At 40.8% G+C, this 576716-nt stretch overlaps 9 protein-coding genes, 1 long non-coding RNA gene, 2 other non-coding genes and 2 pseudogenes across 16 annotated transcripts; 4 read left to right on the top strand and 10 right to left on the bottom strand.

Annotated features, from left to right (window-relative positions):
- Window positions 1–5989: 5989 nt before the first annotated feature.
- LOC144297666 (taste receptor type 2 member 10-like) lies at window positions 5990–6961 on the bottom strand. Its single transcript, XM_077871870.1, has one exon. The coding sequence runs from the start codon at window positions 6959–6961 to the stop codon at window positions 5990–5992; it is 972 nt and encodes a 323-aa protein (XP_077727996.1).
- Window positions 6962–25100: 18139 nt separating this feature from the next.
- LOC144297785 (U6 spliceosomal RNA) lies at window positions 25101–25205 on the bottom strand. The gene has a single exon (XR_013364648.1). It is a non-coding gene; the product is annotated as a U6 spliceosomal RNA (small nuclear RNA).
- Window positions 25206–25798: 593 nt separating this feature from the next.
- LOC144297665 (taste receptor type 2 member 8-like) lies at window positions 25799–26743 on the bottom strand. Its single transcript, XM_077871869.1, has one exon. It carries the CDS (start codon window positions 26741–26743, stop codon window positions 25799–25801), a length of 945 nt encoding a protein of 314 aa, XP_077727995.1.
- A 24582-nt stretch (window positions 26744–51325) lies between these two features.
- LOC144297664 (histone acetyltransferase KAT7 pseudogene) lies at window positions 51326–52653 on the top strand (annotated as a pseudogene).
- Window positions 52654–69311: 16658 nt separating this feature from the next.
- On the bottom strand, window positions 69312–69902 carry LOC144297663 (taste receptor type 2 member 50-like). Its single transcript, XM_077871868.1, has one exon. It carries the CDS (start codon window positions 69900–69902, stop codon window positions 69312–69314), a length of 591 nt encoding a protein of 196 aa, XP_077727994.1.
- An 18718-nt stretch (window positions 69903–88620) lies between these two features.
- LOC144297662 (taste receptor type 2 member 46-like) lies at window positions 88621–89511 on the bottom strand. Its single transcript, XM_077871867.1, has one exon. The coding sequence runs from the start codon at window positions 89509–89511 to the stop codon at window positions 88621–88623; it is 891 nt and encodes a 296-aa protein (XP_077727993.1).
- A 33274-nt stretch (window positions 89512–122785) lies between these two features.
- SMIM10L1 (small integral membrane protein 10 like 1) lies at window positions 122786–124368 on the top strand. The gene has a single exon (XM_077871056.1). It carries the CDS (start codon window positions 122984–122986, stop codon window positions 123188–123190), a length of 207 nt encoding a protein of 68 aa, XP_077727182.1. The 5' UTR covers window positions 122786–122983; the 3' UTR covers window positions 123191–124368.
- An 8216-nt stretch (window positions 124369–132584) lies between these two features.
- Window positions 132585–133642, bottom strand: LOC144297223 (taste receptor type 2 member 42-like). Its single transcript, XM_077871054.1, has one exon. The coding sequence runs from the start codon at window positions 133521–133523 to the stop codon at window positions 132585–132587; it is 939 nt and encodes a 312-aa protein (XP_077727180.1). The 5' UTR covers window positions 133524–133642.
- A 7966-nt stretch (window positions 133643–141608) lies between these two features.
- TAS2R42 (taste 2 receptor member 42) lies at window positions 141609–142580 on the bottom strand. Its single transcript, XM_077871053.1, has one exon. It carries the CDS (start codon window positions 142578–142580, stop codon window positions 141609–141611), a length of 972 nt encoding a protein of 323 aa, XP_077727179.1.
- Window positions 142581–164533: 21953 nt separating this feature from the next.
- On the bottom strand, window positions 164534–165512 carry LOC144297661 (uncharacterized). Its single transcript, XR_013364613.1, has 2 exons — window positions 165459–165512; window positions 164534–164793 (listed from the first exon to the last, which is right to left on the bottom strand). It is a non-coding gene; the product is annotated as an uncharacterized LOC144297661 (long non-coding RNA).
- A 58-nt stretch (window positions 165513–165570) lies between these two features.
- LOC144297505 (uncharacterized) lies at window positions 165571–169655 on the bottom strand. The gene is made up of 5 exons (XM_077871786.1): window positions 169586–169655; window positions 167542–168156; window positions 167328–167390; window positions 165986–166033; window positions 165571–165683 (listed from the first exon to the last, which is right to left on the bottom strand). Exons 1-5 carry the CDS (start codon window positions 169653–169655, stop codon window positions 165571–165573), a joined length of 909 nt encoding a protein of 302 aa, XP_077727912.1.
- On the top strand, window positions 169654–292690 carry LOC144297504 (large ribosomal subunit protein uL11-like; annotated as a pseudogene).
- Window positions 194326–194457, bottom strand: LOC144297793 (small nucleolar RNA SNORA22). The gene has a single exon (XR_013364655.1). It is a non-coding gene; the product is annotated as a small nucleolar RNA SNORA22 (small nucleolar RNA).
- A 1220-nt stretch (window positions 292691–293910) lies between the features above and the next one.
- On the top strand, window positions 293911–528766 carry ETV6 (ETS variant transcription factor 6). Of its 5 annotated transcripts, XR_013364305.1 has the most exons (9): window positions 293911–294123; window positions 385832–385961; window positions 480796–480960; window positions 493411–493545; window positions 508093–508638; window positions 521664–521806; window positions 524359–524459; window positions 525187–525280; window positions 528198–528766. XR_013364305.1 is itself a non-coding variant. In XM_077871050.1 (8 exons), the coding sequence occupies exons 1-8, from the start codon at window positions 294091–294093 to the stop codon at window positions 528301–528303; spliced, it is 1356 nt and encodes a 451-aa protein (XP_077727176.1). In that variant the 5' UTR covers window positions 293913–294090; the 3' UTR covers window positions 528304–528766. The 5 variants fall into 5 exon arrangements, 4 of the variants coding, with proteins under 4 accessions (XP_077727178.1, XP_077727176.1, XP_077727175.1 ...); XM_077871050.1 differs by lacking the exon at window positions 525187–525280 and having other exon boundaries at window positions 293913–294123; window positions 385835–385961; XM_077871049.1 differs by lacking the exon at window positions 525187–525280 and having other exon boundaries at window positions 293913–294123.
- The last annotated feature ends 47950 nt before the right edge of the window (window positions 528767–576716 follow it).

Raw genomic sequence — 576716 nt, 5'->3', positions numbered from 1 at the left:
AAACTATAAAGAATTGCTGAAAGAAATTAAAGAAGACACAAATAGGGGCATCTGGGTAGTCAGATAAGCATCTGCCTTCGATGCAGTCATGATCCCAAGGTCCTGGGATGGGCCCCATGATGGGCTCCCAGCTCAGTGAGAAATCTGCTTTTCCCCCTCTCTCTGCCTTTCCTCCCCCTCATGTTTGCACTCACTCACTCTCTCTCTCCCTCTCAAATAAGTAAAATCTTAAAAAATTTTAAAAAGGAGAAGTCACAAATAAATAGATATTCCAAGTTCATGGATAAGAAGACTTAATATTGGTAAGATGACAGTCACTATGTCCCAAAGTTATATATAGATTCAATGAAATCCCTATCAGATATTCCCAGAGGCTTTTTTTTCTTTTTCAGAAACAGAAAAACTGATTCTCAAGTTCATATGGAATTACAAGGATAGTGAACATCAAAACAATCTTAAAAAAGAAGAACAAAGTTGGAGGACTCACACTTACTGATCTTAAGACTTACTACAAAGCTACGGTAGTTAAGATTCTATGGTACTGTCATAAGGATAGATACAAGGACCATTAGAACAGAATTGAGGGTCTTGAAGTAAACCTATATGCATATGGTGAAATGATTTTCAACAAAGATGTTAAAACAACTCATTAGGAGAAGGGTCTTTTTAAGACTGTACAGCACTGTGAATGTAGGTAATGACACAGAATATAGACTTAAAACCACTAAAATGATATATTTTTTGTCGTAATTTACCATAATAAAAAGACATTTTAAATGAAAACATAAATTTTAAACTTGAAACTGCAAACCATAAAAATAATCAGCATAAGAAAGACTAGAAATAGATAAGACAAACTAAACTTCTATTTTACTTGGGATGAAGATTTTAAAAAAAATTTTTTTTTGAGACAGAGTGCATGAATGGATGGGAGGAGCAGAGGGAGACAGAGAGAGAAATTATTAAGTGGGATCCAAGCTCAGCATGGATCCTCACTCAGGGTTTGATCTCACAACTGTGAGAACATGACTTGAACTGAAATCAGGAGTTGGACGCTTAACAGACTGAGCCACCCCAGTGACCGAAAGATATTTCGATATTTTTAAAGATATTTTAAAATCAGCACATGAAACTGTATTATCAATAGAATATAGGAAAGGAAGGAAAGAAAACTAGAAGAAACCATGAAAATTAAAAAAAAAAGAAATGAGAAGATGAAAAATTAATATAACTGCAATTATAGTAAGTGTAAAAATGTTCACTTAATGATCATAATTTTGAGATTCTTATATTAAAAGCATCAAAAATCAGATACTCGTTTCCCACAAGAGATAATAAAATAAAAATGTAGAAATGCTAAAAATATACAAATAAAAAACACATAAAATATACAGATAGAAAGCATAATAATCAGACATGAAGCAAAATAACAAAATTAGTGATTTTTTTACATGGACAAAAGAAAAATTAGAGTAAAAGACTACATGAGGGCCAGAGTTGTGTGTGTGTGTGTGTGTGTGTGTGTGTGTGTGTGTGTTTAAGATTTTACTTATTTACTCACAAGAGACACAGAGAGAGGCAAAATCATGGGCAGAGGGAGGAAAAGTAGGCTCCATGCAGGGAGCCTGACATGGGACTCGATCCCAGAACTCCGGGATCCTGCCCTGAGCCAAAGGCAGACGCTTAACCACTGAGCCGCCCAGCATCCCCAGAGTTTTTAATATAAGTCAAAACAATAATAAAAGTAATGATCATGAATACAAATGCAATTATTAAGATATTACTTTAAGTGAAATCTAGCTACAAATAAAATAATTATCAATCAATCAGTAATTGTGAATGAATATATTTTATCTATCTCAAATTAACACATAATAAACACAGGTATAAAGAAGCAATATCATTAATATGGTTCACCTAATGTATGTAATTTGACTTTAGCACCATGAAATTCCTTTCATGAAAACATGGTCCATTCACCAAAACAGATGATATATTAAGCCAAATCAATCTTATCCTAGGCCAAGCATCATACAAATATATTGCCTGACCCAACTTCAATAAAATAAAATATCAATACGAAAGCAACCTTTACAAATATTTTATAGCTAGAAAGTTATTCTGTTAACACTTGAATTAAAAGGAAATTACAAGGAATATTTTGAAACTCTTTGAGTTGATTGAAAATATAAGAACTATGTGTTGACATTGCAGAATGTATTTAAATCAATATTTAGGGGGAAATATATAGCTTTGAATGCACTTACTAAAAAAAATTGAAAAGAAGCTAAAAAAGGACAACCAAAAACACACAATTAAAATTAAAATTTTCTTAACTAAAAAAAAAGAAAAAAAAGAACAACCAACTGTTGCTTTCAAGACTGTGGCAAACCAGATGTCTAGAGAAATCCCTCCAGTCTAAACACATAAAAATAGAGAAAAACAAGTCTTCAGAATTACATTAAGTACATGGCTTAGCTGCCAGGAAAAATTTTAGGAATACCCTCAGAAGCCCAGAATGGTGGGAAATTGCAATTTTGAGAGCAAAAAGAAGCAGAAAGTAGAGTTGGGAGGGGGAGGCACATTTTCAACCTTCTTTAAACTAGAGCATACATTTTAAAGGACCATTTGCATGTAGGATAAGGTGTCTAGCTTGGGCCTCTCCAAGGTTAGAAATGAGATCGAATACTATCAAAAAGCCAGGACCCCGAAAAGCAATTCCTTAAGAATGAATGAAAAAATACTATATGCCCAGCAAAAAGTTAAAATTAGAGGTATTTACCTCTCAACTATACTGAATTGAAGGAAGAATGTAAAAGATACATTATTCTGAAAATTTCCAAAAGTAGACTTGCACACATGTATATTGGTGACCAGAATCTGTACTATCTGTGCAGCATAAAAAATTATGAACTGAAATTTTAATTTAAAGAAGTACGAAGCAGGTGGTATTGCCAGTCAGCCTTGCAAGCAAAGTTAAAACCTTTCTGGCAGAGTGCACGATAAGGACACTTATCTATGTTCTTCAGAGAATTCCCACACATAAAGTTCTAATAAAACTAAGTTCAAAATAGAATCCCAAAATACACAGCGACCAAGAGTCATAATCACAACAAAGAGAGAAAGAGTCTCATAAATATAGAGAACCAGCTGGTGGTTGCCAAAAGGGAGAGTGATGTGGGTGAAGGGAATTGAAATGTACAAACTCCCAGTTATAAAATAAATAAATCACTGGGATGTAAAGTATACCATAGGGAATACAGTCCATAATACTGTAACACACTTTTGGTGGTAAGCATTTTATGTTGTATATAATTGTTGAATCACTATGTTGTATACCCAAAACTAATTTTATATATCAACTATACTTTAATTTTAAAATTTTACAACTTTTGAATTAATGAAAGTAAAAAAAAAGGAGAAGAAGATAAACTATCAGAACTGCCAAGGCAGCAGACATTTAGAGTTAGTACTTATTTAGCTAATGAAAACTCTGGGGAAAGCTCTTTTCATCATTTCTCAAGGAAAGTTAACCAAACAGATTTTATTCATGTATCTTGTTTTTTATTTAATTATATTTCCATGATTACAGTAATTATTGCATAAATTATAGGAAATTTAGAAATTTATAGAGGGCTAAAAGAAGAAAACAAAAATCATCTATACTTTCACTATTTATGGATAAAGGATTGTATCCATCTAGTCCCTATATAAATATAGTCAAAACATTTTTATTTTTTTAAAGATTTTATTTATTTATTCTTGAGAGACAGAGAGAGAGAGAGAGAAAGAGAGGCAGAGACACAGGTAGAGAGGGAGAAGCCGGCTCCATGCAGGGAGCCTGACGTGGGACTCGATTCTGGGTCTCCAGTATCACACCTGGGCTGAAGGCGGCGCTAAACCACTGAGCCACACGGGCTGCCCTAGTCAAAACATTTTTAAGCAACATATCTATGAATCTATATGTATTTTGAAATTTATCTTGAAATCTACATAGAAACATGCTAAGCAGTAGTTAGTTGAGTGTCACAAATATGCACGATCTTAATTTCTCCTCATCTCTCTCTGTGTTTTTAATTTTAGGTGGAGTGAAACTTTTATTTTATAATCAGAAAAAAATGGATTCATTGATCAAAGGAACATGTACCAATAAAACGAAACCAAACCAAATTTTTGTAAAAATGACAGTAGAAGAAATCATAAAGGGAAACAAATGGATTTGAGTTCATATAAATTACAAACTTATTTCCCCAAATAACAAACTAAGTTATTTACTAAATAGCAAATATATATATATACATATATGCCGTAATACATATATAGCATAATGTTAATATATAAAGTGTCAAAATTGGTAAGAAACATGATAAGGCATGAGAAAAGAAATAGAAAACAAATGAACAATTCCCAAAAATTGTATCCCACTGGTTAATAATTCTGTACAAATGCTTAACCTCATTAGTAATCAAATATATGCAAATATAAAAGATGCTTTGTGATCAAATAACAACTGTAAAAGTAATAATCTTGAATGATTTTGAGATTGAAATAGGATGGGTTACTTTTTTCACTATCAAAATATTAGTTTGCTCTTTCTGCAGGCAACATCAATTCTGCAAGGAATATATCAAGTTCTTCCATATTAGAATGTTTCTGAAAAAATAATTTCAAATACTACACTATCTACTAGTCATACTGGACTTTCAGTTCCTATAATTCCCTCTACTTCTTCTGGCTTCAACACCTATGTATATGCTCATATCCCCCACCCCAAATCTCTCCTGCTCTGCCCACCTTACTCTTAGGTATTGTTTAGATCTCAAAAAAAATTTTTTTTTCAACCTCAGTGGCACCTTCTCTACTCTCAGGACTACGTCAGGTCATTTGCTTAGCACCCTTTAGTTTTTCTCTCTCAACTCCATACATATAATCATTTATTATTTTCTATTCATTTGTTTTTCTACTAGAATATCTTATTCATTATATTCGTCTCTTCTTCACTACTATATCCAGAGTTGGTGTTCAAAAACTATTTGAATAAATTAAGCCCTTATATTTAGAAATCTTCTAGGCCTCAGGCCATAGTATCAATCAATGCACTATTGCAAGTTGCCAAAATAAGTTACTTGGTTCACATTCTGGGTTGGACATAAATATTCACTTCAAAAATCAGCATCTAATATGTCTGTGAGTTTGTGTGTATGAACATAAGTATGTGTAAGAGCCTAGAGCAGAACATTCCATGCTTATACTAATTCTACCCTGGGTTCAGACTTACCTCCCTTGGCATAACTCAGTGACCATGTTGAATCTTTTGGATCTGTACTTCTAGCAGAAGCTTTGCTCAAATCTAGTTAGTTCATGATTCTTCATCTCAAATCAGTTGGTTTAAAGAATATAAAGACTCATTTCATCAGTACTCTGATCTCCTGTCCCCAGTCTAGACTCTGCTCCCTGAGCTATTTCCTGTAGAAAATCTACTACTATCACTACTGCTACTCCATCAAACCCATGCCAATAAAAAAAAAATTAATTTAAACAGTGAAAATACAATTTTAAAGAATTAGAGTTACATACTCCAAAGACACACCTCTGTCTCTGTCTCTTACATCCATGTTCTAAATGTCAAAACTGATTACAATTCCCTCTGTCTTGCTTTCTTTTTCTGAGTCTTCTTGGTGAAAGGCTGACAGTGCTTCAGGGAAGTCAGATGAAGCATGGTGAAAACTCTGTTTTAAGTACTTATTGTCACCATCATAACCTTTACAGTGAATATTCTCCAAGCTGTTTTCCTGTGGGTGGTGTGTGGGAAGAAGAAATTGCAGGATAGAGAAGCTGATTGAGCCACCGAGTTGTCTTGTTGAAAAGAGAAATATCCTAAAATGTAGTCAAGATAATTATGGAAGATTTTAGTGATGTTCAATACCAAAGCTACAACCAATGTAAGTGTATGTGGTGAAGGTGAAACAGGTCTTCAGGGGCTTCTTCACTAGATTATTCTCCTGGAACATCCATTTCCCCCCACATGGATCTGTGCAGCTGTGAGCAGTCTCCTTGCCTCACAGCACTTGAGTTGCTGCAGGGTCTTCAAAGAAGCTTGCTTTAGCTTGCTGTTTCCTAGAATTAGGATAAATGAATGACCCCAGGGATAGATGGCTGTGGTCATCATACCAAAAATAAACAGCAGTTTGTTTTCTGGCAGAATGAAACATGATATTTCTATGGCAATGCCTATAAAATACAAGATAAAGAGGATGATAAAAGATACCAAAATTTTCATTGCTTTCACATGTGCTTCTGTACTGGGGTCTCGGAGTCCAGTGACATTCAATTGCATGCGCCTGTTGTGTCTCCAAAGGGAAACGATTAGCAAGAAACATGTAATCAGGCATAGAGTAAAGAGAAGAATGACTCCTAGGTTGAGTAAAATCTGCTTAGTAAAGAATTCACTTTTCTGCATGTTGAGCTGCCAGGTTGTATTTCTACTCTTCATTCTATTATCATTAATAATCTTCACAATTTGTGGAAAAGTAAATAACCATGAAATAAACAAGGATCCCATCAGAAGGGGAAGAACGCTATTGATTCTACCCTTCAGCCAGAGAAAAATGTGGTGGGAAAAATTTGCTATCTTCAGGAAATAGAAGATGCTGAGGCTGGTGGCAAACCAGATACTTGATTGATTGATAATTACCCATAGGTAACTAATATAATCAATTAAGTTACCAGAGGAATACATATCTGGAGAGAATATCTTTATAAATCCATCTGTAATTATTATCAATATCAGACAAATTCTGGAAGTAGCTAAGCCAGTGAGAATAAAGCCAACCATAGAAAACTTTTTGTTCTTCACACAGTCAATACAATTGACAAGTCCAATAAATCCATTCCCTAAAACTCCCAGTATTGATTCACTAACAGCTATAAAAATGAGGAGGCCTTCCAGTATGCTTAGCATATCTGCCAATTCCTAATACTGGTTCTGTTACATCTATTTTAGATTACCTGCTGCAGAATGAGACAAAGGTTGGCTGCTTGGTAGAAGAATTATTTTCTTCTCTTTCATACATAAAAACTTAAAAGTGCCCTAATAATGCCTTGTGATGGGATCTGAAATGTCTTCATGGAGACCACCTCAGTTACATCTATCAAACTTAGCTAGTCTGGAGAACGTGTGTCCAGACTGAATGCCTACATGCAATTTGTTAAGATGCAAATGAAGGTTTCTGTTTCATGGATTTCACTTGTCCTCCTGAGACTATTTTGCATTTGTTAACCTGACTTGTGGAGTAGGAGTGCAAAGGAAACAAAACATAACAGAAACAAAAATTGGACTTCATCTTTTTAAATGTCAACTATAACATCATCATTTATGTTGTATTTATGACAGTTTAAATATACATAAAGGAAAAATAGTTTAAGAGGTGACAAATGAATTTAGCCATTGTAGACATTTACTGTAAATAATTAAAGGCATAAAAATACATATTCACCATTTTCCTGATAATTTGGGCAAAGTACATTTCAAGTCTCAATATAAAGAGGACAATAGATTATGACTCAATTATATAGAAACAGAGAAAAATTGCCACTTTGTGTTAGAGATGTACTGATCGAGTAGGCATAAAATCAGTAAGGACATAGTTGGAACTCAACAACACCAATCAACAGGATATAATTGACATATATGAACTGCTTCATCCAATAACAGCAGATTATACATTTTTCTCAAGCTCACTTGGAACGTTTATAAACATAGACCACCTTCTGGGCCACAGAGGACACCTTAACAAATGTAAAGAATAGAAATCCTACAATATCTTCTTTCAGATCAGAATGAAATTAATAATCAATAACAAAGAAACTGGAAAATCCCCAAATACAGGGAGATTAAACAACACATTTCTAGCGGTGTCTGGGTGGCTCAGTCGGTTAAGCGTCTGCCTCTGGCTCAGGTCAGGATCCCAGATCCTGGGACTGAGCTCTTTGTAGGGCTCCCTGCTCCACGGAGAGTCTGCTTCTCCCTCTCCTTCCACCCCTTTCGCTCATGTGTGCGCTCCCTCTCTCTCTCAGATAAATAAGTAAAATCTTTAACAAAATAAAAAACAAATAGCACATTTCTAAATAACATGCAGGTCAAAGAAACTATCTCAAGAGAAATTTAAAACTTTGAACTACAGAAAAATGAAAACACAACTTATCAAAATCTGGGGGGTGCAGGGAAAGCAGTGCTTAGAGGGAAATATATAGCATTGAATGCATGTACTAGAAAAGAAAAAAGATCTAAAATCAATTATCTAAGGCTCCACCTTAGGAAACTAGAAATAAGAAGAGCAAATTCAATCCAATAAGCAGAAGAAAGGAAACAATAAGAATTTGAGCAGAAAACAATGAAATTGAAAATAGGAAATCAATGGACAAAATCAAGATGAAATACTACTTCTTTGAAAGGTCAATAAAACTAATAAGCTTCTTAGGTTAACAAAGAAGAAAAAGAGGACACAAATTACTAAAATCAGAAATGAAAGGGAACATCACTACTAATCCCATATATTTTTTTAAGATTTTATTCACTTATTCATAAGAGACACAGAGAGGGATAGAGGCAGAGACACGGGCAGAGGGAGAAGCAGGCTCCCTGCAGGGAGCTCCATGCAGGACTGGATCCCAGGACCCTGGGATCACGCCCTGAGCGGAAGGCAGACGCTCAACTGCTGAGGCACCTAGGCGTCCCTAGTCCCATATTTTTGATAAAAATCAAATCTGAAGAGTAGAGAATTTGTTTTTAGTTAGCGTTGCTACAAGTTCTGATTTGATTTTCATATGAATGAGTACCCGCAGTTAAGACATATAGATTCAAACTCATACACACATTCTGTTATATATATTAATATATTAATATATAATAATTAATAATATAATAAAATAATATAATTAATTAATAATATATATTAAAGATTTATTTATTTACTCATGAGAGACACAGAGAGAGGTAGAGACACAGGCAGAGGGAGAAGCAGGCTCCATGCAGGGAGCCCAAGGTGGGACTCAATCCCGGGACTCCAGGATCATCCCCTGACCTGAAGGCAGATGCCCAACCGCTGAGCCACCCAGGCATTCCCTAGATATATTTTTTTAATTAAATATGAGCTACCAGGAAAAATCTCCAAGGCAGTTTATCTTCATTTGACACATTTGATATGAGAACAATTATTCTATCGACAAATATTTATAACTGCTCTGACATTATCAGCTGCTATATGGGGATGCTTTTAGTGCCAGGGCAAACTCATTCTGAGAGCAGTTTTAACGTGTGGAGAGGGTTTGTTTTCCATAACACCACCAAGAAACTCTCCAGACATCAAGAGTTCTACAATTCAACTCAGTCTCACACTATTTACTGGGAGATGTCAGATTCCACACACAGAGTAAGGGCTTAATCTTATATGACTGCCCTCCTCCACCCCCACTTCAGATGCCAGTCACTAATCCCGGCTGTTACCTGTGCCTCTGAGCTAACTATAAGTCAGAAAGGTTTCCACAACCTCCTCCTTGGGTATGATTAATTTACTAGAGAAGCCCACAGAACTCAAAGAAACATTTTATTTACTATACTACCAATTTATTATAAAATGCTTTGACTCAGAAACAGCTAGATGGAAGGTAGGCATCAGGCAAGTATGTGGAAAGGGTGCAGAGCTTCTGGGACCTCTCCAAGAGTGCCACTGTCCCCACACCTTTAGGTGTGCACCAAATACTGAATCCTGTCTTTTTCAGATACAGAATAGTGATTAACACATGGGAGTGCTTCTTACATTATTTGAAAAGGTAAAATTTATTAGGTAATACATTAAACTGGTTTTTTTTTCAATTGCTAATTGAGAACATTACTACATTCAAGTGAATTCAGACATACTTGCTTTGGTTAGATGCTCAAATTCTTTGATAAAATATGAAATGTAGTATACTACTATGACTATATATTTTTTCTATTAAGTGCATGTGAGAAGAGGAGCATATAAGACAATTATTTCATTCAGTTTTCTTATAAAAAGGTTGGAAAATAAAAATATAGTTGCTTAAGTCTGTATAAGGAAACACTAGATATGCAAAACAAAAGTAATTATTTCTGGAGTTGGATTGATTTCAATTTGGGTTTATTTGAATTTATACTGAAGATGCACTTCCAAAAAAATAAAAATACTGTAATATTGTAATTTAAAATAAATATGTATTTTTATCTTCTATCCATGTTTCCAGGCTCTCAGTTCCCCAAACCCTCAGAATTTCCCAAGTGATAGAACAGTGAAAGCATATTTCATTATAATACATAGTCTCTTGTCCTCAGTTCCTAAAATTTTTTAGAGCCATAAAGATGAAATGAATGTCCTATTATTCATAACAAGCCCCTTTCAACCACAACTGAGTTTATGTTAAGGAGGCAACATTTAGAAAGCCTGTAAGGAAGGATAGGGGCTGATTTCAGGAGAATCAACCAGAATTAGAGAGTTCAGACTTTCAGTCCCATTTTCTGATTTCCAGGGAAGGGGGACTGGAGATGGAGGTGGAGTCAATCACCAATGATCAATCATTTAATCAATCATGTCTATGTAGTAAAGCATCCATAAAACACCAAAGGGATGGAGTTTGGAGAGCTTCCATCTAGTGAACCAGAATGCTTCCCTGTGCCACAGTACCAAGTCCCAAATTCCACAAGGACGGAAGCTCCTTTGTTCAGGAACTCATTCTGTATATCTCTCGATCTGACTTTTTATTTTTATCCTTTAATATCCTTTGTAATAAACTGGTAACCTAGTGAGTAAACTGGTTTCCTGAGTTCCGGTGAGCCATTGTAGCAGATTAATAGACCCTAAAAGGGGATTGTGGGAACCCCTGATTTATAACCTATTCAGTCAAAGAATAAGTAACAACCTGGGCCTGAGATTGGCATCTGATTGGCAGTCTTATGGCACTGAGCCCTTAATCCATGGTACCTGATGCTGTCTCTGAGTAGAGAGTGTCAGAACCGAATGAATTAGTTGGCGGTATAGGAAACCTTTCCCCACACCATACAAACAGGAATTGGGTGTTAGAATCAGCAATACATATGCACAAGATTATTCATAGCAGCAGTGTTTATAATTGTAAAATATTGGAACCAAACAAATATAAACATAACTTCGTTCAATCCATTCTGACACATTCATACAATGGAGTACTATGAAGCTATGAAAAATTATAAGAAATAATTTTATAAATAGATGAAGCAATTTCTTATATATTATTAAATAAAAAAGAAAGTTTAAATTATCACTTGTATAAGAATTATGAAAAATGTAATATGTACATTATTATTTTTTTTTCTTTTTTTAAAAAAAATTTCATTTTAGGTAAGCTCCATGCCACACGTAGGGCTTAAGCTCACAGCCCTGAGATCAAGAGTCACATGCTCTACTAACTGGGATAGCCAGGTGCCCCATATTTGTTTATTTTTTCAAAAATGCAAATAATGAGGAAGAAACCAGAAATAAGTGAAATTGATTACCGATAGGGAGCAATTCAAAATGAGATGGAAATTATGGGAAGGAGATGACACTATTATCATATGCTTTTTGTATAGTTTTGAGTCTTGATGTTAATGAATAAAAGAAGGGCTGAAGAAAAAATCTAAAGCAAAATGCAATTAAAACATAGTCCTTATTTTTTCAAATTAATAATATAACCAATGCTGAAGGGAAAAAAGGAGAACCAGCCAAAATAACTTTTGAACAGTATTTTGATTATTATATGTCCTCATATAGGCGCATATGAACTATAAGAAGTATTGAAGTGTAGTTAGTACTTTCTTTTTTTTTCTTTCCTCCTCTATTTTTCTATATATAAGTGGTATGTGTTACTAATCTGAAACTATTTTCAGTGTATTTTAGGATTGAACAAATGAGTATATATATATATATATATATTTTTTTTTTTAATGGGAGCCATGTTTTTCACTGTGAAAGATAAGATTTATAACATGGAAAGAAGATAGGATTTATAAAATGGAAAGACTAGTCTGTAGTTTTTAATTGGAATTACAGATACCAGGGTAGATTTATCATATGTATATACATCTACATAGAAAGATAGACACAGAGAATAATAGTTAAGTGTGTATGTGTATATAAGCAACTCTTGGTTTTTAAATACACTTCCCCAATAAAAAAATCAGGGCTCCTTGGAGAAATAGTGGATCCAGGGCAGGATTAGAAAAAAATACAAAACAAGCCTAAAATATTTTGTTATGCAACAATGTAGGAAATGCTAAAAGCATTGTGGGGACATGTCAAAAGGACACAGGAATCAACTTGAAGTGATTCTTACTTGACAAATCTAGACCCTTGTAGGCATTAAAATAAATCATGATAGTAATAGATAATAATCCATTGAATAGAATATGAATCTGCATGTCGATGCTGACATAAATTTAAAAATGAGTAAATAAATGAGTAACTTCAAGTAAGTATTCTTTGTCAGGCAAAATAAGTGTTTACTTCTACTTGTTTATTAAGAGTGTATGTCAGAGTACCTGGCCAGCTCAGTGTGGAGAGCATGCAACCCTTGATCTCAGAGTCATGAGTTCAAGCCCCATGTTGGGTGTAGTTTAAAAAATTAAAATGTAAGTTGAAAATTTTTTAAAGAGTATGTGTCTGAAGATCATCAAATATAATGTTTCCCTTATGTATATTAACAGTATATTTAGAAGATTACTTGTTAAACAACTTGATCCTGGTATATTTTAAGAAATAGAATCTCTTCTTCCTCCCCTCTCTCTCTTTTTCGCTCTCAAAATCTATAATAAAGACTATTAAAAACTCTATAATAAAAAGCCAGTGCTTTGTTTCCTTTTGTATGAGAAGCTCTTAGTTCTCAAGAGACATGCAGGTGCTTCCTAGGGAATAAAATCTTCAACAAAAAATGAAGATTTCTATCAACTGCCATCTTCTTGACTCTTGAGATTTATAGCATATCTGAAATTAATCAGAAATCTTATCATTTTTCTATAATGTCTTTCTCTTGAGAGGATGACTTAAGAAAATGGCAAAGTCTGCATTTTTGTGTACAGTATACTGGTTTATCTATAGTAGTAACATTGTTCTGATTTTTACTGGAGGACTCCTCTTTCTGGGTCAGCTATTCTGGATTTTGAATATATAAATGTGGTAAAAACAATCTAAACACTTTTTCAGACTTTAAGCTTCCCAGGCATAACTTGTAAAACAAATATTTTCAAGAAATTAATTGCTTTATTGGCTTCTTATCATATTTTCCCTCTTTCATATCTACATTTTATGCCAGCAAAAGACTAAGATCTAAACAAAGAATATTTTTTTTCATTTTCTATTTAACTTTTTATCATGAAATTTCAAACATATACAAGGGCAGAGAGCACAAGTCTGATATACACATCACCTACTTTCAGCAGTTACCAACGTGCGACCAATGTACCTTTACCCGTCCCTCTCCCTATGGATTACTTTGATACACATTCCAGATATGATAGCTCCACATCCCTCAGATTGTACACTATGCTATTATAATAATATTTCCACCAGTAGTAACTCTTGATATGAAAGGATTTTAACAACTTCAGTGAATTCTAGACAATTTGATTTCTGCAGTTATGTCAGTAGCAAAAATATTCTCAAATACAGTCTATTCCAAAAGATTATCGAAACATGAATTAAATGGCTAAATCTGTAATTATTCCAGAAACTAGGTGGTTATCTAGAGGAATTAAATAGTGTTAAGTAAAAGCACATTAATGTGATATTAATATCCCTGGGAGACAGTTTATATCCAGATTTATACTGGCCTCTTCTGACCTTTGTGAATGACTTAGTGTTAATGATAGTGATTTTCAGTTGGTCTTTGAATTTTTATTCCCTATTTAACTTTTTTTCTCTGCCATATCTTATACCCACCTGTTCAATTTTTGATTACTCCTGTTTAATTTTTACCAGCATCTCTCTTCTATAGGTCTGTGTGAGTGGAATGTAATTTATACATACATAGGCAGAAATTCTAACAGCTCAGATAGGTGATAGTTCCTCTCTCTATATATATTTTTTGTCTGATTACTGGATTAGAGGTCTATCTAAGTCTAGGAAGAATTTAAATGATACTCAGAGAGATGGTACATATACTAAAGGAAGAATCCAATGAAGCAAGGAAGATTACATAGACCTTTTTAAAAAAGATTTTATTTACTTAAGAGAGAGAGAGACAGAGAGAGAGACAGAAATAGCAACAGAGATGGCATGAGAGGGAGGAGCAACTGAAGAAATCTGCCCCCTGAGCAGGGAGCCTAATGTGGGGCTCGATCCCAGGACCCTGAAATCCTGACCTGAGTCGATGGCAGACGTTTAACTGACTGAGACACCCAGGCATAGACTTCTTGTTGACTTCTCTCATAGGCCTACCTATGTAGCTGAAAGTTTCCTTTCAGAGCATGCTTCAAATGTCAAAGAATCCCCAAGAAGATTCTCCTCATTTGGCTATTTCCAAAAAATCACAACATATGTGTGACCTGAAGGATATAGAATTCCTATGCAACCAAACATCCAAACCAAGCCAGCTTGTTCTGTAGCAAAAAATGCTCCCCCTCCCCCAAAATGTCATGAAAAAGACCTTTTAATGCAGCACAAATAACACAAGAAAGAAAGAATTAGTTTTTATCGCTCTGAAATGGGTCTCCATATTTGGGGTCTCTGGAATCCCTGATGCTCATCAGGGAACCATGGGCTTCATGTGTTTCCACAAAGAAAGGAGCAGCAGAAAAAAAAGAAAATCAAAGAAGGAGAGACAGGAGGGAGGAACCTGTAGAAGTCAAAACCAGGACTCCCCCTGAAGTACCACTTTGACATTCTGACTATTTTAAATAAAAGTCACTTTAGCAACAACCAGTGCAAAAACACTGACTCCTCCATTCACCTGAGAGCAGAAAACTATTCTCTCAAATAAAAAATATCCCCTCTGCACTAAAGTAAAAAAACATCCTCTATCACCAGAGATAAGGACCTTAAAACTGAGAAAGCTGTAGAAACAACCATTTTTACTTTATTTTTACTCACTATTTCAGCCCAAATTCTGCTTAGAATTACTTGCTAATTAAAACTCTCACCTGTTTTTCCTGTCCTGTAAATTCTTCACAAATGTATTGTTTCTTTGTCTAAAATATTTAAAAAATTGCCTGCCTTGGTCATTTGTTTCGGTTTCAAGTTCATTATTGGGTTTCCATGAGCATGTAAAGAAAGTTTGGGTTTTTTCTCCTATTAATCTGTCCCACATAAATCTAATTCTCAGTCCAACTAGACTTTGAGGATAGAAGATTTCTCCCTCCCAGCAGACCCACTAGTAAAGATAATTGTATAATTTAAGTTTTTATTTTTATTCACCTTGAATATCCCAGTTATATTTCTCTCCCTCCTCCCTCCCTCTCTCTCACACTCTTTCTCTCTTTGTTGTTGTTTTTGGAGATGATATAGTAGGCATCAAAACTATATGACAAAGGAAAGATTATCAACAGAGAAGTCACAGATACCAGCAGAAGCATGAAAACTACCTCATTAATTCTCTATTTTATCCAAAGGGCAAGTGAATAGGAGAAATCGGCAGTCTTCGGGGGAATAAAAAGGCAGTGAGACAAGTACCTAATGAAGCTCTCAAGTGGTTGGCCAGTATCTAGATACTAGAATATGGTTCCTTTCCATAGTAACAGGGATTTTCTGATACAACAGCATTGAAAACAAATTGATAATTGTTAGCCACAGTTGACTAATTCTGGCAAAGGCCAGACTAATAAGGATAAAGTCAACCAAACATAATTTCTGATATTTAATCCAGCCAATGCAATTTGTGCATCCAATGAATCCATCCCTTAAAATATCTATTATAAATCTCCCACTTAATACAACCACAAGAACTTTCTCCAGTGTATTCAACATGGCTGCAAGGAGAAAACTCTGATCTGCAGTTTGTTAACTAATCTCTAGATGATTCCTAGATTAGGATATAGATTTTGTTTAGTTATGCAATAGTATTCTACTTTTTTTATTATTATGTCTCTTCTTTTTAGCTATGAGGCCCAGTAATCTGCAATATAATTGTGGAATCACTCTCTTTAACAGCCATTGGACATTTCCATCTAGCTCTGCTAAAGATTTCCAGTCTTGCTCCAGGTGTTAGCTAGAAACTGTAATATCCTATGTAAAGAGGTCGTTGAAAGACCAGATTCTTATTTGCTAATATGTAAATAAAGGCACAGATTACTTCTCACTCTTTTGAATAAAAACTCCTCTCTTCTCTCAAGGAACTGCTTCATTTCATTTGCAAATCTAAATTCTGAAATTAGTACCTTTGTTAAATGACAAAAATTCAACTGAGTAAATTTTAAGATCTCATTGGCTTTATTAATCAATTCATGAATCAAGCAATATTTCATCTACCAAGTAGAAAGGAGTTCCAAAGGGCTACAGAAAAGGAACAAATTTTAAAGGTAGAGAGGGAGTTAAAAAAGGAAATTATTCACAAAGTACCCATTGTTTTAGGTAAGGTCACCCTCCTAAAGGGAATGGAAGGGGCCTATCAATAAATTTCCTAATGCTGACCAGAAAATTTCCATGTTAATTGATTTAAGGTTACATTTCTGGGGGTTAAAACTTCAATTAGGTTACAGATTAAGTCTTGGTTTATTGACTGGGGCCTTTACCTAAGCGACACCACTTTGAACTTGTGATTTTCTTTTTAACACTTCACGCACTGATTTTTACAACATTAAAATATTTCCACATGTAGGTAAAACTAGCAACCTCTGCATCACTGATAACTACATACTCATAGTACAGGTCACTGTACTACAGAGTAACATACAGAGTTTGAAATTTTCAGAAAACTTGGTAAGCAATACGTGAATCTAACCTCAGTATCATAATTTCCAAGGAAATGGTTTTTTGTATTTTGTTTTTCTGTAGTGACATAGGCTGTTCAGGTCACCTGTCAGTAGCATTTTAAACTCTTTTTTAAAATACTAAGTGAAACATAATATCTCAAACTATATATGCCAAAACTGAAATTCTCTTGTTTCTTTAAAATCCTTCTTGGGAGTATCTAGGAATCTTTAATTTTTTAATTCTTGATAGAGTAGAAGGGCAAGGAAAAAAGAAATGTTAGCTAAAGTATGGAAATTTTCCACAGAATATTAAGATTACTGTAACTTGGCAAACACTGCTTAAAAAGGTATAACTAGGGGGTGCCTGGGTGGTACAGTCTGTTAAACTTCCAACTCTTGGTTTCAGCTCAGGTCATGATCTCAAGGTTGTGAGATGGAGCCCCTGATTTGGCTCCATGCTGATTGCAGTCTGCTTAAGACTCTTTCTCTTTCTTGTTCTGCCCCTCCTCTCTCTCTCTCTCTCTCTCAAATAAATAAACAAAATATTTTTTTTTAGTGTAACTATATTTAGGATTAGCTATTGTTCATGTTTCTGTGTAAAATACAAAATACCTGAAAGATATCTGTTCTGATCATTTGAAATTAACCAGAAAAATAGTTTGATTTCTAAATGTTTTAAATGCGGTTGAATCAATAGTAATTAGATGACATTCCAACCCTACTTTTCTGACTTGGTCTTCAAGAAAATTAATAGTAGAAAGATTCAAGTAATGACATAACCAACCTAAGGGAGGAGATCCTGTAAGATCCCATTCTGTGGGTAGGAACATGTAAAGGTAGTCCTGCAAAGAAGATGCTAGTTAGTTAGCTAGTTTGCTAGTTAGATGATGCTTGGGGATAATTGAACATTGACACTTCAGCCTCTCAGAACAAACGAATCTACCATAAATGAGGGCCCACCAACAACCTAGACGTGATCCAAGGAGAGTCTTATCATTGTGTTTGTTGCTAGCAAAATGCATTCAGAGGAGAGATACACAGAGCTTACCCAGATTCACGCCCTAAGGACCAGAGATAAAATAAGAGAATAGGGAATTGATTACACTTCTTTCATTCCCTCTACTTCCTGGTGTACCCAAAATAAATATCTTTCATTTATATTGTCGAGTGTTGAATTAGTCATTCCATGGACCAGGGAGAATTCACAAAGGCTAGTCCTTAATTTCTCAAACAAATCCAGTTTGAGCAACTATAGTTCTGCAACTATAGCCCTAAATCCTTTGCAGGTCATCTATTCATAGAAACCAGAAATCTGTGTCAGCCTGATTTTACTTTTACTCCCTACTAAGCCCAGTTAATTTTATGATCTTAATAGCTTTCAAATCTATCCCCTCATCATCAAATTTAGACCCTCATCATCTGTGAGGGAACTAAGAGAATTGTCTCCTTATATTGTTAATTCTACGTACAATCTTATCCTCTTGTAGCAATTCTTTCCATTAAGTATGTAGAGGTTCTTCTTTAGTGAAAATCCAGTCATTATTTTAAGGATAAATGCATCAATGTTTTCATGCTTTATTCCTGGCACTTATCCCTTTTCTGACTCTTGCAGACATTATTTTAGGTATAATTCCTTCTGGAAAAAATGTCCCTCATCATTTAAACTTGGGTTTGATGCCCTTTTTTTCTTGTCATCCTGTGTCTCTCTAATTACAGCATTTTTTAATCCTTTATTATGACTGCATTCTGGGCTGTAATTTTTTGGAAGGAAAAAAAAATTTTAATGTTTCCCTGTAAAAATCCTGTTAGTAAATGCAAAACCTGACAAATAGTAAACACTTAATAAATATTTGCTGAATTGGAAAAAGCACAATCACAGAAAGTTTTAGAAATATATAAAAATAAAGATTAAAATGCCAATAATGTGTTAATATTTATCCTGATTTTCTTCCAGTATTTTAATATTTAGCTATTCGTTATTTATTATTACACATAGTTATAATCATATCATTTTTGTAATACTGAGGTCTAATTTTTAATTACTACCTTTAGAAGCTAAGGCCTTTTGTAAATTTTGTAAACTCACCACAACAATGAATCTAAGAGCTTCACAAAATTACATCAAAGGCATATAATATTTTTACATCAAGTAATCCCTTATTATGGGGGTACTTTTATCTCTTTCTTTTTCTACTTTATTTTTTCTATTATATACAATATGACAAAAATTATCTAAGTACATGAAAATATTTCTCCATTTAGATGTATCTTCAGTATATGGGATTATGAATTTAAATGTTTATACATTTTTAGGCTTTCTGATGCATATTTTTCAATCCAAATTGTTATCAGCCTATACAAAGTATTACCATTAGTTAATAAAAAAATGTTTAATTTGAAAAGTAGAACATGGCATTTTCCATCATGAAATATCTGTTCATATTCATAACTTGTTTATTTGAGGAACTTTAGTGGTTTCCTTATGTACTTTCACCAATTCTTCTTGTATTGGAGCAATAAGCACATTCCCTGTTTTCTGTTTGAATCAATCAACTTCAGTTGTTATTTGGTTTTTAACTTTAGAAGTTAAAGTAGAAGTTATTAATTTATATTTTAAAATTTGTACCAAATGAAATATTAATCAACAACTATACTCTTCTCCGTCCAGACAAAAAAATCTTTAATATCTCTTTACTTACAAACTTTTATCCCATAATTTCTGCTGTTGCAATAAGTGGTATTAGTACCAGGAATTTAGTACCAGGTAAAGACTATTTTAATTTTCTGTACAAGTTCATCAAGCCGCACAGGCCTTTTAACAACACCTCTCTAAACCAAACTTTTGTTTTTCTCATCTCAGATATAAGACCAAAAATAATATTTAAAATTAGCCAGGAAACTAAAACAGACATAGGAACAGAATCAGTAGAAAAAAGCAAATACCTGAAAGGAAAAAGTAACTATGAAATGTTATGAACAACCTAGAGAAGTCTTATGTAAACTAATTTGTAGGTTATATTCTTAGAAAGAAATACATTATATTTTAGAGAACTCTGTAAGTTCACTGCGAGTCCAGTCAAAATCCCAACAATGTATTTTATGAGATTTGAGAAGTTGATTCTGAAAATCCCCTAGAAGAGTAAAAGATGCAGAAAAGCTAAGAAATTGAAAAAGAAGAACAAGACGCCACAAACTGGCAGACTGATCTGACAGTGACTATTTAAAAAATAGAGTTGAACATAATTATGAGGAACATATACACAAGTTCATCACAATTAGCTCTACTACCAATGTCTTCACACATTCATAGTCGTTCCTGGTCCCTGTTAACATTGGACTTTGCTACCTCTGCATAAAAGTACATTACTTAAAACAGTTTGTTGGTCATCCATTCCATTTAAATTCCCTACCTCACAAAATATGAAATTAAAATATGAATTTGATTAAAGATATAAGTGTACAAAAACATGTATACAAACAAAAAAACTAATAAAAACAAAAAATGGGGAAATGTTTTTTAAAAATTGAATATGAAAGTCTTTTTTTTTTTAAAGACTTTATTTATTCATGAGAGACATAGAGAGAGAGGCAGAGGCATAGACAGAGAGAGAAGTAGGCTCCTTGCAGGAAGCCATATGTGGGACTTGATCCCCAGACCCGGGATCATAATCTGAGCCGAAGGCAGAAGCTCAACCACTTGAGCCACCCAGGTGCCCCAATGAAAGTCTTTCTAAGACTTCAGTTCAAAATCCCAGAACTGGGGAGATGAGTGGGGGATGAGTGAAATAGATTAAAGGGACTAAAAGTACACTTATGATTTGAACACTGAATAAGGTACAGAAATAATGAATCATTATATTGTATGCCTGAAACTAATATAACATTGTATGTTAATTATACTTAATTAAAAAGCAGAGAAAAAAAGAATAAAATCTCAGAGCTGTAAAAGAAGCAAAAAATTTAGCACATATAATAGTAAAATAATTCTATGAAAAATAATACCATATGTAAAACTTTTAAAAAGAAATAATTTATTGGAAAATATTGCAAAATTTGTAAACACACAAAGAGATAATATTCATAATTCATAAAGAGATCTAATGAGTTAACAAGAAAAATTCAAATAGTCCTATAAAAAAAGGGATAAAGTTCATGACAAGACAAATGACTAAATTTTTTGTTTTGTTTTGGTTTTTGTTTTGTTTTGTTGTCTTTTTTGTAAATATTTTTTTACTGGTGTTCAACTTGCCAACATATAGAATAGCACCCAGTGCTCATCCCATCAAGTGCCCCCCTCAGTGCCCATCACCCAGTCACCCACTCACCCCACCCCCCACCCACCTCCCCTTCCCCCACCCCTAGTTCGTTTCCCAGAGTTAGGAGTCTCTCATGTTCTGTCTCCCTTTCTGATATTTCCCACTCATATTTTCTCCTTTCCCCTTTATTCCCTGTCACTATTTTTTATATTCCCCAAATGAATGAGACCATATAATGTTTGTCCTTCTCCGATTGACTTATTTCACTCAGCATAATAACCTCCAGTTCCATCCACATTGAAGCAAATGGTGGGTATTTGTCATTTCTAATGGCTGAGTAATATTCACAAATGACTAAATTAAGAAAAAATAGTACGGTACATCAGGTTCTTTCAAGGTGTAAAGGATGCTGTGTTTCCAAAAACAAACAGCCTATTTACCATAAGGAAATTCTGCATAGACATTTCTCCACTACTTTGTCCAACCTAATTACCAGATTCAGTGTTTCTTAACCATGATGCTCTAGTTTTTGGGCAACTGGTGACTTTCACTTGAACTGAGAAAATTGACTTTAGTTCCCTAAAGTCAATATGCCTCTACCTACTAAGGCATATTCTAGATTCAGATCATAAAATCAAATATCTACAAGTGTTGGATGGGAGCACAAAGGTGTAGTGTATTTGCGAACAGTAGACCACTGAAGGTTGTAAATGAAAAATTAGAGATACAATAGTTAAAATTATAAAACAGTATGTAGGTCAAGACAGAAAACAAAACCAAAAAAAGAAACAAACAAACAATGACAATAAAAACCACATACATGGGCTAAATCTTGCCCTACTGACTTCACCTGCACATATAGATATTAAAAATTAATATCGAAGAAAATCAAAACAACAAAAGAGAAACACTAAATTGAACAAACAAAAGAACTAATATTTAAGAAAATGGAGGTAATGCAGAGGACATAAAATACTAAGTCAATGAAGTACAATTGGTGGATCCAGAGGAATTTGATAGGCTTTCATAAGTATACATCAATAATATCCTATGGTAAAATGGCAAACAGAATGCTTGGGAATTAAAATCACATCTGTTTCTTTAACCATCAGTTTAGTTGTGCTGGATTAGAGAATAGAATCTTCAGAATATCAAATTAATGAACTGGAATTTCCAGCCTAATAATCTATGTAAAATGTTTCAGAAGAAATAAGAAATAAAAATTCAGACAGAATAATGAAGAGATCCATAAATAATAATATAAATATAAATGTCAGCATATTGTTATTTAAAAATAGAAAAGATAAAGAAGAAATAATTTAATAATGGGAAAAAATGTTCTGCCAAATAAAACTCTGGATTGAAAGGGTATTCCAAGCGCTAAACTGAGGACATGCTTGAGGTTTTAATAGAATGGTTTAATACTACTCATCATTATAGTAATAACAAAAATTTTAAAAGCAAACTCCTAAACACCTAGATATATCTTGGAGAAATTTATAAATTGCAACAATAAAGATCAGTGCTTCAAACTTCCAGAAAGAAGTGGGTCTGCCCACTAAAATATTGCTTAATCCACATAACTCAGGCAAAATGTCAATTCTTGTGATCAAATCCTAACTTAGAATGCTACAGAAGAGAGCCATAGTCTCCTACCCAGTTTCCACCTACTGTATCAGACATCATTTTCTATTCTGGAGTAAATTAACCCAGCACGTGCAATTGTTGATCTGTCAATGCTTTTTTTTTTTTTTTTTGATATAACACTGTAATAAATTATAACTGTGACTATAATAGCTTATCTGAGTTCCCTGAGTATATCTTTGAGTCATCAAACATGAGAGTGACCTTGGGGACCCTTGACATAGATGCCTACGGAAGAATGAGTTTGCACTAAAATATCTGGTATGATTGACAGCTTCCTTAGCCAAAAGAGAACTATAGAGAACACTAGCTACCCAACTCTTTTGCAATCATAAGGAAACCAAAAGCAGCATGAATACTGGGGAGAAGAGCAAGAATCAGCAATGAAACAATGTTTCCTATGTCAGGTTTTCAAGCTTGAATAGGATCCGAGAAAAGTGAGTGAGAGGAGTTTGCTATATTAAATGACAGATTTAAGCTTTGATTTTAGTCTGGATTGGACTTAATGTAATGAGTGACTATAGCAGCTGTAGGCTCTGCCTAAGGTTTTATCCAGGAAAAAGAAAACAACAAAATAGGGTTGTAGGAGCTAAGGTGGGAAGGAATAAATTTGCTTTCTGCTTTCATGCTACTAAGTCTAGTTTTTTGAAAATAAGTTGCATTTATATCTCACCTGGTCAAAGCCTTTTTTCATATTCTACCATCTTAAAATGTAGGCGTCCTGTATCTAAATTCAATTGCCCAAGGAAGGAATCAAAAGCAAGTGATCACTCAGTCCGCTAAGTGAGATAAGTCAGACAGAGAAAGACAAATACTGTATATCACTTATATGTGGAATCTGAAGGAACTGAACTTGTAAAATGAGAGTAGAATGGTGGTTACCAGAAGCTAGGGTTGAAGATACTGGGGAGATGTTGTTTAAGAGTATAAACTGGTAAGTAGTTGATAAATAACTTCTAGAGGTCTAATACACAACATAGTGATTATAGTCATCATCATAATTGATAAACTTCAAAGTTGCTAAGAGATCAGATCTTAATTGTTCTCAAAACAAAAAAGAAATGATAATTATGCGACATGGTACAGGTATTAGCTAATGCTATGTACTAATCATATTGCAATATATGTGTATCCAATCAACACATTGTGTACCTCAAATTTACACAATGTTATATGTCAGTTACATCTCAATAAAAAAAATTCATTTCCACTCTATTTTTCTATGATATATTCTATAGGCCTTTAAAACAACATTTAAAAAAAAAATACATTTTTTCCCATACACCAGTGGAAATTCAACAGTAAGCTTAGGGATACGTGAGTGGGTCAGTGGTTGAGCGTCTGCCTTTGACTCAAGGCATGATCCCGGAGTTCCAGGATCCAGCCCGAAGTCCCACATCCAGGATCCAGCCCGAAGTCCCACTTCGGGCTTCCCGTGAGAAGCCTGCTTCTCCCTCTGCCTGTGTCTCTGCCTCTCTCTCTCTGTCTTTCATGAATAAAGAAAATCATAAAAAAAAAAAAAACAGTAAACTTAAGTCCTCTTGCTTAAAATCTAAAACACCTATGAGAGAGGAAGGTGAAATAAAGTTTTATTTAGTGGAGGTGAGGGGGAAAGCAAGTGACCTCTGTCAAAACACAAGATTCTTGATGACCCAGTATTAATGAGTAATACTTAGTACCAAAACAGGCACTATTCCTGAGGAATAAGAAAAATGTAAAACTATTCTGTATTGTAAGTATTTTCTGTATTTTTTACCTAGAAAATAACCTCTACTGTTCCCAACACTTAGTGCCTTTTTCTTTTTCTTTTTTTTTTTTTTTTTTTGAGAGAGGGACCAAATTATTTTATTTGAAGGAATGGTGTGGTGAACCAGCTGCAGAGCCTGAGAACTGAGTCTCGTAGTCCTGGCCACACTGGGGATATGGGAGGTCATGAGTGGGCACACTGACTCTTGACCACCTTGTTCTACAGCTCCTCTGCTCCCCCCTCCTTGAGTCAATAGCCTATTCTTTTGCATTTTGAAGTAAACATGTTTTTTTCTGCTTCCCAAAGTTAATCATTCCTATAGCCAACCTGTTAGTCTTTTAATAAAAACTGGAGAGGACAGAGCCTTGGGGTCCAAGTCCAAGTCTGGTTTGTATCCAAGTCTGAGTCTCGGTCCCCTGTCCCCCAGATTCAAATTCAATGAGACTCTGAGTCTTTCTTCATATCGCCACCTCTGACTATCCTGGATCCATGGCAGAATGGTACAAATGAAAGAAGTAAAAAACATACAGAATGCTTCACGAATTTGCAGGTCAACCTTGCACAGGGGCCACACTAATGTCTCTATCATCCCAATTTTTTGTATATGGGCTGCTAAAGTGAGCACACCTTGTATTTTCTAAGTCATGTGTTTTTCTCTCTTATTCATTTACTTATTTAAGACTGGCTTTGGCATATGTTTAAGAAATAGTAATGTTCTCACGGGCTCTGCAAATGAACTTTTAGGCACACATTATAGATAGTAGCCAAAAATTTGTCATACCAGTTTATTGTCATACCAGCTCATTCTTTCCCAAATACAGTTTTAAATCATGGCTAGCGATCAGCCATAGGTAATAAGGTGTTAGAATTTTTGAATATTCATTTCATGAATTCTGGGGGTTTTCTGTCTCTGAGACTTGCTACACTTAATTTTTTACATTGTAATCTAGCTACATGTAAATTTCCGACTTCCCAAGTCTATGTTCATGTCTCATCAAATTCCCATTATCTTGGTGATACATTCTAATTTTACTATTAATTACATCATCATTATTCTGATGGAAAATACAGCAAAATCTTTTAACTTATTCTAAGCAGATATTTTCAAAAAAGTTCAATACCTATCACAGAACAGAGTAAAAGAAGTTGAGAGAAATGAAAGAAGTATACACGGAGTTCTAGTCACGATCTTCATTCTTGAGAAAAATCACAATAATTTCAGGTATGCTTTATGTATGCGGGTTTCCTTAGATTCATGCACCACTTCAGCTTCCTTAGGACATAGAGAGAAGCCTGTTTCAATTTGCAGTTCCATAAAATCAGAAGAAATGGATGGCCAGAAGGATAGGAAAATACTAATATATTAGCAAAAATTTTTGCCACCAGACTATCCAGAACAACATAGGCAAAATATATTATAATATTGCTCAAATAGTATATAAAGAAGAAGAGCAGGAATGAAATCATAAACTTCATGGCTCTTACATGGGCCTCTGTGATAAGATCCCCAGAATCAATGCCCTTCATCCGCCTGGTATGGTTCCATAAGGAATGGATCAAAAGGACAAAGGAAGCCAGAGACACTGCAAAGGGGATGACGAATAGCATGTTCAGGAATATATGAGAAGTTAATAAATCATATTTTCTCGCTGTGAAATTTAATGTCACATTGCTATCAGTGTTTACCTTGGTTTTGATCATGTTCTTAAATACTATATCCTTCAAAAGCAGGGACAAGCAGAAATAGAAGACTGCTCCCAGGACAATAATGAGAAGCAGTCTGTGAATTCTCCGTTTTAGCCAGAAGAAAATGGGATTGGAAGAGTTGGCTATCTTGAGGAAGTAGAAGACACTGAGGCACATAGTACAGATTGTGCAGAAATAATTGCATCCTGTCCAGAGGACTTCAAAGGTTATCAGTTGATTATCATAGTACCATATTTCCTTACAAATTATATCTAGACCTATGTCTAACATTATTATGCACAGCAGAAATATCCTGGAAATGGCTAAGCAGGTAAGAATGAAGTCAATCAGGAAGAACTTCCAGCTCCTGATCCAATCGATACAGTTAACCAATATAATGAATCCATTTCCCAAAATCCCCATTATGAATTCTCCGGCAAAAATCATCATAAATACATTCTTCATTGTGCCTGCCATGACTGCTGGTAGGCAATCTCTGTCTTCAGTACTCCACTGATTTGGAAATGAAGTGTTACAGATTTGTGAATACAAAGCTTTAATGTTCAATAAGTTTCTTTTTCCTGTACTTTGACATCTGCTGGCAAAGGAAAGAATGCCTCCAGTATACTTCCAAAGTCTTAGTTATCTTTGGAAAAACCTCTCAGGATCCAGACTAGTGATTTTCAAGGAAGATAGCATATTACCCGCTGCTGACACAGCTTATAATTTGTATGTAAAGCTATTCATTAGGATTTGAATCCTGGTTTGTTAAAACACAAACTAGAGATCAATTTTTACAGATTTTTTTACAATGTTTTTCTTTTCCTTTAATATTTAGACATTTTTGACTCATTCACCTTAGTTATAAGCTAGAAACATTAAATGCCAATCTAGAAAATATGAATTCGGTCTGGCTGCTCTGAGAAGCAAGCAAATCAGCAGGGGGAAAGCCTGAATAGAAAATCAAGCAGGGAGCAGGAGAGGGCTATGAGAGATGTTCTACTACAGGCAGGTTTGAGTCCTGCGGAGGGAGAAGGAAGGCAAGAAGGTAGGTCTTTGGTAGCAGTGCAGTCCTAAGAGAGTTTCAAGAAGTCCTGTGGGAGTTTGTGAGCCCATGGTACCCATCAGAGGTGTCCTCAGCCTTCCAGGAATGATCCTGCCATTGAATCTTGGCCCAACTCAGTCACTGGCTGGGAGCTGCTCATAGAAGGGTTTCAGAACAAAGGACTGTTGGCTTGCCAGCTGTTAAAAGTAAAATCTCCTACCAACCCAGAAAACCTCTCTACAAAGGTCATAGAGAAAGAAAACAGCTTTATTATCAAATAAGAATTAAGCCAGAATCAGATGTACCTCATGGCAACTTACAAAAGCAGAAAGAAATCTCACCCTTATTTACAGTGCCACAGATACGACCCATATGCTCCCAAGGTAAACAATCACTAGTCCTCAAGTGAGAAGACTTTGCAGCACTATTTGATACAAGTAGTTTATCCCAAATTTACCCCGTAACTGGGTTGACCATCTATGTCAGTTAATTGGCTTTCTACAAAGGAAAAATAAAGTTTTATATTTACAACAGGAGGTAGTTTTGCCACTTAGAGTCAGGCTAATGTTAGGCTCCTGTCCTCCCATAGAAACTGGGAGCCAGGCGTAACTTATTTTTGATAGGGAGAATTCAACCTCTCATTTTCTTTTGTATTTGCCTTTACATAGCTAATCAGGCTCCCTTAAGTCAGAGATTTTATTTTATTTTATTTTATTTTTAAGTCAGAGATTTTAGAGGCACATTTTTCTAAATACCACATGCAGCAAGCACCTTATAGTCAGAGTTTATCTTTACTACTCACCTTACTGATACATATTATGTGTAAGACTCCAAGTTTTTGTAAATACAGAAAATCCACTAGTCTGGATCCTGAGGGAGGTTTTTCCAAAGATAACTAAGACTTTGGAAGTACACTGGAGGCATTCTTTTCTTTGCCAGCAAATATCAAAGTACAGGAAAAAGAAACTTATTGGACATTAAAACTTTGTATTTACAAATCTGTAACACTTAATTTCCACATCAGTGGAGTACTGAAGACAGAGATTGCCTACCAGCAGTCATGGCAGGTACACTGAAGGATGTATTTATGATGATTTTTGCTGGAGAATTCATAATGGGGATTTTGAGAAATGGATTCATTATATTGGTTAACTGTATCGATTGGATCTCTTGAAGTCTAGGGCAGTTTTGAAACATGGCTGCAAACTCTTTAACCTTCTTCTTATTGAGATCTGGGGTCTGCAACCCCTCCTCTTGAAGCTGATTGGGCTTGTGACTGCTTCAGCTAATATGTTATAGTGGAAATGACATTATAGGACTTGTAAGGCTGTCCTAAAAAGCCATACAGTTTTTGCCTTAATCACTAGAACACTTTCTCTTAGAGTCCTGAGTGCTTTATAAGAAGTGTGACAAATTTGGAACTGATATGCCATGAGGAAATCCAAGCCACGTGAAGAGGCCACATGTATGCAATCTGGTCAACCATTCAAACTGAGCCCAGACTTTTAATTATCCTACCCCAGTGACAGATTTATGAGCAAAGAATCTGTTTGGTGATTCCGGCCTCTTCCATCTGAGTCATATTCAGCCATCTGGGTATTCTGATGTTGAAGCTCTAGACATTTTGGAGTAGAGACAAGCCATCCTGCTGTGCCTTATCTGAATTCCTGACTCACAGAATCTGGGAGCCTTATAAAATAATTGTTGCTCTGTGCCACTGAATTTTGGATATTTTAAAGAGCAATAGATATCCAGGACAGAATTATTCAGTATGTGGATAGAAAGTCTTTTATGATTCCAATTGTCCATATTTTCCCCCAATATGAATAGCATAATTTTTATGTTATGCAAAATTATGTACGATTTTTTTAAAAATAGGCAAAGGATCTATATAGACATTTCTACAAGGAAGATATGCAAATGACTGATAAACACATGAATAGATACTCAACATTATTCGTTATCAGGGAAATGCAAATTCAAACCATAATGAGCTACTCACTTCACATCTATTAGGATGACTCGAATTCAAAAGTCAAATAACAAGCTATTGGAGAGAATATGGAAAAATGAGAACCTCATATATTACTTTTGAGAATATAAAGTGATGCTGCTGCTTTGGAAAATAGTGCGGCAATTCCTCAAGAGATTAAACATAGAGTCACCATGACCCAGCAATTGCATACGTAGGTATAAATTTAAAGAGAAATAAAATACATGTTCACACAAACACTAGTGTGTGAATTTTTAGAACAGCATTATCTGTGATAGTCAAATGATGGAAACAACTCAAAATGGTCATCAAAGGATGAATGCATAAACAAAATGCACTATATCCGTACAACAGAATATTGTTTTGCCATAAAAAGGGATGAAATACTGAGATGTGCTACAACGTGGATGAACCTCGACAACATGACGCTATGTGAAGGAAGTCAGTTATAACAGACTGCATGCTAGATGATTCTAACATGAACATTTAGAATAGGGAAATCTATAGATACATGGAATAAATGAGTGGTTGCTTAGAGCTGGGGAAGATATGGGATGATGAGGAAATAGGGAGGTGATAGCTAAATGCTACAGGTTTCTTTGTGAGGTGATATAAAAATGTTCTAAAATTGACTGGTGAGGGTTGTACATATCCATGGGTATACTAAAAACCACCAAATGTACACTTAAGGGGCAACTAGGTAGCTCAGTTGGTTAAGCGTCCTACTTTGGCTCAGGTCATGATCTCAGGGTCCTGGGATGGAGCCCCACATCAGAGAGTGGGGCTCCCTCTGCCCCTCCCCAGCTCATGCTCTCTCTGTGTCACTCTCAAAAAACAAAATCTTTTTAAAAGATTTTATGGGTGAGTTGTATGGCAATGTAAAAGATTAGGTGGGTGAGTTGTTTGGCAATGTAAATTATATTTCAATAAAACTATTTAAGAAAAAAAGATATATAAAATGTTTACCTCACAAACCATGAGTATAACATCTGTGTACATGTTTCATAACTTTCTTATACATTGGAGTGATTCTATTTACTTTGTGATCTTTAATTCTGACATATAAATAAAAATTGTTTCTGAGTTATAAATAAAAATATCAACAACAATATTCATTTCACTTTTGTTAGCTTTTATTATGAGGGAGCTTTTTACTGCTCCTGTGAAACATGTTAGGACAGGCTATGCTACAGCAGCCAAAACATCAGTTTTGTACAAGTTTCATTTCCGGGTTCACTTACATAACCAATTTAGTTGAAAACTGCAGGATGGAGTAGGGACAGTAGGGACAGATGCAGGTTAATGGAATATGTAACACCCAAAAAGTGAACTTTGATGTTCCTCACTGGGAAAGAAAGGGACAAGGAAACTTCTGCTCAATCTCTTGAATAAATAAATCAGTACCAAAACGGTCTGTCATCTTGCTTCAGGTAAAATTTGTTCATTGGCCTGGACCAACCCCAGTCTAATTGCAAGAGCCTGGGAAAATGAGATAACACATAAACAAGTGAAGAGCACATGTCTCTTCCACAGTCCACACTTGCAGCCCTAAAGTATAATCTTATTCCGTCTTCATTGGTATAGAACACTTTTGACTCATCTCCCCAAGAAAGATAATCCAAAGACCAAAACTGAAATATGTACGGCTCACATTCTAGGATCTCCGGTCTGGACTTGGCATCTCTTGATATAGAATTTTATCACGTAAAATGACAGATTTCCTGTTCTTATCCACTCTTCCTCTGCACACATTCCATGTGCAGTGATGATATTGGGACAGACTAATTACAAATAAACACACATCTTCATTCACAGTGACTTCATAATTCTCAGATATGTTCATTTCTTTATTTTTGTTTTCCTTATACATTCCTCCAATAGAAACTATTTTAATGGTGCTATGGGATTCTGACCTTTGCAATGAATCATTTTTAAACAATTTAGAGATTTCCCTGGAAGACACACTTCTAGTTTTATTTTTACCCTGAAGCACTTTAATCAATGAAGAAAAATTTTTAAGATTTTATTTATTTATTTATTATTTATTTATTTATTTATTTATTCATTCATTCATTCCTTTGAGAGAGAGAGAGAGCACAGAGCAGAGCCCGGGCAGAGGGGCAAGCAGACTCCCCACCAGGCAAAGAGCACAATGCTGGGCTCAATCAGAAGACCCTGGGATCATGACCTGAGCCAAAGGCAGACGCCCAAACTTGAGCCACCCAGGTGCCCCCCAATGAAGAAATTTATTTTTTTAAAGATTTATTTACTTATTTATTCATGATAGAGAGAGAGAGAGAGAGAGAGAGAGGCAGAGACCAGGAGAAGGGAGAAGCAGGCTCCATGCGGGAGCCAGATGTGGGACTCGATCCCAGGACTCCAGGACTGCGCCCTGGGCCAAAGGCAGGCACCAAACCACTGAGCCATCCAGGGATCCCCAGAAATTTAAACAATAATTATAGAGTCCACATACTTTAACTGATTTCTACCAATTGAAAAATTTTACCTGGTCTCAGAACTATTAGTTTTATCTTTGTCCTGAACTACTTTAATAAACTGAGAGATTGAAGAATATAGAGTCTACATGCTTTATTTGAGATTTTCTTAATGAGATATTTTTAAAAGCTTTATTGATTTAGGATTAACATATAATAAGTTGTATACTTTAACTGCACAATTTGCTAGGTTTTTTTTTTTTAATTTTATTTATTTATGATAGTCATCACAGAGAGAGAGAGGCAGAGACATAGGCAGAGGGAGAAGCAGGCTCCATGCAGGGAGCCTGACGTGGAATTCGATCCTGGGTCTCCAGGATCGCGCCCTGGGCCAAAGGCAGGCGCTAAACCGCTGCGCCACCCAGGGATCCCAATTTGCTAGGTTTTGACATGTATACTCACCTATGAAAACATCACCAAAATCAAGATAAGAAACGTATTCATCATTTTCCAAAGTTTCTTTATGTCCTTTAGTAATTTTTTTTTTTTCAAACATACGAGGGTTGATTTACAAGCTCGAGCTTGGGTCCAAGTGTACCTGACACAGCGGAGCAGGGACTTGGACCCCAGGTGGGTTGCAGCTTAGTTTTAAGGGCTGGTCTAGGGGACCTCCAGAAGGAGTGGAGCAATTTCTCAAGTTCTGTTTACATGCTGATATGGGGCTTCCGAGCCCATTGAGCTCTGTTCTTATTCTAATAGGGGCTTCCTGCCCTTGGCTTGGACTCTGTTCTTATTCTAATATGGGGCTTTCTAGGACATTAAGCTGTAAGCTGTTTTCTTCCTGTAACTGAAGTAAGGTAAAGTTCAGCTCTTATTCACAGGAGCCCGGGATGGCTGTACTTGTGCGAACACTGAACTTAAAGTGGAATGGCCTTAATTTTCTCGGCATCCACATTTCCCCCTTTCAGAGGAACCTAAGGAAGGACCCAATCATGGGTCCAGGTTGCTCTCAGAGTGAGCCAGGGGGAATGATTAAACCAGGATTCTAACCAACCTTGTTGCTGTTCTCGCTCCCATTTACATTCCAGCAAAGAAGCAACATCCTACGTTTTAAGGCAGCACATACCCCACCCCACCCTTTGTTGTAAGAAGACTAAGTCTAATCCCCTTCTATTTTGAAAGACAACCTCAGACTTGGGAGTCTTGGAGGTGGGAAATAAGTGAGAACGACGCAGTCTTAGCTTTAGGGGATTGCCCTTGTCCAGTTGGCTTTTCCATTCTGGAGCAAAGTCCTTGAGAACGGCATGTGGGTCAGCTGGCGGGACGTGGGTGTAGTGGACCCAGGGAGTAATCCCGTCGACCTTGAGAGCGGTGGGAGTGGTCAGGATCACGATGTAGGGTCACTTCCAGCGAGGTTGAAGTGTCTGGTGTTGGTATCTCCGCACGTACACCCAGTCACCTGGCCCATATCGATGGGGATCCGGGGGTGGTCCAGTCTCGTAGAGGGCCCTCAGCTTAGGCCACACCTGCTCATGGGTTTGTTGTAACATTTGGAGGGAGAAAAGAAGTTGGTGATCAGCAAATTCAGCAAGCACCTCAGGTTTTAAATTGGGGATAATGGGTGGAGGAAGACCGAACATGATCTCGTAGGGAGTCAGTCCCATTTTATATGGGGAGTTCTTCACCCCATATAGGGCGAAGGGGAGGAGAGTCACCCAGTCCCCGCCAGTCTCCAGGGCTAATTTAGTTAAGGTCTCCTTTAATGTTCTGTTCATCCTCTCTACCTGTCCTGAGCTCTGGGGCCTATATGCACAATGTCATTTCCAACCTGCCCCAAGTACTAGTGCCACTCCCCGTGTTACCTTAGAGACGAATCCTGGGCCGTTGTCTGATCCGATCCTAACAGGATCAGATTTTTTTTTTTAATTTTTATTTATTTATGATAGTCACACAGAGAGAGAGAGAGAGAGGCAGAGACACAGGCAGAGGGAGAAGCAGGCTCCATGCACCGGGAGCCCGATGTGGGATTCGATCCCGGGTCTCCAGGATCGCGCCCTGGGCCAAAGGCAGGCGCCAAACCGCTGCGCCACCCAGGGATCCCTTGTCTGATCAATCTTAACAGGAAAACCATACCTCGGTACGATGTCTTCCAGCAGTGTCTTGGTCACGGTCTGTGCCGTTTCATGTTTGGTGGGAAATGCCTCTGTCCATCCTGAAAAAGTATCTACAAACACTAGCAAATACCTGTATCCGTATTTTCCAGGTTTTACCTCAGTGAAGTCCACGTCCCAGTAGGCTCCTGGGCGGTCCCCTCGGAGCCGGGTTAGATCCATGGGCGGAGGCATTAGTCAACTGGCATGTGTGGCAGCTCGCAGTCTGCTCCATCTTTGCTCGAGAGTCTTTAATAGTGATCTTTGCATGTCTATGAGGTCCTCGTCCCGGGTGAGTGCTCCGATGCGTTCTGGGCAGGCCTCGCCGTCCGGGTTCCTCTGGCAGGGTGATGCTGGAGTCTGCGGCCCTCCCCCAGCCACGTAAGCTCTGGGTCATGGGCAAGCGTTTGATCCAGTGTAAATCAGCATCAGTATAGTTGGGGGTGTCCGGCAGGGTCGGTGCCCCCGGATTGGGTCTCCGTTTCCATGGTTACAGCTGCCCCCGCGCATCCGATTCCTTCTCAGACGATGCTGCCGTCCCTGTACCAGGTGGCGTCCGCATTCTGCAGTGGCTGGTCCTGGAGATCTCTGATTCCCTGCACCTGTGCCAAAATTTCTTGACAGTCATGCAGAGGGGGGTCCCAGTCTGGGTTAGGGAGATGAAAGGCATGGGGTATTGGCGGACCCTGACACGGTCTGCCCCCGGCTTTAGTTCTATGTATATGGCCGGTCCGTGCCGGGCCAGCCTAATTCCCCCGGGTTCTGCCCACGCTCGGGGAAATTCCCGCAGCCAACGGTCAATGTCAGTCATTGGGGCTGAGGGCGTTTGGTGGAGACGATATTCGTCTTCTAAACTCAGGACAAGCACCTGAATCCAGTGCCCCTCCTTGTTTAGGACTCTTGCCCCTTCGGGGTGGAAGCGAATTTGTGCCCCCATCTTGGTGAGCAAATCCCGACCTAACAACAGGTAGGGGCACTCAGGGATGACTATGAAGGGGTGGGATACCCGGCCTGTGCCGAGATCCCCAGTTCTCCGGGTAGTCCATGAGTACTGTTGGTTCCCGTGGCCCCTTGCACCCAGGAAGTCTTGTTTGCCAATTTCCCTTGGGGTTGTAATAAAACCGAATGTTGTGCCCCAGTGTCCACTAGGAATTCAACGGGTTGCCTCTCCACTCTGACAGTTATCCTGGGCTCAGAGAGGGGTGCCAAACCCCGACTCCCCTAATTGTCCAGGTCCTCCATTTCCAAGATCTTGACAGGGGCCTTAGATCTTTTGTTAGGGCAGCTTTTTACCCAGTGGCCCTCTTCTTTGCAATAAGCACATTGGTTTTTGTTCAGTTTAGGGCACTCCCAACGGGACCAGGGCCATCCTCCTTACTTGTCCCTGAAGCCAGCTTCTTGAGGTGACTCTGTCTTTCCTGTGGGTCATCCATGGATATGGCCAGCAGGATCTTGGCCAGGTTTCAGGTCTGCCGGTCACTTAGTTTGGTTTGTTGTTCTTCCGGACTTTCTCTATTATTATAGACTCGTTCTGCCACTATCACTAAGTCCTGCAAGCTCTTCTCTCCCAGTCTCTCTACTCTTTGCAATTTTTTTAATGTCCAGAGCGGCCTGGTTAACAAAAGCCATGATAATTGCGGCCTTTGTTTCCGGGGCTTCTGGGTTCATAGGGGTGTACTGCCTAAAAGCCTCTATGACTCTCTCTAAGAAGGCTGCTGGACTCTCATCCTTGCCCTGTCTCACATCATACACCTTGGCCAGATTGGGAGGCTTGCACGTGGCAGCCTGGAGACCTGCCCCTAGAGTCTGGTAGTAGACCCAGAGTCTCTCCTTACCTTCAGCCGAGTTGTGCACTTTGGGGCGTAAAAAGGGTTTTAGCCAAGGAGGGGAATTCTCGATCATGTCCTGCCAGGCCAGGATGTTGGGCACCTGGTCAGGGTGGCCATCCGGTTTGTCCCTGAAGATCACGGCCTTAACCTGTAAGATAATAAGTAGGTGGAAAGTTCCTTCTTGGGGCCATCCCACGTCAAAGGTTGGCCATTCTGACATGCAATAAATTTGAAATCTCCCTCTCCTTATGTAAACAATTATGACAGTTAACAAAGACACAGTGACACAGACAAATGCACAGTTGACAAGGATATAGTAACACAGACAAATGTTCCAGTGCGGCTGCAGAGACAAAACAAAGTAACCCGAAGGGCTGGCAGCCAGCCCTCCTTATAGATGAGGACCCCGTCCTCCAGGCGGGGGCAAGGGACTGTCTCCTCAAGACCCCCGTCAACAGCCCGCCAGCTCGTCCACCTAAGCCAATGTCGACCCAATACAGATTGGAATTTCTACAGGTAAAAGTACAGTTTAGAACTCTCAGAAAATATGCGCACAAAAGGTGAAAAAAGTTGAGTGCACTCACCACGCGTGAAACCCTCCGGATGGGGTCCTGGGGGTTTCTTAGATCCCAGACGAGCCCCCAAATGTTGTGCTCAAGATCGCGAATCTGAGAAACCACCAAGGAGCTGACACCGATGCAAACACACGAGGGTTTATTTACAAGCTCGAGCTTGGGTCCAAGTGTACCCGACACAGCGGAGCAGGGACTTGGACCCCTTTAGTAATTATTCTTTGCTGCTTCTTGCCATTTCCACCAACTCCAGGCAAAAACTGATTTGTTCTCTATCATCATACATTAATTTGCATTCCCTAGACTTACAATGTGTACCCTTTTTGTCTGGTTTCTTTCACTCAGAATAATTATTTTGATATCCATCCAGGTTTTGTCTTGCACCAATAGTTCACTCTTTTGTATTGCTGGGTAGTATCCACTGTATGTATAGCAGAGTTGATCTATTCACCTATTGAATGGACATTTGGTTTTTTTCCAGGTTTTGATTTTTATAAATAAAGTTTCTATGAACACTCATTTCTAAATCTTTGTATGTACACACACTTTTATTTATTGTGGATAAATACCTGGAAGCAGAATAACTAGGTTGTATGATAGATGTATGCTGAACATTTTAAAAACTGCCAAATGTCTTTTCAAAGTGGTTGTACCATTTTACATTCCCCCTAGAAATGTATGAGAGTACCATTTGCTTCATATCCATGCCAACACGATCAGTATTTCTAAACATCATTTCATATACTAATTTGTCATTCTGGTAGTTTTTTTTTTTTTTAAGATTATTTATTTATTTATTTATTTATTTATCTATTTATTTATTTAGAGAGTGAGCACAGAGAGGGTCAGAGGGAAAGAGAATCTGAAGGCCTCTGAACTAAGCAGATAGCCCAACACCCCTGAGATCATGACCTGAGCTGAAACCAAGAGTCAGAAGCCCAACTGACCGAGCCACATAGGCACATTTTGCCACTCTCTTTTTCTATGATTTTTGACTTTTCTTCCTTTCTTTCTTTTTTTTAGATTCCACATATAAGTGATAACATCAGCAACTGTCTTTCTCTATCTGACTTATTTCACTTAGTAAATGCCCTGAAGGTCCGTCCAAACTGTTGCAAATGACAAGATTGCCTTCTTTCTCATGGTTAAGTAATATTCCATTATATGTATACACCGCATCTTTTTTATCCATTTGTCCACTGACAAACATTTAAGTTGTTTCCATATCTTGGCTATTGTGAATAATGCTGCAATGAGCAAAAGAGTACAGGCATCTTATTGATATCCTTAACAGTGTCTTTTAAAGGTAAGAAGTTAAATTATTATTTAGTGTATCTAGAAAATCATTGTCTAATCCAAGGTCACAAAGATTTTCTCTTATATTTTCTTCTAGAAGTTTTACAATTTTAGATTTTATATGTGATTCTATAACCCAGTTAGAGTACACTTTTGTATGTGATGCAAGATATAAAGTGAAGTTGCTTTTCTTTTGCATATGGGACTTTAATTGTTTTGACTTCATTATTTGAAAAGATTATTTTTCTCCACTGAATTGCCTTTTCATGCTTGTTGAAAATGAATTAATACATCTAAGTTTCTTTCTTAATTCTCTATTCTATTCTATTGTTCTGTTCGTGTATTTTTATACCAATACCACATTGTTTCATTCTGTGCAGCTTTATAAGTCTTGATATCAGGTAAAGTAAATCCTCCAGATTTGTCTTTCTTTTTCAAAGGCTTTGTTTGTGTTGATTTGTTATTCTGTTTCTTTGCATTCTCAAATTTTTAGAATTAGCATGATAATTTCTATTGGAAAAGTCTGCTGGAATTTGATTGGGATTGCACTGGATCAGTATGATGAGAAATGACATCTTAAAAAACAGTGAGTTTGACAATGATAGATAACATAATTTATATTATATTTCAATTATTTTAAATGGTTTTTAAGCCTTGATTTATGATCCGGAATTTATCTATCATGGTGAAGTTCCCATGTGCATTCTGTTGTTGTTAGGTGAAATATTCTATTAGTACCCTTAGGTCAAGTTAATAGTCTTCTATGTCTTCACTGATTTTTTGTTTACTCACTCTATTGATTACTGAATGATGACAATTGTAGTTCCCAAGTGGGTTGTGGATTTGTTTTTGCCTCCTTTCAGTTCTATCGATTCATATTTCATGTACTAGGGAATTCTCTAGCTAGATGCGTATGTCCTTAAGACTTTCATGTCTTCTTAGGAATTGACCTTTTTGTCATTTTTAAATGTTCTGTTTCTAGTAATTTTTCTTCTTCTGAAGTCTGCATTATGTATATATTTTTTCAGTTCACCTTTATCTGTGTTTTCATGGTATAACTTTTTCCTTGCTTTTATTTTCAACCTATTATGTCATTATATTAAAGTGAGTTTTTTTGACTGCATATAGTTGGGTCTTGTTTTCATCTAATCAACCTGAAAATCTCTGTTTTCTTCCTTGGTTTGTTTAGGCCATTTATGTAAAATATGTTATTAATATATTTGGATTTAAATCTATCAATTTATTTTTTTAAGTTCATTCCCCCTGATTTCATTACACCTTTCCTCATTTCTCATACTTTAAAAATATTTAATTGTTTTTAATATTCTATTTTCTCTATTAACTTTTTGGTTTGAGTCTTTGTATAATTACTTCAGTGGTTGACCTAGAGAGAATATTCTTAACCTGTCACGGTGTACTGAGAGTTAATATTTTATGACTTCAAGTAAAATGTAGAACTCTTACCACTATATGGGGCCCTGTACTCTCCCCTTTTAAATTATAGTTGCCATATGTACTATATTTACATTAATTGAAAGCTCTCAGGCTATATAATTCTTTTATTGCTCTCTACAGAATAGATATTTAAAGAATTTAAGAAAACTGAAATAGTCTATTCTCTATGACTATTATGTACCAATCTTATAGCTTTTTTTTCATTGCTGAAGTTACAAGTTCCTGGTATCATTTCTTTTCAGCTTTAGGATATTCCTTTAGCATTTCTTTCAGAGCAATTCTACTGGATGTTATTCTCTTAATATCTCTCCATTTGAAAATATAACTACATCACCTTCATTCTTGAAGAATATTTTGGTGGACAAGGAATTCTGGGTTAACTGTTCTTTATTTTCAGCACTTTAAAGACATCACATTGTCTTTTGATGTCTATAGTTTCTGATAAGAAAATTGTCATTTGAATTATTGTCTTTTGTACATAATGTTTCATTTTCTCTGAATTCATTTTTTTCTTTAGAATTGATTTTCAGTAGTATAATTATGATTTGTCCAGGCATAGTGTTCTCTGAGTTTATTCCTTTTGTAATTTAACAAGCCTCTTGGATCTGTAAACTTATGGCTATTACCACATTTTGAAAGTTTCAGGCTTTTTTTTCCCAAATACCTTTGTTACAATACACCTTTCTCCTCTTTCTTTGAGACTTCCATGATTTCAATGTTTGTCCATATCTTATCTGTGAGGTCCCATGGCTAGTGCACAATATTTTTATCTCACCCTGGACTTTTGGTTCCTTAAGGGAGACACTAGGGTCTCTAGAGATTGCTCCCTAAGTATGTATATGTTGCAGGGATGGGGTTGTGAATCATTTGGGAGTTTGGGATGAAAGACTTATCTTGCCCTGAGTCCCCCTTCCATTTATTAATGTGTACATAATATAAATGTATCAAATATAATATTTATATATAATAAATAATAGCACCTCCTGTGTTCTAGACTGTGCTATGCATGGGGTAAATTTGAAGGAGCAAGATAGGAACAATTTTTGTCCTTAAATATGTATGTTTTTCAGGATGATGAAGAAATTAGAAAGTAGAAAGATGGTTGCATTTGATATTTAAAAAGGAAAGAGACCTAATTTTATATACATGATCCCTAAAAGCCAGAGTGAAACAGATTGAAATACAGGAAGGCATTTTTTTATGTACTGAAAAGAATAATTGTCCAAAGATGAACTCTTCTTTTCAAACTAATGAGTCCTGCATCACTCAGATCATGGGCCATTTGACAGTTGCGCTATATAAGAAAAAAAAAAGACCTCAAATGTATGACTGAGCTGTATACAATTTAAAATATCTTCAAAGATTACATGATTTATAACATTGTATTACATATATAAAAAGCAAATAAAGTAAAAATATTATATTAACATAATGACACAACTAGAACTCCATAATAATTTTTTAAAAAACATATAAGTATACCACATCTCATTTTAACATCTCCATGAAGGGAAACCAAATAGCTCCCATATGGCAACCAACATACTAGTCACCAGGTAGCTGTACTTTAACTGCTTCTGGAAGAAACTAGGCACATAAATATGGTGCCATGACTCTTGGATGAATATCTAAAAGAATGTCTATAATTTTAGATGGCCAAGAACAAATCAAAGCCTCTAGAGGAAGTAAGGTACTTTCTTCTCTTCAACACCTTTATAACTCTTAATCCAACTTTCTTAAAGATGTGTAGATTCAATTTAATGCATTTAGAAGTCAATTCTTAACCTCTTCTGGGGTAGGAAATAATTTCATATTATGGCTCATGCATATAAAATAATCCCTTCTTCCATGATTTATTGGATTATTGTCTCCTTTGACTCCTATGTTTGCTGGTAATATTTGGCTCCAAGTTTTTCATGAGCTTCTTGCTTCCCAAGATCCTGCTATACTTGGGTTTTACTTCATTGCATAGGAATTGCAGAGGAAATTTAATTTCCAGAGAAAGAAAATGTTCTTCAGTGGGTGTGTGTGTTTTCCCCACCTTTAAAGTGAATCCTGTGCAGTGCTACACTTCACAAGACATGTGAAGTCAAAGAGGTAACTGGCGAGGGGGTGTAGGGGTGTGGATGAATAGTAGTATGGTTGAGAGCATGGGCCCCAGCAACAGACTGCCCACAAGTTTGCTTCCTGATTGTAAAATACTAACTTTGTGACCTTTCATTCTCTGTGCCCTGGTTTCTTTCTTTCTTTCTTTCTTTCTTTCTTTCTTTCTTTCTTTCTTTCTTTTTTTCTTTCTCTTTCTTTCTTTCTTTCTTTCTTTCTTTCTTTCTTTCTTCCTTTCTTCTTTCTTTCTTCTTCTTTTTTTTTTTAAAGATTCTATTTATTTATTCATGAGAGACATGGAGAGAAGAGGCAGAGACACAGGCAGAGGGAGAAGCAGGCTCCTCACAGAGAGCCCGATGCTGGACTCAATCCCCAGACCCAGGATCACACCCTGAGCCAAAGGCAGATGCTCAACCACTGAGCCACCCATGTTCCCTGCCATGGTTTCTTTATCTAGAAAAGGACAATAATAAAATTGCCTTAAGTTCAGTATTGAATAAAATATGCCAGCCTGTGGCACGCAGTTAAGCACTTAATAAATGTGAACTGTTGTTATTATTAGTATTACTGAGAGTTTTCTTTCAATAATATGGTCAACCTCATGCTCTCTGAGGAGCAGGACTCCGAGCTATGACTTTTAACTAAAGAAAACCGAGGCCTCGTGGGAGTTTGACCCCAGGATGGGAATTGTACATCTGTGATAAAGACCTTATCTCCAGGTAAGGGTCATGACTAGGAACTGAGGGCCCAGGCTGACTTGTGTGAGCCGACCACATCTCAGTCTAGTCTGCATCTCCTGGGAGGGTTTCTCCAGTCAGGGCTGCAACTAAGAGCACATGGCCACTTACTACTGTCCATTAAAGAACTGGGAACATCATTGGCAGGAGCCAGGTCCTCACTGCCAAGAAATACTTGATGTCAATGACGTCCCTGCAGAAGGTGAGTATTTTCAGGTGAATCTGGAGTCCCTTAGTCTCTCAGCCTCTCCTGTGCTCACCAAAAAATGGAGATAATAATGCCTGACACATAGGATCATGGTGCAAATCAGAAAAAGATGTGAATTCTTATAATTTGGGACATTCATAGTAGTAATAATTGTTTCTGTTATTACTGTCATCCACAATTCTCCTTCAGGAGCCTGCCAGGGTGGATACCATTTGCAATAGGGTGCTCCTTTTGACTCAGAGTAGCCAGCAGGCTCAAAAGCCTTTTGAAGAACTGAAGGCTTAGTTAGGAGGCTCCTGGACTAGCAATGCTTCATGACTCACCATGATGCCTGGTCTGAAATTCAGTCCTCCACTCCAACACAAAATGGCATTTGGGGCACTCATTATTTGGCTCCTGCCTCAATGACAAATTTGCAACTTCGTGCCATGAGCAGAGTCGCTTCAACCATCTAGTGAAACTAGAATTTTTCCTATGCCTCTCTAAAAGACAGATAAATGATGCTCATGGAAATGAGTCAATGAAATCTAATTTTGAAAAGGATCTTTGCAGTGTTTCCTTGCTTCTTCTCTCCAAGTTCCTTTCTTCTGGGCATTCCTTCCAGGGTAATTCTCATTGTGTGGTCCAGGCCTTTCTTTTTCTTCTTACTACCATTTGGGAATGCCGCCTTTAGTGACCTGGAACTGGGGTTGTATAAAAGCCTGGGAGAGCTGTCTGCCCAGTATACCCAGGGCCTGCCATCTGCCTCTTTAACCTTGGAGAGGCTACTGTGCTCCCTGCCATCAGCACCATGGTGCTCAGGAAGGCCTTTGTCCTCTCTTGCTGGCTCAGTCTGGCGGTGACTTTCCCCATCATGTACCAGCATGAGTGGATCATTTGGAAGTCTTTTGGAGAATAGGACTAATATCTTTTCTTGGTACGTGCATGAGTATGATGAGTACAGAAAGAAAGATTGAAACAGAGAGAGACCTGCAGTGACTCTTATAAAGTGAAATGGGTGAAATTCTGTCAACTTGGTGTTAAGATGGGATAGGTGGGTGACTGAGTTCTGAAGCTTTAGACACATTGAGTGGCTAAGCTAAGATATAGATTAAGTACTTGAATTGGCCTCATAAGGGTGGACAGGAGAACTACTAAGGGTTTACTGTGGTCCTATTCACTTCTTGGGCCCTAGAGAGTCTTTATTCTCTTTAGGGCAAGTTGAAAAGTCCTAGACTGTATCTTCATTTTATACAAGAGCTTAACAGCTAATTCAGTCCCAGACAATGGAAATCAGTGGGTCTGAAATGGAAACCTGGGAATCACATTGAGAAACGAAAGACTAGTGAGATATAGGTTGGTATTCCTAGTCCCGCAGAAGCCTTCCACTACACAAGAGAACACTGCATAGTCATAGAAACCCAGTGAAACATAAGATGGTGTTCCCAGCCCAGAAGAAGCAGCAAGACAGTGATCCTGGGCTGCGTGGAGGCAATTGGATATAGTTGGGAGAAGGAGCATTTTTCAGCCATTTCTTACATAATAGGAGTTCAGGAAATATTCATTCGAATGAACTTTAAGAGTGTATTTTATTTCACAAGGGAACAGATTATTTAGTTGCCTTGGATTAGCACCAATAGTAATTTTATTTCCTTCAGGTAACCAGGGTTACCTGACATTTTATAACCAGGGTCCAAATTTTGACAAGGCCACAGGAAAGCATCAAGCAAACCTGTGGGCAATGTATTACTATATTACTGCTGTAGCTATTCAATACAAATTTATTAGCTTAAAACAAAATAAATGTGTTATTTTGCAGTTCCATAGTTCAGAAGTTGAAAATTGGTCTCACTAGGCTTAAATCAAGGAATCAGCAGGGCTATGTTCCTTCCTAGAAGCTCTGAGGAAGAATCCATTTTGGAGCTTTGTTTTGTTCTGTTTTACCTTTTCCAGTGCCTAAAGTTTCTCCACACTCTAAGGCTCATGGTCCCCTTCCATCTTCACAGCAATGGCTGGTGGAATCTTTCTCACATCATTTCGCTCTCACACTTACTCTCCTGCCTCTCATTCTCACATTTAAGGATCCAAGTGATTACATTGGTCCCAGGATAATCTATTTTTTAAAATATTTTATTTATTTATTCATGAGAGACACACAGAGAGAGGCAGAGACACAGGCAGAGGGAGAAGCAGGCTCCCTGCAGGGAGTCCGACTTGGGACTCGATCCCGGTTCTCCAGGATCACACCCTTGGCTGAAGGCGGCACTAAACCGCTGAGCCACCCGGGCTGCCCAATCTCTCTATTTTAAATTTAATTGATCAACAACCTTAATTTTCCTTTGCCTTATAATTTAACATTTTTGAGTTCTAGGAATTAGGATGAGGACATCTTTGGGAAGCCATTTTCTTCCTACCACCGTAAGATAGGAAATCTTACTCCTCTCAATTTTGTTTCATTGGATTATAGAGATGGTTACCTATGCTTTGGTAATGTTTAAACTAGATTTTTGCAAAAGGATATGGACGAGTTTGTGTACTTGGTACTGCATATATTTGTTCCTTGCAGTATGTATATGCAATAGTATAAATGACAAACTAAAATGGTAGAAATTTACTTTGAAGTTGCTGTGCATTTAAAAAGAGAAACAGAGTCCCTTGCAGTTGTGTGCAGACCTTGGAATGAGATGTGAATTCTAGTTCTAGCTCTACTACTTCCTGTGGGTTAATCACTTGCAAACCTCAGCTTCCTCTTATAAAATGAGACAGTTATATCAAGTCAACTTTAAGATTCTTTTTGCTCCCTACTATACTTCAACAAATAATATGACAATATTGGTAGTCATTAACTCATAGAATTAACTAATTAGCTTATCTCAGAGAGATACCTAATTTTAGCTTATCTTAGAGAGAAATATCCCATGTTCACCAGTGTTTTCTATACAATAAGGGAAAAAACCTCTCACTCTTATAATGAACTTCTACCAAAGAACATCAGATTTTAGAATTCCTTCTCCTGGCTCCATCAAGCCCCTTGTCTTAGTGCTTTACTCCTAAATAGAAAGGTACTTTAAAGGCCTCAACTTTACTTCTTCAGGACTAAAAAGTTACTTCTGTTCCACAAATCACTATTTTTCCAATTTCTCTTCCCAATATCCTCTTAATTTCTAGTAGATTTTAGCATGAAATATTATAATAGAGGATTAGGATGATTTAAAAAAGTTAGCCAGGAAAAAAGATGGACTCAAAAGAAGCACTATTTATCCAGAATAGAAAAAAAAATTTAATTGAAGTATAATTGACATATAACATATTCACTTCAAATGTACAATGATTGACATTTGTATACATTGCAAAATGGTCCCCATAATCAATCTAGTTACCATCTGTTAAATTACAAAGCTATAAAAAATTCTTTTCTCAAGATGAGAACTTTTAAGATTTACTTTCTTAGCAACTTTCAAATTTGCAATACAATATTATTGACTATAGTCACCATGCTGAGCATTACATCCCTATGACTTATTTTATAACTGGAAGTTCGTGCCTCTTGATCCCCTTTACTAATATCACCCATGTGCCCACTCCATACTTTTCTGGCAACCAAACTATTCTCCATGAGTTTTGTTTTGCTTTAATTGTTCACTTGTTTTGTTTTGTAGATTCTAAGTGAAATCGTACAGTATTTGGCTTTCTCTGACTTATTTCACTTAGCATAATACTCATAAAAGTATTCCTGTGGACTCATAAAGTCCATTCATGTTGTTGCAAATGGCAAGACTTCATTCTTTTGTTTAATGGTGAAGTAGTACCACGTCTTGATATACACACACATATACATATATATATATATATATGTAATGGGATACTACTACATTCATTCACTGATAGATTGTTTCCATAAGTCAACTATTATAAATAATGCTGCAATGAACATAGAGGTGCATATGTCTTTTCAAATTAGTCTTTTCATTTCCTTCAGATAAATAATACCCAAAAGTGGAATTGCTGGATTGTATGGTAGTTCATCTATAATTTTTTTGAAAAACTCCCTTGCTGTTTTCTATAGTGGCTGCACCAATTCACATTCCCACCAACAGTGTATGAGGATTCCCTTTTCTCCACAACCTTGCCAACATTTGCTATTTCTCATCCTTTTAAAAATAACCATTCTGACAGAAGTGAAGCGATATCTTATTGTGGTTTTCACTGGCATTTCCCTGATGATGAGTGATGCTGAGCATCTTTTTATGTTGCCTGATGGTTATCTGCATGTCTTCATTGGGAAAATGTCTACTCAGGTCCTCTGTCCATTTTTTAATCTGAATGTTGGTTTGGTTTTTGTTGTTGTTGTTTTTATTGAGCCATATGAGTTCTTTATTTATTTTGGATATTAACTTATTGGATACATGATTTGCAAATATTTGCAAATATCTTCTCCCATTCAGTAGGTTGCCTTTTATTTTGTTGATGATTCCTTCATTATGTAGAAGCTTTTTAGTTTGATGTAGTTCCATTTGTTTAATTTTGTTTTTCTTTTATTTTTGTTTTTATTGCCATTGCTTTTAGAGTTAAATCCAAAAAAAATATATCACCAAGAGCAATATCAAGGAGCTCACCACCTATGTATTCTTCAGGAATTTTATGCTTTCTGGTCTTAGATTCAAGTCTTTAATCCATTTTGGATTAATTTTTGTGTACAGTGTAAGATAGCGGTCCAGTTTCATTCTTTTGCAAGTGACTGTCCAATTCGCTTAGCACCATTTATTGAAGATATTCCTTTACCTGCTGTATATTCTTGCTTCCTTTGTCATAAATTAACCATATGGATGTGGGTTTATTGCTGCACTCTCTATTCTGTTCCACTGATCTATGTGTACATTTTTATGCCAGTAGTATGCCATTTTGAATACTATAACCTTGTAATATATTGTGAAATCAGGGAGCATGAAGCCTTCAGCTTTGTTTTTTCTCAAGAGTTTTTTGGCTCTTTGGGATCTTTTTTGGCTACATATAAATTTTAGGGTTTTTTTTTAATTTATGTAAAGAATGCCATTGGAATTTTGATAAGGATTGCACTGAATCTGTTCATTGCTTTGGGTGACATGAACATTTTTACAATATTTCCAATTCACAAACATAGAATATATGTATTGTGCTGCTTTGGGATGGAATGTTTTATATATATCTATAATTCCATTTGATCTTCTATTGTAAGTCTTTTGGCAGCAAATTCTTAGTTTTCTATCATATGAGGAATTGATTTCCTCCTCAGAACCAAAGGATAATTTCACTGGATACAGCATCGTGGATTGATAGTTCTTTCCCTTTAATACTTTAAAAGTATTCTACACTCCCTCCAGTCTTCATGGTTTCTTTTTTTTTTTAATTTTTTTTTATTTATTATTTATGATAGTCACAGAGAGAGAGAGGCAGAGACATAGGCAGAGGGAGAAGCAGGCTCCATGCACCGGGAGCCCGATGTGGGATTCGATCCCGGGTCTCCAGGATCGCGCCCTGGGCCAAAGGCAGGCGCCAAACCGCTGCGCCACCCAGGGATCCCTCTTCATGGTTTCTAATGATACTTTCACTGATATTCAGATTGTTTCCCCCCTATAAGTAACATATTGTTTCTCCCTCACTGCTTTCAAGAATTTTCCTTTGTCTTTAGTTATCAGAAATTTGATAATAATGTTTCCTGGTGTATATTTCCTTATGTATATATCCTGTTTGGGGTTTACTCAGCTTTTTTAACCTGTAGGTTTATGTCTTTTGCCAACCGTGAAAAGTTTTCAGATCTCATTTCTTTGAATATATTTTCAACCCCACCCTATTTCTCCTTTCTTCCTGGAACTCAGATTACAAAAACATTAGATTATTTGTTCTGATCCTTCATGTCCTTGAGACTCTTCATTTTTTTTTCAATTATTTTATCTTGTGTGCTTCAGATGGTATGATTTCCAGTGATTCACATTCAAGAGCACTGACTCTTGTCTCTATCACTTTCTTTATTTTTTTTTTGTTACTTTCTTTATTTATGCTATTGTTTAAACCTGTAATTTTTAAACTTCAGATTTGGATTTTTCAGTTCTAAAATTTATATTTCATTCTTTTGCATAGGTTCTATTTCTCTACTGAGAAAATATTTTCTTTCCATGTATTTGGAAAGTGGCACTTTTACCTCATAGAGGATAGCTGTAACAGCTGTTCCTTGCTCTTTGTTTAAACATTTCTATATCTAAGTTATTTGAGAATTGGCTTCACCCCTTAAAAATTGCTTAAATTTTTAATATGCAGAGATTTTCTCTCTTTCTAATAGCCAAAAGGTTTTATAAGGAAAATTTTGGACATCAGAGAATAGAGGCACTCACACTAAATCTTGGTCTACCCACTGGTAGCAGATGGGAGAGGAGTTTGTCCCACTAACACGTTTTCCTTCTTGCAATTTTCCCCTGGATGATTCTCTCTGGCACTTATGAGACAAAAGTATAAGTTTTTAACATCATACTATATATATATATATATCTTACTGCCCATCAGTATATATATATATATATATATAGGTGTAAAAATAACAAAAAATAAGTGCATTGAGTAGTCCCAAAAGGTCCTACTCAACAAACTTTTTTTTATGCAATGTTTGTTCAAACCTTATCAGTTGAACTCAGTCCATTCTTCTTTTCCCCTATAAGAACAGCAGAGTTAAAATATCTGCTTATTAAGGACTATGATACGAGATTCTGATATCTTCTGGCTACAGATCTGTGGAATGCCTGAGAATGAGGCTAGGGTGAAAAGAATGGCTAGAGCATCTACGGATGCTCTTTATCCTCTTGTCCCCATGTTTGCCTCCTTTCCAGTGCATCTTCCAGTTCTGTGTATCTGTAAACTCAAGATTTCTCTTTTTCTGTCACTTCACTGTGGCTCCATCCTATATTCCTTAATGCCAGTGTTTATTCCTGTGCCCAGCACTTTTCCTTTTACCCCACCCCCATCCCAGGACCAAGTAGAATGGTGACTTGAACCCTTATGTTCAACAGAGCTATGGAAGTTTGCATTCTTAACCCCCTTGCTATCTTGAAACATATTTGGATGGGTTCATAGGGACTTTAGGGAAGAGAAATCTCAACTTCAACCCAAATTCTTAAAGAAGCCGAGGTCAGAGTAGAGGGGAAAAAGGGATCAGAGAGATGCAGGTAAAATATCTCTGTGCCAGTAGCAAAGTACATTTACTTTCAAATTCAAGCAGTGGCTGCTCATGGCTCAACTGAATAAATACCCAATGTGTATGGTCTGCTCAAAGATCTGTATCAGCTTGAGGGAATCCTTAATCCTCTATCTGTAGCAGAGAGCAGAAACTAAAAGTGCTATTTGGGTGGGATGCTTGTTTCAATCCTACCATCTTGCTCAGCTTTTAACCACTTCTCAATCCTACTCCTTAATAAGCAACAAAATAGAAGACCCTTTACTGACTAAATTACTATGCAGTTTGATCAACATGACACCTACCAATTCCTATGGACTTCCTCAAATACTATTAATCAATCAGCAGAACCCACAACCTCTCTGGAAGGCCATTGCTCCAACTTTAGTGCCAAAATTATTGTAAGCTAATAAATTAGCCTACCACTTGTGGTACAGGAGACATTAGACTATTTATTATTCAGAAAAGCAGCAGCAGCAGCCAGAGGAACATCATAGCACTGATCCCCCAAGCTTCAATCCCCTCAGGGAGGTAAGATGACAGCCAAATGGCACGTGTGCATGCAGTGAGGTACAACACCAGAGGAATCCTGAAATCAGGAAATTCTGATCTTATAAACTCTGCTTACTGTGGGTGACCTATCTATCTTCCCTTCTAGGGAAAGAAAGAAACTTTATCTTGAATGGAATGTAAGCAAATTTCTCTGGGGAGAAAAGGAAGCTCTATCTTTAAACAAATCTGCCCTCTGACCAAGAAGGATACACCATTTTAAAATTCCAAGTCTTTGTGCCAGTTCCAGGTCTAGACTGAGGTGAGAGAGGCACCTAGGGGAAAAAAACTTAAGAAGGTATTTAATCAAGTGCTAAGCATAGACTTGAAGGACCCTGAGTCCAAGCATCTTGTTAAATCTTGCCCCCTAGTTGCATTGCATACCTACCTATAGCCCTGTTTGCTAATCAAGCATACTCTTTACTCAGAAAGGAAGACTAAGGCTATGCAGAAATGCAATAAGTCCAGGGAGATTTTCTCCCAACACCTGTCACCAAGATTAAGTTTACATAAGATGCTCAAGATTGGGGAGTCTATTGAATTGCAACATCTATCATGGTCTGTTACAGTGACATTAAATTACCTATCCTCTAATCATTCATACAGTCAATCCAGGGTTGACTCTATCCATAATATTGCTAGTGCTGAGGAAGGAATATTAAATTTGTTACTTGGAGAGAGGGTGAGGCAGTTGCCCGTTTCAAAATAATTCTGCTTAACTTCTGCTTCCTACATTGCATTGTCAGTCATTATTCTGCTTGGAAGAGACTGCTCACAAAATGTGCAGCTATTGGAGGCATTGCGCATCAGCTGTCAACTGAGTCTTTTTTCCATTTAGTATCTAGAGTTAAAGATTATTTATTCTGAGCATCCTTGCTAACAAGAATTTGTCAAGATTCTACAGGTTTCTCCATAGCTCTTTCTTCAAGATTTCAAGGTCACTTTACCACTGCTAGGAACTACGTGTATGACCTTTTGGGCAATTAGTGGTCATGAGTGAGTTGCCTTGAAGATCAACATAAAATCCTCTCAGATATTTTATAAAATGCTCTGAGGAAGCATGGGAAGACTTTTAGTAACTGAGATAAGTTCCTTCCCTTCCAATAGTCTAGTTTCTGTCTGTAAATGTCTAGTTTTTAACACGGTTGCTATTTACAGATAGGGAATAGTATTTTCAGCTAACATTCCTTCTTCTTGGCATCATCCAATTATCATCCAATTATCCAAGATCTCAAGTCTAAATCTATTTCCTCCCAACCTTGTTAAGAGTGCTGTAAATCTTTAGCTACTTTATAGCACAGATGTTTAAGTTTCCATCCCAGCATCAAATTCTTTTTTTTTTCATTCCTCTCTCTTTCTCTCTCTCTCTCTCATGCCAAAAAGTCCTTTGTGATTATGATTTGTGGGTCTTAAAGGCAATCTGGCCACTGCCATCAATCTATGTTAAAATACAAGATTGAAATGTCAAAACAGTTTTTCTGGTGCCAGCATACTTGTCATGACTACCATGGAACACAGACAGACCTATGGGAACACTCGGGAACCGCTCTTGGAAAACCTGACTAGCGAGTATGACTTGGATCTTTTCCAAAGAGCACAAGCTCGGGCTTCAGCGGATTTGGAGAAGTTAAGGCTGCAAGGCCAAATCACTGAGGGGAGCAACATGATTAAAACAATTGCTTTTGGTCGTTATGAGCTCGACACTTGGTACCATTCTCCTTATCCCGAAGAATATGCACGACTGGGACGGCTCTACATGTGCGAATTCTGTTTAAAATACATGAAGAGCCAAACAATACTTTGCCGACACATGGCTAAATGTGTGTGGAAACACCCACCTGGCGATGAGATCTATCGCAAAGGCTCCATCTCCGTGTTTGAAGTGGATGGCAAGAGAAACAAGATCTACTGCCAAAACCTGTGCCTGTTGGCCAAGCTTTTTCTGGACCACAAGACATTATATTATGATGTGGAACCCTTCCTGTTTTATGTTATGACTGAAGCGGACAATACCGGCTGTCACTTGATTGGGTATTTTTCCAAGGAAAATAATTCATTCCTCAACTACAATGTGTCATGTATCGTCACCATGCTTCAGACATGAGACAGGGCTATGGCAAGATGCTCATCGATTTCAGTTACTTGCTTTCCAAAGTGGAAGAAAAAGTTGGCTCCCCGGAGTGTCCCCTCTCTGACCTGGGGCTCATAAGCTATTGCAGTTACTGGAAAGAAGTGCTTCTCCGTTACCTGCATAATTTCCAAGGCAAAGAGATTTCTATCAAAGAAATTAGCCAGGAGACAGCTGTGAATCCTGTGGACGTTGTCAGTACTCTGCAAGCCCTTCAGATGCTCAAGTACTGGAAAGGAAAACATCTAGTTCTAAAGAGACAGGACCTGATTGATGAGTGGATAGCCAAAGAGGCCAATAGATCTAACTCCAATAAAACCATGGATCCAAGCTGTTTAAAATGGACCCCTCCCAAGGGCACTTAAAGTGACCTGTTACTCTGAGCCAGTGAACCCCAGCAGTAGGAATCCGTACCCTAGGGATCTGTCATTTCTGTTGCTCTTTTGATTGGCAAGTACAGTATCCTTTGGGAAGGCCATCCCCCTCAGGACTGTCCTGGCTCCGACCCTCATGTACACTGCAGACGCTGGTTCTGAGGAACTGTTGTTTCGGCCTCAGTGAGGTTGCCTGGATGGGATCGCTGTTTAGACTTGAGTGCAAATCCCTCGTAGCACTGACCCAAGGTGTTCTGTTTGGTACTGTACCTGTCCAGTCACTGGTTCTCCTCATGTCCTCTAGCCCCATGAGGTTGTGTTGTGTCTTCTAAACTTTGTACCAGTGCTTCTTGCTGCCCGGATACCAGACTTCAAACCATGGTTGCCACCACCAGGACCCTTCCAATTACTCCTTACATGCGGTTTTTTGGAAGAGCAGGGAAGAGGTAACATTTCTGAGTGTGTGTACTAGGAGGGGTCCATGCCCTTTGGATTTTATCTCACTTGAAATTTTTTCTGCCATTTTTATTGAAAGGCCGGTTTTTGATCCGTGTCAAGCTGACAAGAGACCAATATTTTTTAAAACTCTCCCAGGGATTCGTCTTGGTAACTGCACATAACTTATCAGAATGAAATGGAGAGAATTGACAGGTGGTGATTCTGTAATTTGATTTGAGTTCACCTGTGCGCATCATGTGTCAGTGGAAGGAAACCAGTCCTCTTTGCCTCACCAGAAAGTGCCCAGCCCTAAATGTTTTCCTCTCTCGTAAGCCCTTGCTCCTTTTTACATTGGCAGGGGCTAAACAGTGTCCGGTTATCCCTTTCATGTTGCATGCTAACCAGTTCATCAGACTCAGAAACCTCCCCCCCCCCCCCACCCCGGCCCCGTACCTACCGGTCTGATCTGACACACCTGTACTTTTGCATTGATTTTTGCCTAAACCTCCTTGGAGAATTAGGAAATGAGTGCACGTGACTTCCAGATCTCCTCCAAGCCCATGACTCAGCAAGGCAGAGTGCCACCCCCTCCCAGTGTTTGCTTCTCTGACAGTGCCTCGCCCTCCCTCTTGAACTGAAGTGCTCCTGCCCTTCCAAGAACTCCTCCTCCATTTCCTTTTTGGGATTTGCCACCATTCCCCCTGTTCTCTGCTCTCCTATTTTTGGTTTCAAGCAAAGGAAGAAATGCTCCCTCTAATTTCTCTCCAGCCCATTTTAACCTGCTATCTTGGGACGGCTTTTGATTATGACATGCCACCCTTCCCAACTTGGTCTCCTCCAACACTGCTGTCTTCGTGTGGAGCCCTTCCCACAATCCTGACTCTGGTCATTTGTGCCTTTCTCTTGTCATCTCTGTACACTACTTATACTCACTGTGGGTTGGGGGGAGCTAATTTTAAGCATGTTCAGTGGCAGCTCCCTGCCAGTTTCAATGTCACTGTTAAGTTTATCCAAAAGCAACTTCACTGGGGGTTTTCTTAAGGGGTAAAGGTCTTTTACCGAAGCTAACCCTTCCCCACATGTGGTAGAATGGGCTGTTCTATATCTACTCCTCAATAAAGCATGTTCTCTGCTCAAAAAAAAAAAAAAATAAAATGTCAAAACAGACTCATGCAAATCAAATAAATATCTCATCCCTTGCCAACATTTTCTAGTGACTAAAAGAAGACAAATAAGGGATGCCTGGGTGGCTCAGTGGGTTAAGCGTCCAACTCTTGATTTTGGCTTAGGTCATGATCTCAAGGTCATGAGATTGAGCCCTGTGTCTGACCCCCCATCAGGCTGAGCATGGAGTCTGCTTCAGATTCTCTCTCTCCCCCTCCCTCTGCCCCTCCTCATCTCCTCATTCTTACTCCTTCTAAAAAACAAAAACAAACCAAAGAAAAAGCAAAACAAAACAAAACAGGCAAACACAGATGTAGTATTTCTTGCTGGAGGACCCTAAATCTATCAAAAGTAGCTTTTTAAAAAGTTTCTCTTTCTCTCACACTAACTGGAGGCCATCATGGTAGTTCATCAATCAGCAATCACTGAGGAACAGCCCAAATCCTTCCTATCTCAAAGTAAGGCCTGGTTAGGAGCAAGTGTGAGCCAAGGCTGGGTGTGCAAAGGGTTGCCAGGGGGTCTGGTGATGGTAAGTCAGGCAGTGCAGAGATGAGGAAGTCAGTATGTGGACAGTGTTATATGGAGTATTTATTTCAGCTTTTCAATTGTAACATTGTTACTGACTCTGGGCTTTTTACTCATATATCTTTCTAAAACAAGATTTCTTGGCCTTGGCATTCTTGACATTTTCTGCCAGATATCTCTTTGCTATAGGGGCAATTGTGTTCATGCTAGAATCTTTACCAGCATACCTGGCCCTGTACAGTTACCAGATAAAATACCAGATGTTAAATTAAATTTGGATTTCAGATAAGCAACCAATAATTGGCATTGTATATCTAATTATCAAGTTTTTCTAGGTCTAAAACTGGTCCTCTGTGTATTTATACCAACCTATTCCAAGAGATACTAACATAATGATTTTTTTAAAATCTGATTTGAGGGGCTCCCAGGTGGCTCAGTTGATTAAGTGTATGCCTTGGCTCAAGGTCATGATCTTAGGGTCCTGTGATTGAGCCCCACTTTGGACTCTCTACTCATTGAGGAGCCTGCTTCTCCCTCTTCCTCTGCCTGCCACTCCACCAGCTTGTGCTCTTTCTGTGTGTGTGTGTGTCAAAGAGTTAAATAAAATCTTAAAAAAAATAAAAAAATAAAAATCTAATTTGAATTTAACTGAGCCTCCTATATTTTTATTTGCTAAATCTGATAAACCTACACTAAATGCCAGTAGCATATTCTCCATTGTGGTAACTAAAAATGTCCCCAGATATTGCCAAATGTCCCGTGATGGGCAAAATCACCGTTTTGAGAACCACTATTCTAAAGAGATCATGTCCTTTGCAAATAAGGACCTCAAGGACTATTCTTCAAATATTTAATTTTTACCCATTTAAAATCTCTATTTTCAGCCTGAAATATCCAGGTCCCTTTTCCAGGCTTTATCTTTCATCCTACTAATGATGATATAATTGACACTTTAAATTTCTTTCTGCAATGTTAAAACCTTGTCTACTACTTTTTTTTTTTTTTACTGAGAAGTATGTTATTTCCTTGCACTATCTTTTTTTCTTTCTTAGAGAATACATAGTAATTTTTCTCCATATTCTACTTCCAACTATTTTATTTAAGAATGTACTAATGTTTTTCTTAAATATGTTATTCTATGCTTTTTCTTTGTCTTGCCAATTCTTGCTTGCTAATTGTATTTTTTTAAGAGAAGTGTTCATTTTCTAATGTTTGTCTTTGCTTGCCTTAAAAAGTCAACTAACTGAATAAAATTCAAATTCTGTTTCAACGATTCACAGTCCAGAGTCTAAGTCTGGTGGTTGTAACACTTTTTTTTTTTTAAGGATTTATTTATTCATTTGAGAGAGTAAGAGAGGGGATGGAGGGGAGAGTGAGAGGGAAAGAGAGAATCCAAAGCAGACTCCTGGCTGAGGACAGAGCATAACATGTGGCTGGATCTCAGGACCCTGAAATGAAACCAAGAGTTGGCCATCCAACTGACTGAGCCACCCAGGCGCCCCTGTATCACTTTTTGGTAGTCACGGTTACTTAATGTTCTTTACTGAAAATATTTAAAGAACAAAACTTGTATTTGGAAAAAACTATTAACGACATGTTATTTTCAATTAGCTTTATTTTTATATTTTCAAATAAAGTTTTTGTTAAATTGTAGGCTCTATTAGCTATTTTTGGTTGGGCTTTCCTTTCTAGTTTTAAATTATCAATTGATCATTATTTTTAGGAAATAAAACTATAGGTGTTTGTGCATGTAAATCTGTTTCTACATACACATTGATACACACATAAATATATATTGCAACCCTTCATGTATTTCTATTCTGTCATATGTTCATCCAACATATTAATTAAATTTATGAATGGAATGATCTATATTCTATAGTTCCTAATATAAAATGCATTATCTGTATATTACAATTTTACTATTAAATACAAAATTTCCATATCTAATGCAGATGAGGTGACAGTTTTTTTCTTTCAACTTAACCAAGCAGTACTTTCAGTAACGCTCAATAACAAATCATAGAACATAAAGAGATAAGTCATGGGTAAAAAGGAGATATATGAAATTTTCCTTTTCTTCTTCCTTTGTTTTCTCCTTAAAACATCATGACCCACATCAGATATATTTATGAGAATGAGGAATTACCCTCTCGTAGGCACACTTTAGCTTCCTCCATACACAGTGGGAGGCCTGTTTCAGTTTGCTGTTCCATAAAATCAGTACAAATGAATGGCTAGAAGGACAGAAAAAATGTTAGCACATTGGCAAACATCTTTGCCATCTCGTTGTCTAAAATAGAATAGGTCAGGAGCACCTGGGTTGCTCATTCAGTTAAGCATCTGCCTTCAGCTCAGACCATGATCCTGGATACTGGGATTGAGCTCCACATCAAACTCCCCATTCAGTGGGGAGTCTGCTTCTGTCTCTCCCTCTGTGCCTCCCCCACTGCTCATATACTCTCACTGTCTCTCAAATAAAAATAGATAAAATCTTTTTAAAATAGAATAGAAGGGCATGTGGGTGGCTCAGTTAAGCATCTGCCTTCAGCTTGGGTCATGGTCCCAGGGTCTCAGGATCAAGCTCCACTAAGTGGGGAGTCTGCTTCTCCCTCTCACTCTCCCTCTGCCTGCCACTCACCCAGCTTGTACTCATTCTCTCTCTCTCTCTTTGTGTAAAATAAATAAAATCTTTTAAAAATATATATAGAATAGAATAGGTCAAATGGCAAGATCTCATCCATTTTATGGCCAAATAATATTCCATTGCATATATATATCACATCTTCTTTATCCATTCAACTGTTGTGAGCATTGTATAATGTACAAACTTGTTGAATCACTATGTTGTACACCTGTAACTAATATAACATGTATGCCAACTATACTCAAATAAAATAAAATAGGTCAAAATTATCATGGTATTCCTCAAAAAATACATAATAAAGAGGAATAAGAATTAATGCCTTGCTTTTGTAGCTCTTACATGGGCTTCTAAGCTAAAATCCCCAGAATACATACCCTGTAGCTTCAGCTATCTGATGTGGTTCCATAAGGAGAGAATTTAAAGAAATAAGGAGGTAAGTGACACTATAATGAAGATGATGAATGTCATATCAAGGAGAGTTTGAGAACTTAAAAAAAAACATGTATTCTCTAGAAAATTGCATCTCGAGTTTTTTTTCCACTTTTACCCATTCTCAGATCAGTCTATTAATTAATACTTCCTTCAAAAGTAGACATGTAGAAAGAGAGCATTGCCTCCAGTACAATAATGAGGGATACCTTGTGAATTTTCCATTTCATCCAGGGGAAAATGGGATTAGAAAAGTTGGCTATCCTCAGGAAATAAAAGACATTAAAGCAGGTAGTTCAGATCATGCACATAGTTGGATCCTGTCCAGAGAATGTCAAAACTTAACATTAGATTCTTTTTTATTTTTTTTAACATTAGATTCTTGGAGTAAAATATTTTCTCGTCCATATTAAAAGAGATAGCTAAAATCAATACCCACAGAAACATATACTGGAGATGACCAAGCAGGTGAGAATAAAACCAATCAAGAGACCTTCTGGTTCCTGATCCAGTCAATGCTATTTATGAGTATAATAAATCCATTTCCCAAAATCCCTATCATAAATTCTATGACAGAAATGACAATAAATAGAGTTTCCATCATACTTGACATATCTGTTGAGAGGAAGTTTCTGCTTTCAATTAACCATTGACTGATCCATTGTAATGGCACTATTACAGACTTATGTGTCCAGAGCTGTGATATCCAATGAATGTCTTCTTTCTATTTTACTATAGCCACTACCAGAGTCTGGAAAATCCCAAGGCATACTCCAAAGAATATTCTCAGTTATATTGTAAAATCTCCATTCATTTTTCTCAGATATCAGCTAGTGATTTTCTTCTTTATTTAGATTTTATTTATTTATTTGAGAGAAAGAGAGTATAAGTAGGGGAGAGGGGCCGAGGGAGAAGGAGTAGCAGCTCCTGGCTGAGCAAGGAGCCCAATGTGTGGCTCCATCCCAGGATGGAGAGAGAGATCATGACCTGAGCCAAAGGCAGACATTTAACCAACTGAACCACTAAAGCACCCCTAAGCTAGTAATTTCCAAAACAAATATTATATCCCCTGCTGTCACTGGCACTGGTTATATTTTACATATAAAGCTTTGCCTTATAATTTGTATAATTTGAATCCCCATTTGTTAACATGCAAAATGGAGATAGGTTCTCTGTTATAGTTTTGCAATGTCATCCTTAAAAGTTCATTCATTTTGATACCTTTATTCACTTGACTTATTTATCATCCTGGGGCTAGAAACCCTAAGCTATATCTAAAGTTTATAATCAACATATATTTTCATTAGCAACTTCACCAGTATTGATAAAATTCCCAAGGTTTAAGAAAATGCAAAAAACTTGCTCTCTCATGTTATGCCAAAATCTTTTTAGAGTCTGTGATAATTTTAAAATTTTCCACAAATTCTTTAACACTCCTTCTATTGAAATTTGGAGTATATATCCTCCTTTCTTGGTTTCCAACTACTTTGACCAAAAAAAAAAAAAAAATTCCACAAAAAACACTATAGTAATTCAGAAGCTTAGCCATAAAAAGCCATGCAACTTTGCTCTCCATCACTGAAACATTTACTCTTGGAGCCCTAAGCCACATACAGGTGGTACAACTACATTGAAGCCACAATGACCAAACCACAAGGAGAGTGTACATATATAGGTCCTCTGGTCAACAGTCTCATCTGGGCCCAAATTTTTGGTTTATATATTTAATTTTAGCTGAAAAAATATTCATAATACATCTACTTTTTGTTTTACAAAATATAGTTGTTTCTAATATGATGCATATTCTACCTTTCATCTGTTTATGGACTTTCATAAAGAATCTTTTGGTTTACCCTCATCTATATTTAGTTTTATTTTTCTATGTCATTCATTTCTTTTTTTCATTATTATGCGCAGATTACAATGTAGTTGAGAATGCTACCTTGGGAATCAGATTGCTTGTGCTAACATTTTGATTTTTTTTTCCATTTTCTTTGGCAAGATACTTAACTCTTTTTATCCTAGTTTCTTTGTGTACCAAGTGTGGTATAATTGTTATCAAGATCAAAAATGATAATATATGTAGAGCACTGTGGATAGTTTTTTATATACACTACAACTAAATCTTATTCAATTCCTAACTTCTATTTTTTAAAGGCAAAATTCATTTCTCTTTTTTTCACTGTTTATTTCCATTTAATGCAAATCCACTAAGCATAAGGGATAAAATATCATCCTCTATCAATATTTTGCTAAGTATTTTAAAAATTACATATTGACAAAGTCTTGAAGTCAGAATCATATATTTTGTTCTGTATTCTTAATTTACTTCAGGCCAAGTGCACAGAGGAGTCTTTGGGGCTGGCATTATATGTATATCCCAGAGTTAAGACTTTCCAGCAGTTCATTTTAGAGTATGTTTATTTAAAATCTGTTTCTCGTTTACTGTTTCATGTTCATTTGCATTTGCATTTCCTTTTCACTATACTACAGCTTTCGGCTTGCCTCCACATACATTCATTAACCTCTTGGCATTTTTATCTTCTTGAGTTAAATATTTGGCCCATCCATCTTTTTTTCTGTGTATATTTTTTATTGGACTTTGATGTGACAACATATAACACTCAATGCTCATCCCAGCAAGTGCTTCCCTCAGTGCCCATCATCCAGTCATCCCATCCCCTTGCCAAACTCCCCTTCTACTACCTTCTGTTCATTTACCAGAGTTAGGAGTCTCTCATGCTTTGTCCCCCCTCTGATTTTTCACACTCATTTTCTCTCCTTTCCCCTATAATCCATTTCACTAGTTTTTATATTCCCCCTATGAGTGAAACCATATAATGATTGTCCTTCTCCAATTGACTTACTTCACTCAGCATAAAATCCCCCAGTTCCATCCATGTTGAAGCAAATGGTGGGTATTTGTCATTTCTAATGGCTATTATTCCATCGTATATGTAGACCACATCTTCTTTATCTATTCATCTGTTGATGGACACAGAGGCTCCTTCCACAGTTTGGTCACCATAGACATTGCTGCTATAAACATTGGGGTGCAGGTGTCCTGCCATTTCACTGCATCTGTATCTTTGGGGTAAATCCCCAGCAGTGCAATTGCTGGGTCATAAGGAAGTTCTATTTTTAACTCTTTGAGGAACTTCCACACAGTTTTCTGAGTGGCTGCACTGGTTCACATTCCCACCAACAGTGCAAGAGGGTTCCCCTTTCTCCATATCCCCTCCAACATCTGTTGTTTCCTACTGTCTTATTAATTTTCACCATTCTCACTGGTGTCAGGTGGTATTTCAAAATGGTTTTGATCTGTATTTCCCTGATGGCAAGTGATACGGAGCATTTTCTCATGTGCTTGTTGGCCATGTGTATGTCTTCTTTGGTGAAATCTCTGTTCATGTCTTCTGCCCATTTCATGATTGGATTTTTTGTTCCTTGGGTGTTGAGTTTAATAAGCTCTTTATAGATCTTGAATACTAGCCCTTTATCTGATATGTCATTTGCAAATATCTTCTCCCATTCTGTAGGTTGTCTTTTAGTTTCGTTGACTGTTTCTTCTGCTGTGCAGAAGCTTTTTATCTTAAGTCCCAATAGTTCATTTTTGCTTTTGTTTCCCTTGCTTTCATAGATATATCTTGCAAGAAGTTGCTGTGGCCAAGTTCAAGAAAGGTGTTGCCTATTCAGTCCCTATGTTTGTGGATTATTTCTTTGGGCCTCCTCTTTCTTTTACAGGGTCCCCCTTATTATTTCTTGCAGAGCTGGTTTGGTGGTCACATATTCTTTCAGTTTCTGCCTATCTTGGAAGCTCTTTATCTTTCCTTCTATTCTGAATGAGAGCCTTGCTGGATATAGTATTCTTGGATGCATGTTCTTCTCATTTACTACCCTGAATATATCCTGCCAGCCCTTTCTGGCCTGCCAGGTCTCTGTGGAGATGTCTGCTGTTAATCTGATATTTCTCCCCATATAAGTTAAGAATCTCTTGTCTCTCACTGCTTTAAGAATTTTCTCTTTATTTTTGGAATTTCTAAGTTTCACTATTAAATGTCAAGGTGTTGAACGGTTTTTATTGATTTGGGGGAGGGACCTCTCTATCTCCTGGATGTGAATGCCTGTTTCCCTCTCCAGATTAAGGAAGTTCTCAACTATGATTTGTTCAAATATGCTTTCTGGCCCTCTGGCCTTCTTGGCGCTTTCTGGAACCCCAATTATACGTAGATTCTTCTTTCTGAGGCCATCATTTATTTCCCTTAACCTTTCCTCATGGTCTTTTCATTGTTTTTCTCTTTTTTCCTCAACTTCTTTCTTTGCCTTCAACTTGTCTTCTGTGTCACTCACTCTTTCTTCCACTTCATTAACCCTCATTGTTAGGACCTCCAGTTTGGATTGCATCTCATCTAATTGATTTTTAATTTTGGCCTGATTAGATCTAAATTCTGCAGTCATGAAGTCTCTTGAATCCTTTATGCTTTTTTACAGAGCCACCAGTAGCTTTATAATTGTGCTTCTGAATTGGCTTTCTGACATCGAATTGTAATCCATATTCTGTAACTTTTTGGCAGAGAGTACTGTTTCTGATTCTTTCTTTTGTGGGGAGTTCTTTCTTCTATTCATTTTGTTCAGTGCAGAGTGGCTGTATGAGTGGGCTCAGTCAAGAATATCAACCATGATCTAAGTAAATTTCATCCTAGATTATTCTGATGAAGTCAGGCATCAGAAAATGAAAACAAAGATCAGAACAAAATAAAACAAAAGGACCACTAAAGTGAAAAACAAATTTTAAAACAAAGTAGTAGAAGAATAAAAAGCCAAGAATCCCAAAGAAGAAGAAGGAAAGAAAAGAGAAAAAAGCATAAGTAAGGAAGAAAAAAGAAGAAAATAGAAAATAAAAGGAAGAAAGCAAGAAAAGGGGGGTACTGGGAGATGAAGGTGATGAAGAAGTTGTAGTAGAGAGAGAATGTAGTCTACCTGAAGAGTCCTAAAGGGTGATCCTCCTGGTTCTGAGTATATTAAGTTCTGTGTGTTAGAAGATGCTCAATCCCAAATTTATATAAACCAGAAATACTTGTTGAGGGTCCCAACATTGACCACCAAAACATAAATGAGATCAAAGAGGGGGGCAGAATGAGAATGAGGAATCTCACAGAATGAACCAGCAGAGTATACCACTTGGTTCCAGGTGCATGCTGGTCATATTTTAGCAGGTATTAACTTCTGCCATTATAGAACAAAATGAGGCAGAGAAAACAAAAGACACAAAACAAAATATATTTGTATATCTCCCAAAATTGAATTGAGTATGTTGAAGGGAATCCAAAAGTGGAAAATATATCTAAGACCTATAATTGTAGAAATATGAAAGTCAAAAAGGAAGAAACTTGCTAGAAGTGAAAACCCTTCTCTCTGTAGCATTCTAGCAGTTCTCTCTTTAAGTCTCAGGTCAAATTCATAGGTGTTCAGGATGATCTGAGAGTTATCTAAGTAAGTTGGTGGGACCAGGTAAGTAGGCCCATTCACCTTTTTAAACATTTTTTTTTTAAATACATGCATTCAGGGATGCCTGGGTGGCTCAGCTGTTGAGCTTCTGCCCTAGGTTCAGGCTCAGGGTGGGATCCTGGGATCTGGGATCAAGTCCCACATTGAGTTCCCTGTGGGGAGCATACTTCTCCCTCTGCCTATGTCTTTGCCTCTCTCTCTCTCTCTCTCTCTCACTCTCTGTGTGTGTGTCTTTTATAAATAAATAAAATCTTTTTAAATAAATAAATAAATGCATTCATAAATATGAATTTTCTAATTTGGCTAACATTTTGAGACTTTGATTTAGATAGTACTTTTGCTCATGTTCACGTCTAAATTTTGGATCGAATCCAAAATGTTTTTTTGTTTTGTCTTGTCCTATTTTGCCTATGATTGAATTAATGAGTAATTTACTTTCCAAATTATAGAATATCATTACTATTAATATTAATACTATTACTACTATTTTACTAAAATATGAGTTGTGGTGATAAGAGAATATATTTTGTGTGATAGCCATTTATTTATTTAGAATTTTTTGGCCTATTACATGATCAATACATGCAAAACGTGTTTCTTTGAAATGATTGTGTATTCTCTGCTCATTTTTTTTTGCAGTATTAGGAAATTTATTTATTTTTTATGTTTTTTTTTAATGGAGTTCTATTTGCCAACATATAGCATAACACCCAGTGCTCATCGCATCAAGTGCCCCCCTCAGTGCCCATCACCCAGTCACCCCCACCCCCTGCCCTCTCTGCTCATTTTTAAAAGCACTCTTACCCCGAATCATTATGTCCTGTGTACTGTTGTTTCCTTTTATTAGTTTAAATATGTCTCTTTAAATAGTGATGATTTTCAACGTAAAAATTATTTCATTGATATCAATGTTGTTCCACCAACTTTTGCTTGATTATTACATTAGTTTAGTATTCAGCTTCATATTATAAAGCTAAATAAATGAGTACCATCATATTAGTGATATACCTAGGAGTTTATCTATTCCTTATCTAACATACCCCAACAGTTTTTGGTTTTAATATTTCAGTAAAAAGTAAAATAGTTTGTACATCAAGATCCACAAGATAACATTAGGATTTTGTCATTAACCAAGAAGGAAAAAATAAATATCGGAAAGCAGTTAGCTGTCCTTTGGCCATTTGCATTCTTACATCTTTTATCTATGCATTTTCAAGCATTTTCCATTTATTTCTTTTAGATTTGACTTTTGTGTAGGATAAAATATATAAACATAAAATATTTAAGATTTTATTTCATAAAATATTATATATGTACATCTAACAGGTTTGCTAATCTAAAATTTGAGTGTTCCTGCCTTTCAATGACTAGCTTGTTTCATTTAGTGATGCATGATACCTTTAGACACATTTCTAATATCTTACTCATGGTCTTTAGCAATACATTTTCTTTTTTTCTATAATTCTCTTTCCTTTGTTTTGGATTGAGGGAACTAACATTATTCCTTTTCCCCCAGCTATTTATTCAGGAGTTTACTTATCTTCACTATTTTTTTATTAAGTAAGATACACTTAATATACGTATGTGTTTCTTTTTCTAATCATACCTGAGTTAAACCACTATCTCTTTTCAGTATGGGCAAAAGCTTTGGCATATGTTAAAATACCTTTGCATGTGCTGTTGCTTACTGTATGTGTTATGCAGATTCTTTTTGTTTTATTAACTAGCTTTACTGAGGTATAATTTATATAGAATAAAATTTGGCAGTTTTGAGCATGCAGTTCATTTTCTATAGAATTTTAAACTATGGAGTATCAATTACAACTTACACACAGCCAATGCTTGCTTTTCTTTCTCTCAGCCTATTTTAATATTTTGTTTGTTCAGCACGTGTCCTTCTGTCCCAGTTCTTCCTTTTCTATTTATTTTTTGTCTTTCCATTAGTCTGGTGAGGCTGCCATAACAAACTACAGGATTGGATAGCTTGCACAATGGATATTTGTTATCTCACAGATTAGGAGGCTCGAAGTCCAAGATCAAGAAAGCATCAGGGTTGGTTTCTGAAAAGAGCTCTTGCAGACAGCCACCTCCTCACTGTGTCTTCAACTACCTTTTCTCTGAGACTCCAGTGTCTCTGAGACTCCAGTGTCTCTTTCTTTTCTTATAAGGACACCAACCCTATTGGACTAAGCCCCTTCCCCTCTTATTCATATAACCTTAATTACCTCCTTGAAGGCATTATCTTTAATTACAGCCAAACTAGGAGTTAAGGCTTCAACATATGGCTTTTCGGGGGACATAATTCAGTCCATAACAGTCTTGCTGAAGTAGATCCGTTTAGTAGCATTTAGTAGTAGGAAGTGTGTGTAGTAAATAGCCCCAGCCTTCCCCCGACCCCAGTCTTTTTTATTTGGAAATGATACTATTTAATCAAATCTCCAGGACAAAGTTTCAACTAAGAATTAGGGATTATAGTTACATTCTTCAACACTTTGAAAATATGAATCAATTGTCTTCTGACATATATTTTTTATTAAGATTTTTCATGCTATTCAGATTGATTATTCCCCCCTTGGAGATTATCTCTCATTATTTTGTAATTACTTTCTGAATTTCAATTTGCCTTTGATGGTTGCAGCTTTTTTACAATATATTTAAATGTGAATGTGTGTACGATGCTCCATTGAATTTAGAAAGGACTAGAAGATGTATCATTGTTTTGTGTACCACCACTAACATGTATTATTATTTTAATTGGTGGGAGAAATCATCTTAAGTAACAAAACATGTGTGATACTTTTCACACAGATTTCGAGTACCACACACAGAAATATAGGAAAAGAAGATTGTCTTTAAAGAGATTTTTAATCCCAAAGCTAAAGTCAGTGTAATGCTTCAGTGAAATACTAGAATACTCTCCATTTACATATGAAGATGCTAGTTACCAACACAATTATTTAATATTTTGAATGTTTGAGGCATTTCATAACACAAACCAAAACCAAAAAAAAGTAATGATGACAAGTATAAATAATTAAAAGGAAGAACTAAAATAATCATTACACAGAAACAATATCATTTTCTATCTGCAAAAGTCAAGAGAATGAGCATTAAAAGAGTACATGTGACAATTTTGTAAGGCAACTGGCTTCTAAGACAAACAAGATAATAAAAACAATGACTTTTTGGTAGACATATTAACCAGGTACTAAATATCACAGATAAAATTAAGAACATTTGATATAAGCACCAAATTTACATATTCTTTCATATGCTTTTTCCACCAGATTCCAGATGTAGCTATAAGCAAGCTGTTCCTGTGGATATTTTGTCTGAGTTTAGGGAAAAACCCCACTCTACTGGGGATTACACTAGCTCTCTTTGCATCCTCATGTACTACTGGGTAAGTCATTTAATGTCTCAGAACTTTGGTTTTTCACATAAAAAACAGTATTATGCACATATGAAGTATTAACAAATAATGAAATATACAGATTGACAGATATTATAACATCCTCTTTTTAGTGGTTACCTGTTACATATGCTCACTTTTCTTTTTATTTTGTAATTTTTTTCATTAAAATGTCTCTAAAATGTACAAAGAATGTACATATGTACATTCAACAAAAAGTACATATTCAATGAATAGAATATACTATATATGTATATATGTATATGTATACATATATATATGTAACTGCCAGAGTAACACAACACAGCACATCCTTCTACATCTTCTCTTGCCTCATTTCCATATGTTCTCCCTATTGCTGTCCTAGACTTAACCTTTCCAAATAAATATCATCATTTTGAGCCTTGCCTTTGATTCTGGTTTTAGAGTCCCCAAGCTATAATAGCCATTGAGTGATTACAATTAATATTTGTTTACTTTTATGTGAGTTTATAACAATAAAAATTGTAATTGGAAAGGATACAGAAAATACTACATAAAAAGTAACATTTTAGTAAAACAGCCAAGTTAATAAAGCAGTTGCTAAATCAGTTTTAATAAATCAGATATGATTTTCATGTGTACAATAACCAACAACACAACAAAAAAAATCATGTTAAAAAGATAACATTTGGGGACTCCTGGGTGGCTCAGCAGTTGAGAGTCTGCCTTTGGCTCACAGGATCGAGGATGGAGAATCCAGTCCTACATGCGGGGAGCCTGCTTCTCCCTCTGTCTACATCTCTGCCTCTCTCTCTCTGTGTCTCTTATGAAAAATAAATAAATCTTAAAAAAAAAAAAGATAACATTTACAACAGAAAAAAACACATTTACAAATTTACAAAATATTTTCTATGTTTTTTTAAAACATATGATATGGCTATGCCAAGGTTATATTCTAGTGACATTTTCCTGAGAACTATGGAATAGCCAGTCTTTTGCACTGAGAAATGCTTTGTCTTAGATAAGCCTGCCACCTCAATGTGAAAGCAGACGGAGAATTCATGGAATCTGCAGGTTTTGTGATACAATTTATTTTTATTTATTTTATATCATTTTTGTGATATATTTTATTTTCATTTTCATTGTGATACATTTTATTTTCCTAGCATTCATTCATTCATTCATTTACTTATTCAGTAAAAAATCACTTTTTTATCAACTCTTCTATGGCTAGTATGTAGGTTTTGGGAGTCAGCAGTAAATAAGATTCTCACTTTTTCAAAGTGTACATTATACCGGGAGAGGCAGATGATAAACAAACAAATACAGCAGACATGGAGATGATTTATCTTAAGACGTAGAAAATTGTCAAATTGCCTAACACCAAGAATTAACAGTTATGTAGGATTCGTTTGTTGAGCAACATTATACATTTCTTCCTTAGTACAGAACTTGCTATCAATGAATAGGCCATACACATTCTCCTGTTTCACTGTTTTCAAAAAATTATAATAAAACATATATTTAAGAAATCCCCAATGATTATTACATTGACTGAATAGATTCACTTAATGTATGCATAAAAGTTTATTGAATTACATACCATAGTTTCTTTACTATTCTTACAGTGAGTATTTTTTCAATGGGGAAGATTAGAGTCTTCTTAACTGAAGTTATAAAATAATTTTTAAAAACAGAAGGTGTTTGAGATATTTGGCAATTCAAGGCCCAGAGGTAGTTTAAGAGAAAATTGAAATATTTGAAATGAAATCTCAATTTCAAAAATGGCCTGTCATCATTCAGAAACTAGAAGAAATGACTTTCCTCATTGCATATGGAAACTTAATACAGTATTAAAAAGAGGTCATGATCATGTTTCTCACATCTTTATCTCTCCTGTAGGACTCAGTTTTTTCTAAGCTTTTCCTCTATTTCTCTAAATCAAATACTCTTCAGTAGAGTTTATTGTACACATATATAAAATTTACTTGCAATATATTTGTCACTCATGAATTGCATTGTGTACACCTTTCTTAACACAGCCCTAATTGCTTTCTATTAATCATGAAGAATTTATGATAGAATAATATCTACCCCAAACATTCATCCTCACTGTGTGATTTAGAATTGAATATCCTTACCATGCAAAAGACTGGAGATTCAATCAATGAAATCTAAGCACACTGTGATACAAATTACAATGCAAAATAGCAATGACGTCCCAAGATAACTTGTCAGTTCTGAAAAGTGCATGAACATAGATCATAAATTTTTTTCATTGCAAGATGATACATAGATTATGTATGTGAATTACACATGGCCTCATAATTCTCAGGAATTTCTTATAATACATTATATAATTAGATTTTTTTACCTGAAAAAAATTGGTGACGGTGTATTTCTTACATTTTTCATACGTACATGAATACACCTTTCTTTCTGTGATAAGCTTAGGTAAGACTTTTCTAAGAAGAAGTCTCAAATTACTCAATTACTTACACTATGGAAAAACTAGTAGGAGGTATAAAATACTAACAACCTGTATCAGTTAACAACTTTCTGCTAGAACATACACAATGCTACCTCTTATTGAGTTGAGAGTTTTTGGTCTTTCAACCAGTACTTCACCTGGTATAAAACAGACAGAAAGGCTTCTCTTAGCTTCTTGTTTCCCCAAATCAGGATAAATGAGTGGCTTGAAGGATATGCATATGCAAAAACTTGGCAAAGCATGAAGAATAGTCCATTCTGCAGCCTATTAGAACTCCAAACTATGGCAATTAAAGTCAGGAATTAACAAACTAATAACGAAAGAAAAGAGATCACAGTCTGCATGGCTCTTATGAGGACCTTGGTGCTGGAACCTTGGGATCTTTTACCACTGGATCACATCTTCTTGAGATGTTTCCACAGGGAAAAGATTAACAGCAGAAAAGATGTTAAGGATATAGCAAAGGGTACAAAGTTCATTAGCGTGAATACAGTCATATTCATAAGCTGTGCAATGTCCCTCAGTTTGGTCTGCCTAGTGATGTTTCCTTCATATTCCTTCATCTGCATTTGCTCATATGCGCTTACCACTGCAACATGAAAAACCAAAAAGAACAAAGACCCCAACAGCATCACAAAAACTACACTTTTAACTCTCCACTTTAGGCGAAGAAAAATAAGGTTAGAGAAATTGGCTATTTTGAACAAATAAAATACACTGAGGCTAGTAGCAAGCCAGATGCTAAAATGATTGCTCGCTGTCCAGGCAATATGAACAGGAAGCCTTACTTCTAAGCTATATAAAGCTGGATTCAACAGAGTTGCATACCAATTTATTAATATTACCCAGAGTAAACCAATTCTGGAGACAGCCAGACCAGTGAGAATTTGATCAGCTGAGGAGATCTTTTGTCTCTTGACCCATGCAATGTAGTTCACCAGCACTATGAAGCCATTGGCAAAATTTCCTAGAACAAATTCTGTCATTACTAGGATGGAAAAAATGCTCTGTAGTAAAGGTAGCATGTCTAGAAAGAAAAACAAACCAAAAAGCCAAATCTAATATTACTGCTTGTGATCCCTTGAATATTCTGACCTTATGTTCTATAGGCAGCTGACCTCTGAGTGTGCAGTAAAGTTCTCGTTTCTTTTAAATTCTGTAACCAATGTCAAGCAGGAAAGCACAGGGTATGCTAATAGAGGAGCTCAATGCTGTCTTGATGAAAACCATAGTTATTCCTCAAACAGCTCAAATTAACTCCTATTCATGCACTTAAGTCCTTGCTGTAGGATGGAAGCTGACATGAACCCTGAATTCTCATTTGCTAGCATGCAAATGAGGCCATATTGTCTTTCAGTGTTTTACCATTTTTTTCCTTGTTTAGCCTCTTCATAATTTGTGTTCATTGACTCTATTTGTCATATAGTAAAATCGAAAAACGCAAAACATAGAATATACAGTGAGTATCTTAATTGTTAGATAGGGCTTAGCCATAAGTAAGATTGTCTTCATTATGGATTTATTTTTTTAAGTTTTATAGATTTTTTTAAATGTCACAATTATGTAGAAAGAATTCAAGCTTTTCCTAGCAAAACATTAAGGGTTTGGGGGGAACACCAATACTTCCCAAAAGCTGGCTGCTGATAACGAACATTTATGCATACTTCTATTGTTTACAACTGCATAAGCACACACGCACACACACACACACACACACACACACACACACGTCATGAATTGAGAAATTATTGTCCTAGGAAAAAGGAAATTTTTTTTTTTTTTAAAGTAAGCTCTATGCCCAATGTGGGGCTTGAACTCACAACACCAAGATCTAGAGTCACATGCTATACTGAGTGAGCCAGCCAGGAACTCCATGTCCTATAATTTTCAAAATGGAAAATGTATTTCAGGGAGATCATCCAGGTTTAAATCCATCTTTCTCTCATTCAAGCATTTCAGCCCATTATTAGTAATTATTAAACATATGACCCATGCTTAAGCCTACGATAAATTTCTCTCTTGAGTCGATTTAATACTTAAATATTATTTAATTAAAACATTCAGAATTTTATAAATATCCCTTGGAAACTTCCAAAAGACATGGGCTTCCACTGTAGAATCTGGACTGCCATATCTATAAATATTCTGTTTTATTTTCTATTTAATTCACTTTTGACTACTTAATATTTTAAGATTAATAGATGTTAAAATTAGCCTCTACCCTCAGATTTTATTCAGTTTCAATTTTTATACCATAATTATCTTTAGCAAAGGATGTTAGAGCCAGAATACCAGGAGGAAAACACAGATTCTCTTCCTCCTATGTCTCTAACTTATTTTAAAATTACTCTCTACCTCAGTAAAATCACCGAATAAAATGCAGATGATTATATCCTCTTCAGGTGGTCTTTGTGAGGAGTTAGTACATTTTTTTGTGAAAGTGCTTTCTATTTTACCTGTCAGGTACATAGCAGGCATAGAAGACTGTTATTCATTTGATCCTGTGTAATTAGATGCTTCAGAGTTAACGGGCAAAAGCTTCCATTAATGAGTACAATGTAGCAAGTTGAAAAAAAAAAACAAAACAAGATTTCCTCTTGTTAACAAGCAGGATTAGGGTAAAAAAAAAGTCAAAATTATGTTTTAAATACATTGCAGAGCTGTGCAAGGAAAGAAAATCAACTGAACTAAAATCCAGCAAGAGGAGACTCTCTTTAGGTGAAGAGTTGATCCATACATTCAATGTAATCCCTACCAAATCCTAGAAGCTGTCCTGCAAGAAGTGAAAACTATTCCTAAAAGTATATAGAAACGCAAAGTAGCCAGAATAACCAAAAGAATTTTTTTAAGTACAAATTTGGAAAATTACAGTTCCTAATTTCAAAGCTTGCTAGAGAGCTGAATTCATCAAGATATTGTGATGTTACAGGAAGATAGATGTATATAAAGCAGTGAAACACAACTGAAGTTCAGGAATCAGCACTAATATTCATGGTTAACTGACTTTAAAAAATGTGCCATGTCAGTTCAATGGGGAAAATGATGTCTCATTTTTCTAACAAATGATGATAGGAAAATTGGATATCCACATAAATAAAGTTGATTTTAGACCTTCTATTTCACATCATATGCAAAAATTAACTTAAAATTGATGAAAGACTTAAACATAAGAGCTAAACCTACAAAACTTTTAGAATAAAACATAGGAGAAAACTTCTGTAAACTTGGGATGGGCAGACCTTTTAGATACATCAAAAGCATGACACAAAACTTAAATATTAATAAACTGAACTATATCAAAACTGAAAACCTTTGCTCTATAAAATACAACTCTGATTTCGTGACTGCACAGCTACAGTAATTAAGTCAATATGGTACTGTGGTTTGCTTATAAAGGTGGATCCCTGGATTAGAAAACAGTATCTAATGATAGACACACATGTACGATCAGTTCATTTTTGACAAAGGAACCAAACAACTCCATGGGAAATAAAATTCTTTTTAATAAATGATCCTGGAAAACTAAATAATGGTATGAAAAAAATGAACTTCAATTTTTACCTCATGTAATATAAAAATTAATTTGAGGTGATTTTAAATTTAGATATGAAAGATAAAACAATAATGCTTCTAGGAAATAATTGGATTATATTTCTGTAACATTGGAATAAGCCAAGATTTCTTAGCTAGAGCATATACATGAACACAGACACATACAAAACAAAAAAAAGTGATGAATTATACTTCATAAAAAGACACTATCAAGAAGATTACAATGCTTGGCATAGAACTACTATAAATATAGCAAAGGACTGTTTTTAAGAAAACAAACACCTCAATTTAAGGAAAATAAGCAAGAGATTTCAAAAGACCCATAACAAAAGAAGATATAATAAACCAATAAAACGGTGCTCGACATCAAGACACATAAGGGAAATGCAAATTAAAACCACTTCAAACCCACTAGAATGCTAAAATTAAAGAAACTGACCGTGATAGATTGTGGCTATGATATGAGGCAACTAGAATCATCATGTATTTCTGCTGAGTGAAAAATAAGACAGCCACTTTGGAAAGCTGATTGACAGTTTCTAATAAAGTTATACATACATATTTCCAACAATTCAGCTATTCCACTCATGTATTTATTTACCCAAAATAAATAAAAACATATGTCCATAAACAGTCTTTCACTGGAATGTTAATACCAGCTTTACTCATTAGAGTCCATTACAGGGAATAGCTTAAATATACATCAAAAGGGAGATGAATTAACAAATTGTGGAATATCTGTAGTATAAAATACCACTTAGTAATAAAAGAAATAAACTTAATAATGTGAATTAATCTCAAAAAAACTATGATAATTGAGAAAAGCACTGTGCAAAAAAGTGCATATAGTATGATGTCTAAAATAGGCAAAACTAAGACAGCACAAAAGTTGTTGTCTGAAATCTGACCAAAAAAGGACATAAAATAACTTTTGGGGGTGGTAAAATTGTTCTATACTTTATCATGATCATTGTTTCAAGGAGGTATATAATAGAGCTCATCAAATTACATATGTAAAATGGGCATGTTGTTCTATATGTAAATATCTCACTAAAGTTAACTTAACATTAAAAATAACTAACTAAATAAAAATGAAGGCAAAATAGATATTTTCAGAGAAACAAACTCCCAGCAGTACCTCATCAGTGGAAACTCTTAATAGGTGATTTTCAAGTAGAAGGAATCTGACTCCAGATAAAAAGAGATATGGAATCAACCTTACTGACTGCTGCTTTCTCCATCCATGAGTTAAATAAATCATTGATATATTCCACCTTTACATTTTTAGGAGACTCATGTTTTCAACTTTTAAAAGTTATACTTTAGTCTATTATAGGCTTTGCAAGCCCAGGCATGTTTTGTCCAGACTTTAAGTAAGTCTTAAGTGGCAATACAATTGGATTTTCACCAACTCTAGTTTCTCTTTTCTTTCTGAATCTGTGTTTTTATTTACTAATCTGAATGTTGACTAATTCCAATTTGGTTCCAATTTATGCATTGCCTATATATATTATTCCTTATTTGTGGCCGCTGTGGTGTACAGACCCTAATACCATGGTCCCCATGTTTACCACTCCCTGTTGTTCATATCCTGCATAATTCCCTCCTTTTAAGTGTGGCTTTCAGTATATGATTTATTTCTAGCCTGAAGAATATGGCCAGCATGAAGGGATGTTGCAAATCCTTAAGATCCTAAATCAACTGATTCTGAGTTCAATGAAAGGGACACTCTTTCATGGGCTTCACATAATCAGATTAAGTTTCAAAAGAGTGGCTGGGCCTCCCTTGAGTGAGAGACTCTTGTTGGCCTTGAAGTAAGCAGCCATGGAAAGGGCCACAAGAAAATAAATTCTGCCAGGGACACCTAGGTGGTTCAGTGGCTGAGCATCTGCCTTCTACTCAGGTCATAATCCTGGGGTCCTGGGATCGAGTCCCACATTGGGCTCCCTGTGGGGAGTCTTCCTCTTCTCCCTCTATCTATGTCTCTGCCTCTGTGTGTGTGTGTGTTTCTCATGAATAAATAAATAAATAATCTTTAAACAAAAGAAAAAGAAGATAAATTTTGCTAACAACCTGCATGAACTTGGAGGTGGATTCTTCTCCAGTGAAGCCTGCAGATGAGAATGCAGTCATTGCAAAATGTTGATTTCAACTTCATGCAATCCTGAAGCAAGAATGCAGCTAAGCCTTGCCCCGTTTCCTGACCCCAAAAAACTTTGACATAATAATTTTTTTTTAGTTAAGCCACTAAATTTCTGGTAATCTGTTGCACAGCAATAACAAATGGGTATAGTGACGGTAACTCAGAATTTAATGTTTTGATCTATTTGATAGAGAAGATCTCTCTTCTATCAAGCGAGAAATGCTCTGCAATTAGTTTGTGAGTCTTTTGTTTATCTGTTTGTTTGTGCAAGGATATATCATGCTTCTTTTGGAAAGAAAAATATCTGTATTAGTAAATTTTATATCTGTACTAGTGAATTTTGGTGTTCTGTATTTATTCTATCCCAGAGCTGATGTTGTACAAAGAAGCAAGTTCTCTGTGTTTCTGTTTGCAATTGACAAAAGCCTTTGCCTGTCATTATGAATATGAAATTTTGCCTATAGAATAGATGATAAAGTCTTTTATATGAAATGGCAGTGGCAGATAGGAATGATGTTTAGAGGGATCCCTGGGTGGCGCAGCGGTTTGGCGCCTGCCTTTGGCCCAGGGCGCGATCCTGGAGACCCGGGATCGAATCCCACATCGGGCTCCCGGTGCATGGAGCCTGCTTCTCCCTCTGCCTGTGTCTCTGCCTCTCTCTCTCTCTCTCTCTCTCTCTATCATAAATAAATAAAAATTAAAAAAAAAAAAAAGGAATGATGTTTAGAGCCTTCGGCAGATCCCTATAGAAGGATCAGAGGGTGGGCCCTCAGGGTTTTGGAGCAAAGCCCTGCCATCTTCCACAGCTCATTAGTCTCCTTTTGAGAAAGTTTTTGGCCTGCTACTGGGCCTTAGAAGAGACTGAATGCTTAATCATGGGTAACCAAATTACCATGTGATTGAGCTTCCCATCATAGATGGGTGTCATCTGACTGAGTAAGCCACAAATTTGGACATGGACAGTGATAGTCATCATCAAACGGAAGTGATATCTATGTGATTAGGTCTGAGCAGTCCCAAAGGTACAAGTATGTTACAAGAAGAAGGCAAATGTCCACAATGTCCACTCTGCTACATTGCCTCTCCTAGCCTGCACCTACAGCCTCATAGGGAATTATCTCTGATTAGTTGCCAGAGGAAGAAAAGACTTGAGTGTGGTGAAAAGAAATACTTCCACTGGGCAGAATTCCAAGTAATATACCTGCTGTGTATAGCTTTACTTGGGAGAAGAAATGAACAGATATTCAATTATATACTCATTCATGGGCTATGGCCAATGGTTTGGCTGAGTCATCAAGAAATTAGAAGGAACATGAATAGAAATTTAGTGGCAAGAAAATATGAGGAGAATGTTTGTGGCCAGACATCTCTAAATAGTCACAAAACGTGAAGATATTTGTGTCCTATGTGAATGTCCACCAAAGGGCGACCTAAACAGAGGAGGATTTTAAGAATTAACTGGATAAGATGACACAGTCTATGAATACATCAGCCTCTTTTCTCAGCCACCTCTTTCTTGCTCATGAACAATGTGGCCATGGGTGGCAGGAAGGAGATAATGCATGGGGTCAGTAACATGAACTTCTGCTCACAATGGCCACTGTAGAATGTTTACTCTGCCAGTAAGAGAGACCAACACTGAGTCCCAGACATGGCACTGTCCCCCAGAGTGATCAGCCAGTTACCTAGTGACATTTTGATTATATTGAACTGCTTTCATCAAGGAAGGCACAATGTCTTATTCTTCCTGGAATAGACACTTACTCTGGATATGGATTTGCCTACATTGTACACAATGCTTCTGCCAAAACTATGATCCATGCATTCACAGAACACCTTTTCTACCATCCAGTTTTTCCACACTGCTTTTTTTCTGATGAAGGAACTAACTTCACAGTGAGAGAAGTGTGGCAATGGACTCCTGTTCAAGAAATTCACTGATCTGACCATGCTTTCATCTTCCTGAAGTAGCTGGCTTGACAGAAGGATAAAAGGCTCCAAATCACATAGCTCTGAAAGCAAACAGGGCTTGCATTCATGAATCCTATAGGACCATAGTTAACAAAAGAACAGTTGTTAACAGGGTGCACAACCACCTGGCTCTCCTCTCTGAGTTTTGCACAGAGGGAGCAGGCAAAAAGCTCATCTCCTAGTGATTCCCTAAGAGGTTTAATTGCACAGTTTCCCAGCTGCTGCTTGATAGGTCAGCTTCCAACCAGTCTGTATCTAGGTGCTGACTGGTATCAACCCAGGAGACCAAAGAGCTGGTGATATTTCCCCTGCATTCTCCCTCTGGCTTCCCCAACAATAAAAACAAATTGCCAACTTCTCCCTGAAAAGAGTTTGTACACACATCTAGCACTGCAACTTTTGCAACTGCCAACTAAGGGACTAGCCATCAAATCATCTAGTTCTGGGAACTAATGGCACCCAACATTCATGAGTCTCCAAGGACTGCACAAAACATAGAGGTGGTTATATTTGGGTACACAGTCACTCATAGTAATTATTCTCCCTGGCTCAGCCAGACTAAGTAGGCAAAAACATCTATCTTGCAGTTTATCCCTTATGGGAGTTGGACTGCATGTCTCATGTCCTGACTTTCACAGCTGCACCTAAAAGTTGGTCTTCTAATTAGCCTGTATTAGGGAGCTGAAGGGCAAACAATTAGAACTCACCTGGGAGCATGAAGTGTCATAGGGTATTTCCCAAACCTTTGGGACACTGATGAATCTTGACACTCCCTCATCTACCAGGAGCCACTAAGAACTAAAGAAAGAGCTTGGACAATCACACAGGTTTGAGAGGCAAAGAGGTTCTCATCCAGGTTGATGATTAGGCTCATCTCCTACATAAGGCAAGTCTATCAAGACTGGGAGAGGTGACTGTTTTATAGCCTGTGTAAAAACCAACACAGTCAAGGAAAATGAAGAAACAGGGGAATATGTTTCAAAGAAGAGAATAAGATAAATCTCCAGAAACCAGCCTTAATAAAATAGAGATAAGTGATTTTCCAGATAAAGAGTCCAAAATCATGTTCAAGATGTTTACTGAGGTCAGGAGCACAATGCATAAACAAAATAAGAATTACAACAAAGAGATAGAAAATATTAAAAACTACCCAAAAAATCAAGGAACTGAAGAATAAAAATCATTATACTGAAAAATTCAAAAAATAGTTCAACACAAGTCAAGAGAAAAAAAGGGTAGTGTGAACTGAAAGACAGAGCAGTTGAAATCATTTAATCAGAAAAACAAAGAGAAAGAATGAAAAAGAGTGAAGATAGATGAAAAATCTTAAAGCAAACATAATAGTAGACAAAGAAGATCATTATATACTGATAAAGAGGTAAATTCATTAAGAAGAAATAACAATAGTAAATATATGTGTGCTAAACAATCAGAGCATCCAATTCAACAGTATCCAATTCAAAATTAACATGGTCATACACCTAGCTAACACTACCACAATAACCATACTTTAATATATTAATATATCAAACCAACACATTGTACATCTCAAACTTCTACAATGTCATATGACAAGTATATCTCAAATTTTTAAAAAAGGATCATACATCATGAGCAAGTGGGATTTATTCCTCAGATGCAAGGGTGGTTTGACATATGTAAATCAATAAATATGAGTACTACACTAATAGAATGAAAGATAAAACTCATATTATCATCTCAATAGATGCAAAAAAAGCATTTGACAAAATAAAACATCCTTTCATGTTAAAAACTCTCAACAAATTAAGTATAAAAGGAACAGATCTCAAAATAATAAAGGCCGTATATGATAAACCCATAATTAATATCATGTACAGTGGCAAACAGTTAAAAGCTTTTCCTCTAAGATCAAGAATAAGACAAGAATGCCCACTTTTACCACTTGTATTCAAGATTATACTAGAAGCCCCAGCAAGAGCAATTATGTAAGAAAAAAATTTAAAAACATACAAATAAGAAAGAAATAAAACTTCCCGTTATAAATGGCATTATATTATATATAGAAAGTTATAAATAATCCACAAAAAATGATACAACTAATAAACAAACCAGTAAAACTACAGGATATCAAATCAACAGAGAAGTCAGTCATGTTTCTATACATTAAAAACAAACTATTGGGAAGAGAGTTAAGAAAAAAAATCCCAAAAATAGCATCATCAAAAAGAATAAAATACTTAGGTATAAATTTAACCAGAGAGGTAAAAAATCTGTACCAAAAACTATAAACTGATGAAAGATAATGAAGAAGACACAAATAAGTGGAAGGATAGTCTATGTTCATGGATAGGAAGAATCAATAATGTTAAAATATCCATACCAAATCTACAGATTCAATGCAATTCTTATAAAAATTCCAATGGCATGCTTTGCAGAAATAGAAAAAATAATCTTAAATTTTGTGTGGAACCATAAAGGATCATGAAAAGCCAAAACACCTGTAAGAAAGAAAAACAAAGCTGGAGTCATCAGACTTCTTCATTTCAAACTATATTACAAAGTTATAGCAATCAAAACAGAATGATATTGACATGAAAACAGATAGCTCAATGGAACAGAATAGTGAGCACAGAAATAAATCCAATATGTATGGAAAATTAATTTTGGACAATGACAACAAGAATATACATGGAGGCAAGGAAAGACTCTTCAATAAATGGTGCTGGAATGGGGCACCTGGGCAGCTCAGTCAGTTAAGCATCTGCCTCTGTTCTGGTCATGATCTCATGAGAGTATCCCTTCTCATACTCTCCTTCCCTCAAATAAATAAATAAAATCTTTTTTAAAAAATAAAAATAAAATAAATGGTGCTGGGAAAACAGGACATGAACATGCAGAAGAATAAAACTAGACTCCAATATAACATTATACTCAAAAATTAATTCAAAATAGACTAAAGACTGAGCATAACTCTGAAGTCATAAAACTCCTAGGGAAAAAAAAATAGGGATAAGCCCCTTGATACCGGTCTTGGCAAAATGATTTTTTGGACTTGATACCAAACAAAGGCAACAGAGATTAAAAATAAACAAGTGAGACCATCTTAAACTAAAAATCTTCTGCACAGCAAAGGAATGAATCAACAAATGAAAAGACAACCTATGAAATAAGAGAAAATCACAGACCTGATGAGAGGTTAATATCAAAAATATACAAGGCATAGATACAGATCAATAAAAAAAATAATAATAATCTGGCTTTTAAATGGGCAAAGTGCTCAAATAAACATTTTTCCAAAGAAGGCATACAAATGGCCAACAGGTACATGAAAAGATGCTCAACATCTCTGATCAATAGGGAAATACAAATCAAAATTGCAATGAGACATTCCTTCATACCTGTTAGGATATCTATTATCAATATGACAACCAATAAGTTCTGTCAAGGGTGTAGAGAAAAGGGAACCTTTGTACACTTAGTGCAAATGTAAACTGGTACAGCCACTATAGAAAACAGAATGGAGGTTCTTCAAGAAATTAAAAAGAGAAATACCATGTAATTCATAATTCCCATTTCTGGGTATATATCCAAAGGAAACAAAATCATTATCTCAAGGAGATATGTGTACTCCTGTGTTCACTGCAATGTCATTCACAATACCCAAGGTATGAAAATAACCTAAGTGTCAGAAAATGTGATAAGTGTATATATACAATGGAATATTATTCTGCCTTTAAAAAGAAAGAAATCCTACCAGTTGTGACAACATAGATGGACCTTGAGGGCATTATACTAATGAAGTAAACCAGACAGAGAAGGTAAGTAATGAGTGTTATCATGTATATGTGGAATCTAAAAAGAAAAAAGCAAGCCCTTTGGAACAGGAAGTAGAAAAGGGATTGTTAGGGGCTGAAGGTGGGGGAAATGAGGAGAGGTTGCTAAAATGGTACAAACTTTCAGTTATGAGATGAAAAAGGTCTGAGAATGCAGTATATAACATGGCAATTACAGTTGATAATACTGTATTGTATAATTGATTTGCTAAGACAGTGGATCCTCAGCTTCTTTTATCAAAGAAAAGATAATCATTTGAAAGGATGAATGTATTAATTTACTTGATTGTGAGAATTCTTTCATATGTAAAAAGATCATGTTATACACTTTAAGTATATTACAACTTTGTCAATTTATCTTACTTAAACTGGAAAAAATTAAATAATTTTTAAAAATCAAAGTAAAAGGTCATGAAAATATATCCTATGCATTATTCCAGAATTTCTATGAGCCATAATTGCAATATGTTCTCTATTATTCCTTTATTTCAATGAGACTATTCCTTATGGTTATACTGTCATTTCAACCCTATATATCACATCGTTGCCAGGAAAATAACTTGTCTCTTAAATTCCTTGATTTGACCAGATTAAGAAGAGACATAACCAAATAGGATATAGATCCTTGAAATTCAAGAATAATACTCTAACAATAATACTTTGAGTGATACTCAGATAGGACTGAGCATATTTTTTATGTAAGAGGAGCCTGAATCATTTAACCAAAAAGATAAATTAGGTTGGATAGCTTCATTTTCCTGAAATTATTTAATCCTCACTCTAGCTACACCCTTAGATAGTAATTTTCTAGTACTCTCTACCATGGGCAGAGTGAATGCCTTGCCCCTTGGCTTTGGGCTCAATCATGTAAAGTTGCTTTGATGAATTGAGAATTCATAGATGAGACACAGTAAAGGTTTGAAATGCTCCCCCAATGAGGCCAGCCCAGTCTTGCTCTTCTTCAATCATCACGAGAACATGCCCAGACTAAAACACTGGTCCCAGGAGGAAAATGACATGCATGGAATCAAATTTTCCCAGCAATATCTAACCTAAACTGACAACCAGCCAAACTACCTGGCTCCCAGATATATATAGAGTTCATTTAAAAATCATTGAAACAGCTATTTCTTTTAATATAATCTGTTTTTCTCTGGCTATTTATAAGATTTTTCTCTTGATCTTTGGATTCCTTTAGTGTTTATAAGTTGGTTTTGTTATCTTGTCTAAGAATTTAGTGGTTTTTTAATCAATGAATTAAGAAATGACTATGTGAAAAATAATAATGTTTTCCTACCCATTTTCTCTCTTCAGCATTCTAGAGCTCCAGACTGTGTTAGACTTCCTGACTGTTACGTTCATGTCTCTTACCTGCTAACCTGTATTTTCCATTTATTTTGTTCTTTATGCTTCATACTTCATACTTCCATTTCACTAATTCTTTATTCCACTCTGTCTACTTGGTTGTTAAATATGTGTATTAAATTTGTTATCTTGATTTTTCATTTCATTAGTCTTACTGATTCTGTGATAAGAACAATCTCTTGCCCTGCTTCTAAAAGCATCTTCTATTAGAATAAAATACTCATAATGTAAAATACTCATAATACTATGATCTTGGGGTGCCTGAGTGGCTCAGTTGGTTAAACATCTGCCTTCAGCTCAGGTCATGATCCCAGGGCCCTGGGATCTAGCCCTACCTCAGGCTGTCTTCTCAGCAAGGAGTCTATTTCTCCCCCTTCCCCCTACTCATGCCCTCTCTTGCTATCTCTCTTTTTCAAATACATTTTTAAAAATCCTTTTAAAAAAATACTATGATCTTAAAGAAAGCTTTTTTTCTTTTTAGTAGTGAGAAGAAAAATAGAAACAATTCCCTTCTTATCCCATATTTTGACCAAAAAATAGATAAAATTGTGGTCTAGACATTCTTCAAGTTGAAAGGAATTGGCCATGAATACGATGTAGGTAGCTTTCTTGGATGGCAGCTTATCTATTGCTGAATCATCACCAGAGGCTCTTATTGTGGGGAAATTCAAAGAACAGAATTTGGATCTCCAAACACCAGTCAAATAGCAAAATATAATGCATCATCAGAGGACACCATCCTATTGCAAGACTTAATTTTTCAGTAATCCCTTTACTTCTAATGTTAGAAATAGGACTCTGTGCATTTACTTTGTGGTTTTAAAATCAACTGTAAATAACTTGCTTAAGGAATACACTTAAACTAAGGAACACTCAATACATGTATTCAGCTTGACTTCAACTTTGTTATTTACTAACGTTACCCACAAGGATCTTTAGGAAATTACATAGACACAATCCAACTTACATGTGTAAAAAACATTTCAGGTATAAGCCATTAAATGAGATACATAATGATAATGATGATTGTGTTGATGGTGGTGGTGCTGGTAGTAGGTGGTGACTGAATGGGAGAACTCTAACAGGTGTTTCTTCATCCAGTTTTCTAAGTGGCAGAGTTCAATATGATAGGATAGTGCTACCAATCTTTTCCATGGCTTTATGATGCTTATATCATTCTCAGAATCAAAGCTTGTTTGAAAAAAATCTTACCTACTACTTAGGCATGAATAACTTAAAACCAATATACTTATGGTGATTTACTTGTTAGGTTTTCCTTTACTACTTTCTAAAAATTATGGCAAAATGACCTCAAGTAAAACAACATTGCACTTTCTTATGGATATGTATATACCTTCTATATAATAATACAGAAACTTTCCTTAATATTTTTAAAAGATTTTTCATTTATTTATTTGAGAGAGAGTGCATGATCAGGAGGTGGGGTGCAAAGGGTCAGAGAGTGAGAAGCAGATTCCTGCTGAGCAGGGAGCCCAATGCAGGGATCAATCCCAGGACCCCATGATCATGACCTGAGTACAAAGCAGATGCTTAACTGATTGAGCCACCCAGGAACCTCTCCTTCATATTTTGATAACATGATTAGAAAACAAGATTTTTCCATCTGCTTATTTGTGTTTCCAGTTACTGAGATTAAGTCTGGGTTATTTTATTACAGCAGTCAAAGTAGCACTTCATATGCACAAACATATCCCAACATTGCACTAATATGTATTACACTTCAAAAATTTACCTTTCTATATTTGTCTTTTTTTCTCTAGCAAAGAACCAAAAGAGATTATAGATTCAGTTTGTTCATTTGAATTGTTTCATAACATTCTATTGTATCAGTATGCCATAATCTATTTACCTACTCTATCACAATGGACATTTGTATGATTTCTCCATTTCAGCTATTAAGAAAGGTAGTAATATATATATTTTTGTATATATATCCTGGTGCCCAAGTACCAAACATTTTCCGGTGAATAGAAATAGGTGTAAAGTTAGTATGTCTCAAGTGATGCATCTTCATCTTCATTACACAATGCCATACTGTTGCATAAACTTGTTTTTACCAGTGTTTAATCCTATGACCACTGTATGAAAAATCCCATTGCTTCAGATCCTTTCCAAAATTAGTAATATCAGATTAATGCTTACACCTTTATATTTATATAAACTATTACTACATGTATATTACACTTAATATAATCCTTTTCCTATCCTAATTTAGAATTTCTTGTGTTCAAAAAAATGTTGTTATTCTTTACTCTTCCTATTACCATGATTACATACATTTTTCCATATTTCATTGTATAGTACATACATTTATTAATATTCTGTTCTATAGAATGATAGCTTTTCTTCTTCATGTCTCAAATACTTCTGTTGCCAAAAAGTGTTACTATAGCAGAGAGATTTCCCTTAGCCAAACATGATATCAGATCCCATTGAGAACATTGATTAGGTAACCTATGGGATAAGGGAAGTTTCAGTGCTGTTCAACACCTAATAGGACCTGATGAAGGAATGTTGAAATTGAAAATGAATTTACAAGGTCTTCTGTTAAGGTATTTCCCCCTTAGAATACAGAAATTTCTTTCAAATTCTATCTATGAGCTAAATGTATTTGTTTTCTCAGAATTTAAGATGCCATAGTAGTCTCAGGTATCCTTCTTTAAAAAAAAAACTTGCTGTTTCCCAAAATCAGAGTGAGTGTCCTGAGTGAAAAGTAGCTGAAATCACCATGACAAACATCTTGGCCTGATTGTTATCTTTGTACCCTAAGGAAGATCCAACTTGGTATTCCAGTGGAAATAAGGAAATGATGAAGAGGAGGAGGAAGGCTGTCACCATTTTCATGGCCCTGTGGGGACTCTGCTGGATTCCTTAAGCCATCAAGTTGAGCTGCAAATTCTTGGTGTCCCACCAAGAACAGAAATAAAAGGAGCAAAGAGATCAGGGACAGGAGAAACGGGTAACATAGGTCAAGCTGAGAAGCAGAGGCCTTCTAAGACTGAAAGTTTTACTTATGTCCAAATGCAAAGTCATGTTTCTCTCATGTATTCTATAGGTACTCATTCAGAACTCACCAGGACCATCCTGCATTCAGAGGTTAACAGACTATAAGAACAAAGGCCCCAGGAAAAGCAAAAGACCCATTCTCTTCTCTCCAATTCAGCCAGATAAAAAAGTGGGAGAAGGGTACCTGGTTGGCTCAATCAATTGAGCATCTGCCTTTGGCTCTGGTCATGATCCAGGACTCTGGGATTGAGCCCCATGTCAGGCTCCCTGCTCAGTGGAGAGCCTGCTTCTCCCTCTCCCTTTGCCTCTCCACACCCCACCCTTGCTTGTGCACTCTCTTTCTTGCTCTCTCTCACTCATTCTATTCAAATAAATAAATAAAATACTTAAAGAAAAAAATAAGAAAAAGTAGAAAAACCTGGGTACCTTAAGGAAGCAGAAAACATGAAGAAGATGGCAAACCAGGTAGTTCAGTGATTAGTTAGTGCCCAAAAAATAGTAACCACTTTTGCTGGTTTGTCAGTGGCACAGAGATGTAGAGACAGCTCCATCATAAATGAATCAAATAGTGCTACCCACTGTTGGGTGATTCTGGTCATAGCCAAGCTGATAAGGATGAAATCAGTTGATGAGACTTTCCCATTCTTGACCAGTAAAGTTGGTGAGATTTGCATTCTTGACCAATGCAGTTGGTGAGACTTTCCCACTTTTGGCCAATGCAGTTGGCCAGGCCAATGAACTGATTTCCCTGCATTCCTAAGAGGACTTCTTCTGTGGCCACTACCAGAAAGAGATCTTCATTCCAAACAACATGTCCATGAACATATTTCCGAGGTGGTGCCTCACTGACACTTTTATAGCTAAACAGTGTCAGGTTGACATCCACTTAAAATGTTTTCATCGTAATTCCAGAAAGGACAGCCAAAATTCGATGTGATATAATTTCAGAGCTCTTCACAAAAGATTAGTTCACTCTATTGATATTGTACTTCCAGTGCTAAACCAAACAGTTCTGGGAAGAGAGACAACGCTTCATGAATACCTCTCCAATTACTTAGTCAGCTACTCTCTAACTTCCAGAGTAAACGCTAATCAATGTCCACTTAACTTTATATGACCTGAAAATGTCCATTTGTCCTAATGATTAAAGGGATGAAGTCAGGTATGAAAACATTCAAATATGAGATTATTTTGCCCTAAGTTCTACTTTCATCTTCCCTGAGCCACACATTTGAATGCAAATATTTTAGATTTTGAATAGAAATTCCTAGAAAAAAGTTTTATAAAATTCAGTCATTATTTGTCACTCATTGAATAAGATCTTTCTACCTATCAAGTATTCTTATGGATTCAATATGATTTACAAGAATGAATAATCTAATGATTTATAGTTCAAAGAGCACATTTCATTCCTAGAGCAAGTAAGTATAAATAATGAGTGCATAATATTGTAAGAGTTAAATCAGAAGTTATAAGCAACATACACTGGCAATATATATGAGGAAGCTACAAATGCTACAGTGCAGAATCAACTGCGGTTTTATATGGATAGGAACATTTAGTTTGAACTTGAGTTCTTTAGAATTTATGAAGAAATAGAGAAAAAGAGTTGATAATCAAGACTCATATTAGGGCATGTATAAATTATCAAAGTGACATGTACAAGCTACATCATGCTTCTAAAGGTAGAAACTGTTTGTGTTACAATAATTTATTGGCTATTTTGATTGAAATGGAATGAAGAGTCCTCCAATATCCATGTCCTCAGTTGCATTTCTCCTCTTCATCTGGGCCACAGAGACTCTACTTTGTGGCAATGTGGCTGAAATCTGAATGACAATATGAGTGAAAATTATGTGCATCATTTACAGTCCTATCCCACCAGAATATTCCTGAGAACACTCCTCCATATACCTTTTTCCTCCCTGCTGTCAGGAATGGGGATGACTCTAAGGCAATCCCGGAAGCCATGTGTTAGAGATGGAATACGTTTGTTCAGCCTGATTCCCTGGGTAACTATCAGGAGAAGTACTGCGTAGAGAGCAATTAAAGTCTATATTATATGAGTCACTTGATGTTTTGGAGCCTATTCGTGACACAAATGGGCAGGTTTGTTTATAGGCATTTGGATGGTGAAAAAACAAAACCAAGAATCCATACAACCTGCAGATTTTGTGACAAGTTTTGTTTTTATTTATTTTCCAACCATAATATAGTTTATTCATTTCTTAGTCATGAGCATATCATTTGGACCAACTATTCTATGGTCTGGCTTTATGTCCTAAGGAGTCAGCAAGAAACAACTAGACAGGATCTCCACACTACATTGTTTATATTCTGCTGGGCAGACAGATCATTAAAAATAAATGAATAAATCAGATGTGAGAATAATTTATCTTAAGGCTTCAATAATTTAAAATTTCATAATATAAGACAGAATCTGCCTTCAGCTCAGGGCATGATCCTAGAGTCCCAGGATTGAGTCCCGCATCAAGCCTGCTTCTCCCTCTGCCTATGCCTATGCCTCTCTCTCTCTATCTCTCTCTCTCTGTCTTTCATGAATAAATAAATAATAAAAAAATCTTTAAAAAAATAAAATTTCATAATACAAAGAATGAATATAGATGTGTAAATTCAGGCAAGCAAGGTTACTCATTTCTTTCTTTTAAGGAATTTGCTATTAATAATATGTCAATAAACTATTTCATTATTTTCCACAAGATTATAATAAAATAGCTATTGAAGACATCCCCTATAATTATTACGTAAACAAAATAGATACTATTTTAATATATGCAGGAAGGTCATTATGTACCATAATTTTTTACTATTCTTATAATGAACATATATTTAAGACAAGGAAGATCTAAGTCTTGATATCTGAAGTTTAACAGAAGCTTTTAGATAGCAAGGTAGAGAAAATATTGGCAATTCAGAGATTCAAAGATGAAAACTGAACAATTAGACATCAGACCTCAACTTTGAAAAAGGTCTTCTTCATTCAAAACTTTAAGAAATGACTTTCCTAACTGCCTATGGGAAGATAGAAACCTGAAAGCAAGTCGTGATTTTCTTTCTCCTTCTTTCCTATTGTAGAACTTGATTTTTTTCTAAGATTTTACCTACTTGTATTAATTCTAATATTCTTTGGTACTGTTTATTGTACACATAAATAAAATGTACTCCAAATATTGTTCACTCTTGAATCTTATTGTGTGCATCTTTTTCTAACAATAGCTCTGATGGCTCTCTATTAACCAAAAAAATTCATGATGAAATAATATCTACCCCAAACATTCATCTTCAATGTGTGATTTACAACTGAATATCATTACCACCCAAAAGACTGAAGATTATACAATAAAATTTAAACACACCATGATACATATGTGTGGTGCTGATGACAATCGGAAATAGCAATGATTTCCTGAGATTCAGTTATGATTCTGGAAAATGTATAAATATAGATCATAAATTCTTCAGTTGGAAGATAATGCATAGAATATGTATATAAAATATCCATTGCTTCATAATCTTGAGAAATTTCTTATAATATTTTGTATAATTAGCTTACCTGAAAAATGTGGGTTAATGATATAATAATCTTATGATCTTTCTTATATTTTTCATAAATACACACAGATATATACACACATATACTTTTTGTTAATGCTCAGAGAAAAGACTTTTTTAGGTAAATCTTTGGAAATTGCTCAATTACATACTCATTAGAAAAAGAAGTAGAAGAAAAAAATATTACAGACTCCATCAATTTGTTTTCTCCTAGAAGACACATGATGCTCCTCTTATATCCTTTTTTCAGCCAGCCCTTCAGCTGCCACAGAAATGACAGAAAGTCTCTCTGAGCTTCTTGTTTCCCCAAATCAGGATAAATGAGTGGCTTGCAGGATACAGGATTCCAATAGCCTTGCAAAGCAAGAAGATCAACTTGTTCTGCAGCCTATTAGAACTCCAAACTATGGCAATTAAAGTCAGGAAGTAACAAACTAATAACAAAAGAAAAGAGATCACAGTCTGCATGGCTTTTATGTGGACCTTGGTGCTGGAATCTTGAGATCTTTTACCACTGGATCGCATCTTCTTGAGATGTTTCCACAGGGAAAAGATTAACAGCAGAAAAGATGTTAAGGATATAGCAAAGGGTACAAAGTTCATTAGCGTGAATACAGTCATATTCATAAGCTGTGCAATGTCCCTCAGTTTGGTCTGCCTAGTGATGTTTCCTTCATATTCCTTCATCTGCATTTGCTCATATATGCTTACCACTGCAACATGAAAAACTAAAAAGAACAAAGACCCCAACAGCATCACAAAAACTACACTTTTAACTCTCCACTTTAGGCGAAGAAAAATAAGGTTAGAGAAATTGGCTATTTTGAACAAATAAAATACACTGAGGCTAGTAGCAAGCCAGATGCTAAAATGATTGCTCGCTGTCCAGGCAATATGAACAAGAAGCCTTACTTCTAAGCTATATAAAGCTGGATTCAACAGAGTTGCATACCAATTTATTAATATTACCCAGAGTAAACCAATTCTGGAGACAGCCAGACCAGTGAGAATTTGATCAGCTGAGGAGATCTTTTGTCTCTTGACCCACGCAATGTAGTTCACCAGCACTATGAAGCCATTGGCAAAATTTCCTAGAACAAATTCTGTCATTACTAGGATGGAAAAAATGCTCTGTAGTAAAGGTAGCATGTCTAGAAAGAAAAACAAACCAAAAAGCCAAATCTAATATTACTGCTTGTGATCCCTTGAATATTCTGACCTTATGTTCTATAGGCAGCTGACCTCTGAGTGTGCAGTAAAGTTCTCGTTTCTTTTAAATTCTGTAACCAATGTCAAGCAGGAAAGCACAGGGTATGCTAATAGATGAGCTCAATGCCATCTTGATAAAAAACATTGTTATTCCCAAATTGCTAAATTGACTCCCACTCATACATTGTGTGTCCTTGCCATGGGCTGGATTATTTCATAACTGGTGTCAAAGTGAAAGCTGGGATCACATTTGCTAGCATGCAAATAAGGACATATTGTTTTACAATATTTTCCTTGTTTAACCTTTCCATAATTTGTGTTCAACTTTAGTTGTTAGGTAGTAAAATTTAAAAAGCCAATTCACAGAACAACAGTGAATATCCAGACCATTTCATGGAGCTGGGTCATACTAGGATCTACAGTGTTACGGATTTATTACTTTTTTAATGCCAGATTTACATAGGAATGATTTAAGCTTTTCCTATCAAAAGCATTCAGAAAAGACAATTCTCCCTAAATATCATTTGCTGATAACTAATATTTACATATGTTTATTTATTTACAAGCTCATAAACACATACACACACACAAACTCACACAAATACATATGCATCTCATGGATAGAATTAGTGTCCTGTAATTTCCAAAATGTAAAATCAGTGTCAGGAGATCATCCCAATTTAAATACCCTCTTTCTCTCATTATTAGTAGTTATCAAATATATCTCTCATGCTTAGGTCTTTGATAAAGTTTCTCTTTTGAGTCTATTTAATATGGAAATATTAACTTTTAATTAAAATACTAGAGAATTTTATAAATATTTTTGAACATTTCAAAGGAACATGTGTTTTCCATATCCTTAGATTTCATTCAGATTCAGTTTTTCTAGTAATTGTTTTAGCAGAGGGTCTTGAGCCAGACTACCAGGATGAGAAACCCAGACTGCTTTATACATTTCTGATCTTGGACACTGTTTTAAAGCTACTCTCTGCCTCAGTATAATCAGCAAAATGCAGAGTACTGATATCCTCTCTCAGTGGTCTTTGTGAGGAGTTTGTATACTATTTTCCACCTTGCCCATCTGGTACAGAGAGTAGGGAGGGTTATTACTTTGTCATTTAACACACTAACGTTAACCTACCATAACTTCCATTTAGGAGTAGAATGTAGCAGATTGAAAAAGGAAAAATTTCCTCCTATAACAAGCAAGATGAGAATAAACTGCCAAAATTATATTTTACATTCATCATAAAGCCATGTAAAAAAGGAGGACCACCCATACTAAAATATGGAATACAGAGAGTCTTTTCAGATAGATGATCTATATAGTCAGTGCATTTCCTATCAAATTCCAAGCAGACTCTATTGGAAGAAAATGAAAAACTATGTCTAAAATATATATGAACATGCAAAGTGCCCAAAATAACCAAAAGGATTTTTTAAAAAAGAACAAATTTGGAGGATTTCAGTTTCCAGTATCAAAGCTAGCATGCTACTAAGCTGTATCAATTAATATAGTGTGGCACTCTCACACAGATAGAAATATATATTAATGAAACACAATGGAGAGTCCAGACAAATATTTACATTCATGAACAGTTTGTTACCGAACCCAAGTTGGGCTGCCTATTGCTCAAAAAGCCATTACTCAATTTGTTTTGCTTTGTTTTTTTAAGGTTTTTATTTCTTTGAGAAAGAAAGAGAGCACACATGTGGAGCAGGAAGGGATAGACAAGAGAGAGACTCTCAAGCACACTCCCACTGAGCAAGGAGTCCAGCACAGAGGTCCACCTCAAGACCCTGAGACCATGGCCTGAGCTGAAATCAAGAGTAGGAAGCCTAGCTGACTAAGCCACCCAGGCATCGCTCAAGAGACAAGTTTTTTATTGAAAAGAAACATGAGCTTTATTCAGGAGGCTGGCAACCTGGGGAGAAGGCAAACTCTTGTCCAAAGGCCAACTCGGAGGTTTCTGCCTGGCCCAGGGGTTTTTCAAGGGATTTAAGTAGTTAATCAACAAAAGGTTTGCAATGACCTGCAGAATTTCTTGGTTTTGTGCAGACTCCACAATGCCAGCTACAAATGTTATCTCAGTGCAAGATAGTTGCACAAGATAGTACAGTTCTTGTTTTGTGATGTGCAGGAATACTCTATTCTTTAATTTGAAGCAAGTTAACACTTAAGACAGGTTAGCACGCTGTTACAAATGAATTCAAGGCAATCAGTGGCAAAATTATCTTTGTTTTCAACAAGTGAATTGGGGACAATTAGATATCCACCTTCATAGAGATAAATTTAGATCATTATTTCATTCCATAGACAAAATTAACTCAAAATTGATCATGGAAACTACATGTAAGAAGAACAACTATAAACTTGAGGGAAAAAAATCTTGTAAATTTGAATTAGGCAGACTTCTTAGATCCAACATCAAGAGCATGATTCATAAAATTAATAAGCTAATAAATTGTACTGGTCAAAACTAAAAATGTTTGTTCCCCATGATGTTCACACCCTGTGTAATTCTGCCCCCCCCACCCCACCCCTTAAGCATGGGCAGGACTTGTGACTTATTTCTAGCCTGCGAAATATGGCCAGCATGAAGGGATATTGCAGATCCTTAGAATCCCAAATCCCCAATTCTGAGTTAATTAAAAGGGAGATGACTTCATGGGCTTGATGTAATCATGTAAAGCTTAAAGAGTGGCTGAGCTTCCCTTGAATGAGAGTCTTGCTGGTCTTGAAGAAGAAAGCAGCCAGGCAATGAAGTGCCTATGCAAAGAGCCACAAAAAAATGAATTCTGCCAACAACCTGCATGAACTTGGAAGTGGATTCTTCTCTAGTCAAGCCTACAGATGAGGATACTGTATCATCAAAATGTTTATTTCAAGTTGGTGAGATCCTGAAGCTGAGAACACTAGCTTGCTTGACTCATGGCCCAAAAAAGTTATGAGATAATAAATGTGTATTTGCATGCACCCCAATGTTACCACAGCAATGTCCATAATAGTAAAAATATGAAAAGATCCCACATGCCCATTGACAGATGAATGGATAAAGAAGAGGTAGTACAGGAGGAGGGGCAAGATGAATGAAGAGTAGGGTCCCCAAATCACCTGTCCCCACAAAATTACCTAGATAACCTTCAAATCATCCTGAAAATCTACGAATTTGGCCTGAGATTTAAAGAGAGACCAGCTGGAATGCTACAGTGAGAAGAGTTCGTGCTTCTATCAAGGTAGGAAGACGGGGGAAAAAGAAAGAAACAAAAGGCATCCAAGGGGGAGGGGCCCCCCCGATGAGCCGGGCTAAGGCTGGGGCGAGTGTCCCGGAGAAGCAGGAGCTTCACCTACCTTCCCGGGCGGAAAGGCAACCTCAGGGAGTCAGAGCAGGACCCCAGGAGGGCGGGGATGCCCTCAGGCTCCCTGGGAAACTAAGAGACACCTGCGCGCCCAGGAGAGTGCGCCAAGCTCCCTAAGGGCTGCAGCGCGCACGGCGGGACCCGGAGCAGCTCGGAGGGGCTCGGGCGGTGGCTCCGCGGAGGGGGCTGCGGGTCGGGAGCGCGAATCCAACAGCGCAGGCTCTGGAACACAAGGCGCCGGGGACACAGCCCAGGATCCTGCCTCCCCCCGGGACAGGCAGAGGCCCGGAGGGCCCAGGACAGCAAGGACGCTCCTGCCCCGAGCTGAGCAGATCAGCGGCCCCACCCCGGAGCCTCCAGGCCCTGCAGATGGAGAGCTCCGGAGTTACTGCGGGGGCTTACTCCAGGGCTCCAGAGCTGGCCGCCGTCACTGGGGTTGTTCCTCCTGAGGCCTCACGGGGTAAACAACCCCCACTGAGCCCTGCACCAGGCAGGGAGCACAGCAGCTCCCCCAAGTGCTAACACCTGAAAATCAGCACAACAGGCCCCTCCCCCAGAAGACCAGCTAGACGGACAAGTTCCGGGGGAAGTCAAGGGACTTAAAATATACAGAATCAGAAGATACTCCCCCGTGGTTTTTATTTTTTTGCTTTTTGATTTGTTTGCTTCCCTCACCCCCTTTTTTCCCTTCTTTTTCTTTCTCTTTTTCTTCTTTTTTTTTCTTTTTCTCTTCCTTTTTTCTTTTTTCTTTTTCTCTTTTCTTTCCTTCTTTCTCTCTCTTTTTCTCCTTTTCCCAATACCACTTGTTTTTGGCCACTCTGCACTGAGCAAAATGACTAGAAGGAAAACCTCACCTCAAAAGAAAGAATCAGAAACAGTCCTCTATCCCACAGAGTTACAAAATCTGGATTACAATTCAATGTCAGAAAGCCAATTCAGAAGCACTATTATACAGCTACTGGTGGCTCCAGAAAAAAGCATAAAGGACTCAAGAGACTTCATGACTGCAGAATTTACATCAAATCAGGCAGAAATTAAAAATCAATTGAATGAGATGCAATCCAAACTAGAAGTCCTAACAACGAGGGTTAACGAGGTGGAAGAAGGAATGAGTGACATAGAAGACAAGTTGATGGCAAAGAGGGAAACTGAGGAAAAAAGAGACAAACAATTAAAAGACCATGAGGATAGATTAAGGGAAATAAACGACAGCCTGAGGAAGAAAAACCTACGTTTAATTGGGGCTCCCGAGGGCACCGAAAGGGCCAGAGGGCCAGAATATGTATTTGAACAAATCATAGCTGAAAACTTTCCTAATCTGGGAAGGGAAACAGGCATTCAGATCCAGGAAATAGAGAGATCCCCCCCTAAAATCAATAAAAACCATTCAACACCTTGACATCTAATAGTTAAGCTTGCAAATTCCAAAGATAAAGAGAAGATCCTTAAAGCAGCAAGAGACAAGAAATCCCTGACTTTTATGGGGAGGAGTATTAGGGTAACAGCAGACCTCTCCACAGACACCTGGCAGGCCAGAAAAGGCTGGCAGGATATATTCAGGGTCCTAAATGAGAAGAACATGCAACCAAGAATACTTTATACAGCAAGGCTCTCATTCAAAATGGAAGGAGAGATAAAGAGCTTCCAAGACAGGCAGGAACTGAAAGAATATGTGACCTCCAAAACAGCTCTGCAAGACATTTTAAGGGGGACTCTTAAAATTCACCTTTAAAAAGAAGTTCAGTGGAACAATCCACAAAAACAAGGACTGAATAGATATCATGATGACACTACACTCATATCTTTCAATAGTAATTCTGAACGTGAACGGGCTTAATGACCCATCAAAAGGCGCAGGGTTTCAGACTGGATAAGAAAGCAGGACCCATCTATTTGCTGTCTACAAGAGACTCATTTTAGACAGAAGGACACCTACAGCCTGAAAATAAAAGGTTGGAGAACCATTTACCATTCAAATGGTCCTCAAAAGAAAGCAGGGGCAGCCATCCTTATATCAGATAAACTAAAATTTACCCCGAAGACTGTAGTGAGAGATGAAGAGGGACACTATATCATACTTAAAGGATCTATCCAACAAGAGGACTTAACAATCCTCAATATATATGCCCCAAATATGGGAGCTTCCAAATATTTAAATCAATTATTAACCAAAGTGAAGAAATACTTAGATAATAATACACTGATACTTGGTGACTTCAATGTAGCTCTTTCTATACTCGATAGGTCTTCAAAGCACAACATCTCCAAAGAAACGAGAGCTTTAAATGATATACTGGACAAGATGGATTTGACAGATATCTACAGAACTTTACATCCAAACTCAACTGAATACACATTCTTCTCAAGTGCACATGGAACTTTCTCCAGAATAGACCACATACTGGGTCACAAATCGGGTCTGAACCGATACCAAAAGATTGGGATCGTCCCCTGCATATTCTCAGACCATAATGCCTTGAAAGTAGAACTAAATCACAAGAAGTTTGGAAGGACCTCAAACACGTGGAGGTTAAGGACCATCCTGCTAAAAGATGAAAGGGTCAACCAGGAAATTAAGGAAGAATTAAAAAGATTCATGGAAACTAATGAGAATGAAGATACAACATTCAAAATCTTTGGGACACAGCAAAAGCAGTCCTAAGGGGGAAATACATCACAATACAAGCGTCCATTCAAAAACTGGAAAGAACTCAAATACAAAAGCTAACCTTACACATAAAGGAGCTATAGAAAAAACAGCACATAGATCCTACACCCAGCAGAAAAAGAGAGTTAATTAAGATTCGAGCAGAACTCAACGAAATAGAGACCAGAAGAACTGTGGAACAGATAAACAAAACCAGGAGTTGGTTCTTTGAAAGAATAAGATAGATAAACCATTAGCCAGCCTTATTAAAAAGAAGAGAGAGAAGACTCAAATTAATAAAATCATGAATGAGAAAGGAGAGATCACTACCAACACCAAGGAAATACAAACAATTTTAAAAACATATTATGAACAGCTATACGCCAATAAATTAGGCAATCTAGAAGAAATGGATGCATTCCTGGAAAACCACAAACTACCAAAACTGGAACAGGAAGAAATAGAAAACCTGAACAGGCCAATAACCAGGGAGGAAATTGAAGCAGTCATCAAAAAGCTCCCAAGACACAAAAGTCCAGGGCCAGATGGCTTCCCAGGGGAATTCCATCAAAGAAACCATACCTTTTCTACTAAAGCTGTTTGGAAAGATAGAAAGAGATGGAGTACTTCCAAATTCATTCTATGAGGCCAGCATCACCTTAATTCCAAAACCAGACAAAGACCCCACCAAAAAGGAGAATTACAGACCAATATCCCTGATGAACATGGATGCAAAAATTCTCAACAAGATACTAGCCAATAGGATCCAACAATACATTAAGAAAATTATTCACCATGACCAAGTAGGATTTATCCCCAGGACACAAGGTTGGTTCAACACTCTTAAAACAATCAATGTGATTCATCATATCAGCAAGAGAAAAACCAAGAACCATAGGATCCTCTCATTAGATGCAGAGAAAGCATTTGACAAAATACAGCATCCATTCCTGATCAAAACTCTTCAGAGCGTAGGGATAGAGGGAACATTCCTCGACATCTTAAAAGCCATCTACGAAAAGCCCACAGAAAATATCATTCTCAATGGGGAAGCACTGGGACCCTTTCCCCTAAGATCAGGAACAAGACAGGGATGTCCTCTCTCACCACTGCTATTCAACATAGTACTGGAAGTCCTAGCCTCAGCAATCAGACAACAAAAAGACATTAAAGGCATTCAAATTGGCAAAGAAGAAGTCAAACTCTCCCTCTTCGCCGATGACATGATACTCTACATAGAAAACCCAAAAGCCTCCACCCCAAGATTGATAGAACTCATACAGCAATTTGGTCGCGTGGCAGGATACAAAATCAATGCCCAGAAATCAGTGGCATTTCTATACACTAACAATGAGACTGAAGAAAGAGAAATTAAGGAGTCAATCCCATTTACAATTGCACCCAAAAGCATAAGATACCTAGGAATAAACCTAACCAAAGAAGTAAAGGATCTATACCCTCAAAACTATAGAACACTTCTGAAAGAAATCAAGGAAGACACAAAGAGATGGAAAAATATTCCATGCTCATGGATTGGAAGAATTAATATTGTGAAAATGTCAATGTTACCCAGGGCAATTTACATGTTTAATGCAATCCCTATCAAAATACCATGGACTTTCTTCAGAGAGTTGGAACAAATTATCTTAAGATTTGTGTGGAATCAGAAAAGACCCCGAATAGCCAGGGGAATTTTAAAAAAGAAAACCATAGCTGGAGGCATCAAATGGCAGATTTCGGGTTGTACTATAAAGCTGTGGTCATCAAGACAGTGTGGTACTGGCACAAAAACAGACACATAGATCAACGGAACAGAATAGAGAATCCAGAAGTGGACCCTCAACTTTATGGTCAACTAATATTCGACACAGGAGGAAAGACTATCCATTGGAAGAAAGACAGTCTCTTCAATAAATGGTGCTGGGAAAATTGGACATACACATGCAGAAGAATGAAACTAGACCACTCTCTTTCACCATACACAAAGATAAACTCAAAATGGTTGAAATATCTTAATGTGAGTCAAGATTCCATCAAAATCCTAGAGAAGAACACAGGCAACACCCTTTTTGAACTCAGCCACAGTAACTTCTTGCAAGATACATCCATGAAGGCAAAAGAAACAAAAGCAAAAATGAACTATTGGGACTTCATCAAGATAAGAAGCTTTTGCACAGCAAAGGATACAGTCAACAAAACTAAAAGACAACCTGCAGAATGGGAGAAGATATTTGCAAATGACGTATCAGATAAAGGGCTAGTTTCCAGGATCTATAAAGAACTTATTAAACTCAACACCAAAGAAACAAACAATCCAATCATGAAATGGGCAAAAGACATGAAAAATCTCACAGAGGAAGACATAGACATGGCCAACATGCACATGAGAAAATGCTTGATTGACTTACTTTGCTTAGCATAATACCCCCTAGTTCCATCCATATCATTGCAGATGGCAAGGTTTCATTCTTTTTGATGGCTGAGTAATATTCCATTGTATATCTTACCACCTCTTCTTTATCCATTCATTTGTCAATGGACATGTGTGTTTTTTCCATAGTTTGGAAATTGTGGAATTTATTGCTGCTGTAAATATTGGGGTGCATGTACCCCTTTGAATCACTATTTTTGTATCCTTTGGATAAATACCTAGTACAATTTATCTATCTTTGCAGAAAATAATGGGAAAAAAGAAAGAGGAAAACCTGAAAAACAGTAAAAATGTATTCACAAGATGTTTTGCTTAGAGTAATGACCAAAAAGCTCCAATAGAGCAGTACATCCATAAATATTTTCTATACACTGGATAAAATACAAATTTGTTAAATGAATATATATGTATTAGAATACATATACATATGTATCAACTATGTTAGGTGACTGCATTTCAGTATTTCGTTTTACCTAGTAACAATCCAAAGATTTTCAATTACCACCTAATTTAATATTAGTCTAAAGTCTTAAATGTAACTAAGAATCTTGGAAAAATTTTAAGCTGACATACTACAGAAAACAATTGCTGTTGATACACAAAACATTTCATAATTTCTATTCAATTTATTTGAACATGTTACTTTTACTATTTTTTTGTGTGTATTTTAACATGTCATCAGAATATTAGCTTATCTTATCAGTAAGCCACTACAAGGATTTTAGGAGTTTAGAATGACAACCCCAAATTCTATAAAAAGGAAAACATGTCCTACACTGACAACATCAGGGAAAAAATATACCTGTCTTCAAATCAAAGTATTGACCACTCTGATCTGTCAAAGCAATCATTTGGATTATATAAGCTTGGTTTCTTTTATTTTTTTTAAGATTTTATTTATTTATTTGAAAGAGAAAGAGCACACATGGGGGAGGGAGGTATGAAGGGAGAGAGAGCAGCAGATTCCCTGCTGAGCAAGGAGCCTGATTCAGGGCTTGATCCCAGGACCCTGAGATCATGACCCAAGTTGAAGGCAGGCGCTTAATGGATTAAGCCACCTAGGTGTCTCTATAAGCCTGGTTTCTTATAGAAAAATGCTCCTGAACTAGTAGTTTCTGTGGAAAAGTTTTTCATTTTTTAAGAAAGAATGAACATATTTAAAATAGCTTCAACCTCTGGAAATTCTCAAGTGTTACATTTTTATTTTATTTTATTTTTTAAAAGATTTTATTTATTTATTTGAGAGAAAGAGAACAAGAGAGAGAGCACATGTGGGGTGAAGGGCAGAGGGAGAAGCAGACTCCTCACTGAGCAGGGAGCATGATGTGGGGCTCAATTCCAGGACTCTGGAATCATGACCTGAGCTGAAGGCAGATGCCTAACTGATTAAGCCACTCAGCTACTTCTCAAATGTAATATTTCTATAAATGACTTAAACTGTATAAAGCATTCAGAACAGAACTCATTTGTTTAAAAGTCTTTATCCACAAGTAGGCAAAAATTTCAGAGTCATAATAATAGGCAAAGGTTTTTGTCAACTGCAAACAGAACACAGAGGGTTTACTTCTTTTCACAACATCAGACCCAGGACAGAATAAATACAGAACATAAAAATTCACTAGTAGAGATGTAAAATGCACTAAATACAGACGTTCTCCTTTCCAAAAGAAGCAAGATGTATTCTGGCATGAACGGATAAATGGATAAATTAAAAAAAAAAAAAAAACCTAGCAAACCAAATTATAGAACATTTCTCACCTGATAGAAGAGATCTTCTCTATCAAATAGACCAAAACACTAAATTCTGAATCTGTCACTGTATTCATTTGTTATTGCTGTGCAACAGATTATCATTAATTTAGTAGCTTAAATAAACAAACATTTATTTTTATTTACTTATTTTTTGGTTGCTTTCTTTTGGGTAGTTTGATTTTTTTTTATTTAAAATCAGTTAATTAACATAAATTGTATTACTAGTTGCAGAGGTAGAGTTTAGTGATTCATTAGTTGTATATAATACCCAGCGCCCATTATTACATCAAGTGCCCTCCTCATACCCATCACCCAGTTCCCTACACCTCCCTCCCCTCCAATAACCTGCAGTTTGTTTCTTAGAGTTCAACATCTCTTATGGTTTGTCTCCCTCTCTGATTTCATTTATTTTATTTTTCCCTCTCTTCCCCTATATTCATCTCTTTTGTTTCTTAAATTCCACATATAAGTTAAATCATATGATAATTGTCTTTCTCTGACTGACTTATTTCACTTAACATAATACCTTCTAATTCCATCTTGTCGCAAATAGCAAGTTTCATTCTTTTTGATGGCTGAATAATATTCCATTATATACCTGTATTGCCTCTTCTTTTTTTTTCGTGAAAGATATCAAAAATGTTTAATAAAAATAGGAAAAACTGGCCAATTTCATCCAGAGTAAAGGAAAGGGAAATTAAACCACAATAAGAGTTTATTCTACACTTATAAAATGACATTAATTAAAAAGACACCAAATGTTGATGAGAATGAGGAGCAGAGCCACCCTCATACATTGTTGGAAGAAGTGCAAATTATACGAATACCTTGGAAATTATTTATATTGACATCATCTCCTAAAATTTTTTTAATAATAAATTTATTTTTTATTGGTGTTCAATTTACCAACATACAGAATAACACCCAGTGCTCATCCCGTCAAGTGCCCCCTCAGTGCCCGTCACCCATTCACCCCCACCCCCTGCCCTCCTCCCCTTCCATCACCCCTAGTTCGTTTCCCAGAGTTAGGAGTCTTTGTGTTCTGTCTCCCTTTCTGATATTTCCCACACATTTCTTCTCCTTTCCCTTTTATTCCCTTTCACTATTATTTATATTCCCCAAATGAATGAGAACATACACTGTTTGTCCTTCTCCGATTGACTTACTTCACTCAGCATAATACCTTCCAGTTCCATCCACGTTGAAGCAAACGGTGGGTATTTGTCGTTTCTAATGGCTGAGGAATATTCCATTGTATACATAGACCACATCTTCTTTATCCATTCATCTTTTGATGGACACCGAGGCTCCTTCCACAGTTTGGCTATTGTGGACATTGCTGCTAGAAACATCGGGGTGGGGATCCCTGGATGGTGCAGCAGTTTAGCATCTGCCTTTGGCCCAGGGCGCGATCCTGGACACCCAGGATCGAATCCCACGTTGGGCTCCCGGTGCATGGAGCCTGCTTCTCCCTCTGCCTGTGTCTCTGCCTCTGTGTGTGTGTGTGTGTGACTACCATAAAAATAAATTTTAAAAAATTAAAAGAAAAAAAAGAAACATCGGGGTGCAGGTGTCCCGGCATTTCATTGCATCTGAATCTTTGGGGTAAATCCCCAACGGTGCAATTGCTGGGTCATAGGGCAGATCTATTTTGAACTCTTTGAGGAACCTCCACACAGTTTTCCAGAGTGGCTGCACTAGTTCACATTCCCACCAACAGTGTAAGAGGGTTCCCTTTTCTCCACATCCTCTCCAACATTTGTGGTTTCCTGCCTTGTTAATGTTCCCCATTCTCACTGGTGTGAGGTGCTATCTCACTGTGGTTTTGATTTGTATTTCCCTGATGGCAAGTGATGCAGAGCATTTTCTTATGTGCTTGTTGGCCATATGTATGTCTTCTTTGGTGAAATCTCTGTTCATGCCTTCTGCCCATTTCATGATTGGATTTTTTGTTCCTTGGGTGTTGAGTTTAATAAGTTCTTTATAGAACTTGGATACTAGCTCTTTATCTAATATGTCATTTGCAAATATCTTCTCTCATTCTGTAGGTTGTCTCTTAGTTTTGTTGACTGTTTCTTTTGCTGTGCAGAAGCTTCTTATCCAGATTAAATCCCAATAGTTCATTTCTGCTTTTGTTTCCCTTGCCTTCATAGATATATCTTGTGAGAAATTAATGTGGCCAACTTCAAAAAAGGTGTTGCCTATGTTCTCCTCTAGGATTTTGATGGATTCTTGTCTCACATTTAGATCTTTCATCCATTTTGAGTTTATCTTTGTATGTGTGTAAGAGAACGGTCCAGTTTCATTCTGCATGTGGCTGTCCAATTTTCCCAACACCATTTATTGAAGAGACTGTCCTTTTTCCAGTGGATATTCTTTCCTGCTTTGTTGAATATTAGTTGACTATAGAGTTGAAGGCCCATTTCTGGGTTCTCTCTTCTGTTCCATTGATCTATGTGTCTGTTTTTGTGCCAGTACCACACTGTCTTTTTTTTTTTTTTAAAGGATCCTTTTTTTAATCTTTTTTTTTAAAGATTTTGTTTATTTATTCATAGAGACACAGGAAGAGAGAGAGAAAGAGGCAGAGACACAGACAGAGGGAGAAGCAGGCTCCATGCAGGAAGCCTGATGTGGGACTCGATCCTGGGTCTCCAGGATCACACCCTGGGCTGCAGGTGGCACTAAACTGCTGCACCACTGGGGCTGCCCAGTACCACACTGTCTTAATGATCACAGTTTTGTAGTACAACTTGATGTCAGGCATTGTGATGCCCCTGGCTCTGGTTTTCTTTTTCAACATTACCCTGGCTATTCAGGGTCTTTTCTGATTCCACAAATAATTATTAACAAATAATCTTAAGATTATTTGTTCCAACTTTCTGAAGAAAATCGATGGTATATTGATAGGGATTTCATTGAACGTGTAAATTGCCCTGGGTAACATTGACATTTTCACAATATTAATTCTTCCAATCCATGAGCATGGAATGTTTTTCTATCTCTCTGTGTCTTCCTCAATTTCTTTCAGAAGTGTTCTGTAGTTTTTAGGGTATAGATCCTTTATCTCTTTGGTTAGGTTTATTCTTAGGTATCTTATGCTTTTGGGTGCAATTGTAAATGGGATTGACTCCTTAATTTCTCTTTCTTCAGTCTCATTGTTAGTGTATAGAAATGCCACTGATTTCTGGGCATTGATTTTGTATCCTGTCACGTTGTTGAATTGCTGTATGAGTTCTAGCAATCTTGGGGTGGAGTCTTTTAGGTTTTCTATATACAATATCATGTCATCTGTGAAGAGGGGGTGTTTGACTTCTTCTTTGCCAATTTGAATGCCTTTTATTTCTTTTTGTTGCCTGATTGCTGAGGCTAGGACTTCTAATACCATGTTGAATAGCAGTGGTGAGAGTGGACATCCCTGTCATGTTCTTGATCTTAGGGGAAAGGCTCCCAGTGTTTCCCCATTGGGAATGATATTTGCTGTGGGCTTTCCATAGATGACTCTTAAGATATTGAGGAATGTTCCCTCTATCCCTACACTCTGGAGAGTTTTTTTTTTATTTTTTTAAAGATTTTATTTATTTATTCATGAGAAACACAGAGAGAGAGAGAGAGAGAAAGAGAGAGGCAGAGACACAGGCAGAGGGAGAAGCAGGCTCTATGAAGGGGCTCCGACCCAGGACTCGATCCCAGGTTTCCGGGATCATGCCCTGGGCTGAAAGCAAGCGCTAAACCACTGAGCCACCTGGGGCTGCCCTCTGAAGAGTTTTGATAAGGAATGGATGCTGTATTTTGTCAAATGCTCTCTCTGCATCTGTTGAGAGGATCATGTGGTTCTTGTTTTTTCTCTTGTTGATGTGATCTATCCCGTTGATTGTTTTAGGAGTGTGAACCACTCTTGCATCCAGGGGATAAATCTCACTTGGTCATGGTGAATAGTCTTTTTAATATACTGTTGGATCCTATTGGCTAGTATCTTGTTGAGAATTTTTGCATCTGCGTTCATTAGGGATATTGGTCTATAATTCTCCTTTTTGGTGGGGTCTTTGTCTGGTTTTGGAATTAAGGTGATGCTGGCCTCGTAAAATGAGTTTGGAAGTATTCCATCCCTTTCTATCCTTCAGAACAACTTTAGTAGAATAGGTATTATTTCTTCTTTAAATGTTTGATAGAATTCCCCCGGGAAGCCATCTGGCCCTGGACTTTTGTGTCTTGGGAGGTTTTTGATGACTGCTTCAATGTCCCTGGTTATTGACCTGTTCAGGTTTTCTATTTCTTCCTGTTCCAGTTTTGGTAGTTTCTGGTTTTCTAGAAATGCATCCATTTCTTCTAAATGGCCCGATTTATTGGCATATAGCTGCTCATAACACGTTTTTAAAATCATTTGTTTTTCCTTGATATTGGTTGTGATCTCTCCTCTTTCATTCATGATTTTATTAGTTTGAGTCTTTTTTCTTTTTAAAAAGGTTAGCTAATGGTTTATCTCTCTTATTAATTCTTTCAAAGAACCAACTCCTGGTTTTGTTGATCTGTTCTACAGTTCTTCTGGTCTCTATTTCATTGAGTTCTGCTTGAATCTTTATTATCTCTATTCTTCTGCTTAGCGTAGGTTTTATTTGCTGATCTTTCTCCAGTTCCTTTTGGTGCGAGGTTACCTTGTGTATTTGTGTTTTTTCCAGTTTTTTGAAGGAGGTTTGTATTGTGATGTATTTCCTTCTTAGGACTGCATTTGCTGTATCCCAAAGATTTTGAATGGTTGTATCTTCCTTTTCATTAGTTTCCATGAATCTTTTTAATTCTCTAATTTCCTCGTTGACCCATTCATGTTTTAGCAGGATGCTCTTTAACCTCCACCTGTTTGAGTTTCTTCTGGATTTCTTCTTGTGATTGAGTTCTAGTTTCAAAGCGTGTGGTCTGAAAATATGCAAGAGACAATCCCAATCATTTGGTATTGGTTTAGACCTGATTTGTGACCTAATATGTGGTCTATTCTGGAGAAAGTTCCATGTGCACTTGAGAAGAATGTGTATTCAGTTGCGTTCAGATGGAAAGTTCTGTATTTATCTGTGAAATCCATCTGATCCAGTGTATCATTTAAAACCCTTTTTTTCTTTGGTGATATTGTGCTTAGAATATCTGTCATTTGCAGAAAGTGCCGTGTTGAAGTCCCCTACTATTAGTGTATTATTTTCTAAGTATGTCTTTACTTCGGTTATTAATTGATATACTTGGCCACTTCCACATTAGGGGCATAAATATTCATGATTGTTAGGTCTTCTTGTTGGATAGACCCTTTAAGTATGATATAGTGTCCCTCTTCATCTCTTACTACAGTCTTTGGGGTAAACTTTAATTTAAATTAGTAAGCCATTATCTGATATGGGGATTCCTACCGCAGCCTTCTTTTGAGGACCATTTGAATGTTAAATGGTTCTTTAACCTTTCATTTTCCCCATCTCAATTTTTCTGGTCTGGAAGCAGACTACCATGTTGCAAGGACATCAGGATGGCAAAAGTCTGGCAACAAAGGGTCATTTTTGCAGAAGCAGAATGGTCTTTGTTCATGTGTGCTACAACCTTTACAGATTCTATTGCATACAAGTCAGCTAGAGCATTTCCCTGATACTCAGGTTTAGCCTTAAATTTGATGACAGCAATTTTCAGTAGCACTAAGATTATTTACTTTTTGCTCATTTTTGATTAAGGTCCCAAAGCATGTAGGAACCTCTTTGCTTCCATAACATCCCCAAATCATGGACGACGCCAAACGCAGACCACCTATCAGTGTGAATATTGATAATTGGTCCCCCAGTAACTGATGTGCCCTGAAGCTCTGCTTGTTGGTTGGTTTGGCCAGTAGGAGGTTTGCCTTTGTATGGTAGTTCATATTGGGTAGTAACAGCATAGCCAGCTTGGAAATTCCCTCTTCATTTTTATAATATGATCTGTCAACAAACAAAATTAGATCAAGATTAGTCAAAGTATCTCAAAAATCAGGACCCAGTGTCACCAGATGCAACATATTACTTAGGGTCATGGGGTTTGCCTTCATCAGGCAGGGGTAGTGACATAGTAGGATTAAGAATGTTATGTTTAAATTGGAGATTAGGTAGTGAAAGCAGAAGGATCTCCTAGGAGGTTAGTTTGCTTGCAGAGGAATGTTGAGTCTATTCAGAGTTAAGAAGACTTTGAACAGTGTGTGTGTGTGTGTGTGTGTGTGTGTGTAGAGTGGGGAGGAGGGGGGCTGTAAATAAAGGTCATTTCTTTCCTCAGGATAAATCTGCTGAGGCTTTTACTAACTTTGTGGCTGCAGCTATAGCCTTAAGACGGTCTGGAAGTGCCTGGGCAATTGAATCGGGTTGTATGCTGTAAGAGGGAGGCAATAGCCATATAATAGGTACATTTAGTGCCATATTTTTGCATGAGCATTCCCAAAGCTTGATTATACTTTCATGTATAAATCAAGTAAAAGGCTTTAAATAACCCCAAGGCAGGTGATTCTTGCACTGCTTGTTTTTAGCTTCATAAAACCTATTCATATTTGTCTTCCTATGGACAGGGCTCAGCAACTAAAATTTTAGTAAGTTCATAGAGTAGGGAGAGCCAGTAGAGAAAATTAGGAATCCACAGTCTGCAATAGCCAGGAAAGCCTAAAAATCCTTGAAGCTATACCTTAGATATGGGCCTGGGAGATTCTTTATCTTAATCCTTTTTGGAGACAGCTGAATTTCTTCAGCTGGGGCTTAGATCATGACCCAGGTTATGAACAGTAGCTAGAGAAAATTGTAATTTTGCTTTGGATATTTCATGTGCCTTTTCAGCTAACTGTTGTAGGGGGAAAAAAATGGAATCCTTTATGGATGCTCCTTTAATTGAGCACAGCAAGAGATCGGCTGCATATTGTAAAAGGGTAGATTTTCCAGAATATGGGAGGGTACTTAAACCCTTATGGTATACTTGGGAGAAATAAGAAGGGGCCTCAGTGAACCCTTGAGGCAGGATGGTCCAGGTATATTGTTGATTGCTCCAAGTAAAGGCAAACAGACATGGGCTGTTGGGGTCTCCAGGGATGCTAAAAAAAAAAAAAAAAAAAAAAAAAAAAACCTGAACCAAGGTCTACAGTAGTGAATCATTTGAGTCTTGCGCAACTTGTAACAAAAGGGCCTTGGGGTTTGAAACTGGTTGGTAACTGAGTAAAACAGCCTTGTTAATAGCTATCAAGTCCTGGACAAATCACCATTCCTGTCCAGGAGGTTTCTGCATGTGCAGGAACCCTGGGCAATTAGGCCTTTTGTCATTGTTATCAGGCCTTGCATGGCCTCAGGCTTTAATGGATAGTGAGGCAATTTAGGAAGAGTTTTAGTCACATCTACGTGAATTTTTATAGTCTCTGCACTTTTTATTCTCCCAATGTCAGTGTTAGAAAGCCTACAGGTTTGGGGGGGGGTTTCATTTTGTCGTTTGGCACCCAGTTATATAGGGGAACTTAGTAGTAGTCTTCCTCTTCTATATCAAGAACAGATTGTAAAGAACATAAAAGATCAGATTCAGGTTGATCAGGAAATTCTAAGGTAAAGTCTCCATTAGAGGCAAAGTATATTAGCCCTTTTAATTTAGAAAGAGATCTCTACCTAATAAATTAACTGGAGCTGGATCGCATAGCAAAAGAGGAATGCTTTTCAGTAAAAAGCCCCAGAGTCATTTGTACTGGTTTAGATGGAAACTGTCTGTGAATTTTATTAGATAACCCCCTATGGAAACCTTTTTACTCAGAGAAATTTGTTGCCCTATAAGAATGGGGTTTGGGATCCCTGGGTGGCGCAGCGGTTTAGCGCCTGCCTTTGGCCCAGGGCGCGATCCTGGAGACCCGGGATCGAATTCCACGTCGGGCTTCCGGTGCATGGAGCCTGCTTCTCCCTCTGCCTGTGTCTCTGCCTCTCTCTCTCTCTCTCTCTGTGTGACTATCATAAATAAATAAAAATTAAAAAAAAAAAGAATGGGGTTTAAAATAGAAAGCCTAGATCCAATAGCTACTAAAATTTGGCAAGGTTTTCCATTAATTTTAATTTCAGTTTCCCCTTAGTTGTTTAAGGGAATCACTGGTAACAGCTTACCAGAGAATCCCTCCAAGTCCTATCAATCCTAGGAGGGGCCCATATAAGAGCCCTCTCTTGGGGGCAGTGGAGCTGAAGAATTGGCATAGGACCTTTGAAGACAATTTTTTTTCCCAGGGCCCCAGTTGATGACAAATCAAACATTGATCTTTAGGCTACCATTTTGATGGTAGAGCCCTAAAAGGATGGGATGTGCGGGGTCCACGCGTTATATTAGGTCCCTGGCTTTGGAGCTGTGGTTGGTATAAAGCCAACAATTTGGCAGATTTTACTTGAAGTTCCTTTCAAAATACTCAGCTGTAGGGACGCCTGGGTAGCTCAGTGATTGAGCATCTGCCTTTAGCTCAGGGAGCGATCCCGGATCTGGGGAGCCTGCTTCTCTCTCTGCCTATGTCTCTGCTTCTCTCTGTGCATCTCTCATGAATAAATAAATAAAATCTTAAAAACAAACAAACAAACTCAGCTGTAGCCGTGAGTTCAGTTGGGTTGCTGACCTCCTATCCTGTTTGTCTTTTTATGAGCTCATTGATCTCTGGAGACAATCCATTTACAAATAGAGCAACAAGAACAAGTTAGGTGACCTCATTTATTGTATGGAATCCAGAATGCTGAAGGAAGAGCCTCCACCCAACTCCAGATGGGCTGTAAAGTTGGCCACAGGTTCACCTTTCTTTTGTTTGCATGTTTGAATAACAGACTAATCAGTGTGGGGAGGGAAAACTCTTGGCTTTTAAAAGATTAGCGGCTATTCTGGGAGCTTTTTCCAATTTATAAGAGAACCATGTGGAGACATGATATTGAGGAAAGGACAGGCAGGGTTTGGAAGGGAGAGATAGGGAGTCACGGAATCAGGCTCACAAAAATCCTAAAAATGTGGAGATAAAAGGAAACCAGAGATAAATAAGCCACACCATCCTGTCCCAGATGTCAGAGGTGGGGGTCTTGTTATAAGTTACTTGAATTACCAGACCCTCAAAAGGAAGTAAGCCATTAAAGACATTATCGCTAGTCCTTAACAGCGATGTCAATAGAGATGCTAAAAGGATTTAGGTTTGGGCAGCCTGGAAGCCCTGGTGGCTCCGCAGTTTAGCGCCGCCTTTGGCCCAGGGCCTGATCCTGGAGACCCAGGATGGAGTTCCACATCAGGCTCCCTGCATGGAGCCTACTTCTTCCTCTGCCTGTGTCTCTGCCTCTCTCTCTCTCTCTCTCTCTCTCTCTCTGTCTCCATAAGTAAATTTTTTTAAAAAAATCTTTTTAAAAAAAGGGTTTAGGTTCCCTGGTTGGCTTTCAGTAAAAGACCAACCCTATAAACTTTCAGTGGCAACCCTTGTCTGGACCCCTCTCACTCCTGTGAGCTTTCTCTGTATCCTCACTTAATAAAACTCTATCACTTTACTCATTCTCTTTCATCCTCGAGATTCATTCTTGGACTCTGTGAGACAAGAATCTAGCTGTCCCACTTCAATATCTCAAATATCATCCTCGGAATTATGCCACTCTGCTTCCCGCATCCATTTTGGGGCTTCACCATGTTTTACCAACATGTGCACAAGCTGATCAAAATCTGGAAGCCTGGGGTCATAGGCTCTAATAAGGATTTAAAACTCTTTTTAAAAACCTTTGGGGATCCTCCTTGGTTTAGGAAATTCTTTTACCTATGGCCCTTAGTTTATATTTAGCCTTTGACCAAGAAGTGAAAAATAGCTGAGGAGGATCGCCTGCCACCTGAGGTGGTTTTATTTATTTTTAAAGGTAACTACTTAAGTGTCTCTTCAGAGTGGAAAGGCAATTCAGAGAGAATTAATAGACCAGGATGACCTCAGGGAAAGAAGGATGGAGGGGTGTATCAGGAGTCTTGTCAGTCCTGTCCTGTCCTCTTTGGTCTTAGGTACCTCTTGTGTTTTTAATTTATTAGCCTTCTGTAATGAGCCTTTCAACAAGGCTATTTTAGAACCTTGAAGCCCTTTGGAAGAAGCTTTTTTGCACATCTATTAAAACAGACATCCCTTTCTATTTGCCTCATTTGGGAAGCCTTCCTTTCAAATGCATCTCTTCAATGGACAATCTCATCTAATTGGAGTGTTCCTCATATTGACCACTGTAACTCTACATTATTTTTAGTAAAAACTTCCCATCTTTCTACATATCTGCAACTTCTTGGAACTTGTAGTTCCTAGACATAAAATAAGATGGTATGCCAGAGGGTGGCATGCCTTCACTCTTTAGAATTTAAGGATCCCATCAGCTGAGACTTTGGGTTTCCTGAAGCCAAACAAAAAACTAAAAGAGTTGTGCTGTCGGGTTGGGGATTGCAGGTGTTTTACAGTGTACCTCACTGCAACCTCGAGAAGTTTTCTCGAGGTTGGCAGGTGACCTAATGTCAACTAACCGGTTCTGTGACTAACTTATCCTATCCTAAGAATCTTCTTGAGGTGGCAAGCTAACAATCTTTAAATGCTTGAACTGTGTCCATCAATTTTTGCAGTTTTTGGCCTCTAAGATCCTCACTAGCAATAGACTTTATCTACACAAAACAAAATGAGCAAAGGTGCACCTTAATGTGTCAGTGGCAATACTGCATCCTGGCCACAAGGCCCTGGGCACACTACCACCAACGGAAATTTGCTGAGGTTTTCTACAGAGAACTGTAATCTGAAAGGCTACAGGCTTGACTCCGAGCAGACATTTCTGCCAGCTGAGTTGAGCTCTGAGCTAATATGCTAGCATAACTAGGCCCTGGGAAAATATGCCAGCTCAATTGGCTCTGGCTTGACTGTCTGCTGGTGCCAGCTGACCTGTCCTATAAAGGGAAGTCAGTTAGACTGGGGGCTCAGATGCAAAAAAAAAAAAGAGCCTCTGAGACCAAGAGGAACTTACCCAAAGCCCTGAGCAATGGTGAGAAAAACAGTGAACTCAAAGGGTTCACAGGTACCCTGCCTGGTTTTGGTCCCCAAATGCTGTCAGAAGATTGCTTCAGATCCTGTTGCTGCCACCAAATCTGGCAAAAAACAAAATTCAGGGACGCCTGGGTGGCTCAGTGGTTGACTGCCTGCCTTTGGCCCAGGGCATGATCCTGGGGTCCAGGGATGGAGTCCCGCATTGAGTTCCCTGCAAGGAGCCTGCTTCTCCCTCTGCCTGTGTTTCTGCCTCTCTGTCTCTCGTGAATAAAAAAGTAAAATCCTTAAAAAAGCAAAAAACAAAATTTAGCCTAGCTTGAAGATCTAATTAGCTTTGTTAAATGACTTCATGAATGGGGCAGCATCCAATCTAGCAATTACAGGGGTCTCCAAGGAATCGTACTAAATAGAAGGTTTTTATAGAAGAGGAGTGGGGGGCAGGAAAGTTATTAGCAAAAAAAAAAAAAAAAAAAACTGTTCCAGGTGAGGCTGCTTTCTGTGGGGCGGGGCGGGGTGGAGAAAACCAAAATATTATGCTTTCTTTAGGGATGGACTGGACCCAGGACACAGACTCATCGGTGCTGATGGAAAAATTGCTGACTGACTAGTTAAGAATACATTTCTGGAGGGAGGTTGAATGTGCAATTGGATTAGGTATTAAGCCCAAGCTTGGGAACTCAAGTGACACCATTTGGGCCTATGGTTTTCTTTTTTATTTTTTTTTTTATTTTTATTTATTTATGATAGTCCGAGAGAGAGAGAGAGAGAGAGAGGCAGAGACATAGGCAGAGGGAGAAGCAGGCTCCATGTACCGGGAGCCCGACGTGGGATTCGATCCCAGGTCTCCAGGATCGCGCCCTGGGCCAAAGGCAGGCGCTAAACCGCTGCGCCACCCAGGGATCCCTGGTTTTCTTTTTTAACAGACCCTGTTTCTGTCATACGTTCTCTTGTAATCCTCCTAGCTGGTTACCTACCCTCAGCCTTATCCAGTTCCTTGTACAATTACCTTAGAAATCACTTTGAGTTACCAGGTGCTGAATTTCTTGGGGCTGACTGAATGTTAATGTGGTAGTGGGGCCACAAGTAATATGATTGAAATTGGACATTGTAGAATAGGGTGTTTGAAATTGAAGAATATAATCAAATCTTCCAGATAAATCTCACAACAGTAAATTAGGTTCATGTGCCAGTCATACTGTCAGTTAAATATATAGAAATAAAGATAATTTTGGACATGGTAAATATGCTCAACCTGATTGAAATTGATCTGCCAATTAACTACAGTGCATGGACAGAAACATATTCTGAACATACTCAGAAACATATTCAGAAACATAAACCCAGTCTTTTTCAGAAAGTTTATACAAAGAAGCCAGAAATCAAGGGTTTGGATAATCCATGAATATTGTTATCCAAACACATAGGTATCACAAGTTATCTATGGTGAAAAATTCAGTGTGCTTTGCATAAGGAGGTATATTCTTCTCCTACGGCTGTGATAATAATCACAAACATAGTAGCCTGAACATCACAAGTTTGTTATACAATTCTGGAGGGCAGAAGCCAGAAATGGATTCCACTGGTTTAAAACCAAAGTGGAATATAATCAATGGGTAGGCAAGAATGCATTTTTTTCCTCTGGAAGCTTAAAGGGAAGATTGCATTCTTTGCCTTTTACAGCACTCCAGCCTGAATACATTCCTTAGCTCAAGGCCCCTTTTCTTCCAACCCAGCAATCACAGTACTTGAATCTCTGCCTCCACCTTCCCACTTCTTTCTCTTACTCTGACTCTCTGGGCTCTCTCTTCCACTTAAAAGGACCCTTAGGATTACAATGGGCCCACCTGGATAATTCAAGACAATATCCACATTTCAAGGTCAACTGATTAATGACATTAATTCCATCTTGCAACTTTATTCCCTCTTACCTTGCAACATATTATGATCATGGGTTCTAGGGATTAGAACATGGACATTATTGAGGGGCCATTATTTTACCTACAACAGAAGGGAAGGTCATTAAATATAATAAGATTAATATCATTGACAGTAAGTCTACCTACATGCAAAGAATACTGGGTTCATAGTAGGAGGCCAGCATGTGACAGAAGTCATATTATTGTTGCTACAGAGATTGAGAATGGCTATGTTAATTTTCAAGACTTATCTCTGGGCTTGGTCACAGCTAATTTAGATGAATTTAAATTCATCTAAATTTAACCATACAGAAAGCTGCCCTATTCCTGGCATTTTCAGTTGCATAAAGGTCTGTTTGGGTTACTTTTCTCTGACTTAAAACTTAAATATTTCTGACTACTCTAAGAAAATCCACACCCTACAGTTCCATTTTAACATCAATTGTTAAGTTATGAAATAAGACAGGTAACTTTAATCCCTGTTTAGTTCCTAATACTTGCTTTTACTCAAATGTAGAGTTAATGCTGTGTAATGAAAAGCACAAGGATTTTGGAACTAAGACAGTTCTGGACCTATACAGTAGCCTTAATAAAAGATAACTTGAATTTCAATCCTGGCTCTGATTTACAAATTCTGAGTTCTTATTGCTAAGATGATCACACAAAGCATTGATAGAACATGGAGACATTTCTAGAATTAATTATTGAATTTCAAGATGTATCTTACTGTGGCTCAGAACTTAAGAATGGCATGTATTAGGTATCAATATGCAAAGAAATCTGTGAAATTAGGACATTAAAAGAAAGTGTATGGAAGGTGAGAAAGAGATAACCAGGCAAGATAACCATGGAATAAGTTCACACTTAGAGGGGACGTTTGATGATGGAATGTACCTTTGGATTATATTACCTATTCACTGACAAGAAAATGAATCAAATTTAAATGATAGGTGCTTTTATCCAAAAATTAAACATTTATATCATTAATTTTATTATAATGAGAGTCTTCAGAAGGTAAAATTCAGAGAAGTAATGCTAGGAGAGGGTAAAATATGAACAAAAAGGTGCACATAAAATACTGCCTGCCCAGTATTTTCAATAAAGACAAAGCAAATTGATCAGTAAGACTCCAGTGAAAAAACGAGTGCAACCCATTAAGGAATTAACAGAATGGACTTATCTATAAGCAGAAAATTGTGAGAAGTTTACACATAGGACAGAAGTGAGGACTTATAGGAAAAAAAAACAGAATTTACAGAATTTCAGAAACAGTAACAGTGGTAATCATCTCTGAAATATAAATCCAAATTGAGCTCTCTGTAATCTTTAAGATCTTACTATAGATGAAGAATTCCAAATAGGAGCAGAAAACTGAAACTGAAATATATGCAAGGACATAAATTGTGGCTTAGAATTGCTTTTATGATATATGGGATGCTGTGGTAGATTGCTTAAGTTGGTCCCAATTCTTCAGCCTACAGCATTGCCATACCTTCTCACCATTAAAGGGATGATCTGTTCTATTCTTGGACTCTGACTCAGCCATGTCATTTGCTTTGGCTAATTAGATGCTGACATAGATTTTTGCAGTCTTTCATTGCTGGACTTATATCACTGGGGCCTGCATAACAGGCCTTGTTTACCCTTCACTTCTACTATCAGCACAAGGTTATGTCTAGTTAGTAAACTGGTCCAGGGTGAAGAATGAGAGGTATGAGGAGCCACATTGTTCCATCAGGCCCAGCTTTGGTCAATTAGCTTCCAGTTGGCCCCCATACACATAGCTGGAAATCTGAAAAGAGTAGATATATCTATGCAAGTCCAACATAGATCACTGGCCTCCAGAGATATGTAAGAAATAAACATTTATCATTATCTATCACTGAGTTTTGTGTTTCTTACACAATAAAAGCTGGCTGGCACAAAAATTGGCATTAGCAGTGGGCTATAATGGCAACAGAAGCTTAAATATGTGGCACTGATTTTTGAGGAAACTGACAGAGGCTATAAAAATGGTGGCATGTTAGGCACTTTTAAAATATTTTCAATTGAAAAATAAATAAATAAATAAATAAATAAATAAATAAATAATAAATAAATAAAATAAAATATTTGCAATTGTTTTCAAGATAACTTGGAAGACAGAAAATGAATGAAATTAACTTTTTTATCTGAGTAAAGACACTATGAGGCAAAACATTGAAGGCATCAAATGACTGCTTCTAGCTGAATATTATTTGATACTTCTATAAAGAGATGGACTCCAAGGGAACTATGAACTTTGCAAAGAGAATTTAGAAAAGACACAGACTATGTAACTACCTTCAGGTTTCTCACCCTCTAGCCTATATTTTCCATCTCTTAATCTTTTAATGTTTCATTCTAGGTAGTTATCTTCCAGTTCACTAGATCTGTCTCTTCCATTATGTCTGATTGGTTGTTAAATATGTCTACTGAATTCTCAATCTTGATTATTCATTTTTTCAGACTTAACTGATTTAGTGATGGGAACAAACTTTTGCTCTTCTACCAATCTGTTAGAGGGAAACAAAATAAAATACTCAAAACACCAAGTTTTTAAAGAAAGCTTTTTTTTAACATTTTATTTATTTATTCATGAGAGACACAGAGAGAGAGAGGCAGAGATACAGGCAAAGGGAGAAGCAGGCTCCATGCAGGGAGCCGTGGGACTCAATCCCGGGTCTCGGGGTCACGCCCTGGGCTGAAGGCAGCGCTAAACCTCTGAGCCACCAGAGCTGCCCTAAAGAAAGGTTTTTAAACAATGTTAGTAGTGCTAGCAAGAAAATGAAAACCTTTAGGAAATTACTTAGGCATTGTCCAAATTATGTATGTATACATTTCAAATACATATCATTAAATGAGATACACGATGATGATGGCAGCTAATCGGAAAACATTAAACGAAAGATGGGAGTTCACCCAGCTTTCTAAGTGGCAGATTTCACTGCGGTAGAACGCTTCCCTGCGGCCTTATGATATTTACATCAGTCCTAGTATTGGCGCTTAGCCTGAAATAACACCTTCACCTACTACTTCATCAAGGACAACTTAAAACCAACATATTTATAAGGATTTACTTCATATTTTTTTCCTTTACTACATTCTAAAAATTTTGACCAAAGTTATCTCAACCATACTTTGTTTTTATTGCGTTTTCATACAGACATACATATCCTCTACAGAATCACAGAGTAAATTTCTTTCATATTTTAATAGTATCATTAGCAAGCAAAATTCTCCCACCTGCTTATTTGCATTTCCAGCCACTGTGATTAAATCTGGGTTATTTTATTACAGCAGTCAAAGTAGCACTTCATATACACAAACCTATTCAAACATCACACAGAATATATATTATGCTGTACAAAGTTATCTTTCTATGTGTCTTTATTCCTCTAACAGAGAACTAGAAAAACATTACAAATACAATTTGTTCATTTGCATTGTTTCATAGCATTCTATTGTATCAGTATGCCATAATCTATTTACTACTCTATCACAATGGACATTAGTATGACTTCTCAATTTCAGCTATTAGGAAAATTAGTAATAGGGATGCTTGAGTGGTTCAGCGGTTGAGCATCTGCCTTCAGCCCAGGGCATGATCCAGGACTCCCAGGATCGAGTCCCACATCGGGCTTCCTGCATGGAGCCAGCTTCTCCCTCTGTGTCTCTGCCTCTCTCTCTGTGCCTCTCATGAATGAATAAATAAATCTTATTTAAATATAATAAATTATTATAAATAATTATTTATTCATGCACTCTGGGACTCTGGGATCATGCTCTTCCCTGAGCCACACATTTGAATGCAAATATTTTAGATTTTGAATAGAAATTCCTAGAAAAAAGTTTATAAAATTCAGTCATTATTTGTCACTCATTGAATAAGATCCTTCTACCTATCAAGTATTCTTATGGATTCAATATGATTTACAAGAATGAATAATCTAATGATTTATAGTTCAAAGAGCACATTTCATTCCTAGAGCAAGTAAGTATAAATAATGAGTGCATAATATTGTAAGAGTTAAATCAGAAGTTATAAGCAACATACACTGGCAATATATATGAGGAAGCTACAAATGCTACAGTGCAGAATCAACTGCGGTTTTATATGGATAGGAACATTTAGTTTGAACTTGAGTTCTTTAGAATTTATGAAGAAATAGAGAAAAAGAGTTGATAATCAAGACTCATATTAGGGCATGTATAAATTATCAAAGTGACATGAATAACTACACCATGCTTCTAAAGGTGGAAACTGTTTGTGTTACGATAACTTATTGGCTATTTTGATTGAAATGGTATGAAGAGTCCTCCGATATCCATGTCCTCAGTTGCATTTCTCCTCTTCATCTGGGCCACAGAAACTCTATTTCCCAACCTCCCTTACAGTTGTGGCAATGTGGCTGAAATCTGACTGATGTCATATGAGTGAAAATTATGTGCATTTACAGTCCTATCTCACCAAAATCTTCCTGAGAACATTCTTCCATACACCTATTCCTCCCTGCTGTCAGGAATGGGGATGACTGTAAGGCAATCCTGGAAGCCATGTGTTAAAGATGGAATACGTTTGTTCAGCCTGATTCCCTGGGTAACTATGGGGAGAAGGCTTCTTAAACACATCAGTATGGTGAAGAGAGCAATTAAAGTCTGTATTATATGAGTCACTTGATGTTTTGGAGCCTATTTGTGACACAAATAGGCAGTTTTGTTTATAGGCATTTGGATGGTGAAGAAACAGATTTTGAAAGATAGAAACATGTAGGCTCCTATGATACAGTGGCAAACTCTTTTAAAATGTTACATGTAAAGTCTTTGAGGCAGGCCTTGTTTACAGTCATGGCCCTAGTAGAAGTGATTGATAAGACCTAAAATGGTGTGAAGTTGTTCTCCAAAGCATTCAGCAAGGTATTGTCTCATCAGACAAGATGAGAAAGAAATTAACTGATTGCAAATAGAAAAGGAAGAGGGAGTCCAGAAATTTTGGGTTCCTAGGGTTGTAAAATCTCACAGGTCTTAGGTCCCAAACAGTAATAAATAAATTGAAGAAAATCCTTTACCGACAAAGGCTCACCAAGACTTTTCCATTAAACATGGAAACTATTTCTCATAAAAAAAGACTAGACTAAGGGTTTAGACTTCTGACATAAGCCCATTATTTCAGATGGTCTAGATAGCTGCTATTGAAATGGAAGTAGTAGTCATGGGATAGGTAAGTGAATTACTTAATTAATTAAAGGAAACATTTATGTAAGGGAAATCTTTGTCTCCAGACATCTGACTAAAAGCAAATAGATTAAACAAAATTTCCTAAATATTTGTGGCAAATGTATTTATTGAGTGTGACAATGAAATCTGTGATATTTGAATGACTTATTGACTTCCAAATTTGTATTATCAAGGAGTAGGCTTAAAATTTGTACGCCTTTTAAGAGGGTATCCTCTCCAACATCTACTTCAGATATAGCCAAGAAGGATAATAATAATGAAGAACATCCAGAGGGCAGAGTCAGGAAACAAAGAATGATGGATAAGGGAGTTATCCTGAGCCCGGACACAGGGACTAATCAGGAACTTCCCTGCAAAGTCAGTGCCAGGGGCTTCACAGTGCCTACCCAGACTATCTGTCTGTCACTGCTATCCATGACAGACAGCTGTATACCCCTTAGTCTCCTCTGCTATCAACAATGGACAGCTGTATACCCCCTTCTCTCCTCTTTCCAAATGAGAGGAATTTATTCTTTCCAGCTAGCCTGACCCTAACCATTTTATATTTGGTGGTGGATGGAAAAAGGTACCCATCTTGTGTTTTCTGAGTTCATTTGTCAACAGACTATGAAGAACAGCAACCAGAAATCATGTAGAGAACTGCTTATCACCCCCAAATTCCTAAATTTTAAAGTGATAGAACTTAAATATAGAAGTTGGGGGTTGTTCCCAGGTTGTAGGAGTGTGTTCTATAAATGGGAAAAAGGGTACATATGACGATTTAAAAATAGGCATGGAGACTGTGGCAGATACAATGAGGCAGACCAAAATCCTTATTTTCTTTTTCCTAAGCATATATGAGACATCTCCCAGGCTCCTTTGCAGTTAGGTGTGATCAAATGACTACGTTCTAGACAATGCAGCATGAGAAGTAATGTGTGAAAACTCCACACCTAGTCCATAAATGCTATCCATGCCAAACACACACATGCACATATGCACACATACAAATAGAGAATAACCCCCTGGGACAACCATGGAAAGTGAGTTAGAATATCACTAGGCTAGTGACATAGGAAGCTCCCAAATTTCTCTCCTTTCACAACATACCAAATACACAGCTATGCATGAATCAATTCCCTCTAACAAAAATCCAGACTAATTGAGTGACTCCTATACACTGGGAAATTTAGAAAAAACTCACATCAAAACAAGTAGGAAAGGATGAAACACTCTCAGCATAAGTCTCACCCCTGTACAGCACCAATCAGGAGGGAACCCCCAACTCCCAGCTTCTCCCTGAAGAGCAAAAAGTTTAGACCACAAATATAATGCTCCAACTTGTGACACTGCCACCCAAGAAATGCTCTCCCAAATCACCTAGCTCTAACAGACAATAAGGCTTGTATCTAGGTCTACAGGACTATATTAGACAAAGCAGTAGTTATTAACAGGTATGCTAGCAGTCCCCACGGCAATCCCTCCCCATCCCCAGGTTCAGTGCAGAAACAGAGCAGGAGAAAACACCATCTCCAGGTTCTTCCCTAAAAGGAATCTGCAGACTTTAACAGCTGCTGCCCGAAGATAGGGCTTCTAATCAGCCTGTATGTTGGAACTACCTGTGATTCTCCCAGGAGCCTGACAGAGTAGCTAGGCACATCACCCACTGTGTCCTCCCAGATTACTTCAGTAATAAAACCAAATCTCCAGCTTCTCACTAGAAGCATATCTAGACATCCAGCATCCCAATTATTATGGCTGCCACGGAAGGGGCTGGCTCTAGAGTTGGCAGGATTCAGCATTCACAAATCCTTGGGGACCACACAAACTGAAGAGATGGTTCTATACAGACACACAGACTCCCACTAACTATCCACTCTGCTTAAGCACAAAGTAGGCAAAAACCCAGCTGTTTCTCCCTAATAGGGACTAGTCTGCATATCTAATGTCCAGACTTTCCAACTGCTGCATGAAGGTCAAACTTGCATCAAGGAGCTGAAGGGGAAAGTAATGAGTAGTTCTCCAGGAGCTTGAACAGGTTCCCAAGCCTTAGGGACAATGACAGGTCTTCACATACCATCATCTGCTGCGAACCACTAAGAACAAAGACAGTGGTATGGATAATCACAAAGGTTTGAGTGGCAGCCATAAGCTTGGGGTGGGCTGATTGAAAGTTCTCAAATAACCTTATACTTCAAGGAACTACAGAAAAAACTAACAAGGAGCGTAAATGAAAAAAACTATACAGACATGAGGAAAAAAAAACAAGGAAACTACAAGCTGCTTTTTTTTCTTTTTAAGATAAAACTTTAACCAGATTCGGAGTAAGAGACCAGGTTCAAACAAAATGATAAATGAAAGACCTATTACACCTATTACAGTGAGAATTTGCCAATATAGTCCTTTGCAGACCCACTGACACCTTTAAACTTTTCCGAAGAATCATTACACTAATCAGACCATTAAAAAGTACCAAATTGAAGGGGGTCCCGGAGGGGCGCCTGGGTTGCTCAGTTGGTTAAGTTTCTGACTCTTGATTTCGGTTCAGGTTGTGTGTTCAGCCCCATGTTGGGGAGTCTGCTTGAGATTCTGTCTTCCTCACACACACTTGCTTGCTCTCTCAAAAAACAAAAAAAGTACTAACTTGGAAATATAGTCAAAAAAAGGGGAATAAGATTAGGAAAGGAAGGTCAAGTTAATAGTCAATGGATTATCAACTAGAGAAATAGTTTAGGACATGTGTTACTGTTGATTGCTTACTTATATGTGCCTACTTGGCAATAACTGTGGATCATTCAAGTCTAAAGATCATTCAAGTCTAAATCTAAAGTTTCAAGTCTAAACATAAAAAGGACAGAATAAACATCACAACCATGTAAAATCCTATTCCACTTTCCACTATCAGTTTCATCAGATGGAAATTCTTCATCTCTAGAGCATTAAGGAGTAGGAGACAGAGCTTCATGATTATTCTGATATGCCCAGTCCTTTCCCATTGGAACAGGACATCTACTGAACCAGATTAGGAATGGATGGCTGCTATTTTCCCCATGGGCTCAGGATGAAAGACAGGATTTTCATGGAGTTAGCCCAAGCTGGGTATAAGAGGTAAGGTAGTATAGAAAGGGTAGAGGAGGAGTCCACATAGTTTTATACAGTTGGAAATGGAAGACCCAGAAATTTAATGACTTCAGTGACCCTGAATATCTCAATTTTTTTTCAGCTTTCAGAAAGTAAATTGTACTTGTATATTAAAATTACACTTTTTCTCCTAGTTCTCAGAGTTGCCATTCATCTTATACTACTCCAGAATATTTTATATTACCAAATACTCTATTTTTTTAAAGATTTTTTACTTATTTATTCATGAGAGACACAGAGAGGGAGAAAGGAAGAGAGACACAGGCAGAAGGAGAAGCAGCCTCCATGCAGGGAGCCCGACGTGGGACTCCATCCTGGATCTCCAGGACCACACCCTGGGCTGAGAGTGGTGTTAAACCGCTGAGCCACCTGGGCTGCCCCCAACTACTCCATTTTATAAACTGTCTCAAATGACTGGCAATCAGTTCCTCTAAGTGCCATCTACACAGTGTTGCTGGGGTGTTAGTACAGCAAAGTAGAAAAAATTCTAGCTGGGGACACACAATTACATTCTACAAATTTCACAGTGGCATATTATTTCTACCAATCATATCATCAGTAGGATATATGGAAACAGAAGTCCTCTGGGATATATTAAGTGTGCTTCAAAGAGTCTCTACCGCTATTCAGTAGAGTGAGATGTGGGATACATAAACAATGCTTTTTCAGAACTAGACTGTAATCTGAAGATTTTGATCAGAAGTTACATATCTGAATAATCCCTGAATGTAAAGGTTGTCTATGGTGAAAAAATGCAGTCCTTAGTAGTTAGAATGTAGAGAAGGTAATGGAATGTACACCATTTAAACATCAGAAGAGTATGTGGCTATGGAAGATAAACTATGATGTTAACCTAAGGTTATTCCGAGTTGAGATTTTAATAGTATTCCAAGCTTTAGGGCCTAGACACAGGTTACACAGGTGTTATCTCCATGGAGAAATGGTAGAGGCTTCCATACCTTATTTGGACTATTCATGGGTTTACCTGGGCAGGGTGACAGTGTATATATGGAACGTGTCCCCCCCCAAAAAAAGAAGAGTATATGTGTGCATGTGTGTGTTCCATTTTGTTTTGCTTAAATGTTTCTATCACTTGCGATTGAGAGTCCTAATATACAGGAAAATCTATAGCCTGAGACTGGGATCCTCTACAGTTAAGTATGTTATCAATACGGAGACTTTATGTCTGAACTGGCCTTACTGGGTGGCCCAGTGGTTGAGCATCTGCCTTTGGCTCAGGTCGTGATCCCGGGATCCTGCGATCTAGTCGTGCATCAGGCTCCCGGCGGGAAGCCTGCTTCTCCCTCTGTGTCTCTGCCTCTCTCTATCTTTATGAACGAATGGATAACACCTTAAAAAAAGAAAAAGGAAAAAAAAGAACTAGCTTATGTAAGGAGTTCATGTTGCCCTAATATTAAGGTTAATTTTATGGAACCAAAGGGTGACATTCCTGGCTAATACCCCAGGTCACATAGCAGACAGACCTGAGCTTCAGTCTAGAGTTCGGCGCTTACAAACTGCGTTCTCTACAAACCATGACATTTTTTTTTTAACTAAGTTTCCTTTCTTCATTTTAGAGTGAAAATAATAATATCAGTCTGGCTGACCATATTGAGAAGACCAAGTGTACGGTGTATACCAAAGCGGCCCCTTCGGCACCTACCACCTGTCGGGCTCTAAGCGCTAACAACCGGGGCAGCAGCCGACAGGAAGGGGCGGAGCGCGGGCGGCGGCAGGGGCCGGGGCGGGAGCGCCGCGGGGAGGGAACCAGCCAGCGGGAGGCGCCGGTAGGAGCTGGCGGCTGCGTAGCCACCGCCGACCTGCCCCTCGCCGTCCCCACCGTCGGTCGGTAGGGGAGGCCTGTCCGCGAGGCCTGTGCTGACCCTCGGCTCTAAGCACTCGGGGCGCGGGGACACGGGCCCATGGCCACCGCGGCGGCTCCGTCTTCCTTGGCCCTCAAAGCCTGCAGCACGGCCGGGGTCCCCAGCTCCTACGGAGTCTTCTGCAAAGGACTCTCCCGCACCTTGCTCGCCTTCTTCGAGCTAGCCTGGCAGCTGCGCATGAACTTCCCGTACTTCTACGTCGCAGGCTCGGTGATCCTCAACATCCGCTTGCAGGTACACATTTAGCGCCGCGCCCAGGAGGCCGGCGTCCCGGCCCGGACATGGCCGCCTCCCGCGAGGCCCGGCGGCGAAGCGGCGCGGCGAGCGCGAGCTCTGGAGTCTCGCGAGAGGGCGTGAGCGCTCTCTGCGGCTGCGCTCTGGGTCCTCGCGGAGCTTCGGGCCGGCGGCGGAAGGCGGGGACCGGCTGGCGGGGGGGCCGCGGTCGGTTTTCCGGAGACCGCGAAGCGCTTCAGCTTATTTAAGAAGCTTTGCAGCCTTCAAGCAAAAACAGAGCGACCGTGACGCGTTAGGAAAAAGGAAGGCTACGAAAAAGTTTTCAGAAAAATAAATGTTCGTGTACAGCAAGCTCACGGTCCGAAATAAAATAGGAAAACGTAAATTTCGGGAAGATTGGATTGGATTGGATTGTAAGCAGGACCTTGAATTAATAAGAAGCTGAAGGTCTTAAAGATACACGTGGAAGGCAAAAATATTTCCTCAGTCCAGCAAGAGAAAACCGGGACAATCCAATTTTCAGTGGGAAAAAAAAAAAAAAAACACCACATAAAGCATCCTTCTGATGCCAAACAACGTAAAATGCTGCTGGATTTTGAACAGGGGGTTGGAGTGTAAGAAAGTGGACTCTCGGTGCCCCTGTGAGTAGCGAGTGGTTCGAGCCCTTGGAGCCAACCAGGCACAGCGCTAAGCGGGGCCGCCTCGTGAATAACGTGTAAATGATGGTCATGATGTAAATGCTGCTGGTGGTTTTCGTCTTTTGAGATAATTCTCAATCGTTGTGAGAACGCGAATGTTACCAGCATCGATCGTGGAAAAGGACAGTTAAGATGCAGGGATGTTGAAGCGGGAGGGAATGGTGATGGTGAGAGAGACAGTCGTCAATGGGGAAGGGCGTTTTAGTATTTAAAGAGCAAACGGTAGAAGCGGTATGCCGTAAAGTTGCAATATAACCGTGTTAAAGAGGGAGGAGAGTAAGGGAGAACAGCATGAATTCCGTAAGAAATGTCTAAAGATAAAAAAAGTTAGGTGGGATGTCTCAAAAAGAAAACCTGAGAGTACCGGGTGTGTTTGAATATAAAAAGAGGTTTTTGTTTTGTTTTGTTTTGTTTTTTCAGAGTCTGAGGATGAATTGGTGGTCTGCAGATTCCTTAAAAATTAAGAAAATAAATCTTATTATGAAACAGGAACATTCAAAAGTTTTTCGAGAATTGCACTGCATACTTCACTTGTGAATAATACTATTCATACGAAGTCATAATTATGTAAACACTGAATACCAATACAAGGAATGATTGTGTGGTATTGGGGGGATTGGAGAGGACACAGGTGTGTGTAATGGGAAAGACTCCCTCAAGATCTAATACAGAGAAGTCAATAAAAAAGTATAAACACATTTTTCAGGAAAAAAAAAAACTATAATCGTAAAATGTGTAAAGAGTGGATAGAGAAAAGGAGGACTGCTGTCTTTCACTATCAATCCAACAGTATTATTTTGCTTTTTCTTAATTGTACATAGGTATTTCTTTGAAACTTAATTTTTAAAAAGTTTCATTTTTAAAAGGTGTCCCCCCCGCTGCCCCAGGCAATTGAAGTGTACTGCACTGGTAAAAAGCCACCATAGTAAACTGAGATTGGGTTTTTAAATCAGACAGATCACTGTTAAAATACAAACTGTTTATGGTTTTAGGCGAGTCCATTAATCTGCCAAAACCCAGTTTCCTCAGCTATTAAAAGAAAATAAAAATACCTACTTTGAAAAGTCAGTCCGGGAATTAAAAATAAGCCTCACATGTTTCTCACATGTTGATGTGAGAAAACTTGAAACTCACAGAATGCCTGTCTTTTGCAGTGGAGCTTTTCAGTCCTCAAGGAGATCTGTAAGGTACTGACACTGGGGGCGTAGGGCAGAACCCCCAGAAGGATTTTAAGAGATAAAAGGGGCCATTATTTGTAGAGGTAAAGGTTTATAAACTAGTTGTAGTTTTGTATTCCACTGACTTTGTACAACCAACAAGTATATTCTAAGGTTGTAAGATAAGTTCCCCCTCCAGCACCTGGTCTGGTTTTGGGTTATTGTGTTTCCTACCCTTTCTGTATTCTTTTGTCTCCAGGCAAACTTTCTTCGGCCTTCTCTGCCCTTCTTTTTTTCCTTTTCTTTTGCCTATTGTTACTCTACCTGTGTTTTAAGACTAAACTTAGATGACACTTTTTTTTCATTATATTTTCCCAGAGTCCCCTGATTGTATTAGAGTTAATTTCTTTCACTCCATCCAAGGGTTAATTACACACGTAAATAGCCCATGTCATTTTCATAGGCTGCCCAATTTTTCCCTAATTGTGCATTAGTCATCAGATGTGGGTTTTTGTTTTTATTTTTAGATATTGAAGAGACAGGTTTCTATAATCTCTTCCATTGGTTATTACGTATTGTTCTGAGAGTGCAGGAACTAAAACATTTTGTGTTTTTTTAAAGATTTTATTTATTCATGAGAGAGGCAGAGACACCCCTGAGGGAGAAGCAAGCTCCCTGCAGGGAGCCCAATGCAGGACTTAATCCCAAGACTCTGGAATCACGCCCTGAGCTGAAGGCAGATGCTCAACCACTGAGCTACCCAGGCATCCCTAGGAACTAAAAACGTTTTAATCTAAAATATCAGCAATGTAATTTGATCAATGAAATAATTCTGTAATGCCAAGGGACTTACAAATGGTGAGCATCACTCTATACTAATGTCCCACTTTGTAACAAAATAATGTGACCGCCATTAACCCTGGAGTGGTGAGGTACAGGGATACTCCCAGTTCAGATGGCTACATGAACAGGTAGGTGCCTCTTTCAGCCATTCTTAAGCTCAGCCTATTGTTACACTAAGGAAACCGAGACACTTTAGCACTTACTATATATCACATCCTCCAGCTATATTGGAAGCACTGTGAGGAAAGATACTGTATCCTATCCAATTTTACAGCCCATCTAGCATCAGCAAATATAAAGTAGGAACTGAATGAAGGCTCCATGATTTACCCTTTATTCTTCACAATTGCTCTTAACACACAGTCTTTATTTTTCTTCCTGCATTTATAAATCAGTGAGGTTTTCCCAAGGGAGAAAACAAAATTTTTGCCCTGACTAAACTTATTCTAATTTGCAAGTAGTTTAATTCCTCTTACCATTCTTCCAGGCAACATCCATGAAGCCAAAGACTTTGTTCATTGCCATATCCCTTGCCTAGAGCATTGCCTAATGCAGAGTAAATAATAAACATAGTTGAATAAATGCCAAATTGGTTGTTTTTTCTACACAGAGTCATCAGGCAATGAAGGAGATAAAGATATAGTTGCCCTTATATTAAGGTGATTGATCCATTTTATTGCCCATAAATTGAGCGTTTTTAGGCCATCATGAATATTGATTGGTCCAGAGATTCCTCCAGCATGAGGAAGCCAAGGAGTGGCTTAATTTGTGAAAACACAAATTAAGAAACAACACATTATGAAGTATAACTAATAAAAATGCTGGGGAATGAGGACTGTTTAAAAGGGAAATGGTGATCATAGTAACATATATAACTTAAAGATTAGGGAACAAGAATTTTTTTTGAGAACAAAAATATATTATTACTTGGCTATAAGAACTTATTACTATCAGCATCTTTTAATTTTTTAATTTTACTTAGTTTTTAATACTAGGAATACCAGTTATTTACATACATGATGTGTATAATTCTCATGTATGTCCCATCAGGAAAACATTTTCACCATCATTTTTCAAATAAGGAAACTGGTATTTAAAGAGGTTAAGTTTAACTTTCCCAAAGTCATAGTAATTGGCCAAACAACAGTCAAGCCTCAAGTTTATTCCTAAAGATACTTCTGTTGAGGGATTTAATTTTTTTTTAATTGTAGGTAAATCTGAATAATCCTATTGTTTTGTTTTTAGTAATCCTGTTTCTTAAATTTCAGAGTTTTTTTCAAAGATTTTACTTATTTATTTGAGACAGAACACGAGCAGGGGAGGGGCAGAGGGAGAAGCAGACTCCCTGCACCCTCAGTGGGGATCCTGGCAGGAGGTTCAGTGGGGCTCTCTCCCAGGACCCCAGGATCATGACCAAGCCGAAGGCAGACCCTTAACTGACAGGCGCCCCTGTTTCTTAAATTTCAAACATATGTATTCTCTGGGTCATAGTTGGCAATATCTTTTTTTCCTTCAGCATAATTATTGAGGGCTTTATGTATTAGAATATAAACATTTGATCTGTAAACCCAAGCATTATACTTCCTGCTGCCTGAAGACATTTGGCCTGTTTGTGAGGAGGAAGGGAATGGAGGGAGACACGGAAAAGGACATTACCCCTAGGATGGAAAGAAAACACTTTCCTTCTACCGAAGGAGTGGAGATCAGGTGATCCAGGTGATTGTAAATTTTGAAACAAGCTATCACTGCTCTGAGGAGGCTTACCTAAATTTTCTGTTACAAAGTCTTGCAATTCTAGTTTTATGGGGACTTTTCCTGGTTCAGCAATAATAGATTTGATAGAGTCAAAAAGAAAATAGGATTTACACATGGAGACATAAAAGGGTAGGAATGGAAGGTTTAGGAATATAGGAACAAAAAGAGAGGAAAGTGTTAGAAAGTGGGCCTGGAAAGTAGTATGAAGAAGTAGACTTGGATGGTTTCAGGCACATGAACCAAGAAAGGAACCCTTGCAATAAATAGAATTCCCAGTAGGGTTCAATGGACATCAGTTGACTTGGATTAATTACCATGAGTGTGGGAACTTCCTTGCAATTTTAATAAGAATTATTCAATAGCCTGTTGCTCGGCAGGATTACCACCAGACCAAGTCATGAATCTGCACAGCTGAAGTCCACTTTTCCCCCACGCCACTCCACACAAATACAATATCAGCAATGTTTTTGGGGCAATCAAAAGGCTGAGGACATTACTGAGTGCCTACAACAAATGATAAGAAATTATGGAATTCTTAGTAGCTCAGTTGCAGTATATCTGAGGGCACTCCTGCCAGTTCCTGACCTAATTAGGGATCTGCAGCAAACATTAGAAAATTTTGCTCATCTTAATGGCTTTCAAATACCAAGTACGTGAATTTATTCACAGTCAGCTAATGGAAGGCATCAATGAACAAAAAGGAGTGAAAGTTGTTCATATATTGAGTAAAAGAGATGAGTATATCTTTCCATATGAACCAAAGTGAGGAAGAATACATGATCACAACCAAAAAAAAAAAAAAAAAAAAAAATCGCCAATGAGATAACTGTACCTGGAACGTCTTTACTCTGAAATCATTGGCACAGTAATAGAAGTGGAACCAACAGATAAACAAAAAAAAAAAAAAAGGTTTAATTTGAAAAAGATATTTTTCAAGAAAACTTTTAGTTTTTAATTGATAAAACTTGAAAGCATCTCAAACTGGTCAAAAAGGGATGTAATTAATAGGAGCCTTAAAATTCAGAGGTCAGGTTAGATCTATATGAAAGAGAAAATAAGTTAATTTTAAAATAACTCATTTTAAATATGGGGCTAAGGAATAGAGGTACCAGTGTCTTTGTCTTCTGAAGCTATATGTTTGTTGGTGTTTCCCAAAATTGCTAAAATTGAAAATAGCACATCTGTCACTTAGGATTTCTTATTTATAAATACAGCTCTTCAACAACTTTTTTTCTGAACTGATTAAACCAATCATCTGACCAGTTTTTTAAATGAAGATTCATTCTGGGAGTAATCCAGCACATGGCATAGATTTCTACAAAAAGGCATGAATCAATGTCACAAGTGAGTGGATTGCGGAATTACAGGTTTTACAGATGTCCCCCCTTGTTTCTGTACTTCAATATAAGGAAGCCCCTGGCTTAGAGCACATGAAGTTCCATCCGGAACAGCAAACAAAACACCTAAACCATCAGAAATTCAACAATGTCACCTTTGAAATCTGTATTGATCCATGCATAATTCCATTGGGAACTTTTCCTTCAGCAAAGTTCAAGACAACATGGCTTGAACACTGAAATATCTTCGCTTGAGAAAGGGTCAAGGGCAACCACTAGGCCAAGTACAAGTGCTCAGGAAGAAGTCTCTTTTAAAAACAGGTTATTTGCAACACTCCTGGTCTCAGATTTGGGAAAACTAAAAAAAAAAAAAAAAAAATCTATTCCATCAAGACTATATAAAAAGTTTCTTTTGGGAGCACCTGGCTGGCTCAGTCAGAGTATCTGACTCTGGATCTCAGAGTTTTCAGTTTAAGCCCCATACTGAGTGTAGAGATGACTTAAATTTTTTTTTTAATTTCTTTTGGAGAGAAGCAATTGGCAAGAAAGCAATTTCCCAGTAACTTGGTCCCAGAATAAGATCAATTCTTTCCAGATTGCATGGAACTAGCTACAGATGTGATAGTAGCTTTCATCAAATCATGGCTGCATAGCATAGGCTCTTATGGGAAGGGAGATAGAGACCTTAATCTCAAAATACCATTTTAATAGGGAGAAGGCAGTCATCACTAGCCACTGCCCACCCAGTCTGTAACCCAGACCTCGTCTATCATTTTCTGTTCTGCTTCTTATCAGAAATAGGCCCCTGCTTCTTAGAGCTTTACCTCTCCAACATTACTACAGGAGAAGTGAGGACTTAATTCTAATGAGACATTTACTGCTAAATCCCACTCATAAGTGGGTCTGTGCATGGTTGTTTAAATGTGTTTTTATCTTGGTCATTAAAGGAAAGTTTGCTGATACTACAGTGTAGATCTAAACACTAAAATTAAGTATGCTCACTTCTAATAAGTATAAAGTAATCTAACTTTTCACTGAAAAGGATGCATTCCAAACTAAATTATTCTCAATATCTGAATCTAAATATAGCCAATATGATCAGAATTCCACCTTTCCTAAGCAAGATAATCCCAGTGACAGTTATTAGGAAATTTCTTTCAGTTTTATTGAGATATAATTGACATACAGCACTATATAAACTTAAACTATGCACCATAATAACTTGACATATATACCACAAAATATTGACTACCACAATAAGTTCAGTTAATATCCACCATCTTATATAGATACAAAAAAATAGGATTTTTTCTTGTGATGAGAACGTTTAGGATCCACAATCTTAGCAACATTCAAGTTTACCATACAGCAGTGTTAATCAGTCCTTATGTTGTACATTACATCCCTAGTATGTATTTTTTTTATAACTGGAAGTTTCTATCTTTTGATCCCCTTTATCCAATCCCCCACCCCCTCATCCCCACCCAGGAGTTTTGTTTTGTTTTGTTTTTTTAAGATATTAATTTTTGACAGCACAAGCAGGGGGCGTGGCAGAGGAAGAAACAGATTCCCCACTGAACAGGGAGCTGATGAGGGGCTCAATCCCAAGACCCCAGGATCATGACCTGAGCCGAAAGCAGATGCTCAACCAACTGAGCCACCCAGGTACCCCCAGGAAATTCCCTATATAGTATCCAATATAATGAGTGAAGTTAAGAAAATTAAATCTTTTTGTGAGTGGGTGCATATCCTCATCATCGTGGTTACATCAGAGTGTCCTATAGCATAGGTCCCTGGAGGAAGAGTACATTTTACTAAGCCCTTATGGTTTTTATATTCTTCCCAGCATCAGACTTGATCTACTGCTCCATCAAAATTAACTTACAACCCACCTATTTTTCAACATTAATTATCTAGTTTGTTTCTGTTTTATGTTTGCTTCTACAATTGAAAAATTATGGCAATTTAAAACCCTACAACAACTTCATTATTTATAGTTTTTAAACATGTTTAAAATTATAATTTCTAAAAATTACCAGATAACAAACTTTCATTCAAAATTGCAATATTAGCAAGCACAATTTTACCACCTGCTGGCCTTAAGATTAAATCAGCTACTTTGATTTCATTTCAATTATTTTATTATAAAAGTCAACCCAGCAATATATATATATATATATATATATATATATATATGTATATACACACACACACATATATATATAAATACAAACATGTTTAAAATGTATACAAATACACAATATTCTCTCTTAAACTTTCTGTTCTTAAACCCTGGTGAGCTGGTTGTGTTTTTCCTCTCTGACAAGGGACACCAGTGTTCGTGTAATTCTTACATGCAGATGCACACTCCCACAAAAACTCAGTATCTAAGTGTGATTTTGATCCTTGTAAAGTAGATGTAAAGTATTCTTATACCCTTAGGGATAAATATTCAATTTATTTTTATAAATTAAGTTGATTTTCTATTATTCAGAAAAGGTAGTATCTATTCTAGTTTGGATTCATAATGAGAGTCTGTTCCTTTGTTTTAAAAGTTATGTCTGTTTTTATTGCAAAATTCTCATTGTATCCTCACATAGTGGAAGAAGCTAGGGAACTCTGTGGGATCTCTTTTGTAAGAGCACTACTCCCATTCATTAGTTGTCCATCCTCATGACCTGCTCACCTCAAAAAGGCCCTACCTCCTAACATCATCACATTGGGTATTAGGATTGCAAATTTAAATTTTGATGGATATAAACATTCAGATCATAGCAATGGTGGGCACAGGCATTCACTGTGTTACCAATAAGACTCAAGACTTCAGAAGCAAGATGCTTACCATAAATCATATTATTTGTATAAACAGAAGGAACAATGAGACAGTCTTTTCGTTTGAGAACATTTTAGAAGTCAAGATCCTAGACACCAGGCAAGGGTCAAGGCTGAAAGCTCTGGAGCAATTTTATTTGCCTTTGCTTTTTACACTTTCCCCAGTGCAGTGGTCGTCTTAAAGGAATGGCATCCCAAATTTCCAAAATGGAACAATGGGCCCTGGCTCCAGAGAGAGTAGAGACAACCTTATTAACAAATTATTGTTTGTGTCTGTTCTAAACTATCTTGGGTCAGGAAAAACCATATGTTAAACCACAAAACAAACCTTAATAAATTTATAAAGACTGAAAAAAAATAAAAAAATAAAAGTTATGTCTGTTTTTATGAGATTATATGTTTCTGGCATTTATATTCTTTAATTTATTTCTAACTTAATATTGTACAAATATTCCACCTACCTCAACTAGGAAGGGATTTTCATTTCTAAAAAATCACTTTTCTCACATATGAATGTAATAAATGTTTGCCAGCACATGTAAAATTAATACATATTGTATTATATATTTTATATTGATATTGATACTGTCTCAAATATATTCTATTACTAGCAATTTTTATAATGAACAATGCTTGCTTTTTAAGTTTATAGGTCATTCTAGAGAAAGTCTAGGTGTTTAATAGTATGTAAAAGAATCCAGTGAGAAAAACCAAGGTTAAAATGGATCTTCAATGTCTCTTCATTAATTTAATTCTCTTGGGATATAGAAAATTCTGGAAAAGTCTAGGAAGCGAAAGGCTTCACCATTTTCAGGTGGCAATTAAGATGCCACAGTAGACCTAACGCAGCTTGTCTCAACTTGTTGTTTCCCAAAATTAGAATAAATGAGTGGCCTGAGGGTACAAGAGTCGATAATAACAGGACAGCCAAATTGGCCTGATGATTCTGCAGTAAAAGGGAAAACCATCCTGTTAATAGGATGGAAGTAAAATTAACCATGGAAAGAAAAAGAGAAGACATCACCATTTTCATGGCCCTTTTATGGGCCTCTGTTCTGAAGTCGCTAGAGCTGGAGTTCCGTTGCACATTCCTGATATGTCTCATTAAGGAAAGAAATAAAAGGAGCAAAGAGGCCAGGGACAGAAGAAAGGGGATTAAGTAGATGAAACTGAAAACAATCAAGCTGTTAAGATACAGAGTTTTACTTACATCTAGGGACCAAGTTGAGTTTCTTTCATGTCTTTGATAGAGATTAACCCAGAAATTCGTAAATGTATCTAATAATTCAAAGTTGAAAAACAGTAAGAATAAAGACCCCAGTGGAAGCACAAGTAGCACTCTGCTAATTCTCCACCTCAGCCAGGTGAAACAGGGGTGGGAAAAATTGGCTATTTTAAAGAAGTAGAAAACATTTAGACAGGTAACAATCCAGGTAGTTAGGTGATTGCTTAGTGTCCAAAAAACACTAATGAATTTTGCTAGCTTATCAGTGGCATAAAGATGTTGCCAAAACACCATTAAAAGTGAATCAAGTAGTATTATACAAAGAAGAATGATTCTGGAAAGAGCCAGGCCGGTGAGGATGCAGTCAGCAGTAGAGAGCTTTAGATTCTTCACCAAGTCAATGCAGTTAACTAGTACAATGAAACCGTTCCCCAACATTCCAGTTATGAGTTCTCCTGCTGCTGCTACCAGAAAAGCATTTTCAATTCTAGATGGCATTTCTGTAGAAAGAATCCCGAAAGCTAGTCCAAGGTCTCACTAGTTTTCTGGCTGTCAAAATGTTGTGGAATAAAATCCAGTCTGATACTTTTCACCTTTATATTAAAAATGCTCAGATACTGTCTCATTTATCTTCATGGAAGATCCTTCTCTTTTATTCCAGCTGTAGGTCTGAAGTATACACAAAAAGATTTAGTCTCACAGATTTAATTGAAAAACTTTAACATAACTTCCAACAAGCTACTGATTTTCAAATTAAACAGTAATGTCCTCACTCATCACTGGCATTGACAGCAGTTTTCCACTCGTGAGGATATCTGGAAGAATAAAGTCCAATATGCAAACAGGCAAATATGAAACAGATTTCTTTACACTTATTTGCACTTTCCTTTTCAACTGGAAATACCATTTGGATCCAAGTTTCTTCACTTTAATAGAACTGTTATTCATTAATTCCATTCAATAAAATCCATAATAGTTCGGATACTATTTTAGATGAAGTAAGTGTAATAAAAAGAAGCAACATTAAGGATCTCACAGAGTATTAGAAAAAGCAGCATTAAATAAACTATGACTATTGAATGTGACGAATGTTTGACCACAGCAGAACTGCAACTCAGAGTGTGTTACAAAATCTATAGTCAATAGTTCACTGTGGTTTATAAGGAGAGTGACAACTGGCTTGGATCTTAAAGTTAAGATTTCTTGAAGAAATAGATTCAAAGGGAAATTATTTTCCAGAATGATATAAAATCACATACGAAAGCACCAAAATCAGACCTATTTAAGCTATTACTCTGGATTTTTGAGCTTCGTTCTCAGGAAGTTACTGCCTATTTGATTCTGAATAAGCTTTTGTCAGCTGAGAGGAAAAAAATAATAAGAACAAAATATGGTAGGAAAAGAAACAGAGAGGTGGGGGAGTGGGAGGGAGGTTCTCCTTTTCATTAATTCATTAACTCTGCCTTTGGTAAAATCCTTTGTCTCATAAAAAAGTTACAGTAAAATATATTTTAGTTTTGTTTGTTTGTTTCAACAAACAAGTTAATTTTAATATAATGGTCTTTTAGCCTGAACTGCAAGTTTATCTCTTATCTACAGAACTTTAGGTATATGATGTGTGTGTATACACACATCATTATTGTTAATTATTAATGTGTTAATAATATATATTGATGCCTGTGAGCCAACCCCAGGGATTCTGACTTAATTGCCCTAGAATATATTGTTGGCACTCGTTAAGAACTCCTTGATATATGTTTTAAAGTACCTTCTAAGCCGAGGCAAAAATCTCTGTACCCACAAGGTGCAAATCTATGAAGATTCTCCAAGAATAAGAGGAATTTTGCCCACTTGCCCCCTGACAATGCATTCCCCATTCAGCCAGTTTTGACTCTGGTTTAAAAATTATCTGTTTTTGTATTGGTCTCAGACTATCAATAGGGATGCTCTAGATTACCAATGCCTGAGGCACTCACCTAGGCCCAAACAGAACCCACCCCACCCCCACCCCCACCGGTGCCAGAACTGAGGTCTGGCTATATTAGAGTGGGCAATCAGTTAGGCTTTAACTGGATGCCTTGGAGGCCAGCAACGGGGAGTCAAGACCCAATCAGGAAAGTTAGCAACATGTCCTAGCAGAATTGCATAAACAAAGCCACGATAAGCCAAATCAAACCAGACAGGCCCAAGACCAGGAAGGCCAGAGACCCTCACAAATATGGGAGAAAATGTGCAAAACCCTGGTCCCAAAAAATCTCGTCCCCAAATCATAAATATTCCACCTCTTAGTTAACACTGTCAATGAAAGAGACCCAAACCCCAGACACAGCTCTCCCTTGAGCTGGCCCACTCTCCATACTCTTTCTCTTTAATAAACTCTTTACTTGCACCACTCAGCACTGTCTGGTCTGTCCTTGACCCTTTAGTTGTAAGGAGACTAAGAGCCTCTAACATCCCAGGAACTGGCTGGGCAGATGGTCTCTCCAGTTCACTTGGCAGCAGCTGGATTGACCTTTTGTTCTTATTCCAATTCACCTCAGCAACAACCATCAGGGAACTTTGAAAAAATAAAGTTTAGGCACACCTGGGTGGCTCAGTCAAGCATCTGCCTTGGGCTCAGGTCATGATCCCAGATGGAGCCCTGCTCCTTGCTCAGCAGGGAGTCTGCTTCTCCCTCCCTCTCTCTCTTTCTCTCTCTCTCTCTCTGTCCCCCCCTCCCCCCAGCTTGCACTCTCTTTCTCTTTCAAATAAATAAAATCATTGAAAAGAAAGGAGAAAAACAGGGTTTATTATTCTAAGTCCTGGAGGATACATGAAGTGAGCCCAAGGCCACACAGGGGTGTCATAGGGGAAGTATAGACCTGGTGTTCTGCTTTTATTTACATTGAGAGTGGGTGGGCAGCCCCAGTGGCTTAGCGGTTTAGCGCCACCTTCAGCCCAGGGCCTGATCCTGGAGACCCCGGACCCAGGGCTCCCTGCATGAAGCCTGCTTCTCCCTCTGCCTGTGTCTCTGCCTCTCTCTCTCTTTCTCTCTCTCTCTCTCTGTGCCTCTCATGAATAAATAAATAAAATCTTAAAAAAAAAAAGAGTGGATGTCTAGGATTTTACAAGCTCATTCTTTACTGCTGAATTTAAAACAGAACATTGGGAATTAGGGCCTGCAAAGGGAAAAGCAGGGTCATGCAAGCAGTCAGTTATAGAGGTTACTCAGGGCTTTCTAAAAGGGGAAGTTCATGATTTGGAGTGGCCTGGCTTCTTAACCAGGTGTTTTACTGGTAGCTGTGTCATGCAGCTGGCAATGTGTTTGTGCAAGATGCATGTCTTTGAAATGGATATCTTGGCAATCAAGAACTTTAAAAAAAAAAAAAGATTTTATTTATTTGACAGAGATAGAGAGATTGGAAGTGGCAGAGGCAGAGGGAGCGACAGGCTCCCCGCCAAGCAGAGAGCCTCACGCGGGTCTCAATCCCTCGGCTTCACCACTTGAGCCAAAGGCAGACATTAAACCAGCTGAAACTCCCAGACACCCCAGCAATCAAAAACTTAACGTCAGGCATGTACACTACATAACCTTAGCTACCAAGTACTTCTTATATCACAGTAAGCTCCATGAGAGAAGGGACTGTTTTGTGGTTGTCCACTGACATATTTCCAATTCCTAGAACAGGGAGAGCCTAACACATAGTTGGCCATCAATAACTATTTGTTAAATGAATGAATGCTAACTTAGTTGGTAATCCTATTGGGAACACAAGAAAAGGGAAAATGAGTAAGACTTGACTGTGAAACTAGCATAAGAACAAGAAAAGAAAGCAAATCTTTAAAACTAGAGAAATTTTATGACATATGTATGAACTCGTGCATAATTTCTGTTACTAACCCTGAAATAACCAACACTGCTGGTTCAAACCAGAAGTCATACAGAGTCATAAATACTTGCAGGGCTAACAAACAAGGGGTGGGGGCCTTTGTACTCTTCTTCATGAAAGAGACTACTTCCAGTGGAGGGAATTAGGGATGGATAGAAAACTCTATATTTTGTGACATGAAACCAAGAAAGCCCTAGAGATCACTGATGTTTTCAGAAATGCTCTGACATGGTATAGAAGGCTGCCTGACACAAGGGATCCATTGATAGGCATGATTTTTTTTAAGATTTTATTTATTTATTCATGAGAGATACACAGACAGAGGCAGACACAGGCAGAGAGAGAAGCAGGCTCCTTGCAGGAAGCCTGATGTGGGACTCGATCCCAGGACCAGGATCACACCCTGAGCCAAAGGCAGCAGCTCAACCGCTGAACCACCCAGGTGTCCCTATAGGCATGATTTAGCAGTGACAAAATTGCATAGCAACAAGTTAGCCAAGAGATGCTTAGTCATTACAGAATACTTGAGTTCATAGTTACACTGAAGGAAAACTCAATCTAAAGGTTGTAATAGGGTGCATGGGTGGCTCAGTTGGTTAAGCTTCTGCCTTTGGCTCAGGTCATGATCCCAAGGTCCTGGGATTGAGCCCCTCATGGAACTCCCTGCTCAGCAGGGAGCCTGCTTCTCCCTCTCCTGTTCCCCCTGCATGTGCTTTCTCTCTCTCTCTCTCTGTGTGTCAAATACATAAATAAATAAAATCTTTAAAAATAAAAAAATAAAGGATATAATAACAAGAAAAAGTCTTACTGTATGTATAAATACAAGGAATATTATTCTTAAATGCTTGGGCAGATAACAATTAATTAAATCTATGTATATGCTACAGGGACAATCCAAAATAAGTAGTCTAAACTTCTAATGATGACTATAATTTAAATCAGAAAAATTGGGGCGCCTGGATGGCTCAGTGGTTGAGTGGCTGCCTTTGGCTCAGGTCGTGGTCCTGGGGTCCTGGGATTGAGTCCTGCATTGGGCTTCCTGTGGGGAGCCTGCTTCTCCTTCTGCCTGTGTCTCTGCCTCACTCTCTGTGTCTCTCATGAATAAATGAATAAAATCTTTAAAAATAAATTTTTTTAAATCTTAAAAATCTATGAACATAGACTTTATCAGTTGAAAAAGTGACATTTCTTCTAAAGAATGGTGAGAAAATGCATTGGGAAGTCTACTTTGGTCTAATTCAAATGGAGTAATACTTATATAATAATGAACTCATGCTTATGTGAACGTAAAAAAAGGTGTTTGGACTGAATGTTTTATGAGCTTCTATCATTTGGCTTGAGTTCTTCCAGTTTCCTCCCTGTGTCTGTGACATCTCCAGTGAAAAAAATATACTTGAGCTTTTTATTTGGCTCAGGTTGCCTTTTATTTGGCTCTTTCTGTTGCCTTTCCCTTCCCAGGCTCACAGGTTTAGATCTCCTATAATCTCAAAGAAGCAACAGTTGTTCCCCTAGCCATGATGCTGTCTTGTAGATTATTGTTTCACTTAGCATACTCCTTCAATTTTCAACTGAAGGCTACACTTTTTGTTTATGTGTTTTCCCTCAAGATCCTTAGAGGGCAGACTTCCCCACTGGCTCTCTTCATGACAAACCTAAGACAGGGCCAGTGTAACTAATACTAACCTCCACCCTGGTGAACATTAGTTTCATGCTCAAAGTAAGAATGGTTGCATCTCTGTAGTCTTCTGAGACTGCATTTATGTTGATAGGGGGAAAAGTAAAATTTGAAAAGCTATAGTCTATGACACAAGATTTAGTGTACAAGGAGACAAAAAAGTTTACATGTTTTTCAAATTCATCAAGCTTTTCAAATCATTTTTTTCTTATGAAGATTGCCCTTAAGGTTCTGAATAGGACATAGATTACTCCAGACAGCAATACCTAGGGTCTTGAATGACAGAATTGGGTGGGGGGGACTGTGTGATGATGCAGAAGTCCACTAAAGGTGTCCTTGGCTCAGAGGAGACGGGGCCTAGTCAAGATCTTGGTAGGAGAAGCCACCTACCAATAGTAGATAAATCACCTGAGACATTGAGAAAATTTGCATTCCTTTCTCAGAGATCAGTAGAGATATGGGTTTCGAAAAATGTCTTGCTGTGCTTGATTTATGGTCTATCAGATGCCTCCAGTACTAGACCTAAAGATTAGAGATGCAACTATTTCAGCAATAGAAACAGGTTATTTGTTCCTCTCCTATAAGTCACCTGGGTGGACAAATTGAAACAAGCAGTGATTACACCAGATTCTTTAAATGAACATTTATTTGGTGGGTGAGAAAGACAGTTAACAAGAAATCAGTGACAATATCCATCTTTCCTTAGTACTATGGTTCCAGAATAGGATATAATCACAAGTATTTCTTCTCCAGATTGTATGGGATGGACAACACATGTATGGGAATTGGCTCTTCTTGGCTGGTGATTCAGCTGCTGCTGAGTCCCCCACAAAGGCTCTTGTTATGGGGAAAGTAGAGGTTCAGGGCTTGATCTCACTTGCTGTTCAGATATACAGATTACAATACATCAATTGCAATAAGTTCCAACCCATGACCTTGTCTTCTCATACTAATCCTTTGATGAATTTCTTTGTCAAGAAAGGGGACCCCATTCCTTAGAGTTCTATCTCCCTCACTTTGCTTACGTAAGTGTGGACTCGCTCCTAGTTAAAAATTTATACACTTACCCCTAAGGCCCACTTATTAGAAACAAGAGTTGCTCATAAATTGGCTTAATTACTTTGTCTTGCCTACCAAAGAAAAGTTTAATAAAACTAAAAACTAAATAATGTTTTTGGTTATCATCTTATAAAGAGCATGAGATTATCTTTAAGTCATTTATATGATAGGATATCTAAAACAAAACCAACTCAATATCTGAATCTAAATGTATCCAGCTTGATTCACATATTCCCTTTTACCAAGGCCAGATAATTACAGTGTCAGTATTAGGTTAATTCCCAAAATAGTGCATGTACATTTTATTTTGTCAAACGTAAATTACTTCATAAAAAGAGTAAAATATTTCTTACCATTAAAATTATTATCATTATTGTTATTGAACACAGAAGTACCATATAGCTTAGATGTGTCTGCAGTTTAGTTTTCTACATACAGCGAGGGAGGATAGGGAGGAATGTTAATAATTCTAACATCATTCTCAGCTTCAGGGAACAGCCCTAGAGCAGTGCTAGTACCTATGGCTCCATCAAGATTAATTTACAACCCATGCATTAATCATTGTTTAATTACAACTTTCTGTTTCTTTAACACAATCTAAAGAATACATCAAAGGTAAACTCTGAGAAAGAATTCTTCATTTTTTAAGAATTCCATTATACATCCCTGCATAGATTCTATATAATATAATCTATACCATCATATTCAAAATTTTATAATAAACTTTCCTAGTCTTAACCTTACTTACAATTTGTCATTACCTTATCTAAATTTAGATTACTATAGTCAAAACAGCACCATATATATATATATAGATATATATCTATATATATATATATCTATATATATATATATAACTATCTATGGACATCCAACACTTACATTAAACATATGGTGTTGTTATAAATTTTTCTTTTGACCTGTTTCTATTTGTTTCTCTAAGAACTCTAGTAACCAGACTGCAATAAGAAATATGTGCACACACACAAACATAATCATTCTCAAAATGTAATTATGATCTTTTTATAGTAGCAACAAGTATGATTTTGAATTACAGAATAATTTTTGTATTTTTAATTCTGTTACATAGTATGGTAGAAATATCAATATCTATCACTCTGAAAATAATATTTTATATCCTGAAATTTAGCAAAATTAATAAGTGCCAAGATACATCAAACATGTTTGATTTGGAATTTCAAATTAACATTAGCATTATAAGCATGTTTCTAGTTTATTTTATTTTGCACTATGAATTTTATTTTCCAACACCTCATTCCCATGTTATCAATAAGACCTCTAATGACAACAATGAAAAACTTTTTCACAAAAAAAAAAAAAAATAGGGAATGCCTGGGTAGCTCAGCAGTTGAGCATCTGCCTTCGGCTCAGGGTGTGATCCCGGGATCCGGGATTGAGTCCCACATCAGGCTCCTTGTGGGGAGCCTGCTTCTCCCTCTGCCTGTGTCTCTGCCTCTCTCTGTGTTTCTCATGAATAAATAAATAAAATCTTTTTTAAAAATTAAAATTAAAAAAATAATAATAAATAAAATAAAATAAATAGACCTTTAAACTTTGAAGTCATGTTTTTCCCATCTATAACTTTGTTGCTTAATTAATTTTTCTATCAATATTTTGTAGATAATTTACCTAGTGAAGTTTGTAATTTATCTTGATTTCTAAAACATGATATGCCTCTTCTCCCCACATGAGTATAATAATTAAGTACATCTTTTGCATATAAAATTTAATAATTTGGATTCTTTTGAAAAGAACACTTGAGATTTTAAAATATTGGTAACCAATGTTTTAAACAAAAATGAATACTTTTAAAATTATATTGGCTGACCATGTGTCAGTTATCAAAAGCAACATTTTCTAGGGAAAATTTCAATAATGCTCAACAATGTTTAAAGGAATCCAGCAGAAAAAAACAGTAGAAGTGAAAGAGATCCTCAAAGACTCCTCATTAAGTATTCATCATTGGAAAGATTCTGGAAAGTCTATCGGTAAAGATGAATTTGGTTTTTCTCTTTTCAGGGAGCTTTTAAGATGCCACAGTACCTTCAAGGCTGTCTGTCTCAGCTTGCTGTTTCCCAGAATCAAAATTAGTGAGTGGCTTGAAGGAAAGACATAAACGGCCAACATGATAAACTTTGTGGTCTTCTTGTTCCAAAATAAAAAAAACATCCAATTTGACAATTGTATGGAAAAAAAGTGAACTGTGAAAAGGAAGAGGAAAGACATCACCATTTTAATGGCTTTTTTATGGGCCTGTGTGCTGGAATCCCTGGAGCCCATGGAGTTGAGCTGCAAATTTCTGATGTGTTTTACCAAGGACAGAAATAAAAGGAGCAATGAGGTCAGGGACAGAATAATAGGAATGATATAGGAAAAACTAAGAAGAATCAAGGTTTTAACATAAAAAGTTTTACTTTCATATATATATAAAGTCAGATTACTTTCATCCATTGCATCAACATTCGAGAAGAGATCATTGAATGTTTCTAGCATTAGAAAGTCAAACAGTAGAAAGAACAAAGAAAATACAAGAATTGCAAGAACCACTCTGTTCATTCTCCACCTCAGCCAGAGGAAAAGGGAATGAGAGAACTGAGCTATCTTAAGGAGGTAGAAAATGCTTAGGCAGGTACTAAACCACGTAGCCAAATGATGAGTTATTCTCCAAAGCAAAGTAATAGATTTTGCCAGTTTATAAGTGGAAAAGAAAAGTGGATATAGTCCCATCATAAATGATTCAAACCATGACACCAACAGCTGAGCGATTCTGGAGATAGCCAAGCAGATGAGGATGAAGTCAGCTAAAGAGATTTTCCGGTTCTTGACACATTCAGAGCAGTTTACTAGTCCAATGAACGCATTCCCCAACATTCCAATTATGAATTCTGCTGTTGACAGTGTAAGAAAGATTATATCCAATCCAGCTAACATTTCCACAGAAAAAAATCCAAATTTCTAATACTGTGTCTCATTGATAAATTTATGATCAAACTTTCAGAATAACATCCATTTCTGACAGTATATTCACTGGTTTTATTGCAATTCCAATCTTAAGCAGAATCTCCTGTTGTTGGGTACAATTATATATATATATATATATATATATATATATATATATATTTAAAGAAATCTTTCTGCTTTTATTGTAATGCCGATCTTAGATCTGCTAAAGTGCACAGTCTCACATAGTTTCATGAAGATGTTTATTTATTTGAAAGAGCTACTAATTTCCAAACCAAACAGTATGTGTTTCTATTTATGATTGGCAAGGATTCAAATTTTCCATTTGAGGTAATGATTACAAGGTTTAAGTCAAATTCGTTAGCATGCAAATATGGGTCAGATTCTTTTTCACTGATTTGTGAAAAAAGTCATCTCACCTGAAATACAATACCATTTGGATCCAAATATTTTAGTTGCTTTTCATAGAAAGCTCTGAAATAGTCTAATAATAATCTAAATCTAAATAATCTAGTCTAAAATAAATAAATAAATAAATAAATAAATAAATAAATAAATAAATAATCTAGTCTAAAATTTAGTTATAATTCAGTGACTCTATCTTGAGTGCCTGCTATGCATTAGACCCATTTCTGAACACAATATAGTTTACTACCAAAAAAAGCATTAGGAAATTCATAAAATAGTGAAAACACAGAAACAATAAGAAGTAAGAATAAAATGCAATGTGAACACAAAAAAGGGTAAGTACAAATATTACTCTTGGAGAAAGAGAAAAAAATGATACTTACCTTGGATTGTATAGATAACTAGAATTTCATGAGGGAACCGCTAAGTTATATTTTGGATTGATCAAACACAAAAAGATAGCAAAATCCAAATTACTTTTCTGAAATTAAACTCTTCTCACTGATAATTTACTGTAATTACAATCTAAATGTTCTTCTTTTTGTAAAAATTTTACTTATTTATTCATGAGAGACACACAGAAAGAGGCAGAGACATAGGCAGAGGGAGAAGCAAGCTCCCTGTTGGGAGCCCGCTGTAGGACTTGATCCTGGGACCCTGGAGTCACAACCTGAGCCAAAGGCAGACTGATGCTTAACCACTGACCCACCCAGGTGTCCCTCCCAGTTTTGCTTTTTATCTTTGTACTTGTTCTATTTGTTTTGGCCAGAGATATAATGCTGCCCATTTAGCCTTAATAGATAGAAAATTTTAAAAAATCATTTCAGATTAAATAAGGAAATAGTAAACAAAAGTATCTGTTCTGTATTCTAGGAACAATGATTTTGACAAAAGCAATCAATGTATCAGAAATTAATTTAAAGTTACAGACTTTGTGTCCTGTTGGCATTAAGTATTCAGGTGTTGCCAGACAACATCGAAAATAATGAATACAATCATTAAAAATAATACTTGGCCCTTTTCAGTACTCCTGAATTAAATTCTATTAATTTTTAAGTGTATATATTAAGAACAATGATGTACAACGAGTTATTGGTAAATTATCTTGTAAGACAAAATTTTTAATTTAGGACAAATATTTAAAATTATAAGAAGAAAGAGAAAGAAAGAAACAAGGAAGGAGAAAGGAAGGAATTTATTGGCTAGAGCAAGGCTGAAAGAAAATAAATTTGGCAGTAGTATTTTCAAGAGGAGAATGATAGCTTTGACCAGATTAATATCTGGAAATAGAAATTTATGGCTATAAGAAGCATTTAGAGGGTAGAATTAGTAAGTCTTAGTGACGGGCTATAAAAAGGAAAAGAAGCCAGCACATCTGGGTTTCTTCTTTTGCACGTAGATGCATGGAGTACTGGGACCTGAGAGAATCCCTGGAGAGAGAGTAGGTTTAGAAACAAAGGAAGAAGACAAAAGAAAAGTTGGAGGATGATGAGTTCTGTTTTGAACATTTTTGGAGTGTCTGTAAGTCATCTAAGTAGAAAGATGGGGTAGGCACTTGGGTATTTGTGACTGCAGCTCAGGAAAGAAATTTAGATTATAAGCAAAGAGTTGGGAGTCATCAGCACATACTTGGTGCCATAAGAGGTGATGGGCCCTGAGAAACAGCAGGGGATGAAGAAAAGCAAAAAGCAGTCAGAGAAGGGAAACCAAGAGGATAAGGGTTTCAAAGCAACCAAGAGCAAAGAGTGTTACAAAGAGAAAGTAACCCATACTTCCTGATATTGACAAAAGGGTCTCTTAGAAGGGGGTAGCAAGGAAGTCCTTAGTATAGAAAAGTATAGAAAACTAGAAAAAATAGTTCAGGGGCACCTGAGTGGCTGAATGGTTGGGCATCTGTCTGCTTTTGGCTTGCATCGTGATCCCGGGGTCCTGGGATTGATACCGCATTAGGCTTCCTGCAGGGAGCCTGCTTCTCCCTTTGCCTATGTCTCTGCCTCTCTGTATTTCTCATGAATAAATAAATAAAATCTTTAAAAAAAAGAAAAAGAAAAATTAGTTCAACTGATTAGAAACTAAACTGCCATGTCAATGTGATCCCAATAATGAAGCATTAGAAAATCAGTTAATGTAATCAACACATTAATAGATTAAAAGAGAAACACCAGGGGGAAAAAAAGTGTAATATAAATCTATATTTATTTATAATAAAGATTCTTAGCAAACTGGGAATAGAATGTAATATTCTTTTTCCTGATAAAAAGTTGTGCACAAAAACCTGGAGTAAATATTATACTATGGATACACTGAATTCATTTCCCCTGAGTTTGGGACCACATGAGCTAAAAACATCTCACTATGTCGATTTTTTGGAGGTTTTCACCAATCGTAGTAAGGCAAGAAAATGACATGAAAGATATTAGACTATGAAGCACAAAATAAACAAAACTGACCTTATTCATAGATGATGATTGAGATTATACAGAAAATCCAAAAAGATTCTTTAATACGTTGTTGAAATATCCATTTACAAAGTTTCTGGACACATAATAAACACGCAAAAATCTGTTCCATTTCTTCATACCATCAAAAAACAGTTAAAATGAAATATTCTTTTAAAAAATGAAATTTCCATAACCTCAACAGACATCAAGTATCTAAGAATAAATCACACACAAAAAAAGTATGCAGCACCTTTGTGGAGAATGTTAGAAAGTCTGAAATGGCTTTAGTTTTTTTTAGCCAGTATGTATTAATTACACATTAGATATAATTAAAGCCTCTAGATATTTTTAAAAACTTAAACCATTATTACTTAAAAATAAAAATCTCAAAAAAAAAATTTAAACCAGTATTACACATTTTCCTATTTTAGGTATGCATCCATGGTCATTAAATTCTCTAACTTCATTGTTGAATGTATTAAAATTCTCTGCTTTGTATCTAGGTCATGAATTTATCTCAAGTTGAAAAGCAACCATTTCTCCACAAAATAATCAACTCTGTTCCTTTCATCTAGTCCAGTCACTTGTGTGTTGTGTTTTTTTTTTAAACCAAACTATAGAATGCTATTTTCCATGTGAGCAAATAAGGGTGAGATAATCTCTTGTTTGCTAATGTGCAAATACAGACTGATAATCGATCATTCTTTTTGCATTTTCTTTGCCTAACAAATTTGTGCCTGTATCTTTAGCTATGGAAGATAATCTAAAGCCACTTATAGTTATCAAAACATGGTTAGGACAACAAAAAGTAAAGCAGATGCTAGACTATACAACTGGAATTTTCTTCTACTGTACCTTACTATTAATTGAAAGTACTTGGATGTAAGTAATGGGTCTAAGTTGACTTGATTTTATAAAATTAACTAAAAATAACTGTGTGCATGTTGTATGACCCAGTCACCCAAAAGCAAATGTTGGATTTATTAAATATGGTTCCTAGAGCCAACAATAATTATGCCGTAGGTAAAGGGGCCTTAGAGAAAAGTTGGCTTGGTTTCCATGAACAGAAGCAGATGGAGGTGTGAAGAGCTCCTGTGGATTATAACACAGTTGGTGCTAAAAAAATTTTTTTCCATTAGAAAAAAAATATGTGATATCTAGCCCTACCTTTATGGCTCTCCCAGAGATTAAAAAGATATGGATCCAAAATAATTCAGACGTAGTCCTTATGGAGCCATTTTATACTATGTCACCTTTAAATTGTGTCTACCCTATGGGTGACCTTTAAACTTGGCTGTGAGGTGATGAGAGACTGCATGATTGGGCCATTGGTGCCATTTTGATCTTTTCTAGTTGTCCCCAACATCCAATATCTGAAGTTTTTTCAATATGTAAGGTGTTAAGAATACACAGTGTGAACACAAGTTGGAGTTATCAAAACAGACCGTAAATCCCTGCAGTTAATCTATGGGGATTTCTGCATATATCACCCTTGCCTCCCGATGTGGGGCATGGATCTGGTCAGTGGAGTTTGCTGTTGTTACTGTTGTTTTTTGTTTTTTCTTTTTTCTTTCTTTCTTTTTTTAAAATTTTTTTAAAATTTTTTTTAAATTTTTAAATATTTTATTTATTTATTCATGAGGGACAGAGAAAGAGAGAAAGAGACACAGGCAGAGGGAGAAGCAGGCTGCATGCAGGGAACCGGAGGTGGGTCTCGATCCTGTATCTCCAGGGTCACGCCCTGGGCTGAAGACAGAGCTAAACCACTGAGCCACCCGGGCTGCCCAGTTTCTTTCTTTCTTTCTTTCTTTCTTTCTTTCTTTCTTTCTTTCTTTCTTTCTTTCTTTCTTTCTTCTTTCTTTCTTTTTCTTTTTTTCCCTTTCTTTCTTTCTTTCTTTCTTTCTTTCTTTCTTTCTTTCTCTTTCTTTCTTTCTCTTTCTTTCTTTCTTTCTTTCTTTCTTTCTTTTTTTATGATCTAAAGTTATAGCTTCACCTCTAAAGATAGGCTTTGTCATAATTTTCTATTATTTTGAAATTGACACACATTTTAGTAAACAACTGGAATCATGGATATAATTTGGTCTCTGAAAATATGCAAAATTATGTATCAATCCCTATTTTCCAAGTTGGTAAATGAGATGTTACCATGGCAGGCATCACCATACATGTAAAAATCAATCCTGTAACAATTGTTTTTAAAAGTCAGGAAATATCTTCTACAGTGATGGAAGGAACTGGAAAGGTTTGCTGAAAATAACCACATCCCTATCCCATAACACAGTTGGAGTGGACAGAGGGGCAACCTAACCTGAAACATTGGTCGCAAATAGAAGAACATCACTGTATCATCAAAAAATCATAAGAGCTGCACCTGGGTGGCTCAGTGGTTGAGCGTCTGCCTTTGGCTCACATCATGATCCCAGAGTCCTGGGATCAGTCCCATATTGGGCCCCCCGCAGGCAGCCTGCTTTTCTCTCCCTCAGCCTATGTCTCTGCCTCTCTGTGTGTGTCTCTCTCATAAATAAATAAATAAAACCTTAAAAATAAATAAAATTTAAAAACGTAATAAAAAAATCTTACCTCTATTGTTCTACAGCTGCTTAATTAAAAATCAGACCACGGATTGTAAAACTAACACTTCAGAGACCAAATGCAATGGTAGGACTTGGTAATTGAAAGGAGAATGTGAAGGGAAAGACAAGCGTATATCCCAGTTCTCTAAGCTTGGATACATTCTGCCAATTAACAGACAATACATGCAAAAAAGGAAAGGAAACGGAGGGACATATTTTTTAGGCTTAGACATGTGAATTTAGGATGTCTGAGAATAAACCTTATATTTAGCTAGAATTCTTTTATACCCATCACCTCACATATTTAGCTTTTTTTGTGTGTGTATAAAAATATTTAAGTTCTATTCTCAGCAAATTTCACTTATACAAAGAAGGTTATTCACTATGGTCACTATGTTTCACCTTAGATTTTCTGACCTTATTTATTTTATAGCTGAAAGTATCAGAACTGACTTGACCATTAGGATACCCAGCTGCTGTTAGAGAATTGCTCAATGGTGTGGGGAAAAGTCCTGATACATCAGAATTGGGGATAAGAAAAATAAATCACAAAGGTAGTAAGTTATGGACTGGGTTTCAAACCTAGATCCTCTGGCTCCAGAATCTGGGCTTTTAGTACCTATGTTGTGCCACTTTTCATGGCTTAGCAAGACACTTTGTGTATTATCTTCTTTGTCTTCCACAGGGACCCAAAAGCTTTACTTAAAGGAAGATATTTATTTTTTGGTCTTAAATTTATTATTGTTGTTATTATTGTTTTAACTTTATTTAAGTAATCTCTACACCCAACCCAAACTCACTACCCAGAGATCAAGAGTCTCATGCTCTTCTAACTGAGCAAGCCAGGCACCTGAGAGGAAGATATTTGAAAAGAAACGTATTCATTTCTTTTCTCCTACCTGGGAAACAGGCACCCTTTGTGTCCTAAATGCCACTTTCTTACAATGTTTTGGGTCTGATACAATAGACTAATCTCCACACCTTCAAGTGAGTCAGTCAGTACACTGCATCTCCCTTCAATGCCACCAGATCTTGGTATTCACTGGCATTTTGGCTTATTCACTCCTCCTTTGGTGATACAAGCCAAGCTACTCATGCTGTTTGACAAAGTCCAGGCATGAGGGTTAACCCTGAAAAATCGAGAGAAGCCACAGCTGGCTCCCACTGATTCCTTTCACTTTGTTTTTGGCCATCTTCAGCATCATTATAATATTATTATTGGGAAATTTTCATAAAATTAATATGGAGTCTAAAAATAATCAAAATCTCTAACATGCTTTTTAGAATAAAACCCAATGCCCCGAACTCTGTAATTCCTCTAATATGAGAAATGCTGAGTTTTTTGATCAGTTAAGGGTAAAAGAAATCTGGGAACCTAGCCCAGTTAAAGCTGTCACGGAAGAAGTCCTTTAGGCACCTCTTAAGCATCAAGACAAAGAGATGACAGTTAATTAACCAATGGAACACATATTTTGATAAAATAAGTTGTAGGTAGGTTGTAGGTATTGTAAACTGACAGAAGAAAGTTAAACATTTCTGCATATAATCTTTAACTATAATAACCCCTCTCATGTAACCATAGTACCATAGACTTGTTATCCCACTAGAGTAGGTCACGCTCTGTCTAGCACCTTTGTCTTTTTGTGTCACAATCATTGCTTTCTCAGGAAATCAATAAAGATTATCCTAAACTGAAAGGAAAAATATTTCTTATGAGAAAAGCTGTTTCTTAATCTTTAGAATGATCTAAGATGCTTGCGATAAAACGTAGAACGTAATTATCTATTAAAAAAGAAACTGGAAAAACAAGGCAATGTAAAATGATGTAAATGATATAAAGCCCCTGCGAAATGATCAGGAGGAGATGTATGCACCCTGACTCTGTGTGTGTGTGCATCTCCTCATTCCTTTCAATCCTTCCCTTCAAGAGACCCACCGCAGCTGGAGCTGGACTCCGGCACTTTGAGAATTCTGATGTCACTTCCCCATCCAAAGTCATAAGAGTAAAAGGGGCAGGGCAAAATACATGCTACCATGGAAAGCACTGGGTAGCACCTAGAACTGAGACCTGCTTTCTTACTGAAGTAAAGTGATTTTAATAATTAACAGCTTGTTAATGATTTTGTGGACAGTCCTTCTTAAAATAGAGCAAATATTTCCTAAGTCACAAAATTAAATATTAAAAAGGATGGACTATGTAAAAATGTTTGTAAACTTTTAAACTATATACAAGAACTAGTTACTATTAACAGTCATTGTTATTCAGATCCAGGACTAGAAATTATGTAAGTATTTCTATCTACTGTAAGATCACTAGAGCAAAATGGGGTACAAGTTGGTACTCAAGTTCAAGATTGAAAACTGGTCACATAAACAAAAAATCCTATGGGACCCTAACTTCCCATCATCACAAATGAGAGACTATTACAGGCAGACTAGTGATCTCTATTTGGTCTGATAGGTAAAGTATAAGAGCAACATGAAATAACCCAGTGGTTTTCACTGTATTCAAAGGACAACAGCAAATTTGTAGAAAAACCCTATAATTTCCATCTGTTGAAATTTGAATAATCTGTCTGGGAGTTACACAAAAATTCCTGAGTTTCTAAGTCAAGAAGAACATAGGACCCAAGAAACTGAGTGAGACATTTGGAGTTTGCTAAGAGATTTCTGTGGCTTTAGTGAGAGACTTTACTAGGTCTCTGTGGCTTTAGTGTGAGAACCTCAATGGCCTTAATGGGGAAGGTTTCTAGGACTCTGATATGAGATGTCTGTGACTTTAGTGTGAAACCTCTGTGGCTGGCATAAATCTGATTCACTGATGCTTAGCTCTGCACTAGCAGGTCTTGGAAAAGGGACTTAATATTAAGGAAATAATACTTTAGTTCCATAACAAGAAAAGTACATACTTTTAGCCCATAACAAGAAAAGCACCATTTCCATGTATTGCTTTATGTACATTAGATGGAGAGAATGATTTTTAGTTCCTATTTTTCTCAGGAGGACCACAAATCAAAACTTTTAAATGAAAAGATAGCCAAATATGCAGAATATGACAAAACTCTGATAAAGAAATGAAAGAGTACCTAAATAAGTGGAGAGATAGTCCATGTTCATGGATTGAAAGACTTGATAAGATTTCCATTTTTTCCAACTTGATGTATGGATTGAATGCAATACCAATCAAAATCCCAGCAAGCTACTTTGTAGTTATTAATAAATGCATTCCAAATTTATATGAAGGGCAAGAAATGTAGACTAACCAAGAAAATAGTAAAGAAGAACAAAATTGAATCTGATTTCAAGACTTACTGTAAAACTACAATAATCAAGACAGTACAGTATTGACAAAAGAATAGACACACAGATCGTTGGAACATAACAGAGAGGCCAGAAATAGATTCACACAGGTGTAGTCAATTGATCTTTGACAAAAGGACAAAGGCAATTCAATTAAGAAAGGATACTCTTTGGAATTTGCAAGCTTAACTATTAAATGTCGAGGTGTTGAGAAGCTTTTGCACAGCAAAGGATACAGTCAACAAAACTAAAAGACAACCTACAGAATGGGAGAAGATATTTGCAAATGACGTATCAGATAAAGGGATCTATAAGATCTATAAAGAACTTCTTAAACTCAACACCAAAGAAACAAACAATCCAATCATGAAATGGGCAAAAGACATGAAGAGAAACCTCACAGAGGAAGACATAGACATGGCCAACATGCACATGAGAAAATTCTCTGCATCACTTGCCATCAGGGAAATACAAAGCAAAACCACAATGAGATACCACCTCACACCAGTGAGAATGGGGAAAATTAACAAGGCAGGAAACCACAAATGTTGGAGAGGATGCGGAGAAAGGGGAACCCTCTTACACTGTGGGTGGGAATGTGAACTGGTGGAGCCACTCTGGAAAACTGTGTGGAGGTTCCTCAAAGAGTTAAAAGTAGACCTGCCCTACTACCCAGCAATTGCACTGTTGGGGATTTACCCCAAAGATTCTGATGCAATGAAACGCGGAGACACCTGCACCCCGATGTTTCTAGCAGCAATGTCCACAATAGCCAAACTGTGGAAGGAGCCTCGGTGTCCATCGAAAGATGAATGGATAAAGAAGATGTGGTCTATGTATACAATGGAATATTACTCAGCCATTAGAAACGACAAATACCCATCATTTGCTTCAACGTGGATGGAACTGGAAGGTATTATGCTGCGTGAAGTAAGTCAATCGGAGAAGGACAAACATTGTATGTTCTCATTTATTTGGGGAATATAAATAATAGTGAAAGGGAATATAAGGGAAGGGAGAAGAAATGTGTGGGAAATATCAGAAAGGGAGACAGAACATAAAGACTCCCAACTCTGGGAAACAAACTAGGGGTGGTGGAAGGGGAGGAGGGCGGGGGGTGGGGGTGAATGGGTGACAGGCACTGAGGGGGGCACTTGACGGGATGAGCACTGGGTGTTATTCTGTATGTTGGTTAATTGAACACCAATAAAAAATAAATTTATTATTAAAAAAAAAAAGAAAGGATACTCTTGGGCATCCCGGGTGGCTCAACGGTTCAGCGTCTGCTTTCGGCCCAGGGCATCATCCTGGAGACCCCGGATTGAGTCCCACCTCAGGCTCCCTGCATGGAGCCTGCTTCTCCCTCTGCCTGTGTCTCTGCCTCTTTCTCTCTCTCTCTCTCTCTGTCTCTCATGAATGAATAAAATAAAATAAAAAAAAGAAGAAAAAGAAAGAAAGAAAGAAGAAAGAAAGAAAAAGAAAGAAAGAAAGAAAGAAAGAAAGAAAGAAAGAAAGAAAGAAAGAAAGGCGAACTCATAAGGGTGCACATCAGTGGCTTAGTCCCTTGTGCGGCTGCCTTCCCCCTAGGTCAGGATCCCAGGGTCCTGCATCATCCCAGGGTCCTGGCATCAGCCGGTCCCAGTCCTGCTCGTGAGGAGTCTGCTTCTCCCTCTGCCCCTCCCTCCTCGTGTTGATCTCTCTCAATCTCTCTCTCTCTCTCAAATAAAGAAATAAAATCTTTAAAAAAAAAAAAAGAAAGAAAGGATACTCTTTGCAAAAAGTGATGTTGATTGACTAGACAATATATGCAATAACAAACAGAAAAGAACATAAATACAAACTTTATACCTTTCACAAAAATTAACTCAAAGCCAATAAATAACTAAATGTAAAATACAAATCTATAAAACTAGTGGAAGGGCGGCACCCGAGTGGCTCAATTGGTTACACATATGCCTTTGGCTCAGATCATGATCTCAGGGTCCTGGGAATGAGCCCCACATTGGGCTCCCTGCTCAATTAGCAGCCTGCTTCTGCCTCTCTCTCTCTGCTCCTCTCCCTGCTCGTTCTCTCTCTCTCTCAAATAAATAAATAAAATCTTAAATAAATGAGAAAATCTAGATGGGCCATATGATGAGTTGTTAGATATAACACCCAAAGAATGATTCATGAAAGGAAAAATTGGTAAGTTAGATCTTACTAAAATTTAAAACTTCTGTTCTACAGAAAAAAACAAAACCAAAACCAACTTCCATTCTGTGGTTCCTGACACTACTTCTCAATTGGCACCAAAGTTGAGAGGAAGAAATGTTGTTTATTGTATCTTCTAAGTCTTCAGTAGCCTATTCTTCCAAGTACCTGAGCAAGTTGAGAAGCAGATGCTAAACATACCACCAGGCCAGGACAGAAACAGAGATGATTGTTTATTTCCTTTTGAATCAATCAATGGGTAGGAAAAAGTCCTGTAAAATAAGGACATAATCTCACAGGTAGAAATATGATGAGTCACAATAAGAATGATGCTGCTGACTGAAAGCAGATTGTATTTTTATTTGTTGGCTGAGCAAGAATGGTTCAGACCATTCTTTCTGTTTATTCCTTTAATTAAGAAAAGAAAAAGAGAGAGAGAAGAGTATAAACAAACTCCCAACTAGAAACATTCCCAGAGCCAAACATCCCCTATCCCAACATGAACAATAACCTGCATCTTGCATCTTGAACTCTCCAGACTCACACATATGTTATAGTATTGGACATTTGACAAAGGTAACAGTCTCAGAGTCTTTTACTACACAATTTGTAAAAAGTAATTAATTTTCCCAGATGTTTCAACTATGTATCCCTATTTCTCATTTGTTATTTAACCTCTTTTAGTTTTTGAATGTTTTGTTGTACTGTTTTTCTTTTTTTGTTGTTATTGTGATATAAAAGTCTTATATTTTTATAAAGTTCTACATTTTATTCTCTTGTTTTATAATTTCTATTCCCATGCACACTTAACAAATTCTTCCATTTAAATGCTTTTTTAAATATAATACTTTGCAAACTTAAAATTATAAAAGTTAAACATGGATCTGATTGTGAGGTCAAGGTCAAATGTCCGTTTACAATTGGGCTTTTTTTTTCTTTTTTTCTATTTTAAAGATTTTATTTATTTGTTTGACAATGAGAAAGAGTACAAGCAGGGACAGTGGGAGAAGCAGACTCCCCACTGAGCAGGGAGCCTAATGTAGGGCTCAATCCCAGGACCCCGGAATCATGATCTGAGTTGAAGGCAGATGCTTAGTTGATGGAGCCACCCAGGTGCCCTATAGTTAGCCTTTAAATTCTACCTTAGCTTAGCCTTTAAATTCTACCTTAGCTAATTTTCTTCATCTTTAATATTTAGAACTTGAAGTAAAGTACTTGAACAAAAAAAAAGATTAGAAAATAGGTAAATGAGCTGCTAGCCTATCACTTTTTAGTTCTTTAAGATTTTTACTAATATGTGGAAAGTTATCTCAATATTTTTCACCAGATACTAATGCAGTTTTTCCTTGATATATTTTGTACAATTTAAGGTTAAATTAAATATATTTTCCATTAATTTATATTGGCTGATACATTAACTAAATACATAAAGTGATTTTTTTTAATTACAGAAAGTTGAATCCTGATTTCAAACTATATTATAATGCTATCCTAAGCAAAAAAAATATGGTATTGGCATAAAAACAGACATGTAACCAAAAAGCAGAATAGAGAGCCCAGAAATAAACCCACACATATAGGGTCAACTAATATTTGACAAGGCGACCAAAAATACTCAATGGAAAAATGATAGTCTCTTCAAGAAATATATGGTAAAGGCTGGATGTTCATATGCAAAAGAATAAAACTGGATCTCTATTTTACACTCATAAAAATTAACTCAAAATAACTCAGGACCTAAGTGTAAGACCTGCAAGTGTAAAACTCCTAGAAGAAAACATAGCAGAAAAGCTCCTTGATGATTGGTCTTGGTAATGATTTATTTTGTATAAAACAACAAAAGCACAGGTCACAAAAGCAAAAATCAAAGAACAAAACTAGGGATGCCTGGGTGGCTCAGTGGTTAAGCATCTGCCTTTGGCTCGGGGTGTGATCCCGGGGCCCTAGGATTGAGTCCCACATCAGGGTGCCTGCATAGAGCCTGCTTCTCCCTCTGCCTATGTCTCTGCCTCTGTGCAAGTGCGTGCGCGCGCATGCGTGTATTTGTGTGTGTGTGTGTGTGTGTGTGTGTGTTTGTGACGAATAAATAAATAGAATCTTTAAAACAAACAAAAGATAAAGAGCAGGACTATGTCAAACTAAAAGGCTTCTGCATAGCAAAAGAATCAATAAAATAAAAAGACAAAGCTATAGAATGGGAGAAAATCTTTGCAACTAATATATCTGATAATCTAATATATCTGGCTAATATCCAAAATATATAAAGAACTCATACAACTCAAATGCAAACAAAACAAAAACAAAAAACAATCCAAGTAAAAAATAGACAGAAGATCTGAAAAGACATGTTTCCAAAGAAAACTTATTCAAGTGGCCAAGAGACATACAAAAAGATGCTCAACATCACTCATCATCAGGGAAATTCATATCAAAACATAATGAGATATCACTTCACACCTGTTAGATGGCAATAAACAAAAAATAATAACCATAAAATACTCAGACATAAAAAAGATAAGAAAAAAGATAAGAAAAACTCAACCATAAAAAGAAGGAAATCTTGCGTTTGGGACATGAATGGACTTACAGAGGATCATGCTAAGGTGAATAGACAGAAAAAGACAAATGTTCTTATATATGGAATCTTAAATAAAAATTTAGTGATTAAAAACCCAAGCTCATTGATTCAGAGAACAGATTGGTGGTTTCCAGAACCCAGGGGTGGAGATTGAGGAAAAATGGGTGAACTGTTCTTGTTTTTGTTTTTGTTTAAATAAAGCTAATTTTAAAAACAGAATGCAGCAGAAATGGTGATGTGTCACTTATGAGAATGAATTCACTCTTTTGTTCTTCTATCTCTATCTCTCTGTCATCACTTGTCCAAGGAGAAGCCAGGTGCCCTTTATTTTTTTTTAAAGATTTTATTTATTTATTTATTTATTTATTTATTTATTTATTTATTTATTTATGAGAGAGAAAGTGAGACAGAGCATGAGCAGAGGGGGAGGGAGAAGCAGGCTCCCTCACCCTGAAATGGGGCTCCATCTCAGGACCTGAGCCAAAGGCAGAAGTTTAAACTGACTGAGCCACCCAGCCAAGGTGCCCTTTAAGCATCACTACAAAGATGCATTTATAAGTAATTCAGAGTTCTCCCAGAACCTCCAGATGTAGTTTCATGGAGAGGAAAGCGCCAAGAGGGAAGGAGGAGAGCTCCCAACTCCAACCCTTCACTCCCCACTTGACCTCTGATAACAACCTTGTTTTCCTCAAATTGTTTCCAACAATGACAGAGGTGGGGTGAATGACAGAGAAGGAGCTGCTCCCTCCTAGTAAGCCCTGCAGTGTCCAGCTGCAGATGCTGAAGATTCTTTGGTGGGAATTTTTTTTTAACAAAAAATATTTTTGCCTTTGTTTATTGTTAAATCCTATAGTCACCAACATCAACTCTACATCTAACATCACCTGTTAATTACATTTGTATTATTTCATCCCCAAACTTTTTGTTTTCCCAAGAGTTAATAATTATCTTTTTCCTTTTTTTAAACATCTAAGCCAGAGTTCCTGATGGCTCAGTGGTTAAGCGTCTGCCTTCACTCAGGTCGTGATCCTGGGGTTCTGGGATCTAGTCCAGCATTCTGCTTGGCTGGGAGCCTGCCTCTTCCTCTCCTCCTGCCCCTCCCCTTTTGTGTTCTCTCTCTCTCTCTCTCAAGTAAATAAATAAAATTTTTATAAAAATAAATAAACATAAGCTGTCCTGCAACCTCCAACTAGATGAGCAAAGTTCCTCACCTCAATTTTCCTCACCATCAAACCTGTAAAATAATTTGCTTTTTTTTTTTTTTTTTGGAGATTTTCTTTTCTCCCTTTTAAGTAGAGATGAGAACAAAGGCAGAAGAAAATATAGATGAAATTAAAGGTCGTTATAATCCATAGCCCAGGGACAGGCACTTGAGACAGGCAGAGTATAGCATTTCTCCGGGAAACTCCCAACTGCCTTAAAGTGAATGCCTTGCTAGAGGGAAAAAATGACCTTAGCTTGACTATTATCCTTCCAGGATCCTATGAGTCTTCTTTAGCATATGAAAGTCCTTCTGGAAACTACCCTTATCTTTACTTCCCCCAACTCCACTGTATATAGTCAATTGCCCCTCACAGTCCTGGGGCAACTGCCCTTTCTGCCCATGGGTCCTGTCCCTGTGCTTTAATAAAATCACCTTTGTGCACCAAAGACATCTCAAGAATTCTTCCTTGACCATAGGCTCTGAACCCCACCACTTCAAACCACATCAGGTAAAATGATGGATATCTTGAGTTAATGCCTTCCTATTTTTGTATTTTTGTTTTTTTGTTTTTTTGGTTTTTTTTTTTTTGGTGAAAGCACACCATGCCTTATCTTCTTGCAAATGAGTGCATGAGTGCGTGAGAGGCAAAATATCTCGATATCTTTCATGTCTGAGAATGACTCTAGTCTACCCCCACACCCAACCCATACCCTGATTGAATGTAAGACTGAAAATAATGTTTATGTAGAATCTTTCTGACACCATTCCACTGTTCCATTATCATGCTGACTCTCAGTTCATTACATATGACTATTTTGCTCACTGAAATCTTCAGGATCATCTTTTTATCCCTAAAATTTAATTAGACATATGTTAATGTGCATTGTTTTTCCATTTGTTGTACTGTGCACTGTATTCCAAGATGGCTCCCTGCACCGGGCCCTGCAATTTAGAAGGGGCCTCACACAAATACCGAAACCAAAGGCATTGTTCTTTCTTTTCACTCATTAGAAAAAGCTCATCAAGTATACTGTTAAAAACCAAGAATGACGGGAGAAGGAGAAAGGCTAAACTAGGGCCCTTCAAGCCTGAGAATGCAGGATTGAGAAAGCGTCAAGAGAAACAATTCACAGGTTCTGCCTTGGGGTACCAGAGACAAGGCAGACAGGTTCTCCCACCCACAACCCCTTGGAAACTGTGCTATCGGCCACTCCTGTGTTCAATGATACCGATTCTGGAGGTGTTTGAAACTTTCTGGAAATCCTAAATCAGGAATGAGGCTAGAGGGAGAAAAACTTGCCTACCAGGTTTCCACAGAAGCTTGACCAAGTCAGCCCTGGACTCAGAACAGCTTCCCCTCTGTTGTTCCTGTAAACACTCTGCTCCATCGCCACCTCTCAGTTTGCAGGAGTAAGGGTGATGCAGGGAAACACATGGCTCCTTTAGTCTCTAGGTTTGTTCAAAAGGGCAATCTCCAAGGAAAAGGCAGCAGACTTGGGTGGATATGTGGCTTAAACCTAAGGTCTTGCTCAGTTTATAACTTGTGCATATTTAGAGATAGCCTATGCAGGCCTCCATTCATACTCCCACAGGGGCCCTCGCAAATGCTAAGTGTGAGCCTGTGGGTAATCACTGGACAGTTTCTGCAGCATGTCATTGATAATTTCTTTCCCACTGTTTTCTATTTTCTTTGAAATTTGTGTGAATTGAATTTTCTTATTCCTTTTCTCACCTACTGATTTTATAGGAGAGTTCCTTAATTTTATCTTCTATTGAACTTATCAACTAAACGTACATGTCAATATTTCTGTTTTCTGATGGATTCTTTTCTTTTTTTAAGTTTTTATTATTTTTAGTAATCTCCAAACCCATCATGGGGCTTGAACTCACCACTGCAAGATAAAGAGTTCCATGCTCTTCCAACTGAGCCAGCCAGGCACCCCTGAGTGATTCTTTATTTAATAGCATCCTATTTTTGTTGTAAGGAACAGAATCTATTCTTATCCCTCAGAATATATTATGTAGTATCTTAGTATATGTAGTTTCTTAAATGTTTCCTCTATTCTTCATGTTTTTTGTTTCCTCTGAATTCCCTTTAGTGTTTCTTTTATTCTTTTTTTAATAATTCCTTTTTATTTTTTTAAGATTTCATTTATTTATTCATGAGAGACACAGAGAGATAGAGAGGCAGAGACACAGGCAGAGAGAGAAGCAGGCTCCATGTGGGAGGCCAGATGTGGGACTCAATCCCAAGACTCCAGGATCATGCCCTGAGCTAAAGGCAGATGATCAACCACTGAGCCACCCAGGCGTCCCCCCCTTTTAGTGTTTCTTAAGTGTTATTTGATGGAGATTTTTCAAAATGTCTGGTGATTCTCTGCTTTCTTTTCATAAAAAAAAAAAAAAAATAGACACAGATAATCAGGAAACCTGTATGCATTGTAAGAGTTTTGTAGAAACATGTGCACCTCAGTAGTATGACCAAGTGGCCTGATAGCTATTTTGTCGAAGACTTACCTCCAGATGCTATCTCTGAGAACACTGTAAGACTTCAGAAGAATCTTCTTGTCTGCTGCTTGGCAGGAATAATCTTCATTACTGGCACTTTGGAGTTGGCCAGGGTAAGATGTTGAGCATCTCTCCATTCATTTCACTCAATTGCCCTAAAATTTTTTTGCCTACTTTTATATATGTACAATATGTTTTATGTTTTAGTGGTTGTATATATATACATATATATTCTATACATATATACAATATATTTTATAGGGGATCCCTGGGTGGCACAGCGGTTTGGCGCCTGCCTTTGGCCCAGGGCGTGATCCTGGAGACCCGGGATCGAATCCCACATCGGGCTCCCCGTGCATGTAGCCTGCTTCTCCCTCTGCCTGTATCTCTGCCTCTCTCTCTCTCTCTCTGTGCGACTACTATAAATAAATAAAAAATATATATATAATATATGTATTTTTTAAATATTTTGTACATACATATATATTTTAATTTTTTGCCCTGCTTTTAGAACATATCTCACTCATATCTTCTTCAGTGACAGCTATCCCAAGTCCCAAACCTCTCTGGTTCAGTTTTCTTTTTTTTTTTTTTTTTCTGGTTCAGTTTTCTAGAGAATACATCTCTCTCTCGAATTGGAATAAGGGAGGATAAGAATCTATTTCCTGCCACCTGTTTTACCACCACTACCCCAACTTCAATCTAATCTTCAGAGCACCTGTGTCCACAGTCCTTGAGCCTAGCCAGCACTCTATGAGGACAGCTGGAATACTTCTATTTGGTATCACTTTCCCCTAACCAGATTTCTACAGGTACTTAAGTATTATCTTTCTCCTTTCTGTTACATCATTAACCATTCCGTCTGTTTTTAGTCTTCATATATTGTGGCTTATAATTGTCCTAAAATGTCCTATAACCCTCTTAGCAAAAATAGTGTTTGCATTTCTGTTTCCTATTGTTTTTGTTTGAGTATGGTCTTTGAGAAGAAAGGGGATGAAAAATGTTTTCAGATATTGTAATTATCTGACACAGATTTTCTTTTTTTTTTTTTTTTTTTTTTTTTGTTTTTTTTTTTTTGTTTTTTTTTTTTGACACAGATTTTCAAGCAGATGTCATAAAAATGCTTCAATGAGCAATTACAAACATGCTTAAAATGAATTTTTAAAACCTAGCAAAGAAACAAAAAGTCTCAAAAATGAGACTGAAACACATAAAGGAACCAAAAGGAAATTTTAGAAAATTGAAATTGAAAATTACAATAACCAAATTTTTAAAATTTAATGGATGGGTTCAATAGCTGAGGGAAGAATCCATGAACTGGAAGATAGAACAATAGAAATTACCCAGTCTGAACAACAAAGAGGAAATAAACTAAAATTAAAAAAAAAAAAAACTAACAGAATCTTAGGATCCTGTAGTATTGTAAGAAAAGTCTATTATGCCTGTTATCTGAGTCCCAGGAAGAGAAGAGAAAGAGGTCATGCCTGAGAGAAAACTCCAAGTAGTAATGGTTGCAAACTTCCCAAATTTGGCAAAAGATGTAAACTTAAGGAATCAAAAAGGCAAGCAGACTCCAACCAAGATAAACTCAAAGAAACCCATACCAAGACACAGAAACATCTGAAAATACTGACAAAGAAAATAATGTTGAAAGCAGCAAGAGAAACAACTTGTCTATAAGGGAAATGGAATACAAATGATAGCAGAAATCATTATTTTAAAAAAAAAAGAAAGAAAGCCAGAAAGAAGTGGCATATGTTTTAAGTGCTGAAAGAAAAGAACTGTCAATTCTGATTTCAATATATGGTGAATTTATCTTCTAGGAATAGAAGGGAAATAAAGATACTGGTTGAAGGTAAATAAGAGAAATTGTCACCAGCAGACCTACCTTAAAAGACTGGCTAAAGGAATTTCTCCAAACAGAAGGAAGTCCTAATAGAAGGAATTATGAAACATCAAGAAGGAAGAAAATCATGGAAAGGGGAAAATGTGGGCAAATAAAATACATCTTTTCTCTTCTCTTGAGTTTTCTAAATGTTTGACACTTGAAGTAGAAATGATAACACTATGGATTATGGTTTTAAGTGTATGCAGAGTAATATTTAAGGCAATTATAAACAGAGGAAGGTAAATGGAGACAAGGGGGTAAGATTTCTCTACTTCACTGACTAAAATGTTGACCATAGCAGACTGTGATAAATTATGTGCCTATAATGTAACACCTACACAACCACTAAAATAAATCTGTACAAAGAAATACACTCAAAAATATTATAGAGGGACACCTGGGTGGCTCAGCGGTTTAGCGTCTGCCTTTGGCCCAAGGTGTGATCCTGGAGTCCTGGGATCGAATCCCACATCAGGCTCCCTGTGTGGAGCCTGCTTCTCCCTTTGCCTATGTTTCTGCCTCTTTCTCTCTCTGTGTCTCTCATGAATAAATAAATAAAATCTTTAAAAAATATATAGAGAAACCAAAATGGAATTTTTTTTTCAAAATGGAATTTTTTTAAAATGTTCAAGCAACTCACAAGTCAAGACATAGAAAATAGTAAAAAAAAAAAAAAGAAAGAAAAAAGGAAAACCAAAAAGTAAAATGGCAGATTTAAGCCCCACCATATAAATCACTACAGTAAATGTAAACCAAATATTTGAAAATTGTGTGTTCCTGGATTACAGAAATATAATAGCTTATACTGTTACCAAAACTGGTGCAATATTTATATTTGTTCATACATTTCACAAATACCATTTATTTATTTTAGGGTGCAATAAATTGTATATAATTAATAATATACAAAACTTGTACATGGTATAAATAACTTAGTAAAGCTCTCAGCTCAGCCCTGCCTGGCACAGGCAAGGCTTCAGTGGTACCCCCTATCATTAGGGCAGTAATTGTGTGGGGCTCCTTGTCATTTGCTTGCTCTGTGTGTCATCAAGTTTCCTTAGGGCTGTCTTAGGTGCCTTAATCCTCCAGTGTGTATACTCCTCCCTAAATGACCACATCTAAACCCATCACTTCAATGACACTTCTACCAGGATCAGCAAAATACTCAGCACACATGTTACAAATTCCCCTTCTACTAGTCTCCAGGTTTGGTACTCACCTCATTATTCTCTAAGCAGCCACCTTTAACTTATCAGTTAGAATTTGAAATGAAATCTTTTTTCTATCCTAGATAGATACTAATGAGTGCCTATCTTGAGTTCACTAACTCTTTTCCTGGCTTAATTTCACAAACCATTTCAACCACCCATCCTAAAAGTCCATACTGAAATCTACTTGAAACTAAGAAGAAAATGGGAAGAAAAATTGGAAAAATAGTAACTGATAAAACAGAAATAGATTTATCATCTTGAAAGGAATCAGCAGAGGCCTTGGAACTACTTTCCTACTTAGAGGAAAAGACCTGAGATAAGTGGCTTGCTGGAGCTAGGACAAAGAATCCTAAAATCTGACGTGCTCTCGTACAAGCTCATCATAAGAGTGAGGGATTTATTGCATGTTGTATAACAATCACTGGAAAGCATGGAATAATTTTCCCTGAGACAGGTTAGTAAACTACTAATTCTTTTTTTTTTTTTTTAAGATTTTATTTTATTTCAGAGAGAGAGAGTGCAAGCATGAGCAAAGCGAGTGGCAGGGGGAGAAGCAGACTCCCAGTTGAGCAGGGAGCCCGACCAGTGTCTCAATCCCAGAACCCCAGGATCATGATCTGACCCAAAGGCAGAGGCTTAACCAGCTGAGTCACCCAGATGACCCAGCTACAAATTCTTTAAATTAACAATCCCAAACATTGGTGTATTATTTTTTGAAATATATTAACAAGAAAAAAGTAAGTTTCCATCAACCTGGTATAACTGACTCATTTTCCAAAAAGCGCCTGGGGTTCACACATGGCAGAGATACACCTAAAATCTGTTTCTCCCCACTTTCTAGTCTGAATTTCTGCCATTTTACCTTGTCATTTACACTATTGCATATGCATACTGCAAAGTACAAACAGATGCCAACTAATTTTACATGAATTCATATATATCCTCTCTTAAAAATCTAGTGTAAATATAAAAAAGCATGGGAAATTGTCTCCATCTTGCACTGAACTAAACCAGCTTTAGAGTGAGATGTCCTATCCTGTCTGTGGTATGAAGAAGAATGGTCTCACAAAAATGCTCACCTAATTCCCAGAATCAGTGAATATGTTAAATTGCATGGCAAAGGGGATTAAAGTTGCTAATCAATTGAGATTAGAGATTATCCCAGGTTATCCCCGGTGGGGCCCAATGTGTTCTTAGGGTCTTTAAATGTGGAAGAGGCAGGCAGTAGTCAGTGTCATAATAAGAATCAACCAGCTATTGCTGGTTTTTAAGATGAAAGTAGGTGAGAAAATAGATCCTTCCAGAAAAGAACTCGGCCCCACTGACACTTTTTCTTCCTCAATGTGTTTTTAACCCAGTGAGATGCCTTCAGACTTCTGAGCTACAAAACTGTAAAATAATAGGTCTGTGTTGTTTTAAGCTACTAAATTTGCAGTAATTCGTTATAGCAGAAATAAGAAAACTAATATACTTTTCATAGTTGATTCCATGCTTTCCTGGAACCACTAAGGGTAGGAGCCTGGTTATAAAGTATCTACCAGAGAGAAATAAAGTGATTATTGGTACTAACCCCAGACAACTAGGCAATCTGTTCCTTCATAAAATAAAAACCTCTCTCAAAATTCAATTCCAAAAAAAATTTATTGAGCCCCTATGTAATGGGACATGGTTAAGAGATACCCCTCCTCTGTGTGGATATAACTCTTACCACTCTGTTTATCCTCAGCTGGTACATTTTACATCTTACTAGACCTTTGCAGTTATTTGGTCTCCTATAATGGAATGGAAGCCTTGTTCAGAAGTTCAGAATATTTTTAGAGAGTTGTGGTTAGTAGAGTGATGAGAGTGATGTTCATAACTAATGGCAAGTCTTCTTCATTTTCTAAATTAAAAAAAAAAAATAGGAGTTACCAAGAGAAACTTGTGTTCAAAAGATCAGACCCATCTTTCCCACTGCCCACTGTGACTTTGCATGTGTGACTTAATTTCTTTAAAATGTAAACTCCTTATTCTCCCTACATCACCTTGTGCCTGAAGGGACATACTTACACACTGTCCAGATAGCCATTTTACTTCACGAAGAAACCATTTTAGAGGTTTCCAAAAAAAGCCAAAAGTAAGGCCACCTATTAAAACTGGGAGCTCTTGATTCAGAGCTCCAAGTCTTTATAGTTTTTAACTGAATTATATGTTCTGTGCATTGGCAAATCTGATGCCTTCTCTTCAGGCTCTCCCTTAAAAAAGATTCCACATACTGAACTTGAATCCGTGCCCAAGATAGACAGGAAAAATGGAATCTTGGAAAATTCAAGGGAAAGGACTTGTTTATCGTATTCCTATTTGGTTGCTGAACATCCAGACAGTTAGGCTTGCAAGATAAACTTCAGAGAGGGAAAAGGTTACCTTGGCACTCCATGTAAACTTTTCTAACTGATCTGAGAATCTAGAAGTTGTAAGTTTGGACTCCCTTCCCAGTGTATGAAAACCAACACCGAAAATGGTATCAAACCCCTGTTAAGGAATCAGGGCAAGAGAGCAGAAACTTACAAAAAAGTACTGAGATGGACTCGTTGCTTCCCACAGAAGTTCCAGGCTCTTCTGCAATTAAGTAAAGAAATGATTTTATTTACTTCAATAAGGATCACACACAGTAGTATGTCTAGCATTCAGCTAATGGCCTCAAGTAGCCCTGGTAAACAGACACCTCCACTAAGTCTGTGGCACCCAAAACTTCCTTCTCCCAACTGCCAAGGCACTCTGCATGCCTCAATTCTTACCGGTAGAAATGGAACACAGATGCACTCCATGAAGAGCATCTGGTTAAAAGGTTACATTCACTCATAAGTCCCTGAAAACAGCACCTGAACTGGTCATACCTTCATGTGTAAGAATTGGATTCCCCTCTTCTCCCCCAGAAGCTGAGCAAACATGGCACTTGAGTGAGAAGAGTGTAAACATAGGCAGAGTCCCTACTAGAGTCCTACTTCTTGAGTCTGTCCTGGAAAGCCTCCCAAGAAAAAAAATCCCTCAAAGACCAAGCATAGGCAAAAAAAGACAAAGATGTTTGGCCTTACCTGGTCCTCTAGTGATGGGCTCTTCTGAATGAGCAGCAGTGACACTTTCTAGAAATAAAGGAATAAGTTTCTTAATTTAAAAGGCTGGACCCTCCATGGATTTTTTTCTTACTATTAAAAATTAAAACTTCTCAATATATATTTACATTAAATCACTACGTTGTACACCTTAAACTTATACAATGTTATATGTCAATTATATTTCAATAAAACTGGAAAAAAGTTAAATAAGTAAATGCATTATACAGAGCAAAAAAACAGAGTCTCATTTTATTGATAATTTCCACTGTCAGAAAGGAGGTATGGGGCCCAGTATATTAGCAGAAATGACCAGATGGATCTTGTAGTCAAACATGAGATTTTTCCTAATGCCCTATGGGGCAAGGGGAGCTATCATTAATGTAGATTAATTATTTAATCAACTACTATAATTTGGGAAGTTAGAACACAATATCCAAGTAGAGCTGCATGTTGCAAATGATGTATAGTCTTCAAGGAAGACAGTAAAAGAGAAAGATGTTAAAGCCAAGGAAACAATCTTTTTTTAATAGGCCTTTTCAGTAATACACAGTTTCTAGATTCCTCCAACTACTACCTGCAATACCACAATACACTTAAAGCAGTGCTATAATATAGTAGATCTCAATAAATGTTAGCTACTATTTGTAGACACAAGAATCAGATTGTATAGAGATTTGCTTTTGTAGGTAAGACCCAAGAGCCTTTCTTAGCAAAAATCCCAGGCATCCCTTAAAGTATCAGGGTTTGTTTGTGGAGATAGAAGGCATTGAATCTTATGGCCCCTTGCCTAAGTGGAAGACAAAAAAATGAAAGAAAGTGGAGGCTTGAAAGAGGGATGGGCAGAGACAGGACCACTGCTTAATTCATGAAGCTTTCAAATTCCTTTTCTCTTTTGTTCAGTCTATGTTCAAATAAGATTTACATTTGCCATAATCTTCTCTCAAAAAGTTATCTACATAAATTGAATTATAATGAACTAGAAAAAGAAAATATTGGCCACCACATCCTTTGATTCATTCGAGACACCAAGGAGCACCTCCCCTTTGAGAAGCCCAGAAGGCTGATCCTGGTTAGGTCTGGGCAGACCTCTGGGATGGAGCTATGATGGCATTCAACCAATTCCAATCCCTGATACTCTGGGAAAATGCTTGAATTTTCCTCAAGTTTCAGAGAACTTTTGACAAAATTTACTCTACCTCAAAGCAGCAAAAGTATGCCCAAAGCTATGTTACTATAGGAAATTTCTATGCAATAAGCTATAAACAAGGAAAGAGAGGGAGGGAAGAAGAAATTTCTGCATTTTCAAGTTAGAAATCCTTACCAGTGGCTTTAGTGGTTGCTTCCTCAAAGCTATGAATGTTTGATTCCACCTCAGTAGATAATTCTAGGACAAGAAAATGAAGATGGGTATGATCATAAGCTTACATTGGGGAACCAAGTACACTGGAGGAAAGCAGGTTTTTTCTTTTGGATGCAAAAAATGGAAGCCCACTAACTCCTGCCCAGGCCCCTCTAAAGCCAAAACCATCACCTACCGAAAGTTTGTGCATTCTCAAAATGCACATCTGTGGTAGATTCTACATCACTAATGGAGACTAGGTTAGTGGTTGACTCCAGGTCAGTGGCGGACTCTGGGATAGCGGTGGACTCCAGGTTGGCAGGGGTCTCTGGAGTGGTAGTGGACTCCAGGTCGGTGATGGACTCTGGGGTGGCGGTGGACTGCAGGTTGGTGGAGGACTCCGGGGTGGCAGTGGACTCCAAGTCAGTGGGGGACTCTGGGGTCATTGTGGACTCCTGGTCAGTGGTAGACTCTAGAGTGGTGGTGGACTCCAGGTTGGTGGGGGATTCTGGAGTGGCAGTGGACTCTGGGGTGGCAGTAGACACCAGGTCAGTGGGGGACTCTGGGGTTGCTGTGGACTCCTGGTCGGCGGTAGACTCCAGGGTGGCAGTGGGCTCGAGGTTGGTGGGGGACCCCGGAGTCATGGTGGACTCTGTGGTGGTGGACAACTCCAGGTGGGTAGGGGACTCTTGGGTGGTCGACTCTAGGTCAGCAGTGGACTCTAGTCCAGCGGTCAACTCAAAGGCATTAATCAACTCAAGTTCATTAAGCAACTCAAGGTCAGTGATCAAGTCTAGGTCAGTAATGAATTCTAGAGGAGCCAAAAAAACAAACAAACAATAGTTTAAGTACTTTCTAGGAAGAATATTTTCACCATCTCTACACCATTCCAAGCTAGATCTCTTCCTGAGGAAAACCTGGAGCATAAAAAGGTATATTGAATCAAAAATGGTCTCAAAAAATAATAATAATAAATAAAAATAAAAAATAAATGGTCTCAACCCAAGTTTCTCTTCTGCCAAGTGCTTAGAAAATGCAGAAGACTAACTGCTCTCTAGGAGTGGCCCCTATACCACCACCCTTTGAGGGGGTCAGTATAAGAAGAAGCATTTAATACTGTGCCTCTGTATGTGAATTGGTCAGACTGGAACAGAATAAAGATTCCAAGGATATCCCCTCTATAATCCTTCCAGGTCCCAGAAAACCAAAAAAGGGAGTAAGGAAAATAGCTATTTCCAAGATACATAACAAGAAAGGAATGGACTCTGAAATGGGCTACTTCTATCATATTTTTGAAGTCTAGGACTTCATTTTCCAGTATTTCCCATAGATTGAACAATCCAGACATTTGGGGGCTTGCTAACCATAAGAGCATTATAACTGTGTAGGCCTGGTGAGCATACCCCCAGGCTCTTCTTGGGCTACAGAAAAGATACTCAGTCACCAAGGCTGCTTAGGTGACCACGTTAGAGGCACCTTGCCAATGAGGCCAAAATCATTAGCACTCTAATTTAGTCACTGTGCTTTTATCATTCATTCATACGCAGTAAAGAACCCCAAACTCAGCGTCTGATAATTGGAGAACTACTAGAGGGAGGAAGAGGATGGGGGAAAGTAATTATTTTAATGCCAGTGAATGAACACACCTCCCCCCGCCCCTTCCCCGAGAACTCAAATTGAATTCAGAAAGAATTAGGAAAGCTTTTGGAGGAAAGCTTTCTTTCTGCCTGGTTCATGAAGACACCTCTTTCCTCTTTCCATGTGATCCCCAGGTTTCCAGACCCACTGATTTCCATTGCATTGGACCAAATTAGTTACTGAAGTCCTTTGAACTGCACTCTTGGATAAAAGGAGGATACAGCCTGGGACTTTTCAACCTGCACTAAAGAGAATAAAGCCTCTCTAGGGCCCAAGAGTGAAGAGGACCACAGTAAACCCTGAGTAGTTGGCCCATCACCCACCCTAAGCCCAGCTGGCCCAGCCTTACTTAGTACCTTTATACTAAGTAAGCACCTAAGCCACATCTTAGCTTAGCCACTGGATGTGTCCAAGGCTTCAGAGCTCGGCCAGCCACCCATCCCCATCTTAACACCAAGTCACTATAATTTCACTTTACAACATTCACTGCTGGTCTCTCCGGTTCTCTTTCTCCTGAGGAAAGACCCGGCATGGCATTCACACACCCTATAAAAGAATTTTAGTTTCATTCTCCCATGGTGACTTCCCAACTGTGCACTTACCCTGGTGTATTACGGGGTAAGCCACAGCGAGGGCGAACCAGGTTGTGAGTACCAGGGCCTTGGTTAGCATGGTGCCAGCGGGAGCACGGGAGGCCGTGAAGGTAAGGAGGGATGTGGCCGGCCCCAGCTGTGCTGCACAAGTTCCTTTGAGCTTTTATGCAACCCTCAGTCCCAGGTCCCTGCAGGCGGTACTTTCAGGTGGTTGTTAAAGAAAGAAAGAACAAGCAAGCCTCGCCCGCACACTATGAGAATGCCCCTGGAGCAAAGGCAGGAGAGGGGACTGGGGGCAGGGAGAAGCCAGGAGTATGGAAAACTCTGATAAGGTCTTAGGTGAAATTGGGTTGTCCCTTAATCATTAGCACCAAAGATCTGCTTCTCAGAAGAGGCAGGGAACAAAAGCTAGCTTCCCCCGGGGTCCCATTCCCCTCCTGGCCTGAGGTTGCAAGTTTTCACCCAGGCTGGGGCCAAATACAGAGCCCCCAGAAAAGCTACTTTGTTTCAGAGTGTGGGACTTGGAGCCACAGTCAAGCCTGCTGGCTACTCTGATCCTAAGGGAGAACCCTGTTGCTAAGTCTTCTCACCCCAGCTGGTCCCATAAAGAGAACTGTCAAAGAGAATAAGAATTATTGCTATTGCTACATGATAACAGAAATAGTAAGATCGTAAGGTTTCACATGTGCTACGATCTTATTTGATCTGCACCATGATTCTATGTGTCAGGCATTATTATCTCCATTTTTTGGTGAGCACAGGAGAGACTGAGAGACTAAGTGACTCCAGATTCACCTGAAGATACCCTCTGCAGAGAAGTCATTGAAATCAAGTACTTCTTGATGGTCAGGACCTGGCTCCTGCCACTGATGTCCCCAGTCCTCTGGCAGACAGTAGTAAGTGGCCATGTGCTCTTGGGGACAGCCCTGACTTAAGGACCCCTCCCAGAAGATCAGAGTAGACTGAAATGTGGTTGGCTCACACAAGTCAGCCTGGGCCCTCAGTTCCTAGTCATGACCCTTATCTGGAAATGAGGTCTTTATCAGATGCATATCCCATTCTGGGGTCAAACTCCCATGGGGCCTGTAGGTCTCAATTTTCTTTACTCTCTTTCTGATATAGTGTATTTTTTTCATTACATAACACACTTGTCAAGTGGTCTGACAGCCCTAGTGATGGGGAACTCACTACCTTGAAAAAAATAGTTCAGATTTGGACAATTATTCCTTGCGATGGCTAATATATGCCTTGTTATTTTAACCTGCTGATCTCAGTTTTATTTTGGGAGCCATATATAAAAAATTTAGCCCTTCTTTTCTCTTCAGATGTCAGAAGTAGCTATTGTGGTGTTTTCCAATTTCTTCACCATCCTAAAAAGAGTGTAAGTTTTTCCCTGTTTTGTTCTCTATAATTTCTCCAGCACCTGGCACAGTGTCTGGCACGTTGGAGATGAGAAAAATATTTGTTAATAAATTAATGCCTACAGGACTCCTGGTCACTGGTCTCTGATCTCGTTTGTCTATCGTCTTCTAGAAAGGAAGCACTAGAATTAAATAATCAAGATTTAACCTAATTAGAACAGGAGAGGGGCCTCGGGAGGGGAAGAAGAGGGAAACTATCACTCTCCTTTTTGGAAAATACATGATATTAATTTGATTGTTTTAAATTGATTTTTATGGGGTACCTGGGTGGCTCAGTCGGTTAAGCATCTGCCTTTGGCTTAGATCATGATCCTGGGGTCCTGGGATCAAGGCCCATATCAGGCTCCCTGCTCAGTGGGGAGCCTGCTTCTCCCTCCGCCTCTACCCCTGCTAGTGCTTGTGCGCTCTCTATCTTGCTCAATCTCTCTCAAATAAATAAATAACATATTCTTTAAGAATAAAAAATAAAAATAATAAATTGGTTTCTACATTAAATACCAAATTAAATGCTGAAAGATAGGCCTGGCAGGAAGCATGGGAAGTTTCCTGACAGCATTAAAAGGATCTCAAAAGCCTTTGCATATATTTTCTCCAGAGTGAGATGAGTTTCTGACAAGTGGGCTGAGAAAGGAGTGCTATCCTCCGGATGTGTCTCTTGCCTCCCTAGTTCTCACCCTCAACAGACACAGGCCCTGGAGCATGTGGGTGCACCGAGCGAGGCATTTGATCCACGATGAGGTTCTTCATTCATTCCGGGCTAGGAGTCATTCTTCCCTTAAGGAGCAGTTTTCAGAGACTAACATTCAAGTTTCTCCTCAGGGGAACAGAGTACCCAGAACCTGCCATACCTCACAGATCAGATATGGATAAAGACTAGCCCAGTCTTCCAGGGTTAGATCAAGCATTTTTTTCTAACACCTGCTCAGGGACCCAGCAATTACACTAAGTACCTGGAACAGTGCAAAAGAACTGCTTCCTTCTTTGGAGTTATAACCGTGGAGGAAGTCAACACATATATTATAAAGGCAGTTTATAGTGAGATACAAAGAAACCTAAAGCAGTGCCAGGAATTCAAAATAATGTCTATTTGTTTAACAGATATTTACAGAGCAACTGGGAAGTATGATGACTAAAGCAGAAGCACCAGGCAAAGGAAGTCAAAATTGCAGACTCTGGAAGCCAACAGCCCAAGTGTCAGTCCTGACCCTGCAAACATGGGCAAGTTACCTAACTCATAGGACTTTAGTTTTCTCTTGTACAAAATGGAGATAAAAATGGATTTACTGGGATCCCTGGGTGGCTCAGTGGTTTAGCGCCTGCCTTCATTCGGCCCAAGGCATGATCCTGGAGTCCCGGGGTCGAGTCTCACATCAGGCTCCCTACATGGAGCCTGTTTCTCCCTCTGCCTGTGTCTCTGCCTCTCTCTGTGTGTATCTCTCATGAATAAATAAATAAAATCTTTAAAAAAAAAAAAAGTGGGTTTACTTCAGGACACCTGGGTGGCTCAGTTGGTTAAGCGTCTCTCTTTGTCTCAGGTCATGATCCCGGGGTTTTGGGATTGAGTCCTGCATCGGGCTCCTTGCTCAATGGGGAGTCGGCTTCCCTTCTCCCTCTGCCCCCTCCCTGCTCATGCTCTGCCTCTCTCAAATAAAAAAAATATCTTTTAAAAAATGGTTTTGTAAGGATTAAATTAATATATTCATGTTAAAATGCCTAGAATAAGGAAATTACATAATAAAAATGAGCTATTACTATTAGGTGCTGAAATGAAAAAGACCCAGGTCCCAGTGAGTTGATAACATTGTTTTACAGCAAGAACAGGACAGAGCATTGTCCCCAGAAAGCTCCCTGGGGAAGAGAGAACAAGTTGAAGTAAGTGTGGAATTCGTTTGAATTCAATAAACATATCTTTGGGTTTATCTTTGGTTTATAGAAGGTAAACAAACAGAAAGGCCTCTAAGCAAAAGGCAGTAATAGTGTATTGGAGGAGGGATACCTGGGGGCTCAGCTGTTAAGTGTCTGCCTTCAGCGCATGATCCTAGAGTCCCGGGATTGTCGAATCCCACATCAGGCTCCCTGCGTGGAGCCTGCTTTTCCCTCTGCCTATGTCTCTGCCTCTCTCTCTGTGTATCTCTCATGAATAAATAAACAAAAATATTTTTAAAAAATACTGTATTGGAGGAGACAAAATGTGCATGAATAGCAATGTTCAAGGTGTCATGTCCTGTCAACTATAATAAATTTGGGAACATAGAGGAAGAACATGTCAATAAGCTGGCTGGAATCACCTTAATCAGATTTCCATTGCCCACACTTCCAGAGCTTTATGCCTGGCACTTGCCAAATAAATGATTATTCATCTGTATTGAATTCTAAACATGGGAAAAGTGGAAGGCATCATTATGTGAGTAGTAGAATCATGGCTAAAGCCTGGGGTTCTGGACTCAGGTCACCTGGACAGGAATCCAGGTCCTTGTGAGAATTGGGCTTGCCCCTATCACTCTACCCTTCCATTTTCCATTTTCCCCATCTACCAAAGCCAGAGGATGATAGAAATGGTTTCATAGGGGCTTTGTGATAATTAAATGATGGAATCTATGCAAACTGGCAACTGGCATATAATAAATGTTCGGCGATTGGCAGCTATCATGATTATAGCTTTAAATGAACCTTGAAGAATGAGTTAAAGCTGTGAGATTACTCTCATTACAGAGAAGTTGCTGATGGAGAATAAGGTAAGTAGCTCAGGGGAGGGGGAGGGGCAGGGTGGGAGAGGAGGTGGTGGCATAAGGGACCAGACCCACAGAGCTTTGAAAGTTGAAAAGTTGAGTCATTATTCTGCCAGCAAAGTAGGGTCATTGAGGCTGTTTAATCAAGGATGGTCATGGTGAGACTTAATCAAACAAATCTGTGAGACAAAAAACAAGTCAACTTTGGCTCTGCAGGGGCAGGAGCTACTACTGCAGGTTGAGCATGGTAGTGGCCTTAGGCATCAAAAGGATGCAGATATTAAAGATACTACCAAGGGTCAAAGGGACCTGGTGATTGATTGGATGTGGGGAAGGCAGCCTACCGTGAGATATGTGTATGCTCCCAGAGATTGGCCTTGTAGGCTTTTAGTTCCTCTAGGACATGAGTTCCCAGGGTCAAAACCCCTATGCTTAAAATAAAAAGGAGACAGAGAGGAGAATGAAGAAAATGATAATTTCTGAGATTTGGCTGAGAATCTTACCTGGTGGTGACTGAGCAAGGAAACGAACACCCTATGATAACATTAAAAATGGATTTCATGGGGTTAGAATGAAGTTTTAGGGCTCATGTTTTCTTTGGTACTAGTACACACCCTCAGGGGAAATTTTGAGACTGGAGATAATGGTTTTGTCTGTTAAATATTTTGGCTTAAGATCAGACCCTTTTAGGTCCTTAGGGGTAGGGGAATGGTTCCATCAATGAATTGATAAGAAATAAAACAGGTAAAACAACAAGATACCACCTCACACCCATTAGGATGAACACTATCAAGAAAACAGACAGAAAAGCAAGTGTTCACAGGCTGTGGAAAAACTCTTACACATTTGTGGGAATGTAAAGGGGTGAAACCATTATGGAAAATGGTAGAGGTTCCTCAAGAAAATTAAAGATAGAACTGCCATACAATCTGGCAACCTTCCTTCTGGGTATATATCCAAAAGAATTCAAAGTAAGATCTCAAAGGGATATTTTCACAATCTGGTTCAGAGAAGTATTATTCACAGTAGCTAAGAGGTGGAAGCAATCCAAATGTCCATCATTGAATGAGTGGCTAATGAAGATGTGGTATGTATATACAGTGAAATGTTGTTCAGTCTGAAAAAAGGAAGGAAATCTTGTCACAGGCTATAAGCAAGGTCATATGGATGAAGCTTAAAGATACTATGCTATGTGAAACAAGACAGCCACAGAAAGACCAACACTGCATGATTCTACTTGCATAACTTATCTAAAGTAGTCAAACTCTTAGACACAGAAAGTGGAATAATGATTGCCAGAGACTGGAAAGAGGGGGAAATGACAGTTGTTCATTGAGTATAGGATGAAAATGTTAGATGGTAAAAGTGTTGAGATAAATGACAGCACAGGGTTGTAAAAAAATATGTTTAATTCCCTATTTACAAATCTGTTTTCTTCCACCAAAGTAAGCAACTTTTAGGGAAAGACCATACCCTGTTCATATTTGCACCCCAGAGATTCCTTGTCCTTGAAGCCCATTCTCCCCTTCTCTCCCTGATGACAGCTCCATATGAAGACTGCATTTCCCAGAGGACATAAGCAGAAGTCATATATGCAACTTCTAAGTTTTGTCCTAAAAGGAAAGAGGCAGACCGTTGACTTTCACCTTCCTCCTTTCTGCTATAAGAGATGTGGGTGTGGTGGTAAATCATCTCGAACCATCTGAATGAGGGCAACACTGTAGGGATGGCAGAGAAGATACAAGGAAAGGATCCAGCATTCCCCTGAATCCTCTCCTCTGTTCGAGGTGCTGACACTGTAGTGTTAATGTGAGATACACCCTCAGTGTGTTACAAGTGGCCCAAACTAATTTATACCCCCAGCACCTTGCATAGTTCCTACAAGTTACTTCATAAAGATGGAAAGAGAGGAAAGAAAAATTTCTAAAGTGTGTGTCGGTAAAGGGACACTTGAGATTACGGCAAGACCATAGAAAGTGAGAGAAACTTTGCTTCAACTGAATCATGAACACCAGTTTGGTTCTCCTGTGTTTCCATTCTTTGTACCAAGTCAGGCTTGCTGTGATGACAATCTCCAATTTGGTCTTGCTCCATTTATTTATTTAATGAAAAGCTTTGTTATTAAACGTCTAGTCTTAAATGAGGCAAGAATTTCCTTCTTTGATTTGCAGTCTTTTGTTCTAAGATGGATGAGGTTTATAAATGTTTCAAAGGGCTTTTAAACCCAAATTTACTCGACACCAATTCTGAGAGATTGCCAAAGCATGTATTATTAATGTCATTCTACCAGTGAGTGCCCAGCACATTGCTACCTCCATAAACAGTTACATATTGAGTGCTAGCCAAAGAACTAGAAATACAAGATGGTAAGTGACCTGCTAGGTCACAGCTAGTTAGTGCAATGCCATGATGAAGAGCCAAGGCCTGCAGAGCCAAGGCCTTCCCACATCTAATCATGCTAGATTGAATGAACAGTCACTTCTAAAGAGCTTCAGTTAACTCATCAAAAACAAGTTTCTCTGAAAATACTAGAGGTATCCAAATCTTTATCCTTTCTGTTTGAAAACCCAAAATATCTCATGATTGGCATTTTTTTTCACCATCACTTATGAGGAAAAACAGAGAAACACATTTTCTAATTATTATTATTATTATACCAGCAGTGGAAAAGTCAAAGAAAAGTCTCATTCATTTCCAAGTAACCAAGATCAATACCATAGAGGAGCAAAATTTGCCACCTCAAAATGTGTCTCTTTGGCATTGGATTTATTCAACCTGATTATTTTTTTAAGAAATAAAAGACTCAAAAAGTTTTTCTTTTTGCCTCTCCCCTAACCATCTAAAAAATTTTAGATAGGAAATTTTCTCCAGGTAGGGAGTTATCACCAGAGATAGCAAAAAATTCCTCTCTATGTCCCATTGTTTTTGTATCATCCAACAAACATTTGTTTGCTGAACATTTTTTCATCTTCCTGTGATTTGTCTTCCTTCGGTTGAAGTCCTAGACTCCTATTCCCTTCTCTTTAACTCTGGATAGTCATATAAGCCTCAAAGGCCTGACTGCCTGGGGGCCTCATATTCTCAGAGTACAGCCCCTGTATGTTTTGTAATTAAATTTTATTTTCTTCTGTTACTCTGTCTCAGGCCAATTTAATTTTTAGACCCCCAAAAGAGTCTTGAAAGGTAAATTTTTCCTGTCCAATCATTCTCAATTCATTCCACTCTTCATTTCCATGAAAAAGCAACCCATCCAATGTAACAGTAAATATCTTTTTCATCTTCATTCTTTAGGTTTAGCTAGAAAGTACTACTGCAAGCATGTAAGCTTGCACATTCTCTTGCTTAAGACACCAAAGTATTTGATTGTGCAACCCATAAAAATATTTTTAAAAAAAATCACAGCAAGAGTCCACTGAAGCTTAAACATGATTAAGTTTCTGAAAGGAGAGCCAGACAGGCTTCTTGCCTTCCAGGACCTTGTGATTATGATTAAGATTCCTCATCTGATTGGCCTTACATGTGCAGTTAATATTAACAATAAGGACAACTTGTGTTGTCTCTAAGCCACCAAGGAGCCTCAGTGTATATTGTTTCCAAATCTTTTTTTTTATTTTTTTTTTAAATATATATTTTTAAATTTTTATTTATTTATGATAGTCACAGAGAGAGAAGGAGAGGCAGAGACACAGGCAGAGGGAGAAGCAGGCTCCATGCACCGGGAGCCCGATGTGGGAATCGATCCTGGGTCTCCAGGATCGCGCCCTAGGCCAAAGACAGGCGCCAAACCGCTGCGCCACCCAGGGATCCCTGTTTCCAAATCTTAATCCTCAAAAGCCTGGCTCACTTCTCCCTGTCTCCTTAAGAATTTCCCTGATCTTCCTAGTAGCTCTCTGGGTACATCCCCTCTTAGACTCTAGTCATTCTACTGTCTCCCATTCTCCACCATCCACAACTATATTTGAAATCGATCGATGCATAGATTACTAATATCACTTCTGCTATTGGTTCATCTGCATGACAGAGAGTCCCATTCCACTGGTCACTCCAGGTGTTTTTTGTGTATAACTTCTGTGGTTACCTTTTACTCTTCTGGGCTAATTATAGAGCTGGACTGACATATTATGTTTCTTTGCCCTTGGGAAGAGTAAATGGTCTCCCCCCACCCACCCCACCCACCCCCGTTCTCTGCCCCAGTGGGACTCCAAGAGCCTCTCTGAGTGGAAGGCAGAAGGGAGGACAAGGAGCTACAATCCTTTTTATTCTGTCAGTGCTCGTCCAACCTGTTGGCTAGACTGTGACCCACTGAGATCACTCCCTTTTTCTATATCCCTTAGCCATGCTCTTCATAAAATGGGAGATCAAGAAAATGAATACTCATCACTAAATAAGCCAATAAATCAAGAAATTAATTAGATATTCTTTGTTTTCAATTCAGTGGGACAGCCATTCTGCGTGATCCAGCAATGGGTACCCTCAAGCAAGAAAATTCTGTGCAACACAAGCCCAAACATGTGGGAAGCCACAAAAAAAGAACCCAGGAAGTTCAGGAATGAATTCTGTTTTTCCTTGCAAGAAACTAAAGATGGTGATAAGGATGAGAATTAGAAGCCTGGATCAAGCAGAACTTTAAAACAGTGATTCAAGCAGCATTTTAAGTGAAACTGGAAGGATTTTTGCCCTGCCTACACTTGTTACTTCTAACAAGTTAGGGAAACATAATGGAAAACATAGTGGCCTGATGTACCTGGGAACTCTGCTCATGACCAAACAAACATTGTAGAGATTTGTTAATGGAAGTGGTTGTGTCTTGACCCTAGAAAAGCTAAAGCCAAGCTAGAGGTGTCTTGCCCTTGAATTAACATAAGCCCTAATGTGGGCAGGCAGGATGTCTGTTCAGGATTCCTAAATGCAATTTGCAGAGAAATCAAACAGAAAAACTGATGCCCCAGTTTCCTAACAGGGAATCAGTGTTATGTGTTATGATATCAATAGTTCCTTGCATTTATACAGAACTTCACAAGTTTAGAACAGTTCCCACATTTTATCTTATTTGAGTCCACAAAAGCCCTATGGGGTGGGTGTTATTCCAAGTTTACTAAATATCTTTAGGACTTGATATTGCTCCTTTAGAGATGAGAAAAACGAGTCAATTCCTGTTTCCTTTTAACAAACAGATACTGGCCGCTTTGTTTCAATTGATGCCACCTTCATGCCCCAAAAAAACAAAAACAAAAACAAAACACGAGTAAACAAGGAAATCTTCATAGAAACGACTGTTCAGGGTACTCACCTGTACTTCTCACAATTACTGTGTGAAAAGAAAGAGCCTGCAATTGTCACGGTGGGATCCTCATCTATAAAAACTTGGAGACTCATAGCATTTTAGAATAGAAATCAACTTAGAGATTATATGGCCCAGTATCTTCACTCCCGTGAGAAGGAAACGGAGGTCTAGAAAGATGAGATGAGAGTGTCTAGGTTCCAATCCCAACACTGCCTCTAAGCTAATTCCTTAACATCTCTATGCCTCAGTGTTCTTAGATGCGATATGGGAATAATAATATCTACCTCATATTGTGGTGAGAATTAGGACAGTGTCTGGACACAGTGAGTACTGAGTACTTAGTAAGTAATCAAAAAAAAGTGGATACTATAATCGCGGTCATCTTCTACCCAGCACAGATAGAAGGATTGGGATTAAAATCTGACTATAATATACGACTCCTGGTATCCTGTCCCCTACAGAACATTATCAGTTTCCATGAAAGGAGTTCTTCTGCTCTCTTTGAAGTGCCAAGGGCCTTACACTTACAAGTAAATTCTTATTTTTCACATCCAAATGTGTAACAGAAACTGGATTCAGAAAAGCCTTGAGGCAAAGGGTATCTAAGAACGTGGTATCAGGGAAGACATTCACCATTGCCCTGAAGAATGGTACAATCAGTGAATCTGGGCTCTATTAGCCATGGAGTTTCAGACAGATGAGCTATGGGGGGGGGAAAGTGGTAATTTCAGGGATAGAATCAAAGTATATCTGCTCTCCCTCTTGTTTCCAGTGGATAATTCCCCAATGTCCTTTATGTGAAAAGGGAGGAGGAGGGAGGAAAACAAAACAAAACAAAAAATCAAAAGTCTGATATTTGAGAGTTATTGCAAATAAAGAAAAATACATTTACGTAGAGTTTAGAGGGGAGGAAGGGGGAAAGAGGTAGAACACAGAGGATTTTTAAGGCAGTGAAAATACTCTATATGATATTATAATTGCAGATACATTTGTCATTATACATTTGTCCAAATTACAGCATGTACAAAAGCAAGAGTGAGCCAGAATGTAAACTATGGATTCTGGATAATGATGTGTTGATGTGGGCTCACAACTCTAATGAATGTACACTCTAGTGGGGGGGTGCTATAATAATGGGAGAGGCTATGCATGTGTGGGAGTAGTGGATATATAGGGAATCTCAATACCTCAACTTTTTGAATACGTTAATTGCTATTAATGTAGAAATGCTTTGAAAAAATTAAATCTATTCAAATAAATAAACAAACATAATACATCTAACTATAGAATTGGCTGATTCCTTCCTAAGGCTGGATGTCCCTGGAATAATACATTTAATGAGACACAGTTCTTTTACTTGAAAGGAGACAGAGCCACTAGACCCATTAGTAGAGAGATTCTCATCAGAAAAGCCAGTCATGGCATTCCAGGAATACTCTGTTACAGAAGCATGTGGAATAGAGTCACAGAATGTTAGACCATAAGAACCTAGAGAAGAAGGTCAATCTGTCCAAATCATCTTTGTATTCCCCAGAGTCTAGCCGTGGGCCTAGAACATAGTAGGTTCTCAAAGCTTGAAAAAGAACAGAGAGAAACTGAGCCAAAACATTTATGAAATTAATGCTAATAAGATTCCATTTGTCCAGGCACCTGGGTGGCTCAATAAGTTAAGCATCTGCCTTCAGCTCAGGTCATGATCTCAGGGTCCTGGGATCGAGCCCCATGTAAGATTCCCTGCTCACACTCCCTCTGTACTCTCTCTCCCTCTCTCTCTCTTTCTCTCTGTCTCTGATAAATAAATAAAATCTTAAAAAAAAAAAAAAAAAGACTCCTTTGTCCCCTGTGGCATTGAGTTTCCATATGACTACATGAAGAATGAAATCAGATTCTGGAGCCTGATGACCAACCACATCCCTCTTTGACAAGTGCTAGTCGCCTCCACCTACCCTGACAGCACAGCCTTGTTCTCATAGAGCTTGCACAGTAGCCTTCACTTAAATCCTGGGACTATTAGAAAAAAATCAGATAAAGCTCAAATTTCCTAGCTCTTCTCTAGTCAGAAAGAGTTTTGATCTGAAGCAAAGCATTACCAGGGCCAGAGCCCCAAGGGAACAATGGTATGTTGTAATCCCACTAAAGGCCATAACTTCTGGGATTCTTAAAGGAAAAAATCTTGCATTAGTGGCAAAGTGCCAGACTCCTACAACTATATTCAAAAGAAGACTTTACTTGCCACTAGTCTTCTTGTTATATTTTCCACTTCTTTATCCATTGGATTCTCAAAAAGATTGTTGGTCTCTATCTTCATTGCCCAGTTCCATTGTCACTAGTCACAGGTGGCTTTTGAGCACTTGAGTTTTTTTGTAACTTAATTTTCATCATATTAATGTATATGGTTATCTGTTGTTAGTGGCCATGATATTGGACAGCACACCCTTGCTTGTGTGAGAGACTGAGTAAATCTTCTTGATTATGAAACAGATGTCTTTTCTCTTCGACTTGCCCAACCTGGTTTCCCTCGTCAGGAATGAGAATTTTTTCAGGAAAAAAAAAAGAAAAGAGGAAAAAAAGAAAAAGAAAAAATTTGAAATAAAGTATGAGGTGCCTGGGTGGCTCAGTCAGTTAAGCGTCTGCCTTCAGCTCAGGTCATGATCTCAGGGTCCTGGGATTGAGCCCTGCATCAAGCTCCCTGCTCAGTGGGGAGCCTGCTTCACCCTTTTCCTCTCCCTCTCTCTCTATGTGCTCTTTCTCTCTCTTTCAAATAAATAAATAAATCTCTTTAAAAAAAAAGAAATAGCAGGTGTTCAGCACTACACTAGCTCAAACACACTATCAATAACTTTTATGAAACCATTCTTATAAAAAAAAAAAGAAGAAACCATTCTTATGATCTTGTTCTATCCGCAGGCCAAACTGAATGCCATTATCCTATTATTATTGTTGTTGCTGTTGTTGTTGTTGTTTCTTATTATTGTTGATTTTCTTCTACCTGTCAAGGGCTGAGGTCAGAGATTTTAACAAAGGAGTCAGGAACTCACCAACAACCACAATAAAGTTAGAACTTGGACCTTATCTCATATTTTACCACTTACTAACTGTGACCTTAAGCTAATTGCTCCCAGGAGAAAAGAACATAGTAATACTATTCCCCTAAAAGAATTATTATTATGATCTCTAGAAAGAAAGATGTACATATTACTTATTGTTATTATTATTATTCAGGGCCCCAAATGGATTGAGTTCCCAGATTCTCACAGCTTCTCCTACTACTATTTGGATGACAGATATAATGGAAATACTTTCTAATAGAGTTACACCATGTTCTTCTTCCAAGACTTTTTCTTTATAACTCATCCAACATGACCTGGGCAGTCTCTGTAAACCAGGATATATACCTAATACATTACAGATACTCAAAAAACATTTCTTGTATGGGGGTGCCTGGGTGGCTCAGGTGGGTGGGCATCCAACTCTTGATTTCAGCTCAACTCACTATCCAGGTGTAGTGAAATTCAGGAAGATGTCTTTAAGGAAAAAGACAGCAATGAGGAAATTAGGTTGTCCTTGTGGTTTCCTGTGAACTTATTTCAAACACCTTGGAAATCTCAAGCATCACTAAAAATGTTGAAGAGTGATAAGCCAGCCACTGGCAGGGGAACAGCAAGAAGGCAGAGTTTGCAAGACCCAGAGAGCAATATGGTATTGGAACGGGACTCCCTTGGGGCAGAGGAAGCAGGCATAAAAGTGCCAAGGTTACCCTCCTCATCATGGGCAGTCTTCAGTCTCCTGTGGGAAATGTACTGGAAACAAAGTAGGGAAGTCCACAGAAGTCAGCTATGTCAAGGGCAAACAAACCTCAGCCCAGGCCCTTCCCTCACTTTGCAGTCTCCTTATGGTAGAAAGAGAATTGTTTGATTCACTAAAATTTGCTAGGACAGTCACCAGGGGCTGAGTGAGGAGGAGTCATTGCCTATAAGGAACCAAATCAAAGATTTCAGAGCAAATCAAGAAGTTTTTAAAAAGCAGAGGAACGGGGGATAGAAAAAGGAAGCTTTTAAATTGGAAGTAACTTGAAGTCACATTAAATGCAGATGTCCACTTTCAAATAAAAATGCATTGAGCACCTGCTGGGAAGTAAGCAGAGATGACCAGTATAGTAAAGGAGTGGAAGAATTTGCCAGAAAAGGCAAGTACAAAGCATTTGAGACCAATCCAAATCATGACCATGATTTACTTGAAATAATCAAACAAATAAAACAAAAAGAATACTAGAGCTTGAAAGGAAAAACCCACCAGTATGGAAGAACATGAAAAATACTCTGCTGCAAATATGCTCTAGGAGTACACAAGTGCTGGCAAAATCCAACTGGCCATTTAGATCATGTTTGGGTTTTGAATTTAGTTTTCTGACATCGAGGAAATAGAGTTAGGGGATGGAGAGGGTGGGGGCCCCTAGGTGGCTCAGTGGTTGAGCATCTGCCTCGGGCTCAGGGTGTGATCCCGGGGTCCTGGGATTGAGCCCTGCATCGGGCTCCCCACAGGGAGCCTGTCTCTTCCTCTGCCTGTGTCTCTCATGAGTAAATAAATAAAATCTAAAAAAAAGGGAGGGGGATGGAGAGAATGAAACGAGAGGAACACTGGCGGGCTGGTGCCACAAATCCCAGGAAGGAAAGGGAGAAGGTGATAAAATAGGTCTCACTTGTAAGACAGGAGGCTGAAGAGAGCAAGTTTGGAGAAACTGTGAAAAGCACCAAGACAAAGGAAGTCTTCTCTGGGTCTGGGTGCAACCCAGACGGGATGAGGAAGCTAAGGCACAGTGAGGTTAAGTAACTTATCTAAGGACACAGAGCCAGTTAATGGCAGTTTCAAGGACTAGTGAAATACGGACAAACAGGAAAGAAGTTGGGGGGTGGAAGAAAGACTCCAGCCATGAGAATTTCAAAGTCAAGTGAGGAGTTAATGTCTCCCTGAAAAAACAAGCATAGCTTAATATGTGTGCCACCTGAAACCTGAAAGCATATTTAAATAGCAAGAGCCTCCCCAGGCCCCAGGTGGGCAGTAGAAAGCAGGGGAGACCTGCCTCGCCCCCACAGATCATGCTATTTACTACCCATGTCCTGCGTGCCCTGGGAGAAACCGGGGCCTCGTCATGGTTTCCAGAGCCTGGGTCCCACCAGACACTTCCTTTGTTCCTGTGCCTCTGCTCAGATGGCTCAGATACCCCCTTAAGGGGTGCACTCCACAAGGGCCCCAGAGAGACTTGCCATCCTCACTCTAGGTTCTGCCCTATTGCACAGAACTCCCACCAGTCAAGGGAATCAAGGCAGTCACAGTGACCAAGGCCTCCCTTCCAGCTACCTCACCCACCCCCTCAGAGTCCGTTTCTTAGCCTGTTGCTTCATCCTGAGCTGGAGCACTCCCCAGCAGAGTTCCCAAGCCTCTCCTGAGTTTAACCTGAGCCCAAACTGCTTGCCCCCTGCCTGATGGGCACGAAGCCACCCACAGATCTGCACTGCCTCGAGAGTAGCATGGTCAACTCTGGGCCCTGGGTCTCACTGCCTCAGTTCCCACCACGCCCTGTCCCTTTGCCTGAATCCTACACATCAGTCAAATCCCAAGAAGCCGCTTCCAACCAAGTCCACCATCTGTTCTTCCCAGAGAATTTGCAGTTTTGCATCATGAACCTGGCATTTAGATTGTCATTTATATTTTTCATGTTGTCACCCTCTTAAAGAAAAGACTAAATGCATAATCTTCATCAGAGCAGGGACGTACTGTTACTCCTGTTTGTATATCCAGGGCCAAAAAGAATATACTGATGTTGATAATGAGGAGAAGGAGGAAGAAGAAGAGCATATCCTCCTTACGACTTCTGGATACATGTCCACACCATCAGTATATTTTACAGACACTGTCCTCAGCATCAAAGGGACATGGTTATCCTTCTTTTCTTCAACAAGCTCCTGATCAAAAGGGCAAGACAAACATGCAATACAATGGGTCTTAAGAGTAAAATGTCTAAGAAGAGGAGAAAAGCACTTCAAGGAAGTACAGGCTAAGATATGAGACCATATATGTCTGTGATGGTCTTTCATTCATTCAGGAAAAATCCCCTGAGTATCATAATTCAAGCCATGTGGTAAGCATTGCACACATAATGATGCATAAGACATGATCATAATTATTGCCATTAGGGAGTTTACTATCCGGAAAGGAAGAGAAGCAAACAGGTAGCTAATTAATTGCAGTGCCATTTGTTTAAAGCAGAGCATGCATGTGGGATACTCTCTCTCATCTGAGAAAGGTTCAAGAAAACCATGAAGCCTGAAACCCGAAGGATGCCTGTTGCTCACAAAGTGGGTGAATGCTGTAGGGAGAAGTTCCTGGTAAAAGAAAAAGAAGGAAATCCCTTTTTCTGAGTCTAGAACTATATACCTTCCTCCTCTCTACTGTGTAGTTTAGGGATAAAAAAAAATTTAAAAAAAAAGAATTCAAATTCAAGAAGGAATGAATGGCAGAGAAGACCAGAGAAAAAGAATTTTTGAATTGTGCTTTAATATCTCATTAGCAACACATCATCTTGATTTTAAAAGCAATGTGGGCAAAGCCTATAATATAATAATCTGTAGTTAGGGCAGAAAGCGTCATGTAATACTATATATACAATTTGCCTCTAACTGAGTGAAAACAGAAAATAGGTCATAGTCGCTAAATACGAAAGGCTATGGAAAAACACTATCAAATTACCTGTTGTGTGACTCTATGTAATAAGATTTTGGATGTTTCCTTTTTTATTTATTTAAATTCAATTTGCCAACATAAAGTATAATACCCAGTGCTCTCTTATCATTTTGGATGTTTCTCATTTATGTTAATAATAATTGTATTGGGGACGCTCTGGGTGGCTCAGTGACTAAGTGTCTGCCTTCAGCTTGGGGCATGATTTTGGAGTTTCAGGATCGAGTCCCACATCAGGCTCCCTGCACAGAGCCTGCTTCTCCCTCTGCCTGTCTCTGCCTCTCTCTTTCTGTGTCTCTCATGAATAAATAAATAAAATATTTAAAAAAATAAAAACTGTGTTGAATAACTGTGACTTACCTTGATAATAAGGGGTAAATTATTTTTTAAAGAAAATATAAATGCTTCCATCGTTTTTCATGTTCTGACAGGTGTATTTATTTAACAAGCATATATTGAGTATGAGGCATTATTCTCAGTACTAGTAAAAAATAGAATAGGCTTAGTCTCTGTCATCATGCTGAAGGAAAAGAGACTTCAGTAATCAATAAATAAACAAGTAAATATAAGTAAATTAGATGGGACTAGTAGTGTGGGGAAAAAATCATCAAAGAAGGGTTACAGACAGTGCTGGTGTGGCAGATCTAAACATTGGTGAACATGCTATTTTAGGTAGGGGCTCTGAGAAGGACTCTCTGAGAAAGGCTTTCAGCAAAGTAAGGAAAAGAGATGTGCTATCTGGAGAAAAAGGGGTCCAGACAGCAGGGACAGTAAATGTAAAGGCCCTGAGGTGACATGGGATGGGCTTGGTTCATTTTCTTCATGTACTGTTGCCTAGTCTTCTCCTAATAGTGTATGAGTAAATTTAAGAGCAACCAGGGAGAAATTATGATTAGGTAAATATATATGCCAGACTTCATTACATTCAACAAATACTTATTGAGTACTGGCAAGATATGTGCTGTTCTAGGTGCTAGGGACCAAGCAAAGTCCAAAACAAATTTCCTACCCCTAATGAAGCATGACATTGTAGAAGGAACAGCTGCCAGGTTAAAAAAGTAAACATCACTTTGTATGTTACACAGTATAAACGCTAAGAAAGAAAGCAAGGCAAGGAAGAGAAACAGGGACTGTGTGTTTGTGGAGGAAGAGCCACAGAACCTAGATGGATTCTGAAAGAAACACAGTGAGTCAGGGCACCTGGGTGGCTCAGTGGTTGAGCATCTGCCTTTGGCAGGTCGTGATCCTGGGGTCCTGGGACTAAGTCCCGCATAGGGCTCCCTGCATGGAGCCTGCTTCTCCCTCTGCTTACGTCTCTGCGTCTCTCTGTGTGTCTTTCATGAATAAATAAATAAAATCAGAAAGAAAGAAAGAAAGAAAGAAAGAAAGAAAGAAAGAAAGGAAGGAAGGAAGGAAGGAAGGAAGGAAGGAAGGAAGGAAGGAAGGAAGAAAGAAAGAAAGAAAGAAAGAAAGAAAGAAAGAAAGAAAGAAAGAAAGAGAAAGAAAGAAAGAAAGAAAGAAAGAAAGAAAGAAAGAAAGAAAAAGAAAGAAAGAAAGAAAGAAGAAAGAGAGAGAGAGAGAAAGAGAGAAAGAAAGAAAGAAAGAAAGAAAGAAAGAAAGAAAGAAAGAAAGAAAAAAGAAAGAAGAAAGAAAGAAAGAAAGAAAGAAAGAAAGAAAGAAAGAAAGAAAGAAAGAAAGAAAGAAAAGAAACACAGTGAGTCAAAAAGACAAAGGGACACACAGCAGATTTTCCCGAAAACTGATGCTTCGTTGTGGCTTAAGAGTGAAAAACAAAAATCATAATTTCAGAACAGCAACAAAATTCAATTCAAGACCATGTTCCATGTTATTCCCTCCTTTTATACAGAGCAACTAGCACATGCTGGAGGAATGCCCACTCACAGTAAGCTTAGCTTAAGCAGAACAGAATCAAGGAATTGAATCTACTAGAATAACAGCTAACATCTATAGAGCACTTGCTCTGGGCCAATCACCATTCCAAGGGCTGGAGTTGTGTGTCCATAATTTATTATATAAATAAAACTGATTTTAATCTACACAGCAACTCTGAAGTAGGTATTGTTATTCCCAATTTATGAACACAATGAATGAACAAAATGAAAAGTTCAACTACTTGTTTGAGGTCATTCAGTGGGTGAGTGGCTGAACCCAAAACACCATCCCACAGTATCCACAGTATCTGACATTTAGCGACAAACTTTGAACCTCCATAACATACCATACTGCTTCCACTGCATGTACAAAGGAAACCTGTATATAATCAATCTCATAGTAAAAAGAGGACTAAGAATCACACAATGTTAGAACTTGAAATGACTTCAGAAATCTTGTCAAATACCCTGATCTTAGAGATCCAGGATGAATGGCCTGAAGCCAGTTGCCAATTGTTCTCATTCCCTAGCTGGCCTTTTTTCATACAGTGTTTTGTTAGCTGTTGTGCATGGCTCTATATCTAGATCACATCTTGACTTAAAGAGCACAGAAAAACAAAATTCCTAATAGGGTGTGTCTGCCCTTTAGTGTTCAGAAAGCCAGATTTTTGTAGAATGCGTACTCATGAAGATCCCTAGATGTTACTGTTCTAATCTGTTGGATAGCACCTCAATCCTTCTGGGCCCACCGTTTCTAATTATCTTAAATATAAAAAATAAACACCTTCTGCTGGGCAGGAGACCCAATTCAAATATACCTACTAGTGAGCAGAATTAAGATAATCAAGTCTCCAGGAGAATCAACCTGACAACGCCCAGCACTAATGCTGTATGTTTATATGTACGGAGCACCACTTACCCAGATAAATGCTGTCTTTTCATTCACTCACAGGACAGGCCTTTGTTATGAATTGCTCTATTTCATTACTGGGCTACATACCCTGGAAGTCACAATGAAGGGTAAAATAGTCCTCATGGATGAAGGAAGCAGGTAAATGTCAACACAAAGGGCTCAGATCCAAAATAATAGCATGAAGCAGATATTCATGCAGTTATAAACTAATATATTCAAGAAGCATTTCTCAGTAAGCACTTGTGGAGTAAGCTAAAGAAGACTCACTGGGGATCCCTGGGTGGCGCAGTGGTTTAGCACCTGCCTTTGGCCCAGGGCACGATCCTGGAGACCCGGGATCAAATCCCACGTCGGGCTCCCGGTGCATGGAGCCTGCTTCTCCCTCTGCCTATGTCTCTGCCTCTCTCTCTCTCTCTGTGACTATCATAAATAAATAAAAATTAAAAAAAAAAAAGAAATCTTTAAAAAAAAAAAAGAAGGCTCACTGAAGATGGAGGAGAAAGCAATGGACTCTCATGAAGGGTGAGGAGAAATGGAGAGTCAGAGAAGGCAGTGAAATAACCTTACCAAGAAAATGATAAAAAAGCATAAACAAAGGTAGAAGGAATTTGGAAAGAACTGGAAGAAATCATATTCCAGAAAGACTGGAAAAGATTCAGAGCATAAGCAACAGCTCTAAACTTACACTGACCATATCATTATTCAGAAAGGTCCTAGAATCCACTCCATCCAATAGTAGTAGTTCAAGTATAGATTGGCACTGCTCACCACTAGCTTTCACTGATAACACATTCCTTGGCTTAGGAAGACTTCATACTTTCTAGTCAAGACAGTAAAAACTAAGCCATTCATACTAATAATTTCCGAGAGTGCGATTCAGTCTAAGTCCAACTTCACATAATCATGGTCATTCCTAAGGCTGGAGCCATGTAAATATTACATGACGTATACTGTTCATGAATTTTTATCCCTAGCAAATGTTTATTGAGCATTTATTAAGTACAAAATTAAGAGGAAAGAGTACTCTCTCCTCCTTCACCCTACCACATTCATTGAAGACAAATAGAAAGAAGAGAAGAGCATAGGGTCTTAGGTCTTGATTTTGTAAGTTTAGGAGCAGATATATCAATAAAGCAAAGGGAAAAAAAGGAAAAAAAACAACGCTCTGAGAATCCAGAACATGTGACTAAAACCAAGAATTGAGAAACGTGTATAAGAAAAGGTAGCATTTGGTTTGGACTTTGAAGATTGGGAAATTCGAAATTAGAGATGAAAAGGACATTCTGAGCCTGAAGCCCTGTTTCACCAGGCTACTAATGTCAACCACTAAGTAAAGATAAGTAATTAGCCTTTGGGTGGGAGGTGGTCTGCTGATGTTCTGCCTCTGTGCTAATTGCTCTAAAGAGATTCATTCCACCCAAAGGATAAGGAGCCCTTATTCATCCTTGAGGCCATAAGACAGAAATTCTTGATGTAATTGCCTCATTTATAGAGAAAGAAGTTATGTTCTGGTTCTTCTGCCCACCATGCTGAAATGAGACTTTATTTTTCTCGAATTATCTCTGTCTCACCCCAGATCCATCCCCGTAGGCCATAAGAGATGCCTTATGGTATGCTGAACAATGCGCATAAGAAGACTGAAGTTACATGAGCTCTCCCTTTCAAGATTTCAAAGACTTATAAGAAAAGAGGCACGCAAAAAAATACTGGCACAAAAAAAAAAAAATACTGGCACATAATATAACAGGAGTGAGAATGCATGTCTAAATAAAATTCATGGAGGGCAGCCCGGGTGGCTCAGCAGTTTAGCGCAGCCTTCAGCCCAGGGCGTGCTCCTGGAGATCTGGATCGAGTCCCACGTTGGGCTCCCTGCATGGAGCCTACCCATAATAAATAAATAAAATCTTTTAAATAAATAAATAAATAAATAAATAAATAAATAAATAAATAAATAAAATTCATGGAGAGATAGCATAAAAACTGAGTAACCCTGGGGCTGGAGGAAGGAAGATCTTAGGGAGAACCTGGCCTGAGAACACTTCACAGAGAGAGGATTTGCCAACAGGGGATGTATTGAATGTAGAAGAGCAAGGAGGGCAGCATTTGAAGCACAAAAAAGGCCAAGTGGGTTTACAATGAAGTGGTGGGTGTAATGATACTGAAGCATTGCTGGAAAACTAGGAGGGAGAGGTGGAGATCTTGAATGTCACGTAAGGGATATAAGGGAGTTATGGCTCCATCCTGTAATTCAGCAAGAAAATAACCCGTGCTTCAGATCCATAGGGTGAATTGATAAAAATAGGAATTTCTGGGTTCTATTCCAGAGAGTAGGGCCTAGGAATCTACATTTTTAACAGGGTCCCCAGATGATTGGTAAATGAATATTAACAACAATGGGTAGACAAAAGGAAATCTTTAAAAATGTTTAAGCCTGGAAGAAAAATAAATTTGCATTTAAAATATATTACATATATACATACTCTGTGTGTGTGTGTGAGAGAGAGAGAGAGAGAGAGATCTAACTTTTGTACTAGTTCAAAACTAATGTCCATGTGTGGGCATTTCATTTTCCCCATTAAGAGAGAAAGACCATGCTTACCTCAACTACACATCATTAACTCATGACTCCTCTGACCACAGCCAATAGTGCCTCAGTGTCTTCAAGTACAGATGGCAGGGGTACCTAAGCGGGGGGAAAGACCCTTCCAAAGAGTAGGCTCATTCTGAGATCCATACTGTCCCCAGCATTTTCAGGACCTCCTCCAGGAATCCAGGGTTGAAAGGTTGCTCTTTTAATCTAATCATGGCGCTCCCCCTCTTCAATGGCTTTCTGCTGTCCCCAGGAATTAGACCAAATGTCATGGTAGAGTGTAAAACTCCATCTCAATCCAATCCCTACCTACTTTTTCCAATTTATTTCTTAGCAGTACCATCTGTGCATTTGAGAGACCAACCCCATGGAACCACTTATTATTCCTAAGTAGATGACATACATTCCCATCTCCAGGCCATTGCCCAAGCTTCATTTTGTTGGAAAGAGTCAACTGCCCTGACTCTATTCTATTCTATGCCTGGGAAACTCCTGCTCATGCTCCAGGATCCAGCTTAGATGTCATCCTCTCTGCAAAGTCTTCCTGGATTCCCTCAGAAAAATACTCCAATTACACCATACTATTCAATTCTTGTCTGGCCACCACTTTAATTCTGCACACGGCATTACTAAAAGCATTGTAGACACCACTAGCCTTCCCTGGTCGTGCATTTATGGGTGCAGTAAGCTTTCATATCGCTTCCACCCAACTTTAGTTATTCTTTAATGAATAACTAAAACATTAATAATAATAGTGTGTAAGGAAGAGGGACCCAGTTTGGTTCAGTAATGAGGTCATACTATAAGGGAACTTTTATATTGTTAGACCAAATCAGTCTTCAAACCCCACAATTACATGTCTAACTAATGGATTTTCTACAAGGGCCTCATAGCAAATAAGTACAAAATAGGACTCATCACCTCTCCCCAAAAACCTGTTGCCCTCCTGGACCACCAATCTCAGTGAATACTACTGATCTCTACTACTCTCTACTGCTCATCTCTATTCAAACCCTAAACCTGTCAAGTGTTACCTTGTCTCCTTCTCTTCCCTTATCCCACAGATCCAAAAAACTAAACCCTGATGATTCTATTTCTTAAGAAGTTTTTAAATCTGTGTCTTTTTCCCATTCCCAGTAGAACACCATATTGTTTTACTGGCATTTAACTAGGGTAGCCTCCAATTTTGCTCCTCCAATATAGTACAGAGGGAATAATTTTTTTTTTCTAAATACCAATTCTTTTTGCTCTTCCTCCCACTTAAAACCTTTCACTGGTTCCCCCACTGCCTTCTAGATAAAGTCCACACTTTTAATACAAAGCCCGTGGTTACTTCCCCGAGTTCATTTCCTGGCACCAACTCTCTCCAACCCCCTAACACCATGACCACTGCAACTACCCAGGTAAACACACAGTCTAAACTGCAATCACACACACTGCTTCCAGTTCCTCAAACACCAAGCTTTCTGGGTCTGCTCACCCCCATTCCCAACCTTTGGTCACCTTATGTGAACCACTCTATTGGTTTCAGCTTAGATGTCATTCCTCCAGTGAAGATTTCCTTGGTCTGCCAAGAGAGGGTCACATGTCCTCCCAAAGGGCTTCAATTTCCTATTTGCTTACAGGTCTCATGACACTAAGCTTCTTATTTCACAATTTCATTCCAAGCTCCTAGTCCACAGTATGTTGTTGATAATATTTCTTGAATAACTGAAATACTTGGCAAATGAGAGTAAAATTCCAGTTAACCTGACTGTGATCCTTATATTTATCTCACTATCTCTCATATGACATAGTTATTTATTTGTTGAATAAATAGGTATACGTTTTCCATCACACATAAGTCTTGCAGTCTATACCCATCAGCTGTCTTTATTGTCTTTGTTCAATACAGAAAATTTTCTCTTAATTTCAGGCCCAAGTTTTTGTTTTTGTTTTTCCTACGGAGTCATTTTAATAAGAATCACCAAAAAATGTAGTTTGCACTTGAAATGTCCTTTTAAAAGATTCAAACAACATGTTTAAGACATCACTGATGTAATCTGATTTTTTTTTCACATATTTTCTTTTTTGAAAAAAAATGTGGTGGAAGGGACACCTGGGTGGCTCAGTGGTTGACCGTTTGCCTTTGGCTTAGGACATAATCCCTGAGTCCTAAGATGGTGTCCCACATCTGGCTCCCTATGCAGAGCCTGCTTTTCCCTCTATCTATGTCTCTGTCTCTCTGTGTCTCTCATGAATAAATAAAATCTTTTTTAAAAAATGGTGGTGAAGGGGGATCCCTGGGTGGCTCAGCGGTTTAGCATCTGCCTTTGGCCCAGGGCGCGATCCTGGAGTCCCGGGATAGAGTCCCACGTCAGGCTCCCGGCATGGAGCTTGCTTCTCCCTCCTCCTGTGTCTCTGCCTCTCTCTCTCTCTCTCTCTCTCTCTCTCTGATAAATAAATAAATAAATCTTTAAAAAAAATGGTGGTGGAAAAAGAAAGACATAGCATTAGCTTTACTATCTTAACCTTTTTTGTTTGTTTTATGAGGAATGTTTAATAGGTAGATAACATATGCTTATCTAACTTGCATTTCTGGATCGCTGCACCTAAAGCAAAACACCCTATTCATTGGGCAAAAATGGTTTGTTTTATGTGTGTATACTTCAGTACAATTAGTTTTTAAAAAAAAAAAAAAAGCCAGAATACACTTGTTTCATATTCTGATGACACCTAGCACATGAGGAAGTATCTTATACTTTTTTTCATATCAGGATGAGTGGCCCATCATGTAAAACATGACCTCTGATTAACCTGCATCAGTCTCAGATTTCTGTTTCACTTCCATGATCTTGACCATGAAGAGGTCAATAGGTTCATTTTGATTTTTACTGGCCAAAGTGGAGTCCAGCATATCCTCTGTTAAGATATCAGCAAGTTCAGCATGAGCACAAGTAGAAGTGTTCTGACCACATCTGTAAGTGTTTTTTTCTTGTTCTTCTCTTTGCTTATGTAGACTTAATGTGCCTTTTCCTTGGAAGCTTCAGATCCCTCTCTTATCATTCAAGATGAAGACCTAATAATACACACACAATTACAAAACCACCCCCATGCTGGAGTTCTTTGATTGGACGCTACTATAGTTTGAGTTAAAGATAGTTTTTGAAGGGATATTCTGGATCGATACAATTAAGTTAATATAATGTGTTGACTTTCTGAATGCATTCAAAAGGATAAACAGTCTATTCAATGCAGAGGTAAAAAACACACATTGCTCTATCCCAGTGTCAAAGCCAAGGGAACCATTAAAGCCATCTAACTGTTCTAAGTGTACAGTTCAGTAGCATTAAGTATATTCACACTGTGGTGCTATGAATTTCTAGAACTTTTCCATCCTGCAACACTGAAACTGGATACCCATTAAATATTTACCTCCCTCCTCCTCCAGCCCTTGACATCCACCTTTTTATTTTCTGTTTCTGTGCTTTGGACTACTCTAGTTACTTCATATGAGTGGGATCATTATAGCATTTGTCCTTTTGTCACTTGCTCATTTCAGTCATCATAATATCCTCAAGGCTCATCCGTGTTGTAGCATGTGGAAGGATTCCCTTCCTTTTTTAAGGCTAAATAATATCCCATTGAATGTATATAGCATATTTTCTTTATCCATTCACTTGTCAATAAACTTTTGGATTTCTTCTACCTCTTGGCTTTGTGAATAATGCTGCAATGAACATGGTGCACAAATATCTCTTTCAGATCCAATTTTGAATTATTTCAGATAGTGGAAAGTTCAGGATATGCTGTTTTTCAACTTTATATATATATGTATTTTCTTAGCTTATTCCTTTCATTTAGCATTCTGTGTGTAAGATACAACCAATTCTTTCACGTAGCTTCAGATCATTTCATTTCATTGCTATCTGATATTCCATTTTATGGATTTACCATAATTTATTCATCTTGTATTATGGGTATACGAATTACTTCTGGTTTGGGACTATGACAATCCTGCTAAGTACTGATTTATTCAACTATCTTGGTGAGCATGTGCTAGAGTTTCTCTAAGATACATACCCTAGAGTAGAATTGCTAGGCAGTAGGTATACATATATTCAATTATACCAAATAATTAAATTTTCTTTTCCAAGGGGATTATGCCAATGTAAATTCTTGCCACAAGCATATGAGAGGTTTAAGTGCGATACATCCTTACAATAGTTGGTACAACCCCATCTTAAATTTTTACTAACCTCATAGGTGTGAGATGGTAATTTATTTTGCAAGTACCAGTTTGCCTATGAATCTCACAAGCCAAAAGAGGCCACCAGTCACTCCCATTTTTTGAGACTCCTATGATATTCAAAAAAATTGGGAAATGCCAAAATGCAGATGTAATATAATATTATTGTGCTCTTTATAAAATAATTATAATTCAAAATAATCTGTGGTACTTTATAAAAGAAATGAAATGCAAGTTTAAAGTCTTATGATGAACAACTTCAGTCCCATTAGTGTGTACTTATAACTGTATGTGTGAAACTCATTTTGAGATAACATCAAAAGTCTCAGATAACATGAAAAAGTCTTCCTGAAGGAACTTTTCGAATAGAAGTCCAGAGCACAATGGTCATACTGACTCCCTCCACCTACCTCCTGACTCAGTCTCCACTCCCAACTCTTGCCCTTGAGAAAAGCATCCTTAATGTCTGCTGGACCTATTGGCTTTACCCTAATTTGTTCATGAAATACTTGAAAATGAACACTGGGAGAAAACCTGAAAAATAATTCACAGAAAGATAGCCTAGTGGGCGTGTCAAGAAAAGATGAAGGCCCCTTTCCTCCTGCCTTGTTTTGTGAGAATACTTGTTTATTCAACAGCATTGACTAAGCACTTCCAAATTCAAGGAAGTGTGCTATGCGCTTTGGAGGAAAGGAAAAAGAGCAAAACCAGGTGCCTGCCATGCCTGAAGCTCATCTGCTAGTGGGGGGACTAGTTGTGAAAATGACCCATAACTGTAAACCAGTGTCATTGGTGCAAGGGACACAGATGCTATAAAGGGATTTAAAGAGATGACTCTCGATAGAACTGAAACTATGAGGAGAAGTTCCCCTGGTAGCCAAGAAGTATGTATAAATGGCCAGGACACTGGGAAAGCTCAGGGCCAGCTGGGAGAATGCTTGGAAGTGCTCTGTGGACAGTCTGAAGGTATGCCTTGGAGTCAGAGATAAGGGCAATTAGTAAAATGTAAAACTGGGGCCAGATTCTCAGTGCATTCAGTGTCATGACAAATAGAAACCATTAATGATGGATTATCAGCCATTTAAAACAGAACAATGATATGATTTTATTTGCATTTTCCAAAGATAATCCTGTGGGAGATCATTTGGAAAAGGGAAAAGCGAAGACCCTCTAGTCTAGATATGAAAATAAGGGCATTCACAGAGGAACATGGGGAGGAGAATAGGGGAGCATATTATGGGTAGACCATATCCCTAAAAGATCCAGATCTTTTCCAGTACCACCTGCTCCATTCCTGAGTCATTGGAGCAGTAAACAGCTCCTCAGGAACCACCAACCGGATGGGTCTCCGAGCAATCATCTGTTTCTGGGACACTTAATGCATCCTTGGGACAGCTCTGAGCTAGAGCCACCCATCTATGGCTATTCCACAGAATATGAGAACTATATTGCTGAAAGCCACCGTAGACTCCAACCCAGTGCTTACAGGAGGAACTTGAGAAGTTAAGTAACTCACCCAAGGCCAGCTAATCACTGGCTGAGTCAGCACTCGAACCTGCCCCAGGACTGAGGTTCCAAGTTCACCACACGAAATCAAGACAGAACCAAAACTCAGTCCTTGTTTCCTATCATATTGTTATTCTATGACTGAGGGTCACACTCAAATTTATTAGTAGTAAGATTTACAAAATCATTCAAAAATATCGTAGGGTAAGATTCTAATGTTTTCAGAGTTCTCACAATGGCTGAAGTACAGGCTGGACTCGGAATCCCACAAAATAAATAGTTACTCTCTCCAGGCATTCTACTACCCCAGACAGTTTGGCCAGGGCTTTGTTCCTTTCGCCCTAGGAATCTGGAGACAAGCCTTGGTATAATCACAGCACCAATCATGGGCTGGAAAACAAGCTCATTAAGTAGCAATGTGGGAAAATAACCCAAACCCAGTGGATTGGTGGTTTTCAGAGAGGCTGACTTGCAGAAAGGAAATTCAGTGGAGGATGGGGGCACTTTTGGATTTAACACTTGAAACGAAATAGATGTAACCTGTCTGAGACAGCACTAGGCAGGTTGCCCATGTGGGGTGTGACTTTGAGATATCCCTGACCTAAGCAGTATGCATCCCATACTTCTAAAGCTGTAAAAATTTACCACCTTTAGAAAAACTTGTTTGAGTGGGAAGCCATTATCTCTAGACACTTCAGCCTTCCTCTTCTATCCCTATTGAAATGATGTGATGTATGAATTAATTCATTAATATCTGTTATTGCGTGCACAGTAATATGCAAGTGCTGTGGCAGTGTGTCTAAGACAAATGACCCTAAGTGCAAAGGTTAGTTTATAGAACTTGTTTTTTAAAAAATTTATTTATTTATTTGAGAGGGAGAGAGTGCACACAAGCAGGGGTGGGGGGAGAGAGAGAATCAGACTCCCCCACTGAGCATGGGGCTCAATCCCAGGACCCTGAGATTATGACCTGAGCTGAAGACAGGCACTTGACTGACTGAGCACCAACGCGCCCTGATTTATAGAATTTTTAACACAAACCTTATCTCTCTTGATCTCCAAATTAGCCCATATGTGTAACATAACACTTTCCCCATTTTAGGATGAGGAAAAATGAGGCTCAGCGAGGCTAAGTGAATAGCCCCATGTCACACAGCTAGGAAGTACTGTGATCACACAGAATTGTGATTTTTAATCCATGTTTCAAATACCATATTCTTTCCATTACCTCTCTGTTTGGTATATTAGCAGAAATCTCTAAGACAACTGGGGCTCACATCTCAAAGAAGGTGAAGTGTAAGGGAGTACAATGTAAATAACAAATTCCAGTTCAAAATGTTTTTTGAAAAAAACTCATATCTACAGGGGTGTAAATGCTACTGAGTGTACTCTATGCACTTGGATTAAGCACTGTATCTAGATGTGCAAGCCTGCGGCTCCGTATGTGATGATATGCCCTGCATCCACTGTTTCACAGGCCACCCTGGGAGAAGAGGAGGCTTTGAAAAAAAAGATTTAAATGAATTCAGCAAATATGTTTCCCCAAACATTCCAAAAACCCACCTATCCTCTTAAGGCTGATCTAAGACCACACTGAAGAATTTCCTAATTAAGCAGAGATTGAAATCCAAATCTTTCTTCTATTCTGCAGTTTTAATACTAACAAAACATCAACTAAAAACAAAAGGAAAAATCAACTTTTCTTTACACTGTAAACGTTCAGTCTGCATTCATTCTTTAGAAGAGGTGGAGGCAATGCTTTAAGAGCAATGCTCCAGGAATGCCTGGGTGGCTCAGTGGTTGAGCATCTGCCTTCAGCTCAGGGTGTGATCCCAGGGTCCCAGGATCAAGTCCCACATCAAGCTCCCTGCATGGAGCCTTCTTCTCCCTCTGCCTATATCTCTGTCTCTGTCTCTGTCCCTCTGTGTCTCTCATGAATAAATAAAATTTTAAAATATTAAAAAAAATAAAAACAAAAAACAGAGCAATCCTCCACAGAATTCAGCGTGCTCAAGAATCACCTGGCCTTCCACCTGGACTTCTGCTGGAGGGCAGATTCTGATGGTGATACGCTTGGGTGGGTCCCAGGTTCTGCATGTTCCTTCATGAACTATGCACTTCCATTAGCAAAGCTCCAGAACACACTTGTACCCTCTGCTTTACACATGTTTTCAAAGTCTGGCTCCCCCCCTCCTCCCCGCCACTGACTAACACAACAGTCTGTTGAGCAGACAAAGTTGAGTTGACCGCTTCCTCCTTAAGGTCACTGTCTACATTAAGTTCTAGAAATATTTCAGAGGGGAAGGGCAAAGTCAAGATTTTTGTGACTTTTTTGGGGGGATGGTCTTTCAAATGTGACTTAATCAAGATGTGTAAAGCTTACGATATAATAATAACAATAATTCAGGATTGGTGTACAGCAAGGGTGTCAAAAAGTCTTGAGGAGTAAACAGCTCTCTGATGCCACCAACTGCAAAGTTCAACAGTCTCATTTTGCAAGTTGTTTCTTCCCGGGCAAGAGTTCCAGGGATAGCAAAGACTCATTGGTGAAGATGGTGAATAGACAAGCTGTACGATAGTAAACTGTGTGCGTGTAGATGAGTTTTTAATATAGATGTGCACGCACGTGAATACACTGCTCCCTGGGGGGGAGAAAAGGAGGCGGGGAGGACCCAGGAGTGAGAAAGGCGGAGCGCGCCACCTGCTGCCACGTGGGTAACAAAACACACAAACTGCAAATGCAAAGGCTGGTTTTAACAGAAAGACTCGGGTGCCACCTAGCGACGTATTTTTAAACTTTTCAAATGGATTCCAGAAAGATGATTCGCTTTCATTTAAAATATGTATGTTACACACCAAACATGTAAGAGATGCTAGAAACGGAAAAATAGATAACACAGGATGGGAAAGGCAAGTCATGGAGAACGGTGAGCACAGACAAAAGATCTGATTGAGGGATAGAATCATGGTTAAGAGAGGTGCAGTGTGCAGCCCGAAGGACAGACTTGGCAATCAGGTGACCAGGACTGACCAGGCACCAGAGAGTTAGGAAGGCTTAATTGAGGCAAGGAACCCCAAGGTGTCTTTTCAATGAGAATTGACAAGCAGGTGTGAGAAAGAAGGCCTGAGAGGCAGGAGAGGTAAGGTATGGACCTTGGCCTGCCAAGTGATTTAGTATGGTTAGACCATAAGGTAGAGAGGGTAGTCATCAAGAGGGAAAAGTGAGGAGGGTGCTAAGGTCAGATCCTGGAAGGCTTCACATGCCAAACTGCGGCGGTTATCCTGACCAAATGGATCCTGACCAAAGAATGATTAAAGAATCCCTGATGGGGATATCTGGGTAGCTCAGTTGGTTGGGCATCCTACTCTTGATTTCAGCTCAGGTCATGGTCAAGGTTGTGGGACTGAGCCCCACATCAGGCTTTGCACTGCATTTAAAGCCTTCCTGGAATTCTCTCTCTCCTTCTCCCTCTACCTCTCCCTGCCACACACACACACACACACACTTGTGTGCATGCATGCACTCTCTCTCTCTCAAAAAAAAAAAAAAAAAAAAAAAGGAATCCCCTGATGGATATTAAGCATGGAAAATGCAGGATTCAATCTCTGTTTACAAATACTACACAGGCAGCAGTGTGTTTTCTTTGAAAGAAAGCAAAACTGAACATTACAAATTTTCATAAACCTGACTCACTTAAATAAACCTGAGAATTTATCAGAAGGATATCAGGCATTCACCAAATCATTGAAAGGCTGGAAAAGCAGGCTTGGAAACAGGCAGGAGCAAAGGGAGACTGGAGGAGGCGCAGCAACTGTCTCAGAAGTTTGGCCAAGAGGATTCAGCTGCAGCAGGACATAGCTGCCATCACTGTACTGAACGAGGCCTGATCACCCAAGAGGAGCATGGGATTGTCAGCCCTCAGCCATCAGCCCATGCCTTGGATGCTAGGGTAGCTACATGAGTTAACTGGTCACTCTGACTTCATAAACATCATTAGTTAGGGTACCCGTTTGCCTACAGTAACAAAGATAAAAATTTACAATAACCCAAATAAAGCAGACATTATCTCTTCTGCATATGAAGGCCCAAGCTGGTTTGGGAGCTGTCTTTTGCAAAGCCACAACTGGCCCACCCTTACTCGGTATTGTTACTCCACAACCCTCCTGCCTGGTTTCTATTCCATGGTCCAAGATACCTGCTCCAGTTCCCACCATTGTGTTTCCATTCCAGCTGTAGGAAGAAGGAAAATAAAATGAGGTGACATGCCCCTTTCCTTGCAGAGCACAACTTGGAAGTTGCATATTTCACTTCCACTCTCTTGACTCTCCCAAGATCTCAGGTAGTGCCTGTTTCTATCTGAAAGGAAAAGAAGAGGGAGCTGAAGGGGCGTTCAAGGTTACAGGTAAAGCCTATCCTATCAGAAGTCACTGCTTCACAATTTACAATTTATTCCAGCTACTTCTGTCTAGTAATCACTGTAGAATCTGTAACAGTATATTCAGTGGTCATCACAGTCAACTGGAACAATTCTACTTCATTTATTTAGTCAACAATGGGTGGCCCCTCATAAATGTTACCATCATGAAGGTGGTTCTTAAAAGATCAGACTCCTTTTGTGCGAAGCTGTTTTCAGTTTTTAATCCCAAATATGCAGCCTGAGAGTGTTTCTTTTTTTTCCTTCCTGCTTCCCTTTCTTCACCATGTAAAATTATAGCCCTGGCCTCAGTGAAACATGATAGGCAGACATGAATAATTTTGAGTCCTACGAAAAATCATTAACATGTAAATTGACTGTCCTGGTAAAATTTTGAGAGAATATAGAACTTTTGGCTCTGTCATCTTTTCTCTTAAGATTTTATTTATTTATTCATGGGAGACACAGAGAGAAGCAGAGATATAGGCAGAGGGAGGAGCAGGCTCGCCATGGGGAGCCCAATGCAGGATTTGATCCCAGGACCCGGGATCATGACCTGAGCCAAAGGCAGATACTCAAGCCTGAGCCACCCAGATGCCCCTATTTGAGTCCTTTCTTTTCTTTTTAATAAGTCTGGCTAAGGATTTATCAGTTTTACTAATTCTTTCAAAGAACCAGCTTCTAGTTTCATTGATCTGTTCTACTGGGCTTGTTTGTTTCTATATCATTGATTTCTGCTCTAATCTTTATTATTTCCTTTCTTCTGTTGGCTTTAGGCTTTATTTACTATTCCTTTTCTAACTCCCTTAGGTGTAAGGTTAGGTTGTGTATCTGAGACTTTTCTTGCTTCTTGAGGTAGGCATGTATTGCTATGTACTTCCCTCTTATGACTGCTTTTGCTGCATCTCAGAGGTTTGGGACTATTTTGTTTTCCCATTTCCATTTGCTTCTGTATAATTTTTTAATTTCTTCTTTAATTTCCTGGTTAACCCATTCATTCTTTGGTAGAATGTTCTTTAACCTCCGTGTATTTATGGTCTTTCCAAATTTTTTCTTGTAGTTGACTTCAAGTTTCATAGCGTTGTGGTTGGAAAATCTGCACGGTATGATCTTAGTATTTTTGTATTTGTTGAGGGCTGATCTGTAACCCAGTATGTAGTCTGTTTTGGAGAATGTTCCATGTGCACTTGAAAAGAATGTGTATTCTGCTGCTTAGGATGAAATGTTCTGAATATGTCTGTTAAGTCCATGTGGTCCAGTGTGTCATTCAAAGCCATTATTTCCTTGTTGATTTTCTGCCTAGATGATCTATCTATTGCTGTAAGTGGGGTGTTAAAGTCCCCTACTATCATTATATTATTACCAATGAATTCATTTATATTTGTTATTGTTTTATGTATTTGAGTGCTCCCATGTTGGGGGCATAAATATTTACAATTGTTAGATCTTCTTGGATAGATATAATGCCTTTCTTCTTCTCTTATTACAGTCTTTGGTTTAAAATAGTTTGTCTGATGTAAGTATGACTACTCTGGCTTTCTTTTGATGTCCATTAGCACGATGTTCTCCATCCCCTCACTTTCAATCTGCAGGTGTCTGTAGGTCTATAATGAGTCTCTTATAAGCAGCACATAGATGGGTCTTGTTTGTTTGTTTGTTTTTTATCCATTCTGATACCTTGTGCCTTTAATATTTCTGGCAGGGCTGATTTAGTGGTCACAAACTCCTTTAGGTTTTTTTTTTTCCCCCCCTGGAAACTCTTTATCTCTCCATCTATTCTGAATGACAGCCTTGCTGGATAAAGTATTCTTGGCTGCATATTTTTCCCATTCAGCACGTTGAATATATCATGCCACTCTCTTCTGGCCTGCCAAGTCTCTGTGGAGACATCTGCTGCTAACCTTATTTATCTTTCCTTGTAGGTTAGGGTTGTCTTTTCCTTTGCTGCTTTCAGGAATCTTTCCTTATCTCTGTATTTTATAAATTTTATAATGGTATGTCTTGGTGTCCTGATTTGTTGATTTTGATGGGAGTTCTCTGTGCCTCCTCAGTTCAGATGTCTGTTTCTTTCCCCAGATAGGGAAGTCTACAACTATAATTTGCTCAAATAAACCTTCTGTCCCCTTCTCCCTCTCTTCTTCTTCTGGGACTCATATGATAAGAATGTTACTACATTTTATGGATTGCTGAGTTCCCTAAGTTTACAGTCATGATCCAATATTTTTCTTTCCCTCTTCTTTTCAGCTTGATTATTTTCCATGATTGTATCTTCTATATCACTTAATCATTTCTCTGCTTTTTCTATCCTTGTGGTCATTACATTCAGGCCTGACCAGTTTTTAGGTCTTTTATCTCTGCAGTGAGAAACCCTCTGATATCTTCTATTATTTTCTCAAAACTAGCTAGTATCCTTATGATTATTGCTTTAAGTTCTGGTTCAGGCATATTACTTACATCTGTTTCAATGTTAGATCCCTGGCCATGACCTCTTCTTGTTCTTTCTTCTGGGGTGGATTCCTCTGATTCTCTGTGTTAGGAAAGTCTATATGTTTTCTGCTCCTGAGAGTAATGGCCATATTAAGAAAAGGTCCTAGGCCTGACACTTCAGGAAGTGTTTCTGCTACTATATGCTGTGTACACTCTGTTCTTGTGTTTTGGCTGATCTTTCCCTCAGGTCAATCATCAGCAGAATTTCTCCTTGCTTGCAATGGGCAGTGTCTGGACCTTGTCCAGCGTACAATGAGTTAACTAGGTGTTGTTTTGGTCTGCTTATTAAAGGAGCTAGTCATATTTCTTAGAGTGGAAGCTTTGCAGCACTCTATGGTCAGTCGACTTAGTACATGCAGGGTGTTTGTGCTGGTCTTTGGAGAGAGGGGTCCACTGCTGCTCTGACTCTGAGGCACACTGGCCCTAGTTCACAAGCACCTGCAGAGTTCAAGAGGGTGGGGGGCTTGGTATAAGCAGCTGAAGCCTCCACAGTAGACACTGTGCTGCTCGCTGAAGTCTGTCCATGCTGACAGTGGCAAAAATGGCATCAGCGGCTATCTCCTCCCCAGAGAAGGGAGTTCATGCCTATTGCTGTTCAGCAAGCCCTTAGAGAAGGGCTCACAATCTCCCCTTGTTTGTCTCAGACTTCCCTCAGATATCAGTCTGAGCCATCTGTCCACCTGGCAGTGCAGGGCTCCTTAGTTTATCTCAGGCACACTGGCAGTTTCAAAACTCCAAATTTTAAGGACCTGGCATGGCACGGACATGCAAACATCCTCTGGTGGAGGGTCCAGCGGCACTGTGGCTGGTGCTGGCTTGTCCCAGAGGGCAATCACAAATATGTGCAGGAGCTTGGAGTTTATAGCAAAATGGACTAAAAGGCCAGCATCCAGGTTAGCTGCCTTCAGCAGACATCTCTGTTCATAAGCTAATGAACAGGGCAGCATAATGGTGCCCACTGGCTCTTTTGTCCCTGAGAGGCAGCGCCACCTCTCCCCAATACACTCCAAGAAGAAGAAATGTCTCTCCCTGTGCCACCCAGGGGAACCTCAGACCACAGTGTCTGCTCCTGGACCTCTGCCCTTCTTCTCCAAAGGAGCACCACTAGTCCACCCGGCAATGGTGTGGACTTCTAAAACTTTACTCTTTGAGCTCTGCAGCTTGTAAAAATTTGCAATAATCAGCCCCCCTCGTTTTCCTCATCAGTGGTTTTTGGGAAGTGTTTTTCTTGTGCAATGTCTTGCACTCTGTTCACTCTCTCTCTTTCTCCTCTCTCTCCCTGATCAGGGGTCCCTCCCCTCTGCAGCACTGGGGCTTCTTTTCTCCCCCAAATCATATCTCTGCATGTCCTACCTTCCATGGTGTGGTCTCTTTTCTCTCTGTAGTTGTGTAGTTTGTTCTCCCAGTTCTCAAATAGATTTCCTGGATGTTCAGAATGATTTGATATTTATCTAGCTGTCTTCAAGGAATGAGGCAAGCCTAGGGTCCTCCTACTACTCCACAATCTTAACTCTCCTCCTCCATATTCAGAATGTTTTCCAATAAATCAATGGAACAGTGGTGTACCAGATGAGCCACTAAACCATCTTGGGTTCAATATGGCTTAGCAGAAGGACATGTAGGGAAGATATGAACATTTTAGGACATAGCAAACAATATTGTCAATAGTCAACACCTTCCCATACCCCTCTCCCACCCCAGTAGATAATGTAATTCTAGGCTACCTTAGCAGAATTGCCACATCTAGACTTTAAAAGATGATTCTACTCTATTCTGCACTAGTCAAGCCATATTCTATGAGAACTATAAGAGGGAGATATACAACAAAGAAAACACAATCTGAAGAGGAAAACAGGAATAAAGACAGGACATGATTAAAGAATAATCAGAAAGACAGGGATGTTAATCCTAGAGAAGACTTGGTGGCAATAGCTTCGTATCTCCTGGCATTGGTAGGGCTCCTGTGCAGAAAGTGGATATGGCCTACCCCAGAACATGCTTAGACAGTGGGCAAATTTCAGAGTGAGAGAAAACAGTCCCCGGTGGCTGGAAATATGAAGGGATAGAACAGGGTAATAATTTCCTATCAGTTGGCAGGGGCATTACAGAGGGATTTAAGCATCAAAATGAGTTTGATCTGTCTCTTCTATCCCTCCAATTTTAAGACTGTGATCCTGGAAGTGGTCAAAACCTCAATCATTCATTTTCTTGTTTGCCCTGAATTGACTTCCACCACCACACATAGTTAACAATTTTTTTCCTTGTGATGAGAATTTAAGATTTACTCTCTTAGCAACTCTCAAATATACAACACAATATTTTTTCATAGAAAGGCATTTGACATGCAATATTATTAGTTTTAGGTGTACAACATAATGATTTGACGTTTATATAAATTACAAAGTGATCACCACAAATCTAGTAACCATGTGCCTATGCTGTATGTTACATCCCTTGACTTACTTATTTTATCACCATAATTTAATCCCCTTCATCTATTACAATACAAATTAACTAAGTCACCATGCTATATATAACGTCCCCAGATGTATTTATCTTATATACGGAAATTTTACCTTTTCACCATTTTGCCCATTCCTCTTCCCCGTCAACCCTCACCCAGGCAACCACCAATCTGTTCTGTTTCTGTGAGGTTTTTTGTTTTTTGTTTTTTGTTTTTTGCTTTTAGATTCCACATGTAGGTGAGCTCACACAGTAGTATTTGTCTTTCTCTGACTTTTTTCAGCATAGTGCTCTCAAGACCTATCCATGCTATCTCAAACGGCAGGACTCCCCAATGTCTCCATTCTTGACCACATGGGCCTTTCTAACTCCTATTTCTAAGGTCCCACCCTTCCACTTCAAACCTTCCCAATATGTTTGCTTATATTTTATTTCCCTTCTATCTTTTCAAGAACAAACTCTTCAATAGCTTCTGACCCTTCTGTTCTTCAGCCCCTTGTAATCTGCTTTTCACATATTCCCACTCTATTAAAAGTACTGTCCAAACAGTTCACTGTGGACTTTTCTAATTACCTGAAACCAGTTCAGCCAACTGAACCACTGTAGCACATGCAGCATACCGGAAGAGAATGATGAGAAATGGGACATCCCAGAGGCTGGACCTGAGATTTCTAAAGTGAAGTCCACAGACCACTTGGGTCAGAAACACCTGGGAGCTTAAAAAAATGGGGCGTCCATTCAAGCTGGCTTCATGGGCTTTTACCTTTTTATCGTAGTTTTTGTTGCTGCTATTTTTGTTATTTTTGTTGTCTGTCTTGCATATTTCATTCTTTGGGGGCACCATGAGATGTTCTCAACCCATTTTATGTTTTCTCTACCTAGCCCTGTACTCAGCCAATACTTTTAAGAGTCCTAACATCTTCCATACAAAAATAGTATTTAGAAGTGAAAATCTGGACATGAGCTGAGCTTGTTGCTACTGGGCTGTTGCAGCTGTCAGTCCTTCTCAGTGGGCAGAGCCAAGGACCACACACACACATAAACCTAGACCCAATTCATACACCAAATCACATTTATGTCTCTACTTATATCTGTCTTTCTACCATCTACTGAAAACCATGAATTTATTGATACCTCCAAACTTAATCTGACACCACGGACCACTGGGATGATTTTGGGTTTCTCTTGCATTGTCATTTCTTTCTCAGTATCCTGTATCCTTAAATTTATTTACCTATTTGATCAGATGTTTATAACTCATCTTCCAACTTTGTGGCTGCTCCTCCCTGCTCCAGCCCTGAGCACCACTCCATGCCATTCTGCCTTGGGGTTCTTCCTTAGCTTAGTTAGGCTCTGACACCTACATCAGGGCACACTCTTGTCCCACGCAGACAGTCTGCACTCAGCACAGGCTCAGACACCCACATATATTAGGCCACTGAAACTCCCCATCTCCTACACTGAAGGTGGTTTAGGATAGAGTTGTTCAAGAAGCAAAGGGAAAGGAAGATGAAAGGAAGCAAGAGGAGGGAAAAAAGAGAGGGAAGGGGAAGAGAAATAGGAGGTAGACATAATATCTTAGTAGGGCAGCAAAGTAGATGAGGGTGGGTTAAAGACACTAGTTAGGAATTTTGTGTTCCAAGTCTCAGATGGTGACAGTTTTATAGGAGTATGGCAGTGAGATAAAGAGAAGTGGACCTGTTTGGGAGATGTTTAGGAGGTAAAATGGACAGAATTTTATGACAGATTAAATACAAGGGGTAAGGGAGATGGAGGGAATTGGACTGAGGGTGATTCCAAGCTCCTTGGCTTCATAATTGTAAAGATAATGATGCCATTTCCAGAAAAAATAACAGTGGAAAAAGATTAGATTCTGCATAGCTACACATTTTATACATCTCTTAAGTAGCATTCACATATCGGCCTTGTGTTATAATTATTTGTAGATATGTAAGATTTTCTCTTTTTGTGTTTTAAAGATTTTAATTTTTAAAAATAATCTCTACACCCAACGTGGGGCTCAAACCCACAATCCTGAGATCAAGAGTCTCCTACTTCACTAACTTGGTCAGCCAAGTGCCCTAATAGGTATGTAAGATTTTCAAATCAAGGTTTTTCAGAGATTGACAAAAAGGCTGACAGGTCATATGAGGCCTGTTTTTGTATGGCCCAGAAGCTAGAATGGTTTTTACTTTTTTTTTTAAGATTTTATTTATGTATTCATGAGAGACACCAAAAGAGAGGCAGAAACACAGGCAGAGGGAGAAGCCAGCTCCCGATGAGGAGCCGGATGTGGGACTCAATTCCAGGACACTGCGATCACGCCTTGAACTGAAGGCAGACGCTTAACCACTGAACCACACAGGTGCCCCTGGTTTCTACATTTTTAAAGGTTGTCTAAGAAAAAGACATAAACAAAGGTGAATATGTAACAAAAACTGTATGGGGCCTGTGAATTCTCTAATATTTCCTCTCTGGCCCTTTACTGAAAAATGCATAGACTTCTGCTTTATGTAGTTTCTCTTGCTTTATTAGGTAATGAATATATGTTTCTAAAATTGAATTTCATACTGGAAAAAAGTTCTCCAAGGAATGTAAAATTGTAAAGTAGGAATAATACATAAGGAAGTCTAAGATAAGTTTCACATATAGAAAAATGCATATTTTGAAACTAGGAAAAAACAGAAAATGTCTTACTGACTTGGTCAGTCAACAAAAATTTACAGGGAAGAATTTGTAAGAACTTGAAAGCTCAACTTGGCTGGCCTAACTGAAAGAATTCAAGCAGTCTTAAATTTTTGTGGTGAAAATTCAAAATTGTACACTGTGAAAAAAACAAAAACAAAAAAAAAAAAAACAAACAAAATTGTACACTGTGGATGATAAATTATATTCTCCTAAACATCGAGTTTTATTGCTCATAAATGTCTCTGTTTTCAACCTTCATTTTCCTTATCATAACTAGGAACAAAAAAAAAAAACTCTTTAAACTGATTGTTAGTAGTTGAGCAGACAATGGCTTAACAATTCAGTAAATGTGAAGCCATATTCCATTATCTTGCTTACAATTGCTTTTGTATAGAAGGCAGTGATTTCTCCATGCAAAAGCCATTGCTTCACCTCTTCTACAGATACTCCACTCCCACCACACCCCACCCACCACCAGAGTTTCCACTGTGCCATGTTCTGTAAGCTTTACCTAGAATCAAGGTTTGGATATTTTGGGGGTTGATTGTCTTTGGTGACTATTTGGTCTAGTTTTCTTAAGAGGCAAGGTTACAGGAATTGCCATGTGTATGAATATGCAAGTTGGTAACTTGTGCTTAGACAACAATAATATATTTTTAATAGGACAGCAGCCAAGTTGTTCTATTTCCATACAGGTGGTTATAAACAAAACATAATTAGTCATGAAAGAGGAAGTAAAGGGGAAGAAAAAAGATAGAAATTCCCTATTCCCTTCATCCAAGGAATTTAACTCTAAACACTCAGTTTAATGGAGACTTCCTTTATGAAGCATTTCCTTACGCCTCCCAATCTGTTTGAAGCTAGAATTAACTAATTCTTTTCTATACCTCATATTTTCTGTACCACTACACCTAGTTCAAGCACCTATCAGTGCTTCTATACTAATTAAGGGCAACTGGTCTACTTGTCTGCTTCTGCTTGCTGGACTGTAGACTCCTCAGGGGAAGGACTTCATCTATCTTTCTAGTTCTCTTGCCTAATACAGTGCCCACCACAGAGCAGGTTTTCCATAAATCTGTGTAGATGAGTAAATATATGCATGGCTTAGAGTTCTTGGGACATTGTCCTCCCCAAAGGGAGTAGCTAGGAGTCTTTTAGGACAAGAAAGAATGAAGAGAAATAAAAGGATCCTGGATGCTAAAAGTCCCAGGACTCACCCCTCCTCATCTCGACTTTCTAACTATTAAGAGAACATATCCAAGACTTGTTAGCCAAAGGGATGCAGTAGCAGAGATAGTTGACCCTAATACCCATTTTCCTCTTCTTCCCAGATGACAGGAGTCCTCAATTTTTTAAAGATGTATTTATTTTTTGGGGGGTGGTGAGTGTGGGGGGAAGGGAAGAGGGGGAGAGAGAAAGAAACTCAAGCAGATTCCAGTGATGAGCAGGGAGCCCAACGTGAGGCTCGATCTTACAACCCTAAGATCACAACCTGAACTGAAACCAGGAGTCTGATGTTCAACTGACTGCACCACCCTGGCACTCCTAGAAGTCCTCAATTTTTGCCTCGATACCTGGCCACCCAGAAAGGAGGCTTCACTTCCCAGCCTCCCTTGTAGCTGGGTGTGGTCATGTGACCCACATCTGTAATGGAGTGTGAGCATAAGTGCAGGATGGCAGTTTCCAGGGCCCTTCTTCACGTTCCCTCCACATTACCTGGCCTGGATTAAAAGGTCAAGAACATATCCCAGAGATGGGTAGGATTGGGGGGCCAGAGGAGCCTGGGATCCTGAGGACCTCATGGCTCATGGCTGCCAAGGCAGTTGTGGACTACAAAGCTTGGACTACTGCCTGAGGAGGAAATAAACTTCTGGTTTTTAAAGCCACTCTTACTTTAGGTTTCTGTATCACTTTCAGCCAAACCTATTCCTGAGCAATGCAAGGCTCAAAGTGTTGACAGCCAGAGAGCCTAATCACCTACAAGTCACAGGGCTTATGAAACTGTCTTAAAAAACAAACAAAGCAAAGACCTAAGGATCTCTACCCTTCACCCCACCCACATCCAGGTTTCGGGATTCACTGTGGAAAGCTAGGCCTGCAAAGTCAGTTATGTGGAAACTTTCCAAGTTTTCTGGAAGAACATTAGGAGACAAAGTTGAGGAGGGCGGAGGAAGAAAGAGAGGACAAAACAGAGCCACTGAGGGAAAACTAATGATGATTAGTATCAGACTCCTCCCTGCTCCCTCTCTGTCCCTCTAATGTGGGAGTAGAATGCATAAAAGGGGAGGATAAGACTTCTACCCTAAGGATGCCTGGGTGGCTCAGTGGTTGAGAATCTGCCTTTGGCTCAGGTCATGACTCCAGGGTCCTGGGATCGAGTCCCACATCGGGCTCCCTCCAGGGAGCTTGCTTCTCCCTCTGCCTGTATCTCTGCCTCTCTGTGTGTCTCTTGTGAATAAATAAAATCTTAACATTTTTTAAAATTTTTATTTATTTATGATAGTCACACAGAGAGAGAGAGAGAGAGAGGCAGACACACAGGCAGAGGGAGAAGCAGGCTCCATGCACCGGGAGCCCGACGTGGGATTCGATCCCGGGTCTCCAGGATCGCACCCTGGGCCAAAGGCAGGCACTAAACTGCTGCGCCACCCAGGGATCCCCAATAAATAAAATCTTAAAACTGAAAAAAACTACCCTGAGGAAAGCTACAAAACATTATAACCGAGGCGTCAGTAAAGAATATAGAGACTAATCCTATAATTTCACAGATGAAGTGAGGTCCAGGGAGAAGAATTGACCTCACTCAGATCACACAGCTGTGAGGATCAAAGTCAACACTGACTCCTAAAACACTGTAGTTTGGGGTATCAACCCCCTGTGCAGTGGAAAATCTACGAATAACTCTTGGCTCCCTAAAAACTTAACTATTGATAGATACCCTGTAGTTGACAGGAACCCTTACTGATAAACAGGCAATGAACATATATTTTGTGTGTTACATGTGTTATACACTGTATTCTTACAATAAAGTAAGCTACAGAAAAGAAAATGTGATTAAGAAAGTCATAAGGAAAGGAAAATACATTTACAGGACTGTATTGTATTTCTCAAAAGAAATTCACGTGTAAGTGGTTCCGTGCAGGGCAAACCCTGTTGTTCGAGGGTCTACTATATTTATTCTCTTATATAGTGTTCTCTTTTGTTAATCTCAGATTCCTAAAGATGAAAAAATGCTTAATCTAATCTCCTCATTTTAAAAGTAAGGAAAGATGTATTGAGAGAGATCAAATAAGTTGCCAGCGTCACACAACTGGCTTCTTACCACCGAATCAGCTTCTCTTCCCTAGTCTTTGCAGTCGCATAAAACAATGTGCTGGAAAATCTTTTTTTTTTTTTAAGATTTTATTTATTTATTCAGGAGAAAGGCAGAGACACAGGCAGAGGGAGAAGCAGGCTCCACGCAGGCAGCCCGATGTGGGACTCGATCCCAGGACCCTGGGATCACACCCTGAGCCAAAGGCAGATGCTCAACCACTGAGCCACCCAGGTGCCCTGTGCTGGAAAATCTTATGTAAATCCAAAGTAAATGTGCACATTCAAAGGAGGAATGGAGATAAGCAGTATCATGTAAATGCAAATGTAAAAACACCCCCTCCCGTGATTCAAGTTATGTTGGTCCACGAATAGTTAATAGTTTTTAACATCTAACACTTTTCTTCCTGTCCCAACTGGCAGCCAGAATTATTTTGCAAAACTACGTTTGCAAGTCCCCAAGAGGGATACATGTGTAAGTATGTTTTAAATTTGCAAATGTTTTGTCTTTGAACTCCTTAAAAGGGAACACTAACCATCTTCATCTTCAAACTGCTCTGCTGAGTTTGTTGCAGTATGTTTATACATCCCTCCCTCTTTTTTCTGTGACTTCCCAGAACAGCTGAACCCTTCAAGTTACTATAAATTTTCTTCCATAGGTAATATTGGCTTTCACACTTAATGGAAATAGGGCAGAAGGAATGAGTTCAAGGAGGAAATAAATTTGGATGGGAAGAAGCCACCACAACCTTGTGAATAAAATGTGCATGAGAGTTTCAGTAACACCTAAGAGCATAAGGAAAGGACCATGCCTCTCCAGAGCAGCACCACAGCGGGGGGATGAGTAAAGTGCTGAGCACAAGGGCATACTTTGTTATTTGCTTTTGTTTTTTGTTTTTGTTTTGTTTTGTTTTTTTGAGGTGTATTTATTTAAGTAATCTCTGGACCCAATGTGGGGCTCCAATCTTAGGAGGGGATCAAGAGTCATGTGTTCTTCCGGCTGAGCCAGCCAGGCCCCCGAGACAGGGTATACTTTGAACCAGATTCTACCCTGTGCTAGAAAGAAGCCTTGGGATGTTTTCAAGGGTGGCTTTCCTCTGTCCAAGCAGAACCAGTTGATGCCCTTGAAAACATGCTTATGTGCCCATTTCATTCTTAATGAGGCCAAGCACATTAGTCACACAGCTCACAGACAAATAGGAATGTCTGTAGCTCTGAACTCATTGTTCTTTGCACAGGAAGCTCGGCTCTGCATGCTCAAATGTCATCCTCTAAAGGTCAGCTCTGGGTACACAGAAGCCGTCTAGGAACACTGACAGTAGAGCTGAGCCCTGGACACGTCAAACAAGAAAGCTGTACAGTGGTTTCTCTCTACTCTAACAGGGTCAGGTCCAGGCGGGACAAGCCAGCCTCTGCCCCTGGGGCAGACTGCCCTTTGGAAAGGAAAGCAGTCTCCCCAGACTTTCCTGTTGGAAACAGTGCCTGAGACTAAAAGAGGAAAGGAGGTCCCAAACCTGCCCTGCTGTAACCCAACTAGAGCAACCGAGGTCCTGAGATCCTTGACCTGCCCTGTTCCTTCTCCAAGCACAAAGGAAAAGTCTGGCTCTCCCAGCATGCCTCTCTGCCCTTTGCCTGGGGCATCCTCCCGGTGCTGCCTGCCACCACCCAGCCAAGCGGTGGGAAAGAGTCGGAATGGATTTGGAGATCACATGCTAACAGTCCCTCCCACTTGTCCATCAAAGTCCCCTCCAGTTAGCACCTCCTCCGTAAAGACTTCTTAGGGTCCTTCCGTTTCTCCATACGTGGGCACTCTGGCACTCCCTCGTGGCACTGATCACATTCTGTCCCCAGTTAGAGTTAATTAGGTACATATTTTTCACACCCACTACAGGGTCAGTTTAAAACCTACAGATTAAACAATTTGCCCTAAAAATTAAACAGTAACATTTGTACTTTCTACAATTAAAAAAAAAATGTTATGCTTGGGGAAGGAAGCATACCATCTTTTAAAAACAAAATGAAACAAACTTTGTTTCTCTGCTTTTCTGTTTCCCAAGTGCCTGCTTGGCGTGCCTCTGGGGTGCTCAGCCAGCCTTGATCCCAAGCACACCGCAAACCGCGAGCATTTTCAGGACAAAGGCAACCTTACTGCTATCTCTGAGCCCTTTATGATTAAGCACGGAGTTGGCACAGTATAAACAAAATAAATATATCATGAAATGAATAAAGCTAGCATTAGCTCAATGACAAGCAAGACATAAAATTAAATGGTCCCATCCAAGGCTTTCTAGTGTCCCCTGGAGGCCACACAACTCCTTTAGCACAGGAAACAGTGTGACTCTTGATAAGCAAGCAGCATACAAAGCACAGCTTCCTACCCTTCCTCTCCCTGCAGCTCAAAGCCCTTGGTGCGGAGCCACCTGCCTCCAGCCTTCTTTGGAAACGTATTCATGTTAACATTGCACTAACACTTCTTTGGATTTTTCTGGGGAGCCACTGCTGCCGTTCCTGCTCTAGCTACTGCTGAAATCCCTTTGGCAAATACCTTGGGACTGCAGCTCCTCACATGGTTTAGAAAGTTCTCCCCTTTGACTCCTGCAACATCACTTTCTACCTGCTCAATTAGAAATCGGAAGGCACCCACCCCCATTTCCTGGATTCATGGTAGCAGTAAGCGGCAAAGGAGAGTATGCTCCTGGGCAGCTGCCAGGTTGAAGGGTAGGTTGAGGCTGGGGGGTGAGTAGAGGCCAAGCAGCAGAATTTGGTAAACCTTGATTGCTAACCACCACCCCCACTCTCCACCCCCCGTGTTGTTCTTTACAGTCTTCTACTGGTCAGTAACAGATCTCTGCCTCTTAAAGCAGCAGCCTGAGAAACTAGAAGCCATTACCTGAGATTTAGGGGTAAAAGTGCCCACAGGAGACAAAATACCCTGAGGATTTAGCCAGACCGATCTTTCGGTCACAGGACTGTCTTCAGGCCAATGGAGAATCCACACTGATTTCACTTCCTCATTTATTTTGTGACTTCGGATCTCAAGGGTAGGCCAGCTGATGGAGTAGTTAACAAATGTATTCAATCCTGGTCTCTGAACAAATTCCTTAAGAATATTAACTTATCCAGTTGCCTAAAGAGCTTCTCATCTGGGCTCACGTTTGCTACATTCTCTAAAGCCATTCTTTAACCCCGATCTTACTGCCACTCCTCTGAAAGCATTCAATGCTGGATTTTAGTGGGGTGTCTATTCTCCTTTGAGCATTCCTTTGAAAGAAAATTCTTTTGGTAGTTTATGATAGTATTAAGTCATTGACAAGTGATCCTCAACGACAGTTTCTCTAAGTGTTCCTTTCTGTGTGAGAAGCTAGGGAGTTACAGCTAAAGCCGTGAAGTTCCCAATGGCAAGGGCAGACTGGACAAGTGACATGAGGGCAGGAGGCACCCTGAGTGAGACAGTGCTCACCTCTCCTCCAGTGAAAGGTATGTGTAGCGGCTTGAATAGTGTCTTCTCAGACTTCATGTCCCCCTGGAGCCTGTGACTGTGCCTTTATTTGGAAACGAGGTCTTTACAGATAATACAGTTACAGACGAGCTCATGCTGGATTAGGGTAGGCCTTAAATCCAATATGACTGGTATCCCTCCAAGGAAAGAGACACAGGCACATAGAAAGAAACCTTGTGGCAACAGAAGCGGAGATTGGAGTCATGCATCTACAAGCCAAGAAAGCGCCATGCCCCTAAACTAATTCTCCCTTGTCATCTCAGTTTATTAAGTATTGAGCCCATGGCAGAAACTCTGCTAGATCCTAGAACTACAACAGCAAATGAGTCTATTCCTGCCCTCTGAACTGGTTACCTGAGGGGAGACAGACATGTAAACAAATAAAGATACTGGAAAGTGACACAGGCAACCATACATGTGTATACAAGGAGTAGGACCAGCAGAAAGGAGTAATTAACTGTTGAGAAAGGGTGTCAAGAGAAGCTTCTTAGAGACAGAATCCCCTAAGCAGGGTTTGTAAGGGCAAGTTCTCAAGAAGTTGCTGAATCACGGGAGCATGCTGCAGAAATGGTGGTGACAGACCGTGGTCTTTGCAGACCACTGCACAAACTTATTTCCGCTGAAGGGAGAGGCAAACATGACAAAGGAGGTGCAGACAGAGGCTGGGTCATGGCAGGTTAGAAGGGTTCCACTTAACTCCATGGACAATGAGGAGTCCCTGGAGAGTTTAGAGGAGAGGAATAAGGGGTTACGTTGTGCTCTGAAATATCTGGGCTGCCACATGGAGGATATATGACTGGAGGCAGGAGCAAGAGCAGCAGCACTCATCAATGGCTTGAACTCAGGCAGAGGGGGTTGAGCTGAGGGGAGAGAATGGATGGGGGCGCTATTTAAAAGGGAAAATAAAATAATGCACATGTGGGAATGCGGAAGGAGAAGAGAGAAGTCATTTCCTGTTCACCTTTCCTTTTTCGGGGTTGGATTGCAGAGCAGGGCTGGGACATCCGAAGAGTTGGGTTTCATGCAAGAGGATTAAGCAAGAGAGTAAATAGGGGGAGAACAATAAAGAGCCATTCCTCACTACTAGAGAAAGGTGTCACATACATGAAAAGGAGAAACTGGGATTGGACTAGACTTGGACATATTGGTTTGAAGTCATGGTGTTTTAAGATAGATAACATGATTGTTAGGTAGATGGGGAGAGAGAGAGAGAGATGCATCTGACTCTTGATTTTGGCTCAGGTCATGATCTCAGAGTCCTGAGATGGAGGCCCCTGTTGGGCTCCATGCTGGTTGCAAACCTGCCTAAGATTCTTCCTCTCCCTCTGCCCCTCCTTCCTCTCATGCATGCTCTCCCTCTCTAAAAAAAAAATTTAAAAAGAGAGAGATGTTACAGAAGTAGATTTCCATGTATAGCTGTGTTGTATGTTCTAGTCATAAGCACTTAGAAGGGCTTAGAAACAATGGCACTTCAGTTGTCATGAGCCTCCTGTCATCCAAATCTCAGTTTCTGGCTTCTTGGAGAAATGTCTGATTCCAAGGCAAGACAGGAAAAGAACAAGATGAGTCTGGGAATTATGTGCCAGGAAGTGAAGAAGCACTCAGAAAAATATGAAGACATGCCCCGAAGACACAGGATAGCATCACAGGGCTCCCTCTGGCCAAATCTGGGATAGTTTGAGCATCAAAATTAATAATGACACTCACTGATTATAATCCATTGAAAAAAATTCAAATTCATGAGTTCATACGGATATAAATAACAAGAATAAATGTGAGGAAAAAGAAAAAGTTCTACTTAATGGTAGAAGGCCAATTAATAAATACAGAAAAGATGATGGAATTAGAAAATCATTACTTGGGGTGGGGGATGCCTGGGTAGCTTAATGGTTGAGCATCTGCTTTCAGCTCAGGTCATGATCCTGGGGTCCTGGAATCAAATCCTAAATCAGGCTGCCCATGGGGAGCCTGCTTCTCCCTCTGCCTGTGTCTCTGCCTCTCAATCTGTGTCTCTCATGAATAAATAAACAAAATCTTCTTCAAAAAAATCATTACTTGGCAACCACCACAGTAATAACTAATTTAGATAGAATCCTTGGACGCTAAAACTAGCATGTGAACATTTAACGAGGTTATGGACATAGTCTCAAAAGAGCTCCCCCAAATATTTACCTGCTTATTAATTAATGAGTACAAAATGCTTACTAATTAGTAGACAAACTTAGCCAACACCATCATCATCAAATGATAAAATATAATCAGTAATAAGAGAAACCAACATTAAGTTATTCCTGATAAACTGAGACAACACAGCATCCCTTCCATGAAATGCCTGCTAACACTGCATTACTGGAATCTAATAATAAGAAAACATCAAAAAACAAAACAAAACAAAACAAAACAAAACAAAACAAAACATCAGACAAACCCAAAGTGAGGGGTATGCTACAGAGTAATTAGTCTGCTGTCTTAAAAAAAAAAAGTCAGTTGTGAAAAACCAGGAAATAATGATTAAGGGAGACTAAGAAAGACATGATTAAATACAACACATGATCTTAGGTAGGAATTCTGAAATTATAAAGAACATTATTGAAATGCATTTTGAAATTTGAAAGGGGTCCATGGGTATATTGGCAGATGGCAGTATCACCATAATATTCATTTCCTGATCTTGATAGTTTCACTCTGGTTATATAAGTGTCCTTGTTTTAAGGAAATAAACACTGAAGTAATAAAAGCCAATGGGGCATCATGTAGCACTGCTGTCAACTGGTTCAGAAAAAATAATAATAATATGCATAAGTATACAGATAACACAAGAAGACAAATGTGATCAATGTTAACAATTGATGAAGGATGTGTAGAGGTTCTTGTGCTTTTCTTACAATTTTTCTATGACTTTGAAGTTGTTTTAAAATAAAACTTCTAAATGTATTAATATTCTAGAAAATGCAAACTCATCTATAGTAACAGAAAGCAGATCCTTGACGGAACAGAGAGGGGCTGGAGGGAAGAGTTAGGATTCCCAAGGAGCACCAGGAAACTTTGGGGGTGATGGATATGTTCATATCTCAACTATGGCAATGGCTTTCTTGGTGTAAACATATGTCAAAATTTTTACTGTCACTTTAAAAATCTATCAATAAGTAAGATAATAAAATAAAGTATTTTCTCCAACCAACCGATTTATCCTATGAATGTTTTTTTGTTCTACATTTCCATATTCCTGAAATGTCCCATCCTCAGAACTTCCTCCATCTTACCTACTCCTACATATTCGAGAAGAAAAAAGATTTCCATCTCCTCCACTGACTCTTCCTACACTGAAATCTGCTGTGTCTTTCATTAATTCAATGAAGCTTACTGTTAAATTTCAAAACATACTAACCTGGAACACCTGTTGGTTAAGCGTCAGACACTTGATTTCACCTTAGGTCATGATCTCAGGCTCGTGAGATGGAGCCCTGCATAGGGATCCACACTGGTGCCTGCTTGCGATTCTCTTCCCCTGTCCTTCACCTCCCACCCTCTAAAATAACTTAAACATTTAAAAAACAGTATACTAACCTTTACAACACATCCAATGGAAGTATATGATCTTTTCTATTGCTATATCTAGAATCATTTCAAATATTATTTATCATGTTTCCTGCTTATTTTTATATTAGAATTGAATGTTGAGATGTTTACATTCCTGGAGAGTAACATATTGTCAAACTGCATTGTACGGTGTGTACTTGGGTAAAATCAGAGGAGAGGGACAGGTGGGCGCGGGAACACAGTGAATGCACCTGAGAAAGTGGGCTTGGAGATGTAGCTTAACCATAACCAGCCACGTGCCAAGCACACTCTGCATCACTTCCTTAGGTCTAGATTTGCCCACATATCAAAACAAAGGTTGGATCAAACGTCCTATAACCCCCACCCCCACCCCCGCCCCGAAAATGTTCTCAGTCTAGGATTGAGTAGTGACCACTAGATGGAACCCATGTACAGCCTTGAGCATTAGGAGGCCAGGCCTTGCCGCAGCAGGAAGCCCAGAAAGCATGGGTTAGAGAGATGATCTTGTGCTTGATGCAGCAGGGCTAGTATGCACAAAAAACTTGCGAAGTTGTGCCCCACAGCCAATGGTGTTTTTGTGTCTGTAACATCTGGGCCAGGAAACTAGGGATCAGAGGAAGTCAGGCCAAAGTGAAAGTCATACACAATTTTTTGGTCTCCTCCTTACTAAATCCCAAGAGTCTTTAACAAACATAGAGTATGCAGATTCTGTATGATTTTCTGTATTATCTGAAGGGAAACTTATTTAGAAGTTCCACATGTTTTTAGCCAAACATGTTCAAATGAATATTGTTTTGAGAGAAAGGGGATGTTATTTTCTTATGTCAAAGGTATTCAAAGATATTGGAAAGGAATCTTCGTTTTTAGGATTCGAAGATAAAATTTGTATGAGATTAATTAAAATGGCTAAGAATTTATTTATTTATTTATTTATTTATTGCATAAGAATTTAAAAACTATCAAGCTATAAGCAGATATAAAAACAATTGGTTTGTATGCTAATAAATTAACTCTGTTAACACTTGTTGAACACAGAAGTATCAAATGCCATAGTGTAACTGATTCTTTAGGAAGTGTTTACGAGTCACATGTATAAGGAATGACATACTAGGTCCTCCCCGAATAATCCTTTTCATCTACCACTGACCTTTCCTGCTGAATATTTCAAAACCCTTTGTAAACTTAGTTCAGCATCTCTGTGGGGTATTCCCTTCGACTGCAAATCTGTAACAGTGAGAAACTGTCTTTGATAAGAACAAGTCCAGAAACTTGGAAAAGGATGATGGTAAGACTCAGGTACAATACAATTCAGATTCAACAAGAAGGTTTTTTGTTTTTTTTTAAAGATATTTATTTGGCAGAGAGAGAGAGAGAGAGGGAGAGAGAGAAAGCACAAGCAGGCAGAGTGGCAGGCAGAGGGAGAGGGAGATGCAGGCTCTGAGCAGGGAGCCTGATAAAGGGCTCAATCCCAGGACCCTGGGATCATGACCTGAGCCAAAGGCAGACACTTAACCACAGAGCCACCCAGGTGCCCCAGATTCAACAAGAAGTTAATGAAAAATGGTCTTGGCAGGAATTTTAATTCCTTTATTTATTCCTCACAACATCTTTGTTGATAGCCACTTTATTTATTTATTTATTTATTTATTTATTTATTTATTTATTTATTTTAGAGAGAGAAAGAGAGGGCATGCATGCACAAACAGGAGGGAAGGGTAGAGGGAGAGATAGAAGCAGACTCCCTGCTGAGCAGGGAGCCCCATACGGGGCTCCATCCCAGTACCCCAGGATCGTGAGCCAAAGGCAGACACTTAACTGACTGAGCCACCCCGGCACCCCTGTTAATAGCCATTTTTAATGACATTTTTTTTTTAAGATTTATTTATTTATTCATGAGAGACACACACAGAGAGGCAGAGACACAGGCAGAGGGAGAAGCAGGCTCCTTGCAGGGAGCCCAACACGTGACTCAATCCCGAGACCCCAGGATCACACCCTGGGCCAAAGGCAGGCGCTAAACCCATGAGCCACCCCAGGCGACCCTTTAATGACATTTTATAAATGATGACATGAAATTTTAGAGATGTAACATAATTTGTACTAATAATACAAGTGGCCACGTCAGAATTCAACCCAAAGTCTCTTGATTCCCAGCATTCCTCCCAATACTCTGTGGTGGGTGAGATGAGTGATTACCTCAGCCTTAACATGAAGGTAGAGCCCTCATGGGTGAGTCATCATGAAGCTATGGAACATTTTCTCCCTCCATGTTAGAGCTGTTCTCTTTGTCATACCCCTTTTGACAAGTATTATTCCTTTTCCCTCAGCAAAGAATAATCTGGAACTGCATAGTAGCAGACACGGTCACTTGTGATCAATAGCACAGCGCTACATGACCTTGCCAGTCGGCAGCACATGAGAAATGAAATCATATAAAAGCATTAACAAATAGCAACACCAGGAAGCCAATGCAATTGCTAAAGGGTAACCCTCCGTTCTCCCCAACACAAACCAGAGAAAGAAAAGGTGTTTGTGGCTGAAGCTCACCACAGTATTGAAGACCTGATTTTGTAGTGGTGGTGGTGGTGGTGGTTGTTGGTGGTGGTGGTGTTGTTATTTTAAAGGGATGTTGCAGACAGTGCATTCTCTGATCTACACAAGGAGAGGGGTGTGTTTAACTATTTTTCTTCTTGCCCACACACTAGTGCAGGATGCAATCCTTACCAAGGTGGGGAGATCACTTGGTTAGGAAGTTCTCCCTTCCCTTAAGAGAGCAAAGAAGAGGGACATACATGAACGTGGTGAAGAATACCTAAATTTTTCCCCATGAGGCTTGATAAAGTTGACATCTTTCTTCATGACTTCCTGCAGTTCAGGAACAAGATTGGAGCAAAGGATTTAAGGGTTCTGTAACTCTCATATCAGACCAAGGGCATTATCCTCTAAATAAAAGTGTCTTATGAGGAGGGCATAGGTCCCTACAAGTGGAAGAAAGCTTGCTCCATGCTCCATGCCTGCTGACTGGGCGGTAGGACAGTTAGGCTGTCAGACTCCATTTCCCATTTCAGGGACTTCAAGCCCCAGCCAGTTCCATGGACAGCAGAGAAAGCTGGCTCTCTTAGCCCAGCCTCCTGACCAAGTCTTGGCAGGCCCTTTTGTTTGGGCAAGGCTGAACCCAAAGAGAAGTTTTGTTGCACTATGTACTCTCTCTCCTGATACCTCTGGCTCACCACTATCGGTGGAACCCGTGCTGCAGGAGGCAGAGGGTCCCCTCCTGCTACACCCACCACCCCCTTCTCCCCCACAGTGTTTCTGGTCCACTGTGTTTTGCGCTTGCTCAGTGGGAGGAAATCCCAGTTGATCTCAGCATTCCTTTCTGATAATTACCATATGCCTCTAGAGACCTGGGAAGATCCACCCTGGCTTGCTGCGTCACTGTGGAGGCCATTCTGAGCCAGAGTGCTGAAAGCTTGCCTTCTCTTTTTCTTTTTCTCCCTCTCTTTTTTTTAAATTATAATAAGCTACCTTGTCTCTGTGAGATTCTGTGACAGTGAATTGCAGAGGCTAATTATTCCCTCCATTAAAAAAAAGTTTCCTCTACATCATCTAAAGCATGTTGTCTGGTCGCTAGCCTGACATGATTGGCACAGGTAGCCAGGCTGAGTTCAATTAAGGGATTTTCAGGTGTCAACAGCTGAGAATAAGAGTCTCGCTTCTCTAACTCAGGGAGACTTTGATGAAAGTGAGAAACGGCCATTAACCCTGTGAGCACGTTCTCTTCCTGTCTCCTTGTCCAGATCCTCTGCCTCTGCCTTCTCCTGTGCCAGGAAGAAGGTACGGGAAGGAAAGGTTACACTGCCCAAGACCACCAGCTGTCTGCAGAGGGGCAGAAAATACCTACTCATGGAGAGAGAAAAGTGGGCTCTGGGGCTTCCAGAACAATTGTACAAGTTTCCCTTAAAAAGCGGAGGAAGTTTAAAACTTTATTTTTCCCCCAATTTCTAGAAAATATCTTCATTTGCCAAGTCACCTGTAAGATTTTGCTTGTTGAATTATTTTGTGAATAGGAAACACATGCAGTGTTACAGTAAAAGGGTACGTAGTGAGAAACAATCTTCCTCCTGCCTCAGTCCCCAGCCACACAGTTTTCTGGCATTATCCTTCTTCTTATTTTTTTTTTTTTAGATTTTTAAAAATTTACTTATTCATGAGAGACACAGAGAGAGAGACAGAGATAGACAGAGGGAGAAGCAGGCTCTATGGGGACCCTGATGTGGGACTCTATCTCAGGACCTGGGATCATGCCCTGAGCCAAAGGCAGACGCTCAACCACTGAGCCACCCAGGGGCCCTCTGACATTACCCCTCAAAAGGAATTTTGCTCAGCTATAGATTTATGTATGTGTGCATATTCAGTTTACCTGAAATTCAAATTTACTTGGGTATCTTGTATTTTCTCTGGCAATCCTATCCTGGGTGTCACTGTTTCTAGGCCCCTCTGGAACAGAGCTAGACTATACAGATATATAAAATACATATAATTATGATATAATATATAAGTGTGTATTATAATATATACATATATATAACATAAATAATATAAATAATATATGAAAATATATTAACTCATGTTTCTACACATATCTATTATTTCTGTATTATAATAAGTAATTGTAATCTATTATAATAAGTATGTATTAATCCATGTTTATACATATAACTATTATTATTTCTATATCTGTCTTTGCAAATACATGTATCATATATATATCACACATCAGCATGAAATCATATTTAACTTTAAATATAATTTCATTTCTAGGGGCACCTGGATGGCTCAGTGGTTGAGCATCTTCCCTTGATTCAGGTCATGATCCCGGGGTCCTGGGATCAAGTACTGCGAGGGGCTCCCCACAGGGAGCCTGCTTCTCCCTCTGCCTATGTCTCTGTCTCTCTCTGCGTGTCTCTCATGAATAAATAAAATCTTAAAAATATATATAATCCAATTTCTTTTTTTTTTAATTTTTTTTTTTATGATAGTCATACAGAGAGAGAGAGGCAGAGACACAGGCAGAGGGAGAAGCAGGCTCCATGCACCGGGAGCCCGATGTGGGATTCGATCCCTGGTCTCCAGGATCTCACCCTGGGCCAAAGGCAGGCGCCAAACCGCTGCGCCACCCAGGGATCCCTATAATCCAATTTCTAAATTTTAATTTATAAAATACATATTTCAGTCAAATATTTAATATATTTAAAGTTAAACATAGGACGCCTGGGTGGCTCAGTGGTTAAGCATGTGTTTTTGGCTCAGGGCGTGATCCTGGGGTCTGGGGACCAAATCCCGCATTGGCCCTGCATGGAGTCTGCATCTCCCTCTGCCTGCGTCTGCCTCTCTCTCTCTGTGTCTCATGAATAAATAAATAAAATCTTTAAAAATAAATAAAGTTAAACATGATCTCATACTGATGGATGCTATATGTGTTTACATTGGTGTCCATGACTCTCATCTAGGAACATAGGTCCTACTGGTTTCTTCTACTGGTTTCCTTTGCTTATCTGTAACTTCCCTCTCTGATAGTGGGAAACCTGGCCCCCAGTATCCACCACTCATTTACTTGGTTTGTCCATTATTACTTACATTACCTGTAAAGCAGTTTCAGAATGATTAACTCATAATCCCTCGAGGAATGGATTTACTAACTGGAGAACAATGTTTGCATATAGTGTCTTTGGTCATTAGCCTTGCAATTCCAAATCCAGACAGTGGTTTCCAAAGTTGCTGAGGTGAGCTCCTTCTGCCCCGTCCCCTTCATGGTGTTCTGTTATACATTTGTAATACAGTTAGAATTCATCTGTCAAAGTCTGAATACCACCTTGGGATCCCCCCCACATTCTGGTGGATTTTCTTTTCTAAGATTTATTTATTTATTTGAGAGACAAAGAGAAACCATGAACAGGAGAGGGGGAGCCAGAGAGAGAAGCCGACTCCCCAATGACCATGGAGCCTGATGCGGGGCTCGATCCCAGAACCCTGAGATTATGATCCAAGCCAAAGGCAGATGCTTACCTGACTGAGCCATCCCCTCTGGTGGATTTTTTTTTTTTTTATGTGTACATTGCAGTTTACTCTTTGTGGTGTATAGTTCTACGGATTTTGACAAATTCAGAGTCATTTATCTACCATCCCAGAATCATACAGAACCATTCAACCAGTCTAAAAATTCCTCCAAGAATCCTCTTTGTAGTCAACCACAGCTCCCCTCCACCAACCTCTGTTGGCATATGTTTTTTTATTCCCATAGTATTGCCTTTCCTAGGGTGATTATGCATGATTCTCTGTGAAGAAATGAAATTATTTTGGTTCAATTAAAATTACCATGCTTCTTTTATGAGAAATGTATTACTATAGGATAAAGATGATACCATATTAATAAGGAAATGGTTCTTGCCATCGAAGTGTTCATTCTTTTGTGAGGACACAAATACATACACCCTTTATGCCACTGACTGGTCATTGTGAAAAGTGCCAAATAAGAAGTATACAATGTATACTTCTCTCAATGTGATGAGAATTTAAGGAAAGAGAACTTTAAAATATTTATTAGATGTTAAATCCTTGTTATAAATTTATATTCTTGGCTTAATGAAAGCTATACCATTTGATGAAAAATATTGAGAAGTATTCTAATTAAGGATAAGTTGGCCTTACAGAATATATTAAAATAAATTAGCTTAATTGTGACGAGGTGAATTTATTTCTGCCCAATAATGTTGATACAATGCAGTTTTGTTTAGTGCCTATACAAAGTTTCTAAATCTTATAGCCGGCCAACACATGCAAATCTATCTCTATGGTTTTTCTTGAGAACTATTTTAGCTGCCTGCTAAGATCCTCTTTATGTCTTGCTTCACCTGGTATAGTGCTTCATGTAATCATTAGGGTAATCACCACCTCACTAACACAGAATAGCAAGCCCTGAACAAAATGGAGAATAAAAGAATGTGGCCTCAAATTTTAGAAATCCAGGCATTTTAACATATCCACTAACCTGCGTGTTGATGCATTCACTCAACCAACAAACAACCACTGGGAAAATTTTAGGGGCTAAATATTATGCTATAAATTGAAAATATAGTAATAATGGAGCTTAGACTCTACTAACAAAGACTTACAAAGAAACCAAAATCAGAGACTGTAATGTATTTTAGGAAAAACATGGTCAAGGAGCATAAAACTTAGTTGTAAACCAGATCACACTTCCTAAAGCAGAGGGCAAGAGAGTTAAATCTTGAGTTATGCTCTTCATCATGAATGTGACTTCCAAGATTCAATGGTTTGCTTTCACTAAACAAATGTTTATTCAGCAACTCTAGACACTACTTGGACTGTTAAGACAAGGGAAGAAAACACTAGATAGAATGCTTTGGTTTTGGATTATGAAGTATGCCTCAGAATGTAAACTTATTTTCCTCCCTCACTATTCCTTGCTCTATTTGACAAACTAATGAGCAGACGAGAGTCATTGAAAACTAGTAATTAAGTATATAAACATTTAAGAATGCTGTTCAAGTGTTTAAACATCCTTGAGAGCCCTTACATAGGTCAAACATGTCCCTAGTCTTCCCCTTTACATCATGAATTCTCCTGGCAAACTTCGTCTTTATGTGCAATTTCAAGGTGAGATTCAGATCAGCATACACACAAGAAACAAGTGGATGGGACTGAATGCCTGAAGTTGTATTTTAAGTGGAAAGATACTAAGAGTGTTTGATGCCCTGTTTTTGGTCATATTTGATCTCCTATGTTGCACATAACCAAAAATGTTAAATTAAAAAAAAAAACAAAAATGTTTATTTCATTTTTATATTTGGTCATAAATATTCTAATCTTTTATTCAAATAACAGAATTTTCCCTCCTCATATTAAGGAAAAAAGGGGAGGAAAAATGATGTCAGGTCAAAGGGCTTTAAGAAAAACACCAAAATGTCAATAATTATTATCTTACGGTTGTGGGATTGTCAGTCATTTCATTGTCTTGTATTATTTTTTGTTATTTTCTGAGTGCTCTCTGATTATCATGCTTGCTTTTTTAATAAGAACTTGAAATAAAATTACAAAGACCTTAAGACAGTAGCCTGAAATCTGGGCAGTGCTTTCAAGAACATTAATACTTAACAGAGTAAACATTTCTGTAAGCACTGTGATTTGGTCAGTGTTTCATGTTGGCTGCACATAGCTCCTGAATCAGAGAGCCTAGGTAATGAGAAAAATATCACAAGACTGCACAGCAAGAGTAAGCGAAGGCCAACGAGATAGAGAGGCTTGTAGAGAACGAATAGTCTAGAAACAGAGTTATATACTAGTGGAAAGAGAACTGGAAGCAGAAAGGGCAGAAACCAAGAGAAGTTGGGTCATCCCAAGAGCAGAGCCTTGCTTAGAAAGCAACAGACATCTACTCTTAAGGGACAAGGTAACAAGATTAATAGAGCTGCTTCTTATCAGAATAGCTTTTTAGTGCTCACTGAGACCTGTGTGTCCTGTTCCCGGCTCTGTGGCTGATGAGATTATTTTGTTCTTTCTCTGCTTTGCATATGTTCTTGCAACACAAAGGACAGCCTGAGAACGTATCTGCTCCTTGCAATTTACAAGAAGCTAACTGGCATAGACAAATATTCAGATTGAATCCAATAAAAAAAAATGTTCTTTAAAACAGTGATAAACAGCCTGAGAGATAAATTTTTCTCTGTTTATAGTTATGTCCTTAGGACTGAGCACTGGAACAAAAATTGATAGGTCAAAGGGTAAAGAACTTTTTGACTACTGCCAGCTTTTCAAAAACTGCTTTGACTATGATTGAGATTATTTTTGTACGACTTTTGTATCTTTTAATTTTTTTATTTTGTGCATTATCTGTTTATATTCTGTGTCAATACGACTGATACTATATTTCAGCACTTTGGCAGGCCCAATCTCCATTTGCAACATGTTTCTTCCGTAATTGACTCCACAATGGAGGAGACAAAAGCTGAATTTTGATTTCCGCCTTCCCTTGTTGACATGAGAAATAAGTCTTTTGGCACATTCTCCAAATTCTGCCAGGAGATACAGCAGTCATTTTGAAACCAGAAACATAAAAGCTACATGCTAAGAAAGTGAGAGCCAAAACGGTTAATTAATTGGTGATGTTTGGGGGACCCTGGGTGGCACAGTGGTTTAGCTCCTGCCTTTGGCCCAGGGCGCGATCCTGGAGACCTGGGATCGAATCCCACGTCGGGTTCCCGGTGCATGGAGCCTGCTTCTCCCTCTGCCTATGTCTCTGCCTCTCTCTCTCTCTCTCTCTGTGTGTGTAAAATAAAAAATTAAAAAAATTGGTGATGTTTGGAGTCAATAGATCAGCTTGGAGTTATTCCTATGGGATTTCTTGTTATCTGAGTAAAAGGGTTCCTTCACCTGTTAAGCCACCATGGGAGGTTTTTCTGTTTCTTGTAGCTAAATAGGGCTTGACTCTTATATCCAGTTTTTCATGACTTGGTCTATATGATGAGTATCTATCATGTCTGTTACAAATATTTTCCCGGTTGGTTATCATTTGGATATGGAAGAGCTTGCTTGGTTCTTTAGTTCTGGTCTCACGGAGTCAAAGAATGAATCTCCTCGAGGACAGAGAGAGCAAAGCAATAGAAACTTATTAAGCAGAGAAAGCTCTCAAAAGTGAGAAGGGTCCACTGAGGGTTTTTATGGTCTGTCTTTTATAGAAAGCTGACCAGGGAACTTGGAAAATTTCTTGTCAATATCAGGGTGGATTTGTAAGTTTCATGTCTATGTTTAGAACAAACATGGTGGACTTGCAACAAACAAGATGTTTCTTTGTAAATATCATGAGCACAAACAAGGTGTTCCCTTCTCTCTGGTTACCATCTCCTCTATAATATTTCTCTACATCTGGGGTTTCTGTGAGCCTAGTAGCCTTTAAAGAGGAATTCTCCCTAACATTTTGGAGCTAGGAAGTCAGGTTTATTTTTGTTTTTACTGTCTTATCTCTGTTTCCTTGGGATGGAGAAGAGCCCAACTTTGGGGCCTTTCCCTTATCTTTCCCTGCCTAGCCCCATCTGCCCCTAACTCATTCCTACATCACTTTAGCTTGTGATGTTTTTCAATGCACAGATGGTTTCATGTTTATGCTGTTAAATGTACTTTTTTTTTTTTCTGTGATTTATTCCATTGAAAATCTGAGAAATGCAGTTGGATAAAAGTTTCGAAAGTTACTGAAGAAGTTATAAATAAAACATAGTCTATCAGTTGTAACAGAAAACAATGATGAATAAAAACAAAACATATGTCTAAAGAGCTACAGTAACAGGTACATTTATAATAATGAAAATGGGTTGGGGATGCCTGGATGGCTCAGTGGTTAAGCGTCCGCCTTTGGCTCAGGGCCTGGTCCTGGGATCCCAGGATCGAGTCCCACATCGGGCTCCCTGCATAGAGCCTGCTTCTCCCTCTGCCTATGTCTCTGCTCTCTCTCTCTCTCTCTCTGTCTCTCATGAATAAATTAAATTAAATTAAATTAAATTAAATTAAATTAAAAAAAGAAAATGGGTTGAACTTCTTAAATTCTCCTATTAAAAGATAGTACTTTTAGGCTGGTAAAGTACATACCTATGCATGCATACCCAGATACATACAATCATGCTGTTTACAAAACATACTCAAGCCAAAATGACACAAAAAAAATTGAAAGCAGATAGGCAAAGATATACTAAGGAATGAAAATACAAAGAGAGCAAGAAGTAATACTGAAGAAAATATAGTGTAGGGGAAAAACAGTAAGTAGGCCCACACCACTATTTTATTGATAAAGCTGCACCATGATATGAGTCATGTGATTTATTAATAAACACAATATAGTTTTATACAGAACAAAATACAATAGAAACACTTGAGGAGGGGATCCCTGGGTGGCAGAGCAGTTTAGCGCCTGCCTTTGGCCCAGGGCACGATCCTGGAGACCTGGGATCGAGTCCCACATCGGGCTCTCTGCATGGAGCCTGCTTCTCCCTCTGCCTGTGTCTCTGCCTCTCTCTCTCTCTCTGTGTGACTATCATAAATTAAAAAAAAAAAAAAAAAGAAAAGAAACACTTGAAGAAAATTCCAGAAACACAATTATATTGGGACATTTTAACATGTTTTATTCTTTGACAGGTGGGATAAGCAATATATAAATATATAGAGCTGAGTGATATAATTAACGTTTGATTTAATCAACACTATCAAATTATGTATGCTTCAAAACAATATGGATTCATTTTTAGTATGCCTGGAATATTTATAATAATTTAATGTTTTGTCAGAAGTTGGGGAGATCATAAATTGAGCAGATTATCTAATGTTCTCTCAATATAAAGCAAAAATAATTAATTTTAAAATTAAAATTTAAGCTTTTGGATTTTGGCATGGAGAAGGCAAAGGTATAACTATCTTAGGCCTCCTCGCATTCGAGTTCATCCTACACGGGCTGCCTAAATTCAACCCTGACGAGATCAAAGGCATATACCTGTAGTGTACCAGTGGGGAAGCCAGTGCCACGTTTGCCCTGGCCCTCAAGACTGGCCCCCTGGGTCTGTCTCCAAAAGAGTTTGGTGATGACATTGCCAAGGCAACTGGTGATTGGAAGGGTCTAAAGATGACAGTGAAGCTGACCACTCAGAACAGACAGGCCCAGATTGAAATGATGCCTTCTGCCTCTGCCCTGATTATCAAAACGTTCCAGGAACCACCAAGAGACAGAAGCAGAAAACTATTAAGCACAGTGGAAATATCACTTTTGATGGGATTGTCAATATTGCCAGACAGATGTGGCACCGTTCTTTATTCAGAGAACTCTCTGGAAATATTAAAGAGATCCTGGGGACAGCCCAGTCTGTGGGCAGCAATGTTGAAGGCCACCACCCTCATGATGTCATAGATGACATCAGTAGTGCAGTGGAATGCCCCATTAGGTAAGAATTATGAAGGAAGACATTTCAATAAAGGATCATTTGACAACCAAAAATTTTTAAATTTAAATTTAAAAATTTCCCAAGTTATCTTTTAACTGAAAGAGGAAATCCACTGCTTGTATATACTATATTTTGTGTATCCACTTATCAGTTGGTAGACACTTGGGTTATTTCTACTTTTTGACTACTATGAATAATGTTGCTATGAACATTTGTGCTCAAGTTTTGGTGTGAGCATATGTTTTCAATTATTTTGGGTGCATATCTAGGATTGGAATGGCTGGGTCATACGGTAATTATATGTTGAATGTTTTGAGGCACGGTTTTCCAAAGCAGCTGCACCATTTTACATTCCATTCAGCAATGCATGAGGCCCCAATTTCTCTACATCCTCCCTAGGACTTGTTATTGGTCATCTTTTTGATTGTCACGTCCACTAAGTAAAGGTTACATGCAGCTCCCTTGATGCATGCATGCCTGAAACAGCCACGTCTCTTAGCTAAGAGTTACATGCAAAATTCTGTGTGCCAATAGACCAATCCAATGGATGTTCAGAACTGCTTCGATGCTTAGAAACATTATCTCCTCACAGAAGATGAAAATTAGTATATTACCTCAATATTACTGAATATCATCTTGGGATAGAGAACTAAAGGGGCTAGAGAAATATCTCTTTATTGATTTCTGTATTTCTGTCCTCTGAAAGTTCTGAACCATGCTTAATTAAAAGAATCAAAGTTTCATTTTGCTTTCTGGCATATATATATATTTTTTTTTTATATATAAAATTTTATATATATAAATTTTTTTTCTTTAGCCATTCATCCATCAATGTAGAGACACTTAGGGTTATTTCCATGTCTTGGCCGTCGTGAATAATGCTATAGTGAACATAGGAGTACAGATTATCTCTTTGAGATCTTGTTTTTATTTTCTTTTTTTTTTAATTTCCTTTAGATATATACAAAGAAGTGGGAAAGCTAGTTTATGTAGTAGTTCTATTTTCAATTTCTTGAGGAACGTCCACACTGTTTTCCAGAGTGGCTGCACCAGTTAACATTCCCACCAACAGTGCACAAGGGTTCCCTTTCGTCCACAGTCTCACCAATACTTCTTATCTCTTGTCTCTCTGATGACAGCCATTCTAACCGGTGTGAAGTGATAGCTCATTGTGGTTTTGATTTGCATTTGGTAGGGGTCCATTTGCACTTTGTTCCAAAAGGAGAATGGAATTGAAAAGATGTTCCAGGAGAGTTGGACACAATAGGCATCAAGACAAATATTGTCTTACTCTTGCTTTGTTTCTTGCAAAATCTCTGCTTTCATTTTAAATGATAGGTATGGCCTTTTATCTCATCATAGTGGTAAGATCTTAGGTTCAATCTTTGAGATAGAATTAAAAGAGTTCTTTTAACTTGCTGTGGCCTTGGGTCAGGAAATGTCAAATATCTCCACCATAATTCTCAAGCCCATGACAGACATCATTATGTATCATGACACACCACAGTGTGCCACCAAGTTCTACTTCTATCATAAAGTCCTTGATGGTATAGAGCTTCAAGAGCTACCATGAATTGATTAGAGGTGGAGTGAAGTGAAGCCTATACACCACCCTTGTTCAAAGAGCCATTCACATTAACCTAGTTTACCCAAGGATATTCTTCTTGGGACTCAGACTAGCTCATCACAGTTCAGAGCTAGTCCTAAAAGCTGAAGTCACAGCCCTTCAAAAAGTGTTACTTCTTCTCACTGTGCCCTCAATGCATGTGCACGATGCACACTTTTGTTTCTTTGATTTATTTTGAAAATGTATTAGTATTTTAGGCTTGCTAAAATTTGAAGTGATTTCAAAACCCTAAGCCTTCACCATTTTGTAATGATAGAAAATGCCGTAGAACACTTAGAAAAGGACACGTTTATTCCTATTGCCTCCACTAAACGTGAACTGTGGCAAAAAATTCTGCCGACATCTCTCCACCATCTCTGGCTCCTGTCTTTTTTGTAGGCTGCCGTTCCTCTCTTACTGAGTTTCACCTGTCTGGAGTCACTGCTTCTGAGAGCAGTTCTGCTTTTGGTCAGCAATACCTGTCACAAGATTTTATAGCCTCAGTTTCCTTCAACTGCAAAAATACCTGGTCAACTAGTACCTATTCCAGCCATAAAGATGAGATCCTCTTCATCTGATTATAAGCTATAGCCATTTTATAATCTGCAAAATACTGGAACACTTGGTGGCGCACTACTGCCGCTGCAATCTCTATTTCTACCCCCCCCCCCAAGTTGATCTTCACCTATTCTTGGCCAGCTTTAACTACATTTCCCTTGAATAATATGAGGAAACTATGAGGCATGTTTTCTCAACATCAGCACTACTGACATGTGGAGCTGGGTAATTCCTTGTTATGGAGGACTGGTCATGTGCCTTGTAACATCTTTGGCCTCTACCTACTAGATACCACTTACTAACCCCAGGGCCACTCCTACCCAGTTATGATAACTAAAAACGTCCCCCAGTATTACCAAATGCTGCTGGGAAATAGGTGGCAAAATTACCCCTTATTGAAAACCATTGCTAAAAAGGAAATCTCAATGTTATATATAAAAGGGCTGTATACACTGTGAGTTTAGGAATTATTGTATTTTTAAACATGTGTTTTTGTCAATGTGTTGTAGAAGAATATGAGATAAAGTACATGCAAAGAGTACAGCAGTGATACTAAGGGGCATTCTATTTCACTGTATGAAATTTTCTTATGAGAAAGGACAGACTCTAAGGAAATCTTAAAAGAAGTTGTGACCTACAATATAGATCATCCCCTAATATAAAAAGTATCCTATATCTAACTCAGTGTCTCCAGCTACCTTGAAATTGATCAACAGTTTCATAAGGACACAGAAAGCATGATATAGGGAAGTATTTACCATCAGGCATCAGGGTGACTTAGTCGGTTAAGCATCTGCCTTCGGTGCTGGGATTGAGCCCCACATTGGGCTCCCTGCTTTGGCAAGGAGCCTGCTTCTCCCTCTTCCCCTGTCCCTCCCCCTGCTTGTTCTCTCTCTTTCTCTCTCCTCTCTCTCTGTCTAATAAATAAATAAATAAATAAATAAATAAATAAATAAATAATTTTTTTAAAAGGGAAATATTTACCATCAAGAGGAGTCAAGGGATAGATAATATGATTAGCGAGAGTCTAGTTATTTGAGTTGCCATCAATAGCAATCCAGTTTACCTACTATTTGTTTTTACTTTATTAAAAAGTAAACTGTGCACATGGTAACATCTCAAACCATACAAAAGATATTCATTGAGAAGCGAATGTCATCCTCACCCAAACCTTTAGTCTGTCTTTCCTGGAGCAACCACTGCTATCAATTTCTGGGTCACCAGGAGGTATTTTATGCCTGTGTGTGTGCTTTGCACACACGTGTGTAGGTGTCGGTGTAGGAGCTGCAATTCACACATCAATAATCCTGCAAGGATGAAAACAAAATCAACCTTTAGTGCAGTCACAGGAAAAAAAAGCCATTTTATCCAGTCATCCTGAAAAAGGGAAAAACTTAAGTACGAGGCATTTTTCCACCTGTTTGGTTTGCTTCTAATATGGTATTTGGTCAATTCTAACATGCTCACTGTCAACATTTCAGCATGCCTGGAATTGGAACGTTGTCTTGGATGTTACCTTACATTTGATGAAACACAGAATTATTCTGATATTCAAGATTAGATAGCCTCAGAAAGTACATCATTCTTTTATCCAGAGGTTGGTGGAGTAAATTATACTTTTAAATCTGGGAGGGTGAAGGAAAAAGAGCCTGGCTCTCTGGCCCTGAGATAACAGCCAGCTTCCGGGTGCAACTGGTGGAGATGTGCCCCTGCCCACACTTAGGGGGCGCTGATGGTGTCTGATTCTCTTTCGTTTGACGCCTTTCACCCATCACTTGAGTTTTCTGCACACTCTCCCTCCTGCCCAGGTGAAACAGGCAGTGTGGTAGGATAAAAAGAACTCTGATTTTAGAGTTAGGAATGCCTGGGTTACATTTCTGGGTCTGACACTTTCTTTTTCTCTTTCTTTTCTTTTTTAAGATTTTATCTATTTATTCATGAGAGACACTGAAAGAGAGGCAGAGACATGGAGTGAGAAGCAGGCTCCCTGCAGGGACCCCAATGCAGGACTCAATCCCAAACTCTGGGATCATACCCTGAACCAAAGGCAAAATGCTTAACCACTGAGCCACTCGGGCGTCCCAAGGGTCTGACACTTTCTATATGGTGCTGGGCAGGTTAGCATCCTGAGCTGAGGTTTCCTCCTCTGTAAAACAGACATAATGATTGCTCCTTCTCAGGTAACCATCAAAGCTACTAGCAGTGCGAATGCCATAGAATTCCTTCCTTCTTTTTTGCCTGCTTGCCTGCCTTCCTTCCTTCCCTATCTATTATTTATCATATATCTATTGATTCATCCATCTATCCTTTCCCTTGTACCCGCCCTTGGAAGTCCCCAAGCCCTCCTCCAGTCTCGTAGGGGTCATCTTGCACTTTAAGATTTAATAAAAAAGGACTCACAATCCAGTCCCACTTAAGATGGAATACTCCATGTCCTTCCCAATATCTCTAGGAAGCCTTTGTAGGGACCTTTTTTTACTGCTCCTGCTGAACTCTTTCTCTCTATTCCACATTTCACCTCCTGGGCTATTGGTTGTGCCTTTGAAACAATTTGTCACTCTGACACCCAGCACACCAAACCTCTTGTGTCCAAACTACGACGGACTTAAAGCTGTGTGTGAATGCTTTATTACGCTTTGTGGCCATCGAAGAGAGTTCATAATTGCAGGGTGCAGTAAAAAACAGCCAATAGGTTAAAATCGAATACTAGGCTTCGATGCAGGATGACTGCATGGAGTAGAGAGTATGGACTGGAAACCAGACTGCTCATGCTCAAATTCTCATTCCATCACTTCCTAACTATGACCTTGGGGGTGTCGGGAGAGGCAACCTGCCGTGGACCCCAAGAATCTCTGCATGTCCTTGCTGAGTGCACCAAATCACAGCACCTCACCATCCTCTGACCCCAGCAGTTGCCCTAGCCAGTCACATAGCAACTGAGTTGGTCAAGGTGCTCACAGCGTGACTGCTTTACAACTCACTTGCTATAAAAACTGCTGAGCCTTTGGGGTTTCACACAGGCAGCTCTACCCATTTTGTGAGTGGCTGCCACCTGGGCACGTTACCGCCCCATGGGACCTAGGGGCAGGGAACCCCGTGGCCGTGCTGACGATCCTGCTGTTGGCTGTGCTGTGAGCCGTAGACCGTCTTGGTCTCATCTGTTCAGTCTCATCCCTCCTTCTGTACCTATGAAGTGATGGCAGGCCTACCTGCTGCGGGCTTACTTGTGTCCCTCGCAGGCCTGTTGCGCTTTGCCATCTGGGGCTTTTTCCTGACTCTTGGTTAAGTTACTTAACTTCCCTGTGCTCCAGTTTCTACTCTTGAAAATGGGGATAATAATAATAATAATAATAATAATAATAATAATAATATTGCTTAACTACTATTGTTTTGAGAATCAAATCAGTTAATATGAGTCAGGCATTTAGAACAAGGCCTGGCACATAATTATATTGAAACTAATGCCCTGTTGCTTAGCTCTGTTTTCTACCATTTCTCTGTTTTCTTGCCTTTTTTTTAATTTTTATTTATTTATGATAGTCACAGAGAGAGAGAGAGAGAGGTAGAGACATAGGCAAAGGGAGAAGCAGGCTCCATGCACCGGGAGCCCGACGTGGGATTCGATCCCGGGTCTCCAGGATCGCGCCCTGGGCCAAAGGCAGGCGCTAACGCTGCGCCACTCAGGGATCCCTTTTCTTGCCTTCTTAAACTCAAAGATTCTTCTAAATTGCCTTCTAAAACTCAGAAATTCTACCTTTGTTTTGCAGAGAAATGTACTTTGTACTTTGTCCCACAGTGAGGTCACGAAGGCCATGCCTTGTGGGCCAGTTTTTCCCAAACAAGATGCTTAAATGGTTTTCTTCCCTAATCAGAGTTTTTCCCCCAAAGTTCTTTTTTTTTTCCCCCAAAGTTCTTAAGTGAGAAATGTTTGTGTCCCTCTCTGCTACAAGAGGTGGTATTCAAATCATGTAACAGCTGCCCTTGCAAGAGCACTGACCCATCAGAACTCTCTGGAAGGTAAATATACCAGCAGAAATCAAGCCTAGCTACAGTGATCTATGTATTCAGGGCCAAAACATATTTTTTGAAATACAAGAATTAATTAATTAATCTATTTTAAAGATATTATTTATTTATTCATGAGAGACACTGTGAGAGAGAGGCAGACATAGGCAGAGGAAGAAGCAGGGTCCCTAAAGGGAGCCAGATGTGGGACTCGATCCCAGGACCCCAGGATCACACCGTGAGCTAAAGGCAGATGCTCAACTATAGAGCCAACTAGGTGCCCCAAAATACTAGAATTTTAGTATTCTATTATATTTATATTTCTCTTTTCCTGCCTCTAAGAGGCTGATGAGATATTAGCTAAGGGACTTTGTTGACCTAATTTGGGAAGAGGGGTGAATAGTGAGTGGAGATACAGAAAAAAAAAAAAAAAGCTTTGAGAAGGGGTAGATCTTTCTACATAAAATAGGAGCTGCGTGGGAGGAAACAAAAGATCCTGGGAGCGAAAGGAGGCAGATGAGAAAGGAGAAGACATCTGTAGCGAAAAGCAAGGATGAGATTAGCTTTCCCAGCGAGAGGGGCTAAAAAAAAAAATGGGTTGCTCACAAGATGAATAAAAGTTTGGGAAAAGGAAGTGCCTAAGAAGAAGTTGTAGAAATTTTGACATGTGTTAGGTGATGCTGTTCTCTGGTTCCTGTCTCTTTAATAAACATCTAAATAAAAACAATATTTTAAAAGATCATTTTGGGATGAAATGTGTGTTTCTTTTGCATGTGACACCAGGCTGAGGATGGTCCTAATGTCCAAATGTCTATTTTTACATAATATTCATAATACAAATATAATAATTTGAAGGATTTATATACATATTATATATAATATTTAAACCTCACACATATACACACACAATATAAAATATCTGCATATATACTGATACTATATCATTTGAGACACGCACTATTCAACGAGTCATACTCTATCAAACACACGTGTGTGTATGAAAGCATCGTACTTCAGGCAGGTCAAACACACGTGCAATTTTGTGTGGTTTGCTGAGACTCAAGTGAAAGTGAAGAAAGTCTCTGGGACATAATTTAAGAGGTTTGTATTTTTAAAGGGACTCCAAAATCAAGTTTGTGGGTGACTGTGGCTCTCTGGTGCTCATTCTAGCAAAGGAGGAAGGCAGATCATTGCATAAAGGTATGAAAACCCAGTGGCTGCACAGATGAGGAAGGATAGTAAGTAATAGGGCGGAGCCAGTCAGTTGCCAGAGCAAGGGGGGTGCACGGAGTTGGGGGGGGTGCACTTCATGGGCTGTGTGTGGAGCAGGCTTTACTTGTGCCAGTGACACTTTCTGTCGCCTTCCGTTGGTGTGTTTATCCCTGCATCATGGGCGGCTCTTCACCATACACACTTAGACCAAAGACTTTTGTAGATGGATAGGACTACACTGAAGATTTAGGAAGTCAGAGAATATGTCACATTTGCGGTGTGCATCTTTCTTGACTTCTTTCGGCCTCGATCTCCTCTGCTCATTAACCTCCCTGCTCCTTCACAGCAAGGGGCAAACAAATTCCTTCCTTGGACATAGAGGTTTGGAAACCAACATTTGTTAGAACATGTCCATAGGAGCTCAGTCTTCAACCCCTCGGGGCGATTTAAGGGCTTTCTTCCCATCGAATTCCTCCCTGAGATGCAATTCTTACAAAGAAAAGTTTTTTCATCACTTCCGTAATTAATTGTGCAATGAATATTTTTTTTCTTGTAGTGGGGTAATTTTTGGATATTTAAAGTTAGGTTTTTTTAGACCTAGAGATACAGGGATGATACAGGCTGAAGAACTAAATGCTTAACTTTTAAGCTCTTGAAAATAATTCTGAAAAGTCCACAACAGAGAAAAAGGTCTTTCAGGGCAAGGCATGTGAGAGAGAAACGTAGTTTTTTTAAATCCCCAAAGCCTGGCTTGAAAAATCCAGAATGAACCCTTGGAGGACCAAGTACATAATATTTATACCATAACCACAGAGAAGAGTAGGTGATGTCATAAAGCCATGTCCAGCTCTAGAAGATAGAGTTTGGCCAGCCCACGGGAAAGCAAGGGTTGTGGGGAATGTGCCTAGGGCTCTGTCACCCATGGGGCCTGGCGCTGCCACTCCTTCCCAGAAGGCCAAGTCTCTAGGAGAGGCCGAATAAGCTTAAAATACGTTTGAGGCCTTCCAGAGCCAATAGAACCATTGCCTGACTTGGCCGACAACCTGAGTGACTCAACCCCCACAGCACCTTTACCTCTGCCTGAGCACCACGAGGATTGAGGATCCGGGCTGGGACGGGCTGTAAGGGCCCTGGGGGCCTCTCACAGAGTGTCTTTCACACCAGCATGACGCCAGGGAAGGAGCTGGCATTGCCAGGCTCCCTGGGAGGGAGTGGGACAAGCTGAGGGCACCAGATGCGTCTTTGTGGTTAGGACAAGGATGATACAGAATTGAGATGTGACCACCAGGGTCCAAGGCAAGGATCAGCAGGGACAAAGAGCTGTGCCCAAGGCCTGAAGGAATGAGTTATAAAGGTCAGCACAGACAGAGACATCTGTGGTCTGAACACGCACATGCCCACCCCTAATGCCACAGTTTCACACAGGCACCCCTCAAACTCAGAGGCCATCCAGGAGCAAAAACAAAACAAAACAAAACAAAACAAAACTAGAACAATAGGGTTGGAGGGTTCATTTGAGTTACTCAGAAGAGAATGAGCTTTAAGCAAAGTAAGTTATCAGGATACAAGTAAAAGGGAGGCTCATGAGCTAAGCTGGAATCAGTTATAGAGAAATCATTAAAATGTGTATGTAAGCCATTGCGTGATTATGCTAGGTTTGCACTCCCAAATCTTTTGGGAGAATTACCTGGCAGCAGCTACTAAAATTAAAAATGCACAAACCTTTTAACACAGCAATCTCAATTTTAGGATTCTATCCTTTAATAAGCAAAAGAATCAGAATTCTTTGCACAAACGAGATGTGCATAAATATTTGACAAATATTAATAATGTAAAAAAACTGGAAATAGCTTGGTAAATATCTGACAGTGAGGATGGGGTAAAAAAAATTTCATATCCAAAGCCTGAAATATTTTGCAGCAATTAATATGTCAATATATATTATTTTTAAAAGATGTTATTTATTTATTTGAGAGAGAGTGAGAGAGCACGATGGGGTGGGGGTGGAGGCAAGGAAGAAGCAGACTCCCCACTGAGTAGGGAGCCAGACACCAGGCCTTGATCTCAGGATCCTGGTATCATGAACTGAACTTAAAGCAAACGCTTAACCAACTGAGTCACCCAGGTGCCCCATTTACATTATTTTTTAAAAAGCAAGTTATAGAGCACCTGGGTTGTTCAGTTGGTTAAGTGTCTGCCTTTGGCTCAGGTTATGATCCCAGAGTCCTGGAATCAAGCCCCACATCAGGTTCCCAGCCCAGTGGAGAGCCTGCTTCTCCCTCTCCCTCTAACCTCCTCCCTGCTTGTTCTCTGTCTCTTTCTCTCTCTCTCTCTTTTAAATAAATAAATAAAATTTTTAAAAAAGCAAGTTATAATGTGAGTGTATACTATCTTATTTTTAAGAAAAAATGGGGGTCTTTATGTATATATGTAATTATAAAAATGGAAAATGATACATCAAACTGTTAACAGTAGCTTTTTAATGAGTTTTGAAGAAGGAAGGAGAGAATACTTATTTTTTTATGTACTTCGATATTGTTTGACTTGAAACAAGGAGCATGTTCTAATTTTCTAATATATTTTAAGCAAGAAAACAAAAATGTGAAAAGAAAAAAATAGATATGAGAAGGGAAAAAAACCCTCAGTGAAGCACTGAATTTCAAATTATACTTTCAAAAGTGTCCATAAACAAGTGCATATCATTCTGAAAGTTTAGACTTTCACTTCTCCTGTCTGCCTTCCCTTCACTCAGCACCTCTGGTAAAAGTGATGAAATATAGTGAAATGGTTGGGGGGTGGGGTGGAGAAGCAGGATAGTGCCTTAAATCATTCACGTCTGTGGATTATCCTGAAGAATTAAGGTTTGATCTTGACTGCTTCTGAATCCTAATATTTAAGTCCCACTTTCAGCCTGGGGGAGTGGACTGATACCCCTTTACTCTGAGCATGCCTTTACTGCCCCTCCCCCCTCTCTCTGTACACTGTGCCCACACATTTTCCTGTTTCCCATACAACCCACATTCACATCCCCAGATCTCCTGGTCTCTGACCTGATCATTTCTTATTGCTGCCTACCTTCAGGCTTCCTCATTCCCCTGCCTCAGGGTCCTCTTTTGTTTTCGAGACACATGAGACCTGGAGCACCAGGCTGGCTCAGTCAGCAGAACATGTGACTCTTGATCTCAGGGTCATGAGTTTGAGCCCCATGTTGGGTGTAGAGCTCACTTAAAAAGAGAGAGAGAGAATATATTGGACACTGTTACTTAATTGTGGGAGGCATTTACCTATTGGCTGGAGCACTGGTGGGGGTACCTGAAATCCAAACCAAGTTCCTTTTTTATTTTATTTATTTATTTATTTGAAATATAGAGAAAAAGAGCATGAGCAGGGGAGGGACAGAGGGAGAGGGAGAAGCAGACTCGCTATTGACCGGGGAGCCCAACTCAAGGCTTGATCCCAGGACCCTGGGATCATGACCTGAGCTGAAGGTAGACACCTAACCAACTGAGCCACCCAGGCACATCCAAACCAAGTTCTACACTAACTTTTCTCAGGAAAATCCTTCACCCTGAGACAAGGAATAAAGGAAAGAGAGCAGGGCTAGCTGGGCTGGACAGTTTCTGAGAACAGTTCAAGTATGGAATGTTCCAGGCTGTGTTCGAGTCGTCCGTAACTGCTAATGACCTCAGCAAGGAGGGAGAGGAAAGGTGAACATTAAGAGGAGCCTGAGGAAAGATCAGAACCGGGACAGAACTCAAGGAGTCGATGGGATGGTTTGTCAAGCTAAAAAAAGGAAAGGAGAAGAACCAAGAAATAAGAATATCAGCAGAGAGAGTCAGCAGTTAAACTGCAGTGCTGTGTCCACCCTGGTCTTCTTTCTCGTGGTTCAGCGCACATCACTGAACTATGGACATGTTCTGAAAATTTCAGAGTCAAGAAGGATGAATGTATGGTTGGCTCCTAAGGGAGGGTTTTCACAGGTGTGTCCAGATAAAAATCAACATGTGTGTATACCTGAGTATATTTTTTTCTGCTTCATGACTTAACTTAGGATAAAAAGTACAAGGTAAGCATTACATTTTTTTCCAAAAGGATATTTAATATTCCAACAGTCATTCTGATCTACTTAAATCCAGGATCATTTTTGATGTGATGACAGGCAACAGGAAAAGGTGGTCTCTGTGATTTGGGGCCCCACCAAGTAGTCTAAGAATTAAGTAGATCCATGTTTTCTGGGCAAGATATTAGCAATTCATAGGCTGCCCTTGGCTTGAAGCAGGGCCAAATGAGGCAGGAGGCCGTGCAGTCCTTGGTGGACTTGGTACCACTGGGTTCCTTTTTAATGATGAAACCACCCTGAAGGCATTTAACTCACTTCAAGAATTGATGATGCAAAGCAAATGACCTATTTAATGCTTAATCCCCTGAGCGCTGACTTCTGCTCAGCATTCTGAAGCAGCCCAGAGGACCCGAACCAGACTACTCATGAGGAAGTAAGAAAACTACCCCCACCCACAACTTTGTTCCCCCACACAGAAGTGAGAGTAAGTTCAAAATTGGGTGGAAGTGCGTGGTGCCAAGGCCTTTGGCCCCTTCCTGCCTGTGTTAAGCAACTCAGGCACACACTACCAGTGTCCTGGCAAGAAACCCTAACTCTCACCACAGCGGGAGGAAGGCCAAAGAAGACCAGAACCTTCCAACAGAAGCTAAGTAGCAGAACTGGGAGGGAGAGAGAGAGGAGAGAAGTGAGGCAATTGCCCTGGGCATCCCAGGCTGGTGACTCAGCACACCAGTAAAGGAGGAGCCAGCAATTCTGGAAAAGTTAGGGTTGATGCCACCGTGGGGGGAGGGGGGTAGTGTATGAGGGCAGAGGAAGAGGATAGGTGTACACGTCCAGAAAAAAAGGGCATGGTCCTGTGTGCAAACACAGAGATAGAAGCCTTCTCCTCCAAGGAAATTCTGGTTCCTGTCCAGGCCTCTGGTTTATCTCTGTAAAAAAGAAGATGCCCAGAAGGTGGCAGCACCAGATAACTGGAGTAAAACCAGAGCCACTGCCACGCTACCATTCATCCTTCACAGTTGGCCCTGTAACTTTCTTTGGTGGGAATTCATTTAGCTATTAGTGGATATTTCCACAAGAAGGAGGAGGCATTCTCAGCACCTAGCACAATGCCTGACACATGCTGAGTCTATTTGTCAATCGAATGGATCAATGAATGGAAGAATAAATACAAACATTTGGGGGTGGGGAGCACCTGGGTGGTTCAGTAGGTTAAGTGCACCTGACTCTTGGTTTTGGCTCAGGTCATAAGCTCAGGGTCATGAGACTGGCCCCGGGCTGGACTCCAGGCTGGCCGTGAGTCTGCTGAAGATCCTCCCTCGCTGCCTCCACCCCGTGCTCCCCACTCACACTCTCTCTCTCTCAAATACATAAATAAATGAATTTTGAAATCTCACCTCCACTAGACAAAAGTCGACTGAAGTGGCCCGGTCCCCCTCCCCATTCCTGCTATTATCATGTTAATTACAAATTTAATTAGTTTAAGTAATAATAATAAAGCATCGTACTTTAAATTAATTCTCTTTACCCTTTTGTTAACCTACACTCTTATTCTCTGCTTAATTTAATTTTCCCTATCTCTTCTGGAGACTTTTAAAAATCATAGGGGTTTAAAAAAAAAACCCTGAGATTAGAGATACAACAGCTAGAACTCCAGGTTAAAAGAATTCATCCATGTTTGGACATCAATGTTCATGACAAAGGCAAAAGACAGTTGCTCTTTGATTAGTTATATTTTTTAAACCAATGACTTCTTTGCCAACTGCGCTTATTTTAAATTTTACTCCCAAACAAGCTTTCTTTTATTGGCCCTCTCTGATATATGCTATTGTGCTGTGGCTTGTGGTTTTGTAGAATCCTTGCTTACTACTAATAATTTTAGATACTAAAAGCAAAAAAACTAAATAAACTAATACGTTGGGAGAGCTCACTATACATGGGGCACCATGCTATCTCAGGTCAGAGTGATGACTTTCTATCACTCTTCAGTGAGTTTAAAAAAATTTTCACCCATCGTGTAACCAGGGCCACAAAATGCCCATATTGGACACCAAAATAAAGCCTGCCATATCACCCCATACGGGAGATAGCCAAACTTTCCTTAAGAACAAATGGCAAGACCTTTGTTAATTCATGGTGGTTAGCAACACTGAGTGGGAGCATGAGGAGCAGTCTATGCATACATATGAGTTCTTTGAGGGCAGGAGTGTTATCTTATATATTTTCATATCCCCTGCACCTCACCCAGAGTCTGGCATATTTTAAGGCCTCAATAAATATTTACTGAATGTGTGGAGACTATCAAGACGTATCTCACTGAACAATGGTACTTGAATCTAAGCCATATTCTCAGCAGAAGAAAAGAATGGGAAAGCAGATCATGGGAGTCATCATTCAGCAGACTCATAAGAATGGGCCCAGGACCAAAAGAGTTAGATAGCATCATCTGGAACTGGTGACACCTTTCATTATCTTTCCCATCTCAGAAACTCCTATCCTCCCCCTGTTCAACTCTGTTACACCTAATCATCTTACTACAGCTTTTACATCTGTATTTACATATTAAATGGAACTTTCCTGAACTCATAGAGCCTATTTGAGTCCTTCTTATCCCTAAAGGAAATTTCTATGCTATGTTAGTCTCCCTAATTACGGGACTAAGAATATTATATCCTAAAAACAATTATCTTAAATAGCGATGGTCCCCAGCACTGGGTTTAATTCCCATTCCCTTCTCTTTCTACCTGCTTTCCTGAGGCAATCTCATCCCCACCCATCATTTCTATACCAGTAGCTCTAGATCTTTAACTGTAATTTAGATTTGCCTGCTGAATTCCAAATCCATACATAATACAGCTAATTGCCTACCGTACATCTCTACCTAGACATACTGTAGCTATTAAACATATCCTACCATAGATCAAATTTAGGAGCTTCTGGTTTAACATGGCATCGAGCATACCCACTTAGCTCTTTCCCAAAAGACATACTAAAACCAGAGTAAAGAAGTAGAAAGGTGTGGACATCCTCAACCCAGCCCAACAGAGCGAGTAAGATAAAGGCCACAAGAGGAGTAGAGATTCCAACAAAGTTCTGGAAGTCAGGAGCTGGAGGAAGAGAGGCGACTAGTGACCAGAAGAGACTAATCTCCAGCCTAAAACACCCGAAAATGAGACTCTGGCTAATGAAGGGAGAGTTCGTCTGTCTAGAATAAACCCAGAAATGCTCTCAATGCACAGACTCCAGAGTCTGCAGAAGGCAAGAGTGAGAAAAGAGCAGAAAACAAACAAAAGAACTTTAGTAACTTTGGAAATATGAAGTATGACATCACACCCATAAAACAAAAGCAGGATGAAAGATACGAGTGTCCAAACATCATGTTTCTCCACTACCTGCTTCTGTTTCTGTACCTCTTATCTTAGGGAACACCATTATCCACCCAGTTTCCCAAGCCAGAAAGTTGAAAGTGATCTTTTTTTTTCCCCCTCCTTATGCCTCATTCAGTAAACTAAGGGTTGAGTCTATCCTCTAAATCTCTCCCCTAAGCCACCGTCTTCCATAGACTTTTATTATGTCTTTCCTGGGTTCTCTCACAGCTTTAGCTCTGTTTTTTCTGACGCTAGCTTGAAGCCTTCCCAAACCATTCTCCAAGATCTCGTAATCGGTACTAGCCCAGCATCTAGCACAAAGTAACGCCCGCTTCCCGGGCCTTTGTGTTCTGCTTTTCAGTTACCCATGGATGGTCATCGGTAGTCCAGAAGCAGATGATCCTCCTACATGAAAATCCCCAGAAGGTCAATAGAGCCTAATGCTGTGTCACAATGTCTACTTCATTCACCTCACTTCATCTCATCACGTAGGCATTTTGTCATCTAACAATCATCACAGGAAGAAGCAGGATGAGTACAGTACGATAAGCTACTTTGAGAGACAAAGACAGACCATATTCACGTAACTTCTATTACAGTGGGGACACCTGGTGGCTCAGCGATTGACTGTCAGCCTTCGGCTCAGGACATGATCCCAGAGTTCCAGGATGGAGTCCCACATGGGGCTCCTGCATGGAGGAGCCCCACCTTACTCTGCCTGTGTCTCTGCCTCTCTCTGTGTGCCTCTCATGAATCAATAAATAAAATATTTTTTAAAAACTTTTATCATAATGTATTGTTATAACTATTCTATTACTGGTTATTGTTGTTAATCTCTTACTATGCCTCATTTACAAGTTACACTTTATCATAGGTAGGTAGGTCTAGGAAAAAACATAGCATATACAGGGCTAGGAACTATCCATGGTTGCAGGCATCTGCTGGGGGGCTTGGAATATATCTCCTTTGGGTAAGGGGGGACCACTCTACGCCCTTCAACTAGTGAATGTTCAATGACTGTTTTGGTTGAGACATATACTTGACCGTGTGGTCAACCCCAAGTTTTCACTCACATCATGCTTTGTTTTTTATATCCCAATAAAAAGAATTTACTTTCTATTCCTCCTCAAAATGCATCTCCTTTTAAAACAATGTGCTGAGGTGCCTGGGGGCTTCAGATGATTAAGCATTGGACTCTTGATTTCAGCTCAGGTCATGATCTCAGAATCATAGGACTGAGTCTGTGTGGGGTTCCATGCTCAAAGCAGAGTCGGCTTGAGATTCTTTCTACCCTCTGCCCCTTCCCCCCCCCCCCGCCCCGGTGGTTGTTCTCTCTCTCTCTCTCTCTCTCTCTCTCTCAAATGAAATCTTTAAAAACAAAACAAAAATCCCATGTGTTGTTATCTCTGCCTGAAACTCCTCTTCTCTTTGCTGGCATGGAAACCCCTTTCAGGCTCAATTTAAGTGTTACTTCCCCTGAGGAAGTCCCCAAACTTCCCTGGACTGACATGGGGACCTTAATCCTCATACACCCTTTGTATATCTCAGTTGCCTCCCACGACAACACTTTTATGTCAAATTGTAATTGTATGATCCCTGTTTTCTCAGACCAAATGGTAGGCTCTTTGAAGACAGGAAAACTAAAATCCTTTTAGCCTTGTGTCCCTTGCAATGTGTCCCATTAACGAATGATCATACCACTACGGAAGGAAGCTCAAGAAATCATCCATATATCCTTGTCCTTGGGCCAATGAAGTATTATCATTCCCATTTTTGTAGTTGAGACCACTGAAACACAGAGATTTAGTGATTTACTTAAGGTTGCAGAGGTGGAACATACAGGTATGTATGCATGGTGAGGCAGAGGCCGGATGGGAGAAAGTGGTGTTCCTAACTCATATCTTGCTGTCCTACCTTCTTATACAGTAATCTTTTCACTACTGGTGACCTCTTGCTAATCTGTTATCAGTCCCTAGAAAAATTCAATTGGAAAAAATAAAGTATAAATAAAATGAGTTATTACCCAAACAAACGAGGGATTGTTTTCATTAAATAACAACAATTATTATACGATATTTTCAAGCCTAGTCCTGAGCCAGGAGGGTGATCACCCTTTGAGATCACCCATTTATTCATTAGGCATTGTGTCCCTTACATAATTTTCAGTTACAATGAGCTGACAAGCAAATGCTTTCATGGGTTATCACATTCACTTCTTCCCCTCATTCTCTCATGACGGATTTCTGCTGCGTACGCCGAAGGTGGCAAATGGGCCAAATATTATCAGTGTGCAGTCCAGCCACAGCCATTTTGGTCCTTACCTCAGTACATTCTCAAATAGTCTACCATTATTTTACCACATTTTTGAGAGTTTGCAAGTTTTCTTTATTTCAGGGAAGGATCTGTGTCTTCTGTTTCTTTTCTATCTCCCTTGGTGCCCTGACAAAGTACAATGACCATAATACGTGCTCCAGAGGTAACTTGTTTACTTCATAAAGAAGATAAAAGGGAATCTGCAAATCACTCAGCGATTTTTTTTTCTATACTTTCTTATCCATTTCCTTCCCTTGGACACTGTTATTTGATAGCTCCTTCCTACTCTACTTTGCCATTTTTTAAGAAAAGATCTATTTATTTTTTTGAGAGAGAGTGTATGTGTATGTGAGCGGGAGGACAGGCAGAAGGAGAGGGAGAGAATCCTCAAGCAGACTCCCCACTGAGCACAGAGCCCAACCTGGGCTTGATCCCAGGACCCCAAGAACATTACCTGAGCTGAAACCAAGAGATGGACGCTTAAGTGACTGAGCCACCCAGGCACCCTTCTACTTTCCCATTTTATTCCCTTAGACCCACCATTAAAAGGATGTAAATTTCTCAGATTCTGCCCTCCACCCTCCTCTTTGAGTACTTTCTCTAAATAATCTTATCCATTTAATCTTATCATAATAATAATGATAATAATAATAATGATAATAATAATAATCTTATCATAATTTATGTGCTAATGACTCCCAAATCTACAGTTTTAAAACCAATTTCTCCTAAAAAATAAATATATCTCAATTTCTAAGGGCTTCCTACACAATGCCACATGGATGGCCTGATAAACTTTAAAAATAAAATGTCTAAAAAAAATTGGCTACTTTACTCATAAAGAAACTCATTTCTTTATCCGTTAAAGGTATCATCAACCTCCCGAACATGGTCCCAGAGCCTCATTCACAATTTGTGTTCCTCTGTCCTCTGTGCTATGTCCCCACTGAGGTGGCTGAAATGTCTCCACACTCAATAAATTCCCTTGTGGCTATGCCTCCAATACCTTCCCAAACTCCTAACTGTGATATTCTAGTGAGGGGTGCCAAAACCAGTACCTCAAATGTCAGATCTGGTGACTGGTCCAAGAGATGGATACATGACCCAAGCCCAACCATCAGTGTCCATCTCTGGAAAAGTCCCAACTGGCCCAGGAGAAGACCTCATCTTTCTCTAGGCACTCAGTTGAAAGAACCATCTATGATGATGATCCACAGGCATGGAGAGAACTTCTCTGTAGTAGAGAAGAAGGCTACATTCAACAAGAAGATATGGAGGAAGAATGAGGCCTTGTTCAATTGTCTGCTTCTGACTCTATTTCTGTCCTTCCTGTTAATTAACAAAAATCCATCTGAGTAAACTTGAAGATGTAATTGGCTTTGGTCAATGATTCATGAGTCGGGCAGCATCCCATCTAGCAATAGAAAGGAACCACCCCCCTTCCCCAAGCTGCAGAAGAGGAAAGGTTTTTAAAGGTGGAAAGGGGGCAAAAAAAAAAAAAGGAGAAATTATGAGCAAAGAATACATTGCTTCAGGCAAGGTCGCCTTCCTAAGGCGAACAGAAGGGGTCTATCTGGATGATTATCCCACTAGTGCTGATCAGGTAATTCCCTGTTGACTGGCTGAATACATTCCTGAGGGTTGAAACTGTAATTAGGTCAGGTGTTAAGTCAAGGTTCGCTGACACGGGGTTTAGCACAAGTGACTCCTTTTGGGACCTGCTGTCTCCTTTTTAACGTTCCTAAAGTTAGGTTAGCAACCTCATTTTGCAAATAAACTTTTTTTTTTTTTTTTAAATTTCTTAGGTGAATCAAGTTGTCCTTCTGTCATTCACAAAATCCTAACTTTAGACTTTTTTTTTTTTTTTCAAAGATTTATTTACTCATGATAGACACAGAGAGAAAGAGGCAGAGACACAGGCAGAGGAAGAAGCAGGCTCCATGCCGGGAGCCCGACAGGGGACCCGATTCTGAGACCCCAGGACGGTGCACTGGGCCAAAGGCAGGCGGCAAACCGCGGAGCCACCCAGGGATCCCCCTAGACTTTCTTCTTACCACATGCTTCGCTTCCCCCAAACAGGTAGGTAAGCATTTAAGCAATTGCCAAATCACATGGACTCTACCTTTAAACATCCTTAGTATATATCTCATTTTCTTCACCTAGTCTGGTGACATAATGATTTCCTTACTATATTCCCAGACTCTAGTGTCAAAGGATTTTCTAGAATTCACATTGATTACATCACCCTTATTTTTAATAATATTCGAGGGTTCCCTAGGACTCACAGAATAAAAATGAAGCAGCTTGAACAGTCTCAAAGACCCTATGACTTGGTACTTGGTCTCTTCTCCAATTCATTTCTCCTAATATATCCTTCAACCAAACATGACTCTTCACTCATCACTAAACACTTCTTGAAATTTTCTGCTCTTATGGTTGCCATTTTTCCTCTACTTATCAGAGATACAAATTCTACCCACTCTTAAGTCCCCTTCTTCACAAAACCTAAAATCTCTTAAATAGTAGCAAATTCTACATTTTCTTGGCATCTACAACACTTTATACATCTATCAAAGCACTTCTGCTTTGTGTTAGAGTCATTTTCATACATCTCATTTTCTTAAAGTTCCTTGAGAACAGGAACTCTTCTGCGTTAACCATTAATACTACAGTGTACCAGAATACACCACCCCAAAATATGCCTATTTGGCATATGGATAATTTTGAGCTAAAGGCAATTGAGAACCAGCAGATGCAGAAAAGCTACTCCCAAAAATGACTCTTATCACTTAAAAGACTCTTATCTGCATAAGATAAACCTTATTTACCATATACCTTATTTACTATATATTTCCTCTCCTCAGCAGCCTATAAACTTGCTTCCTTCTCCCAGAAGCTCAAGATCCCTTTTCCTCTTTTTTGCCTGAGATGGTATGTAAACCTCAATCATCTGGTTACCTTCTAGAGCTTTCATTTCTTTGTGAACTCTCATATATATATATATGTTTTTTTCTCTTGTTAATCTTTTTCTTGTCAATTCAATTGGGAGGAGGGCAGCCAGTGAACCTGGCAGAGTAGAGAAAATTTTTTTCTTTTCTACAGTTGTTCAACATATTTTGTACCTAGTAACTTCTTACCAGACACTGTTAAGTCAATCTAGATATGACATGTAGATTTAGGCGGAGGTGTTGCTTCACCTCTGATCACTTCAAATTTTAATTTAGTATTAAAATTAATGGGTCCTATAAAATCTGTGTGACATTTGTTACAAAATTCTAAGTAATTGCGCTGTTTTTTTTTCCTATCATTTTTCCCTATCATTTTCATGGATGTCCTTTGTAAGAAAAGTTCCAGGTGAAAATAAATTCTATAAGGAAGCAATATTTGAATCTATTCTATTAAGAAAAAAACAAAATTTAACCTTCCTGTCTTTTCCCTTTCTTTCTCTCTTTCTTTCTTTTGAGACAATCAAAATGCAAGCTATGGCTTGGGTATAATTATAGGTGACAAGCCAAAGTCAGCTTTTATTTACAACCCCCTTGCCAACTCAGCAGTCCATCTCCTCCTCTCTGATGTGTGCAGACTGCACCCGAAACCGGTTTGAGTCATGTTATTTATATGCCATTAAAATGGGGCATTTGATAGCATCTGCTCCCTTGCTCCAGTTCAAATCATGAGTAGGGTTCCTCTCCCTTCCCTTAGTCACCAACTTTTGAATATTTACAGTCTGTGATAGTATAAAGAAATGGATTTCAAACTCTAAGCAGTCTATAGTAGAAGTGGGGGAAGACACAATGGAAGAAAAACCTGAATGAACCCCTAATAATAATGAATTTTCTGTGAGTGGGAGTGAGCTATGGAAGATGGGGGAGAAGAAGAATGAGGGTAAATAGATGACTAAGAAAAATGAAAGTTTACAAGAAAGCTAAATACTTGCTTATGGATGAACAGGAAGACAAGAAATAGCATTGTGCTTTTTATGTAGTATGTACTCAATAGCCATTTATATAAAGATTTGGACAGTGCTTAAAAGATACAAATTTCTTTCTCAGAATTGAGAGGAAATGAGGAAAACTATTCCTTGAAAGGGCCATGTTAACTTCAAGGCTACCAGAGGATGTATTTAAACGGTTTGACTGGAACTTGGTTAAGTCCCTCTCCTCTTGCAATTCTATATAAACTGAGATTTGTAGTCTTTGGGTGCAGGTATTTACAGCCTGAATCTTTATCCATATTTTTGCACATGAGCTGTATTGAAAGCATGTGTTTTCAGACTACCTAATTCTGGTTCTTCAACCAGGCAGAGCCATTCAGCCAGTCCCACTTTTGCTGGGTAGCAAGGTTATTAAGAACTGATGCAAACCTGATCAACTGGATTTCGAGTCCTGAGCCTAGTTGGCCAAGGAGAGTAGACAGATATTACTGATAGAGTTGAAGAATATGTAGGCAACTGATCCAATACAGATTCAAAGTGTTGGGCTACTGGAGTGTAAATTGCCTCAGATTTGTGGTCAGGATAATATAAGTTTGAGTCTTGGTTCCCTTGTGTGGACTTTGAGCAAATCATTCAATGTCTCTACAATTCCTTTTCCTGTGACTTTTGAATAAAACACTCTATTTCTCTCAGTTTTGGGTCCTGTGAAAAATTGGAATAAAAAGTTATTGTGAAAATTAAATGAAACAATGTGTGTGAAGATATTTTACAGTCTGCAAAGGGTTAAGTAAATGTAAGGTATGAATTTTAGGTTATAGTCTTGTTAACATTATGATTAAGAAATGGTTTCTAATAGTTTCTGAGAGTAGGGGACTTATGTACAGTATATGTTGGCAGGATGAGCTGTTCACTAATTCAACACTAATTCACATGCTTATTGATGGCCTACTATGTGCCAGATGTGTTTTAAATGCTGGAGATAAAAATTATTTTATTTTCAAAGATTTTATCCATTTATTCATGAGACACACAGAGAGAGGCAGAGACATAGGCAGAGGGAGAAGCAGGCTCCCCATGGGGAGCCCAATGTGAGACTCAATCCCAGGACCCTGGAATCATGCCCTGAGCCAAAGGCGGACAGTCAACCATTGAGCCACCCAGGAGTCCCTAGAGATAAAAAATCTTGTCCTTATGGGCAGGATACAGATAGCAAGCAAACTAGTAAAAACAAAGGAGGGCTATAAATATTCACTTGTGTAAAATTCGGGGTCATGTTATTGTGAAGTTAGTGTGGAATGTTATTTTTCAGTTGATAGTATATAAGTAATAAAACAAACTATACACGTGACTGAGAGACACTGAACTGAGAAAACCCCAAATTATTAGGAGAGAGTCATTTGCAAACGACCCACCACCTCCGCTCTACTCTTGCCCTCAGGAAATTTAGCTGATTGAGAAGTGAGAACAGAGAGGATGGGCAGAGGATGGAAGCCAGGTGCCTTTCATCTGGGGTTAATATACATAATATGATAGGATGTGTCCTGGAGAAAAGTAACTTAAGGAAGGGAATAGGGTGAGTCATGGTCAGTGACGATGGAGGATGGTCAGGAAGACTTCACTGAGAAGGTGGAGTCTGAGCCAAGGCATAAAGGAAGTGAAAGAATCATCCACATATAGAAATCTAGGGCAATCATATGTCTGGCCAAAGGAAGAGTGAGGGGAAGGTCCTGGGTTGGGGATATGCCTAGTGTGCTTGAGAGATAGCAAAGGGTTTTCATGAGGCTGCAGTGGAATGAATGGGGTCTAATAAGAGGTAGGATCAGCGGGAACTGAACCAGATGTTAGGAGGGGTTAAAGACACTAGATTTTACTTTGGGTGAGATGGTAAACCTGTGAAGGATGTTGAGCTGAATAGTAACATGATCTGAATGTTCTGACAGGATCACCCAGGGCACGATCTTGAGTACAGATTACATGGAGCAAGACTAGAAGCAGGGAAATCAGTGAAAAACTATTAAAATAATCCAGAGGAAAGACACAGTGACTTGGACTAGGCTAGGAGCAGTGGTGGCAAGAAGTGGTTGAACTTGGGGTATTTTGAAGGTAAAACTAACAGGACTTACTGACAAATTGAATGTGGACTGTAAGAGAAAGGAAAGTATATAGAAAGACTCCAAAATTTTCAGCCAGAACAATCAGAAGGGTCAACTGACTTTTACCGAAATGAAGGTTACTAGGGATGAATGGGATTGGCTTGAGAAGTCAGGGATAATTTTTCTATTGCTGAGGGCATTAAGTGAGGAAGTTAGGGCTGAATAAGTAGAGGTGGAGAAAGAATAGAGCCAACTGGAATGAAATGGCAGTTTAGGAGTAGTTGAGGCTATAGGTACATGAGTTGAGGTGAATGAGCTGAGGACTTGGGAAGAGTAGTCAGGAATTTGAGGTGGCACAAAATGAAGACCATGTCTCTCTGTTTGTTAAGATTCCATCTCGGGGGCCGTAGGAAGTCGTAGCAGGATAAAACTAAATGGTAGACAGTCCCATTTTGGTGACAGTCATTGGATGTGCAAGTGAAGAGCAGGCAAGATTTTCAGCAAAGACAATTTCAGGAAGAAGAGAACACTAAATCCACGGTATAAGGAGGGGAAAAGGGCTGGCTTTACAACATATCAACCATGTGGCATGAAGAGCAATACAGTTTTTAGGTGGTCCTTCTTTTTGCTCACTTCCGCATCCAATCTATTTTTAGAGTTCTGCAGATTCTGATTCTGGATTAGATTCTATTTCTTGGATCTGTTCACTTCTATTGGTTTCCTCTAATACTCTATTCTACATTACTAAAATCTCTTCTCATTACTATTGCAATAGCCTAATAGATGTCTCTCCATGTATTTTCTTGCCTCCCTCTGATCTATTTCCCACATAGATGCAAGGAACTTATTAAAATGTCAATAAGATCATGATAGTCTTAAAATTCTTCAGTGGCTCATCATTGCACTGAGAATAAATCATCATAAAACTAGCACATCTGTGACACATCCTGGGTGCCAGGCACCTTACTAAGAGCATTACATGTATTAATTTGCTCAATGTTTAGCCCTAGGAGGCAGGCACTGTTATTATAACTTATATCTATCAAATGAGGAAACTGAGGCATTGAGGGGTAATATGTTAAGAGGCCTGTCTTAACCTGGCTTTCTGAGAAGCAGAACAGGAAAACATATGCATCACTACAGAATTAGGGAGTACAATCTCAGGATGGCATGAGTGAGTCAGGTAAGGAGGGACAGCTGATACAGAAGGACATATGCTCTCAGTGAGGGCCACTGCATGGTTATCAAGGACAACTGATTGCTTGACCTTGCCTGACCATCTCTGAGAAGCTGAGTGAATAAATGTATCTCAGGACACTCCATCTGGATGGAATGAGGGAAGAGCTTTTTCAACGACACCTCTATCTCTTTCATCAGAGGTTTACCCTATGGGGCATTAGCTCCCTTGTGTTTGTGCACACAAGCAAGTCTTTTTTTTTTTTAAGATTTATTTATTTATTTATTTGAGAGAGAGAGAGAGAGAGTGCATGTAAGCAGGGAGTGGAGGACAGATGGAAAGGATGAGAGTCTCAAGCAGACTCCCTGCTGATCGCAGAGCCTGATGTAGGTAGGGCTTGATCTTATGACCCTAAGATCATAATGTGAGCTGAAATCAAGAGTCGAACATTTAACCAGCTAAGCCACAGAGGCACACCAACACACAAGAAAGTCTTTTTTTTTTTTTTTTTGAAAGGAATCCAGATTTCAAAGGAGGGATTAAAGCTATTTCTTTTTGTGTTTTTATTAGACAGAGAGGTGGGAGGGGTAGAAGGAGAGAATCTTAAGTAGGCTCCACCCAGGACAGAGCCCCATGTAGGGCTTGATCTCATAACCCTGAGATCATGCCCTGAGCCAAAATCCAGAGTTGGATCCTTAACAGATTGAGCCACCCAGGCTCCCCAACACACAAGCAAGTCTTACCACCAGTGGGAATGCACCTAATCACAAGATGGCAGGTGCACAGTGTGAGCACAAGCAAGATACTACTGGATTGGTCCACATGAAGTCTACGAGCACCTAGCAGAGGTGTCTGTCACACTGGTGTCTAGAGCAGAACAAGTAGCTGGAGGGCACCGGAATATACCACCCCAACATATGCCTCTTTGGCACATGGATTAGTTTGAACTAAAGGCAATTGAGAAGCAGCAGATGCAGAAAATCTTTTTACTTCCCCTAACTGGCCAACTTATAAAGGAAATTTACATTTATAAAGAAAATTTATTTTTAAGGAAATTAATTTTTTTGAAGATCATTTATTTTATAAAGAGAGAGAGAGTGAGAGAGAGAGAGTGGGGAGGACCAGAGGGAGAGGGAGACAGAAACTTTAGCAGACTCCTTGCTGAGCTCAGAGCCTGACTCAGGACTTGACTCGTGACCCTGAAATCATGACCTGAGCTGAAATCAGGAGTCGGATACTTAGCCAACTACACCACTCAGGGCCCCCATTAAGGAAATTCCTATTTGTAAAAATGTCACATGGTAGGAACAGAGATATTTACAGAGAAAATTATTACCTGCATAATAAGACAACCCTTATTTATGAGACATTTGTTCTCCCCACCTTCCTGTAACTTGTCCTTCCTGCCCAGCAGGCCAAAACCCCTTTCCCTTTGCTTAGCCTAGGATGGTGTGTAAGTTTCAGTTATATGACTACCTCCTTGAGTTTTCATTTCTCAGTGAACACTTGTGCATACTCAGTGAATACTTTATATATTTGGATTATTTTTCCTCTTGCTAATCCATTTCTTATTAGTTTGATTTGGGGATCTAGCCAGTGAACCTAGGAAGATAGAAGGGAAAATTTTCCTCTTCTACAGTTTTGGCAACCATGAAGGGATGTCTGGGAAACCCTAGTTGCTCCAGAGGCTGCAGATGGGATCCAGGACCTCTGATAGAGCTAGCATAAGGTAAAAATTCTTACCAAAGTCAGCCTCCCTGGTTTCTGTCTGCAAAGTCTGATTGAATGAGGGTATTACAAGTCTCTTTGTCTTTTCCTTTCCAAATTTAAATTAGGAGAAAAAAACAGTTGTAAGAGTTAATTCTTTGGATTATGACTCTTGTCAGTTTAATTTTGAGTACTCATTGCTTATTGATCCTTAGCCTCCTCTGTCTTGTGTATCTTTTTTTTTAAGTTTTTATTTATTTATTCATGAGAGAGAGAGAGAGAGAGAGAGACAGAGACATAGGCAGAAGGAGAAGCAGGCTCCACGCCAGGAGCCCAATGTGGGACTCAATCCCGGGACCCCAGGACCCCACCCTGGGCCAAAGGCAGGCGCCAAACCACTGAACCACCCAGGGATCCCCTGTCTTGTATATCTTTTGTCAGAAGAGGAAAATTATGAGAGTCTCCTTCCATTTTGCTTTGTGTGTTGAGGGTTTGTGGTACTCCTCTTGGCCTCTTACAGCTTGGGGGTTGGGGGTGTTGTGCAGGTTGTCAGGTCTGCATCTGGTAGCTAGGAAACCCAATATATGAAGTGCACAAGTAACACTGCCTGTCCAACCACAACAGCTTTCAGGGGAGTTTGTCTTAATGAGAGGTCACAGCCTACATGAAGACATTTTCATCTTTTCCTTTCATTTCCTTGTTTGTCTAGGAAAAAATTCCATCCCAGTATAGCTTATTAAGTGTGACAGATTAGCATGCCTGTGATTAGAGGCATCTCGACTTTACTGGGGTGCCTAAGTGGCTCAGTCAGTTAAGCATCTGATTCTTGATTCCAGCTCAGGTTGTGATCTCAGGGTTGTGAGATTAAGCCCCTCAACAGGCTCTGCGCTAAGCATGTAACTTGCTTAAAATTTTATCTCTCCCTCTGCCCCTCCCCCCTGCTCTCTAATAAAAAAAAAAAAAGGCATTTCAACTTTATAGAAGACCAGTTTCCTTACTACTTGTGATAATGAAGGTCTTTGATTCAAAAGCTGTCTTTGGGGGATGCGTGGGTGGTTCAGTCACTTAAGTGTCATGATCTTGGTTCAGGTCATAATCTCAGGGTTGTGAGATTGAGCCCCACCCACACCCCCCCCCCCATGGCTCTGTGGTGGGCATGAAGCCTATTTAAGATTCTTTCCCTCTCCTTCTGCCCTTCCCTGTTAAAAACAACAATAAAAAACGCTAAAATCCAAAAAATAAACAAAAAACAAGCAAAGCCAAAAGCTATCTTTGGAAATAACTCTGGACCCTGAGGAGTGGAGGGGTGGGAAGTATCCTCAGTCTTTTGCACTCTTTGGGAATGCCTTTGGTGTCCATGATTAAAGACAGAAAAGACTTACTGGTTTAGTGTCACATTGCAATAGGTATACCTTTAGCAATGTGGGCTTCATATCTAAAGGAATTTTTTTTGGTATTTATTTTTCTATTTGAGATCTAATTGACTTATTTTCTTATTATAAGAATTTTCAGGATTTTTCTATTAGCAAGTTTCAAATATACAATATAGTATTATTAACTATAAACAACATGCTACATCTGCAGGACTTATTTATCTTGTAACTGGAAATTTGTACCTTTTGACCACTTTCATTTATTTTACTTACCCACCTCCACCTCTGGAACCACCAATCTACTCTCTGTAACTATGAGGTCATTTTTGTTGTTTTTTTCTTTAGTTCTACATTTAAGTAAGATCATAAATTATTTATCTTTCTTTATTCAGCCTTACTTCACTTAGCATAATGTCTTGAAGTCCCATCCATGTTGTTGCAAATAGAATTTCCTCCTTTTTAATGGTGGAATAACATTCCATTATGTATATATTTTATACATTTTCTTTGTCTATTCATCTGTCATTGGACACTTAGGCTGTTTCTATGTCTTGGTTATCATAAATAATGCTCCAATGAACATAGAGGTGAATACATCTCTTCAAGACAGTGATTTTGTTTCCTTCAGATAAGTACTCAGAAACAGTATTGCTGGATCATATGGTAGTTCTATTTTTAATTTTTGAAGACTCTTCATACTGTTTTCCACAGTGATTTCACCAACATACACTCCCACCAACAGAGCACAAGTGTTTCCTTTTCTCCTAGCCTCACCAACACTTGTTATCTTTTTAATAATAGCTGTTGTAACAGGTGTGAGGTGATACTTCATTGAGGTTTTGATTTGCATTTATGTGATAATTAATGATATTGAGCGCCTTTTCATGTAGCTGTTGGTCTTTTGTACATCTTTGGAAAATGTGTATCCAGCTGCTCTGCCCATTTTTAATTAGATTGTTTGGGTTTTTTGCTATTGAGTTGTATGAATTCTTTTATATTTTGGATATTAGTCTCTTAAAGGATATAATTTGAAAATATTTTCTCCCATCAGTAGGTTGCCTTTTCATTTTGTTTGTGGTTTCCTTTGTTATGCAGAGCTTTTTAGCTTGAGAGAGTCACATCTGCTTATTTTTGCTTTTGTTCTTTTTTGCTTTTGGCATCAAATACAAATAATCATTGACAAAACCAATGTCAAGGAGTTTACCACCTAGGTTTTCTTCTAGGAATTTTATAGTTTCTTGACTTACATTTTGAGCTAACTTTTATGCATGGTGTAAGATAGTGGTTCAATTTCATTCTTTTTTAAAAAAATATTTTATTTATTTATTCATGAGAGACAGAGGGGCAGAGACACAGGCAGAAAGAGAAGCAGGCCCCACGCAGGGAGCCCAACGCGGGACTCGATTCTGGGTCTCCAGGATCTCACCCTGGGCTGAAGGCGGCGCTAAACCACTGAGCCACCCAGGCTGCCCCAATTTCATTCTTTTGTTCCAATTTTCCCAACAGCATTTATTGAAGAGACTGTTCTTTCTGCACTGTATGTTCTTGGCTTCTTTGTCATAAATGGATTGACTGTATATCCATGAGTTCAGTTTTGAGCTCTTTATTCTGTTCCCTTGACCTACGTATCTATTTTTATGCCTATACCACCCTGTTTTGACTGCTATCACTTTGTAATATAGTTTGAAATCAAAAGTTACATGTCGCCAGCTTTGTTATTTCTTCCTCAAGATTGCATTGGCTATTCAGATGTTTTAGTGGTTCCATATTTTAGGACTGTTTGTTCCATTTCAATAAAAAAATGCCATTGGAATTTTGATAGAGATTACATTGAATCTGTATATTGCTTTGAGTGATATGGACATTTTAACAATATTAATTCTTCCAATCCATTAACAGAGAATATCCTTCCAGTTATTTGTATCTTCAATTTCAGCAATGTCTTAATACTTTTCAGTTAATAAGTCTTTCAACTCTTTGATTAAATTTATTCCTAGGATTTTCTTTCTTTTGATGCAATTGTAATTGGGATTGTTTTTTGAATTTTTCTTTCTGATTGTTCATTATTAGTGTAAAGAAACCCAATTGATTTCTGTTTGTTGGTTTTATATCCTGCAATGTTTTTGAGTTTATTTATTAGCTCTAATAGTTCTTTGCTGCAGTCTTTAGGGTTATGTATAATACCATGCCATCTGCTTCTTTTCCAATCACTATGCTTTTTTCTTTCTTTTTCTTGTCTAATTGCACTTGTTAGGACTTCCATTACTATGTTGAATAAAAGTTACTGGAGTAAGCAACTCTAGTTGTTGAGTTCCTGATCCTTGTTTGAGTTCTACTTGTTGAGCAAGCAGCGTTACTTTGTCTTGTTCCTGATCCTAGAGGGAAACCTTTTAGTTTTTCATCATTTAGTACAGTGTTAGGTGTGAATTTGTCACATAAGGCCTTTAGGATTTTTTTAAAGGATTTATTTATTTATTTGAGAGAGAGCAAGAAAGGGAGTGAGGAGCAAGAGAGAGGGAGAGAGAGAATCTGTCAGGCAGACTTGCACTCAGTGCAGAGCTTGACACACACTCCATGCAGGGCATGACCCTGAGATCATGATCTGAAATCATGACCTGAGCCAAAATCAAGAGTCAGACACTGAAATGACTGAGCCACCCAGGTGCCCCTGCCTTTAGAATTTTTTTTAAAGAGAGATCTTACCCTAAAACATTCAGTTAGTATCTTTGGAAAGAACAGGTTGAAAGGAAAAAAGTGGCTTCGTTGGCCTATAAAAACAAACACACAAACTCCCTTAACAAGATGAGAAGATGGAGATCAGGCTTAAAACAAAAGTGAAGAATTGCAAAATACACTTTTTGTATTTGAGACCTATGAGAGCTGAGAAATAGCTTGATTAAAGGCCCCAAGAACACATGGCAAGGCCATCTTACTGTTCTTTTCTCTGTAATCAGATGACATCAGCTCTGAATGGGCCTTCCCATTCAATGCCCTACATGAATGTATTTGGACTTCTACCACAATAATTCATTGGACAGTCCTATGCTTAAAATAAAATATTAAAACTTAAAGAATAAATGCCTGAGATTTGACGAAATATGCCTTTAAACTCCTTCTGAGAGAAAAACTTACATCCTTCCTTTGTCCCTTGGAGATGGAAATCTTATGTACTTAAAATGTAAACATCCAAGAAGATAACTTTCAGTTAAAGCCAATCACCTACAACCTCCTAGGGCTGATAAAGAAAATAAAACAAACAAACAAACAAAAAGGCTTTTTTGAAACAAACTGCTACTTGATGTTTTTAAAGGATTGCTTTCCCATAATTTTGTATGCAACCTTTATAAGATTACTCATTAAGGACAGGTGAAAATCTTAAATGTCTTCTTCATAAATATTGGTAAAAAGTTTTAGCCGTAACTGCAACTTGATTCATCTACCAGAAACATAATTTGGATTCAACTCCTTTATATACACTAGTGAGTTTTGTTTTAGTGTATCTGACTCATGGGTAAAATTTTTAAATGAATGCTACAAGATCCCTATTTGTACCTGTCTGAATGTTTATGCATGCCTATGTATGTTTTCGGTATGTGGTAGTTTTCTACCTCTGGATAGTATTAATGAAAATTCATAAAAGAGCTCTGCTTTAAGTGATTTTGAAAGTAATAAGCACTTATATAAATTATCCCCAAAACTTCCAGAAAAATGGGAATTAACCCACATGTGTTTTTTTTTTTTTTTCCCAAGCTCCTGTGATCTTGGATAGTCTTTGATAAATTAGGCTACTTTAATATTGTTGATTAAATAAAAATTATTATGTCCTAAGAGTTGTCAGCATTATTGTCAAATAAGCTTAAGTTATCTTTACTAGTTATTTAAAATTATAAAATCATAAATCCATTCTAAGGCATATGTTTAACTCTTCGTTCCTTTACTTCTGTGAGTTTTTAATATTTGCCTAACATGCATATGTTACAAAATTTCTTAACAAAAAATAACTTTAGATGATGGCTGACTTGTTTAACATCTCATGAAATTTTCATGAAATTTTCATGAACAGTCCAAATATAATTGTTAAGAACACGTGAGTTAAATTGAAGTGGAATAAAATTTATAAATGAGCTGTTCTGCTTAAAAATAGTTTTCCATATCTTGTTAGTAATTTAAAACCTTAATGTAATACTAAGTTAAATTAAATGATATCTATTCATTGACTATCTAGATCATTTTGGAATAAGATAAAGTACCGAAACATTAATCACTAAACATCAATTTATCTACTTTTGGACTCTTGTTACAGACAGACTACAGATATTTGGGTCTTTTAGTAAACACGTTCTTTTATTACTTTGAAAAATTGTACTACAAGGAAACATAGGCTTCTAAAAATTATACAATTTATGTGTTCATAAATTTGCTAATTTGCTACAGAACACTGATAATATATAATACACACAATTCACAATTACTTCCTTGTTTTCACTGGAAATTAAGCTTACCAAGGATTAACAATGCCAATCAGTATATGGAAATAAACTACTAGAAATAATAAGGATGGAGGAAAAGATTCTCCATGCAAATTGTGCAAAGAAAATAAGGTGTTTTTGGTTAGCAAAGATAGGAAAGATGAAAGATGCCCTTTTGTGAGAAGAAGGGGAGTAATCTTGTCCTCAAGTAGTTTAAGGTAATTTAACGTTTGTGTCAGATGAGGCAGGGAAATAAAGGACATAAATGTAGACAGATAAAGGAAGTTGTAAAAGGAAAGAGAAAAATCTTGTCTCATGTGGTCAAGCTATCCAAAATTAAATGTATTATCATAAGGTCTTAAAATGAGTTTTAAGATCCACAGTGTGCTGATACAAAACTGGAGTCCATATTACTGGTCTGTTCTTAATAAGATTTTGTAAAGGGTTTTACTTTACCTATTGAAGAATCTGCCTAAGGAACAGATTCTGTCTCATTGCAAAGATTTCCGATGCCTTATATTGTCCTTGTTATGCCTTTGATTATGTAAGAAAACTGAGACTCCTTAACATCGAAAGTGCTATGGTTTTTTTATAGTCACATGACCTTCCATATTTGCTTTGAAATCTCTTATTGTCGCTTTGGTTAAACAGATAACTAAGTATAGTTTCATAGTGATCTGTGATTGGGTTCAATCAGGTGTTCAAACCTTTTAATGTTTTAGATAAATTTCTCCAAGTCATATTTCCCAAGATTCTAGATGGAGCGTTTTTTTAAACCTGAAGTTAACTTTGAGACTCCCCAGAGGGTACTTGGAAAATTTCAAAGGATTTGTTCTCTTACTTTATAAAAGAAAGATGTTAAACCAATTAGGCTTATGTGGCATGGTAAACTACATGGGAAGTACTGTCAAATAAGTGGTTCCTGGGGCTCCTGGGCAGCTCAGTCCATGAAGCGTCTGCCTATGGCTCAGGTCATAATCTCAGGGTCTTAGCATTGAACCCCTCATCAGGCTCCCTACTCAGAAGGAGTCTGTTTCTCCTTCTCCTTTTGCCTCTCCCTCCCACTTGTGCTCACATATGTGCTCTCTCTCTCTCTTTCAAATAAATAAATAGAATCTTAAAAAAAAAAGAAGTGATTCTTAACCTTCTTTAGTTATATTTGTGTGGATACATATATATACTATTAATAGAAATTGTTCAGAAATTGTGTAAAGTTTCTAGAAATTTTCCAGTATCTTTGCTATCCATATATGTCTTTGTATAATGTTATTAGTCATAATTCCAGTTGTTGTAAAATGTATGCCACAGAAATAACCAAATTTATTTGTCAATTGTACCGTAATGAACTTTCATCAGATCTTTAACCATGGTCATTTTACATTTTTTTGTCATTCACATACAATCAATCTTTTATTCTTAGTCTTTCTGAAAGCATGTGTGATCAACTAAAAGTGAAAATACTCATCTTCAAGGATATTTATGGGAAAAACACTGGCAAGTAGTCTGAAGTACAGGTTTCTGATAACTTTAATAGCATGCCACTGAACTGGGGAAAGATTCACAAAACTACAGGGCACCTGGGTGGCTCAGTGTTTGAGCATCTGGCTTTGGCTCAGGTCATGATGGGGGGGATGGGGGGGGCTGTGATCTAGTCCTGCATCAGGCTCCCCACAGGGAGCCTGCTTCTCCCTCTGCCTCTTTCTCTGTATCTCTCAGGAATAAATAAATAAAATCTTTTTAAAAAATTCACAAAATTCCAATGGAGAAAGTGATGAATTCATAAAATTGCTAATCCCAAATCAAGCAAAACAAGAATTACTTTCATCAAACTGAATAAACTGATAAGGATGATTATAATTCTTAGGGCCCTTTTGTTTGAAATATCACTGCTTTTTTAATGTTTCATTTTCCAGATTTAAAGAATCCCTTTTCCCTTAAGGTATCAATAACTTACAGCAACTTGTTAAAGTATACCTTCGTGAAACATTAGTTTTTCTTCCTACTTATTCCTCCAGAATTTGGAAACTCTTTTTGAATACTCTTATTCTCATGGTTACATAATTATTTGTAAAAGTTTAATAAGAATCCATTCTCCTTGTAAACGTGACATAATTTGAAACTTTGGTTATTATTACCAAGGCTTTGACCAGAATGTCATATTTGAGAATGGTGCACATAAAGTCAGATATGACCAGACAGTTTTAAGGAACTAAGTTTGACTATAGGTCCATCAATGCTTACAAGGTCCCCTTGGAATATCCACCTGATACCTGGCTTATAGAGAGTTCTTAGCTTTATAAGTAAGGAAGATCACTTTCTAACAGACCCAAGTACCTTAAAATATATTGGAAACCTCAAGAAAGAAGAAATTCACCCAAACCTATAGGAATAGTAGGTGAAGACTGATGGCAACTTTTGGACTTGGCTTCCTACCCTCAAGAGGCTTTTAAAAGTAGAATTTGAGTTCCCTTATTTAACATTCCAGCAAAGCAAACTTAAAAAAGCGTAAATGATCAATTACTATTTTTGCTGTGCTTGTGCAAATAATTAGGCCAAGTTTAATGAGACTAGATTTATTTTGCAAATTAGTCTTACTTTGATTATCTTTGATGGAAATTAGAGTGATTGTAGAGAGAAAATTCTATGTTTCAATGAAAAAATATAGCACATCCTTGTGGGTTGTTGAATTCTAGCTATGTTTGCTCCCATTGAGCTTTTTCACCTCTTTGTAAATTGGCTCCTGCTGTTTTGTGCATTTTGTCAGTAATTAACATTTCCAATTTTTCTCTCACCCTTCTGACTTGGTGCCACTGAGAACTAAAATCTGACTTCCAAGAGCCTTATTAAGACCATCTACAAGGGCTCTACAAGAAAATGATGGATACGTCCATGCTCTGCCCTGAACAATAACCATGTTTGTGACACTGATGTATATGCCATCACTAAAGACCTTCATGCTGCAAACTGCAAACCAGAAAAACTGGAAGTTGGATGATTACAGCCATCCTCACCCTACCATCTAAAGAAGCTCTGAGCTCAAATTCTGGAAATCTTTTTGACTGACTTCCGTCTGGTCCCTAAAAGCTAGGTTTATAATTTGTTTCATTCATTTACTTTTGTTTTTCTTTTTCTTTTTTTCCATAGAAATGACCCTTCCTGAAAAGATAAGTTTCAATGGGCAGAATGAAAGGTATCAGGATATGCCACCCCAAAGTATGCCTGTTTGTCATATGGATTATTTTGAGCTAAAGGCAATTGAGGATCAGCATATATAAAAAAAAGCTCTTTACTTACCCCTAACTACCTAAAAATAGAGTACAAGTTTCCCCTTTTGTAAAGGAAATTTACGTTTAAAAAGGAAATTTCCATTTGTAAAGAGGTCTCTTACCAGGGAGAGAGCTACACCCAGAGACAACTCACCTTAGAGACTTATAACAAGCCTTTACTTACTGTATGTTTTCTCCCTTCCCCGTTCCATAATGTGCCTCCCCTACCTAGAAGTTCAAACCTCTTTTCCTTTGTGTAGCCTAACCTCAATCATCTATCTGACTCCTTGAGGTTTCATTTTGTTGTGAGTCTCCATGCATATGTATATAACAACATTTTTTTCTTTTTCTCTTGCTAATCTATTCTTATCAGTTTAAGTGGAGGGCTTGGTGAAGCAAATTCAGAAAGGTAGAGGAAAAACGTTTTCCTTCCCTTCATAGCCAAGGACCCTCAAGATGAGTGAGGCTAGGGGATCTGAAGTAGTGCACAAATGGTGGCCGATGCATACAAATATTATGTAATAAAGTGAGTCTCAAGCTCTGACAGCCTGACCTCAAAGTCCACACATTTCATTGAATTGAGGTGATTTTTTTTAAATTTTTATTTATTTGTGATAGTCACAGAGAGAGAGAGAGAATGAGGCAGAGACACAGGCAGAGCGAGAAGCAGGCTCCATGCACCGGGAGCCCGACGTGGGATTCGATCCCGGGTCTCCAGGATCGCGCCCTGGGCCAAAGGCAGGCGCCAAACCGCTGCACCACCCAGGGATCCCGAATTGAGGTGATTTTTTAAATTTCTTTGATAGTTTTTGTTTGTTTGTTTTGTTTTTGTTTTTTTGGTCAGTCTCTCCAGTAGAATGTAAGCCTCTTGAGGAAATGGCATTTGTCTATCTTACTTACCATTATATCCTCAACATGGAACCCGGTAACTGACTCAAGAAGATGTTCAATAAATATTTGTAGAATGAATGAATAAAGGATTCCTAGATGGGAAACGGATTTTAACGTGCTATTGTTCACATCACTGTTCAAAAAACACTATTGACTTACTAAGTGGACAAATGAGAAGTGCTGATGAGTGAAGGCAATCGATGGTGAGAAAATGAGACAAATGGTCTAGCTTGCTCACATGCCAGCCTTAGAAGTCCTTGAACTCTGGAGAATATCCTTAAGGAAACAGGAAGGAAGCAAAATCAGAAATTCCTTAGGACATTCGAAAAAGGAAATGTAGAGAACCGAGCACATTGTATGACATACAGGAAGTTATTTAAAGATTTTTGAAACTGTGAATCTATAAGTGGATTATAAAAATCCAGGAACTTCATACAGTTTTACACAAAAACATGTCTCTTTATATTCATGTGCAAATTCTTAGGGCAATAGTTTCTCTTACATTTGGAAATAAATCCATAACTTCCACATGATTAGGAAATACTAAGTGATTACAGCACCTCACAGATAATCTAGACTCACCTTGAAATGAAGAAACCAAGGCCCATAGACATGGGATCTGCTAAAATTCAAATGATAAATTGTTTGACAAGAAGAACCAGGACTCAGGTCTCTGGATTCCTAATTCAGCATTCTTTGCTGTGCTTCAATGTGTTCCTGAAATTAAGTCATAGAATACTATGTGAAGAAAAAAGAAGAGTTTAATTTCTTGGAAAAAAGAAGAGAAAATCTAAACAAATTCATTAGAAAGGTTAAAGCAGTAGAATCACAAGGCTAGAGGAGACTTGAGGTAACATTTCCCTGATTTTAGGTGAAAAATGCCTCTAAATATCCTGAAATGTTTATTTTCAAGGTGGTTATGGAATGTGAAAGAAAAGAACTATTCACCCGTTCAGCTGAGAAACAGTAAGAATTAGATTCTCTTTATTTGATACATAAAGATGAATTTATATGTCATAGTCATCCACAAAAAAGAATTTTAAAAAGAATATGAAGGCATAAACTGACAACCTATCAAAGTCTAGTGCTCATTAATACTACAAAGTGAAAAAAAAAAAAACAAAATCAAAAAACTGAAAAAATCCCATGGTATTTCCTTGTAAATACTGAGATAGGAAAGCACTATGAACACTTGATTATCTTTCACAATGTGGTCTCAAGGGTAAATTAAGTAAATGAAATCCTCCATCTCTAGTCCTCACAGTAGGCAGTTAGTCAACTTTTGTTCAGAGACTGTCAAAAGACCTATTAGACTGTCTGAAGACCTGAGTTCAAATATTGCAGTAGACACTAAATCATGGAATTGGATAAGTCAGCTTCTCTGTTTCTCAGTTTTTTCCATCTTCAGAGTAGAAAAAATGTTGACCTTAGGCAATGTTTTTCAAATTTTTTATCCATTTTTTATTTTTAAAAATGTAATTTTTTAGATTATTTCAGGTGGCAAAAGGGAAAGTAGGAGCTTTAAACATCCATGAAAGGTAATTCAGCTACTAAGTAATTTAACATTAACCATAGAGAAAAGACAAGGTGTTCACAACTAAATCAGGAAGCTTTTACTGACATTTTAAAGAGACTATTTGCCATCCATTTAAGTTTTCAGAGCTTCTTAATGGAATGTTTTAGAGGAGGAGAATGAGGGGATAGGAAGAAGAGCAGAGAAGGAGAAAAAGAGAGAGGCCGTCAGGTGTTGGTGGGCGGTGCTGGCCGGTCTGACTTTCCCTGGAGGTAGGCTTATCCCCTCCTCCAGATGGGTGCAAGCCGACCTCCTGAGCCACTTCGTCGGTGTGCCCCGCTGTCAGAGCACCCCATCAGATCACAAATCAGATCATTGCACGTCTGCTTAACATTCTTCAGGAATTCTCAGCATCTCCAGGATAATGTGCAAACTCTTTAGCATAGCACACAGACCATTTCTAATTGGATGGCATGTTCTCTCGTATCTCCCCAACCATACACACCCCAAGGCGCAGATGCCATCACCAGTTATATCAAATCTGGGGAATTCCCTAAACACCCATTATCATGCCTCTGTAACTCTTTATCAATTCTTTTCTTTACCTGGCATCCCCTCTTCTTTGCCTACCTTTTCTAGTCTCTCAAGTCTTAGCACAACGATCTCTCCCCTGTCATGCCCCACCTGGTCTGTGCTCCTCCAATGCTGGGCTTGCCTGTCACAGATGATAACACCCCACATCGCAACACATCTGTCCATCTTTCCCACGAGGCCATGAGTCCCCCAGAGAGCAGGGGTCATGTCCATCTTATTCATAGGTGAACCATACCCAGTACATAAAGTTCGGGATATAGCTGTTCAGAGAATATTGAAGGCTTTCTTTCTTTCTTTTTAAAAAGATGTTATTTATCCATTCATGAGAGACACACAGAGAGAGACAGAGGCACAGGCAGAGGGAGAAACAGGTTTCCTGCAGGGAACCCTATGCAGGGCTCAATCCCAGATCCTGGGATCACGACAGAGGCAGACCCTCAACCGCTGAGCCACCCAGGTGCTCCTGAAAGGTTTTCTTATATTCCACACACCCCCGGTCACTGAGAGTAGCTGAAAGTTCTGAAATTCAGTTTGATGCTTGCTGGTCAAGTGTAATCAGATTAAGTAGGTGATGCTTAAGTCCCTCAGCAAAACGTTAGCCAAATGTTCACATAACATGTAAACTGAGTCCTGGTTAAAAAAGATGATAATGATTAAGCAGATTGGAAACATAAGCTGCTGGCAGCCAATCAAGAGAATGTTGTTGGGACGCCTGGGTGGCTCAGTGGCTGTGCGTCTGCCTTTGGCTCAGGGTGTGATCCTGCATTGGGCTCCCCACCGGGAGCCTGCTTCTCCCTCTGCCTGTGTCTCTGCCTCTCTCTGTATGTCTCTCATGAATAAATAAATAAAAAAAAAATTTTTTAAAGAGAATGTTGTCTTCCTAAAAGGGCCCCTTGAAAAAAGTTTGGAAAGTACTCAGAAAGCCATGGTAGAGGATCATTAGATTTTAGAAAATTTACCATTTCGACTGTATCCCTTTTATTCACAGAAAACAGAGACAAGTATGGCTAAAGGTAACAATCACATATGTGGAAGTAAACAAAGCATTCATAGCTCATAGCTATATTCCTACCTTGATTATAAGAAGAATAGGATTTTCCTAAAATAAGAAATCCTTGGTGTGAGGAGCAAGTAACAAGGGACCAGGATAATTCATTTTAAAAACATGGTAAATACCGGATGCCTGGGTGGCTCAGTGGTTGAGTGACTGCCTTCGACTCAGGTCGTGATCCCAAGGTCCCAGGACTGAGTCCCACATCAGGCTCCCCACAGGGAGTCTGCTTCTCCCTCTGCCTGTGTCTCTACCTCTCTCTCTGTGTCTCTCATGAAAGTAAAGTTAATTTATCATCATAGCATAAAGTAGCCTATTGTGACCAACATATTCTCTTCAAATCTTTGGAATGATTGAGTTCATTTTTTTCCCTTTTTCATTCCTCTCTCCCCTTAGTTTGTATTTGGTCTGTTCTTATTTATTTCATGTTAAGTATGTGTTTAGTGCATTTATGGTGTGTGTGTGTGTGTGCGTGTGTGTGTGTAGATTTCCATTATTGTTTGGGAACCTAACATAGCATTAAAAGTATGTTTTCTGGGATCCCTGGGTGGCGCAACGGTTTAGCGCCTGCCTTTGGCCCAGGGCGTGATCCTGGAGACCCGGGATCGAATCCCACGTCGGGCTCCCAGTGCATGAAGCCTGCTTCTCCCTCTGCCTGTGTCTCTGCCTCTCTCTCTCTGTGACTATCATAAATAAATAAAAAAAAAAAAAAAAAAAAAAAAAAAGTATGTTTTCTTTAGGATCTCATTGTTTTTGTTTATATAGCCAGATCCTTCTGAGTATCTGGAGCACACAATACTACAAGTAGAATTACTTCTCCTTTTTCTTGCAAATACACAGGCGCCCACCACCAGTCTCCAGGAGCACATGCCAGGTTTAGCAAACTGGCTGTTGTTGGCCAGATGTGTTTCTGAATTCAAATACTTTGGTTTTAGAAAAGTAATAGAGTGCATCTCCGAGTCAAATATTTAAAAAATTCAGCAGCCAAACATGTGAGGATTCAGAATAAATAGGATAAGTACAGATAATTAAATAGCCTCCGGTGATTCACATCAGTTTCTGCCACCAAATTAGTTACGGAAAATTTTGTTTTCCAAGTTTTTTGGATTATGAATAAGGGATTCTTGACCTGTGTTTCTTGAAATAGGCTGCAAAGTAATTAACTAAGTTACTCACTTATTAGTGATATTCTAGTTCTAAGAATCAGTTCTGGTCACTTTGTTGACATTAGTGTTTTTCAAGGCTCTTTAGCAACAATGCGTTTCATATTGTCTTATTTTTAAAGATTTATTTATGTATTTTAGAGATGGAGGAGGGTGGGGAGGAGCAGATGGAGAGGGAGAGAGAAACATAAGCCTAGAGCCCAACACCGAACTGGATCCCATGACTCTGAGATCAGGACCTGAGCCTAAACCAAGAGTCAATCGCTTAATCGACTTTGTCACCCAGGCGCCCTTTCATATTGTCTTTTACTAGTAATATCAAAATCACCAAATGGAGGCTATTTCTTGGTGACCCTATTTCAGCATAATTTTTACTGATTATAAATTTAAATTTGGGATACAAAATTTTAAGGATATTTATTATATCAACATGCTTTCATACCAGGTCAGCTGAAATAGTGAAAAGTTCTGGAAGCTACAGCATATAAAGCATAATTGAAGAAACCAAATAAATTATAGAGTAGAAAATCATGGAGACTATTAGGTATATTAAGAACTTTTAGAATTTTCGAAGGAACTTTGGAGTCTCCTTATCCTGACCTTCTGTCCAATGTAAGAATCCTATCCTGAAGTCGTCTCAGTAAATCATCACTGCTCTGTTCTGGAACAAGTGAGCTTACTACTTTTTAAGGCAAGCCTCCACATTATTTAATTGCTAAACTAATAGGTAGTTTTTTCCCTTATACTGAGAAGCTTCTTATTCTTACCCACAATCCATCTAGGACACACACACACACACACACACACACACACACACACACACACACTGTTTTCTCCAGGACAACTATACCCAGTTCTCTCAAAATATGCAAGAACAGAAATGTTCAAATTACAAGTTTCAGAACTGATATCCAGAAGTGGAGGTGATAAAATTATGGAGTAAAACTCACAATAAGAAAGAATTTTCCAAATTAAGTTTTTAAATAATGAAGCATACCCCTTTCCAGTGTGGAGAATATCTTATTTGTATCAGGGATGTAGCAGAGTAGGGGACCATTTGATCTGAAGAACTTTCTGCCATGAGAGAAAGGCATGCTGACCTCTGAGTTTCTCCCCATTTCCAAAACTGTTTGATTCTTTGATTCTAAATGGTTGGGAAATGATGAAACAAAACTTCTTTTCCAGCTCTTTCTTCTTCCCCTAATGAATCATTAACCTCACGTTAAATCATCCTTCCTAAGAAAAGTTCTGAGTTCGTTATATCCAGCTGTCTTTTAGTCAGTGTGAACTTTTTAAAAGGCAATTTTTACAAAATTTCCAGCGGAGGTGCCAAATATTGATTTGTGGTTGCCAGATAGAATGTGTGTCCTGTTCTATTCTGTAGTGAAGTATGTTTCATAAAGTCAAATTGGATTCAAGAGAACATTTTTTATATTTTGAATTGGTATAGATGTGAGGATGACTCTTTTCTCATGTGATACATTATTGCTTTGTTGTCAAAAATACTGTTAGCAATTTAAAAATACAAAAATATTTAGGGGCACCTGGGTAGCTCAGTCAGTTAAGCATCTGCCTTCAGCTCAGGTCATGATCCCGAGGTCCTGGGATTGAGTCCTGCATTGGGCTTCCTGATTAGTGGGGGCATCTCCTTCTCCCTCTCCCTCTGTGTGTTCTCTCTCAAATAAAAATAAATAAATCTTTTAAAAAAAGATTTAAAAATAAATAATATTGTTAGTAAAGGCAGATATACCATAATATACTTAAAATTGCACAGAAAGGCATCACAAAGGATGAGAGCTACTATACACAAATCTCATTAAGCACCAATAAAATTATATAGACGCCTTCTTATATAACATGACCTGGATTGGGTATTGGTGACAATTAATTAATTGGAAAAACTGCTAAAATGGCACACACATTTCTGAAGCATGTATTTTACTTTAAAAAACATATATACTGTACATGTATTTTGCTATAGGGCCAATGTTTCTTATTTTAAAATCTTTCATTATTTTTTGTTTTTAAACATGGGTTTGTGGATTACAGTGGCACATCTTTCTTTCATCAACTACACCCATAATTCCTGGTCTGCGATTTCTTGAGTTTCTTTAAAGTGAATCAAGGATTTCAAATCACATACGAAGTGATTCAAGTGCAGAATCCTAGACTTTGCATTTTTGCTTTTCAACCTTTTATAGTTGCCTCCTCACACCAAATCAACAGCTATTTCTAGTACTCACCCCTTTCTAGCCTTTGCATATGCTAAACTTAGTTTTCACAGAAACCACAACTCTTTCTCTTTTTTTTCACAGTGTCAACAGTTTATTCAATATTTAATTAATATAGATACTTAAAACAACAAGTATGACTGGTAGAAACCAGTCTGGAAACAAATAGGAGTGCTTGATATAGAGAGATTCTAACTGGAGGGAGTAGACGTGCCGAGAGCATACTAGAGTGTCTACTGACGGCTAGCATGAGTATGCCATGGGCTCTTGTTAGTATACAGAGGGAATGAGAAGCATGGATTAATCTAGAGAGTATTCAAAGAGGAGTTTCTTTAAGAAAACTACTATAGTGTCAGATGCCCCAAAAAATACAATGGAGGGGTTACTGGCATGATTGTGGCTTGCTCTCAGGGTTTCTTTGTGTGAGGTAGGAAAAGGCACTCTCCCAATACAGGGTTTAATGAGGGAGGTATGGGTTAAATCTCAGCCTCCATTCACCCCCTCTGCATGGTGCCACTTAGGTGAGCCTTTTATGTAGGGTACAACCTACATAACCAACACAGCAGCCCGGCTCCTGGGGCAGAAGATCTATTACAACTGGGGGAAGGGAGATGGGCTGATCTGTAGGCATGTACAAGAAGATGGGGCCAAGAAGAAGGAAGGATGGGAGAGAGCTGACCTATAAGGTAGGAAGACTTCAGTCCTGGAAGAGATTTTTGTAACAACTACTAGATACTGTCTTGCCTAGCCAACCCATAGATTGTTTTACCTGCAGGAGAAAATTCTTTTAGCAGAAAGGGCAGTATAGTCTCTATTCATTTTACCGCAGACTTCTGGACTGCTCCCAGCTGCACCTCCCCTGCTACTCCACCTCCCCTGCTACTCTACTTCCTTTACTGCCACTGTTCCCAATTGCCTTAGGAAGGTTGCTAAGAAGATCACTAAGTCATATGGGCTTTTAAAACTCTCCTTACTGACCTTGGAAGCTTTTCTGCTCCATTCAAAAATTTCTCTACCTATTAAGTGCTACCTTAGCTCCTTTCACAGATGACAGGACCTTTCACTCCAGAATTCATTATGAAAATCAACATGAAAATGCCCGGTCGCCATAGCACATCGTAAAGTTTATTCATACTCAGGTGTTAAGAGTCAATGAATGAACAAGCATAAATGAGTGACAAGGAAAAGAAATAAATGAGCATGCCTCTTAAAGCAAAGAGGGAAGGCCAGCAAGAGGGTCCTATGGAAAGCAAACTAAAATCCCTCAGTTTTGCAGTCATTTTCATCTTCAACTAGTCCTGGACAGAAAGATACTGATTATGAAGTTGATCTCATTTATTTTGTTTCTTTGCTTGTGTTCTCTTTCAGTATTAGAGCTCAACCTTTGAACTCTATGACACCACTAAAACTTTCAATGAGCCATGAAGATTTTTTTTTTAGTATAAGGCAGCTAATTTTAAGGCGGTTCACTTACTGAGCAGTCAGTGTATTTTTTTTTTAACTGTAGAACTTAAATAATGAAAGGGATGGATCTTTCTTCTCTCTCCCGTCAGCACACGGAACCCATCCTAATTTGTACATACCCTCTTAGGAAGATCACTGCCGATGCATATGTGACTGTCCCTGTCCAGCCATCTGTGATTCTTAACTTAGCTTCAGTGTGGTTCGTTTCACTGTTAGAATGCTCCTTGTCTATGCAGGGCTGTTCTCATGTTTCATAAAATCGAATGGTTAACCAAACACTTGCATCACTTGAAACAAATAAACATGTCTTATCACACTGAATATCTTTTAAAAACTCTTTAGTGCCAGCTGCTAGGAACCTAGCTCTCTTTCCTCTCTCACTTAGAATTCTAGTACTTACAGTAATAGGTGGAGAACATCCTCTGTTCAGGGGCTCTTGAACTTTGTAGGTTTCTCACTCACAGGACTGGTTACAATACAGATTGCAGGGCATCAATAGGTCAGGGATGAGGCCTAAGAATTTGTATTTCTAACAAGTTCTCCTGTGTTGCTGCTGATAATCAGGGAATAACACCTTGAAAAATTAGCTGAAGCACCTCGCTTCATAGCTGAGGAAACGGAGTCTTAGAGAATTCAAATGATTGGCTCAAAGTGACCCAGTGCATTAGAGGCAGGGCCAAGACGAGCACTTAGGCCTTCTGACTTCCATTTCCTAACTACACAGGACTTCTTTTTTTATTTTTATGTATTTTATTTATTTATTTTTGTTTTGTTTTTTGAGACTTCTTTTTTTTTTTTTTAATGTATATCAACTGTCTACATTATTCCCTCTCTATTGTTTTGGCACTGGTCAGGATCCCAAAATCATTTTGCTGCTTTTCTCCATTAATTCTAGTGAAATCACACAGCAGCATTCGGTGTAAATTCTAGAGCCTTGCAGCCGAACCAGTCCTGTGATTCTCCACCCCTCCCTAAGAAAAAGTCCCATGCCTTAGTCTTGATTCATTTTTCTTTCAGGAGAAACTTTTGCTGAACGCTTAAACAGCAAATTCTTGGTAAAATTCTCCAGGCTGCATTTTGCTTTCAGGAAGTTTCTTTTCCTTCTCTCTTCCTTTATTTCTTTTTTTGTTTTTTTGTTTTTTCTTGCAGAGTTTGTTTCAGATCATTGTTCTGATCTCCTGTTAATAAGTTCTCAGGCAACCTTGAGAAATCTCTGCCTTCCTTTACACAGCTTCTGTTGTTGTTGTTCAAAAGAAATAAAGCTGAAGAAGAAATCTCTTACCATGTCTAAGTATTTTTTTCTGATCAGTATTGATTTCAGCTTCTATTCGGCAGCCTCCTTTTTTATCTGTCTACTCCTGCTTTCCAGCAAGGCTATCATCTCTAGAGGAGCAGAGCGACTGGGTGCCTCCTCACTTGCTCTTTCTCCTCACCTTACCCTAGCTCTCCATGTGTGCCTCTCTCCTGTGCCTTTATTATGCATGGAATCTCTCTCTTCCTGCCACTTCCTCCCATTAATAATTTCCTATTCACGTCTCTTGAGTTCCAGTCAGTGGGCCTCTCTAGCTTATCCACTGGTTGACATCATCTTTGTCTCTTCCTGCTAGAAACATAATTTCCTCAGATTGTGTGCTTCCTTTCCAAATCTCTTCGGGAGAAAGTATGAGACGGAGAAAGGAATGTATGGACAGAGCACCATTATATCAGCTATATTAGCCCTGTTGTGTTAGAAAAAGTGGTGTGGAGCGGTGAGTCACTTGGCTTCTCCACTTCTCACTTCCCCAGCTGTGAAACCCGAACAGGTCGATCTAGCCAGAGTTGCCAACTCCCAGGCTGCCAACAGAGCCTGGGCAGGTTATGTAAACGAACTGAAGCAGGGCTGGGGGAGCTGGGGGCTATAGGCAATGTCCAAAGGGCATTACTACTGCTAGCTCTTGTTACGTCTGCAAGGAAATGCTGGCCATGCAGAGTTGCCAGGTCTTCTCATTTTCCAAGAGTGAATCTAGATTTTTTAAAAATATGAGCTCTCCTTTTTAAACTGTAGACAACTAATTAAAATAATGAACCAAACAAAGCACATCCCGTCCTCGAGCCAGATTTGGCCCGAGTTGCCAGTTTGTGACCTTTAGAGGAGATGAGACCCTTCAGTTTCTGGAAGGTCTAACACTTCATAACTCTTTTCTCTACTCTTTTTCTCCCTCTGTAGCTGCAAGCAGATGACAGAGAGATCTAGGAGGTGGCAAAGCCACCAAGGGAGTGAGGGGGAGCCTGGGTTTCTGAATCACCAAATGGAAGAAAGCTTCCAAGCACCAGGAACACCCATTTTGACCTGTGATGTCAACGGGAAATAAACTTTGATTTTTTTAAAAAGATTGTATTTATTTATTCATGAGAGACACAGAGAGAGAGACAGAGACATAGGCAGAGGGAGAAGCAGGCTCAATGCAGGGAGCCCGATGTGGGACTTGATCCCAGGACTGCGGGATCACGTCCTGGGCCAAAGGCAGACCACTCAATGGCTGAGCCACCCAGGTGTCCCTAAACTTTGATTTTATTTAAGGGATATGTTGTCAGCATTTATTTGTTACCACAGTTAGTATGATCCTAAGTAACATACTCTCTTATCTGCATTGTTCTAAGGATCAGAGAAAGTATTCAATGTAAAGCTCTTAGAGAAGCGTCTGACATCTAACAAGCATTAAGGGGATGTTAGCTATTCTTATGATTTAGAATGGTCTTTAAAAATAGCCTTGGAGGGGTGATCTTTCACTTTTATCTCTGGAATTTAGAACATTATACCAGAAAACATCCTAAGAGTCAATCAGTCCAAGTCCTGTCACTTTAGGAATGAGTAAACTAAGTCCCAGAGAGACTGAACGGCTTGCCATGAACTCACTTTACCAGTCATAAGTACTTTACTATAAATTAGTTGATCTATTTTAGCCAGGAAAAGACCAGCTGCTAGGAATACAACTGGATGGGGAAAAAGGGTGTAGATGCATTTGGAGTTGGGTTGTTACTTGCAAATGAAGGCCTGGGCTTAGGGCTCTTGGCAGCCAAAAAAGGAACAACAAGATACTTGGTAAGAGGGGCAGAAGAGGCAAGGATGAAATATACAATAACATTTTCATCTCATTGCTAAATATAATGATTCATCCAAAGTTGTTTAGTAAAAGGTAATAAATATATTTCAGAGAGTTAGCATCAAGTCCCTTCTCTGCAAAGGACCCCAGAAAAGGCTCTGTTGAAGAGGTGAGCCTAGGTGGCCCTAGCCTGATGCAGGGCATCCGGCTCCCCTACCATGGCTGATCGGAACAGGGGTGTCCACCTCACCCACACTGAGACCACTGGCAGCTTCTCTCAGAACCAATGTGGAATCTACTCTCTGAGAGTTTGTGTTAGGTGTTAGAAGCTCATCTGTTACATAGCATCATGCCTGGAGTCAGCTATATGGCCCAGAAAAAAGCCATGTGCAGGCCCAAATCAGAGAACAGCAGAAATTTTGAATATGTGAAAGGATCTGGTGTGCAGAGATAAGAATGGAGCAGATATTCAAAAAATACCAAAGAACAGAGGCCGCATGGCTCCAAGACACATGGAGCTCTGTCCCCAGCCTGACAGCTCACCCATTCCCATCCTTAGCTCCCACCAAGGCTGGATTCAACACTGTTTTCATGAGTTCTCTCTGTCCTTAAAAAATAGAGCTACTTTTTTAGATTTTATTTATTTATTCATGAGATACACAGAGACATAGGTAGGAGTGGAAGCAGGCTCCCTGCGGGGAAACCAATGTGAGACTCGATCCCAGGACCCTGAGATCACACCCTGAGCAGAAGGCACATATTCAGCCACTGAACCACCCAGGTGTCCCTAGACCCACCTTTTAAAAATCCGGCTACCTGAATTAGTTTCTATGCCTTCAGACAAGGAAATCAAAATAAATAAATAAAAATAAAATAGTCAATGAAGAAATCAAAATAAAAATCTCTTATCCATATTTATTTACTTATTGTCAAGTAACGAAATTGAGAGTTTACCTCTGCCCAGAAAGGAGTTATTAAAAACAACTACAGCTGCTATCCTCTAGGTTCTAATTTTAAGAGACTGGATGTGATGCTCTTTTGAATAGTCTAATTCCCTAGGATCATCTTAGGAGTGATTTGAATACATGGGATGAAATTTTTCATATTTCTACCACAAGAGATCAAATTTTTAAGTATTATCCTACTCAGAATTTTTGGGGTGAGGGGAAAGGGGTGGGAAGGGAATTTTTCCTCATTATAATAGTTATATGTACTCATTGTCAAAACTCTTGATAACAGGGGCATCTGGGTGGCTCCGTGGTTGAGTATCTGCCTTCAGCTCAGATCATGATCCTAGGATCCTGGGATTGAGTCTCACATCGGGCTCCCCGCAGGGAGCCTACTTCTCCCTCTGCCTGTCTGTGTCTCTGCCTCTCTCTGTGTGTCTCTCATGAATAAATAAAATTTTTTTTCAAACCTCTTGATACCATAAAGAAAAAAATTCAAAAAAAGAAAATGACAATTAGACCATTAACAAACAATGATCATTAATTTTTAGGACAAAATTCCAACAGTGATGAAAATATAATTACATTAGTATCTGGAATTGTCCCTCAAAAATTCCTGCAATTTTACTGGTTATGTTCCTATATATTCATACATGTCTATACTCATAGATATTTTTTTCCAGAGTTCACTGAGGACCAGGATTTGATTCAGTGGGCAATGCTTTTGAAATCAGACTTCTTTATTTTTTCTGATAACCAATAAATGCTTTATTTACTTTATTCAGTTCCTTTGTTTTTCTTTTTTTTAAAAGATTTTATTTATTTATTCTCACTGGCATAACACAAAGTTGGCGTCTCGCTCTCACAGCACACCAATATAGGTTGGTAGGAGAGTCTGCTCTGCACAGTCATTGAAGGACTTGACTGATGAAGGTTTTGCCCTGCAGCATGTTGTAAGCAGTAAAAAAACATGTAGAGAACCCAAACTCCCCCTTCCCAGCTTTGGACCAAAACCGGCATATGCCACTTTCATTTTCATTGCCTAGAATTGTTTATGTTGCCTCCCTAAATGTATGTTCAGATAGGACAGCATATGGAATATTTACTGGTCATTACTGTGTCTGCTATAAAAGGAAAAAAAAAAAAGAAACAGAAAAAGTGAGACAGATAGAAATTTACAATGACATCGTGTAAACCAATCCAGATAAATCTGTAACCACAATAGATAAATCAAGTATGCTCCTAAGTAAAAAAAAAGTAGATGATGTCAGAAAGAATTTTTTGAACCTAATTATTCAACAATTAAGAGAACACCAAAAATATTAAAACAAGGAAAGCTTGAAAATAAAAAGACAAAGAAGGATAGATCAGGTAAATATGAACCAAAAGAAAGCTGATGTGGCTATATTTTTATCAGAAGTAATAGATGTTAAGACTAAAAATTATTGACCATAAAGCGAGATACTCGTAATAGTTTTTTAAAAGCTCTGTTCAACAAGAAGATACAAATATCCTAAACTTACAAATACCTAATAAAATAATATCCAATTATATAAAGTAAAAATTGATAAGGTGGAGAACAAAATATCAGTCACAAAACTTAAAATATCTACTATCTGGCCTTTTACAGAATACATTTGCAGGCCTCTAGACATGGATATTTAAGGCATCTCAACAAGTTTCAAAATATGGTTTCAAACAATAGTAATCTTTGAAGCATAATGCAACCAAGTAAGATGTTGATTAAAAAATAAATTAAAATAAGTTAAAAAATTCCACACTCGTGAATATTTAAAAGGAAACCATATTTTAAAGTAATGCACGGGTGAAAGAAGAAATAATAATGGGAATCTTAGAATACTATGTAGCAAATGCAAATGAAAAAATATATGAGAACTTAATAGATGGCCAAGGATGGACAATTCAAACATCACTAAGGGCAGTAATTGCAAGGCATTAAAGCAGATCAAATGTGTTTAAATCCATGAGTTTAGATACTTGGTGGGGGGGGGAGACTAAGAGGTCACTTTGGGAAGATAATAGAGAATCATTCCTAAAATCACACATTTATCATGCCCTTCCGGCATGGACTGTAACATCAATAACCAAGAAACTAGAAACAATGGCACAAGTGGACAAGTGGAAACTTTTGGGGGAAACCCAAGAGGCCAATCACATTCAGATGCCCAAGTGAGGCCACCAAAAAGGGACTTTTCAAGAGGCCTATGGAAAGCTGTGGTCTCCTCAGGCTGATCATGGAATTTAAGGAGAGTGAGGCCAAGCTTGGATCCAGGGGGGCACTTCTGCATCTATCCATCAACACATCTGACTGCAACAAACTTCTGAAAGCAGTGTCTGCTGCTTCACTTCTACCTTCCATATTTCATGTAGGCTCTCCTTTTGGTCAACTCTAACTCAGAGCCATAATAGAAAGGGACTTCTGGAAAATAGCACAATTCAAATAGTCTACTTTTTTTTTTTTTTTTCAATTTGGCAACTATACTCTTCTTGTAACCACTTCCAAATGAAGACAATAACAAAATCATGCTTCCACTTAAGAAGATGAAACTACCCCTCATACAACTGAAGAAGCACTGATCTTTCCCAAAGAATACACAAATGAGATCCATCTTTAGATGATGTTCATTTGTCTCATAGCTGGATCTCACTCCTGTTTTGATATCTTGTAACTTAAACACTAAGGTGTAAAGTTAATATTTTATGTTAGATAGTGGAAGAATGGTATGTTTGTGTATCTACATGCATGTATGAATATATTCATACCGAAGAAAAAATACATTCATGAGTACTGCAGTCTTCATTTATGCAATTGCTCACATGGTCATAGCTGGTATTTACAATCTCCTTTCGCCACTATCCGGTTAGTATTCTCTGGACTCAGGAGTCAGCTTTCCTAGAGTCTGACCCAAACATTCATTCCTGAGGGATCTGTATCAATTGCTGTTCTGCTATACTGGGTTGTTGTGGCTTTCTGTCAACTTTTTTCATAGTACACGGGAATATGAAGAAGTGTCCCCAGTGGATCTGTTGAACTCCAGAGATAACCCCTTCTGCCCCCAGTGTGTAGTGGCAACCCAATTTCTCCCTGAGGAGTAGGATCAATCAAGTAGCTAATATAGTAAGCCACTTTTTCCCCCCTGGTTGGTTCAGTGGCATGAAAGAAGACTCCAATGGCCAGGTTACAGTCTCAGCTTCCAGTTTGATGGAATAATTTTTGTATCCCTAATGAAAGCACTCTTCTTTGGAACTGGGACCTCTAAACCAACAGCACCCAAAGTTGAGGGAATGGGAAGCAGAGTTTTTGTTAGTGGGCTATTAGAGTTATTAATAAGAGAAGCAATCTCATTTCCATCCCTTAATTCTGGGAACTGAGATAAAAAGCACATATGGTGGTTACTTACTCAGTGTATATATTGTATCCTGTAAGACATTATTCTTGCCCTGAAAAGTGTTGCCACCCAGCTGGCACCACAACGAAGCCTTCAAAAGGCCATCCCCCTATCCTATCAGGCCAGCTGCTTCAAAATGATGGAGAACATGATAAGCCCAGTAAATTCCATGAGCTTGAGCCTATTGCTGTCATTCATGTGATATAAAATCAGTTTTCTGCTCAGAAAGCAATGCTGTGTGGAATACTGTGAGGATGAATGAGACATTTTGTGGTTCACAGCAGGTAATTTTGCCAGAAACATTGCAGGCAGGAAAGGCAAATCTATATCCAGTTCAGACCCCCAGAGAGGATTTTCCATAACCACTGTTGTTAGGGCCTCTGCTGAGTGGGGTGGGGGCTGCAGGTGTCCACTTTCGGGGGCTGCTGGCATACCCTGAAAACCCATCTGCAATTAGGTCTGAATTTTGTCTTCTTTAGTGTAGCAGACACAAAGAACACAAAAGTTCAGAGGTATGGGTAGAGACAGAGGAGACAATTAACAGGAATAAAGGCCATAGTAATCTGAGTCAATTGCTCACGCAACTTACTTTTACCTTCAGGACCTGCCTGAACCTGGTTTTGTTTTTGTTTTTGTTTTTGTTTTTTTGGTCTTTTTAAAAAGATTTCATTTATTTATTCATGAAAGACACACGGAGAGTGGCAGAGACATAGGCAGAGAGAGAAACAGGCTCCCTGCTGGGAGCCCAATCTGGGACTGGATCCCAGGACTCTGGGATCATGACCTGAGCCAAAGGCAGGCGCTCAACCACTGAGCCACCCAGGTGCCCTGAGCCTGGTCTTCTATACATTACTTCCACCCATGCTACAGTGCTGCTACTCATACCCAATGTAATGGCTTAGTGTGTCAAACAATACCTCCTTCAAAATGAGCAGTTCAGGTTCCATGACAACTTAGTAGACCAGAGTCAAGCATTCAGTCTCTTCCAGAGTCCAGTTAAATCAGAAGCTATTTCTTCAAAGGACAACAGTTATCTTTAGAAGATAGCACAGCATTGCTTCAAATCCTACATGTCTTCACTGTAATTCACCTAGGATTCTGCCAAGGGCCCCATACAACATCCCCAGCTGTCACAGAAATTTCAAATATAGGTGGGTCTTCCAGGTCAAAGGGCTCAAGTGCCAGAGGGGTTAGTGCACAACTTGCACCTGTTGCAGAGCCTTCTGTCACTGAGCCCTACTGAAAATTGGAAACCCACTAAATGCTGTACTTTTGTCTGTGGAGTAGGAAGGGCTAGGTGCAGCAATTTATTTTTCACCTTAGAAGAGACATCAGACCATGCTGCAGATCAGAGGAGGCAGTCACTAAGGTGGGAGCTCTGATATTTTTATGAAATTGATTTCTCACTCTTCAGATATTTGCTGCTTCCTGTTCATCAGGTCCAATCAACATGCTATCATTGCTATAATGGACTAAGATGATATTTTGTGGAATGGAGAGGCAATAAAGATATTTTCAGACTGGGTTATGAGAGAAGGCTGTAGAGTTAATGAAAACTTGAGATAGGACAGTGAAGTGCATTGAGAGCCCCACCAGTGGAAAGCAAACTTCTTTTTGTAGTCTTTCTTATGAGAGATAAGAGAAAAAGTATTAATCATATCAAGAGTGGCATACTAAGTACCAAGGATTGTATTGGGTTGCTCCAATATGGAAACCTCATTTGGAAGAGCCAATGTCATTAGAATTATGACCTGATTACATTCACTATAATCTAGCATCACTCCCCCAAATCTAGCTTTTCTTCACAGGCCAAATAGGTGAAATAAATGAGAACGTAGAAGAAATCGCCACTTGTCCATGCTTTTCAAGGTGGCACTATTCTGAGAATGCTATATTGCCTTTTGTTTACTATTTTGGCAAGTAAAAGTTAGTTTTAGTGACTTCCTCCTGGCCTTTTCTATCATAAAGCCCTCACTCCATAATTTGGGGAATAGTATGGTGATTTTGTCTTTGCTGAATATATAAATTCCAACTCTGCATTTCAGAACTGAAAAAATAATCATGGATTGGGTTTGGGTTTCACCAGGTCCACTACGAATTGGGCTCAAACCAAAACTCCACTTATTTCCTGACTTCTTAGGCCCTACTCACACTACAGTGACATTTTGGGTTCTAGGAATCAGCATTGATTCAGAGCCAGTAAGCAGTAATACCCCAAATTCTGGTCATTTCCCCTCCCCTAATGTACAATAATACTGGTGAATTGCCACAAGTATCTTTGGGGAAGGGTAGGTGGAAGATTTACGGTATACATTTTGCCATGTAGCAGGATTCTTCTGCAAGGAGACTTGCCACATAATTTAAATGGGCTCTGCATCTGCTTGATCCAGACCAAATCAAGCCTGGGAATCATTGGAAGATCCAGGACTATGTTCTGAGATTCAAGTCAGAATTCTTTGCTCCAGACCTAGAGTTTTCTTGTATATACAAATCAAGTAAGACACTAGTACAGTGTCTATATATTTGAATCCTACGTAGTTCACAAAAAATTCTATCATTCTGATAGCTCTGTCCATGATCGCAACCATGTTTCCCTTGTCTCTAGCAGTTAAGATAGTTAAGTCATGTCACTTGGTGCCTGTCACCCCACTATCCCACCAATCCCAATGAATTCAGGGAGTCTTGTTTAACGATAGAATTAATGACTTGTAGAGAATGGCAATATAAAACTGTACAAAGATGTTGGTGTTTGCTCAACAACGCATTTCTTAAAGCTTTGTCGAAGGGAGTGTCTTCTGAACCTCCTAGGTCATAATTAGGAGATGGCTGAGCAGTTCTTACATAATACATCCATGTCAGTATTCCAACTCCTTTATCTTTTGGATACCTTCCATTTATACAGTGTGAGATTGATTTGTGAAAGAGGTGAGTTTCAGGTACCATCTGGCAGTAGACAAATAGTTTCACAGTTTACATGTATGGGTGTAAATATGAATAATAAAGAACAAGAGATAAAGATAGACATGCGAGTACACTAGTCCCCCCACCCCCCATCTATGGTTTTGTTTTCCATGATTTCAGCCACCCTCTGTCAACCGTGGTCTGGAAGCAGATGATCCTCCTTCTGACATATCACCAGAAGGTTAATGGTAGCCTAATGCTAATTCACAATGCCTATGTAACTCATCTCAATTCATCTCATCATGCAAGCATTTTATCATCTCACATCATCACAAGAAGAAGGATGAGTATAGTACAATAAGATATTTTAAGAGAGACCATATTCACATAACTTTTATTACAGTACATTATTACAATTATTCTATTTTATTATTAGTTACTGTTGCTAATCTCTTACTGTGCCTAATTTATAAATTACAGTTAATCATGGGTACATATGCATATATAGGAAAAAACATAGTATATGTAGGGTTCAATACTGTTTGCAGTTTTAGGCATCCACTGGGCATCTTAGTATCCCCTGCAGATAAGGGGAAACTACTATAATGAAGTATGAGATTTGAGCAGACATAAAAAATTCAGTAGATTATTGATGAACCATAGACGTTTGATGGAGGAAAAAGAGAAGTGGCAATAATCCAAACCGAAGAGTTGCTGCTTCTGGGAAGATGGCTGGAAAGATAGAGGGGACTCTGTAAATGAAACAGAGAGGTTTGAGAATAGGTAATATACAGGACATAAAAGAGAGCAACATGTCAAAAATTATTTTGAGGCTCATTAAATTAGAGGTTGATAATATTGTGGTATTAATAAGAAAGATGGGGAAACCATAGAGAGAAGGTATGTGGAAGAGAATAGTTTGAAGGTTAGATGGGAAAAGAAATGACAGAGCACTGAAAAATTCTAGAACTATAACTGTTAGAGGAGGCTTATGGGAAGCTATTATATGCAGTCACTGTGCTGTGAACACTTGGCTAGGTTTACATGAATTCCCAGAATTCACTTCTCTGTATGTGTTCAGGTAGATGGTCCACGAGAGAGTCTTGTGTGATTCAGAGGGTAGAAATGAAGCAGTAGAAATTTTGAGGCTCCCACACGTTGTCGTTTATCTGTTGCCCGACCTCATTGGTTTGTGGCAGTGGCTGAGCCTGTGACTGATCAACTTTTGCCAAGATCCTCTTTTATCTTCTGCAACTCCTAGGCCAAGGTGTGTGTGTGTGTGTGTGTGTGTGTGTGTGTGTGCTAAGTTCCATGACAAAGGACCCCAGCTTGTATAGGACATCCAGGCCTCAAGGTCAGAGACAATGACATGGGTTTCAGTACATCTTCATGGGCTCATGTTTTTGAATTCTAGCTTGCTCTTAATTTCACCCACTTTACCTCCATCTGCTCTTTCCAACTTTGTGCCATATATATATTTCCTTTACTATATTAGTCAGCATGCAATCAGAGAAGCAGGATCACCATATATATTATACACACCACACACAGACACACACACACACACACAATTCTGCTTCTCTGATTGTACCCTGGCTGATATAATAAAGGAAATAATAGTTTAGGCAGTGATTCTCAAGATTTCAAAATCTATGTCTTATTTGCATAAGTATAAACATTTCTCTTCTTCTTTCCCACCCCACCAGTTGTAATAGACCCCTCTTAGAGAAGCATGTCTATTAGGTTAAGGAATTCTAGTTTTCAGAGATATATGGATGGTATTTCTTATGGCAGTCTTTATTTTTTAAAATGTTATTTTCATTTAAAACATATGATATTATACTATGATAATGGCTCTGGTTTTTAGGTTAAACACAACCACATCCACATATTCTTCATTGTTCATTCTTCTCCTGTTCTTGCCCCTCCCCATCACTCCTGGAGGATAAAAGTTAGACATTCAGGGTCCTCTTCAAGTTTGTATGTAGAAAGTCATAAGAGACCATAATTCACACCCAGTACAGACCAAATCATCCACATAATTATAGTTTTTTTTAATCAGATAAATGAGAGTACAAAGAAATCTAAGTGAACTAAATTTTAGAAAATGACAATCCTTCAGATGAGAGAAAAGATACACAGTGGTTCTCACCCCTGACTGAAGTGGAGGGAAGAGTAATCCAGCACAGATGATGGTAAGGGGAAATCAGCCTAGCTTTGAACAAATTTTGATGGCAGTGCGCGAGTAGCACATAGGTTAGACTCCAGAGGAGCCACAGGCATAGAAGAAGATATACTACCTCACAGTTTTTTTCTGTGATGTTCACTAACAGGTAGGACCACAAAAACAAGGGTGGTGAAGAAGAGCTGGGAGAAACTCTCAGAGATATATTAGGCTTTCAGCTAAGAAAGTCTTGTAGAGAGGGTAGAGGAGCTGAGAGAGGACCCCTGGCCCTCTAGGCATTCAGCTAAAAAGACTGGGAGTGGGAGCAGGAGAGAACTGAGATCCTCCCCCAAGGCTTAAAGCTAAGGAAGACATCAAGCAGAGCAGAAAAGCTGAGAATAAGAGCTGTAAAACAATACTGGCTTGCAGGAAAAGTCCTGGTCCTGCTTTAAAAATCTTTGAAGCCAGTGGTGAATTGAATCAAACTAAAAATTTATAATAAAACCCAAATTCTGCCTAACAATAGATCATAGACTCAGCCTAAATTCTAGTGGCATCATAGAGAAGGTGTATAGTCCTTTTTGGAAGAAAGGAGAAGGTGTATAGTCCTTTTTGGAAGAAAACATAATTTAATTCTTTGTCTACTGTATTTTTACATAAAGTACCCAGCACATACTAATATCAAGACACATAAAAAACAAAAAACAAAAAACAAGAAAATGTAACCTATGGTCAAGAAAGGAAAACATTGGGGCACCTGAGAATATATCAATCCTAGACATTTATACATCTAATAAAAGAGCTGCAAAATATAGGAAGCCAAAGCTGATAGATCTACAAGATGAAATAAACAAACCCACAATTATGGTTGCAGATTTCACCACCCTTCTCTCAATAATTGATAGATCAAGTGGCACTAAAAAAAGTGAATGCTGACCAGAAACTTCCAAGGTTTTGGTTATTGTAACATGCAAGGTATCAGACATTGTAACTCTGCTTTAAAACAGAGATTTCCAAAATCTTTTCCCAGGAATAGCAACTGTATGGCTAAATGGGTCACGCCTAATTGTTCTGTTGGGCATGTTCGGTTGGGCATCTGCCTTCAGCTCAGGTCATGATCTCGGGGTCCTGAGCTTGAGCCCCTCATTGGGCTCCCTGCTCAGTAATGAGTCTGCTTCTCCCTCTCCTTCTGCCACTCCTGCCCCTCTTGTGCTTTTCCTCTCTCTCTCAAATAAATTTAAAAAAAATATTTTTTTTAAAAAAAGAAAGGAAAATATCAATAAAAGTTAACCAAGAAATAGTTCCGATTTTAGAATTATCACAGTATGACAAAAATGCTAAAGGACTCAAAAGAAAAGTTAGAAGCCATGTATGAAGATATGGGTAACTTCAGAAAAGTGACACAGTATAAAAAATGGAAATGCTAAAAATAAAAAACTACTACCACAAGTAAAGCATTAGTTGGATGGGCTGGTTTAGCAGTAAGTGGACAATACAGAAGAAGGAAATTCAAAAAAGATAGATAGAAGGAAGGCATCCAAATTGAAAGACAGAAAAAAAAAAGAAAAATTAAACAGTATTTTAGATCTATGGAACAATGTCATGTGGTCTAATATTTGTATCATTGGGGTAATAAAAGGAGAGGAGAAGGGGAATGGGCAAAAACAATATTGAGATGTAATAGATGAGAATTTTCCCCAAGCTAATGACAGATATCAACTTATAGTCCAAGAATTGCAGCCAACAACAAGAAGAATCAATACTAAGGAAACTACACTTAGGCACATCATAGTCAAAATTTTGAAAACCAAATTTAGAGAGACCTTAAAAGCAGCTAGAGGAGTAAAAGCTACTATACACAGGGAGTTAAAATATGAACTACAAATGACTTTTAATCAAGAATAATGGAGACAGAGATGGAATGATGTATTTAAAGTGCCAAAAGGAAAAAGAATCTGTCAACCTAAAATTTTATATACAGTGAAAATTATCCTCTAAAAACAAATGTGAAATAAAGACATCCTCACACAGACAAAAACTGAGAGACTTTATCACCAACAAACTGCACTGCAAGAAATGCCAAAAGTTCTTGAGGCCAGAGAAAAATGAAACCGTATCTGCAGGAAGAAATAAAAAAGTACCAGAAAGGACAAATAAAAAGACACATATATGGATGTGTGGGTTTTATAACACATAGAAGTAAAATATATGCCTGTATCATAAAGGATGGGAATCAGATAAATGGAATTATGCCGTTGTAATTTTCTTATACGGTCTTAAAATAGAATAATATTATTTGAAGATAGACTGTTATAAAGATACAAAATGCAATTTTTAGAGGGCTGCTATATTTAACATACAGGAGAAAAGCTACAAAGACAATGTAGGAATCTTAATGGAATATAAAAAAATACCCAATTTACCAAAGATTCAGGAAACAAGGAATAGAGAAAGAATTGACAAATGGGAATGAATAAATGAAAACTTCCCCCAACCACAATTATTGAACACTGAATGTCTTTGGATATTAGCTTTTGCTACGGACTTGATGTTTCTCATGAATTCAATCTAAGGACAAGACAAGACAGAGAGAGCTGTGTGAAGTGTATGCTACAGTTAAATAATTTTGACGTGACTAACATTGTTGCAATCCCAAATAATATCGAGCTGCTTTATAAACTTCCCATGTCATCAAAAGTTCAAACAAGAAGCAAGATCTCCATTCCAACATAGATTTCCAGCAGTTACATTTTTCTCAACTCAAACTACTATTCCAGTAGTGGTTTTTGGATTATGATGCAACCAAAAGGGAAATTTCCATATTTAAAATCCACTTAACTGTCCAACTAACTGAGGCACTTCCACCTGATTTTCCATTGAAAGTGATTAACCTACAGTGTAATGGCATGCTATGGGGAAATATCAAGAGGACTTAATAGAGTTCAAACAGCATTGTATAAATGCCTTCTAAGCAATGAATATGCTTAAGTAAAACCATATGCTCATGGGTTGTCAGTATGTATCTGGGTGAGAAGATATTTTCAAAAACGAAATATGTACAATTTCATTACAGATCAGCATTAACAGACAAACAATTAGTTTTGATGATAGAGAACCCTTACTCCGAACTGGTGCTCAAATATGTAAAAATGTTATCCTCCCCCAAAAGGAATCCCATTCCTCTCATTATTAGACCTGATTACAATTATTATTATTACACTAATAATATGGCTATTTTCTCTCTTGTTATGTAAGCATCTGCATAATATCCTAATTTTTGCCTCTTTGTACACAAACTCTAAAATATTTTGTATTTGGCCCTTTACAGAAAGAGATTGCCAGGGAATCCTGGGTGGCCCAGCGGTTTAGCGCCTGCCTTTGGCCCAGGACGTGATCCTGGAGACCCGGGATCGAATCCCACGTCGGGCTCCCTCTGCTTATGTCTCTCTGCCTCTCTCTCTCTCTCTGTGTGACTATCATAAATAAATAAAAATTAAAAAAAAAAAGAAAGAGATTGCCAACCTCCGATCTAAATGCACAGTTTTCCACAACTGTTGCTTTGCTTTGGAATCACATACTTTCTAATTCAAATTGCTACTTCCATGAGTCAGTTGGAGAAGGTAAAGAGGAGATAGAAATGGAAGTTGAGGGGCAACTGGGTGGCTCAAAGTGTCTGCCTTTGGCTCAGGTCATGAACCCACTTCCTGGAACCCAGGATCCAGCCCCACTTTTGGCTCCCTGCTCAACAGGGAATCTGCTTCTTTTTCTGGCCCTCACCACTGCTCCTGCTCTTTCTCTCTATCAAATAAATAAATAAAACCTTAAAAAAATAAAAAGAAATGTAAGTCGAGAGTTAATTCAGTCCTGAGGTTAAATAATTGTAGCTACCATCGAGCACAGATTATACATAGCAAGTACTCAGGTAATTAAGCTCTTTGTATATATTTGCTCATTGAATACAAGAATCTTATGAGATGGGTACTATTCCCCACCTTTTAGAAGCTGACAGTTGTCGAGGATCTTATCGGTAGGTAAATGATATAGAGGTTTATAGGATTTAACCGAGGAATAGGACATCAGAATCAATGCCTGCAACTTAAAGTAAAGGGATCAAAGGCAGCTAGATCATTTTGGGGGTGGGGGATGTGGGATAGAGATGGATAGCAGGTGGCCCAAGGCAGAGGAGCTGGTGTGGACAGGAGATCTCCTGCGGACCATAGGAGTAAAATGTGACCCAAACTGGTAAGATCCCTGAAGGCTCGGAAAAACCCATAATTCCCACCTTTCCATCAACAGAACTCTTTTTCACCCCAATCCCTTTAATCAGTTCTGGTTCCCAACGTCCTTCTGATGAGCGCGCGGAGGTCTGAAGGCATATTATGATGTAGAGCATTGGAGATAAGCGAGTGGGATACACCTTGTAGGGTGGGCATCTGGGAAATCCGTTTTATATGTAGACAGACACAAACGGGATACATATTTACACGTATCGTATCATTATCATATATTTGTGGTGTAACACACATCCTCACACTAAGACCCTTGTGTGTGTGTCATCAGCAGGGGCCAGACTGTAAAGCATAAATCCCGCTCTGCGTTTTGCAGCGGACGCTTGAGAGCATTCGAAGAGGCCACGGACCACGATACCGAGAACGGAGCGCCCCGCGGCACGCGCCCCGGCCGGCACCCACCCTCGGCGCCGGCTCCTACCCCCCGCCCGCGGCGGCAGGAGCCCCGGGTCACCAGGCGGCCCGGGACCGGCGCGGAGAAGCGGTGCCGGGGCGGGGCGTGCTGCGCGGGAGCTCGTCCTGTCAACTTTGCAGTCGCGTCACCTAGGTCGGTTGGTGGCGGCTGCTATTTCTTTAAATGCGCAGCGGATTTCGCCAGGGCAGGAAGGGGGTCAGGAAAAGGAGCCCAACGGCCTTTGATAACTGCCCGGCAGCCTCCCCTCCCCTCCCCTCCCCTCCCCTCCCCGGCGGCGCGCTCGGCTGGGGAAGCGCCCGCGGCGGCCGCATCCCCCCGCCCCCGCCCCCCCGGCCGCCGCCCCCCCCGCGGGCGCGCGCGCGCACCGACGCCCGCCGGCTCCGGGGCGCCCACCCGCGCGGGGAATCCCCCCAGCCCGCCGGCCCCCCGCTTTGTCTCCGGCGGCGTCGCGCTCCGGCGCTCGCGCTCCCACGTTTCCCCGTGAGCAGCCTGTAACCCGAGCTCCCATTTCCTGGTGGATTCTCTTAAAGAGGCCGCGGCCGAGAAGCAGAACAAAGGCTATTGTTTTATTTCCTCCTCCGGGTTCCGCGTCCTTCCCGGAATGCCCCTTCCTCTAGGATTAGTCCCCGGGCCTCCGGGCCTCCCGGCCTCCCGGCCTCCCGGCGCTCCGGCGCGGGGTGCGGGGTGCGGGGTGCGGGGAAGGCGCCCTGCTGCATTTCAGGGTGTCTCCGAGAAGGAGCTGGGGAAGGTGGGAGGCGTTCCAAAAAAAAAAAAAAAAGAAAGAAAGAAAAAAAAAAAAAACCCCAACAACCTGTGTCGCGGTCTCTGGGGCCCCAGGGCCGCGTCTCCCCGGGGCCGGCGGCGGGCGCGCGTGGGCCGCGCTGCGGGGGGCTGTGCGGCGCGGCCCGGTCCCGGCTCCCTCCGCCGCCGCCGCCGCCGCCGCCGCCCCTCCCCCCGCCCGGCTTTTATTTCCCCGATGCCGGGCTGTAACCCGAGCTTTTATTTCCTGGTGGCTCCTTTAAGAGGCAGAGCTCAGTGCTGGGAATTCACGTCAGTTTCTGCACTGAAACTCTCAAGATCAATGAGCGAAGAGCCTTCTCAGTTCTGCCTTTCAGTTTCTCTCTTCCAGGAAGGAAAACATTCGAGCGAGCGGGCGAGCGGGCGCGGAGAGCGGGCGCGGAGAGCGGCGGGAGGCGGGGGGCGGGGGCGCCGGCCGCGGGTGGGAGGAGAGAGCGCGAGGCCGGCCGGGCTGCGCCCCGGGTCGCCGCGCCGCGCCGCGACCTGCAGACCCCGCCGCCGCGCTCGGGGCCCGGCTCCCACGCCCCCGCCGCCCCGCGCGCCCGACTCCGCCGGCCGGGCCGCCCCGCCCCGCCCCGCGCGCTCGCGGACCCCCGGGCCGGCTGCCGGGAGCGATGCTGCAAGAAACTTCTTAAATGACCGCGTCCGGCCGGCCGTGGAGCGCTTCTGGGTTGGGGAGAGGAAAGGAAAGTGGAAAAAAACTGAGAACTTCCTGATCTCTCTCGCTGTGAGACATGTCTGAGACTCCTGCTCAGTGTAGCATTAAGGTAAAGATCCCCCCCCCCCCCCCCCCCCGCCTCCCTCCCCGGGCTCGGAGACCTCGAGCTGCGAGCTGCGAGCTGCGCCGGCCGGGGCAGTGGTGCGGGGCTCCTCGCCCCGGAGGGGGCCGTGGCAGTGGCCCCGGTCGCAGTGGATGATTTGGGGGCGCCGGGGAGGAGATGCAGCCCCGCGGCGGCGGCGGCGGCGGCGGCGGCCGTACCCTTTCGTGTAACCTTGCGGCTCCCCCCGCCGAGCCCCCCTCGGCTCCGAGCCCCCCGCCCCGCCCCACCCCCCCTTTTCTTTTTGACAATTAAATGCCCGTCGCAATTGGCCAGGAGGAACCCGAGTGGTCTCCAGAACTGTAAAACACCCCCGTAATTAGTGCGCTTTTGTAAAATAAATAAATAAATAACAACAACAACAACAAAACCTGCTCCTACTCCTGCTGCCAACATGTGACTGAAATGTAACTTTTGTTCCCGAGGGGTGGTCTCCTTAGGGGGGGAAACAAAAAGTTCTTCAGCCCCAGTTGGGGATGCAATCCTTTTTTTTTTTTTTTTTTAATTTAAAAATTTTTTTTATTATCCCTTGAAATGACTGCTTGGGTCAGATCAGACTGGATTTTTTTTTTTTTTTCTCCCTCCTCTGATGGTAATTGCAAGCGCTGTTGGAGAGACAGCCCTGGTGTCAGCTTTTCCTGGGCATTTGCACAATGAGTTTCTCGCTTTCTTTTTTTTTTTAAACCGAGGTAAATAAAGTTGCCGAATGGTTATTTTACTCCGATGCGTGTAAAAGTGGAGTAATCCCAAAGTCGAAAACTCCTGTGATGCAGGGAGAGAGAGAGAGAAGGATCTAAGTGACCAAAGTGACCTTCCCCGTTTGACAGTGCAGAGAGGATATCTAAGTAGAAATCGCCCCGCTTTCTGCCCGTGTTTTGCAGGAATTGTAAATGCAGGATGGTGGATGTTTGCAAACACAGTATTTGGCTTCCAAGTAGTCGTGTGTGTACATGTATATATATCTGTATCTATAGAGCTGGTGGTGCTGTGGTTTGTTGCTTCTAAAAAGTTGCAAAGTTTGCCACCGGGAGGAGGCAGGATGATTTGTCCATTTCCCCCAATTATTTTTCCCGTCGCTTGCATTTATTGTGCGCTGTTATTTATTTTACTATTCCATCAGTCCCCAGGTGGAAAAACCTTCTGCTTCTGTGAAAGGTTGAAGCCACTGAAGTTTGTTTTCTGCTTGGCCCACTTAATATGTGCTCATTGAGTGGACGCTGCAGAAACAATGAACAAATAACCTGTTTTCCTCATCTGTGGGGAATTAGACAAACCTTTCCTGTTTCAACACTGCTGTTCCAATAGGATCTTTTTAAAGGAAACAGTATTTTATTATATTTGCTTACTAGGTTTTCATGATTATACTCAGATCTTAGTGTTTCTCATCAGGTGAGATTTTCATGGATTTTAATGTAGGGCTAATGTGAACTAAAAAAGTGGGTTGGGTTTCTTTGTGTTTTTTTATTTTTAGTTTTATTTTTTGCCTCACAAAAATGCCCAGTGGCACTTTAGGGCTTCTGTGTTTGCATATACCTGGGGGTAGCAGAGTGTCTTTGGTGGAGGCGGAGTCACTGTAAATAATTTAAGGTACTTTGATACTTCAAAACTAGTTTCTTTTGCTGTATAAATTAGATTCTACAGTGAGCACGGTATAGATAATCTAATTTGACACTTCATAACACAAACAGAGGTAACTAAATAATAGGGTATTAAATCAGTAAATTGTATTTAGCTCAATGGCAATAAATCTGACATCAGGAAAACCTGGACCAGCTATGGGGCAGTAATTTTAGGGTGAAAACAACAAAAAGCAATCCTTCTGTGACTTTTGTTGATACCTCTCTTAAAGAGACTGCATATCCCCACTGTTCTGATGGGCTTATTTATGTTTGTGTGCTGTAGGCAGAAGTGCTACTGAGTGGCTCGTTTTATCCCACTCTAGTGGGAAGAGTACAACAGCCCCCTTTCCTTACTCAGACATACAGAACCAATCCCAAACCTGGGCAGAACGCCGTCTTAAATGTGACATAAAAATTGCAGCCATAGTTTGCATAACCTTTTTTTTTTCCTTATTGCTTATCCTTTCAGTATTTTTTAGGTGCCTCTTTTCATGATTGTGTATCTCCATGTAATTAAAATTGATTGATTGAATCCTCTTCCCTAGGAATGAGAGTATCACTTTTATTTGGATGGTTCTTCTTGGAACCATTATATGACTGTTTGCTGAGACTGTGCATATGTTTCGGTGCATGTATTGTGAAGTGTATTTTTTCCGAGAAGTGTGCTTAATTCACAGTGTTCCAATAATAAGTGCTGCAGATCAAGGACTTGGGATTATTCTGGGTCATCTGAAAATGTTCTGGTGATGTGTTCATTCAGTCCTTGGGATGTGGTACAGTGACTGCATAATAAAAGATGTTTGCTGGTAACCCACAAGCAAGTACGAGGATTGCTTTTAGAGTCCAGTAAACAATAACTTTTCTGCGGAGCAGAGGAGGAATGTTAGAAGCTTTCAAGGATGAGCTGATGAATCCGATGTATTGAAGACATGTGACACGGAAGGCTCCCTCTCTGTGGAGAGATTTCCCTTCACTCCTCTGCTCCCCTCCTGAAACCTTCCTCACTTGCTCCCATTCCTTGCAAGCAGCTGGTCAGCAGGCAGTAAATTCCTTAGCAGCTGGTGTGGTGGAACACAGAGGAGCCCGACCAGAGGCAACCACAGAGGGAAGTACTCTATTTACTCCTGAGCATTGTCTGTTCTACTAGAAGAGAGTAGTATACAATTTAGGTGGAATTTCCAAGGTGAAAGTTTTTAAATCAATCAGTGATACCTTTGTGTATATCGCTCACACGGTAGTGGTTGACATCGAATGCCTGATAAGCATGTTTTGTATTTCTTTTGCGTTTTATAGACAGCTTTCCATCACCTAGGGAAGTGGATGTCAGACACATGTTGTACTGTAGAAGACAGGTCGACAAGCCCAAGGTCACCCAAACTGTCACCGAGCCCCACCGTTTCTCTGCACTGGGCTGCCTTATGCGTGTCGTGACACTCTCATCCAAGAGTTTAAATGCTTCCTTTGCTGACCAGTGAGTGGGGTTGTTTCAATGTAAGGACAGGGTCAACTAACTATATAAAAAAATCAAACCGTTTTTTCCAGAGGCTTGAGTGGCCAACTGTGCCGGTTATGGGAGAAAGGAAAAGGCTGTCCTTTCCATCATCAGCCTTCTCCTTCAAGTCACCTGTTCAGTTTTAAGTTCAGCCGACTTGCTGTGGAAAGTGCTCCTGGCCCACCAGACATAGTCCTTCGAGTCTTGGCAAGGTGCTTTAGTTGTGAGGGCCATCCAGGTTGCCAAAACTAGTGCCCTAACTTCCCCTTCCTCTTTCCCCTGCCCTCCCCGTGCCCTACTCTCCAGTATGCATGGCTCAAAAAAAAAAAAAATTATTCATGAGAGAGACACACAGAGAGAGAGAGAGGCAGAGACACAGGCAGAGGGAGAAGCAGGCTCCATGCAGGGAGCCCGATGCAGGACTCGATCCCGGGTCCCCAGGATCATGCCCTGGGCCAAAGGCTAAACCATTGAGCCACCTGGGCTGCCCGAAATCTTTTTTATTTTGCTACTAACTGGGACACTCTGGGTTTCCCCTAATGGACCCTTAGCAACTTGGGTTTGGCGATGGTTATCTTTGTGTCCTAGTACCTGGGTTGGCACCTGGCACAGAAATGTTCTTTGGTAATGTGTTTGTTGATTTGAAGTGAGGCATGGAGGAGGTCAGCCTCCTTTCCTCTGGTTGTCCCTGTGTACCAGAGGGTGACTTAACAGTTTCATCCATTAGCTTGTGTGAAGTATTTCATCCTTCACTGCTGTCTCAGGGAGGCCTAGAACATTCTCTGGGTATCTGTCCAAAAATGATTATCAGTGGAATTACAGTACAACAATACTATTTTAATTATTTTGATAAAATTAAAAACCACTGTGTATCCAAACAGACAAAGGAATTGAGTAAAAGATGATAAAAGGGCTTGAAGAATCACTTTAGTGATTCGCAGACTTCTGTTTTCCCTGGTTTCTTGGACGTTTGAACCAGCGAACTTTTAGGCTTTCAGAGCTGGAAGACCTTAGAGATCACCTGAGCCAGCCTCCTATTTTTATAGAGAGGAGGTCCGGAGAACTAAATGGCTTGCTCCAGCTAATTGGTGGCTGAGCCAGGGTTAGAGCAACACAGGCCTCATTCTCAGGCCCCTGCACTGCATTTGCTGGGTTCGCTGTGCATCCCTATAAAAGGCCAAGGAAATTCGATACAATAGGCTGCACTCTCTCTGGCACTTCCCTAGCTTGGTCCATTTTAATCCCAAGCCAGCTGGTATGAGGGCACAGAGGTATGTGCCAAGGAAGATGTGTGTGTGGGGGAGCACTGGGCCCAGAGGGTATATTGTTAGATCTGAGAAGAGGAAGTAGTAGGAGTAGGGGATCAGGGAAGAAGGGCTTGATGGATTTGTATTTGTACCACTGTTTGCAGCAACAGTATTTTTTTTTTTTTTTTTTTTGGTAAAAAATGTCTTAACCATGGTCAAGCACGCAGTTCAGCAGTAATAAGTATATTCACATTCTTGTGCAACAGATGTCTAGAACGTTTATTTTTTAAAGACAGTGTGTGAGAAGTCTGGTACTCGGGCTGTGGGCCGAGGGTACTGGGCCTGTAATCGGGGCCCTTTTCCCAGGAAAGCTTGAGTGGGCCCTGAGCTCTTTTTATCCAGGGGTGGCCAAACATATACCTTAATTTGTGTGTCGTGTGCTTCCTGTTTCAAACAGCATCAGGTAAAAACACGGCAGCTTGCTCCTAGAAAACTAGCTTCCTTCCTTCCCGTGGGTCACTCGAGGGGGAAAAAGTAGCCCAAGTGTGGGTACCAGAGAAAGGTGGAACTAAAAGGAATTCTGTAAATCTCAGTTGAGCTGTGTTTACGCACACCGAGGAAGGTAAAGGGGCAAGGAGGCATGGGGTTATTGGGAGTAACTGGAAGAGCAGTTTCGTTTTATGGCCCATATTTAAAAGTTGCCCTTTAGTGTGGTTCTCCCAAGCTGAGTGGCTCAGTGTTGAATGAAGCCCCCTAGGGTGTGGGGTGTACAAACAGTATATTTTTCTCTGTGAATGCGACTTTAGAAAAAGCACTGGAGTTTGTTTTCAGGCAGAGTCGGGCACCGCTGTATTTGTTGTTACACGTGTGTAAGAAACCAACCCCTGTGTGTATTTGTTGAATAGAATGAGTGTGAGTGTACTCAGGGTTCCCACGCCAGGAGGGGCCCCGCTTAAAGACTGTTCCCTGCCAAACCTAGTATTTGGGGAGAGAAGGACTAGACTGCATGAGTGAGAAATTAGAATTACAGCCTGTTAAACAACAAACACATTTTGATTTGTTTCTGAGCATACAGGAACCAGACTGATGAGGTGTTGCTTGCTGGGGCGTCTCAGGATGAGCCCCAGTGAATAGGCAGAGATGACTTGTGTCCCACATCATCTGTTGGTTAGAAATGAGTGCTACTGTCTGCTCGAAACTCTTACTTCAGCGTGGAAATATTACCACAAATTTATTATTTGCTCTATTAATTTGCTCGATAAGCCTTTCTTCTTAGATAGGGAAAATGAACAGTTTGGCCTGGTCTTTGTCTAAATGATCTGGAATTTTCAGACCCGGGTGTGTGTGGGGGAACAGTGGAAGGGGTTGATGAAGGAAGGCATTCGCCCGAGTTTGTTACGTGTGGACTCCTCGATGAGCGAGCTGCTTCTGGGTCCTGTGGACCATGCTTATGGGAAAACTGCAATGCTTGCATTTTGGAGCTTTCTCGATTCTGGGTAATTAAAGGGGATGGTCAGCTGTTTTAGTGGTCATTGCTCTTACATTTTCTCCCCTTCCTCTGCTTCCTCCTCTTCTTCCTCCTCTTCCATCACCACCATCATGTGTGGAGTATAACTGCATGCTGGTTCGTGTGCTAATAAGTCTTTGATCTACATGATCTCACTTACTCTTCACAGCATTCTCAGGGATGTAGTTTTTCTCCCCATTTTATACATGAGGATCCTGAAGCCTGGAGTGTTTAAGCGATATACTGACCTAAGATCTCACATGCCAAGGCTAGGGCCTACTGTTCCAAAGCATTCTCCATGACACTGTTCTCAGGGATGGCCGTCTTTGTGAGGAACATCAGGCAACTGATTGTGATGGACAATGGTGGAGCCTTCCATGAGCTAGGGTGAGAGGCAGGAATAGGGCAGCAGAGATGTTTCCTTCCTATTCTGAGTCCCCCTGAAGGTGGGTTGTTCCTGGTTATTCCTCTCACAGTGGGGAGAGCCAGGTGGCCATACCGTGTAACCTACCTTCAAACAAATGTCCAGATCTTCCATCTTTCTTCTAGTCTCTGGTGCTCTCTAGTGATATTTTGTCTTTTGATGGGTTTTATTTGGGGCCCTCTGTGTTCTCAGAAAGCTTTCTTTTCCCTCTCGGCCTTTTTCTTCTTTCATTGGCACCTGATTACTCCTTCATTTTATGGGTGACAGGCTGTGCTGTGTCCTTCCACGGCTTTTTTTCCCCCTCTTAAGACTTACACAATCCACAAACACAAAGTTTTTCTTAAACCATCCCTCATGTACATCCTCAATACTCTGTGATTTCTAGGAATCTGAGATCTTTTCAGGTATTCTCTGGTTGTCCCACAGAACCAAAGGTATAATCTTTTCCCCCTCTTTCCTGGTAGCTAGACCACACTGGCCTCATTCTACCTTACTTGAGTGAAGAGAGAATTTTGGCCATCTGAGTTATAACATTTGGCATTTGAACAGCTTTAATGAAGCCTTTCTTCGGAGCTGATGTGGGCAAGGAAGAGGAGAGATATGTAGAGGTAATATGAGGGAATCCGAGGGCACAACCCAAATTTCTTATGAAGCAGATGAGGAAACTAAGTCCTTTGGCATTTAAATAGCATGCCTGAGATTACGTTGTGGCTGAGCCAGAGTCAGAATCAGGTGTTGTGTCCTAGGGCCATGTCCCTCTAACACTGCAGCAGAGCAGACAAGAATTCAGAAAGTGTGGCTTCGTTGCGAGGACTCTCATAGAGTTAAACCCATTTGTATGGCACCACACGATGACTGATTGTATTAATGATCATAATTATGACTTCCAAAGTTAAAGACAAGCTTTAAGTTACGAGATTTAGGAAGTGAGAAAATGTAATGCATTTTGGAAAGCTATCCAACAAAAATGTTTGGCATAAAAATAATGTGAAGTTTTAAAAGGCTACGTTTCAGTTATCTGGATGAATGACTTATGAAAAATCTGTTACTCCCCAGTGAAGACAGGAAGGAGCTATCCAATAAATCTGTACACTCACCAGACCTGTGTACTCCTTGGGGGTATTTTCCCTTTGTGTGTGGGAGTCAGACATACGGAAAAGATCTCATTTCCTGAATGACCTGAAAAGGACGCGTAGCCCTGTCGGCATGAGCACCATGGGTGAATGTGTTCAGTAATGGAAGTGCTGCCACGATGTAGTTCCAGTCACCTCTCCTTGAGATTTTGATTCGCATTTTATTCTGTCTGGTGTTCTTTGGTTCTTATCTGTGAAGGCGATTTCCCTCAAGAGGATTGTAAGTTGCAGGGAAGAGGGGACCAGTCATTGCCATGCTGTGGAGCCCTTCTAGGGGAAGAACCCAGACAGAACGTAGACAGGCCTGGGTGTGAATCTGGTTCTTGAACTTAAAGTTATTATTAATCTTAACCTTCAACCTGTTAACCCATCTGAAGTGGTAATAAAAATACCTCTTTCAGGATAGGTAAATTTCATAATCCAGTGACTTACTCTGTTAAAAAAAAAAAAAATGTTGGGCAGCCCTGGTGGCTCAGCGGTTTAGCGCTGCCTTCAGCCCAGGGCCTGATCCTGGAGACCCAGGATCGAGTCCCACATCAGGCTTCCTGCATGGAGCCTGCTTCTCCCTCTGCCTGTGTCTCTGCCTCTCTCTCTCTCTCTGTGTCTCTCATGAATAAATAAATAAAATCTTTTAAAAAAAATGTTAGTTCCCACCCCCCGCTATGTATCCTACATAATATCTAGATCTAGAGCGATCTAGAGATGTTCTAGGTCCATGCCTACAGTATATGGTTGGTATGGTGCCCCGAGATGTTGATGGTTTGCTCCAGCTCACGTGGCTGGTCGGTGGCACCTCCTGAACCCAAGTCTAGGCCTCCCAAGTTGGCCGATTCCCAGCAAGCAGGCTTGCTGCTATCCCACTGAGTTTCTCGGAGAGGCCGGGTCACTTAGTCGTATTGAGCAAAGCTCTCTGTTTAACTAATTTTATGCAAATCTCAACAATAGGAGAGAAGAGCCAGCTGCAGTTACATGGCAATAACCAAGGCCTTTTGCATCTCACAGTGAAGTTTTGAGGGAATAGCTGGGACACTTCTGAATAAGTTTCAAAGATAAAAGGAAAAAACCCCTAAGCCTGGAAGTACTGTACAGTGACTCTAGCTAGCATTATTACTCAGCACTCAAGTATTCGAACCTATTCAGGGATCCGCTTGTTCACACAGTTTCTTATTATTTGCGGCCGGGGCGCGACTTGAGCGAGGGCTTCATTTCTTAAGTCTGCTTTTGTTGAACAGGCAGTTCCACGTCTGTCTGACCACAGAGCAGACACTGTTTGCTGTGGGGTGGGGGTGGAGGGTGGATTTCCAGTTTCAAGAGAGGGAGTCGATGGCTCTCGGTTGGAAGTTTATACAGAAGAGTTGGAGAAAGCCAAATGTGTGACTTTGGGGCCTGAGGGAACCTTTGTTTTTAGATGTTAAGGGACTGAAGTATCCATTTTCAGTAGCTCTGTTCTCTTAGCTGTGGACTTGAAATGCATTCCTGAGTTTTCCTCTCTGTGTCCATGTTAGATGAGAAGATGACATCGAGGCTGGAAGATGACCCTTTCTGAGGCTGAGTGGAGAGAGAGCTTTGGCTGCCTCTTCTGCTGACTCCCCCCCCCCCCCACACACACACACCAGTAGCAGGTGTGGGTGCTTTTGGACTTTTGGAGAAAGAGCATAGGTCTGGGGAGAAACCATTCTTCTGCCCTCCTCCTTGGAAAACACAAGTGAAAGTTTGTGATTTTTCTTCTCAGCTGCCTGGTCCCCTGCCCAGTGGCTTATGATGGGCCATGTAGCTGGATCTTTCTGAAGACCTATGGGTGTAACAGCAGTCACCCCTGCTCCCCTCACATCCCCTTTATGTGAGGACACAGTAACCAAAGATGAGATGCTGACTCTAGACTATTTCCTGGAAGAAATGAGCTGCAGATAGAAATCAGCCTGGTCATTAAAAAAAAAAAAAAATCAAGTCCCAAAGAACAGCCTGTTTGTTTCTGAAGTTACCCGTTTTCCTGACACTTCCCCTTGTTCCCTAGTGAAAGTGTGGGTCTGGGTGCGGCATGCTGGTGGCAGTGCTGGGAGACGGGAGAGAAAGGGGAGGGTTCAGATCTGCCCGCCTGGCTACGGGTGTGGCCAGAGCAGCGCTGGGCTCCCTGATGAAGAATCCAGGTCAGGAGACAATTTAGAGTGTATCGTCCGAAGCCTACTAATTAATACTCAGATCAATACTTCCACACTGGGGTGGGCAAGAGGAACTGTAATAAAGACTTGATAGAAAGGGGAGCAGGAGTTTGCTAAGCCCTTTTGTGGACCGCTCTGAGGAGCTCAGCCAAGGGAAGGAGACCTTAGTTCCTTCATTATTCATTGTTGCTTCTAGACTGTCTTTCCCACATTGTCCTTGACTGTGGAATCTGAGTCCTGCCAGAGGAGACCACATACAAGAGTCTTCTGACTCACCAAATGGTCCAGGTCCATCCTTTCACGTGTAGATTTGTGACACAGGTGGGGCCACCAAGGGGAGGGGGAAGTGAGTTCTCTTTTCTTTGGGTCTGTTTGTGTCCTTGTACCCAACTTCTTGCCACAGAGTTGGCACACCTCGTTTGGGGAGATGCAAGATCTGAAGGATTGGACTGTATTTTGTGTTCACCATATCCTCCTTTTGACCCGAGATCTGGGAGGTTTTAGAAATCCATTGTCATGAGGTCACTTGACTGGTGCTTTGCACTGCTGAGACCCATGGCTCTCCTCACTCACGGGTCTTGATGGTTGAGGCCAGCGATGGGTGGGGACAACAGGTCAGGAGTTGCTCTCACTTTGTGGCTTTTGATGTGGTCTGTATTCGAAGTGAGGCTAACCGGGGTGGGAGAGCTGTCTGAAATAGGAGTCATGTAGACCTTTGGTCCTGGAGTGGCCACTTCTCCCTGACTGGGAGGCCTGAGTGACCCCATGTGGCCAGCTACATCCCAGATCCCCTGGAAAGCTGCCAGCTCCTTATTTGACTTTGTGCCATGTAGTCCTTCTGTTAGTCTGCTGACTTGAATACTTTAGGATGAGGTGGAAGGAGGAACCGTACGAGTTGGAAAGGTAAGAGTCTTTTATCCTCAGAAAGCCAGAGAAACAGAGGCTCGCTTTCTGAATTTTGCGTTATTGTGCCTTTTTTTGTGTCTTCGAGGCTCTGTGCATCTGGCTGTGAGTTGGGTGGTGAGGGTCCACTTATTTGCCAGCAGAAGTCACCTGTGGGTTAGGGGGAGCTTTTTAAAAAAAAAAAAAAAGATTTACTTAGGGGCACCTGGGTGGCTCAGTGGTTGAGTGTCTGCCTTTGGCTGAGGTTGTGATCCTGGGGTTCTGGGATTGAGTCCTGTGTCGGGCTCCCTACATGGAACCTGCTTCTCTCTCTGCCTGTGCCTCTTCCTGTCTCTCTCTGTGTCTCTCATGAATAAACAAATATAATCTTTTAAAAAAAGATTTACTTATCTATTTTAGGGTGGTGGGAGAGCAAGGGGAGGGGTGCAGGGAGAGGGACAGGCAGGTCTCCCTGCTGAGCAAGGAACCTGATGTGGGGCTTGATTCCAGGACCCTGAGATCATGACCTGAGCCAAAATCAAGAATCCAGATGCTTAACTGACTGAGCCACCCAGGCACCCTCCAGAGGCAGCCTTTGAACACAGTGGAATCCAGGGGGGATGTTGGAGGGCACAGGAAGGTTGGAGTGGTGATCCTGTAACCTTTTCAGCATGCTATAGGGGTATCTTTAACCTTCACCCGGATGGGCAGGGAGATAGGCAAAGGGACCTCGGCATTTGTTCACATCTCAAGTAGGGCCCTTTTTAGAATATCCATCTTATTTATTTCCACTCTTCCTGGCAGTTTGGTTTCTCTGTGCTACCTACCTTAGAAAACGAACAGGGACGGCCTGGTATCAGTGGCAGGATATTTACTGATTGCCTTTTGGATACACGGTGAGATAGGTGGGACAAGACGTCAGAGGGAAAAGAAAAGAACCTTAAAAATGCACAAAGGGAACAAGGCAGAGAGCCATGCAGACCCCTTGAAAGGTCTTGTCATTCCTGCAGAGAGGGCAGAGGTGGGCCCAAGAGCCTAAGTCACTGTTAACTTTAGCTAGCTCTTCTGAGAATTTGTCTGTCTTGAAAATTTTGGTAAAATGACCAAATGGAGCTTTTCTAAACGAGGGGGAATGCCTATGTGTGCTTTTGTGGTTAGCTCTTGTGTTGAGCAGTCTGATTTAAGGGAAAGATGGTTCTGTGTACATTTCCATTTCAGTTGTGGTATTTTAAGGCTTACCATGGAGGAGGTGTGGGTGAATGAGAAGATAGTCCTGTTGCCTCTTGATTCAGTTATATCTAGGTTACAGGTGAAAGGAAGTTCACAACACATCCACTTTCTTATTTGGGTACATTTTTAGGCTTGCATAGCCTAGGGCAGATCCAGTTTTTCTACCTTGGTGTTCATATTTGTGGACTGCCAGGTTAAGTGTCAAGTGGATTATTGGAAAGAATTTGCTTCACCGATCTGGCCCCCAAATTAGTGTCTGGGATTCTCCTTGGGGTCTTGTAGTAAGGTTCTCTTCTCTTAGTCCTTTTGGGACTCCAAGTGGGGCCCATGTTGACAAAGATTATGCTGCTTTGGGGGAAATTCTGGCCACATACTTCCCCAAGTAGAGTGAAGCAAGTGTTAATCCAGCTGGCTGCCTTTTGGGCAGTTGGCCATGCTTGGCACTTCTGAGTTTCTGGTATACCAGTTGCCAGAAAGGCAGTCTTTCAGCTGGTTCGAGTGTCCCCAGGGCACAAATGTTAGACTTTAGAGGAAAATTTACGATTTTATGTTCTCTCTTTGTTTTCATATATGTGCACGTATGGCATTGTAGTTGAAGTATGTTGAAAGATGGATCTGTACTCCAAAGCCTAGAAAGAAGCTTCTTTGGACCAGGGAGAGGTTCCTAGGTAAAGTTATGGGGTGGGGGGCCTGGTCTGCTTAGGAATGCTCACTGGAGGTTAGAATGAATACGTGCTGGGGAGAAGAGTGAGAGAGGGTAGCTGACACCATGCCTTAGGATGCTATTTTTAGTTCTAGTCAGGACTATATGGCATGGCTTGTGCTTCCTTGGGCGTCAGTCTGCTTTTATTCCAAGGGTTTGTTCTTGCGACCCTGTGTACATGCACGTTTGTGCATGCTCAAGGATCATAAGTCACGGAAATGATGGTATAATCTGCTTTCTAGCTTATAGAGTGAAAGATTACACAAAACCCAGCCTTGTGGCAAGAAGACCTTACATATAGATGTAAAATATATCTCCTTGGAGGGTTGGCTTTCTGATGGGCTATAAACGGATTGTTAAACAGCAATGTGAGGGGCTGTTAACAAGCTGTTTCTAGGAGCAACTCCCTGGTCTGGTCTGAAAAGGTAATGTGTACGTATTAGAGCTATGAGATAGTTTGCCTGTGGTGTTTATATGTTGGTAGTGTGTGTGTGTTTGTGTGTGTGTGTGTGTGTGTGTGTATGAGTGTATCTTCTGTGGTGAATGAATCGAACATATAATTTTACATGTTATTTCCTCCTACATCAGCATCCACCTTCCACAGTGGGCTGTGTTCTGGTTTGTTTTTTAAGCTGGCTTAAATGAAGATGTATTTGGACAGCCAAACTTCAAAAAGCTACAGTATGTTTTTGAAAATATCTTATGTGTATAATAGCTGCTTTAAAGATTTAGAGTACTTGGATGGATGGGTACATCACCTCCCCATAAGGAAACTGGCATTCCGGTTTCCAAGTTTAGCAAGGCACGATTCCTATTAGCTGTCTAATCTTATTTGAACTTCTTTTTACATTCAGGTGTCAGAGCTGAACATTGGTCCGTGCCAGTTTCTGCCACTATTGGATTTTAATGAGAACTCTTTCTTGTTACTAGGATGCCATGCTTCTACTGTGTTCACAGCTGCTGTGTTAAAAAACAGGTGTCTCTTATAATCCTCTGACTGGATCAGTTTGCTAGCCTGGCAAAGCCTTATTAGTATTGTTTTTATTTATTTATCTGTGTCCCACATAGGTCAGAGACTGCCAGGAGCTGTTGATGAGCAGGATTCACGTGAGAGAAGATGGTAGCTTTTCTTGGTGGAGGTTTCTGTTAAAAGGATCCATCCGAGATCGTGTACCATAAAGACAGGGCTAAATAACTGTTTGGGATATGGATCATAGGGGAGAACAGCCAAAAGAGGAATAGTAAATGAATAGTTCTGCCAAATAACCTGTCATTCTTCAAAGGCCACCTTAAAGCCAGTGCTGCCACAAATGCCATCCAGGACTAAGGGGTGTGAGTGATGACCCTTCTTCTCTGGTCCAGGGCACACTAACAGATTCATCCACTGTTGTTTCTTAAGGCTGCTGGATCCCAAGCTTCTGGAGGGTAGATATTTTGTCTTCTGAGGCCTGCAAGGCACGCTGGTATCCTGCTGCATACCTCATCTTTCTCATTGTGTTCTTTTCTTCTCTGCATTCACTGGCACTGTCTTCCCTCTGGCCCCAGATTTCTCACTTTCTGCCATCTCACCTTCCTGCCTCCATTCCCTGCTCTTCCCAGTCCAACCCAGAATGATTGTTTGCAAGTAAAAATCATATCAGTTCCCTTTTTGAACATGTAGCTCAGGATGGAACCCAAGTCCTTCATCATGGAAGACCCTGGGGAGTCTGCCTTTCTAGAATCATTCTTCATCCTCCCTCTCTGTACTCTCTTCCAACTGAGACCTGTTCTCCCAAAAACACTTCTCCCAGAACACATAATGAACTTAATGGCTCGAGTCTTCACTGCCTTCTTTTTCCTCCTGGTAGCCAACATATCGTCTGAAGCCCATTTCTGAAGCCTTCCCACTTGCTGACAGACACTGCATCCTACAGGTCATTGAACATGACTGTTTTTTGCCATGACCCTGTTAAAGTTTGCTTGTCATCCTCTGTGAAAGCCCATGGGGAACAGGAGTCCAATGGATTCGTTTTCTTATATCTCCAAGTGTCACACACAGGGCTTGGTGCAGAGAAAGTCCAGTGTTTGTTAGCTGAATAGAATTTTTTAAGTTGGCAAGTTACTTATTAAGCTTCTGTTATGGGCTTAGTGGGTGCTAGTCTCTGTGATACATATGTAAATGTAAGATGGACATCTTGCTAAGTTGAAATCCTGAGCAAATACTCCTGGAGGGAAGAGGAAGGAAGAAAGACAGAGACCTCACTTCTGTTGCACTTTTGTTGCTAACCGCACTGCCACTCCCAAGAGACTTAACACACTGGAGAGACACACATGCAGGACCTACTTTCTCTTTCCCTCTTGATTGCCCACCTTCCAGAGAGGAGCACAGATAGCTGGAGAAAAGGCTGGAGAACCTGTAAGTCAGATGTGGAGGGAAAAGCATGGACACCCTCAAACAAGTAAACTCATTCACCGATGTGCCCTCTTTTTGCTTGGTTCAGGATGCTCCTGGGCCCGGAGAGAGAGAGAGAGCCACTGACTGTGTGCTGCAGCCATGTGTGTGTAGTCTTGTCGTCATTGGCTGTGGTTCTCTGGGAACCAATGACTGATCCACCACTGCATGGGGCTGCCTGTTTCCCCACACCTCATTCCTCCTCTGGCCTGAAAGAGCAGCCCGGCTTCCTGAGTCTTCTGCGAAGTCTGTGATTGCCTTGCCAAGGAAAGGGAGGAATCTGACCCTGTACTTGGGTCAGTTCTTTTCATCCTTCTCCTCCTGATCCCATGTTCTCTTCTCCACTTATCTGAGCAGCCGATCTCCTTGGAGCTCTTATTTTACTCCCAACATGTTGCCTGGGGGGCCTAAACCAGAGAGAACAAGTGCATGTTCCACAGGACTAGAAAAACAACTCAAAGCCGTGTCTTATGGACGGTATGACGGCTTCACCATTTCTGTTTACAGTGGACAACTCAGAGGCTCTTGGGAGGTTGTGTTAGGATTATGAACAATCTGGTGTGTGTGTGAAATGGACCAACCGGGAGAAGTCAGGTATTTGCAGACACACCTCGACCTTCCTCACAAGCCCAAATAGCTTATTTTCTCTTTATTCTTGTTGCCATTACCAACAGCTGGGATTTGGGGCATTGGGATATGTGAAAAGTTTCAACTTTCTGAACCCAGCCACACCCCAAGCAAGGGTTCTTTTATGGCTCCCTAAACTGTCACATGCCAGGTTTTTTTGGCTACCTGCCGGAGGCGGTCTTCTCCAGATCCACACGGCAGCTGCCGGCCAACACTCTTGGTCTTGATCTCATCTCAGCTGCAGGGGACGTATCTCATTGCTGCTTTTTTTTCTAGGCCTTTCTGTCCCTGCTGGCAGCCCAAGATTTTCCTTGCCTCTCCCAGATGGAATCCAAGAGGGGTTGTGTGCAAGTTCCAAGTTACTACAGCCACATTGGGGAACAGCAAGGCACAGGTCCCCATGCAAACACATTTATGAAGCTGCCAAGTGGGGGGTAGGCACTGAGGGTACCCCCAGGAACACCCGGCTTGTAAACCTCATGCTGTCCAGGACAGAGGGGTGCTATCGGCCTTCCACCACTGCTGTCCTTGCTCGCCATCTCCGTGACCAAGGCTGTTGATGTAGAGGCCATTTCCTTCCTGTCTACTTCCTCCCCTTTCCTTCCAGCCTCACCAGACCCAGTGGCAGGCTTACTGCTCAGGGCGCAGGGAACCTGGGGCTTGGCGTGATGAGCCCCTGAGGGTTCCGATAACTAACGTGTCCTAGTCTGATCTTGGTCCTGTCCCCCATTTGGCTCTGTGAGGAATTACTATCCTTGTTCTGGCAACCTGCTGAAGATAAAACTTTTGCACCTCCACAGCTGTATTAGGGCCACCAGTCTTTGCTTTCACTCGAAGTTCTTTAGAAATTGACCTGCCTGGGAGAAAATCTCAGGACGCTTCTCTTAATGAGCTGTTGAAATAGAAACAGGAGTGAAATAACGAGTGCGTGTACAATTGTGTGGGAGGGGCACCCCCCCAGAAGTTACCATATTTTCCAAACCCTACATGGTGATATGTGATCTGATAAGGGATTTCTCACTGTTTTTCATTTATGTGGCAAGCCTGACAAAAGGGTATGCTATTCTATTTTAACAAATTACTTTTTTTTTTATTTTAAAGATTTTATTTATTCATGAGAGACAGAGAGAGAGAGAGAGACAGGCAGAGGGAAAGCAGGCGCCATGCAGGGAACCCAACGTGGGACTCGATCCCGGATCTCCAGGATCACGCCCTGGGCTGAAGGCGGCACTAAATCGCTGAGCCACCCGGGTTGCCCTAACAAATTACTTTTACAGAAAATAAAATCACGTGAGACCAGGGCTGTTGAGGAACGGCCTGACTTCCAGCCAGTCTTCCCCGTGTGGTGAAGGTGACACCCAGTGACCAGAGGCACCAACCACACTGTGGGTCTCACCCCGCTGGGATTGAGAAGGATTGGTTAGTATGTTTGTCTTTTTTCTGGATAAAAGTCGCAAGGACACTTAAGCCTTTTGCTTCGGGGCAGAATCTGATCACAGCTGAGGTCAGGAAGAAATTCTCCCCCAGTGGTATCAAATTGCACAATTGCCTAGCCAGGTGTGCTACCTCTTAAAACAAACACACACAAGCGCACACCCCCTCACTATCTTCAAGGCAGGCTGTTGGGCCTTGCGGGCCAGCAGTCTAATTCCTTTGGCAGGTCCCTCACTCAAAGATGGGAGGCAGCTGCCCCACCTGCTCCTGCCCTTGGCCTTCCCCTGGCTTCCTGGACTGAACTCAGGGGCCACGTCTTCAGATCTTCAGAATTCTCTGCCTCATTGTGGGAGATGGGAAGTTGGGTCTAAGTACATACACACCCATGTACTCATGCACACACATCTTTAAAGAGTTTTCTGTAAACTCGCTTCCCTGGGCGTTACTTCGGTTCTGAAACCACGGCAAACCCATATGCGTTCCCAGAACATTGCAGTACTGTTCACAACTAATAGAATTCTTGAACATTGGGCCCATCGTTGATGATCTCAGGCCTCCCTTGTGGGGTAGCTTTGAAGTATGAACCAAAAGAAGTGTGTGTGTGTGTGTGTGTGTGTGTTGTTGGAGGGGGGTGCTAAGAGGAGGTGTGGAGCGGTGGGGGGATGGACTTTTCTTTCTTTTTTAAGGCCCTGTCTGTGCTGCCTCTTGCGCAGTAGGATAATTACCACTGATTCCCAGGCTCACCCGCCCGCTCTTCTTCCTCTGCGTCTCTATCTCCTGTGGTGCACTACTTCCTTCTGTCTCTATTATTAGCCTACTCAGCTCTACCATTCACTTCCCCACCTCTCCCTGGCTCCCTCCTCATCTTCTTGGGTCTCTGTTTTCCCTTCACCTCTGTAAAGTTCTCTTGGGGAGCACTTTCCTTGTCCTCTTCAGATGTGAATCTTCTTTTTCTGTATTACAATGAAATTCACCTGTTCCACCCTCATTTCATCATGTGTTCTTCATTCATATTCCCCAAATAGAAAGCATAGCCCTCCCACACATAATGTCTGGCTTGTGAACCTTTAAACCAGGAGGTGCTGAGATGACCTCCCCCAAATCAGGTTCACTGTACCCCCAGGACCATGGGCTCTGAGGATCCAGTGGCCACTCCCTCTCTCCTTCACACCATCGTGTGCCCTCCCTTCTGCTGTTTCACAATTCAACCCCAATCACGTTCCTTCCTCAGATTACTATTTTAGTACTTAATGGTTCACCTTGGTTTGCTCATTTTGTAGTATATCGTTTCCCTTTTTTTTCCTGTAAGTTTTTCTTGTTCTTTGGGGAACACTGATATTCCTGTTAATTAGAGATTACACCAGTTTTCATTACCGAAATTTGCTAAATGGACATGATAGTGAGTCTTTGGCACTTACATCAAGCATGCCCTTTGGAAATCGGAGAAGAAAAGTAGGTTTGGGGTAGCTCTTGGTATAACAATAACTCCAGCTTTATGGAGAGAAATAGTTCATGAGGTTCTAATGGAGGAAAAGCCTAACAGTTACTCTCTTTGTAATTTATGTAGGTCTCAGTTTGGGTGAGAAACTTAGTTTAAATGTAAAACTTTTTCAAATAGTGGACTTAGAAATTATGATAATTATTGCTTTAATTTCAACAACTAATAATTAATTCTTGTATGTTAAGAGTTTTAGTGCTTGTGATATATTACTTTGCAGTTTTAGCCTATTGGGAATTATAATTTTCTGGTTTTATAGCAGAGTTTATAATGTGTGCCATGCTGTATTTAAGTAGCGAAACTGCGTTTCTTTAAATAGGCTTTCCTATTCAGACTTTTACTGAGGTAGCCATATCCTCTGACGCTTTATCACTACCCCTTCGTAAGATTTCTTGCTATAAGGATAGTTTCATCCTGTTTGCAACATACCCTGTTCTGGGAATAGATAGAAGGAATTGAGGGAATTCTGTTTGAGTCATACTCCATCAAAGAGCAACATCATTTTAGGAATGAAAGCGGAGAAGTTCTCACTCTTCTAAAAATAATGGGGAGAAGATTTAGGGAGGTAGCTTATAGGATCAGTTTTAAGACCAGGTCAGACATGTATGCTAATTCCCTCTTTGTAAATGAGAAGTGGCCTTTAATGGCTTTTATATGGCTAGGTGGGTAAGTGAGATTTTTATTCCACTTAAAGCTTGACGCTTCCATAAGTGTTGCACTTTGAAACTTGCCTTGTCAGGTTTTTAAAATGTTCTCTTCATGGGGTGCCCAGCTGGCTCAGTCGGTAGAGCCTGCGACTCTTTATCTCAGGGTTGTAAGTTCAAGCCCCATGTTGGGTGTAGAGAATTACTTAAAAATAACATCTTTAAACAAAAAAACCCAAATGTTCTTTTCAGGGTTTTAATTGTGTATAATAAAAGAGTCACGTGCATTTTATTAAAATCATGTATACCTTTTGGAGAGGGTAGGTGAGAGAGCAGGGATTGTGGGTTTTTCTTGCTTTTCCTTATCTGCCTTGCTTCTCAGAAGTGATGGGAATAACCCAAACCATAAAGGTTATTGCAGATTTCTGCTTCCCAGGACAAGCACCGCCCCTTCCCTCTCACCCCCAGCTTATATCTCAGTGGTCCTGAAAAGGAGGACAGAGCTGGTGATTTTTTTCAGAACTCCATAGCAATTCTAAAACCATGAGGACTCACCAGTTAAGACTTAGGAGCCAGTGGGGTTTAGTGATGGGGGTAGAAAAATGAGGATTCTTTCTTCAGGCTGCTGCTGTAGTCTGAGAGATATTTAAGAGGGCTCGAGGTGGAAGCCTTGTTTCTTTGACTCTTTTCATTAAACCTAGGTGTGCTGTTATGGTGCTTTGGGCTGGCTGTCACAATGAAAGGATGGGAACAAGCAGTGTCCTGATGTCTATTCAATTAGTTTTGACTGCTAAGCACTTGTAATAATAGAATGTAGACAGACATTTAGAAACTATAGTTTTTAGGAATTTAGGCTCAAACTAGAACCTTGGTTTGCTGACTACAAGCCAGCTTACTGATTTTTAATTCAGTCGTTGGTTTTATTTCTGGCTTTATTTTCAAAATAACAGATTCAAGTCAAATCACTCTAATTAGTGAGGAATGTTTTTGTTTTTGCTTTTGTTTTTATTTTTTATCAACCAGGTGAGCTAAGTGAACATATCTCCTTTTCATTTGAGTATTTTCATTTGGGTATTTTCTGGTCATATAAAGAAAACCACAAACTCAGAAGCTCTTGAATGCTTCATGTTTGGAATTTTTTTTTTTTTAATTTAGAGCGAATTACAGACAGTAGAGCAGGAAATAGACCATATATAACACAGTATCCACTCCCCTGTCCTGCCATCCGCACTCCCATTGGGTGGGTGTTTCAGGGCTCATTTTAAGGTAAGAGGTTTGTGCTCACCTCTTGACCACCCTGTTTCCTTTTGCTGAAAAATATGATCACAAGGTTTTTATTTCACAGTGCACTTTGACTATGGGAAGGAACCAACTCCCACCCCAAACCGAATTGCCTTCGAGATCCTATTAAACAGCGAATGCCCTGAACACCACTATATGAAAATGCTTTTCTGGGATGAGCTCAAAGCATTTCATCCTCCAAATAAAATCTATCTGCTCGCACTTAGATTGTTCAAAGGCAGATGGTAGGCAATTGAAACAGAGAGGCAAGCTGGCAAAAGAAAAAATAAAACCACAAATATCTGAACATGAAGGTGATCTACGCTCTTGCCAAACCCCCTCTTAACTTCGTTAACACAGCAGTGTAGCAATTAAGTAACATGGGAACTCAGACTCATATGGCTAATACAATTGTCCTCCGTTAATGGGGTGAAACAAAGCTTGCATATAGTACACAGCGTTGCTCACCAAAATGCAGCTAGAGGAGAGTTTAAGGGGGAATCCACAGTGGAGCCCATAAACCATGCTCCCTATAGCAGACGGCTGCCTTATTGAAATCTCACTGACCCTTATCATGTATTAACGGTGAGGTCACTGGCATGAAACGCTTGCTATTGCAGAGTTACCGTGGCCTTAAGGAAAGGGCCACTCCTTAGTACTGAGCTTGAGAGGGGCCCTAAGATGTCCTCAAGATGAGGGAAGAAGGTGGTGATGGCTCAGAGCACGGGGAGAACCCACAGTAGATGTTTTGTGGGAAACCCTGCCTTAGCCAGGGACAAACGTTATCGCCACCCTACTGCTGTGGGATCCCGTGTGATGAGACAGCCCCTCCGGTTCCCTTGGCCTTAGAACCGACTGGAGGACTTCGCGGACGCCCAGATCTGACGTTGCTCACCAGCCTTGAACTTGGAACACTCAGTGCCAGAGGGGACGAGAGTGTGTTTCAGCTGCTGGGGCCGGGTGTCTGCGTGGCTGCCGTCTCTCAGCGGGCCGTCGGTGGCTCTGCTGGGGGCAGGCCTAGCGCTCCAGGTGTGTGCCCGAGAGGAGGCCGTCCGAGCAGGTGGGGCAGGTGGGGCAGGTGGGCACGTGCAGGGCCGTGGGCTGGCGTGGGAGGCGAGGCTCCGATCGCCGCCCGGAATGAAAGAAAGGATGCCTTGGCATCAAAAGGAAACCGCTGCTTGCAGAGTAAAACCTTTGGCCACCTAAGTAGCTGAGGGGAGACTTGGAAGAGTCAGCTCTACGTGCGAAAAGGCAGTAGAACCAGGGTTGTGAACCTTGTAGGACTTCGCAGTCATGCAGGTTCAAGCAACAAGGTGTCTGAGGGAACATTACGGCGTGTGAATGAGTGAACACATTCCTTCACAAATCAGCGTTTCTCCTCCCAAACCGTCCACACAGTGTAGTCGTGGTTGTCCCAGATACTTGGGCTTCTCTCTTACATAAGAGAGCTTGTTGCATTCTACTGCTGTATTCCACTTTCCACTGGTCTCTTCCCTAATGGGCCTGCGTTTGGTCCTGGCCAGATGTTGCCAGCGACTATTGTTAGAATGATCTTTTTCCTTTCCCTGCCTGGTCAGACGGTGGCCCGTGGTCTTCTAAACTGGGATTTGGCAGTGATTCACGACTGTCCTGAGTACAGTTCAGTAATAAAACTCAGGCATGGAAGGGCCATGTTCTGGAATTTGGTTGAGGCAGGTGGTGTTTTGATTCTTCTGCCAATGCAAATCTGTCCCAGAGAACTTGTCCTTACAAAGAATGGCCCTCTGCACCACCTTGCTCTAAAAGGGACAAGGTCACCGCAATGCCTGTTTGAGGTGTTTGTCGGCCTCGGGGACCGGCAGGCCACCCCAGCAAGCACAGTGTGTGGAATCTAGCAAAACAATAGAGTGTGTGCTCGCGTGGCCGGATGGTTAGTTTCCTTCCTTTCTCGCCTCGATTTTTGGGATTTTGGGAACTCCTTGCTTGTTAGTTCCATAAGCCAGGGGACGTAGCTATACAGAATGCCAGAGGATGCTCAAAAGGGTGTGTGGAGGAAGAAGGAAAGCCGGAATTCTGGGCCAGAGAGCAGATGGCCGGCTGGTGACCTAGGAAGGGAAGCTCAGGTTTTTAAAGTGAAAAAACAGTTGGTTTTTCTTCTTCTTCTTTTTTTTTTTTTAAATGAGGGATTTTTGTCAAGTAGTACCAGATCTCCAAGTTGGAGAATTCCAGAAGTGGTCATAGAGTGCCTTCCCTTCAGGGTTGATGATCCAAAGAGGAGATGGTCTTTTTAATGTAATGAAGATATGCAGAAGACGGTCAGAGAAAATGGAAACACCCTTTGTCCAGCACCTTCTGTGGTCCTGCTAAAATGTGCTCCATGGCTCTGGGCTTAGGGGATTTTTTTAGGTTTGTTTTTGGTGTTTTCCCCATGATGATCTGGTTGTGCAACCCTGCATTTGGAAGCCAGCTGCTTCCTGCTGCTCTTTTCCAGGAGAGCATGAATGTCCATCTCCTGGAGTGATTTGATGATGGAGATGGAGATGGGCGGGGGCGGAGGGAGACAGCTCGGCCTCCTCTCCCCCCGCTTCTCCCCACTGTTCTCCAGCAGCCAGGAACCAGGCTGGTGCTCAGGAGGCCTGGGGCTGTGTCCCTGCCTTGCTCAGAATGGGAGGGAGCTGGTGGTAATCTGACAGAGGGCCTCTGCCCTCCTAATGTCAGAGGGAAGGTGCAGCTTCTGCTGAAGGCATCAGATGTGTTATGGGCTGTGTAGGTAACAGCAGGCCCTCTTCAGCTCCCTGGGCAGCCCTTGCCTCTTTGCCTGCACACATTTATTTATAGAGACCTAGCAGCAGCCACAGTGGTGAGCCTAGTTCTTCAACCTGTAAAAGTTTATTTACCACAGGAAGCAGGAACACTGGGATCTGTTTTTAAGATATTTTGTTGCCACAAAGTACCTGCAGCTCCCAGGTGTTTTTACATTGATCCCAGAACTACCCAGAGGCATTCAGAGGGGACATTGTAGAAGACAGCCATTTGTACTTGTGCTACAAAGGGCAAAAATAAAGCAAACAAACAAACACAAAGGGCCCTTGGAAGTCCTTTCATTGTAGTGATATATATTTGAAAAGTATTACATATCACTGATCAGGGGCATCTTTACATTTCAGTCCTTTGAAAAATGCACTCTTCCAACCATCACGATATAACCCTCTAAAGTTGGTTAGCACGGATTATACATTCAAGGGAAATGTTAATTTGAAGCTAGGACATGGGGCTTTTTTTTTTTCCCCTAGAAAAAAGTAGTTGAGGAGGAGCTAGGTGTACCTAGAAATGGTTAAATGATATATATAGTACTGTAAAAGGCAAGTGGAAGGTTCCTATCTCTCTCCTTGCCCTGTGTCTCTCACCACAGTCTCTGGCCACTCACTGCTTGTTTGTGTTACTTTCCTTGTTAGTTTGGAGTGGGCCCAGGCTGGGTGATAGCTTGGGGGTGACTACAGGCTGTCATTAGTTAAGGCGATATGAGCAGTACACAAGCGTAATGCCCTTCCCAGTTATCCTCAGCCTGAGCTGCGAGAGCTGTAGAGGCACTGCTCTGTCTGCCTGTCCTTCCCCTAGCCCCCTGTCGTCATGCTTTCCCAGGTGGTGTCATCATGCTTTCCCAGGTGGTGTCATCATGCTTTTCCAGATGGCTCCCATAGCTCCCTGCTGCCCTCAGCTGAAGGCCCAGCTACCCTGACTAGGCCATGATGCCCTGTGTGATCTGGCCCTGCTTACTTCTCTGGTCCTGTCCCTTATCTCCTTCCCTGGCACTCCATTTATCCACATCTGCTCTGCAGCATCCCAAGAAGGTGCCATACTTCCCTCTCCTGGTCTTTGCACATGCCGTGTCCTCTTCCAGAGACACTCCTGGGTCTTTCTTCTCCCAACTAACTACTCATCCTCAGGTCTCACTCCCCAGGAGTCTTTTCCTGGACTCCCTGGATCTGGATGAGATATCTTTCTCTTGTACCCTCGTAAGACCCATTTTGAAACTTTCATCCCATTATCTTGAGATTGCCTCTTCATATCTGTCACTTGACGATAAACCCATTAGGTCAGGGCCCCATCTTGATTTTGCGCCTGTGACCACAGGGTTGGGTATAGAGTTGGTGTTCCATAATAAATCATTGTTGAATGAAGGAACATGTAGAAAACAGAATATGGTCTTTGATTGATTCTGTGTTTGGCTCATTGTCTGATACTCCACAGATCTTTCTTATCAGTTCATACGATGCTGCAGGACTCTGAGGGTGCTGCATATCTGCAGTATTGTCAGATGTAGTCAGGTTGTTAGAAGTGTGCTTATGCAGGGAACAACATGGAGTTTTTTATTTTTAGTTGTGAATTCAGAATCTTAAGTTACACATGAGTTGCAGTGGTTTGGTTTTTAAATTGAGTTTTTGCTTAAACTTAAATCCAAAACAAAATGAACTAAAAGGAGGTCTCCCTTAACATACGCTACTCCCTACAGGAGGCTCTGTGGCTCTCTGAATGTTTCTGTAAGACAGGAAAAGCTATCACGGATCAATTCTAGTTGCTGCCTTTGAAAGAAGATAGATGGGTCTGGCTTTGTGAGAAACCTTCCCTTTCTCTCCTTCGCCCTCCTCTCTCTCTCTGCCAGTAATTGCAAAGCTAAACTGAACTGCTCCTGAAAATCCAGGTTCTTTCCTGGCTCTGAGTAAGGTAACATACACATCTCCACTTTCTGGAAACATGCTTACATACATATATACACGCATACACTCATATACTCTGCTTTTGGCCTGAAATGATGGCCCTACATGACCTGTTTCTTATTTCTTAAGCAGATGGACAGCTATATTATGTTTATCTGAAGCTTTTTTGGTTAATTTGCTGAGGAGTAGCCAAAATAACATGGGATATAGAGTCTGGTGACTTGGATTAATTTAACAAATACTTACTGAGCACCTAAGATACTCTAGATATAACAGAATCACCATGGTAGAGAAGACAAGGCTTCTGATTCAAGAGGTTTGCTGTGTAATGAGGTCATGCTAGTGCCATTTACTTTGTAATTTTAGGGGGCAAATCATTTAACCTCTTTAAACTTCCTGTTTCTTCATATAAAATGAGGGTAGTAACACCTACTTAGAGTTGCTGCAAGGATAGTAACACCTACTTTACAGGCCTGTTAAGAGCACTTAGGTGTTAATGTCTGTCAGGTGCAACCTGAAAAACACCTGTTCATCCTTCATGTAGAATTCTCAGTGTGGTCACCTCAGGCCTTCCTGGCCTCCTCTGGCACAGATTTGTGCCTCAGCATCCCACAGTTCCTCGTGCAGTCTGCACTGGCACCCCACCCCATAAGCATTGTTTGCTTTGGTGCCTGCACTCCTGCCACACTCTTGTGGATGAAGAGCTGCAGTGTGCCCATCTCTATAATCCCAATGCCTGGCATGGTATCTAGATGCAGTGCTTGATATGTGTTTGCTGCTAAATAAAGGACAAGGTTTATGAATGATCAGTTACCATACATGCCATGTTATTATTGTAAGAACTTTGGGCAAGAAAATGGAATGAAAAGACAGAGTGCTTTGAGACTCTGGAGATTGAAGGAAAACGCAGCATGTCCAGGTCGTATTTTAAAGTTATAAATGTGTGCCACCTTTACCGTGGATGCTGATTAACAGGCCCAACTGTGCTTGACCACACAACAAGGTAAAGAAACCTCTTGAGTCTAGGGTGGAAGTCTACCATATGTTTCATGTAAAAGTTAGTACATAGTTTCATTAGCTAACAAAACTAGCCGACCTAGATGGTTGACAGTGAGACGCTCATTTTGGCTGTTCTGTGCTCTGTTCATCACACCTAATATGGCAGCACCTTCTTGCTGCTTTCATCTCCTCTTGCAGAAAGAAGTCTGTTTCTTCTCTTCTTGGAGTGGCCTTGTTTTCATGCTCTGACCATATCTTTTTTGTTCTTGTTGTCTATATAGACAAGAGAATTAATATGAGTTATTGGTAACATTTGAGTTGAAAAGAGAATGTTCTTGTCCATTGTGGGGTGTGTGTGTGTGTAAAATCTTCAACACAGTCTCGGTGTGTGGGAGATAGGGGTGAGCACTTTTGGAAAAGATTATGCCTTGAAGGATTATTTTTTCCCTTTACTCACCTCTTTGGCTGTCAGCATTGCAATCAAAGGTCGGATGGTTGGTTGAGAAGAAAGAGCCACTCTAAGCAATTATGGACAGTGTTCTAGGTAGGGTTAGTTCTCAGTGCTGGATAGATGGATGGATGCATTTTTGAGAAAAACAACAACAACTTGAACAACAACAGCATTCCTTCCTGAGTAAAGCTTGGTAATCCTCCCCACTGTGTCTCCTTTTATCTCTTCCCTGGTTTCTGTAGACTGCAGCTATAGAGTGATCTCTTTCTCCCTCCTTGTGGGCCTACCATAGAGTTTACTTGGGGCATGTTAGATTGTCTTGATGTTTTCTAGTGTATAAATAAATACATTTTTTAATGGAGCTATTATGGGATTTGGCTGTATTTATTTTTGTCACACTCTCATTTTTCTCCCAGGGAAATGGCATATTTACAAAGAATTTCCCTCATTGATACCTTGGATGACTTGTACCTTTCGTAGATCATGTCTCTCTCTTGGTGTCAGAGTTAGGGAAATGGACTGTCCTTACTTGCCAACATGCTTGTTCTAGGGTCTGTGAATGGTCTAGGACAGGGACTACATCCCTTTGGCATTCATCACTTTGACATCTTCTGGGCTTCACACATCTCATCATATTACTCTTCTCGAGTTTACAAATCTCTTTTCATTGGTTTCATTTGAGGTTGGCATCATGATTTAGTGGGACTAGCCCTTGGCTGGGAATTAGGACTAGCTATGCCCTTGGATAAGACACTCAGCTCTCCAGGTTTGTTGTTTTTGCCTCTGTAAAAGTCGAGACATCCAATTTGATAGTTCTCTGGCTCTAAGGGCATTTTGACCTCTGAATGCTGAAAGGATGCAGGTGGGATTTCAATCTTTCATAGCTTATGCTTTCTGGGAGCATTTTGGTCAGCTATGTGAGTGATGATTCAAAAAATACTGTGTTCCTATGAGAAGCAAAGGGACATATGCTGGTCCCTTAGATGGTAGTTGCTAGAAATAACCCTACAGTTGTTGGGGGGCAGTCAGTTTATTTCAGGCATATCAATAAGTAGAAACCAAATTGCAAAGTTGACCTGTGCATATTATTTAATATCATTAAGGTATAAGTTTTTCTTCTTTCAAAACTACTTTTGATGGCAGAGTATTTGCTTCCTTTGTTTTTGATTGTGAACCCTTTGCCCTTTAGTGATGGTGTTCTAGCTAACCTCATCCAAAAAGATCCATATTACATGTCCAGCTAGGACAGGGACTGCACCAGGCAAGTGTCTCTCATATAATTTGACTCAGCCTGAACACATTGATTTTCTTGCAACTAGGGAGTAACTCCCTCCATTGAAGACTCATGTGAGGGGAAGAACAGATAGCAAAGTGTTTGTTAAGATGATGGACTGTCCTTATTTTGCCTTCTGGCAGCAAAGTGATCTGCTTGGAAACTAATTAGAGCATTTCCCCAACGGTGTTGATGATCTACTTCTCCTCCTGGCTATAATTTGAACATAATGTAGTCTCTTAGACTGTTGTGCCATGTGTCAAGACCTGACCATAAAGGAGCTATCTACTATTACTAGCTATTAGAGCCATATCTACATTTCTCTAGCCTGTGTCCCTCACCTAGAAGGATGTGAAGATTCATTCCTTCCACTGAATTCATACATTTTATTTTAGGACTGATATTTGAGGAGGTGATGCTCTTCCATGATACTCCTTGCTTTTCTGCTTTTCAAAGTCTTGAATACTATTTATAGGTAATTAGGAGACTCGAGGGTCCCCCAGGTCTGGTCCACATTTGTTGGTGGCACAGGGATGAAGCCGACCTCTTCTCCGGAAGCCTGCTAGGCTAGCTTCTCTTCTCTGCATCCCACTGAGTTTAGACTTCTTACTAATATGGCACGTACTCACCCCACGGCTAGAGAATAAGGATGATCTTTGTCGTGCCTTGGCAGCTATAAGCCACGTGGATCTGCGTTGCATAGCAGCTGGAACACCATTAAGTCCACTGGGTTTCTTTGTTTTTCAGGATAATTTTTGTTCGGCTCATATACTGTGTAGCAGACACAGCCCCACCTTTTCTTTTTGATATAATTTGCTAAAAATTTGGGTTCTGTGGCCTTAGACAGTCATTTACATAGCTCACGTTAGCTATTAATACTTTTTGGGAGATTTAATGCCCCCTTCTGAGGGGCTTCATGTATTTTTTTTTTTTCTTTCGCATATCATAAACCACAAAGTCCTGTGATGTAGAAAATCACGAGGTAAGACTGAAGTTAGGAATGAAAGATCCTGACTAGGATATAATGCTCATTCTCACCACTAGCTAAAGGCTTCAGACCATCATTCAGTGAGTAAATCTATATGGTATATTTTGTTTACACCTTGATTGTCAAGGTTTAATTTTAAAATTATACCTTGATTGGATTCAGTAATCCCTTGTAGACAAAAACTCATGAAATATGTTTGAATTTCCACAAGACTGTTTTAATATCACATTTCACAGGTAACACTGGAGTTAGCTATACTTTTCATACTCATGCCTCCAGTATAGATAAAATATTTAAATTACAATGCAACTAAGGTAAAAATAAAAATAAAAAGAACTCAAAGAAATGAATCTACTCATTCCTTCCTGAGAAATTTATTTATTCATTTATCGCTCCATTTTTAGCCATGGTATATATAAACCACTAGACTCTATTACTTGCTAATTTATATATAGGTTCAGAAAAGTAGGACTGGAAAGAGGAAGGGGGAAGGATATCAGCTTTCTTTTAAGACTACTTTTTAAGTCTGTTAGTTTCTGTAACTCTCATGTCTGAAGAAACTGAAGGCAAACTGTGAGCCTGAGTTTAAAGTTGGTTTTCCTAGAAATGTTATCAGGCTGTAAATTCAGAAGCAGACCGCGCAAAGAAAAATGCTCTAAAGAATTATTGTTCCTTTTTTTATCGTGTTACCGCTGTTCTTGTGGGATTCCATTTAGTGGTATGTACTTTGTAGAGTTCCTCCCAAACTTCTTGCTGAGCTCTTCTTATAGAAGAGGTTTTTCTTTAATACTCTGTGAACAGGTGTGTAAAGATGAAAAGCCTGACCTTCCTAAACACTGTGTTATACAATTAATTGATAATGAATTCCACAGATGCATACTGATACATGAGTGGAAGATAAAGGTGGTCATTTGTCACACACTTTGAGTCAGAGTGACTCAAGGGAATTGGGCCTGCAGGTACGAAGGTTTAGGAGCGCCATGAGCAAATCATTGTACTTATTTCCTCTTAATATTTGCATGAGATGAGTGTAAGCATCATGCAGACATCTAAAAGTTCTTTTAATAAGTACAAAACAATTACAAATGATAAAACTTTTTTTTCTTTATGGTAGGTAAACCAGTGTGTTAGATGGATTCTCATCTGTGGCCTGCTTTGCAGCATCACTGATTTGATAAACTAAATGAACATCTCATTTTATTTAGCTTTGAAAATAATTCTTGATTTTTTTTTCCTCTTTGATATTTTACTTAGAAAGCTTTCTCTACCCCAAGATCAAATAAATATTCAATTATGTATATGAACTGTTACCTGTCCCATTTTCTATATAGGTTTAAGATTTTATTAGAGAAATTTGCACACATATTCCAAAGTAGAGAGCAGTGTAATGAACGCCATGGACTCCCCACTTAATTTCAACAATTCTTAATACATGACTAATCTTGCTCTATCTATATCTTCCTGCACTCCTCACCCCATTTCCACCCTGGTATTTTGAAGTATAAATCCCTCACATAATTTCATGTATAAGTACTTAAGTATGTGTCTTTAACAGACTTCAAAAAAAAGAAAGAAAGAAAATGTCATTACATCAGAAAGGCTAACAGTAATTCCTTCATGTCATTTAATTAATATGTAGCATTCAAATAGGATATCTAGTGTTATAGGCCTGAGGCCAGCCTCTAAAATTAAGGTCTTTAAGGTTTTAATACCCAAGGGCCAAAATTCTAGTGTGAGGAGACTGATAAAAATAAGATAAAAACAAGCTAATTGTGTTGAGTACTCTGAAGCAAACATAATGGACAGTATGAAAGAATAACCCAGGCCCATGGTGGGGCTCTTCCAGGCAGGGCAGTCAGGGACCCCATGAAAAGGTGGCAGGAGAGTTGAGAGACTGGATGAAGAGAAGGACCTGGGAGCAGCTTCCTGAGGGGGTGGGGGAAGGAGATTTGTGATTTTTGGTGAGCCTGCCAGGTGTTGCCATCTCTCCAGTCAGACTCAACCATTGTTAATGCTGACTTGAGTTGCAATCATTTGTAATGTATAACTTTTTGGTGTGTCTAACTGATTTGGCAGAGTGAATAGAGAGAACCATCCATAATACACGGATAGTGAACTTTGTGATCATTTTTGGTTGATTTGTTTATCAGTTATGCTTAATTACTTCTGAACATTCCAGAAAAAAAAAATGAAACTGAAAATTCAGGCTGCTTAAAGACCCCTTGAAATATATAAACCCCTCAGGGCACAGACCCTTATTTCTCTGTAATAATAGAGCTCTAATTTCTCAGGGTAGGTTCCCTCTTGAGATTTTGGACACTTCCTGATTCTTTCTGGGTAAAATAAAAGTGACAACTTCTTTTTTTTTTTTTTTTCCCCTTGTGACTTTTTAATACTTCTCCTTCTTCTTTGGGTTAAAACCAAGAAGTGGAAAATCAATGTATAGAAACCAACAATATACACACATGTATTTTCATGTACATATGAATATGTAGAATGAAATAGGGAGGAGGGAAAGAATACATAGGGAAGATGACATCTGTTAAATTTGATTTAAATGTAATAGCAAGGGTGCCTACTTGGCTCAGTCGATTAAATGTCTGCCTTCGGCTCAGGTCATAATCCCAGGGTCCTGGGATCGAGCCCCACATAGGGCTCACTGTTCAGCGGGCAGTCTGCCTCTTCCTCTCCATCTGCCTCTCGCTCAGCTCATGTTCTCTCTCTCTCTCAAAAAAATAAATAAAATCTTTAAAAAAATGTACTAGCAAATCAGAGTACATTCTTGTCTTAATCTTTTCTGTAACAAAGATAAAATGAGGCATTATGTTCAGATGATTGAACAAAAGTGGATGATTCCAGCATTTTCCTTCTCAACCGTTAAAAGAAGATTTTGAAAGAAACAGTCTTTCCATATACATACAAAGAGTTTGTCAGTCTTTCTTCAAACATAGCCAGCCACAGTCAGACTAAACATTGGTAGACATTTCACCAAGTCTACAGTGGAGAAATATGTTGATTCACATATTTCCTTTTTACAAGAAAGTCTTCAAGCATTTTCTGTGTTCCTGCATTTAAGATACCTCCAAGCATCACAGAGGAAGAAAAGCACGTGGACTGTAGTCTTTACCTTTAAGGAACTTATGGCCTAATTGAGATAAAACATACACAGAAGAAAAATAGTATCTGAAAGCAGTATGTAATCAATGCCAAATGCAGATGTATATGAAGGATTTAAAAGAGGGAGAAAGTTCATTGCAAGCTTGAATAATGATAATGACAGCAGCCAGCAGGTATGGAGTATGTATCATGGACTGGGCACTTTTCAAGTATTTACAGGTATTCATGGCCACCATGTGACATAGGTGCTCAGGCTCACATGACAAGGAAGTGGTAGTGCCTTCGTTAGGTTCTGGGCTGCCAGACTCCCCAGACCACAGTCTCATCCATACCAGGTAGGCTAGGGAAAGTTGCATCAAGGCGGGACCTTTTGGGCAAAGGAAGCAGCCCCTGTCACAGAAGCAGCTGGTATATGGTGAAAGAGTGACAGTAAGGTTTCAGGGACATTTTTAAAAGCCCTTCAGTGTGGGTTAAAGGCCTTTGAACTTGATGATGAAAGCAGTTGGAGAGCCAATAAATGATCTGACCAAGAAAATAACGTGATCACCTGACACCCGGGAGGATGGATCGTCAGCTGGGTTGCTGGGCAACCACTACGGTTCAAGTTTGGACTTTCTAATCATTTCTGCTTCAGTCTTATGGCTGTCCAATGACTTGTTTGGCTTTCCATCAGCCCTTTCTCCCTTGGCCTGGAGAGATCAATCGATAACTACAGAATCTCAGCCACCAGGCGGTATGAGCTCACAGCCCCCACTGGTCTTTCCCACAAGGCTTGTGTGCTGTGTGGAACCTGCCTGCCTAGACAGCAAAAGGTAAAACGAAGTGGCGTCACCCCCCTCAACTCCCCTCTGGACCTGGGGCCAAAGAATGCAGAAGCACATTTCAGGGCAACTTGGAACTTTAGGAGGAGAGTGGTGGCACGCAGAGGCCCTTCTAGAATAAATGCAGGACCAGCTGCCCCTCTAGGCCTGCCTCTGCGTCCCTAGGGGCTAATTAGAAGAATCCTTTGTGATCACCTGGTCAAGACTGTGTATATTTAGACAGCAAGGTCAAAGGGAGTAACCACAATTTTCTACTCCATGCTGATTAATCTAGGATTTAAATACAGGCTCTAAAATAAAGCGTAAGTGGTGGTAGCTCAAAGAAGCAAACCAAGCTTAACATTAAATGACATGGGGCTCCTGAAAATGTGGGAAGGCCTGGGAACAAAGGTTACTTACTACATTTATAACTCTTTTTAGACAAAGAAAATATGTGATTAAGAAATGTTTTGGCAAGATCTCACCAAGATTATTTACTGGGAAGGAGGCCCAGGACTCAGCCAGGCAGGAAAATGTGGGGTGTTTGCAGGAGTTGTGGAAGAACATTCTAAAGTATGGAAGTAGAGTGAACGCCTGTGTCTGGAGCAGGACAGAGAACTATAATACAGTTTTCTGTTCTTAAAGGATCCCTGCAAAAGCCAAAATAAGTAGAGGAAGGCACCCCCGCCCCAAAATTTAGAGACCCCGCTGTGGTGGAGAACGGTAAGGCCCAAACATTCACTCTGCTTATTAGGCAGGTTTGGAATATTTGAAGACACAAATACTTTTAACTTCATTTTATTTTATTTTAAACCATGGCTAGCTCTTCTCCAGTCTTCCCCAGTCTTCTCCAGGAAGAAAACCTGATTGTTTGCAGTCATCCTGGCATAAAAACGTCCACAGTTGTGCTAACGGGCGGGTTTAGGTAAGCAAAGAAAATTTGCCTTTCAGGTTCCAACGTTTCACTACCTTGCTTCTTATAAGACAAAAAATAAACTGCCATCAACTGAAATTTCAGGTTAGGGGCTTGGTTTGAAGGTATTTGGAGATTTGGGAGTCCTTTGCCATATTTTTTTGCAGACATTGGATGTGTTTCAGTGTCCTGGCTGACCATGTTTCCCCCCAGGGGCACGTTGTCTCTAGAATCATTTGTCTCCCACTGGGAGACTCTTCCCTCCCTCCCCTTTGTCTATTTCTCAGACATCTGCTGCACACTTTCTCCAGGGCATGCAGTCCAAACCATCCAGAGAGAGCTTTGTCTGCTTAGTATAACTTGTGGAAGAAGATAGAACTGATTGATTTTCATGTGCAAATATAGCGATGCTCTTGCCAGAAGCTCCATGTACTCAGTGTCACATGCATGAATTTATGATGCACTTTGAAAAGGGTCAGAATATTCAAAGATGAAATTAATGCTGGTCCACTAGTGCTCTGTGGTGCTGAGGTAAATGAAGGGTATCTGGTGTTCTTTGGAGTTTGAGTTCCTCCAGCAGATGCCAAAAGGAAAAAGAGGGCTCCATGGATTGACACTGGGACGTGTGGATGCATATATCTTGCCTCTTTTCAATTGGTGATCTAGACACAGGCTGGCTGGTGGAAATCAATTAGCGGCAGAATGTGGCAGGAGCTGTCCTCTCTGTGCCCCCCTCACTCCCTTGCAGGGACACCTGTTCATTTTGTACACAATCAGGCACCATCTTCTAATATTCCTGTAATTTTATTCTTTTGTTTTGGTATTGGTCTTTATATGCAAAGAGCTAGATTAGTCATAATCCTTCCCTCATGACGTATTATCTTCATATTTTTACCTATTTAAAGTAGTCTAGTGAGCAACCCAACCCCATTCCCTGAAACCAAAGCTGGGACCTTGAAAATACTCTACATCTGACCAGGTGATGGTCCTCCTCACATCTGATCCTCCTTCCTCACACTTGATCCTACCCAGGGTAACCATCATCTGAACCCTGTGTGTACCTTTCCTTCCTTACTGTCCTTTCTGTATGCCTGCTTTCAACCCGTATGTGGTCCTAAAATGGACTACATTAAAGCATAAAATGTACACACATGAAAAGGGCATCAGACGGTGTGTAATCTTTTTTACTTAATATTGCCAATGCTGTCCTCTATATTGATTGCTACATGTCACAGTCGTTCATTTGCCTCGTCTGCTCTATAATGTTCCGGTGGGATTCTACTCAGTTTATTCATTCACTCTCCCATTGATGGGCAGTCAGGTTGGTGCTAGGATTTTGGCGCCTGTGAACATATCTGCTCTAAATATTCTTGTACACATAATCAGTTGTCCATATGTGAGAGATGACTCTGTGTATGTGACTTCACTTTTTGGAAACTAGCAGTAGGATTACAAACCGGAGGAACATTTGTGAGAAGCATCATGAAGATAACTCCTCAGTGCTTTTTATTTCAGTTGATGTGAAAAAGTAGCACATAAACTTCGTATGAGACAAGACACCATCTTAGTTTCCCTTTGCTTCTTCCACTGTCATCCCAGTCCCACTCAGTGCTTGGGAAAAGATGCTTTCTTTATACATGGGTTCTATACAGTTGGTGCTTGTTGATTTTATCTGCCTTTAAACTTTGAAGGTAAAGCCATGTTCTTATGAGATCAATCATCTTTGTGCTTCCAAGTGTCTAACTGGGTTAGTTTTTGTGTGTGTGTTATGTTATTGAGCACCTATCACAAACCAGACAGACAGCATCTTAAGAAGGCAAAGTTTTTGGCCTTAAATAACTTCCCACCTAGTGGGGCGAATTCTAATGCATTGTGATATATATAGGTCATAGAGAAAGGGTGCTTACCTTTCCCTGGGAAAGAAGACCTTCTTCGGTTGGAGGGGAGAATATATTGGATCTGATCATCAGAGCACCAGTAAGAGTTCACAAGATAGATGAGGAAGGTAGTTAGAATGGACTCTTTCAGGGAACTTAGAAGCATGGGAACACATGGCACACTCAGGTGCCTGGGAAGCGGTTGGTTTTGACTGGAACATGTGTGTAAGCAGATGAGAAGTCAGATGTGCTTGTGTTTTTGTGAGTCTCTTCATTTTTGAGGATTGTAGAAAGACCAAAATCATTTTAACTTAGTCCCACTACTAGGCATCTGGGTCTCTGGTACTTAGTGACGTCACTCACCATTCCCCTTGCGGCACATCCGTTTGGCACATCCACCTGACCATACACCTAGAGGGAAAATCCTAATTACCTCTGGTCCTCGTGAGCCTGTTGCTTGGACAATGGAGTTCACCGAAGTTAGGATTAAAGAACAGTCTTCGGCCATGGAATACTGCTTTTCTCTCCAAGGACTAGACCAAGCTCCGTTCTTGGGGTGGCAAAAGTCCATGCTGAGGGAAAGCTTGCCTTCTCCTTCAGGTGGCTTTCAGCCCCAGTACTCTTCCTCTGTCATATCTGTGCCCCTAGCTGCTTTCACATGTTTGCTTTCTAGTGATGAAGCTCTGGGGAAGCCACAGGGGTGATGGCTTCATTGGCACCCCTCCCTGACCATCTGTTCTTAGAGACTCCATGGCTAGCAGGAAGGGTGATGATTTCAGGGAAGAGGACCAGAGAGGGCTGGTGGACAGCAGGCATCTCTCTCCTCAGAGAAGACAACTAGTCCTCTGACCAATTGTCCTTCTAAGGAGAGATTATATAGCCACTGCACACATCAGCACATGCACTTGGGAAGATCAGATGGATCTCTATCAAATAGCATTTTTATTGGAGTGGATGGTAGTAGAGAGACACATTTTCTTATGCCACAGGATAATACAGTGTTATATTTTGGATGACTTTTGGGAAGTCTTTATTTTAGGTTCATCTTATTGGAGATCTAATTTCTTTGTATTCTTTTACCTACCTAGTGCAGTGGTTAAGAATGCAGCCTTTATAGTTGGGTAGATCTGGCTGTGTTTGAGCACAGCCTCTGTTACTTTTTTGCTGTGTGACTTTTGGCACGTTATTTAACCTCTGAGGCTTCATTTTCTCAGCTGAGCAATGGGCCACCGATTGTTAGCTCCCACACTGGATTCTTCTGAAGGTTGCGTGATCTATAATGTGTTTAAAATATTCTAGGGATGCCTGGGTGGCTCCGTGGTTGGGCTCCTGCCTTTGGCTCAGGTCGTGATCTTGGGGTCCTGTATTGAGTCCCGCATTGAGCTCCCTGTGAGGAGCCTGCTTCTCCCTCTGCCTGTGTCCCTGCCTCTCTCTCTCAGTCTGTGTGTCTCATGGATAAATAAACAAATCTTTAAAAAAATGAAATAAAATATTCTACAGTGGCTTTCTATGGAATTATTTGAATGTTGGACTTGTGTGTTGCTTTTATAAAAAGGATTCAGTTCATCCTGTAAGCTTTGTCAGTCAGCTGGCTGTAATGAAACCAAATGGGCTATCTGCTGTGAGGTTTAATAGATTTTTAATATCATTCCATTCAGTGCAGAGGTTAGGTTATATAGGAGGATGATCATATGCAAAGTGAGCACCTCTGCTTAAATGTTGTTCTCCTCCTCATTTTTAAAATAGTGCTTTAAAAATCTTCTCTAGAAACATTTCCAGTGAAAACTCTTTTCCACCTGGTCACTGTCTCCGTTTGCTGCAGCCTTCTCTCTGCTTTCACATATTTAGCTCTGCAGAATTGTAATCATTTATCCACATGTCCTTTTATGTGTGTTTGTCCCGTCTCTCCCTTTAGAAGACATATCCCTGCTGGTGCATGGAATGACATGTTCTTTCCTTCTCCATGGAAATACTATTTTCCCTCTCCTCAAGGAGCTAGGAGCAAATTCAGCTCTATATTCATTATGTGTCTGCACGTCACTATACCTCTCTTCCCTTAGCCCGCCATGTAGTTAAAAAAATAAATGGGGAAATGGTCATGCAAAGATGGTTATGTCCCTTAGCATATGTCATCTGTAACTCCTGTGTACCAAATCTCGCTGAAATCTGTCAAAAGATACCGAAGATAGGCCTCATTGAAACGCTGAATTTTCTGGCATTTTCATACTTGAAATGCATATGTCAAACTGATCAGTCATGAACTGAAAGTCCGTCATCTTTCCTTTTCATGTTGTTATCAAATTGAGCTTGGGTTCAGAGGACTCTTAAAAGAATTACTGTGGTAGGAGGGGCGCTTGGGTGACTCAGTTGGTTAAGAGTCAGACTCTTGGGATCCCTGTAGGAAAGGCAAGGCTTCACTCATCCCGCTCCTTTTGCACTGTATTAACGGCAGAGAGGTGGTGAACAAAGTGGTTGGGCCATGGGCTCTGCAGCAGGCCACCTGCCTAAAAATCCCCACTCTGGTGCTTACAGATATCTCGGATCTCTGAGGAGGTGGCACCTTATCCAAGAGGCCTTCGTAGTCCACTTTTTTAAAATAGCAACTACCCAATTGGCTCTAAATAACCCTTTATGTCTCCTTCACTGCTTTGTTTTTTTGTAGGGCACTTGTCACTCTCTGACATTGATTCTAGTTACCTTTTTCTTAAATGATTTCCTCTTCCACTAGTAAGTAAGCCCCACCGGAGTGGGGAGTTCTGTCCCTTTTGTTCACTGCCATATCCCCAGTATCATGCCTAGAACACGGTAAGCAGGCAGACCGGGTGGCTCAGCGGTTTAGGGCCGCCTTCAGTCCAGGGTGGGATCCTGGAGACTCGGGATCGAGTCCCACATCGGGCTCCCTGCAGGGAGCCTGCTTCTCCCTCTGCCTGTGTCTCTGCCTCTCTCTCTCGGTATCTCTAATAAATAAATAAATAAATAAATAAATAAATAAATAAATAAATAAATAAAATCTTTTCAAAAAAATAGAACACAGTAAACAAGTATTTCTTGAAACCGTGAATGGAACTTTGGGCAAGTAACCCAATCTTTCTGTGCCTTACTTTTGTTGATAGTAAAAATATGGATTAAACATAGAGCCTACTTCGAGGCTTCCAGTTATGGAGTGGATAAGTCATCTGGATGAAAGGGAATGTAGTCAGTGGTATTGTCATAGCACTGTATGGGGACAGATGGTAGCTATACTTAATGACAAGCATAGCATAAGGTATAGAGATGTTGAATCACTCTGTTGCACACCCAAAACTAATGTAACGTTGTGTATCAACTATATTTCAATAACAAAAAAAATAGAGCCTGCCTCATGGAGTGGCAGCAACAACTAGAGGAGTTCTTCCATCCAAAGCACTTGAAACCAGCCTGGCACATAGTAAATGCCCAATAAAGGTTGATTATTACTATTATAATCATTGTTAAATATTTGACTTCCTTACTAGACTGTAAACTCCCTGAGGGCAGAGACTGTTTCTTACATCATCTTTTTATTCCTGGTAGTGATGTGGCTAACACATGATTGGTAGTCAGCATTTGTTAAATAGATAAATAAATTGTGGAAAAATTGTAGGCAGTACCTCTGTAAATATTTGTTAAATTTAAATGAATAATTTTCCTTCCTGTCTTTTTTTCCAAGCTGCAGTTGGTGAATCTTCATGGAATAGTATGATTATATTGTGCCATAGCTCATCACTTAAGCAGGGGGGGACAGTAATTTATTTTGTTGCCATGACTTGGCTGAAATTCCTTGGGGATTGAGAGCAGTGGCAGAGGCTTTGTGGGTGATGGATATCACCCCGGCTTCTAAGATACACGACGGTTACTTGAGATCTCTTCCATTCATAGTTGATAACTTCCCTGAAATGCTTCCCTGGTAAAGGGGGTGCTTACAGAGGCGGCAGGCATCAGAGCAGACCTGCGGGAAAGAGGAGATTTAGTGGGAAACATAGTATCCTCTGTTCTCAAGAAATAGTTGAAAGGTTGTAAAAAGATCCTGCTTCGAAACTAGAGTCAGTCATTTGAATTCCATGGACCTTGAAGTTTTTATGGTAAAATTAGAGAATGGGATTAGAAGATCTTGAAGGATCCTCCTTACTTTTAAAATTTCCGAATTCTAAGAAAAATGTTGAAGAAAGTCCTAGACTGATGAAGAACTTAAGGGCAGAGATTTGAGTGGAGACACTGATAAAATGGAAGAGGGTGTGGCTGCAGGAGCCCTGGACAAGTGGCTAAATGGCATTGAGTGTCTGTGAGAGGACCTGGAAAATTGTAGCACTTAAATAGAAAATGAACTCAGAACCCACATATTAACAAAAGGCTTTTCTGATCTCCTGGTTTGGGTCAGTTTATTTAACGTGAACTAAGTTGCATGTTAGCTGTCCAATCTGGGCGTCTGATTTGTGAAACTTTCCCATAACTAAGTCCCAGGAGGTTTCCAATCATGCCCATAAGGTAATGCAATTTGGCAAGAGGATTTGGACCTTGACAGAATCTCTTGCCCAATTTGGTTTCCAGAAAGGCTGACTTTCCTAATTTGAAAATAAATTGAAAACAAAACAAAACCTTTGGTTGTTACTTGTTTGATGAAATGCCACAGAAAGCTATATTTTTTTCCCTCATACTCCATTACTGTGGAGAAGATTGTTACCACTTGCCCCTAAATATCTCTCCTTGGTTTACAGTCCTTTCCTGCCATAGTGCTCTAGTAAGGCTAAATCACTACAGCAATCAGCAATGATATTAAATCCTAGGAATCTGTGTGTGTGTTGTGTATATTTTGTACCATGTGTATCTACCTGCATTCCCGATCTCCACATTAATATTGGCTTTCTATGGCTGTGTAGCAAATCACCACAAACTTAGTGGTTTAAAATGACACATGTTTACATTCTTATAGTTTCTAGGGGTCAGGAATCTGAACATTTGGGTGGTTCACTTAGGGTCTCACAAGGCTGCAATTAATGTGTATTAGCTAGGGCTGTGGTCTCATCTGAGGGATGCCTGGGGAAGAATCTACTTTTGTTGGCAAATTAGTACTTAGTAGTTGTGGACAGAGAATTGTTAGCTCTTGGCTAGAGGTAGCCATCAGTTCTTTATCGTGTGTGCCTCCCAGCCTAGGCACTTTACACATGGCAGCTTGTTCCTTCAAAACCAGTGAGGGATTTAAATGTTTTCCTGTAGCTCAACTTTATAGATGTGACTTCAGTTTTTTCTCTGTTATCCTTATAAGGTAAGATAGAAGTAGGGAGAACCAAGAAACTTCAAAAAAACTAAATGAAAAATTAAGAATAGAAATACCATGTGATCTAGTAATTCCATTGCTTGGGTATTTACCCAAAGAAAACAAAACAAAACAAAACAAAAAAACCCTACTAAGTAAAAAAGATGCATGTGCCCCTGTGTTCATTGCAGCATTATTTACAATAGCCAAGATATGGAAGCAACCTAAGTGTCCATTGATCCATGTATATATGCAACAGAATATTACTCAGCCATAAAAAAGAATGAGATTTTGTCATTTGTGACAACATAGGTGGACCTAGAGGGTATTACACTAAGTGCAGTTAAGTCAGACAGAGATAAATGCCACATGGCTTCACTTATATGTGGAATCTTAAAAAAAACAAAACAAATGAATACACAAACAAAACAAACAGACTAAAAAATAGAGAGAGAACACACTGCTGGTTGCCAGAGGAGAGGGAGGTAGGGGGATGGGCAAAGCAGATGAAGAGTACAAACTTCCAGTTATAAAATAGAGATGAAAAGTACAACACCCCTCCCTCCAAAGGCTAAGTGAAATGTCTAAGGTTGCAAGCAGCCAGTGGTTGCATTAGAATAAGAATACAAGTAGGTTAATAACAAAAACTGACATTTCCTAAATACTACACACCAGACACTGTGTGAAGAGATTTATGTCACTGCATGCTCATTCAGCTCTCTATACTATGCTCTGAGCTAGGTACTAGTATAACTAAAGTATTTAATGGGTGGGGAAATTGAGAGTTGAAGAGATTATGTAACCTTCCCAGGGTTTGTAGACAGAAAGTGCTGGAGTTTAAACTCAAGCAGGCAGATTCCAGAAAACACTACCATCCTACTCTGAAAATCTTTCCGTTAGAATGTAGTGCGACCTGTATTCAGAATTATTCCTCTCCTTTGTCAGGTACTTAATTCAGTGCAGTATTGCAAAGGGATTGTTGTAATAGATTGCTCCTTTAAAAAGTGCATCAATAAAATGGAGGGACAGTGTTCTTTCTTTTCTACTTGAGCTAGACTTTCTCATTTTTTTTCTCAAGACATATGGGACAAATTGAAGGAAACTAGAATTTAGTGGGATTTGTGTGTATTAATAACACTTTTGGGGATCCCTAGGTGGCGCAGCAGTTTAGCACCTGCCTTTGGCCCAGGGCGCGATCCTAGAGACCCGGGATCGAATCCCACATCGGGCTCCCGGTGCATGGAGCCTGCTTCTCCTTCTGCCTATGTCTCTGCCTCTCTCTCTCTCTCTGTGTGACTATCATAAATAAATAAAAATAAAAATAAAATAATAACACTTTTGCTGCATACACATCCAAAAAATGAAACTTACAAAGTCCTCAAAGTTGATAGAATACAGCTTGTTCATTTTAATTCTTTTAAAATATTCATTCTCAATTAAGCATTATGCATTTCATTATTCTCATAAAACACCAGCAACCTGGAAAAGACAGAATAGGTCTATTTTTCCATTCTGTGAAACCATTTATGTAGGTAGATCTTGTTGAGACATGTGCAAAGTTTGATTTGAGCATTAGAAACTGAAATTTTAGAGTAAAATAATCTAGTTGTGTGTGTTTCTGGTATATTTCTGGAAACCTGGAGGGTTATCCTGCAAGATTCTTTAAAATATATAAATAGAAAAAATAAAATACAGAGAGGATTTGTTGATTACTAAACCTTTTCACGAATAGCAACAGATAGAGGTCAAGAGAATGGAAAAATGTATTGGGTGAGATCCAGCCAAACATCCAAAAGTGGTGTGGCCGTCCTCCATATTATGTAACATGTAGATTGGCAGGTTCTCCAGCTGGAACAACCTTAGAACATACTGAGGGCCCCACTTCATTTGCTAGAAGGGATGCAAAGGTGCAAGTAGGTCAAGGTCATGTGTCCAACTTCCTTCATTAAATGCTTATGAACTTGCCTTCTCTGAACTCTTGTTGGAAACCTTTCTTGAGCTTATTGCCCTTTCTCCTATACTACATTTGAATTTCTTTTTATAAACCTCAATTCAGATCGGCCCAGTGCATAGTTATTTGAGTATATGTCTCATTTTCCTGAGGATTCCTTGGTCTATTTATAATCAACTTTAATCTCCTTCCAGTACCTAGCATGAGGTCTGGGACATTGGAGGTTCTCAGTATGCACTGTGGACTGCAGGGCTTAAAACCATTAATTCTGAAACTTCCATTTTAAGTTTTTGAGGGAGATCCTCTCATTCCAGGAATCTGAGAGTTGGTGAACAAAATCAAGTCCAACTGTCCTTCATGTTCCTATGTTTTTTGTTCTGTTTGTCCTTAATTTTTTTTTCTCAGCCACTGTCTTTTTTTTTCCACGTAAAAATTATGGCAAAATAACATAAAATTTACCATTTCTAACCATGTGCATATATGTACAATTGAGTGTCACTAAGTATACTCACACTGTTGCACAACTGTGTCCACCATCAGTGTCCAGAACTTTTTCATCTTCCCCAGCTAAAACCCTATTCATTAAGCAAAGGCCACACTTCACCCTTCTCTCCACTAGTCTATGGCAACCACCATTCTCCTTTCTGTCTCTATGAATTTGACTCTTCTGGGTATCTCACATGAATGGAGTCCTACAGTATTTGCCTTTGTGTGATTGGCCTGGTTCACTTCGCCTGTATTTTGTGGTTCATCCGTGTTTTAGCATGTGTCAGAATTTCATTCTTTTTGATGCCATCCATTGCCTGTGAGGACTCAAGAGTTTTCAGTGTCTTTAGTTTTTATAGCCAGAAGTAGATTTTTCTTCCAGACCTATCCTTGGCTTTTTCGTGAGAGGAAATTTCCAAAGGCATGCCCTGACTTCCTGAGTGGTGTATTTTTTTTTTTTTTTTTTTTTTTTGAGGGAGCTAAGTAGCAAAACTGAGGCAGTTCAGGTCAGTGTAACACAGGAGAGTGCCTGCTGTGTGTCAGGGGCTCTGCCTGTGGCCTCTTGGTAGCAGCAGAACTCAAACAGGACTTTCATAGGGTAAAAAGTTATACTTTGAGGAACAAAGGCTGAGTTGGCCTCAAAAACCATCATCAGCATGGCCATCAGAGCCTACCTAAGTGATCCATAAAGAACTTGGTTCTTCATGAACTCTGATAGGAAGCTCACCAGGAAAAGACAGTAGCCTCTGCCTGTATGCAGTTTATATTCTAAGTTGTGAGATGTCAGAAATTACTCTGAAAATTAGAAAAAAATGAATGTAGTTCTTAAAAACTGATAATTCTCTCTCTCTCTCATCATGAATAAAAATAAAATCTTAAAAAAAAAAAAAGACTGATAATGTAAGGAGGGCCCCAACCTTTCAGAGACAGAAAGGGAAAACACTATTTGGTACATGTATTGGGTAAAAGTGTTGAAATATACTAAAAATAATACGAGTTTCAAGGAAAATAACCCTTTTGCTAACCTTTGCATTAGTCAGTTCCTTATTAGAGTATTTTTTCCTGTTTTAGTCATTCTTTATAAGAGTTTGTATAAATATAGAAGTTGAAGAGAAGTGTGATAAAAATAATTGAAGGTGTAGAACACGGGTTTAAAAAGAAAAGTTTAGAGAAATTTGGGGATGAGAATGGCCAACGTTGTTATCTTGAAATAAAAAAAATCAGAAGACTTTTGATGGGCGAGCCAATGTGAGTGACACCAAAAAGTTTAAAACACACTCTGTTCCCTCATGGGGCTTTGATCATACTGTCCAGGTTTTCACTGTATAGTTGAAACAGGGATCAGTTGTTGGTTGTTGTTTTTTTCCCTGATTTCCCAAGAGCCCTGAGTAGAAGAAAATGCATGTGAAGTTGTGGGAGATATTTCAGATGATTCTCAGAGGCTAGTGGAACGCCTTGTAACTAACTGCCCACTGGGAGATGAGTGTCCTTCCTGGAGGTCCAGAGGGCTGAGCAGGAGAGCTTCCTGAAGAAATCTGGACTGAATGATGTCGACTGTGTTGTTCCTTTTCATTTTGAGATTCAAAGGAAACTGTAGGAAGAGCTAGGTAATTGCCCCGTGAGTATAAGAGTCAACACCTAAGATATGTGTATATTTCTAAGGTTTTGAAAATAAAAAAAGAAAAGCTGACTTGGTCGCTCCAAAGCATTTTCAGGTGCCCCTCCTGTTGTTTTTAATCTGACTCTTGTTTGTTCCTTTCTTAGCAGTTACTACAACTTGTGGATATTTTATCTGTTTGTTCTTTATTTTGTCTGTCTCGCTATCACAAGGTAGGCACCGTGAGAGCAGGGACTATGTTTAGTTCTTTATTGTATTTCTGGCATAAGGCACTGTGCTGACACACAGTAGGTACTCAAGAGATACTGGTTTAATGAAGGAACCATCGTTCAAGAATGGGGAAGGGAGGGGCAGCTGGGTGACTCAGTGGTTGAGCATCTGCCTTTGGCTCAGGTCATGATCCTGGGGTCCTGGGATCGAGTCCCACATCAGGCTCTCCACAGGGAGCCTGCTTCTCCCTCTGCCTATGTCTGCTTCTTTTCTGTGTTTCTCATAAATAAATAAATAAATAAAATCTTTAAAGAAAAAGAGTGAGGAAGGGGGACAGGTGTTATGAAGACCAGTCAGTGGATGTTGACAGCCTCAAAGGGACACTAATTTGGGGGTTAAACAGGGAAGGAGGAGAGGCAGAGAGCAGGAGAAGGGGAAGGGGAGTGAATTCACGGGCCTTTTCTCCTGTTGTTATTGGTGGTGGTTATGTTAGGGAAGAAAGTGCTAGAAATGATAGACATAGAGGGTCATGTAAGAAACGGGAAGCAGCATGGGCTGGTGCCCAGACACACCAGCTCTGGGAAACAGTTCACAGGGACTTACTGCCTGGTGAAGTTTGTTCATGTTTTCTAAAACAACCAAAGGCTCTCTAAAAACCCAATTTTTCTGGTATGTCAGTCATTTGGAGGTTTTGGTAGTGGTGGTGGAGTGTGTGTGTGTGTGTGTGTGTGTGTGTGTTTCAAGCATTTGATTCTTTTATTTATATTCTCTTCCTGGTCTTCAGATATTTTTTGAGCAGCTTTGGATTAGATTATCTGCATTGGGATAATGGAGCAATTTTGCAGTGAACTGCCTCCGTGCTTTGGACTATTCAATTCTTCTTGGCCTGAATAGCAAAAAAAAAAAAAAAAAAAAAAGGAGGAAAGAAAAAGAAAAGAGAAAGAAAATCTTGATTTAGTCTGGTCTGGTCTGTTGTAGTCTGACTTAAGGACATGAAGTCCCAGACCCTAGCATAATTAACCTAAACCATGATAATATCAACAAAAGGGTAAAAGAAAGTTTAAAAAGAAAATCACCTCTTCCCAAACAAGCAGTCCTCCCCAAATCCAAATAATTTGACCTTCCAAACCATCCCATGCCAGTGGAGCTTTTCAAGGAAATTGGTTTAGAACCATAGGGTTCCCTCATAACATTCTCCCCCCCTGAAGAATATTCTAGGAGGAAGAAAGGAGGGCAGCAAAGACCACCCTAACTCTCATCAGCCCACCAAGCTGTCTCTCCAGAGAAGAAGGCAGGCTGGGAGCCAGTCCAGCTGCTGCTGTTGAAGTGCTTTTAATACCATGGAAGCACACGGGAAAATGAAAGCAACAGCCTTGAACCTGTGGACTTTTCCAGAATAGTCTTGAGGGATATACTGTAGTGGTGGGAGTCTCACCCACTCAGCTTCCTTGGTTTTGCAGATCCTTTGGGGGACTTCTTTGGGCCAGGGATGAAAAGAACCGAATGTTCCTTCTGCCAACATCCCTTTGTCTGAGCTCTTGATGTCCTCAGACCCAATGACCACATTGGTGAAAGGAATGAAAATAACAATGCCTTGCATTTATGAAGCAGCTCTTAAAATATTTGCTTTTGTTATCTCGTTCCATCCTGATAATAAGCGTGTGAGAAAAGCAGGGTGTGTTCTTACCATCTCATAGACAGGCAGAGAAACTGATGCACAAAGTATTCAATAACAGGCAGAGCAGGGACTGGACACCGTGTCTTCTCACTGTGAAAGCAAGCACAAGTGCAGATCGTCTCTTGTGGAGTAGTCCTGAAGAAAAATAAAAGAGGAGAGGGCCCGGATGTTGTGCACTTTAGCTTTTGAAATTTTGCCCCAGTAAAATTGTCAACATGCTCCGAGCATCTGTGGTAGAGAACCTTCCTTACCTTCTAGGCTTCACTGCGAGGCACTCCATGTCCTAATGACCCCAACTTCAAGTGTTAGAGAGACATAGGGCCAACCAGACTTGAGAGCAGGGTGGGTAAGAAATGAAGTCTTAAGTATTAACCAAACACTAAGGAATTCTTAAATTGACAGGCAGGAAGAGTCCCTGTAAGGCTTGCTTCTGGCAGCGCAGCTGCTCTTCCAGGCCTCGTTCCAGGATGCTTGCTTCCATGGCTGTATCTATTTGCTATTTGATGGGGCATATAATTTACCTTTTGAGTTCTGTAAATGGAATCAGGGGTGAAGCCTTGACTTTGCTGGACGTAGGACCTACAAGTTGGTTTCTCTTGTTGGGGGAGCCCTCTGCTCCACAGTGAACATTTTGTACAGTCAGGTAGATCTTACCGCCAGAGGACCAACTCTTGGGTGTTTAGAAAGGAAGACAAACCTGTATTCTGTAGAAAGGGCCTATTGTTCCCAGGGGGAGTGGTTGTAGCCAACTTCTTGGGCTCCTTGGCTGACTCTGAAGAAGGAATTGAAGTCAGAATGCTAATCACTGACTTGTACAGACATCAACAATCAAACCTCAGGGAACTCATATGAAAGTAAACAAAAGTACTCCGTTTCAGATTCTAGAAGAAGTGCAGGCATGTGAAAGAGGCTGAAGACAAAAAAAAAAAATGTGTTGGTGAAGGGGGAAATAATTTTTTTTTTCATTCCCTGCTTCTCAGATAGGTAGTCTTAAGGATAAATCCCGAGGCAAGGGCTCATTTGCCATTACCAAGATTGACGTGGCTGGCAGTCATACCCGTGTAGAGGTGGTCTCCTCAGCCCAGAGCCAGAGCAGGCCTGGGTGAGAACCACACCCTAAGTGGATAGCAGGATTCCTCCATGTGAGCTGCACATAGACTTTGTAACCTAGTTGTGCACTGCATTTCCACCGATCATTTCATGTTCTCGTTTGTTCCCTCTAATGCCAACCTGGAGGCTGCCGTTGAGAATGCTCTTATCAGGAAGGAGCAGTTTCTCCTCCATGTGAGAAATTTCGGAATTGTCGGAACCAGTGTGTGGCTCCGAGTGTGTTCTCAGTTTGGTTTAGCCCCTGATGATTTTCCCTCTCCTAGTGTAAGGAGACAATTATTTCCCCCTGAATTAGCTGCTCTCCAAACTCCTTCCTGTGGATTTATATAGTCTGATCTGGGCCTTTCTTTGATTTAGTGCCAACTTATACAAATTCCAAGCCATGGATGTGGCAGGTGGGTAAGATGATCTGTCCTAGAAAGCATGGTGGAAACAGCATTGACCATGGAATGGGGAGACCTGGATCTAATTCTGCCAGTGACCTGCTTGTGACCTGAAATGTCACTGAGTTGGTCGTGTCACTTTACAGGGCCATATTCACCTGTTATTGATGAGGCTGGGCTAGAACATGGTTACAGTAATTCTAATCTCAGCCTTCTCTCTTTCTAGATTAGATCTTATAAAGTGACTCTTACATAGGAGTCATTTATAAGCTATTTGAAGTCTATCCAGTCTTCTCGCAGTAGTTGTATTTGTGATTCTCCCAGCCTAACTCCATGAAGTTTGGCAAGTAGAGAAGTTATCCCGTCCATTATTTGTCATCCTCAGCTCTGTGGTGAGGGTACATCAAAAGTTCTACTTATTCTCCAGGCTAACTTCTGTCTCCATCCAGTGAGGGAGAGCTCTCACACACAACCTTGATCTCATTGAACCAAAATTGGAATAAGTCAGAGCTGGGGTGCATGGGACAAATGAAAGCTTCTCAAGGTTAGGGTTCAGAAGTCCTGATGAGGAAAATTGACAGTGTGGATGAGAGACTCAGACACCTAAAGCACTCCTCACTGTTGGCCATTTTGGGGAGTCCTAGCTATTGTCTTCCTAGCTATTGTCTTGACTGGCCAGAAGCTTGCTGAAAGATTGGCAGTTTGCTAGAAGTACCATGGTGCCATACTGTGTTTTCTTGAGGAGGTGCTTTCCACCGGCTGCTCACAATCTGGACGTGACAGATGATTGAGATTTTCACCTGTCTGGTGTGCATCCCCTCTACAGGTCTTGCTGTGTCATTTTTATTAAGATGAGGACCACTTATACCACCCTACCAGGTGGGACGGGCATTGTTGCGCTCCAGGCATATAAAAATCAAACATGTGGCCCCACCTGGCTTCTCATCTCTCAAGCCAACTTTTAGAGTCCTTAAGGCCTTCTGTGGTGCTGAAACCTGGTGCTCCTCAAGCAACTCTGCTTTCTTGCTGATAGATTTTTGTTACCTTTGTCCCCACCTACCTTGTTCTTCAGCCATCAGTGAATTTAGTTTTATTTTTTTAAGTTACTCAGACATTCAGCCAGACTCTGGGGCAGTTGAGGAGGCAGGATGAAAACTGTTGTAAGAAACTTCCCCAGAATGTGAGGGACTTAAAATCCACTTGAGAAGAGAAGGCCTAAGTTTGTGAAAAGTCATCTAGTGGTATTGGTTCACACATGGAGTAGACGGTATGATCAGGGAAGGAGAGATTCCTATTCAGGAGTGATCGAGGGAGGCTGTACTGAGGTGGTCATCTCACTACATAGTCTGAAAGCTTGATTTTCTTCCCTTTATTTTATAACACCTGACATATATTATATATATACCAACATATATATATATATATATATATAGGTATATATGTTTATATATGTTTATATATATTTAAAAGAAGCTATATGAGTTACAAAATGTAACAGTAAAATGAAAACCTCTGAACCTACCCCCTAACTTAGGAACTAGGACATTACCAATACTACTGCCCTGCCTGTGTGCCCCTCTCCCTTTCCACCCCTGCCTTCCCACCCCAAGTAACCACTGGCTTGAATTTCGTGAGATTTACCCCCTTGCTTTTGTTTTTGCTTGTTTGAAAGTCTTTGTAGAACTCCTATGTTTTTGGGTGACCTCATAATTTTCTGTGCTGTGGGATCTCTGAAGGCAAACACCTGAGGCATATGTGATGGTCAGTTTTATGAACAGGTTCCCCCACTATCCAAAAGCAGAGTGTTCCTATGAAAAGGTTCTCAAGTTGAAATGGTGTAATACGAAGAGGTAGTTACCATTAATTTATATGGAAAAATTTTTGAGTATTCCCAAACCCAAAACAACATCTTTTGGGCTTTTCTGATGTCTTAGAACACAGGCACATCTTGCTCACAGACCCCCAAAATAAATTGAGGTGAAACACAGATGTTCACAGACACAGTTCAAAGCTGTGGTAGCTTGATGCTGAGATGCTGAATATGGCTCCTGGGGGAGGAGCTGGCAGGGCCACTGTTGGTGCTTGGGGTGCTCTGCCTCCGTAATGGCTCGCTGCAAAACAAAACACTGAATACTATTTCCACTTTTCTCATTTTTTTCATACAAGGGAAAATCCTCTTCAGATTTTATTTGGTTAGTGAATACAGGTCCTAACAGAGGTCTTTTGTAAAAATGAAGTGGTGTAACAAAATTTTGAAAAGTAGGGGTGATACCTATATCTACTTGGCTGGGCCATCTTGCTCAGCTATGTAGTCAAACATTATTTTGAATGTTTCTGTGAAGGAGTTTGTGGATGAGATTAACATTAAAATTGGTAGACTTTGAATAAAGCAGGTTGCCCTTCATAATGAGGGTGGGTCTTATCCAATCAGTTGAAGGCCTGAATAGAACAAAAGACTGACCACCAACCCCCGCCCCCACCCCACCTGTTGCCCTGAGCAACAGGCAGTGCTGCAGCAGACAGCCTTCCCACTTGAACTGTAGCATTACCTCTTGCCTGGGTTCCCAGCCTGCCAGCCCACCCTGCAGATCCTGTGCTTGCCAGCATCCATAAGTGTTAGGAGCCAATTCTTTAAAATAAATCTCTTCATACATATACACGTGTGCGCACGCACGTCATATTGGTTGTGTTTCTCTGGAAAATCCTGACTAATACAGCATAGCATAGTTCCCTGCATGCCATGTGGGTAGCATTACAGAACTGATTTGCAGAGTATTCTTTTGTCAGGATACGCAGTATATTAATCACATGCTAGGAAAGCATTTGGTTGATTCTGGCCTAGGCCGTGGAAGGGAAATCTTGATTTTCTGTAGAAGCAAAGCCAGCTCTCTCTTTTTGGAGGACTGTTTGCTCCGTGGTGGCACTCTATCCCCTTCCAAAGTCCTGCAGCTTTTGCTGATCACTCAGATACCCTCTCGTACCCACCGTCCACTCTAGTACACCCATCCCTTCTGAGCAGCAGGTGTGCAGGTATATGCCTCCCTGTGTGTGTTTCTGTACCTCCTTTCTGGAACCTAGCTCTCCTCGTTACCAGGAAAGACCTTTCACCTCTTTGAGCTCCTCTTCTCATATCTGCCTCAGGGTTGGGGGGAATCAGTTTGTATTGTGTGTAGCCATGTTTCAGATACTGATCAAGGTACTTTGCCTGTTGATTCCATGTTTATCCTTGTAACAAGTCGGGGTGGTAGCTGCTCTCATCATGATGATTTTGCAGTGAGAAACTGGCAAGAAGGTTATAGAAATGGGATTTGAATCCAGGTGGTGTGACCCCCAGAGACCCTGCTCCCTAACACTCCTTAAAATGTATTATAAACTGAAAAGTACTCCACAACTATAAGATACAGCTATTATTAAAATACTCGGTTGCCTTGGGGCCCTGTGCTCTGCTAGTTGATAACGAGGGCATTTGAGGAGCTGATCCAAGCTAATGAGGTCACTGGTAGGAATGTATTGCCCTTCCTGGAAAGCTCTGGTTCTTTAACAGAAGCCTGGCGGTCACAGTTCCTGAGCACCGGGGACAAGTTCTAAAGGGGGCCCTTAGGACATGCCAGTTAGTCGTGAGTGGGGTCAAGAGCCTCCCCTCAGGTCACACCAAGAAAACTGCCACCTCCTTGGTGTTTACATGGGTCCTGGAGACTACAGTGTAGCCCACTGAGACAAAGTGACTCCATTGGCTTGGAGGGTGGGAGGCCTCAGCAGGCATGGCGGATCTTTGGGACTCCTTCGCCAATGCAGGGCCTTAGCAAATGTTAAATCGTCATAGCACTGTGCAGAATAACCACTACTGACCGATTGAATTGTGCAAAGAGCATGGAAGGTCTTTGGCCATTCTTGCAGAGATCTGGGTTTCCCCAGAGAACCGAGCCTGGCTTTCCTCTTGCCTCTCCTGTCTCCCTTCTGTTTTCCTCAACCTCCGTTCCCCTGGATTCCAACACCGACTCTGCCTGCTATTTTTGTTTTCTTCAGTGTTTTTAACTCCTTTTCCTGTCTGGTTACGGAGTGAAACGGGTGCTCTGAATCTCAGTTTCCAGAGCTGAATCTCCAGGAATGAGAATCATCCTCTTCTCACGGAGACAGTTCAGGTTTTGGGGGGAGGGGTGGTGCATGGATAGGGTCACCCCGCACCAGCCCCCCTACGAGTGTCCCACGGGGAGGTTCATTTCTCGCCACCGAGGAGGGAGCAGAATTTATTTCATTTGAATGTAGAAACTTGCTTTTTCAAAGACCCTGCTTCCTTTCTCTTCGGAGATCCTGCTTCTCCCTCTCCTGTCCTCTCACGTGGACACTGGTGTGTAGAGATTATTTCTGGACCCGAGTTCCTTCTCGAAGGAACAAGACTGTGACATTGTTTTCTGGGGGGATGATCCATGCTCTTCCCTCTGCTCTCCAAACATTTCACCCAAAAGCATTTTCAAAATGTCCATCGTGCAAGGGACCAAGGGTTCCTGGGTCATTTCAGGGACATCCTCTTAATTACTCAAAAACTTGAATAAAACAGGGAGGAATACTCTGAAGTCGTGATTTATACGTCATTTCCTTGCTTTCTTCAACACCCTTATTTTTGAACCAGTCAGTATTTTGATCACCATTTCTTGGGGGAAGAATTGTGTGGTATTTCCCAACGTTCACCCGTGGGTGGAACTGCATCACTGAATTACTTTTCTGTATTTTTTTCCGCTTTCTGTCTCCCGTTTTGTCAAGGCTCCAGTAAAGCTCCAGCCTTTTATTCAGTGTTTTTTAGTCCTGGAATTTTAGCGTGGCATCTGCGGTTGTGTTCATTTCCCCTCATTATTTCCCAGCCCATCAAGGAAGCCTCATAAAAACAAAGCATTTTGTTTGATCCTCAGGTGGAGGTTTGAACCCTGGCACACAGGGGCCCTTCGGAGCGCCCCAGAAGCCGGAAGGATAGCGTTCTCATCAGCTGTTGGCAGAGTGAAATACATCAGTGCTGTGTATTCCTAAGTGTTGTTTGCCTTTGTGCTCTTTCCTCTTTTATCCATCCAGTTCGTTTTAAGGGATAGAAGGGCTGTTGGAAACATTCCTTGGATGGTCACATTTTAGCATGTTAACCTCATCTGAGACATTGGATGACATGCCAGCTCTGAGAGAGAGGCCTTGCGTGGAGTGAAGGACCCAGGAGCCAGTCTGGTCCCATCCCTTTCTAGAAACGTGAACCCCACCAAGCTGCATCACCTCAGCATGGCTGGGGATGATATTACTTGGGGTGCCCATCTGCATCAGTCAGGGTTCTCTGGAAAAACAGAATCTGGTGTGTGTGTGTGTGTGTGTGTCTGTGTGTAAGTGTGCACAGAGATTTATTTTACGGTTGGTGCACACCATTGTGGAGGTTGGCCAGAAGGGTAGAGCTGATGTAGCTTGAGGCTAAAAGACTGGAGTAGAATTCTCTCTTTCTCGAGGGACGACCTCAGTGTTTTCTCTTTAGGCCTGCAACTGATTGATTGCATGAGACCCATCCGTGTTATGGGGGACAGTCTACTTTACTCAAAGTCCACAGTGTTCATCTCGTCTAAGGATTACCTTCATGGCAACATCTAGACTGGTGACCAGATATCTGGGTTCCATGGCCCAGCCACATTGACACGTGAGATTAACTCTCACACCATTTCCTGGGGCTTTTACGATGAAGAGTCGGGAGCTGAAGGCCCGGATGGGGGAGGCAGCTGTCTGCTAGTTCTTCTCTTGTCTTTTCCCTCTCTCTGCCTCTTTTATTTACCTCCTGAATTTTTTTTTCTTCCCTCCCTTTTTACCCTTTGCCGCCTCCTTCTGACATGTGCCCTCCTTCTCTGACCCGCTCCACCTGAGATGGGGGACATATGTGAAGTGAGAATAAGAGGGAACAACCTAGTGGGTGATTAACGTGTAATAGAAAGAGAACAGATCTTAATGTCATTTCGACCAGAGTTAATCTCCCCTTTCTGTGGTCATGCACAAGTGCATGTAGCTCTCTGAGCCTTTGGTCACTGATTTCTGAAATGAGGGCAATGATATTTATCAGATACAGTTCTTATGATGATTAAATGATTTAACATGGGATCCCTGGGTGGCACAGCTGTTTGGCGCCTGCCTTTGGCCCAGGGCACGATCCTGGAGACCCGGGATCGAATCCCACATCGGGCTCCCGGTGCATGGAGCCTGCTTCTCCCTCTGCCTGTGTCTCTGCCTCTCTCTCTCTCTCTCTCTCTATCATAAATAAATAAAAATTAAAAAAAAATAAATGATTTAACATAATCATGTGCATTTCCCTTACTTCCAGATGTTTCCCCAAATCAGTGTTTTTAAAGTTTAAAGCATTATTCATTTTGAACTCCTTCAGGCTTTGAGTGCCTAGACTTCCCATTAGGATCAGATTAACTATTTTGCTATAATGGTGAACCATCATTTCGATAAAGTCTCCTAGTGAATGTTCTTGTGTCTGTGTCTCCTTTGCGGTCTCTCCAATACTCCAAGCACACTCCTACCTCAGGGCCTTTGCATGTGCTGTTTTGTTCATATAGAGCTCTTACCTGAAATAATTGCATGGTTTATTCCTGCACATCTGGTATCTGTTCAAATGTCACCTCCTCAGAAGGGCCTTCCCTGATTATCTTGTATAAAATAATATATTCTTTCACTCTCTGTTGCAGTAACTTTGCTTTATTTTTCTTCATAGTGTTCATCTGAAATATATTTTCTATCCATACCTCCCGCTAAAATAGCGATTCTCAGCCTTGGATGTTCATTATAATCATGGGAACTTTTTGAAATCATAATGGCACTCCAAAACAATTCAATCAAGACTCTGGGGGAGAGACCCAGGCATTAGTATTTTATAAGACTTTCCAGGTGATTCCCACGTGCAGCCAGGGTAGAGAACCGGTGCTCTCTAGTCTAGAACCTTCCTATGAGAATGTTGACTGATAGCACTAGCATCACCTCGGATCTCAGTAGAAATACAGGTGCCTGGCCACACCCCAGGCCCCCTGAGACAGATTCTGTTGTTTGGCAAGATCCCCAGATGCGTCAGAGGATGCTGAAGATTGAGATACGCTGCATTAGAATGTAAACTTGTGGTGGTGTTTCACTTTGTCCTCGGTGCCAGAAGAGTGCCTATCCAGCACATAGTAAGCACTCATTAAATATTTACTGAATGAATGATGAATTAAAGTGGAAGATCAGAGGAAGGGAAAGAGGACAGAGAAAGAAAGAGAAGGAAAGACTGAGAAAAACTGCTTTGCCCTGCCCATGTTCCCTGGGCACAGGTAGAAGGAGGGCTGCTGCTTGCTGCCACTGAAAATGTACCCAGCTTCATGTCCACCATCTCACGAGTTTGCCTCCAGCTATTGTGCTTTCCAAGTTGATCACTGACTAATCAAAGATATTGTGATAATGAATTGCCTAACTACCCGGGCCTACTTCTTCCTTTCAAGCATACATTTTATTAGGGGCCTGCTGAAACCAATTAGCTAATTAAGTAATAATTTAGTAAGACCTTATGGACTGCCTACTACATGCATGGCTTAACACAGCTCAAGAGGCAAAGAACCCATGATGGAAAAGACACAACTTACAGTCCAGCAGTAAAGACAGGCATGTAGGTGGATGATTATAACTTGAGGCAAAAAGTGATCGGTGCGGTGGAAGGTCAGGAATAAACACTGATTTCAGGATTGGGGGTCAGGACAGACTTCCTGGTAGAGAGGGGAGGGGGCATTTGAGTTGGGCTCAGTGAGTTGGGGCAGGTGATATGTGCTCGGGAGTGGAGGGGGGACATGGAGGAGGCAGTGAGGGCGGTGGGGCATGTTACTTCTGTTTGGGGAGCATGGGTGATGGCTGTGGATGGTGAATCAGAGAAGGGAGACCATGGCTGCATCAGAACCAGTTTGGAGATGATGACAGATGTTATCCCAATTAGTTGACGAGGCCCTGATCTTGGGCAGTGTGACAGGAGCCCGTGAAATGTAGGGACGGTGTTGAGGGGTTTTTCGAATGTGGAAGGTTGTATCTCCTTTAATCCCTACAACAGTCCTATAAGTCAGTGATGCTATCTTTGTTTTCTTTCATTTCTAAGTTTTTAAGAAATTGAGATGGAATTGATGTTAGTTTTCAGTGTACAGTGTAGTGATTTGCTATATGTATACACTGGGAAATCTTTATCACAGTAAATTCAGTTAACATCCATCAACACATATAGTTGTGAACTTTTTTCTTCTTGTGATGAGAACTTTTAAGATGTAGTCTCTTAGCAACATGCAGATATATAGTACAGCACTTAACCATAGCCACTGTTCTGTATATTATATCCCAAGGACCTATTTTTTTCATAACTGGACATTTGTACCTCTTGACCCCACCCCCACCTGCCTCACTCTCACCTCTGGCAACCACCAGTCTATTCTCTGTGAGTTGGTTTTTTTGTTTTTGTTTTTGTTTTTTTTTTAGATTCATAGATATGTGCAATTCTATACTATGTCTTTCTCTGACTTGCTTCACATATTTTCATTTTAAGGATGGGAAAACCAAGACTCATGGGATGAGTAACTCACCCAAGGTCATATAGCTAATAATAAGTGTCGTATGTGGCCTGTGAACGCAGGTCTGTCCCATGTAAGCCATGGTCCTCACTGCTGTGCCTTGTTCTCTCCTGAAATCAGCACTTTCTCTTGTTGCTGACAATGAGTAGACCTTATAAAGGAGGGTCAGACACTGCTTGTCTTATTTTTTTTAAGATTTTATTTATTTTTATTTATTATTATATTCATGAGAGGCACCCAGAGAGAGAGGCAGAGACACAGGCAGAGGGAGAAGCAGGCTCCATGCAGGGAGCCCAATGTGGGACTCGATCCCAGGACTCCAGGATCACACCCTGGGCTGAAGGCAGTGCTAGATCGCTGAGCCACCCGGGCTGCCCTGCTTGTCTTGTTTTTGAGCAGTTTTGTTTTCTATGATTATCATAAATTAGGGATTTGTGGCAGCTGATTCTTCTCTGTGACTTTGGTCACACAATTACACAAAATCACCCTTTGGAAGTAAAGGCTTTGAGTTCCCTTAAAAAAAAAAATCTAGATTGTAGGAGGAAATAGAGGAAAACTAATCCGAATAAGAGAATTTCTATCATATCTCTTTATTAGGTTTCTTATAATAATAAATATTCAGCAGTTCTTTCTTTGTTAACTACAAGAGCCAGGGAGGAACGGTGACCTTTTGACCCAGCTGTATCAAGTCTGCAGTCTTGGTAAATGGGAGTTTGCTGAGCACTCTGGGTCTGATCCTGAAAAGCTGAAGAAAGCAACATCTTGTATATTACCCTTGCATTGAAGACCATTTGGACCCATTTAGGTGATGAATCAGGGCTGTGGTCTGGTGTATTGGGACTGCTTTATGCCACTCCGTTGACCTAAAATGAATGGGATCCATTCAGACTGCTTCAGTGTGTAGACTGACATTTGTATTAGTATCTGGTGGAAGCTGGTCGAATTTTGGCTGAAGGTGGGGGATTCGGGCAGAGCAGAACTGGTTTCTCTCTTTCTTCCTTTGCTCTAGGAATGCTCTAGGTGGGTCGGGAAGACTCATGACTCAGACCAGCAGCTAAAACTACGTTAGAGATCTCCATTCCTCTGTCTGTAAAATAAGGGGCCCAGTCAGGAGGATTATTGATCACTCTTCCAGCTCTAAAACTCTATCATTTCTCTTTCATACAGTGGCTGAAATAGCCATTGAGCTGCTGTGTTAGGCGTTGCTTACTTTTCCTCCCAGATCTGTGTATTCAACTACATGTTCCTGTCATCCAGTTCTTAAAACTGGATGACACCTTAGTGGCCTCCAAACAGTTGTACACAGTCCATCAGCTGCTCAGCCACCTATCCCAGGCTAGGAGTTAGGTGCAGATTCCTCATCTCTTAGATCTAAAAATAATTAGGTGAATTTTGTTCCTGGGAGTACAAGGGCCAGTGTGGTGAGCAGCAAGCACTCATTTGAGCATGTCCTTCTGCCTTCAGTGCACACAGGTGGATGGCTTCCCCTGAGCCACAGGGAGAAACCTTCATTTTGCCTGTTGTTGCCCTTCCTTGCACCATGAGCATTAATGTCATTCTTCTACTCCAAATACAGCAGTGTCTGCTCAGCTCCATTTTCTTCCTTTTGCCAAGAAGCAAGCGACCAGCTCTGCCTTCCCAAGAGAGAAGAGACCTGGAGCCAAGGGTGCCACGTTTTCAGCTTTGATGGCAATTGCTTTGGTTCCCTTGTTTCATCACTGATTAGGATGCGCAGGCAGTGCTGTGTGACACAGAGCCCAGAAAGGATATCTGCTTCCTGCTGATTTCATGGTTCTGGAGGGGAGGCTGTGCATGGGGATTAGGAGAGGCTGGAGGAACAAGCAGGGTGCTATGGACTATTTACTCCTACTAGAGAAAATAACTGTCCTTTTGAAAGGAACACGGTGGTCTCTCCCCATAGGATAGCACTGTGCTGCTGTGTGTGTGTGCACACGTGTGTGCATGCACGCTGAAGAGTAAGGAATGTCCATCCATCTCTGTCATGTCTGAGAACATTAATAAAAGGTTCAACCTCATATGCCTGGAAGTGATCACAAGACCGCTATTGAGACATGTCTCTGTTTTCTGGTTCCTTTTGAATCACCAGGGCCCTTCTATAGTTTGCTGATGTGGATAATCATGGGGAAGTTTGCACCCAGACAGATTCCAGACTGACTGTGAGTGGCCCTCATATTCCCCCCTGTGGTGCTGATCCATGGTGTCTGACCTGGTATTACTACCGCAGCAACCCATTCTGTAGCCCACAGAGCCTGGACCTGCGGAGAGAGTTATTAACAGCCTGGAAGTGGAGTTCTCTCAATCTCAACAACGCTCATCTCATGCAAATTTCTCCCAAGCTGAAAAGAAAAGAACAAACAAATAGAATGCCAACTTTTAAAACAAGCTTGGGAAACATTGGGAAAAAGTCAGACTATGTATAAATCAGAGCGAGAAAATGAGGCCCATAATCAAAGATTTGAGATAGCTTTGGGGAGTTTCCCAAAAATAGGGCTCTAAAGTGAGCAATACTTGGTGTATGTATTTGAGAAGCGGTTTCTGATGCTGCCATCACATTGGCGGTCTCACCCCATCCTGAGTACCCTGCGCTCCCCATTGCCTGACCAGTGCCCTCCTCTCTAGGGAGTGGTCATCCTTCCATGTCTCACCCCTGCCATCCCAGAACCTTATACCCTGCTTGACCACACCCTGCTTCTATTGGCACAGCTCCCCAGAATTACTGGAGTGACTCTTGGGTAGGATTTAAAGTACTTGGCAGGACCTCCTGCATCACTTGTGGGACCCAGTGCAAAATGAAAATGTTCAGAAATTATGAAGAATTTGGGGACGGCCACAGGAGAGCATAAAACAAGCAGAGGCAAGCTCACCCAAGTATGGGGCCCTGTGCAACTGCATGGGTCACACATGCACAAAGCCAGCCTGACATTAGTATTGTATTTTGGAATAAGCAGTAGTTGGTTCTAGGGCTACCTGACTCTCAAGCCCAGTCTCTGCAGGGGCCTGTGGAGGATCCCTGACCTGTGATTCACAAAGAGTCATTCAGATGGAAGCTGACCAGGGTCTGGGTTGTCTCTCTTTCCTGAAGTCATTGAGGCTGTGCAGAATGTGTTTACTGTTTCATGCAATCTGTTAGGGTAATCATTTGGGGCAGTTTTTCTGGCATCTCCAGAAGTGGAAGCAGATGAGATTCAGTGAAGGATACAGAAGCTCCCCAAGGACTGGCCAAGCTGCAACCCTGTCAGCAAGCCCACAGGGAGGGGAGATGGAAGCCTGGGCCATGGGGAGCCACGTGCTGGAGACTGGGATCCATTTGCCCCAGGCAGGAGGCCTGCATCTCAAGTTAGGAGGCATCGCCTTGGTGTCCCAACATCATATTGATGTTCTTTGGCAAACAAATAGGGTCTTTGCCCTAAATTATTTCATAATCTCTCTGGGCAATGTAACTCATATTAAAAATGCCTGCAAACTTTATACCCTTAAAATATACTGATATTTGAGGTCCACTGTGTGATGAGGCATCATTAGGTGCTGTGGGTAGGGGACTGAAGAGACTCTTCTTTCTTGAAGAATAAGCTTCTGTAGTGTTTTGTGCACCAAGAGAAGGTCACACCAGCCTGTCTTTCACTCACCGCACGGATGGCATGGAAGGACTGGCTGACAAATGAGAGAGCAAGACCATTTGTAATCTCCCAGGACACTGCAGAGGCTGACTTTATTTCTGATCAGCCTTACAGGGCTTCGGTGTTTCTTGCGGTGAGAGACTCCAGGTTCTGTGGCTTCTTTGGGGGGGCTAAGGTGGGTCTCTGGGAGCTTCCCTGCCAGTGAGGCTTGGGGAAGAGGGAGGCAGGTTCAGACACTAAAATCCAGTGAGGGTGGGGCCGGAGAAAGGGGCAGGAGAAGAAAAGGGAGTGGAACAGCGACAGACCTCCTTCTCCCTTTCTTCCTTGTGCCTTCATGCTGGACCATTTGGCTGCTTCCCTCACTGAAATAGGAAGTGATCGTGTGGTGGCATCCAGGGCATGGACTTCTACGCAGACACCCTGGCACCCTGGCTGGCTCTGACTCATCTGGGAAGTGAAGGCATCTTTTACAAGCTCCTCTCCCACCGAGGCCTCAGGCTTCTGCCATACAGGAAACGTCTGGTCTCCCACTAATCAGAAGCTATGAACAACTAGTGGCCATTTGTACAGATTTGGCAAAGGGGTGGAAGCTGCTGGTTATTTGTATTAGTGCTGATAGAAGAGGAAAGAGGACATATGTGAAGAAACTGTGAGGTGGTTCTTTTTTTTAATTTTTTTTTTAGATTTTATTTATATACTCGTGAGAGAGAGAGAGAGAGAGAGAGAGAGGCAGAGACACAGGCAGAGGGAGAAGCAGGCATCACACAGAGAGCCTGACATGGGACTCGATCCAGGGTCTCCAGGATGTGAGGCGGTTCTAAGCATGTTCAGGATGGCCTTACTCTTTAAAAGTCAGAAAGAGCAGGGGCACCTGGATGGCTCAGTTGGTTAAGCTTCTGCCTTCGGCTCAGGTCATGATTTTAGGGTCCTGGGATCGAGCCCCACGTCTGGGCTCTCTGCTCAGCGGGGAGTCTGCTTCTCACCCTCCTTCCCCTCTGCCCCTCCCTCCCACTCATGCTCTCTCAAATAGATAAAGAATCTTAAAAAAAAAAAAAAAAAGCAATTTGCACAGCCAAATGAGCCTTGAAAGCATTGTCCCAGAGAGATTTAGAAGGTGGAAGAAATCCTACTGAGTTGTGGGGTGTAGTGAGCATAGGTTTTGGGGTGAGGGTGGGAGAAGATAGCTCTAGGTTCATATCTTAGCTCTAGTACTTAAGAACTCTTGAGACTTAAATTCTCTAAACCCCTTTTTCTATGAAATCAGAATAAAAATTTCTTGCCAAGTTGTTTTAGAAGTAAGCAAGGTAATGTTTAGAAGACGTCCAGCAGATGGTCTGGCATCCTAGACTATAGTAGGTACCTGTTTCTTGTTAGAGTTCTTGTTTTTCTTATGACAGTAAAGATGTCATGGGAAGTTGCAGTGATAGGGAAAGTCCATTATTAAAATTAAGATGGGGTCCAGTGAGGTATGATGGATCTAAGACTTTTCACCTGTGATCAAAATTGTCCATGACCGTAGCATTTTTAAGGGGTTTAATTTAAGGTAAGAAGATACCATAGGCTACCTCTGTAGAAATTCCAGAATTTGAACGTAATGCTTCTGTTCACTTGTAGACTGGGCTAATGCTGTCAAGTTAGGCTGGCCTGACTCTATCTGATAATTAAAAGCAGGGAGAACATTGACAATTGGAGCCCATGGATAATCCCAGTGTCTCGTTTTAACCAATAACAAATTTTTCTCCCACCACGTCTTTACCAGAGCTGCTAACAAGGAGAAAAATTGACTGGTTTGAGTTTCCTCACCTTTTATTCCTCCCTGCTTACCCTCAGTAGAGGTGCTAATGAACAGTGAAATGGCCAAGGGGTGAGCTGCTCCAGGGAGGAGAAGCAGCAGGCTCAGAGGAGCCACCAACTGGATAACCGGTTTGAATAATTGAACTAACTTAGCAGAAAGAACAGACAAATCTACCTGCCATGTATTGTCGGAAGCCAAATTAACACTTAGAGCAAAGCTTTCCTTTTCAACTTTCTTTGTCATCTAGTGATAGGTATTTGGGGACACTGAGGCCTCTTAAATCCACTGACTGATGTAGGGATGCTATGAAGAAGTTAAACCAGGGTAAGAATATTCAAGGATTCTTACCAGCTCCTCGCCCTCTCCCATCCAAGTATAGTTAGAGTCAGAGAAGCCAAATCGACTTCTCTGAAAATAAAGGAAATTGAGATTGCTCTGCCAAGCCTCAGCCCTAGGCCACTCCCTAAACAGAGAGAGAATGGATGATCCAGGTATTTTGACCTTTGCCCATTGCCAGGCAAGGCTTCTCCCCACCCCCCCCCCCCCCCGCAAGAGGGAGAGGTATTTTATTATCTGTCTTAATTGAGCCACTATATGGAGAAGCACTGTACTGTAATTAATTTTGCGGCACTCAGACTGTTCATCAGAAATACTAGAGGGCTTTTAAAAACAGTTTGCTGGGTTATTTCCCTGGAGTTTTTGATTTAGTAGGACTGGGTAGGGACCAAGAATTTGCACATCTGAAAGTTCCCAGGTTCTAAGGACCGTACCTTGGGAGCCACACATGTAAGGGATAACAAGATGAGCCCTGAAATCAAACTACCTGATCTGGGTCTGAATCCCAGATCTCTCACCTGATAGCTGTGGAGTGGGTACTTAAGGCTGACCTAATCTCTTGGTACCCAGTGTTCTCACTTGTTAAAGGGAAATACTAATATTTTATAGGGTTATGAGCATTAAATTAGTTAATATGTGAGAAGCCCTTAGAATATTGTCTGCTGTATCATCAGTGTTCAATACGGACTCGTGTGATGCAGTGACAGGCCCCATAATAATGAATAGAATGAGCCCTGTACAAGGATTGTCACATTTAATACACACAACGCTCTCCCTCTTTGTTGCTTCCTGCTTTACTTCTCACTTCCTTTTTTTTCTGTCCTTTCCTCCCTACATCCCTCTCATTCTGTCTTGCTCTTCATAAACAATATGGTAATGAAATTGGTAAGATTCTAAATAAAAAAGGCATTTGTTGTCATAAAGCATGACCTGCAGGAGTATGACATCTTCACTTTTGTATCCTGGTGTGGTACGAACCGTAGAGTTGGGTGGACGTTTATTGCATGAAGCCAGTCATCCTTAGGAGTCAAACTGGATTTATACCTTGGGGTTCCCTTCCAGTTCTTCATCCTGTCCTGGTTTCTCCTTGACTAACACATTCGTGAGGGTAGCCTGTGCTCGCTCTTCCTCCAGCTGCAGCACAGACTCACCAAGGCAAGGTGGAATCACCATCTGTCTACAAAGCTTTTGTTTCTCTGGCTGCTACCTGGACTACTTGTCAACATTTTAAAATCAGGAGCCCTGGGAGCACCTTAGTGGCTCAGTGAGTTGAGCAAGGTTGAGCAACCACCTGACTCTTGGTTTGGGCTCAGGTCATGATCTCCCAGTCGTGGGATTGATCTATGCGTTGGGCTCTGCACTCAGTGGTGTCTTCTGCTTGGGATTCTCTCCCTTACCCTCTGCCTCTCTCTTTCTCAAATAAACAAATCTTAAAACCCCCAAAAACAAAAAACAGGAGCCCCCAGAAAGCCTGGCTCAGAGCCCCCAGGAAGCACCTGACCCTGGTTGGGCTCCTTGGAGTGAGACCAGGCCATCTGAAGCCACCCCGTGCTCCCTGAGCCAGGGAACTACATCTCCTCCCAACCCAGCCTGCAGCATAAGAGATGCCAGTGTCTGCTCACCTGATTCTCGGTCTCATAGGGTATTTGTCAGGTATTGCCCAGTTCTAGTTGGTTTAAGCTCGCAGCTAACCAGTACTGCCTCCACATTGCAAGCAGGTCAGCTGCCTGCGTCTCTGGTTACTCTTGCAGCTCAGGTGTCCCTCTGGCAGGTCCTGCTAGGGGCTGGTTTTGCACAGTTGATGTGGCCAGGTCTTGGGGCAAAGTTTAAGATTTCTGTGTACAGCTGTCCTAGCAGGCAGCGCCTAGAGAGGCAGTATGTTCTGAGGGTATGGAAGAAGTTTCTTTCCATGCAAAGCATGTTCCTTGATCATTAGTGTTTGGAGCTAGTCAGGTGGAGTGGATCTGTGCCAGTCGGCACCAGGAGAATTTTTACTAAGGGGAGAGCCTGTAAACCCTGTGACATTCCAAGGGTCCGTGTTTTCATTGTACTCTTTGCCTGCCTCATGACTGGGTATTATATAAACACTGACTGAGAGCCTGCTACGTGCCAGTTACTCTACCAGGTGGATGCAAAGATGGGTAAGATCGGGCCTTCGGGAACCCTTTGTTTCACTCTGTGTATCAGCGGAGAGCTGAGTTAGTGACAAGAATAAAGATTTAGGGGAGGGCTAATGGAGAAATAATGATAAGCCCGGCACCTGGGTGGCTAAGTGGTTGAGCATCTGTCTTTGGCTCAGGTCATGATCCCGGGGTCGTGGGATCAAATCCCACATCAGGCTACCTGCAGGGAGCCTGCTTCTCCCTCTGCCTATGTCTCTGCCTCTGTCTCTCTGTATCTCATGGATAGATACAATCTTTAAAGAAAAAAAAGAAAGAATGGTAAGTCCTCAAGAAGTGGGAATAAAGTATTAACTTGGAAACTTTTTAAGAAAAAGTTTATTGAGGTATTTGTAGTAGATAGGTATCTAGGTGTGGGATTTGTCTGGCTGTGTGGTCCATGCAGGAGACCTTTGCAGGCTTCCCAAATAGCTTTTGACTGGGCCATCTACCTTAGTATTGAACCTGTATAGGGTAGACCTTTCTTACTATATGACACCAAGGTTTCTGGTAGAGGTACTCTGGTGTCACACAGGTAATTTTTATACTCCTGCCCCTGGTCCTCCACCTTCCCATTTGGGAAGAGTGGAGTGTTATGACCCAGTATGTCTTCTATCATCATATGGCTACCACCCCTACTCCTGCCCATTTTTCCTGTCAAGTTTACCTTACATCAGGGCACATCTTTCCTCTAGGATCTGTTCCTTGCCAGGAATTGACAGGAAATTTTTAAGGCTTACACTTCTTTTTTTTTTTTTTTCTTTTCTCCATTCAGCACCTAGTCTGGTGCTAACTACTTACATGCTATGCTGTGAATATGTGTGTGAATGGATTGGTCAGAATTCCAAATTTTAGTTGCAGGAAAATTCTTTTGTTTTGCATCATACGTGGCTTAACATGAGGAAAGGTACTGACAAGGACTTGGCAGTCCTGAGATTTTCTTTGGAATGACATTTGCCTTAATAAGTGTTGACCTATTTTGTAATAGTCCAGGATGGGGTTTCCCTTTTGCCTACTATTTCCACAAAGTTCAATGCATTGAAGGCAATACGTATTTTTAAAATTAAAGAGTGATGTTCTTAGGCTGAATTATGACTTCCTCTTCTCTTAGCCTCTGGTATACTGTATTATTTTGAGTGTTTATTATGTTCCCATCTGACTCCTTCCAGTTGCCTCATGGGCAAGAATCATGTCTTACCATTTCTGTGTCCAAGTTGGATTCACAGTGCCTGTCATTGGCACATAGTATGTACTCAGGAAATATTTATCTACCCAAGAACTGTTCTCAAGAGAAATGTACTCAAGAAGTGATCAAATTAATAGATAACTTGGGTTATGAAAGTTCTTAAGGGCGTTCTAAAGGGCAGAGGGATATGTCTGGAAGAGGGAGCATGAGGTAGCCTGAGGAGTCCAAGGGAGATTGGCTATATCCAGAACTCGCAGTAGTTTCCTCAGGAAACATTACCAGATATTATTGGATATGGGGGAAATGATCTGCTTGCTCAATATCCTAGACTACAGTTGGCACACTGGGCACTCATATGTGCTCAGCTAATACACTCGATGGGAAAATTAAAATGAAGAAATTCTTCACAGCCTAGGTGGGGAGATAATATATAAACACAATTATTCAGTTCAAGATTAAGTATGTGAGTCTTTACATCAGAGAGAGGAAGAACAATACCTCCTGTGTGCCAAATACTGTATAATACAGCGGTAGGAGCCTTATACACACACCCAAAAACATGACTTCATTCAATCTTCACAGCCTTTGAAGATAGGCGTCTTTATCTCCAGTTTACAGGTGAGGAAACTGGGATTCAGGGACCAGGTCATTTGTGCAATATCACATAGCTAGTAAATGTCAATGCCAAGATTTGAACTTGTGGTCAGGGAAGAGATATTGTCTGTATTACGGAGGGTAAGTGAACTATGGGTGGGAGAGGGAGGAGGATACCAATATGCAGAGAGGCCCTGCCTTGTAGTTCTGAGGGGGTGGTCTGCTCCCCCTTCCCCACCGCACCCTGCATGACAGGCTGTTGAATGCAGAGTTTACCTGACTCTCCCAAAAGAGAGAGAGGCACAGAAGAAACCCTATATGACACAGACATGCCCACATCCCATGGGCTACAGAGGCTGTTTGTATTCATGTACCAGCCAGCTGCACACCTCACAGAAGTAGCTTTTGTGACACAGGCCCCACAGAGAAAACCACCTTTTAGGGGCCCTTTCCTTTGTAGGGGCAGTGTACCTGGGAGCTTCCTGTTTTATTGTGACGACCGTGTTCCCTTTGGTCATTTCCCGTTGCTTTGTTCCTCATCTCCCTCATCCATGTCGTGCATGAAGTCACTTGAAAGGAATAATCATGCTAAAGAAAGACTCCAAGAATAAAATATAAGAGAAAGCTAAGAAAATGCAGCCTCAAGCATACTTGGAGCTGGTTTTCCAGTTAAGAGGCTTGATTAGAAGTGTGGGGACTAAACTTGATTTTTACATCGTTGTGAAGAGTGAAGAAAGCGTTATGGCCCGTGTCCTATCTAGACTGCATCACATGCATGGGGAAGAGGCCTGAGGGCTTGGTGGTCCACTGGGTGCACACAGGGTGCCACCACCAAGTGCCCCTCAGTAGCTCCACAGGAGTTGAACCTGGCACAGGAAAGCTCTATTTCCAGTTGTAAGTTGGTGATCTGTACTTTGGTGAATGGGGCTTATATAAAGGCCTCTCTTGCCTGTCCATTCTTCTTTCCACCTAGATGTTCGTTCAGGTTGGAGTAAGTTAGGAGTGGATTATATTATACACCAGTAAGCACTAGTATGCCACAGAAGAGAAGAGTCTACACCTTGAAAATTAGATTCTCTTTACTCTGCGGTGATAGAAGTGATGGGGCTGGCCTTGAGGTTACTTGGAGGTCCCCTTCAGAGTTAAGATTTATGACATGAGTTTTACTGTTGAATTGGGTCATAGACATTTATAATTACAGGAGAGCGTTTAAACTTATTGTTTATTAAATGTTTGAATCCTTTAAAAGGTTTATAAAATTGAGCCTCTTTACACAGTAACCAACGACCTGTACCTGACTTCTTTAAGTTCTTAGTCGTTTCCATAGGTATTTGATAGTTGCTATTGATGTTTTGTTGCAACTTCATAGTCTCCTTTTAGCATTATTTATTATCATAGTAATAATATGTAATATTGTATGCCAGGCTTTATAGTTTAAAAAACACTTGGACAGACATTATCTCTGTTATTTTTGATGGCTCCGTGACATTCCATTGAACTGATCTAGGACACCCTCAGCTTCTGTTTCTTTTTATTTTGTATTTTACTTGATTTTTATATTTTTCTTTTTTTTTTTTTTTTTTCTTTTAAGGTTCTGTTTCTAAACTGAGTTCTGCTCAAGTTTGAGAAACCATAGCAGGGAACACGAACTAGTTTTAGTCTTATCACCATTTCCTGTTTAGGCAGGTAAGATCTGCTGAAGGAAAGAACAGTTGCCAAATGGCCAGGTGTGCCCATTCATGACTTAAAAGGGGCAGCTGTTGGTTAGACTTTGCCCATGTTTTCAGGATTTTATCTGATCTTCTGGGTGTATTCATGAGTGTACTCCTGTGGGTGGAAACATTAGGATCAGAGACCTGTTGAAAGGCTTTGTACCTTTAACTGAAGAACTTTTCTGAAGGTCCTTAGAGCATTAGGCAGCTATCTGGGAAGAGGTGGGGGTCAGGTTGTAGAACAGTAGGTGTGGGTTCATGCCTAATAAATGGGCTCTCCTGGGGTCTCAGAGCATTGCTCCCTGGGTTCACCTTTTGTACTCTGAATGGAAAAGGAGATGTAACAGGAAGAGCCAGTTTCCAATCCCATTTGGTATGACTGCTGGCAATTTGATGATTTCCTCCTTGATCTTGAGGCCCTCTCAATATGAATGACTTGTACGATGGGGAAGAGAGTGGTCTTTGAACTCTTGGTTGATACAATCTTGACCTTGGTTAGATACCATCTTGACTTCTGGAAAGAACTGTGCCCTAGGCTGCTATTTTATTGATTCTTCTTCCACAAAATAACTGGTGTCTTTTAAGGTCCTTTTTTTTTTTTTTTTAACTTTACATGCTTCAAGTTGAAGGTCATCTCCTTTGTAGTGAAAAATAATAACCATTTTCCCAGTCGTGTGTACCAGATGTGTGGGTTAAAGCAGGAAGACTAGCTGTCCTGGGTTCTCTCCCTAGATTTTTTTTGCTGATTCACGGAGGCATTTAATTTCTCTCTACCACTTTTTCTAGCTCTGCAAAATAAGAGAGGGGAGTTCATGAACATTTATGTGCTACTGGGGGATTTTTCTGTGCAAGTGAAAATTATTATTGATGCAACCACAGGACTTGCTGCTAGCTTCAAGGGGTACATTTTACTTTATCTGGACAGAGGCCAGCAGTAATGATGGAAACACAGTGCATTTGACTTTGACCTCACTTTTGACAACTGTTCCTTGCAGTCCTTAAAAATACGGCCTACCATTTAAGAGTCTTCAGCGAAGACTACGGCCTACGCATGTCTTTGTAGGTCTGTGGGATCATGGTGAGAAAACCCTGTTCCTCACTTGCTTCCTGGTAGCTTGGCATTTTAGAGGCATCTGGAAAGAAAGGTGGCAGAAAAGCAGCATAACCGGCTCGACAAGTCTTGTATAAACAGAGGAAGTCCAGTAAGACTCCTGGTCTGTGATTGTCAAGCTCAAAGAAGCCAATTGTAGTGTGTACAAAGGCACAAGTCAGTACCTCCCAGGAGGTCCGTATACAGGCAGGACCTGAACTTCTCAGTCCAAGACTGAAGGTCCATCGCAGCCCGGGGGGCTAAGCTGAGAGCAGTGACTGTGGATCCTTCGGTGAGGGTGGCATTGTTGCCTGCACTGGCCATGTAGTTGGGCCAACAGTTGTTCCCACCCTGCTTTGCCATGACCCTCTTTTCTCAGTCCTTTCAACTCATCCTACAGGTGCAGACAATTGGTGGTGGCTCCTGTCTCCACTGAAGAATGAGAGTGAACTTGTGCACTTGATTTGATTTCTCTCTTTTGCCTGGGATGGTACAACAGTCAGCCCCATTAAAGTGGAAATAGGAGAGAAAGCCTCTCCCATGCGTCCTGGGCCCCTCCAAGGGCTGCTCTTTCACCTTCCCTGGGAAAGTACTTTATCTTGTACATGTCATGCTTCTAGAACATCAGGGAAGGTGGGAGAATTTGCCTTTCCCAAATATGTGTACAGGCAGGTGTAAGCTGTTTTTGGGAGTAGGGACACCCATCAACACGCTCCCTGGGGTAGCTCCCTCCTTGGCTCACATCCTTTTTGCCCTCTCTAGGCTGAGTGCCTCCAGTGTGTTTGGTGACCCAAAAAAAGCAGCAGTGAGACAAGCCTTCTGTGGCACTGCTCTTAGGGATGGAATTGCTGCCTAGGAGAAATATTTGGGTGTGAAGTTTTATGTTAGGGTGGCTCTCTTCCTCCACTGTGACAAGGATAGTCAGGGATCAGTCCAAAAAGGCATTTTTTTTTTCTTTTTAGGATACTGTGCTATATAAAATAAAAATATATTCTCCCCAGTTAGCATTGTCTTCTCAGCACCTGGCACGGTGTTTAACAATACTTTTTTTTTTTTTTTTTTAAAGATTTTATTTATTTATTTGAGAGAAACAGAGCATGAGTGGTGGGGAAGAGCAGCGGGAGAGGGTGAAGCAGGCTCCTTGCTAATCAGGGAGCCTGACGTGGGTCTCCATCCCAGGACTTTGGGATCATGACCTGAGCCGAAGGCAGATGCTTAATCTACTGAGCCACCCAGGCAACCTACAATAACACATTTTTTATTGAAAATATCACTAGATGGGTGACTGAATGGGTGCTACTTACATGCAAGAATGGATCTTTTCTAATCAGATGGTTTTCTGCTTACCTCAGATTACATGTTGCAAGAATTTAGGAAGCTTACAGGGAAAAAGAGTGCTGTTTGTTTCTACATAATATTTGTATATGAAAGCGAGTATTTGCTGAACTTTAGAAGCCTTTGGAGGGTTTTTTTTGAAATTCCCCACCATTATTCTTAAGAAGAGAAGAGAGAACAGTTCTTTTTTTTCTACCTTCTTGGCCGATAAGGAAAAGCAAATTTCAGAAAAACATGGGACGGAACAGGAAGTGTTCAGAGGTTTAGTCATACTTGTTAGGTATGAAAAAGCCCCACTGCATTCTCATATTGTTTCTTTTATGGACTTAACACTTCCTACTTTGAGAATACCTTCCTCCCCAAGGGCTCAAAGCCCTTTATAGTAATTAATCTTCATCCTGCTTCTTTTCTTAAAAACTTGAAATGTTAGCAACCATTTTGCTGGTGTCATACCAGCTTCCAGCTAAATGCATTTTATCTGTCTGGGTTCATGAGCTCAGATGAGAATGTGGCCCTACTGCAGCGGTAGGAGGACCCATGTGTCCTGGTTTCCCTGGGACTTTTCTGATTTTAGCACCAAAATCCCACACCCCAGCAAACCCCTGAGCCCCCTGGGGGGGAGGGGAACCAGGATGGTTGGTCATCCAAGAAGGTGATCAGTGCAGGTAGCCCCGAATGAAGAGAAATCCTTGCACCCCACGGTTCTTCCCTTCCGTGTGTGAAGGACACAACGCGAACCTTGGATGCCACTTGGAAGAGGATTCAAAGCACTAGTCATGGACTTAGGGCAAATTTGAGATGGGTAGATACAGCTTTGTGTGTACAAAGTAAAATTTCTGGTTTCTTGGGGTTTTCTTTGGTTTTGTTTTTTCTGTTTTCTGTCTACCCTTTGGCTCCTTACTATGGTGTATGGTGAAAAGCGAAAACAAGAACTGATAACTGCCTAATTTCTGAAACAAGAAGTGTGATTTCACATACTTCTGTTGGTCTCAGGTTTTTTCATCTGAAAAATGAGGATGCTGGTCTTGATTTCTAGGGCCCCTTTCTGCTCAAAGTTATGATGAGGAAAGAGGCAGGAAGTAGGAAGCAGGAGTAGTCACCAAGAAAATGGACTCCATCCCCTTTAATAAGCTCTACTCACAAGAAGAACATTTTCCTTTTAAGTCTGAATCTTTCGACATACTTAGGGCGTTTCCACCTGTCATTTCCCACCTCGTCTTTTTCTACCATCTTGTGCTGTGTTGTTTGAATGTGCTGCTTTGTCAGTGCCGAGGAGGGAGTGGGCGGCTGCCGTGCTTCTCCAGGTGGACCCGACACACAGACGGCCTTTCCTTTCTCTGCCTTTAGAGGACCTAGAACAACCCTTGCTCTTAGGGCACCCTGGCAGTGGGCTGAAGTACATTACCCTGGCTGTCAGAATATGCTCTCTTCTACTCAAACTGTCCAGCTCCAGATATATGATCATCTTGTGAAACACTAGAACTTTCAAAAACTTTCCAGTATATTTTTTACTGTCTTACATGAGCCCATAATGCCACTTTCCTTTTGCCAAAGATCCTTACTCCTCATTTTGGGGAGGAAATGTAAAGGGATCACAGCTTTAGAATCCAACATACCTTGGTTCGAATTCTAGCACCATTTGTTGTGCGGCATTGGCAAGCACAGTCTGTAAGCTTGATGCGGCTGGATTTCTTCATTTATAAAACCAAAGGGTATCATATCTTACTGTTGGCACATAGAAGGCGTTGAATATACTTTAGCCCTTTATTTTCTCCTAACCCTTCCCCCTGTACCATGCTCCTTGACATGTCACCTTGTTTTTGTTCTTTGCTGTTACTTTTAGAGATTACAGGAAAGGTGTTACAGGTAAAGGCCAGTAAGTACACAGTGAGTGGGTGCTAATTGAATAATTATACCAAGCTTTCTTCCTAACAACTCGTACTAGGCCACGGTGCCCCTGAATGGTTATGGAACCAAGTGGGGAAAAGATGTCATTAGCAAAGAACCAGTCACTTTAGCGTAAGAAATGAAATGTGTGCATAATTGGGCACCTTGCACAATTGAGCACCCCCATGCTCAATGATACTGAAAAGATGATCTATAAATGGAGGTAAAGCTGACAACTGATCGTTGTGGCACAGTGGGAAACCTCCATTGAGCAGGCCCCTGGATGTTTCAGCTGTAGTCACTAACATGTTAATCAAAAGAATCAAATGCACTGGGGCGCCTGGGTGGCTCAGTCAGTAAAGCTTCTGCCTTCAGCTCAGGCCATGATCCCTTGGGTCCTGGGATTGAGCCCCTCCTTGGGCTCTTGGCTCAGCAGGGAGTCTGCTTCTTCCTCTCCCTCTGCCGCTCCCTTTGTTCATGTGCTCTCTCTCAAATAAATAAATAACATCTTAAAAAAAAAAAAAAGAATCAAAGCATGTTTTCTCTTTGAGTAGAGCATTGAAAATAGTGTTAAAGAAATTACCTGAACTCTCTCTCCGGGAGCACCTATCACATCCAGTAGATGGATGATCTGATCATGCCAGGACATGTAGACCTAGCAGTGGACACTTCTGTTGCAGCATCTTTATAGCAATTAGCTCTTTTGATTCCATTTTCCTGTTGGTTTTTTCCTCCTGTTTTTTTTTTCCCTTGCTTAAAAAAAGATGATTTAAAAGTGACTTAAATCCTATAATAGATAATAGTTTTACAGTAGCATCAAACAGTCCTTTATGTAATGATGTAATAATTAAGTGTAATTATGTGATATTGTGAACCTACCACAGATAGAGCCACTAAGCCATCTCAGAAATGACCATATCTGTATGTGTGTTTGCCTATACGTCTTTATGATTTACCACAATTTTGGCCCATGTACACTTGTCATTGATATCTATCTATCTATCTATCTATCTATTTATTTATTTTTATTCATGAGAAACACATAGAGAGAAGCAGAGACATAGATGTAGAAGCAGGCTCCCTGCAGGGAGCCTGATGCGGGACTTGATCCCAGAATCCTGGGATCACTACCTGAGCCAAAGGCAGATGCTCAACACTGAGCCACCCATGCATCCTGTCATTGATAATTATTGAGCTTTTTATGTTCTAGGTCCTATGGTAAGTTCTAGTGTATTATGTCCTTCAGTCCTCACAGCCTTTTAAGGTAAAACGAGTGTTGTTATAACCCTATTTTGTAGGCGAAGCAACTGAGACTTCTAGAGTGTAAGTAACTTGTACAAAGTTGTACAAGGTCATGCAGTAAGTGCCAGAGCCAAGGCTGAAAATATACCGGGGTGCTCCCACACCATAGCTCTTAACTACCACTTTATACTGGCAAAAAAAATATTTTTAGAACTAAATGAAGAAATCTAAGGAAGAGGAAACATGATACCGACATTCTAATGTCTTCTGTAATAACAATATGAACTCTTTTCTCTTTAAAATGTCATTGCGGGGCGCCATGGTGGCTCAGTCAGTTGAGTATCTGACTTGATTTCAGCTCAGATCATGATCTTGGGGATGTGAGATTGAGCCTCATGTTGTTGGGCTCTGTGCTCAGTGCAGAATCTGCTTGAGATTCTCTCTCTCTCTCCCTCTGCCCCTCCCCTGCTTGCGCTTGTGCGCATGTGCATGTGCTCATGCTCTCAACTAAATAAATAAGTAAATAAGTTTTAAAAGTTCATTAAAAGAAAACTTAAAGGCTCCATTCTTCATCTTCTACTTAATAAGAATGGGCAAAATATCTAGGTACTTCATGGCATATGGCCCCTTTCTGAGATTCCCATTCTCATGTCCAAGCCCTCTTTTTCCTTCCAGTGCCATGTATACCAGTGTTTATTTGCTGCTTAAGCCAGTTCATTCCTCTGTAGGTGTTTTTGGGTTGACCAACATTCACGTGGCAACTTCTGCTTAAAAGTACCTTAGCCCCAACATCAGCACAGGATGGGGGTCTAGGATCTCCAGTTGAATAAGTGTGTGGCTTCTTGATGCCTGTGGAAGTAAGGCTAAGGAAGCTGGTCTTTGGAGGACTTATTTCTTAGTGAAATCAGAATTGGTGTGCCACCTAACATGATTTCTAGAGCAGTAGGGGTAAGGCTAAAAAAGGAATGCTTGTGCCAGCACTCAGATATCCACATTACACATTGTTTCCTTTAGAGTTACAAAGTAGTCACTTAAGAGACAACATGTTTATGTGAACTATACACACCTCACTTGTCATGGAAGAAAGATCCTCAGTTCATAGGCTCTGAGTTCAAAGACTGCCTTTTCACTTATTAATCTTAGGCAAGTCATGTAACATTGTTGAATCCCAATATTTTAGTCTTTCAAATGGGTTTAAACCCCGAAGGCAGTTCTATAAGATAGAAGGAACATACTAGGAGCATAAGTCAAGTTGCATCAATTTGATCTGGTCCTGTGGTTCTGCATGTGAGTGGCAAGGCAGGTGCTGTCCGTGCTGTGTATCCGTGTGCTGCCTTGTGAGGAACACACGATGCCAACACTATTTACACGTACACTGCTTTGTCTGCGTCAGCTGGAAGCAGAAATTATCCCTCATCTCATTCTTCCTGTTTGGAGTATTTAGAGCTCTTACTCTCTATATCATTTTAGCACCAACTTGTCGGTTTCAAGGAAGAAGTCTGTTGGGTTTTGTTTGAAGTTGGACTGAATCTATGGATTGCACAACAACTCCCTATTGTAATCAATCTCCCTGTCTATGAGTTTTACATTTTTCCCATAAAGGTCTCAAATAATGTTTTAAAGATTATTGTCACGTCTATAATTGCTACTGTAGCTACTGATTTTTTTTTTAATTGCACTTTCAATTTGTGTTTGAGGTTCATCTGTAGCAACATTGTTAAACTCTCCAATTAATTCTGAGTTAACTTGGATTTTCTATATAGAAAATCATATTCTCCATCAATAAATGACACTTCTTTTCTCTTGTTCTTATAAATTTTTTATTCGTATTCTTGTCTTACAGTGCTGGCTAGGACATCTCATACAGCAATACATATAATTAGTTACAAAAAAATAAAATGGGGATTAAAGTGTCACACTTATTTGATTGCTGGAAAATTTATTTTATTTTTTTTAAAGATTTTATCTGTTTATTCAAGAGTGACACAGAGAGGCAGAGATATAGGCAAAGGGAGAAGCAGGCTCCTTGTGGGGAACCCAACACAAGACTTGATCCCAGGACCTTCATGTCCTGAGCTGAAGGCAGATGCTCAACCACTGAGCCACCCAGGTGCCCTGTCCTATAACGTTTTATGTGTATGATGGATCACTGGGAAGAGAAGAATAAGGCAGCGTTTTCCTTGATTGAGACTAGAAAAAGAAATCCGTCTCATTGTCAGAGGCTGGCCTTGAGTGTTTAGGTGTCACACCTAAACTTCAGGACAAGAAGGGGTAAGGGAGAAAGCTCCACACGACCTGGCGTATCTTAACACCCAAATAAAAACCCAGTTATTTCACATCACCTGTCAATCACTTTCTGGTTCAAGAAAGATGCTAAGACAACTTGTTATAGCTGATTTCAGGTTTTTAGCTCTATCTATCATTTTAGCTCTATCATCAACAGCTTTAAGCAGTTCCCTCCCCTATGGGCTCAACTGCCCATTCAGGGCTTCCTGTCCTGCTTCTCCTCCTGTCTCAGAACAAGCCCCCACCCCCACCCCCTAATCTGGACACGCCTGCTTTCCTCAGCAGATCTGCTCTTGAGTCTGGGTCTAGGTTTTGTCTTCACAGTCCCTTGTTTCTGGATTGATGGCTTGTGGGAGCTTGGGCTTCCATTTTCCCGTGTCTACATCCATACTGGGGCCCAGCTCACCCTCACCTGCTTTTCAACCCCCCCAATAGCACACTGGAGTCCCAGACCCTCCTACTCACTCAGGAAGGAAGGCTGACATTAGCAGGAAACTGCATGTGAGCAGGGACTTGCCTGTCTGTTCCCCTTGCACTTAGAGCAGTGCCTGTTGGTTAGCACTGGGCACTCATTGTTGAATGGATGGATGGATGGATGGATGCATGCATGCATGAATTGAATGAGCCTCATTCAGTAATCTCACCAAGAGCATTTCTTGGTGCCAAAACAAACTCATCTTTTGTCTTGTGTTTTCCCCTGGGGCTACCTAGTGACTTACTGGTTAAGTTTTAAGTCCCACTATCCACATAAGAATCTTGCTACAAGCTGCCAACTCTGCTTCATCTCCTTTTACTTCTCCCCTCCAGGGGACATGTTCACTGCCCATTCATCCAGTTATCTGACTTGTTTTTAGGACTTATCCAGGAGGTTCCTGGAACACCTTACCTATACTATGATCCCATCACATCAATTCTGCTGCCTCATGAGAGAGGCCTTTTTAATGTGGTTATACTTATTCCAGTAACACCATCCTTCCCCAGAAATACTGTAGAAACCCCTCCTTTAGAACTTTCAGAACCTGTTATAATGATTTATTGCAATTCTTTGTATCTGACCAAAAGCAATTGCAAGTACTCATCAGACTTGAAGCCAAGTAATTTTGGCTGTTTCCAAAATGTAAATCCTGCCTCAAGAACCAGAGTTGTTCATTACTCTAATTATTTACATGACATTGCTCTCTCACAAAGACTTAAAAAAGTGGCAGCAGACTATGTTTGTGCTGTTGACCGCACTCTCCGAAGCACAGAGCCTGACACACAGTATGTGTGTAACTAATGAATGAGCAAGTGAATGATCTGAAGATCTTCCTAAAAGATATGACTCAATGAATACATGCCTGACACTGCTAGGTGTTGAGAATATGAAGATGAGTAAGAAAAACAAGTTTTATTTTCTTCAAAGAGCTTAAAGTCTAGGGGAGGAAAAAAAAAACCTTAAGGAGAAATATTTTATTGTCAACTCTTACATAGCACGCATATATATCATTTCATTTAAACTTCCCAACAATTGGGACTCCTGGGTAACTCAGCAGTTGAGTGTCTGTCTGCCTTTGGCTCAGGGCATGATTCCAGGGTCCTGGGATTGAGTCCCCCATGGGGCTCCCTGCATGGAGCCTGCTTCTCCCTCTACCTGTGTCTCTGCCTTTTTCTCTCTGTGTGTCTCATGAATAAATAAATTTTAAAAATCTAAGAAAACAAACAACCTGAAAACCCCTGTAAGATTAGTCTTAGTAAGAGATGGAGTTTATGGGGGGGATGGATGTAAGGATGTCCTTCGTAGAACATCAGTCCCAGGCCAGGGCACCCATGTTTCTTCTCAGCCACTGTTTCCCCTGCTGCAGCAAGGCAGCCAGGCAGATGAACGTGGGTCAGACCCAGCCTTGCTCTCGAGGAACTTAGAATCATATCATTTACTCTGCATAGGGCTTTCCTTCCACTTTAGTCCTATTTTCTCCTATTTTGCACTCTGATGAGTGCAAAGAGTCTTCTTAGAAGTTGAAACCTCTGTTTTATGGTTCAGAATTGTAAATGGGAGAAATGATTGGTCTTAAGGAGAATGCCCAAGTCTTTAGGAGTTGCAGGGGGGATTATATTTCTAGGCATCACCTAAGAAAGGTTGTGGCCAAGTTCAAGTGCATCCAAATGAGGGAAAGTTGCAATGTGGTGATAATTTGTGTTGGTGAGGAAAGCTGAAGCTGCAAAGTGGCGTCTTGAACAAACTTGTGTTTCAGCTCCCAGGGAAGTTTGTTAAGTAGTCAAAAAGGGTGAGTGAGCCAGTGAGCTGGAGAGGAAGATAGATATTGATAACAGGAAGAAAGTAGAAAACTTCTCTTGATGGAATCCAAAGTCCTCTGTATTCTTTTGAGTGCTGAGAAGCTCATTGTCACCGAGTACAGGGGCAGGAAGTACCTCTATTCCCTTAGTCCTTCTCTGTAAATGGATTCCAGTTTAGAGAACTCTTATGACTGATCATTGCAATTGAAGAAATGCAAGAAGAGGAACATGGGTCATCTGTAGTCATTGTCTACCCAGAGTTCATGATGTTTCTGAAAGGATATGGGATTGCATTATACCTGGTGACCTCCACTCATTCCTGTGGGGTACTCACTGTCCGAGCATCTAATCCGCAATATGCAGTACAGTTGTTGGTAGCTGTCTGTGGCTGATGAGCACTGGAAATGGCCACTGCAACAGATACTGAATTCTTAATTTATTTAATTTTAATTAATTTTCATTTAAAAATGTACTTTTTTCTTAAAAAAATCTTTTAAGTGTGTTTGGAACAGCTTGGATATGTGAATTTACCTTTTCAACTGTGAATTTTGTGAAATCTAAATGTAGATCAAGTATTTCCAGTGAAAATTTGGTGTCTGGTTGCACTGTAATATAAACTAGACCCTAGCTTCCAAAGACCTAGTATGAAAAAAAAAAAAAAGAATGTATCTCAATAACTTTATTGGTTTTATTGGTTTTAGTTTGGATACATTGAGTTAAATGTCATACGTTATTTAATTTTACTTGTCCCTTTTTTAAATGTGACTACTAGAAAATGTTGAATTACACATGTAGCTCGCATTGTATTTCTGCTGAATCGTGTTGGTCTAGACAATGTCCTATGGGACCCACTGGAAGCATTATTAGTGTTGCTTTAGAGAAAGTTGCTGGACTTCCAAAGCTAGAGACCTGCTTTCCCCATTGTGTTACTATGCCTTTTTTTTTTTTTAAATAAGGATTTTATTTATTTATTCATGAGAGACACAGAGAGAGTGGCACAGACAGGCAGAAGAAGAAGCAGGCTCCCTGTGGGGAGCCCGATGCAGGACCCTGGGATCACATCCTGAGCCAAAGGCAGATGCTCAGCCACTGAGCCACCCAGGTGCCCCATCATGCTTTTTTTTTTATATGGATGGGCTCAAGATAACTGAGGATTGGAAAACAGGTCTTATTAACAGTAAGTCAATTGAGAAAGGTAGCTTTGCTTGTGTTAATCAGGATGATTTTCTCTCTTTTTTTTTTTAAAAAAGATTTTATTTATTCATGAGAGACACAGAGAGAGAGAGAGAGGCAGAGACACAGGCAGAGGGAACAGCAGGCTCCACGCAGGGAGCCCGATGTGGGACTCGTTCCCGGGTCTCCAGGATCAGGCCCTGAGCCAAAGGGGGCGCTAAACCGCTAAGCCACCAGGGCTGCCCTCAGGATGATTTTCTAATACGTTTTCACCCCATGCAGAAACCACTGGTTCTCATGAAAACACATAGCTACATTAGTGCTTTGTCATTTGTGTCTGTTCATACCCTGCTCTTTCTGCAGGGAGAAACCTTGGTGATCGTCAGCATGGATTTAATTTGCTTATGGCAAGGAACCTAAAGAAATACAGCTAAAGGGGAATTCCATAGCATTAAAGGAAATATTAGCCTCTGCTAGCTTCTGTTTGAACCCTACTAGCTCCAAGTGGTTTTCGGAGTCCCTATTTCAACTTTTTGGTTAAACTTTCCAGATCTTCCTATTTATAGATTTCAGTTGTTGGCAGCTCCGCGTTCGAGCTGTTGTTGACACCACTGGTGAGGCTTGACTTGGTGGTGATACTGCAGTGTGCTTTCACAGCTTGGTTTGCAAGTTGCTTTCTAAAGATGTAAAGAGAATTACTATCCGCTGTAGTAGTTTCAACACCTGAGTGAATTTCAGATGCTGAAGTCACATTCCTGCCATGATGCTATCGCTGTTTTAGAATTGTATTTTGCTTAAAGGAAGAGGCGATAAAATACTAATAACATCAAAGATTGCTTGGAAACTTGAAAATTTTGTTTTAGAGGAAGAACTGAAGTTTCCTGTGGCTTTTTTCGAAGGTGGTTTGTTTTTGTTTTTTGTTGTGTTTTGTTTCTATCAAGGAATGAATAAGTAATTCAGCAAGGTTCTTAAGTAAGCCGCCCTTCCCCTTATGGGCCACTTTATACCCAGATTTTTATCACAATGACCAAGAGTTTAAAAAGCATTATAGGCAGAAGGTAACTCTGGAGAAAGATGACATCTTTGAGCTTAGGGCTGCTAGCTTTATCCAGAACAGTATGTGATTTCATTCAAGAATCTTGTTAACCCTTCAATGTCAGTTCCTACATCTGTCAAGTAAGCTTTGTACTAGTTGTGGTGACATGACTCCTAGGGATGCTAGGAGGCTAGAACAGCCTGTAATTGAAGGGCTTTTGGTAATTGAAGGGTATCTTGGTAAAGAGCTTTAGCAGGCTGAAAATTTCTACTAGTTTAGGGTTCTAAGATTTTATTAAGAAGTTAGCTGCTGGGAGTTCAAGTTATTTCTTCAAATTATGATTGGTTGATAGCTCGTGTGCAAAAATAAAGACCTAACCACTAGTAGCAGGGTTACTTTGGGGGCACATGGGACCCATTCACCCCTTTAGAATGGCACAGATGCAGCCCTGACCACCATCATGGGGACCATGCCCCTCACCAAAGAGGCTTCCCGGTCTCTAAGCAATTTGATGCGGATTCATTCTTGAGCAAGAAGGGTACCTGGGGCCCAAGCACATGAAAACAGATAGACCCTTCTGAGTGTGAGAGGGGGAAGGTACAGCAGGCCAGAAGTGGGATGGGTTTTCATTCATTCTTGCTTTTCCTTCATTAACCTTGCCTTGCTCCTGCTGCACACTTCAAGTGTCATCAGTGCTGAGAATACAGGCTCCACGTGGAGCTCCAGAAAGTAAAACAGCCCAGCCTTCCTGCTGGCAGGTTTAGGGAGAAACTCCAGAGGCAGTTGGGAGGAAAGAGGAACCAGTGCAGGCACACCTGTCTGGGGAAGTTGTTCCCAAGTAGGTCAGGTAGTCATCAATCAGGAACTTCCTGACTTAAACTGATAATCTCCATTTTATGATTAAAGGCAGAACAGTAGCAACTCAGTCAGGAGGGAAGGACAATTAGAAGATTGGTTAATAAGGTTTCTGAAAAACTGTTGTGAAAGATGATCAGTTAACGTGTCTTGATGTACTAGATTTATTTGTGTTGTGATTCTCAGCCTTACCCTTCTGTGTATTGAAATCGTATGGAGAACTTTAAAGATACGGATGCCTGGCTGATTTACTTGGATACTAGAAATTTTTTTTCTTCTTTAAAGATTATTTATTTATTTGAGAAAGAGAGCACAGATGGAGAAGGAGAACCATACTCCCCATTGAGCAGGGAACCCAACCCAGGACTCAATCCCAGGACCCGGGGATCATGACCTGAGCCAAAGGGTGCCTCAGGTGCCCCAGAATTTTTTATTCTTCTTAAAGCTTCTCCAAATGATTCTTCTGTACAGCCAAGATTCAGAATACCTGATGAAGAATTAGAATGTGTGTTTCCTTGATTGTTAACTGATCCTGAGTCCTGAAGGTATGTGGAAATTCAAGCGTACTTTTCCTATACTGTGGAGTCCTAATAGTTTTAATGAAGGCACAGATCTTATTAAAATAGTCTTAACAACAGGGCTTCAAGAGTGTAGCATAGGAATTTCCTTATTTCAGGCCAGTTGGTATTCTGATAAGCACTGCTGGCATCTCTGACACACCCAGAAATCCATTGTCAAAAACAAAACCCCACAGTCTTTGTAACCATGACCACAGTGAAGGAGAAGATGCCTTTTCTGAGTTCCTATCAGAAGTCCTGTGTCTAAGAATTGGGGAATTTCTAAGATTTTTGAAAAGCATCGGTAGTAGAGGTTGAAGATTCTTGCCACAATGGTTATGACTTCTGGAAAAGTTTTTCTGAAAGAGGAACGGGGGTGTGTGTGATGGTAATCAGTGTTCAAGGTTGTTTGTATGATACTTTTTAGAGGTGTAGAGGCTTGGGGGGATGGGAGAAGAATTCTGCCCTAATTCCTCAGTGAGGTATATAGTGAAGTCATGTCAATTATGTCTTGGTTTTAATTAAGTTCTCATTTTACATCACAAAGACAGGTTTAATTCTTAAAGCACACACAAAAAAGTAATGCTTTATTTGGGACTTCTCAAATTCCTTGTCATAATAAAGCCTTGCATTTATAGAGAGCCTTTGTATGAAGAAACTCATAATATTTTACAAGCTTCACCTCATTTATCTTTAAAATAATATTCTATGACAGTAGAAGTTGGGTATTGGTATGCCAGTTTCTCAGATGGCAATGCTAAGGAGAGGTTATTTCCTTTATGCTGCTTTTTAAGTATAGTGATCTTACATGGTGCCATTGAAATTATTTTGGTAGTCAACATTTTCCAGAGATATAAATCTTACCCAGATCTAGTTTGCGCTTGTTACTCTAGGTATAGTTTACAGGGTTTTTTCTATTTATATTTATTTTTCCGCCTGAGGCAGCCCAGGAATGATCTGATACATGTAGAACAAGGGAATTTGTTCAATCTGACCATGGTAGTGGCTATAACCCAGACTTCTGCTTTACAGATTGAGGCATGGTGGGGGGCGAGGGGTATATCTCCTGGTTCACGGGAAATGGACTGAGTCCAGTTAGGAACTTGTAGGACTTCATGCAGACAGCTTCACTGCATTTTAGAGACTTCATTCAGTTTTATTCAGTATTCCTGGATTACCATCATCTGAATTAGAATGTAAATCTTGCTCTGTATCAGATCTTGAAAACCTAAAATTTCCACAGTAAAAAAAGTATCTTTTTCCTTTTAGAGGAGGTCTGGGTTGCCTCCCCTGCAGCCACCCCCAGCAAAGAGCTGGGGGTTGTGGGTTCATGCCAGAGCTTCTCTTTCTTTCTCTCTCTTCCTTTTACAAGACTTCCAGGTTACAGCCGCTCAAGGAAGAAATGAAGATGAGCAGAGCCCAGAGTGGTTCAGTAACACAGAAAGCTGTGTGGGGGAGGGGTGAAGGGTTTATGAGGCAGCAGGTGGAAGAGGAGGAGGGAACAAATGGTTCATGCTCAGGTTTGAAGCAAGAGCCTGTGCATTAACCATTTATTCTGCCTCTGGGCTCTGCAGAAGTCTGACCCTCGATCTTTCTTGGCCTAGGTATTAAGGTCCCATGACCCCTGGGAACTTCATTCCCACCCCAGGGCACTGTGAGTGTTCTGGAGAGCAGTCACAGGACAGGTGGAACATGACGGGAAGGTGCCTCTCCTTTGGGGGGAGAAATTGAGAAGCACTCTCTAATGGCATCCTTGATACAACTCAATAGCAACTCTCTCAGTTCATTACTTGTTAGCCCCAGGCAGGGACACCGCATCCTGGCTAATTGTAATAGCCAGATCATTAAGGGGAATGGCATTAATGGAGGAGAAAGCAGCTAATCAAGAGCCGAACTTGGCCACTTTGTGGTGCCCAGGATATAAGCTGCTGTGAATTTAAGTACCTATTTCTTTTGTGATGAGAATTAGTTAGGAAGAAAGGATTAGTGACCCTCTTTCAAAAGGTTGATCCAAAGCTTAGAGGCATTTCTGGATAAATCCCACAGCAAGACTTTATTTTTCACAGAGCTAACACCTGCTGGTTTGTGTATAAATAAACTCATACCACCTTTCTTACCTTGGAGCAACCCACTATCAGTAGGACATGCCCTTTCACAGGGTTTCCGAGAGTGATGATGTATATGTTGGTGAGCTCACCTAATCTCTGCTCAGAGCAAAAGCATCATGGCAGGGATGAGGGGTGTAGTCGGGACCACGGAGCGCACGCCTTTAATTTTCCCATTCAGGTCTAAAGTGCGTTAGCACTGGGTTCCAGCCGAGTGAGCTGAGCATCCTTCAAGCATAGACCTCCCTGGAAACCACAACCTGGCATGCAAAGGAATCACAGCTTGAGATTCTGCTTACAATTCATGTCAGAAATACTTAAGAAATTCAGGAAAAAAAAAAAAAAGGAGGAAAGAAATTCATACCATCTCTGGGTTGGAAAGGATCTTAAGTAAAATGTTTAAAAATTGGAACAATAAAGAAATCTATTTGAGTTTTGTTTGCTTTGCTTTGATGCTTGTCTTAAAGGGTTGACTTCTAGCTCTAGGGATTAGTTTCTAATAATAGTTGGCAGAACCCTTAAATCCTGTGAGGGGACTTGGGGAGTTCTGATGGAGAGAGGGCAGGACTGTAATGATCAGGTTTGTTTAGGTCTGTTTTGCGCACATTGTAATTAATAAGCTCTGACTTGCCAGGGGATACAAGATCACATAGAACAGCATCTTGGAGTCATAAGACATCTTCAAGTTCTATTTGAGTCTCTTCCCCATGTAGGAACCCCCGTAGAGTCACCTTCGAGCCTCAACTTAAACGAGCTTGAGGGGAACGATACAACATATACGTATTACTTACTAGTGCACAGGTATATATGCTGCTGGCCCTGCCCTCTTAGGTGCTACAGGGGAGCCTTGTCTTCACCTTATACTAATCCTTCCCACATTCAAAGACATCTAGAAGGATCCTTTCAATCTTTTCTTCCCCACAGGCCACGTGTATCCTTAGCACCTTTACCAAGTCCTCATTTGAGAGCATGGAGTCTGCCTCTTGAGATTCTTGGAGAAGCATCAGGGGATTGCCACTCTGATTTCTGGAGGCAGACTCAGCTCCTTCTTGGTATACAGATCTTCTCACTCTAGGTACAAATAAATGTTGACAGGGTCTGTCCTCCTTACCACTCCTGTGTGCCTCACCTGTACATTTAGATTTGCTGTTCCCTAGAGAAATGGGAAGTAGTTGATTAAGGGGAATTGTGTTTGGTTTTTGTTAAAAAAAAATTGCTAGAAATAAAAGTAACATATTTATACTCAGAAATTATCTCAGGTGAGATTTCGGTACCAGGTGAAGTCATCATAGGCACAGGTAATCTGCAAAGGCCCTGGTGGACCTAAGGTTTGTGTCCCACAGGAAATACCTGGATGGATTCTAATGGCTATTTCCATGCAGAGGTTTTGCCAGGAGAACTTCTCTTATACATTGTGTTTAGTCCCTTCCTCAGCTAAATGCATTTACTCCCTCCCATCTGTGCTCCCAATAGGATAAGCAACAGGCTTCAGAAAGTTGGCACCCTGGCCTAGGTAGCTCTGTTGAGTGACTCTCAGGAACCCTACACAGCTCTGTGAGGAATGAGGGCACAAAGTGATGAAATATTCCAGAACTGCAAGGATTCTTACGAGCTTGGACTTATCTCTTGGGATTTCCCCCTCAGTCAGGAAGCCACTGCCAATGGGCTGCTGCTACTTAAATGTAGTATCCTATTCTTCTGTGTATACCAGCCATACCATCTCGTGAGCTGGAGACTTGAACAGATTACTTAACCCCTGTGATCTTCAGGTCGGGTTCCTCATGTGGAACGGGGATTATCATGCCTTCCTTGCCGGGTTATTGGGAGTCTAAAGTAAAGGCTTCATGGCAAGTGTATTCCAAATGTGCCCCTTCCTGATGGTTGCAGTGACAGCAGCTCCCAACTAAGAGCAGCACATACACTCTGAGGTGTGTAAGTATTATTATGAGTGCCTGTGTATATGTGTGGGTAAAGCGACACAGAATTTTAGATATTGAGACCATCTTGGATATTCGAGGACTTGACAGTGGCAGTACCCATAATACCTCATGCAGGTGTTGGCTTGTAGTGGACACTTGAAGAATGCTGAAGTATTTTTCATAACAACCGTAAGGAGAAAAATGCCCTTGTGACCTTTTACAGTGGTCTTTGACTACAGGGCCTGTTGCTCACACTTCTTTTTATTCACTTTGCTGTGCACAGATAACTGTTCTGGGCAAGAGGAAGACTTAAGATGCTGTAACTAATTGTGTCTGATTGACAGGCACGATATCCTGTCTTCTGGTTTTAGGCCAGGAAGATAAGAAAAGGTGCTGTTTCAGTTGTAAATATACAGGGATCTGCATAAACCCACCTGTTCAAATGTCCAAAGCAAGAGCCCATCTCAGACCAGTAAAGCCAGGCCCCTAAAAAGATCTCCTCATTGGTATGTGTGTGTGTGTGTCTGTGTGTGTGTGGTTTGTTGGGTGCACCCCACCCTGCCCCCTTCCAAGGGCTAAATGGGCATCTGGGTGACAAGGACGGAAGCCCAGAGGGACGAGGAGTATAGCTCCACCTATCCTAATTTTTACAGAGTATCCCCATTTTTTCCCTCCTAAAATTACTGCAAGCACATCAAAAGCCAAAGGCTGAATGAGCTGTCCAAATATAATGACTTGGCACCCAGAGGGATGTTTCTCTCAGCAGAGCAGCTGGACGCTAAGAGGAGGGACTACTTGGGCCGCCGGGATAGGGGTCTTCCCGAGCCTCTAGGGGATGGAAAGGTAGCATCGCAACGTCACTGCTGGGATTTGATGGAGCCAGTTTTCTCCTTCAGAGTTCATGTTTGAACACCTCCGATCCCGAGGTATATCCCAGATCCTAAGGAGTCTTCCTTCCTTCTGGGGAGATGTCAAAACTGCCATGCATGGCCTGTGGCTCCATGTACAGTGTGGATTGAGAAAAGTAGACTGGTGTTTTTGTATCTTTTCCCAAGTTCTTTAAGTTGATCTTGCTACCTTGGGGGTGAAGAAAATATTCAATGTAGTTTTGCCAGTGAAAGAGAGAATGTTAGTTCAGGTTCTTGTGTGTGTCTGTTTGCATCCACTGTGCCAAGAATCTTTAAAACTGTGCAGCTCCACTTTCTGTCTTGCTCACTTTTTGGGTGACGTATGGATCGCTCTGGTTAATGAAAGCTTATTTAATGAAAGCTCCAGCCACCACCTTGCATCATTTTGCAGACACCTGAGGGTACTTCAGTAATTGTGCATTCAGACCTCCAGTGTAGTGAAGCTCGGTAAATTACTTCCTACAGGAGACATTTCTTCTTTTCAGTCTGTGGAAGACAAACTGTAGAGTACAAGCCTCCGCTTTCTCAGGCAGCTTTCCTAAAAACCTGCAGGGTGGAAAAGAGCCCCTTCCTTCAAAAGATTGAGTATTCACAGCGTGTCCAGTGTATCTCTGGTGCCTGCTGTTTTCCATCTTGGTTGAGTTGCTAGTTTCATTGCAATGAAGGGACACCAGACTGCAGCAGGATGAAAAGGGCACCTGTAGAATTTCCACTCTCATTTCCTGAGAAATGGTCACCACTCTGTTCGAGTGGCACACTTCCCCCTCAGGACTATACACGGGCTTCAGAAACCATCATTGGGCATTCAGGAGAGGGGCCTATTTTGGGGAAAAGTTGCTAAATTGGGGATATCTCAGCTTTTGAGGAATCTTTAAGATTACCTATGAACCATCTTTTTGCAAGTACAACCAAACTTTGTGTCTGTTTTTCTCAGTTCCAGAAACGTGTTATCTTTATTTCTAAAAAATTAATAATTAGCAACAGGTTCTAAGTGTCTCAACCCTTCAGCTTCTTTAAAGAACTAATGGTGCAAAAACAAATGTGTCAATGCATCAGGGGGATCCCAATGATTTATAGAAGCTCTATGTTGAATAATTTTGAAAAGGGAAGACTCTTGGTAATAAGAATAGTCTTTTTTTTTTTTTTTTTTTTTTTTACTCTTCTAGTCTGTAATATGCAGCCATGGGATGTGAAGGAGAGGGGAGGGAAATACCATTCTCCTATGGATCATAAGTTTAAGTTTATTTTACATGATAGTCATAGGTTCCTAACTATTTGATTTAAAAATGAGCAGAATCCAATGGGTACCCTTCATTGGCCCTTCATGGTTTGGGGGAGGAAGGAGGACAAGGGAATAGACTTCATTTTGGTTCTGGTAGTTAAATGCTTGCAGCAACTCTACTCCATATTCCATTTAAATTAAAAAAAAAAAAGAAAGAAAGAAAAAAGCCTTCTATAATGGTTAGTGAAATTTACATTTCATCCCTTGCCTAAAACTATTTTTAGCCTTATTTTTTCTTTCCAGAGCTTTGTGTGCTGCTCCCCGCCCCCCCTCCTTAGGTATTACAATTGGTCTTAGAAATGGCAGTGCCTCCCTTTTGTTCTGCAGGTTGGTTTGATAGATTGTGTCTGCAAATTTGAGAGCAGCACGTTTAATTTTTTTAGCATCTAAACAATAATGTAACCACATCACGGCCTTTTCAGTCACATCATTGACCTCCACCAGCAGTTTATCCCCCTACAACACTTGAATGCATTAATATCACTGTCTGTAGCATTTTAATTTAATTAGAGCAGTGGTTATAATCCTCTTGGGAAAATTGTTATCTCCTCTGTAAAATGTTAAAATAAAACACCTCTGGTTTTCATCGGACTGACAATTTGCTTTTGAGGTGAATGTGCTGTAAGCAGGTACTCCCCTTCCTTTTGTTGGGGTCAGACCACAGAAGCAGTTGTGAGGACCAAGAGATTTCCGTGATTTGAGAAATTGGATGTTGGTCTCCTTAAGCCTCACTGTCTAGATGTCTCCATCTGAGATAGTGGTGTTTTTCTTTTTCCTATTTCTAATTGCTCATTTCTAATATTTTATTCTTATTTCTAATTTCTAGTAGTCTGCAGGTTGTGCCCTGTAGATACTAAGTGCCTGATTGTAGGAATAGATGAAAAAATGTGAACCTTGTGAGTCGCTCTAGAAATTAACAAAAACAAGAGACAAAGGGAAAGAAGCCTGTGGTGTGGGATTCCCAAGCGTGTATTTTGTTCTGTTTAGGAGAGGAGCCCACGTACTGGGCAGTGTCCTTTCTGGGGTCCCCTGAATGCTCTGCTGGCTGCCGAATCCAGGGTCAGGGTAGATGTGTAATGGCCGCTAGCAAATTGCTCAAAGTCCTAGAAGCACATTTTTGCTTTTCTCCTTCTTGGTCAAGGTATCCTCTCTTCTGATAACTGACAAATTGCTTCTTTGAACCTTTTAAAAAGGGCTTCCCATCCCAAGTTTTTGGTGTTGGAGTATGGCTGAGTAGAAACCATCGTCAGGAATAAGAATCTAGAATCTGTCTCTGTCTAGAATTGTTTGGACATGGGGGTGCTGGTATAAAATCCCAGGGCAAGCACTGAAGTGTGGCATTTCAGTGTAGCAGAAGGACAGGCAGCCACACAGAAGTACATGCAATGACAAGTTAGCAGTCAGAATATATGCATTTTAAAGCTGATACCTAGCTTGACCCTTATCAGTAGGCTGGAGGTAGATTTCCCAAGAAACAAAGCAAAATCCGTTTTGGGGGCTGGGTCTCCTTCATTTTTGTCCTTGATGGATTTAGTGAGGGGCGAAGGAGCTGGCATGATGTGGCCTGTCACAGAGACCAGTTGCAGGATCTGGTGAGTCTCTCCTTGCATTAAGAGACAGTCATCATATTATGAAATGCCATCTTCTTTTTTTTTCTCGCACTTGTGCCATGCCATTTGAAAACTTTTGGCTGCACTGTGTTTTCTTCATCAACAGTTTCACTTCTGCAAAAACCCTAACAAAACAAAGCTATTTCTGGGAATAAAGTTAACGGCAGATAAGATATCTAGACATATATTGGGACTGGGTATGTTGTTTTTTCTGTTTTGTTTTGTTTTTTTTGAGGGTTGAAGTGTGTGGAGAATTTGTTAAATTAGAAAAACAGACTGTGTTTAAAATGCTTAGAAAGCCTATCTCACTTTGAAAAACCCCTAAACAGATTTTGTATGTTTACCATAGGTGCATTGATGTCTTTGCCTTAAGCTAGGGTTGCTCAAAATAGGAGTGATGTTTGCTAAGGTTCAAGAAAAGTGAATTGAAGCTTTTGCCCCTGGGTGACCTTTCACCAGACATCTTGATCGATACAGAAATGAAATCTAGGATGTGTGTGCCTGCCTTTAATTAAGAAGTTCACGAGGAAAGTATGGGATGTATGCTTAAACAGAAATATTCCAAATGCCCTATTTGCTGGTAGAGGATGCCTCAGGGAAGGTACAGCGATTCCATTCGGAAATTACAGAAATATGTATATATTCATTTAAAATCGAAACTTCCTACCACAACCACCAAACTTTCCAGGCTCTGAGCTGAAGAGCAGCTTTAATTTGGTTATAGAGCCGGGGGGACTCCCCCGTTTCCCTTTTCACATTTGATGAAATATAAAATGTTAGAGAACCATCTTTCCAAAACATAAATACCCCCTTTGCTTTATTTTCATCTGTGATTTTTCTTTTGCTTCTGATCTTTGTTTTCATGATGGCGTTTTACTAATCTTTCTCCCCCCAACTAATTTTTGTACCTTGTAATGTTCCACTTTACTTTGCACATTTGGACTAGAGAAACTAATGGAAGTTATGTTTATTTATGTATGGACTTTAAGTCAAAGTAGTTGATCTAAGATGCAAATTGCACTGCTCTTCTAGCTGATAATAGTTGGTTCCTTGCCATTATTTGCTGCGTTTTAACTTAAAGCTAGTAATAATCCTTCCCATCCCATCCAGTTGTTTTAATTGATCTAACAAACACTGTTTGAATTTAAACAGTGAATCTGCAGAAGTCGCCTTCCCCCTTTTCTTGTCAGTTAAATAAGTATCTTCAATTAAACAGTACTTGCCTTAAATGCAGACGGTTCTTGAATGAGCTCTGAAATACTTCAGGAGGAAAGGAAGTATCGATTCTGAGTTGGAGAAAGAAAGGGCAAGGAGATGCCATTAATGTTGCAGATAATACCCTGCTACGGAGGAAAAAAATTAAACACTGGATATTTTTGGTTTATAACGAGATAGGGAGAGCACAGAAGAATCTTGTTTGTAGATTTATTAATTAAATCTAGAACTTAGAAGCCATCACTCTGAGCTTACCTCTCAGGGGACCTGAGTACAGAATCGTATCTATAGTAGAAGCTGGGGATATTGCCAGAGAAGAGGAACCGTGGTTTTAATGTATGGGTGACATTAGTTATGTGACCTGGACAAGTAATTTTTGAAAGAGGAGTCTTTTAGAGCCATTCTCTTGGACACGCTGTTTCATTTCCTCCACCTTGTCTCGCCTCTTTCCTTGAACAAACCAACTAGTGCAGAGAGGAGAAAACGGACACCTACTGACCCGAGTCCAAAGGAGGAGCCCCACATTCAGCCTTTCCAGAGGCTCATTATAAATCCTAAATGCTGGAGACCGGGAGGCCAGCTAACTGCGTGGAGCGTCTGCAGAGGGGCCGCGGGGGCCTGCGCTGAGGCCCGCTCCCCCAGGGCCCAGGTGCCCCCGCCCCGACTTCACACCCAAGTCAGTTCCAAGCTTTCATTGTCTTCTTCCCCCTCCCCTCTTCCTGCCCTTCTTTTTAACAGCAGGAACGAATTTCATATACGCCTCCCGAGAGCCCGGTGCCGAGTTACGCTTCCTCGACTCCACTTCATGTTCCAGTGCCCCGAGCGCTCAGGATGGAGGACGACTCGATCCGCCTGCCCGCGCACCTGCGTGAGTGTCCGCGCGGCTGGGGGCGGGCGGGCGCGGGCGGCGGGCGGCGAGGGCAAGCTCTGGACCTGTTGTCCCTCGCGGCGAGCGCGCGAAGCTGCTTTGCAGTCTCCCCCTCGCCGCCCCCACCAATGGCTTTGAAAAGCTCGAGACTCCTGTCCCCCCAAGACATGTTACCCCGACCTCTGGCGCTGCGCGCTCCCGGCAGAGTCCGCCAATCTCCTAAGAGGCAAAGGGGACTTCTTGGGAACATTTGTCTCCCTGACTTCACACTTATCTCCTCTTTTTAGTATTGTCATAGGTCCTAAATTTTGGGCAGTTTCTGAGCTAGACTCTGTCCCTGCTTTGCTTTTAGGCTGTATGTTCTTCCTTTCTTTACAGAGCCTCTCCTCTTTTTTTTTTTTTTCCCCAATGTTGGCTGCTTTTCTTAATTCGTTTTACTGCCTAGATCCGGCCTTCATCCCATCCTCTCCTCTCCCCCGTCCTGTTCTCTCATGCCTGCCTTGCCTCTGGCTCAGGTCGGTTGAGGTCTCTCACCTTTCTGCCTGAGACCGGCTCTGCCCCTTGCCTCTCCCAGCTCCCTGCCCGAATCCTCTACTGCAGCTTGGCAGAGATCAGGGCCAACGCACTTGTGCTGTTGGGGCCAGTCTCCAAAGCAGCCGACACCTGTCGTTTCCTTTTTGTCTGTCTTTCCCGTGCTGCCACCCAGCCTAGATGATACAGCATGATGGGCCAGCTGGGGAGAATGAGTCACCTGATTCCCACCCTGATCACAGTGTCCAAGAAATGCCAGGTTTTCTGGCTTGAATATTGTCCCAAGGGCGCAAATTCCAGGCTGTAGACGACATGGGAGGAGGGTCACCTTGGCCCTTCCCTAGCGGATTCCTGATGCTTCAGTGGTGGCACATTTGTGCTTGCCATCTCTTTCTGGCATGGTAATGCTCCCCAGGATATTCTCCTCCTCTTACTCCACCCCTCTTCAGAAGCCAGAAGGTTGCTTGCTGAAAGTGGAGAACAAAAAGAGACAGAGGATGCAGGCTTCTCTTCGCTCTCACCCCATGATAATTCAGGGAATCAGGTGACTATGATGCTGGATGCTGGGGAGCCCTAGGGGAATATCTGCTGGCTTATCTTTTCTCCTCCAGTGAGGATGGTTGCTAAGATCATGGGGAGGAGTTGAGGGCCATGAGAACCCTTCCTTCCCCTCCTCCAGCTTGCTGTGTCCCTCAGTATTTACAAAGTTGCTGCAAGTTAGAGTCAGCACATTCTGGCTTCACTTGGGCCAGGAGGTAAAGGGCATCACTCCACTCTCCCATCTTCTCCACAGTGAATTTTTACAGTTGACATTGGGACTGTAGAGGTCCTGTGTCAGGGTCATGACTGTGGGCACTGTTGTCCTTGGTAAAACTGGAGTGTCATGGTACCAGTGGAGCAGCAGGACTGGAAAAGACACCGAACTCGGGTAATAGCATCTTTGCCTCCAGAAGCTGTCCTGTGACCGGTATATTCCCTTCAGGAATATTCACCTGCAATTTGAACATGCTCATGCCATGTAGGCAAAACACTTCTACTATCCAATCTCATTCATTAAAAAAAAAAAAAAAAAAAAAAAAAATAATAATAATAATAATAATCTCATTCATTCATTCGTTCTACAAATATTATTGATTATCTGTGCTGTGCCAGACCCTCTTCTGGATACTGGGGATACCAAATGAACAAAGCAGACCAAACTCCTTGCCCTTACAGAGTTTAAAGTCGAGTACAGAGGGAAAAAAATAAGTATGAATGCTTGCCCCAAGTGAGCTAAGATTTCTCTTATAGTTTTTCATCCCTTTATTTTGAGATATCCCCTCCGAGGAGGCCCTAACTCTTGGTTTGCCTCTGGTTGCCTTTATTTTTGGAAGCTCTTTTACCACAGGACTGCCTCCCTGTAAGTAGTTACCATGGTAGAACAAACTAAGGTACACACCAAACTAGCTAGTTAGAAGACCTTAATTCTGTTTTTAAAAGCAAGGTTTTTTTTTTTTTTAAGATTTTTATTTATTCATGAGAGACACAGAGAGAGTGAGGCAGAGACATAGGCAGAGGGAGAAGCAGGCTCCATGGAGGGAGCCCGACATGGGACTTGATCCTGAGACTCCAGGATCATGCCCTGGTCTGAAGGGTGCTAAACCGCTGAGCCACCTGGGCTGCCCTGAAGATCTTAATTCTTAATTAGTTCTGCTGTTGAACTAGCTGGTTGACCATGAGTCAGTCATTATAATACTCAGTTTTCCTACCAGGAAAATTTATGATGGAACCAGAGAATATTTAATCGCCCTCTTAACTTTATTTATTTTTTAATATTTTTTTTATTTATTTATTTATTTATTTATTTATTTATTTATTTATTTATTTATTTATTTATTTGAGAGAGAGAGAGAGAGAAAGATCATGAGCAGGAGGGAAGGGCAGAGGGAGAAGTAGACTCCCTACTGAGCAGGAAGCCCAATGTGGGGCTCGATCTCAGGACCCTAGGATCATGACCTAAGCCAAAGGCAGATGCTTAATCAACTGAGCCACCCAGGCACCTGGCCCTCTTAGGTTTAAAATATGATTTCACTTAGGGAGTCATTTTCTCTACTTGGAACTGTCTCTTCTATACCAACACTGTTGCTGGAGTCAACAGTTTCCTCATGGGCCTCAGCTGGGCTGCCCACCACTGCTCTGCAGGCCCTGCCATGCACCTAGCACACAACTCTAATAGCTGATATTTGTTGTGGGATTGCCCTGGGCCAGGGACTGTTTGACGTCCTTTATGTAAATTATTTTATTTAATTTTCCCAGCAGTACTGGTAAGGTAGATACAGATATTCTTTTAATATTCATGTCACACATAAGGAATTTAGGGCTTAGAGAATTTAAGTAACCTGCCAAGGTCACACAATTAGCAAGGGGTAGAGTCAGGATTCAAACTCAGTTCTGACTCCTGAGTCTATTATGCCACTATGTAAGTGTGTTTAATAAATACTTTTTTGGAAAGATGGATGAATTCAGGGTTGACGCTTAGCCAGTATTCACCGATGTGGCTATAGTGGCTGAAATGGTTTATGGCTGGAATCTTGTAACTGGTCAGTGAATTGTGGAATAGTTTGCTTATGTCCCTCAGATGGGACGGATGGATCCCCACATATATAATGATCAGATATAGGATTGTAGGATATTACTCCTGACCTTAGAATATAATCAGGTGGCCTTTTTTCTGGCCGTCTGGCTTTGGAGACATCCAGAGTAATCTGCATGAGCCCTGTGGTCCTGACATCTGGACTGAATCCTCTGAAAATGGAGGCTCCCAGACTCTTGCTGTTTGTCCTCAGCTGGGGCTTTCCACATGAGGCTGAGCTGCCCTCCTCCCTCTCCTGTTCCAGGATTCAGCTGCCCATCGAGCTGCTTGAGAAACAACTCATGTAGCCCCTAGGATGGTTGAGGCTGTGCCATATACTTGAAGATGCATCCCAGCTGGGTTTCCAAACCTAAAAGAAAATAAATATTCTAACAAGGGAATTGGGTTATTGCTGTTTTAATCTGGGATTCCAGACAATTCCCAGTGGAATGCTCATGGAAAGTACGGGGAAGAATCTGGAAGCCAAGACAGCAGCAGGACATTTATGGTATTGCTAGGTTGAAAGCATTTTTAGCTGCTTGTTTTAAAGAGATACTCACCAGACTGGTGAGCCTCAAAGTAGCTGCTTTTCGAACCATGATGTCCATGTCCTCCTTGATCTCCAGATAAACCTTCTCTCTTAACTCTTTTTTCTCTTTTCATTCTTAAGTCAAAATATATCCTTTTCTGGTTGGAGGGAAGGCAGGGCTCATGATATCAAAGATTCTCATACAGAGAGTTTCTCACCATTTTGTTCTGCCAACACCAGATATCCAATCTGAAGACCCAGTGAGACAAATTAGCAAGCTATTGAGAAGTAGAAAGTAAATGCCTTTCCTTCTGTTTGCCTGTGATAAAAACAAAGTGATAAATGGTGCAAAGTGTTAAGTGGTGACTGTAGAGGACTTGATAGGGCCAGGTGGGATAGTCTGGGGTCTAGGAAAGGAGGAGAGCCAAGGGGAGACGGTGCCAGCCCCGTGCCATCCTGGCCTGGCCGCCTCACTGCCTGCATGGGTAGGCTGGTGCCCGTCAGCAGTCGTGCGCAGGTTCCTGGAACCTCCCTGTGTTACTAGGAGAGCAAATACAAGTATGTTTATTGAGCAGACAGAAAGGGCTTTTTTTTTTTTTTGCCTCTTTCCACAAAGGGTACTGACTTATTTTTGAAGCTTGAGGGTAGAAGTGGTGAAATACAACAATTATAGCAGGTAGGTGAAAAATACAAAAAAGTTCTAGTCCTTAAAGGGAACTAGCCTCTCATCATACCTTGAAAACACTTAAAGGACCAGAGACCCCTGAGAGTGCCTAGAGGAGCTCACTGTTGATTCTCTAGCCACTGAAGACCATTGTCTCATTCTCACTCAGGGCCTAATGGTGTAAGGGGGAGACTTTTTCTTTTTTCTTTCTTTTCTTTTTTTTTTTAATATTTTTTTTATTAGAGAGATAAAGTGCAAGCATGAACAGGGGGAGGGGCAGAGAGAGAAGCAGACACCCAGCTGAGCCTAGAACCTGAGGAGGCTTGATATCCCAGGACCTGAGCTGAAGGCAGACACCTAGCCAACTGAGCCACCCAGGCCCCCCTGGGGGGAGACTTTTTCTCTTGTGTCTGCCCAAAGACCACCTTTTTATAAATTCCTGGGGAGAAGAGTGGGTGGTAAGGGGGCAGCCATAGGTGCCTCAGGAGGTGGTGCCAACCCCGTGAAACACTCAGCCTCAAACAGTTACGCTCAGGGTTGCCCATCTGATTATAGTAAGTATACTTCAGACTTATCAGGCAGAATTGAAATCACTAACTGTCTTGTCTTTTTTTTTTTTTTTTAAAGATTTTATTTATTTATTCATGAGAGAGAAAGAGAGAGACATAGGCAGAGGGAGAAGCAGGCTTCATGCAGGAAGCCTGATGTGGGACTCGATCCCAAAGTCCTGGGATTATGCCTTGAGCCAAAGGCAGATGCTCAACCACTGAGCCACCCAAGCGTCCCACTAACTGTCTTTTCTTTATTTTAAATTTCTTTTCACCTGATTGTTTTGGATTTAGCTGATACAATCACATCCCATCACAGGTTGACATTATCTGTTTACCCAAAGACTCCACATTTTGCAGTGCTGGTTGGGCCTACTCAAACCCTTGTGAATTGATATTTAAAAATTAGAACCTAGGACTCATTCATCATTTTTAATAGGGTTACAGTTTATGATGTTGCGGGTTAATAAATAGCCATAATAGCCGCTCAGAGTTTTCTAGAAGCGGAACACCAGAAATAGTCCCTTGGCTCTACTTCCTTTCCTTGTGAATCTTTCAGAATTCTTACATTACTACTCCTACTTGTGTGTGTTTAATAATTTAATTTAATGCCTTCCTTTGGAAACGTTACCTCGCGGCTCACCCACTTGGTGATTTTTGCCTTCTCTGCAAAGTAACGGAATTGAAGACAGTCACATGGCAAGCAAGGCTATATTAGAACCAGGATAGTGAAACGGGATGTAGTGCCTCGCTTTCCTAATGAGCTAGAGCAACCCACAATTGTATATACTTGCAAGTTAATTTTGTTCCCTCAGAAGAGGCAAAAATGGGAATTAAATATCATATTTCATGTTTTGTATTGTTATAAGCAACAGCATGTGCTCCCATATATTGTCTCATTTAATCACAGAGCCGTCCTTGAAGTAGGTGTTACTAAGTCTGTCTTATTGAAGAGGTGACTGGGCCTCCCGTAGGTCCACAGAATTGTCTAGATTCACACCAGCCTGTGAAGAGCCAAATGTGATGTCTATTTCAGAAGTCACCATGTAGGCTTCTTGGGAGAACACATAATGACAGGGTCTTTTGGACTTGAAAGTAGCAGCACTGTTGACTGTAGGAGTCTGGGCGGCCTTGGGTGCAGGGACTGGGAGCACTTTGGTTCTGGTCATGCACTTGACCATTGATTTGTGCTGAACCTTGACCAGTCAGCTTCCACCAGGAACCAGGCCATGAAAGCCTCAGAGGTCCAGCTGTAGGAGTGGGGCTCAGTCATGTCCTCCCATTCTCTGGCATTTCACCAGAAATGACCTGGAAACAGGTCCCACAGCTCTTTTTGGCGATTCCAAATGGAAAGGCATGGTAGTAGAAAGGACTTGGGTTCAGAAAGACCTGAGTGGGCTCACATTCCAGGGCTCTGCCTCCCTTGTTAGACGATTTAACCTCTCTGAAACTCAAATTTCTAATACATCTACTTATGAGGCTGCCCTATAAGGATCAGAGCTAACTTATGGGTAGCACCTAGCACAGTGCCCAGCAAACAGTGGCTCCAGTAACTCACTGGAGCTCGTTCAGTTTCCAGAGCTGATAAATAGCCTGATAAGTGGGCTTCCTCATTTTCAAGGACCAAGAGAAGCGTGTGTGTCCTTGTGTGTTTCGCTAAACAAGGGGCCTAGAGTTTTGTCTACCTACACCGAGACAGATTTCCCTAAGTCACACTGGAAATGAGCTCTATTCTCTAACAATGCTACGATCTCTGGGAGCTCAGTTCTGCTCTGGAGCACTTTCCCACCCCATGCTCTCCATACCTCTGCCTGGAGTGGTTTTCTTCTGGCCCCAATCTGTAAGCCTCCCTCCTCAGCCTTCCCTACTCTTCTTCTAAAACCCAGCAAGTCCTCCCCTGTCCTTTGCTGTTATCAGCGTTCCAAAAATGGCCTCTCCTCACACAGCTGCCTGTGACGTGTCGTGACGTCACCGGCAGAGTTGAGGCAAGGACATGGGGAAGATTTCCTTCTCAGTCAGCACCTGACAAAGCGGTGAGGACTTCTCACAGAGATGGCCAGCCACCCGTGTTTTAGATCTTGTTTCCCTTAAGCCTTCCTTCAGGTGCCTCCACTTTTCACATTCAAATGCTTGAAAGCTTTCTGCGTTTCCAGCAGCACATGCGGCTGTTTCAGGGCCCTGCTTAGCTGCTTCACACAGCCTGAAGAGAAAAAACAGCCCGCAACAGAACAGCCAGGATGCTTTGGAAGGGAAATTTCCTTTTTGGGCTTGCAGTCTGAAAGAATTTCCGATGCAGGCAGACGTTAATTCCTAGCTCCATGCTTCCTGATAAGGAAGCAGCTTCAATAAATGCAGCTATTTATAGATGTCTTTAAAAAAAAAAAAAAAACATATAACCAGAGGTCTATTGACCTTTTCTTTCACTTTGCATTTCATGCCGCGCGCTCCGTGTACATTTAAGGCAGTTCCTCCAGCAGAAGCTCTGACAAAGCGCCTGTGATCTGGGGGGATGGAGGAGGCAGGGCTCTCAGTGTCCTTGGAATTCTGAAGTTGGTGTTTGGAAGCTTCTGGCAGTTGATGGTCCCTACCTGGTGTTGTGGGTTATTTATGTGAGCCCAGAGACACCGCACACTGTTCTAGACCAGGATTGAAAAGTTCTGACAGACTACGCCGGGCAGCCATTTAAGAGCTAAGTAAGAGCTTAAAAAAAAAAAAAGTAAGAGCTGATTGAGAACCAGTCAGTTCTCTGAGTAGAGACTGCCTCTCAACTGTCTCCCCTTGGACTTGACAACCGACCGGACCTCTGTGGTCTTTCTCTTGGCATATTAGGGCCCCTGTCCATAAGTTCCATGGTCAACTTCGTATATAGCTACACAATCCTTGCTGACAGGCATGATGAAGAGTCAGGGTGATGTTGGCTTGAAATGGCTTTCCTAGGTTCCTCCTCATGTCCTCTTATCACAGGCGTTGACTGGGTCGAGTCTATACAAATAGGATAGAGTTTCCATTCTCAAGCAGATATTTTCTTCCATTTTGCTTCAGGCCTAAGTTAGATCTTATCCAAGCTCAGACTCTTGGAATTTCTGACTGGAATGACTTTGACCACCTCATCTTTACGTTTTTCCGGAGGTTAAAGTGACCACAGACCTTTGGATATTACTGATTTCCCTGTTGGCAGAGGAGGATTCTGGTTCAGTTGCCTGAACTGACCCTGTGAGTTTTGGGGCTTCTTCCTTCTGGTCCCTTCTGAAGCAAGGTAGAGCAGGATTTGAGAGATAGAAACTGTCCCTGGCTCTGGCCACATGCCTGTAAATTCCCAAGAATAATTAGTTACCCTGCCCTGATATTACTGCTTCCATCTTGGGTAGGTGGATTAAACTCCATTCCTTTGAAATTAGACTCTATTTCTGTTTCCTCTAGATCATGGATAGAAATAGCCTCAAATGGAGCTCCAAGATTTCAGTAATAGAAATGCAGATTGCAGATATAGGTACTGGATAAAGAGCTGTAGATGTGTGGTGGATGCAGATTAGATGCCTGGAAGGAAAAGTCTAACCCAGGCAGGGCTGTGCGGGGAACACTTGATTTCACCAATCTGCTGAGGCTGAACTCTCTACTCTGGGGTGGGAGCATTTACTAAAGTGGTTCACTGAGGAGGGGGAAGGTTTCTAACAAGTATTAAGGGAAAAAGAAGGTACCTAGATGAGTCTTGAAGGGCGTGGAATAGTAATATCTTAGGAAAAATTACAGGAGTAGCAGGCAGTCTATATAGTTCCACCTTAGAAGTCACAATATTAGGATTTAATTACCCATTTGTTTTCCAGGAGTGGCTTATTTTTGCAAATGAGTTTCTTTTTTGTTGTTGTCATACCCCACCTGCCAGTTTGCCAGAACTGTGCTTCTTCCTTAGGAGCCATTCTGAGGTCAGCTGTGTATAAGATGCTTCTCTAAAGAAATTTTTGTTTTGATAATGTGTGGCATAAGTAATCATTGTCACTGCTGTTACTGAGCACTTTCTGTGTGCCAGGACTTTTATATATATTATTCTGAATAATCTCTAACAGTGCGAAGTAGATATTATATCTGTATGTGTGTCTGAGGCTCAGAGTGACAAACCACTTGACCAGAGGTCACACGGAAGCAGGTGAAGGATCTATGATTTGAATCCAGGTCGAATCCTAAAACTTAGGCTTTCTGTCACTTCACTGTGTTGCTTCTTCATTAGGAACTGATAGAAGTCGTGATTGGAAGCTGTTGGTTAGAAGGAGGAAATCCCAGCTTAACAGCTTGATTTCTTTTTTTAATTTAAGTGAAATTTTTATAAACAACAGACAGGAAGGCCAAAAGGGATAAAATGAGTGACATAAACTAAATTACCTTGTGAAGTAGTGTAAGAAAAATGTTCAAGTTCAGTCCTCTATGCAGACTGTTATTGGTAGTGTATTTTCGGATACCTCTATAAATTCTGGATAATGTTAGAAACAAAATTAAATGCAAAAGTGATGATCCACCTCCCGGATGATTATAAAACAGCAAGAAAGATGATGTGCTCACATGGAGATTATAGTAATGAATTCACAAAATGAAGCACTTCACTTCCTAATGCTTTCTGTTCATCGGACATGTTTCAGAAAAGTTGTATGACATTCAGTGCCTCAGTTTACCAACATGGCATATGTTCCAGGAAATTCTGCCACAGGGTAATAGAGCAGGGAGTGTACTTGTCTGGGGCTGGTCCTCTCTGAGCGTTGGCCCAGTGTGCTTTGTTTCGGGTTCTGGGGTTGGAGGGTCATCCCAAACAATCTGTTATTTCTCCCAGGGTCATTTGTGAAGCAAAGTAGCTTTGGTATATGATTCCCTGGGGTCCTTCACAGCTCCTACGTTTTATTTGTTCTCTAATTACAGAAGAGAAATACGAGGGATATTAGCAGTGGAGCATTATCTATAAATTGTAAACATCATGATTCTCACTTCTAGCACTCAACATCAAATTTTAGTTCAGGTGGTGGTATTTTGGTGACACAGGAAGTTGTCCTCTACTTTAACTGTGACTGTTTTGTGAGGATGCACCTCTTGTGAGGAAATATGGAAATTCAGCACCTGATACTGTTGGACACTTCCTGACACTGCCCATAGTGAAGATGAGGTATAAGGTAGTTCCTCAGCCTTGCAGGTTTTCTGAAGGCTTTCACAGCCACTCACACCTTATACGGGGTCCCGGGAACCTTCTCGCTGATCTCAGGCCTGTTCCCTGTTTCTCATAGCCCTGAGAACTGCAAGTTGGCTCTTTGCCCAGTGCATTACACACAGGTGTGGCTTCTGGTAACTACCTACTTGACCCCAACTGCATGATTTGTGGGAATCCCCTCTGCAACTTGAGGCACGTTTGCCTTTCCTGTAACCTGTAAACAAGACAATCTACAATTTGCTCCTTCTGTAGATGCCCACTGGGTTTCCGGCTTCACAAAGCCAGCTGATCTGCATGGATGGGGCCGCCCTATCCTCCTTCAGCCGGCCTCATAGCACATGCACAATTAATACTGCATTAATTAATTATAGGGGGAAAAAAGCGCAGTTGGCAAGGGAATGAAGGCTTTCAGCTTCTAAAGTGAAGGCTTTGATGCTGAGCTTTAAAGTACATTTCCATCCGCCCCAGCCAGCAAAGAGAATCTGTGACACTTATACCATCCCATGGGCATGAAAACTCACACCCAAGGAACTATTTCTAAATAGGGGCCCTGAACTAGTTACTCAGATCATTCACTTATTGCCACAGGCTGTGAAGAAAGGGTGTAGGATTCAGGAGACAAGAATTGCCCAAAGCAGCAGTGATTCGTGAACAAAGCTGATGAGTGGTTTTATTTGCCTCCTTAAGTAGCTCTCAGGTCACCAACATCAGGAACTCATTGTAGAGAAATAAATATGAGCAGATGACTTGGTGCCAGCCCTCTAGAGGAAATAAAATCACTCTTTCTTCTTCCTCCTCTGATGCCTTACTTGGGGAAGTAGCCCAAAGGCAGTGCAAGTTCACAAACCTGTTGTTCTGATGGGTTGGAAAGTTCTTCCGTTTTGGGTTGTTCTTCTATCTTGGGCAGATTGTTCTACTACAAGTGAACAAAGAGGAGGAGAAAATGCTTGCTTTTCTTTTTCATTCTGATTTCTTCCACATCATCATTCTCATGGTTCTGACTCCCACACTTAATCTTTTCACTTCTTGTGTGAGGTAGTGGTGAAGCCACTGCACAAAATCCCCGCCCTGGAGGGAGAGTTTCCCTCCCTTTCCCCTATTATTTGCAGCTCTGTGTCAGGCATTTTGTGTGGTGCTCCTGCTGCCCTTAAAATCTGGCCACAAATCAAATACTCACCCAGATATTTGAGATTTTAGTGAAAGGCCTTTTAGAAGTACCAGAGCAGAGATTCCCTGAGAGAGATATTCCTCCCTCAAGAGCCATGAGTTATAAATGTCCTTCTAAGCTATACTTGAATTCTCTGATCATGCTGAGAGGAACTTCAGAGACTCACAAAAATCAAAACAGATGTAAAATTTGTTTGGAGCTTGTAAAAGGAAAAAAAATTTCTTTTGATTCTTAGGCAAAGAGAAATTTTACTTCAGATGAATTCAAATGAGTGTGCGTGCGTGTGTTTGGTTCATATTGTTTCATGGCTATTACTCCAGATAACTGCTTCACAAAGCTTCTGTGGTGATTCCTATTAGCCAAAGTGATCCAGGGAAAGAACTTGAAAATACAACTGGATTTTGTAGTGCTGGCATTGTATATCTAGCTGTGTAGCAGTCTCCTGTCTCGTACTTTCTCATTTGCAAAAGGAGTATTGAGATTCAGAGAGTGGCTGGCTTCTAAACTTTTATTGTCCACATGACGCTACTATGGATCTAGGACAGAGGGTTTAGAGTTGTTTGTGAACAGGGCTAGTCTTATGCTTCAGCAGGGTATGTGGTCACCCAGTTGCAGTGATTCGAGAGTGCCCTGAACACAATGAACTGCCATGATGTTGGAAGCTCCACTGTTAAAATATATTCCTGTTGGGTTGGGCATTGTTTCTACCAAGCTCTACTTTTTAACAGTAAGTTGTTAGGACAACAACTAGTACCTTGGAGAGTGATAATTAATACATTAAGTCCCTGATATCTTAATGAAAATTAGTTTGTCAAATCTCTTGAATCTTTTGAAATAGGAAAACCGTGGCCCACATGGAAGGCCAAGGGAGGGAGTAGAGTTGGAAAAAACTCTATGATTTTGCTTAGGGTTGGCCTCCTCCATGGAGAAGACTGATATAAAAATTGGATAGAAAATCCAGGCCCCTTGATTTAGACAAAACATCGTGAACCTGCACCTCTAAGACCAAGATGAGTAATCGCATATTTATTGTGCCTGGCTGTTGGTCTCTAGACGTGGCCAGTGTCAGTACTGACTGAACAAAGTCGGACCTCCACTGGCACATGGTCAGCTTGAAAACGTGCAAGTCATCTTCATTGCCTTGAGAGGAGGAGAGAATTTTGAGTCTGAATCCTTAAACCTTTCAACCATTCCTAACCAGAATGCCTTTACCTCCGAAGTGACGAAATGTTTGATTGTAATACCAGGCCCATCCTGCGGTTATAAGGGACCTGTTAATCCAAGTCTCAAGTTGAAGTGGTCAGGAAAATCTTGATTTGTGGAGAATTTAAAAGGGGCTAGCCAGAGGGGAGTGGCTTATTTGAGGAGTGGGTGTGTGGAATTTAGGAGGAAGATCCTTCATAGCTCTCTGTGTGCACTAATAACTAACATTTACTAAATGCTTATGGAAGGCACTTTTCACATGTATTATGTCATTTAATCCTCATGACAGCCCTTAAAGGCAAGTTTTATTATCCCCACTTCACTGATGAAAAGTCAGGTTTAAAGAGGGTGAGGAACTTGCCCCGAGTCGCAGAGCTTGTAGTTGGCAGAGCAGGTTCCTCAGACTCTGCTCTATATTCTCCCTCCCAAATGTAATCCAAAGGCCTATTCCCTAGACCATTGTCTTTGAGAACATGAAAAATGATGTTGGGTCCCCCTTTGAGATTCTGCCATGGTTAAAACCTCATAAATTTTAGAAAAATGGAGTAAGTCACTGAAATAAAATTATGCATCTGCTCCACGGAAAATATCTACCATAACCCCAAAACCTCAGAGTTAATATATTCAGATTTCAGTGAGCTATATGATTCTCACTAGTCCCTTAAATATCGCTCTGTTTCCTGGTAAACAATATCCCTTACAGAGTCCTGGCACACGAATAGCATAATAAGATCAGATTCTATTGCTCTGCCATTCTAGTGCCATCTAATTGCAGGGCAAAAATCCAGGGCTGTCTCAGTTCCTCATCTGTCCGGGTCTCTTTGTCCTACTGGCTGCTCAACAGTTGGAAGTTCAATACCACTCCCTCCTTTTGTGCTTCTAGGCTCTGTGTTGTTTCCTTTTCACAATTTTTTTGTTTTGTTTTGTTTTTAATGAAGTGATTTGAAATGGAAAATTAAAAACTTAAGTAGGATTCTGATAGTTTCCTGCTAATGCCTCTCTGTTAAAAAGCTTCATAAAATACTATATATTATTATTCACTTCACAGCTGCTCTGGGCGCTCACCCACTTAGTGATTCACAATATGTCTGAGAGATTAGTTTTACAAGGCTGTGGTTGGAGATATGTTTCCCGTCCATGTTTTACTTGAAATCTTCACTGGGGAAGTTTGTGTAGAAAAAAAAAATACCTACCACCCTTGATAAAAAGGAATTTGGTAATATATGTGCTTTAGAAGCACTAGTGGGCTCTTTTATTTTCTTGCACCCTCTTCATTTGAAATACTGCAGTGGTTCTGTGACAGGTCTCAAGTCAGTGTGGGACCAAGAGAGAACAAGAGTGTTTTGCTCCAGTGTGGTTGTAAACCTCCTATTTTGGTGTCAGATGTGTGAGAGAATCACCCTTCTGATTTTAGGCAATGGTGGTAAATTAGGCCATAATAATACAACTTCATCTCAATGGCCAGATCTGATTTTTTTAAAAAAGATTTTATTTATTTATTCATGAGAGACACAGAGAGGCAGAGACATAGGCAGAGGGAGAAGCAGACTCCCAGTAGGGATCACAGGACCTGGGATCACGACCTGAGCCGAAGGCAGATGCTCAACCACTGAGCCACCCGGGAGCCCCATGATTTTGTTTTTGTTTTTTAATAGTTAAATCCTACAAAGACAGGGATTTTTGCCTGTTTTATTTACTTTTAACCCAGATACCTAGAATAGGCACATAGTAGGCGCACAAAGGAAAATAATCGAGGCCTTCATTTAGTAAGAGCAGCTGGGGAAAAGCAGTTTGGGGCCTTCTTTGTGTAAGCATCATGATAGCAAATGGGATTGATGAAAAAACTGGTCAGATGTGGGAAACATAAAAATAAAACATTTAGATGACACCAGATTCCCTCTCTGCTACCCCCCCGCCCCCGCCACACACAAACCAAGTTGTCCCGATTTTCCGAGTCTCTTCAAATTAATACAATCTTAACTTGAGAAAAGAATAGGTGCTTTCGCGTTGCAGCACCTCCGGGTGACTGCAGGGTGCCCATTTGTGAGCGTGTTTGTGGGTGCTGCGTAGGTAAATCTACAGGGGGGCCCGTTTCTGGGGCAAAACGGCAGGTCCTCAGTGCTTGGTGGAGTTGGAGCTCTTGCCCTTGCCCTTGCCCGGGCTCGAGGGGGGCAATGGCACAAGAGGACGAAGAAGGGGGAGGAAAGGGTGGCCCTAGGGCTGGTGTCAGTGGGGTCCCCACCCCCGGGGCGAGAGCCTCACTGCTTATCCCCACATCCCAGCAGCAGCAGAAAGCCAGGGGTGTTTTCAGGACTCCGCTGCCAAAGTTTCTTGAAACAGCTCTGCTCAAAGGCAGATGCTGGGCTCACTTCTGAGGGAAATTTCCTTTTTGGGGAAGTTGAAGCAAAGGAATTTCCTGTGTGGGCAGACAGCGCTTCCTGACTTGAAGGCTTCTTGGAAGGGAAACGGTTTCATAATGAAATGACAAATTAAAGACATACCAGCCGGGTTCACTTCAAAACAGCTATTGAGAGTGCAGGCAAAGCCCTATTATACTCCCTCACAGAACAAAAATAAATCCCATCCTGACAGGTTTCTGTATGCTGGATTATATCCGTCCCCCCGCACCTTCCTTCACAGCCGTCTTCCTCTGCCGTTCCCGCCACCCCCGCCATTAGCCGCCGCCATCTCTATCTTTAACCGTTCCCGGAGCCGCCGGCAAGGAGGCTCGGGGCGTCTCCGGCTGCCTGGCTCCCTGGCTTCACCCATCCCTGACCTACATGGAGGCCCGAGCTGCTGGGACTCACAGAAACGACCCCTTTCCTTCCCCCTCAGACGCAGAGGCCGTTTCCTCAGGCTGGCCTTGCAGGGCCTGGACGCCAGACCTGCGAAGCCCGCCAAGCTCTGCAGGCCCCGGGAGCGGAGTCCCCAGTCTCCGAGGACATGAGGGTCCGCGTGGGCACGGAGGATGTCCCTGTACCCGCACGTGCCACCTTCTACGGTCCAGCCGGCCCGTGTCCTTTCCGGTTGACACGGGGATGCCTTCTGAAGTAACTTTCTTTTTTTTTTTTTTTTTTTTAAGCAGAACAGACGAGGAGAGAGAATGATGGCAGGGTCGTTTGGGGGCAGAATTCATGAGTCTTAGGTGAAGGAAGGGAAATGGCACAGGTTTCAGGACCAGACGTCCCCGAGTTCAAGTGCCAGCTCTAGCGACGTACAAGGAGCAGTGTGACCTTGGGCGAGTCACGTCGCTTCTGGCCTCAGTTTCCCTGTCTCTGAAATGGGTACAGCAGAACCCTTTTCACACCACTGTGAGGAAATTAGATTATGATTTCAGAATTTTTGAAATCTCTTTAAACCCCTCCTAAGCCATAGCCAAGTGGCACTTGTTTATTTAGCCATGATTGGGCTCTTTGGGGATTGAAATACAATATTAGGTTGAAAGAATAAAATTGTAGAATTTGTTGATCAATATGGCAAGTATTTATTACAGATTTTCTCTGAGTGCAGTGGGCTTGGGCTCTGTGGGGAGACATATACACAAGTAGGGAGTGTAGAGCGGCCGCAGAAAGAATCTTGAACTTAGGGCCAGGAGGCCAGTGTCCAATCCTGGCTGTCACTCAGTAGCTCTGTGGCTTGGGGAGAACTGTTTAACCATGATGAGCCTTAGTTGTGTATTTGTAAAACTGGGGGAAATCAGACTCTCTGACATTAGTAAGCTCTGTCCAATTCTGACGTTGTATAAGCGATTTTAAGAGGTCCTGACCTTTTGCAGTTGTTCGTAGGATTTATTCTAAAGAGCAAGGAAACTATTCACCATGTAACAGCCTTTCTGGTGAAGAAACTTGCATCAAAAAGCTAGATATTTTTTATTAGTATATCTGATAAAAACAGGAAAAGATTAGTGCATGCTAGGTCAGCTACAATTTGGTTTTGAGTGTTCCTGAGCAAATGCTGACTTAATAACTAGGAACATGCATTGGATATGGCAGTTTCCTCAAGAGAACTTGTCTCAGGATTTTGATTTACCTTCTCTCAGCTGCTCCAGGGGATGCTCAGCATGTTTCCAAATGGTTGTTCACTGAAGCCATTCCCATCATGGTTATCCTTGTCCAAATAGGCTTCTAGGACAGAGGCCACAGTGTTGACTGGTCCTGCCAATCAGGTTCTGGTATGTGCGGACATGTAATTTTAGGACTGCCACATTGTTCTTCCTCTAGCTTTAGTTTGTACGACTAAAGGACTCTGAGTGACTTTGCCATGAAGCATATTTTCTCGGCACTCATTTCGATTTGAGAAAATTGAGGTATTAGAAAAATGTGATACCATGTATAAAAATCACAGTTGCAAAATGATGACCAGCTGAGCATTGCGTAAACAGCGGCCGTTTATTGGGTGTGTGCGGTGAGTTCCTAGTGCTCTAAATAGATTGTCTCATTCATTTTATTCTCCCAACAAGTCTGAGAGGTAAGGGATATTATCTTCACTTTACAGATACAGAAACTATGGCTTTGAATTGTTAAGTAATTTGCCACAGAACTGGTTTTGAGTCAGAATTTGAATCCAGATCTATGTGTTCTAGAACCTGTGTGTTTTATCCCTTCTTTGCAGCTCATCAGTGCTGTCAACTGTTTTATTTTTTTTTATTTTATTTTTTAAAGGTCTTGTTTATTTCTTAGAGAGAGAGAGAGAGAGCACAAGCAAGGGGAGCAGCAGGCAGAGGGAGAGGGAGAAGTAGGCTCCTTGTTGATCAGGGAGCCTGATGGGGGGCTCGATCCCCAGGACCCAGAGATCATGACTTGAACCGAAGGCAGATGCTTAACCAACTGAGCCACCCAGGGGCTGCTTGTCAATTACTTTAAATTGACCTCATTGCTTAGAAATGAAGTCAAACCTATACCAGGCCCCTAAAAAGAAATAGTACTAATGTCATAGTCCTGTAAAGGCAGATAAGCCTCCAGAAAATAATATACCTGGGCCATAAATGAGCAAACATAACTGTGCCCCTCACCTCTAGAAGAGAGTCCATTCTCGTTCATCCTAGGGTCAGGTTGGCCTAGAACCTCAGTAGCCAGCTCTTGCCACACCTTATCAGTTAGGACAGAAACGTGCAGATTGTGTTTCAGGTAGGTAAGGAAGGTGACTGGTGCCAGATTGCATCCTTTTCCTTGTGAACTTCCTTGGAAATATTATTTGTGGCTGACTGGCCTTGTTCTGAAGAAAATTCAAGCATTGATTGAACACTGCTCAGTGCTGGGTATACAAGGATGAGTAAGATAGGCACTCAATCTTAGAAAGCAGAAACCTGCTTTCAACAGTAATCATTCAACAAAACCAGTATTTATTGAGAATCTACTGTGCCCAGTAAAATAGTAACTACAAGCGATAAATATCTCAAAAATTTATCAGAATACGTTTTCCCCTGAAGGTATGGGATGTTTTTTCTTGATTTCCATTTAATTTTTATCAACTCTCCTCTGTACAAGTAAGCTTAGTGTGTCCTCTTAAGTCCAAAATTTTATTATTTTTCACTTACTTGACTACAGTCTAAATAGCTCCAGAATTGCTCCTCTTCATTTCCATTGTTAATTTCATTTCTCAATTCTCAATTTTCATTGTTAATTTCATTTTTCTTCCCCAAAGAATATAGATTTTTTAAAAAGATTTATTTATTCAAGAGAGAGAACACATATGAGTGGGGCAAGCGGCAGAAGGAGAGAGTATCCAAGCAGGCTCCTGCTGAGCATGGAGCCCATCTCAGGGCTCAGTCCCTTGAGCCACAAAATCAGGACCTGAGCCAAAACCAAGAGTCAGACACTCCACCGACCGAGTCACCCAGGTGCTCCAGGAATATAGATTCTTTAAATTATTTTTCAATAAAGATTCAAAGTACTAAGTTGTTCTTTGGGCATGTGTAGCAAAAACACTATGTGGGTGTTGTTTTGAGTTCAGAGTAGGGAGAAATGGGGCCATTCCTCCTGTAGAGAAATGTAATCTCTGATTTCAGGTTTTCATTGGCCTCCAGCAGCCAGTGGGGTCCTTTGAAAAAATTCCTTTTCTTCATTACTCAATATATTCCCCATTTGGACTTAAAGTGGGGGGTGGAGGTGGGGGTAAGAAAGAACTATTGCAATGTTATGACCAAATCTACACTTTAAGATGCTCCTTTCCTCCTTTGGTGAGGAAGTGGGGGCGATGTGGAAAAGATTTTCTTTTTTTTTAAGATTTTATTTATTTATTCATGAAAGACACAGAGAGTGGCAGAGACACAGGCAGAGGGAGAAGCAGACTCCGCGTGGGGAGCCCAATGCGGGACTCAAACCCCGGGATCACAACCTGAGCTGAAGGCAGACATTCAGCCACTGATCCATCCAGGTGCCTCAAGAGATTGACTTCTTATTGATTTTGTTTGGAATTGAGAAGAAGTAGGGGGGAGGGTTGGAAGAAGAGTGAACGTGCACTTTCCTGCCTCCTGGTCCTGTGATTCCCTGACCATTTCTCTTACCTGGCCCTCGCAGGCAGCATTGGAAGGGGAGGAATTCATGAGGATGAAGATCTTATTAGCAGAGGAGTTGCAGGAGCTGAAGAGGTGCCAAAGGGAGCAAGGGTGACTGACAGATAGATGAAATTTAATATCCTTTCCACTCAGATTTTTAAAAAGAGAAATTGCTAATTAGTAAGTTTGAGTTGTATCTTCTTTTTTAATATTCCCTGCTCCTTAGGCAGAGATGCTGATGATATACTAAATGTAAGCGAGAAGATGTTGGGAAACCCACTGAGCCTTGAGATCCCTAAGACCCCCAGGCTTTGGATGTTGGGGGTTGACAGTGTCTTCCCTTGCACTGTACCATCAAGACCCCATGTGATCGAGGCAGTGGCCCAGCTTCAACTCTGGGCATGCAGAGAAAGGAAGTTCCGCCTTCTTTGTTCACCTGGTAGTTGCTGGATGCTGGCACTGCCTCTGCCCGTCTTACAGGAAACCTGAGAACTCCAAGTCTCCGTGTGATCTTGGCCCAGCCTGAAGCCTGAGACTTCTGAACATAAACATGTAGTTCCAGCCTTCCTTCCGTGAGTCCTGGGAATTCCTAATGGGGAAAGCCATACCTAGCCACTGTCAACCTAATGGATAGCCCGAAGTCCCTCCTCCTTCCACCTGCCCTCTCATAATCTTAAGATCTAGGGGAAATTAAAATAGACTTTCTTTCTCTAACTGAGGTTTCACTTACAAATGTAGCTTTGGCATTAGAGAAGCCTTTTTGACTTCTGTGAATAAGGAATAACTAAGGGCTTTGTTGCACCTTCTGGATGGTCCAGTGGATTTATATGAGACCCAAAGTGGCACTGATATGCTTTAGCTGATGACCAACATCAGGTCTATTTGTCTCTCCGGTTAGAGACTGATTGTGACAGCATTGCCATCGGCCTGCCACCTATAGGAACTCCAGTTTCTGGAGATGTAGCAGGGCTTTGTAGGGATTAACACCAAGTAATGCTCTAACATTTAACAGCTTACAGCAATGAGCTGGATACTGTGTAAACAGTGTATTATAGCTGATCAATAAGTGTTAAGTAGTAGCCCCAGTGGTGTCCCCCATTCCACATTTTACATTTAGTTCTTTGTCAAATAATAGAATAGCTAAGCCCGTAACTCAAAATAGGGAGCAATTATTACCTGTGAACTTTGTTGCTTTAAAATCTTGAGATACCTCTTTCTTTACCTCCTTCCTTGTCAACGAGTATTTATATTTTTAATGACATTTAAAAGCCAGGCGCTTTAGAGCTAAATCCTAGCAGAGACGAACTTTAAACTGGTAGGAGTGGGGTGTATAGAGCAATCCTTCTGGGAGTCAGAATGAGATACTTGTGTGTCTGGACTGGTGGCAGGTTTGTATGTTACCAGAGTGATCTCCATGGTAACAGATCAACATGGTGCCAGTGACAGCTCTACACTCCAAGCTTTAGGTTCCCATGAGAAAGTGAATTCTTACAGCAAGGAGAGGGGAAAAAATCAAGGAATATGGATGTGCTCCCCCCTTCCTTGTGGAGTTCTGGTCATGAAGTTTCCATTCATATACCCAGTGACATGTCCTATTTAACCACTTGAGTTCCTCTGTAAACCAAGGCTCTTCAGAGAATGAATGATGTTCTCTTGAATTTCAACTAAACTCCTACCAGCTTTAAACAGACTTTTATAGCAAAGAACTATATTGCAGTGGAACAAGAATGTGACTTGGAGTCAGGAAACCTAGCCTTCAGACCCAGCTCTTACACTGCTTTGGAGGTCCCTACTTTGCAGATTCTTTGTTTCTCACCAGTTCTGATGATCATTTATCCAGTTATATGGAAAGCCCCTAGTATGATATATTGGCAGTAAAAATGGTAGCCAGTTGAATAGAGTACAGTGTGCCATCCCCATTACCGTCTGAGGTGTGATAATGTTGAGATCGTGTACAGACTTTCAAACACCTAAAAAGTGGAAGGTAGAAGTCATCTCTATTAAAGATTAATCTGTGAATATACAACCAAAATCTGGAGGCTGGGCAGCCAGCAGAAGAGTTCATTTTTCTGGAGCATTGGTTACAAAAGGTTATTAATATGGAGAATCAGCACTCGTTTATCTTAAACCACAAGAGAACATTTGTGAATTCAGAAGAACAATTATGTAATTTGGTAATTTCATGAGCCTCTTCCCTGGGGAATCTTATGACTCAACCATCAAAGGTGTCAGAGTAGAGAAGATGGCTTTCCATGGTCAGGTCTGTGCCCCTGGCTGGGCTTAGGTACGCTCAGGAGTGAGATTCTTTGTTACCAAGCCCTCAGAGTGAATGGTACTGGGTGATTTGGGTAATGGTTTCTGTTGTATACGTTTAAAGGGGACCAGTCTCTCCCCCAAAGGGAAGTTTCTTTTCTAAGGAATTTATTCCTAGGGTTGTGGGGGAGTTAAACCCACTGTGCGTCAAGGAAGTAACTGATTGCACATTTCCTATAAAAGGCAACTATGAACTTGATATTGACTAAAACAAACCAGCAGCTTCTTTCTATTATCTCGTTAGAATATTTCTTTACCATACTTTGCAAGAATAAAAGAACTAATAACGATAGTGATCCATTTAAACTTCAAGTCTTGCAATTTCCTGTGGTCCGTCTTTAACCAACAAAAGTCTAAAGATTTTTATTTTAAAATCATCATGTTGGAAGATCTTTAGATTGCCCGCATCATAATGCTGCTTCTGAGACTGGTTTTAGGATGGTCCCTGATCAAGATTTGAGTCTGAAAAATCTTGATCTTATTTCCTTTGTCATTTCTTTGTCTTCAGTTTACTTTGTTGACATAGAAAATTTTTGTTTAGCCCAGCAAGAGTTAAAAGGGCAATATATATTTTAAAAAAATTTTTAAAGATTTTATTTATTTGACAGAGAGAGCGAGAGAGAACGAGAGAGAGAGAGAGAGAATGCACGCACAAGCAGGGGGAGCTACAGAGGGAGAGGGAGAAGCAGGCTCCCTACTGACCAGGGAGCTGGTTGCAGGACTGAATCCCAGGACCCTGAGATCAGGACCTGAGCTGAAGGCAGACATTTAACCGTCTGAGACACCCAGGTGTCCCTTAATTTTTTAAATAAAGATCTTTTTGCCTGAGAATCAACAGTGTTGGGACTGTTTCAGTTGAAAATGGAAACATTATTGAAGTGATAGCAGAAGGAACATGATAGAGAGAATTTTAGAGCTTGGTTTCCTTACTGTGCGGTCCCAGTTCCAGAACATTAGCATCATCTCTGTTCAAATGTAAATATACATTGTTTTGTTGTTATCTGCTAGTTTAAATTGTTATTTGGCTTGTAATGAAGAGATAATGGATAGCTATGAATGCTTTTAAAGGAGACTATAGATGGCTGAGTCCAACTAAGCTGATATTCAAAGCACTTTTCTTATGCTCTGGCTTTCAGAAATAAGGTTTTAGTGGAAAAAGGAGAGCATTTGAGGGAAACAGAACATAATTATAAGGAGAGTGCATACTTCATTCCCTTCAAAACACAAATAAATAAACTGAAAAAAAAAAAAAAAAAAAAACACAAACCAGTCCAAATCCCGGGAGTAGGAAGGAAAACCATCCATGGGAGGTTTCTCTGGAGCAGCCACCCCATGGCTTGCATTGCAGACACTACTGTTGCTGGGGGTACAGAGGGACGTCTTTGACCTGAAAGTCTGGGAAAGGGAACATGTGATTGTAGGTGACCTGCTGCACCTGCTGGCCCTGCTGCGGAGAAACGAGAGATCGCTTGAAAAGATTGGGGATGCGCAGATGTGTCATGGGAATGAGGACAGACCTGGAGCCCAGAAAGATGTAGTTTATGTAAGTTTGTATTCACTGGTGGAGCAGCACCCAGCCCCAGGGCCGATGGAAGAAAAAGTTAGCTGATCTCAGAAAGGAAGGGTGTTTCATCTGTTTGGGCTTTGCTTTCAATGAAACAGGGAGGGTTGAATGAGGAAAGAGGGTGGAAGTATCTGGGCAGTTTCATGTCCAGGGATGAGAGATGTTCTTCCTAGCAGCAGAATGGCTGGGTTTCATTTTGGCCCAAAGTGTGGCCCACCGCCTGGGGAGCTCCATAAGATCCCGTGCTTTAGCCACCCAAGAGAGGTTTACAAATGGGACGTGGGGGCTCATGCAGACAGACCTCCAAGAGTCAAGGGCTGGGTTTGGGTCCAGCTTATGGACTCTTCTTCAAGCTGGCTCCAGGCCCTGCAGGGATGGGGAATTGCGAGGTCAATCTGCATCCTAGAATGTGTGTCCCAAAATATTAGTCCCTGGAGCATGTTTTTCCCTTTACAATAAGTAAATAAATGTAAACAAATGGTGTTTGTATGTCCACGTACCTCACGAAAGCCTATATATAACTCCTAATCTGTCTGACATACAGTCTTTGTGATAGACCTGTTTCAACTAACCACCTTTCCCAGCGTAATAATTTACCTGGCAAAACACATGGAGATTCCAAATGTGGTTCACCAAGAAGGAGCACATCATAACCACTGCCCTGTCCCTTGAAGGAACTTGGGGGGGGAAATGAATAACTAGTAACTTGATAGCCTCTGAATTCAGAGAGAGGGTGGTGCTGTGGACAGCCCCCAGGAATTCTGAAGGATACAGGAGAGGACTGTGGCCCCATGGGAGCCGGGCAGGGAATCCTCCATCTGTCTTCCTGTGAGTGGGTCACTGCGGAGGGTCTAGTCAGGAACTTGACATATAAAAACATGATCTCTGCCAATCTGGGCATGGCTAGATGCCTTCACTGCATGCTGTATCTCTATCCACACGCTGTGTCGACCTTGCATGACACCTTGTACCAGAGGGCAATTTTTTTTCTCTCATCAAAGCTATGGTTTGAGAATTTGGCTGTTAATGATTGAGAGTACAGGAAAATGTGGAGGTCTAGAAGGGTAAGGCTGACGTTCCCAGGACCATGAATGTGGGACTGCGAGCTGTGAATGGCGGAAGCAGGGAGGCTGATAGTGGGTGGCAGTCTCCTTCTCTCAGATTCTAATCCTGGGAAGTTAACTGTGGAAGGAAGCTTAGCTGTTCACAACAAACATTTACCAAACTTATGTTGTGGCAGGCCCTGTGATGAGGGGTGGGGTTATATGCTGAATAAAATGCAGACACTCTTCTTTATTACTTATTAAAATGCCTCTATGTAAGTTTGTATTCACTTCTTTAGCAAATATTAACTGAGCACCCATCCTGTGCCTGGCACGCTAGGCGCTGTGGAAACCATGGTGAACAGAGACAGACATTTGCCTTGTTCATCTGTAGAATTGACATCCAGAGGGGGACTCTTATCTGCCCCATCAGCTATGTACAGAAGACACTGTCACTCCCTGGGTCAAGTCTTTCCACATTTATAAATATCCCTGTTGTGGGAGCCACTGAAAGTACAGAGGAACCTGATAAACCAGGCAGGCCTAGCACCCAAGAAATGGTTTGTGAATAGTTAGTGGGGGCAGGAGTTCCCTACACTGAACATGATGTTCTTATGCATGTACACCAGTTGTGTTACTGATTGCTTTGTTGTGCTGGTCTGCTTTTCTTGCCTGTCGTCTTTCAGATCTGTCCCAGCTAGTATGATCTATCTTCCACTCATGTTTCTGGAGTTGTAGTTCTGTTCAATCCGCTTTCTGCCCCATCTGCCCCAGACCAGGCACCACGCCCGCTAACTAACCATGCTTGATGGTGACACTCAAAGATGATAATCATTACCAGGACTGAGTTTGTGACCCAGTCTACCAGTGATAGAACTGTCAAGGCTCAGCCTGGGAACTCATCGTCCTGCAGAAGGAGCTGCTCATGTGCATGCCCAGGAAGTTAGGGGGTAGTAGAAATCATTTTAATATATATATATAAAAGATTTTATTTATTCATGAGAGACACACAGAGAGAGGCAGAGGGAGAAGCAGGCTCCCTGCAGGGAGCCTGATGTAAGACTTGATCCCAGGACCCCGCGATCACGCCCTGAGCTGAAGGCAGATGCTCAACCACTGAGCCACCCAGGCGTCCCTCAATTTCATAAAGTAAAGCTGCAGTGAAGTGAAGACAAGCATGTCAGGACAAAACCCTGCCAGCATAGCAGCAGTGAGAAGTCCCATTGTGGGGACCTGACTTCTACATTAGATGGAGCATTGAAATTGACTCACCAAAGAATAAATAACAATACATAACGTACCAGATTTTGTTTTTTAACTGACAGTTTTTTGAATGTTAAGTCTTCAGATTGAGATGTGGGAGGTGGGCACACATATCTGTGTCTGGCACCGGGAGGCACTCCGGTCTTAGAGCAGCTTGTGCAAGAGGTACGTATATGTAAGTGAGATAAAGAGGCCAACAGCGACCTGAGAACAGAAAGACAGTTCACTGAGCATGCCCTTTGGAGAAACACTTTGGCAGGTGTGGGTAAAGAAACTTAAAACAGCTTAACACATTGGCTCAGTAATCTCTTTTAAAAATCCATCACTAGGAAACATCACACAGATGCTGACGAAAGATGCTTACACATAGGTGTGCAGGCAGGAGGAGCCAACCACAAGAAATTGGTTAAATTAATTAGGCCAGGCAGATCATTATGCTGGAATATTATGCAGCCATTAAAAAATCATGTTTTTGAAATGTTCATCTAAAAGAGATACAATCTCTCCCCTCAAAATAATCCCATTTTTAAAGATCCATTAAAATAGACCAGAAAGAAATGCAGGAAAATAGTTCTTCTGGTGGCTGTCTCTAGGGGAAAGGATTAGAGGGAGAGTTTTTTTCTTTTTCCTTTTTCTCTTTCTCTACTGTAATTTTTTCTAGCATTGTGTAGGATTTTTTTCATTTTAGGAAATAGTGAGCACATCTGTCCCCAGCTGGCCACTTAGCACCTGGATTTATTATATTGAAATGTAAATGTGGGCCTGTGTTTTCCATTGTCCCCTTGCCCCACCCTAAAACCCCTCAGGGCCCTCCCACTATGCAGAGGTTAAATGTGGCATCCCGCAAGGTCCTGCTGGCTCTGGATCACCCTCGCCTCTGTAGCTTTAATTGTACACTCAGCTCTTGGCTCTCTGTTTTCTAGGCATACTGGGTCTTTTTCAATTTTCTATACAGATCACATTCTCTCTCCTCTTCCTTCAGGCTGCAACACTCTTCTCTCTGCTGAACCCTTCTCCCCATTCTACCACGTACCCCCTGATTTAGCCCCATACATTCAGTATAATTCCTGTGCACTTGAAGACCTCAGTTGAAGTCACTTATGCCCGAGGACTCACCAGTATCCCCAGTGTACTTCCAACACACTTTCAAAATCCCTTCTTTCAGCATGGGCTCCCAGTCTGTCCTCAAGACTGAACTGCAAGCCCAGACTGTGCCATGTTCATCACCACTGCTTTACCCCAGAATGCAGCACAGGGTTGAGCTCACCATAAGATGGCTCTTCGGTACTGATGAATGAGTGAATCTCATCTGATTGGACTGAAACATCTTCTCAGAGCAGACTGTGTCCAATAGCAGGAAATGCATAGTCTTTGGAGACCTGTGTACCGGAATGGTCACAGTGTCTCCCCATGGTCCTAAAAGTCTCCTCATTTTCCCAAAGGAGGATCACCATATCTATCATATATACTCTTGTGAGGTTTACATGAGTTATTGCTTATGAAGTACCTGGTAGAGCATCTGGCATATGGCAGGTACTCAGTAAATGATGCTGTCTTCCTGGGCAGCCCTCGGTGCCTGTCTACGCAGCCAGGCCTGGCATACACCTGTTTTTAATATGACCTTGTCTGCTGTAAGTCACTTGAGAGGTTTGCCCAGAAGAAACTACCCCCCGCCTACCCAGAAAATGAGGTCTGGTTAGTACTCATCATAAACTCTAAGGCAGTGTTAGATTTCTGGGGCCCAGCACAGTGCCAGACATTCGATGTGTATGTGTGCTGAATTGACCGGAATCAGGCTGAGCAGTGAGTGAGAGCTATGTGCTGCCTTCTTCTTGTGGATGCAAATCATTCTGAACTCTGCCTGGAAATGTTTGACACCTGGTTAGAGAAAGAGAACGATAACTTCCCTGACAGGTCAAAGAGTTCTTATTTTTTCCTTTCTAAAAACCACTCTTCTTTCAAACACCATTGAACCAGCCCAGTTATGTCCACCAGGCTTGAATTGTGTGGTTGTGAAAGCCCAGTTCTTTCTCTGAAGTTGGAGCCCTACATGTGGGTGATCTCAGCTAAAAGGTCTCAAAGATTCAGACACGTCATTCTTTTATGTAACATCTTTCAAGTACTCCAGCCCTGGGGACTATCCCCTTATTGTAGCTTTTCAAACTCATTGTCACATCTGTCAGACTTGGGCTGGTGGTTATTTACCTCTCAAACAACTGAAACTGGACTTATTTTGGAAGCAGACAGGGTGGCTGCTGTTCTTCCTATATCTGGACCCTGAATAGTTCACAACTAGATTCAGTACTTTGCTGTATATTTTCATAGGTTCAGGTTTCAAGCAAACATGAAAATTGGGCCTGCTGACTTCCTTCTGCCTGGATACACACACCCATCTCTATGTTTCTGTGTGCGTGCTTTCCGGAATCAGACCTCTTTTAAAACTCCGCCTTTCATCGTCTGAGAACTGATTTGCAGTTTTATAGCTTGTACTCTTTATGGTTCTTGGAGAATCACTGCAGCAAATATATTTGGCAGGAAGTTAGCACACAGGCCCTTCCCCAGAACTTGGTACCAAATTTGCTGAGTTCCCATCTTAAAAAATTTGAAATTCCTCTAACTTTTCTCTGGGATGTGCTCACTTTTTTTAATCTAAAACTGTAGTTGAAAGCTAGTCTTGGTAATCAGTCACATCAAGAAAGGAACGAATTTCTCAAAAAAGAAGTCAGGTACTAAAAATAACCTCCCCACTAAGACCCACTTACTTTCCTACCTAGGGAATCAAGATAGAAACATTTTAGGATAGAAATTGCGTAGTTCAAGTGATGTGACCATTTAGCTGCCTACTATTTTTTTTTCTTTTTTGCCAGAAGGAAAATATATAATATAATGTAGAAACATTTCCCCAGAGTTGTTAAAATAATCACTGAAGTAACCTCTGGTGCTTAGTGTGATACCCTGAAAACTTGGATCTTTAGAACATTTCATTTCTAAGGTTTTTCCAGATTAGTCTGGTTTTAACTCAAAAATTGGTTGGTATAAGCAGTCACCGCTGTTCAATGGAGTTATGAGAAGCCTTCTTGGAGGTAAAAAGTGTAAAGAGAAATGCTGAGAAGTGACCAGGGCTCCCCTCTGTGCTTACTTAGTGTGCAGTGTAATTAAGTGATTGGGTAGAGTCTGTATGAGGTAAAGTATTATGCAATATCAAATAAATGATGTGACTTTGAAAAAGGTTTTGCACATATTCTTTTTTTCTGTGCCTATAACATTATAAATGTTCTACCTTTCGACTTCCCTGCTTTTAGTACATGCATGCCAGAAAACGAAAGGTTTCATTAGGAGTCATTCATTTTTTTCTCTTCCTGGTACAGATGAGGCTTTCAATAGTACCTGCTGAATGAATGAACCAGTCTGTGAATCATCATTTATCTCACAGCTGATTAATAGAATTATAATTGTTATCTCCTGTAGTTTAATAGACATAGCAGATTTTTTTAAGTTGAGATTATCTCTATTGCTGGGAGGCCAGCTTTTTTTTTTTAAAAAAAAAGATTTTATTTATTTACTTGAGAGAGAGAGAGAGAGAGAGCACATGAGAGTAGGGGAAGGAGAAGAGAGGGATAAGCAGACACCCCACTTAGCACAGAGCCTGACTTGAGGCGTGATCCCATGACCCTGAGATCATGACCTGAGCTGAAATCAAGAGCCAGATGCCCAACTGACTGAGCCACCCAGTCAGTTGGCTCAGCTTTTTAGAAGAACAAACACATCTTGGTCTTATATTAGAAGCAATTTTTAGGTTCAGTAGCCCATATCCCTTTTTACTACATTGGGATAAGAGCAGATATCCACCCAAACTTATTCTGTGATGTAACGCTGGTAGTGTGCCAGTTCTTACTTGCAAAAAACAAAAGTTATGTATAGCTTAGGAAAAGGTCTCATTGGAAAGATATTAAGTAATTCATTGGCTCAATTAAAAAAAAAAAAAAAAAAGCAGATGCCAAGGCACGCTCAGCAGCCAGAGCTCAGCTAAGATCATGCCACAGGGACAATCCTCCTAGAATGCCACCACAGCATAGTTGCCAGTGGACACACAATTTACCAGGCTGACGCCATTGCCATGAATAATATCCCAACACCCCTGGGGAATTGTAACTCCCTTAAGATTCAAACACTAGGGCAGGTGCATCTGATTGGCCCTGGTTCCAAGCTAGGGAACAGGTAAGAAAGCCCTGCCAATCTTGGGATTCCCCCAGCAGAAGGGCTGTGTGGATGCTGAGCAGACAGAGATCTGGAAGTGTAGCATAAGATTTTAAATTATTGCACAGCACCAGGTTTCATTTTGTTTTTATGTCCTGGGGAAGCCTTATTCGTGGCAAAGTTAAGTGGTTCCACATTTGTGTTCCCCAGGTCAGCACACAGAGTGTCAGTGGATTGTTTCCCTTATCATCTTTGTTCCACTTTCATGTATGAGGCGTTAGCAAATTGTGCACAGTGAGCTTTGTTTCCACACTCCTTTAGCATGCTAAGAATCCCCCTATGCCATGAAACAGTGGCCAAGCCCTCCTCCCAAGAAAATGATGGACCTGGCTTTTTAACATGTGCAGGATCCAACTACTTGGAAGTATTTATTTACTTTTTTAAAAATTGCTCTTAATAATATCTGGCACATATCAATGAGTCTAAGGGCTATAAAGGACCTCAAATATAGTATTTTTTGACCTATCACCCAAGTTACAAATGTCTCAGCAGCATCCCAGATGCAGCAGAACATCAACCTCCTGCTTGGATGTGGTCAGTGAGGAGCACCTCACCGTCCCATTTTCCATCTCATTCTTGGATGTCTCCAGATGTGATAATACTTCTCTGAAATTCAGTTCATTGTCACTTTGCTGGTTGGTTCTGATTTTGTCATGTGGGACCAAATGGGATCTGGTCCTTCTGCCTGAATTCTAGAGACAAACAAAACTTTGGAGTCAGATATGGATTTGACTGATTGAATTTTAGAATCATTGTGTGATCTTTTTTGTATTGCTTTTTGGTAAAATGAGAAATAATAGCAGCTTGGTAAGGATTAGGATATGATGGAGAGTACCATACGCTGTGCCTGGCCAATAGTATAGATCCATAATAAATGCTAACTGTCCTCCTTACTACTCGTCATACATTTGAAGATGACTATCTTGTTTCTCTTCATTTTCCGTGCTAAGCCTCAGCTTACCTGAGACAACCCCTCCTGGATAATTTACCATTCTGGTCTTCCTCCTGAGGGCCTTCTGTCCCGATTCTTCCAGATTTATTAATGTTGGTGTGAAAATGTGGTCTTCATACTGACTGGGCTGGAGGGAATGGGACTGTGACTTCCAGTTGGTGCAAACTAATTGCTGAATGAATAAGTAGGAATTATTTCATCAGCGTGACATAAGGTTATGTTAACATTTCAGTATTGATGTTATACTCAACATTGACCATTTCTACTTGCACTATAGCCAAAGTTAGAATTCTCTTCCCTTGTCCTTTTGTGGGTTGTTTTTTTTTTTTTTTTAAGTCAAATAGATGCCTTTATATTTAATCCTATTAAATTTCATTTAAGTTGGCTGAGGCAGTTTGATCTTATGTTCATCCCTCTTGAGAATCTTTACTACTTTATGTCAGCTTAGATGAGTATTCCCTATAGGCCTTTATGTTAATTATTTGGAAGGAAAAGATTGAATGGGACAGGATCAGTGAAAGAGCCCTGTGGCATACTACTAGAGACTATCTTCCAGGTAGGTTCAGACTGATCTTTATAAGTATGTTGTGGTTATGTAGTGTTCTATGATGTATAAATCTTTTTATGTCCCATTTATTATATATGCCATAAATGACACATCATCATTTTTGCAAATATGCACAGTAGTACTACGTTTCAATTTAACCCATAAGAAAATGTCAAGATAAACTGTCAGGTAATTTGCTGAAATCAAGATGTGCTCCTTGGCTATCCAGAAAAAATCTTTATCAGCTCCCCTCTTTCACTTTGCTTATCTGCTCATGATGAACCTAAAACCTTCTAGTTAGGCTTTTGGAAAAGGTCTTCTTGGATCAGTGGTGGTAAACAGATGGTTAATAAATTTATATACATATTTCAGTGCTTTCAGAAGAGAGAAAGGAGAATGGTAGTTTTGCCTGAGAAGAGTTTTTAACCTGGCAAAACAGCTAAAATTTATCTGAAATCAACTGAGTGGGAGAGTGTCTTTTATTCTTTGACCATTACACTATGTGTATGTGTATATATGTGGGTTTTCTCCCAGGGAACACTTATGATAATAGCTTTTTATATTTTATTTTTCATTTTAAAATGGACTCTATGGAATGTTCACTAATGTAATAGAAAGAGATTTGGAGATTGATGGGAAATGCTTGGACTCAATCCATTATATGATGTTCATGGTAACAAGTTCAGAAGGGGATAGCTTTTCTTGCTTACGTGCTATTTCTCTGGAAATACCTTTTCAGAAAATTCTAAAAAAAAAACCTTACAACTATAGCATCAAAAGAATATGTCGCCTTGGTTTGTATGTGTATAAAATTATATATGTTAGCCTCAAGTGTGTTGACCCAGAAATACAATTAAATTATTTCTGTAAGAAAAATATGGGAGGCATATATCTATGTAGAACAATAACTACAAATCTGTGACGGCTGAAGAAGGAAGTAGGAGCTAGTTCTTGAGGGGCTTAGGGTAGCCATACTAAGGAGTTTAGATTTTACCCTGAAAATTGTAGGGTGACTCAAGGGGATTTCAATAGGAAAGAGAAGCAATTGGATTTCTGTTTAAAAGCTTTCATGGATAGCAGCACAAGAAGATGGGATGAGGTAAAAAAGCTGTTGCATTGATCCAGAGGAGAAAAAAACCCAAGTCCAAAACCAGTGGGGCTGGAGCAAATGGAAAATATCCAGGTGACATGAAGTAGAGTCAATGGGCAAGGCTGAGTGACAGATCAGATGAGGAGGGTAAGGGAAAGAAGCAGAAAAGATGGCTCCATGGAGCACCCATTATCTAGGGTGGCAAGATAAGAAGGAAAAGCCTATAAAAAAGCACCCCAAGAAAGAAGAGGGAAATCCTGGAGAGACTAGAGGAAGTGAATTTCAGGAAGGAAAGAATGATCCCGAACAACCAAGTGCTGTGAGAAGTTAGGTAAGATGACTGGAAGTCGTCAGTGATTGAGAACAATTTCTGAGGTGGGGAGGCTGGTGGAAACCTGCCTGCCCTGGAAACCTGGAATGTGGGGAAGAAGTGACGGTTGCTTGTCTCTTTGGTTGGCTTTGGATTAGAATAGATAAGAGAGGTGCTGGGGGCAATGGTGGGCAGAGGAAGGGTTTTGTTTATTTGGCCATGAAGAATTATGTGAGAGTTGAGAGCTGAGCATAGAGGAGAAGTAAGGGGTGACCAATGGGACTGTGGCTTGCAAAAGTTGGAGAAAACGAGATACCATGGAAGAGTGGCTGATGAGGCCAGAGACCGGTTACTTAGCAAGTTGGGGACCAGGTGTCACCTCCCAGTGGAAGATGGGACATCTGTGTCAGTCCAAGTCTGTCTGTCTGTGTGCTTGTCCCCTGGGCTGGCCAACACTGTGATGTAGCCAGGGAGAAAGGAGACGGTCAGCCTCATTCTTTCATGAAGTATTAAATGCTTGCTGTATGCCAGGTGTGTTTTCTGGACCACTGAGAGGCAGCGGCTAACAGAGAAGTGAGTTAGCGCGTTGTGTGGCTGTCTGGGTTAAATGTATTCTACGCACGGAGAGCAGCGAAGGCTTTGAGAAGGGAATATGTGTGGTATATTAGAAAGGAAGGAAGGAAGTGTGTCGAAGTGATGTCTGGCGGGTGAGGAATGAGAGCAGGGTTTGGGAGCAGGAGGATTTGGGAAGACCCTGTAGGTCATTGTAGAGAGTCTGGCTTTTAATTTGCCAATGAGAGTTTTAAGCAGATGACTGACACAGTCCGACTTTGATTTTCATTTTTATTTTTTATTTTTTAAAAGATTTTATTAATTTATTCATGAGACACACACACAGAGGCAGAGACACAGGCAGAGGGGAGGCTCCATGCAGGGAGCCCAATGCAGGACTCAATCCTGGGATCCAGGGATCATGCCCTGAGCCAAAGGCAGATGTTCAACCACTGACCACCCAGGTGCTCCCCCGACTTTGATTTTTAAAGGATCACTCTGGCTGCTGGAGGGATAAGAGAAGGAAGGGTGTGGTGAGGGAGGGAGGAGCCTGAAAGCAGAGAAGCCTTTTAGGAGCCTGTTCACAATAAGTCTGGCAAGACATGATGGAAGGTTAGACCACACATGTTGCTACCTCAGGGCCTTTGCACTTCCTATTCTCTGTGTCCGGGATACTCTTCTTCCAGATATTCCTGTGGCTCACACCCTCATCTCCTTTAGATGTCTGCTCAAATGTGAGGCTTTAGGCTTTTTTTGACCCTTACCCCCTCAGCAGCATAGCCTTTCCATGACATTTTTTTTCTCTCTTTAAAACTTGCCACAACTTGACATGGTATACGTTCTACTTGTTTATCTATTGTCTGTCTTTCCTGACTAGAATGCAAGCCTTTTAAGAGCAGAGATTTCACTCCGTTTTGTTCACTGCTGTGTGCCTGCTACCTAGAGCAATGCCTTCCCTGAGGAGATGCTCAAGAAATATTTGTTGACTCAATTTAGGAATGAGTCAGCCACCTCCATTATCACCAGTGCCACCTCCACCATTACAATTAGTAAGAGTAGTGGCAGTGCTAATATTAAATTTCCTTACTCAATCTCCCTTTTTGTAAAGATGTGATACATCAGGCTTCACCTGTCTTCCTCTGTGGAGTACGAGTATGTCACTAAGCCATGGAGTCGATTTCTTGGCTCCTAGTGTAGCAAGCAGCCTTGCATTTGGTTTGTGTCAGTCTTTGCATCTGTGTTTAGTCACGTCGCTCACGCTCTTCAGAATCCTCTAGCTTAAACTCTTGAGTAATTCTGGACAGTGGAGTTAGCTGGGAACTTGAGAACCAGATGAAGCATTCTGCCAGTAGCATGCCTTATGTGCTTGGCATCTCATTTTGGCACTTGTTTTAGCAGGTTTGATTGCATAATTCAGCCATTGGCTACGAAAAGTGACCATATATCCAGGGAGGGGAGGAGGATTTAGAGGCACAAGATGGAAGCTGTTCTAGGGATTCAGAGGATGGGCTAGGGTTCTTGTTTTTAAAAATATACCTGCCTTTCCAATGCTCTTGGGATTATTCCCGGCCTTCTGCATCGACCATCGTGGTGTGTTACTTCCTCTGGGGAGTACAGGATGATGCTCTCGTTTGTGGTCCTTTCATAGCAAGGCTCTGTTTTATTATATTTTTTTATGCCTGAATCGTGTGTTTTGCAATATTTTCTCTCCTACAAAATCTGTATCAATTAAGTACAACTTAATTTGTCTTTCCACTTTTCCCTAATTAAAGACATATATCTGTAGATGGCTATCCGAACTTCCAAGTATGAAATAACCGCAAGTAGCATATGTAATTGACACGGTTCCAAAACAAAAGCAGAGAATTTATAGATTTTGTCTCCACACCCTCACTGTGGGTCAATGGTGGGATTCCTGATATTTGTGAGCGAACAAATATGATGCCTTTTGAGAACCCTCGGCTGGTTTCTAGAGGAGAGACTTTATGGTGCTTTGTTTTGTTTTCAGTGTGTGGAATTTTAAGTTGTAGACGAAAAGCACTCGGGACAGTAGATCTGCCCCTCAACAGACAGGTGGTCATGGGCAAGTCACTTGGAGAAGAGATGCCTGAGAGTTTTGAACCAGGTGATTTCTAAAGGCTCCTCTACCATGAAAGTGCAGTAATTTTTCACATAGGTCCATGCCTGTTATCTCTCTTTGCAGCCTTCAGGGTTAATCAGAGCTCCCAGGAACACTGTAACCTAAGAGGGAACCAGCTGACGTCAACAGAGCAGATGCTGTAGCCCCTCCAGTATTCTCCTGGCCACATGACCCACTCCCTATTTGAAACCCTGACTCTTTTCGTCACTGCTAAATGCCTGTATAATTGATACTGTTGCCAGTGATCAAACACTGAAATTACCAACTGAAGGAGCTGGAAGAGACCCTAAGGTATCATCTAACCCAATTATGGGCCCAGACATCTATGTGTCTGAAAAGAGAAATGAGGGTGGGTCCCTGAGCCAACTCTAGTCTTCCAAATACCCCATCATGATTCTCTGTTTGAGGATGATATTATAAGTTTAATCAGCCTAGGGGAAGCATGACATTCCTCTGCTTTGGGCAGGAGTTATCAATATGTGAACAAATCAGTGAGGTCCAAGTAACTGCTCTCAGGGAAGCAAAAGCTTTAAAAAACCAAATGTCTGTAGTTGTGTTGTCTAGTACAATTAGCCATTGGCCACATACAGAGCCCTCAAAATATAGCTAAACCCTCCTGAGCTGTGTTGTCAGTGTGAAATGCACACCAGACTTCAAAAACTTAGTAGAAAAATGTGAAGTGTCTCATTAATTTTTATAATGGTTACATGTTTAAATGATAATATTTTATATATTGGGTTAAATAAAACATTTAACTAAAAGTAATGTAAACCCTTTCCTTTTACTTCTTTTTACTGTAGGTACTAAAACATTTTAAATTACATCACGTGGCTCACATTATACCTTCTATTGGAGCACTGGTCTATTGTGCAAGGGTTCTGGGTGCTGAAAAGGCTAGGACTCATTCTTTATTTTGTAGACCTGCAAAGTGAGATCAGAGAGGTTAGACTCCTTGTTCAAGATCACACAGTGAGTTGGTAGCTGAACCAGGATTAGGTGGGTATACTTGCCATTACTGAAAACAGCCTAAGTATCAGGGTGATGTGTTTTACTAGGGTTTTGTAAAATTGCTTCTTTGAGGAAATGCCAAAGTTCTTGTATAGATTATTAGCAGTTGTATCCATCCAGTAGCAAATCCAACCAAAAACAAAGAGAAGAAGGAAGCAAAGGAGAGAGAAAAGGCCTTCTCTTAAAGGACCCAATGAGAAATCCCCGCTTTCAGTCTTAAGCAGATTTCCTTTTACCCCAGCACCCTGGAACATTAATTGCTGAAGAAAACCACAATAGGAAAACATTGACAAGGAGTCCAGCCCTCATTCATCATGCTTTTCCCTTCAACACAGCAAGAATCCCTCATTAAGAGATTAAGGCTGACCAAAAATAAATTGTTTCATGGTCCCCAGGCAGTTCATTTGACATCACTTCCACAGGATTAGGGACCCCAGTGGTATGTGCTTAGCATGAGGCTATGTTAATACTACATAGTATTATTCTCAAAAGCTTTAAAATAGATTTTTTGAGTATTGAGCTAATAAGACTATAATGTGACTAATAATTATAATACTCTGCCCACAAATGGGCACTTCTCTCCTCCTCCACAATGTGTAGCCAAACAAACCCAATAATTCTACCTCAGAAGAATTATAAAAAGCAGACTATGAAATATGGCAACTTCATGATCACTTGAGGAATTGTATAATCGAATAGAATGGAAATTTAGCATCTAGTGCATGTGGTCCTTGGTCTCTTCTCCTCTGATAACTGTATTTTTTAATGATTATCCATATTTTACATACAAAGTTTAAAGAAGTTAAAAATGTTTATAAGGTGCCTTACAGAGTCTTTTGTAGCCCCCCAGCCCGTGTCCCCACTCATGATTTCCTGCTCGCTGGAGGCAACCACTTTCATCTCTCTTAACTGATTCTTTTGTCATTTACCTCCAATTCTTACATCACACACTCATGTTGCTACTTCTTTCTTTTCCAGTTCTAGATGTCGACTATTCTTATCCCAGGCTGGCACTCGATAGTTTGTCCCATTTTTCTTTAAGATTTTATTTATTCATGAGAGACACAGAGAGAGAGGCAGAGACAGGCAAAGGGAGAAGCAGGTTCTCTGTAGGGAGCCCAATACAGGACTCAATCCTAGGATCCCGGGATCCTGACCCAAGCTAAAGGCAGATGCTCAAACCACTGGGCCACCTGGGTGCCCCAGTAGTTTTCCCTTTTGCCCCTGCCCCAGCCCTGCCATGGAAGCATCCCAGTAACCATAATTTAAGACAGGGCAATATTCCGTGTTTACATACTGTGATTATATAAGTGCTATTACATCTGACCCGTGTAATCTATTAAGCTTGCTTTTGCTTTCCTGTAACTTCTGGTTTTCCCTGGAGTTAATAACTGTGGTGGTTTTACCATGTACTTACAGTGTTAATGTACTTACTCCTTACTTTTTTGTGTACTTCTTGCTAACTCACCTTTCTCAGATGCAGAAGGTGTTGCAAATCCTGGAGCAGAGCCTCACAGAGCCTTCCACCTGTGCTGGTCTCAGCTTTAGCTTGGTGCTCAGCTGCCATCCAGATCTTTCTTCACTTTACTTTGTCTTTGAGTTTGAATCCACTTCCCAAGTTCCAGGTTTTTTCTTGTTTTAGCTTATTTTCTGGCTTTACTGGAGGACAACTTCCAGTGGCTTCCTAGGAATGGGCGGTGGGCTGCTGTTCGAGGGGAAGTAAAATTTTTGAAAACTTGCATGTCTAAAAAAATCTTTATTTTCTCCCCATACTTGATAATTTGCCTTAATAAGTTGCCTATGTATGTAATTCTGTGCAGGAAAGAATTCCCCCCCGGAGTTTTGAAGGCATTGCTCCACTGCTGCAGCAGCAAAGACCATGCCTTTCTGATTCTTCATCCTTTGTATGTAACTTTTTTTGTTTGCTCATTTTGTCTTCTGGGAATATTTTTATCCTCCAGGTTCTGAATTCCCTGTCACATGCCTTGGTATGGATCTGTGTTCATCCATTCAGGCCACTTCAGTCTGGACATTCATTTCCTTCAGTTCTGGGTTATTTTCTCCCCTGTTTTCTCCATTCTTTCCTTGAAACTCTTATTATGTGGATGTTGGTCCTATGATTTTCTTATCCTTTTTAGTTATTTTCCACCTGTTTATACTTGAAGCTCCTCTTTGGGAGATTCCTTAACTTGATTTTCTACTCCTTCTATTGAGTTTTTATTCCTGAGATTATGCCTTTTTTTTTTTTTTTTTTTTAAGAGGAGTGGGAGAGGGGCAAAGGGAGAGAATCTTAACAGGCTCCACTCCCAGCATGGAGCTGGATGCAGGGCTGCATCTCAGGACCCTGAGATGATGACCTGAGCCGAAATCAAGAGTCAGATGCTTAACCAACTGAGCCACGTACCTTTAGTATGCAGGTGGGGTTTTTGTTGTTGTTCTGGACATGTGTTTCATTATAGCATCTTATTCTTGTTTCATAGTTGTAACATCTTACTTATGGAAGGATCATAATAATTATTTTTTAAATTTATTTTCCCTACATTGTCTTCTCCATGATGCCTTTTTCTGATTGTTTCTTTTGTTTTGATGTGTGTGTGTGTGTGTGTGTGTGTGTGTGTGTGTGTAGCTGAGTGGTATTTTTGTTTTGTTCTCTGCCTTTTCTTTTTTATACTCAAACACCTCGTGATCTCTGCTTGTCTGCTCATAGGAGAGGTGATGGAACACTGATGAGAACTTCAACTTGCATAGGTGGGCTTGTCCACGAGGGTGACAAGTCTGGGTATTTCCTTTGGATACTTTTGTTGTGAATGTCTCTAAGACTTTTGTCTTTGGCTGCTCCCATTCCCCAGAGCTGGACAGCCCCTCAGATGGCTGTCCTGGAGGGTGTAAGTCTAGCTGCCAGCCTAAGAGAGTAGGAGGAGACGGGCTGAGGGGGAATCTCAGTGGTTATCATGTACACATCCTTTTACTCCTCCATATATAAATTTTCAGTTAATCCCACTTCGCCATTTAGATTGGGTTCTGTCTGAAATCACTGTCTTTTATTGTCTCCAGCACATCAACTTCTAGTCTTCTGCCAGGGGAGGGAAGGAACAGGGACTCAGCTGTCTAGATTTTCAGATGTAACTAGTGTCACCAATTGCCCATGCCTTTGAGGGTTCCTGCCCTAAAAATCAGGATATTTCATAGCTTTCCTTACTAGGAGCTTAGCATTCCAATTTCTTGGGTCTGCTAAGTAAATTGCCATCAGTTCATCTGCTTTCAAGTTACTGGTTTTTCCTTTTTTCTTCCCTTCTTTTTCCTCTCCCTTCCCCTTCTCCTTCTTGCCCTTATCTCCTCTCCTGCTGTTTTAGTCCTTGTGCTTTCTTAAAAATCTTTTTGCTGTTATTTTAGAGGAGTTTAGGGAAAGAGAGCAGAGCTAAAATTAACTTCTCCAAGGACTGATGAATTTTGACAGTGTCTCTGCCATAGGGAGATTGCCTAAAGTATATGTGTTTGTGTATATCAAACTAGACTTTCTCAGGAAGGATTTTTGTTAATTGAAATTATTATTACTACTGATAATTGTTTTACCCTTAGACAAGTATAGCTTGTGTCACAAGTATAGAAGTCTTATAAGGCACTACCTAAAGGACTGATAGCTTTATTTTTGTATTCCTGTGCCCTCTTAAGGGAAATAAGTTTTAATGTCTCCTTTGTTATGAGAAATCACTGGATGAATCTGGATAAAACCTAGTTAGGTCTTTGTTTTTACACGAACACCCTTTAATTTAATAAATCAATGATTGAAGTAATAATAAACTAGTTAATATATGTAAAGCTCTTAGAATCCTGGCTGGCACACAGCACTATGTATATGTTAATTTTTATTGTCATTATGTGCTGTTGTCTTGATAGTACTTCCAAACCTTCCAAGAGTTATACCCAATGGATCTCAAACCCAGCTGCACAACAGATTCACCTGATGGTCCTTTTTAAAAAAAAAGATTACATTTCCCACCCCAAATCTACTGAATCAGAATCTTCAGGGGTGGTTTCCAAGTACATAACAAAATGCAGCTCCAATTTTCTGGAAAAAGATAAGCGAAACATTTCAAGAACCACTCGAAGGGGGGGGTGTTGTGACATCACTAATGGAAATTATGTGGATGATAGTTTAAGAAGACTGCAAAGGAGCCAGCTCTGGGAGCTGAGACAAAAAGCAAAATATGTATACATGGCAAATAAATAAACGTACGTGTGTGTTGTATATATATGTGTGTGTGTGTGTGTGTGTGTGTATACATATCATATATATGATATATATAAATGTATACACACAATAAATTAAAAATATATATATATATACAGCAAATAAGTAAGTATACACACACACACACAGCTGGAAACCAAGGCATTGTACTTGGCCCTCCTTCTGTACAGAACTTTAAGGCAGTATGTTACCTGTTTCTTTATGCTGTTTTTCTCTTTTCTTTAGACAGATTTTACCTGGATAGAAGAATTATCAAAAGGGGTTTGTGTGGATGGATGTGCATTTATTCCTGCTCTCCCAAAGGCAGACGTTTGTGAAGTGTTAGCCAGATTCAGCTAAACATTTACTTTAGACAAGATCCACGCACCCAAAAAAAAGATCCATGCTCCCAAATGGGACTCATACAGTCCTGAGACGGATTACATTTAAATTAATCCTTGTTCGGACTCAGGTGTCATCTACTAATAGGGTTCAATTTTCATTCATCCACTGTAAAACCAAACAGCCTTTATTTGTGGCTAAGGGAGAGGAAAGAGAGGAAATAAATAAAGCACTTCATTTTATTTCCATGTAAGTGACTTGAAAGGCTCTAAATGGTGATTTTATTTGAGAATTAATAGCAGTCCTTTGTTTAACTGAAATAGTGGTGTTAGAAGAATAATTTATAGAATAATAGAATTCTGTATTATATAAATATATATTAATTAATAGAAATCACAGTTGAGGGGCTGAGGGGGGTGGGTGATGAAAAATGCAAAATTGCAGCATGACCAGATTCATACCCACTAATACTTTACATTATCCAAATTTTAATGCTTGATTGTAAGGAATATTCCTTTATAATTTATAAAGCATTTATCTTTAGATTCTCTCTATACCCCATATAACAGTGGAACAGTGGAGAATAACCAGAGCTTTCCATTGGGAATGTAACAAGAGTAGCCCTTACTGCGTGCAAACTGTATGCCAGTGCACACAGTGCACTGTTCTGAGCACTTTTAGGTCTGCTAGTTGATGTAATCCTCATCAAGGCCATGGGGAAAGTTCTGTTAAGATGAAGAAAGTGAAAGCAGAGGAGGCTAACTCGCTAGTAAGTGGTGGAGCTCCCCTGTTCGCTTAACCACTTTGCTGTACTGCTTTGGGTTGCTCACCACAGGTGCTTGGCCCAGAGGACGTTATGTTCCGGACTGGACTGGCCAGGGCTGTCAAAGGTGTTTTAGACATAAGCCAAAGGAAGCTAATACATGCCTTCTCTTCCCTCTTCCTTCCATATGCTGCCTCAATTCAAAACCAACAGTAACTCTCTTAAGGGACTATTACGTGAGGTGAGGCTCCGAGAAGTCAAATAAATTACTCAAGATCACACGAATGGACAGTGACAGCCAGAATTCAACCCAAGTTAGATTTCAAAGCCAGTGGAATACTTCCTTTCTTCTCTTAATATTACCTTTTGCTCCATTTTGCCTCAAGGGCAAGGGGTGGTAGAGGGAAGAAAGCCAGGGGTGAGTAAGTACCTCTACTCACAGTTACCTTGTGTAGTGCTGTGTGACTCCTAAGTCTATTTCCCAGGCATAAACCTGGCTGAATGGCAAATAAAGCACAGAGAGGAAGGAAGCTTTCCCCTTTTATGCCTGGAAGAAATAACACTCTTTTGCATTGGCACCAGAGAAGTGTGCCAACCAACTCTGGGTTTTTTTCTTCTTTTATTTTTTTTTGCCCCTCCCTTCATCAAAAAGATATGAATGCTGAGATCATCCCAGAGAAATCTAGAATAAATACCATGAGAAAATGGTCCCTCTGGAAGGCATCTTGTTCTCCTGCTGTTTGTAATTGTGAAAAGCTCAGCAACTGGGCAGCTGGATGGGTATAAATATAGCCCAGAGCACTGACGCCCGCTGAATCCTGCTTTCTTAGAAGCACAATGGGAACCCACAGAAATCAAGGAAGGAGCAGTAAAGCCCAGTCAATCAATCAGACCTCCTCCCTCCCTCCCTCTTCTCTCTCTCTCTCTCTTTCTCTCTCTTTCTCTCTCTCTCTCTCTCTCTCTCTCTCTCCATCCTAGACCTCAGTGTGGGTGTGAGGATAGAAGCAGCTTTAAGAGTGCACTAAAAAAAGCTCTTGGAACTGGACACTGGCTAGGCTCAAACACAGGAAGATGCTACCTGTAAATGCAGCCCCTACCTGACCTTAAGCCCAGGACTATTTTGACGATTCTGGTGGGGAACCTCAGGAGCACATTCATTCTCAGCACAGCTGCTTGGGCACAAGCAACTTTTCTAGTGTGAGCTCCAGGCGTTTGCTGCCTCACTGCTGCCTCCATATTCAGATATCTTATTCTAACCAGACTCAGCTGCCTAAAGCCTGGGGATTAAAAATAGCCTCCCAGTGCTAGCTATGGAAGTGAAGGAGAGATACTCAGTGAGCAGAGAGGTCAGCTTTGCTCCAGGCACCTGATTCTCATACTTATGGGTTTCATTGCATCTCATCTAAGTATTTAATCTCTTTAAGTCATTTTAGTTTTATGCTATACCATCACCCATTTTGTGTGGCTCTATAAGATAAAACAGTCATCTTAGATTTGCGGGCATTGGTATCATTAGGAGTCTGGATTTGGCAGGAGAAAGCCATTCTTTTGCTTGGTGGTTCCCAGAAACAAATTGTGTCTAGTTATCTTTCTATGCAGACATCAGTGGTATTTTCTGTGGATGCATACATTTTTGGGGCTTTTTTCTTTTCCATTTGGCAGTAAATACTTTAAAGAAAAGAACCATGTCCTCTACTTTCATTGTAACCATCCACAAAGCTTAATAAATGGTCTTACATGGGATGCCTGGATGGCTCAGTTGATTAAGCATCTGCCTTTGGCTCAGGTCATGATCTCAAGGGTCCTGAGATGGAGCCCTGCATGGGGTTCCCTGCTCAGCAGGGAGTCTGCTTCTGCATTTCCCCTTGCCCTCCCCCACCACTTGTGTACACTCTCTTGAATGAATCAATAAAAAATTTAAAAATAAGTACATTAATAAATGGTCTTACACAACCTTACCATGTTTTCTGACTACTGAACTGACCCAAACAACTTTTCCTTAATGTCCAGAGTACTCTTCTGGAAGATGGAAATTCGAGAGGAATTTCTGTTGTTTTTACAGTTCCATGTTTGTCGGTGGTCCAAGAGTAATCAGAGTGTATGTGTGTTTCTAATTGTTTTGTTGGATATGAGCTGCATTGATGCTTTTTTTTTTTAATTTCTAAGATTGCTTCCTCCAAATTGAGCCTCAGAGTATAATATTTGTAAAAGTAAGGCAGGAGCAGTTAAAGCAGAATATATTTAAAATGTAAATTTAAACATGGATATATTGGAGGAGGCCCCAAGTTGAAGAGCAGGAACTGTCTTTGCTCACTGGTGGCCAGAGCACCCCAGCACAGGACCTTCCTCACAAAATATCTCACCCCCAATTGTCTGTTCTTGGAACTGGGACCATCTTAGCAGAGGAACCCCAGCTGCTCCAGCCTTGGTTGTGACTCCAAGGGAATCAGGCCACCACTTGGAGACATAGAGCCAAAGTGTGAATATCTTGAGTTACAGTCGGGAGCCTTTATGGGTTATTTAGAGCTTTTTAACAATGGATATCCTGAAATCCATTCACTTGGTATATATAGCGCCTGGTGCATAGCAAGGCCTCACTCAGTGTTAGCTAATAGGCAAAGAGACTTCCACCCTTATCTGTTAGCTGAACTTTACAAAGTCTAGAAAAATAATGTGGTGAATTTGATCCACATAGCCACAGCAAGTGCATTCCCTCAACTGATGGTGATCAAATGGCCTCGGCCACATTCTTCAGATTTTTCCCTTTGCCTCCAAATAAAGACTCCTCTCTACCCAGCAAATCCCTCGCCTCCAGTTCAGATACTATCCAGTAAAGAAGGAAAGTGTACTGTGTGTGAAGCTCATATGAAAAAGACTAGTTATGATACTTTTGAGTACATACTGAGGATGGACTGAGTTGTAGGCTTTTACACACATACCAGAAAGGAAAAGAGAACAGCACATTGCACCCGATCATCTTCTGGTCCCTAGCCAAGACTCACATTCACCTATTAGGTGCCATCTTCGTCTTTGCCCTGTTGAGCTCCAGCCCAGTGACATTTATCATTGCCGTTAGCTCTCCCGACACCCACAGGCTGGGTGGTGTTATCCACAGTCGAAGGGTGAGAAAACTGAGATGCTGGAGTGAGGGAACTGTTTACTAATAGTAGAAGAAGGATTTGAGCCCAGACCTTCTGATTTCCAGCCCAGTGATGTAGGAATAAAACAGTGGAAACAGCTGTCCAACCCTCCCAGAATGTTCTCAGGCATTGAGAACCATCTCAATCATCTCACCATCTCCGAGGTGGCACTAATTCTTCTCCTTCACCTGCCATTGAAACCAGAGCCCTCATTGTGTTTTGTCCACACCATAACTGTCAAAGCTGTGCACTGACACGTTTCCTCTCTACAAACTTTCTTTTTCTCTTTCTTTTGTCTTAAGAAATTGAATAGCGCTGAGGGATAATTTCTTGAAATAGGGCTTTATCTCTCAAGAAGACTCGAGAGGAATTTAGATGTCCTTTCTTTGATGAAAGACACTTTCTCTCCCGTAAGAACCTCGAAATAGTGTGTTGGTCCCCTGCAAATCCAAATCATGCCGTAAATAAAGCTCCGTTTTTGACAGGTCATTCATTCTTTCAAGCACTGGTTTTTTTATTCATAGAGTGTGCTTAGCACTAGTCCAGGCACTGGAAACAGAGAAATGAAAGGATAATCCCTTTAAGAAATTCACAGTTTCCAAACCTCAGCTGTGCCCACAGAGTGGGGGCAATTTAGGGAAATTTCTGTAGCAGAGAATGAGAGGAAGGTCACAACCGTCAGGTTTTGGTGAGTGTGGTAGGAAGGCAAGCTTTTGGTAGTTGGGGTGGTAGGTGTCTCACATTAACTCTGGAAATGTGAACCTAAGGAGCAGATAGCAGAAACCCAGCCATAGAAACTGGAATTCAGTCATAGCACTTGTGTTACAGAGAAGGACTGGAAGATAGAGCTGGGTGGGAAACCTCGATAAGGGACCCCATTACAGCAAAGACTTTTTTCCGGGTGACTGAGCAAGACCCAGTAAAGCCAGCAGTTGTGGTGACTCATTACTGATTCCCTGAACAACTGGTCCCAAGCTTCCTCCTGATAAAGGAGAGGATTGGGTCTGCAGTCTGGGTGGAGCTGGACTTACAGAAAGGGGCTTCAGTCAGTCCAGCTGGAAAGGTTATAGGGCCATAGGGGCAGCCAGCCAGGTATTGCACTACCGCTAACACCCATGTAAAATCAGTAGGACTAATGTGCACAGATCTCTCATACAGGAGACAGTGGACATTCCAAGTTGGCATAATTTAAAGGAAAGGAAGGATTTTAGCTCTGTGGGTCTTAAAGACTACATTATGAGGTTGCTAGAATGTTCACGATACAAGAGAGTTTTGTATGATCTGTTTATTTAGAATAGAAACAAAAGAACATTCCCATCACTTTTGCCACACAAAGGTTTCAGAAGATTGGGTTTTTTAAAATACCTATCAACTATCTACTCTGTGATTCCAAAGACAAGATAGTAAAATAGGTCTTGCTCTCAAGGCACGTGTCTCTTGGAGAAGACAGATAACTAAGCAGCAAATCAAAATACAGGGTAATTGGAGTTGCATTTCATGTCATTGGCCCACAGAGGAGAAGCAGTTGACTTGGGAAAGGAGAAGTGTTTAAGCTAGCTTGAGAAGGAAGGTAAAAGTAAAGAAGAGTCTGAGGGAGGCCAAGAGAAAGGAGGATGCATAGTTGGTTCTAGAAATGACCAGCAGCTGGTGGTTGGAGTGGTAGGAAATAAAACTGGAGAGATAGGCCTGCAGGGCCTGCTGTGCTAAGCTGAAGAATTCAATTTCACCCCCAAATCTGTGGGCAGCCATTGAAGGGTTTTAGGCAGGGAAAGGTTGTATTCCTTTTTGTGGTTAGAAAGAATACTTGGGGAACTGTGTGAAGGGTGGATTATAAGGTAGGAGTCAGAAAGGCCAGTTAGGAAAGAAGATGCTGCTGGTGGGGTGCCCAGGTGGCTCAGTTGGTTAAGCATCTGCCTTCAGCCCAGGTCATGATCCTGGGGTCCTGGGATCCAGCCCCTGGTCAGGCTTCCTGCTCTGTGGGGAGTCTGCTTCTTCTTCTGCCCCTCCCTCCTGCTTGTTTTTTTTCTCTCTCTCTCTCTCTCAAATAAATAAATAAACATTAAAAAAAGAAAAAAAAATAGAAATGCTGCTGGTAATGCTTGAGTCCTGTGTTTTTCTCCTATCACCTGGTGTAGCTTCCAAAAGTAGACTCCACTCTAGAGAAGCCACACAAATGTGGAATATTGGCTTGTGAGCCACTCAGGAAAGGGTTAGACGTTGAGGCCATTTGAAAGGATTCTGTAGTGAGGAAATAAGTTTAGTGGGGCGCATGTCTAAGGAAACTGCAGGAAAGCTTAAAATCAAAGTCACATTGTGGCCACGATGCCGATAAGAACCAAAATTTCCCTGAGTAAAATTGCCAGAGTGCTTTGAAGTTGCCTCCCTCGCCCCTCCCCCTCCCCGGGGCTCCCCTGCATAGCTTCACTTTTGAGGAGTTGCAGTTAAAATGGAAATGTTGCATAGCTGTATGTGTGAGTGGTATTTACATTCTCACACATTTCGGATCTCTCGATCTCTCCAGGCCATTCTGGTAGTATTTGTTTTCCTTTGAGATGGGAGTTAATCGGGTCACACTTTCTTCTCCTGACAATAACTGCATTTTTTTTTTTTCCTGAGGTAGCTAGCTTTCCCTCCAACCGTTTCTTGTTGTTCTTACCCAAGACCTAGTATCTGCCAAAACAAATGTATGTGAGTGATAAACGCCGCGAGGAATGTCTGTTGGACCACAGGAAATTTCCTGTTCAGGAAGAGATCTTGGGAACTTCCTGTGGAGGAGTGCATTGTGGGGCTCTTGGCTGCAAGCCTTTGACCACAGCTGCAATTAACTAAAGGCATGGGGGGTGGGGGGAGAGGAAGAAGAGGAGACAGCTACCCACAGACAGTTTTATCCATGTAGCCTGAGGAGAGAATGGGTTAAAATTTTCTAAGTGAACTAAATGTCTAATGCCCTAGGAGGTCACCAATGCCCAGTCTCCTTTATGGCCACCCATCCTTCACAGCAGCCCCAGATGCTTCCTTGGGGCCCCTAAAAGCAAGCACTGTCGCCTCAGCCCTGTGTGTCCTCCATCCCTGGTAAGCCTGCTTGAAGTGCCCACCTCCTCGTGAGCTGGACCAACTGATTGCAATACCCTCATTATCCTCAGGACCGCCCATGGCTACTGGGGTCCAGGCCTTGGAGTTGGTGATTTTTTTTTTCCATCCTGAATTAGGTATGGAAGAGAGAAGAAAAACTTTGGCTCTTTGGCTTACCTCTGTTTGACTCAGAGAACATTAAAGAAATGTTGCTGAATCATCTATCACGAAAGACTGGGTTAATAAATCCAGTTTATAATAAAAATCAAAACCAACAGGAGAACGCTGCATTCTCGTTCTACAGTGTCATTCAGGAATGAAGTCCTGATTAATGCTCCATAGCCAGACTTCTTTGAGGCTTCACGGCAGAGCTGGATCCCGGTCCTCAGGGAAGTTTCTGGGACCCTGTGGTAGGCAGGTAAATGTCAGGACTCAGAGCTTCAAGGCTGTTTCTAGCTGTGTAATCCCTAGCTGCGTAGAGGGCAAGTTATTTTATCTCTCTGCACTCAGCTTCTTTGTCTAACCTGGAGAGTAAAAAAAAAAATTCCCCTCTCATGATTGATGTGAAGATTAAATCAAATAACGTATAGAAGAGCGCCTAACCCAAAGCAGACGCTGAGAGTTTTACATACATTTTCCTTTGAGCCCATCATCATTACAAACTGGAAATTACTTAGGTGTGGTTCTGGCTAGAGTAAGAGGAAAGGTTTGGAGGGGCCTTTCACCCTTCACTTCTGTGATTTGTATTTAAGGAAGTTTTTTCTAGAGCTTTTACTTTGTATCCAAGTGCCGGTTACTTCCTTACAGCTTCTGCTCACCGTTTTAGGGAGTTCACTCTGAAGAGCAGTGCTTATGTTGGAGTTCCAGAATCAGCCACAGCTTGGTGGCAGCTTATCTCTGACTGTGGATTAGTCCTTGGGGATCTCCAGCAGGGGTGACTCACGCCATTCTCTGGGTCATTCTCTGCACTGCCTATGTCACTGTCCATCCCTCTTGCTCTGCCCTAACACACACAGCCCCCATCCTACACAGGGCTGATTGCTGAACATGAAGTTATTACTGTGTCGTACTTGCGTGTCTGTGACACCCGCTAGAGGGTGACTCCTTGAGGACAGTGGCCTTGTCTGCTGCGCAGCATGTGCTCAACAAAAGCTTGTGAAATTGAATCCACTCAATTTTAGGGGAATGGTTCCCGGGAGGCCTTTAACGTGGGACTTAAAAAATGTGTGTGATATTATGTTGTAAAATACTACACCAACCAGCCTGAATGTTCTGTTATTAAAAATATGTGTCTGTGTGCGCTACTGACTATATGTATGTAGTGCTCTCCCCTGTCACTTGGCCTACATGCTCCATTGTCACTTTTTTTGGTAAGATTTTATTTATTTGAGAGCAAGCACATGCACAAAAGAGCATGACAGAGAGACCATGGGTGGGGGGAGAGGCAGAGGAGACAGACAAGCAGGCTCCCCACTGAGTAGGGACCCCCAATGCAGGACTCGATCCCAGAACCCTAGGACGTGACCTGAGCTGAAAGCAGATGCTTAACCAGCTGAGTCACCCAGGAGTCCCTCTGCTGTCACATTTTTGAGTTTCCATTTTCATGGCTCCCATTTCTTCAGAAATTGTGGAGGGTTTTCTTCTTTTTTATTTTTTGGTTTGCTTCTTTTCTGTTTTGGAAGCTGGAAATACAGGCCTGGAAACAAAAGGCAATATTGACCTTTGAAAATGTAAGCCCCCAGAATCATCCTGAAGATGTGGTTCAGATTTTAAAATGTTCTTCCAGAGTAGGTGATTGAGTGTTTACCAGAAAAAAATTAAAAAGCAAGAGTGTTTTGAGGCAACCTTGTCCAAGTGTATATAATCTACCCTCTGAAGCAGTACAACTACGTCATAGTTTTAAAGATAAAAGCAAAAATATAAGTGAAATAAAAGTGAGCTGTATACACTGAAAAATTGTCCTCATCCCATTTGATTTTGTTTTACATTATTCTGAGGAGACTCCTCACATTAGAATGACAAATATGACAGCAGGGAAACATAAGTTAACTACAAGAGAACAAAACAGAACTCTTAACTGACCTTTCTTCTTAAAACTCTGACCATGACCTTTACAAGAAAAAGGCAAAAAAAATTTTTTTTAAAGATATCTGATTTAATTCAAGAGGAAACTCTATGGTTATGACATAATTAAGTCAGTTTCCTACATTTTGAAAATGTTTCTAGGGTAGGAAAAATAAAACCTTGTTTAATGAATCTTGATATAGCCAAAAAATTCAGGTAATCAGAATGCTCCATTTCCACAGCTGGTGCTCTCTTTAATTCTGATTGCTTTGACAAAGACTGGGAAATTGAATGGTCCTCCCAGGGAGAGACCTCACTGTTCTGTAGATAACCTACTACCAGTCAGGCACTTGCCAGAGTGAAAATATTGCTGTGGTTAAACTAGTTAGTACTACCTTATATTTATCTGAAATCTCACAGTTTACTAGTGTTAATGTCCATGGTAACCTCTCTTGCTTAATCATCACAGTGGCCCATTTTGTACAAATGAAGAAATAGATTCAGAGAGGCTAGGTAGGGGTGGAGGTCCACCAGCAGAACCTGCACTCAGGTTAGGTCTTTTCTCTCCAAGTTCAGTCTGGCCTGGGGTGAAGCTACTGCCAAAAGGTGAACACCAACATGTGCCAGTTAGTTAGCAATTTTCTGGCAAGTCCAAGGCCAAGGGAAGTGAAATAACTTCTTTGTTCCCCTCCATTTCTTTCCATGCCATCCACCCCTCAACCCCCTGCCACCTTCCACCCCTATTCACACCCACCCTTTCTGCCCATACTGCCTTAGCCGCCTCTGCAGTTTCTGTGGGGAGCTAAGGAACGCTTTGTTTGTGCAGTCAGGGCTTCCTCACAGGAAATTTCCTGTGATGGAAACTCTGGGGAAACTTCCTGTTGGTTAGGACACTGCAGGGGGCTGATAACATGAACCACTTAAACCTCCAAACCTCAGCTGCTGAGAAGGATGGGATGGTCCTTCCCCACTTTCTCAGAGTCTAGGAGGGCAAGAAACTGCAAGTGTACAGAAGCCTCAAGAGTCTTGCTTGGGCAACATTTTCCAGAAGGTAAAAGCTACATTTGTGGTCAGCAAGTTCTCCTAAAAGATCAGCTCTCATGTTCAGTGGACTGCTTAGGTTTCTAATGAGACTGGTACCTGCAGGGACATTCTGTCTGGAAGCATTAAGAGGATTCTGGAAGATTTCTCAAGATTCTGGATTTGATCCTTTCTATATCACTTTATTTTTTTTTTCTATATCACTTTAAAACATAGTTGTATTACTCTTCAATGTTATATGTTTATGAATACTACAAACATCTATTTTCAGCTATCACTTAGGGAATGAGAATTTTAATTAATCCTTGTCATTGGCAGACACAGTTGACTATGTTTTGGTTTGCTTAACACCAGTGTTAATCATCTGGGGTGTATACCACAGGACGACAAATCATGAGCCATAGCACAAAATTATCCAGTAAGCTTTATGTTTGTTTGACATACTCTGGACCTCTAGTGGATTATTTTATTGTTTGCTAGCATTTGAGCAAAGGTAATCATTCCTAATCATCTCTTGGGGTTGAACTTGGCTTTGAATATCTCCAATGTTAGGAATTCTGCAGGTTCCCTTAGCAGCTCTCATAGCCCAAACTCAAGTTTGGTCTTCTAATTAGCCTGATTTTTCCCTGGCGACCTGTAAAGCCGTTACTACTTATCCTGCCCTTGTTATACAATGAAAATAACTGACCCTTGTCTTCTTTTGGTTTTCATATCAGTAGACAGTTACTTGGAAGATGGCTCTTAATCATTGGATTTGCCCCAACTGAAGTCCATATCTCTACAAGTTTCTTAATAGGTGTTGTTTTCCTGGTTTAGGTGCTAATGTGGCCTTCATTTCTAAGGTGCACTAGATTCGATGGAAGTTTTACCAGCCTCACCTTCCCAAGCTTCTGCCACAAGCTGGTGTTCTTTCTTGGTAGGAAATAATCATTCCAGCATCAGAGTAAATTAATGAACTGAGCATACTTTCAGGTGTGGTATTGTGGTTGTATTTTTGGTCCGTGTTGCAAATTAGGGAAGCATGAAAGAAAATACAGTTAATCAGGAAGAAGTTTGTTGGCTGATAAGAAGCCTGCCTCCTAGACTCCTAGAAGACACAGAGCATTTGTTCATCTTTGTATACACAATATTTTGTAGATTTTTGGCATGTAGTCTCAGTACATGTTTGTTGAATGAATGAATCCTAAAATTCAAAAAGGAGGAGGTTTTTAGATTTATTTTGTTTCTGGAATGTGTAAAAGTTGCAAATTTTTGCAGCTTATTTGTAAGGATAAGCTGTCCTCATGAATTGGATATTGATCTTAAAAATAAGGAATTACCAATAATGAATGACGCTGCCTGTGATATACTTACAAAAGTTAGGAAAGATATCTTTGTAAAAATGCCTTAGAATAAGCTTTACATATGGAAATGCAAACCAGTGATTTACTTTGGGACAGTCAGAAGGATAGGGCCTGTTTAAGTACTTTTGCAATATGACTTACTTTTGATTTTCTATTTGATTTTATATTATAGAATAAGACTAAATGGAATGTGTTATAAATAGAGAGACTGTCATTATAAACACTAATTAGCACCATTTGTCTACATAAGAGTAATTGCCATTTTCAATCTGTTCTTACTTTAAAATAGATCACAGTGATGTTGTAATATCTATAGATGGAACCAAGATAATATTATCAATAGTAGTAGTAGAAGAACATCCTGATCTTCATCAAAATTGTATTAAAGTACTACAGGACTCTATGCTAGATATCCTTATCTTTTTTGGAAGTCCAATTAGTGTACTAGAAGGACCAGGGGCTTTGGAATCATAACTAATCTCTGGTTCTACTTTTGCTGTTCTCTTCATTCTTTCAACAGTTAATTTATTGTATGACTGCTATATACTGTGAGGTGCTAAGTATATATATCAGTGACCAAGATGGATATGACCCAGGCTTCATGTTGCTTACAACGTAAGGGGAGATTGAGGCTTACCAGGAATTAACAGTAGCCATATAGTCCATTTCCCACACAACAAGGAGAGTAGTCTGTTGTGAAATAGAAATCACTGTGTCATGTCACTGCTATAACCTCCATTGGCTTCCAGTCACATTTAGAAATACTCTGAATTCTCGGTATGAACGACCAGGCCCTGTATGATCCAGACCCTGTAAACCTCTCTAACCCTATATTACCTTTTGTTCTGTTCATTCCTCTTTAGCCACACTGATCTTGCTATTCTTAGGACTCTCTAACTATGCTCCTACCTCAGTCCTCTGCACTTGCTATCTTCCTCCCTGTAAGACTGTTCCTTCAGATGTTCCCATGTTCCTTACCTTATCTTGGTCTCTGCTCAGATATCATGTCCTTAGAGAAGCTTCTCTGATAGCTCTTTCCAAAATGGCGCCCTCCCTCATTCCCCTTCCCCTTTACCTTGCACTATTTTCCTTCATAGCACTTTTCACCACTCGACTTGTGATTTTTGAAAAATTGGATGGCAGCTCTTAGGGGTTTATTCAAAAAGGCAATTGGCAGTCCTGTGTGCACAGGTGGGGCTTAATGCCTGGTGAGTCCAACTATGGTGGTCCAGCTGATTGGTAATTTGGCTCAGTCATGGGAGATGCTTAAAGTCTTTGGGACAACTGAGTTTGCCTCCAAAGAAATCTTGTGGTCTGCTGCTTGTAAGGAGCCAAGCTGAGAAAGGACTTGAGCTTTTATCATTCATTACACAAATTTCCACTGAATTCCCCTGTGTTCTCCTAATCCTTGATCTCTGCTGGACCTGGTGCTCTCTGACTCAACCTGATTCAAGCAAGCAGATGTTCTCTCATCTACCAGAGGGAGCAGCTGCTGAGCTGGGGGAGAGCAGAATACAGTCATGCCACGGATCCTTTTATTGGTAGTTTCTCCTGCTCTCTTCCTGCCTTCAGAGGAACTTGGAGCATCTAGTTTCTGAGGTTTTTTGAGATTCTGTGAGGAAAACCAGCTTGTGTCTTACTGGTGTCTCCCCCTGCAGGCAGGTAGGGTTCAGCTGTTCCATGCTGCCAAATCTGATAGGAATTGTCCATCCTCAAAAATGTTGTGTACCTCTCTCCACTGCCATGGTTTCTTCTCCCATTCTACCTTCTTATGGGTTTGTACCTTTTTTATTCCTCTGCTGTGGTTTAGTGGGACCTGGGATAGGAGCCAGGTTAGACACAGACATGACTCATTTATATAGTTACACTTGAGGGTGTGTGCATTGATGCAGCACTACAGGGTGTTTTGAAAGCATAAAGCACAGGAACTTGGTCTAGTCTATGGTATACATTTAAGAGGAGGCTTAAAAGCTTAGTAGGAGTTATTTGGGTAAAGAAGAGGTAAGATTATTTTTATGAAGGGGAAAATAGAGGGTGTGAAAACCCTGACACTAGAGGATTTGATCTTCAAAGAACCGAAAGCCCAGCCAAATGACATTTGGTGAATTTGCTATGGAAAACCAGAGTGTCAGTTTACAGAACTACAAGGGGGTAAAGATGCTGAGATAGACTGAGGCATCATCACATTAGGGATTTTGGCTTTAATCTTAGGACCACAGGCAGCCATGACTATTCCCTGTACAACTTGGGCCTCGGAATCTTGGTTCTTTTTTTGTAAGCCAGGCACATACATAATCTCGACCTCATAGAGTGGCAGGCATTAAATGGCATCATGAATTAAAATTGTCATACTTGTTTGCTGAACTTGATCTTCCGAGATGTGACAAATCACAGTAGCCTCTCAGCAGAACAGTGAAATCAAAATGTCAAGTTGAGGAATAATCTTTGAAGTCAACTAAGTGAAAGGTATAAAGTAGGAACCAACTGAGTGGTATTGTTCTGGGTCCCAAAAGCCCAGTTAACAGAAGAGTTTCAATTAGCTACACTCTAGGCTAAGATAGACTCGCAAGGTGGTCAAAGGTTAAAAGATAAGAACTTGGGAGTATTCTAGCTGTGCTGAAAAATTCATACTGCATGGAGATTGGGTTAGAAGCTCATCAGTTGGTAGGTGGAGACTATAGAGGATGCAGGCAACAAAGAAAGGTAGTGGATAGCACTACACACATTTGTCCCGTGCCGGGTAAGTTGATAATGAAGCAGTTATCTGGTCTTCATATAAAAAAGTTTCTTGTGCTTGGTAATGTACTAAACACTATAGATGACAGATATTAAAATATGAAAGAGGAAGCTTTTGTCATCAAGGAACTTTTAAGCTTTAATACATTTTCACATTAGTTGTAATATATTTGTTATTTTAAAGAATTGCCAGAGAGTTACATCTGCAGTGCAGGGATAAATTAACAAGTGTCAGGACTCTAACTTAACACGCGTAGCTGGTGCTCTTCCGGCCTATTGCCAGCCAGGACCAGAGAAGCCAATGAACTCAGCTCTGTGAGTTCACCCTTTGAGCCTGAGAATCAGCCTTATCTCATGACCTGATATTGCTAATATCGCTGGTCACTGAACATTTCTTAAAGGAAAGCAGTGATGTATAATAATCACTTGATGGTATCCCACCAGTCAAATCAATGGGCAGAACTATCATTGGCAAAGGTCTTAAGTTTCTAGAATTTATTCTGAGTTTTAATGAGGTAGGCAGATTGTGAAACCCACCAATATCAGATTGCCAGGTAATAGGCTCTAATGTTATCTACAAATAGGCAGTGTGGTTCACATACACCTGACGTAGTTGATGTCATTGTATTACCTTTTATAGCTCCGTAGAAATGACTTGCAGTCAGAAATTGTAGTAGAAGCAGGCATCTACTTAGCTTTGATCTTAAAGGATTTCAAAGAAAATAAATACACACTAGAGAGTAGGTGGATTTTGATAGCTTATTTCAAACATTACTTTTTAGTAAGCACATGCATGAATGTGTAGTAGCAGAAAAAATTGGTAGAGTGAAGAAAAGTACAGGCAGATTTACGTGGACTTTCAATAAATACGTGCATGATTGGGCTTCCGGTTAGGAAACAGTGGCTCTTAGGTGGGGCTTCTGCATTTGCAGGGCTCAATAGGCATGAGTAGGAGAAGCTCCAGGCTATTAGGTTGACAGCTATACCTTGAAACCTTAGAAATGAAAAGTTTTTCATTGTTGGAGCCTGTTGGAAAGTGGATGAGAAGGAAAAGGATAGTCACATAATCAAATAATATGTAAAGACTAACCAAATAACCCACATTAGATTTTACTCACTGGCAGGCAGGAACATACCATATTTAAAAAGGGGTATCTTTACCTAAGTGTACCTATGTAAACTAACTACCTTCCCAATTAAACAGGATGCACCTGTCTAGAGGGATCTTTATTTATCTGAGCAATGGATATTTTATTGGACTGACAGATTTTATTTCCTTTTTAGAAAAAATAATGGTGGGTGGTATCAAATCACCTTTTCTCTTGCCCTAAGAAGTTTTGCGAAAATAGGAATTACTTCTTGAACTTGAGAAACCAGTTATTTGACCTATATTTTTCTGGTACCTTAACACATTCTTCTAAAGTAATAAGAGCATATATTTTTCCTTTTGCACCCTGCAGTCCCATTCCCCAATTATCATCAGTGATATACCCACCCATAAATCAATGAAAGGATCATGAAAGAGAAACATAAAATTTGCTTGAAAAAGAATACCTATAAGGCATGCCTAGAATTTTCAATATAAATCACTTTTTTTGGCAGCAAAGATAATTGTTCTCAAACATTTGATAACAAGTATGGTATACTTAGTGTGGTCAAAAAGTCTCATCTGTGACAGGTGCAGGGGGAATGGAATTGGGCCCCACAGACCACTGTTGCCATATGAGTAGCTGCAGCTTTAACATGAGTTTTATATTTTCCTCCACAGTTGCCATCATACCACCTCCACCCTCACCACCCATTTCCCCCATAGGATACCATTAGAAGAAAAAAGGATCTGACAAAGTACTAGAAAGCCACATTGACGAGGATAATAGCAGGCAGTAAGGTACTAAGAGAAAATCATAGGAGAGAGTAGGTGTGATGTTATGATTTATAATAAGAAATATATATTTGGTCTTTGTCCCCATTTCTGGCATAGAACTGAAACCCTTGGAATTTCGAAAATGATGAGAGCGAAGAAGGTTTCTTTTGTTAAGTGAATGAGGTAACTTTTGGAAGCACAGAAGGATGGGAGCTGGTTGCCCCTGGAGCCAACCATGTGATTAGAGGGTTGGAACTTTTAGTTCTTCCCCTGACCCTGGTGAGATCAGTTGCCAGTGGCCAATGATTTAATAAATTATGCCTGTGTAATAAACCCTCCATAAAAACCTAGAAGAAGAGGGTTTGGAGAGCTTCCAGGTTGGTGAACACATGGAGGTGCTGGAGAATGATGCTCCTGGAGAGGCCATGGTTGCTCTTGACAGCTCTCCCCATGCTGTGTTCTGTGTGCATCTCTTCCAACTGGCTGTTCCTGAGTTACGTCCTTTTATAATAAACCAGTGATCTAGGAAGTAGATGTTTTCCTGAGTTCTGTGACCCACTCTAGCAAATTAATCGTATCAGGGAAGAAGAGGGTTGAGGGAGCCTATGGTTTGTAGCCAGTTAGTCAGAAGCACAGGTAGTAATGTAAGCTGGTGATGCATGTCCAGAAGTGAGGTTAGGGGACAGTCTTATAGGACTGAGCCCTCAACCTGTGGAGTCTGATGCTATCTCTGGGTAAACAGTACCAGGATTGAGTTGAATTCTCAGATACCCCGCTGGTGTCAGGAGACTTGTTTGGTGTTGTGTAAGAAGCACCTCCCTCATCCCCACTCCACCAACACACAGGTTGGAGTTGGGTCATGGAACCCAAAAAAGCAGGGTGCCCACAAAAAATTAAGGCATACTTGAAAGAAGAAGGGTGAATAGAGAAACGTGACTTCTGGGAATCACTGATAGCTAGATGACCTATTTAAAAATGACAGGAAGTGGGTGAAAGAGAGGCCATAGGGTAAAAAGATGACAGAATATGTAATAGTCAGCAAGGAGGAAGGAGAGGATAAGAAGGAAGAAAACCGTACCGTGTAATGCAAAGGAAAGACACAAAATGAACATGGGAAAGATATTGAAGAGATGCGAAGGAAAAAAGGAGAAAAGAAGATGTAAGAGGGGAGGAATGAAAATGAACAAGTAAAATAGGAATTAACTTGTGTCAGGCGAAAACCCTTACACATAAACTCATGAAGAACACATTGCTTTACTTCAGGAAGCACACAGAAGACCAGTAATTCAGTGCAGCTTTGAAAACCTAGAAAGAGCTGGGGGCACTTCGAGATGAAGGCTACATGCGTGAACAGCCACATCTTTATCGGCGATTGTACAGCTCAGGACCAAGTATCTGTGTGCCACAGTCCAGAGTTTCTAAATATCACAGAGGAAAAGTATAAGAATTATTGAATGTAAGACAAGCCACACTAAAGCAAAAATACCTGTTGTGTCTTGAGATTCTAGTTGTTAGTAAGGTCCAACCTAAAATATGTATGACTATTAGATCCATACCTCAGATATTTCTTTCTCTTTCTGATTAGGGTTAACCTAGAAAGATGGAAATCCATCTTTAATAATAACCTACACCTCCTAGAAGATTAAAAGTTACTATTTTCTCTTTCCTTTGATGCTGCTTTCATAGATACATACTAGTACTCCTGCAGTGAGATGGACATTCCAGGTCATCTCATCTACCCCCGCCGGGTGTGGACATTCTACCTGTGGCATCGCTGAGTGACAGCTATACACCTCTGCCCCAGACACTTCTACAGATGTGACCTCACTGTCTTTCAGGCCACTTTGCCACCTTTAAACAACACCAATTGTCAGAAAGTTCTTTAAACTCTTAGATGCATGACATTTATTAAAACATCCATCACTGTGGGACAACAAATAATTGGTACCCTGTATTTCTTCTTCTCCAGCTCTGCTTATTGCCCAGGCTTTTTTTTTTATAACAGGAGCTTAGCCTCAGCCAGTTTTTCTGCTTTTCCCTCATGCTCTGGTTGTAGCTAGATTATGGGATTCATTTAGAATCTTAACAAAAAATGAGAAATCCCTCTGTTTTTACAAATAAGAAGTGTGGCAATCAGAAGGGAAAGGAAAGGTGGTTTAGCAGAGGCTGATGATAATTCCAAGAAGCAGTGTCTTTTGGAACATTCCGTGGTGACCTCACCACTGGAGTTATCTGCTTATCTGTCTGGCTTCAGAGTTTTCAGAAAAGACTAGCTGCCTTTAGAATACTTCTAGGCCCTTCCTTTGGTACTTGGATTTCTACCCTTAGTTTATTCCTTCAATATGGATTTTTATTTTAAAAAATGCCCATAGTCCAGAGAGATGACTCATTAAGTTCTGGGTGGTCATTATATTTAAACATTAATCATTTTTATATCTCTTCCTAGAAGTGTGTTTTAATGGCACTGGGGTGGTAGTGGGGGGGGCGCTACTGAGAGGAAACAGGGAGTATAGATCACTAGACACAGGTTTCTGGGTACAAAAAAGAAAAGAGGAGTAACATTTCTGAGTGCTTGCTGAAGACCCAGCACTTTCACATGTATAATTTTCATAATCCCTGTGAGTTCAGATCTGCCTTCTACAGATGAGGAAGTGAAGGCAGGAGATGAAGTGTTCCATCTGGGTCATATGCTAGTCAGCGACAGGACTGGGCTTTACAACAGAGCTGCTTAATCCAAAGCCTTTGCTCTCTTATTATTTTATGACACCTGTGCCATCATCAAAGGGAAGAGTGCAAAGAGCTGGAATGCTGAGATGACATTTGCCTACTTCAGAATTCTGCAGAAGGCTAACTCTGTCTAAAAGCATTGCTTTGAAATCATATGCATGTGGCAGTAAAAATGTCCCAATGCCAAGTAATTGTAAGCCTTGGAGTTACTACCTAAAATTTATTTTAAAACTTATAAAATAGGCACCTGGGTGGCTCAGTGGTTGAGCGTCTGCCTTTGGCTCAGGTCATGATCCCGGGGTCCCAGGATCGAGTCCCACATCAGGCTCCCCATGGGGAGCCTGCTTCTCCCTCTACCTACGTCTCTGCCTCTGTCTGTGTCTCTCATGAATAAATAAATTAAAAATCTTAAAAAAAAAAAACCTGTAAAGTAAAATATTTTGTAATGAGGTATTTGTTTACAAGGAACCTTTCTCTGCTTGTTCAAAATACTTTTTATCATTTCTTTATTCATTATCATAGATTTTTCCCTTTTTAGAAAAATGGACTCTGTGAGTCTCGTACTAGGCTTGTGTGATTACCAGAAAGCTGGTGAAGATCAATGCTGAGGTTCCTTCCACCCTTAATTCCTTGCAGTCTTTTGGCCTCATGCTTTTACACTAGATCATAGGTCCCCTTAGGGAATGACATGGGTATAATTCTCAGCTATCTCCCCCACTCTGATCACAGCAGCCAATGCAGCAAAGCCCCTTGAATCCCCTCCTTTCATTGCTACTCCCTCACTCAAATACGTGTAATGATTGCCCAGGATTATTTCCTGCCTCTCATTCTGACACTTTTGGGAGACCATTGGGGGTTCACAGTCTTTGGGTGAATTTCCCTGTCATCTGGAGAGAATCTTCTGGAAGTCAGGTCTGTTCATCCCCGCTCAGTATTCTTTCATAGCAACCACAAAACCACACTTTCTCTATTAAGTACACATTCCTGGGACTGTAACAAAAGGCTTCTGTGAGCTTGAAAGCAGCAGGGGAGGATACAATGTGAAGAACTGAAGATTTAAAGGGTTTCATTTCTTCTTGCTGGAGACTGTATTGTGTGTGAATGCAGTTTGGAATCTGCTTCTCTCCCACAAGGGGAGAGAGAAATCTGCCCTAAAGCTGCACGGGGACCCCGACTGGTCTTTATCCTCATAGCTTAGTGATTTCCTGCCACCCGAGTGAGCGAATGAGCGAGCAGTGGGGCTCCCTGATATTCAGGGGGCCTCAGGAAGCCCGGTTGGGAGCCCATGGGGACTGGGCTCTGAGCCCATGCCGTCAGTCCACTGCTGTCAACATCTTCCCTTTGCCGAGAGGCTACTCAGCCAGGCAGTTCTCTCCAGCCAGAGCCCATGACCACAGCTAACCTGCCCTCCCAGGATGGTGAGAGTCATTGTTTTAGAAGTGGTGCAAGGAATCAGAATTTTCTCTCCTTCCTGATTGAGAATTTAGTTCTACAAAGAAACTGACAAGCATTGAAAAGAAAGTCCCCTTCCCTCCCTTCCTCTTTGAGCGCACCCCTCCGAGGACACACTGTCCTGCTCTCCTGCATTTGAGGGAAACGTGCTTCCCTGCCGGCTGGTGCCAGGCACTGTGAACAGTGGGCTTGGCTGTGCTACCAAAGCTCATGCTTTCTCCATAGCAGAGTTAATGTGGCCATGACTCAGAATTATGGGACCCCAGATGCTAAGGAAGTGAACTAACTTCTTTTCAGCTCACAGTGGACTCATAGTCAACAGAATAGGTTTCATGTTCTAATGAAACAGCACAGAAACTCTGTCCTTGGTGGCCAAGTGGTGTGTGGTATGACTCTGCCTCCCTGCCTCCCCCTCCCTCTCTCTGTCACGGGTCCCTCTTTTTACTTTCTTCAAGTCAGAGCGGAGAACTATAATTCCAGCCCAGATTCCTTTAAACAAAGATCCTCCTGAACATGACCTTAAAAGATTTCATCTTGTAATCTGCCCATCCAGAGTTGCATGTTGTTCCTTGGATTTAAGAAAGGCTGGAGAAATCTTCCACTCCATTTAAGGAGAGCCTGTATGGTTAGTGGATAAGGCCTCAGGCACAGGATTGCAGCACCACTAACGCAAAGAAATAACACCTGCAAAATAAAGACTTAATGAAGAACAACTAACGAGTATATAGCACCTGTTAAAAAAAATTCAACTGAGTAAATTTAAAGATTAAATTGGCTTTATCCAGTGATTCATGAGTTGGACAGCATCCCATCTAGCAGATAGAAAGGAACTCTAAGGAACTGTACCAAATGGAAGGCTTTTATAGCCAGAAGGGGGCAGAAAAAGAAAGTTTCTAACAAAGAATGGGGTGTTTCAGAAAGGTTACATTTCTTTGGGGGAGGCAGGGGGTTCTGTCAAGCACATTGCCTCACTGGTGCTGACCGGGTAGTTTCAGATGGACCAGTTAAAAGTCACAGTCCTGGGAGAGGCTGAAACTGCATTTAAGTTCTGGTTTGCTGTCAAGGGGGCAAATGACTCCACTGGGGGCCCTGTTGTTCCTTTTGTAAAAAAATAAACATTTCCCTCCCCTTTTGGTCAGACTCTCAGCCTGAGAGGTGTGGTCAAAATTTAAGGCATTAAGTGCCCTTCTAGCTACCTCTCTGTAGTTCTTGCAGCTTTTACTGATCCTCTGTGTGATCTTCACAGGTCAGGATGTTTTTTGTTGAATCTCTGTGATATTCCCAGGTCACAGGTTCAGGTTCAGATTCTTTTAGTTGGTCATTCACTTCGTTGTTTTGACATTCCAGAGGGAGATCATTTGCTTGGTGGGTTAGCAGCTACAGACATGCATTTAAAGCTTTTGAGAGAATACAGGCTAAATGATTATTATAACCTGGATCATTCACAGTGTTTGGAGCACACTGCTGAGCCATGGTCTCTTGAGACCCAAACCAATCAAAATCAAATAAGTCAAAAAAAGACCCTGTTGAAGGAGTTACCTCTTACAACCATGTGGCTTGCTCAGTGATCTTATGTAATTGAGTTTCAGCTTCCCCAGAAGTATTAATTTAGGTGTAGCAGGTGGTGCTGGCCACAGTGCAGACACCTCCTTGCTCTACTAAAAAATAATTAAGGGCTATCTTATTGTTGAGAACAACTTTGGCCAGAGCGTCTAAGGATTTGGGAGGGCATGAGCAGCTATTGTCTTAGCAATGGATTATGAAATATTTTTAAGAGTTAGGGAAAGGTTCCTGATCATATCCTCATTTACATTTACTCCTAGCCAGTGAAGTAGGGACCTGCCAAACTGAAACAAACTGAATCTTGAAAGCCTCCTAAAGTTCCTTTCTGACTTGACAATGTAAATTCAGGGGAGGTGACCAATGAGGTATCTTAGTTCATTTATGAATGGTTAGATAACTTCAAGAGGCCTTGCCCAGTTATGCACCATCTAGGTATCCATAGGCCCAAGGGAATGATAACCACCACAGACAGAGTTAAACCCTACTGGGGCCAAGACTATTCCCATTAAGGTGGTAGTGCTTATGGATTCACTCATAGAGATAGTTGCATTTGCCAGTTCAAGCCAGGAGTCAGTTAGGTGTTCTGTACATTCAGGAAATAAATCTCCTAGCCTGAAATAAAGAGTTATTCTCAGTGTCTTACAAAGATGGATGCAGCTGCTGAGATCTTTTCGTGATTAGGAACAGACTTGATTTAAATGATCATGAGAAAGTTGGGATACACATGTGATGAGATTTATGTAGATACTTGTGTCTAATTGAGTAAATACAGTTTAATTGGACAAAGGTAAAAAATAGGCACTGGATTTCTAGCCTTAAGGGTTGAATTCAGTAAGAGACTCTTTTTTTTTTTCTTAATTTACACGTAGAGAGAGAGAAGCAGAGGGAGAAGTCGGCTCCATGCAAGGAGCCCCACATGGGACTCCATCCCAGGTCTCCAGGGTTATGCCCTGGGCTGAAGGTGGCCCTAAACTGCTGAGCCACCCAGGCTGCCCCACAGTAAGAGACTCTTAAGGGAGGGAGTCATTGTAGCTATGGTGACATTGAAATAGAAGTTCACAGGGAGGACTAGGGGGTCTCTAGCATCTTTGATGACAAATCCAGAAGTCTGAAAAGTTACTCCCCTCATCTATGTCTTCGGAAATACAGATGATGGCCTCATCTTTTCAAGCCATGCCAGAATAAATGAAAGAAAGAGTTTCATGTTTAAAGTATGGCGTCTTGATCAGTGTTGGATAGAAGCAGTGCACCTTGATATGAGCTGCTTTGGAGATCTCTACCATCTGTGCAGGACCAGATGTCAGGTGGAACCTTCCATTAGCTGTGAGATGTGTACCCTAGACTCAGTGCCAGAGTGTCATGGTATTATCAGTGGTCAGGAGTACTTCCAGCGGAGCTCCAGTAGAGTTCAAGAACTATCTTCTGCTGATGATGTTTTCCAGGATATCCAGTGGCTAGCCTCCAGACTGGCCATCAGGATCCTTTGAATTTGGGTCCAGGAAAGCTTCTGTAACCTGTTGATGATAAGCTTTAGCATGAGACATTAAAGACACAGTAACTAGTTATACTAGCATGAGACAAAAGGAACAACAAGCAGGAGGTCATACATCAATAAATATTGGTATACCCATGACTATTTCATGTGGGGTGAGTTCATGTTTCCCAGAGTGGATACTGCAGACAGTAAGCAAAGCCAGAGGCAATGCTTATGGCTGGGGGAGTCCAATTGTTTTAGCAAATTTAGAGATTTTAAGTTTGAGGACCCCATTAGTTCTCTCAACCTTGCCTGGTAAGTGTGAGGGAAAGAGTTTGTAAGGTTTTCATGAATGATTTCACGCAGTGAAGTCAGGGCCTGGATCACTGGAGACTATGGGGGGTATACCCCAAGTGGGAAACACATTTTCTCACAATTTCTTTGCCACTGTGAGGGCATCACCCTTGAAGCTCAGCCCACCTGGAAAACATTCATAGGATAACAAGGACACACGTTGGTAACTCAAAAGTGGTAGTTGAATCAAGTCCAACTACAGATACTGAAAGGGTCCAGAGGGAGGAGGTTTGGAACTTGGGAACAAAAATAGTTTTCCCAGTTACCATCAGGCACTGGTGGTAACCTGTTTTCACATTTTTTGTAGAAGTCGCCCCAGGAATGTTTGTTTGTAATTTGAGTCATCTTAATTGCTCCATGGTGGGTAAGAGAATGCAAAGAAAAAAGAAAAATGGGGTTTGCCAGGGAGCTGGGAAGAACCAAGTGGTGATTTTGGGTTTCCCATAGCCTGGATTATTCATTTAATCTACAACCACTGTTTATCCATCACAATTTCTCTGATTCAGGAACAGACTTGTCGTGTTGCAAGGACATCAGGACGGCAAGAGGATGGCAATAAAGGGTCATTTTTTGCAGCAGCAATGGACTTCACCTGCATATGCCACAGATCTTTACAGATTCTGTTGCTGCTGCCTTTGCATTACAAGTCATCTAGAGCATTTTCCTGGTACTCAGGTTAAGATGTTTTAGTATGAGCCTTAATTTTGATGACAGCAGGTTCAGAGGGTAAGAAAACAGCAGTAAGGTCATTTACTTATGGTCCGTTTTTTATTGGAGTCCCACTGGTTGTAAGGAAAACCCCTTTGTTTCCATAACATTCCCAATGACAACAATTTCAATAGCACCACAGTCATTTACTTGTTGCCCATCTTTGATTAGGGTCCCAAAGGATGTAAGAACCCCTTTGTTTCCATAACATCCCCAAATCATGGACAACCCCAAGGGCATACAGCTGTCAGTATGAATGTTGACAAGCTGTACTTCTGGTAACTGGCATGCTCCGATAAGGAAGGGCACAGAGCTTTGCTTGTTGGATCGATCAAGCTTGTGAGAAGTTTCAAGAAGTTCGTGTTGGGTAGTAATAGCATAACCAGCCTGGAAAATCCCTTTCTCATTTTTACAGTATGACCCATCAAGAAACAAAATTAGATGAGGATTAGTCAAAGGGATGTCTCATAAATCAGGACATGGTGTCCCAAAATGGGACATTATTACCTCAAAATCATCAGGCTCACCTTCATCAAGTAGAGGTCATAACATAGGAGGATGAAGAATGTTGAAGCATTTAAGATGGAGATTAGGTGGTAAAAGCTGAAGGCTCTCCTAGGAGGTTAGTCTGTTTGCAGACAAATGTTGAGGTAAGAAGATTTTGGACAGTGAGTGGGGTTTGCAAATACATGTCATCCCTAGCGTTAAACGTGCTAGGGCTTCTAACTTTGCAGCTGCAGCCATAGCCTAAGGCAGTTGGGATAGGCACGAGCAACTGAATCAAGTCATATGCTATATAATAGGGAATAGGTCTGTGTTTTTTGCCATGTTCTTGCATGAGTATTCCCCGGGCTGGATATCTCTCTCATGCACAGATAAAGTGAAAGGCTTTGAATAGTTAGGTAGCCCTAGTGCTATTACAAAGGCCTGCTTCTGTTTATCCTCCCAAAGAAAGTGTTCAAGGACTGAAGTTTTAATAAGTTCTTGAGTGGGGAAGCTAATAGAGAAAAGTGAGGAACCGATAGTCTGTAATAATCAACGAGGCCTAGAAATCCATGAAGCTATTGCTTAGTTGTGGGCCTACAGAATTTAGAAGTAGCTTAATTCCTTTTGGAAATAGCTAGATTGCTTTAGTGCTTAGATCATGACCTAGGTAATGAACAGAGATCATTGTAATCTTTCCTAGAGAGTCCATGTCCCCTTCCAGCTAACTGTTGTGGCAAATAAATGGAATTCTTCATGGACGTTTCTTTGGTAACAGCAAAGCAAGAGATTGTTTACATATGGTAAAAGGGCCAATTTCCCAGGGAATTGGATGGTCCTTAAGTCTTGGTAACATACTGGGGAGAAATAAGAAAGGGCCTCAGTGAACCCTTGAGACAAGCTGCTCCAGGCATATTGCTGATGGTTCCAAGTAAAGGCAAATATTGACTGTTGGGATCTATAGGGATGTTGAAAAAGGCTGAACCAAGGTGTGCTGGCACTTGTGACAAAAGGGCATTGGGGTTTGGAGCAGCTGGGAAACCAGCAATAACTATTTTGTTAATAGCTCTCAAGCCCTGGACAAATCACCATCCCTGTCCACATTAGGTTTCTGGACTGGCAAGAGCCATGCGTTGCAGGAGCTAGTACAAGGAGTGATTAGCCCCTGGCCGATTAGGTCTTCTGCTAACGCTGTGAAGCCTCGTATGCCCTCAGGCTTTAATGGTTATTGAGGCAGTTTGGGAAGAGGTTTAGTTATATGCTCTGTACTTTTTATTATCCCAATGTCAGTATTAGAAGTAGCTCACAGATTTTCAGGCACCTTGATTGAATTGGGGACTTCTGTTGAAATTCTCCTTTTTCTGTGTCAAGGACAGACTGTAAGGAACATGAAAGATCAGGTTCAGGTTGGCCAGGGAACTCTAGGGGTGAAGTCTCCACAGGAAGCAAAACATATCAGCCCTTTTAACTTAGGATGGAGATCTCTACCTACTAGATTAACTGGAGCAGGATAACATAGCAAAAAAGGAATGTTTTTCAGTGAAGGTCCCAGAAGCATATGTACTGGTTGAGATGGAAATTCTCTCAGAATTTGGTTAGGTAGCCCGGCTATGGAACTTCTTTTTCACTTTGAGGATGTGTTATCCTATGAGAGTGGGGTTTAAAGTAGGAAGCGTAGCATTGGTGTCTGGCAGAATTTGGGAAGGTTTCCCATTAATTTTTTTTCTTTTTAGTTGAGTGTAGTTGACACACAGTGTTACATTAGCTTCAAGTGTACAGCTTCGTGATTTGACAGGTTTATACGTTATGCTATGTTTACCACAAATATAGCTACCATCTGTCCCGTTACATCACTATTACAATATCATTGACTGTGTTCTTTTTGCTGTGCTTTTTATTCTTGTGACTTACTCATTCTATAACTGGAATGTATCCTGTATCTCCCTCTCCTCTTCATCCATTTTGCCCACCCCCTCCCACCTCCTCCCTTCTAGCAACCGTCAGTTTGTTCTCTGTATTTATAGTTCTGATTCTGCTTTTTGTTTATTCCTTTTTTTAGATTTCGTTTATGAGAGGAATCATACAGTATTTGTCTTTCTCAGTCTGACTTCTTTCACTTAGCATAATACCTTCCAGGTCCATCCATGTTGTCTCAAATAGCCTGATTTCATCCTTTTTATGGCTGTGTAATATTCTGTTGTGTGTATACACCACATTTCTTGTATCCATTCATTTCCTGATCCATTTGTCAACTTAAGTTGTTTCCATGTCTTGGCTATTGTAAATAATGCTGAAGTAAATCTAGGGGGTGCATTTATTTTTTCAAATTAGTGTTTTCATTCTCCCTGAATAAATGCCCAGTAGTGAAATTATTGGGTCATACGGTATTTCTGTTTTTAATTTTTTGAGGAATCTCCATATGGTGCATGATGGTTCTTTTTTCTCTATATCCTCACCAACACTTGTTATTTCTTGTCTTTTTGATTTTAGCCATCCTGACAGGTGTGAGGTGAGGTGATATCTCATTGTGCTTTTGATTTGCATTTCCCTGATGATGAGTAATGTTGAGCATCTTTTCATGTTTCTTGGCCATTTGTATGTCTTTGGGAAAAAATGCCTATTTAGGTTCTCTGCCCATTTTTTAATTGGATCTTTTTTTTCATGTCGAGTGTATGAATCCTTTATATATTTTAGGTATTAACCCCTTATTGGTTATGTCATTTGTAAATATCTTCTCTCATTCAGTAGGTTGTCTTTTTGTTTTGTTGATGATTTCCTTGGCTGAGCAAAAGTCTTTTGTTTTGATGAGGTCCCAGTAATTTATTTTTGCTTTTGTTTCCCTTGCCTTAGGAGATGTATCTAGAAAAAGTTTGCTATGTTGATGTCAGAGAAAATACTGCCTGTGATCTCGTCTAGGATTTTTATGGCTTCACGTGTCATCTTTAGATCTTTAATGCATTTTATGTTTATTTTTGGATATGGTGTTAGAAAATAGTTTCCTAAAAAAAAAAAAAAAGAAAAGAAAATAGTTTCCTTCTTTTGCATGTAGTAGCTGTCTAGTTTTCCCAGCACCATTTATTGAAAACACTGTCTTTTCCCCATTGTATATTCTTGCCTCCTTTGTCATAGATTAATTGGGCATATATATGTGAGTTTATTTCTGGGCTCTCTATCCTGTTCCGTTGATCTGTGCATCTGTTTTTGTGCCAGTATCATACTGTTTTGATTACTGTAGCTTTGTAGTATATCTTGAAATCAGGAATTGTGATTTTAATTTTAGTTATAGGCTCTTTAAGGGGATTCTTGTTGTAATCAGTAGGGATTATCCTTGGAGTCCTATCAACTCCAGGAGGGACCCATCTCAGAGCCTCCTTCTGGGGCAGATATGGGGATATTTGTGTTGGTGTAGGAGAATTTGCATAAGACTGTGAGGACAACTTCTTTTTCTAGTGTTCCAGTTGATTAAAATTGAGGCATCAATTTCTGGGTCCATGTTTTGATTATGGATTCCTAGGAGGTCGCAGAGTAGGAGCAAGTATTATTTTGGATCTCTGGCCTTGGAGCTGTTGTAGATGTAAGGCCAATAGCTTGGCAGAGTTTTTTTTTTCTCTAAAGTCCTTCCAAAATGCTCAGCTGTGGTCACAAGTTCAGTCAGACTGGTGGCTTCCCATCCTATTTTCTGCCTTTTTATCACTCTACTAATCTGAGGAGATACTCCATTTACAAATATTGCAGCTATAGCTATTGGGTGACCATGTTTATTTTGTTGAACCTGGAATGCTATAGAAAGAGAGCCTCCAGATGGGTTCCAAGTTCATCTTTCTTTTGTTTACATGTTTAAAAAGCAGACCAATCAGTGTGGCCAGGGGAGACTCTAGGAATGGCTTTTAAAAGATCTGTTGCTAGGAGTGCCTGAGTGGCACAGTTGGTTAAGCATCTGACTCTTGGTTTTGGCCCAGGTCATGATCTCAGGGTCCTGGTATCAAACCCCATGTTGAGTCCCATATCAGGCTCTGCACTCAGTATGGAGTCTGCTCGAGATCCTCTCTCCCTTGCCCTCTGTCCCTCCCACTCATGCTGTCTCTGTCTCTCTCTCTCTAAAATAAATAAATAAATCTTTAATAAAAAATAAAAGATCTGTTGCTATATTGTGAAGTTTTTCTGGTCCATGTTGAAGGTGGAGGATCTCAAATATCATCCTTGCTGTTTTGCCATTTTCCTTCCTGCATCCATTTTGGGGCTTCACTGGGTCCTCCCAACATGTGCACAAGGCTGATCAAGTTCCAGCAGCCTGGGGTCTTAGGCCCCAATAATTATACTAAATTCTTAACCAAAAACTTAGGAGGGTCCTCCCTAGGTTTAGGAAACACTTTAACTATGGGTCTTAGTTCAGCCTTTGGCCGACCAGTGAGAAGTATCTAATGAGGATCACCTACCTGCAGCCTCAGGTGTTTTCTATCTTAAACGGTAACTCTCATAGTCTTCAGAATGGAAAGGCAGTACAGATAGAGAATTAGTAGACCATGAGAACTCAGGGAAATGAAGGGGGAAGGGAGCAGAAGGAGTCATGTCAGTCTTACTGTCCTGTTTTAGGTACTTCTTGTGTCTTTAATTTTTCATTAGCCTTTTGCAACAAAATTTTTAATGAAGCAATTTTCGAATCTTGAAACCTTTCTGACGCTTCTGCATACCAATTAAAATAGGCATCCCATTCTGTTTGTTTAATCAGGAATCCTTGCTTTCAATAGCACTTCTTAAATGAACAATCTTGTCTAATTGGAACATTCGCCATAATGGCCACTGTCATTCTAGATTGTTTTTAGTGTGACTTTGCCATTTTTTTTTGTAGCTATCTGCAGCTTATGTCCAGGAGTTTAGTTTCTGGTCATAGAATAAGCAGGTGTGCCAGAAGTTGGCATATCCCTTTAGAATTTAAAGATCCCCTTCCTTTTGGCGGGGGGGTGTCTCTCAGAGCCAAGCTAATACCTAAGGGAAATGTGCCTCTGGGTTGGAGATTGTGTGGCCTTTTGCAGTGTATCACATTGCATGGAAATTTTCTTGAGGTTGGTGGATGACCTACTTACTGTCAATCTAATTCATTCCATGATCAATTTATCCTAACATGGAAGCCTTTGGGTTAGGTGGTGAGCACTTAAATAGCTTATGAGTGCTAGACACCTGCCCACCATTTTTTTGGCTTTTTGGCTTCCAAGATCCCCATTCACAATAGCCTTTATCTACACAACACAAGACAAACACACACATGCACCTTCACACCCCAGCAGTGACCAAGAGATGTTACTGTGGCCTGACCAAGAGAAGGCTCTGCACATACCACCAGCATTTCCCAACCTGGGACTGAGGAAAGTCCCAAAACCCCAAAAATGAAGACTGTGAACTGGACTGGGTTTCTAAAAAAGGGAATTGTAGACTAGCAAGCCATTTAGATCAGAAGCTTGAGTCAAGGAGAGTGGAGCTCAGAATGGGGAGGAGCTTATCTATGGTCCTTAGAAATGGTGAGAAAGATAGAACCTAGCAGGGTTTTTGGGTACCACACCTGTGTTTCTTCCCATCCCCAAAGTTGTTGGAAGTCTCCTTCCATCCCACCACTGCCACCGAGTCTGTTAAAAGGCAATATTTAAGTGAATACATGTAGAGATCAAACTTGCTATTCATTGATTCATGAGTTGGACAGCACTCTGTCTAGTGGATATAAAGAAGCTCCAAGGAGCTGTACCGAATGGAAGGCTTATATAGGCAGAAGGAAGCAGGAAAACTTCTAACAAAGAGTGGGGTTTTTCAGCAAAGTTACCTTCCTCTGGAGGAAGGCTGGGAGTCTCTCGAGCAGATTACCTCATTGGTGTTGACCAGGTCGTTCCAGATAAACCAGTTAAAGGTCACAGCCCTGGGAGAGGCTGAAACTGCAATTAAGTCCTAGTTTGCTGTTGGGGGACAAGTGACTCCTTTGGGACCATGTTGCCCTCCCCCCCTTTTAAACACACTTTCTTCCACAGAGTATGAAGCACTTCCTTGTAAATTCTTCCCTGCTCTCACAGAGCACGAATTATTTCCTAGAAATGACTGAGGCTCCTTTGGAAAAATGCATTGATTCTTTTAACCATCATGATCCTGTTACAGTAAAACATCTATTATATGATTTTCTGTGAATTTGTAGAGCCATTATTATCTGGCACATTATGTATGTCACCAGTAGTACCATGACAGCTGATGTTTATAATGGTGACCCTGAACCTTTTGTAAGATCCTGAATTACCCACTCAAGAAGCAAAGAAAGATTAAATTGTATTTGGAAGAGATTTTCATGTTGTGTCTATTTTATTATATTCAAATCTTTTCTAGGGGAGTCCAAGTATATGTCCACCATGATTTTCCAGGATAGGACCAATTTAAAATATGTTATCCTCTCTTGGTATATCATTAATCAAACTGTGTAAAAATAACTTCAATATTTTGGGTCTAAAGTACAGAGTGATTAAATCTTACATCTGTGAAGGAAACAAAAGTTCTTTTGCAAAGCTGGTATGGCAAATAATGAAATATCATAAATATGATCACCAAAGTGTGGGACAGATCAACCCAAAGACTCCCTCCTATTCCTCTCTGAGATTCTTTGTCCAACTTGAGGAGGTGTTAAGAGTTGTGCCAGGTTTAATACCATCATCCAGAGGAGACTGGCAGTAATTTGGCACCCACATGATAATGGCTCAGATCAGTGGTCTGATGGTTCAGGTCAATGCAACTCTCTCTCTCTCAGGTTTTGTGAGATGGAATTTCTGTCACTTTCCTTGAAGGAAACCTGATAGAGAAAAAAATAAATGTAATAAACAATGTGTAGACTTTAAGGGGTGACTGTCGACAAAATGCACCACTGGGGAAGGGATGGGAGCAGAACACCCCCTGCCCTTTCTGCCTCTGCCTTGCATCAAGCAGGAGGCTAATCGCTGTCTCCGGTAGCCCTGGAATAAGGGCAGGATCCTCGGCACTGCTTCTACAGGTTAAGTTCGGAAAGTTGAGAGCTAGAGCCCAAAGAGAGCCAAAGGAGAAGGAAACCTTAAACAACAGAAGAGGATGTACCCCACTCTTCTGGCCCCTCAGTACACACGCCTGGCTGGAGATGTCAGAGCATACCCTCCGTAGGGTACCTCCTTATCATCTAATGGTGCCATATGGTAATGTCTAAGAATATTCCTGCCCCTTGCCTCATTTGAGCTCACAACAGCCCTTCGAAGTGGGCATGATAGAAATAGTGATTCCCACGTTACAGATGAGAAAACAGGCTCAAAGACAGTGAGTGCTTTGTCTAGTTCCTATTCGAACAAGACAGATGACAAAGCCAGTACGAAAGCACAAAGCTTCTAATTCCTCATCCATGATTCTTTCCCTGATGCCCATAATCCCCTGATCGAGTATGGTCACCATTTAAGGTGAATGGTGCCCCAGTGCCTGATTGTAAACAGACAGATGAGCATGGAGAGCACCTTTGAGGTATTGATCCATGGGGCCACCTCTGCTTTCAGAGCTCAGTATATTAGACCAACCCTGGACCGAGATCCAGAAGACCTCAGTTCTAATCATAGTCGGGCAACTTTGAGCAAGCCAGTTAGCCTTGTTCCCTTCTGGTTGCTCAGCTGGAAATAAGAACACTGTTTGTACTGGTTATTAGGAGAGCCAAATGAGATGAAGTGTTTGAAAGCCCTTTGTTGTCAGGTAGAAGGTCATGTGTCCATTTTCCATGATTTAGCTCAGAAGAGGACATCCAGGTGAAGGGCCTGGTAGGAGTGATGACTTAGTCCCGGGAATATTTGTGAACAAGATACAGCAAAAAAATTCATGTGACTGGGGCAGAAAATAGTATGCTGGGTATAGCAGAAACGCCTGGAAACTGTAACTGCTATCAAGTTTGAAACTCAAAAATAATGCAGCAGGCAGTTCCATTAGTTTCTGCCTCTTCCCCACCCCTGCCCACTGTTCGCCACTTTTGAGAATGACATGTCCAATCGTTCCTGGGGTGATAGAGCATTTAAAAAGGTAACCCTGGGAAATCTTAGTATATTTTGAAGTGTGCATGGTTCACCAGGCAGAAAACAGAAGCAGCCCAACCCTGGCAGAGGGGGTGGTCTGTGCAAAGGCCAGAGAACACGGTGCCTCTGGGAATTGCAAGCATGCCCCTGTGGCTGGAGCTGGGTCAGCCAGAGGGCGACAGTGCAAGTTAAGCAGGAGCTTAGAAAGGCCCTGGGAAGCTTCTGAAAATGTTTAAGCAAAGCAATAATGCAGTCAACTTTCTGTTTTATAAAGATCACTGCCTCAAATTTGGTGCTCAGCTATCTGACCTTTTTACTTTTATTGGATCGAGGAGAGATCTCAAGACATGCAGACACTAGTGAGCACAGGGAAATAAGCTTTCCTGGCTTCTCTGTCCGCCTCCTGTGTGCCTGCAGGCAGCTCTCTTTCTCTAAGCCAAAGAATGTGAGGGCACCACAGAGTGGGGGTTGGGGGTACGTACTGAGTTAGAAAGGGTGAGAGGTGTCAGAGAAAGGGTCCATGCTGCACTTGACAATTTGATAGCATTAGGTCACTCAAATCAAGCTGTCTCCTGCTTTTCCTTTGATATTTCTGTATAGCAAATGGAAACTTTAACCAGATGCCACCTTCTTTCATTGACCTCACAGCCCACTTAGAATGGAGATGTTCAAAGTTCCAAGTCAGAGATAGTGTGTACCATGATCATCCTTGGGATGGAGGGGGCAGTGCTCTGCAGCCTTGAGGGCCATCCCTTGGTGTGCTATGACATTAGGAAGCTGGGGGACCTGAACTTTGGAGTCAGATGAGTTGGGCCGTGAATCCCGCTTCCACCATGCATTGGATTCAGAATCTTCATAAATCATTTAACCCCTCCATCCAGGCTTTCATTTTCTTATCTGAAAAAGGACAGCAGTAATGTCCACCTTCCAGAATTGGTGTGAGGATCAAACAGATAGTAGCTCCAAAGTACCAGGTAGATGGTAAAAATCTCAATTTATGTTTTAACTTTAAATGCCAGAAGTTAATAGTTTTTCAGTAATTATTTAAAAGCAAACAAAAGAGATCCCACCTGTGTGATGCTCCCATGTCTGCTGTATGGTATGATGAAGTTGAAGAAATAGGAGTTAATGATGAAGTATATTAGAAGGGAAAAACATCTCCAAGATGCCAATCAATGAAAACTTCAGTTGGAAGGGAAGCTAATAAATCAGATGATTAGAGGTCAAAATGTGCTATCCTGGCCTAATACTAGAATTCCAAGGACCAGTTTCTGCTGATGAGCTCTATGCTTACCCAGCAACAATAGGCTTTTCTAGCCAGAAAGACATACTTATAAGAATATATTCAATTTCAATATACAAATCATGATTAGTTACCATGAAGTCTTCCAGCTCTTTCCATGGCTGCAAATGGCACACCTAAGCCCACCACCATGCCAACTCAAGTACATGAACACCTACTAGGGTGCACTCCCTGAGGGGCACTGAGTCAAACACAGGCTTGCAATCAGGGCTGATTGCCTGGTGAGGAAAAAGACATAAGCACAGATAAATCTAATTTAACACAGCTTCTGGAAATTCTATATACAGCTTCAGAGTGCTCTGGAAGCAAAACGACAGGAGGAAAGACATTTTTGGAAGAAGGCTTCATGAAAAGAATGACTCTCCTCCCAGGCATTGAAGGAGAGAGGAGTTTCAGCCGACCAGGATGGGGGGAATGTGGATTCCAGAAGAAGCGAGCTTGGAAGCTAAGGCATGCTGGGGAGAGCCTGGGCCAGGACAGGTGTAAGGGGGGAGGGGTCAGGCAAAAGGTCTTGGGAGGGGAAAGTTAAGGTGTTGAATGCATCTTTAAAGAGAGTGATTTTATTCTGTATGCCTCAGCAGGGAATCTTGAAGATTTTTAACCAAAGAAGCCATGGGAATGGGTCTTGAAGATTTCTCTGAGAACACTGTATATTCTCTCTGAATATTTTGTGGTGTGGGTTTTATACCAGTTACAAGGTGGAGCTTGGCATTTCTGAGCTTACAGTCTGTATTTCCAGAAGACAATGGGTTGGGCTTCCCTTTGTTCACTGTTGGTCCCTCATGTCCATCATGAGGACGCTGCTCTTCAAGCCTTAGAGTGCCCCTCGTCAGCCCTCTTATGTTCCCTGAGGCTGGTGTCACCTCCCATGAATGCCTCAGCCCACTCTGACCTGGTCTCCATCCCCGTTATCTCTCTGTTCCACATAGAATCACCAGATGTTAAATCCCCTGAACCTGCCTTGGTGCTCCTTTTCTTGACCCTGCAGCTCTTGTGATGTGTCTGACTGCTTCCTGAGACTCACTCCGCCTTGGCTGGCAAAATACACTCTCCCCTGGTTTGTCTCTTGCTGCCCCATCCTTCAAGGGTATACCTGTTTAAAATGGTTTGCTGCTTAAATCCTTCCTTCAATCTCATTTACTCCAGTGGCTTCGGTGATCACTAGGATGATAAATATCCTAAATATCTTTTATATCTAGCCTAGATCTTTCCCTTAAGTACCAGATACATGCATATGACTGCCTTCTGGGTCTCTCACGTAGCCACCCCATAGCGCATAGGAAACACAAATGAATATATTTTCCCCCTCTTGATCCTCTCTGAGCAGAGGTAGATGGGTACCACTCTCTGGTTGGGGGAATCAGAAGCTGGGATTTTGTCATTGCCTGGTTCTTCCACAGAGTTCGTCTCCGAGTTCTGTTAGTTCTGTCTCCGTAATATCTTGAACCCATCCTTTCTCCATTCCTTCTGCTTTAGTTCAGGCTAACAATAACTGTCACCTCCATTCCTACGACAGCCTCTAACTGATCTCATACCAGACTTGCCCATCCTAATTTATCTTCCATTTTGTAGCTGGAGTGATCCTTTGAAAACAGTATCTGATTATGTTACTCCCTTGTTTAAAATCCTTCAGTGACTCTAAGTAGCCTGAGGATAAAGACTAAAGTCCTTAGTACAGCAGACAAGGCCCTTCCTCCTAATGGCTAACATTTATCAGGTGCTTTGTCTGTGCCAGGCAGTAGTCTAAGCCTTACAGACTTGATGCTACTGCTCTCCAATGTAGGTCCTGTTTCTATCCCACAGTTAAAGTTGAGGAAACCAAGGCACAGAAGGGTAAGTCCCTAGCCTGAGATCACACAGCTAGTAAACTGGGAAGCCAAGATTCAAACCCAGTAAGCCTGGGTCTAGGGCCATACTCCTAGCCACTATGTTACACTGTTTCTCCTTCTTAGGGCATAGCTTCTCATTAATTCAAAAACATTTATTCAGTGCCTACATGTGCCAGAAACTGCTTGAAGTATCAGAGAAAGAGCAGTAATCAAAACAGTTCCTTCACTGCTATTGTAGATTTTTGTAACCAATTACAATAAAGATCAAAATATATGTAATCAGGAGTCTACCTGTGGAGTCATAACAAAGGCTTTTTGAAAACAAATTCAGAGACTGGATGTCAAGATAAAATAACTTTAATGATGGTAATATTTGCTTCATTTACATGGATTTCCAGAGAATAAGATTGCATTCACAATTTTTTATAGGAGTGTCCTTTGATCTGGTGAACACCAAAAATAAAGAACAAAACAAGTGTGTGTGTGAGAGGGGGATCTGTTTACACTCTAGTGAAGAAAATGAATAATAAACAAGACTATATAGGATTAGATAAATGCTAAGAAAAAAATAAAGGGAGAAAGAAGGTAAGGAGGAGTCCGAGAACAGAGATGTATAGTTTTATGTGGAATGTCTAGGGAAGACTTGGAGGAAGTGAAGCTATCTGGGTGGTGACTCCCGCTAGGGGAAGAGCAAGTACAAAGGCCGTGAGGTAGGAATGTGCCTGGTATGTTGAAGAACAGCAAGGAGGTCAGTGTGGCTAGAACAGAATGGGGGGAGGGGAGGGAAGGAAGGAGATGGGTTCAGACAGAGGTCAGATCACGTAGGGCCCTAAAGGCGATCTTAAGGACTTGGACATTAACTCTGAGTGAGATGGGAAGCCACTGGAGGATTTTGAGCAGAGTAGTTGAGCCCATACATTGAGCATAGACTCAAGGGGAACAGGGTGGAAGCCAGTTGACCGGTTAGGGAGTTGTACCAAAAGCACAGGCGGGGGAGGATGGTGCCTGGGACTGAGTTGGTAGCAGCGGAGATGGTGAAAGTGGTCAGATTCTGGATATATTTTGAAGGCAGAGCCCACAGCATTTGCCAGTGAATTGAATGGCTGCAAGGTGTGGGGCCCCGGCATCTAGGAGGGTAGACTTGGTGTTTCTCTGCCATGGGAAAGACGTGAAACGGCATTTGGACAGGTGTTAGCAAGAGGGCAGTTGAGGACAGATCAAGTCTGCTGTGTATTAAGCATCACCATGGAGCTGCCTTGTTGCCCCTCCCCTCATGGAAATGCACATTCCCCTGCACTTCTGAGTTTTGTCCCCCTGAAACCACTCACTGTCCCAAACTGGTTTTGCTCTTTCATGTGTCCAGGGCTCTGTATCTGCCATTCCCTCTGCCAGCAAAGCTGTCACGTGATCCTTCGGTTCAGAAAGTCTTCCATGGCCCTGCTGTAATGCACTGGTGTGTCAGTCTCTTTACAATCCTTGCTTCCCCACCAGACTTGAAAACCCAGTGTCCCTCACCTTGAGGGACTCCGTTGCACCTTTTACAAGATGCAATCCATAGTGGGTGCCTAATCGGGTGGAGGAACGGGCGAGTGAGTGGGGAGATGGAGAGATGGACAGATGAGCACCCAGCACAATAAGACCAAGCTGTGTTTTGATGGCAGTGATGGGAATTCCCCTGGAACACTGCCAGGTGCGATGATCACCCCAGACCGAAATGAAAGAAACAGCAGATGTCAGGAAGTTTTTGTGTTAATCCTGGCGTGTGCGTTAGAACCCTCCAGCACAGCATCCTCCCTCCCTTCCCGCACACTCCCCACCTTCCTACCCCAGTCTGGCTCCTGGGCTGGCTCCTCTCTAGTGTCAGTGAACATATACCCTCTACTTTACACATTCAGATCTGTAGGGGAAGTTTTGGTTATAAAACCGGAAGAGTGTTTAACCCAGTGATGTGCTGTGAGCTTGCTTTCCACGGGCTTCCAGGTCCTGCCAAAACCATCAGGCCTTATTATGGAGGAAGCTGCCTCAGCCAGGCATTACTAATTTGGGCATTACTAATTCGGATGCCTATTCAGGCAAATGAGCAATGAATGTAAAGTGCTTTTGTCAGTGAATTGCAAGTGCAGACCAAGGGGGAGGGAGAGGGGTGAAGTAAAGGGAAGGTGATAGAATGTTTTGAGTTTTTGCTTCATTTCCAGAAAGGACAGTCATTGCTTCCTGGAAGCTGCACTTGGCAACCGGCACGGAGAATGGGAAAGATTTATTTCCTTTTGCCAGAGCTCAATAATTCAGCTTGAGTATTTCAAATCGATACATTTTTTGCAAAGGTTCCAAGGGCTGCATTTAAAAAGCCACTTTGAAAAATGATCATTATGTGGCAGCCATCCTTTGAGGAGACTGGTGTGTCAGGGATGAGTTGGGTCTTCCAGACAGACACAGCCCCACTGAGAAAGGACAGCTGAGTTTGAGCTGACAGCAGGACCCATCACACCTGTGGAGGCTCCGAGCTGCCAGCGTCCTTGTGTCATGGGGCACTCTCTGAGATGAGCAGCCGACGCTCTCCACCTAGGGCTTGTTTGGGAAATCTGTGACTAACACCTAGCTCCCTATTTCTTTGAGCTACAGTTTGTCACTGAGCATGGGAGGGACTCAACTGGGGAGATCTTCACCATGATCTGGGATTACTGAGCTGTCTAGTATACCGGCTGAGTCAGTCAAACGTTTGTGATTTTTTCTTTTTTTTTTAAATTCCGGAGCTCTGACATCTGTCAGTCTGGATTTCTTGTGATGGCAAGTGTGGCAGGTTGGGCAGTCGTGAAAGGTTGGGTGTCTTATTGCTGTTGTCACTGCTGTTGTTTTCATCTCTGCTAAACGTTTCTTCCATTTGGAAGTTTTATGTTCACTGGAGTAGTTCTTCGATCCTTTCAGTGGAAGAAGCCATGCTAAGGTCATGATCTTGGGGTCGTGAAATTGAGCCCCACATTGGGCTCCATGCTTGGTGAGGTGTCTGCTCAGGATTTTCTCTCTCCCTCTCCTTCTGTTCCTCCCCACCAAACTAATTTTAAAAAGAAGAAAGAAAAGAAAGGAAAGAAAGAAGCTATGTATTCCCCTCCCTTGACATCCGTTGCCCCTGGAGGCTGTAGTCATTTGATTGTGTCTCTGGACACTGTCTCTGTGCTTCCTGCACTTTGGGTTGTAACTCGCTTTGGTGTGGCCAGAGACCCCTCAGAGTAATGATCACACTCCTTTCACTTCTGCAAAACCCAGCAAAAGTTCATCAGGAATGTAAGAAGGCTGATGCTCTCTTTTATGAGATACCAGAAGGATGCTGTCCTGGCAGACCCAAAGTATTCTGGGACAGAGTCTGGGAAGGTGGCCTGGGCAGCTGTGTAAGTGTCAATCTTCCAGAACCCACAGGTGGGAGCAGAGCAACTTGATAGTCCAGCCAAAGCCCATGGTCAAGGGCAAAACCAGCAACAGGCTATCCCATGATCCGGTGGGGTTTTTGATGGAGAAGCCCAGAGCAGCCAAGAAGTGCGCCCTGGAAATCGGGGAAGGTGAGTTGGAGAGGAAAAGCTGAAAGTGAGGATCCTTTCACTGCCTCCAAGAGCAGGGAGTGCTCACAGCCTGGGGCGAGGCTTTGAAGGGTCTGGAACGCTGTAGTCCTGTAGTCGCTGTGAACTCAGACACTAACTTGCCAGGTCCTCCTTCCAGGACCACCCCACACTGAGAGGCCACGGGAGGGAGAGCAAGTTGAATCAGAGAGGAACGAGAGCAGCTGCGGGAAGAAAGGTCCCCAAAAGGAGACAGAATGGGGAAATTTCCACCAGCAAGCTGCCATATATTTGAGCTCTACGTCAACACAATAGAAGAGAGAGCTTTGTAAGGTTGGAACACACCTGTTCTAAAAGTTTGGGAAAACCAGTTTCACAGGGAAACGAGCCACAGAGAAGTAGTGAGGTCAGAGCCCACACAAGGTTTTTATAAGATAAAGTAGGAAGCAGAACAGCACTCAGAAAGGAAGCATGCCAAAGAGACGTGGCTTCAGAACCATTCAGAGCTGTCACCTGCCATCCGAATGAGCTAAAAGTCATTAGGAAAATGATATAAAATATGGAGGGGAAAACAATATAAATCAGAATTAGGAACATTTAAAAATGAAATGCCAGAACTCAGGAAACTAAATGAAAGAAAAACCGCTTCAGAAATGAAGAGCAAACTAGCAGGAATACAAGACGAATATATACAAAAGGTAATGTTTAAGAGAAACAGAAGGTGGGAGACTGGAAAGCTGTTGAGATACAAAAGAAATAAAGTGATTTTTGAGAATTCAAGAGAAAGTGACAAAATTTGGAAGAGAGGCAAAGAAACTTCAACATGTGGGCAATAGGAGCCTGTGAGGAAGGAAACGAAGCCGGCTCCTGTCTGCATAACTCCGGTGTCTGCCTCTGTGTTCACGTGGCCTTCTCTTCTGTGCCACTCCCCTGTGTTCTCTCATCAGGACACTTGTCATTAGATGAGGTCCCACCCGAATAATCCAGGATGATCTCATCTCAAGATCCTTAACTCAATTACATCTGCAAAGGTCTTTTTAAAAATAAGGTCACATTAGCAGGTTCCAGGCATTATGACACGGACATATCTTTTGAGGGGCCACCACTGAGCCCCCTAGAGTTGCTGTGCTAGTAGGCAACAGAAACAGGATTTGAATTTTATCTTATCATAAAGTGGCTAAAGGCATAATTTAACGTTTCCAGCAAATTAGCAATTCTTGCCAAGAAGCCAACACAGACAGCATGCTTTATAAATAGCAGGACAATGGGAGGTCAGCCTACCGCCCACCTGGAGGCCTCACCTGGCAGCCTCACCTGGCCCACACTCTGCCCAGCCTCAGGGAAGCATCTGTGCACCGTGTGAATTAACATTACCTGTGCCATCAGAGATGTGCTACTCATCCTGTTCAGCTGTTTTTCAGACGCTCGAGTCAAAGGGAAAACACAGGCTTAGCCCTGTCACCAGAACTCAGGACGCTCACATCTGTATTGTAAGCGCTCACCCCTTTCCTAGGGCAGAAGCGAAAGCTCCTTTGAAAGAGTCATATACATCATAAACATCTGTAGGTAAAAATGAACAAAATCTCCTTCCCTTTGAAGTCTCTACCATTCTGCCTCCTGGCTGCTCCAGACCCCTCGCTTCCATCCCCATCCTTAAACCATAAGGGTCCTCTCACTGATTCCTCTGACAAGTTCATCTGACTGCCCAGCAGAGCTAAGGTGTAAATGGATTATATTGATTTAGCGTGTTCCCTCCAGCAGCTTCCCCTTCACAGACGTCTTCCTGCCTTTCATCCCAAGGAGTGAATGATATAAAACTGCAGACAAGACGACAGAGCCAAAGAGAGGGATATTTGGCAGTGATGGAGAGTCTCCCTTTGGCCACGGAGTGTTTCTGCTATTCTGGAAAGTGGAATGGGGCTGCTTTTGCTGTGGTTTTTTTGTTGTTGTTGTTGTTTCATTTTTTCCTGACTCCCCAGTGACCATCTTAAGCCCAGAAAACTAGGGGATTAGTAACCCTCACAACTCAGATACCGGGGAATTTAACTGGTGAGAAGAAGGATCATGACACTTTTAGTGGATAAATATACGAAAGTCATTGCCCTGTGACTGTCCTCAGCAGAGAAGCAACAAGGGGAAGAGAGACGGAGAGGAGTCTGTGACACACGCATACACAGGCAAACACACAGACAAAACCCAGCTATCTTTAAAGAGAAGTTGCTTTCCCGAGTTTGGGTTTCACGCGGTATCCGCAAGACAGTTAAAATTATTTCATCCTGCCTCTGTGGCCCTGTCCCTGTGCCCCTCCTGGTGCCCATTCAGTCTCAGCTCGGGCAAGTCTGGAGAGGGCAAGTGGACCCCAGAAGGCAATCCATGGGCCTTTGAAATGCTTGGAACCACTCTCCACGGTGGCAAGGAAGAGGTGAAGGCAGAAAGAGGGAAGGATGTCCTTAAAAGAGGACATTTTCCAGGAAAGCGTTATTTTACAAGTGTGTCAATGTGTTGGGTCACTTGAACCCTGGTCAGATATGCCTTTGGAGCTGAGGATGTGTTTCCCTGAGGCCTGTGGAGCAAATTTACATTGTAGAAGTTAAACTCTTCCTTCAGGCTCCCTTCCCTCAGCGCCTCCCCTTCCCCTTTCCCCCTCCCACCTGCCCCCAGCCTCCTGTTCACCCCACAGGACTCAGTGATACTAGGGACTGTCTCCATCCTGAGAAAAGGCATCCTGCTTGTTTAAGTTTCTGTGGAATAAAGAGCACCCGGGAGGGAAAGGACCAGGCGCAGCTGAGCCACACAAAGGAAAGCCTCTCCCATGCCAGTGACAGGGCCTATCAGGCTCCTGTCCAGAATGAGAATGAGTTCTGCTCTTGTTACACTTTGCAAAGGAATGTTCTGTGGACTGTGGCCTGCACAAGAGATGATCCTGTGTGGTTTAAAAGAGCAAGAGGGTAAAGAAAGGATATGCATTCTTCTTGATTCAAGCACCCAGTAGTAGATCATCTGTGTTGTGCGGGTCATGCAAATCCAACGACATCCTTCTATTCTCTGAACCCCTCCACTTCCACTGATGATCAAAAAACCTTCCTGCACCAGCTTTTCCCAGCAGTTTTGGCTTGCCCCCTAAATCTATTTGAGGAGCATTGCAACTCTTACTGTCTATTGCCCTACATTTTTTCTGTCTTAAAAATGGACCCGTGCGCATAAATATCAGTAAAATTGAAAATAACGTGTATTTTTCTGCCCTGCGGTGTGAGAAACACTGCCCTGCCCTAAATTGCCTCTTTCCTTTAGAAAGCCATCTTTCAATCACATCTGTCCTTCAGTGGTGTCTCTCCTATCCCAGGTGCCTTATTGTTCGTAAATTAAGATAATTTGCAGTGATTAATCTTCACTAGTATGAATAAAAACTTGCAGTATGTTAGCAGTGATTTCTGAAATACCTAAAGAGGGAGCATTCCATATTTCAGGTCAGGTGTGTGCATTTCTTAAGCCAAGTGGCCCCCTAAGAGTCCCATTTCCTCATTTCGTTGCCCTATACACACACACACACACTTCAGCGAGACCAGGCCACCCTTCTTGCCTCTCTTTTCTTTCCTCCCCAAGATGTCAGGAGAGATGTACATGTGTTTCTCTGCTCACACCTAAATGGGTTCTTACCTGAATTGCCAGTACCTATTGTCAGGCCCATTTGCATATGTGGGGCTGAAAAAATACTAACCTGATTCTCCAAGGGTCCCTAGATAAACTTGAGATAGTCTATAAACTGAAATCGCAGGCAAATGTTTGTTTGCATGTGCCTGCGCATTTCAGAAGAGAGTCCGTAGCTCTCACGGAATTCTCAGAGGGGTCCGTTATCTCTGAAACTTAAGGAGCACAGCTCTAATCTGCGCCCTTCTCCACCATCACCACATGCTCAGTCATCTCTTCAATATACCTTTAGTTAAAATGTTGATATTTTGTTCATTGTGAATTTTTGGCATTCATTCCGATTTCTTCAATAATGCTTTGAAATATTATTCTTTTTCCGAAAATGGTACTGTCTTTCATGATTGCTAAATTGGGGGCACTGTCTAAAATTTTGCACCCAAAGTGAGTGCTGCACCTGCCTCACCCTAGTCCAGGACCTGAATGGGCTCCTGATCTGACCTTTATTCCTCCAGCCTCTCATCTGTTCCAGTCTCATCTCTACATCCCCTCCCAGCACACTGATGATGCTGGTCCCCTCCTCAGAGGCCTGTGCTGGCCCCATGGCTCCTGCCAGAGCTCTCTGCCCCCTGCAAGAACTCTCGCTTCAGTTTCCGAGGCCCAGGTGAGCTGCAGAAACTCTTTCAGTCTTTGCCACATGTCATGTTCTGGAGACATGTGGCAAAGTGCAGCTAATCTGCTACCCCGTCTCTGTCCTACCCATCCCCTCAAATGTATTCAGTGCTTCCCAGGTACCAGACAGGGTGAGAAGTCTTTCTATGGATCACCTCATTTCGACTTAAATTTGCCCAAGGAGATAAGTACTGTTCTTGTCCTTATTTGACTTCTGGGGAAACAGGCTCACAGATGTAACTTACCCAAAATCACTGAGCTAGTAGGTGACAGGACCAATTTTTGAACTAAGGACTAAGTTCAAAATTAAAAAGTTTTTGAAATAAAAACCCAGGTTTTTATCTCAAGTGTTACATGCCTATCACTGCATTGGGTTGCTGCCCAAAAGCAGAAATGGGAAGGACTCTTAATGTCATGTTTGTGAGGGTGAGTGACAGGCTGTGGGCCAGTTTTGCTGTCAACAGGTTTGCTGATAAAAACCTTTTTGTGGATAAACCTGAGGGAAAGCCAAAAAAATGCACAAGATGAAGTCTGTAAGGAAAAAATTTTTTCAAGGGAATTGAATATGACTTTGGATCTAAACATGAACAAATAGTATTCTTGCTTTTGGGATTTGGGCCAAAAGACAGAAGTAGAACCTTCTAACCTCTACTTGGATACTGAGTGCTGAGAAACACGGTAACCTTGAGGACAAGAATAGGAAATATTTTGGAACTTCTAATTCCCTAGTGACAGAATTTGTGGGCTGAAAGCAGTTTTGATCAAATAGCAACTCCAAGGTTAGAGACAGACCCAGAGAAATGAGAATGCTGGGCTTGTTGGAGTTACCTCCAAGACCAAGACCAGTGTGGGAGCCTGGAGGACCGGCTCTCAGAGAGGGAAGGGAGTCAGAAGAGGCTCCGGAAAGTGCTCTGGAAAGCAACTTGAAGGGCTCTGATGATACTTTTCCTTTGAAGGGTTATTCTAAGATAAACCCTGTCTGCCATAATTCCCTTTGCAGAGGGCAGAGGGGGGGGCCCTCTGGACACTGCTTGAAGTTCTGGATCTACAGCTTAATCAAGACTGCCATGAGAAGTTGAGTTTATGATTGATTCTTCCTAATGCCCTTGCGTTGTTATTGTGCATTTTAGAATGCAAGGGATTTTTATAAGCAGTACCTTCTTTGACCTGATCACTGGACTGATACAGAAGACCTGGGGCTGGAGTTCTGGTCCTACGCCCACTGTGACCTTGAGAAAGTCCCTCTGCCTCTGTAAACTTCCATTCTATCAGCAAATACAATTATGCCCGCTTAACTCCCTCACACAATAGTTGTGGGGATGCCACAGGTGTGGCAGCACGTGGTAATAGTGGAGAGCTGCACAAATCTGAAGTATCCTACCTGATGAGAATAGTGTCGGGTAGGAGAGGGGTGGCAGACACAGGCTGCACAGCTGGCCCAGAGGTGGATTGGAAGGTCTTTGTACGGTCCGCCATCACTGGGGGACCATTGGGTGCCATGCGTGACGTGAAAAGCACTGAGCAATTCCCATCAGCTCCATGCTTGCACATTGTAACGCTTAACAGATGCACCTAACAATGAGCAGTTTTATCTCCCAGAAGGTAGAATGATAAGGGGCACTACGAATTTGGACTCAGGTCTGACAAATAAGCAAGAATCGGTTGGCAGAGTAGAAATGATGGGAACCTCTGAGGAGAATGAAAATATCATCTTAGAACTGGAAAAGAGAAATGGAAGACATGATCAGATGTACTTTCAGATTTTGAGGGGAAAAGTACCTGTGGTCTCATGTTCCACAGTGCTCATGCACAAGTCCAAAGAGTCAGGGTACCTGGGTGGCTTAGTCAGTTAAGCGTTGAATCTTGATTTTGGCTCAGGTCATGATCTCAGGGTGGTGAGTTCGATCCTCACATTGGGCTCCACATTTAGCTGGGAGCTTGCTTGAGATTCTCCCTCTCTCTGCCTCACCCCCCACTCACATGTACTCCATCTCTGAAATAAATAAATAAATCTTATAAAAAGAGAAAGGAAATGAACCTCTGACGTGTGAGCTCCACAGGGCACTTACTGGGACAAGACAGGAGGAAGGCAGGTGAAGAAACTGATGAGGCTGTACTGGGGATGTTCTCTGGGGAGCTCAGATTTTATTTTATTTTATTTTATTTTTTTGAGCTCAGATTTTAAATAGGCTTTTTAAAATATAAAAGTAATACATGCTTAATGTAAAGAATTGGGAAATTTAAAAAATGAGAAAGGACAAGAAGCATCGCCTATAATTCTATGGAGTGGCAGTTGCCATTAATATTTTTATGTTTCCTGGTAATATTTTTCTGTGTGTTGTTTGAGACTACCACACATAGGTACACGTGCTATTTAGTTTTCTACCATATGAATAGGGACTCTTTACAAATGTTCTGTGACTGGCTGCATAATTTTCTTTCAGAGATGTTGTCCATGGTTTACTCAACTAGTCCTGTTGACTAGGTTTCCAGCTTCCTGCTAGTAAAAATAGCACTGCAATGAACATCTTTGTGCGTCAACAACTTCTCTGTATCCTAAATTACTTTTTTAAGGTAGATTCTTAAGTGCTCACAACAGTTAAGATTTACAGGGCTCTGAAATTACCACCAAGTTGTTTACCAGAAAGATCATGCCAGTTTATTTTACCCACTTTTTTTGTGTGTACCAGCCTAATGAGCTCAAATTTTAAAAAGATGTCTGTGGTAGATAGAAGAAAAACTTACTGAAAAGGAAAACGTAGAGCCATGTTTAAATTTAGAAGACTAAAACTAAGTGAGCTGAAAACTATAGAAGCTGTTTAAGAAAACAATGAGTGTTGTGGGTGGTTTAAGAATTAGGACAGTAGGAGTACCTGGATGGCTCAGTGGTTGAGCATCAGCCTTTGGCTCAAGTCGTGACGGTGGGATCCTAGGATAGAGTCCCACATCAGGCTCCCCACAGGGAGCCTGCTTCTCCCTCTGCCTGTGTCTCTGCCTCTCTCTGTGTGTAATAAATAAATAAATAAATAAATAAATAAATAAATAAATAAATAAATAAAATCTTTTTTAAAAAAAGAATTAGGACGGTTTTGGGGCACCTGGGTGGCTCAGTGGATTGAACATCCAACTCTTGGTTTCAGCTCAGGTTTTGAGCCCATATTCATGCTCTGTGCTCAGCAAGGAGCCTGCTTGAGGTTCTCTGTCTCCTTCTGCTCTGCCCTTCCCTCCCTCTGTTCTCTTTCTCTCTCAAATAAATAAATAAATCCTAAGGGGGAAAAAAAAAGAGAACAATATCAGCACACTCATTGGGTCGCAGGGAGTGACATTAACAAGTTGGCAAAAAGAAAGCACAACTGTTCAACTTCTCTCTTTCTTCTTTCTCTTCCATCAAGGAGAATGATTGTCAGACTGAAACGAGTATTGCAAACATTGACATAAGGGAATTAAAGCCCAAGATGGGCGAATTGATGTAAAAATGAATCTGAGTTGTTCTAAATAAATTCAAGGCTCTTGGCCCCGACAGATGACATACGGGAATGCAGAATGTACAAGGGTGAGCTCACTGTCTGCCACCCTAGTGATCCCGGAGGGTTGTAGGAAATGGAAGAGGTACTAAAAGAAAGAACCACTATTGACCTGATGTCCATAATAGAGAAGGGAAAAAAAGTGCATGTCCACACTAAAAATGGCTAGCAGGATATAACTTCCAGATGAAATTTGGGACAGATTTTGAAACATACATGTTGCGAGCACTTAGTAAATAAGTCACCCCTTCAGAGCCAAGCACCCGCTCCTTCTCTTCTTCCTCTAGCCTCTTTGATGAGTCTGTAATTACATATTTATGGACATGAAAACAGCATTACACTGAATTTTAGATGGTGCCTTTTTGGCTGAGCTTGAAAAATGTACCAACTACCAGAGTAGATACATGGATTGATTGTTGAGCACTGGTACCCAAAAGGACCAATAACTTGATCAGGATACATCTGCAAGGAGGTGGCTGGTGTGTCACCAGAGCACTCCCATCTCAGCCCTCACCTAATCATCATTTTGTCAGGAACTCCGTTGAGGTGGAGGATGCTTATCAAAGCTGCAGATGACATGAAGCAGTGAAGTATAGTTGTTACTAGAGATAGAGCAAAGTCTAGAGAACTGTAGCACGCTGGAATTATGGCAAAAAAGAACAAGATGAAATCTAATACTGATTGACATATATTCATACAGTTGGGTTCCAAACACCAGCTATGTATGTGCAGGGTAAAAATGATAACACTCGTGAGCGGAGCTATTTTTTATTAGATGTTTGTTGTACTCCACATACTGCCATCCTATGTATTTTATATTATTATCATTTGTATAATCTTACTCTATATTAGCTTTATGGCATCTTCACATCTGATAAGTACATTGTCTATGATTCAGTGGTCCTTACGCATGGGTTGAAAATTGTCCCCATTTTTCAGTGGAGGTAAGTGAGATACAGAGAGGTTCAGTAACTTGTCTAAGATCCTACAGCTGGGAAATCATTTCAGTGCTGGCACTCAGTGCCTGCAAGGGTATCCACTGTGGAAATTCACACAACCATTGAAACTGTTCTCTCGCTCTTTTTTAAATCAGGAGTTTAGTTTGATGTCCTGCCAAAACACCAGATAAGCTTAGGCAGAGAGATAGGTGGTTAATAATATGGACTTTGGGCCAAGCCAGCTGGCTTGGCCATTTCCTGGCTGCGTGACTTTGGCTGAGTCAAGTTAACTTCCCTATACTCCAGTTTTCTCCTCTGTAAGTAGGGATAGTGATTGTTTCTATCATATAGTATTGCTCTGGGGATTACAGGAGTCTGTACAGAGAGCGCTGGGAACAGTGCCTGGCACACAGTGAGCTCTCGTAAGGATTCGCGGTTATCGTGAGGGACTTGGCAAGCAGCATGGTGGCAGAGTTCTAAGAGTTGGGACTGTGGAGCCAGACCACCTGGGTTTGGATCCTAGCACCACCGTGCCCAGTTATGTGTGCCACATTTTTTTGCTCATCTATAAAATGAGAATAAGAATCTTCATAGAAAATACTCAGTCTACATGCCCAAGAATTATTAGCTACTACTGTCCATAGAAGTATATTGTCCAAAGAAAGAAAAGTTCCAATCCTGCTCCTGGTACTGTGTTTAGGGATGAGAGCTAAGGAGGCTCCCTGGAAGTGGGGGTGGGTTGGTGAGGGTCTAAATACTGCAGTAGAGAAATTATGTTTGTACCAATTAAGGATGCTTAATCTGAAGGCAAGATGACTAAGCAAGGAAGTGATAACTTTCCTCATTTGTGTCAAGGGTTACAGAATCGTTCTGTATCATTTAATCAAGTTATGACACAGCATGAGATGCTGGAAACAGAGAACCTGGGCCAGCTTCATCTTCAGCCTCTTAACTTTTCCTGGCTTTCATTTCCTAATGAGTAAGATGGGTGGGAGTTGGGCCAGATCATCTCTGGGGTATCTTCTTCTCTTTTATAGTTCTATTCAGTAAGCCACAAAATCTGCATCAAAATCCCACTTACACAGAAAGTTTGGGACAAAGGATGTGTTTGGGGATGCCTGGGTGGCTTAGTGGTTGAATGTCTGCTTTCAGCTCCTGGCATGATCCTGGGGTCCTGGGATCAAGTCCCACATCAGGCTTCTCCCTCTGTCTGTGTCTCTGCCTCTCTCTGTGTGTGTCTCTCATGAATAAATAAATAAAATCTTTTTTTTTTAAAAGGATGTGCTTGATGAATGTATACTATAGTAAAAGAGCTTGAACTGAGTATTGTTCAAACCAGTGCCATCACCTCATGACTCTGAGCCCTGTTTCCTCCTCTGTTAAACTGAAATGAAAACATGATGGATTTCACAGAGATTTTGTGAGAATTACATGAGATCATACATGTGAAAGCACCTTGTCAAAATGTTATGTTTATTATTGCCTTAGCCAGTTTAGAACTTTTCCAAGAATCAGATTCTAATAAAACACTCTTAAGCACCATACTCGACTTAAAATAACTTAATCTATTTTCCGAGACTCAGAAGATCATTCAGGAAGTTACAAAATCTCAGAGTCATCTTGGTGAGCAGGGAGTAGTTTGATAGAAAAAAGGTCCTGGCTATTTGTAGGTTTTGGTCTTTAGAATTCAGATGAAGTGGGAGTGTGTTGACTATGTTAATAACAACTCAGAAAGGAATAGAGATCACATAGCCTAAGCCCCTCGTTTTACAGATAAAACCACTGAGCCAAAATCAGCTGTTAACTAATGGGAGCTCTGGGAGTAAAATCCAGGTTCCTGACTGACTCCGAGCACATTTTTCATTGTTGTCTAAACATAACTCAGAAGGTTTGAAATGAGCCTAAGAATGTGCTGATGAAAGTGGCTGCTCCTTTGAACATGGAATTGAAAAAATATTAGAAGCAAATTTAAGGGTCTCAGTGTGTCAATGAAGGGTATGGCACCATGAACTTCACTTGACCTACTTGGGAAAAAAAAAAAAAAAAAACCACAGTGGAGTTCTTAGGAATTTTCTTAATCATAGCAGTTCAATTTTTCTGAACGAAATTCTCAAATATGCTCTGAAATGAATTCACATTAAAAATGCAGGTCTTAGTATGACTTTCATGGGCTTATTATGTGCAGAGGGAGTAGTGTAACAGAGGTACAAAAGAATGGTCTCTCTTCTTTTTACTAATGATTAGGAACCTCTGTATTATTCAACTTTGTAGAGTTAAAGTCTCAAGAGGTAACTATAAAACCAGTTCTGTATTATATGTTCTCCCTCATTTTGCCTGGTTGCAGCTTCTGTGACATTAGCAGCCGTGAGCCAGGCCAAGTCTCAAGACTGGTACCTAGGAGCAGTGAGTAGCCAGTGAGAGTGACACTTTATTCCTAGATGTGTTCAAAGCAGAGTGCCACCTACACCTCCTTCCTCTTCCCATTTATAAATCTACTTCTCCAGGGATATACAGATTTTTTGCTCTATTTTTAGTCTGTTGATAACTTGAGAAAGCTTCCAAGAATCAAAGTCTAGGAGGGGGAGGATTCAATTCATGCAGTCTTTTCTGAATCCCTAATAGATGGCTGAAAATCAATTGGAATTCTGACTCTAGGGGGGGAAATGCATGTGTAAGCCATGTGTGATGGGTAAAAGCACAGACTCTGCAATCAGACTGCCTGGGTTTGAATCTCAGCCCTTCTTGTTACTGTGGCCATGTGACCTTGGGCAAATCCCTTCGATGCACTGAGCCCGAGTTCTCTGACCCGAACCACTATCTCGTGTGGCTGCTGTGAGCATACAGTTAAATGAACTTATATATATAAAGTGCTTACAAGAGTGCTAGATGTAGATGTGCTTAATAAATGACTATTAAGTAAATTAAGTGGTCCTAATTAGAATTGTCTCTGGGTCCAAGACTATTCCACTTAGATACTATAACTCCCAGGCCTTAGGCTGTTAGGTTTGAGGAACAGGGGCTTCTTTTTCCTCAGTCATTCTAGTGAATTAAAGAGAAAGCAGCAGTAGGACTTGACTTTGAACACCAGAACTTATCAAGCCTCTTTCCAGAAGCTCGGTAAATTTATCTACCTTCTCTTTATGCCAAGGGAAGAGTAGTGACTCCGATCAGTGTATTTATTGAGTGGACTCGAGCAGGTAGCTTGGTCTGGCAAGGTCACTTTTGTGAAACTGCTAGGATTACCATGGTATTTCCCTGGCCTGACAGTGACTTGATGGCTCCCTTTTGCACACAGCCCAGAGCATTCATGTTGGTTTCCCAGGAGGGGCTTTCTGCAGTGGTTCTGCTTGCTTCAGGGACAGGGCTGTGGGAGAAATTAATGGGAAGTGAAAAGAGAAACTGTCGCTCTTCACCAGCAGGGCTGTTGGGAGTGTGTGACTCTTCTTGTATTTAGGGAAAAGATTACTCATGAGTATTTTCTTCCATAGAATATAAAGAACCTCAAATTACTACTTGTGGCCCCCACCCCCTTGTCACCCGCCTCCCTCTGGTTCAGTGAATCCTCTGCAGACACTTCAGCATTTTACTCTCATTTCCCCTCCCAAGTGGGATTCGGTTCTGTATTTGCTCCAGCACTCACACTTCCAATCAGCTACCCCATCGTTTTTCCTGTTTCTGACTGAGCATCATCTGCCCTGTGGCCCACCTACCACAAGGATCTTTTCTAGGCCAAGGTTGACTGGCCCCTTACACTTGGCCCCCAATATCTGGGCTGTCCCCATGCTGTCTGTGTGAAGGAGAGGAAGGAAAAAGCTCCTAATGACAAATCACTAATCATTCTGCTGTTCCGGTTCAAAGGGGACATCACTGACAATAGGAAGTAAACGTGAAGGTTTTTTGCCAGTTCAAAAGTTGAGATTTTCCAGAGCCATCCTTAGGCCCACTCCTGTTTCATTGTGATTCCAGATATGTGTTTTCAAGGTCATTGGAAAGAGTGGGAGCATCTTCTGTATCCGAGGACCATTTTTAATAGTCATTACTTCTTGGCACAGTTAAGAGTCAAAAACAAAACCTTGAGTTCCTTAGTGGCTGTGTGTTATTCTCAGTCACAGAGCAGTAGCATACTACACATTCTTATTTTAGATGCCACTATTTTTCCATGTAAAATTATTAAACATAAAAATCAAGAGAAAGGGCTCTTAAATGTCCATCTCTGATTATGCCAGGGCCCGTAGTTCTTTCTTGGTGACCTGCACGATAGACTACTTTAGAGAAGACTTCCCCAGAGCTCAAGGAAGCCAGCTACTATTCTTCAAAACTAGACTTTGCAAAGAAGCCACCTGGAAGGCAGAGCCAATATCATGCCCAGAGGCCCTGGACTTTCTCCAAGGGATCTGAGCTGTTCATTCCTGGTCCACTAGGGAGGAAAAGCAGCCCATCCAAGTAGACCAGTCCGTTCTTTATTATGCCTAATGATGAAAAGGTGACTGTTTCCAGGATCCAGCTGAAGGGCACTTTTATAGCATGCTCATGGAGTCTCCTTAGCAAGTTTAAGTAACTTGCTGGAGAGACTGAAGCTAATTCTTAGCAAATCCTGATCCCATGGTATTTAAACTATTAGTTCATGCAATACAGTTTAGAGAAAAAAGCTCTATTAAGCATCTAGCTTCTTCCATCCCAGCAGTTCTCATTCTGGTCTCAGGACTGCTTTCAATTCTTAAGAATTATCGAAGATCCCAGAGAGCTTCACTCATGGATTATATCTATCTATATTTACCATATCGGAAATTAAAACAGAATTTTTTTTTTGATTAAAACAGAATTTAAAAAATACCTAACTTGCTGAAAAATAATAAGCTGAGCTTATATTAGCATTAAGTATATATTTATGAATATGACTTCCAAAACAATTAGTGAGAAAAGTGGCATTGCTTTAAAGGTTTGCAAGTCTCTTTTATGTCTGGCTTCATAGAAGATGTCTGGATTCTCCTATCTGCTGCACTATCACATTATGTACCTTCTAGGAAACTCCACTATATACTCCCGATTAAATGAGAGTGAAAAATGGTAAACTCTTAATATTGCTATGAAAAGAGTTTTGACTTCATAGACACCCTGAAAAGGTCTTGGGAACCCTGAGTGGTCTCCAGATCACACTTTGAGAACCACTGTTCTAAACCACTTGAAGGATATATCAAAGATTTCCAGTAACAGCAAAATGAAATAAAAATATAGACTCAGTCAGGCTTCCAGAAAGATCCAGCCTGAGCTACCCTCATAACCTAAGCTGCACCCCTCCCTCTGGCCCACTTCTGGTCCTACTCAGAGTCCAAGTACCACCCCCACCAGCAAGTTCAGACATCAAAAACTAGAATAAAAAGGCAAAAGACCTTTTATCCTTACTTTGCCCTCTTATTCCCAGAGGCTAGTCTGATAGTTTCCCAGAGGCTGAATGAATTGCTCTTCCTGGAAGAAGTTTCAGGGAACACTTCATGATTTGGCAGCTCTCGAAGGTCAAGCCCAGCTCTGGAACATTCCCACTTCAAAAAGATAGTGGGTGACAATCAGATCAGCCATGACTCTAAGGTCCCCTCTGAAGCACATTGACAATTGTCATGACTCTGAGTTCCTTGGGTGTTTCAGGCCACCGTAGAGCCAGCTTTAGGGCATACCTGGGATCGAGAGAACCTCAGGAGCTGGGCAAGAAGGGGCCAGGCAGTAACACTTCGGGACCATTAAAGACATAAAAAGGGATTTGTCTTCTCATTTTGCCTCTAAATACATACTTCATTTGGTACCGCCCTTTGGCACTGACAAATCTTGAGCTTTAACTTGAGCTTCGGAGTTGAACATAAGGGCTCTTCAGATGTGGAGACTCAATTTTATTAACCATTCGGAAAGCTTTTCCTTTTATTCCAGATGTCTAACTGACAAGACCTTTCTCTCTCTCTTTCTCTCTTTCTCCCTCCCCTTCTGCCTTGCTCTCTCACCAACAGGCTTGCAGCCAGTTTACTGGAGCAGGGATGACGTAGCCCAGTGGCTCAAGTGGGCTGAAAATGAGTTTTCTTTAAGGCCAATTGACAGCAACACATTTGAAATGAATGGCAAAGCTCTCCTGCTGCTGACCAAAGAGGACTTTCGCTACCGATCTCCTCATTCAGGTGAGAGTCTGGATCCCTGACATGCGCTCAGCTTGGAAAAAAATCTGTTAGCCATTGGTTGCTCTTTGCCAACCACTCATCATGCCCAAGAAACCCCCCACAGTTGACTACCATGAACACAAAGACAATGACTTGAGCTTAATAGAGTTGAAAGATCCTAATGACATAAATCAGTTTGAGGGGAAAAGAGGAAGAATTTTCAGATCAAGGGGAACCTTTGAAGGTTGAGAAAAGGAAACTGGTTAGGACCTACAGACACCGGAGCTTGAGGGATCTAAGTTGTGCCACTAAATCAAGAAGAAAATGCATTCTAGCCCTTCCACTCTGCCTTGCTCCTCATTCTGGAAACTTTTGGAGATGCTTAGGAGTGAGTATAGGTAGGGAACTGCCCAGGGAAAACCAAAGACGGAAGAGGAAGGGTGTGCGAGCCCTGCTAGGGTAGATGGAGTGAAAAGAAGAGGTGTGAGGAAATGGGAGATAAGAATGGGAAGAGGTGGAGACCCTAGTAGCTAAGGCAAGCTTAGAAATAAACTCAAAGGGCTTCCGGCGGCCCCCTTTGAAGTACCAAATTTTGTGCAGTATTGCATCTTGTAGCTTATGGAAATCCTGAAAAATGCAAGTGGAAGACTTCTCAGGCTCATCTAACTAGACGGTTTTGTCAGAATAAGGGCTCCTAGGACTGCATGGGAAGATTCAATTCAGTAAAGAGCTTTTGTACCTGCGCAGTGTATTGCTGACACAGGTAAGACTTCAAATAGACTTTCCCATTTCATTTCTTAAACATTGTGGAGATTTAGAAGATAGTTATTTGGGAACTCCATAGGGGAAGGGGGAACTTTGGCCTCGGGTTTATGCCTCTTGAGGGGCTAGTTATTCAAATATTAGCAGGCCTCCCTCCTCTCGAGTCTCATTGGGGCCGACTTTGATGTAACTTGTCCGGCAGAGACTCTCTTCGTCTTGACCAAGGGCAAAGGTCCTGCATCAGGTCTTGGCATAGCTCCAACGACGTTCAACCCTTCCTTACTCCTGGAGGCCTGCCAGAAGTTAATAAACCAACTGTCATGAGGAACCATCGCCATCACAGGGGGTGAGATAAGAATACAGAACAGTATCTCCCCTGCTTTTCCCAATTGCAGCAGACCGTTTATATGAGGAAATGATAAAGGGAAGTTTCCCCCAGAAGTAGAGATGTTATTGAAACTTGAAAGTTTATTATCTCTGAAAAACAGATCTTTTTCAGGTTTTGCAGAGTAATGGAGCCAGACATGCCTGAAACATTTTGTCTCAAATCATTGCTTCTTTCTGTAGTCTCAGGATAAGAAAACTAGAACAATCATACCCATAAATAAAACTAACCTAAAAGGAAACTAAATAGTTCCTTTAATTTAATGCAAAAAACACTTACCTTGTCTGTTCTCAGGAAAACTCAAAGGTATACTCAAAGGGGCAAAGTCACCTCTCTGGAGGAAAAGAACTCTTCACTCTTCAGCATGTTCTAGAAAAACCATTCATGTAAGGCAAACAAGGGGAAACACAGTGATGCATATTGAGGGGATTTGACTTAGCCCTTACCCTGGCTTTCCTCTGTCAGTCTGTAAGTCCCACACCCTCCCACCCACCCCATCCTATCTTAGATACTCCTTTTTGTTGCTGATTTATTTTTCTCCCTAGTGACCTCTGTCCACTTTACTTAGAAACTAGATTCTCTCTGCTCAAAGCTGGAAGCAAAGATAGACAAAAGCCTCCCAGCCATATTGTCAGGTCTCTGCCAGAGCAGACCATATGGAAGATGGACAGGATCCTGCTGTCCAGTTAGGATTGCACCTTTGAACCTAAAGACAAAAGGAAGCTGGAGAGGAGAGAGGGCAGGGTAGGATGGAGCTTATGAAAAACAGAATAGAGTTGATTTGGAGCATGAAGGATAGATGAAAATGAGGTAGGGAGAGAAGAACATTGCAGGTCACTGGAACAGCATTAGCTTAGTGTATTTGGATAATGGTGAAATAATAGCCCATATGAAGAGGCAGGAGGTAGGAGGCCAGATGTAGCCACTATACTAGTCTGGTCCTGATGTGTCTAGTCCCCAGTTAGGTGGCAAAAGAAATTCATTCAGCGAGTATTCTCTGAGCAACTCCATGCTAGATGTGCAAAAGTATGGGCTCAGGAGATTTACGGATAGCAGAGGCGATTTCAGCCTGGACTGTCAAGCAAAAGCTCAAAGTATGGTCACAGAGGCAGCCTTTGAAAACTTGGAAAGACAGCCAAGATGGAGGTAAGGAAAGTTGTTAAAGAGGAACTGTAGGTCAGTTGGTGTAGAGATGGAGTTCAGAGATAACACCACACAAATTCAGTCCTCTCTTGAAAACACTGTCCATCGTCACTCATCACTCCTGCCTGACTTGTCTGCTGACCTTCTTCAGGAGAGCTTCACCTGATTCCCATCCCTGCTTCCCTAATTAGGCCCTGCTCTCTTTTCCTCCACCTGTTCCCGCCTCAGTCCACACTAGGTGCTGTCCTAGGGTATGTCCAGAGCATACCCTAATTCTGGCATGGCCCCTCACACACACACACACACACACACACACACACACACACACCATGTTTTATGTGCTTGCTTTCTGTTCTGCGTCCCTCTCCAAGAGGAAGTTCACTTGGGCAAGGCGGGGGTTGTATCTTGTTAAGCTGACTTGTCTCCAGCATTTAGCACAGTGCATGGCACCCAATTGGCACTCAACAAATATTGATTAAATTATGACCCAACACATGCCCAACTTTAAAGCTCACATGTTAAGAAGTTTGGATTTTGTTTTGCAGGTAATGGGAAACCACTGAAAGGTTTGGATGAGGAGAATAATAGAATTGGAGCTCTTCCTTTGGAGCATACGTTGGCCATCAGTGCATAGGGCAGACTAATATGATCACAAAAAACAGGAGAATTAGTTAGAATGTTGTTGCTAGAACTACTTAGAATGTCTAAATTGGAGACATTGAAGTCCAGAATGAGATCAAGTGAGAGTAAAATAATAGTACTTCAGGCATAGAACAGTTAGCTAAGATGAGGAGCTCATTTGTAGCAAGTGGGTAAGACTTACTTTGGCCAAGTGATGCCACAGCATCCAAAAAGACATATCCTGTTCTGCAGTTGGAATTCTGAGACCAGAGCCAGGCCAGAGCTAGCAACAGTAGCTGAGAGCAGTATCCCCATTACGTTGAGCTGAGAATAAGGAGAAATGTATGCTGTAGGTAATTTAATTAAGGCATCAACCAGAAAGCCATGGGTAGAATTTCAAGGTGATACCTGCCAGTAGGGGCTGCAAGAAAATTTATCATAAAACAGGAGTGTTGTCAGAGGGTCTGGAAACAAGAACTAAGAAGACATTCTCATGATGTGGCCAAGCGGCAGGGTAATGAGGGCATGATTGACCTGCTGGCATTCTCCTTAGGTAGAGACAGGTATAGATAGAAAATCTTCTTTAGTTCGCAGACATCACATTTCTCATTGCTTCTCCTCACTTGGACTTTCTGGTTTAGCATTTGATGTAGTAGATGTCCCAAGGCCCAGGTTCTACACATGGCTCCTCTACAGACCACTATACTTCATTGGCCTCTGTTTTCCTTCTCTGTAATACGACATTTTTGCCATAGGCTCCTGAGCACCCTTCAGCTCTTAACAGTTCAGCCCACTCTCAATCATGAAACACTGCCCACCTTCTATTAAACCTCCTACCCCACAGGCAAGGGATAAATACTTTGATCCCCTTCAACCTCTATGCCTCGAAAACTTACACTTAACCCAATTTTTTTCTGTCCTTCTTTGCATTTTTTTTGCTGCCTAAGATGAATCAGCAGCAGCTTTGCATCAGTCATGGCACTGCTGAAATAAAAAGTATCTGGTTGTCCCATCACCATGAATGGATGTGTATAGCTTCCACCCAGCCTTGTTTCCTTCATGGCCTCACCCAGAATTATGCTCTCTATGTATGGAAATAACATTCTCCTCAATACAACTCATTTCAAATATAGAGAGGAGGGAACAGGACCCAATGAATTATAATTACCTGAAATATTCATATGTCACAGGTCCAAATCTGGTAGCCTCTCTGAACTCCACATTCTTTGGCCAGTTTGACAAACTGCACCTATCTCATCCATTTCCAGGACAAGACTTGTCCATTTTTAACCTCTAGAATAAAGCAGGGAACATGCAGAATATGCTTTAAGTAATTACATTATCCCCAAATAGAAGATTTTAAGGCTGAAGATAAATGGGATATTTTCTTTGAAATATTCTCCAAGTTAAAGGATATAAGATGGTGAATTTATAATATTTGCAAAGCTAAAGAACAATGTGAAGGAACTGTAACTTTATGGAACTTTACCTGTATAGGTCATTTTATCTACTCTTAGAGCTATTAGACAATTACTATCTTAAATGGTCTGGGATGATTTAAATTCAAAGGGATATTTATGATTTGATCACTTTGACGCCTGAGAAAACACATGAATAAGAAGGAATGGACAAGTTAGCATTGATATTTACTCTAATTTAGTTATCCATTGTAAGACATTAGGGTGGAATGAATATATATATACATTTATGAGAACAACAGCAACCACAGGTTATCTTCAATTTAATTCATGACCCTCTTTGAAGCTAAAAAAAAAAAGGAAAATACACGTATTTTCAAATCCCTTCAGTTCAGCAAATAATGTATGGGGGGTTTACTAAGTCAGTCAGTCAGTCAGCATACAAGAATGTGATGTTGCAAATTATTCCTTCCCTTTCTAATATACTAGAACCTTGGTTTTTGGAAATATGCTTTGCTTGTGGCCTTCAAATATAGTAAAATTCCCTTTCAAGGTTAAACAAAAAATACTGATCTGTATCTTCATAAAGTTCCTCCTTGGACCAACTTGCTTATTCATCTTTATGAAGCAATGGTAGGTGCATTTGCTGGGTTGAATGGCTGGGTCAACTCACTATTTTAGAATCAAGTAGCAGAATCTGAGGGTATGAGTTACAGAGGGGAATTATACTCCTGAAGTATGGAGTTGCAGCAGGCATGATCCTTGATTGAGACACTCAGAGTTGACTCTTCTCCTTGTATCCGTGAACAGAGAAAAATGTACACACATCAGAGAAATGCTTAGATAGGTCAATTATAGAAAAGTCATTTAATTTCTTAGCATTTTGCTTTCCCCATTTATGAAATGATAGGGTTGACCGATCTCCCTGCCACACAGCGTGATAACACGTAAAACGTAAAACACTTCTTTTAATAAAGCACATACTTATTTTACAATATTCATATTTTCTCACAAGCTTATTTTTCATCTGTAATATCTCTTTATTTTTTATCTGTAATATCTCTTTATGTTCTGCATCCAGTTATACAGACAGTTGTCTTACTGTATCTCTTTTCTAATTTTTTCTTATCTTGCATACAATATTCAGATTTTCCCACAACCTACTCCCTTTTTCTTAGAATCTGTGTCTAAGACATTGATATCAAGCTAAATCCCAAATAGTCGTTCCTAAGTAAAAGACTAGCTTATGGTTATAGAGGCACTCTGTATTTATAAAAAGGACTGTCATCTACTCAGCCTACAAAAATGGTTTGAATGGAATTTTTAGAAAATAAGGCCGAACAGAAATTGGAAAGCCAAGCAGTCCTCTGATCGGAGGGGCCTGTCATGGCCACCAGTGGGACCTCCTTGGACCAGTGCCTGCCTTGGCATTCCCACTGCTGAATTTACACTAGAACTGAATGACCTAAAGCCTTGAACTTTATCTTGAACATCTACCACAGACAGAAAGGACCCAGCAGAGAGAATCTGATGACAAATCTGAAACATATCCCTCCCACCCTTGCACTATTTTTTTTTTTAAGAATTGGTCAAAAGGAAACTAAAATCTCTGAATAAAAACCAGAGAGAGAGAGAAAAGAAAACAGTTTGCAAATTTAAGAATGTGTTACTTCAGATGATCTTCACATGAGGATTATGTATATAGTAAATCATCACCTGAAAAATGCAGATTTTAAAAATGTAAAAATTCTGCTTTCACCCTACTGAATTTGAGAAGTTAAACATTGAGGAAGCCCAGGGGAGGGGCTCTGGGTAGCCATGTAGATGACACTATGTGTGGGCCCCAGCCTTCTGCAGAACAGGGAATGCATAAGAACTTTAAAAGTGATCAAACTCTCTCACTGATAATACCATTTTAAGAAAATGTCCAAAGGACACAGTCCAATGGCAGGGGGTGGGGGGTATGTGGGAAGATGCCCTTAGCAATTCTATTTATAATTATAAAAACTGGAAATGCCCAGGCCACCCACTTGCTATGGGACTTGCTGAATAGACTTGGAGAATGTAAATATAAAGCAATTTACAGTGGCATTACAACTATTCATCAAGCTGCTTATTATTTCTTCAGTAGATGATACAGGGCCTTGCAGATCATGTTCGGGATTCTAAAGGTTATTTTAAAGACAGGCAGAAGCCATTCAGCATTTTAAGCAGAGATTAGCATGACAAAATGCAAAGGTGAAGAGTGGATGTGGGCAGTTGGCCTGGTTGGCATTCAGAAACAACCATATTGACGTAAAGTAAGATGGAATCAGCAGGGAGAAGGAGATGACACTGGGAGTATTTAGAAGGCAGAGTCTGAAAGTCTTAGGGACTGATTGGATGTCGAGTAAGAGAAAGAGAGTTAGTTAATTAAGCATAACCCTGGCCTGAACAACTGGGCATTCCCTGTATTAGGAAGCACCACGTGGGATAAAGACGTTTATGTTCGACACACTAAATGTGTGGTGTCTGTGTGGCATACAAGAAGTATCTAGGAGAAGAAAAAAAAAGTATCTAGGAGATAACTGAAGGTTCTGGAGTTGAGATAAAATGCCTGACTGGAGTAGATTTAGCATAGATGGGCTGACTGAGGCCATGGGAATAGGTACAATTACTGGGGAGAAAGACTAGTGGGAGCCTGGGGAGCCTTACTGTTGCAGGGTTGGAAAAGGTGGAAGGAAAACCAGAAGGGATGGAAATGTCCAAAGCCATGGAATGTTCTTAGAAGGAGGCAGAGAGTGAGTGTTGCTGATGAATGTTGCTGAAAGGCAGAGTCCCCAAGTCCTGACCATCACCCTCTGGGCTGGACCGCAAGGTCAGTGGTAGAGGGGAGGAAAGTGGGAGTAGCAGAGTTGGACAGCTCCTCAGCCAAGCTTGGCTGTGCTGGGACCACAGAAACAGGAGCAGTACCTGAAGGGAAGATGAAGAGATGAAGACAAGGCAGGGTGGAGGGGGTGTGTATATGCAGAAAACGGGAAAAACTGGACACTTCTTAAATGCAAAGGGAAGAACCCCATAGAAAGAAGTTGAAGATACAACTATGAACTAGGAGAAAGAGAGAGAGAGAGAGAGAGAGAGAGAGAGAGACTGAAGTAGAAAGATCTATGTCAAATGATGTCAACTGGGAAAACATATTTGATACATATGAATGTGACTTCATGAAATTTGTATATGCGCTTTAAATACAAACGTGTTGAAGCAAAGCAAATAGTTTCCAGATTTTTTGAGACACGTCTGTGAATAATTATCGAATCACAAGGGGTGCCATCTATTGAGCCCACATTATAGCAGACACGGGGCTGGTGCTTGTTCATCTCATCTCACTTGATCTTCGTATCAGCCCTGCCAAGTCTGTGGCATTATTCTCGTTTGAGACAAAAGAATATTTTACTAAATCTGGAGTTAAGCCTCACAGAGAAAGAATATTTGCCTGAGGGCATGCAGCTGACAAATAGAGGAACCAAGAGGACCTGGGACTTCTTGCCCGAGAGCCCAGGCTCTTCCCTCTAAAGGAAAGAAACTTGAACCCCCACAAACAGCATCTGTATATTTCCAGTCTTCAGATGCTAGAAACATCGTTCACTCTCTCTAGTATCTGTTTAAAGCAAATTACAAATACAATAATAGAATATAGTATTCTGAAAGTGGATGCCTGCCTTTTCACATCAAGGTCACCAATACAGAATTCTGTGTGTACTTAGTCTCTGGGGTTTCTGTGTCATATACATGTATATGCATCTACCTTGCGCCACTTGTGCCTACAAGCAGTGCACCATGTGTCATGTGTGTGCACGTACCCAGGGGTACATCTAGGTTTCATGGGGCCTGAAGCTTATCATTTGGGAGAGACAAATAGTTCTAGGGCTCCTCCCAGGAGCCCATGCAGGTAAAGCCCTAAAGCTCGGTGGCTTCATGGCAGCCCCACCTCTGTACATACATGTGTATACATGAACTATGTATGTATGCATGACGATATATAGAGAAACCAGCAATTGCTATCATCCCTTAAGCAGGAGCCTTGGCTCCATTGCTTAGCACCATAGAAGCTCCTTTTATGGTTAGCACTAGGTATTTCTTTTCTGGGAAGATGGAGAAGATTTATCATGAATCAAATGAGCCAAGAATTTTTTGACAAGTACCTTTCGAATTCAAACCACTGGTCATTAGGTAAGTTAGATAGATAGTGCTATGGCTCGTGCTCTTTATTTTCAGGAGGCAAATAAATATAACTTATTTTTCAAAATCTTTTCTTATTCCAGAGATCTTTTTGTTAATACTACTTTTTAGTTGTGATCTTCTGTGTATATGAACATTTTAAAAGTGTAGCAGGAGAAGAGGCTGGGTGTTGGAGGGAATGGGAGGCAGTAGAGATGGGAGAGGATTAGAGGGCGGGGGGCACATCTTTATTTATTTAGAAAACTGTTGTAGACGAGACACACGTTCTGTGTTGTTCCAGAGCCAAAACTAGGAGCTGAGGTACATGAGATTGTAGGGGAGGCCAAGTTCCAACTCAACAGAAGAACTTTCTATCAACTAGAGCTGTCCAAAAATGATCTGCTTATGTTTGTGGCTGGCCGCCCATCACTGGAAGTATGCAGCCAAAGCTACTTCTTGGCAGGGGAAGGGGAGGCAGGGGACTTCTACTGAACACAAGTTCGACTCAATCTAAGTAACCTCTAGAATCCTTTCTAAGATTCCAAGCTATTATCAAGCACACACCATTACTGCCAACCACACATACACAGGGCATGCACAGTAAGTTGATTTTTCTCCCATAGTAGTGATGCGTTTGTGCTAAGGCAGCCACATTCCTTGACTGAGCCCCTGGTTGCTGAGGAAACATGTCTGTGAATGGACTGATCTATCTATGGCCATCCTCTACAGTCTTAGAATGAAATTTTTTACTGGCATTGAACTTGGGACCTTTGGCCCACACTCCCACCCATCAGCCAGCCATTCCAAGTGGCACTTATGAATGTTATCTCACGAGTTCTCGTAAGAGGCTTATGGTTTAGGTAAGGAATTGGCAAGGTTCCACTTGATTCACCCCTCCCCTGCTTTTTTTCTTTTGCACACTCAAACAGGAACCTCCTCTGCCTGGCTCCCTTTGCCAGCTTTGGGATGAGAGGCAGAAGAGAGCCAGCACAGAAAGCTGGAAGAGTCTGCGGGGGAGAGTGTGTGGCAGCCCCTCTGTGGGCCTGGCCACCCGGCCAGGGGGATGGGGTCCAGAGAAGCCAAGATGAGTGAATGGCTTCAGTTAACCTTTGGGCTTTCTACAGGGGAAGCATAGCAATGACCATGACCCAGACACTCCTTTATTCTCCCTAAGAGACTGCCTTAAGGTCTACAGGTCTGTCCTACACCAGAATAAGAATAGTAAGAAGAATAGTAAGCCACTGGGTGGCTCAGTCAGTTAAGCATCTGCCTTTGGCCCAAGTCATGATCCTAGGGTCCTGGGTTCAAGCCCTGCGTTGGGCTGGCTCCCTGCTCAGTAGGGAGCTTGCTTCTCCCTCTCCTCCCTACTCATGCTCTCTGTTGCTATCTCTCTCTCTCTCTCTCTCAAATAAATAAATAAAATCTAAAAAAAAAAAAAGAACAATAATGGTGGTGGGGATAGTGGTGGTCACAAAGACAGCTAGTGTTTGCTGAGCTCTTGGTGTTTGCTGAACACCGTGATGCGCTCATTACAGGGATTCTATGAGGTAGATAGCATTTTGTAGATTAGAGAACTGAGGCCTAGAGAGGGTAAAGGATGTACCTAAGATCCCTAAGTCTGACTCCAGAGCATAGACACTTCCCCATTCTGCTTTGCTGCCTCACTTTCTGTATGTACATAGAAAAATGGCAACAAAAAATAAGTGACCTACCAGGTCTTTAATCAGCACGCAGCAGAGCCCCAGGAGCAGCCTCTGAGGACAGGTGAGAGGTGGCATCTCTCTAGGTGCGCAGCCACACTCCTCCCCTCCTTGAACTCTCACAGAGCAGTGACAGCCTAGCCCACTTTGAAGGTAGATGTCGTTTGCAGTTCACAGGGAAGTTCAGGGACTGGCTCAAGGTCACTGGGTGCAGAGGAGCTGGCACACCAGCCCAGGCGGCCTGCGTCTGCAAGTCTGTGCCTTCCCCGCCACATCAGCCTGCCTCCCTGAGCGAACAAAGTCGAACACCCTCACAGACACTAAATTTATATTTCCTGGCCTCCTCTTCCAAAATGGATACACTAATTACTGGCCATTTTTTTTAGTAATACTAATCATCAGGAACACATTTTTCAGTGTTTCGTTTTCTCTTTCTGTGTACTACCGAAATAAAGCATTGCTCAAACCCACAGGATAAAACCCAGCGGGTGTGAGGCCATGTAAATTAAGACAAGTTCAGGAAGACATTACACTAAACCAAAAGAAACAAAGTGTTGATTAGGGGCTTATTTTTGTAAGCGATTAAAATATGAATCATTAAAATAGGACTGTATTTCAGGCTCTGTATCCTCCTCTCATCAGAGATGACATTACCATGACTACTAGGTTCAGATTAAATGTGTTCCAAGCCTTCTCAGCTCAAAAAGCCCACTCATGTGTGCCATGGTTCCACCTTACACAGAACATTCTTCAAAGTCTGGTTCAGAACACCTCTGCATCCTCTCACCCATGTCATTCTAAGGAAATATCCAAATGATACGCTTGCCTTCAGCTCTTTAAAGTCTTTTGCTTTATTTAAGCATCATAGTAAATAGTGTCACTAAGTAATATTAATAACCACCCAAATTCAAAGGTAGAGGAAAGAACAAAGTCAAAGCAGAGACACAAGGGCACCTCAGGAATCACTTAGGACAGAATATCCTCGAACTTTATTTGGTACAAACGGTTTGCAGAAAGAAAGAAATTAATATGGAGCATTTCTCAGGTTCAAGCAGAGTATAAAAGAAAAAAATAATTTAGCAATAGCCCAAAATATGCCGTTAAATTAAGTTGTTAATTAAAGTATCTGTTAAAAATGGCTAAAATTAGAGACAAAAGCCCATTGTTCCGTACAATTGTTGACTGCATATCTGTATGTGGAAGGGCGTAGGGGGACAGTCAGAAGCCTGTGGTATTTTAAAGATTAATCACCCACTCCTAAGGGGTTTTGAGCACCCACCTGCATTTTTGAACTTGGATCTAAGCCGAAGGGGTGGGACAAGAACATGACAGGTTTTGGGTTTGAGGTTTTTGGATTTGGGGTTTTGTTTTGTTTTGTTTTGTAATTAACTACTCACTGGACACTTTAAATACCAAATAGAACAGAGGGCCCTAGCTCAGACCAGCCCTCTGCCCATCTAGAGATGATTCTCAGGAGACTGTAGAACCTTGAAGTGATGCCCGTGTGTATTTTTAAAGGAGGTAAGCATCCCAGAATGTGCCAGTTCTTTATAGACTATCTTTAATAGTTAGCACCTCTGACCAGACTTATGCATTTTCTTCATCCTCATTCTCTTCCTGCCTGGGATTGGAGTGGGTTCAAAGGCATTTTTTTTCTTTTGGAAGATCTCTATGAAGAATGTATGAATTACCAGTGGAACATTAAACATTTTCAGACTTAATGACTTCATAATCCTTCTTTGGTTCATCTGAAATCCAACCAAAGATTGATGTGAAAAGAATATTTTTCCCAAGAATAATAGCAATAAGTTGGAATCGTTGAAATGTCCCATAAAGTCAGGTGCATCCTTGTGATGAGTTATCATTTTGCAGCTAGTGGAGGGGTTCGATAATGTGGAAGGAAAAAGAGCTGAAACTAGTACAAGCCTTAGATAAAACCATAGATAGTAGGAATAAGACTTCTCTCTCTTAGCAGTGGGATTTTAGTTGATTTTTGTTTTCTTTCTGGTTTTCGACTTTTTTAAAAAACTTTTTTTCATATATTACCTTCATAATTTAAAAAAATCCAATTAAACAATCACATGGCTGCGGCCCATGAGTTTCCCCTGTGTGCTACCTGAGGGTAGGTGGCATGCGTCTCTGGCTCACCGTTCTCTCTTTAGTCCAGTGCCACCCACAGAGTCAAAGCTCAGTCTGTTAACTAAAATATTCCCATTGCTCTAGTTCTCTTTATTTTTTTTTCCAGGTGATGTGCTCTATGAACTCCTTCAGCATATTCTGAAGCAGAGAAAACCTCGGATTCTTTTTTCACCGTTCTTCCATCCTGGAAACTCTATACACACGCAGCCAGAAGTCCTACTGCATCAGAACCATGAAGAAGGTACCAGAGGAGGCTTTTCTTTCCTTGTATGAGGTTTAGACAATCCAAAAGGTTTCATCATTTATTTGATAAGTTGTTCTTACTTGTGCGATTAGTTTGTTGTTTAACAAACACGTATTGAGTGCTCGCTATATAGAAGATGCTGAGAGAAATGGCAGGATGAATGAGGTGTACTCTTAATTCTCTGCAATCTCATAAAGAATTGAGGTTCATAGAGAAGTAGCAAAGTGTAGCTGTAAGAGTAGACATCCTAAAGAGACAGTAGGAAGGAAAATGACATCCAGGCAGAGGCCTCAGGGTCAGCCTCATGAAGCAGGTGGTTCTGGGGGCTTCCTTGATCCAGCAGAATTCCGATAAGCCAGGGTGAAGTGGGGAATGCTCTGGGCAGAGAAAATAGATAGGATGGAGTGAGTCCCTGGAACAAGAGAGCCATCAGATGACTTGGGTTATAAGGTTTATCTTTTAACCACCCCCAACCAACCTTTTGTTCTAGAAAATGTCAAACCTTTTGTTCTAGAAAATGTCAAAATGTCAAATGTCTATTTGAGAGAGATTTCTCTCAAATAGAATGAAGTAAATAAACCCCTGTGAGCCATCACCCTATTTCAACAGTGGTTGAGATTTTGCTTTGGCCAACCTAGTCCGAGGAGGTTATGCTGGAGCCAGAATGTAGAGGACTTTGATGAAGGAGAATCATGGGGGGCGGGAAGAGGGGGTAGAGGATCTTTGAAAATTTGTGACTAGAGGGTAATAAAAGCTGGGGGAACAAGACAGACTCAAACCCCATGAACTCTGGTGGGCGAGGGGTTCCTCTTTCGTGCACCAAAGGTGGTTTCTTGCGGTGTGCTCATTGGTAAAATGCGTGCCTACTTCTGATGCGCCCGTGCTATTCCTCTCTGGTAAGCCCATGTAGTCATAAAGTCAAAAAGTCATTAAAAAAATTAGTAGTAAACTAACAGGAAAAAGAACCAGAATTGAACTGTGGCCCTGGACATCGTTCCAAAGCAGGTGTTTGGGTGCAGAAATCAGTTATTAAAATCTGACTTGGTGCATCACCCCATTGAACAGAGATGCAGCGTGTCTCTGTCCCAGTGCACGCAGGTCGCAGGTCAGTAAGGCTACAGACACAGGGATGCAAAGTAATGCTTTTCAACCTGTACTTAGCCTCAGGACCAGATTACTTGAGGCCTACAACCCAGTTCCTTAGGGGTATTTCATTAAATTGACTGAGCCTCCTTGAGAGCAGGGCTAATATTTTAGTTTTGTTGTTGGCAAATTAAAAAATGAGAAGGTATTTGTTTTTTTAATTAACACTTCACAAAAGAGAGCCTGACTACAGGCGACCTGCCATCCCTTCCACGTGCCAAGTGGCTCACAGCAGGGCCCCCTTGCTTTCGTGATGGAGGATAAAGGAGCGGCTCTTGCACGCTCCCTGCCTGTTTCTCTCATCTTTTCTGCCTCCAGCTCTGCCCTTTTTTAATTTAGCAGCTGCCCCACCCCCACCACACACACACACACACACACACAGGCACACAGCACACAGACACACATAATTCAGCTTCTCTGTTCTTTTGCTCTTCCTGCCACATACGTTTCCGGGTTGCATAATAGCCAACAGCTATTCCAGAGAAGAGGAGGTGGATTTACTGAAGCTTGACATTAAGGCAAGAATCGTATTACCTAGTTTGCCTCCTCAGATACAAAAGGTGTGTGATGCCCCCGCCCCTTCTGTTCTCCTTATTTAAAAAAAAAAAAAAAAAAAAAAAAAAAGGAAAAGAAAAGAAAAAAAATCCCATTTGGAATTCCTATTCTTCTTTTCATTCCCAGATGTGATTGGAAGCTTTTGGTCTTCCACCACAAATCCTTTCTTATCCCTTGGTCTGATTTGACCCAGAAGTAGGTGTTTGTTGTTCTCATTTGCAGCAGCTAATCAATAGAGAAAGCCCAGCTAACTCTCAGAGCTACTCTCAGACCAAGTAAATACGGATGTGCTGCTACATACACCATAATGAGCTGTGCTCTTGAATGTTATGATGGTGGTGCTGGTGGTGGCTCAGGAGGTAGAAGAATGGAGCTAATTAGACCAAGGTCAAGGGCTTCATCACCCTGTGGACCAGTGAGCTCCACTTCAGACCCAGCTCTTAGAAGTAGTGTGTCCTCAGAGACCATTACTTAAAGCTGTCAGCCAGGAATCAAGACCTGAGTGTCCATGCCCAGTCAGCCGATTCTCTCAGATGGACAGGTGGACACATGAGAAGGGAAGTTTAGGTCTTTGTCAGATGGTATCAAATGAGAAGAGCTGTACAAGGCACAGAGATGACTAAACAGGCTGCCTGCCCCCAGTCTGCCATTGGTGACAAGGGGACCTTCTATAGAGGGGAATGGGTCATTACAAGTTCCCTACCTCCAGATACCTCCTACCTCTTTCCCTTTTCTCCAAACTAAAAGAAAAACTATCAGCTCAACATGATTGGTCTCTAGAATTAATGCTGCTACACTTCCTTGTGAATGGTAAAACACTAAAATGGACATCTGTTGATGCACAGAAAGATCTGGTCCTGAAAAAAGACAAATCTGTGAAGTGAAATTCTACATATCGAATAATAAATATCCCCAGTGATCTATTTCACATAATTGGGGGCTCAGTCCTTTGTAAAAGTATGTTGCTGTTGACCTGATGACGCAGGGATACTATGGCAGAATGGAAAGAGAACAGGAACATTCCAGAGTAGAACGGAGGCGGCCCGTGAACAGCCTGGCACCGTGAGGTGTGCAGAGTGAAGCGCAAAGACAAAGCTTCATTTACCCTCTCCCCGTGATTTCACCTCCTCACTGCCACTGATTGAACCAATTCCGATATTCATCATTTCACAAAGGGAATTGAGGTCACAACACAAACATATCTTGTTTAATCTAGCAACAGATCCCTGCAGATATCGCATGTGAGTGCCTGACATTGAAATCTCGCCTTCCTCCCTGGCAGCTGCGTGGCAGTGCCAGAACTGGAAGCTGGTGCTACAGCTCAGAGGCTCGCCTCCGGGCTCTGAGGGGAGAGGTGGGCGGTCAGACTAATTCCAGTTACCCTTTATTTTGTAAACACTCGTTAATCTCCATATTGTATGCTATTCTGACCATCGTCATGCCTTGGGCAAAGCAGCCCTCCAAGGACTGTCCAGGTCCAGGAGAAGCAGCATTGCCACCCTCTTCCCTTAGTTACTTATGAGAAGAGAACACAGTTTCCTACAACCAAGACAGCCTTATAATCTCTCACTCATACTGAGCCACTGTGACAGGGAGACAGAACTCCACCAGCAGGCCTGCCGGGCAACAGGCACAAACCAGGACCACCCCGGACAACCTGGCACGCATGGTCAGCTTAGATAAAAATCTTTTAAAGAATGGGATTTGGAAGTCAGGAAACCAAGCTCAGAGCCTGTATTTTGCCAGAATACAGCTTAAAGGCCGGGTTTCTCTTCTCTGGCCCTTGGTTTCTCAGGTTGTAACAGGGCTTAGACTGAACGTTCTCAGATCTCCTCTGCTCTCGAGTCCTACATTCCCTCCAAAGTCTTCGTCTCCCTGGGTGATAGGAAGGTGAATAAGACACATTTTTCTACTGTCACATTTAGTTACCATTTAGGTAACTAAATCCAGGAAATTCTAAGTTTAGTGTCCTGCTTGGTGTTGCTCAGAAACAGTTGAACATCGCTTCTGTCCTGCCTTGGCTCACCCTATCAAGAACTGCTGGTGATATTACCCCTCTTAGTGGTCAAATCCAGAGTGACACCATCCCCTTATCTCATGGCAGACAGCCTCAGTTCAAGTGGATCCCTTTTCTTTGTTGGGACTCATTTTTATCTGCATAATACACATGAGTTAGAGGTTAGGTAGATAGTTATATAGGAAGGAGACAAAACAAAAAAGTGATATGTTTCTTTCACCAAAAGCAGGAATTTCAGATCAGGGGCAGCCCGGGTGGCTCAGTGGTTTAGCACCGCCTTCGGCCCAGGGCCTGCTAATCCTGGAGACCTGGGATCGAATCCCACGTCAGACTTCCTGCGTGGAGCCTGCTTCTCCCTCTGCCTGTGTCTTTGCTTCTCTCTCGCGTGCGCGCTCTCTCTCTCTGTGTCTCTCATGAATAAATAAAATCGGTCTCTACTCCCATCCTCTCCTCTGCCCCATCTAAGAGCATGGAGTGGGGGTGATGTTTAACCACTTTAATTTGAAAACATTCACCCATGCAGTGCTGTAATGGTTTCGGCAATAGAGGATACACTTTTAAGACACCAGTGTTACCCTGGAGCAGCTCTTTGCCACCAGGTGGACCTGGAAATAGTAAGTGAATGGTGAGAACTTTCAAGTGTTGAAACAGTTGACCTCAGTTCTCCCTACAACCAGCACATGGTAACAGCCCAGAGAATAGAGAGGTCATTTCTTTGTGGGGAGTGGGTAGGGTGACATGCATTCTGGGATAGCCCAGAGATTTTCATTTATTTGATTGCTTTATTTTTTTTTTAATTTTTTATTTACTTATGATAGTCACACAGAGAGAGAGAGGCAGAGACACAGGCAGAGGGAGAAGCAGGCTCCATGCACCAGGAGCCCGACATGGGATTCGATCCCCGGTCTCCAGGATCGCGCCCTGGGCCAAAGGCAGGTGCTAAACTGCTGTGCCACCCAGGGATCCCTTTGATTGCTTTATTAATGAAAATGTTTTCTTTCCACCCTTAACCCAAGGGTGTCAAATCCACATGCCCAAAGACTGCTTTGGAGGAAGGAAATCTAACACGATTTTAATGAGATAATTAAAGAAGACACGGTATATGATCTGCTTCATAGTAACAAAATAATAACTAACATTTATTGTGTGCCAGACCCTGTTCTAAGGTCTTAGGTGTCCAAGTCATTTCATCTTCACAGCTACTCTATAAATAAAGTAATGCTAACCCCACTTTACAGATGAGGAGATAGAAGCTAAGAGCCTCCAGATCACACAGCTACCAAGTAGCAAAATTAAAACTTAGCCCTAGGTCCACAAAGCTCTAAATGCCTGTGTTCATTTCATTGCAACATGAAGGAGCCAACCAAAATAACATTTTTGTTCATGTGTTTTATGCAAACACTCTGAAAACAGAACAGAAGATGGAGCAGAGCAATGAGTAGAATTGGGGAGATTAGGAGGCCATGCCAGGTCCCCTGAGCAGGGTAACAATGTGGCAGATGCCAGCAAACCTGCTTATAATTTTTCTTCCTCATGGTGTTTGAAACTCCCAAATCTAAACAGACAAAAAACTGAAAGATAACTTTTTTTTTTAAGATTTTATTTATGTGAGAAAGAGAGAGAGCTCATGCAGGGGAGGAGCAGAAGAAGAGGGAGAGAGAGAATCTCAAGCTGACTCTGCACTGATTGTGGAACCCAACAGAGTGCTCTGTCTCCCAACCCCAAGATCATGACCTGAGCCAAAACATGAATTGGACCCTTAACCAACTGAGCCACCCAGGTGCCCCATCAAAGATAACTTTTGAGACACCACTGTATATCTGCAATTCATGATGTTCAAAACTCACACTGATTTGGACCGAATTAATCCACTGTAGATCTTTGACTGCTCAGAATGAATGGACTTAGCATGAAGAAAATCCCCCAGCCTGGGAGAAAAGTGAATGTAGAGTCTGGCACTGGCTTCTGAGAGCAGAGACACTGGCTGTCATCCCCCTTGGGAACCAGCCCCTTGGTGCTGGTCACTCCTTGGGAGCTGGTCCCTCAGTATAGCTGCTGAATAGGCACCAGGGTGGATGAAGTTTTTAGCTGATGCAGCCATCCTATTACTGGTAGTTGTAAAAACTTTTCTGATTGTCTAGTCTTGCTGGGATCATGTTGATGATTAAAGTGTCAAGGAGGCCATTGGCTGGGGCCTGACATCTGTGTTAATCATACAAAGCTTGATGGAGCCAAAGAGCATAATAGTGTCTATGTGTGCTCTGGATACCAGCCATCTGGGTTCAAATCCCAGCTCCTCCATTTACTGGCTCTGTAGCTTTAGGCAAATGAGTTAACTTCCTTGGTCTCAGTTTCCACCTGGAAAAGAAGGATAATGTCAGTACCTATTGAATGTGATAAAGAAAGAATCAAGTTAATAGGAAATGCCCTTAGAACAACATCTACCACATGGCAAGCACTCAATAAATGTTATTCTTTATCATTATTTGATATTTCTTCCCACTATTTGGTTGGGATTTTCTTCTTGTTGTGTTCTAAACCTAAAACAAATTTAGTTGTGATAAAATACACATAACATTTACCATGTTAGCCATTCTTAAGGTTATATACAGTCCAGTAGTGTTACATATATCCACATTGTTGTGCAATGGTTGGGGTTTTTTCCTACTTCCAAACCCCAGTTTTCCTAACCATTCCCATTATTGTGACCGAAGGCACTTTGTGCAAACACCACGCTTGTGCATCCCAGATAGGAAGGGCCTGCTGCCTCCCCAGTCTGATACCAGAACTCCTTCATGGATGAACCAGGCCCCCTCTGTTACATTCTATGGGAAAATACTTTTTTTTAAAGATTTTATTTATTTGAGAGAAAGAGAACACAAGTGGAGTGAGGGGCAGAGGCAAAGGGAGAAGCAGATCCCCCACTGAGCAGGGAGCCTCATGCAGGACTCCAGGATCCTGACCTGAGCTGAAGGCAGATGCTTAACCCGCAGAGCCACCCAGGCATCCTGGGAAAGTACATTTAAAGTGCCAACCTCAATTGTTCTCATTGCACAGCCTGTTTGGAAAAGGAGCAGTGCTTGTGCTTTGTTACCTTGTAGTACCTGGGTATGGTAGGTCCTCCATGACCCCTTTGGGACCTATTTATCTTCCAGCTGTCTCCCCTCACATTTAAGAACTACAAGATTAACCTTCTGTACCCCCTTTCAATTCTGGGATTCTTGGATCTGGCTGGAAATAATGAAGTTCTAGCAGGGGAAGACCAGGCCCAAATCTGGACTTTCCATTGTCCCCAGGGCACCAGGTAGCACCCATTCCCCTTGCTCCCTTGTTCCCCTCTGCTAGGGCCTGCCTCTTCTTCCTGCTTTACTTCCTGTATTTCAGAGTCTTGGGGCAGCATGACTTTTTACCCTCTGACCCTTGTCCCCTGATGCAGCATTTGACTGTGATGGGAAAGTGTGGAGGCACTGGGGTCATGCACAGAGCCTCTTTTCATCCCTCTGGGCCTTGTCTACCTCTGGGAGGACCGCCCTTGCTTCCCCCCACCCCCCACCGCCCTCCCCGCCCCCTCCTCTGGCTTTCTCCAGTCTTGTGGAGGCTGCTCCTGGCCCAGGGGCTAGCTGGCTCTATTCAACCAGAAGTTTCAGTGTGAGAGATCTCTAATATGCATGACTAACTCTCCCCAGTAGCCAGGAAGTTTTCAAGAAACTTCCTGTTACCCCTAGGGAAGTGCTTTCTGAAGATAGCCCTTTGAGATAAGGAGATGGAGGGAGTTTGGGTTCACCTCCAGAGCAGGAGGCCCTCTGTTATCTTGCTCTTTCTTTTCCCTCTCCAGCACTCTGACTTATCTCTGTGCCACCCAGACCCCCTCCCTATAAATGATTCACAGGGCTCCCCCACTCCAGGTCTAATTGGACCTATTGATTTCTTCATTCAACTTCTTTTGTGCGGGGGCGTATTCAGACTGCAGTGGGCAGACTTCCCTCTGTGCTGTTTTCTCCATCCTCCGTCCATGTGTCTGTCCATCCATCCATTCATTCGTCCATCCCTACAGAGCCGCTGACAGAGGCCAGCCAGTTTGGAGGTTGTTCCGCCCACAGGCATACAGATGAAGCCTCCCAGACTCCTGCAAGTCACCTATTTTGTTTCTTTCAGCCTCCGTCAGCACACGCTTCTAAAACTCTGGGAGCTCTCTTGGGCTTTACTGTCTGAGACCTCACACATCTGAGAATCGTACACTCCAAACCTGGGTGGGTGGCTTTCGTCTCTGGCCCTGCAGGGGGACTCAGTGGCAACTTGCCGAAGCGAACGGGCTGGATGGGCAGGCAGAGGGTCAGCGCAGGGTCTCGGTGAAACCTCGTGGGAAAGGAGTGGCAGGGTGCAGGAGGTGGGGGGGAGTGGAAGTGTTGGAGGGCTGTCATAATAAAGCGCCAGAAATTGGGTGGCTTAAACAACAGAAATTTACTGTCTCACAGTCCCAGAGGCTGGAAGTCCAAGATCAAGGTAAGGACGGGGTCAGTTCCTTCTGAGGGCTGGGAGGGAGAATCCGTTCTGTGCCTCTCTCCTAGCTTCTGGTGGTTTGCTCCGTATTCCTTGATTGGTAGATCTCTGCCTTCTTCACATGGCATGCTGCATGTGACTGACTCTTAATTCAGCACCTTTAGCCTTTTCTGGTGTTTTCTATGTCTGCCTTCTCCATTAGACGACAATATCCTTGAGAGCAAGGACCACTTTTCCTTCCATTCACTGCACCCAGGACACTACTTGAAATGTGGTTGGCATCACTGAAGGTTCTATGGTTTGACACATATTTTTAATCACTATGGGGCAGAACATGCCCTTCCAGTCATGCAATCGATGCCTGTCTACATGTCCAAATTCTCCTTTTTGTAAGGACACTAGTCATATTGGATTAGAGGTCCACCCTGTTCTACTATGACCGCGTCTTAGGTAATGACATCTGCAATGACCCTATTTCTAAATAAAGTCACAGTCTGAGGTTTTAGGGGGTTGGGACTTCAACATATGAATTGAGGGATGTGGGGCGTGTCTGTAGCAGAATTCAACCCATAACAGAAGGTGACAAAATCTAAGCTTGTGTAGAAAATCTATTTTGAATTGCATGGGAAGGCATAGAGCATTTAATCTCTATAGCTCTTTATATCACGTGTGGTTCCCACTAATTTTTTACAAAGTCATGCTGGGAAGTGGTTCCTTCCAGAAGAATGTGGAACACAGTGGACTGAGGCTGATGATTAAGCTACCTGCTGGGCCTGTTGATTTGCATCTCCCTGACTAACTTCTCTTATCACCATCTATGGCCTTAGGGAAAGTGAGGTAGTGGAAATGTGATCCTCGGAAATGCAATCCTTCTGGGCGAGACAGAAGCTTGAGCCTTTGCTTTACCCTGGAAATTTCCTACTGAAAGCCCACAACTTTAACCAAAGGCAGTTTTTGTTTATTTTCAGTTTACTAGTTATTCATTATTCATAACCTGATTCAACTGGACCAACTTTTGATGAATTTTAAGTAGACCACCTTTTCTAATAAGTAAAGAAATAAAATCTTTTTTTTTTTTTTTTTTTTTTGTAATCTTCACATTTAAAGCCCAATTTATGTGGGGCTCTTTGGTGGAAAAAAGGGATTACTTGTATTAAGTGTTTAGAAAATACTTTCAACCAGAATGGGTTCCCTACCAGTCCTTGGTCTTCCTCCCCACTACCCTCCATGCCCACACTGACTAATTACATGTGGCTTTCCCTCCCTCCTTCTTGCGCATTTCCGTCCCATATCAAGACCTTCAGACCCAGGGCAATGTGGATAATTTCCCAGCTCTCGCTGGGCAATTCACCAAGAATAAACCCAGACATCAAGGCCAGACCAAAAAAATCTTCTTGTTTTAGACAGAAGACTCCTACATCTGGGGGATTTAATGCACCCACTGTCCGCTCAGTGCATTTCCTGTGTCCGGAGCTTCTCTGCCTGCCGGCTCTGGTCTCATAAGTTTCCATACCCTGCTGCCAACTTTATAATAACAGGGGCAGCAGGCAGTAGGGGAGGAACGTCAGAGCCTGCTCCGTATGTGGGCATATGCTTTGCAAACTGCAACAAAGCTTGGAAGGTCTCCTTGCAGGCCGTTCAGCCTTGACAGTGGTTGTGCCCAGACCACCAGGAGCCTGGAATTAAATACCTTGGATCCAGTTCTCTACCATTAATGTTATCAACTTCATCAAGTACTTCCTCTTTGAGTGCTGTCTGCAGAGAAATAAATAAATCAATCTCCTCCAAGTCCTGTTCCTGCCTGGACCCCTGAGTCAAAAGTAAAATCTGAGTTGGATTAACCAGAGCACTGTCTCCTTCCTTCATTGTTCCCAAAGATCTGGGCAGGAACAGAGAGTGAAATCTCTCCAGGACATTACATCAGTTCCTCTTTTACCCTTGGCATGAAAACTCTTCCTCTCAGAGTCCGCCCAGACTTCCTAAGGCTTGCCCCGAGTGCACACCCATGCAATGAGCCTTGAAACCCAGGACATCAAAGAGGGCCAGCAGGTGACCAGACTACGGGCCAACGCCTGTGTCCGTTTTGAGATTTGTAAGACAGGAAATGGAATCAGGAAGTAGAATTTTTCAGTACATGGTCTTCATCATCCTTAAGTATTTTTAAACCTTAATAAGCTTTTAAGTAAAGGGAGATATTCTGTCAATGGCATATAGAAGAAAATGCAACTAGTTGCATTTGCATGATAGTAGTTGACTATCATGATCATGTTCTGTGACAGGGAAGAGATCAATTCATCGGGGTGGGGGGAGGGTACAGCAGAAGTCCAGATTGACCATGAAAAGAAGACTTGCCTCATCTCCGAAAGATTGCAGGTCATTTCTGCCATACTAGTCATCTCAGCCATTAAAATTAACTCAAAAGACCTAATCAGTTAAGTACTTTGTAAGCATTTATTTGCTGTTGGGTTAAAATGAAAAATTTAGGACTTGTTATCCCAACCTATATCCTTGCAAGGTTGACTGAGTACTTGAAAACAAAAGCAAAAAAAAAAAAAAAAAAGAAGAAGAAGAAAAGAAAAGAAATGCTTTTTACAGTGGAAAATATCAAACTTCTGCAAAACTTGAGAGAATTATTTAACAAACCACCATGTACCCATCACCAGCTTCAATGATCAACTCATGACCAATCTTGTTTCCTCTGTGCCCCCACCTACCCTCTGCTTCACCGTCCCAAATTAATTGAAAGCAAATTCCAGATACACAGTTTCATCTGTAAATATATCAGTACAGGTCTGAAAAGACGAGGACCCTTTATAAAACCATAATCACAAAGCCATCACGGCACCTGACAGTTCTTCAATATCATGAGATATCTTTGTACTGTTTGCATTGTTTCCACCTATCCTGTACAATGTTTTTACAGTTTCCTTGAATCAGAATCCAAACGAATCTCTACACTGCAGATGGTTGATGTGGCTGATGTGGCTCTTAAGTGTCTTTCAGCCTATGGGTCTCCATCCATACCTTTCTAGTGCACATGTTTGCGCTCTCTTGCTCTTTCTCTCTTTCTCTGGGTGTTCAAAAAAGAAGTTAGCTGTAATTAGTATAACTTTTCCATTGTACATAGTGTACCTTTTTTTTTTTTTCCTGTCTGGTTGCTTCAGGATTTTTCTCTTTATCTTTGGCTTTCAGCAGTTTGACTATGAAATGACTGGATGTAGCTTTTGTATTTATCCTGCTTGGTTTTCACTGAGCATCTTGGATCTTAAAGTTTCCTGTTTTTGTTGTTGTTACCAGATTTGGGGACCATTTGGTCATTATTCAGTTTGGAGGGTTTTTTGGGCTATTTATTTTGTTTGGTCCCGTTCTTTCTGTTCTCTCCTTCTTAGATTCCAATCACATGTCCATTAGACCATTTAATAGTGTTCCACAGGTCACTGAGGATCTGTTTATTTATTTGTTTTTAATTTTTATTGATCTGTCTTCAAATTTACTAACCCTTCCTTCTGTCATTCCTAATCTGCCATTAAGTACATCCAGTCCCATCTTTTAGATACTGTGTCTATTTAGTACTTGAATCTTCTTTAAATGTCCATTTCTTTTCTGACCGTCTCTATCATATCTCATCATGACCACCATTTCCTTCAAGTGTTTACACTTATTTCTAATCATTATTTTAAGGTTCTCTTTTGCTATTACCAACATCTAGATGATCTCAGAGTCTGTTTCTGTTGACTGCCTTTCCTCTTGATTATGGGGTCACATTTTTTCTGGTTTTTTGTTTTGTTTTGTTTTTGCCACATATCCAGAAAATTTTTATTGAATACTGGACATTATAAATGGTACATCATAGAGATTCTAGATTATGTTATATTCCTCTGAAGAATGTTGATTTTTTGCTGTAGCAGGTAAACGACTAACCAATCACTTTGAGTCTGTAGTCTTAACATTTGGTTAGGGCAGATTTTTGTCAATTTTGCCTTTAGCCCTCAGGCAAATCCCTTTGTCCTGGAGCTAGCCCTTATTCCTAAAGTGTGGCTATTCTGGGGTAATGAAGAGCCAGAGATGCTTATAGAGCCTTTGTTGCTAGGACTGAAATTCTGAATTCTGTCTCCAATACAGTGGCCAATACCTGACATTCCTGATCTTATCTTTCAGCCATACAGCTGTTGCTTTTCACTGAGCTCCTAAGAAGCCCTGCCCCCTACTCCACACGTGCACGCACATGCACACTCACACACACACACACACACACACACCCCACATGCTATTCAGGAGCACATGTTAAGGATTTGAGGGAACTTTATGTGCCAATTTAGTGGCTACTGTCCCTGAGGCTCTCCCTTTTATGGGATTTGGTTTCTCATTTTTTTGCCATTCTGGCAGCCTCATACTCTATTCCTTGACAGATTATACAACTTCCAGTTCATTTTCCAGCTGCCCCCTGCTAGAGGGACTAAGGAGGACCCTCAGGGCTCTATGAATTTGGATCTCACCTGTGCAATTCTCTTCTTTCAAGAGTAAAATCCCCTTCAGTTTTCTCCAGCACCTTCAAATAACTTTTGTAAATGTATGGTATCCAGATTCCATCTTTTGTATATGTAGGGAGGTTAGTTTGATACAAACCACTCTGTCTTTTCCTGAAACTAGAATACTCCTCTCCTTTATCATAGAAAGGTGGTAGCAAACCAGAATATTTCACCTGGCCTTGCATCCCTAATCATAGAGCCTGGAGACCAGTCCTTAGCAGAATATTGAGACACTCTTTATTCCATTTTACATCTGTCTGAGCTTCCATTGTTTAGAGATATGGTATAACTTATTAAGCTAGTCTCCCATTGATAGCTATTCCAATAAATAAGTACTTTTAAATTCATGGCAGTGGGTTACACAGTAGCTACAAAATAAACCTTTTGCCTTCAAGCAGATGCTTATTAAGTGATCATGAATATTTCTTTGTTTGCTCTCTCATATAACTGAGAGCTAGAAGAGTCCCCATTTTTCTATGAATCCCGTGTAAAACTTTGTGACATTACCACCTCAGTCTCTGTGTACTAACCCTATCAAATTCCTGGATCCCTTTATATGTTCTTCATAGAGATATTGGCATAATGGACAAAGGAGGTATCTTTGATTTGCTTTACTTAGAATCATAGACAAATCTTTGACCAGAACAAGGACCTGAAAGTGTATGCATCCTTTTGGTGAGACAGTTCTGGAAACAGATGTGACCAGAGAAACCTCATTAAGATGAGTGGGATGCACTGTGGAAATCTCCATTTTTTGTAGGCAGATTCTTGCACCCTTCCTCCCCCTAAACAGGGACTCCTAAAGCCACGTGTGTGCTGGTCCCTCCCTCAACCCAACCCACAGAACTACTTCTGTTGCTGAGCTGTGCACATTTTCAACGTTGTCTTCGCTCGGATATCACCCACTTGAAAGTTCAAGTGGGATGGTACAGAGGCATCATTGGAGGTGTTCATCCCTCCTTTTCCTTAACTTACCTCTGCCTGTCTCTGAGCATTTTGAAGGGCACTCAGAAACAAAGTGATCCTGAATCTTCCTTCAAGTACAAGATTGCCAATCTGTAAATTAGGCCCACTGTCCATACTTAAAGCAAGTTTTGCTATAACTTTTTCCCTGGGCTTCTGTAGATAGCAAAAGGGCAGATATCATAATGGATCCTAGATTCTAGATTCTTACTGGAGTCTGGGTCTCATTCCCTAGCTGACTGTGTGTTTTTGAGAAAGTTGCTTAACTTCTGTACGCTTTCATTTTGTCACCTGTAAAATAAGAGTACTGGTATCAGCATGTTCTACTTAGGAGTGTTATACATTTTAAACAATGTAATCCAGTACCAAGGATATAGTAACTACCTTAGTAGTAGTAGTAGTAGTAGTAGTAGTAGTAGTATCATTAACACCACCAACAACGTCCCAGAGGTAGAGAATATGTAAAATCAGCTATGAAAATACAAGTCAGTGAGTGTCTAGAAAGAAACCCATAAGGACCCCAAAAGTAACGTCAGAGAGTCAAGAAACAAAGAGCTAGAGGACACGAGTTTGGCTTCCTTGTGTTTATAAGCTACTAGTAAGTGATTAATGGAATGCTTGTAGACATTCTTAGCCTGTCTAGTGTAGGAAAAGAATTTCAAGTATGTGTACTTCAGTTGTTTTTTTAAGCAGTGGGAAAGACACTCCGTCTCAAGGGATGAAAGGTCTGCCCGGCACATGCCTGGACTCCACTGTTCATTACCTCTAGGACTGCAGCAGGGTCCCTCTCCCAACCGTCCACTGGGGTCAGTGATTGTCTCTCCTTCTGCTCCACAGATAACTGTGTCCAGAGGACCCCAAGGCCACCAGTGGAGAATGTGCACCACAACCCCCCCACCATTGAACTGTTGCACCGTTCTAGATCACCTGTCACAGCCAATCACCGGCCTTCTCCCGACCCCGAGCAGCGGCCCCTCCGGTCCCCCCTGGACAACATGATCCGCCGCCTCTCCCCGGCCGAGAGGGCCCAGGGGCCGAGGCTCCACCAGGAGAACAACCACCAGGAGTCCTACCCCCTGTCAGTGTCTCCCATGGAGAATAACCACTGCCCACCATCCTCTGAGCCTCACCCGAAGCCATCGAGCCCCCGGCAGGAGAGCACCCGCGTGATCCAGCTGATGCCCAGTCCCATCATGCACCCTCTGATCCTGAACCCCCGGCACTCCGTGGATTTCAAACAGTCCAGGCTCTCCGAGGACGGGCTTCATAGGGAAGGGAAGCCCATCAACCTCTCCCATCGGGAAGACCTGGCGTACATGAACCACATCATGGTGTCTGTCTCCCCACCCGAGGAGCACGCCATGCCCATTGGGAGAATAGCAGGTAGGTGAGCGCACCCCTTCACCGCCACTCCAGCCTCCAGGGAGACCCACAAAGCCCCCTCTCGCCCCTGCCTTGCAGCGAGCCTCACACCGTTCCCAATTAGATGGCCTCAGATAGGCGCCCTCAAAGGCTCTGCGAGGGCAAGTGGAGGCTTCTGCCGGAATGAAGTGAAATCCCTAATGGGCTAGTTAATGAGCCGCTGGGATAGAGTAGTTAATGAGCCTCAGAAATGTTAAGAAACAAATGTCCTATGTCCAGCCTACAAGGAGAGTCACATCAGAATCACGGCTAAGCGAAAACATTTAAAATAAAAGGTTTATGAGCATGCTAATGGCCCTGTCTTGAAGTTTCCAGCAGCTAATTAATGACCAGACACAGCATAAAGAACCTTTGTCTCCGATTTAGACCTGTAATTCCATCCTATGGGCAGTAACTTAGTGTAGCCTTCACCTTGGGAGAAGGTGGGAGAGAAAAACACGATTATGGTTTCGAGGCAGGTGTTGCTGGGTCATTTGGACGAAGGAAACCACTCCCAAATTCTTTTGCTTTTATGATGACAAGCCCAAATTTGCTTCCCTGAGACAAGAAAGCTCTGGAAACCTGGGGGAAAATGTCTGTTCATTGTATTTGTGCTAGTCTGCCCTTAATTTCCGTGAAGTCATGCTCCAGACACCTCACCCTCCAGCCACGTGGCTCTTTTCCTAGAGCACCTTCCATTCGTGAGACATTCGTTAAGCACCCACTATGCACCCATGAATGCCTTAGAAGGGAGGGGGACACAGAGTTGATTTAACACAATTATTTCCTTGAGGAATTTAAAATCCCTGGGAGACACGGATGTGAAAAGCACTAAGTAAGGTGCAAGGCAGAATGGAATCCGTCCTGTGTCCAATTCATTCAGTGCATGTGCACTTATTGAGTACTGACTGTGTGCTAGGATAATTCAGCGCTGTGGGAGCAAAGCAGAGAGAAGGCGTGTTTTGACAGGAGGAATGGAGGAGGATTTTACAGGGAAGTGGCTCAGTACTGGAGGTGATTGTGATGTGTTCAGTAGTGGGAGGGAGGCACAGAGGCAGGAGAAGTCAGACCTGGTCAGGGAAAGGCGAGACATGCCCCCTTCCTCCATGAGCGGGTACCCCAGGACAGACCTCCAAGGGAGCCCCAGGATGGGGTGGTGCTCCTAACAGCATGACAGCACAGGGTCCTACAGGCTATATTAACTGCCTCTGCCTTGACTCATTGTCCTTTTTTTATTTAAATTATTTGTTTCTAAATTTTTCTGTGGCTCCAAGCGTACCTCCCATGTTGCCTCCATTTTAGTGCTGCAGATTGTTTATATCAGAGGTGTTGAATCAAGAAAATGAAATGCCAAGGAAATAGGACTTGTATGTTTGAAAAGCCATGAAAAATGAAATTATCTGTGTCCGGGATTTGATTCAAATGATCCCACGGTGCTGGGGGTGAGGCATGAGTGGGGTGTGCGTAAAATAAGACTAGCTGTGAGCAAATGGCTGTGTGGCTGGGTGATGGACATACAGGGATTCACATTGTTTTGTTCTCTACCTTTACATGTATGTATATGGTTGTGTGTATGGTTGGTTTTTTTTTAATCTAAAAAAAAAGAAACCACAAAAAGGGAAAAAAAAAAAAAAAACAGGAGATTTATAAAGAAAGAGAGTTTAGGCAAAACATGTGAATTTCCCCAGATGATTAGAAAAAGGAATGAGGATGAGGTCATGTATTACTGTGAAGCATATAAATGACCTGTCTTGTGCTTCCCAGGCCAGACCTCTCCTGTCTATACATACCCTTCTTGTCTTGTTTCTTACATGGTCTATACAGCGGTACTGGACAGTTTGCAGATACTGTCTACTTGTTTATAATTCTCAGGACAGCTCTTACAGGCAGCTTATTACTGCTGTATTCACTTTATATGGAAGATCACTTGCACCAGGGAAGCCACAGAGGAAATGGAGCCCCAGAGAAACAAAGGTCAAATAGGGGTTGGGTTACAGGGCCAACAGGACAGTCACTGCTGTGCCATTGGCTGCTGCTGGTATTGCTGCCCTCATGTGACCTGTCTTCCCCAGCAACATCGGTCCTGTCCACCTCCTCTGTGGTGCCATCTTATCACAGGCTTTGTAGGAATTGAAGAGAAGCCCATACATCAAGAAAGTTAAATTATTGAGTCTTACAGAGTTACTTCTCCCTTGTTTAGTAGGTTTATAAATTTTAAAATATTTGTCTCTTAAAAATTGTGCTGGTGTGTATTTAAAATCTTACTCGTAAACATCAGACAAGCCTCATAGATGTAGCCTCATCAATAAGATGTTCCATGGACTATCATACCAACCCAGTGATGAACCTTGGTACCCACAGATGCCCTGTCTCAAGAATACACAGAAGAGGGGAATCTAGGCTTTTCCTTAGGACCCTAGGAAGTCAGGATATTTATCTAGAATAACTGTAGGGCCCAGATCCTTTGGGGAGTACATTATCCAGTATGAGAGAGTCCCCTCAAAGTATTCATCATTAATGCTCTAATGATATACTCAAAAGTTTAAAAATCTCCAGATGTAAGTATTAACTAAGTTTTTTTAAAGATTTTATTTATTCATGAGATACACAGAGAGAGGCAGAGACATAGGCAGAGGGAGAAGTAGGCTCCGCGTGGGGAGCCTGATGTGGGACTCCATCCCAGGACCCCTGGATCACGACCTGAGCCAAAGGCAGATGCTCAGCCAAAGGCAGATGCTCGGGCAGTCCCGGTGGCGCAGCAGTTTAGCGCTGCCTGCAGCCTGGGGTGTGATCCTGGAGACCAGGGATTGAGTCCCACATCCAGCTCCCTGCATGGAGCCTGCTTCTCCCTCTGCCTGTGTCTCTGCCTCTCTCTCTCTCTCTCTCTCTCTCTGTGTGTGTGTCTATGAATAAATAAATAAAATCTTAAAAAAAAAAAGTTTGAAAAAAAAAAAAAAAAAACAAAGGAAGATGCTCAACCACCGAGCCACCCAGGTGTCCCAGTATTAACTAATTTAACCAAAAATTCAACATTGGTAAATTGAACTGAGTCTCAATTTTTCTCAAGGGTGAAATGAAAGGGGTAGAAAGTCTAGAGTCTGATACTTAGTCTTGATTCTAACCCTCTGAAGAGAATTCATCACAACTGCAGGCTCCACTGTTTCTCTTGGGAGATCCCTGTCTCCTTCATTCCTACACTTCTAGTGTCTTTCTGGACTAGTCAGATCCTTATAAAATTCTATTTAGTAGGGGTTGAGCTCATTGGGTAATTCCTAGGTACAATGTAAAGTTCTGGCATTACTGAACAGCCATCAAAAGCCTTTATATCTATAAAGCAGATGTGAGATGAGAAAACCTAGTTCCATAAGCTTGTTCAATGAGCAAAGCCCAGAAAGAAATGAAGGTGTCCTGTCGCTGAATGTCGTGCTGATGAATACCGTAGCTGGAGGGTATGGATAGGAACATGCTTATGAATGCGGATGAAAAAGTGTAGCCAAATTTTTGTCCATTCAGATGTCATTTGCTCAAGGACTTTAGGATTTATATATTTGGCCACTTCCTGTGTTTGAGGCACTGGACTGCATCCATGAGGGTGGAGGGTTCTAGGAGGTCTAAGATATACTCTTTATCTTGAAAAAGCCGAATGCCATTGGCTGTCATTACAGTGTGTGATATCTTTAAAGGACTCCTATTAAAGTGCTGTAGGGGAGTTTAGGGAAGGCTCCTTGGAGGGGCTGGCTTTTAGCTGGGCTCACAGATGCTTAGAATATGAACAATGAAGATTAGAGAAAAAGATATCATTCCAGATGGAGAAAAGTCAAAGCAAGTTAAGGCCCAGTGTATTTTTTTCTACTTTAGGTAGAAATGTAAATCCAGGGAATCCAAGTCCATTAAAAAACTCTATTTTTCCATTCTTTTTTTTTTTTCACCTTTTTTTTTTAAGATTTTATTTATTTATTCATGAGAGAAGAGACACCCAGAGAGAGAGAGAGAGAGAGAGAGGCAGAGACATAGGCAGAGGGAGAAGCAAGCTCCATGCAGGGAACCTGATGTGGGACTCGATCCTGGGACTCACAGTATCACACCCTGGGCCAAAGGCTCAACTGCTGAGCCGCCCAGGTGTCCCTTCCTCACTTTTTAATATCTCTGAATTGGAATGTAGCATACAATTTATTACTTTTTTAAGATTTTATTTATTCATGAGAGACACACAGAGAGAGGCAGAGACATAGGCAGAGGGAGAAGCAGGCTCCTCACAAGGAAACCGATGCGAGACTTGATCCCAGGACCCCGGGATCACACCATGAACCAAAGGCAGATGCTCAACCACTGAGCCACCCAGGAGTCCTGTAGCACACATTTTATTTTTTATTTTTATTTTTATTACTTTTTTTTTTTTTTTTTGTAGCACACGTTTTAGAGGTGACATGCAAAGTTACAATAGTTTACTTAGGTACTGGCCTATAAAAATTAAAATATTCAATGAAATAAATTTAGGAGGTAATGGCTTACCTACAAATCACAGATTAGATCTATTTATATATAACATGTAGCATATTTTTAAAGGTAGCGCTTATTTTTCAAAGGTTAAGGACTGTTGTTGAGGCTAGTAAGTTAGAATAGCCAGACTTTATGGGAGAGAATTTAACATGGAATACAGTGAGACAAGACCCCTGGGTTCAAATTTTTTATTGAATAGCCGATGGTGTATGTAACAATGAACAAATTGCTTCTTTCTGGGCTTGTTTTCTATTTCTTATGCTCATGAAGGGATTGTGGGGGGCGGGGGGGTTGGAGGTAGGGAGTTAGGGGTTGAGGCAGCATCTGTGAACCTTCTAGCACTTTTCTCAGCCCACAAAAGTTTTACTGGCCTGTGCCTCGTCCATGTGTTTCATATCCAAAGAGTATATTAGCAGTGAGCGCCATACAGTGATGAGGCCTAGTTACCACTGATGCCGTGAGTCATGTTTTCAGTCTATATTGACATTCGTTCTTAGAACTCAAGTGATTTCAAAGCTAGAAGGGGCTTTTACAGGTGAAGCAACGGAGATTCAGGCACATCCAGGGCCAGCCTTGCGCTTCATCCAGTGTTCTTTCCAAGACACTGTTTCCTTCTGACCTGGGACTCTAGAGCAGGGATTGGAAAGTCTGGCCCGGGGCCAAATCAGCCACCGCCTGTTTTTGTAAATCAAGTCTCACTGGCACCCAGCCACACCCAATCACTTAGTGTCCTCTGTGTGTGGCTGCTCTTGGGCTCCAACAGTGGAGTTGAGCAGTTGCAGGAGAGATTGCGTGGCCCGCAGAGCCTAAGATATTTGCAGAAAACATTACAGGAAACATTTGCTGCCCCTGTTGTACGGCATTGTTTACTCACATGTACAGTATGCCTGAAATCATTGGCATGATGTGGGATACGGAAGTAGAAAACCCTGTCCCCGCTCTCAAGGAATTACTTGCACTTTAGAAGATGAGGCATGCCTAAGACATGGGAAAGGAACAATAACAAGTGATAGAAGAAAGGAGACAAGTTCTAGACTGTTTGCAGACCGGTCCAGGAGAGTTACAATAACATCATGAACGTAAGTAAAAACTCAGTGAAAGAAACTGTTCCTTTCAGTACTTGGATGGCGTAGTTAAATCGTTCATTCATTTATTCAAAAATGATCCTGTGTCTTCCTATGTGCCAGGTGTTTTTCTAGGTGATAGGGTACAGCGTCTCCATATGCCAAATTTTGTGTCTTTGCTGACACAAGGCAATATCCCTCCAACTTGACACCAACAAACAAACTAAGCTCCTGCTTTGGTTTTAACTATGGACAGCTAAGTCTTAAAAGAAAATTTTAAGTTGTTTTTGGCTTTCTCTTCAAGTTCTTCAATTCCATTAAAACCTGAGTTACCAACTTCCCGTCTGCTTGTCCCCTCCTTGGCCTTCATCCAAAAATCTGCTAAGGAAGCAAGAGTCATTGGCAAACTGGTTTATAATCCATTCATACTCCATTGCTATACAAACATGGGGATTTTAGAGGTCTATACAGATTTGCTTGTTCCAAGTCCATGACCCACCTGAATAGAGAATATTTCTTTTCTGGTGCTTATCTCACAACTTTTGCTTAGTCCCCTGATTTTCTTTGCAAACATGAACTTCTTCATGGTTTGTGAAGACATTATTGTTTGGCTGATTCTGCAGCAGATAAGACATAAGCCCAGCACATGCTCTCTCCACTCCCAACCCTTTTATAACCCATGTCATGGCAATCTTTCAGATCTCCAGAGGGACTTCCAAAAATCTGCTTATTATCTCTCAAGGTTACATTTTAAACAGAAACAAAAAGATTCTAATCAAGAAGTCGCCTGTACTGCTTATTTGTCACCTGACTAAAACAATATACTTTCCCGATTTGGTTTTATTGACTGGATGAGTTCTGTGTGCACAGAAATTCAATCCTGGGAGCCTCTAATCTTAAATCAGATGAAGAAAAATAAGCCTGAGACTCCAGGGTAAGCAGTTGGAGGCATGTCCCCAGGGGGGCAAGGACCAGGGGGCCAGGGGAAGTCACTCTGTCCTCTTCGTCTTGCTTCCATCCCTACTTCCTCCCCAGCAGTATTTGGTGCTGGTGAATGGTTTCAAATGAAACTCATGAACTTTTTTTTTTTTTTTAATTTTTATTAATGAGTCTCAGGAGCAGCCTTGAGGGGAAAAATACATTACAAAAGAGGAGTCTAAGGGTTTATAATGAAACTGGTTAAGGGACCTTGGTACCAAGGTATACATACATATGTGAGCCTTTGCACAGAGGTGTATAAATGTCTGTTTTAAGGAAGGAGAGGACAGGGTTGTGGGACGTCTTCATAAACCAAAGGGCCCAACCACATCATCTCGCACCATCTTAGGCAGATAACCCTCTGGCAGAATTCTCAAAGGCTCCCAACACAGGGTCCCAATCAACAGCTGGCCTGAAGTGTTCCCCCGGAAGCAGTATGGGCTGATGAGCAAGCGTGGACTCTGGAAGAAGCAGGATTGGAATCCAGTCCTTGTCCTCCCACCCCCCACCCCCCAGAAGTGCTGTCTGCCCCCTGAGTCCTGGTTTCCTTCTCCATCATAATGAGAGCAGTAATACCCACTTCCGGGCACTTTGGAGTATTAATGAGACAATATGCAAATACACAGCACCAGTTGGCTAATTACTAAGCATTAGGGTCCCTTCCCTGCTCCATTTTTCTTTGCTCTACTGCAGGGCTGCAGAGAATGAGGGGAGAGCCATGGGTCCAGCCAGCACCACTGGCCACCTGGAGCTGGCATGGGCATGGAGCTGGCAGGCTGGTGGCCTGCAGAGGGCACGCCTTCAAGGCGCCCTCCTTTCCTTATCTCCGTGGAGATTCATTTCTGTGCTGTGTCTCACCTCTGAGGCTTTGCCCAGGAATGTCCCGTGTGGACTTCTCACATCAGTTGAGTCCCTGCCGTTTATTTTCACCGTGAGCTACCGAGAAATCAAAGAGCCCTAAAAGAGAAGGAAGTTTCGGGACAGCGTTTTTAAAAGATAAAACGGTAACAGCACAGTGGCTGGGTGGGAAATAATAGAAGGAGCTCCAGGAGACTGGAAATTCCAGTTTGCTTAAGGACACACATTTCTGTAATACAGCATGACTGCCTGGAGGTAGGGATGCGAATTCCCAGGCTGCCCCCACCTAAGCAGAACAGGGGCTGAGCATTGCAAGGTTCCCGCTGGGGGCTTAAGCTCAAAGTGTTACCTTCCCTACTAGGTAAAGTGGCCCGTGGTTTAGAACCACAGCTATCAAGCAAGAGTAGCAACTGTTTTTTTTTTTTCTTTAAGGTTTTATTTATTTATTCATGAGAGACACAGAGAGAGAGGCAAAGCCACAGGCAGAGGAAGAGGCAGCTCCCTATGGGGAGCCTGATGCGGGACTCAATCCAAGGACCCTGAGATCGCAACCTGAGCCGAAAGCAGACACTCAACCACTGAGCTGCTCAGGCAACTTTTCATTTTATTTGTTCCTTACCTGTTTTGTTACTCTACACCTCATGCAACCAAAGGTGCAAAGGGCCAGCCTTGTCTACACCTGTAGTCCATGTGCCACAGTCCAGCCAGGAAGCCGGGATCTGTATTCCTCACCTTAGCCTCTCCCCACCCAGCTTGTTACTGTGCACATATGGTTTCTGTTTTCCAAAGCCCGCAGCAGAGCACGAGCAATTGCCCATTGTAAACACACCTCTGTGTATCAACACAGGGTTGGCTGCACTGGATCTATTAACTTTCTGCTTCCCGATAATGGCCCATCTAGAAATGAGGACAGGAAAGAGAAAAGGAAAACAAAAGAAAAACAAAAAACTAACCTGTGCATACTGTAAAGCATGTGTTTCTAGAAGCAGAGTTTCTCAAACTTAACACTCTTGATAATCGGATCAAGGATTTTTTGCTGGGATTTGGTGGGGGAGCTGACTTGTGCATTATATGATATTTAGCAGCATCCCTGGCCTCTACCCATTAGATGCCAGTAGCATCCTCCACCCAGTCGTGACAATCAGAATTATCCCCAGACACTGGGAAATGCCTTCCTTCCCCTACTGCTCAACATTGCTGCTAGTGTGGAACCACTGCTATAAAGCAGAGTAGCAACTTTATATTTTGCATTTTACTTGTTTTGTTGCTGAACCTGAAATAAATTAATTTTTGCAATAAATTGAAAAATGAAACAGAGACACTCAGCATCCGGTGAGTTAGTGATTGTACCCACAGAACTCCAGTTTACAGGCCTTCATTTAAAATTCCATTTGGGCAGTTAAAACAACATAAAATTACTTTCTCAGAAGTTTTCCCAAAATTTTAATTAGCCACCATCATTAAACATTCCCTTTGTCAATAACTTGACTTGCCCACTCAGATTTTTAAACATCAGTTTTGTCTAGCATGGTTTTTTCATTAGAAACCATGTTGGTTATGTGTGAATTGCCCATCTTTTTACAATCTCTGTTCCATGAGCACATACAACGAGTCTCTGCTAAGAGACAGACGTGGGAGTGAAAATATTTCTCCTTAACCACAGGAAGGGATTTTTTATAATGCCTTTTAGCTATGGATACCCAGGGCACCTCACCCAGCAGGAAAGAGAGAATGTTCTCTCTGACTGAAAAATGGCACTTCACTTGAGCTAAGCCCTTTATAAACTTCCTCTCATGAAGAGACAATCCAAATAATGGACATTTGTTTAAAATACCCACGTGCCTTAATATAGAGGTCCCCTTAGTTTAAGAGAAATGCATTTAAAATTAATGAATACCTTGTAATATAATTTTTTCATACGCATATTCAAGTGTCTTAGAATAGGATAATCTATTTATAGAGTTTGGTGAATTTCATTATATAGTATTAAGCATTTTCATTGATGATCAAAGAGCATTGTATCTGTGCAGATGTGGATTTCGACAGAGCTGAAAAATTGCAGGTAACAACCTCCAGAGGATCTAGAGAACTAAAAAGGATCTGCCTTTTATTAAATTGAAGTCTTAAAAACAAAATAACTCCCATGGCTTGAACTTTAGTTGTAAAGAAAAAAAAATCTTCTATGGTCAGGCATTTATTTTTATCATCTGGAATAATTTTTAACTAAAGAAACAAAACAATCAATAATGTTGCAAAAGCCACTTACACTCTTGAGTTTGAAACAACTGCTTTATGCCACAAAATTCCTGTTGCTACCTCCGTTAGTGACTGAGTAATTCAATATGTCTTGAATGTCAACGTATTTTTATTACTCAGCTAAAGTTGGCTTTGCTGGCTTAAATGTCATTTAAAGTGATCAATTGGCAGCTTGTTTGGGGGTTATTTTCACATTTATGAAAGGGAAAACTTTGCAAGAATCAAATGTTCCTGAAACATACAGGTGAGGTCTGTTCTCTGGTAAGCCCTGCCCTTCACTTAACCAACCAAAGAGCAGATAACATTCTAGATCATTTTTAGTAAATGGTTTATATCAAGGTCCAAGTTTGATGCTTCTGAAAAACCAGGACGGTAGCCCAGTGCTAGTTAAGCTCTTACTTGGAAAAATGGCCTGGTTCACGCTGCGTTGTTTTATGAGAAAGAGAATGTACCACGACAGAAAGAAGCCAGAGAAACTAGGAAATTAGAAGTCGTTGTGCAGATGGGGATGGAAGGATCATCCACTTTACGCTCTAGCTCCAGTTGGCATAGAGGTGAGGGGAGTAGCAACATATTGCTCCCCTTCCACAATTTTCTTATATCAAACTACTGGAGACAATCAGGGAGTTTTTGTTGGTTTTTTGTTTATTTGTTTGTTTATGAAGTGTTAGTCACATGAACACTGTGGAGACTCGCATTCCCAACCCAGATGAATCCAAAGGTGCCATGATATCTCTCTGCAGTGAACATGATTTCTCCCCTATAAGAGAAGTGATAGAGGAGCTATGTGCAAACCCCCTTTGTTGTTCCTCCTAATTTACTGTCATTTTTATGGGATGATATTTGATTCTTTTCAGCCGTATTCCAATTGGTAGAGATTGTGGGGAAATTAAAATGTGTCTGCCATTTGATGGCAGGACAAAAACTGAATCCACATCTCAGTCCTCTGTTTTCCATTTGTAGTAAAGATGTCATGAGACAAGGAGTTGGCCAGGTGGGTTAAGACACGTTGCCGACCTCACTGCTTTGCCTAGCAACCAGAATTATCCTGCACCAGTTGCCTTAAAACTGAGCTAGATTCGGGGCAGCCCTGGTGGCGCAGCAGTTTAGCGCCACCTGCACCCCGAGGCGTGATCCTGGAGACCCTGGATCGAGTCCCACGTCGGGCTCTCTGCATGGAGCCTGCTTCTCCCTCTGCCTGTGTCTCTGCCTCTCATTCTCTCTCTGTGTCTCTATGAATAAGTAAATAAAATCTTAAAAAAAAAAATGAGCTAGATTCTTCTCAGTTGTGCGATAGTGTAACACTGACTTCTCCAGGTGCTTTGTGGTGCTAGGGTTGGGGGTTCCCTGCTCTCTCCGTGTGGCTGGCAGGGGATAATAGAAGTGGCCGGCTGCTTCTGTCACCAGAATGGGGTTCAACTCCCAGAGTACGCGATGTCTTGGCTGCAAGAAGAGCACAGTTCGTCCTGTTCTAAAACACAGTAACTCGCACATTCCGTTAATGTTTAGACACAGACAGTGGGCTGGGGGGTGGATCGGAGGCTACCCGTAGGAAGATTTATGGCCATTTTCATGGTAGTTTCTTGAAAGTGCCACATTTTATGCCAGTTCTTCTGCCATTCAGAGCAAAGGCTGGCTTTCACCACGATTGCACTACACAGAGTGAAACCTCGCCCTGGGAAGTCCTAAAACTTTACAAATACCTACCTGTTAACCAGCCTCTCTGGGAATAGAAATCACATCAGGAAGGGGGGCGGAGCACGGGCTTCAGAGCCGGGCAGAGGCTGCAGTCCTACGTGGGTCACTCTTGAGCTGTGCCCCCGGAGTAAATTACCAAACCCGGTAAGCCCCAGCTTCCTCGTCCATAAAATAGGAGTAGCAACAGCACCTGCCTCTCAGGGGGTCACCAGGGTCAAGTGTAGCGATGCTTGTGGAACACAAGCTCAGCGCCTGCCCCTAGCACCCAGTTAATGGCGTTGCTGTTGTGATTTTGTTGTGACCTTCATGACTTTCCCTTCACTCGCACTATCACTAATACAGTAATCCCGTCAAGGACACATTATTCCCATTTCAAATATGAGGAAAGAGAACTCAGAGAGATTTAAGAAGCTTGCCAAAGGTGACCTGACTCAATTCCCCCTTGTAAATATACTCCTTGGAAGGGTGTGTGTTTCTTTTCCTGGGAGGTGAATGTGTTGACTCTAAAATATTCCAGGTCTCGGTTAGACACTCCCCTCCCAGGTGGGCCGAGCCTCACCCAACAGAAGGCAGTCAGCGCACTGTGTGCCTGAGACCTGGAATTCAAAGCCCAGCCACCTTGGGCCTCCGAGGAGTAGAAAGGATGCAAGTAAAGTGCTAAGCGCATATATAGAATTCAGGGATTGATCATTCACTGCCAGGAGTTCTGGCTGGGGGCTGCCACGATCAACGGTGAACCCCTGGAAACCAGTGCCTCTTATTCTCATCTGGAGGCTGGTCCAGAAAGCACACCTGGATAGGACATGTCTGCCTCCGCCCACCTATCAAGGGAAGCTGGAGGGCAAACCACATACCGTTAGGGCACATCCAGAAAGCACTAGAACAAGGGAAAGGTGTGCAGCCTGTGTCTTCTCTTTTAATATGCCAACCCACCACCAAAAGCCAAGGAGGCCTAGCACAATGCCTGGCCTGTATTAACTCACTTAATAAACGCTTGTGGCCTGACCAGGTGATAGAACATTAGTCCTTCAAATGGGGAAAATGATTTTTTTTTTTTTTGCCTTGAGTTCCTTTCTACCCTCATTTCATTATAAAAAAACAATTTTAAAGAACTCCAAAATTAGCCGTAATGAGAAAATATCTGCCCTCTTGAAAACCACGCTAGCCACAACTCCCAGTCATCTGCAAACCACGTAGTTCTCTTTCCCGCAGCTGTGCACCCATCACACTTGTTTTTCTGCCGCTTGATAGCCTGCCCCAGTCTTCTCATCTTTGTGCGTAAAGCCTCCAACACCAGAGTGATCTTACAGGGCCACCAAGTATCCCACGCCGCTTGCCTGGAGCACTAGGGCTCTCTTCCCGCCCTTTGACTCTCTGACCCTGGCCTGGTTTTACCCCCTCTTTTGGCTTGCTCTCTTTCATGGGAACTCCACTCAAGTTCAAGTCATTGGTCATGACCTTGGTCAAAGGTCGCCCTTCTGCAGTACCATCTGCGGTCTCTCTGGGATCTGGTCTCCTCACTGTGAGATAAGAAAGTTGACCATCAGTCCACAGTAGGCTGAAGTGATTATTTGATGATTTTCTCATTCTGATTCTTGGTGCCTCAACAAGAAACCTAATTCTAAAGTGTTTTCTTGCCCTTTGCCTCTGTAGACTGTAGACTGCTTTGGGATTACGTCTATCAGTTGCTTTCTGACAGCCGGTACGAAAACTTCATCCGATGGGAGGACAAAGAATCCAAAATATTCCGGATAGTGGATCCCAATGGACTGGCTCGACTGTGGGGAAACCATAAGGTAAAAGGGCACCAGCTGTTTACTCTGCCAATGAGGGCCGAAGTAAAGCCCTTCTCTCTAGGTTGGAGGATAATTGCCTGGCTTCTGCCTCCTACATGTGCCCCTCATTATTTGGTTTATTCCTCATGGGGTGAGCAATTAGACAGTTGCAAAGGGAAGGAAATGATTAAAGATGCCACTTTCCATTTGTTACTTATGCCAGGTGCCACTTCACTTCACAAAGTCTGGTCTGAAAGAGCTGCATTCAGAGCAGCCCTCCATCCCATCCCCTTGGCCTGGCCCTGACACTCACATGTCCTCAGGATCTAGGGTAACAGGGAAGCTCTGGGGAGCTCTGGGACTCATGAGGAAGCTGGGGAAGCATCACCTCTGTTCTGCTCAGTTAGAAACTCCCATGTCCACAGCAGCCCCTTTCTACATGGAAATGCTTACACTCGAACTCTGCAACATCCCCTTGAAAAGCAAACAGGCAAGAACTGTTTGCCCTATGCTTTTCTATGCTGGGAAGAGGAAATGGAACTTACAGGATATAATCTTTTATTTTTTTATTATTTTTTTTAAAGATTTTATTTATTTATTCATGAGAGACAGAGAGAGAGAGGCAGAGACATAGGCAGAGGAGAAGCAGACTCCCTGTGGGGAGTTGATGTGGGACTCGATTCCAGGACCCTGGGATCATGCCCTGAGCTGAAGGCAGACGCTCAACCATGAGCCACCAAGGTGCCCTGATATAATCTTTTACAGTTAGGAAAACTGTGAAAGCCCACAGATGTAAAAAGTACGTAAAACATCCTAAATGTCCGTTATGGATGACTGGATAAAGAAACAACAGTGTAACATACAGTGGAATATTACTCAGCCTTAAAGAGGAAAGAAATCCCATCTGTCACATGCTACAGCATGGAGGAATCTTGAGGACATTAAGCCAAGTGAAATAAGCCAATCACAGACAAATACTGCCTGCTTCCATTCACAGGAAGGATCTAAAGTGGGCAAATTCATTGAATCAAAAAGTGGAATGGTATTACCAGCGGCTGGGGAGCAGGGGCAAGGGGGATATACTAATCAATGGGCATAAGGTTTTCCCCATAAGCAAGATGAGGAAGCTCTAGAGATCTGCTATACAACATTGTACTTGTAATTAACACCACTCTAGTATGTGCTTAAAAGTTTAAGAGGATGGATGTCCTGTTACGTGTTTTTACGACTCAGTAAAAGGAAAGAAAGTAGAGCAAAGGGTCTCCCCCCTCAAAAATATATTAAAATAAATAAATCTGTATCCCTACTAAAAATAAAACAAATGAGGAACCAAGATCCAGGCCTGACCACGGACCAGTAGATGTGAGGCAATGCAGGCAGGGCACCGGGGTGGCACCACACCAGGTGAGCTGAGTGAAAGGGGACAGAGTGGAGCACAGCCAAGCCCTGCCGGGGCTGCAGCCCTGGAGTTTGGCAGCCTGAGCTCCGGCCCTGTTGAGGAAGACCCGGTGCAGGCCATGACCAAATATAGCAAGGCCCCACTGACGGACTCCTCAGTGTGAGTCACCCAGAAAAGTCCCGCTGTGGCCACTGTGCCATAGCCCCGGGGCTCTCGGAACCACTCTATTCTTCCTTCCACAACAGGAATTTAAACAGCAACAACAAAAATCTCTTCCTTAAAATGACAAGCCAGAAATACAAGTTTGAGAAAGGTCACTGCAGCACAAAATAAAGGGGGGTGGGGGGAGAGAGAGAGGGAGAGAAGGAAAGAAGCAAAGAAAGAAAGCGAGAGAAAAAGAAGGAAGGAAAAGAAAGAAGAAAGAAAAGAAAAAGAAAGAAAGAAAGAAGAAAGAAAGAAAGAAAGAAAGAAAGAAAGAAAGAAAGAAAGAAGAAAGAAAAAGAAAGGAAGGAAGGAAGGAAGGAAGAAAGAAAGAAAGAAAAAGAAAGAGAAAAAGAAAGGAAAGGAAAGGAAGAAAGAAGAAAGAAAGAAAGAAAGAAAGAAAGAAAGAAAGAAAGAAAGAAAGAAAGAAGGAAAGAAGGAAGGAAGGAAGGAAGGAAGGAAGGAAAAGAAAGAAAAAGAAAAAGAGAAAGAAAGAAAGAAAGAAAGAAAGAAAGAAAGAAAGAAAGAAAGAAAGAAAGAAAGAAAGAAAGAAAGAAAGAAAAAGAAAAAGAGGCAGACAAAAAGGAAAATTCTCTGTGGCTCAGAAGGTGAAGGTTGACCCCCATGTAGGGGGAACGTGCAGGAAATTCACTGAGCGTAACATTGCTTGGTCCTGGGAAAGGAAATAAAGGAGCTTGCTGCGGCATATGCTTTATTAGCTGCAGCGCCAAGACTTCTGACAAAAGGTGATTCACCTTAGGACAGATCTTGGCGATGCGGGTAAAAGCAGAGCGGGTGACACCAGTGGGCCAGGAAGGCGGCAGATTAGCAGGTAGCTTTCTCCAATGGGCAGGGCTCCCGCGAGCAGCTGAAGAGCTTTTATTTTAATAGCTCCCCAGTGTCTTTTCTGAGGTTGATTTCACTATGTCTTTGTGCTTTTTTTTTTTTCTCTCTTCCTCCTTTGAACAAACAGAACAGAACAAACATGACCTATGAGAAAATGTCCAGAGCCCTGCGCCACTACTACAAACTAAACATTATCAGGAAGGAGCCAGGACAAAGGCTTTTGTTCAGGTAGCACTTCCTTTTTCTCCTTTCCTTCTTTTGGGAGGATATTATTTTCTTTAAATAAGAGGGAGGTGGGAGACAAGATCTCTACCTGCCTGGATGACACTTAAGCCGTCAGTGCCCCAGATTGGATACCGGATGCTGGGTTGTTAGAATTTTAGGGTAAAAAAAAAATAAATAAAAATTGTTGTTGTTTTTTTTTTTTTACTTAGGTCTGTACTATAGTAAAGCCACAGCTAAGTAAACAACCATCTGACTCACCTTTAAAATAAAGCAGTGATCAAATAGAATTATCTGGCATTAACATCCAGTGTAGTTAAAAGGAACAACTAGAGTAACATCCTCAGTGGCAAAGCAAGCTATTAGATCTAGACTTCCAGGTTCCCAATCCTGTAAGCCAGTTTCTGAAGCAGTGTTTGTCAAACTGCAGGTCCTGACCCATTCATGAATCATGAAATCGATTCACTGAGTCAGTGACAACTTTTTTTAATGAAATAGGACAGGACTGAGTAGAATAGAATTGAAAATATCAGACTGTATCACATGAAATAAGAGTGACTAATGATTCGTGAAAATTTTGTTGTGTGCATGTGCACATGCTGAGTCACAAGGTAAAATGTATTTTTTTATGATGCATTATAATCAGAAAAGTCTGAAAGCTGCCGTACTAGACATTCCTCTTTCCAGACTTCCTCACAGCTAATGAGTTCCAACCATTTAACCTTCCACATAGATTGTGATTCCAAGTACTATACAAGAGAGGAGAAAGAATTAAAAGAAGAAGGAGAAAGGATCTAAAGGACCAATCAGGAGAAGTAGAAGTGGTGGTAATTGACACTGGTGGTAATGGCTGTGGGGAGACCCGGTAAAGGCCGGGGAGAAGGTGGGATCAACAGATGTGACGTTAGGTTGTGGGTTTGGCAGGTGGGACAGAAAAGAGATGGATTTGGAGTTATCTACACACAGGTAGAAAGTGACATTCTGTATGAGTAGATGAGCTTGCTGGGATAAATTGGAAAGAGCAGAGAACCTGGACGTTAGCATCAGGAGTTATGGTTAACTTAGGAAGAGTGAAAATAATTGAGATCTTCAAAAACAACAGAAAAGGCTGTTCAAGAGTTGGAAGCAGAATCGAATGAAGTTGAAAAACAAACAAACAAACTCCTTTCTCTGGCTCTGCTAGTGTTTTCCCTTCATCCTTCACCCTAAACTTAGTCTTCCTTTCCTTTTCTTCCTGGATAAAATGATCCCATTACAGCAGCTTCAGTTATCACTTTAATGGTTAAACTATTCAGTCTTTGGATCCAGCTCTAAAATCCTCCTTAAATTCTAAATCTGCATTTCCAAGAGCTTCTGATACTTCATGTCCACTGAAATACCACATTAGTATCTCACACATGAAATGTTCAAGAAAGACCTTCGCATTCTAGAAACCTCCCCTCCCCCCATCCAGAATTCTTGTTGCTCATCAGCAGCATCATGGTTGTTCTAAGCTGCCAGCCTTGACAGTGGAGTTATCATTGACTCTTCCCACATCCAGGGTAGTCATTGTGTTGGATTGTCCTTGGCTCTTCCATACCGTTTCCACTGCATTCTATTTTGCCGGGGCTAGAAGCCTGGAAACCCTGTTTCCCAAGATTTCTTAGCAGCAGGTTCCAGGTCGGAATCTACCAATGACAACCACTTTCATGAGCATTTGGAACATGTAAGAAAGGCAAAAGCATTATTATTGCTTCTCTGACTAGATTTTATTATTTATACCAAGATTAATTCAATAATCCTTTCTACCTCTGGCCCACTCTCCTGCCTTCTGAATTCATCACACACCCTGCCAACTGCCCTACAACACTAACATGATTCCCTGTGCCAGAAATATATATCCCTTTCACTTTTGCTTTTTTAAATATCTATGCCCTCTAGGTCCACCTCAGGTGTCCTGCCCTTCCTGAGGCTTTCTCCAACTGGTCAAACACACATAGATATCTTCCTCCATCATTTCCTGGATTCCCTTGACCCTAAACCACATCGTGGTTTACATTTTCAATAGATGTACATGTGAACTCCTTCTCCCCACAAGTAGGTCACAAGAGTCTAGAAGGGAGAGGATTCTATTTTATATAATTCTGTTTTGTACATGATGGAGGCTTTCAATGTTTCTTGACAAGCCTGACATAGACCATCAGAAGCTTATTATGGAAAAGTAGTCAAGAGAAGAAAGGGGTAGTTTGCAGGGCCAAGTATAGCGTGACCGTGGATTTGGCCTCAGGAGATCATTAATGACTTCAGATGGTAGGAAGAAGTTTTAGTTAAGGGATAAAAGGAGAAGGTAGACTGCAAACTTGACAAGTCATACTGTTTGAGAAGTTCAGCAATAAAGGGCAGAAAAGAGAAGCAGAAGTGGTTGGAAAGTTCATAGGCTTCCAATAGCAATTTTCGACAATATGAAAGGACGGAATAGTGCTATTAGTGAGGAGAGTTGGTCATTTTTGAGGAAGTGGGTGTTGAAAGCCAGACTTTCCACAAAATGAAGGCTTCCTGGTATAAAACCCAGGGTCTAATCAAGTGAAGTGTTAAACTGTGGCTACTCTACAGGATTTCTAGACATTGAGAGAAGGAAGATTTTAGTAGGGACCAGCATGATTACATGGCTCTTTGACAAGGAGGCAGAGCTCAGAAAGTGAAAGGAGTAAAGAAATCAGGCCAGATAAGGTTTGGAGGAAGGCATGAGCCACGATTTGTATGAGAAAAAAGACTGGCCAGACTAAAGGGTTCATGCTCATCAACAGTGGAGGACAAGAGGTTCCTACGTAGACGTCACAGAGAGCCCAGATGGGCAAGCCGAAGAGATTGTGTATCCTTGGCCTTACCTGATGAGTGGTCATCACAGGCCTTTTGAACATGGAGTGACAAGAGGAAAAGTATATTTTAAGACAGTTCACCTGGCACAGGGCGGAGGGTCTGGGAAGGCAAAGGTGGACAGGCCAAGAGCCCACTTGGAAAGGGCACTCCCACGGTGAGGCTACAGCGTGTGCACCCAGGCTGCCTTCCCGAACCATAGAAATCATGGTCGAAACAAGTCGCTGATGTTATTTCCACCAAGAAAATGAGACATGCTGTGTGCACCCAGTGCAGATAACTAACGGGGATTCATTGCTAGCAGTTTGGGGGGATCAGTGATAACACTGAAAAGCATTCTCCCTTTCTCCCTTTCTGATTTCCAAGAGCACCGCTGACTTGCCCTATTATGAAAATTTTCCATTCCACAACGTTTAATTGTATCCTTTGAGTTAAATTCCAGTTTCGCATGCCATTCCCTGGGCTCACAGTCTGGGATGGAAATGGATAGACGGCTTCTCAGAGGGCCTTGGGAAACTCTAACTTTAAAACTCAGAATGACAGATCAGTGAGCTGCACTGGGGTCTGGGGTTCCTGTAATGGCCATGCAGAATGCACCACACTGCTCCAGGGGGTGCCATCTCCTAGGACTCTTTGTTTTGTTTTGTTTTGTTTTTTGTTTTTGGGTTGTTTTTGTTACTGTTTTTTACAGTTCCTTTGCCATGTTTCAGGCTGTCCCAGGAAGGGGCACCTCTTTCCAGTTCAGGCTAAGTTAACATTACTGGCTGGGTTCAGTAGCTCTCCAGCAATTTGAGGTGATGGGGCCTCAGCTTTGAGTCGAGAGTTCAGGGTGAGGACAGACTTGAAGAAAATGTAATCTCTGGGCTCCTCCCATTTCCTCTTCCAAAGGTTTATGAAAACCCCAGATGAAATCATGAGCGGCCGAACGGACCGTCTGGAGCACCTCGAGTCCCAGGAGCTGGATGAACAAATATACCAAGAAGATGAGTGCTGAGAGAAGCAAGCCGCGGCCTCGGCGGGCCGGCAGCTGTGGGGGGGCCCCGTACCCCCCACCCCTGCCCACGAGGGCCCCGGAGGCATGGCAAGCAGGCGGGCTGAGAGCCGGACAGAAAGAGACCCAGAAGTGGGAGTGACACTTGTCTCGCGCAGCGGGAGGGCCCCCAGAGCACCTTAGACAAACCACCCAGCGAAGGCGGGGCTGGCATTCTGGCCGAGGGCGTCAGCCCAGGACTCCTGGTTCCGTTTCCTCCTCATCTGGAACCTCTCCATCTGTAATTCCTCACCCTCCTCACCCGTCCACCTCTTGTTAGTTCCATGGTGTTTTTCGTTTTCGTTTGTTTTTGTTGTTTTTTTTTTTTTTTAAGACCATGCAGTTTGACTTTTCATCATCATTCATAGAGGGGAAGACATCCGAGGTTGTTTTCCTATGGAAATATATATCTATTATATATAATCTATTTTTTTGCAAATCTCACAGTGTGCGGCAAGACCAGCTGGTCAGGAAAGAGAACACTTGCAAAGGGTTTCAGGTTCCTCTTGATCCTGCCACGTGGATCAGGTTTGTTCCTGTTGCTGTTGGGTCTTGGCTGGAAAAAAAAAAAAAAGAAAAAAGAAAAACGAAAAAAAAAGATGCTTTTAAAAAAGACAAAGTGAAAAGGAGAGCTCTCTTTTTCTCCCTCTCGCTCTTTCCTCCCTTCCCTGCCTCCCATCTGTCTTTCTTCCTCCCCTGCTATTGAGCTTCAGATGCCTTTTAGCAGAGTTCAGCCTCTCAGAGAGTCTTGAGATTTGTTGACATCCCGGCGGCATCAGTGGTCTGGGCGCTTTGCAGCAGGCACCGCAAAATCAAAGCCACATCCCGGCATCTGGCTGCCCATCAGAGAGAGGCTCCAGACCTCACAGGTGCTGCAGTCCTCCAGAAAGAGAAATGCCAGTCCAGCGGGCTGCTCCCCCTCCCCACCCCCTGAAGTAGCTGCTAGAACCCCAGGACATGCCGGTTCCGTGGGACAGAAGATATGGCTAGAAGGCTGTCTGCATCATTCGAAAGACCCCAGATCCCCGGAAGATCCCTATCTTGGGATTAGCTTGCAAGTTTCAAGAGGTAGAAAATCCAAAAAGACCCCATGGGCCCAATGGTCAGAAAGTAGGTGGAAAATATGCTGCAGGGGGGATTTGTGGTTCCAGTGCAGGTGATCGAGGCTAGTGGGGGAATTCTGTGATCCATCCCAAAGGCCACGTTGTGGTCAGTTTCATGCCCTCACTGAATTGCTGTGCCCTAGCCTTTTCTTTTTTAAGTTCCCTGGTCCCCGTAGGACACAGGGCATTTGAGAGGGGAGGCCCCTGGAGTACACAATCGCTTGCTCCTGGTGTTTGCCTAACCCGGGCAGACAGGCAATTCATCAGATTCATTACCTTTTTCTTTTCTTTTTTCATAGCTGTGTTTCAGAATGGACCCGTTGGTGGCTCCTCTTCACCTCAAAATAAGGTCCATAGTATCTTGTGAAATGAGGGAAGTGCCACCCCTTAGTACTTTTGATGATAACAGATACTTTTAGAAAGCTGTTTTTAGATTTTTTTTTCCTTTTCCAGCCACCTGAATCGACTCTTCCAATACAGGTTCAGAATCCAGTATTAGGAGGACAGTCTTTTTTAATCCAAAAGATGAGACCTGCCTTACAAAGCAGTCCCTCCTCATTTCTGTTTCCTCTGCTCACTTGGGTGATCATCTCACAGCTCTCTAGGGTACCTGTGGGCACCATCAGCAGCACTTCTGGGTGATGGTGCCAGAGCCCCGGGTATCTCCTGAAGCCACTTGTGACCGAGTCAGGCAGGTGGGGATTAGAAGAACACAGGCAGGAGGAAGCCTCCCCCCCCACTACACACACACACACCCTTACTGACAAGGACGCCAGCCTGCGGGGAGGGAAGGACAGACAGACTATGGGTCAAAGACTCTGAGTCAGGGAGCCCTTCAAAGCTCTTCAGCTGTGCCCTGCCTCTTATCAGACCACAGAGAGACACGTGGATGTGGCCAGCCTCCTCAGCTATCACATGCTCCCCTAACCCTACCTTCAGGAAGGTGGGATGGCAGTCAGGTCAGGCACCTGCTTTGTGAGGCATGGAGGCCCATGATGAAGGAAGGGTTCGGGTTTGGTCTCAGTCTGCTTGAATGGTGGTGAAATTCAGCTGGACCCCAGCATGCTACAGATATCTTTCCAGACCATTCAACAGCATGCAGTGACACATTCTCCAGCCTCTAGGATGACTGATGTTGGATCACAACTGGAGATCTCAAGCCAAGTACCTTGTGTGTTGGGAAGACTGTTGAGTTTCAGGGCTGCAGAGAAAGGGTGGGTTTTTACTGAGGCCCTTTGTTTGACTATGAAATCAGAGCCAGGGCATGATGTTGCTTTTCCCTAAGATGAGAACATCTCATTCTGTTCACTTTACTTAGATAGAAAGACTCCGGCTCTTTGTTCAACAGTTGAATTATGGAGGGAAGTTCCCTTTTGCCCCAAGGATTTCTGTACTTAAAGCAATACCGTGTAAGAATGTGGAAGTCTTGGGATGACACCTTCGGCAGCTTGCAGAAGAGAAGTTGCTAATTCCAATATGATCCTTATTTCCCACCCAGATATTGCCGATAAGAATTTTCTGTTGATTCCCTTAATGGCAAAAGTCCTCCTCGATTATTCTTTTACTTAACACCTGGCCAGTGCTGACACACCGCAGGCCCCAGAGATCTCAGATTCAATTCGGCAGACTTTGCTGCAGCATCTGCTAGAGACTGCAAGGGATTCAGAGGAGGAAGGGGGCACAGTCCCTCTGAGAGCTATGCTAACTAACTCTGCAGAATCTATCCAGTGTGGGGTGACAGCAGTGTCACCTGGGACCAAATTAAAAGCATGTCTATGATCTGAATAGCTGGCTTTTCCCTGCTGCTGTCATGGGAATCCTTGACTTAGACCAGAAATGGGGAAGGAGAATGCAGAAGACCACCCCAGAGGGAGAATATCCCCCCAGCTGTGTCTGGCCAGGCTGGCGGTCGCTCTCGCTTGTATCTCCAGCTAGAAATCCTCTAGCACCTTCTCTAACCTGCATCTTGGGCTTACCGCTTTGCCTCCTCTCCATCAGAGGAAAGCCCCGGCAATTGTCTGGGTCATCAAAGTGGCAGGAACATTCTCTTTGACCCAAGGCAACTTGGCCTTGTCTAAGGCAGTGTCACCAATGCCATGAATCCTTCCTTCCTTCTTTCCTTCCTTCCTTCCTTTCTTTCTCCCTTTCTTTGTTTTAGGGGAATATCCCCACAGAAAAAGAGGAATAACAGACTGATGGATTTTCTACTTTCAACAGTGTGTTTGGAACCCTCTGACCCAGGGTCTTTCTATGCTGATACCTTGCCCAGATAAGAATGTAGTTCTAGCTGAAACTTCGATGGCTATGACAAGATTCACCTAAGCGACTAAGTGACCACTGTTCCCACCTTTCACTGCCTAGGCTCCACCTTGGAATACATTTTTGAAACATTCAGTCCCTTCTGCAGAAGGGAGACCTGAGTGTCCAAGAGGTAGGACGACTTGCCCTGGGAACAGACAGCATGCCAGGCACAGAATGAGGAGTGGAATCCAGCCCAGCCATACCCGTTTGACCCATTCCCACCCAGGAAGCTGAAGATAAAAGATTTGGGGAAATACCCAAAGAACAAAGGGCAGATTTTTTTGCCCTAGTATTCGGTGCTAGTAAGTTTTCACCCACTTAGCCTGCTCCTCTTCTGAGCAGAAGTCTGGAAGGAAGGCAGTGATCTAAGGAAGCCATGGGGGGAGGGGAGTGACAATAATCCCTGCCTGTCTAAAAACCACAGAAGACTAACCTGATACTCTTTCAGCCCCATCTGCATCAACACTAAACAACTACACACTCCCCGTATCTTTCACACACGCCAAGTGAACATTCTTGAAGATTTCTCTTTGTGACTGCAACCACCTGCAAACCAGAACGAATCTAGAATTTCTTTTTCTTTTTTTCTTTTTGTTTAATTTCTAATCTCTTGTTTATGAGGTGTGGGGTTTATAAGGGACTGAATCAAATGAATGTAACAAAAAAGAAAAAAATACAAAAAACAAATGCCTTTTCTCAGGGCCAGTGAGTTGCAAATAATTTTTAAAGAAAAGCCTATAATTGCATCATCTCAATAAATTTTTTATAAAAAAAAAAAAAAAAGGACCAAGTCTCTGTTTTTAATAATATGAAATGGAGTCATACAGGCAAGGTACGCCAATGAGGCAAATCCTGTCTCCACTCAATTACAGTATGAAGTGCGGTCCTGGTTTTTCACTGGCAGGCAGCCTCTGTCAGAGTCATCTGCAGGCAGTCTTGAGACTAGTGGCACCAGAAGGGTCAGAAAGTTCAAATCTGAGCATCTGCCACAGGTGGAGAAATTTGCCAGAAGGAACCCAGACCAGAGATTCGTGGGTCCCGTGCTGTGCCAAAGATCAGCTCACTGAGGACTAAGGTGATTCCAATGTCCACCCCCACAATAGAACCCCTTAATTCTACCAAAATCATGGATGTGATCCTGTAGGGGAGGTAGGGGCCCAGCACTACATAAAGGACCATAATGACCTCGAAGGTCATCACACAGCTCAGAGCCCACCCCCGTGCTCAGAATGTCTCAGTGACACTGGCCAGTGGAGCCACCTGCCAACCAGTAAGTGCTTCCGATTTCAATATGAAACATTGTGCCTTCAACCAGAACTATCTGTCTGCCATCAGAGGTGGGTAGAAACTAAAAGAATGGAAAATGAAGCAAATGAAATTGCTTGTTAGCAACTCAGATGTAGGTTTAGGAAGCAGACATTTGAAAGCAATCAGACTATTTCTGTATTTAAGTTGTCCTGGGTACTCTGTCTTCATGACCATGGATTGCAGATATTTGGCCCTATATTCTAGATCATCAGAGCACAGTATCAAATAAGTGTCTGTAGATTTCCTGAGGTACTAAAAATGCATCTGAAGCTACTGTTTTTATATCTCAGCATTAGCATCACCTGGGAATTGCTAGAAATGCAAGTTATCAGTTCCTGTCCCATAAACAATTAAACACTTTGGTGGGGGAGGGGAGGGCTTAGCAATTTTTTAACAAGTTTTCCATGTGATTCTGATGCATGCTAACGTCTGGGAACCACTGCTAGCATCGGTTTGTTTGTCTTGGTATAAAGAAGAGTATGTGGCCATCGAAATGGTAAGTACACAAAATAATTGATGACAACTAATTTGCATTAACAGTCCTCACACACCGTAATGCTGTTTTTTCCCCTAACATTAAATATACTGTGGAATGAGGCTCAGTGGATTAAGAACCACATATCAAAGAACCTCTTCTTGCTTTCTCCAAATCTTTTAAGCAGTCTGTTTGCTGTAAAGAGCTGTTTTAAAGGGTAGCTCTAGCGGCTGACCTGCCCTTACAAATTAGAGCACAACTACTCATTCACTTATGTCCACTTCTCTGCCAAACCAGCCTCACCAAAAAAGAAAAGTAAAAGGATCATTCTCATCTACTCACTGACCTTGACTGTCCCTCGAGTTACTGAGCAGAGCCCCGTTGACCACTTAGCCAGGGTATTGGCAGGGGACTCCAGAACCACTGACTAGACCTTCTTCAACCTGAGAAGTGCTTGTGAGTTACAGGGATCTTGGTAAAAAGCAGATTCTGCTAGTAATATCTACATCTTGGGAATTATGGGCAAAAGATCTCTTCTACTCTACTGTCTTAGTGAGGCTTGAAATTTGGCATTTCTAACCAGCCCCCTCGTTCCGCCCTTGCCAGTGATGCTTATGCTGCTAGTCCACACTTTGAGTAGCAAGACATCAGTTCTCTCCCTTCAAGCTCTGAGATTCTGATCCTAATGCAAAACTGAACTGGCCTCTCTCTGTGGCGTATATTCCTTCGCCAGTTCCTCCCTAGAAAATTCCCTTGGGCCAATATGTTCTGCAAGAAGTTTGCTTGTTCTGTTTGGGGCAGCAACCATAATGAACAGATCAAAAGCCTCTTCACCAAGTGAAGGGACGGCTGTACACGCACTGGACCTTAATACAGGTGCTCCTAACCCGACGCCGCACGGCCACCAAGCTTACGGTAGGGAATGGGAAGTCCTGGCGTCACTGCCTTTCTTCTGGCCTCTAGAAAGACCGATCATGATCCTGGTAAGCAGGCAGAAAACTGATGATATTTTCGTCATTCCAAAAGACAATAGCATACACGAGCAGATGTTCCATCCAAACTGCCCAAGATGTTGACCTTAAAAGCTGATAGTCTTGGGCAGCCCGGGTGGCTCAGCGGTTTAGCGCCGCCTTCAGCCCAGGGCATGATCCTGGAGTCCCAGGATCCAGTCCCACGTCGGGCTCCCTGCATGGAGCCTGCTTCTCCCTCTGCCTGTGTCTCTGCCTCTCTCTCTCTCTCTCTCTCTCTCATGAATAAATAAATAAAATCTTAAAAAAAAAAAAAAGCTGACAGTCTTGGGGCACCATCCTCACTGGCGGGACTTACTGATTGAATCTTTTTTTAAAATTAGGAACCATTGTGTCTTGGTCGCGAGATCCCATATCACACTGCCTGAGTTGACCTTTGCTTCCTCTGGTAGTGCTGCACACTCTCTCCTTGGTGTTTAAACTGCAAGTGCTTCCGTAAAAACCATTAAATGCCACCCTGCAGCAGAGAGCTCATGCACCTCTGTCCCCTCCTCAGGCTCTCCGATGGGAGGAGAATGTTGCAGGCACTTTTATTCGTTGGGCGCCTTGCATGACACCTGGCACATGTATCTTAATACACGAATGAGAGAAAATCTCTGTGACCTTCAGTTAGACAAAGGTTTCTTAAATATGACCCCAAAAATACAACCCATAAATGAAAAAAAAATTGGGGGGACAGTGAACCTCATCGAAATTAAAACTTGCTCTTCAGAAGATACCATTAAGAAAATGAAAAGACAAGGCAGCCCCAGTGGTCCTGCAGTTTGATGCCACCTTTGGCCCGGGGTGTGATCCTGGGGACCCAAGATCGAGTCCCACATCAGGCTCCCTGCATGGAGCCTGCTTCTCTCTCTGCCCGTGTCTCTGCCTCTCTCTCTCTCTCTCTCTCTCTCTCTGTCATAAATAAATTTTTTTTTTAAATTTTAATAAATAAATAAATAAATGAAAAGACAAGCTACAGACTGGGAAAAAAGAGAACTCTTTCATATACAAAATCAGAAATTTAGGGCAGCCCGGGTGGCTCAGTGGTTTAGTGCCGCCTTCAGCCCAGGGTGTGATCCTGGAGACCTGGGATCCAGGTGTCGGGTTCCCTGCCTGGAGCCTGCTTCTCCCTCTGCCTGTGTCTCTGCCTCTCTCTCTGTGTCTGTCATGAATAAATAAATACAATCTTTTTTAAAAGTTCCAGAAATTTATTACAGGCACTGAACATGTTCTCCCACTTTTACTTTATCTATGACTATCTTATAAGACAGTTATCTTTCCATTCCTAAGTGGGCAGCGTCAGTCACTGGCACATAAAAGATAGAGATGCATCACATGTCTGCTGAAACCACCTTCAGCATGCGTTTTAAAATTATTTCTTCTGTCTGTCGCGTTGGCAAAACACTTCTCACTTTTCACTATTCTGCAGTTCATATTCCCTCTTCCCTTTTCCTTTTTCAGATTTCTGAAGTAGGCAGCCTCGAGGGTGGGGGGTGCATATTAGAGGGTTTTTAAACTACATAATTAAAAAAATCATTCATTCCCAGTAAATAGCATTGCACACTGAATTGTCCGGTCTCAGAGCTACAGCAGATTGCAACTAGAAGCAAAGCAACATTTTTAGGCAGTGGGCTTTGGGCCAGAGGGAGCAGCCTATGATATCGAGGTGTGACCTGCTGTGTCAGGAGCAAAACTCATCAGAGATAGAGCAGCACTGGCAAGGACATTGGTTTTGTCCCCCTGAGAAGTCTAACTTGGGTTTTAGAGTCTCGCTTTCATTTCGCCAATCATATCAGGAATCTGAGACAGACCTGAGTTCGCTGGTACCAAGTTTCTGATTTATTCCATTCTGATTTTCTATCTTTTGCAGACTGGTGCGCCACCCAGCTGGTGTGAGAACAACAGAGCAGCATGGTTAAACAAATGCAAAGTCCGAATACCTGGTCCCACCCCACTTCCTCTTACTAGCTGTGTGACCCACAAGCAACTTACTTACCCTCCTTGTGTCTTAGTTTCCTCAAATGTAAACTGGGATGAGCCTAATAATAGGCCCTACCTCAGAAGGATGGTTGTGAGGAGTAGGTGTATTACAGAGAAAGGGCTTGGAAAGGTGCTTGGCACAAAGTTGCCTGCTATTGATTTTATATTTTACTCCGATCCACTGAGCCACCGACTGCTGCTTCACGTGGAACAGCTCTGCTTGTAACAGTTCAACATATCAGGATTCTCCGAAAAGCTACCTCTGAAAAGTTTCCACTGTTTTGGTTTTATTCTGTTTTAGTGTGGACACCAGAGAATGAGTACAACCCCATCACTTCACAGAGAAGGGGTCAGAGGCAGGTTCAGGCGAGGGGCCCTCCGAGCCCTCCACATCCCACAGCTGTCTGAGCCCACAGCCCCCAAGGCCCCCCTAGTGTCCGCAGTGGGCCGAGCTCTCCACCTCGCGGAGCACCTAAGCACTCAGTGATATTTGCTTGTGGCAATGGCCTCAACCCAAGGGAAATATTGCCTTGATTCAGGCTTACTGAGACTATTTTGATCTGGTTTTGTTCAGTTCAATAGCTTTAGGAAATGTGTAGGTTTCATTCCATTTAAAATTGGTCTGCGAGTTTCCTTGATTTTGTTTTGCTCCCACTTGTTAAGGAAATCCTGGCTCAGCTCATATGTGCACAAAACAATGGTATTTGGGTTCAGTTTGGGGACTGGGAAGTTAGAGCATTATGTTTGGGGAGAGCCCTGAACATGAGGGGGCCACATCATAAAGCCCTAGAAGTCTGGCCACTTGGGAAACCAGGAGGTCCGGCTGTGAGCCACGCCTGGCCATCTTGCTCACTGCTGGACTCCTGCTTTTCTGTTAGAAAAGGGAAGAGTGCACCTGACCAAGTTGAGAATCTTCCATTTCCAGTCAGAGATGACTCTTCACACAAACAAGAGGAACAGCAGCCATACTGGGTTCTAGTCCCATTTCATCACTATCTCAAGCAACTCACCGAAGGGGTGTGGCTCAGTTTCTTAAAGAATTCTTTCGCTCTGGGTGCCTGGGTGGCTCAGGCAGTTAAGTGTCTGCCTTTGGGCTCAGGTCATGATCTGGAAGTCCTGGGATCGAACCCCACGTTGGACTGTCTGCTCAGTGGAGAGTCTGCTTCTCCCTCTGCCCCTCCCCTCACTTGCTCTCTCCATCAAATAAATAAATAAAATGTCTATTAAAGAAAAAAAAAAAGAAAGAATTCTTTTCCTCAAAGCACCATTGAAGTGATTCAGTAAAGAAAATACATAATGAGGCACCTGAATGGCTCAGTGGGTGAGTGTCTGCCTTTGCTCAGGGCGTGATCCCGGGGTCCTAGGATGGAGTCCCTTGGGGAGCCTGCTTCTCCCTCTGCCTAGGTCTCTGCCTCTCTGTCTCTCATGAATAAGTAAATAAAATCTTTTTTAAAAAACGTGTAACAATCCCAGCACATACACGTTAGTTCCCTTTCCTCTTTCATGCCAGACAAGCCCTTCCCCCAACTCAAACATACAACAAATTTTTGTAAATCTGGTTCTATAGAATTCCAAGTGGCAACATCACCCAATGGCAACTGCTGAGGGATGTTGACCTTTGTTTCTAATCAACAGAATTGTCACTTTACCTCCTCAAGATACATAGGACTCTTAGTCAAGACCTTGATCAAAATAGGGTAGATTGCAACACCATCTGGGAAGTCAGAACATGCTTCCTCTGCCCACCTCCCAAAGGAGGAGCCTCCCCCAAGATTAGAAGTCTGTAAGCCATTCCTCTGCTCCAGTTTCTTCCTCCTAGTAAAAGCCTCCACTAGACATTTGCATCAACTTGGAGCTGGGTAGTCAAATCAGTAGGTAAATGCAAATTTTCTGAGAATTCGAAATCTGCTTTGGGCAATTCAGTTTGGAACTCTTCCTTTCCTTCCCCTTATAAGCTCCCAGTACTGATTCCCTCTTGAGACAAACCTAGAACATGGAACACTCTGGAGATGTCTTTATACCCAAACCAGAGATTTCCTATTGCAAGAGAAATTTTGGCTTTGGTTTAACCAGCTTAGGTGAAATCAGGGTTTTAGACACTCATAGTTCTCTTGCTTCATTCTCTCCCTGTGCTCCTGGCATTCACCACCAGGGCCATCTTCAAATATTGCCTCAGTGCCAATGATGGCATGGCACCGAGCTACACACAAGGGAAAGCTACCCTTGAGGACCACTGAGTTAACTCTTTCTCATGAAAGGTGTGGACTCAGACCCAAATTTGACATGATCAAGCCATTTGGCTGAGATATCTGCCATAAAGAAGATCCACTTCAGTTCTATGCTCACCTGCAAAAGTTTCTTCTATTTCGGACATGTAATGTGGTTTAACCAGCCATCAAGCAGGAATTACGCCAAAGTAAAATAATTATAAAGTGTCGTGAGGTGCTGCTTCTTTAGCCTCCCTCACTTTATAATTTTGGGTTCCAGCCTTTGGTTGGGCTCAGACTTGCCAAAGAACATTCCCTACAGGTTGCTCCACAGAAACCCCAGTTCTGGGGAGGCTGTTCAGGCCACGGTGCAGTTCAAACAGGTCTAGCCCAAGGGCCTTCAGGCCAGTCATTATTTTGAGACATGCCTGCTTTTTATTTTTTGAACATATTTTGAAGAAGATCCAGGTGTCTCAGGTGGTGAGTAGCTTCTGAGTTGGATCAGTTAGCTTCCTCAGGGAAGTAAGATCAGGGTGGTCTGGCGAAAAAAGCACAAGCTTTGGTGTCAGACAGAGGTGGGTTTGGAAACTGGATCTACCCCCTGCAGTAATGGGATATTATAAATAAAAGAAAAATAAAATAAGATAAATAAAATAAAATAAAATAAAATAAAATAAAATAAAATAAAAAAAGAAAGAAGAAAGAATTAGAAAGAAAGAAAGAAAGAAAGAAAGAAAGAAAGAAAGAAAGAAAAAGAAAAAGAAAGAAAGAGAAAGAAAGAAAGAAAGAAAGAAAGAAAGAAAGAAAGAAAGAAGAAAGAAAGAAGAAAGACTCACCTTCTTTGAGTGGCCATTTCCTTCTCTACCATTTTGAAGGGTTTCTTTGAAAAGTAGAGATAATGTATATAAAGTGGCTGGCACATTATAGAAGTTCAATAAATAGTATATATTATTATTCAATTATTATTCAAGGGTGGGTCCTTCCTCCAGAAAGTGGATGCATACGTGGACATGGAATCTTCTTTCCAAAAATCTCAATTCTCTACTCTCCAAATAATACCTACCTTCTCTCTTCATTTTTTGTTCTTTTTTCCCTTCATTATTCAAGGGGGAAAAAAACATTTTAAAAATGCAGCTGAGGGCAGCCCTGGTGGCTCAGCGGGTTTACCGCCATCTTTAGTCCAGGGCATGATCCCGGGGACCTGGGATCGAGTCCCACATCGGGCTCCCTGCATGGAGCCTGCTTCTCCCTCTGCCTGTGTCTCTGCATCTCTCTCTCTGTGTGTCTCTATGAATAAATAAATAAAATATTTTAAAAAAATAAAAAAAAAATAAATAAATAAAAATGCAGCTGAAGTGTAGAGGCTGTCTGAATCTGTCTTTTGCCAAGTGAACCAAACTTTTTCCCCAATTCATGATATATAGGGTGAGGCTGAGAAGCATTTTTGAATCCTGCATAAAAATCTTTATTCTTACACAGGACTTAGAAAGAGTACTTGTATATACTGTAGTATAAATTCTTATAACAACCCCATGAAAAAAAGATTTTCTTTCTCATTTTAAGGTGGAAACTGAGACTCAAGGAAAGGTAAGTTATTTGATTCAGATGATACAAAGCAGGAGAACTTGATTTCAAAATAAGATATACTGATTACTTTTTTCTTCTTGTTATCCAGGAAAGGAAACTCTTCAAACCACTGTCAGCCTTTGATACCAATGTTTCTTGATTTGGCTATTAGAGAACAGGGCTCTTACGGAGTAGATATAGGACACGTAACTCTGGCTGGAGGGAAGGACTGGGCCTGGCAGTGATCTGGAATTTGGAGTCCTAAGAACCAGGGGAGAGTGCTGCTGGTGTCTCCTAAGACATCAAGGTGTAGTAGAAGAGCAATGGGTGTCTTCAAATGTGGGGTGTCAAGGAGAAAAAGTTATACCTGAAAGAGAGTTGGAAGGATACTAAAAATAAATTTCCTCTAAGTTATAATTTCACTTTGGGCCAGCTCCACCACTCTACTTCACTGGCTTCATGAATGTTTCCAGCTTTTTCCATGGCCTTTTCTCAGGAATCCTGTCACCCACAAGAATGCAGTCCAGTTCATTCATATACTGAGAAGGGCCAGGGACACAGCAGAATGGAAGTCCATCATCTTAGGGAGGCCACGTGGAAGGAGAGAGTCTGACAAAGGGACTAAGGTGGAAAACTCTGGTGAATTCAGCAGGCAGAGGTGGAGTACAAGGCCAGAAGCAGAGTGGTGCAGATTACAGTTAGTTGAAATAGATAAAAGCCAGATTCAAGAATATAAACACTGAGGGTATTTGAAGGGCAAGGAGCAGGCAGCCAGATATGGGGTGAGAATCAGAGAGTACCTGGCAGCAGCTTCTAAGAGTGAGAAAGACCAAAAGCAGAAGTGTCAGAGTTTAGTGAAAGAGGACAATTGTATATATGTGTTTGCATGTACTTTGTGTGTGTGTGTTTGAACAAGTGATAATTTTGCTAGGGCAGTTCATATAGGAACACAGAATATTAAAAAAAACTAGAAGGAATCTTAAATCACTTCATGTAAATTGGAGCTTAAAGGAATTGAGTGATTGACCCAAAGTCACAGAGCTACCCAGTGACATAGCTAGCATGCTTCTGTATGGTTCATTGTCTTTAGCGCAGAGTCAGGAAAATACCTCAGCAAGGAATCAGAGACAATAAAAAACAGTCCTCAAAAGTTGCCAATCAACAGCATAAATATGAAGGCAAAAAGAAGAGAGGAAAATATTCACACATTCAAATATGAAAAGTACCACACATAAGAAGACAATTTAGTCTTAGGAAAAACAGATCCTAAAAGCAGAAAAGGCACAAGAATATTGTCTCAGAAGGAAATGCAAAAAAAACACAAAAAAGATTAATTTTATGGGCAGCTTGATGCCAAAGTTTTATAATAAAGTGCATGTCATAAATATTTGATTTTGCATGAAGAAATACAAGGAACTGGTTTGTGTGAGAGGAAGGAGGCTGGATGTTCACTGCAATTTAAATTTAAAAAGAGAATGAATAAACCTAGTTTATTAGGTGAAAGGCTGCAATTGGGTGTTCCAATAAAGTGGCTTCCTGTAGGCTTCTCAGCAATTTATAAATACACATGGACAGTTTCAGAAACAAGTTGTTCACTGAGGTTATAAACTAAGCCTTCATTTTCACTCTTGTCCCAGAAACTGTTAGATAGACTAGTGCTTAAAATAGCAAACTTTAAACAAAATGAGATTAGAGCAAAAGTTATAGCATGAGTGGGAGGAGGAGGTTTATAACATACAGAAATGTAATACATATCCCAACTAAGATGTGAATGACAGTAGGACAGTGGTAAGTGAACCTATATGGTTAACAGGTTCTTACATTTTACATGAAGTAGTACAATATTAACTTTAAGACTCTGAAAAGTTAGGAATATATATTATAATGTTTAAGCAATCACTATTAAAATGCAAAAAGCTAGTAGATAAAATGGAATTATGAAAAGTATTCAATTAACCCAGAAGAAACCAGGAAAAGAGTACAGGAGAAAAAAACAGGTGGGACCAATAGAAAACAAAGAACAAAACAAAGACCTAAATACAAGCAAATCAATAATTAATTAATTATTTATAATCCCTTATTATTATTATTATTAATTAATAATCCCTTAAATGTAAAGGGATTAAACATTTCAAATAAATAACAGAGATTGTCAGAATGGATAATAAGCAATACCCAAGTATATGCTGTCCAAAAGAGACACGCTTTAAATAGACACAAATAGGTTAAAAAATAAATGAATAGAAAAAGTGTGCCATGCCAACAGCAAGCATGAGAAGGCTGATGTGGCTATATTAATATTAGACAAAGTAGACTTCAAAGCAAAAAGTATTACTGGAGGTAAAATGGGAGCCTTTGGAAATAGGCATTAGTTTGCTGACTACAGAACCTAATGAGTCAAAAAAATCAAAGGGAGGACAACATAAAGTATGATACCCGTTTCCCCAAATTCCCTCTTATTTATCTTAAAAATAATTTAAGACAACTTAAGCATACTTAATTTCCTGGGTTTACATTAGGAAAGATAAAATGTAAACTCTTAAAAAATGAATAGGCTCTTCAAGTAGATAAGAAGCTTGGGAACACTGAATTATGTGGACTCTCCAACTTTAAGTATAATTTAAATAAATGGGGGATGACTAGTCATGTGCTTAAGAGATATATATTAAGTCTTTACCATATGCCAAGCAGTGGGCTAAACATTGGGTGAATAACATAAACACAACCCTTCCCTCATATTGATAAAACAAGTAGCCCAACAAGTCACTAAACCAGCTATACATCATGATAATTATTATCAAGAAAATACTAATGATGCTAAGATGGAGCATAACAAAGAATAGAGGAAACTGCCAGATGGGATTATCAGAAAAGAGCTTCAGAAGAGGTGACACTGGGGAAAAGCAGGGTGAGTGGGGAGGTCAGTGGAACAGTATGTGCAAAGGTACTCAAGGAGGCAAGAACTCTGGAGTTTTTAAGCAACTGAGTCAGAATGCCTACAGCCCAGAGTAAAGGAGACAAGGACTAAATCTTATGGGAGAATTCAATCAGACCTTCAAGGAATGTAATACTCATGCTTTTATAAAATTGTCTATAAAATAAGAAAAAAAAAGCACACCTTTTCTACCTCAAAAGATTAACATGACCTTGACACCAAAACAATATAGGACAAGACAAAAATGGAAATTATGGTACAATCTCACTCATCAAATAGACATAAAAATCCCAAATCCAGCAGATAATAATAACACTTATACAGGCCCTTGAAGGTATTACTAAGTAGCCCAAAGCATCACACTGAAAACTGGCATAAAACTGAAAAATTTGCACCTGTCTGAGATGCAATTTAAGTTTATAGGGGGCAGCACTTTTAATCATGGAAATACTCAGCTCTCAGGTTTTATATTGCAGGAGAGAACAGGCACCATAAAAATTTGTAAATAGATAAGTTTTGCCTTTAGAACCTAGTGTGTCAGGGCACCTGGGTGGCTCAGTGATTGAGCGCCTGTCTTTGGCTCAGGTTGTGATCCCAGGGTCTCAGAATTGAGTCCCACATTGGGCTCCCCGCAGGGAGCCTACTTCTCTCTCTGCCTATTTTTCTGCCTCTCTCTCTGTGTTCCTCATGAATAAATAAATAAAATCTTAAAAAAAAAAAAAAAAAAAAACCTGGTGTGCCCTTTTCCCTACCCTCAGCTCACAGCCTTACCCTGAATGGTCCTATTACCTCTCATTTTGGGGGTTTGTGTTGGCCATTTACCTCTCTGTAAAATAATGGTAATACCTACTTCCTTTAGTTGTTGTGCAATGAATAAATGAAATAATGCATGGTAGGTGTCTGTTACAGCATTTGAAAAGTAGCAGGAATTCAATAATATTCGTTATTGTTTGTAGAATGAAAAGTTTCATTATATATTCTAGGATTGCTGATCTTTCAAGAGTATACAGAGGTTTTATGGGAAAGAGTTCCCCTGATATCAAATCTCAGTGAGTTACACTAGAGCAATAGATCAACCAGATTCTGAAGCATACTTTGAGGGGCAAGTATCAATGAAGCACTTAATTTTTTTATAAATTTATTATTTATTGGTGTTAATTTGCCAACATATAGAATAACACCCAGTGCTCATCCCATCATGTGCCCCCCTCAGTGCCCGTCACCCAGTCACCCCCACCCCCCACCCACCTCTCCTTCCACCACCCCTAGTTCGTTTCCCAGAGTTAGGAGTCTCTCATGTTCTGTCTCCCTCTCTGATATTTCCCACTCATTTTTTCTCCTTTCCCCTTTATTCCCTTTCACTATTTTTTATATTCCCCAAATGAATGAGACCATGTAATGTTTTTCCTTCCCCAACTGACTTATTTCACTCAGCATAATACCCTCCAGTTCCATCCACGTCGAAGCAAATAGTGGGTATTTGTCGTTTCTAATGGCTGAGGAATATTCCATTGTATACATAGACCACATCTTCTTTATCCATTCATCTTTCGATGGACACCGAGGCTCCTTCCACAGTTTGGCTATTGTGGACATTGCTGCTAGAAACATCGGGGTACAGGTGTCCCGGCGTTTCACTGCATCTGTATCTTTGGGTAAATCCCCAGCAGGGCAATTGCTGGATCGTAGGGCAGGTCTATTTTTAACTCTTTGAGGAACCTCCACACAGTTTTCCAAAGTGGCTGCACCAGTTCACATTCCCACCAACAGGAAGCATTTAATTTTATTTGTTTCCAAATAGAGTTTGAATCACCTTTGGTCAGCCCTTTTTTTTTGTCCTCTAAACAATTTTTTTCTTTTACAAATCTTAGCTGCTTATATCCAACCAAGGCTCTCTTTAAACCTCAGACCTTTTCTTAATCACTTAATTTAAAAAACCCATCAAATGGAATAAATCATATGCAAACATACAGCTTTTAAAGGACATCTCTGTCATTCCTTGGTCTAAGTATCATTAATTTTATACCAGTGCCATCTAACACTTGACATCTTGAGAACTCAAAATTCAGAGTCAGACAAAGTAGCATCCAAAGGCAATATCAGATTTCTCCACTCAGAAAGAGGAGTTCTGTTTATCTGTTTCACGATTAAATAAAACCTTGTGAACCCTCCATGCCTAGCTCCCTATGCTCAATTCTGTACCAGAGGGAGAAAACATGGAGTGACTTGGGAGCATCTGGCATAGCTGAGGCATTCATCATGAGAATCCATTACTAGGATAAGGAGTGTATCACCTCGCAAGAAGATGTTGCTCCATATTTTTTCTTATACTCCTTTCCCCTATACTGGGTACTCCATAAAAGTGCATCAGCCAGAAAGAGAGAAGGCTATCTTTTTTGAGCATGCATAGAAACTAAATTCCAAACCACAACTAGCCCTAAATTAGCTCTGATAATAATTGATTGACTGATTGACAACTTATTTCTATGAATATACTGGTTCCCAATTATGATTATTTGGATTCTAATACCTAATTATTTATGTATTTGTTTCTTGCTTCCCATAATTCACTTCCCCAGATTTCTTAAATTCCAGGAAGACAGAACCATGACCAACTCATGTCATCTGTGCTTTATTGCCCTTATATCTGGGAAATACTCTCAGAAAAGAGGGACCAAGATCTGGCCTGTCCCTATGGGAGCTTACGGGGAATGAACTGGGACAGAAAGGCTAACCTGATCATACAAATCACCAAATCCAGGAAGGGAATGGCAAGCTGGTATCTGAGCCATGCATTAATCAATAGCCAAGAACTCACGGGGGATAGAGAGAGTGGAGGAGGGAGTGAGTGCCTTAAGGTGGGAAAGCTCCTTTTGGGAGGCCCGCCTTGGCTCTTCCACATCACAGAATGACTGCTGAGGTTCTGTTTCTAAGGCAGTCCTGTCTGGTTGGAGGAAGGGAACAATTAGTAGTGCGAGGATACGGGAAGCCAAAATCAGCCCCAAGAAGTAAAGAGATTCCATTAGACCCAAGACCTCCTCATAATGAATCAGTAAATATCAATAGATTAAAGAGATCAAATGTAAACACAATGCTTTTAAAGCGCACTTTTATTGTTCCTTGATCCATCTAAGAGTCCCCTGGGGTTTCCACTGGCAAGGTTCACGTCTGTGTTAGTTAAGAAAAGCCAAAGAGCTAACAATGCATTCTAAACAATTTTGATCCCCTCCTGGTTGTACCCTACCCAGTCAAGATGGTCAGCACTCATCAAACTACTAGGTAGGTAGACCCTATATCCGCACAGCCCTCTTGCTTTCCTCCAGTCATGAGCTAAATCCCTTTTTCCCTTTAGAAACAGAAACAGTAGCAGGTACAGATGCCATGATAGAACCCAGATCAAGTGGCAACAGTCTACCAGTTCTGGAGAAGAAATATTTGTGCATGGTATGGCCAGTCTTTGTCTCTGAAACGGACCTATTGCTTTTACTGTGGGTCATCTACTAGATTCTTCTTTTGGACTCTGCCTTGTTCCTAGGGCCTGAGTCCTTTCAATCAGTCTTTCTTTGAGGTGACTTGACCTCCAGCCTCTGCCAAGCTGGACCCTTGTCAATGAGCCAATATTCCTAGCTCCAGACATAGTCAGCCCAGATTCCTCCCAAGCCTCAGGTGAGACATCCCCAGGCCATAACAAATACAGCTCAGAATGAGCTGTATCTAAAACCCAGCCCTTATGGAGTTCTTTACAATAACTTCATCTTCTGATAGTCATGCAAGGGATTTGCATCTTTATCCAAATCACCAATTAAAGCTTAGCTCTCAGGGTAGCCAGCCCATTCTCACCTTTGCCTGAATCTGTAACAGAGAGAGAATCCAGGAAGTAAATTAAAGAATATGCTCCTTCCTTCTAAAAAGGAAACATTTATTCCCTAGGCAGATAGGAAAATAATTCAAGAGAACATCTTATACTCACTCTTTCCCCTAACTCATATCTGAGATTTTCTACTTGATCTTCTGCAGCCCTAATGAAACCCAAAACTAGAATGTTTAGCAAAATCCCCAAACATCCTATTTTCAATATTTTTAGAATTCAAAATTCAGTTTAATAAGCAATTTATTTGTCATGCATATTGGTGATATAAAAGATAAATAAGATTTTCAGAAAACTGAAATTACTCTTTTAAGTCCTGAATGACATTTTTGTTTTAATATATTTTACTTTTTAAGGGCAGTTTTAGATAAATAGCAAAATTGAGCAGAGAATATAGAGTTCCCACATACCTCCAGCCCCCACACATGCACTGCCTCCCCCATTATCCATATTCCCCACCAAACTGGTACATTTGTTACATGTGATAAATCTACATTGATACTTCATTATCATCTAAAGTCCACAGTTTACATTAGAGTTCACTCAGTGTACTATATTCTATGGGTTAGGACAAATATATATATAATGACATGTTTCCACCATTAGAGTATCACACGGAGTAGTTTCACTTCCTAAAAATATTTGTGCTCTCCTATTCATTCCTTCCTCCTCCCTAACTCCTGACAAACACTGATCTTTGTACTGTCTCCACAGTTTTCTCTTTTCCAGAATGTCATATAGTTGGAATCATATAGTATGTAGCTTTTTCGATTGGCTTCTTTCACCTAGTGATATGCATTTAAGGTTTCTCTATATCTTTTCATTGCCTAATAGATCATTTCTTAGTGCTGAATAATAATCCATGGTATGGACGAAGCATGATTTATTTATCCATTCACCTACAAGAACATCCTGGTTGCTTCCACGTTTTCGAATCATAAGGAAAGCTTTTTATAAACTTACGTGGGATTTTGTGTGAATGTAAGTTTTCAGTTCATTTGGGTAAATCCCATGGAGCATGATTGCTGGATCATATGATGTGGTAAGGCTATGTTTAGTTTTGCAAGAAACTGCCAAGCTGTCATGCAAAGTGGCTGTATCATTTTGCATTCCCATGAGCCATGAATGAGAGTTCCTGTTGCTTCATATCCTCACCAGCCTTTGGTGTTATGACTGTTCTGGATTTTGGCCATTCCAATAAGTGTGTAGTGATATCTTATTTATGTTTTAATTTGCATTTCCCTGATGATGTATGTGGAGCATCTTTCTATATGCTTATTTGCCATCTGTATATCTTCTTTAGAGAGGTGTCTTTAGCCCATTTTTTAATTGAGTTGCTTTCTTACTGTTGAGTTTTAAGAATTTTTTCTATATTTGAGAAAGGTCCTTTATCAGATGTATCTTTTGCAAATCCAGCCTCTCCTAGCCAGTGGCTTGTTTTTTGTTTTTGTTGTTGTTGTTGTTGTTGTTCTGTTGACAGTATTTTACAGAGCAGATTTAAAAAAAAATTCCGGCATAGTTAACATACAGTGTTATATTAGTTTCAGGTGTATAACATAGTAATTCAACAATTCTATACATTATTCAGTGCCCATCATGATAAATGTACTCTTTGGTTTTGTTTTGGTTTTCTTTTGTTTTGTTTTGTTTTTAGTTTATGTTGTTTTTTACTCTTTTAGAACATTATTTTTCAGATAAATTTTTTTAATTTTTTGTATTAATTTTTATTTACATTGTAGTTAGTTAATATATAGTTTAATATTGGTTTCCTGTGCAGAACTTAGTGATTCATCACTTACACACAACACCCAGTGTTCATCACAAGTGCTCTCCTTAATACCCATCACCTGTATAGTCCATCACCTGCACCTCTCCTCTCCAGCAACCTCAGTTTGTTCTCCATAGTTAAGTCTCTTATGGTTTACCTCCCTCTTTTTTTCCCATCCCCTGTTTATCTGTTTTGTTTCTTAAATTCCACATATGAGTGAAACCATGTGGTATTTGTCTTTCTCTGATTGACTTATTTCACTTTCCATAATATCACATATCATAATATCATAATATCACATCTTCTGTATCCATTCATTTGGAGACATTTGGGCTCTTTTCATATTTTGGCTATTGTTGATAATGCTGCTTTAAACATTGGGAGGCATGTGCCCTTTCAAATCACTATGTTTGTATCCTTTGGGTAAATACCAGGTAGTACAATTGCTCAGTCATAGGGTAGTCATATTTTTAACTTTTTGAAGAACCTCCATACTGTTTTCCAGAATGGCTGCACCAATTTGCAATCCCACCCAACAATGTAAGAAGGTTCTCCTTTCCAGTATCTGTTTCCTGTGTTAATTTTAGCCATTCTGACAGGTGTGAGGTGGTAGCACATGGTGGTTTTGATTTGTAGCTCCTTGATGATGAGCAGTGTTGAACATCTTTTCATGTGTCTGTTGGCCATCTGGATGTCTTTGGAGAAATGTCTTCTACCCATTTTTAATCAGATTTTTTTTTTTTTTTTGGTATTGAGTTGTGTAAATTCTTTACCTATTTTGGGTATTATCACCTCATCAGATGTACCATTTGCAAATATCTTCTCCCATTCAGTAGGTTGCCTTTTAGTTTTGTTGATGGTTTCTATCACTGTGAAAAAGCTTTTTATTTTGATGTAGTCCCAAGAGTTTAATTTTGCTTTTATTTCCCTTGCCTTAGGAGACATATCTAAAAAATGTTACTGTAGCCAATGTCAGAGAAATTACCAACTGTGTTCTTCAATATTTTGTTGCCTGAATGACTTTTTAAATTTTATTTAAAGACCTTTTTTGTATAGAAGCTTTACTGCTATTATAATTCCTTGGCTTATTAAATGTACCATATTTATGTATCTAAATTTTTGCTGACTCCAAGTATATGTGTTACTGCTTGCCATCCCCTTCCATTCTCTTCCAGCCTTTCTCCTCCTTATCCAATACCATCTAATTAAGTGGGAATAAATTGCAATGTCCAAAGGAGCTATGTTTTACATTCATTTTAAAGTAAATGGTCTGAGAAGTCCTAAGGAGGACTTTGTATCCCTTCTTATGTGTGAATTACTCAATCTCAGAAGCTGTAGATTCAGAGGCATGATGTGGGCAGCCACACTACTCAAAATCCTTATCTCAAGATGTGGGGCAGTTTTTTGATACAACTATAATAATGGCAAATGTAATTAGCAGGTAAATACTAACTTCATCTCTCTTCTTCAAAAGCTAAATTCCTGGGAATTTCTCTTCTTTTCCCTTTTTCCTCACTTCACTTTTACAAAAATAAGCAATATGAGCTCCCTCAGAACCTTTAAAACTATATAATAGACGTCACTATTAACAGTCATCAAACCCTGTAACTATCAGTGACACATCCCTCTCCAAATCTCCTATCCTGACACCTGTGGTTTACTTTTCTGTGTTTTGCTGCATCTAGAGATATGAGAAGGACCATACCTCGGGAAGAATTACACAGTTCAGGGATTAGAATTGATCTAATGAAAGTTGATAAGACTTGTTTGCCTGGGGTCATTGATTTGTAGCCAAGCCAGCTCAATGGGTCCAGTTTCTAACTTATCACTTTTCACCTTTCATCACTAGAAAGACAGCTGAATCCACAAAGCCAGTATTGTCGATTATGATTAAAAAGAGTGTGGGATTCACTTTCTCTAACACAAGGGGGAAACCAAAGCTGACTCAACTAAGAGGAGGGCAAGAGAAGTCATGGCCGGTGTCACCTCACCTGGAGAGGGAATTCAGAGAAGACTGGAGTTTCCATTGTACAGTGTCTGGGGAATGCGAACAGAACAGAGCTCTCATTGTTCAACGTCCAGCATTTAACTACCAGAGATGAGAGCTTCCTTTCTACTCATTACCTATGGCCCAGAGTTGCTGGGAGAGGTAATCAGACCATATGGTAACATCCTTTGAGCTCCCTGGAGAGCTTGAGTGACAGTAAAGCATGTGGGATTCTTATCAACTCTAACTCACTTGGGTGCTCCTCTCCCATCTTTGACACCTGGGCACAGTCACTCAAAGTGGTTCTTTCTTCATTCTGTGCTGCTATTTGTTTCAAGCCCATTAAAAGCTCACTCCAGGAAATAGCAAATAACATTAAAATCTAAGTCAGTGTCCCAAGTGTCAAAGCACAACCTGTGAGGGTTTAGCATGAATTCTACTTCTTTGCAAAGAGTAGGGTAATAAAAGTACACATTGATTCTGCAAACTTGAGACCATCAAAAGAGGCCTTAGTCTTTAAGCAGCATTATTGTGCCTAATTAACTTTCCCCAGAAGGAAAAACAGTATTTCCCCCCCTACATTCTCTACATTCTTCTCCCTCATTAAATCTAAATAAAAAATTTTATTTGTTTTCACATCAAAAAGGAAGCTTTACAAAAGACTCGACAGATTTGAAGAATGATAACAAAAAAGCAAACATGAATGGAAAAATTGCTTTTTAAATTTTTTTATTAAATTCCAGTTAGTTAAAAAATAAATAAATAAATAAATAAATAAATAAATAAATAAATAAATTCCAGTTAGTTAACACACAGTGTGGCATTAGTTTCCAGTGTACAATATAGTGACTCTGTACTTCCATACATCACCTGGTGCTGCTCATCACAACAAATGCCCTTCCTTAAATTCCCATCACCTATTTCATCCATCCTCCCACCCCCTCATCCTCTGGTCACCATCAGTTTGTTCTCTATTTGTTGGTTTGCCTCCCTCTCTTTTTTTTTTTCTTCCCTTTGCTCAATTGTTTTGTTTCTTAAATTCCACATATGAGTGAAATCATATGGTATTTGTCTTTCTCTGACTGACACCGATGGACACTTGGGCTGTTTCCGTAATTTGGCTATTATAGGTAATAATAGCCGCTATCAAATCAGGGTACATATATCCCTCTGCTTTAGTATATTTGTATTCTGTATGTAAAGTAAACATTACTTTTACTAAAATTTCTTTCCAGGAAGATCTGAGCATTGCAGGTATGTGGAAGAAGGTGGGGTCATTTCAAAATATACCACGCTGAATTTAACATTCAATTATGAGCATTGATTCAGTCTGACAATTAAGTATCTGGGCAATACAGAAATGGATCCCATTTGCCAGTAAATAAAAATGTGTTTTACTGCAACACACCTCATTCTCAAAACATTCCCTTGACCCTCATAAGCTTAATAATCACACTACTGTCTGAATAAGATATCTTTTCTCCACTAACCTCTCCTCTGTGCTGCTTGAATATAACCCACCTGATCAATAAATCTAAAATCAGAAGCTTATTTCCTAATTTTATTTTTCAAAATAAGGTTTCTAAAAAGGCATCAGTCACAAACATAATAATATATGGATTCTTCCTTGAGAATATTACATATGCATAGACACACACATACATAAAGAAATATATATATAAATTTATATACATTCTTTGCTAAATTCTGAATAAGAAAAGGCTGTCTACTATCACCATTTCTATTTCCATTTAAGATTATTCTGGGGGTGCCTGGGTGGTTCTTGGTTTCAGCTCAGGTCATGATCTCAGGATTGTGAGATTGAGCCCCACATCTGGCTCTGTGCTGGGCATGGAGCCTGCTTAAGATTCTCTCTCTCTCCCCCTGCCTCTGTCTTCTCCCCTCTAAAAAAAAAAAAAAAAATACAACCACACACACTATTCTGTAAGTATTAAATAAATAGGGCAACAAGAAAAAGTGAAAAGTGCAGCATTTGGTGATACTCGGATATTTGCCTGGAGAACCCACTACAATCCACTAAAAATTATTATAAATTATAAGAAGCTGACATTGCCCAGGTATAAAATTACATTGAAAAATCAAGTCTTTTTGTCCATAAACAATATCTGCTTAGAATTTATGATGGAACAAATGATCCCACTGATGATGAAAACAAAAGATAAAACACATAGGAGTAACTCTAAAAACAATATGCAAGGAAATTGTAAAATGTTACTGAGGGAATCCCCAAAAAGTCTTAAATGAAAAGTCATATCTATTCTTACACATGAAGACTCAACATCACAAAGATGTTAATTCTTTCTAAATTAATCTAAAATGTATGCCATCCTCATAAAATATGAACAGAATTTTTTTTTAACTAGACAAAGTGGTTCTAAAGCTTATTTGGAGAATAAACATACAATAATTGCCAGGACAATTCGGGGGTGGGGGGGGTGGGTAGAATAGTGAAAGAAGTCTATTTTGCCAAATTTTAGCTAATTAAAATAGTATGGTGCAGATTCATAAATATATCAATAGAGCAGAAGGATAGAAAAATCAAGAAGTTGACTCAAATTTATATAAGAGTTTTGCATAAGATAAAGGTAGAATCTTAAATCAATGAGAACCAAATGAATTATCCAAAAATAGTGTTAAGGGATCCCTGGGTGGCTCAGCGGTTTGGTGCCTGCCTTCAGTCCAGGGCATGATTCTGGAGTCCAAGGATCGAGTCCTGTATGAGGCTCCCTGCATGGAGCCTGCTTCTCCCTCTGCCTGTGTCTCTGCCTCTCTCTCTCTCTCTCTCTCTCTGTGTCTCTCATGAATAAATAAATAAAATCTTAAAAAAAATAGTGTTAAGACAAGTAGGTAGTCATCTCAAGAAAAAATTATATCTGTATTCCAAAATGAATAATAAAATAAAAACCAAATATGTCAAAGATTGAAATGTGAAAAAATTAAGTCTTAAAAGTATTAGAAGAAAACATGCAGAAATTACTTTATAATCTTGTAGTGGGAAAAGGCATCTCTAATGTGCCAGACACTGAATTGTCTGTCCATTATATTCAAAACCCACTTTCCCACGTCTTGCTGGCTAAATAAAACCCCAATTCTATTCAGGGGGCAATAGGCCCAACCCCCCAAAATGGGTCATGATGGCAGGGTTGTTCTCCACTTTTGCAGCCTCTGTAGCTACGGTGACTATGTGACTTGGTTTGGGCTAATTAAACCTAAGTGGAAATCTGCTTGAAATTTTTCCTGGCTTTCCCAATAAAAATGGACAAACATACAGGCACCCATCCCCTTTGAAAGGCTAGTCCTAAAGAAATCATCTTGGGACCAGAAGGGAAAGGCTAAAAGAATAGTATAAGGGACATGGGCCCTGACATGGCTAAACAGCTGAATCAAAGCTAACAACCACCAACTCTAGATTTTTCACTATGAGACAGAAAAAAATCCAATTTACTTGAGCTACTGTGTATAGACTTTTGTTTTCCTATAGTTGTATGACATTTACAAAAATAAATGACACAGTGAGAATGCCATAAAACTCAGAAGCCTTGAAGGAAAAGACTGAGCAATTTGACAACATTTAAAAATCTTTAAATTTTTTGCCCCCCTAAAAGATATTGACAAGAAGAAAAACAGATATTTTAAGTTTATATCACAACCAAAAGTTACTATCTCTATTATATACAGAGCTCACTAAATAAAAAGTAAGAAGATCATAGCCCAGTAGGACAATGACCAAGGGATATTAACAGATCATTCACACACACACACACACACACACACCAAAAGAGAGAGAGAGAAAGAAAGAATACAGCTCTCTTAATCCTAAGAAAAGATATTCAATTTTATCATGATAAAATAATTAAACTATAGTAACATCATTATTCCTATCAATTTGTTTGGCAGATATTTAAAACAAAATTGGACAAAGCACTGGATATTTTAGGAAATCCATACTCTAGCATTCCCATTAGGAAAGAAAATCAAAATAACCCCCAAGGAGAGCAACTTGTCAATGTCACTATTTCAAATGTCCCTAGCAGTTGCTTCCTGGTTACAAAAGTAAAGGGCTGAAAATGATCTAAATGTCCACCAAAATAGGGCTAGTTGTGGAATATATAATAAAATACTACAAAGAAAGACAAATACCATCTGATTTCATTTATCCAGGGAATCTAAAAAACAAAACAAAAAAACCAAAGCAGAAACAGACCCATAAATGCAGAAAACAAGCTTGTGACTGGCAGAGGGAAAAGAGACAGTGGGCAAAGCACGTGAAGGGGAGTGGGAGACACACGCTTCCAGTTAGGGAATGAAAAAGTCATGGGGATGAAAGATCCAGTGTAGGGAATATAGTCCATGTATTGTAATAGCGTCCAGGGTGATGGACGGTGGTTACACTCATGGTGAGCACAGCACAATGTATAGAGTTGTCCAATCACTATGTTGTACACCTGAAACTAATGTAACATTGTGTGTCAGCTATACTTCCATTTAAAAAAAGAGACAGGGGCAGCCCGGGTAGCGCAGCAGTTTAGCACCACCTGCAGCCCAGGGTGTGATCGTAGAGACCCAGGATCGAGTCCCACGTCAAGCTCCCTGCATGGAGCCTTCCTCTCTCTGCCTGTGTCTCTGTCCCTCTCTCTATATGAATAAATAAATAAAAACCTAAAAAAAAAAAGAGAGAGAGAGAGAGAGAGAGAGAGAGAGACAGTAACTAAACTAGTAAGACAAGTCAGAACTAAACTGATGAGACGGGTAAAAGAAAATTTTTACCCTCCCCATCACCAGCAAGTTTGTAATTCTGATACAATAGGTATGTCAAAAAATAAAAATAAAAATATGAATTCCTCATTTAAAAAATATAATAAAATAGTATACTTCTACAAAGGAATGAAGAGGTTCTCTCCATATAATTGAAGAATCTTCAAGATATGTTGTCAAATTTAAAAAAATGAAAGTACAGGAGAAAGTGTCTGCTATGAAACCATATTGTACTAAAAAGATATTAAAAGGGAAAATACATGATTTTACATTAATAAAATACCTTTTACAGAATACACAAGAAGCTGGTAATGGTGGTTGTCTCTGAGAAGGGAAACGACTTGCTGGGTGCTCCAGTGATCTATAACTGTACAATGAGCCATGCACCGGCTTAGCGGCATAGAACCACATCCATTTGATGGAGCTCACAGATTCTGTGTGTCAAGAATTTGGCCAGGGCAGAGGGCAGGGACTGGAGGGTGACTTATGTCTGATCACCGATGTCTGGAGCTCTCTTCGCTCCCTTGTCTGGCACCTCTGCTGTGGTGGAGCAGTTGCCATTGGTAACGGTGTACCCACAGGCCACCTCCCCACGTGGCTGGGACTTCCTCATGGTTTCGTAGACTAGTCAGGGTAGTCAGACCTCCAAGAGCCAATCAGGGCTCCAAGAGCGAACGTTCCAACATGCACGGTAGATGCTGCAAGGCCTTTTATGACTAGCTCCCAAATCACTTAGCATCACTTACACCGTTCCCTGTCAGTTGCAGCAGTCACAAGCCTGCTTGATTCAAGGACCCGGGAAATAGGAATTGAAGTACATCAATTTGGTAACAGTGGTTATCTCTAAGGAGTTGAATTTGGGAAGATTTTAATTTTCCTCTTTTTGCCTACTTTTACTTCCTAATTTCTTTAAATAAGGACCACCTGTGCTATAAAATAAGTGTTTTAGAAAAATCAAGGATCTCTCTTAAAATCCTCTTCTATGGAGCACGGCAAAACCATGCTGCACATGCATTTCCTTGTGGGTCTGAAATAGTGACAGAGTTTAGAGGTATATCCATGTATATTTTTCGTAAGCTCTCTCCACAATGACGCACCATCTAAGAAACATTATGGTGACATGTGACCACACGAGTGAAAGTACACTATTCATCTGTCGCCAGTTGCAGAATGGGGTTCTGCAGGCTCAGAGAAACACTGCTTCAGTTGACTTTACCTGAACCTTATCCAGATGTGTGGCTCAGCTCTGTGGGACCTACGTCCTTGTCCTCGTCCTTGTCATATGGATGTGAAGCAAACCCAAGACAATGAGGGGCTGGCCTGCCTTTGTCCTTTGTCCTAGCTGTCATGGCTTTATGGGAAGCTTTCTTCCCTATTCTTTGCCCTCCTCCCACCTTTGTTCTTCTGTCTGTCTGCACACCTTCACCTTCCCAGATGTTTCTTCCTTAACCTCCTTTGTCTCCTCTCACATTTCATTGTCTCCCCACACCACACCCACTCTCACATGGACCAATATATAAAGAGTGAGGGGGACCACCCTAAACCAACAAAACAGGGTTTTGCTGTTATTGTTTTTGTTTTTAACAAAACAGGTTTATAGGGTTCTGTTGCTTTTTCTTAGCTACTAGTTTAGGTTTGTGTTTTTTTCATATCATTTCTTTTTATTTCATCATTGGTCTTAGGATGACCTAATAGTTTCTAATTTTCTTTTTTTAAAATTGTGGTAAAATACACACCCCCATGAAACTTACCATTTTAACCATCTTGAAGTGTACAGCTCAGTGGCTTTAAGCACATTCCCATTGTGCAACTATCACCACCATCCATCTCCAGAACTTTTTCATCTCCCAAAACTGAAACTCTGAGCCTATTAAACACCAGCTCCCTTTTCCTCACTCCCCAAATCCCAGCAACTGCCATTTCTACTTTGAGTATCTATGAATTTGATTATGCTAGGTATTTTGTATAAGTGGAATCATACAGTAATTGTCCTTTCTATGATGGGCCTATTGCACTTAGCAGAACTTCAAGTTCACCTATGTTTAGCATGTGTCAGAATTCCTTTTCTTTTCTGGGCACCTGGGTGGCTCAGTCAGCTGAGTGTTTGCCTTCAGCTCAGGTCAAAATACCAGGGTCCTTGAATTGAGCCCCATGTCAGGCTCTCTGCTTAGCAGGGAGTCTGCTTCTCCTCCTCCTTCTGCTATTCCCCCCACTTGTGCTCATTCTCTCTCTCAAATAAATAAAATCTTTCAAAAAAATTTTAATTAAAAAATCCCTTTACTTTTTTTTTTTTAAGATTTTATTTATTTACTCATGAGAGACACAGAGAGAGGCAGAGACGCAGGCAGAGGGAGAAGCAGACTCCCTCTGGGGACCCTGATGTGGGACTCAATCTCAGACCCCGGATCACAACCTGAGCCAAAGGCAGATGCTTAACCACTGAGCCACCCAGGTGTCCAAAAATTCCTTTACTTTTCAAGGCTGAATAATAACATTCTGTTGTTTATACACACCACACTTTATTTACTCATCTGCTGTGGACGCTTGGGTTCTAAGCTATCAGTTTTTTCCAAACAAAGTGAAGTAGGCCTTTCCCTCCTCTAACCCCATACCAAGGAGACTCTCTCTCCCTTAACTGCTGTGGGACCCAGGAAATTTAACAAAAATCCCCTACCCCTGGACAAGCAGAGCAAGACTAACTCCATTTTGTGCTGCACCCGCCACCCCCTGTATGACCCCCACATGACCTGCTTATTGCTTAAGGCGCTGCCCCACCCTAGTCAAGCCGCTGGGCACACCCTTACCAGAAATCGGCTCATAAAAATGTAACCCCGCCCTGTGCCCACCAAAACTGCGTGCCAATTCCGACCAGGTAGGCCAGTTCAAATGGTCACTATAGGGTAAATTGTGATTCAACTGGCCTCCTGCGTGCGGACCTACATGACTGTGCAACTTTCTATGTGTGTTACAATCCCATTGGCCACTGGCCCCTATAAAGCTGCTATGCCTCTTAGCCTCGGGGTCCAAGTCCCTGCTTCGCTGTGTGGGGTATACTTGGACCCAAGCTCGAGCTTGAGCTTGTAAATAAACCCTCGTGTGTTTGCATCGGTGTCAGCTCCTTGGTGGTTTCTCGGATTCACAATCTTGGGCACAACACTGCCTCATTCCTGGCCTCAGATTCCCTCCTTCCCTGATGGAGTGCCTTGGGATTGAGTCTTGTGGCCTCATCTCACCTCTCTTCACACTGTCCTGAATGACAGCACTATCTCTCGGGCCTTCAATATACTCCAGAGAGGATGACTCCAGCCTTATCTCTCCAAACAAGACTTCAGCTCTTTCTCCCCTGCCTAAATATGTCACAGTTCTATTTATGAATATCTTGTAACCAGTTCAAAACCAGCTTTCCTCATTCTTCTGCATCCCTCCACCCTCTGAGTGAAAGCGACTAGAACCCTTTCCTAAACCAGCCAGCAGACTAGAGGCTTAGTCTTTGAGACACTGAAGCTTATCGCTCCACTGATGGACACCAGCCACAAAGGAAGGCAAGAGTGCCATTCACAGCTGAAAAGAAGGTAATTAATAGAATGTCTGTGTGTTCCACCGTAGGAAGCTGACCCAGCCCCCCTCCCCTTCCATGCTCCCAGAACAACAGGAGTCAAAGACAAGTTCTCAGGCAAAAGAACTTTCTCCCTGGAGAAACTGAGTGCCCCACAGAAACAACCTTCAGACACAGATATTTGGCTGGTTCACTGTCTCTTCTCTGTCCTGAGAGGCCTCCTAGTCACCAGAAACAAAGCCAGCTGTGTACATGAAGCTTTAACCCGAGCATGAGGGACTGTCTCTTGAATGTCAATAAACAACCAAGAATCAATAGGTATTTAAGGAATACAGTAATGTACTCGTGTGATCTAGAAATTTAGAGCTAAATACTAAGAAAATAGCCAAAAGAGTTAATAATTGTTGCTTCTGTGGAGCAAAACTGAGGAATAGGAGGGGACTGGTATTGCCAGTTGTATTTTTTTGGTATTATTTGATTTTTAAATATGTATATTTATTTATTCTTCTCAGGGCCCTGAAAGTGACCTTCCTAAAATGTCAACCAGGTCACTTAAAACCCTACAATGTCTTCCCATTACCCTCAGAATGTAGCACAGACTCCAACGGTAACCCCCCAAGGCACTGCATGATCTGACCCCGCCTGTGTCTTCAATCACATCCCGCTTTATTCCCCTCTTTTTCATGAAGCTGAGGTGTCACCAGTTTCCTTTTCTTCAATTTCTTTTAAAAAGCCTTGGTCTTTGCTGCCTCAGGCCTTTACATATGCTCTTGCATATCCATGGAACATCTTTGTCCCACTCTTCATCTGGCTGGGCCCTTCCTGTCCTTTAGATCTCCGCCTAAATATCACCTCCAAGGGACCAACCAACCTATAAAACAAGTCATCCCTATTATCTTTAACTGATCCTCTTACTCCTTCCACAACATTTTTAATTGTTTTTGTTTTTCATCTATTCATTTGTTTTCTTATTCTGCTCCTTCAGTAAAAAATTAGCTCCGTGAAGGCAAGGACCATGCCCTATCTCTAGAGTCTAGCACAGTACCTGTTTGAATAAACTGCATCCTAAACTGAATGCAAATCTCAATTTCCATCTCCCTGAGCAGTTTTCCAGATTGTACTATTCTTTAGAGTAAGCATTACCAACTTGGTTAAAGATTAAAGATGTATGACAACAAGTGCTCCCTAATATTTGACACACATCAGCCCCACTCCAAATTGCTAAGACATCTCCCTTATGGGGTTTTAGTAACTGTTTATCTCTTTTTATTAGAGGGAGAAGAGAACAGGAAAAACACACATACAAATTGATTCGGGTGTGGGGGAGTACAATTTATTTAAATGACTCAATAACTCTTCCTTAGATAATAGGGAGGAACCCCTCTCTTGATGGGCTTTGGGGAATGAGAGTCAGATGCCAATTTTCATTTGGATCATATTAGTGTGGATAATATAACAATCTAGTGCCTAATAGTAATGATGACTATTAAAATTGCAATAATGTTAGAGAGCAGAAAATCAGAAAGTGAAAAGAGTCAGGTAAAATACCCTCATCTGTGTTCTCCAGACATATTAGTTATATCTAAACCATGTCTTCATCAAAAAAATCTGCAGGTGGTGAGAACAGTGCTAGTGACAAGATTTTTGCGCTTTGTCTGACCTGGAAAGAAATATCTACTTTGTTACCTTAAAATTCAATCCATATCATCCCATGTCACCACATCCATGTCACAACCCAAAATAATGGTGACTTATTTCAAGCACTACTGGACACATATTTGAAAGGAGAGTCATGCACTCTGCTGATGTTGAGATCTTAAAACACACAGTCTTCTCTCCTCATCATGGAGAAGAAGGTTAAGTCCTGTCTTGAGGAGGAGGGATCAAATGATTCCTTTACATTTCTCCCAGCCCTCAGATTCAATAATTGGATGATTCATCATCTGCTAAAGGAAATTAGTTTAGGACATTGGGTGGGGGTAAGCTGTGAAATGCTCATAAGCCTGGTCATATTGATGGAACTGTTAGATCTATATGTTGGCGTCCTATAGAAGGAAAGCCCAGAAGGAAAAAAGAAAATATCAACTTCTATATAAGCAGAAACCAGGAGTAATGAAATACTACTCATAATTTATTTGCTCATTAAGCAAACATTCAGTTAGCACTCACTATATAACTGGAACAGTGCTTGAAATGGGGCAGATGCATAAAATGACTTCCTGTGTTCAAAGAGTAGAGGGGATAGACTCAAAAATACACAATTTTAGCACAATCTGATGTATGCTTTTGTAGGATTTAGTACCACAACTCTGTGGGAACCCAGAGTGATTGGTAACTCCATTGAAGGAGTTAAGAAGAACTTTATCAAGGAAATAATAGCCAAACTGGGCTTTGGCAGATGACTAGGAGTTCTTTAGCGAGAATGGGAAGGGGATTCCAAGAAGAAATGGAAAACATAAAGGCTTAGAGACTTGAAAGAGCAGAGAAAAAAAGGAAAAGGAAATATTCAGAGTAAGTGAAGCAGGAATAAATAGGGATAAGAGAGTAGAATCAAGACATACAGGAAACTAATTAAGAATTTTTTATGCCATGCTAAAAGTTTAATTTTTTCCCTACAAACAAGGTTCATGATTGGATCATTTTTACCAAGAGTACTTCATGATCATATTGCTTTTGTTAAAAGGAATTCGCTGGTGGGATTGTAGAAAATTAAAAGGAAAAAAAAAAGTCAGGGGGTCATGGTAATCATCTAGTCAAGAAATAGGGACCTGCCTTAGCACATGGAAATATGTTCAACTTCACTGTAATGAAGCTCACATTGCATACCATTTCTCACCTATCAAGATGGCAAAAATTCAAATTCTTGAGAACACACTCAAGGTGTTGAGGCCATGGGAAAAGAGGTCCTCTAATATATTGCTGGTAGGAGTGAAAAAATAGTTCAACTTATAGAGAGGGCAATTTGGCAATTTCCAATAAAATAGTATATGACTTTACCCAAAGCAATCTACAGATTCACTTGATCTTAGCCAAAAGCCAATAAGTGATAGCAATCTACAGATTCAGTGCAATCCCTATCAAAATACCAACAGCATTTTTCACAAAACCAGAATAAATAATGACTGCAGTTTGTATGGAACTACAAAAGACCCCCAAATAGCCAAAGCAATCGTGAGAAAGAAAAACAAAGCTGGAGGCATCACAATTTCAGATTTTAAGATATAATGCAAAGCTATAGTAATCAAAAAAGTATGGTACTGACACAAAAAATGGAACAGAGCCCAGAAATAAACCCAACATTATATGGTCAATAAATCATTGACAAAAGAGGCAGGAATATACAATGCCTCTTCAATAAATGATGCTGGGAAAACTGGACAGCTACATGCAAAAGAATGAAACTGGACTACTCTCTAACACCATACACAAAAATAAACTCAACATGGATTAAAGGTCTAAATGTAACACCTGAAACCATAGAAATCCTAGAACACAAGTGGTAATTTCTCTGACATCAGCTATAGTAACATTTTTCTAGATATGTCTCCTTAAACAAGGGAAACAAAAGCAAAAATGAACCATTGGGACTACATCAAAATAAAAAGCTTTTTCACAGTGAAGGAAACCATCAACAAAACTAAAAGGCAAACTACTGAATGAGAGAAGATATATGCAAATGATATATCTGATGAGGTGATAATACCCAAAATAGATAAAGAATTTACACAGCTCAACACCAAAAATAAATTTTTCTTTATTAAAAATGGGTAGAGGATCTGAATAGGCAGTTTTCCAAAGAAGACATCTAGATGGCCAAGAGATGCATGAAAAGATGCACAACATTGCTCATCATCAGGGAAATGCAAATCACAACTACAATGAGGTATCACCTTGCACCTGTCAGAATAGCTAAAATCGAAAAGGCAAGAAATAACAAGTGTTGGAGAACAGGATGTGGAGAAAAAGGAACCTTAACACACTGTTGGTGGGAATGTAAATTGGTGCAGCAACTATGAAAGAGAGTAAGGGTGTTCCTCAAAAAATTAAAAATAGAAATACCATATGATCCAATAATTCTGCTACTAGGTACCCAAAAAAAATGAGAACACTAATTTGGAAAGATATGCACTCCTATGTTCATTGCAGCATTATTTACAAAGCCAAAATATGAAAGCAATCTAAGTATCCATGAGTAGAAAAATGGATAAGGAAGATGTGCTGTGTGTGAGTGTATGTGTGTGTGTGTTAGAGTATTATACAACCATAAAAAAGGATGAGATTAAGCCATCTGCAGCAACATAACAACATAAATGGACATAAATGGACCAGAAAGTGTTACACTAAATGAAATAAGTCAGACTAAGAAGGACAAATACCATATGATTTCACTCAGATGTGGAATCTAAAAAAAAAAAAAAAAAAAAAAAAAAAAAAAAAAAAAACCAAAAGAATAAACAAAAAGCAGAATCAAACCTGTAAGTACAGAGAACAAACTGATGGTTACCAGAAGGAAGTGGGTGGGAGGATGGGCAAAATGGGTGAAGAGGAGTGGGAGATACAGGCTTCCAGTCATGGAATGAATAAAGCACAGGAATAAAAAGCACAGCATAAGGAATATAGTCAATAATATTGTAATAACATTGTATGGTGACAGATGGTAGTTACACTCTGATGAGCGTAGCATAACGTATAAACTTACTGAATCACTATGCTGTGCACCTGAAACTAATGTAACATTGTATGTCAACTATACTCAAAAATATTTAAAAAATTAAACAATATATGTCTTTAGTTTTTGACCTAACAATCACACTTTTAGGAATTTACCCTGAAGATATACTTCTACAAATACAAAACAATATACATATAAGGTTATTCAATTGCAGCATTATTCACAACAACAAAATACTGGAAATAACCCAAATGCCTTTTCAATTGACTGTTGGTGGATCCATGCAATAGAATATGCAACAATGAAAAAGAATATGAAAGATTTTTATGACTCAATATTAATGATCCCCAGAAAGTATTGTGAAATAAATAAATCCAAGTTCAGAAGAGTATATATAGTATGCCATATCTTGTTTAAGAATGAAGGAAAAAGGGCACCTGGGTGGCTCAGTGGTTGAGTACCTGCCTTTGGCTCAGGTCATGATCCTGGAATCCTGGGATCAAGTACCACATCAGGTTCCCCATGGGGAGCCTGCTTCTCCCTCTGTCTATGTCTCTGCCTCTCTCTGTGTCTCTCACAAATAAATAAATAAAATCTTTTTTTAAAAAAATGAAGGGGAAATAAAAAGGAGCACACATATTTGTTAATTTTTGCAAAAAGTCCCCACAGAAAACATAAAACCATAAATAAATACAAATGGGTACCAAGAAAGATAGGTAAGAATGGGGTAAAGGGGATAAGGATAAGAGTGATAGACATAGAATTTGTTTTTTAAGAAAGCCTAAAACTGAATGAAAATATTAAAAATTAAACTTAGGAACAAGAAAAGGATGTCCCTTCTCATCACTGATTTTCAACACTACACTGGAAGTTCTAGCTAAAGTGATAAGACAAGAAAAGGAAATTAAAAGTATACAGATTTGAAAGGAAGAAATAAAACTGTCTTTGTTCACAGATGCCATGACCATGTATGTTGAAAATTAAAAGAATTGACAAAAAAATCTAGAACTAATAAATGATTATAAGAAAGTTTTAGGATACAAACCTAACACAAAAAGTCAATCATTGTTTTATAAGAAAGCAAATAATAAGTGGAATTTGAAATTGAAAACACATTACTATCTACATTAGCACCCAAAAATTTAAATTTAGGGAGATAAACCTAACAAAATATGTCCAAGATTTATATGAGAAAAACTGATGAAAGATATCAAAGAAGAATTAAGTAAATGTAAATATAATCCACGATTATGGATGAAGACTCAATATTGTTAAGATGTCAGTTTTTCCCAACATGATTTATAGATTCAATGCAATCTCAATTAATATCTCAGCAAGTTGCTTTATCTATACAGACAAATTAATCCTAAAGCTTATATAAAGAGACAAAAAAAAACCCCAAATCATCAACACAATATTGAAAAAGAACACAGAGAACTGACCCTTATTGAATTTCAAAAGTTAGTATAAATCTATGGTAATTGAGACAGTGTGGTATTGGCAAGAGAAAAATAAGTAGATCAATAGAACAGAATAGAGAGCCCAGACATAGATTCACATAATATAGTCAATGCTCCTTTACAAAGGAGCAAAGGCAACACAATGAACCAAAGATAGTCTTTTCAACAGATGGTGCTGGAACAACTGGACATTCACATGCAAAAAAAACAAAAACAAAAAAACAAAACAAAACCAGGCATACAACTTACATCCTTCATAAATTAACTCAAAATAGCACACAAATTTAAATGTAAAATGCACAACTATAAAACCCTCAGAAGATAACATGAGAGAAGACCTAGATTACCTTGGGTATGCTGACTTGGGTATGACTTTATAGGTACATCACCAAAGGCGTTTTCCACAAAAGAAAGAACTGATAAGATAGGTTTCATCAAAATTAAAAATATGTTCTGCAAAGGATAATGTCAAGAGGATGAGAAGACAAGTCACAGACTGGGAGAAGATATTTGCAGAAAAATACATTTAATAAAAGATTATTATCTAAAATGTACAAAGAATTTTTAAGATTCAAAAATAAGAAAACAGTTTGATTTAAGAATGGGCAAAAGATTTGAACCAAGATGTACAGATGGCTAGTAGGCATATTAAAAGGTGTTCTGGGCAGCCTGGGTGACTCAGTGGTTTAGCGCCATCTTCAGCCCAGGTTGTGATCTTGGAGATCCAGGATCGAGTCCCACGTCAGGCTTCTTGCATGGAGCCTGCTTCTCCCTCTGCCTGTGACTCTGCCTCTCCCTCTCTCTCTTGCTCTGTGTCTCCCATGAATAAATAAATAAAATCTTTTTAAAAAATAAATAAAATAAAATAAAATAAAATAAAATAAAATAAAATAAAATATGTTCAACGTTATATATCACAAGGGAATTGCAAATTAAAACAAGGAGATACCACTACACACCTATTAAAATAGCCAAAATCCAAAACACTGACAACACCAAACGCTGGCAATTATGTGGAGCAACAGGAATTCTCATTCACCACTGGTGGGAATGCAAAGTGGTATGGCCACTTTGAAAGACAGTTTGGAAGTTTCTTATAAAACTAAACATAGTCTTACCATAAAGTCTAGTAATATCACTTCTTAGATTTTATCCAAAAGAACTGAAAATGTATGTCCATATAAAAATGTGAATGCATGTGAATGCTTATTGCTACAAACATTTGAAATGTGAAATTAAATTTGATATTGCTTGATTTATATTTGCCAAAACTTTGAAGCCACCAAGATATTTTCAGTAGTTGAATGGATATTCACCAATGGCACATCTAGGCAATAGAGTATTATTTAGGACTTTAAAAAGCTGAGCTATTAAGCCATAAAAAGACATAAAGAAAACTAAAATGGGTATTTCTAAGTAAAAAAAAAGCCAACCTGTAAAGGCTACATACTATATGTTCCAATTATATGACATTCTGAAAGAAACAAAATTATGGAGACAGTAAAAAGATCAGTAGTTATCAGGGCTTCAGGGAAAGGAGGAATTAATAGGTGGAGCACAGAGGACTTCTGAATTAGTGAAACTATTCTGCATGATACTAGTCATGGTAGATACAAGTCATTATACATTTGTCCAAACCTATAGAATGTACACCACTAAGAGGGAACCCTAATGTAAACTATGGACTTTGGATGATGACATATCAATGTAGGTTCATTGATTGTGACAGATGTACCACTGCAGTACAAAATGTTGATAGTGGGAGAAGGTGGGAAATGTAGGGAATATATGGGAATTTTCTGTACTTTCAGCGCAATCTTGTCATGAATATAAAACTGCTCTGAAAAATAAAGTTTATTAATTATAAAAACTAACCTAACTTTATATAAATACAATAGCAAAACCATACTAAGAAACTGATTTGAATAATTTTTAAAGTCTACATTCTTTACATCTTTAGTGGGATATATATTCTAAGGACAAAACTGCAAAGAAATCTTAAATGTTACTGAACATTTGGTATCGGTAGTTTTTGGTAGTAGTAATAATGGTATGATGTTCTGAAAATATTTTATGTATATCATAGGATAAAGTAAATAAATGAATATATGAATGCTATTAGGAACCAAGATTTTCACTATGAGAGAAGAGAGATAAAAATTTAAAATAAGAAAAAGGAAGGATAGGGGCACCTGAGTGGCTTAGTTGGCTAAGTGTCTGCCTTTGGCTCAGGTCACGGTCACAGAGTGCCAGGATTGAGCCCCATCATGGGCACTCTGCTCTGTGGGGAACCTGCCTCTCCCTCTCCCTCTACCTGTTGCTCTCCCTCCTTGTGCTCTCTGTCTGTCTGTCTCTCTCTCTCTCTCTCTCTGTGTCAAATAAATAAACAAAATCTTTAAAAAAAGAAAATTAAGGATAAATTTTAATTATAAGTATCAGTGGACTTACAGTTTTTAAATATATTTTCTGTTACCTCCATTGAAAAGGCCCAGGTGTAATAACACACCAATAGCAATGAGCACACGTAGCAACCAGATCTTGGTATCTACATACCATTCCCCACTAAAAGAGACCAGAGTTCCTTGGAGAAACATCTGTTCCCAGGTCTGGGGCCAGAAAAAAGTAAGTTGAGCCTTCGATCTCTTGTTTTGCTCATAGGAAGTGTATGAAAACCAAGAATCATGTCAAAGGCTCTCAGAGCGTGGCCTTAAGGGGCTCCCACTGAACACATCTGGGTCAATACAGCCAATTTGCAAAAATTGACTCAGACAGGGATCATAATTAGATATTGAGGCCACTGGGTAAACAGTGTTGGGCATCAGGATATTCACACCAGGGCACCCCCGGTAGCTCAGCGATTTAGCGCTGCCTTCAGCCCAGGGCCTGATCTTGGAGACCCAGGGTCGAGTCCCACATCGGGCTCCCTGCATGGAGCCTGCTTTTCCCTCTGCCTGTGTCTCTGCCTCTCTCTCTCTCCCTCTCTGTGTCTCTCATGAATAAATAAATACATCTTTTAAAAAAAAAAAAAAACAAAAAGGATATTCACATCATTTCAAGGAATTACCCACAGATTGCTAATTACAAAGGAGTAAAGTTACTTTTAAAGATTTATTTATTTATTTATGATAGATTTATGATAGGTAAAGCTGGTCACAAGATAAGTTTATGAGTGATTCAGAAAGTGGACATGGAGGCACATAGTCAATGAAGTATAATTTTCTGGGGCTGAAATTCCCCTGTGTTAAGGGCCATTCTACCTTTCTGCAACTCCATTCAGTCCTCACTGCTTCCATTTCTAGGATGTGGGCCTGATGATCTGGCTTAGGGAATGGAAGCACAGGATTAGCTTGTTTCCTATTATCCTAACTTCTCCCAGCATACCAGAGCTTTTCCTGGAAACCACAAAAAAGAAAAAACAAAACAATAACAACCAAAAACCCATTATTGGATACCTCAACCTCCCCCACAAATGGAGTCTGGGAATTACATAAAGCCCCTGTGTATTTGGGCATGAAGAAAGAAGCTCATTTAAATATCTGTGACATCAATGGAACAGGCACTGATTAGACAGATGGACAGTGGCATTTTTAGTATAATATGCCTTATAAGCCTGCAGAAAAATCACTCAGCCCACCATGATGTTAGTGACTCATGGGTGTTAATAGTGACAGTTCATAACTCTACCGAGAATACAGCCAATTTCTGCTTATCCACAAATAGATTGTTACTTTGCCAAGTATTTGCACAGCAATCTGTTCCAGCCTTGGCTACCACAGCAGGCCCCAGCTTGGGTGGGGTCAGGGCTATATATAAGGGAATGTGGAGAGCAGGGCTGGGCCTAGAATATAGAGTGAAGGGTAAGGGAGTACTTTCACCCTAACATGCAACAGATTATATTCTTTTTTTTAAAGAGTTTATTTATTTATTCATGAGAGACACACACACACACAGAGAGAGAGAGAGAGAGAGGCAGAGACACAGGCAGAGGGAGAAGCAGGCTCCATGCAGGGAGCCCGATGTGGGACTCGATCCCGGGACTCCAGGATCACGACCTGAGCTGAAGTCAGACGCTTAACCCTAAGTCACCTGGGCTGCCCCACCACTGATTATATTCTAAGGTGAAATGTTACTCATCTGTGTCACCAAATATTTACTGAACACCTGCTACGACTGGGGCACTGTGCAGAGAAGTAGGGATTCAAAAGCTATAAAATAGGATCCCTACTGCAGGAACCTTACACTAGAGTTTAGGACATGAACCATAAACATAAAAACACGTGAGTCAATACTCACTAACAACAATAAATGTTGTTCCAGCCAAGAGAGAGTAGAGAAGAGTAATTTGCATTCTATAGATGTGATAGATGAATCATAGGGCTAAGTGAATTCTCCAGGGAGAAAGGAGAAAGTAATAGAAGAGAGAAATATTTATTAAGCATCTACTACTGATATACTAATGGCTACCATTTGGGAGCATTTAATAATGACAAGTGCTTTTGCCTGTGCTTTTCACTTTATTTTTGCAACCACCATGTGACTAAGTGAATTATTATTCCCATATTATAGTTAACCAAGCATAGTCTCAGGTAAGTAATTACCCCCAAGGTCACATACCCATAAACAGCTGGACAGAACTCACACACACATTTGTCCAACACAGAGTTCATGCTCTTTCTGTTTCACGGTCTGGGCTCACTCTTCTGCATCTCTTCACACTACAAATGGGTCATGTGTAACCTCCATGGCCTTTGCCTTCAAGGAGAAAGCCACATACACAAGATGGTGGAGGGCAAGAAAACGCCAAAAGAAAGGGTGACTGTCCCAGTGTATGGCAGAGATCATTGGTGCAGGGGCGGGGGCGTCTGAGGGGGCACTAGAGAAGATGCCATTGGAAAAGCATCAGGTACTTCCAGGGAGCTCCTCCAGGGAGCTCCCAGAAAAATTCTGGCACAAAATTTGTAAACTACAACAGCCCCTTGAGGATTTTCTTTATTTATCTGATGCTGCACAGCCGGGGACCCAGATTATGTCTCAACAGCAGACAAATGGCCCTGGTGGCCTGACTGATTGTGTACATAAGAGGTGGCTGCCATTCCCAAGGCCCAACCACCCATCTGAGTGATGGCAGCTCTCCAGGGGCAGAGAATGTTCCCCATGCCTATAATGGGCCTCACTAGTGTCAATATTTACAGAGGAACCCAAGGGACAACAGATGGATGGAGGGAACCAAAAGACAGCTACTTCCCCATCTTCATTTTGAAGTGTCTGCTGCAGAACAGAAGGAGTGGTTCAGGGAAAGTGGTGCTCTGCTGTCACCTTGGCAAACTTGATCACCTCCCTCAAACATTTGAGTAACTACCTAGTGAAAGGTGAATAATAAATGGCAGAAATCCAGCAAAGTGCTAGCATTTCCATCTTAAGCTAAAACAAATCCTCTCCCTTCCCCCGACTGTAATTTTCTTCTGTATAATTTTCTAGCAGTACTTGGCAGGTTTGGGACTCACCAGCACATAGTCATTAGCTGTAAAAATGACAGCGATGATACTTAGAGTCCAGGGGGAAGAGAACTGGCCAAGAAAAATCCTGGAGAGTGCCAATATCTAAGTCTGTGTTGTGAAAGGGAGGGCCCTCTGAACTCTGCATGATCATGGATATCCATAAAGAACCAGGACCCAAAAGCATCCTGGGAGTCTGCGGTCCGAGGCAGCAAGAAAATCCAGGAAGAAGACAACTAAAAAATCCCCTGTGTTTGGTACATAGGTCGTGAAGGAACTTCATGTGAAAGTTCTGGTAGAGTGGTGGGGTTCAGAAGACAGAGCCACATGGACTAAGGGGCGAAAGGAGGTGAGGAAGCAGAGACGGAGAAGAGACACGGGTTTTCAGGGAAGTTTGAATATACTAGTAGGGGAAAGTCAAGAGAGGGTAATTTTCTCAAGACGGAAATTATTTGAGTGTGATGAGAGTTTCAGGGGAAAGATCCAGTAGGAAGAGAGAAGTCATCACAGGGATGGAGGAGCTGATGGCAGGATGCTAGTAGATGTTGGAGAGAGAGAGCCTGAAACGTGAGTTCCTCAGCCAGACTCTCCAAGTTTTCTCAAGAACCCATAACAATTTAGACTATCTTCTTCCATCTCCCTTTTGGACCTAGTCAAGGACAGGAGGTCGAGGCTGGCCATCTTTGCTGACCTAATCAGTTTACCCCCTAAAAAGTGCGAACAAGATTTACTGTGTACAGATCATTTGCAGTGTTTTCTCACCCCCTACTCTTATGTATAAATTCTTAGCTTAAGAAGGGATTCCTTGGGTAGGACTCACTTGGTGGTGCATGCAACTCTTGGTCTCGGGGTAGTGACTTCAAGCTCCACACTGGGTGTAGAGATTATTAAAAAAAAGAGGGGGGATTCTTCCTCATAGGAGGAAACAATTTGCCTACAAAATAATTAATATGCAAACTAATTGTTCTTGAGGGCTTTTTTTTTTTTTTAAAGAGTTTATTTATTCATGAGAGACACAGAGAGAGAGAGAGAGAGAGAGAGAGGCAGAGGGAGAAGCAGGCTCACTGCGGGGAGCCCGACACCAGACTTGATCCCAGGACCCTTGGATCATGTCCTGAGCAGAAGGCAGATGCTCAACCACTGAGCTGCCCCTTGAGGTATTTTTTTGAGAAGATAAAAGAAAGACAGAGGATGTAGGAGCAAGTGGCGGTAACTGCTGAAGCACGATCCAGAGATGGTGAGATGGGGCAGGGTCAGGGATCCTGACAAGATTGCCTTTCAATAGGAGCAAGGTTCCCCCATGGTCTGAACTGGAAGAAATGTGGGGAGGGTGCATAAACTCGAGGGAGGCATGGGGTAAAGGTTTGAGTGGGACAGGAAGTTAGAGGGCTGTCTCCTGAGAATGAAGAAGCCATGGATACAGGGAATGGTGGCAGATTTAAACTGTTGTTAAAGAGAATGGGCAATGGACCAGACACGGTGTGGGGAGAAAGCACCAGGGGGCACCCACACAGACCCAGCTGAGGCAGAAATACAAATGATGACAGTTTGCCTGGCTATGTGACTTCCCCCCACCAGCTGCCCAGGTGTAGAGGGAGGGGAGAGTGGGGTAGGTATTCCCTGGGTGGGTGCAGAGGAAGGATGGGGGGATGGGAGGCAAGGAGTTCAGATAACCACAGGACTTGGGCTGGAACAGGGAAGGGAGAGGCAAGGAGGGTGCACACGGTGGCCCGTGCTCTAGTTAGAACAGAATCCACTCCAGCTGGCTGGAAAAGAGAGGGATATAGATAGCTCAAAAAAAAAAAAAAAATCAGCAAGAGCTGTAAAGACTTGGGCTGAGCACCCAGGAATGACGCCCCCCACACATGGTGGGACTGGCCCGTCTTAGGGACTCAGCCTCCACTGTAATCACAAAGCTTTAGCTCAGAGGCCAATCACCATAGCTGCCAACTATAGAATGAAACCCCCTCCCCGCCAGGCTCCCAGGAAAACAGACGCCCCTGCTCTGCCTCCCCTGAATAATCCAGTGTTGCATCGACATCTCCTGTAGGTACATTAGGTTGGTGGGACCTAAGTCACTGCCCCTGCAGCAAGGGAGTGAGGGAGACTGGGAGCTTTCCTGTGTGTTTGGTCTCCCGTCCCCTCTGTGGCCCCATGGGGAAGCTGGTATTCACACCATGGGAAGTGTTCAAGTAGTACAGAAAGAGTCCCAGCTGTCTACTAGCAGGTATGTCAAGGCTACCACAGCCTACGTGGTACCTCTGGGAATATTTTCTTAAATGCCCCTCTGAGCACACGCTGTGTGAGCATGGCTTGGCAAGGTCTGTTCTTTTATGAGAAGATAAAGGTGCTCCTGCTTCCTGCCGGGACACTGCCCTGCCTCTGTGCACAGGTGCAGTAAGCTTACCAAGCAAAGTGCAGGGTAGGCTTCAGCCCCCACCCACCTCCTCAAGTGCCAGATTCTGTGTGGTCTGGCAAGGGCACAGTAGTTTGCGACAGCTCAGGAGCCTACTGGCCAGGCAGAGCTAGAGGGGCCCAGGGCCAAGCAGTCTGCACAAAGTCAGAGGGCATTGTAGGTGGGAAGGAGACTGAGGGAGAGCCAGGCATTCTGGCATTCTGGTGACAGCATGAAACCCAGGGGTCTGAGAGTTCTGGGCTGGAGCTGCTACTGTGGGAATAAGTTCCTGTGGTGGTGGTGGTGGGGGCGGAGTACAGGGGAGCTAAGAGGCTTTGATATTGAGGAAGCTGTTTGAGAGGCAAATCACCTATGGGGATGTTAAAATTTGAGATGGACGAAGAGGAAGAAGGGAGCCGGAGCCAGATTCTAAAGTTGTCCACAAGACAGTTATAGGGGGACAGGGGGTGACACACCCAAGAGGACAAGAAGAAAGTAATAACTTTAAGCACGAAGGGCTTCATGTAAGGGTGGGAGCAGCAGCTGGGAGCTAACAAATAACCACAGATCCCCAGCTCTCCATTCCTGGCCCCTTGCTCCATGAGACAATGATGTGTTCATTTAAGCAAATAACGGACCTCAGGCTGCCATAACAAAGTACAACAGACTGGGGGGTGTAAATAAAAGAAACTTATTTCTCATAGTTCTGGAGGCTGGAAGTCCAAGATCAAGTTGCCAGCATGATTAGGTTCTGGAGAGAGCCCTCTTCTTGTCTTGGAGATGGCTGCCCTCTCCCTGTGTCCTCACTTGACAGAAAAGAAGACAAGCTTTCTGGTGTTTCTTCCTATAATGGCACTAACCTCATCATGAGGGCCTTACCCTCATGACCTCATCTAGCCCTAATCACCCCCAAAGACCCCATCTCCAATATGGCCTTCCACTGGGGGTCGGCATATATGAATTTGGTGGGGCAGGGGGAGGGGACACCACCTGTAGCACTCAGTCCAAAGTACTTCATTATTTGTGAACAAAAGAAAATCCTTATTCTCACATAGTTTATATTCTAATGGAGGGAGGCAGACAACACATACACATACACAATATGTTAGGATAATAAGTGCTATAAGAAACCCTAGGGGGGATCCCTGGGTGGCTCAGCAGTTTAGCGCCTGCCTTCGGCCCAGGGCCTGATCTTGGAGACCCAGGATAGAGTCCCACATCGGGCTTCCTGCATGGAGCCTGCTTCTTCCTCTGCCTGTGTCTCTGCCTCTCTCTCTCTCTCTCTCTCATGAATAAATAAATAAAATCTTTAAAAAAAAGAAGAAAAGAAGAAACCCTAGGTTAGTAGGGTGATGGAGAGCCAGGACATTACTGTATCTGGAATGGATATAGAAGGGAGTTAGACATGGAATATCTGGTGAAAGTGTGTTACAGCCTGAGAGGGCAGGGCACGTGCAAAGGCCCTGAGGCAAGATGGGGTTTGACCTGTGAAACTGGAGGAACAAGAAAAAAAGAAGTAGGATTTGTTGTCATTGGAGTATAACAGCAGGCAATCACATGGAGACATTGTAAGGGCTTCAATTCTTGCTCTGAGTCAGGTGGAAAGCTACTTAGGTTAAGGGGAGATCAATTACTTGGTCAGGAAATAGAAGACTGGAAAACCAATAGTGGAGGAAGCTCCATGTGTGGTGTTCCTTAGGGGAGAGGCAGGTTGCAAAGAAGAGAGGGGTGGAGGAAGAGTGGTTTGACAAAGTTGAGCAGAGAGGTGAGGGTCCAGGGTGGGTGGGGGAGCAGGGTGAGGAAGGAGGATGCGAAAACAGGAGATGGGGGGTGGGTTTGCCTGGAAACCTAAGATCAATGGGGCAAGGGGACACCGGACCAAGATGCCCCAGGCAGGATGGGGTCAGGAGTCACAAGTGTATGAAGAGCTACCTAGAGTCTGCAGAGGGCAGAAAGAGCTGTGGCATATCATGGAAGCCACCAGAGGTGACTGAAGTTTTCCAGGTGGCAGAAGGTCAGCGAGACACGGGGACGCTGGGACATCTTCCCCCATGGGTGGGATGGCATCCTGGAGAGCCGGCAGAGTGCAAGGTGCTTTCTGGCCAACATCTGTCTCCCGGTAAATTTTGGGAAGAAAGTGTAGGGAAAGACGGAACCCCAGAGAGCAGTCCAGCCCAGGAAAAGCCCCCACCCTGTGGGATTGTGGGATCAGCAGCATGGGCCTGAAGGTCCTAAAGGCAGGGTAGCAGTGAGGGGGAGCATGCCCGCAGAAAGGGAAAGGAGGAAGAGGACAGGCTGGCTCTGGAACACTCCCTCCTTTGCAATGGCCCCCCTGGTGACCCCAGACCTGCAGCGAAGAGGCCCCGGATCATGGAGCAAAAATAAATAAATAAAAGCTACAAAGTTGGTCTAATCAAGAGTCACTTTCCATAGCCTCGTTTGCAAATTTGCAATTCAGTTGCTTCTTTGGCAAAAGGCCCCGTGCAGCTGTTCCACCCAGCGAGCCCTTGCCAGGTGAACCAGGGGGCCGTGCAAGATGCCTCGCAGCTGCCAGCCTGACTACTACGGGGCTCAGTTTTCCCCCTCTCCAGACTGGCTCCCTGAGTCCAGGCTGTAAGGCCGGCATCATGCAGGGGGACAGGTGAGGCAGGAGGCCCCAGTTGCAAGCACAGAGCGCTGCCTTTCCTTGTCCTTCCTTTCCTGGTTAAAGCAACACACAAAGCGTTCTTTGATCTGAGCCCGCTGCCAGCTCTGGAAGGGCTGTGTTTGTCACAGCTCCAAAAAAGAGCAGGAGGTTACTTAGCTATGGATGAATAATAATTGGGCATTTGTCTAACAGCTACTGTACTGATGAATAATTAAAATTTTTATTACAATTGAGGGCAAAAATCACCCTACCCACATGGATGGTCTGTCAGCTGTGCCAGGAGAAATGCAGGTAGTGGAAGAGAACCTTCTTAGTTTGAAAAGTAAAGCCACGATGATGATGAAGAAGCCTGGGCAAAAAGCTGGGGATCCCCAGAGAAGTGACAGGAGAAGTGGACCCAAACACAGAGGCCTTTTCCTTTGTATTCCTTTTCAGGATATAATAAGATCAGTCAGGTGGAGTCAGACCCGGGGCTTGCAAGTGGCTGAAACAGCTAGGGAAAATTGCAAGTGACAACCAGGAGGCACCAGAGATAAAGAGCAACAGATAATGACTCGGCTGGACACATACCCTTCTGTCACAGCCGATGCTGGAGACTTTGATGATGATGGAGAGGGGACAGCTGGAGTATGACGGGGAAAATGCTGAACTCAGGAGTCAGAAACCCACCTCCCCCACACCCGCCAGAGGTCGAGGAGGTGGCTGCTTCTTGGCTATGACCTTGGGCAAGCTCACCAAACCTCCACAGACATCTCCTTCTACATCTGTAAGATGGGGATAATACTGCCTTATCATGTGTTGCCCGAGGATTGCATGAGATCATGTAAATGAGAATATTTGGTAATATTGTCAAATGCCGAGTAATGAT

This window comes from Canis aureus, chromosome 25 (genome assembly GCF_053574225.1).
Source record: "Canis aureus isolate CA01 chromosome 25, VMU_Caureus_v.1.0, whole genome shotgun sequence".
Lineage (NCBI taxonomy): Eukaryota > Metazoa > Chordata > Mammalia > Carnivora > Canidae > Canis > Canis aureus.
The sequence above is the reverse complement of the archived record's forward strand: the minus strand, read 5'-3'. Positions and strand labels throughout refer to the sequence as shown.

What these genes read in the sequence shown, in the direction of transcription:
- LOC144297666 (XM_077871870.1), bottom strand. Translation starts at nt 6,961, where the DNA reads ATGCTAAGCATACTGGAAGGCCTCCTCATTTTTATAGCTGTTAGTGAA.
- LOC144297665 (XM_077871869.1), bottom strand. Translation starts at nt 26,743, where the DNA reads ATGGCAGGCACAATGAAGAATGTATTTATGATGATTTTTGCCGGAGAA.
- LOC144297663 (XM_077871868.1), bottom strand. Translation starts at nt 69,902, where the DNA reads ATGACAGAATTTGTTCTAGGAAATTTTGCCAATGGCTTCATAGTGCTG.
- LOC144297662 (XM_077871867.1), bottom strand. Translation starts at nt 89,511, where the DNA reads ATGCTACCTTTACTACAGAGCATTTTTTCCATCCTAGTAATGACAGAA.
- SMIM10L1 (XM_077871056.1), top strand. Translation starts at nt 122,984, where the DNA reads ATGGCCACCGCGGCGGCTCCGTCTTCCTTGGCCCTCAAAGCCTGCAGC.
- LOC144297223 (XM_077871054.1), bottom strand. Translation starts at nt 133,523, where the DNA reads ATGCCATCTAGAATTGAAAATGCTTTTCTGGTAGCAGCAGCAGGAGAA.
- TAS2R42 (XM_077871053.1), bottom strand. Translation starts at nt 142,580, where the DNA reads ATGTTAGCTGGATTGGATATAATCTTTCTTACACTGTCAACAGCAGAA.
- LOC144297505 (XM_077871786.1), bottom strand. Translation starts at nt 169,655, where the DNA reads ATGCTAACCAAGGCCCTGGTACTCACAACCTGGTTCGCCCTCGCTGTG. An exon ending in TGAGAATGCACAAACTTTCG is followed by an intron (nt 167,391 to 167,541) that starts GTAGGTGATGGT and finishes TTCTTGTCCTAG; the next exon opens with AATTATCTACTGAGGTGGAA. An exon ending in GCCCATCACTAGAGGACCAG is followed by an intron (nt 165,684 to 165,985) that starts GTAAGGCCAAAC and finishes TCTACCGGTAAG; the next exon opens with AATTGAGGCATGCAGAGTGC.
- ETV6 (XM_077871049.1), top strand. Translation starts at nt 294,091, where the DNA reads ATGTCTGAGACTCCTGCTCAGTGTAGCATTAAG. An exon ending in CCGCCTGCCCGCGCACCTGC is followed by an intron (nt 385,962 to 480,795) that starts GTGAGTGTCCGC and finishes TCTCACCAACAG; the next exon opens with GCTTGCAGCCAGTTTACTGG. An exon ending in GACTGTGGGGAAACCATAAG is followed by an intron (nt 521,807 to 524,358) that starts GTAAAAGGGCAC and finishes TTGAACAAACAG; the next exon opens with AACAGAACAAACATGACCTA.